The 504,628-nt window shown below is 48.1% G+C and overlaps 9 protein-coding genes, 1 long non-coding RNA gene, 1 other non-coding gene and 1 pseudogene across 32 annotated transcripts; 5 read left to right on the forward strand and 7 right to left on the reverse strand.

Annotated features, from left to right (window-relative positions):
* Positions 1 to 275: 275 nt before the first annotated feature.
* Positions 276 to 43,703, reverse strand: ACSS1 (acyl-CoA synthetase short chain family member 1). Its single transcript, XM_065921357.1, has 14 exons — positions 43,352 to 43,703; positions 35,029 to 35,125; positions 20,086 to 20,285; positions 14,527 to 14,702; positions 14,010 to 14,162; positions 10,333 to 10,480; positions 9,239 to 9,376; positions 7,230 to 7,322; positions 6,246 to 6,358; positions 5,902 to 6,028; positions 5,216 to 5,343; positions 5,077 to 5,140; positions 3,012 to 3,130; positions 276 to 1,745 (listed from the first exon to the last, which is right to left on the reverse strand). Exons 1-14 carry the CDS (start codon positions 43,641 to 43,643, stop codon positions 1,566 to 1,568), a joined length of 2,028 nt encoding a protein of 675 aa, XP_065777429.1. The 5' UTR covers positions 43,644 to 43,703; the 3' UTR covers positions 276 to 1,565.
* A 16,094-nt stretch (positions 43,704 to 59,797) lies between these two features.
* On the reverse strand, positions 59,798 to 67,199 carry VSX1 (visual system homeobox 1). Its single transcript, XM_065919602.1, has 5 exons — positions 66,776 to 67,199; positions 64,383 to 64,461; positions 63,690 to 63,813; positions 61,394 to 61,574; positions 59,798 to 60,087 (listed from the first exon to the last, which is right to left on the reverse strand). The coding sequence occupies exons 1-5, from the start codon at positions 67,197 to 67,199 to the stop codon at positions 59,798 to 59,800; spliced, it is 1,098 nt and encodes a 365-aa protein (XP_065775674.1).
* A 40,125-nt stretch (positions 67,200 to 107,324) lies between these two features.
* Positions 107,325 to 124,531, forward strand: ENTPD6 (ectonucleoside triphosphate diphosphohydrolase 6). Of its 3 annotated transcripts, XM_065921359.1 has the most exons (16): positions 107,325 to 107,469; positions 108,580 to 108,668; positions 108,778 to 108,868; positions 111,706 to 112,029; positions 113,559 to 113,635; positions 114,581 to 114,724; positions 115,624 to 115,699; positions 116,360 to 116,395; positions 117,083 to 117,171; positions 117,936 to 118,015; positions 118,786 to 118,850; positions 120,149 to 120,250; positions 122,197 to 122,337; positions 123,137 to 123,193; positions 124,080 to 124,192; positions 124,285 to 124,531. In XM_065921359.1, exons 4-16 carry the CDS (start codon positions 111,738 to 111,740, stop codon positions 124,381 to 124,383), a joined length of 1,371 nt encoding a protein of 456 aa, XP_065777431.1. In that variant the 5' UTR covers positions 107,325 to 107,469; positions 108,580 to 108,668; positions 108,778 to 108,868; positions 111,706 to 111,737; the 3' UTR covers positions 124,384 to 124,531. The 3 variants fall into 3 exon arrangements, with proteins under 3 accessions (XP_065777431.1, XP_065777430.1, XP_065777432.1); XM_065921358.1 differs by lacking the exon at positions 108,580 to 108,668; XM_065921360.1 differs by lacking the exons at positions 107,325 to 107,469; positions 108,580 to 108,668; positions 108,778 to 108,868 and adding an exon at positions 108,941 to 109,349.
* A 14,726-nt stretch (positions 124,532 to 139,257) lies between these two features.
* Positions 139,258 to 173,781, forward strand: PYGB (glycogen phosphorylase B). The gene is made up of 20 exons (XM_065921361.1): positions 139,258 to 139,633; positions 149,938 to 150,039; positions 152,432 to 152,510; positions 153,708 to 153,811; positions 155,230 to 155,361; positions 156,884 to 156,995; positions 157,287 to 157,369; positions 158,189 to 158,332; positions 158,743 to 158,835; positions 159,887 to 160,033; positions 160,754 to 160,917; positions 161,574 to 161,688; positions 162,048 to 162,149; positions 162,676 to 162,823; positions 166,075 to 166,133; positions 167,723 to 167,864; positions 169,339 to 169,546; positions 169,994 to 170,128; positions 171,137 to 171,203; positions 172,234 to 173,781. The coding sequence occupies exons 1-20, from the start codon at positions 139,391 to 139,393 to the stop codon at positions 172,384 to 172,386; spliced, it is 2,532 nt and encodes an 843-aa protein (XP_065777433.1). The 5' UTR covers positions 139,258 to 139,390; the 3' UTR covers positions 172,387 to 173,781.
* TRNAW-CCA (transfer RNA tryptophan (anticodon CCA)) lies at positions 149,196 to 149,268 on the reverse strand. Its single transcript has one exon. It is a non-coding gene; the product is annotated as a tRNA-Trp (tRNA).
* A 1,716-nt stretch (positions 173,782 to 175,497) lies between the features above and the next one.
* ABHD12 (abhydrolase domain containing 12, lysophospholipase) lies at positions 175,498 to 232,655 on the reverse strand. Its single transcript, XM_065921362.1, has 13 exons — positions 232,352 to 232,655; positions 199,488 to 199,612; positions 191,792 to 191,897; positions 188,075 to 188,194; positions 185,637 to 185,667; positions 184,236 to 184,281; positions 182,076 to 182,205; positions 181,190 to 181,227; positions 180,665 to 180,744; positions 179,474 to 179,556; positions 177,797 to 177,875; positions 177,035 to 177,162; positions 175,498 to 176,137 (listed from the first exon to the last, which is right to left on the reverse strand). Exons 1-13 carry the CDS (start codon positions 232,540 to 232,542, stop codon positions 176,098 to 176,100), a joined length of 1,197 nt encoding a protein of 398 aa, XP_065777434.1. The 5' UTR covers positions 232,543 to 232,655; the 3' UTR covers positions 175,498 to 176,097.
* Positions 232,656 to 235,537: 2,882 nt separating this feature from the next.
* On the reverse strand, positions 235,538 to 237,386 carry LOC136157142 (craniofacial development protein 2-like; annotated as a pseudogene).
* A 3,847-nt stretch (positions 237,387 to 241,233) lies between these two features.
* LOC136159300 (uncharacterized) lies at positions 241,234 to 250,009 on the reverse strand. 6 transcript variants are annotated; one of them, XR_010661444.1, is made up of 6 exons: positions 249,666 to 250,009; positions 246,865 to 246,994; positions 245,784 to 245,899; positions 244,886 to 245,677; positions 243,108 to 244,410; positions 241,234 to 242,013 (listed from the first exon to the last, which is right to left on the reverse strand). It is a non-coding gene; the product is annotated as an uncharacterized lncRNA (long non-coding RNA). The 6 variants fall into 6 exon arrangements; XR_010661443.1 differs by having other exon boundaries at positions 244,886 to 244,981; positions 245,545 to 245,677; positions 245,784 to 246,994; XR_010661441.1 differs by having other exon boundaries at positions 244,886 to 244,981; positions 245,541 to 245,677; positions 245,784 to 246,994.
* Positions 250,010 to 250,184: 175 nt separating this feature from the next.
* ANKRD16 (ankyrin repeat domain 16) lies at positions 250,185 to 275,380 on the forward strand. Of its 6 annotated transcripts, XM_065921363.1 has the most exons (8): positions 250,185 to 250,908; positions 253,959 to 254,179; positions 256,091 to 256,133; positions 258,158 to 258,266; positions 258,762 to 258,923; positions 261,331 to 261,409; positions 263,568 to 263,745; positions 263,919 to 264,576. In XM_065921363.1, the coding sequence occupies exons 1-8, from the start codon at positions 250,589 to 250,591 to the stop codon at positions 263,965 to 263,967; spliced, it is 1,161 nt and encodes a 386-aa protein (XP_065777435.1). In that variant the 5' UTR covers positions 250,185 to 250,588; the 3' UTR covers positions 263,968 to 264,576. The 6 variants fall into 6 exon arrangements, with proteins under 6 accessions (XP_065777435.1, XP_065777441.1, XP_065777440.1 ...); XM_065921369.1 differs by lacking the exons at positions 263,568 to 263,745; positions 263,919 to 264,576 and adding an exon at positions 274,999 to 275,380; XM_065921368.1 differs by lacking the exons at positions 263,568 to 263,745; positions 263,919 to 264,576 and adding an exon at positions 272,297 to 274,952.
* Positions 275,381 to 294,612: 19,232 nt separating this feature from the next.
* On the forward strand, positions 294,613 to 323,858 carry GDI2 (GDP dissociation inhibitor 2). The gene is made up of 11 exons (XM_065921370.1): positions 294,613 to 294,924; positions 305,651 to 305,758; positions 308,730 to 308,829; positions 311,079 to 311,213; positions 316,587 to 316,785; positions 317,052 to 317,183; positions 319,360 to 319,459; positions 320,867 to 321,038; positions 322,444 to 322,588; positions 322,777 to 322,831; positions 322,921 to 323,858. The coding sequence occupies exons 1-11, from the start codon at positions 294,880 to 294,882 to the stop codon at positions 323,065 to 323,067; spliced, it is 1,338 nt and encodes a 445-aa protein (XP_065777442.1). The 5' UTR covers positions 294,613 to 294,879; the 3' UTR covers positions 323,068 to 323,858.
* A 1,519-nt stretch (positions 323,859 to 325,377) lies between these two features.
* TASOR2 (transcription activation suppressor family member 2) lies at positions 325,378 to 389,941 on the reverse strand. 7 transcript variants are annotated; one of them, XM_065921373.1, is made up of 27 exons: positions 389,446 to 389,941; positions 387,324 to 387,451; positions 386,332 to 386,509; positions 384,183 to 384,358; positions 373,512 to 373,645; positions 363,524 to 363,669; positions 363,140 to 363,235; positions 361,963 to 362,035; positions 358,637 to 358,728; positions 356,163 to 356,300; positions 355,915 to 356,045; positions 355,816 to 355,835; positions 355,614 to 355,713; positions 351,053 to 351,153; positions 350,062 to 350,165; positions 349,102 to 349,174; positions 348,944 to 349,009; positions 346,738 to 347,454; positions 342,638 to 342,880; positions 338,363 to 339,221; positions 336,096 to 336,525; positions 331,760 to 335,515; positions 329,345 to 329,470; positions 328,455 to 328,608; positions 327,538 to 327,643; positions 326,914 to 327,095; positions 325,378 to 326,547 (listed from the first exon to the last, which is right to left on the reverse strand). In XM_065921373.1, exons 4-27 carry the CDS (start codon positions 384,203 to 384,205, stop codon positions 326,429 to 326,431), a joined length of 7,989 nt encoding a protein of 2,662 aa, XP_065777445.1. In that variant the 5' UTR covers positions 384,206 to 384,358; positions 386,332 to 386,509; positions 387,324 to 387,451; positions 389,446 to 389,941; the 3' UTR covers positions 325,378 to 326,428. The 7 variants fall into 7 exon arrangements, with proteins under 7 accessions (XP_065777445.1, XP_065777443.1, XP_065777444.1 ...); XM_065921371.1 differs by lacking the exon at positions 386,332 to 386,509; XM_065921372.1 differs by lacking the exons at positions 386,332 to 386,509; positions 389,446 to 389,941 and adding an exon at positions 388,917 to 388,953.
* Positions 389,942 to 399,883: 9,942 nt separating this feature from the next.
* On the forward strand, positions 399,884 to 421,353 carry ASB13 (ankyrin repeat and SOCS box containing 13). 4 transcript variants are annotated; one of them, XM_065921381.1, is made up of 7 exons: positions 399,884 to 400,009; positions 410,672 to 410,859; positions 412,154 to 412,304; positions 413,850 to 413,984; positions 414,209 to 414,400; positions 415,589 to 415,723; positions 421,264 to 421,353. In XM_065921381.1, the coding sequence occupies exons 1-6, from the start codon at positions 399,967 to 399,969 to the stop codon at positions 415,714 to 415,716; spliced, it is 837 nt and encodes a 278-aa protein (XP_065777453.1). In that variant the 5' UTR covers positions 399,884 to 399,966; the 3' UTR covers positions 415,717 to 415,723; positions 421,264 to 421,353. The 4 variants fall into 4 exon arrangements, with proteins under 4 accessions (XP_065777453.1, XP_065777451.1, XP_065777454.1 ...); XM_065921379.1 differs by lacking the exon at positions 421,264 to 421,353 and adding an exon at positions 420,696 to 420,831; XM_065921382.1 differs by lacking the exon at positions 421,264 to 421,353 and adding an exon at positions 420,545 to 420,642.
* Positions 421,354 to 504,628: the final 83,275 nt, after the last annotated feature.

Genomic DNA, 504,628 nt, shown 5'->3' on the forward strand with positions numbered 1-504,628 from the left:
CCAAGGAGCTACATTTTTAGTTTTGTTTTTTTAACATATCTAACTAGACACGTGTAACTAGTGATTGGCCAGCACCAGTGGTCTAGAGACACATTAACCAAATAACAGCCTAAGATAGGTGAGCTTCCTGGAGTTGTACTTCCTCCAGGAAGACAGTGAATTTTTAAAGTTTTCTCTTTTGAGTGAATGGGTCTCTTCCAGTTTTGTTCCAAGGATTATATTCAGCAACCAAGAATAGCAATTTTTTTTTAATCAGAAAATGTCACCACAAAAAGGAGAGAATGAACAAAATAAAGCTTTATTTGAACGGTCCTGCAGATCATTTTGAGGCCCTGGTCACTGTCCCAGTTTATAGCAAAGTCATTTCCTAAGTAGTGCCCTGACCATAATGAACTAAGTCCATTGAAATGCTACAAGTGCAGGTGTGTGGTTCTGTTAGAGCCGTGCACTACGGCCAAGGTCACCCATCCTCGCCTGGCCACCCAGCACGGCAACAGCAGGCGTTAAGCAACCCGATGCCCTGTGAACACCTGCAGGGCACCGCCCACTGTGGGGCTCAGGGCCAGGTGGGGGCAGCCTTCCCTGTTCTCTGGGACCCAGCTCAGCAGGCCAGCCTCCCCTTGATCCACAAGTGGACCCTCGTGTGCTTGGCTATAAATAGACCCTTTGCAGTCTACCAGTCCACATCATGTTGTTAAGTCCAGAGGACTCAAGGCACATTGGCAAAGAGAAAGACTGGCTCAGAGCAGGGAGGTAGGGCAGTTTGCGGGGACCCAGTTTCAGCTGCATTAGTGAATCCCCAGCTTCCCTGAAGAGCTCCAAGAGTGGAGCACACCAACCGGCGGCTAAGAGGATCCCAGGCCAGGGGAGGGGAATCATCCCAGACCACAGCCTGCGCAAACACATGCAACCAGAGCCCATCCCCACAGGTGTTTCTAGCAGCTAGGTTTCATCACACACAACCCAAGAGAAGTGGAAACACACCAAAAATAGATGCTGTGGGCGTGAGAGGTTTCAAGATAGCTGTGTTAAGACAGAGGCACAAACATTTCCAACTTAACATTTCCAACAGGCCAAACTAACCCAAAGTGCACCCTCCAGCCCGCCATGCTTCCCCACGAGCGGAGGCAAAAAAGGAGCTTTTCGTAACTGTTAAGAAGAGTGTGTACAAGTAAAGCACACACAGCACATGTGTGGGCACCATGTTTCTTCTAAAATATAAAAGTATAAAAATAAAATCTTCACCTTTTGTTTCTAGAAACATCTGGAGGAAACATGACTGCTGTTGGCTCCCAGTTCACCTGAGCAGACACAGGGGTTCCACCTTCCTGTGCTGTCAAGAGGACAAGGGGATGGACTTTTCACCAGGAAACCAGATTCAGGACAAGTGGGAGGAAGCTCGCCCTGGGCAAGGACCTGTCATGGGTCCCCGGGAGGGGAGGCAGGGACTTCAGGCTTCGCGAGGAGGGCAGCCTGGGTTCTGCTAGGGCATTTAGGAATGAGCCAACCCAGGAGCTGTGTTCTAGGAGCACACAGGGGCCTGGCTCAGGGTCTCAGCAGAGTCATCACTTGGCACCCCCCCGCTTGTCTTTGTATTCCTGGTAGGCGCTCAGGATCTCCGTGATGACGCCGGGGTCCTCCAGGGTGGTGGTGTCCCCCAGGTCCTGAGCTCGGCCCGTGACGATCTTCCTCAGGAGCCTCCGCATGACTTTTCCAGACCGAGTTTTTGGAAGACGCTTCACTACCTGGCAAGGGAAGGCGCAGCATTAGCGTTTGGGTGGTACTCAGACTCCCAGCCGGTGTCCAGCTGCACTGAGATGAGGGTGTCCTAGAGGAAGACACCTCTCCCCAAGGACCCAATAGGAATGGCTGAGGTGCAGCACCGCCCAGAGAGTGGCGGGGCTGTGGCCTCTGGTTTTATTCTCCAAGCGTGCATCCTAAGTCACTTCAGTCGTGTTCGACTCTTTGCGACCCCATGGACTGTAGCCCACCAGGCTCCTCTGTCCATGGGATTCTCCAGGCAAGAATATTGGAGGGGGTTGCTGTGCCCTTCTCCAGGGGATCTTCCAGACTTGGGAATCGAACCTGCATCTTGTACATCTCCTGCATTGGCATGTGGGTTCTTTATCACTAGCTCCACCTGAGAAGCCCTTGTTCTCCTTCATCTGGACCTAAAGCTGAAATCATCCATTGCCAAGGGGTCAGCTGAACCTCCACCGTGGAGGCTGTACCTGTACCTGATGGAGCTCACTGCCGACACCGATTTCTCCCGCCAGTTAAGCTAGGAGGGCTCTCAGGTGACAGCAGAACCAGGTGTTCGAGGGGCACCTTGTCTCCTCCCCTGGCTGGGACCATAGTTGGCTTTTCTAACATAAGAAGTAGGAGCTGCTTGAGAGGAAAATGTCGTCTTGCTCAGTGTTTGAAACTTAGCGTTTGGCATTATCCAACCACAGGCATTCAATGTCAAGGCAATACATGAAGGGCTGCATTTAGGGCCTATAACAGTGGCCGGTACTTAGAAAGAAACTTGTTCACCTATGGGGAGTTCAGGTGAAGCTCTGGTCACCAGGCCAACAGTGTGACTCGTACAGCACCAAGTGAGGCTGGGCCCTCCTGCCTCAGAGGCCTAACTCCCAGCGAAAGAAGGTTGTGGGCTGGTGTTGAACGAAGGATTGAAAAGCCAGTGGGGCTGAGAAGGTGGCCCAGTCCTTCCCCAAAACCCACCCCAGGAAAGGCTCCCAGGCAGACTCGGTCAGCATCTCCCTACAAGCCCAGGGACCTCTGGTCCACAGGAGACCCAGGCCTCCCTGTTTACAATCCCTGACTCTCTGTAGCCCAGCCAGGCCTAAGTGCCCAGGCGCTGTCCCCACTGATACTATGTCTCCTCCCCCACTCCAAGGATGCAGCAGCCACCCCCTCGCCCACCTCCTGCTGCCACCCTGTCAATGGTGGGAAGTGGAAAGGAGGCTGCATAGCAGCAGCTCGGTGGTCCCTGAGGAGCATCCACTCACCAGGACCTGATCGGGCACTGCGTACTTGGCGATCTTGTCAGCCACCACCGACCGGAGCTCCTTCACCACCACGTCCACATCACCTGCGTCATCTTTCAACACAACGAAGGCGAAGGCGGCTGGAAGGAGAGCAGAGAGGTTCAGACCACAAACCACCTCCCGGGGCAACGTGTTTCACACAATTGCCATTAAGTCCAAACGGGTTTTAGATCAGAGGCCGGTGCACCCATGGCAACTGGTCCTTGTAGCTGCCCCCCTGAAGGTGCATTTCCATTTTCATTCAAGGTGGAAGTGACTCCAGCGGCTCCTCTGAGTGCCCCGGGGTGGCGGACATGTGTGGAGAGAGAGACCCTGGAGCCGTGACTCACCTCTGTCCTTACGCCTGTGACACAGCTGTGACATAGGCTGTCAGAGACTCGCTTTCCACCATGTGTGCCAGGCGAGGAATCACTCCCTGGGTACTAGTCTGTGGACCTGTGTCCAGCCTGTGGGCACCAGACCCGTAGCTATTTAAATGCAACTTCAGTGTAAAATGCAGCTGGGAGCCACTGTGCAGACAGCACAGATGAATGGCTTGGTCGGCAGGAAGCTCTATTGGGCTGCGCTGGTCAATCAATAGTTTAGCATAAACACCAGGTTTTGTTTTCAGTACTCCAGCGAGGATCAGAGGGGCTCCCGGGGGTCTCCTTAACTACGATGTCACATACGGACCCAACTCCATTTCTGTCCGTGTGAGCAGTCACTGTCCCAGCGCCACTTTGGACAGTCTGACCTGCACTGCCCCCTCCCACCACAGCTCCCTTCACATGCAGCCTCCATATTGCTCGCTGGCCTGCCTCTGCCTGCCCCGAGCCCACCCCTGATCAAGGTGCCCACGAACCCCACTGAGCCGATCCAGCTGCCTCTCCCCTCTCCCCAGTCCCCTCCAGCATGCGAGCCCACAGGGCAGGGACTTAGGTCACTCACTAGGTCTGCATCCTAATCACACGAGACCTGGGGGGCTCCCCTCCGTCAGGTCAAGTGCAGAGAGAGTGGGGAAAAATACACACCCACAGTTTTTGTTGTTCATGTTTTACAAGTGGACAAATGCTCAAATGTGTTAGAAATCAGGAAAATGCACATAACCATAGCCGATACACAAATTCTCTCCCAAAGCCTGGCAGGAGGCAGGGGAGGCTGGTGGAACGTGGCATGGCCCAAGGGCCCTGAGACACACACGCAAGGACTTGTCCTGTCTCATCCCCTCAACCCAACACCCCCCACCTTGAGTCTCAGCCAGTTGACAAGGGCAACAGCCTCATGGGTATGTCCTTCCATGGTAACTGAAAACGCTTTTTTAAAGCACTTAATAAGTGTTGAGTTTTCCTAAAGGTTGGCTTAGAGACACTGAGTAACTAATAGAAGAATAGCACGCAAACATGGCCGGGAAGCTGGAGACACTGGGACCCCAGGAGGAAGTGTGCCTGGGCTGCTCCAGGCAGAGAGCTCCGTCTATCCTGAAGAGCAACACAGACAGTCGGTCAGGCCAGGCAGTGTGGCCACTGCCTGCCTGGCATTACAGCGCTCAGATGAGCCTGCTCCTTCCCAGACCCACCGCTTAGAAACCGGCAGGCTTTGAAACAAAGTGTGTCAGTGAGGATTGGTCCTGTCACCGGCTCTGCACTTCCCTGGCCCATCTCTGTGCAGGGGAACCCAGGTCAGACTCCCCCAGAGAGAGTCCGGGCCGTCGAGGCGCACAACCTGCGGGCAGCGAGGGGCACGTGCACACATATCCCTAGCAGGGTGGCCAGGGGGGGCCTATGGACGGAGAGGAAGCTCCCCCGTCCGCTGGGCCGACAGGTCAGGACTGCTCGCCGCGAGTGAGTGTCCCCCAAAGATGGCGGAGCTGCAGCACTGCAGATTCCGGACTTTTTTCTACCATTGGTGCTGTTCCGCCTCCTCCCCCAAACCTCTGCTTGAGGTAGGGGTGAGCCAGCAGCCTGACCCCAGGGAAAGCCCTCGCCCCGCCCACGAGTCCGCGCCTCCTAGAGGCCCCGCCCTCAGGGCCGGAGGGTGGGGGACGCACCTTCTCCCTTGATGTCGTGCGGATAGCCAATGACAGCGGTCTCGGGCACTGCGGGGTGCTCAGCCTGGGCAGGACAGAACACGCAGAGGTGAGGCACTGACTCAGACTCAGCCCCCAGACCAGCGGCGGCCGTGCTCACCATGGCGTCCTCGATCTCCGCAGTCCCCAGGCGGTGGCCGCTGATGTTGATAACGTCGTCCATGCGCCCAGTGATCTCGTAGTAGCCCTCCTCTGTTCGGTAAGCCCCGTCTCCCGTGAAGTAGTAGCCTACACCACAGCGCGGGAGTCGGCCCCAGCTCCTGGCCAGGACCGGTAGGGCTCCCGTCGTTCCACGAGGGACCCCCTGAACGGGAGGAAGTGCTGAACACCCCCCCCCCCAACAGACCGCCGCCGGAGACACCCCCCAGGTGTTGCCTGGCTGGTGCCAGTAAAAGGGCAGAGCGGCTCCCAGACGGCTGGAGGCTGAACCTGGAAGCAGGAGCTGCAAGGAGCCCATTCCAGCTTCCCCAGTAGTGTCTCTGACGGGCTTGCCACTGCTGGGCATCAGTTCCCATGGGCACACGTTTGCGAACTTCCGCCCAACCACATTACACAATTCAGGAGGACAATAACAGGGGGACAGGGAAGGCATGGGGCCACCACCGTCATTGCCAGGGTGGCATCCTTGTGCTTCTCCTGGGAGCCCACAGCCTGAGCCCCCAGGAGGACCCCAAGCGGGGCCACTTCCGGCTCAGAGGGAAGGAAAACAGGGACAGTTCACATAACCCCCGGCCCCTTGGAAACAGTTCTGACACTGTCCAGCAGCAGCAGCAGGGAAAGGCTCACCAGGGTAGGCCTCGAAGTAGGCGTCCAGGAATCGCTGGTGGTCTCCATAGATGGTCCGGGCCATGCCCGGCCAGGCCTGGGACAGGCACAGAGCCCCAGACACATCTCCGCCCTCCAGGATGTTTCCCTGCAGACCCAGGAGACAGGGAGACAGAAGGAGTGACCATCTCCTGTTCTCCAAAATGCCGGGCCCAAGGCAGAAACAGGACAGGCACCCCAGAGGGGCTTTCCCCTTTAACAGGTGACCCTGTGGTGGGAGCCTCGTGAGGGGGAGAGGGCAGCGGAGGCCAGGGAGGTAGGACAAGCAGTGGGGCTGGGCAGGGTGCGTGGACCGGGTGATTCACCTTCTCATCCATGAGAACGGGAACAATGCCGAACAGGGGCCTCATGGCCATGCAGGGCAGGATCTCTGCCCCCTCCTCTGAGGGCCGCGGAGAGATGCAGATGCCCCCCGTTTCTGCAGGGGATAAGAAGAAATGCTGGTGGGCCTGGGGCTACTGACACGTGCATCCAGACCACATGGGCACTGGGTCGGCACACAAGGGTGCACTCCAGAGAAGGGGGGAGCACCTGCCATCCGGGGCAAGGAAATGGCCCTGGTGACAAAAGGACCTCTGTCTGAGGAGAAACCAGGCTGGAGTGCTGATCCTTCCACTGTGGAAACCAGGGCACACCAGGGGCAGCCCCAGGAGCTGAGGGCCCCACCTGTGTCATGGGGACATGGGGACAGCGGAAAGGAGGACGGAGGGAAGGAAGTGCTCAAGGCAAGGACCCCAGACCGGGAGAAGAGCGGCCCCGGGTTCTGCCCCGGGCATTTCTCTGGATCCATCAGCCTGCAGGGGAAGGCCCACCGGGGCTCTGCTGCAGGGAACACCCAGGGCCTTTCTGAACCACGAGGCCTGCACCACTGGGAACATCTCTTTCTGACTTCTTGAAGGATGAGATTTCAGCCACTTCAGTGGGGGCCTCTTGGCCCCCAAATCATGATAAGGCAGACACCCCAGAGGAGAGGGGCAATTCAAAGCAAAACAATGGAAATAAAACTTCTTTTCCCACTATCATCTAATCCTAGACTCAAGGTCCCGCAAACGGCAGACCCCAGGCTGGGCTGTGCCAGGTTCAGGAGGTGGGCCACCATGGACAGGACCCTTGTGGGCTCCTGTGTCTCCCCCTTCGCGCCCACCCAAGCCCCACCTTACAGACGAGGAAAGGAGGCCGGGGGAAGCCTTCACACCCAGGTGTCAGAGTGGCAGAGCAGCAGCCCCGAGCTCCTCTCCCCAAATGCCAGGCACCCGTGGGGCTGAGCCTCCCCCCTTGGACAGGCTCACCTGTCTGCCACCAGGTGTCTACCAGCGTGCACCGGCCGTCCCCCACCACCCTGTGCAGCCACTCCCAGGCCTCGTGATTGATCGGCTCTCCCACTGCAACCACACGAGACAGAAGTGTTAAGAGACTCAACAGGGCTGGAACCAAAGGAGCGAATTTCATGAGGAAAACAACTCTGTTAGTTGTCCTGAAAGGCACACGGGAGACTTGAGAAAGCAGTGAGATCATCCTATTTATGGCCATTGAAGAATAAAAATGACAGTGAGATATTTTCACCATCAGAGAGTCAAAAACTAAGAGGCTGGCAAGAGTGTGGAGGAAACACCAGCACATAACCACCTGAGTGCAGCTTGGGAGCGATGCAGGCGTTTCTGTTCCTGTTTGTTTATGGTCATCCCAACTGGGGATCGAATCCATGCCCCAGCAGCGGAGGCTCAGAGTCCTAACTACAGGACTGCTAGGGAAGTCCCTCTCTTCCTGTTTAGAAATGACATTCCTGCTGCAACTGCTTTAGGCGCGTGCTGCTGGCAAAACCCAGTAAAGCCACACACGCTCGTTCTGTGATGAGAAGGCCACTCCCAGCGCCCAGCCCCAGAAGGAGACAAGGACGAGGGTGTTCCTGCAGCCTGGAGCTAAAAAGGGTCCATGGAACAGAGAATAGCAAAGTGAATCATGGCACTTTCCTGATGGACCAGCACCGGCCAAAGCACGGAGCCGTCCCAGTGCAGGAGCCGCCACGCTGATCACCCCTCTGCCAGCGTGGCCACACGTCGAGGTGCAGGGAAGTCGTTCTGGCTCACATGCCATTTAACTTGGACTTAGGCTGACGACAACAGCCTGTCAAACAGACCCTATAATCTGCCTTAGTCATTAAAGAAAAGGGAAAAGGGCACACCAACCAGAAGTTTAGGAGATAGAGATAAATGCACCCTGCCTGGGATACCGACGCTGGGGCTCCTTTGATGATAAGACTCTTCTCCCAGGGCCACGGCTGTACTGACTCTCTGTGTACATGCTGATGGGCTTCTTCAGAACCTTGAAGGTATGTATCCCTGACTTGTTTGATGTACTTTTTTCTGATAAGACACAGAATTGCTAAAAACCATACTTCTCTGGAACAGCTCCTCAGAGCTATCCTCCTCAGCTTGGCTTGAATAAACTCTCTTCTGTTCTTATTAGTCGCTCACCAAGAGTCAGACATGACTGAGCAACTAAACAACAATTCTTATTATACACTGGTTACTGATTATTTTCCCCGACAATACCCTGGTCTCAGAACACCCCACAGGGCCCTGCTGTTGGTACTGGTTATGCAGCTGAGCTGCCCCCTGTTACAGAGGCCCGGCTAGCCTGAGAGGGTTCCCTGGAGCAGGGGGTTTCAGCACACTCCTGGTCCGAGCGAGTGGCTCTAGTCACGGGCTTTAGGGAGGTAGGCCCACAGGAGTCTGCCAGGCCTGGGGGACACACAGACCCTCAAGCAGCATCTCCCTCATTACCTGGACCTGCTTCCTTAGCAACTCAATCCCCTAAGGGAGAACAGGCCTAAGACCTTCCCCCTCCCAGGACCACCTCAACTCAAGGTCACCTAGGTCACCTTTCCAAAATGCCCTCATGTGACCTGGTAACATGGATCCAAATTATCATACAAGTGAAGGTAACCTCTGATCTCAAAACACTGTCCCTGCCTGGAGACACGCACCCAAGGGCAGAATGGCACAGATGCCAGTGCTGGGAACAGAGTGGGTAAAATCCCGGGCAGCTGCGGGAAACCAGCCCGGGCCTGACCTTCCCACACTGCTGAGTTTTCATAATGAAGACAGAGCACAGACAAGGTCGCAGTGCTGAGCTCGTCCCTCCACGGCTGTGGGCTCCGAGAAAGGGCTTCCAGGGAGGACATCTGCTTTCTACTGGCTGTGGCCACGTCAAGTGGACTCAGTGCAGACATGGCCATTGTGATGAAGCATCGAGAAGCCTGCAGGGCTCTGACACACACGCGCCTGCAGCTGCTCACCTGAGCCCAGGGTCCGCAGAGAGGAGCGGTCGTACTTCTTCACCCAGGAGTCCTCGAACTTCAGCAGCAGCCGGTAGGCCGTCGGAGCGCCATAGAACTGATTGATCTTCAGCCTCTGCACCGTCTCCCAGTACCGACCTATGAGAGGCCCCGGGTCATGTCACCTCTGTGAGCCTTACTCAGAGGTGACCCACGTTACCATGTGCTGGATGTATGCAAACACCTACAGTGTCCACAAAATCCACTCTGCACCACTGCTGGAATGGGAGGGGGTCCCCGAGCACCACCTCCGCACACCCCACATGGGGGACCCGAGCCATCGCCTGGCCCTAGGCACTGACAGCCCACGTCCTGACCCATGTGACACAGCAAGGAAGCGGTCCCAGGAGTGTTACAGTGAGGTAGCATCAATGCAGAACCCATGTCCAGGAGGACATAAGCGGCCTCCAGAGGTGATCACTGCTCCCTGGAGCAGCGGTGACACACAGGACGCACGGGCCCTATCACCCTCAACTCACTGAGGCCACCTGAGACGCGCTTCCCATCCCTAGTCAGGCCCCCTGCACATCTTCCAGGAGCACAGCTGGCCTCTGCAGGAGGCTGGAGAGGACCCGGGCAAGGGATCAAAGTTCTGGGCACGGAGCCATCATCACCATGGACCACCTGGGCGAAAGCCTCGGCACAACTTCCAACATCTGGTCACATTTGAACAGATGCTGGAGGACGCAGTGGCACGAGGGAGGGAGATGCAGGAGAGCAAGACGGGGGTCCTCAAAAGGATGTCACTCCATGGCAGCGGCTCCAGGTCACCCTGCCTGAATGGCCCTAAGGACAGGCAGCAGGGGACCCAGGAGGCTGGCCACTGGCCTGGGCTTTGAGGAAGAGCAGCATCCGGTCAGGTGGCCGCAGAGGTGAGAGGGACGTTAGAGTGGGTGGTCTCTTGAAGCCTTCAGAGGTCAGACCCTCTCCACTGCTCGTATGACCCCTCTGCACACCTGGCCCGGGCCCAGCAGCTTTGTCACCAGGACCCTCTACCACTCGCCCCACACCCCCCAACCTCTGCTCCTTCTTCCGGCCCCTTCTGCAGCCCGCACCCGCATTGGGGTAAACCGGAGTGCTCTCAAAAAGGACGCTAGTCGCTCCGTTGCAGAGGGGCCCGTACACCACATAGCTGTGTCCTGTGATCCAGCCGATATCAGCCACGCAGCCGAAGACGTCACCTGGCCGGTAGTCAAACACAAGCTGCAGAGACAGGGGAGGGGCTATCAGGAGCCTGGCACCAGTTCCCGCACGTCGCTGGGTGTGTTCTGTCACCGAGCCCGGCTGCTCCCACGGCCCCCGAGAGCAGCAGTGAGGGCAGAGCAGCCACGGCAGTGAGGAAACAGGTCACTGGGGACAGCAGAGGGTGCCAGACCCCAGAGGGGACACTCCGGGAGTCCAGCCCAAGCCCACCCGTATGCCAGGAGTCACCCAGCACTGGTCCTGAGGTGGGGCTGTGGGGGCCGGAAGTCAGGGCCTTGGGGGAACTACAGAAGACTGTGTCCTAACACAGGTGGTAGCCACACGTGTACCCACAGGTGCACTCCATCCAGTCCTATGTCTAAAATAAGGGCACCTCTACCTTTAGTGGTTTAGTCACTAAGTCATATCTGACTCTTGCAACCCCATGGACAGTAGCCCACCAGGCTCCTTTGTCCTTGGAATTTCCCAAGCAAGATTACTGGAGTGGGTTGCCATTTTCTTCTACATTAAGTTACGCCATAATTTTTTTAATCTTTTAAAAAGAGCAAAACAAAAGCCAAATCGACCAAGAAACACATCAAGCATCATCAGCTTCTAAGAGCGTGAGACATGGCTGTCTCCTTATTCTTGCAAAAGGGTCAAACCTGAGCCTGACTCAGTCTGCAGGTCCAACTGCCCATTTGTAGGAAACAAAGAGATATAGGGACACAGGGCCGGGTGCTATGATTGACAATGTTTAAGGTAATCAAGAGATGGAGGAAAATCCACCAGTTAAACATGGCTTACCCACAACTATCAGTGTGCAGGAGATAGTGAAGGAGTCCATGGGGTCACAAAGTTGGACACAGCTGAGTAACTAAACAACAATCAGTGGGCAACAGTAAGCTACAGTATCTAGGGATGCACGTTAGGGTGACAAAACTAGGAAAACAGGACAGGAACACTATAAAACCCAGGATACATGTCGAGGGGCAAGGGGTGACTATGATCAGATGGGCCATGAAGGGGCTTCTGTGTCAGGTGGAGATATTCCGGCTTTTGACTGAAGGGTTTGTTGAGCAATCATTTGTGAAATCATACATTTCATTTCGATGGTTTTCTGTATCTATGTTTTTGTTTTATTTATTTAGCTGGGCCAAGTGTTAGTTGTGGCACGCAGGATCTTCAGCCTTCACTGCAGGATCTTTAGTTGCAGCATACAGGATCTCATTCCCTGACCAGGGATTGAATCTGGACCCCTTGCATTGGGAGCGTGGAGTGTAAACCGCTGGACCACCAGAGAAGTCCCTGTGTCTGTGTTCTCTTTTGTGGTAAAGGTGTTTTTTAACCTTTGGACGAGCAGTCCCATCTGCTGCTGCCACAGACACACCCTGAGGTTCCCCAGCAGTTCCCAGACAGCACAGTGGTCCCGAGTTGGCCAGGACCCTGAGGAGCTGTGAGCAGAGGCTGAGTCTCAAGGAAACAGCACTCCTGCTCCACCAGTGAAGCAGGACATCCACAGCCCAAAGCCCACAGCATCCTGGGACTGAGAGGGTTTTAATACAATGCGTACCCACTGTGCCACATCTTTCAAGAGACTGGTGTTCTCTCTCCTTGCTGTTCTTGGAAGGAGACCAGGCGCCCGGGACCAGCCAGGCACCCCAGCATAACCACTCACATCCCTGAAGCCTGCTTATGTCTCAAACACCCCTGCAGACTTAATTGCCCTTTCCCTGAAGAAACCAACAGTCCTAACACCTTCAGCACATGCACAGACACACACAGATGTGCACACTCACAAACACACGCTTACGTACAAAAGGCTGAAAGTTTCTATTCCTAATGTTTTAAAATGCCCTCACTGTATTGAAGAGAAATTCAAAAGATGGTCCCGCCCTTGCATCCCCATTGCTTCTGCTCATGCAGACAGTGCCCTGCTAACGCTGGAAAACAAATGAAGACTATTTCACCACATTGACAGCTTCCCTAATGTTGTGTGTGTGTTAGTTATGTTCATGCTCAGTTGTGTCCGACTCTTTGTGACTCCATAGACTTGCCCACCACACTCCTCTGCCCATGAAATGCTCCAGGTAAGAATAGTGAAGTGGGTTACCATTCCCCTCTCCAGGGGGATCTTCCCAAGAGTTAAACCCAGGTCTCCTGCATTCAGATTCTTTTCCATCTGAGCCACCAGGGAAGCCCTAATGCTAATTTTGTTAGCATTAGGGAAATAGGGAAATATTTTGACCCATTCTTCAACTTTCTTAGTGTTCAGTCTCAGTAGTTACATTTTCCAGGGTTCTGACCTACCCAATGTTTCAGTCTTTGCAACACGCCTACCCAGAGCTGAGCAAGGGACTTTCCGACAAGAATGGCTCTGTGATGATCACAGTCACCCAGCAGCCAGAAAACAGGGGCTTTAACATGTATAGTGTCAAGCATAATACCTTGTCTGCCTGGCCCGGTTCTAGCCATATCTGTCTTTCTGCCTCACTTCTACATCCTCAGTGCTGCCCACAAGTAGCCAACACTCACAGGCCGCATCTCTGCCTCTCATCACTGGCTCCTAGTCCACTCTCATCCATAAGGTCCGCCTACAAGTGACTGACCTGGCTGATCAGCATAGCCTGCCCCCAACCCCGCCAGCGACTGAGAGCACAGGGCCCTGGCCCTCAGCCAGACTGTGGGTGCTCTCAGCATCCAAGCTTTGCTTGGATGGACCTGGGCTTCCGGGTCACCTGGCCAGTCTGCTCCACTGCTGCTCACGCTGGTAGGGGCTGAGTTCTGCCTCTGGCCAGAAAAAGTCAGGTCCACAGACAGTATCCTGAGACCCCATCCCTGACCCCTTGGGAGGCATCAGCTCCTCCCCAAGGCAACCAGGGATGCACAGTAACCAGAACCCCCCACCCACCCACTAATATTTAAATGCATTTAAATTAAAATGCATTTTTAAATGCATTTACTGGAATAAAGCTGTTCCAGATCATTTGCTTCATAATCCTTAAAGGATGGTCCCCTGGATGTAATCTCCATGCACTAAATTTAAGTCTCCTCATAAAAACAAATCTTTTAAAATATTTTTCCTTTTAAATTGAGGCCCCAGTAAGCAGAGCCTAGAGGCCACAGCACTTTAGAGGCCCATGAAAATGTTTTACTTTCTTTTAAAATTAGACCCAAAGACCTCTTAAAATAGAAGAAAGCATTTTAACAAATAACAGCAATGTACTCGTCCTTACACCAACACAGTCATATGGGAAAAGGGCCCGCTGGAGTGTCTGGGGCACCCAGCGCTGAAGGCAGCTGTGCCAGCAGCAGGGCAGACCCCACAAAGGCTCAGCACACATGTGATGGGCTGAGGACAAGCAGGAGACACGCGTGCAGGACCCAGGCTCTTCTGACAGGCACAGACACTCTGCCCTGCAAGCCCACCCCTGCAACCACACTGGTGCCAGGACTCCTGGCCCTGCTCTTGAGCACAGCAGCAGTTGTGGCCCCCCAAGTTCAGTCTCCCCTAGCCCCTCCCCCGGATCTCCCCAGGGTGGTGCCTTACCCGGTGCGTCAGGGCAGCATACAGCAGGTAGCCCGCCTGGGTGTGGACGAGGCCCTTGGGCTTCCCAGTGCTCCCCGAGGTATATAGTAGGAAGAGTGTGTCCTCACTGCCCATGCTCTCCGGGGCACACACCGGCTCCTCCTTGGCCATCTCCTGTGAGGGAGAGGACCAGATGGTCTATTGAGGATAGAAACTTCGCCCCCCACCCAGCCTCCCAGAGACCTCCTCTCCCCAAGGGCCGCAGGACTTAGGAGACCAGGCTCAGAGTTCACCTTATCTAGCCTGCCCTAGTTAATGCCAAATAAAAGGATGGATCCAATCATTTCGTTATATGAAGTGTTTCCCTCTGTTTGTGGACTTTTGAGTTCCTCTCCCCCACCAGGATGGAAGCCCATCAGATAACACAGAGGAAAGGGCACCTCTGGGGGACCCAGATTGAGAACCATACTCTGATAAGACCCAGTTAATCCAATGACAACCTCTTCTGCTCAAACTATACAAATAAAGATAGACTCACCTGCTCAAGGGAAATGTCCAGATCCCCCATGTGGACCTTGTTGTCTGTCCTGTGAGCCACCAGGACGTGCTGGACGGATGGGCAGACTTTTATGGCTTCGTCCACAATCTTCTTCAGCTGCACCACGCGCCCTCCCCGGAGTCCTTGGTTGAAGGTAATAACCACCTTGCACTGGGCTATCGGAGTCAAATGCAGGAATTTCTGGTCAGTTTCCTCCCCACTCTGACTCTCACAGCCCAGACCACCACACACCCTAGGCCTAAGGGTATGATGGAGCAAGTCCATCCTTGAGCAGAAGAGTCCACACAGAAACGTGACGTTCTGTCTGCTTTGCGAACATCATGCTCAGAACCTGGGAGGAGTGGGTATAATGGAGAGGAACCACCGGAAGCTCAACTCTTCTAGATTCCCGCTCCCACCTGCTCTGGGGGGACCCTCCACCACCCACCCTCCACCCACCACACCCCAACCCGGAATAAACTGAAAGGATCAGGGCTAAGGTGGGCTACTGTACAACTGGCCCCTGAGGAAGTGCCTGAAACAAACATCCAGCTGCCCTGCTGATGACCACACATGGCCCTCAACCTGTGATGTGGGCACAGAGGCCTGATTCGGAGCCATGGGCAGAGGTGCCAGGGAACCACCCCACCCAGCAGCCCTCAACTGGGTCTCTCACCCCTCAGGGGTCATGCTGATGCATGGGGCCCCATCGCCTTGGGGATTCCCGTGCGGTCTGAGACCTGGGCACCCACGGGAGCAGCTCCCTGGCCTCACACCCTACAGACCACAGTGCCTCCCAGGACCCCCTCCCCAGTGAACTGCCTGTACTTGAACGGTCACTCCAGGACCAGCTCCTAGGGCCCTACCTGAGGCACTAGTCTCCCTCAGCTTTGCGGTCTGAGATGCACTTTCGAAAGGCATGCTCACAGCCTCTCTTCCTCCCAAGCAAGAACCCTGGAGATGGCACAGCCCTGCCGGCCACCTGAGACAGGTGGACAGAGCCTGGCTGAGACTCTCCAGGCTTGTCTCCCTGGGGCTGGGACTGTCCAGGGAAGCTTCACATTGGGCAGGAAGGGAGATGGGCCAGCAGAGGGAAAAGGACCCCCTCAACTGCATGTGAGGCAGGATGTGCAGGATCCCCTGGAGGAGACAGCAGCCCCTGCCCATCCTGGGTGCTGGGACCCCAGCCTCTGTGATGCAGGCCTTACTCCTGGTGCCCACCTGTGTGAGGCCTCCCTGCCCGAGCGGTCCTCCAGGACTGCAACCTCTAGGCCCTGGCAGGCCCAGTCCCTAGGAGGTGCTTGGGGAGCCTCCACTCCCTGAGGCCCCTGAGGACAGGCAGCAGGGCTGTGGCAAGTGCGTCAGCACAGGCAGGACCACAGACACTTTGTCTGTGGGAATTTGCTTTCACCCTATGTTTTTTTTTTTTACCAGATCTCAGCATCTGTATTTGTCTTTGTTTATTTTAATATTTAGTTATTTTCGACTATGCTGGGTCCTCGTTGCTGTGTATGGGCTTTCTCTAGTTGAAGTGAGCAGAGGCTACTCTCGAGTTGCCGTGTATGGGCTTCTCATTGCAGTGGCTTCTCTTGTTGCAGAGCACGGCTCTTGGACATGAGGGCTTCTTGAATTGCAGCTCGCGGGCTCAGTGGTTGTGGCACATAAGGTTAGTTGCCCTGTGGCATATGGAATCTTCTGGGACCAGGGATCGAACCCATGTCCCCAGCATTGGCAGACAGATTCCCAACCACTGGACCACCAGAGGAGTCCTATATTTGTTTTTAATTGCTCCCAAGGCCAATTACCAGAAATTTAGTGTCTCAGAACACCGTTTTTTTTTTTTTTTAGCTCATGGTTTGTAGCCTGGGTGAGCTCGGCAGGGTTCTCTGCTTAGAGTTTCACAGCCAGTATCAAGGGGTCATGGGTTGGGGATCTCACCTGAAGCTTGGGGGAGAATCTGCTTCCAGGCTGTTCAGGGTGTTGGCAGAACTCAGTTCCATGTGACTGCAGGACTGAGGCCCTCACCTTGCTGACGGTCAGTCAGGGGTTGTCCTCAACTTTTAGAGCCACTACACTCCCCCGGTGCAACACCTCCTTATCCTCAAAGCCAGCAAAGGCAGGTCAAGTCCTTGCCCCACTTTGACTCTCTCTGACCTTCCTCTCTGCCACAGCTTCAGCCAAAGAGAGTTCTCTGTTTTTAAGGACTTGGGTGGTTAGATTGGGACAACCTGCATCATCCCCCGTCTTAGCACCCCATCACACCTGCAGAGGCCATCTGCCATGGAAGGGACGTATTCACAGCTACTGGGGATTTGGGCACTGGCAATCGCTCGGGCCACTATTCTGCCCCCATAGCCTTTGCTATGAGGGAGTCTACATCAATCATGTGCAAGGCCACATGAAGAGGAAGAGACCCCTGGCCACCCCCAACCATTCAAGCCAACCCAGCTGATGTCCCAGATACCACAGAGCATGGTGAAGCCACTCCCACTATGTCCACCTGACTCCTGCCCCACAGAATCATAAAATATAATAAGAAAATATACTATTTTAAGTACTAACTTTTGGAGTAGCTTGTTAATACAGCAACAGATAACCAAAATACTACCCTCACTGACCCAAGAGAACACAGACACTTGTCCCAGCAGGGTCTTATCCTCAGGAAACTGACACCTGAATGGAGGTGTGGGGTATTGGGGAAGAGTTGCTTAATGGCAAAGTTCTGGAGAAAAGCTATAGGAGTTTTCCCTACTGAGCTTCTTGGAGCTCACTGGGCCCTGCCTTCCCATGGCCTGGCTGTTTAGGCTTCTCGAGGTCTAGGAGTTGCCCTGCATCCAGTTACCAATTCCCAATTTCCCAGAATCAGTTCTTTTGCTTATTTCAGAGAATCTTAACAGAAACATTTGGTAACTATGACCACATCAGCAAGACAGAAAAGGAGCAGCCTAATGTAATGTTAAAAGCATCAGTATGATGCCTGGGTTCAAACCCTGGATCTGTCACTAAGCAGCAGTATGATCCTGGGCAAGTCACTTCACTTTTCTGTGCCTCGGTCCCCAGGACCAGATGGCTTCACTGGCGAATTCTACCAAATAAAAATAAATTAACATCAATCTTTCTCAAACTCGTCCTAAAAATTGCAGAGGTAGAAATGTTTTCTCACTCATTCTATGTGGCCAGCATTACCCTGATACCAAAATCAAACAAACACATCACAAGAAAAGAAAACTACAGACCAATATCCCTTACAAACACTGATGCAAAAATTCTCAACCAAATGCTAACAAACTGTATCCAGAATATAGCAGTAAGGTTATACATCATGACTAAGAGGGATTTATTCCTGGAATGCAAGGATGGTTCAACATATGAAAATCAAGGATAGATACATATCAGTGGAGCATAATAGAGAACTCAGAGCCCTCAAATATACAGTCAAGTTAGTTTTGACAAGGGTGCCAAGCCCATTCAATGTGGGAAGAATGGTTTCTTCAAAAAAGGATGCTGGTATCGCTGGATATGCACAGATTTTAAAAAATGAAGTTGGACCCTTACTTCCCACCATATACAAAAATTAACTCAAAATGCATCAAAGACCTAAATGAAAAAACTAAAACTATTAAAACACTCATAGAAGAAAACACAGAGACAAATCTCCATAACATTGTATTCAGCAACGGAATCTTAAATAATACACCAGAAACACAAACAACAAAAGGAAATAGATGAACTGGACTTTATCACAATTTAAAATTTTTGTGCATAAAAGATCAATATTGAGAAAGCAAAAAGACAACACAGAGAATGAGATAATTTCAAATCATATATCTGATAAAGGTAAAGTATCTACAATGTATAGACAACTCACAACTCAACAACAAAAAAGGGCAAAGGACTTAAGTAGACATTTCTCCAAAGAAGACACAAATGGACAACAAGCACATGAAAAGACATCCAGTGATATTAGTCATCTGGAAAATACAAATCAAAACTGCAATGAGATACCACTTCGGACCCACTGGGATGGCTATAATTTTTTTAAAAGGAAAATAAATGCTGATGAGGATTTGGGGAAATTGGAACCCTCACACATTGGTAGTGGACATGGAACACAGAGCAGTTCCATTGGAAAAGTTTTGCAGTTCATCAGTAAGTTAAAATAGATTTACCACATGTGCCAGCAATTCCATTCCTAGGTATACACCCTAAACAATTGAAAGGAGGTGTTCTTGTACATAAACATTCATAGCAGCTCTATTCACAATAGCCAAAAATTAGAAACAAGTCAAAATGCCCATAAACAGATAAATGGATAGATAAAATGTAATCTATCCATACAGTGAGACATTATTCAGCTACAAAAATAAATGAAATACTGATTCACACTACAATACAGGTCCACCTTGAAAACACCATGCTTAGTGAAAGAAGTAGGACACAGAATGCCACACATTATAGGAATTCATTTTTACAAAACATCCAGAACAGACAAATCACAGAGACAGAAAGCAGATCGGTGGTTGCCAGAGGCTGGATGAGGGGAAATGGTGAATGTCTGCTTTGTGGATATGAGATGTCCATTCGAGGGATGGAAAATTCTGGAATAGTGATGATGGTTGCACAATACTGTGAATGCGCTTAATGTTTCTGAATTGTACACTTTAAAGTGATGCAATGATAATAGGAAAAGGGAGAGGGTGGGAATGGCAAAAGTCTTATCTCATGTGGTATTTATGAAGACTAAATTAAAATTGTAGGAGATGACCTTTACAGATTTCTTAGACAGAGCCTGGCACATAGTAGGTGCTAAAGTTGAGAGAGAAAGAGAAGGGAATGGCAGCACCAACCCTGAAAGCAGCAGGAGATGTTGAAAGGAAGCGGAAAGGCTCCCCAGTCTTTCCTAAAGAGGGTGGTCAGCAGAGGTCTGAGAACTCTGCCCACTACCCAAAGGCAAGTCTTCTGTGAGACACAAAAAATTCCCAACAGCCCCCAGAACTTGGCACCTTCCTGGGGCAGCCAGCTCAGCGAGCCCTCCAGGATCTCAAGGGAGTAGGGATCTGGCTGTACAAACACGGGGCAACCATACAGACACTCTGCCCTCTGACACCAGAAAAAAAAAAAAAAAATGATATTGTTCTACACACCTGTCTGGGAGCCTCTGACCTACCTGCAGACAGAAAGTCTTAAAGATACACCACAAGGCCCACACCTGACTCCATCATTCCTCACCACAAAGGCTGTTGACTGGTGGAATCTTCCCCAGGCCTCCCCAGCCTCCTTTCACCCTACGTTTCTTCCCGCCTCCACTGCAGCCACATGGTCTCCTCCAGCAGGTACCTATGCCATTCGCTCCACCTGGAATCTTCCTTCTTCATGTGGTTCAATCCAGTGCACTTGGATCTCAGCTCATAGAGCAAATGCTCATTCAGCCATGCATTGTGCCTGGCAGTGCCCGTCACCTGTCTCCGTGACTTTCAGTGATGTCTGCCACCACCCTGAGTCCCTGAAGGCCAAGAGGGACCCAGATTTCTTCCTCCATCCCACTGCCCACGTGCTCACCATCGTTGATCCTCCCAGCCAAGGACCCCGCACTGAAGCCAGCAAAGATGACATTGTGGATGGCTCCGATCCTGGCACAGGCCAGCATGGCAGCCACAGCCAGTGGGGAGACAGGCATGTAGATGGCCACTCGGTCCCCTCGGCGGACTCCATACCTCTTGAGTGTATTGGCCAGGCGGCACGTGGTCTCCAGTAGCTCCCTGCAGCACAAGGGAGGGAGGGCCGTCAGAGAAGGGGGAGGGCTGGAACAGTTCTGCAAACTGCAGGTACTGCAACCCCAATCAGCCTGGAGAGGGCAGCCACTCGAACACCTGGTGCATCGAAAGATCTTTTCAGAAAACATAACTTTGTAGGCTAGTACTGACATGGATTCATAATCACACTGCTAAGGAAAATCACCTGTCCCTTGTCCACAGAGAACAGGGCTTCTCAGACTTGGGTTATCCGGTCCCCAAGGCTTCTGACATATCCACCCTGAGAGGCCCCAGTTCTCTAGGTCAGCACAGGCCTTGCTGAGCAGGGGACCCCCAACTCTGTGAAGCCACAGAGATTTGGGGAAGGCAGCCCACGGCCTGGGGCAGGGCTATGGGGGTGAAGGATGGGAACACTGAACACCATGCCCTCACCTCACACACCCACGAGGCCCCTGCCTCCACTCCCAGGCTTAGGCTTGGCTGGCCAATCAGAGTGCAGCATCCCCTGAACAAGCTGATTGATTGACCTGAGGTTTGCATAACCCAACCCAACCCAGAGAGGATGACAGTCCCCGGGAAACCAGGGGTCTGCAGCAGAACCACGGGTGGGAGAAGTACAGAGGGGCAGAAGCAGCTGCACAATGAGTTCAGCCCTGTTTCCCAAGTGGTCTTGCTGAACCTCACTTCCCACAGGAAGGGAAGTTACCCATTTTTGCTGCTCTTGTTTTATTGTATTTATTATTTAACAGAAAGAGCTGGCATGGAAGGGCAGAGTGAGTTCACCCCACACACATGGCTCCACCCTTGTGGCCAGGACCCAGGAGTGGTTGTGGTTGCCCCGTGGTCAGAGACCCAGAAAGGGGCAGCCCTGCAAGGGCCACCAGGAAACAAAGGGTGGGTGGTGATAGGCTTTAGGGGAGACCAGATGAGAGCAGATCACTGGTGTAACCAAGCAGAACCTTGTGGGACACACCCCTCCCCCATATCCTCTGCTTTAGCTCCTCTCTGAAACACTCAGATAACCGTATCTCAAACATGTTCCTGAGTTCTCTTATAGATACTAAAACACCCACCAGATGGAAGAAATGAATTACTTGTAGCCTCTAGACCTACTGGAGCCTGAGGACTGATTATGTTAACAGCCCTGTTACATCACCGTCAACCAGAGAACTCTGCACAAGCTGGTCACACACCCTGGGACTCCCCTCCCTCACCTGGACTTTAAGGCTTTCCAAAACCCATCGGGGAGTCCAGGTGTTTTGAGCACCAGCTACCCTAGACACCTGCTTGGCACCCTGCTACAAACGCTGCACTTTCCTTCACCACAACCCGCTGTCAGTAGGCTGGCTTTACTGGGCACGGGTGAGCGGAGTGACTCAAGTCTGGTCTGGTAACACAAGCGCAGCCTGCACTCTCCCCTGACTCCTGCCCAGACTGGCACAGACCCCATCCCCTCTCTTAAGGCTTTAGGACAAAAGCACCACTCACTGGCGCCCCATGCACCCTGCACCTGAGCTTGTGATGAAAGAAAGAGCACCCAGAGGGCCCCCAATAGCAAAGGCCCAGAACCAGGGCCCGGAAACATGCCTCCTGCATGTGACAGCACTGAAGAGGCAGTCATGGTCAGTCACCCAGAAGGTGACTTAAGCGCAGCCCACATGCTGTTTCCGACAGCCCTAAGGACTTACACGGTTGGTGCTGAGGAGATGGAGGCTCAAGTGTGTCAGAGATAAGTGGTGATGAAATCATGCTCTTTTTCTACAGACAGAAGGATGGAAGGCAGCATTTTGAAGTGAAAGAAGGAACAGAACGGCCCAGACAGAGTGGCCTGGATTACTCTCTATAGCTGCACAGGCGTGGGAGCTCAGCTTTCACAGACGCCATGAGATCACCTGAGAAATAGCAGGCCCCTCCACCTTGTTGAACTGTCACACGTGTGACCGAGAAGCATCACCCACTCAGGACCCAGCCAAACATTCAGTAGAGATTATCTCTACCATCAGGCGTCTTTGTTTGAAATTACTTTCTGAAAGTACTAAAATCAACTCGTTCACTTTGGTGAATTTGTAAGATGGTTGAAATTCTGTTCTCGGTACCATGAGGGCAAGCTGGGCACCAGACCAAAGAAATGAGAGGAGTGTGTCCTCTGGCAGCACAGCTCTGATGGGGAAGTGAAGGCACGTGAGAGCGTGAAGGGCGTTCACTGACTCAGTTTCGGGTACGATTGCTGAGGGCAGCAGGGAGAACTTTCGGGAAAGGTCGGCGGTGGGGAGGAGGAGGAAGGCAGCAGAAGGGAGAGGATTCCTTCTGGCCAGAAGCTGCCTGGCGGCCAGAGCTGGGCAACCGACCTGTGTGGCCCTGGGAAGGTGTGGAGACCCAGTGGCAGTAGCCAAGGTGCTCCCTGGAGGATCAAGGGGCCTCCCCACGGGCCCTGCAACTGAGTCTGCTAGGTCCCTCACTCTTTCTTCATATTTATTTATTTTTGGTTGTGCTGGGTTTTCATTGCTGTGCAGGTTTTTCTGTCATTGTGGCGAGTGGGGGCGCCTCTCTAGTTGCAGTGTGCAGGCTTCTCATTGTGGTAGCTTCTCTTGTTGTGGAGCACCGGCTCTAGGCACACAGACTCAGTTGCTCCATGGCATGTGAGATCTTCCTGGACCAGGGATGGAACCCGTGTCTCCCACATTGGCAGGCAGATTCTTTACCACCGAGCCACCTGAGAAGCCCGGGTCCTGCATTCTTGCTGCTGCCTCCAGAGAAGTTTCTGATAAAGAATCTGATCCAGGTAAAGCTCTTGAGTTCACTGCCCTTCCTGTCCTCTCCACCAAGGCCATAAAACTCAAGGTCGAAGAAATCCTTGAAGCCTCCTTGGGGTTCTTGGCCTCAGCAGTCCAGCCTCTGCTTAATCAGGGGCTGGGAGTCACGTCGCACAGCACTCCCTCTTTCTTTGCTACTTCAATAGAGAAATAGTCTTCCTAGAATCAGGCCAAGACTTGTGGCTGTTCCACTTCCAGCCCTTGGTCCAGCTCAGGCCCTTAAAGATATCCAGAATAACTCTGTCGTGTAATAACAGCCCTTCAGATTCCTGGAACACTCCCTCCACCATCCCACAAAGCCTTTCTCTCCCAGCTTCTCTCCCCCAGCCCTCCAGGAACCCACTCTCACACCCTAGAAACCCCCAGGTCACCAAATAGACCCCAGTACTCCCATGGTGTCTGCCCGGGTCAGAATAAGGGAACCCAGACCCTTGATCCCAATTCTATATTTAACCATGTAAATGAAGAACACATTTATTTTTAATGACTAACACAGGTGGCCCCAATTCAACATGAGGTCACTAACCCACTAACCACCGCCACACCCAGAACAGGACTCTAACCAGGGCTTTGCCCTATCACAGTCGGGGAACTAATTTTCAAAATCAGACTTTCCAGACTATCTATTTGTCCCTATTTAATTCAACTTCAATTTCTACTCAACTTTCCAGCTCACCCATTATTTTTTTAAACTTGAATTTCATTAACAATTTTCTCCAGACTTACACCACTGGAGACTAAGGTCAGCACACCTAGATCTTCAAATCATGAAAATGTAAGTGTTATGCAAGCGATCCTCCAGGTACTTAAAAATTTACTCCAGAGTACCCAAAAATCACCCAAAAGCTGTCCTTGGATATTCATGACTCCTCAGACTTTCACAAACCGATATGCTGCTTCTGTATCAAATAGATAGTGCAGTCACTCAATGACCAGTGCTCTGGGCTGTCCCTGCAGGAAACACTGCTTCCTCCTTGTCTGTGGGGTTTTTCCAAGGGACAGTGACATGCAGCTTTCTGAGAAGTCACCCAACAAAATAAGTTCGAGTTCTATTTCCCAGTGCGAGGAGAAATACATTATTTGTCAATCAGTTTCTGAACAAGCTATCTACGTTTGTCTGCCAGGAGACGTCTCAGGGCCACACCTTCCACGTGGAGGCATGAAAATGACAGGCACAAATACACAGACTGGCCTCGCCTTCAGGGTGCTGAACTGCAAAAGGCTGCCTGGCCCTGGGAAAGAAAGGAAACCTTTCACAGCCAACTCTAAACTTCAGCTGGGAGGAACGCCCATCCAATGGTAATCTAATCACAAGTATGTGCAACCAACATAATACATGCCTGAACACAGACAGAAGAAAGCCACCTCTGGTCCAGCTCAATCCAAAACAGGACACAGCTGGACAGACCCAGGGAAGTAAGATAAGCTCTGTGTGTGTGTGTGTGTGTACGCATGTGTGTACATGTGTATGTGCGCACATGCACTGCTGCTGTATTTAAGAAACTAATGTGGAACACACAACTTACTTACTTGCTACAATTACTGTGTTCATTAAACACTAGCTAAGAGGCTACCTCCTTCATTGTCCACCTGCCCCACTGAGTATCAGCTTCCCTTCAGCAGGGATTTGTTCACTGCCTTCCTCCCAGTATCCAGAACCGGGCCTAGTGCAGAAAAGGTGTGTGACAGATGTCTGTGGAATGGAAGAAACCAGTAGGTAAGCCTGAAAGAGCCCAGGCAGGCACAGGGTGACTGGACCCTGGGGTCTAACTGTGAGCGCAGGTCCACCTGCAGATGCCTCCCAGCCTCCTGCACTGAGAGAGGGTCACATTGGAGGAAACATCCTGCCCCTCAGAGAGGGCGATGGGCAGGACAACCCCACTGATAGCCCAGCCCATGGCTACTCCTCTGTCTACATTTCCTTCTGCCAAGAAGGGAAGGAGCCCAGGGAACGGTGTCACTGGGTATGTGGAAGGTCTGTGACAGTGTCTTCTCTCCCCTAGCCTGGTGCTAAGGGGAGGGGTCAAGCCCAGGGTCCAGATGCAGGACTGAACAGGACAGGTCTTCCTTCAATCTGCTTCTCTAGACTTGACTTCTTTGGCTGCCCCAGGTCTTAGTTGTGACATGCAGGATCTTGGTGTGGCACACAGGCTTAGTTGCTCTGCAACATGTGGGATCAGAGTTCCCCAACCAGGGGTCAGACCCACCTTCTCTGCATTACAAGGCAGACTCTTAACCACTGGACCATCTGGGAAGCCCCTACTTCTCTAGACTTTGCTATTCTCTTCAGTAAGCCATTTCTGGAAGGTAAAGATGGTAAGAGAAGTGAAGGTTGGCAAGAGAAAAAGTAGGGCATGGCAGAAGAGACTCCCTCCCACAGGAAGAGGCTCGCCAGGTCTCGGGACCATCCCCTTCCCTCTGGCACAGTCCTCTGGCCCAGACATTACTGTAGCCACTAAATTTGATCTAACACGAGGCCATGTGCTTACTCTGCTACTTACTGCCACCAGAGAACAGAAGCCCAGGAAATTCAGCTGAGCGGGCTCATAACCCAAGTATGAAATTCCTCTCACATCATGATTTGATCTCGTGACCATGACCTTGAGCAAAGGTAAGCTGCAGGGAACTGTAAAGCCATTGCCACATGTCAACACGAAAATGCCCAAGCTGCCCTTGCCAACAAAGCTCCGGACACACTCAGGATTCAAAGCAAACAAGAGCTGAACCACCACTGCTGACCCTGGGCCAGCCAGTGAACTGGGGGTCACTGAAGCTGCATGTTTTCTAAATTCCTTACAAAAAAGTAAATGTAGTCTCCTTGAGGCTTTACTATACTCTGTGGAAAGTTCTGGACTCAAGAGAATTTCCCTCTCAGGAGAGTGTCTCAGGGAAGGACATCTGATTAGAGATGGGGCTCCCCCCCCACCCCCCAACTCCCCATACACCTGGGTCTTGACTGACCCAACCATAGTATGATCCAATAATAGGAGTACTTCTAAGGCAATCTCCAGGACTCCTGTGGTCTGAATGTCTGCACAGTCCTTACCCCCAAAGAGGGTAGCATTAGGAGAGAAGTCTTTGGGGGGAAATTAGGTCATGAGGGTGGGGCCCCATGATGGGATTAGCACCCTTATATGGGAGACCCCATGGAGCTCCCTTTTTCCTTCCACTAGGTGAGGACACGGAGAGAAGGCACTGGTTATGACCAGGAGAACCCAACCAGCAGACGACCATGCTGGCACCTTGATCTTGGGCTTCCAGCCTCCACAACTGTTAAGAAACAAGTCTCTGTTATTTCTCAGCCCCCTTGGTCAGTGGCATTTTGTTATAGCAGTCCAAACAGACCTAAGACAGGGCCTGTACAGTCAAAAAACACAATGTTGTAAAGCAACTATACTCCAATGGGAAAAAAAAAAAAAAAAGGACAGGACCAAATCTGAAGTTCTAGGCATATATAAAAGCATCCTATAAACAGTAGCTATAATTACTGCAGAAAAAGGCAGAAAAAGAAAACGGGTGACAATGGGTGGTTCCTTAACAGCAGGAAGGAGTGTGAGGATGTCAGTTTGCTTTTGTGTGAATCGCAGGCAGCTGCATCATTGGCTCAGGGTGAATAAGGGTCACCGCTGTATCTGAAAACAGTTACAGAACCCCTCCCCTACAGCCCCATGCCCTGCAGTGGGTACTGATGGGAAGCCCTTGCTTGAGGTGGGAGGAGTCTGAGAAGGATACGTCACCCACGGTTGGGGCCGCTGCCAGCAGCAGGTTCTAGGCACTTGGCCGCGGCCCAGGGTTCTGAGAGGCTGGGGGAAGGCAGGTGCACCCTGTCCCTCCACCACCTGTTGTGTCTCCCCCCACCTCCACCAGCTGCCCCATCTTCTCTAGCCATGCTCACCACCCACTGTGAGCACAGGGACCCTGCTATCCAGGCAGCCTCAGCCACCCCCAGGCCTCTGAGGTTTCCCCAACCCCCAAATCACTGCCCAGAGCACTCTCCTCCTACCCACCCCACTCCTACTCACAGTTCCCTCAGTGACAACAGTTACTGAGCATATGTCCTGTGCCCAGCACTGCTCTGAATCCTAGGCACATCCATGGAGTCTCACAACAGCCCAAGGGTTGGAAGTTACCATCACCCATCCCATTTTCCAGATGAGGAAACCAAGGCACAGAGGAGTTAAGTGACTTCTCAAGGCTGTTCAGCTGAAAGGGTCAAGAATCAGGTCAAGATTAAAACCCAGTCTGGCCCCAAGGACTGCTCTCAAAACCCACAGCTTCAGAACAACTTGAATCCTATTATAAAGGTGGGAAACTTTATAATCTTATAATTATAATTATAAGATTATAATATATATTATAATATATATTATTTTATATAATATACATTATATTTATATAATATACATAACAATATATTATATTTATATATATAATATATATAATATATATTTATATATATAATATATTATAATATGATTATAATTATATAATCTTATAATTATATTATAATCTTATAATAGTCTTGACAATTTTGCCATTGGCCAATTCCAATGTAATAGTTTTACTTTGTTGCTGTTGTTTAGTTGTTAAGTCGTGTCAGACTCTTTGCCACCCCATGGGTGCCAGGTTCCTCCATCCATGGGATTCTCCAGGCAAGAGTACTGGAGTGGGTTGCCATTTCCTTTTGCAGAGGATCTTCCTGACCCAGGGATCAAACCTAAGTCTCCTGCACTGCAGGTGGATTCTTTACCACTGAGCCTCCAGGGAAGACCAACATTTTTACTTGGGTTGGTTCAAATTAGCAAGAGAAGTGTTCCAGGCCACTCACAGTACTTGAATTGAGCCTAATCAGGACAGAAGAGAATGGGGTGGGGGTTGGATTTCCTTCACGATTCAGTGTTTGGCCGCACATTCCGAACCACCTGACCCAGGGTCTGTCTCCCGCTCATCCTAAGTCTTTCCCACCCAGACACCACCCTGTGGCACAGAAGTGACAGGTCTTCTTCTGACTTCTTCCCTAATTCACGCCTGATTTCCCTTGGACCTCAGCACTGGCCTTCAGCCCAAGTTTTGTCTCCAGAAAAGGAGTTCTTTCCTTTCCAGACTCAGAGCCCCGCTCACAAGGAAGGAGCCAGCACTAACCCACTAAGAAACCCTGAGGTTCCTGCCAGCCTCAGGCAAGAGCGGTCTGCGGCCCCAGTCCAACCATAACCAGCAGGGAGGATGGGGCTGTCAGCCCAGACCTAGCAAAGGAATCCACCCTCCCTATGGCCCAGAAACCTTGCACCAGCTTCCCAGAGGACACTGACTGGATTTGCTGATGGGAAATTGTCAAGCCTCCCCGGATCCGGACCCCCTCCTTCCCAGGTTCGGATGAGGTCCAAAACAGTCACAGGGGGCCAGCAGAGAAAATGAAGGGCCAGGTAGCCCCTCCTCCCTCCCCAGGCCATCACCCCTCCCCTGGTACCCACAGTGACCCCTCCTGCCTCTAAGGGCCTGAGATCCCCAAGCCCCACCCCCCAGCCGCTCCAGCACCTGCACTTTTCTGCACCTCAGCCCACAGCCACACCAGGACTCCACCACCCTCAGGCCCACCTGCTCTGCAGCCATCCCTTGTCCCTCCTGGAGGCCACCTGGAGCTCTCTGACGTTGACCCCTCCAGTCAGTATTCATGGTTAACTTTGTCCTGGGGTGGGCGCGGGGGGCCAGGAACACACGGCCCTGGTCAGTGAAGGGATGTGTTGTCTGCACACAGGCGTGCAGGCCTGTCACCAGGTTCGGCCACCGGGCAGCCCCACTGTTCACATCTTCACCACCTCCGAGGCTCCAGAGCACAACCCACAGAGCAGACACTGCACTGTCCGACCCCGTCTCTGGCCTTTCCAGCTGGGGGAGCCTGACAGCCCTGGAGGCAGGCTGGGCGTCAGGTCCCACCCTTTACAACTGAGGACAACCGCGAATTCCAGCGAAGATTGTAGGCGTCAGCCATCCACACAGCAGAGGCTGCCCAGCCCTAGGGTCAGGGCCAGGGTCGGAGTCAGGTGACCAGAGGACAGCAGGCCCCTGGCTGGTTATAGGGAGCCCTCCAGGCAGCAGGTCTTGGGCAGCAGATGGAAGGGTCTGGCACCGTGGGCACTGGGAGCTGCATGTCTGCCGAGCCTCGGGGTGGCCCTGCAGGATCTCAAGGCTGCCAGTCCCCCTGGGCCATTCCCTCCAGGGGGCCTTGATTTTCTACTTCCTGGAGTCTTGAAGTGGCCAAGGAGGGGGCGGGGAAGGTGGCAGAGGAGCGTGGCCGATTGCACCGCCCAGGCACAGCTCTCGCCGCCCGCCCCCCGCTCCTCCCTCCCCCCCTCTCCCCTCTCCTCCCTCCCCCCTCCCCCCCCTCCCCCCTCCCCCCCGCCACTCCACCGGGTCTGCAGCCGCCCAGAAGACCAAACACACAGCTGGAACAGAGGCCCCTCCCCTCCCGGAAGGCTGATCCCAAGGGGCCAGGCGGAGGCCTTCGCCCCTCCCCTTCCCCACCCCCGGGTGCCTGAGCCCCGCCCCTGTCCTCGGCAGGCTGCTCCCTCCCACAAGACAAGCCCCTCCCGCATTTCGCACAGCCGAAGGGGGCTTACAGAAACAAGGGGCCAGTGCCAAGGCAGGCGATTGTTATTCACACTGAACATCAGCCAGGGGCTTCCCAGAAGGGCCCCGTCAAGAAAGTCGACTCTCGTGGAGGTCATTCCCACTGCAGTCCCAAAATAGGGCCATTCTAAAATGTGAGATTCCAAGAGCATGCTCGAAAGAAGGGGGAAGAACAGTATCACGTAGAAAAGAATTCAAAGCACTTGCCAGCTTCAAACTAAAGTCTCAAGAAAACTTAAATACTGGTTTAAAACCAGCTGGATCCAAGTAACCCAGGGCTCCCGCCGGATTCTGGGTGCCTGTACGGGGATTCCTGACTGAGTTCTGCAGTCAGAGTTACTCAGGGGCCACCGCACACAAGCCTGGCGGCCCTTGGCCTCTTGTGCCCCCACCCAGAGGAGCCCACCCCCACAAACCCACTTCCCCTGCCTGACAGGTACCCCTGTCCTGGTGCCTCACGGTAAATGGCGCTGGTTCATCCTAAAGCACCCCACCTCTCCACCTCACTATACCAGTTAATAATCCTTCCCTTCAGTTGTCCTAATTTGTTAATACAGGAGTTTGCTCACTGCAAACTGTAATTAATCTGCGGGTGAGAAATGCCAGGTGCAAGGTTGGGGGTTGGAAGGGGTAGAAGTGCTGCCTTTTAACAGACCCTAAATTGTTCTCCCAAGGTGAGGTCCTCTCCCTGGAAAACCCACCCACCTCTCCCGACGCCAGCAGCAGCAGGGCCACCAACCCTTCCCCTCGTCAAATCTGAAATCTTTCCTGGCATCCCTTCGCCTGACCCCGACCTACAGCTAAATGAGGCTTGCATCCTCCCAGGTCCTGGCCTGGGCTTTCATTCCCCTGGGCTGCTCAGCACCCAGCACCCAGGGGAGGAGAAAAACAGGCTCAGGGAGCCAGAAATGTTCTCTAGGTCGCCCACAGTTGGGGACAAAGCGGGTGGGAACACAGGGCGCCCACCCAGCTGCCCCACCCCACAGTACACTGGCCTGCGAAACCCTCCTGGCCTCTTAAAACTCACTCCCAGGACTTCCTCAACATCGTCTCCAGCCACGTCCCAGCGAGACTTCCTGCTTCCTCCCGCCAGAGCCCAGGGGGCCCTTCTGTGACAGTAATAAGTGGCCACAACCGGGACACGAGCCAGTCTCTGAGGAGGTACCTCCAGGCTTCAGACCTCGCCGCTCCCTCTGCCCAGGGCTGCTGGTCTGACTGCCAAACAGAGGGGCACCTCAGAGACTGGGACCCATCCTCTGTTCTCTGTGGCCCCTCCACACTAGGGACCAGTAATGCTCAGTGCCTAGTCGGCTGGCCCAGGGAGGAAGTGTCCTTCATGGGGGGTTGGGGGGGGAGATAGGGGGCTATGTGTCTGCTCTGCTCTGTGCCTCCACAGGGGCTCCTCACTGTGCACCCTCTACATAAGAAAGCCCAGCTGGAACAACCACAGAAATCACCCCCTCCAGGGCTGAAGCCACAATGGAAACTCCACTTAGCTCACGTGTGGGTATATGGGGGGCGGGGAGGACCAGGCCTGCTCTCCTCACTACAGCCCAGCCGCCCAGCTCAGCTGCACAGCCTGACCATGACCGCAGCCGCGCTGCCCTCACAGTAACCCACATTCACAGAGGAAGGCCACGCCAGGGCTAAAATCTGCTCCAGCTTTTTCAAAAGGTCACGTCTTGGATAAGTGACAAGGTTCTCCTGTAGAGCACAGAGAACTGCATTCAATATCCTGTGATAAACCACAATGGAAAAGGATGTGAAGAAGAATATATATATGTATCTGCATAACTGAATCACTATGCTATACAGCAGAAAGTAACACAACATGTAAATCAACTATACTTCAATAAAACAAATTTTTAAAAAACTGTAAAGGGCTCATGTCTGAACCCTTCCTCAGAGAACCTCAGATGGGAGATCCTGGGTCAGGGCCTGGTGAATACTCTCAGCCTACTCTCTGCTCTGACTGGGCACCAGGCACCCCCACTGAGAGGCCCCACATGCAGTACACAGGGACCAGCCACAGCTGTCCCCTCTGCTCCACGCCCTCTGTCCATCCCCCGCTTGGAAATCCTTGGGCCAGACCCCAGAGCTCCAGGCAGTGGTCTTGAACTGCCCCCCACCTGTCTAGAGGAAAGGGATTTGTGTTTGCACACATCCCCACCCCCAAGCATCTCTAGAATCTGTCTGCTTGAACCGACCATGAAGGACCAGCTTGTGAAACAGGTACGTGGACAGCTGGGAGGAGCAGCGGCCAGTGCTATCTGGCTGAAACCCCTCGGGGAGACACCCAGGTTATCTGCGCCTGCCTGGCGTTACAGACCTCAGGCAGTGCCAGAGGGCCCAGGATTGCTGGCCTGCTGGCTCCCTCAGACAGGTTCAGGCACACCTCTGTGCAAAGGCAGGCTGGAAATCAGCTGGGAGGCCCTCCGGCCCGGGCTCCGGCCTCAGGTCACAGACTGCCCCTCCTCCCCGGGAGATGCTTGCCGGCCATCCCAGGCTGATCCCTGCCAGCAGAGATGCCTGCCCCTTTGCTTCCCATCAGGAAGTGAGCACCACGCCTGAAGGAGGAAGCGCCTCTGGAAGACAGAACCCCAGCCAACAGGCTGTCCTTCTCCCAGAGCCATGCGGCCGGCACCAGCACAAGTCCCACCGCGCTGCCTAGCTTTCCCCATGGCCTCGGCCCGGCGGGCAGGAGGCGCCTGGGAACTGGCACCAGCCAGCGCTGCAGACGGGCAAGGGACAGGATGAGGACACTGGGCTGCCCCGTTCCCAAAGCAGGTCCTGCCAGACCTCCTGCACCCTAGGGAGGTACGGTTGGAAATACATGCCAACAGCACTGAGAACTTGAAGGCAACATAGACCCCACCCCCCAGGCAATGGCCCAACTCCCAGAATAAGAGCAGGGCGGTCTCCGCAACCCCGGAGAGCGGTCCAGTGAGGATCCTTGGACATGGAGAGCAGGCTGTAGATATGTGCATATTTCAGGCATGTGTGCAAGGGTGTGTGTGCACATGTGGACCCATGTGCCACTAGTATTTGGGGCAGAAGGGGGTTCATGTTACAAGCTCTCTGCTGATTCTTCAGATACACTTCCTCAGAAGAATTCGGCAGACTCAGAAAGGACAAGCCTGTGCCCCTGAGCAAGAAGACGGGTCCCCCGAGCTTCAGACAGACAAGGCAGGTGGGGTCCCAGGAAAACACACTGCCCTTGGCACTCTGGTCTCTGAGAAGCTCAGCCACACACAGCCTCCTTCAAGGGCTCTCAGATCACGGGTCTGGAACTTTGTCTTCAGGCCACCAAGGCCTGTGACCGTCCTGGGGCACCTTGGGTGCCACCACGTGAGACACTTGGCAGGAGTGCACTTCAGTTTAGTGGCAGTTTGTATGCTGGCAGGACAACTAGCACCAAGTGTAGGCAGCTCTCCTTTGAGCCAGAAGGGAGAAAACCTCACATTGAAAATCTAACATGACCAGGAAAATGATTAATCCAGGTCCCTCAAAAACTAGCTGCCATTACAGACAACCTGGTCACACGCTTCTCTTTTCTCTCAAACAGTAAATAGCAACAGTCACGGGGCATTAAGACTAGCTGAAGTTTGTAAAACCATTTTGTTAGGCTGAGTCTGTTTATTTTTAGAGAGAATAATAAATTCTTTGCCTGCAGTTATAGATTTATACCTGCTCGGGGCTGCTTTGCAATGGAAATAAAGTTGTTCTTTGTTTTAACGAGCTGGCAGTCTTCCTGAGACTCCCCCACAGTGACAACCACATACTCAGAGGCTCGCCCAGAGGCCCTCAGAGGCTTGCCATGGCCCAACACCAGTTCATGGTCCAGGCCCACAGGAGGACAGGAGGAAATTAGTCCATAGGTGGACCCCCTTCACCTCACCCCCATCACAGAGCCTTCATCTTCTACTGAACAATCTCACATAGATCAAGTCGGGCCAGTGAGGGTGAAGAACATTGGAGTGGCTCCCCTGTTAGAGCAGCGCCCCTGACTCCAGTGTGCAGAGCCCGGGGCTCCCAGGTCACATGGAGTCAGGAGGGTATCTGTCCAGGGGACCCAGCTCAATGCAGTGATGCGCAGTAAAGGCTGAAAGGGACTGTGACAGCTGAGGGTATTGGACTCAGGGGGAGGGACAAGCGGGAGAGCGCCCACTAGGAGCCACAGCAGATTAACTAACGTCACTTTGCTGCTTCCAGGAGTCCACCTGAACACAGCTTCACCAGGCCTGGTGCACTCAATCTGTGATAAAACCTGAGTCTGAGAAACAAGCAGGAAACCAGGGGTCCCCAGGGCCTGGAACTCTGAACTCTCCTCCTGCCGTGTCCCCTTCCTCTCCTCCCCATCAGCCAAGCACACCTGCACCTTCTCTCTGTTCCTGGGATCCCTGGGCGTTCTCTCTCCATCTTCCTGAGGCCGCTCCTTGTCAGCAGCACCTCAGCTTGAAGGTCATGTAAAGCGACCTTCACTGGGTCGCTGGCCACAGTGGGGATGTTCGTTACTGTAATGTATCCCAGCCTGCCCTGACTGCTACAGTGGCACTCAGTGACACCTGCTGAATGGCTGGCCAAGAAGCCTTGAGCCACCCACCAGGAGGGTAATCATGCCCACAACTACCTGGGGTACTAAGGGACCACAACCTAGGCTCCCAGTGGGCCTGCAATAGCCCTGTAAAGGTGAACTGAAGCTTGAGCCAAGGGGTTTTCCCATGAGGATGTGGTCACAGACCAGACACCTCTGAGCAAGACAGGCCCGGGAAGGAGCAGGGCTTCAGGAAGACAAGTACCTGCTCTCAATGCCAGGTCTGCACAAACCCGCCCAGTGCACACACTTGGTATACAGAATACGTGAAGGATTCTGTACATAGCCCTTGTTTTATTTTAACCCCATTTCAAAAACTCGGGTTTACTGTTGTGCCACTGTCATGACGCACTAAGAGGAGCTGATTTTAGTTACCCCAGCATGTATGTGATTCAACTCACATTCATGTTTACTTTTCCAGAGACCAGAGAACATTTCCAAAGTGGAAATACCCCACTGATACCCATATAATGCCCTGCCAAGAACTGGTCACAGGCACATGAGACTGCTTGAACAAGAGTGACCCTGTGCCTTGAACATTCGTCATACTTGTTTCTGAGGACCCTGTTCTCTCCAGCGGAATCTAAAGACATCAAGTACTGCCCAGGTGGATGAGGATGCCGGGCCTGCTCCCATCCACAACTTGGCAGCAGCATTTGGTGCTAGCGCCCACATGTGCACGCAGAGGCACCCGCCATCAGGGGACACACCGTACCTGTAGGTGATCTTCACTTCAGTTCCAGGCTCATCTCGCTCCCAGATCAAAGCGATGCTCTCCGGGGACTTCCGAACGTGCTGATCCAAGCAGTTGACTGCACAAAAACAGGTGCATGGACGTTACACTTGATGCCCCTGGTGTTGGAACGGGGAGGGTCCGGTCGGCCTGGTTTGCACCGTTCTCCCTCGGTTGAGAGATCTCTCAGGTGCAGGTGACCACTGGGAATTCTGAAGCAGGTGCTTCACATGTGGAGGACTCCCCAAGTCCCAATCCCCAGCCTCATTCCCCGCCCCCACCGCCACCACCCCCCACCAGCGACCTGACCCAACCAGCCCTGCGGTTTTCAAGGCTCCCTGGCGATTCTGACACACAGGCCAGGGCTGAGCACTGCAGCCTGGGCCGCAGGAAAGAAGACTCGAGGCAAACAGGATGGCCTGATTCCATGCAGTGCAGGGAGAGGGTGCTTGTGGGGTAGGGGTGCGATCCAGGACAAGGACCCACATCCCTTCTCAGGTGTCCAGTCAGCACCCAACTCCCAGAAGTGATGCACTGACAAGGGAAACGTCTGGCTAGTTTTCCAGGAGGCTCGCTCCCCTCCCTCTCTGTTACTAAAGCTCAGGTCATATGACTGCCCACAAAAACAGGTCGGTTGTGGTGGTTTACTGTCAACCTGAAGATCAGTAGGATCATGTTCATTGCTAACTTCCTGTTCACCAGCACTGACTGGACTTCAAGGTGAGCTTGGCTCTGGCTGGTTTTTGCCAGAGCCCCTTCCAGCCGGCCCTCGTGGTCTGTCTTCATTCCTCACCTCCCCATCAGCAGGGAAATAAATACCTAAGAACAGCTTTGGGACCAGCAGCCACTGCGCACCTGGTCTTCAGGGTCACCCTCATGTCAAGGTATATAAATTTTTCCTTTCCTGTCTTTTTGGGACAGTTATTTATCTTCTCCCAAGTTAATCTTCTCCTACAGAAATGGGAGATGTACCCTTTGCCACGTCTAACAGGGCTGGGTCAGAATCAGATAGAAAGCAATCCTGAGAGGTTACCACAAGAATACGAGGTCAGTCACCACCCGATAATCACTCTGCTGGGAGTTCCTACAAATATTTCCTGATGGAAAACCATTCTGACAGAAGTTATGGAAGACTCTCCCCATAACAAACCCATAATCCTTGAGAGGGTGAACTCCCATGGAAACATTTACGAACTTTAACTTGTGTCTGTGTGCCTGTGTGCATATGAATCACATGTTTTCCCTCTCAGGATATTTCATCTATCACTTACTCTGGGAGGTGGGAGGGACTTTCAAGAGGGAGGGACATATGTAAACCTATGGCTGATTCCTGTTGATGTATGGCAGAAAGCAACACAGTGTTGTAAAGCAATTATCCTTCAATTAAAAATAAATTTTTTAAAAAATTACAAGTTTCTAACAGGTATATATGCTATACCTCACAAACTTGATAATGAAAGTTGGATGTCATGGGAAAAATTCCTACGTACTGCCACAGGAAAGTTCTTTGAATTACTAGAAAAACAGAAGAGAACAAATGCGCCCCCCCCCCCAAAAAAAAAAAGCAGAAAGACAAACTGAGAAGAAGGGGCTTGGTGGCAAAACTTGGATTTACACAATAAACCTGATATCAGTCGTGGGTGTGTCGGTCTGGTCCAAAGTTCATTTTTTTTAATATTTATTTATTTTTGGCTGTGCTGGGTCTTCACTGTCGTACATAGGCTTTCTCTAGTTGCAGAAAGCCAGGGGCTGCTCTCTAGTTGTGGTGTGCAGGCCTTCCATCATGATGGATTCTCTTGTGGAGCACAGGCTCTAGGGGCATGGGCTTCAGTGGTTGTGGCTCGTGGGCTCAGTAATTGTGACACACAGGTCCAGCTGTCCCACGGCATGTGGGATCCTAGTTCCTGTACCAGGGATCGAATCTGAGTCCCCTGCATTGGCAGGCAGACTCCCAACCACTGGACCACCAGGGAAGTCCCTGGTCCAAACTTTAGAAGAGTTTTCACACTAAGACCACAGATTTCTGGCTTCTCTTGAACAATCTGCTGATGAGGCCATACCCACACCTGTCAGCTGAGATGGTGACCACTCTCAGCAGGGGCAGGTCCTGTCACCTCCCCTTGCTGGCCATGCCAAGTCTGCTCAGGGTCCTGTCTTAGGGCCTTTGTACATTTTCTCCCTGCCTGGGGGACATCGTCCCACCCTCCCCACTGCTGCACATCATCTGGTACTCAGCCCCCAGGTCTCAGCCATTATGTCCTCACTCCACTATGGAGCACTACTCCTCCCTGGGACCTTATGCCTCCCAGACTCTAACTCCCCTGTGGTGTTTCCAGCCTGCTGCCCCTTTGTGGGCAGGGGTCACATGCCCGGTTCCTATTCGGACAGCTGCAGCCTGACCCAGGGCTCCGAGCACAGGAAGCCCCAAATTCTGGATGATGGATGGACCTGCCGAGTCCTCAAGCTGGAGGATGACGTGGGGTCCAGGTGACACCAGGCTGAGTGGTGCCTGGGAGAAGGAACAGACCTCTTCTCATCTTCCTGGCTTTGTCCCTCAATAAGTTCCTTTTGGGGGCTACATCAAAGCTTCTGACTTCCCGAGGATCCCAGATGACTTGTGAGCACGTAACTTTCGAGGCCCCACCCTGAGTCTCTGACTGAACAAGTCTGGGTAGGCTTGAGGATTTCACTTCTACCAAGATTCAACCTGATGCTGTGACTGCAGATCCAGGACCTCTTTCACACAGGCGGGTGCATACACACATGCACATATGTCTCCTGGTATGTACAGTCCAGAGTCCAGGGGAGCTTTCTTTTTCCAGTGGTGGTGGTGGTGGTTTAGTCGCTAAGTCGTGTCCGACTCCTGGATAAGAGTAATTAAAGACCCTTGCCATCTCTGCAAGACATCCGGCCATGCCCTCACTGGATGGCAGCCTGGGGTCATGGGTAAAACCACACTCTAGAGTCAGGCCACTGTCCGACCACTCACTAACCATAGACTCGCCTATTTATCTCTAAACACCACCTCTAAATCTTACTCTTCTAATTGGTGGTGGTAACGGTTCCAGACTCTAGGAGGCATGGTAGTAATTAGATGCTACTGGACTTTTCCTGCCATGGGGTCAGACGGTGTGACTGTGTCCCTAAGGGAAACTGAGTTCACAGCTGCCATGGACAACCCTCAAGATGACAGTGTTCAGAGAAAGCACAGGGCCAGGTCTGAGGCAACGTGGTTCTATGATGCCATGTGTATGTTGACTTTTAACACATCTGCATGGCTCCTGCTATTGCCTCAAGTGCAGAGGGGAGGGGAAAAAAAGAAATAAGGGAAGGAAACCCTTACATCTCTCATTTAAAAAAAAAGTCTCCACCAACGAACTGGGCAGCAAGACAACAGAATTTCATTTCCAAGTATTTCCAAGAAAAGTTGGGCAAGGAGATAGAGCAACTTAAGGCTTGGCTCAAACCCAACCTCTTATTTCGATCCTTTTCCAAATTTCCCAGCACACAGCAATCTCTCCTCCCACAACCCCATTCAGCACTGACTCATCTTCCCAGCAGCCCCCATTCTGACACAACACCAGGTCTGCTAAATCTGCCCCCATCTGGGTCACAAGGTCCCCATGGGCAGGGACCACGTCCCTAAGATTTCTTCACCTCGGAAGGGGGGCAGGGGACAATGGGACAAACTTCCTAATTCTCCCCTTAACAGCTATAAAACCTTGAGCACTGTCCCCAGTCTGGATCTGCTCCTTTACTGATCTGTGGGCCTTCTCCTCATTAGAACACAGGCTCCGAGGCACTGGGGCATTTTATGCATGATCCCCACCAAACACAAGCTAGAGTCCTTACATCCACATCTGTACAATGGGGCCACCAGACACTTCACAAGGATGTCGTGAGATGAGGCATCACAAAGTTCACCTAAGGGCGAGTCTGCACCCGGGCCTGATGTGGCTCTGCAAGCAGGTAAGCGGGTGTGTGTAGTGAGTTTGGGTTTGTTTTTAAGAAGAGGTGATGAGGGACTTCCCTGCCAATCCAGTGGTTAAGGCTTCGCTTTACAATGCAGGGTTGTGGGTCTGACCCCTGGTCAGGAGGCTAAGATCCCACAAGCCTTGAGGCCAAAAAAACCAAAACATAAAACAGAAGCAATATTGTAATAAATTCAATAAAAACTTTTAAAAGATGGCCCACATAAAAAAATTAAGATATTATTAAAAAAAGAAAAGGTAACCAGAGGGTCGTCAGTTTCATCATAAACATGTACACATAAATGCAGGTATTTCCATCCAACAAACTTGTTGGTTGTTTAAATGCATCCCTGCCCCTCCTCCCTTTACAAAAATTTAATTTCAATCCAAAGAGATGAGGGAGTTAATATTCACAAGAGGAGTCACAATAGGTTTTCTTTAAATAGAAAACCTCCCTGGCACAATTTGAGGTATTACGTCAATCACAAAAACTGTATTTGCCAACTTTCCAGAAACATCTGCTATTTAAAGTAAGTTGTGTCTCTGACAACTGGGGAGGATTCAGAGCTTTCCGAGGTTCCCTCCTCCTGAGACCTGAGGTCATGTGTTCACTGAGAGTTCCTTGAAGGACCTGAGTGAGCTACTTCAGCCACTGAGAGGAAATGCAGCCTAGGAGGCAGGCTTTGCCATCTCAACGTTTCTGCCATCTGGATTATTCAAGGCACGTCATGAAGAGGAGAGAGCTACAGCGAAACGGTTTCCACTGCTGCAAGGAATGTTCCAAAAAGCGTCCAAGGAATTTCTGTGTTCAATGCTAGTTATAAACAGTGTCCCTATCCCGAGCTTGAGAGTAAGAATACACACACTTGTGTTTCAAATTCAGACTCATAATAGTTTCGTTTTGTATTCTGAAAGCAACACATCACTACCCTCCATTTCTGCATCTGCAGCTTCCTGACATCTCAAGTTTAAACCCACGGAGCAAAGACATCTGTTGAGCCCTGCGAGGGAAAGAGCAAACTTCAAAAGCTGGAAAGAGTCCTTATCAGAACGTGGCTTTCTGAAGAGTTTCGAATTTCCGTGCAAACCAGTTCACTGCAGGGGGTGTCGGCTCTACCTCCCCACCTCCACCCCACTCCGCCTAGGGCCCTCTGACAGCACAACCCGCCCCTCCCCCAATCATGCCCTGGCTCTCTTAGGGTCCAGGAGGGCTTTCAGAGCCACGTCAGCCACCTGTGTGCCCTCCTCAGCCTGCTTCCCAGAATAGGATGGTCAGATGGAAAACCTGTGTGGTCCCATTCAGAGGCGAAGCAGCATGGCAGAAGAGCAGGTTCAAGGTCACGGCCTCCTCCCAGGATTCATTAATAAATAACAAAGGCCAGTGATTGGGTGCAAGGAATGTTCTGAAGACAGTGCAGAGTGCTTCACAAGCGTTTTCACATTCAATGCTAACAGCAGTCCCAGGTCACCTGCCGCTGGTCAGAAGCCTAACAGCTTCTGCCTTGGTCTCTGGGACCTCCGGTAGCCAACAGCCCTGGGTCTAGTCACCACCCTGTGAGAAGCCCCTTGTGGGTGCTCCAGGCCACAGTTCCAGCTAAGCCCAGCCTGCAGGCCTGGCCGCAGACTTGGGAGTGAACAAGGTAGATGACTAGAGTCCCACAGGCGGGGAGCAGAGGCAAGCCACTCCCGTCAGGCCCTGTCCAAAGTCCTGACCCACGGAATCCGAGAGACTAAGAAAATGGCACGGATAGGAACTGGAAAAGAATTTCAGTTACGCACTGTTCTCTCACATTACAAATGAGGAGACGCACCAAAGAACAGTCAGGGGAGGGTAGGAGGAGTAAGTAAGTTGGGAGAGTGGGATTGACACAGACACATTATTATACATAAAATAGTGTAAACTAATAAGAACCTACTGTAGAGCTTAGGGAACTTTATTCAATACTCTGTAATGACCTATATGGGAATAGAATCTGAAAGAGTGGAGATATATATATATATATATATATATATATATACTTGACTCACTTTGCTGTGTGGCTAACACAATTGTAAATAAACTATACTTCAATTAAAAAATGAATTAAAATTAAGCACTTGGCAAGATTTTAGATAGAAAGAAAAAAAAATGGTCAAGGGAAAACAAGGATTCATACCCAGGTATGGTTCCAAAGACACACCCAGCACCACTGAAACGTACGGTACCACCCACAGACTCTTTCTGTTTGTTTGAGAGAGACAGATTGGCATTCATCCCAATCTGCCCATTTAGTGGTGCCCCACCTGCCCTGGTTGGACACAGGTCAGTGGTTCTCAACCTTAAGTGTGTATCAGGATCACCTGGAGGATCCACCCCCAGGTTCCTGGCTCTGGCCATCTAGGATGTTTCTACAAAGTTCACAGGTCTTGCCGATGCTGCTGGTCCAGGGACCACACTTTGAGAACTGTATGTACAGACCTTCCTAAAGGGGCAAACGGAGTTTTAAGTGATGCTCCTTTGAAATAAGCCATCATCACACTACCATCACACAGACAGACATAGCATGCCAAAACACACCCCCTCCCACTCCAGTCCACAACTTTTTAGTGGCTTCCAGGATAGCCATGACTTTGTCTGGTCCTTTTTCATATGATCACCTCTGTGATTTGCAGACACTGGCGACCATCAGAGATATTCCTGACAGATGAGTGGGTCACATACACATTTGATGAGAGAACGTGGCTGAAATGCTATTTTACTACAAGGTAGTTTTCTGAAGTTCAGTTTCTGGCTAAGGTAACCATAAAGGAGAAATAAATGAAGAAAAAGAGGCAGAAGAGTGTCTTGCTGCACACCCTAACCCTGACCTTGAACCTGACCGAGTGGGGCTCACGAGGCCCTGGCTGCCCGTAGCATTGGATCTGTCATTACACCACCACCACCACCAGCACCACCACTCCCCCCTTCTTATCTGAGAGTGAAAGGTGGCACGTGTTCACCTTGAATGTCCCTGGCAGTCCCAGGTCTCCCAAGTCCAAAGCAGCTTCTAAAGGAATTGCAACCTTCCACCCCTTCTCTCTGCACGCGGCTCTCTCAATCCAGGGTTCACTCCACCAACCCTGCAAACCTAAGGGTTTAGTTTTTCTCCCACTGGTCCAAGGACACTTTCTGCTGACTCAATTTTAGAGAAGACACTTATCTACTGAGTCATTTTTATTAAACCAGCAAAGCAATATACAATATAAAAAAAAAAAGTCTGGTCCAAAGTTCCCTTAAATTTCTTTGCTTGAAAAATAACTGCAAGATACTATCTGTAATTCTGGCTACTTCTAAATTTCACAAGTCGAAATCACTACAACTTATTGGTCACTAGTAAGTGCTGGGCCTTTTCCATACCCCTGTGTGCCTGGTCATCACAATCAGCCCCTCGGGTGGGCATTGTGACCTCTAGTCTACCCAGGAGGATGCTGAAACGCAGAGGAACAGAAAAACTGGACCAGTAAAGAAGTGGAACCTGGAGACTTCTGCCCAGTTCAGGCCTTGGTCAGGAAGACCTATCCTTAAACAGCCCCTAGACTCCCATCTATCCCATTATCCCCTTCCTCCTTGACAGGCAGCCCCCTCTGACCGCCCCCCCGCCTCCAATCTGGGGGCCCACACCCCAGGCCTAGCCGGCCTCCTCCTTCCTTCAGTTGCTGGGCCTTTTGCCCCTGGCTGGCCCGGGGCGTGGGTGGCAGTGTGAACCCCAGTCCCAAGTCTGGACAGAAGCGTAGGGGATTCAATCTCCAGTAGGGGCCAGGGAGGACAAACTGGCGATGGAACTGGCTTCTGAGATCTCGAAAGACCGGCCCCCTGGGTCTTCGGGGTGAAGGTGAAACTGAGAGCGGGGAGGTCCCACCACTGCTTCCTTCCCGCCCGCCCGCCCGCCGGCTGACTCCGGCTGCCGGCGCGGCTTCCTCCTCCCCACCACCCGGCGAGGCTCCGTTTGTTTACACGGGCAGGGCTGCTCCCCAGGCGGGTCGCCGGCCGGCACCTGGCGGTGACAACGGTCAGAAGATTTTCGGTTCTGTCGCCGGCGGGCCCCGGGGGCGAGAAGTCCTGCTCCTGGCGCACCCCTTGCCTTCCACCCCGCGCTCGGGACGCTCGGTTTGAGGGCCAGTGGGAGACACCGTCAGACTTAGGGGGCACCGGGGGACCCGAGCCACGACCGGGTAGTCGGGGCCGGGCCGGCGGGGTGGGGGCGGGGTGGCCGCGTCGCTTGCCGGGGAGCTAAGCCCGAGTCCGAGGAGGGGGCGTGTGGAGCCGCCGGGCTCGGGGTGGGACCTGAGGCTCCCCTGTCCCCAGGCTCACTCACCGGACACGTTTAACTGGCCTCCCAGGAACCAACTGATCCTGCCGCTGCGGAAGTCACAGTCGCTCACCGTGTGGTAGGGGGTGTCCCACACGAGAGCGTCCCGCGCCAGTGGCCCCCAGAAGGCGGCGGGCTCGCGAGCTGCCAGTGCAATTCGCTCTTGGTAGGAGCCGGGCGGCGCTGCAGAGGCGGAGGCGCTGCTCCAGAGCCGGGGGGCCGCCAGCGCCCGCACCCCAACTCCGCGGAGGCCGCCTAGTAGCCGCCCGACGCCGCGGCCCAAGCAACGAGCCGCCATCGCGCCTCAGAGTCCCGCGCCTCAGAGCCCTGTGGCAACCCGGCGCCCGCGTGCCCGCCCCCCGCCCCGGCCCCGCCGCGCGCCCAGGCCCCGCCCCAGGCCCCGCCCCCCAGGCCGACGCCCCGGCCCTCGCCCAATCCCGCCCCCGCTCCCGGCCCTCGCACGCCCGCGCCCCTCTCTGGCCCCGCCCCTCCCCGCCCCTCCGGCCCACGCCCCGGCCCCGCCCCCGCCCCGCCCCCCTCATCCCTCCGCTCGCGCTTCAGAGCCGGGCGCCAAGGGAGGGGGAGCAGCTGGAGAAGGGGGGCCCACCGGAGCGCGGGGTACGGGGTCCCGGGACGGGCTGCCGGCGTTTCAACTGGTGCGTCCTCCAGCTCCGACGGCTGCGCGGCGCGGGGAACCGCAGAGACTGGGAACCCGGGGACGCAGGCTCTCCCGGGCGCGGGGGCGACCGCGGAGCCGGGGCACCACCAGTTAGGTCCATTCAGCATCTCAAAGGCCGAAGGCATTCGTCTCCTCATGCGCCCTGGAGAAGGAACCCGCAGGTCTGCCTGCACCGGACCCCCGCCAAAATATACACACACAAGCAGCACCCCCGCCCCGTGGACTAAGTGGGGTCCTCTGCCCAAGAGGCTGTGGGGGTATCCAGGGTGGTGGTCTAGGGTCCGCCGCATTTCTGTGGCAGCGAAGGAGACCCCTGGGGGTTTTGGCCCGCTGCTCCAGCTTCTGTGTCCTGGGTTCAAAAGCTGACGTTTCTAGCTCTCTGACATCCGGTGAGTTCCTTAAGGTCTCTGTGCCTGCACCACCCCCCCTACTGAGCTCCCTGGGTGCCCCTTGCAGGCTGCAAGTTTCAGACACCAACTCATTTATTCTTATGCAGCCCTGGGGAGGGGGAAACACATGATATCTTTCTCCCCCAGCTGTACCCAGGGAGCCCGGGAATGGAGGCTGTGTCCCAGTTATCAAGCCAGGAAAGATAGAAGGGAACCCACAGAAACTTGCCTCAGCCAGACTCGAATATCACAACACCCACAAACTAAATAAGATAAAGAGAAGGGAAAGGGGAATTTTGAAAGTTGGTTGGTTGAGTTCCGTCCTATTAGCTGTAAGAGGAATTTCTGCTGTCAGCCCCAGAGTGTGTGGTGTGTGTGTGTGTGTGTGTGTGTGTGTGTGTGTCCCCTCTCGTGTGCGCCTGTGTGCACTTGCCTGCTTGTACATGGTGCCTGCTTTTTAAGGCTGGGGTGCTGGGGCCCAGTGAGAACAGTTAGCACTGAGACATGGGCACTGCTCTGTGCCAAGTGCTTGACCTGCATTTTTCTACTTAATTTAAAAATTATCTGGTGCTATCAAGTCCTGCCCACTCTCAGCTCCCAAGTGGAACATATGAGGATGCTGAGCCCTAAGAAATAAACACGTGCTGGGCAGCAACCCCACTCCCACCTCAATTTCTGCTTCACTGCTTGGCCTGAGAAGAAGGCAATGGCAACCCACTCCAGTACTCTTGCCTGGAAAATCCCATGGATGCAGGAGCCTGGTAGGCTGCAGTCCATGGGGTCGCTAAGAGTCGGACCTGACTGAGCAACTTCACTTTCACTTTCATGCATTGGAGAAGGAAATGGCAACCCACTCCAGTGTTCCTGCCTGGAGAATCCCAGGGACGGGAAAGCCTGGTGGGCTTTCTATGGGGTTGCACAGAGTCGGACACAACTGAAGTGACTTAGCAGCAGCAGCAGCACTTGGCCTGAATCACCTCTTTTTTCTTTTTTTTTCGCCTCGCCACACAGTCTGCAGGATTTTAGTTCCCCAATCAGGGATTGAACCTGGGCCCTATGCAGTGAGAGCACAAATTCCTAACCACTGGACTGCCAGGAAATTCCCTGAATCACCATTTTTAATAGAATAAATAATAAAACTGAAATAGAGAAAGGCCGTAAGTGTGGCCAGGGGTCCCAAAGATGACTACAGATGCTGGAGCAGTGGCTGAAAACCCCCAGGCATTTGCTCTGTAGGAGGAAGGCTCCCCCTCAAGAGGAAGGATCTGTTCCCCTCAAGTAGATGAGCAATGCTGCTCTAACTGTCCCAGCCCAGGCCCTGAGAGGCCACAGAGGCAGGCCCTGCTCTCCTGGAGGCGGGTTGCCATGCCATAAGCTCCAGCCTTCTGGACTAGAGAGCCCTGCAGAGAATGTTACCAAATGCAAGTCGACATAAGGTCAACCAACACCAAAACACCCAAGTCTGGAGCAGAGAAAGGTTTATTGCAGGGCCCTGCAAGGAGGGAGGAGGCTCATGCCTTAAAAACCCTGAACTCCCCAGAACTTTTCAGCAAAGCCCTTTTCTAGGAATGGGGGTCTAGCTGTTGCAGACTTCATGGTGTCAGAGCCTTTGTTCTTGAGGTCAGCCCATGGTCAAGTCAGGATGTTCCTATAAACCTCCACCAAAACAAACATTAGTATCTGTTCTGACCAGAAAGGGAAGGGGAGTCATATAATTCTGTCTCTGTGCCTCCTTGCAGCTGTTAACACATAACAAACCTGGTAAGCAAAACAACATGATTACCCCTCATTTTACGGGTTCAAGGTCCCAAGGCTCAGCTTTTGCCCTACGAGGCCCAGGTCCTTGGTAAGAGGAGGGGTCGCTGTGCAGGCCAGTCTGGGAGCTCACCCTGCCTGGGAGCAATCGTCCAGCATCCAGTTTGGGTCCTCCCGCCAGCACACGGTGTGCTGAAGAGGCAGAGCTCAGCAAGCAGCCCCTCACAGCCCAGCCCCTAGATCCCACCCAGCCCCAGGTGGCACTCAGGCTCCTCAGGCCACCCAAAGTGGGGTGGGGTTCCACAAACGGCGATCCATGGAGACGGCTGCTGCCATCAGGTCTTGGAGGTGGGATGGGGAAGAGGTTTGCTGCCGCTTAGAGTCTGGCCTCGGTGGTGGGCAGCACTAGTGAGGACTCTGCCAGACACAGTCCTCAGCCCGTCCCTATGGCCCAGGGCTTACCCACCACCCCGAGGCTGGAAGGCCGGGAGGGCCCGAGGAAGAAGGCCACAGTCCACCTTTCACCACACTCTGTGCCGCCCAGGACAGCTGCAAGCTGACTGTTGGTGGAGCGGGGCCTCTAACTGCCGCTGCGGAGCGATAAGCACTGCTGGCCAGCCCTGCCCCGCCCCCTGCCTGCCCCTACTGCAAGAACAATAGGGAAAGCACACGGAATTGACTCTCAAGAAAGAAGTATAAAGCTGGCTTTCCTTCAGGCTGGATAAATAAAAGTGATTGTGTGTACAGAAAACATTGCAGAGCCAGCCAGGTGGTACAGAACTGCATGTCCTGCAGCCCAGGTTATCTGAGGTGAGGTCACAGAGGCCAAGGCCAAGACTACCTCCTGGAAGCGACTCTCCTCCGGGAACTACAGCAGGTGGAGCCACACCCGGCCACGTCCACAGAACAGCTTTCCACGGGGCCTGGACAGTTCTGAGAACAGCCAGCCCTCCAGGCAGCCCGCATCACCGAAGCCCCGGCCCTTAAAACACAAACAGTGCCCTCCGCTGCAGAAAGCCGCGCATTGGCAGGTGCAGCCATGAGAGGCCTGAGAGGGTTTTCAAGGAAACTGGGCTCACTTTACGTCTCAAGCCCAATGTTCAAGTCGGAGATGGCAACCCTCACAATCCAAAGAGAAGGAGGCTCCAATCCTCACTTAGCAAATGCAGAGAAGGGAGATGCCCACCCAAGATCTCATGGATGGCAAGTGGGGAGCCTAAGTCTCCAGCACTCACCACTTGAGCAGCTGTCAGGTGTTTGCCTTCTTAAGCCCCACCTCCCACATTGCTCGGAGCTGCGCCACTGGACCCTCCTAAGGAGCAGCTGTGTAGATAAGGGTCCAGGAGACCCTCAGCACTGAGTCACTGGACCACCTTGCTCCTTGGCCCTTGTTATCACTCCCCCAACTCCTTTCAATGACAGGATCTGGGGAATCCCTCCCTGCTGTGTGCATGGGCCAGTGTGGAGGCTGTCAGCTGGATAGGATGAACCAGACACGCCCCATGAGCCCAAGGAGAGGGAGGGGCAGGGAAACAGGCACCAGCTCAAATGACTGAACTGCAAAGCAAAACCGAAAAGGAGAATCCACACTACGAGCCTTGAAGTGGGTTGGAGGAAGGAGAGGACGCAGCTGCTGGAGGTCTGGGATTGGCTGCACAAGGCTGTCAGGCTTCCTGCCCTCCGGTCCCCATTTCCCAATGTCCCCATGACCTCAGTTGCAGCAATGGAGAGTGGGGACATGCCTCCCTGGCTTCAGCAATGGTGGGCTCCACGACCCCCACGCAGTGCCCCATAACATGCACACTGGATCCCGGGAGGGAGGGTGAACACAGTGGCCCCAGGGTGAGAGGGTTCACCACCAAAGAGTGGGAGAGACCACAGGTGAAAACCAAAGAGAACTCCAGGTGGCTCAGGGCTGGCAGTGGCGCCCGCCCAGAGCCAAGGACCCCCATCTGAGGAGCCACCAGACTTCGGGTAGGTCTGTTCTCAGGCAACTCCCTCAGTGAGTTCCCTAAATGCCGACAACACCAGACCCTGGAAGCCCTTAACTCTCTCCAGCCTCCTGTGAGCAGAAAAGACTGGGGTGTCAACCACCCACACAGCACAGAAAGGACTTTGGCCTTGGGGTTCTCTGTGGCCCCCAGGAGACACCCCTGACAGCCCACAGTGGTCAAGAGCGCCATCAGAGAAGACAGTGGCTTTGCCTGTGAAGTGTCAATGGTACCTGAAGGAACCGGTTCTCTCACTGCCCAGGTCCACAGGGACCTCACACCCAGGGCTCTTCCCGCCTCTCTGCGTGGACACTTGCATTGACAGCAAGCCAGGGGCAACAACAGGACACAGGAGGTCTCTCTCAGGGCCAAGCTCTAACAACTGTGAACCGTGACCACTGTCACCCGTGGATCAAGCCCTGGCTTCTTCCTCCACCCACCTTGAGGAAGCCAGGTGGACAGAGGGCTTTGTGGAGGAGCCAAAAGCCCTGCACTAGGCCTTTGCACTGCCCCCAGCCCACCATGTATAAGGCAAGCACCTCAGTGTTGTCATTTGCAAAATGAATGAATGAGAGAGAAATCCTGAACCCTTCAGCTCTCACATGTCTAGTGGTGAGTTCATCACAATAAGGATGTGCTACCTTTTTCGATTTATGTAAAATCATAGCTTCTGCGGTGTGGGGGATACACAGACTTATCTAAGGGCTGAAGGGCTTCAGTTCTGCATACCTTACACCCTCCCTACCCCTTCCCTATCTTTCTTTGGCTCCCAACTCAGCAGACTGTCATCATCCCAGCTCAAGGGGTGTTGTCCCACCCCCAGTCTGCAGCCACTGTTTCTCTTCCCACTTCAGGACTCCAGTAGCCATATCACCACCCCCTTCCACCTCCCAACTCATCACTTGCAGTTTCCTGTTGAAGTCAGTTCCCCTGGAACCAACTCCATACTGGACTCAAGTACACTCAGGGGTAAACCAACTGACAGATTTTGGTCCAGTAGCTTCTGAGAAGGGCAGCTTGCAGTTTGGGTTGGGAAGGTTTGTATTTTAACATGCTTAAAATTAACATTCAGGGGCTGGGCAGCTAGGGAGGATGCCCTCTGCTGAATCTCAGGGTTTCCTTTGAGACCCAACCATGAGCAACAGGCAGGTGGGGTGGGGGGAGGATGGTTCTACTGCCAAGGGCAAGGGGACGGGGTGGTCAGGATGGCAGTGGCCACCCTGCCCTCTCCAGGTCTCAGGCCAGGGGCTATCCTTACTTAGACGCTTGTTTGGCAGTGATCACTCTGGATGCTGGGCTCCTCAGGATAAGAGGGGGATGAGAGGGACAGAGTGAAACTGGAAAGCAGCCTCTGGGCTGATCGGAGAAGTAAAGTTCCTTTTTCTGCCCAAGACAGCAAAGGTAGCTGAAACCACTTCACCACCAGTCTCTGGGGCTCCCCCGCCTCTCAGCACAACCACCCCAAATGTGGTTTACGATAGGAGCATGACTTGGAGACAAAGGCCACAGCAGGGAAGGGTCAACAGCAAATCTGTGCTGACCTCCTGGTGTGAACATCACTTCCTCTGGGGTCAGCCCCTGGGGGGCCTCAGAATAAACAGAGCCCAACCCTGCAGGCACCAGCTGAGGACCCAGGAAGGTTATGTGTGGAGAGAGTCGGGGCCTTAGGAATCTGGATTGACAGACTGACGACCGATTGAATGAAAAGGAGAGGGATAGAAAGCAGCACTCAAATTTCTAGGTGTGTGGATTTTGACAAATTTTAAAGCTGGCCAACACTGCCACCTGGTGATGGATTCTGTGTGCTGTGCTTAGTCACTCAGTCGTGTTCGACTCTTTGCGACCCCATGGACTGCAGCCCACCAGGCTCCTCTGTCTGTAGGAATTCTCCAGGCAAGAATACTGGAGTGGGTCGCCATGCCTTCCTCCATGGGATCTTCTGGATCCAGGGACTGAACCCAGGTGGCTCGCATTGCAGGCAGATTCTTTACTGTCTGAGCTGTCGGGGAAGCCCAGGGAAGTGATGGATTCTACCTTTAACTAAGTTGCTTCAGGACCAGGCAGAACAGAGCAGGGGTCTTGAAGCCACATCTCTATCAGGGAAGTCCAGGAGCATCTCCTGAACAACAAGGCCTTCTAAACAGTCCTCATCTCTCTAGGAACTGGTCAGCAAAGGTTGACTGTGCCCAGGGCAGCCTTGAACTTGGGGACGGGGAAGGAGGGAAGAGATCTACTGTATGCAGCCATCAGAGATCAAGGTGGTGGACTGGGCAGAGGGAATAATGGGAATTGCAGTTGGGTCACTTCAGTTGTGTCCGACTCTGCGAACCTATGCGTTGTAGCCCACCAGGTTCCTCTCTCCATGGGATTCTCCATGCAAGAATACTGGAGTGGGTTGCTATACCCTCCTCCAGGGGATCTTCCCGATCCAGTGATCGAATCTGGGTCTCTTATGTCTCCTGCATTGGCACATGGGTTCTTTATTTTAAATGACCATAAATTGAGAAAAGAAGAGGTTTTTATGTCTGAGTCCTATAACAAAATACCATAAATTGGGCACTTAACCACAGCAATAGGTGGCTAACAGGACAATTATGTGACTGAAGATATTTCAAAAGGGAGACACCCACAGCGGTAGGGGGCTGGAAAGAAGATGATAGAAAAACAGAAATTTCTCTACACAGATGGGTTCAACCTGTGCATTTAGATGGATCAGACCTGTGGGACTTCCCTAGTGGTCCAGGGGTTAAGACTCCGTGGTCCCAACACAGGGTTCCCAACGTTGGCAGGAGGCATTGCTTGGATGCCAGGTTGGGGGAACTAGGATTTCCGTTTCTGCACCGTGCAGCCCAAGGGTGGGGGTGGGGGCGGCAGGTTGTCTGACAAAACAGTCAGACCCTTGACTCAGGCCCAAGCACAGCCACAGTCTTGCCAACAGGTGGCGCCAGCGTGTTATTAGTGATGTGGGATCTAGCTCCCTGAGTAGGGATCAAACCTGGGCCCCCTGCATTGGAGGTGCGGAGTCTTAGCTACTGGACCACCAGGGAAGCTCCCATGAGGATTTCCTTACCCATTTATTTTGATGGAAAGAGCAAGAAGGCAGTCACCCTTGGATGAATTTTTAAGTGGAGAGGGTCCAAAGAAGTCAGAACAAAGCCATGGGTTCCTACGGTTCCCTGTTGACAGATCACTCCAGAGGAAGCCTTAATGCAAGATGCTCCTGAAAGAGAATGCTTGCATCTGGGCCTTGAGTTTGGATGTCATGGGTACAGTTCTGCTCTCACCAGCCGGGTTACAGGTATGGGAAAGAGCACAACACACTCGTCAGTGCATTCTCTCCGGGAGTTGTTGCACTCTTTGCATCATCGGGGAGCCCTACACGAGCATGGGGCGACCACTAACAGGGACTGTCAGTGGTGACAGGGACATGGCATGCTTCTCTGGGCTGAATATGGCTGCATGAGAAACTCCCTAGAGGAGAAAACTTCTGCGGCATTAGAGGGTGTGGCTGAAGGTGGTCTTCACCCAAACGGTTTGGAACACCCTGTGGGCGCTCTGGTGCGTGTGTGTGTGTGTGTGTGTGTGTGTGTGTGTGTGTGTTAGTCCCTAAGTCGTGTCCGACTCTTTGCAACTCCATGGACTGTAGCCAGCCAGCCTCCTCTGTCCATGGGTGTTCTCCAGGCAAGAATACTGGAGTGGGTTGCCATGCCCTTCTCCAGGTAGGCTCCCTGATAAAATCCCATGAACAGGGTCTGGGTAAGCAGAAGTTAACACTGGAAAACAAAGAGTTTCCCAGTAATTCTCTGAGAGAGACCACCCTAGGGTTGTACACAGGACAAAATCCTTGATCCCATGCCCAGGATTCTGAAACCTTTGCAGCCCCTGCTTAGCTTCCACAGTGAGGCCCTAAGAATACCCAAGGCAAGATCAGATCCATAGCCCTGGGTTTGCTGGCTGCCATTACATGCCCAGCAGGAATATGGAAAAACAGAGCAGACAGAAGGCAGGACTCTTGACCTTCTGGGGTCTTTTGAGCATTTAGCAGGCTCCCAGGACAGCAGCTGCAAGAGTCTGTAAATGCCAGGGGTGAGGGAGGAGAGTGGCTTTCTCTACTGGGCAGAAAGGAAGCTTTCCTAAATACTGAGTCTTGTCCAACTCTTTGGCCTACTCAAAGGATTCAGAAGATGATTAGCCTGCCTGGTTACCTCCAAACGAGATGACCTCCGGTAGTACCTTTCTCTTATGCTAAAAAACTGCATTGATGATGTGTGCTAAGTCGCTTCAGTCATGTCCAACTCTGCGATCCTATGGACTGTAGCCTGGGAGGCTCCTCTGTCCATGGGATTCTCCAGGCAAGAATACTGAAGTGGCATGCCATGCCCTCCTCCAGGGGATCTTCCCAATCCAGGGATCGACCTTGCATCTCTTACATCTCCTTCATTGGCAAGGAAGCTCAATATGTCCCTGTTAAAAATTCAGTCACACAGGAAGCTCTCCAGAAGGTAACTTGGGAGTCCCTGGCTTCCTGTCTCTCACTCTCTGCTCAGAGTCAGCCTTTCAGTCCTTGAAGCTGCTCACTTCAGTGCTGTTCCCACCAAAAATTGATAACCTGAAATTTCATCATGAAGGAACATTAGGCAGACCTAGATTTAGGGGATATCCTGTAAAATAATTGATCTGCGTTCTTCAAAAATATCAATACTGGGACTTCCCTGGTGGTCCAGTAGCTAAGACTCCAAAATCCCAATGCAGGGGGCCGGGGTTTGATCCATGGTTAGGGAAGTAAATCTTACATGCCACAACCAAGACCTGGTGCAGTCAAATAAATAATTTCTTTTAAAATATGTCTATGTCACAAAAGACAAATAAAGGCTGCAGAAGGACATGATGGTTAGATGCAACTTGAGACTCTAGACTGGATCCTGGATGGAAAAGAAAGACTGTGGAGGCCATTTTGTCAGTTGGCAGAATTGGAATGTGAGCAAAGAGGTGGATAAAAGTCTTGTATTCAAGGGGGGATCGGGATGGGGAATACATGTAAATCCATGGCTGATTCATGTCAATGTATGACAAAAACCAATACAATATTGTAAAGTAATTAGCCTCCAACTAATAAAAATAAATGAAAAATAAATAAATAAATAGACTTGAAAAAAAAAATCTTGTATTCAGATTTAGAATATTGTAATCAATACTAGATGGAAGCACCAAATAATAGCTTTGTTTTCAAATGAGAGCACTGAATTTAATCCACTATTTGATATTGTATCTAATTAACTCTGTATTTGTGTTGGATAACTGTTGTATTCAGAGTATTATATTCTATTCAGGTTTAGAATTTTGTATTGAGATTTCAAGCATTGTACTCAGGTTTTATGAAGTTTATAACTACTCAGGTTATGTGAAAGTCAGTCCTTATTCTTAGAAAATACACACAGTATCAAGAGATAAAGGGGTAGTTACAAAGAAAGCAGAGCGCTGAAGAATTGATGCTTTTGAACTGTGGTGTTGAAGAAGACTCTTGAGAGTCCCTTGGACTGCAAGGAGATCCAACCAGTCCATCCTAAAGGAGATCATTCCTGAATATTTATTGGAAGGACTGATGCTGAAGTTGAAACTCCAATACTTTGGCCACCTGATGTGAAGAACTGACTCATTTGTAGACCCTGATGCTGGGAATGATTGAAGGCAGGAGGAGAAGGGGATGACAGGATGAGATGGTTGGAAGGCATCACTGACTCCATGGACATGAGTTTGAGTAAACTCTGGGAGTTGGTGATGGACAGGGAAGCCTGGCAAGCTGCAGTCCATGGGGTTGCAAAGATTAGGACACGACTGAGCGATTGAACTGAACTGAACTGAACAGCCACTATGGAAAACAGCATGGGAGGTCTTCAAAAAATTAAAAATGGAACTACCATATGATCAGGCAATGCCACTTCTGGATATTTTATCCAAAGGAGATAAAACTCACTGTCTGGAAAAGTTATCTACACCTCCCATGTTCACTGCAACTTCATTTGCAAGAGTTAGGGTATGAAAACAATGTAAGTGTCCATTGGCAGATGAATGAGTAAAGATGTAGTGTGTGTAGTATCTGTGTGTACAGTGGAATGCTAGTCACTATTAAAAAGTAAGAAAATCCAGGAACTTCCCTGGCAGTCCTCCAGTGGTTTAGACTCCACGCTTCCGTTGCAGGGAGCTCTGGTTCAATCCCTGGTCAGGGAACTAAGTAAGATCCCACGTGCCACTTGGTGCAGCCAAAAGAAAGAAAGAAAAGAAATCTTACTATCTGCAACAGCATGGATGGACCTTGAAGGCATTTTGCTAAGTGAAACAAGTCAGACAGAGAAGGTAGGACAAGGTGTGATCTGGCTTGTGCAGAATCTAAAAATATCAAACTTACAGAAATGGTAGTGGCCAGGTGGCAGAGAAATGGGGGAAGTTGGAAGATGTTACAGTACAGACTTTTAGTTACAAGATCAATACATTCTAGGGCTCTAATGTACAGTACAATGACTATAGGTAACAGTGTTGTATATCTGAAAGATGCTATGAAACTAAAGGTTTAATGTTCATAACAACAACAAAATAGTAACCATGTGGATGGTTTAACTTTAACCTCATTACATTTCACAATTTATATGTGTATCAAATCATCGTATTGTATACCTCAAACTTACACAATGGTATATGTCAATTATATCTCAATAAATGCTGGAAAAACAGAGATAACAGCTTCCTCTCAAATGGTTCAGAAAAATGTGTCTAATGTGTGAATAGAGAGATGAGATGATAGATGGACGGAAAGAGAGGCTGAGGCTTGGTAAGTCTTATGCTGTAAAAAGACCCACGAAACTGTGAGCAAAATAAAGTGGTTGTTTTCAACCACCACTTTGGGGCAACTGAAGCATCTTCTAGACCCAGACATCTAAAAGCTCCATAGTTCTGCCTTTCACATTTGTCTGATTCATCTGGACGTATTTTCCTGTAAGGCATGAAACTGAGATCCATTTCATTTTTCCCCGTTTGGATAAACAGTTGTCCCAATAATGTATCAAAAAGTGAACGCTTTCAGGACTTTTCCTGGTGGTTCAGTGGCTAAGACTCTGAACTTCAATCCCTGATCAGGGAACTAGATCCCACATGCCACAACTGAGACCTGGTGCAGCCAAATAACTATTTTAAAACATAAAGTGAATGCTTTCCTCGGTGGCCAGCCTTGCCACCTCTGTATCTGCATACGTTTGTTCTCCCTGCTTTCAATCTGTCTGCTCTCGGGCTTGGCCAGACAGCTTCAGGCAGGGCTCACATGTGGCCGAGCAAGTCACCACCTTCGCCTACTTCAAGGGTGACTTAGTTCTTCTGGCCCTGAGCCCTAGAAATTGAGAATCAGCTTAGCAAGTTCACTTAATTTTTCTGCAACTCAGTTTCTCACCTGCTGTGAGAATCAAAAAAGACAATATGGAAATGATTTGTAGAACACCGAGAACAATAGTTTATTGTATTTATACTGGTGAACCCACAGAAATAACACTGATTGCTGTATCTTGTTCTTCCATCATTTCTGAAAATATCTCCTAGGGTCATACATGTTTCTCATGCACTGATGGACTGCTCCTGTCACCAAAAGGCAGCCAGGGTGACTCTGGTTCATAGTCGGAACCCGTCCAAATTGACCTTGCTAAAATTATAATTTTTTAAAATCTCCTTTTAGGCTTTTACAGCCAAAATTTCAGCTGGCAAGCAATTTTGAAAGCTGGGAACAATTATGTCCTACTGTCGGTGGTCAGATTCCCATTGGCTGCATGATTTGAGTGAGGGTTTAAAGGGACCATGTGTTTCCTATCAACTTGGCACTTATATTGACCCAACAAGAAATGCAGGCAAAATACAGACTCTGTATCATAAAATGTTTTCACTGTTTTTTAAATGAGATTCTTGTCCCGTGTGTAGTTAGCCCTAAATCGAGAAAGAGGAATGAGGATTTTAATAATATTCATATTAACTGTTTTATTTTTACATACTAAGTTTACAAAACATAGAAAATATGAAAAGAAGAAGTATCCATTAACCCATGATCCAAAGATAAACACTGAACATTTCAAAGGATTTTCATCTGCTTTCTTTTTTAAGTGTCACATACATTATTTCACATCCTGCCTGTGGCCAGACTGACCCTTGGCTGGTCAGCGGCCACTCCTTTTTCTTCTTTGCTAGGAGAAGCCCAATGATACTTAGTTTCAGGGCAAGAGGAGCTTGGGGACCACAGGTGAATTTTTCAGTTCAGTTCAGTTCAGTCACTCAGTCGTGTCCGACTCTTTGCAACCCCATGGACTGCATCACACCAGGCCTCCCTGTCTATCACCAGCTCCCAGAGTTTACTCAAACTCATGTCCATTGAGTCAGTCAGTGATGCCATCCAACCATCTCATCCTCTGTCGTCCCCTTCTCCTCCCGCCATCAATCTTTCCTAGCATTAGGGTCTTTTCCAATGAGGCAGTTCTTCACATCAGGTGGCCAAAGCATTGGAGCTTCAGCATCAGTCCTTCCAACGAATATTCAGGACTGATTTCCTTTAGGATGGACTGGTTGAATCTCCTTGCAGTGGATTTCTGCTGTTCCTGCTAAGTTGATTCAGTCGTGTCCGATTCTGTGCGACCCCATAGACGGCAGCCCACCAGGCTCCTCTGTCCCTGGGATTCTCCAGACAAGAGTACTGGAGTGGGCTGCCATGTCCTTCTCCAGCAGTGAATTTCTGGCCTAAACCGACGGAGGAATTCTGCCCCCTTGACTCACGATTGGTTTAGATCCAAGAGTGACAGTAATTCTGACCAATAGGAAGTGAGGAGGCCTGCGGAGTGTCCGGTGGCTTTGTTGGGGGGACAAGTCAGGGGGAAAGGCGAAGGAGTCAGGACAGACCCTACTTGCGTCCCCGAACTGCTGGAAGGCCCAGCCCAGGTTCAAGTTCACCAGGCAAGGCGCGTTTCTCCGTGTTGGGCACCTCCTCTCCTGCGGCCGCAGACACTGAGTGGAGTTAAGCCTTTGCCCCTGGGGCTCTTAACAGCTGTTTGCACGGTGCTTCGACCTGTATCCCATGATTTATTTATTGGGTCCCATGTTGTTACATAATGATGATGGCAAGTATTTTCCTTGAGCCTTGAAGACTAAGAGGAGTGCCAGTAACAGTGGCAACAATAGTCAATATTTATTTTTCTCTTTCTCTGCCATGCTGGAAACGGAGGTACGCATTTCATACACATCTTTGCGTTCTCTTCGGGAACAAGGGTGTTCTATTATGATTCCCATTTTATGACTGAAAAAAACTGCGACGTCGGTGTTTTTATATACTTTTTAAATGGCCTCTATTACTGTCTCTAGGACCTTTCTCTTTTGCTTCTACCTGCTTTCTCCTCCTTTAGGTAATTTTGCCTAGAAATTTGTCCACTATCTGTATTGTTTTTATGCCAGTTAAGTTTCCTTATTGCATTTTTATTCTGCTTTACCTATTTTTTCCTACTTGTATCCTTTGGGGGATTCATTTAGGAGTTTTCCCATTCAGCAACATTTCATGAACATGTTTCCACAGAAATATGCCTCGTTGTTATTTTTAGTGACTGCATGATATTTTATTTTATGAGTGGGATATACATAAATTGCACAGGTTACTAGTTGTAACCTCAAACTCAACTCTGGATAAACTAGGAAGAGATGGAGGCAAGAATCTGAGAACTGGCTGGAGGCAGGAAACGGAATGGAAGAAGTGTGGCCGTGTCACTTGGGGTCTGCTCTGTGAGTCCAGCGGGAGGCAGAGAAATCAACTTCCAGATTCTCTTCACAACAGCCCTCCCACCATCAGGCCCAGGCTTCGAGCAAGATCTCCAGGTGCCAGAATGAATGAGAGAAAGTGGGGCTTGTGGTTTGCTGCTGCGATGATAAGCATAGGTGACATTTAATTTCCACAGTAGTCTGGGACAAGCTCAGGATGAGAAAAGAAGCCACAGGGAAGAGGCTGTTTTCTCATCTGCAGAGACTAAAGAGCCAAGTCCGGCCTGAGGGGTGCTGCGCCCATTCCTGGGGGAAGTCACCTGTAGAAGGTCCCCACCCTCCTTCCCCTCTGCCTCTTCGGGGGGCGGAGAGGCACGTTTTCCCCTTCAGCTTCCCCATCAGTGAGCCACAAGCTCTGTCTGGACTCTGAACTCAGAAAGGACTCGAGGGAAGGGATAGTTAAGGAATTTGAAATTGACATGTGGTGAGGGTGGTTCAGTCATTAAGTTGTGTCCAACTCTTTCGACCCCATGGACTGCAGTCCACCAGGCTCCTCTCTCCACGGGATTTCCTAGGCAAGAATACTGGAGTGGGGTGCCATTTCCTTCTCCAGGGGATCTTCTCCACCCAGGGATCAAACCTGTGCCTCTGCATTGCAGGTGGATTGAGATCGACATGTACACACTGCTATATTTTAAAATGGATAACCAACAAGGTCCTACTCTATAGCACAGGGAACTCTGCTCAATGTTACATGGTAGCCTGGATGGGAGGGGACCTTGGGGGAGAATGGATACATGTATAATATATGGTTGAGTCCCTCTGCTGTGTACCTGGAACTATTACAACATTGTTAATTGGGTATACTTCAATATAAAAAGTTTTCCTTTAAAAAAAAAAAAGGAGTTAGACACAGCCACTGCCCTATAGGAGTTTACAGAGCAACATAGGGTAAGAGCTGCAGCCAAGCATGAAGGCTTCAGGCATAAAGTTTGGGGCAGGAAATCGGGATGCCTTTGGTCAGGGCAGCAGTAGATGAACATGTGGACAGAGGGGGTGCAGAGAACCAAGCAAACCACAAAACATTTATTTTTAAATAATAAATAAAATAAGGAAATAGAGGCAAGGAAACATTCACGAAATCAAGTCTCTAAAGTGCTCTCAAGCATAAATTTTAACAAACCAAGACGCCTGATCTGACCTTAAAACCTGTTTATAGATATTTAACAGTTGTTGAGAAATGGTCCCCTGCTGTATCAGAAGGGAAGGGAGAGAGGGCCTCCTTGGAGGAAGTGTTCCAAGACACACAGACCCAATCAAATGACACTCAGAGGGACACAGAATCATTGTCTAAGAAGAAAATGGAAATGTCTAAAGCCAATTCAAGGTAAGAATATCATATTTCATTCATATGGGGGCTGCACAAGGTCTTCACTGTTTATGAAGATATATGATTCTCTGTCGATTAAATACTTCTGTATTTTTTGATTCAGTGTAAGGACAGCATACTTAGCCTATGAATCTACACAGTCTACTGAACCAAACCTCAGGATGTCTGGCAGTGAGAATGCGTTTGGGGCTTGAAATCCTCCCTCCTCAAGTTCTACCTATAGAAGAGAATGAAAGTTTTAGATCTAATCAATTGATTCACGTGCCTTCAAGGAGTGATTTCCATTCTAGAATGCAGTGGAGTGTTCCAAGAGTCACCATTTGTCTTCTTAAAGCAAGTGACATTGCATTTTATCCTGACACAGGAAGGAGAAAATCCAGCTGAGAGCATTGTCATGGACAACGTTTGTCTTTTGAAAAATGCTGGTGAGGAATGCGCACGTTTCCAGCCTTTGCGTGTTGGGGGTAGAGGCCTGCGGTTTCATAAGGCCCCCTCCTTCCCAGGTTGGAGCCCCTCTAGCCCCTCAGAGTCTGGATGTCCTTGGGCCCCGGCCCCCTGCTGCACTCTCTCAGTCTCCTGGCGTGTGGAGCTGGAGAGATCAATGACCGCATCTTCCACACTGCTCACAGGACTGCCTTCCTCCAAGCCCCTCTGGGGTCCCGCCTGACGGGAGCTAGAACTTTCCTTGAGGTGCTCAGAGCCCCAGAGTGCTGCCAGCTTTTCTTCACATTCTGCTTTCCTTATCGTCCCTGCAGACTTTTTATGCATCCCTGGCAAAAAATAAAAATTAAATAAAAACAGATATCTTTAAATATGTGCTTAGTCACTCAGTCGTGTCTGACTCTGTGACTATAGCCTTCCAGGCTCCTCTGTCAATGGGATTCTCCAGGCAAGAATACTGGAGTGGGTTGCCATTTCCTTCTCCAGTCTTTAAATATAGCAATTAAGTAAATTTCTTCCTTGTCATTGCTCTCTAAATCCCATTAGGATTTCCGTTGCTGGTGCCTGTCTGGGGCCTACCGGAGAGCCTTGTAGGTAACTCTCAACATTAGGGTTTGTTGTAACTCTCAACACTGGGCACAACCAGGGCAAATGCCTTATTTGGATGACATGGTGGTTTTTAAATTTTTATTTTCAAGTTTGTTGGCAAGATTTTAAAACCAAGAGATTTACATCAAAAGCCAGATGTCCAGCTTCTCTCAAAAAGTCAGGTGTCTGGCAACCCGAGGCCCACTTTCCTGTAAGGCCGCAGACCTGTAGACTCAGTAAGCTCACCCCACCTGCTCATGTAAGTTCAGAAGGGTGGGCCGGGTGACCTGCCCAGAGTTCCCTCTCAAGCTCTCCAGTCCTTGAGGGCAAAGATGACTTGATATCTCCAGTACCAGCATAGTTTCAGGTGGGTAGAGGTTCAAAAAAGTTTTGCTGAACAGAAACCCTCCTCCTCCCCAGACTAAAATTGGCCGCCTGAGAGCATCCCCCTAATCCTAACTTTCTGCCTTGTTTTTTTCTCCACCTAATTTGCCTGGATGCTGTCTATAACTCATTTCTCCAAGCCCGTGGTTCTCCGGTAATAGCCAACAGACCAGTAAGGATGCCAGCTTCTCAGAACATCCAGCCTCAAAGCTTGAACCCCAACAGAGCAGACTGTTCTAGCACAAAAACTAGGGGACAGAACAGCTACATTGCAGGTTATTATCAGCTGAACAAGGACAGAGAACCAGACCTCCAGAGTCCAGGGTGCATGTGGTTAACAGCCTGTAGGTTCACTGCCTGCACCATCTTGCTTCCTATTGCCATGAGCTCTGAACTGTGTGGCTGACAGCACTCAACATTGGAAATACATACTTCACGTAATGAACATGTATCATTCCACTCAGAGAACCAGGGCTTGACTGGACCTGTCCACACATTGCCTACACAGTTCCAATGAAAAATAAGGCAACCGATCAGAGTCCAGGCCTTGTAATTAATTAAAAATAGGAGTAAATTTACACTGCTTGGCTTGGCAGTGGCCTTCCAGGCGTAGGGATCCCGAACTTTGCCCAAGCGGCATGGCCGCAAGGCCCTCTTCCTTACCCAGGAGCCAGGGTGCGCAGGAGCCCAGCAGGCCGCCCTCCCCAGAGCCCAGGACGGAGTCGGGCAGAGGGATGCAGTGGCGCACCATCGCCCCGTAGAGCCCGTACTCGGCCATCACGCTGCTGCCGCCCCAGCGCTTCTCTCGCTTCCGCCACTTGGCCCGCCGGTTTTGAAACCAGACCTAGATTGAGGTGGGAGGGGAAGCAGAGAGGTTTATAGGAGGACACCCACACACCCAGCACAGAGGGGTGCAAGGGCCAGTTACCCTCTCTGGGAGCACCTGGTCTCACAGTTCACAGGGCTGGTAGTGCTAGGTGATCCGGATCAATTTCCACCGAAGTTTCCATGGAGTCAAGGATGACAAGACAAAATCAGAGCATCCCACACTGTGCAAAGAAGCCAGTTTTTACTCTGATGGGAATGTTCACCAAGCAATGGTCCCTTCTAACCTCAGTTGTTGGATTGCTTTATCTTAACAAAAGATTAATGTCAGATATTGTTTAAAAAGAGTGATTGACTCTGACATAAATCACAGCAAGATCTTCTATGACCCACCTCCCAGAGTAATGGAAATAAAAACAAAAATAAACAAGAGGGACCTAATTAAAAGTAAAAGATTTTGCACAATGATAGAAACTATAAGCAAGGTAAAAAAGGCAGCCTTCAGAATGGGAGAAGATAATAGCAAATGAAACAACTGACAAAGAACTAATCTCCAAAATATACAAGCAGCTCATGCAGCTCAAAACTAGAAAAACAAACAACCCAATCAAAAAGTGGGCCAAAGAACTAAACAGACATTTCTCCAAAGAAGGCATACAGATGGCTAACAAACACATGAAAACAACATCGCTCGTTATCAGAGAAATGCAAATCAAAACCACAATGAGGTACCATCTCAGAATGGCCACCATCAAAAAGCCTACAAACAATAAGTGCTGGAGAGGGTATGGAGAAAAAGGAACCCTCTTACACTGTTGGTGGGAATGCAAACTAGTACAGCCACTATGGAAAACAGTGTGGAGATTCCTTAAAAGACTGGAAATAGAACTGCCATATGACCCAGCAATCCCACTGCTGCGCATACACACCAAGGAAACCAGACTTGAAAGAGACACACGTACCCCAATGTTCACTGCAGCACTGTGTCCAATAGCTAGGACATGGAAGCAACCTAGATGTCCATCAGCAGACGAATGGATAAGGAAGTTGTGGTACATATACACAACGAAATATTACTCAGCTATAGAAAAGAATGCATTTGAGTCAGTTCTAATGAGGTTGATGAAACTGGAGCCTATTATACAGAGTGAAGTAAGTCAGAAAAAAAAACACCAATACAGTATATTAACATGTATATATGAAATCTAGAAAGATGGTAACAATTATCCTATATGCAAGGCAGCAAAAGAGACACAGATGTAAAGAACAGACTACTGGACTATGTGGAAGAAGGCGAGGGTGGGATGATATGAGAGAATAACACTGAAACATGTACATTATCATATGTAAAATAAATGATGAGTGTAAGTTTGATGCATGAAGTAGGGCACCCAAAGCCAGTGCTCTGGGACAACCCAGAGGGATGGGATGGGAAGGGAGGTGGGAGGGGGCTTCAGAATGGGGGCTGATTCATGTCAATGTATAGCAAAAACTACCACAGTATTGTAAAGTAATTATCCTCCAATTAAAATAAAGAAATATATTTTTAATTAAAATAAAACTGAAAAAAAAGGAGTGAGTGGAATGTCTTCTGACTTGGAGAGGATGTGCTGTCAGCACATAGGATGGCTTAACGTGAAGACAAAGACCAGTCTTCTGTGTGAGTGTGATATTTCAGGGTCAAGTGTGTATATGGCGGGGAGCTGGTGTGCAGAAAGTCCTCATCAGCTACTTACACTGGTTTTTTGAGGGTCTGCCGTGGATGGATAGTCATTTTTTTCATTGATATCTTTACATAATTTCTAGATGTGGTACAAATTGTACAATTTTTAAGAATGATTTCAGTTCAGTTCAGTCGCTCAGTCATGTCCAACTCTTTGCGACCCCATGAATCGCAGCACGCCAGGCCTCCTTGTCCACCACAAACTCTAAGAATGATTTAATAAAAGGTAAAAAGGCTGGAAGGCTACAGGGGTCATCCTGTCTAAATGAACACAAAGGAAGACTCTGGCATCTAAATGACCTTCAGTTTGTGGATGGAGGGGGCTGTTTCGAGGTGGCTGTGGGCTGACTCACTGCGTGTGAGAACAACGTGGTCTCTGGGTGCCTTTGGGAGGAGAGGGGGCCCCTGCACCTGTATTCGGTCTTCGGGGAGTTCAGTCTTCACGGCCAGCATTTCCCGGGCATACACATCAGGGTAGTGGGCCTCACTGAAGGCCTTCTCCAGCTCTTCCAGTTGGTGGGTGGTGAAAACGGTCCTGCAGGGAGGCACATGGGCACATGACCACAGGAGGCGGCCAGGCTTCCCAGCCTCAGAGGACCCCGTGCCTGCTCCCCACCTCATGAGAGCTGGGCACCCCACCTCCAAATGAGTAGCCTCTGAGAAGTCCACAATTTGGTTCAAGCAAAACAAGAGCTCTTTAGGTCCTTTTTTTTCTCCTCAATAAATTCCACCAACTCATTTTAAGAAGACCTATTTTAAGGGCCCACAAAATTGTGTCTTCAAAATGCTACAGGGTCTAAATGTGCTATGCTCAAAATGCTCTAGCAGTCTTGTGGTTAAGACTCTGCTTCCAATGCAGGCGGTTCCATTCCTGATTGAGGAACCAAGATCCCACATGGTGTGGCAAAAAACTTTTTAAAATAATAATCATCATCAGTAATAAAATGCTGCAAAGGCTGACCTGCAGCCCCCAGGAATGGCACAGTTACATTCCCAGATGGCTACTGTGTCTTTTCCCATACTGCCCCAAGGCAGGACCAGACCTTCTCAGGCACAGGGTCTCAAGGAAGGTGGGGTGGGGAATGCCATGTGGGATCTTAGTACCTGTGCCTCCTCTTCTTCCTCTTGCTGGGGGCTGGGGACGCCTTCCGGTCACTCCTGTCTTCAGAAGGGCTGTCCTCATCTGTTAGCACAAGGAGAGGAAGAGGACTTTAGAGGTGAGCACATTTTTCATTTTGCCCTCTGGATTTTAATTTGAGGATTGAAGCTATGAACTTGTCGGGGATGTGAATACATAACAAGACAAGATCACAGTTTTCACATCTGATGACGTATTCCAAGTGCTGCGCTTAGCCGACTGCCCATGCATATCAACATTGTTCTTCATAAATTAAAAAAACTCTATGACAGCTGCTATTGTTATCCTCTTTTTACAGAGGAGGAAACCAAGGCACACAGAGAGATCAACTTGTCCAAGATCACAAAGGTTGTCAACAGTGAAGTTGGGATTCAAACCCCAGATGTGTGTGAAGCTTAAGCTACTTGAACACTAATTGCATTTCCTGTTCCCTTCAGCTTCCAAATTCATACACTTCCTTCTGCTTTCATCTCACGTTCCTTATCTTAGCCATTATGCCTACCCTTCTCAAGGTGAGGACTGAGGTTTGTGACATCAAAACCCTCCTCAGAGCTGGCCCCTGCCCTGCTGTACCGATTTCAAATCTCTGAAAGTGGGACCTGGGAAACTCATTCTTGGCAAGGGTGCCCAGATGATTCACAGATGTGAGTCAAAAATTTTAAGAACCCACTCCCCTATGCTTTATCTTTTGAAATCCATTATATTAAAAGATTTAGGCTGAAAGAAAGTTTAGAAGACCAAACTATGGTCAGGTTTGTTGTTAAAAAGCATATATGTTTCAAAATACTAAATGTAAATTAACAAAGGCAAAAGTAGTAAAACAATATCAGTTTTACTCCTACATCAATGAGTTCACCAAAAAATTGGATTATGATATTATACTATCTGTGCTGTCCAATCTGATACTATTAGATACATAAGGTCATGGAGCCCTGAAATGTGGCCAGTCTAAATTGAGACCAGCTGTGAGCGTGAAATATCCAATGAACAAGACAATAGACCCCCCAGAGTAAAATATTAATAACTGTTAAATTGATTACACATAAAATGACAATATTTTGTAGGTATTGGATTAAATGAGACATAGTGTTTACATCTGTTTCACCTATTTATTTTTCCTTTTTATTGTGGCTCTAAGAAACTTTCATTACACTCACAGTCACATGGTGTTTCCACAGGACAGTATTGGTCTTGGTCTTGAGAAATACCCTAACAGACTAGGATGTGGTTGTATTTTGCCTTAGCTTTATGGGTCCTCACAGGGAAAAAAATCCACAGTATGAAATTGGTTCCTGCATTTTTAGGAAGGGGGCGGTTATTTGCTAGATACTGGTGGTAATGAACCCCCCTGCCAATGCAGGAGACACAAGGCATGCATGTTCCATCCCTGGGTCCGGAAGATCCCCTGGAGGAGGGCATGGCAATTCACTCCAGTATTTCTGCCTGGAGAATCCCATGGACAGAGGAGCCTGGCGGGCTACGGTCCATCAGGTCTCAAAGAGCCGGACAGGACCGAAGCAACTTGGCACCTAGTAGATACTCATGAAATAAAGTCCTCTCAGAGTGGGTGTCTGTTGACTGCGCCTGCTTCCTTTAATCAGCAGTGGAGACCAGCGCAGTTTCTGCATTTAGCCGCCTGGATGCTCAGCTCTGCGGTCTACTATCACATAGCTGTTCTCCCTGGAACTCTTCTGAAATTCTCCGTTCTCTTCCCCCATGCCCCAAAACTCTCGACTTCCCCGCCCTGTCTTTGTCGATTTCCACTGCTCTCTGCTTTCCCCCACAGTCCGTGCTGACTTCTCTGAGAATCTGGGCACAGCTGCTGTAAGACGGGCGAGCTCGCTTCCCCGGTGCTAGAGTAGGGGAGAAGCAGGGTGCCCAGACTCACTCTTCAGCACCTGGAGGAGGACAGATCCAGGCCTCCGCCCCGCGCTTAATCAAGGGCCTGTCAATCCGTCAATCAATTCGTTTAATCCCTCCAGGAGCCGGCGGGTACCGGGTTCCGTGCCGCTGATGAACGAGGCAGGCCCACCCAGGTTTCCTGACCCCTGCGGCACCCAGAGGCCGAGCCCCGCGTTGCGGAAAGTGTCCCCCGGAGGTTGGGTCGCTGAGACCCCAGGACCGGTCCGGATCGGGTGGTGGTGTCCGCGGGGTGGCGGGAACCAAGCCCTGAGGAGAGGCTGGGAGTGGGGGTAGAGGGCGCGGGTGCGAGAATGAGCTTCCCGGCACGGCTACGCTCTGGGGTCCCCATTTCTGCAGACCTGGGGGGCTGGGGTGGGGCCCGACAGGGCGCCAGAGTGTCACTCTACCCACCCGAGCCGAGGGAAGAGACAGTAGGGGCGCGGGCTGGCCTCCTTACCGGACGTCGACACGCTCTCGCTGCGTTTCTGGCGGGCGGCCAGGGGCGGTGGGCGGCCGGGGACCCGCGGGGAGGGGGGCTCAGGCCCCTCGGGCGGCAGGAAGGGCACGTCGGCGAGGAGCAGGCAGGGTGCCCGGGCGGCCGCTGGGGGCTGCGCGCCGAAGCCGCAGAGGAGGCCGAGGCCCAGCGGAAGGGCTCCGCGTGCAGGGCAGGAGCTTCCGAGCCCTGGGCCGGCGCAGGGCGCGGCTGCCGGGCCTTCGCACCCAGATCCCGGCCCCGGGCCCGCAGGTGCGGGCAGCTCGGCCTCCAGGCCCAGCAGGTCGGTGATGGCGAAGCCCCGGGGGCGCGAGCCGGTGGGCGGGCCTCCGGGCACCAGCGCCCTGCTTCTGGCACGCCCGTCGGAAAGCGCGTCTCGGCCGGTCATGGCTTCTCCCGCGGCGAGGCTGGACCCTCTCGTCCGTCACTTTCGCGGAGGGGGCGCAGCTCTGAGGACGCTTTATACAATCGGGCGCCTGGAGGGCTCCAATCAGCGCGGCGCGGACGCGTCACGCCCGGGACCCCGCGACATGGGGACGCCACCTGCCCCCCTCCCTTCGGTCGCCGCCCTCCCAGCTGCAGTCCCCTCCATCAGCACCCTCTCCTCTCTCCTCTCCAGTCGTCCCCCCTACCAAGCCCACCCCGGTTCTCGGCGCGAATCGTCCCCTCCCTAAACCTCTAAACGCCGAAAGTTCCAGATTCCTTCGGGGTCTTCTCTCCCCTTCCGGGTGGATTCCCCGGTGAGGGCCCGGCGCGGAGCCGCCCTCCCCGCACGCAGTCGCCCATTAAGACCAAGACTCCTTCCCAGCCACACTCTCCCCACTACCGCCAATATGAACCCCGCCAGCCCTCCAATGCCACCGCCTGAGCCAAGGCCTTCCCTGAAAATCCCCAAGGGGAAAGGAGTGGAAAACATTTATTTAATCCGTGCCTACTCCATCTCCAGCCAAACCCACCCCAGCGCTCTAGCGGCCGGACTGTCCCGAGTCGCAAAATTCACGGGAGTTGAAGAAGTAGAGACAGGCCTGGGCGGGCTGGCCGGGCCAGGGCAAGGGCGCCACGTTTAGCAAATTGCATTACAGGAGGTCCAGTGAAATAGAAATTTCAGATGAACAGTGAATTTTTAAATTATAAGTATGTACCAGTATATTATCTGGCGAGACCTAAATGGGGAAGGTAAGTTGGAAAATAGGGCGTGTCTACTGGGACCCACCCCACACAGAAGCTAGCAAATTATTATCAGATTTTATAATTTTTCGAAGAAAACCTGACTTTCACGTGAAGCGCCCGTATTTGTTAAAGCTGTCTCGAAACGCAGCACGTGGGTAAACCTCTCCTGGTTCCCACCCGGAAAATCCGAGCCTACCCAACCCGAATTGCTCGGATCCCATCCTTCTCAAACCCGGGATCCGGGAAGCCGAACCTCTCAGTACAGCCCTTGAGAGGGCGAGCGGCGGGTGGGCGCTCAGCGAGGGGTGCGGCAGCTCTCCCAGCGCAGCGTGGGCGCCCGGTGGGTCTCTGCGCACACCCCGCGGCGAAGCCCGAGCCGAGCCCGAGCTCGAGCCGAGCCGAGCCGGAGCCGGGACTAGCCGGAGCCCAGAAGGATCCGGAGCTGGAGCTGAACCCGGCAGTCTGAGCACCCGGGTGGGTCCCCGGCAAACCTCAGGATTAAGTGGGGGGCTTCCGATAAAGATAATTACAAGAGGCTGCGCATTAACTTTTCATTATTAAAAGAAGACCCAAATCTCCCCCCTCGCAAGCTGTTCCTGAGATTAGCAAAACCATAACTTTCCTTTAGGATAATTGTCATTTGAGTCTCTCGGGGCTGGGGGCGGCTTTAGGGACCAGCGTCGTTTTGGGCTCTGCCAGGAATTTCTTCCCAAATTTATCTCTGGGTTTAGGAGAAAGTGTTGGGGGGTACAAGATCCAGCCACGATGTTCTGGCTCTCGGCCCGGCAGAGCAGGAGTTCGTAAATCAGGATTTGGGGCCGCAGTCAAGGAAGACTGCTAAAGATGCACACAACTGCAAACATCCTGGGCAGGAAGGTGGGACAACCGGCCTTGAGGTGGCCGATCCTGGGACCTTCGCAGGAGCTGGTCTCAGAGGCTGACGTGTGTGCGCCCTGTCTGCAGGTTGGAGGGCCGACGGCACCCGCTGGCCTGGGCCGTGGTCTCGAAGTTTCTGTCCCCCAGTCCCTACCAGAGCAGGCCTCGAATAGATGGCCAGGGACTCCCGGGGTACCAAAAGGCCGGCCGAAAGGAGCCCAATTTCCACCACCGCTGAGTGCCAACAGCACACTGGTTTCCATCCCCTTAGGAAGGATATTACAAAACCCATTTTGCAGATGAGAGAAACTGAGGTGTATTTAACCTGCTCACACCTGACACGCAGAGAGAAATCGAGAAAGTAAAGTGAAACAGAGGAAAGACCCAGGGTGGGAGTTAAAAGGAGATCTTGCAATTCCTGGACGGAAGAGTTACTGCCGCCCGCTCCGGCCCCACCTACAGGAAGGCGCTCGCGGGAGGGACCAGGATGAACCGAGAGCTGAGCCCCGGGCGCCTTCCTTTCCGCCGCCCGGTGGCTGCGGGGGCGCTGCGGGGGCGGGCAATCTCACTCCCCCCTCTCTTGTGAGAATCGTCCCCACCCCGCCACGCTAATCTGCGCCCCTACGCCCACCCGCAGGCGTTGCGTGGGACCGTGGGTCCGCTAGGGCCACAGCCCCTGGGGATCGGGTCTGGCGCTCCGCCCAAAGTCGGCGCAGTGAGGGCAGTGCGCCCAGGATTTCAGGAGACGTGGAGGGAGTGAGCCGGCCCTGAGCCCACCCACATTGCACTGTCCCCCGGCGCCCTGGCGGGTGCCTCGAGTCCAGATAGAGGTGGGCGACAGCATTGGGGAACTGTGGAAGGAAAGCGCTTCCCAGCCCCCTCCCAACATAGACGAATCTGAGGACAGAGCCGGAGCCCGCTGCATCGTCCCCGCCCGGGTCACCCACCCCCCTCAAGTCAGTTTTTGAAACCCTAAATCCGTTAAGGGGTCCGGGTCTGCCTTCATCAACCAGGATTATCTAGGATTTAACTAATCAGTAAAGGTTTCTCCGCTCATTATTTTCCAGGGAAGGTTTCCAGCCGCTGTCTGTGGCCAACCACCAATGTGCGCTCTACTTCCCTCTCTCCGCCTGCCTGAAGGCGTCCCGGCTCTTGCCCACACCAGGTCGAGAGGCTGGCCCGGATGTAAGTGGCTCAGGGAAACCAGTCTCAGGCTTTGGGGAGCCGCCCCCTCACCAGGCTGCTAGTATAAAGTGCAGCTGCGCTAGGAGTAGGATTCGCGCTGCGGGAATAAAGAGCATCTCTGTGTATCTACGCCAAGATGTCCTAGGGCTCTGGGCCTCTGAATTTTCCTCCCGCCTCTGTCTCCTCCTTCTTCGTGGCTTTTTTTTTTTTTTTTTTTTTGGTCGCTGCAGTGCCCAGGCCCCACATCTTTGCCTGCGGGCTTTCTCTGATCTCCAGAGTCTGCTGGCCAGAAATACCAAGGGGTGACATGCCCTGAGAAGTCCAGGACCAAAGATAGCAGGAGTCGGAGTATAAACACCGCCCCAGGTGTTCGGTGAGATAACTCAGGCCTCCCAGAAGCCCCCAGCTGAGTCTGCACCAGTTATCACTAATTGTGTGTGGTCAGTCACTTCAGTCGTGTCTGACTCTGCGACCACGTAGACTATAGCCCACTTGGCTTTGTCCCTGGAATTCTCCAGGCAAGACTGCTGGAGTGGGTTGTCATGTCCTCCTCCAGGGGATCTTCCCCATCCAGACATGGAACTGAAGTCTGCCTGCATTTCCTGCATTGCAGGCAGATTCTTTACCCACTGGGTACCTGGGTACCCAGGAACCCCTGGGAACCCCAGGGGAACCCCTTGTCACTAATTATCACATCCCAAATTGCTTTCTTCCTAAGTGTTGTGGTTGGCCCTTTCCAGAGCTCTTGAACCTCCCCCACCCTACACCACCCAGCCCCACACCCCACACCGCACTCCAGTGCAGGCTCTTGCCCCTAGTCAGTAGAACCACCTTCTGCTGACAAAATCCTCTAATCGGAGCCACACCACCCACAGGCACACCCACATCAACAGTGGTTGATCGACTGAAATGACAGTGGTACAAGGCTGCCCCCTTGCTCTCAGAGGAACAACTCTGCAGAGCTATCTCTGCTTCAAACCCCTCTCCACTCACAGGTCAGGCCAAGGCTTAACTGGACCCAAGTGTTCATCCATGTCCACCCTTTCCCTCCTCTCTGGCCCCCTCACTACTGAATTCCGCCTCCCTCCATAAAGCTCATGCATCCAGGCCAGGTTTGTAGCTCTGCTTCTAGAGACCCACTTCATCTCACTGTCACACTCCCCTACTGGTGTTGCCTGAAGTTTCCTCCCAGATAAACGCTTGTCCAGGGGCTCAGAGTTCACTCTGGGTTTTGTGCAGCAGCAGTGGTGAGTGCCCAGTGACTTCTCTGCACTCCCTGCTGCCCCCTCACTGTTCCCTGCATAATTTGGCCTGGCCTGCCGTGGCCCTACTCTTTTTCTCCAACCTTCCATTAGTCTGGAGAAAAAGAAAACAGTGATGCCATCCTGTAAATTTCTCTGGAGCATGAATTGGCTGGATGTGGTTTGCATCCAGGAGCCCTGTCTTGGGCACTGGGCTTCCATCTCTGACATCTCCCCCACCTTCTCTGTGCCCCTCCCCATGCCCCAGAAATCCATCTTTATTCCACAGCTATTGTGACCCTGCCAAGGAAGCCCTGGCAAAAGGGTTCCTCTGGCTGAGTCCTTCCCAGATTCCCTTCCTCCAGCTAGAAAAATCTCTTCTGGGCCAGGTGCTATGCTAAGTGCTTGACTCATGTCAATTAATTTAATACTTGTGATAACCCTAATAAGCGAGGTCTATTATTATCCCCATTTTGTGGCTGAGAAAACTGGGCAGAACTGTAATGAGGCTGGCGGGGAGTAGAGAGGTCCGGACCAAAACCTGACTGTCACACTGGAAGCAGCTAAGTCACGAGGTGGAACATGACAATGTCAGGGGTTCCCTACACTTGTCTGAGCTTTAGCATTGGACTTGTCTTTAGTGTCCTGTGAAGCCCTTAATCTTGCATTGCTCCAGGTGCTGTCAGTGCCTCAGCTGTTAATTCACTTATAATGTGCCTTATTACTTAACATAGATCACGACTTTGTGTATCATCAAATATGCATTTAGGACATCATTTTCAAAGGCTTTTGTCCCTTCCAGACACACACCTTCAATCCATCCTTTATGGCTGCCTTTGGTTTACTTTCGAAGAGAAGTGTGAAGTAAACATCTTCTTTCTCCTGGTTTCTGAAACTTCCTCACCTGCCAATCATTATGTGAAGCCATGTGACCCCATAGAGGGCTGGGGTTGTGTGGACTGAAGGACTAGGGGGAACCCTGGAAAGAGTTCTGAGAGCAAAGCATCACACAGCCCCAAGGCCACCATGTGATTTCATCAACCACTAACCTCCCACCTCCCCTTCCCGAAGGGCCCAGGACTAGGCAATGGAGGGCCACGCCTCTTCCAGGGGAGCTGCTCCGCCAGGGACCAAGCTGACAGAGTCAGGCAGGTTTCTGTAGGAGGCTCTGGTGCCCATGCTCCAACTCTTCTCTTTAGGTCCTGAGGTTAACAGGGAAACCCCAGGTAGGGACCCAGGTAACTCTTTGGCCCCCTAGAACTGTATTTTCCTTCTCTCTGCCCTGACTCCTCCCACGTCTGTCCTCTTTCCTCTTCATCCCCACCTCCTTAGCTCCTCCCTCACTTCAGCCCCTCAAAACAGCTCATGGCCACACTCCTCAAGTCCCATCTGCTCTCCCAGGAATCTCAGGTCGGTAGAACTCAGGAGACAACACAGCACCCAACACGGATTGAGGAGTCCCTGAGCAGAGACTCCAGAAAGATCTGTGTGGCCTCCACAGGGGGATAGGGACCAGCAGATGGAAACAGGTGTGTTCCTTGGACATGGGGGTGGGGGGGGAGGCATGACATTGGCCATGTCAGCCAAAAGGTTATGGGGAGAGGTCACTAACGGCAGGTGGGAGCTGTGGGTGACTTTCCGGTGTCAAGCATTCGGTCATCTACTGGCAATTGAGAAACCTAATAGAAAATAGCGTCTTGTTAGCCTGTTGTCAGTGACTGAACACACGATCACCATCCTGACTCACATGTAGTCACTCTTGGCCAGGGTGAGGAGGATTCTCCCAGGGAGGTGGGGATGCAAGTTCCCTGCTGGACACAGCATCTCCCACCAGAAGGAGGTCCTCCTTTCTCCACTGCGCTCGCTCCCGCCTGCTCCCCCCAAGGCACCCCCCACAACTGTAATCACTCCTTTGCCTGCTGGTTTACTGTGCTTTACCTGGCCCCCTTATGAGATGCTCAAGCTGGCACTGTCTGCTGTCTTTCCCATCAACCCACCCCTCTGCTTGACGATGTTCATAGGCCCCAGGAGTGCAGCAGCCAGGCCTAGGGACCTGGGGAGGTAAGCCCCCAGCAGCCACCCTCCATGGGTGATTGGGAGTTGGTGGGCAAATACCCCAGCATCCTTGGCCCTGGGGGCTGAAATGGGCTCCACACAATTGTCCCAAGGGCCTGATCAGGAGAGGACCCACAAACCCCACTCAGTATCAGAGTCTTCTCTGTGTCCTGCCCCTCATCAGGACTGACTCGTTTTACCTTCCAGATGAACTGGTTCACCCGGTCCCTGTCTCAGGGCCTACTTTGGGGGAGAGGGGACCCACTCCTGGACAATCCGTTCACTTCACTTCAGTTCAATCGCTCAGTTGTGTCTGACTCTTTGCAACCCCATGGACTGCAGCACGCCAGGCCTCCCTGCCCATCGCCAACTCCTGGAGTTTACTCCATTGAGTCGGTGATGCCACCCAGCCATCTCATCCTCTGTCATCCCCTTCTCCTCCTGCCTTCAGTCTTTCCCAGCATCAGGATCTCTTCCAATCAGTCAGCTCCTTCGCATCAGGTGGCCAAAGTATTGGAGTTTCAGCCGGTAAACTCCACAAAACCAGGGCCTTTCTGGCGCCTGTGGGCCGGATACTCAGCGCACCGCCCAGATTTGCAAAGGAAATGAATCCGCCAAGGGTGGATGAGAGCTTGAGGTGGGGGGCCCTCCCGCCTGTCTCCCACCCCCCGGGGAACCTTAAGTATTCCTCCCCTCCCGTGATCTCCCCTCCCCCTCTCCCTCCCCCTCGCCTCCGCCCTCGCCTCCCCCACTGCCAAGGCCGAGTCTGAGGAAAGTGGAGTACCCCTAAGGCTGGAGGGGCCTGAAGGACCGACCCCCCCCCCCCCCCTTCAAAACCGCAGTCCAGCCGGGCTACCGGCCCTCGGCTCACAGGACTGGGCTGTGCGCTTGACGCCTGCCTTCTCTCTGTACAAGGCTGTTTGGCTCTCGGCTTCCAGCGGAGGTTTGGGGATGTGTGCGCGGGGCCGCCTCCCCGGGACTGTGTTTGGTTCGCGCGGGGTCTCCGCCAGCAGAGGCCGAGGCCGGCGGGGGCGCACGCGGTCACCTCCCGGGCCTGGCCACGCGCTGGGGCAGCGGGTCCGAGTGCAGAACCGCGCTCACTGCCCCAGGCGTGCGACCTTTACTAAGAGTGGAGGAGGGAGCGGGAAAGGAGAAGGCACGACTCAAAGTCCAGACAGTCCTCCATCGCGGCACGGGCTTTAGCTGAACCGCTTCCTCAGCGCAAGAGATGCGCCTGTTCAGAGGAAACGGGCGATCTCTGGGACACAGAGCTCCTCAAGCGCGGTTACAGGCCAGGCTATCAACTGCCCAACCGACAGAGCCCTTCCAGAGCTCTCTGCTCCTGGTCCTCTGGCCCTCGATCAGAGGGCCACTCCTTGCCTCCAGGGTGCTCACTGTGAGTTCTCGGCCCCAGGTCCCCTGCATTTCATGTTTGGAGAAATTATAAGATTTTATCCTTTTTAGTATTACTACTCCTCCATCACTTCATGGCAAATAGATGGGGAAACAGTGGAAACAGTGATAGACTATTTTTTGGGGCTCCAAAATCACTGCAGATAGTGACTGCAGCCACGAAATTAAAAGCTGCTTATTCCTTGAAAGAAAAGCTATGACAAACCTAGACAGCATATTAAAAAGCAGAGACATTACTTTGCCAATAAAGATCCGTCTAGTCAAAGCTATGGTTTTTCCAGTAGTTATGTATGGATGTGAGAGTTGGACTATAAAGAAGGCTGAGTGCCAAAAAATTGATGCTTTTGAACTGTGGTGTTGGAGAAAACTGTTGAGAGTTTCTTGGACTGCAAGGAGATCCAACCAGTCCATCCTAAAGGAAATCAACCCTGAATATTTATTAGAGCGACTGATGCTGAAACTAAAACTCCAATACTTTGGCCACCTGATGTGAAGAACTGACTCATTTGAAAAGACCCTGATGCTGGGAAAGATTGAAGGCGGGAGGGAAAGGGGATAACCGAGGATGAGATGGTTGGATGACTCAATGGACATGAGTTTGAGTAAACCCTGGGAGTTGGTGATAGACAGGGAGGCCTGGCGTGCTGCCGTCCATGGGGTCGCAGAGTCGGACACGACTGAGCGACTGAACTATGACTATGACTCCACCATTATGTTAGTAGGGTGATGCTGGGAATGAGTTAGGAAGAGTATTCCCTCTGCTTCTATCTTCTGAAAGAAATGGAAGAGAATTAGTGTCCATTCCTCTTTAAATGTTCACAGTGCACCCATTTGGACCTGCTCCTTTTTGTTTGGGAAGGATATGGATTGCCCGCTTAATTATTTGGCAGGTACAGGCCAATTCAGGTTGTTTATTTCTTCTCACAGAAATTTTGGCATGTTGCGCCTTTCAAAAAATTGATCCATTTCCTCTGTGTTATCAAGCTTGTGGGCATAGAGTTGCCACAAGCAATACCCTTGTATTTTTATTCAAGGGTATCTGCTTCTAAGGGAGAAACTGGTTCTAATTGTCTCATGTTAGGGAAGTAAAAATCCAACCAACATAGAAAAAGATAACCGATTCACTAGGGGACAAGCTAATAGAACACAAGTGTGTAAGTAGCTTGCAAGAGACTACAAAGTCAGAATAAAATCCCACACAATTTATACAGCATAGAGACTCAAAGTCCACAGGGGAATCAAGACAGCTATTTGTTTAGCTAACTGACCTCCTCTGAAAAGGATAATAAAGCTTCCTTATCGCCAAAAAAACCACAAATGGTTACACCATAAGATATGCTGCTACATCAACTCCAAATTTCAAGTGGGACCCAACAGAAATGTCTGAATTTTAAAATAGAGTTTTTCTAGTCCCTGGAGAGACTTATCTACTTTCCAAAGGTTTGAGAAATGACCCAAGCCACTGTGTCTCCCAAACAGACACTTTAAGAAGGGAAGAGTGAGAAAACCGCCTCTTCCTGCTTTATTCACTTTTATTTATCCTTACACTGCCTCATATGGACTCAAGTCCTTTCCTTCTATTAAGCAAAATCCCCTCAATGTTGTATTCTGGCTTGGGTTCCAGAATAGAAAAAGAGTACTACTGGGAAAAGTCTGAATAGAGAGTGAGGTTAATTAATAGTGATGTGCCAGTGTTAATTTCTTCATCTTAATAAACATACCATGGTTGTGTAAGATGTTAATACTTGGTCCTGAAGTGGGTATGATTTTGTGTCTACCCTTTAACACCAAGCTTTGTTTCCTACAGCCCTCCGCTTCTCCTGTTTACAAGCCCCACTGGTCTGCAAAGTCAGAGGTTCTGGGGGCCAATCTTCCCAGTGCAGGACCCCCCAGGGCTGGGGAGCCTGATGTGGGGTTGAGATCCCTCCCTCCTGGGGGAGAACCTCGGCAACTGTGATTATCCTCCTGTTTGTGAGTTGCCCGCTTGGAAAATGAGTCCTGACTATGTGTCTGCCTCTTCTACCCATCTCGTTGTGGTTACTTCGTTTCATCTTTAGTTGTAGAAGATCTATCCTGCTAGTGTGCAAGTTGTTCTCTTTGATTCTTGCTCTGTAGATACTTGTCATTTGGGAGATGGTGAGTTCAGGGGTTTTCCACTCCCTCCTGTAAAACATATAGTCTTTTCAACAAATGATACTGGAATAATAATTGGATATTTGTAGGCAAAAAAATAAATAAGTTGAGACACAGACCTTACACCTGACCCCAAAATTACCTCAAGATGGACCATAGACTTAAATGTAAAGTACAAAACTATAAAACTTCCTGGAAATGATCTAAGAGAAAACCTGGGTGACTTTGTGTTCGGCAATGAATTTTTAGAAACAACACCAACAAAAACACTATCAATGAGAGAGAAAAATAAGTTGAAGTTTAGGAAAATTAAGAATGTCTGTCCTACGAAAGACACTTAAGAGAATGAGAAGACAAGATGCAGACTAAGAGAAAATATTTGCAAAAGATGTATCTTTTTTTTTCTTTTTTGGAGGGGGCACTCAGATTGAAAGGGGTATCTTTGAAGGACTTGTACCCAAACTATAGAAAGAATACTTTATACTCAACAAAAAGGAAACAAGTGACCCAATTTAGGAACAGGCAAAAGATCTGCACAGACCCCTCACCACAGAAGAGAGACCGGTGGCAAATGATCCTATGAAAATGATGGTTAACATGATATGTTGTTAGGGAACTGCAGGTTAATATAACGAAGAGATGCCCCTACACACTTGGACTGAATCCTGGATGCTGACAACAGCAGTTGCTGCCCAGTTGTGGGTGAACAGCAGGAATCCTTGTTCACCCGTTAGGGATGCAACCTGGCGCAGTCACTTTGGAGGACAGCTTGGTGGTTTCTGATACAGCTAAACATAGTCTTAAAGCACAATCCAGCAATTATGCTCTTTGGTATTTCCCCAACTGAGTTGATAATTTACACTCTCACAGAAACCTATGTATGAATATGATAGCCACTTTTTTTCATAATAGCCCCAAACTGGAAGCAACCAAGGTGGCTCTTCAACTGGTAAATATATAAACAAAGAATCACATGTCCAGAAGACAGAACACTATCCAGTGTTTAAAGGAAATGAGCTGTCAGCCCACAAGAAGACATGGAGGAAACTCAGATGCTTGTTTGTCAGTGAAAGAAGCCAGTCTGAAAAGGCAACACACTGTCCAAGAGTGACATGATCCCCACTCTATGACATTCTGGGAAAGGCAAAACTCTGGAGACATAAGAATATCAGTGGTTGCCAGAGAGTGGGGGAAAGGATGGTGAGGTAGACCGCAGAGGATTTTCCAGGTGGTAAACCAATTTGCTGTAATGGTGTATGGGTGACATTATGCATTTGTCAAATCTATAAAATATGCAACACAGAGAGCAAACTCTAATGTAAACTATGTGTGTGCATGCTAAGATGCTTCAGTTGTGTCTGACTCATTGCAACCCCGTGGACGGTAGCCAGCCAGGCCCCTCTGTCCATGGGATTTCCCAGGCAAGAAGACTGGAGTGGGTTGCTATTTCCTCCCCAGGGGATCTTTCTGACCCCGGGATCAAACTATATCTCTTAAAAAAGTCTCCTGCACTGGTTGACAGGTTCTTTACTACTAGTCCCACCTGGGAAGCCCAATGGAAACTATGGACTTTACTTGATGTACCACCATTAGCTCATCAATCGTAATAAATGCAAATTGTTAGTAATAGGTGGTACCTAGGGGCGCGGGAGAGGGGTGTACATGGGAATTCTCTGTACTTTCTCCTCAATTTTTAAAAATAAAGAGGGAAGGAAAGTCTAATTACTGAAGCTGGCACGGCCCACAGAGCTGGCTTCCAGCTTTCCTCACACCCCTGGTTCTCACCCTCATTTTTGGCCCCTGGAAATTCCCCCAGATGTTGAGAGAGAAGTTATGACTCTAAGAAGATGTGTGCTCTATTTTCTTTCTAGGAGATGTTTTCCATTTAATCAGTTTACAAGTTGTGGCTGGAAATGGAACTCATATGTTCTCCTTCAGGTGAAATTTTCAAGACTCTCTGGTTACAAGTGTCAGAACCAACCTGAGTCAATTTATGCACAAGGCAAGTTTGCTGACTTGTGGAATGTGATGCCAAGTCTGATACCTGGGGTGGGGCAAAGGACAGGGTGCAGCTGGACACACAGGAACCGCTACAGGCTCTCTTCCTCCAGCCTCCACCCCTGGGCACAGCTGGCCCTTCCTTGCCCAGACCATGCCAGGCCACCGCCAGCCCTGTGGACCATCTAAAGCTTTGAGGGGGGGTCGATGTGAAACCTACCTGCATAAGGAACCCACCAAGCTAAAGATGAAAAGCTTTCCCTCTTGTCTTTTATAGGAACAAAGGTCTGTTACAGGCACAAAACTGTAAAACCAAGGTAAAGTTGGAAAATGTACTTTTGAGAAACGTTCCTGGCAGTTCTGGATAAAAACTAACACAGTCCATTGATTTCCATTTTATATGTGACCTTAAAGTGCTTAAAAATAAAAGACATGACAGATGGATGGGGAGGCAGATACACACATACATAAACACACATAGGAATTGACTCTATAGTTACTTTTATGACGGATTTAGCACAGCCCCTCTGGTCTGAGTGGGAGGAATTAATCCCACTCACATGAAGCTGGTTTTCTCAAATTCAGGGAATTGGTTCTTCAGTGATGCTTTCAGAGGCTGTTTCTGCTGGGGGCGAGCACTGTAATCCTAGCTTAGGCACCACTGGCCGCAGTCGCCTCTAAGTGCCTCCATGGCGGCCCCACCAGTGGCAAGGCAGAGCGGTGAGCCTGATATTTGTACCTGAGGTTAAATATGCTTTCATTTACACTGAGTTGGCTGAATGGGTTCATTTGGGTTTTTCCATGACGTCTTACGAAAAACCTGAACACACTCTTTGGCCAAGCCTATATTTTATATTTCATGGATTTTCAGTACCCAACAACCTTTTGGTAAAAGTCAATGAAACTATTTCCCCTAAAAGCCTAAATGAACATCTTGTTTTTGTTTTTATTGATTTATTTATTTTTGGCTGTGCTGGGTTCTCCGTTGCTGCCATGGGCTTTCTCTACTGTAGTTGTGGGGCCCAGCCTTCTCATTGTGGCAGCTTCTCTTTGGTGGTGCATGGACTCCAGGGCGAGTGGGCTTCAGTAGTTGGGGCTCATGGGCCCAGCTGCCCTGCCGCATCTGGAGTCTTCCCAGAACAGGGATCAAAACTATGTCCCTTGCACTGGTAGGTGGATTCTTTACCACTGGACTGCCAAGGAAGTCCTAGATGAGTGTTTTTAAAATACATAAACTAGGAACTTATTTCTAACATAGGTCTTCTTTTTCCATGTGGATAGAATGTTGATCAGTGAGAAGCAAAGGTAACCATGCCCACCCCCCTTTGCCCTAACATCAAAATGTGCAAAAGACACACACGCTCCCTCTACAAGCTTCCTCACAACTGGAAGGTCGGGAGTGCAGGGTGGGCGCCCTCCCTCCTGCACAGTGTTCCCAAGATGGCTTGTGTGTGTGTTGAATGTTCTGGTTCTCAGTTGCATGCAGGCTGCCTGACCAGGTGACTTCTGGGCTGGTGCGGCCATTCCCCAGCTGCCATGAATGTCGACGGCCATGAGCTCACGGGGGCTCCCTCCCTGGAGAACCACCCAGGGGGCAGAGCTACCTGCCCTGAAGTGGCCAGGTCCCAGTCTCCCCAGGACTGGCCACGGGCTGACCAAAGGGTCCTCCAGGGTGGCCCCTCTCTCAAAGGACTCTCGGTGGTACCACCCAGCCACTTCCCTGCCTCATCCCACCCCCTCATCCCTTCCTTCTGTGACCCCTCCCTCAGCAAAGCCCTGCCTCCAGCTCTGCTTCCAGGAAACCCTTCTGAGCCATGGGACTCTTAACAATGAATCTCTAAGGCTTTTGAGGGTCGGTGACCAGAACTCATGAATTATATGCTAAAACAGGTGGCTCTTTTTAAAAAAATGTTATTGGAGTATAGTCAGTTGCTTTTCAATGTTGTATTAGTTTCTACTGTATAGCAAAGTGAATCAGCCATACCCCTCTTTTTTAAAATTTCCTTCCCATCTAGGTCGCTAGAGAGCATCAAGTAAAAGGATAGATCTTACTGCTCTTCAATTTTACCTCCATAAAGTTACCTTTAAAAAAAGACAAACCATGGGAAAGAGTTGCTGTGGCAAGGAGAAAATATATCTGTTTACAACACATTAACCAAGAAGAAAGTTCCAAAAAGCAAAGAGAAGCATGACCTGCTTCTTGTGCTTGAAATGTTCTCCTGCCTCCGGGTGGACAGCATCTCACGGGAGGGGAGGGAGACTGAGCTTGGGGGTAGGTCATTCCCACAGGGTCCCCAGTGCTGACCAATGACAAGTATGGGACAAAAATCTCGCTTTGGGGAGGAAAAGAGGAAGCAGAGATGGGAAGGGAAGACAGAGGCAGGAGGGGAAAGTGTGGACCCAGGGCCATCCAGAGGCCTCTGGGACTCATCACACCGTCAACACTGTGGTCTCTGTCTTGTCTTCCCTTCAGAAGAGTGCCTCTCAAAGCTCTAAAAGCCAGTGTGTGATTATTTGAGGTCTGGCTTGGTTTCTCTCTTGTTTGTTCTAATTTTCACTTAACAGCTGTGTGTTAATAGAAAGTCCCCCCCCCCCCCTTGCTGAAGGATTTGCCAGGATTTCTGTAATAAAATAGAGGGATTTTCAACAAACGCTAGAAGAACCTTCTGCAAACGTGAAATTTTTCAAGTGATTATGAGGCTCAGAGCATATTGTCACAAGGGCTGCAAGCGGCCCTCCCCAGTGAGCACAGCGACAGATGTCCCCATTAATGTCCAACGACAAAACGTCGTACAGAGGCCCCTCCCCTGGTCCACAACCTGTCCCCCTCTTCCTGAGGTCAGTGTTATCGCTTGTCAAAAAACCCATCTTTACTTGCAAGGTTCTGGCCTTCCCCAGAGATGAGCCCACATGCTCTTCCTTGCCCCATCCTTAGCCCAGTCCCGGGATACCATGCTGAGCACAGAGGACACTTGGGGACAAAACAGCACTGTTGCAGCCAATTGAAAATAAAAGTTGGTGTAGACACATCCTCAGACAAGTGTGGCTACAGGCCAGAAGAGGAATAGAGGACAAAGCTCATGAAGATGGTGGCTAGTCCTCTCCTGGGAAGTTATCCTAAGGAAGTAATTTATCAGAAGAAAAGATGCTCAGCATCACTGACATGTGAGGGAAGTGCGAGTCAAAAGCACCATGAGCTATCACCTCCTACCTGTTAGGGTGGCTCTTACCACAAAAGACAACAAATGTTGGTGAGGATGTGGACCCAGAAGCTTCCAGGATTGGAGACAAGTCCCAGGGTGGGCAGGATGAAACGTGCCGCTGAAAGTGGAGAAGTCTGCAGGAGGGACCAGGTGACTTCCGGGAGCCAGCCCCTTGAACCATGGGCCACTCTTCCTTGCCCTCCAGAAGCTGGGGCTTTTTTCTGGAGAAGTTGACCCAGAAAGTCTCCAGAGGTACAGACATGGAGCACAGTGGCAAGCAGGGCTAAGGCACCAGACAGGAAGCAGCGACAGTGAGAAAAAAACCTGAGGTGCCTCCTCCCACCACCTCTAGGCCACCCCAGGGCACCAGCTTGATGTCCGAATACCTGCAGGGAAACCCACCACCACACTCACACACAGAACTCCATCTCATTTTAGTTACTCATTCTCGGTAGGAAAGGGTAGCTAAAGAAAATCCTTAATGTTGGAGACAAAGACCAAAACAAATCATCAAAAACTAGGGATATACAGTGGACATAGAAAGTACAGAATGGACAGATGTAAAAGAACTATAGTTAATCTGTTCAACATTATGTGGCAGCCTGGATGGGGACGGGGGGAGTTGGGGAAAGAAAGGATACATATATGTGTGTGACCAAGTCCCTTCACTGTTCACCAGAAACTATCACAACATTGTTTGTTAATCAGCTTAACTCCAATACAAAATAATAAGTTTTTACTAAAAATAAAATAACCAAAAAAAGAACTATAGTTAATATCCTCAAAGAGATGAGAGATGTTGTGTCTATGAAACCAGAACAGACAGGCTTTTTAAAAAGGAACAGTTAGAAAGTAAAAATGACTTCCAGAAATTAAAAACAAAACAACCAGTTAAGAAGAATTCAGTGGGGGAAAAAAGGAAGAATTCAGTAGTGAGACTGTAAGATAAGGTTGAAGATGGCGCTCAGAAAACAAGTGGAGAGGAGCAAGAGAATAAACAAAAAAAGAAAAAAAGGTGAGAAAATTAGTGAAATTAGTGAATCACTTCAGGGATACAACATATGGGTGATGAGAATTCTGGAAAGAAAGGGCAGAAAACAAGGAGAGGATTTTTGGACAAAGCCCCTGAGAACATGTCTGAGGAGAGAAGAATTTGTCTCTGCATCTAAAGCAATAATGGAAGCCTGAATATAGCAGGATATTTTCAAAAACTGAGAGAAAGTAACTATCAGCTAGCAGCATGTACAACTGATATTATTTTTCAAAAATGAAAGCTAGGGACTTCCATGCAGTCTAGTGGTTAAGAGTCTCAGCTTCTAATGCAGGGGGCCCAGGTTCAAACGCTGGTTAGGGAACTAAATCCCACACATCCCACAACTGAAGATCCCGCTTGCTGCAATTAAAACTGGACACAAATAAATAAACTTATTTTTTTTTAAAAAAGAGAGAGAGAAAAAAAAAAGAGAGCTAGTTCACAGATGACATAATCTTATATGTAGAAAACACTCAAGATCATACACACACACACACACACACACACACACACACAAATCTGTTAGCAGGACACAAAATCAACACACAAAAATCAATCACACTAAAAATGAACATCTGAAAAGGAAGTTGATTTTAAAAATTCCATTTATAACAGCATCAAAGACAATAAAATACTTAGGAATAAACCTAAACAAAGAGGTGAAAGACTTGAATGCTGAAATTACAAACCATTGATGAAAGACATCAAAGAAGATACCAATAAATGAAAAGACATCCTGGGACTTTCTTGATAATCCAGTGTAAAGACTCTGTGCTCTCAATGCAGGGGGGGCTCAGGTTCCATCCCTGGTAGGGGAACTAGATCCCACATGTGACAACTAAGAGTTCTCATGCCACAAATAAAAGTCCGGCATGCAGCAACTAAGACCTAGCTCAGCCAAATAAATAAATAAAACATTTTTTTTAATGAAAAGACATGCTGTTTTCATGGATTGGAAGAATTAACATTGTTAAGATGTTCATACTATCAAAAGTTATCTACAGATTCAATGCAGTACCTATCAATAGGTCAAAGATATTTATGGTAGAAATAGAAATTCTAAAATTCATATGAAATCTCAAGAGACCTGTACAAAACAATCTTGAAAAAGAACAAATCTGGAGGACTCACACTTCTCAATTTCAAAACTTGCTACAAAGATGCAGTAATCAAAACAATGTGGTTGTGGCATGAAGACAGACATGTAGACCACTGGAGAACCCAGTAATAAACCATTGCATGTATGGCTAAATGATCTTTGACAAAGGTGCAGCATCCATACAGGTGTGTAATGAAATTCAATGTTTAGGAGTTTTCCCCCTGCAGGTGATGAGAGGGAAGAATGCATTCATGAAACAAGAACAAGATGCTATCTAAAGGAACAGAAAATAAAAAGGAGCTCTTGACATTTGAAAATGTAGTAGCAGAAATTTAAAACTCTATATAAGTGTTGGGAAGAGAAAAATGAGGAAATCTTCCTCCAACATATACAGCAAAAGGAGGTAGAAATAGAAGACAGGAAAATTAGAGGATCTAACAAGGAAGTTCCCTATCCAATAATGGGAGTTCCAGAAAGATAGAACAGTGTAAGCAGAGAGGAAAATGAAAATTAGCTAAATCAACTAAAAACCACATTAACATTAAACCACATTAAATGAGACATCTAAGCAATAACATGGATAAGGCCAGGCTGAACTTCAAAGGATTTTAAATCTAAACGTGTGAAGTAATGATTGCAAGTTCAAAAGCACAGACACCACATGAAACCCATGATCGTGACTTAAATCCAGCTCATCACAGCCCTGTGGGAATAAGGGCCTGGAGTCTGTAGATCTTCTGATTGCAGTAAACAGCAGAAATCCCGATTTTTGTCATTAAAAAGTTCCTATTTTTTAATGTAGCCCAAAGTTTTGTTTTAATATAAACTTTGGGTAAAACAAAACATCCCTGGAAACAGCAGAGGATCTGAGAGCTGTCTCTGGTGAAAGGACAGATCATCCTGTTTAAATCATTGTGGCCCCCACCTCCCAAGTGGATACCCACACTCCACAGCTAAAGCCACAGCAAAGCTCCCACCATTTTTGCTGTCGTGTCTGCTGAGAAGCTCGGAATACCTGGCATCTAGTCCCTGAGAACCCTGCACTATACACTTAGTGGGTGAACTTTATGGGCATGAATTATACTGCAACAAACTTACTATGTTTTTAAAAGGCCACCCTAGTGGCTCAGCTGGTAAAGAATCTGCCTGCAATGCGGCAGACCAGGGTTCAATCCCTAGGTTGAATCCCAGGTTCAATCCCTTCCCTAGAGAAGGGAATGGCTACCCACTCCAGTATTCTGGCCTGGAGAATTCCATGGACTATATAGTCCATGGGGTCGCAGAGTTGGACACGACTGAGCGACTTTCACCCACTCACTCATTCAACACAAAACCTGAGGAGCTTGGGCGCCATCCTCTGACGCAGGTCAGGCGCGGTTCGTGGTATCATCCACAGGGAGGTCATCTCGATTTGCCATTAATTCATTGTGAGTTCATATTGAGTGCCCATTAATTACTGACTTTTTTTCAGATAATACTTGTTAAAGAAGAACTAATACTATTGTTTTAGAACAAATACTGCCCAAATACTGCCTTTAGTGGGATTGTAATCAGCTTTACCCACTTTTCATCTAATCTGATTGAAGCAGATTTTACACAAAGTCTGCTTCTTTTTTAATTTTGTTGCTATTAAAAGGTCACCTAGTTGGATCTGCCTCAAACTCTTAGTTCCTGAGATGAATTTATAATAATAATTTCATAGACGACCTAAACAGGGGTTCGATTACTATACTTTTAATTAAAATAGAAAAGAAGGGAGAAAGAGAAGACAGATTTTCACAGAGATTGGAATTTGTGGGGAAATGTTAGTACTACATTACTGAGTATATTTTAGCCTATTTTCCCCAGCTCTGTGTTCTCAGTCTGTTCAGCATAATGTCCTTTGACTCTCTGCACTTACTCCATCATAATTATCCTTTAATACTCTTATAAATGAACTTTTAGCTTATCCTCCATTAATTCTCCAGAACAAGCACAGCCATCGAAATAAAGTGTTTAACCCTTTTGTAGTTGGTCTTCCCTTTCCCTAAGGCAAGGAGGAAATTCCTAGAGGGGAATTTCATCACACATCTGTATGGACATGGCTAGGGTGACAGTCACCCACCCCTGCTCCCAAGTCCATGTGAGGCTCACGGCTCATGTGTGAGGCCAGTGAGTCAGGAGGGCCTCCTGGCACCTGGCGAGGGGAAGGCAAGAGTGTAGGGATGCTCAGCCCGGAATCAAAGCCCCAGGAGCTGCTGCATGGGCCCCAGGATGGGATGACACCCACAGGAGATGAGGACCTCTCCCCATCTTTGTAACATATGTTGTTCAGTCGCTCAGTCGTGTCCGACTCTTTGCAACCCCTTGGACAGCAGCACGCCAGACTTCCCTGTCCATCACCATCTCCCAGAGATTGCTCAAACTCATGGCCATTGAGTCAGTGATGCCATCCAACCATCTCATCCTCTGTCATCCCCTTCTCTTCCTGCCTTCAATCTTTCCCAGCATCAGGGTCTTTTCCAGTGAGGCAACTCTTCACATCAGGTGGCCAAAGTATTGGAGTTTCAGCTTTAGCATCAGTCTTTCCAGTGAATATTCAGGGCTAATTTCCTTTAGGATGGACTGGTTGGATCTCCTTGCAGTCCAAGGGATTCTCAAGAGTCTTTTCCAACACCACAGTTCAAAAGCATCAATTCTTCGGCGCTCAGGTTTCTTTATAGTCCAACTCTCACATCCATACATAACTACTGGAAAAACCATAACTTTGACTAGATGGACCTTTGTCAGCTAAGTAATGTCTCTGCTTTTTAATATGCTATCTAGGTTGGTCATAACTTTTCTTCCAAGGAGCAAGTGTCTTTTAATTTCAAGGCTGCAGCCACCATCTGCAGTGATTTTGGAGCCCAAGAAAATAAATTCTGTCACTGTTTCCATTGTTTCCCCATCTATTTGCCATGAAGTGATGGGACCAGATGCCATGATCTTTATTTTTTGAATGCTGAGTTTTAACCCAGCTTTTTCACTCTCCTCTTTCACCTTCATCAAGAGGCTCTTTTGTTCTTCTTTGCTTTCTGTCATAAGGGTGGTGTCATCTGCATATCTGAGGTTACTGATATTTCTCCCGGTAATCTTGATTCCAGCTTGTGCTTCTTCCAGCCCAGCGTTTCTCATGATATATAAGTTTCTCTTCCTATAAGTTAAATAACCAAGGTGACAATATACCGCCTTGATGTATTCCTTTCCTGATTTGGAACCAGTCCGTTGTCCCATGTCCGATTCTAACTTTTGCTTCTTGACCCACATACAGGTTTCTCAGGAGGCAGGTAAAGTGGTCTGGTATTCCCATCTCTTTAAGAATTTTCCACAGTTTGTTGGGATCCTTGCAGTCAAAGGCTGTGTAACACATGAAGAAGCTCCAATTTAGATTCCAAACAGCTCTGGTGGGCAAACCAGAGCCCAGGGCTGGGCTGGCCTGGGTCTCCCTCTGCCATCTGTGACCTTCAGCAATAGGGTGGCCCCTTGTCAGCTCCTGTTTGTAAAGTGAGAACACTGTGTGCTCCACAGGTATGGGAAGGACAGACAGAATCTGGAGTTTAAAACTAGACAACAGGGCCATGTGGATTTGCTTGTGCTGAGTCACCAAACCCAGACCTGACCCAGTCTCCACTCTCCCAGAAGGGGAATCTTAACTGTCTGTCAGCACTAATGAGGTCATCTGCCTGATGGACCCCTGCTGTCCCCTAAAGGGAAGCGTTCCTCCTATAAACAACCCGCTTTTTTGTCTCGTGAAACTTCCTTGTTCCCACTCCCTTCTGCCTATGAAAGTCTCACTTGGCACACCTCCTTGGAGCTCTTTGTACCTGCTGGACTTAACACACCATGATTCAAAACATTTTTTGCTCAAACCCCGTTTTTGTTGGCCATGCATCTTTCAGGATCTCAGTTCCCTGGCCAGGGATCAAACCCGGGCCCCAGCAGTAAAAGCACGAAGTCCTAGCCACTGGACCACCCAGGAATTCCCTTAATATGCCTCTGTTTATCTTTTTCCACAGGGCAGGTGGAGCACCTAGCCCGGTAGGTGAGGTTCACCAGCCTGGCAGTCCAGTGGTTCAGACACCATGTTTCCACCACAGGGGCTGCAGGTTCCATCCCTGGTCTGGGAACTAGCATGGCCAAAAAGAAAGAAAAAAATGCTTATCCCACAGTCTTGTTAAATGATCCTTTGACTTTAGACTCAATATTTCCCCTAGGAGGGAAAATATACATCTCCTGAGCTCCTAATGTATCCAGTCATGTCCCCAGGTTAAAGCTTTGCACAACCAGCCTTTGACAAGGCAGTGCTGGAGCCTTGGCTCATCACAGGATGGGCTCCCCAAGGCTTGGAGCAGAGGACCACATTCAAAGGGTCAAGACTGCACTTGAATATCTCTTGGGAAGCTGCTATGTGGAAGGCTGACCTACCGCCTTTCAATAAGCTCAACGTCTGAGAATATCAGGATTCACTCAGTGCGCTTCACCTATGGGAGTGTTAGGCTCACACTCCACAGTGACGTGGGGCTGAGTTGAGCACAACAGGGGAAGTGTTGTCTCTCTGGGCCACGTGCTTATCAGGGGAATGCTGGTTGAGTGACTACCGATATTTATATTATCGTTTGTGATGCTTTGTCTCACTCTCTCTGTCTCTCTCTCTCTGCACAATTGTAGAAATTGTATTTACAAAAGTCATAAAATGTGACTGCATTTCATCACCTTTTTAAGAATGATGAATCTAGTGCTCAGAGTCTAAGTAACTTGCCCAAGATTACACAGTATTCAACACATGACATTCTAACCCTATAGGGCATGATTTTTCAGCCATACAACCTTACTTACAAAGCAGCCAGGATCATCTTGTATGGAATGGAAAAGACTCTTATGACCAGTAAGTTCCATATATGTGAGCAAATCCCTAGGACACCAGAAGGATTTAGTGAGATTTGTATAGACATTATTTGATATTTCAGTGCTTACTTAGTTCTCAGCCATGACGTTTTCCCCAGTTACCTAGAAGGAGTAGATTATACTCAAGTGCCCAGAAAATTGTTAAAGAAGCTAATGTCAATGGTTTATGGGTCAAAAGAATCATGTATAATACCAATTCTTGTTTATATCTGAGCTGTGGCTTTCTCTTGGATCAAACCTGCAACTGTCAACCGTCTTGGTATGTGGTTCTGAACACAGAACCGTGAGTTGATTCTTCCTCCTTGGAGGGAGTCTGCACTCAGATCCAGGTAGGTGGTGTCCCCCATCCTCCAAGCCCCCTGGAAACACAGCAGAGGAGCATAGAAGACCCCTAGCTAATCTCTGGACTGGGCTAGGGCTCCTGCTTGCCTCCTGGTCAGGACAGGAAGTGGCCATTTTTTCTGGGAAGCAAGTCCTCTCCTCTGGGCAGTGGCCTGGGGATACAGAATCTGTTGTCACCTTCCAGAGGCCTAAATGCCATGGCACAAGTCAAAGGGAATATCCCAAGATTCTGGGCAACCCCCAAAGAAAAGGTGGGGTAAGCACCTGTGGCCTACCATATTCACATTGGAAGCCTCAGGTCTCCAGGGTCTGGGTCGGTTCATGGGTACTAGCCAATCCCACCTGCACGACCAGACCACCAACACACTCTTACATTTTAAACACAGAACTTGCACTCAAACCAAACTGCTGAAATACAACTAAGTTGCATGAATCTGATTTTACTTTAAGGCCTTGGTTTCTCCCCTGGTTTAGGAGACACTCTGGTGGCCATGACGGGAGTCTTATCACCAAGTAAGACTTGCTTGGGAAACTGAAGCTCCCCAAGGTGACTGGGCCAGAAAGCCTAGCCGGTTTGCCACCAGTAATGTTGACTGCCCTTGTTCTCAACCCTTTCCTCTTCCAAATTATTTTCCCTGTGGGGATCCTATGACATCCTTTCTTCTGCCTTCAAGGTAAAGGGACCTGTCCATCAAGCCCTCTGCGTGGCAGGTCCCACTGTGCACTGCTACTTTAAGAAAATCTTTAATAGGAAAGGAATCTTCCTAAAAGCATTTTCTGATCATTGTTAAAGAATTCAATCCCCTCTTTTAGCTTAGAGACAAATAAAGTCCTGATTACAGGAGCAAAGTACCTTGAGAATTTCGCGTTTATTCCCCTGATGACATAATCCTCTGCCAATGAATTAACCACGTGGCATACACGCTCCTATAACGCCCACGTGTTAGTGTCAGGGAATAAAATCACAATCTGATTTGATTTTTTGAGGGAGGAAAACCTGAAACCACATAATCATCAGACATAAAATAAGCTGTTTATCCGATTTTACATACATTCACAATCACATCTCACTTTTAAAATGACTACAAATTATTCTCTAAAATAACTTGTTTTTCTGATTATAAAAGCCTGCATGCCTTTTGTTGTAGGAAGTATGGAACATAAGAAAGTAACAATCACCCTAAACCCATAACTCACAGATAAGTCCCATTAATGTGTTTAGTATATTTCATGCGTACATAACTTTACAACTCAGTATCACTGTAGATACAGCTGTCACACTGACTTTTTTTTTTTTACTTCATAAGCTGTCATCAAAATGTTTCAACATCTAGAAGGATATATCCCAAGGTAGCAACTGTGACAACCTCAGGGTGGTAGGAATATGATACTTTCATTTTCTTATTTTATGTATTTTTATCTGATTTTTCTAATTTCCTACAATGCACATTATCATGAGGAGAGTACTTTTGAATTGGAAAATACTTTTTCCCCTTGGCTGTGTAACATTCCTTATTAAGGATACACTCTGATTTATTTAATCTTCACCCAAATGGTGGACAAATGCCCTTTCAAAGGTCAATAAGGAGCTCATGTGGCCGTGTGCTTTTGTAAAATCCACAGCAGTCAACTCCTGTGAATACAGGCATTTAAGACGCTCCCACTGGCCCTCCTAGCATTCCCGTGTGTCAGCTTGTCCTGGATGGTCGGAGGCATCTGGGGGATGCTGAGTTGAGATGCAATCACTTCTGGTTGCAGCTAGGTTACTGCAGTATATCTAGCTTGGGGGTGGCTTTCAGGAATGCTCCTATGTCATCAAATCAAGGATTTAGAGACCCTGGAACCTCTTTGAATCCTACAAAAATGGCAATTAGATACCAAAACCACACAGACATGGATGGACCTAGAGGACATTATGCTAGTAAAATAAGTCAGAGAAAGACAAATACTGTGTGATCTCACTGCAGAGACAGGTCCTGAGGAGGGATGTAGAGCATTTGTTTCCCAAAGAGCTTGACCCTGGAGGTACAGCTGGGCTGCATCTACACCAGGGCACCGGAGGGCCCTGGGTGGGAAAGAGGGTCAAGAAACCTTCACACCCAGCCCAGTCTGGCCTGGAGCCACCACTGGCAGCGTCTGACATCTGCCCAGGGGAGACTCCCTGAGGGGCCAGGCCAGGCAGGTGCCAGGAGAGTGAGCCATGTCTCCAGGCTGGAACAGGGGGCCTGCAGGACCAGCCTGCCCTTCTTGTAGGTACACAAGCTCAGAACCACATCCACACACTGGCTACTGCTGCCTGTTTCTACGAGAACACCCTTCCAACAGCAGCAACAAGAGTGCACCCGAGTGCACACATGCAGGATTCTACAGTTTCAAAGGGCTTGGGGATCCACCTCAGGGGATCCACCACTGCAGGGTGCTTGGCTGTCGAAAAGCCAGGTCTCCGGGACCAGAATGGCCAAAACCATCACTGTGTCTGCAGCCCCCCTGGTTGTCAGCCAGCTTTGTGTTTTAAAAAATTAGTCAACATACTGATCAAGGGTTCGAGGTCATGCAAAACAAGGAAAGACAAGAAACTGTCCCAAATGGAAGATTAAGGCACCGCAGTGGCTAGATGCCATGTGAAGTCCTGGATTGTTTCTGAGAAAGAAAAATGCCATTAGTGGAAAAACTGGTGAAATTCCAATAAAGTCTGCCATATGGTAAATAATGGGCCCATTTTGATAATGTAATATTGCTGTATAAGTCCCCCCACTGACACATGGGAGTCCCTAGAACATGGCTGCCAGGGATGGCCAACGACTCTGGGGTTCGGTCGCTCTGTGGCCCTGAACTGCAGGACGATGAGGAAAAATAAAGGAGTGACACTTGCCTGAACCATCTGAGCCCCTTGGAACGCAACGCCCTCCAGCAGCAGGCCAACGGGGCCCTGCTCTCTGTCCCCTTCTGAACACGGAGACATGGCTGACTTGTTTCAAGGATTTGACCATCTCACCACTGTGTGCTTGCCCTGCAGGCCAGGGTTCATGTGTTTCAGGGCTATCCGTCCCGTGGAGCTTTCTGGCAGACCACACAGCCAAGTCCCCAGCCCCCGAGCCCCGACCTACAAGTGTGTATAGGGTCCCTCAACCTAGCCTCGATGGACAGCTTGTCCCCAGGGGGCAGACCTGGTGTGGGCTAGGGAGTGATCCCGCAGAGCAGGCACGAGGGCTGGGGAAGGAGGGAACTGACGCTGGGATGCAAGGTCACCCTGTCTGTGCGGGGCCTTGGAAGGGGCTTTGGGAAGCGTGTCGACTCCCTATGGGCATCCTCACTCACTTCCAGGGAATCCCAGGCCAGAAGGCAGATGCAGGGCAGGGCCAGGGTCGACCCACCAGATTACTCCTGGGCAACAGGTAATCTGGTCATCTGGGGCTGCTTGAGGAAGCCGATCAGAGATGTGAGGTCCAAGATGCAAGGGGAAAGTAAAGGGCACAGAAAATGGTAATAAATAAATAAATAATAAGGACAGAGGAATTCCCTGGCAGCTCATTGGTTAGGACTCCATGCTTTCATTTGTTGTGGAACTGGATCCAGTCCCTGGTTGGAGAACTAGGATCCTGCAAGCCCCACAGTGTGGCCAAAGAAAGGACAAATCTTGATTAAACACCAGTTGTGTACGACCATTATGTCTTAAGAGGTTAAAAAATTTTAAACATAGCATATAAATCTGGAGGTCAGAGGTGCTTGTGGTGAATGAAATAGCATTCCTTCCAAGTTCCCCAATCAGTAGAGAAGAGAGAAAGCCTAGGCTAACTGGGCTTTGATGAGTTAAATATGCATGCTGTAACTTCAGTGACAACATTTAAAAGAATGGAAACAGTGTGTAATCTTCAAATTAGCAAAGGGGAAGGAAGTAAAAAATTATAAAAACATACCCAGTGAGGGAATTCCCTGGTGGTCTGGTGGTTAGAACTCTGCACTTCTTTTTTTTTTTTTTTTTAGGACTCTGCACTTCAACTGCAGAGGGCCCAGGGTTTGATCCCTGATCAGGGAACTAAGATCCCAAAAGCTGCATGGCAAGGCCAAAAAAAAGAAAAAATACCCAGTGAATGAAAAGAAGATAAAGAAAAACAAATATAAGAAGGACAACATACAGAAGTAAGAAAGAGTCTAGCAAGGCTGCCAGACACAAAATTATCAATAAAATTTCTAGTCAAAAATAGGCAAAAATATTTAAAGTTATTATTTAAGTTATCAAAAATACTTAAGAATAAACCTAATAAAACATATATGAGAGGTTTTATAGAGAAAAAAGTACAGTCTCATTGAAAGATAAGTATCTAAATTGATGGAAAAAAATGCCTTGTTCATAGAAGTTGCAATATCATAAGGTATCCATTCTTCCCATATTTATTATAGATTATATGCAATCACAGTCAAAAATCCTACAGGTTTTGCTGTTACTGTTGTACATATTAAACTAATTATAAAATTCATTCATAAATTCCAATAAAAAAAAGGAGAGCAGATTTTAAATCTGCACAATTCAAAGAATTTTCTTCCAGCAACAGTGGTGAAATGAAGGAGACCCGGGTGTTTCTTTTAAAAAAGGACTCCATGCTGCCAGGCTTGGGTGGTTCCTGAGAGAGAAGAGAAAAGTTCTAGACTGTTCCCCCTGGAGCCCCAACATCCTGATTCTGTGATTCCTTACATTCCCTAATTAAATTGTCTGACTAATCCCTCTCCTTGAACCTTGCCCCCGCCTCAGCCTTCCTGGCTGTTCCCCGTATACCTTCCGTGCAGGGGACCACTCGGACTGCCTGTTTGCAGCCTCGCCACCCCTCAACAATACGCTGTGCATACAGACTGCCCTGTCCAGTGTCCACCCCCTTTTGTGCACAGGCAAACTGGTAACAGGCAGTTGGAATGTCTTCTGAGCACACAAAAGATCCACTCAAGTGTGCAACTATTTGGGGGCAGCCGCCACTCCCTCCGCGGGTGGTTAGGGTCTGCACTGCCTGGGGCCAGCTGCCGAGTCCTGGGAGAAGAATGGATCGGGCATGTGGGCTGGACAAAAGCCGCCGGCCCCGTACCCCGGCCAGCCTGATTTGCGGGGCATCCTCAGCATATGGGTCCCCAGGGTCTTTGCTCATTTAACTATCATGACTTCGATCTTGGGGAGACAACAATATTTGGGGAACTTAAATGGGCCGTGAGACTAAATTAAATTCCCAAGACAGCCGGAACCAAGATGCTAATTGGCTTGGCTCATGGTCCTTCCCTCCAAGAAACAGATTGGCTCATTCTTCAGGGGACTAATTATGAATTGAAGCCATGAATAGAAAGAGATGGCAAGGACCTGTCACCTCCCGCTTAGTAAATGTTAAAGCTTTGTTATTCACAGGCACAGTAGAGAACCAGGGGCCTGCGGGGGACAAGTCAGGGATCTCGTGGGTACCAATTGGGCTGTGTTGGGGTGGGGAGACAACGAACACAGCATCTCAGGCCCCAGCAAATTCAGACTTTGGACAGAGCTTGTGTAGATGCCTCAGTTTTTTACAAAACAAAGTATAATTCTGACTTATACTGTAAGACTCTAAAAGTTAAAAAGGCCTTCATACTACTGTTAATATGTGTCCCATTATGAGACCACATCTTCACACTTTAAATTCCAATTTTCCAAGAATTCAACAGTCACCCTGTAAAGGGCACAAGTCCGCTGCACTTTATTTTGGTATGTTAAAGACATCTACAATACTTGTTAAATGCAAACAACTGAAACATTATAACTTTTTGGTAACCCATTTTTCCCTAACATTTTATTATGAAAAATTTCAAATACATGCTAAAGTTCAAAGTGAACCCACATTTAGCCACCACATACATTCCCCAGTTGTCAAAATGGCTACTTCTGCCTCACCACAAATCTATTCCCCGTCCAGCAATCAATTCATCTCAATTGGCATCTAAGATGCTGACATCCTCATCCTTCTACTAAGCACTTGCTGCATGTTCGTCATTAACCCGCGGTCCACATGTATTTGTGGGCATTCTTTTAATTTTAAACTAAAACCGTAAATTTTATTTCAGAATGTACAGACTTGATCTTTTTTGTGTGTGTCTATATTTTTTTTACATTTATATTATTTTAAAAATAACAACTGGAACGTACAGATTCTGGTATACCATTGTGTGTGTTTGTATGTGGGTTTTTTTTTTTTTTAATTTTTCATTGAAGGATAGTTGCTTTACAGAATTTTGTTTTTTTCTGTCAAACCTCAACATGAATCAGCCATAGGTATACATATATCCCTTCCCTTTTGAGCCTCCCTCCTATTTCCACCCCCATCCCACCCCTCTAGGTTGATACAGAGCCCCCATTTGAGTTCCCTGAGCCATAGAGCAAATTACTGTTGGCTGTCTATTTTACATATGGTAATGTAAATTTCCATGTTACTCTATCCATACATCTCACCCTCTCCTCCCTTTTCCCCGTGTCCATAAGTCTATTCTCTATGTCTGTTTCTCCATTGTTTCCCTGTAAATAAATTCTTCAGTACCATTTTTCTAGATTCCATATATATGCGTTAGAATATGATATTTATCTTTCTCTTTCTGACTTACTTCACTCTGTATAATAGGTTCTAGGTTCATCCACCTCATTAGAACTGACTCAAATGCATTCCTGTTTATGGCTGAGTAATATTCCATTATGTGTATGTACCACAACTTATTTATTCATTCATCTGTTGATAGACATCTAGGTTGTTTCCATGTTCTGGCTATTGTAAATGGTGCTGCAATGAACAATGGGATGCGGCATTTTTAGGTAACACATATGTAATGTCACTCTCGACTCCAAGGTGCCCCATTCTGAATTGCTCCATGAAGGTGCATCACCTTCTATCACCTTAAAAAGTTCACTGAAACCCATAACTCAGAAAGATACATGCCCCCCAGTGTCCATAGCAGCACTGTTTTCAATAGCCAGGACATGGAAGCAGCCTGAATGTTCATCAATAGAGGAATGGATAAAGATGATGTGGTACATGTATATACAATAGAATATTAGCCATAAAAAGGAATGAATTAGATCATTTGTCGTGATGTGGACTTCACACAAAGTCAGAAAGAGAAAAACAAATATCGTATATTAACGCATATTGTGGAATCTAGATAAATGGTATAATCTTATTTGAAATCAGAAATAGAGACACAGACATACAGAAGGGCGGGAGGAGTTGGGAGACTTGATTGACACATACGCACGTATAAAATTGTTACCTAATGAGAACACACATTATAGCTCAGGGAGCTCTACTCAATGCACTGTGGTGACCTGAATGGCAAGGAAATCCAAAAGAGGGTATGCATGTGTGACTGATTGAGTTTGCTATACAGCAGAAACTAACACAGCATTGTAAAGCAACAATGCTCCAATAAAAATTAATTTTTAAAACATTCTCCATCAACCCAGCCCCACCTCCAGCTCACCCCCGTCCCCACCCCGTAGGCAACAGCTATTGGTTTTTCCCTCTGTGTGTGCTAAGTCACTTCAGTCATGTCCGACTCTTTGCTACCCTATGTACTGGCTCCTCTGTGCATGGGGATTTTCCAGGCAAGAATATTAGAGTGGGTTGCCATGCCCTCCTCCAGGGGCTCTTCCTGACTCAAGAATCAAACCTGCATTAGCAGGCAGGTTCTTTACCACTAGCACCTCCAGGGAAGCCCCTTTCCCCACTCAGTTCAGTTCAGTTCAGTCGCTCAGTCGTGTCCGACTCTTTGCGACCCCATGAACCGCAGCACGCCAGGCCTCCCTGTCCATCACCAACTCCTGGAGTTCACACAAGCCCATGTGCCGGGAGCCAACACACAAGACCCCGCCCTTGGAAAGGCCTTAGGGGAGAAAAACCTTACAGGCAAAGGCGAATCAGGTTATCAGGGGTTTTGAAAAGGCCAGCTCATGAGATCCCACCCATGACAAGGTCATGAGGAGAAAGCCTGACAGGCAAGGCAGATCAGGTTTTCAGGGATTTCGGAAAGCTGCCCCCGGCTCTCACCTTAAATATGATATCTGTCTTTCTGATGCCTGCCTCAATGGACTACTCCCTAATTCCTCTGACACAGGCAGGAAGGCCTTCCCCGATCTCTTCCCAAATAAGAATCAATTTAGAATTTTAATCAATAAGTTTCCCAGGTGGTGGTATTTTATGAAATTATTTAGGGTGAAAGGAGTGTTTTAATTTAAACTCCTTTGTTGGTAGTTTGTTAGCCAAATGCCTTTATGCCCTTGGTACTAATGTGCATGATTGCTTATAATATCCTAATCATAAAATAGCATAAAGAACCTGATTATATAAAAGCCCTAATAGATATAGAGCCCTTTTAAGGGGTAAAGGAGTCCTATTAGAAAACATAAGAAAATTATTCTATAGGTGGTTATTGGGTTGTGATTTGCTTGCTGTGTTTTGCTTGCTGTATTTTTGCCTTTAATGTGCTAAGGTTGTGTTATAAAAACCATTGTTAATATAGTTGAAGATCTAGGGAAATAAGAACTTAGCCCTAGTGTGGTAACAATGAGATGGTTGTTAATTGTCAGCCAGGAGTACTAGGTAGAAGCTGCCTCACTGAAGCCGCAGAGTCTGTATGGGGTAAACTTCTTAGATAAATGCAACTGACAACTTTTGCAAAAAGATTAATTTTTGTATTAACAAGAATATAATTCTACTCTGTACTATTTCCCTATGACCCTGTTACCTTTCAGTTAAGGTCACCATAAAAACGGAAAATAGGTTTACAATCACCTGACCTGCATAAAATGTTAATAGCCCCAAGGCCAGAAGATAATGTACAAGACTCGCATAAACAAAGAAGTATGCAGAAAACACCCTGGTTTCGTGAAGGACAAGCTGACGTAATGCTAAACTATCTTCCCCTTAGAAATGTACTAACTTAGGGTAGAAAAGCTATGGTAAAAAATAAAGCATTGCCAGACTATTCCAGACTGCACCCCTGTCTGGTCATTCTCTCTCTCTCTCTCTCTCTCTCTTTCTCTCTCTCTCCCTCGCAGACTTGGCCCTATCAAGGTTAGTCTCACGTCTCTCTCTCTCGCCGACACCGTTCATCCTGAGGGTACCCCCTGGATCCTGCCGAGGCTGGACCCCGGCACCCATGTCCATTGAATCGGTGATGCCATCCAACCATCTCATCCTCAGTCACCCCCTTCTCCTCTCACCTTTAATCTTCCCAGCATCAGGGTCTTTTCCAATGAGTCAGCTCTTCGCATCAGGTGGCCAAAGTATTGGAGTTTCAGCTTCAACATCAGTCCTTCCAATGAACACCCAGGACTGATCTCCTTTAGGATGGACTGGTTGAACCTCCTTGCAGTCCAAGGGACTCTCAAGAGTCTTCTCCAACACCACAGTTTAAAAGCATCAATTCTTTGGCGCTAAGCTTTCTTTATAGGCCAACTCTCACATCCATGTGTGACTCCTGGAAAAACCATAGCCTTGACTAAATGGACCTTTGTTGACAAAGTAATGTCTCTGCTTTTTAATATGCTCTCTAGGTTGGTCATAACTTTCCTTCCAAGGAGTAAGCGTCTTTTAATTTCATGGCTGCAATCACCATCTACACTGATTTTGGAGCCCCCCAAAATAAAGTCAGCCACTGTTTCTAATGCTTCCCCATCTATTTCCCATGAAGTGATGGGACTGAATGCCATGATCTTAGTTTTCTGAATGTTGAGCTTTAAGCCAACTTTTTCACTCTCTTCTTTCACTTTCAACAAGAGGCTCTTTAGTTCTTCTTCACTTTCTGCCATAAGGGTGATGTCATTTGTATATCTGAGGTTATTGATATTTCTCCCGGCACTCTTGATTCCAACTTGTGCTTCTTCCAGCCCAGCATTTCTCATGATGTACTCTGCATATAAGTTAAATAAGCAGGGTGACAATACACAGCCTTGACATATTCCTTTTCCTATTTGGAATCAGTCTGTTGTTCCATGTCTAGTTCTAACTGTTGCTTCCTGACCTGCATACAGATTTCTCAAGAGGCAGGTCAGGTGGTCTGGTATACCTATCTCTTGAAGAATTTTCCACAGTTTATTGTGATCCACTCAGTCAAAGGCTTTGGCATAGTCAATAAAACAGAAATAGATGTTTTTCTGGAATTCTCTTGCTTCTTCAATGATCCAGCGGATGTTGACAATTTGATCTCTGGTTCCTCTGCCTTTTCTAAAACCAGCTTGAACATCTGGAAGTTCTTGGTTCATGTATTACTGAAGCCTGGCTTGGAGAATTTTGAGCATTACTTTACTAGCATGTGAGATGAGTGCAATTGTGCCGTAGTTTGAGCATTCTTTGGCATTGCCTTTCTTTTCCCACTGGAGTCAGCCTATTTTTGCTATTTGCATGTTAATACATAGTATAGAGGACAACCTTAGTATTCTTTAAAAAAAAATCACCAAATCATAAATGCACCCTCCAGGTCTAAAAAGGTAGAGTGCAGATACCAAAAAATGAACTGGTTTTAAGCCACTGGAGACAAGATGTCATTTTCTGTTAACAGGGTAAATCGAGCCTGGCTGAACTGGGTATTTTTATGTACCACTCCAGAAGAGACCAACACTTGTCTGTATACTTTTCCAGAGAACACAGAGCTTTCTGAATTGTCTCATCAACCCTCATACCCTCAAAAGAGGAAATGAGTCCCAATTTTTTCAGGAAAAATTATCAATAGATAATGATATGGGTAGAAGTTGGAGGGGTATGGGGATCTTTGCATAGTCTCAAAGTGTTTCCCCACTAGATATTTATTAATTTCACAAGGAAATACAGTCACTGGATGGTGGAAAAACCGGGCAGACAGAACCCTGACCAAGTGATGGGCCTGAACCAACACCAGCAACCGCAGAGACATCTAGTGCCTTCTGACCAGATGCATAGAAAAGGGATATCACCACTTCCGATGCCCTAATCTGAATCTAGTCATAAGGAAACAGCAAAAGAAACAAACTGAGAGACATGTTTAGAAATAATTTACTTGGGACTTCCCTGATAGCCCAGTGGTTAAGAATCTACCTGCCCAATGCAGGGGACACATGTTCAATCCCTGGTCCAGGAGGATTCTACTCACTGCCAGACAACGAAGCCCGTGCATCACAACTACTGAGCCCACACGCACAAGAGAAGCCCCTGCAGTGGGAAGGCCTTGCACCACAACTAGAGAGTTGCCCCCACTTGCTGCAACTAGAGAAAGCCAGGGCACAGCAGCAAGAAGACCCCATGTATCACTGTGAAGACCCAGGGCAGCCAAAAATAATGATAATAATAACAATAACCCTTTCCAGGATTTGCACATACAGCAGGCCAGACATGCAAGGGAGTTAACACTCGACCAACCGCTGGTGGGAGCCGATGGATAAACACCCCAGCTCCCTTCTGCCTCAGGCTCTTCTTCTAGAGGAGCCAAATGAAGATGGAGTGAATCTGGGAGTATGCTGTGAAGCAAAAGACTCCTGGCTGAGTGAAGGCTGGAGCTGAAGCAGATATAGCCAGAGGATGCCCTGCACACAGGGTGAGCAGTGACGGGGAGCTAGGGCATAAGGGCCCTTTTCTAAGAGCCTTTCAAGGGTCAGCGTGGGCTGAGGGGGAGACTGGGGTCAAAGAATCAGAGGGAAAGACAAAGAAGCGTGAGGGTTCTGGTCAAACAAAGCCTTGGGGCCTGGAGATCTCCAGCCCGAGGTGAGCGTGGCCACTAACACAGTACAGTTGTTAAACCTTGGTGTGTGTGTTCTAAGTCGCATCAGTGTTCAGTTTCTGATTGTGATGCATGCACTGTGGCTACCCAGGAGAGCATCTTAGCAGAAGCCTGGGGGAGAGACTAATTATAGCTATTAAACTAAGCCATCAGAGTCTGCTTCACCGCCTATTATGGATGGTTTTGTGGCCTGACTGTTTAGCAGACGGAGGTTTGATCTTTGCGGGATCTGGTATTTGTAACTCTCATAAGGTCTAAGATACTGGCACACAAATTTGTTTATCCAACAGATGCTGAACTGGAGCTGGATTTTCCAGCCTCTGTGCCAAGCTGGAAATGCAGAGACGAGTCCAGGTTCAGGCTCTCGGAGTGTGTGTTCTGGAAGGAGATGCTGAAGGGTGCCTCAAGGCACGAGCAAAGGGAGGGTGCTGATTGGTAGAAAGAGAGGAACAAAATGAATTAGAAGGAAGGAGAGGAATCTGCTTAGAAGAAAGAGAAATAGCAGGAGGAAGTAGCAAGATCGAAAGGCCCTGTTCCAAGTACTTTTATGTGTTTTTTGTGAGATGAACTTGGGCTTGTAAAAGTGCAAAGACAAGAGGTAACATGTGCAAGGTCTGTGAGGGGACCGTCTTGTCTAACCACAAAGACTGGAGTCATGTGGCTAAGCATATCACAACCGTGTGTCAGGACACCATGCAGCCACCAAAGGGACTGATCTCGTCTCTGCAAGACACCACTGTGATTACTGGGAAGGGGAGCAAGGGGCCTCCTGGGAGCTGGGCCTGCTTTTATCATGACGGATTGGTTGTGCTACTGGTGTGAACGTTTGCAAAAAATCAAGTCCCACACTTAAGATGAGGGTTGTCCAGCAGCTATAATATGCTATAGCTCAATTTTTTTTTAAACTTGAAAAATATTCTTTTGGGGGACTTCCCTGGAGGTCCTCTGGTTAAGACTTTGCCTTCCAGTGCAGGGGGTATGGGTCCAATCCCTGATCAGGGAGCTAAGATCCCACATGCCTCAGGGGCCAAAAAACCAAAACATAAGAAACAGAAGCAATATTGTAATGAATTTAATAAAGAGGTTAAAAATGGTCCACATTAAAACAAAATCTTTTAAAACTGTAAAATAAAAATTTCTCTTTGTATTTATTGATCAGTAATTATCTTTAGGGTGTATTCTTCAGTAGAAAATGCATACAGAACAAGGAATATTGAAAGCATTCTTTTGCTGTGGGAGAAATTTCGATATAGGGAATATATACTCACACCCAGAACGTCAGGAGAAGGAAGGAGAAACCGGTAAGGGGGGGTTATCCAGGAAAAGAGAGAATCGGGTGGCCGTGGGCCTGCGGCGGGGCTCACCTGAGGAAGGAGTGAATTCATCTTCTAAAGTGAAGGGAAGCATGGAGAAGCAAGAGGGCTTCTGCTGTCACTTTAACCCCACAGATAACATTTGTTTGTGGGTTTAAGTCACTGGAAGCTCACAGTCTGAGGGAAGAGGCAAGTACAGACGTGTGAAGGCTGGTCATGGAGTCTGAACTGGGAGCAGCTTTAAAACTGTATTTCAGGGAGCCCAGCCTGGTGCTCTGTGATGACCTAGAGGGGTGCAATGCGGGGAGGGGAGAGAAGCTCAAGAAGGAAGGGATACATACATATATATTTCTGTTTCTCTTCTAAGCAGATTCCTCTCCTTCCTTCGATTTCATTTTGTTCCTCTCATTCTACCAGTCAGCACCCTCCCTTTGCTCGTCCTTTGAGGCTCCCCTTCAGCATCTCCCTCCAGAACAGACACTCTGAGAGCCTGGGCTCTGAGAATCTGGACTGAGAATCTGGACTCGTCTCTGCATTCCTATCTGGCATGGCGGCTGGAAAATCCAGTTCTAGTTCAGCATCTGTTGGAGATATATATATATATATAATTATGATCGTTTGCATTGTTGTTCAGTAGAAACCAACACAAAATTGTAAATCAATTTACCACCAATTAAAAAATAAATTAAAAACACTTTTTCTCAAGAAACCAAACATAACTGAGTTCCGTGTCAGATCCTATAGCTCCGCTTTGCCACAGATTTTAAACTCAACTAAGTCCTCTTTAATTTGTTAAAACTGAGTATGCATTTACCTGCACACTTACACAGCACTCACTGCCAGAGGGCTGAAGAGGCCCATTTTGCAAAAGAAAACCACGTGAAATCACTATTTAATTTTTGGCACGGCAAGCCCCTTCCCCTTGGTCCTTGGCCTCCATCTCTCAGTAGAATACTGCCACCTGGCGTCCCCTCAATAAATGGACACCAAGCACATTTCTAGAAGTGTGAATTCAGAAGTAACGGAACAAATAAGTTTGAGGATGAGCTACTTTATTACAATTGAAAAATATATTAGAAACCAGCCCATGCAGATGCAGAAATGCCTATGCATGTACTAAATTCCTCTGGCGATACAAGCGAGTGTCAACTGTGGTTGCCTCAAGGAAGGGAAATAGCATGTCTCAAAACACTATCACTGTATGTTTTATTTTGTATGTTTTCAATTTTGCGACATCACAATGTATTGCTAATTGAAAACATTAATTAAAAATAAAACTTTGAAAAAAAAAATAAAACTTTTTTACTTAGTTAAACTTTTTTACTTAATTAAATTATTAAATTTCGGTATGTTGGGACTTGCATGGTGGTCCAGTGGCTAACACTGTGCGACCCCAAATCAGGGGTCCAGCTTCCTTCCCTGGCTGGGGAACATGCCACGACAAGATCCTATGGCCGCAACTAGAGCCTGTGTAGGCAAATAAATCAGAGTTTTTTTAAAAAGACTGAAAATTGAGATAATTAATCAGAAATACAAAAAACAGAATACACTCCAAAAAATAGACAGAAAGAAATAAGATGAGAGAAATTTAAAAATATAAAACAAAGAGTCATGGTCTGATGAGGGCTGGTGAGGGCTGGTTTCTCACTGAACTCTCACGTGGCAGAAGGGGTGATGGATAGCCTCTGGAGTCTCTTTTAGGAGGGCACTAATGCCATCCACCTTCCAGAGGCCTCCCCTCCTGACACCATCATTTCAAGGCTAGGATTTGAATGTATGAACTTGGAGAGATGCACACATTCAGACCATTCAGTTCAGTTCAGTTCAGTCACTCAGTCATGTCTGACTCTTTGAGACCCTATGGACTGCAGCACGCCAGGCCTCCCTGTCCATCACCAACTCCCACAGTTTACTCAAACTCATGTCCATTGAGTCAGTGATGCCATCCAACCATCTTATCTTCTATCGTCCCCTTCTCCTCCTGACTTCAATCTTTGCCAGCAGCAGAGTCTTTTCAAATGAGTCAACTCTTCACATCAGGTGGCCAAAGTATTGGAGTTTCAGTTTCAGCATCAGTCCTTCCAATGAATATTCAGGACTGATTTCCTTTAGGATGGACTGGTTGAATCTCCTTGCTGTCCAAGGGACATTCAAGAGTCTTCTTCAACACCACAGTTCAAAAGCATCAATTCTTTGGTGCTCAGCATTCAGACCATAGCCTTTTACTAAGGAAAGACCTGGGAGAAGAACTTTCCAAGCAGTAAAGAGCATATGCAAAGCCCATGTCAGTAAAACAGATTAATGCTAGAAATCCTAAGAAATATGGTAAAAATTTTGTGAGTTCGACAGAAGCAGGGCCATCACAGTTCCACAATCAATAATTTCAAAATATTAAAATAAATGTAAAACTGTATGGCTGGACTGCTCTGGCGGCGCAGTGGATAAGAATCTGCCCTCCAATGCAGGGGGCACCAGTTGGATCCCTGGTCTGAGGAGATTTCACACACCCTGGGGCAACTAGGCCTGAGAGCCGAAACTACTGAAGCCCGAGCACCTAGAGTCCGTGCTCTGGAACAAGAGAAACCATTGCTATGAGAAACCCGAGAACCAGAACAAAGAGCAGCCCCCAATGTCCGCAACTAGAGAAAGCCCACATACAGCAATGAAGACCCAGCACAGCCAAAAATAAATAAATAAAATATATACTTTTAATGCTTTTTTAAAAACTGCATGTTTGTGAAAGTGAAAGTGAAGGTCGCTCAGTCGTGCCCGACTCTTTGCAACCCCAAGGACTATACAATCCATGGAATTCTCCAGGCCAGAATACTGTAATGGGTAGCCTTTCCCTTCTCTAGGGGATCTTCCCAACCCAGGGATCGAACCCAGGTCTCCCTCATTACAGGCAAATTTGTATGGTTGTATGTGAGAAAGAACTGTGTACAACTGGACTGCAAAGATCCAAAGGTTTGAAACAACTCCAGTAGTGAAAAGACGGGGAAACCCATGCTCCCATATACTACTGTGGGCAGGTCAATTAGCACAATGTGTAATGAGTAATTCGGACACGCGTCAGTGCTAAGTCCCTTCAGTTGTGTCCGACTCTTTGAGAAACTATGGACCATAGCCCACCAGGCTCCTGTGTCTATGAGATTCTCCAGGCAAGAATACTGGAGTGGGTTGCCATGCCCTCCTCGAGGGGATCTTCCTGACCCAGAGAGCAAATCCATATCTCTTAGTCTCCTGCATTGGCAAGCAGGTTCTTTGCCACGAGCACCACCTGGGAGGCCCAATTTAGCCACATGGATCCAAATATTTAAAAGAAAAAAAGGCAAAGGACACATCCTCTACCATTGCAATTTCTCTTCTGGGCATTTCCCCCACAGATATACCTACACATGTGCACAGAGATAGTCCTTGGGATCCTGTAGTATTAATCATGACAGCAAACTCGTGCAACAAGGGACAGTGCTGGTTAAGTGTTGCCTGAAAGACCAGATCTCCTGGCTTGGCCTGTGTTGGGTGGCTGAGACAGTGAATAATATTTTCTGACCTGAGATGGAACCACGAGACTGAAAAAGAAAGCAGCAACTTTACAGAGCGATGACGAAGGTTATTGTGAGTGACATACACAGGCATTCGAAGCTGCACTCTTTGCTGCCAAAGGGGTACAGGGGAACTGAAAGGCACCAAAGCTAAAAATAGAATCTGACTGTGGGGAGAAGTAGTGTTACTGATGGCAACCAGAGGTTTTCTCCCCTGGGAAGGAGGGTCTCAGTGACCTTTAACGATCTACACGAAAGGCACTCTTCCAGTGTTCACAGCAGTTGAAGGCCTGGCAAAACACTGATGGGAACTTACCTGGCTGGCATTCGTTACTTGTGAGCCAGCTGCAGTTAAGTCACCCAGAACAGGGAAGCGGTAGCATTGTGAGCCCAAGGTGGAGCTGATCAAACAGAGTCAGTGTTAAGCCACACAACCTGGTAAATGAGGCCAGTGTCCCACCACGTGCTGGCAGTGAAGAAACGCACCCCCTTGCCCAGGCCTTGCTTTTGTACCTACATCCACCTGTCAGCACCCACTCACTCTCAACTGCCCCTGTCTCAACAACAAACTCAGGAAGATCCCGGGATTCAGGAACCACCAAGTTCTCCCAGGGCCAGGTCTATAAGGGGCGCACCGACACCCCATTGGCCAGGTGCTGTCTGTCACGTGGGCGCATCCACAGTAAGAGATGCTGGAAGACCGGCCGCACTGCGGCCAAGAGAGGAGACTGTGGCCGAGGGGACACGTGGGCAGCCCTGCCAGCAGGATCCTGAGGAAACAGGGCTACGTGAACGACTGCCCTGACCAGGAGCAGGGAACCGGGGCCGCTTCCAGGAAGAGACAAGAACATGGGGGCCACGGCACTGCCTGGCCTGTCGTGGTGGCATTTTCTACTGTGAATTACCTTAAGGGAGAAGAGGGACTTTAGATGTCGTGGGGGGAAACCCGAGAAAAATCAAAACTTCCAACGCTAGTCAAGGTTGTGAGACTGCAGGGCTGACTCCGGCCAAGCAAGACGCAGGCCTGCTCCGCCGTGCGGCGGAGGAGAGCTAGGAGCTGGAGTCACACAACCGAGACCGCATCATCCAGGACTACAGCACCCAGGACCATGACGCCTGCGCGCTGGGCCACCCCCGCCCCGCCTCCATGCTGCGCCTGCGTACTTTGCCGCCCCGCCCCCCGCCGCCATGCTGCGCCTGCGCACTGGGCTGACGCGGGGCATACGGGGGCGGGGCCGAGGCTCCCGGGTCCACTGCCCGCGGATCCGGGGGGTGGAGGCAGTGGCGACACAGCTGGGGCAGGACCGCGGGGAAGCGGCCTCGGAGGCCTGTGAGCTCCCCGGGGACCGGCACTCCGCTCCGCGGGTGGGGCGCAGGGCGCTGAAGGGTAAGCAGCGGGTCCCGCCGGCCCCGGGGTGTGGAAGTATGTTTCCCGCCCCCCACCTCCGGGCACTGTGCGCTTCGCCCCGGGGGACGGGGCAGATGGAGCCTCCGGGGTGCAAACCCGGAGCCCGGCTACTCCCGTCTCCGGGCGGCAGCGCCTGGAGGTGGCCTCAGGGTCACTGGCACCCCTGGCTCCGCTGATGTCTGGAGGCCGCAGTCTGTGTTCTGGCACGGGGGTGGACATGACCGCCTGGGTGTCCACCCCGGGGAGCCCGGAGCCTGCCTCATTCATTAAGCCGGCGTCTGCCGACCCGCTCCCAGCCCGGGCGCAGAAGACCCGACAGGGGCCTGATCAGCAGAGGAAGAAAGCCTATTGACACCTACCAGGGAGATTCGTGTTTGGTTATGCGCTTTAATTTTTGGATAGGTTTTCAGCATCAGGGCAGTCATTTGCGCGCACGGTCCTTTGGGGGACTTTACCCTTGAAGAAACTGGCCTACAGATTTAAATCGGATAGAGCTTGTATTTCGCGAGCCGACCTGCCCATCCCCAGCTCCTAGAAAGCTTGCCCGGGGGGTGGGGCGGGACATCACTGCCGCTGCTCCACTCTCCTCTCTGACCTAGGACAGGGGGAGGCAGCCCCACCCCACTGCCGTAGCCAACTGGGAGCCAGGTTAGCTCAGCCAAACCTCTGTTTGCCTTTGTGCAGCTACATCCTGCCGCACCACCAGCCGAGTCCTCATTCCCCACCACCTTGCCTTAACAGCGCTGTTCTAGACTCTCCTTTAAAGAGCAAAACTGAACGAAAATTATTTTCTTTGGCGATCCTCTGTGGAGGTGTCGGTAGTGTCACCGAAATGTGACCCACCTCCTGCGACTGTCTTAGCTCTGGACAAGCCCCTTACCCAAGGAATGAAACTGGCTTTTAGGCTCCGGCCTCAGGGACATGGCTGTACCTGGCTCGGGCCCCCTCAGAGTTATGTTCTGTTTGACCTCTGTTTATGCCACCCTGAACTTGCTGTGTAACTTGAATGATTGTGCTCAGTTATGTCTGACCTTTGCGACCCCATGGCCTGCAACCCACCAGGCTCCTCTGTCCATGGGATTTTTCCAGGCAAGAACACTGGAGTAGGTTGCCATTTCCTCCTCCAGAGGGTCTTCCCCACCCAGAGATCATCGAACCCGCGGCTCCTGCGTTGGCAGGTGGATTCTTTACCACTGAGCCACCTGGGAGGCCCCCTGTAACTTTAATGGTTATGTGTATGTAACTTCATGTGTTTTCTGGTCATCTGAAGTAGTCTTGTATTCACAGGGACAGGGAAGTGATGAATGAAGCACGTTTGATTTGGATTCAGAAGCCTGAAGCTCCTCGGCCTTGCAGTGTGCCAACCGTGTGATCCCAGGCAAGTCCGTTTACAGACATTCCTGGGCATTGGTCCTGTTGTAAGGAAATCAGTCATCATGTGGTATATAGGTGCCCGCACTGTGGGCTCTGGTAACAGGATATATTCATAGTGTGTTTAAAGTGGTGTTTTTAAAATGGGTAGACAAATTTAATTAAGAGCAGCCTTTGCCTCAAAATGTAATATTCTACCTGTTAATCTGATTATGTGTATTACGGCTCTCGGGCTAACATAGGACATGATGAAATTTGCTCATAAACAATAAAACAGTGAGCTCAATAAGTTAATTATCTCTACGACATGCTCTCTGCACACAGAGAAAAACAATAATTTCTGAACCTAGCCTGACCACGTAGGGACAAGAAAGCTCCCCTGCCCATCCTGAAGGAGGAACTAATGATGGAAGCATCACATCTACTCAAGAAAGACCAGGAAGTTCTCCACCTTCCCACTTTTCCTTTGATTAGAAAACTGTAGCCCAGTAAGTTCTCAGGGCATGGCATTTCTCGCCCACCCGCTTATTAGCTTCACAAGTTGCATTCTAATAAATCCCTTCTTATCTTTAAAAAAAAAAACTGATTACGTAAAACACTTTCAGAGTTGTAAGATGTTAGTTAGCAAGATGGTCCTTGCTAACCATCCTTGGAAATAGCTGCTTTAGAACTTTCCCTGTAAGTACTTTTTTCAGAGATCACTTAGCCATGGGAAACTTTGGGTTACTGTAACCTAAAAACAGGAAGCCTCTGAAACGGCCTGTTCCTGGGTGGAGCTGGCTGCTGGGGGATGGCTGCTCAAGCACCAACCCCAAACCTAGAATCGCTCACAAGGCTCAATTCTGTGTCCAAATGGAGTCCTGCCATCATTTCAAACTCTACATGTGGAAAACCTGGTCACTGCCATCTCCTGCCGAAATATTCCCATCTCAGATGGCCATCACCGGGGTCCTGAAGCATCCTCCATGCCTCCCGGTGAATTGCTGCATCATCAGCTAGCCTTCCTCACCTGCAGGTGTTGGCTGAGCAGCTGCTGGTTTCTGGCCTTGTGTCGTGGTCGGGAAATCAGGATGAGTGGGCTGGTCCCTGCTTCCAGAGAGGCCCCTTCTCTCCAGAGGGCAGGAAGGCATGAAGGAACCACAGTTTGCTCAAGAGTGGGAGGGGAGAGCACCAAGGAGCATGGATCCCAGCTGCAGAAGCTCAGGGAGGGGTGTGCTGTCTCCCCTCCATCCCCAGGCTGCCCCCCCCCAGCAGGGGCACAGGGACCCCCAAGATTTGGGCCATGCTCCAGGGGCTGCGGGCATCCAGGTGTGGCTGAAGGACTAGATCCCCTACTGTTTTGTCTGTCCTCCCCCAGACATCCTGGGGGTGTCATGAGTCCACCCGAGACTGCTCCCTGCTGTCCAGACCTGGCCTCCACTCCCCCTCCCTGGCAAGTGCAGTCATGCTGTTCTCCAAACCTCCTCCCCCACTGTCTTTTGTGTCCTGAGCACCGAGCCCCACCACTTACAGGTGAGACCAGCTCCCCGACCAGGGACTCACCCATGGGCATGCACCCTGCTTCCCACCCAGCCAGCACTGCTGTCTTCCCTCCCCTGGGGTGTCCACTCCACCTCCCACAACTGACAGTGAAGGTGGACAGATGGTGGATGTCCCTGAGGACAGCGGGAGCCCAGACAACCAGGCGCCTCCCTTCTCATCCTCTGAGCCTCTGGTTCCCGCCTGGTGCCTCCATTGAGCAAAGGCCTCCATTTTGAGGTGCGCTGAACCAAAAATAGTGGGGCCAAATCAATTTATTTTGTCAGGGACTTTGAAAGCTCATGGGCGTGATTTCCTTCTCAGCAGGAACATGCATTTGAATGAAAGGGGGTATCTGCTATGAAACTCCCAGAATGAGCTGTTTCTCCGATTTTGTATGGCTCTGGAGTCCCGAAGGAGAAGGCAGTGGCAACCCACTCCAGGACTCTTGCCTGGAAAATCCCATAGACAGAGGAGCCTGGTGGGCTGCAGTCCATGGGGTCGCTAAGAGTTGGACACAACTAAGTGACTTCACTTTCACTTTTCACTTTCATGCATTGGAAAAGGAAATGGCAACCCACTCCAGTGTTCTTGCCTGGAGAATCTCAGGGACGGGGGAGCCTGGTGGGCTGCCATCTATGGAGTCACACAGAGTTGGACACGACTGAAGCGACTTAGCAGCAGCAGCAGCAGCAGCAGTCCCTAAGGGACCAGAGTTTAAACCTTTGGAAAGTAAATTACCAACGTGGGAGGAAAAGTGAGACTGGGGAGAATGAACTGGATATATGTCTGTTCCCTTGAAAAGTCCAGGGACACCGTGTGCACTTGGCTTTTAAAATAGCACTGAGTCTAGAGCCGTCTGCCTGGACCAGCCCCTGGAGGGCACCATGGGCCTGGGGGCTGTGGCCCTGGTCGGCACCAGCAGGAATGGCGGTCTTGGACAGGTTGTCTAGTCTTTACAAATCTCAGTTCCTCTTCTGTTCCATGGGGAGTCCACCGTCCAGAATCATTCTGAGAAGCAAATGAAGCTTCTGATTCCACAGGAAAAATGCAGATCGGTGGGGAGGGAATTAATATTTATTGATTATTATTTATTTGGCTGTACCAGGTCTTAGTTACGGCATATGGAATCTAGTTCCCTGACCGAGGATCGAACCTGGGCCCCCCCACATTGGGAGCGCAGCATCTTAGCCACTGGACCGCGAGGGAAGTCCCTGTGGAAAGAATTGTGGTTGAACAGATTTTGTCCCTGAACACAGGAATTTCCCACTGGCCCTGGAACCTCACAGCCTAGCGTGTTTTTCCTGCCCCTCTCCCTCCCACCAGCTGCTCTAGTACCATCTTCCGCACACGAGGAAATGAGAAAAATACCAAACAATGGGAACCTGAGGATGACGAAGGTGGCGTACCCGCTGGGGCTGTTCGTGTGCCTGTTCATCTACGTCGCCTACATCAAGTGGCACTGGGCCTCCGCCACCCAGGCCTTCCTCGGCATCCCCGAGGCAGCCACGGGGGCCCGGAGGGGCCAGCAGGCCCGCAGTCCCCCGGGGCCAGCCACCCACGGACCTGAGGTCTCCTACGGCATCATGTTTGACGCGGGCAGCACCGGCACCCGTGTGCACGTCTTCCAATTCAGCCGGCAGCCTGGAGGTACTGGGCAGAAAGCCCCGACCGCATCCCCTGCCCTCCATCTCACAGCAGAGCACAGGCCCTCGGGGTGGACCGGACCTCCCGCTCGGGATTCCCCGGGGAGCTTGTCAACAGGGCTGGTTCTCGGGAGTCCCCGATGTCCTCACTCACACTGGTGTCTGGTGACCAGCTCAAGGCAGCTGAGATCTCAGAGGGTGTGAGGGTGTCCTGTCCCCTCCCAGCGTCCCCAGCGGGTTGGTGGCTGGGACCATGACTTAGGCCAGAAGTCACATGGGCTGAGTTCAAGGCAGCTGGTAGCCCCAGGTTTAGGCCAGTGGGAGCCGAGAGTTCAAGAAAGTCAGGTATATGAGCAAAGACACGGAGCTGCCCACTAGGGCCAGACAGCAAGGGGGTGCCCGATGGCCGTGGCCTCCCGGGGGCCTGCTTCCCAGGTTGGGGCTGTTGGAGGGATGAGGGTAGAGCTGGGCATCTTTACCTGCTGGCTTCTCCCATGGGGAGACCCCCAGTGTTGCCCAGTACCCCCCACCTTGGGGAGTCAGTTCTCACATCTGGGGTCCCTCTTCTCTGCTTCTGTGCTGACCCTTCTGTGCGTTCAGCTGACCTGGAGGCACTGGGTGCCTTCAGGAGGCCCCTGCAAGGCTCTTGTGGCACATTTTTCCACTTTTCATCTCTTTATTTTTAAACTTGTTAACAATAGTTAAATGTTTATATGCTGGACTTTGCCTACCTCCAGAATTGATTTGAAGCTAAGTTTAAGGCAACACGTGTCAGCGTATAACCCTTTAGTAGCCACGTTCCGGTGTAGTTTCTTTGGAGAAATGTCCTTACAAAAAGTTTGTCCCTGACCTTTCCTCGTGTCTGTATTTTGACAACACTGCTCTGCTTCGGCGTGCCTGGGAACACTCTCCCCTGGTGTAAGCACGTGAGCATTTAAGACACTTAATTTTTTAAAAAGAAGAATGAAATATTCTTTAGAACCTGTAATGTGTCCATGCTAGAATCAAGAAAATTATTTTCTAGTTTGAAAAGCATTTGCCCTGAGAGCATTTGCCCTGCTCCTCTGCTTGTTGAATCAGCAAGAATTAACAGTGTTAAACTTTAACCACTTTAAATGGACAGGTTTTTTGTATGTAAATTATACCTCAGAAAAGTTGATTTGGGGGATTCCCTGGTGGTCCAGTGGTTAAGCATGCATTGGACTCTATGCTTCCAATTCAGGGGACAGGGGTTCAATCCCTGGTTGGGGAATCCCTTATGTGTATTAGGCATAAGATCCCACATGCCTCATAGTGTGGCCTAAGTAAATAAATAAGGTTCATTTTTTTTTTAAGAGGAAAAGTTCTAGCCGAAACACTAAGTATAATATTCCTCATTTAGCCAGACTAAAGAGGCAGAGTTTAGACAAGAAACAGCAAAGGTCTGTTTTCAGATGTCTGCCTTAAAAGTGTGGCTCCTCATAGTTGTAGAGATTCCTGGATTTGTGTTTATATTCACACTTGTACCTTGTATAAAATATGATTTTCCTTTAGAAACTCCCACCTTGACCCATGAAACCTTCAAAGCACTGAAGCCAGGTCTTTCTGCTTATGCTGATGATGTTGAAAAGGTAATAGTTTTCTCTCATGTCTCTTTGTTCATCAAGTTTGTCTTTTGTAGCCTTATTACAGTGACTCCCTTCCTCTCAGATGCAGAGTGGTCCACCCAGGGCAGCATCTCTGCTGTGCTGACCTGGGATGCTCCATAGCGTAGGGGGTATATGGAGGACACTGGTATCCATGGGAGGCTCCCCATATATACACCACACCATATATACCGCACCTGTGTACACAACCACATACATATCACACACATACACACACCACACATGTATACATGTATACATACATGCACACAGTGACACCACACATACATCACACCATATATACAGCCACACACACCATACATATACACACACACATACAACCACACTGCCCTACATGTGTATAGGCACAGACATACACACATAACACAACCACACACTACCCCACACGTGTATTTACACAGATACATACACACATACACATACATACACAACCACACACTACCCCACATGTGTATACACACACCACATACATACACCACACCATATATACAGCCACACACACCATATATATATATACATACACGAAACCACACACTGCCCCACACATGTATATACACAGACACACACACATATGGGCCCTGGTCCAGTGTGTGGCGCTCAGCATACCAGCAGGTGCAGGTGAATCTTTGGTGTCGCTCTTCGTGGATTTTAGGGCCATAAGGGACCCTGAAATTCTCTCATGGTGTGCCGAGGCCTTGCAGCTCACCTGGCATTGCCCGAGGTGGCCGGGCCGGAGTGTAGAACCCCGGTCCACCCCATGCCCCCGCCAGCTCCACTTGAGTCACTGTTTCTGTCAATTTGTAAAATCAGGAAAAAATACATTTACAGATATATAAAGCCTAAAGGGTAGGGAGCAACCATGACCACGCTGCGGGTGGACCAACCCTGCTTTACCCACCACGTCCACAGAGCACCCCAGGGATCCAGGAGCTACTGGACGTGGCCAAACAGGACATCCCCTTTGACTTCTGGAAGGTCACCCCCTTGGTCCTCAAGGCCACAGCTGGTCTACGCCTGTTGCCAGGAGAAAAGGCTCAGAAGTTGCTGCGGAAGGTGAGCACCTCCATTTCCCCCAAGGGTTGGCTGATGGTAACTGAGACTGTGGAGCATCCGTCCACGTTCAAGCAGGGCCCTGGAGAAGGTCTCACAGGAAGGAAACATGTCAACATGTTCACAGTGTCACCTTAGGTGGAGGGCTTGTGGATGAAGGATGCTTTCTTCCTCAAGATGTTTAAAGCCATTCATGTTTTCTGGAATGAACCTGTTTTATAAAAAGAACAAGTTTGTGTGAAAAATAATATGTTTGAAGGGCTTCCTTCCATCCAAGGACTTGCTATGTGTCTGAGGCAGTGGGACCTGAATTCTTAAAATTTCGGCTCAAGCTGGTCACCCTCGCAGGAAGCGCAGGCCCCTCTCTTGGTCTGACGCTCAGATGGGACAGCTCAGGAGGCCGTTGGCATATACCCAGGCGCTACACCTCCCGAAGGTGGCCCTGGAGCCTGTCTTTGACAGGGGCTTGTAGAAGTCTTAACCATCAGGAATCAGGGAAAGTGTTCTCAGCAAAATGGTCCTGATCCAAGCTGTTTCTGCACCTGTCAGCTACTAAATGATGTTGCGGCAAGCCTGTCAAGGTCCCTTTATAGAAACTACCTTCATGCGCTCAAGTCAGATTGTGGGACACAAGTGCAGACATACTGATGTTTCTGTATATCTGTTACGGTTAAAACATGGAGAAGGAGCTACAGCCTAATGCAACTGCTCCCAGCATCCACCTCCCCTGTGCCAGGCCATCCCCTGGGCACATGCCTGCCAGTCTGCGTGGGGCCCCAGGACTGGGATCTGCCCCTTGGGGCTTCCTGCCGCCCCTCCTGTCCTGTCCTAATGCGGAGCAGTGACTGGAGTCTGGGAGTTTAGATTCTCAAGGTTAAAGACACGTCTTTCTTTACACTTAGGTGAAAGAAGTGTTTGAGGCGTCGCCATTCCTGGTGGGGGACGACTGTGTTTCCATCATGAACGGGACAGACGAAGGTAGTTACTCAAAGTGCCACGAGTCCATCCCTCAAGGTGGGCTGCATGCAGCACTGCCGTCAGCATCTCGCTGGAGCCTTCCCTGGCCGGAGGCATAGACACCGGAGTGACAGCCCTGCCCCACCCCCCTGTCCACAGTCTGACCGTCTAAGAGCCTCCTTTTTGGGGCCAGTGTTAGGTTCTCTTCGTGACTGGCTGCTAGCCTGGCACAGATCAGAGTCCTGAAAACAAATCCTCTCTTCTTAGAACATTTAGAGAGAATCCCCAGTTGCTGTGTGAGTACATTGCTGTTGCCTTATTTCCAAGAGCATCGCTTAATAAGGTTCCTTACCAGCCCCAACTCTAAATGTGACCTTAAGAGTTTGTGTGGGTGGAAGGAAGGAGAACATTTGGTTCTCGTCCCTTCTCTTCTGAAAAGAGGCAGTTAATAAAGAGTGGGAGCGCGGGATGGGACATTTGGCCAAGCATTCCGGCTTTTAGTGTGGTGTCTTTTAGAGCAGTCTGCTAGAAGCCACTGTTGGCTCTGAGTGACGCCTGTTCCATAGCCAATCCAGAGGCTGAGAGTAGTGGGGAAGTGGTCTCCTTGTGCCCCTGAGCCCCCGGTGCTGTAATTACAGCCTCTCAGGTGATTCACGTGCCCTTTGTGACCCTGTCCTGCAGGTGTTTCCGCGTGGATCACCGTGAACTTCTTAACAGGTGGGTTCCCTTCATCACAGAGCCCACTGTTCACAGACACTGGTCTTGAGAGCAGGAGCCTCATTTCTGCTCTTTAAAATAACCCCCCAGGGTTTTGCAGTGTTACTGACCCCAGCGTGGGGCGGGCCCTGAGTTTGTGGATGCAGGTACGGGGGGTGGTTGTGGCCTGCGGCAGCACCATCCTCATTCCTGAGAGAAGCCCTGAGTCACCCCAGTCAGCGTTGAACGTGAGGCAAGTGCTGATTACCTTATAACTGAAGTCCCGCTGGAGGAAGACCAGGGACCAGGAACATAGGTCCTTGGAAGCAGGAGTCATTTTTCTCAGATCACTCTCTGGATGTGGGTTTCTGTCCCTTTGTGGTAATTATGGACACGTCCTGCATGTCTGACACTGGACGAGAGGGAGGGAAGTTGCCGCAGGCTCTGTCACCCGGGAGTGGAGAGGCGTGCCAGGGGCAGGTCCAGAGCCCAGGTGAAAGCTCAGATGAAGGCCCCACCAGGCAGCTGCTCTTCGTGCCCTCCCCCAAACATGTGGAGATTTTTAAGTGGCTGCAGCCTCTGCTGTCTTGTTCTTCTTTCCATGGAAGGGCCTAGCTTCTGACCTCCCCCCTTTTTTCTTTTTCTTTTTTTTTGCTGTTCTGTTTATTAACTGTCATTGCCATGTGGATTTTACTTCCGGTGCTGCAGGCAGCCTGAAGACCTCCGGGAGGGGCAGCGTGGGCATGCTGGACCTGGGCGGGGGGTCCACCCAGATCACCTTCCTCCCGAGACTCGAGGTAACCAGCCCCCACCCCCAAGGCTGCCTGCCCTGTGGCGGAGCCAGAGCCCCCTGGAGACCCGTGAGCTCAGCTTCCCTCCTGAGGGTCATCACACACAGTGAATCCTGCTTAGTTTGATTTTAACTCTGCCTAGAAAAAAAAATAGGTATTTGTTCTTTGCTGGGGTGATAAACTATCAGCAGATACTACCTGGAGCCCTTTGGGCAGAGAGCGTGGGGTGGGTTCCTCCCTGCCCCCCAAGGGCTTCCAGGGAGGGGCCATCAGTCTGACTCACATGGGACAGGGTCATAATCCTTTTCAGGATGGACACATTTCCAGTTAAGATTGCATGGTGTTTTTAAAAAGTACTTTCCTCATTCACCACTTTTTATTTTTATTTTTTTAGTTTTAATGGAAGAACCTTAAATATACTCAAAACTGTTCTGGTTGGGCCATATTTCTCAGAATGGATAAATATCACTCAAGAAGAGGGGAGACATAGGACTTCCCTAGCAGTCCAGTGTTAAGACTCCATCCACGCTTCCGCTGCCGGGGACGAGGGTTCCACCCCTGGTCAGGGAGCTGAGATCAACCCCCCAAAAAAGGAAAAATCCAAGTGCTTCATTGCTTGGTCTAAGCTGTTTCACGGCTTGTGATTTGATGAAAAGCTAATTGAATACATCTGTGCACACCCCTGTTCTCTCAAATGAATTGAGGGAGGTGGGGGGCGGTTTTCTAGAAAGGCCAGCAGGAAAGGAGCGCTAATCCTGTGTTCTTCCCAGGGCACCCTTCAGGCCTCGCCGCCCAGCTTCCTCACGTCCCTCCAGGTGTTTAACAAGACCTACAGACTCTACTCCTACAGGTGCGTCCTCAGGACTGAGGGTGGACAAGGGCTCAGCTTTCCTGCAGGCCTCCCCTGGGGAGTGACCAGAGCACTGTCCACAGACTCAGTCCCCGGGCCCTGCCTGGACCCCCTGCGGCCTCCCCCTCCTCCTGCCCTCCCCCTCCCCCTGCGGCCTCCCCCTCCTCCTGCCCTCCCCCTCCCCCTGCGGCCTCCCCCTCCTCCTGCCCTCCCCCTCCCCCTGCGGCCTCCCCCTCCTCCTGCCCTCCCCCTCCCCCTGCCGCCTCCCCCTCCTCCTGCCCTCCCCCTCCCCCTGCCGCCTCCCCCTCCTCCTGCCCTCCCCCTCCCCCTGCGGCCTCCCCCTCCCCCTTCCTCTTCCCTTTTCCTCCTTTTAAAATTCACCTGCGGTATTTCTTCTTTTGTATGTGTTCTCTTCTGCCTCAGAAGAGGCTTTTGGGGAATGGGGAAGAGCCCATGGATTGTGCAGGGGTTTTCTGGGTCACCTTCTTGCCACTGGCACCTTAAGTAGCTTCTTTCCACGAGGCCTGTCCGCACCATGAAGGTGGAGGCCTGCCTGTCACTCTCCGCAGTGTCCACAGCTCCTGATTGAGCTCCACCAAGGAAGGGTCTTGGCTTGTTGAGCCAAGGAGCTCCTGGGAGAAGCAGGAGGCCACTGCCCTGCCCAGCCCCGGCCCCCCTGCCGCCTTGGGCCAGTGGACAGGCCCAGGCGCATGCAGAGCGGCACCTGGGCCTCCGGGCGGCCTCTCCTCACCAGGGCACTCTCTCCACAGCTACCTGGGGCTTGGCTTGATGTCGGCGAGACTGGCAGTCCTGGGAGGCGAGGAGGGGAAGCCTGGTGAGTGGGGTGCAGTGTCCAGAGCCCTTCTGACCAACAGGATTTGGGAGCCTCGGAGAATGTGCCCGTAGACCTTGCTGGGGGCCCCTGAGGATCTCCCCAGTTACATTTTAAAGAAAGATGGCTAGTGAAGTGGTTTCTGAATCACTAAGGGAGAACGTCTTAGGAACCTAAGAAACAACACCATCAGCATCGGCTTATTTATAAGGATTTACCATGGGGCAGCTCCTGAGATCATGCCCTGTGTTCTCCTGCACTGGAGGGAACTTGGAACGGGCCTGACCTTCCTCCAGGTGTGGCATTTGGGGACAAAGCCTGTGTCTGCTCCCAGGCCCTCTGCATGCCGTCCCATCCTGACGCACTTGGCTCAGACAAGCCAGACATTGCCGGCCGGCGCTTGAGCTCCTGGGATATTTAGGGAACCGTGTACCCAAGGCAGGCCAGGGCTCTGCTCTGAGGCCACCTCAGCCTGTCCCCCCAGAGGCCTTGGTCAGACGTGCACAAGCCCACGCGTGTTCCCCTAGAATCCTCTTTCACACACGTCCCGCTTCAGCACCTTTATTTCAGATCCTGCCATTTAAACTTCTAACAGTGTCCCCTTTGTTGCAAACCAAAACCGTGTCTGTGTCTCACAAACACCTGCAGCCTCGTTCTGGTCTAGAAAACATCCGTTAGTCAGCGGAGGATGGCAGGCACCCACTCACCCGTCTGCCCCAGCCTTGGGGTCCTGTCCCTCCTGCACCCCTCCTCCGCCCCATCAGAGCAGCAGGGAGCCATGTTTCTTCTCAGCAGACCACACACCAGACTGAGCGGTTGCAAACAACAGTCCTTTTTATCTCCTGCCTTCACAGGCAGTGGCATCCCTGCTGGGGTTCCTGGGGTCCCGTAGGGGCTATTCGCTGGTGTGGGAGGGCCCAGACCAGAATCAGCAAGGACGGGGGCGCGCTCAGCAGGAAGCCAGCAGGTGTGTCCCCGAGGGCTGGGGCCCTGGAGGCCAGCCACCGCCCTTCCTCTGCCAGTTGTGGGCCCAGCTGCACAGGCTCCTGGTGAGCAGGTACCCGCTTCGGGTCCTGGCTGCACCCCCTGCTCCATCACCTGGAACCTCGAAGCCCCTCCTTGGCAGTGAGCTGGGAATGGCTCTGCTGGGGTTTCTGCCCCGCTGCTGCTGACCTGGGGTGCTTCCAGAGGTCCAGCCTCACGGCAGGAAGGAAGCGTGTTCCCTTGACCCTCTGAGGCTCTTGGTGCCGTGGGCTGCCCTCCATGGGACTCATCACTCTTCACCTCTTCTCGTCTTTCAGCTGAGGACGGACAGGAGCTGGTCAGCCCCTGTCTGTCTGCCGGTTTCAGAGGAGAGTGGGAGCATGCTGAGGTGACGTACAGGATTGCAGGACAGGAGGCAGGTAATGGCATGGAGGAGGGCGGCTCAGGAGGGTCGACGGCAGCCCCTCATCCCCCAGCACCTGAGAGAAGCGGGGGGCCTGTCCAGCCTCCTTCACAGACTGGCCTGTACTTGCCCGTGAGATAAACTCCGCTCTGGAGCTCCTCCCTCCCGTGGGCTCCCTGCACGGGCCTCCCTGTCTGCCGCCAGATGCTCCTCCAGAGGCCAGGTTTCCCAGCAGGCCTCCAGTGAGGAAGGGCCTGGACGTCCCCCAGGCTCAAGCTGACAGCCAAGCCCAGCTGTGGACCGTGCCACCCCGGCCTGTCATCCAACAAGGACAGGAGAGGCCAAGGAGCCCCCGGCCTGTCTCACCCACAGCGCCCCGTTGCTCTGTGCTCTGAGTTTCTTCTGAAAGGGTTACTGAGGTACCGTGTCCAACCTGGACATGCCACTGATGGGACTGTTTCCACAGACATCACTTCTGACCTCAAATGTGGGGTTTTCCCCTGCCCATCCAGCTCTCTGCCACCAGTGGGTATCTTGTGATTCGGCTCAGTTCTGACACTTACAGAGTCAGGGCAGAGACCCCTCAGGTTGAGCCCCCCTCCTCAGAAACCCCTTGCAAGTGCTGGGCCCCCATTCCTCTGACCGACCTGTTACAAATCAGGGGTTCCCATGACACCATCCTCAAATCCAGTAATTTGCTGGGAGGGATCACAGATCTCTGGGAAACACGTTCCTGTCGCTGGTTCCTTCTGAAGGACACAGCTGGGAAACAAATGGGAAAGAGGCACAAGGCACACATGTGGGGAGGGTGCCTGGAGCCCCCTGCCTAAGGGTACTCCCCCACACACACATGTCTCCAACCCAGAAGTTCTCTGAGCCCCTTCGTGAAGGCGTTTTACGAGGCTTCTTGCAGAGGGACTGATCAATTCAGTGGCCGGTGGTGACTGACTCAGTTCCCAGCTCTCTGCCCACGCCCTCCAGGGGATGCTGAACGTCCGACTCCTCTAACCACCAGCCCCCATCCTGAAGCCCTCGAGGGTCCCACTGGGAGTCACCTCATTAGCACAAAATTAGGGCTTGCTGAGAATAACAGGACACCCTCTCACTCTCACCACTCAGGGTCTTACCCGTCTTTACAAGCTCTGTGTCAGGGACCAAGGACGGAGAGCAAATTCCTATTCTTTATTATCTGGCAATAAACAGGAGGGAACTGGGAAGGGGGGTCGTGGTTTAAGGACAACCAGGGAAAGCCTCATGGCATGAAGAGACAAGACATGACAAGCTGGGCAATGAGCTCCAAGCTGAGGGGGCAGCTCACCAAAGGCCCTGAGCTGGCTGCTGCATTTAAGGAGCACGGAGGAGGTGGTGTGAGGGTCAGAGCAGGGCGAAGGCAGGGAAATGGGATCCAGAGGGCGAGGGGGAGGCTTCGGGGACCACGGGGCAGCTGGACGGAGCTGCCGTCAGACATGGAGCAGGGCTGGGGCAAGATCAGAAATGGGTCTGGGCATGAGCTGTGGGCCATCCACGTCCACTAACTCAGTCTGTGTTTGTCGCACTTCTGAGCAAGTGTCATGACCAGTCTCATGAGGTTGGCAGGCTGCCTCTGAGGCCCAGCCCCACTCCTCTGTGGCAGGAGAGGGTGCAGGCCCCACCCAGGTGGCTGGTGAAGTGGGTGCAACGCTACACATTTGAGCTGAGCGCAGGGCAGGCAGGGCGAGCGTGGGGTGGACCCACTGGGCTGCGTGAGAGCAGCACCAGGAGCCCAGCCTGAGGCTGCTGGCCTTCAGGGTCTGGGCCACCCTCTGGCTACCTTTGTGCTCGCAGTTTCTCCCCCTGACCTGACCTCAGCACGTGGCCCCTGAAAGGTTGCTGGTGAGCTCCTCCAGGTTGTGGCCACCTTGGGCCACGTGGTCAGGTACCCAGAGCCCCATGACTGCTGAATCTGCTTTCCCTTTGCCCCAGCGGGGAGCCTCTACCAGCTGTGTGCCCGCCGAGTGTCCGAGATCCTCCGAAACAAAGTGCACAAGACGGAGGAAGTGAAGGACGTGGAGTTCTATGCCTTTTCCTACTATTATGACCTTGCCGCAAACGTGGGCCTCATAGGTAAGGGTGGGGCCGGGTTTGCTATATGGGGGCCTGGGGTGTGGGACCTCAGGCAGAGGGCCTGCCAGTCACATCAGGGTGGCGGGAGGGCAGGGACCTGTCGTGAGTAGAGAGTACTAGGCCTCGCTTTTGTAAATAATTCAGTTCTCTGAGCCGCTTAGTGCAAGGCTTCCTGGCTGTTGGTTCATTCTCCTCTCACCTGTTGTGATTCTCAAACTCTCGGCTGCTGGCACCCAGGCTGGCACCCACTCCTCAGACCACCCTCAGGAGCTTATGTGTGTCACCGTGACCCCTTCCCGACCCGCGAGTGCCATCAGGGCAGAAGACGGCATTGGGAGTCTGGGGCTGGTGCACGTCAGACCCGCTAGAAAGTCTCGAGAAGGTCATGAGGTCGCCTCACTGGGCCAGGACTGGAAATGTCTTTTGATGAGATGGATTAAGGGTGTCAGAACATTGGCGAGGATGAAACATTAGTGTGCATAGAAAATCGTGCTAGAGAGACAGAGGCCATCAGGTTGGCTATGTTGTCGGGTCTCATGTGGACGACGGCCAGCAGGACAAGGCTGGGATGGGGGAAGGTGACCCCTCACCTGGGCCCAGGTCCCTCTCTCTGGGGCATCTGAGCAGCTGCCCTGCCTGCAGGCGCCCCTCAGCTGGAGCCAGGGCACGTCGTCCTCATTCTCCGATGCCCAGACACGCAGCCCTGGTGCACTCTGGACCCCTCTCCCAGGGTGCGTGGGCCTCGGTGCCACCTGCTCCGCAGCCCTGGTGCCAACGGGGCACTTGGTCTCATCCACAGATGCGGAGAAGGGAGGCAGCCTTGTCGTCGAGGACTTCGAGGTCGCGGCCAAGTATGGTGAGTGGCCTGCAGGCAGGACGCCGTCCCGGGCTCGAGGCAGGCCCTGGCCCTGGAATTGCTCTTCGGCTCCTGCCTGTTGCCCAGACAAGCCTTCAGGGGTGTGAGCGTGTGAGGGGCCGCCAAGCTGGCCAGACCCCAGCCCGCTGTGGCCTGTGTGGCCTGGGTGGTGGGGGCAGGAGTTTTCGTCCTGGGGTGTGAGGCATGGACTGCCCTGATTTCACTTTTTCTCATTCTGTTTGGCTAGGGTAACCTCAAGCCCCCAAAGTGTCCCAGCAGATTCACAGTTGCCAGGGACCCCTGCACAGCAGAGCCCAGAGAGGGGGAACCGAGATCCATCCCCCTGGGTGTGGCCGGGGGCGGGTTGCCCACCCCTCCCTCCTCACTCCCCATCGGCATGTGTGCAGGCCGCTTGTAGCAGTTCCGCCCTGAGTCCCTTTCCCAGTTGCAGGTCCAAGGAGTTAAACTCTATTTCTCCATCGAAAGACCTCCTTCCCCTCCCCCTGCCCCCAGAAAGTCTTCTTTTCCATCGTCCTCCTCACTTCTGGGTTTGTCTCCTGGACACCAGCGGGAGAAGGCTCTGAGCAGAGGCTGTGGGTGAATTGTCCTTGTGAAGAGGGGTGGATTGCTCTCTCTCACCAGCTTCGAGGGTGTTTCCAGGCCTCAGGAGGTTGGGGTCCACACCCAGGAGATGTGGCTGGGGTTACCAGGTGGAGACAGGGCCGGGGTGGGTGGTGGACCCCGGGTTGATCTCGAGTCCCTGCTGGTGCTGGGCTCTGACCAGCAGGGAGGCCCTGGGCTGCGCAGGGCCTGGGGGGTGGTGCCCTGCGTGGGTGGAGCTGGCGGCCTGGGCCTGGCCCCCACCCAGGAGCCATGTCCCCCGCAGTGTGCCGGACAGCGGAGACCCGGCCGCCACCCAGCCCCTTCCTGTGCCTGGACCTCACCTACGTCAGCTTGCTGCTCCAGGAGCTCGGCTTCCCGGGGGACAAAGTGCTGAAGGTAGGGACCCTGGGGTGCCCCCTCCCTGGCCCTCGGGAGCACGTGCCCGCCTTCCTCACACCTGTGCTCCTCTCCCCACTTGTCTCTTCAAGCTGACCCGGAAGATCGACAATGTGGAGACCAGCTGGGCTCTGGGCGCCACTTTTCATTACATCGACTCCCTGAGCAGACACAAGAGCCCCGCCGTGTAGCTGCCAAGTTGCCGGCCGTCCCTGCAGAAGCGCAGGCTCTGCAAGAGAAGGCCCCTTTGGGACCCCTGACTTGCGGGATGGGGGCCACGGTGCCGGCCGGGACCCTCCTCCCCACGGCCACACACGCCAGCCCCTGGGTGCGCTGGAACGCAGCCCAGGGTTTGGCTCCAGGTGGACGGTGTCCAGACGGGGCAGGGGGTGCAGACTGAGACCAGGGCGGCCCTGCTGCCATCCACACTGTCCCATCTCAGGCCTGGGGCAGCCGTGACACGCGTCCTATGACAGGAGTTGTTCTGTGCTGCTCTCCAGCGGGCGTCCCCTGGGCCGGTGGGCTTGGCGTCCCCGGGGGTGTGGACTGTGACGTCATCCAGAAGCCGAGTCCTCAGGGGGCTCAGGCTCAGCTGCCGAGTTGGCACTGAGCGTGGGAGGTGGGGCTGGAGGGGATGCCTCTCTGTGGCCCACCTGCCTGGGCTCCCCGAGGAGTCTGAATGTGAATGTGCGCTGCTGTGAAGAGTGTGTGTATGTCTGTGTGTGATGTCTGTGTGGTGCCAAGCACTCACGCAGAAGCTGTGTCCTGAGCCGTGTATGTGTCTGAATGTGAGTGTGTGCTGCTGTGAAGAGTGTGTGTGTGTGTCTGTGTGTGACGTCTGTGGTGCCAAGCACTTGTGCAGAAGCTGTGTCCTGAGCCGTGCGCGTGTGTGTGAGAGAGTGACGTCTGTGTGGTGCAGAGCGCTCACACAGAAGCTGTGTCCTGAGCCCACTGGATGTATCGCTGCCTGAGCCGTTGGCCGCCGAGCAGTGTCCACCCGGCCACAGCCCCGGATCCACCCTCTGGCGGCCCAGCCCCCACGGGCTCGCGGGGTGCTGGCCGAGCCGGGCACAGGGCTCTGTGGGCCCCAGGCCCACAGCTGCTCCTGTGGTGAATGTACAGTTCTCGAAATAAGCTGAACCTCATGTGTTCCACTTGAAATAAAGGGTTTTCCAGGGTTTCTGCCCCTCTGATTCCTCTTGGTGAGCATCAGCACTGTCCCTCCACCCCAGCGCCCACGTTGGGCACCTAACGTTCCCGTTCACTGAAGTTGAAACAAAAACCTGCCCCCGTGGGTGATGTGTGATGACAGGATTAAAGTCCTGTCAGTGCCTCTTGGGGAGACAGCAGCAGCCGGACACACAGAGGCTCCACTGGGCACTCCTGGTGTCCCCTGTCCAGGGTGGGTCTGTGGAGGTCTAGGCTTTTCTAGGGTCCAGCAGAGCAGAGCCCCCCTCTGGACTGTGACATCTGCAGGCTCATCACCTCCAGGGCTGAGTGGTCTGGAGCGGGCACTGACCTCCAGCTGCAGTGTGTCTTGTGAGGATCTGGTTTTAATCAAGGACCAGCAGAAGGGGGTCACAGCCAGGACAAAGACCAGACAGACCCTTCCTATGGCTGAAGGTGTAGGCTTCAGACCCCTACGGCTGAAGGGGTCCAGAGTGGCGTGACTGCTGCAGAAGCCCACATGTCAGGCCTTCAGGGACGGAGCCCTGACCTCTGAGTGTGCAGGACCAGGAGAGAGACGTGTGAAACCCGAGAACACCTGAGCCTGCCGGACAGACACGGGGAGTCTGTACCGTCCCCCGGGGGGCCTGACTAGGTGGGGGTTATCACATCCCCAACTCCAGAGGGCTGGGGGCAGGCATCAGGACACAGATGCTGAAAACCGGAGCCAACAGCGCTCTGCCCAGTGGGTTCCCTGAAGTGTCAGCCTTGAGGTGGGGGACGTAGGTCTGCGTATGGACACAGCAGGAAAAGACAGTGGGGAGATGCTTCCCCCAGACAGAAAGCCACCTCAGGACTGAAGCCTGAGGATCCACTTGACAAGGAAATGAAAACTGGCTCCCCGTGTCCTGCACCCCCACCTTGGCGGGCCTCCCAGCCCCTTCCTTCCACGATAGCTAGAAGCTTAGCTGCTGTGCAGACTCCAGAGGCCAGGAATCAAAAATGCATGAAGGCCAAAGTGAAAATTGATTTGGTCCATTTATAGGTCGGTGATCTCACGTCTGAAAAAGTAAACAACTGGACGTTGCCCAAGAGAATCCCAAATAAGTCATGGAACATTTTTAAGCCGAGCAGACTATGCAAGTCATTCACTGTCTTTGTGATAATAAAGCAGGCTCTTGTTTTTTCAAAAATAGCCAGACAATGCACATCCCAGCACGCTGTGGGTGATGCACACGGGCAAGAGGTTCCCACCCACGTGCCCGGCCCCATGGGTCCTGCCCCCACCTTCCCACGCTCACTCAGAGTAGCCACCCCGTCTGTATGACAAGACCCCGTGCTATCCAGCTTGCACTCCTGCACACTCGTGTGCACCAGCCTGACACTGCAGACCCAACGGCAGCAACATGCGAATGTGCTTTGTTTCAGGGTGCTTCTCAGAAGCGTATTTTAATAAGGAGTTTAAAATCTAAGTTAAATTGCTGCTTAAATTGAATGGTGGTGGAGAGGTGTGGATTGACAGAAATTAGAAAAAAATGGAATTAGGCTGAATCTTTCTCCCTAACATGAAATGTACCCTCTGAATACTCAGAATCATTCAACTTACTTCCCCTTCATCTTCACGGGGTTAAACATCGAGAAAATAGGAAATATGCCTCGAGCTCTGTGGTCTTAGGTGGCTCCCTGAGGGATTGACCTCTGGGGTCGGGTTCTGAGAGGCTGTTGTGTGGAGTTGGGAATCTATCTTCCCCACCCTCGTGAAGAGGTGGGACGAGTCTTGAGAGAGATTAACATTGTGGTTGAAGGGGCAGCCTTGTCAATCCAGAGAACTGCTCGAGTGACAAGCACCCGTGAAGATCAGGGCCCTGTTGGGAGCCAAGTCCTTTAAGAAGCTACACTTTCTCCAGAAGACAGTTCTGAAAACCCCTAGAAGAGCTCTGGGAAGGACTTTACTCAAAATGCTCCCAAGGGCTTGCCTACCGCTCTTTCCCCACCTCACGTAGGAACGAGTTCCCCAGCCAAGACAGTCTTAAACTGTTCTTTTCTTATTTGAGGTTTAGTTGACGTATAACTGGGTTAGCTTCTCTCTACGACATAAAGTATATGTCGTGGGATGAACACAGTAAGTCTAGTTAACATACATAACATACATAAGTCTAGTTAACAGTCACCATACACAGTTACAGAATACCTTTTCTTGTGATACCTACCCTCTTAGCAACTTTCAAACAAGCAATGCAGTATTGTTAAGTATGGTCACCATTCTGTATAATACATCCCCAGGACTTTTATAACTGGAAATCTACTTTCTGATCTATTTCACGCCCCCCACCATACCCCACCTCTGGAAACCAGCATTCTGATGTCTGTTTCAATGACTTCTGTTTTTTAGATTCCACATGTATGGATACTTCAGTTGGTAAAGAATCTGCCTGTAATGCAGGAGACCCCGATTTGATTCCTGGGTCAGGAAGATCCCCTGGAGAAGAGATAGGCTACCCACTCCAGTATTCTTGGACTTCCCTTGGGGCTCAGCTGGTAAAGAATTGGCCTGCAATGCAGGAGACCTGGGTTTGATCCCTGCGTTTGGACAATCCCCTGGAGAAGGGAAAGGCTACCCATTCCCGTATTCTGGCCTGAAGAATTCCATGGACTGTATAGTCCATAGGGTCGCAAAGAGTCAGACACAGCTGAGCAACCTTCATTTTGTGTGATCATACAGTACTTGTCTTTCTCTGTCTGACTTATTTCACTTAGCATAATGTCCTTTAGGTTCATCCATGTTGAAAATGGCAAGATTTAATTCTTTCTTATGGCTGAGTGATATTCCATTACATACATAAACCACATCTTTATCCATTCATCTGTTGATGGACATCTAGGTTGCTTTCGTATCTTGACTATTGTAAATAATGCTGCTATGAATGTCAGGGTGCATGTATCTTTTCTAATTAGTGATTTCATTTCCTTTGGATATAGTCCCCAAAGTGGAATTGCTGCATCATATGGTAGTTCTATTTTCCTTAAAAGGAAACTCCATATTATTTTCCATGGTGAATGCACCAATTTATATTCCCACCAACAGGGCCCAAAAGTTCCCCTTCTCCACATCTTTGCCAACACTTAATTCTTGGCTTTTGATGATAGCCTTTCTGACAAGCATGAGATGATATCTCATTGTAGTTTTGATTTGCATTTTCCTGATGGTGAGTGATACTTGGCATCTTTTTCTGTGTCTATTGGCTGTCTGTATGTCTTCTTTGGCAAAATGTCTATTCAGATCCTCAGCCCATTTTTAATCAGATTGCTTGGTTTTTTGCTGTTGAGCTGTATGAATTCTTTGTGTAATTTGGGTATTTGCCGCTTATCAGATATATGATTTGTAAATACTTTCTTCCCTTCAGTAGGCTGCCATTTTGTTTTGTGGATGGTTTGCTTTGCTATGCAGGGTGAGAACATTTCAAATTGTGACTATTTTGCCAAATTTCCCTACAACTCCAGTGGCAATCAGGTGCCAGCTTCCTGAACTCTCACCAACATAGCTCTGGTCAGGCTGTTTGCTCTGCCATTCTAGCAGGTAAAAATGATAACTGATGATTTTACTAGGTACCATTCTAATTCATCTTGTATGTGTATGTCTAGGAGTATTTCCTTTTCTGTGAAACATCTGTTCATGTCCCTTGACAATTTTTCTATAAGATTATGGTCATTTTCTTGCTGATTTTTAGGAAACTTTTATATACCAAGGAAATTAGCTATTGTGACAGAATATGTTGCAAATTTCCCCCATTTTATTAATATTACTACATTTTTACTTTATAGTATTTTTTCAGTACACAGTTTTACTATTTTAATGTATTCAAATGAATCCAATTTCTCTCTGTCTCTTTTTGTGGCCATACTGCACAGCTTGTGGGGGGTCTTAGTTCCTCGACCAGGGATTGAACCCAGGCCCTGTCAGTGAAAGCACCAAGTCTTAACCACTGGACCACCAGGGAATTCCCTAAATTTGTCTAATTTATGACAGTTTTTGTACAATTTATCTTACTTGTTGAATTCCGGATTTTGTGTCATCATTAGAAAGGGTCCCCCACTGAAAGAGTTTTAGAAGTTAACAAAACAGTTTTTTTTTAAGATATAGTTTTCATTTTTACATTACTTTCAGTATCCCTGCACATGCTTTGGAATACTCTCGAGGAAAACAAATCATTGTTTTAGGGTGGATTTGATTTTTAGAACAATTTCATAATCGTTGGAGACAAATGGATAATACCATTTTGGGGATAAAATCAAGGATGCAATAAAGTCATGAGGCGATTCCCTAAAGGAATTTTCAGAAAGTGTCCAGAATCATCACAGGTCAATAATATAAACACTGCATCTCCCAAGGTAAGCACGGTGAGAAGCCACACTTGGGTGTGCAATTTCTGGTAAAGCTGTTTTTAAATGCCTTGTTTGGAGACCATGAACTGTGAAGAGGGTTCATCCTCATAGAGGAAATTGTTTTCTACCATTCCACTCACCCCTCGATCTGCTGTCAGTGCCTCACGCTGAAACCAGACGTGTGGGCATTTTCCCACCAGGCAGTTCTCCGAGCCCAGCTGGGTGTCCTGCAGTTCAACTCTATCTGACACCATCCACCTGGAGACGGCGCCAGACCCCGCAGGTAAGGGCTCAGTCCTACACAACCACCCGCCCTTCAGAGGCTCTTCTCAAGTCCAGGTACTTGGGATTGGACCTGTGCTTCCGATCGACCAGCTCTAAGTCAGAGGTCCCTGCAACACCCCCCTCAGATTCTGTAATTCGCTAGAGAGGCTCACAGAATTCAGGAGAACAGTTTACTCCTTACTGCCAGTTCATCACACAGGATACAAACCAACAGGCAGATGGAAGGGACAGGAGGGGAGGGCATGGGGGAGGGTGTGGAGCACCCACGCTCCCCGGGCACACCACCCTCCTGGCACCTCATCACCCTGGGAGCTCTCTGAACCCTGAACTCCGTGGATTTTTATGGAGGCTTCATTATATGGGTTTGGTTGACTAAGTCACTGATTTCCAGTCCCCATCCCCACCCCAGAGGTTGGGCCTAAAAGAGGCGGACTCCCTGAGCACTCTAATCCCTTGGTTGGTTGCCCCAGCAACCAGCCACCACCCAGGTGGTTACCTGGAGGCTTGCCAAAAATCACCTCACTAACCCAAGTTCAAGTATGATTGAAGGGGCTAGCAGGACTGAGGATAAGAGACCAAATACAACAAAAGATGCTCCCGCTGCTCCTATGCTTATGAACTCCCCAGAGTTTGGGGACCTGTGAGCCAGGAACAGGACGAAGACCGAACATATATTTTGTTCTATAAATCATGACATCATAGTCCTGGAAAGAGGCTTTAGATGGGCGGGGATCCAACAGTCCCATCTTCAATACTGTAAGGGTTGGGACTTCCCTAGTGGTTCAGTGGTTGGGACTCCATGCTTTCATTGCCTAGGGCACAAGTTCAGTCCCTGGGTAGGGAACTAGGAGCTGGCAAGCCAAATGGCACAGTTTAAAAAAGTAAATAAAACAACCTGAAAGGTTTATCAGAGCCTGGCCCCACCTGTGTGGCTCCAGAGGCCAGAATTCAGACTCAGAGAAGCTGGTAATGGGGAAAGATGTCCTGAGAGAAGATGGCTCTTGATTCAAAGGTCAGCATTCATGGGTACCCAAAAAGGTCTCCCTGCTGGGGGATGAGAGGTCAGCTTTGGTTGCCTCCCTGGCTGCTTCATACTTCCCACTTCCTTGGATTCACCTTGAAAATTATGTTGAGTGTGTGGCCAGATAAGCAAACTACATGCTGCATTCCTTGGTTCTGAGCTACAATAACAACTATGGCCTGTGTTGATGGAGCACTTACTGGGTGTCAGGCATGGAGCCAACAGTTCATCATGCAGCTCAGAGGCTGGGATGTCTGAACTGAAGGTCAGTGACAGGAGATGAAGGGGTCCCTTGCACCCAGGTCTGCAGGCTTCCAAACCCCAAATTGGTGTGCCTCCCAGGTTAAGAGTGTCTCCTGATGAATTTTTCATCACATTAGGCCTTGCATGTAACTATTTATCAAAAGTGGGTTTCCCTGCTGGATGATCAATTATTATGCTACTCATGAGCATGGAATATTTAGAAAAATAAAGAATCAAGAGAATTTTTTTTAAATTAGCTCCAGGACTTCCCTGGTAGTCCAATGGTTAAGAATCTGCCTGCCAACACAGGGGACTCAGGTTCGATCCCTGGTCCGGGAAGATTCCACATGCAGTGGGGCAACTAAGCACATGAGGCACAATTGCTGAGCCCTCACTCTGCAACTACCGAGTCTGTCCCACAACGAGAGGAGCCACGGCAATAAGAGGCCCATACACCACAAACGGAGAGTGGCCCCACTCCACAGTTAGAGAAAGCCCGCACACAGCAGTGATGACCTAGGTCTGCCAAATAAAAAAAATTTTAAAGAATCACATTAAAAAAAAAAAGAAGAAAAGAAAGAAAAAACCCAGCTCCAGGCTTGACTGCCTCTGTCACTTTGGTAGTCCAGATGTCTTGCTTTGCCGCATTATTGACTGGTGGATACAAGCTTCTCTTTAAGAGCCTGAGGGCAGCCTGTAAACCTTAGTGTCTGCCTCAGGTGGATGTGGCTAAGAAGCAGACATCTCCAGTAAGGCACCCTCTCTGGAAGCTTCTCTGAAGGTCAGGAGGGCGCCAGAGTGGTGCATTGGTGGCATAGAACACAGGCAGTGGGATGGTTCCAAAGATACCTTCCAGGGTGAGAGGTGATCAGCATATGCAGCTGATGGTTCTCCAGACCCACTGGAAAGCAGCTCCAGATTGAATGGGTTTGCACAGGAAAATGCTGGAGTTCAGGGCCTGCAGATCCTTATTCTAAAGCAACAACAGAAGAGGGGAATGTAAACCAGGGTTTTCAGCTTTCTCTTCTCTTTAGAGAAGAGATTTCAAAGAATTTTTTTTAAATGACTCTCCATGCATTTGGAGTATTATTTGGCAGTAAAAATGGTATAATCTATAACATGGATGAACCTTGAAAACATGAGGCCAAGTGAAAGAAGCTGGACACAACAGATCACATAGTGCATGATTCTGTTTACACAAAACGTCCAGAATAAGCAAATCCATAGAGACAACAAGCAGACAGGGGGTTGCCTAGGGCTCGGGGAGGGGGTGGGGGGAGAACTGGGAATGGCTCCTAACTGGTGGGGTACAGGGTTTTGGGGGGTTGATGAGAAGGTTCTAAATTTAGATTATGGTGATGGTGATGGTTGCATGACTGTAAAATATTAAACACTGTTAAACAGTACTGAATCAGGCCTTTAAGAGGGCAACTTATGGAATGTAATTTTAAGATGGTATTTAATATACCATAAAAAATATCTCAATAGTTCAGTGTGCTGAGTGCCCAGTTGCTCAGTCACGTACAACTCTTTGTGACCCCGTGGACTATAGCCCACCAGGCGCCTCTGTCCATGGAATTTTCCAGGCAAGAATACTGGAGTGAATTGCCATTTCCTCCTCCAGGGAATCTTTCTGACCCAGGGATAGAATTTTAGTCTCTCGTGTCTCCTGCATTGGCAGGAGGGTTCTTTACCACTGCGCCAAAATAAAGCAGTTTGAAAAATGAAGACTAGAACTCTGGGAAGGCAGCTACCTAGAACAGCACATTTCCTCTAGACAGTTCCCTTTGTGGTTAACCACATCTTATCATTTTGTCCCAGTCTGAAAGCACAAGGTCCTTTCTTCCTTTTTCAGCTCCTAAGCATTTTTGAAAAAACTGATTTCTCTAAGTTTACTTACTTTTAATTTAATAGACATATAACACTGTATTAGTTCAGTGTGTACAAGGTGGGCTTCCCTAGTGGCTCAGGGAAAGAAAGGTAAAGAAACTGCCTACAATGCAGGAGACCTGGGTTTGATCCCTGAGTCAGGAAGACCCCCTGGAGAAGGAAATGGCAACCCACTCTAGTATTCTTGCCCAGAGAATCCCATAGACAGAGGAGTCCGAAGGACTACAGACCACATAGAGTCGGACACGACTAAACTACTAAACAGCAGTAGAACAGCAGTACAAAGTAATGATTCAATACTTGAATATATTGCAAAATGATCACCACATCTCTAGTTATCATCCACCACCTCACTTAGTTACAATATTTTACCCTGGGGTTTCCCTGGTGGTCCAGTGGTTAAGAATCTGCCTTGCAATTCAGGGGACACGGGTTCAGTCCCTGGTCCAGGAAGATCCCACATGCCCCAGAGCAACAAAGCTGGTGAGCTGCAACTACTGAAGCCTGCAAGCCTAGAGCCTGTGTTCAGCAACAAGAGAAGCCACCACAAGGAGAAGCCCCACATGATGACAAAGAGTAGCCATGCTCTCTGCAGCTAGAGAAAGCCCTCCACAAAGACAAAGACCCACCACGGTCAAAAGATAAATAAATAAATCTTTTAAAAATTTTATTTTTTTTCCCTTGTGATGACAACTTTAAGATCTACTCTCTTGCGTGGGTGCATGCTCAGTTACTCAGTCGTGTCCAACTCTTTGTAACCCTATGGACGGTAGCCCACCAGGCTCCTCTGTCCATGGGATTCTCCAGGCAAGAATACTGGAGTGAGTTGCCATGCCCTCCTCCAGGGGATCTTTCCGATAGGGATGAAACCTGAATCTCTGTGTCTCCTGTCCTGGCAAGCGGATTCTTTACCACTGAGCTACTTGGGGGAGAAGGGAATGGCAACCCACTCCCGTATTCTTGCCTGGAGAATCCTAAGGACAGAGGAACCTGGCGGGCCACAGTCCATGGGGTCACAGAGAGTTGGACACAACTATAGTGACTTTGCACACATGCATGCACCTGGGAAGAGCCAAGATCTACTCTCTTAGCCACTTTCAAATATGCAATGCAACATTAGTAGCTATAGTCCTACTGTATGTTACATTCTCAGGACTGTTTTCTAAAAATTTCTTTCTTTATGGCTGTATCGGGTCTTCGTTGCAGCCTGCAGGCTTCTCTCTGGTTGAGACTCATGGGTTTGCTCGCCTTGCAGCATGTGGGAGCTTGTGCAGCCCCGCAGCATTGGAAGGTGGGCTCTTAACCACTGGGGAAGTCCAGAAGTTCACACCTCTTCACACATCTCACCCACCCTCAATCCCCTACCTCTGGCAGCCACCAAATCTTTATCTATGAGATTGGGTTTTTTTGTTAGTTTGCTTTGTTGTTTAGATTTCACATGTAAGTGAATTCATGCAGTACTTATCGTTCTCTGTCTGAGTTATTTCACTTAGCATAACATCTTCTAGGTCCATCCGTGTGGTCACAAGTGGCAAGAAGATACCTTCTTTTTTCTGGCTAAGTAGTATTCCACTGTATACATATACCACATCTTTATTCATTCATCCATCAGTGGATACTTAGGCTGCTTCCATATCTTGGCTATTGTGAATAATGATGCAATAAACATAAAGATGCATATGTCTTTGAATTATTGTTTTTGTTTTTCTGGATAAATACTCAGGAGTGGAATTGCTGGCTCAAACATTAGTTCTATTTTTATTTTTTAAGGAAACTCTATACTGTTTCCCATAGTGGCTGCACATTCCCAGCAAGAGTACTCAGGTTTTCCTTTTTTCCACATCCTCACCAACACTTCTTTTCATGAGGTTGGCCATCTGCATGTCTTTCTTGGGAATCATCTGTTCAGATTCTTTGCCCATTTTTTAATCAAGTTGTTTGCTTCATTTTTGTTTCTGTTTTTGCTTTGCTATTGAGTTGTGGGAGTTCTTTATGTATTTATAATAAGATATGTGATTTGCAAGTGTCTTCTTCTATTCAATAGGTTGCATTTTGTTGTTGATGGTTTCCTTTGCTCTGCGGAAGCTTTTCAAAATCTTGTACACTGGAAATTGTAAGACATTGATGAAAGAAATTAAAGAAGACACAAGTAAATGGAAAGGTATTTCACGTTTATGGATTGGAAGAATTAATATTGTTAAAATATTCATACTATCCAAAGCAATCTAAAGATTCATGCAATCCCTATCAAAATTCCAATGGTATTTTTCACAGAAATAGAAGAGTCCTAAACTTTGTATGGAGACACAAAAGACTCTGAATAGCCAAAGCAATCTCGAGAAAACACAAAGCCGGAGGTATCGTGAGCTATAATAACAATAATATGATAATCAAAATGTTGTGGGATGGGCATAAAAACAGATACATAGATCAATGGACCAGAATAACAAGTCCAAAAATAAATACATGCATATGTGGCCAGTTAATTTACAACTAAGGAGTCAAGAATATACAATGGAAAATGAACAGTCCTTTCAATAAATGGTGCTGGAAAAACTGGAGAGCCAAAAAAAAAGAATGAAACTGAACCACAATCTTACACTACACACAAAAATTAACTCAAACTGGATTAAAGACTTGAACTTGAAACCTGAAACTGTAAAACTCCTAGAAGAAAACATAGGTAGAAACTCACTGACGTCAGTCTTGGCCATTAATTTTTTTTTATCTGACTCCAAAAGCAAAGGTCATGAAAGCAAAAATAAACACTAAACAGGAAAAAGCTTCTGCACAGCAAACAGAACTAGCAATTATCTGAAAAGGCAACCCCTAGACTTTTTTCAGTCTCCTTGTGGTCTCCCTTCAGGCCTGGGGACTGAGAAGATCCCCTCCCAGTTGGGGTGAGAGGTCAGGTCAGCTCTTTCCTGGTGAAGCCCTGGATCCTGCAGGGGTTGGACTCATGGGGAGGGGCACTCAGCTGCCCTCCTGAGTCATAGAAGATTGCCTAAAAGAAAGCAGCAGATTTGAAAATCCAGAGAAGAGGGATACTGACCTTACCTCCCTGCCCAAATTTCCTTGTGGAACCAAGGATTCTCTTGTTTTCCCAGTGAGAGTGCCTGGTAGGACTCCACCCAAAGCAAACAGCAGGGCTAAAGGGTTAGCAAAGCAAATAAGATTTCAGCAAGAAACCTTTCTTCGCTTCCCTGTTGGGTGGACTCTTCTCACTCATAACCTAGGCTGGAATTTCTCTGCATTGAATGAATCTCAGAAGAAACTCAGTGTCACTTCCTAGAGGCCTGGATATTCAAAAGCTGCCTGTTTGACGGAGCCTGTTTTTTGTACTTAAGCTCTTTCTAGCATTTACTGCTGACCTAGGGAATTTTTTTTTTTTTTTAAGAATATCTTTATTGAGGTATTCTCCCATAGTAAAATGTACTGGTCTTAAGTATAGAGTTCAAACAATTTTGACAAATACAACCTGTAGCCTACCTTAGTCTGTCACCCCAGAAAGTTCCCAGACAATCACCCTACCCTTGGCCCCTAGGGGACTGTTCTGAATTCCATCCCAACACATTCCTTTTGCCAATTCTGGAACTTCATGTAAATGAAATGGTACAGTGTGTGCTCTTTTGTGTCTGGCCTTCTGTTTGGCATCATGTTTGTAAGATTCACTGGTGTCGATTCATTCCTTTTTACAGCTGAGTTAATAGTTCACTATTTCAATATCCTGTTGACAGTCACATAGGCTATTTCCACTTTGGGGTAGTAGTGATAAGGCTCCTGTGAACCTCCTTGCACTTTTTGTAGGCATACATTTTTTATTTCTCTTGGATGAATACCTAAAAGTGGAATGGTCGGGCCACAGGCTAAGTGTCCATTTGACGATTTGATAAGAACCTGCCCCACTGTTTCCAGTGTGGCTCTAAAGGTTACTCTCCCTTGAGCCGTATGCTTCAGTCTCTCCATGCTGTTGGTCACTTTCATGTTGAGCATTGTAACAGGTGAGTCCTGGGGCCTGCTGGGGTTTTTATGTGTGTCTCCCTGATGTGACCTAGTGAATTTAAAAGAGGCTTCAAGAATCCTGCCCAGGCCAGCCACCTCTCCCACCCAGTGCACCCTTGCCTTGCATGTGGCAGGTAGAACCACAGGGATGTGCTCTATCTGGAGTATAATCATGGAGCCTATCATGGCAGGCCATGCTGGGGACATGGGGCCCTCTCAGAGGACCACATGTTCTAGGCCAGGGGCAGCACCCTCTGTAAAGGGCAGATTCGGGGCCCACAGCTGACATCAGTCACGATGCTCAGCTCTGTCGTGGACATGTGAAAGCAGCCTAGACAAAATACAGAGGAATGAGTGTCACTTTATTTGTAGGCAGTGAAGTTTGGATTTTATGTAATTTTCATATGTCATGAAAATTACCCTTCTTTTGATTCGTTTCAATCATTTAAAAATGTAGAAAGTGTTCCTAACTTGAGGGCCATACCAAAACAGGTGGTGGGCCAGCCCGGGCCAAGGGTAGGCAGAGGGAGTGCCCTGAGATGCAGCTTGAAGCTAGGCCGGCAGCCTTCACAGCAAATCTGCCCCGCCAGGAAGAGGCTCCCCAAGGGTGAGGGCTGTGGAGGGTGAGAACCAGACCAGGGAGGCCTGTGGATGTCGGCTGTGTGTCCTTCACATCCTTTCACAGCCCCCCAGGCAGACCAAGCTCCACCATTCGGGTACTGCTTCTCTCTCTCCACCCCCAGCTCTCTCACTGACCCCAGCTCTGACTGCTTCCACTTTGGCCTGGTCACCTCAGAATGCCTGCCCATTAGCTACAGGGGGGCCTGCCCTCACCTGTCACCTCAACTCCCCCAGGTCAGCCTGGACCTGCTAGGGAGGGACTGAGACTGGTTTAGTAAGCTCACCTGGCCAGGGTTGTGGTTTGCAGAAGCTGTGCTGAGCTCAACCTTCTGCTGAGGGACTGACCAGTCCACCTTGTGAGGGGGGATGGTTCTGGGGAGTGTCTGGGAGGCAGGGGAGCCCATGAGGAAGCTACCATGGGAATCCTGGTAAGAGGACCCAAAGGAGTAGCTGAGGATAGATAAACAGACTAGAAACACTGGGCACAAATGGCTGGAGGCACCAGACTTCCTTATGGAGGACCAGCTCTAGAGAGAGAGAGTGCCATGGAGACACCCCCCACCCCAGCTATGTCCAGCTCAGCACCAGCCTTAGGTCTGCAGGCCCAGAGACTGGCCAGTCCTACACCCTCATGTGAGTGGAGTCCTGAAGTGCTGCCTTCTCTCAGGCAGCATTGTTCCTCTGTGCTGTTGGATGTGGGCCATCATTCTCACAGCTCTGGGCTATGGAATATGCCACAATTTATTTAGCAGCCCAGCACTGGTGGGCATTTTTTCCAGTTTGGGACTGTTTCGAATATTTGAATGTTACAGGCATTTCTGTACATGCCTTTTGGTCGGCCTAAGCATTCATTTCTGTTGGGTACTTTCTTTGGAGTAGTATTGCTGGGTCAGAGGTTGGTGTTTGTTTAGCTTCAGGGAATGCTACCAGTTTTTCCACGTTCCACCTACCTGTCAGAACTCTTGATGCAGAAATCACAGAGGCTAAGATAGGATTAAGGAGGAGCTGTGGGAGCAAGACTGAAGCCAGGGACCGGAAGATGGCCCTGGGGTACAGCAGCGGGAAGTGCTGGTGAGAGTGAGTGAGGGGGTCCCAGGCCAGGACCTGCAGGTAGGAACTAGCTGAGAGGCTTTAGAGAGGGTGAGGAGCAGGAGGAGACGCCGTCTCGGGGGCGTGGATAGGAGAGAGATGCTGGCAGGAATGGTCCACAAGCCCAGGGCCTCACGGCTCACCTTTGCGCGTGGGGAAACTCAACAGTACTCCTTCCCGCAGTCTTAGGTACTCCGCCCCTTCTGCGGCCCCGCCCTCCAGCAGGCCCCGCCCCCCTGCGGCCCGGCCCCTCCAGCAGGCCCCGCCCCTTCTGCGGCCCCGCCCTCCAGCAGGCCCCGCCCCACCCGCGGCCCCGGCGCGGCGCGCAGTCGCGCCCGCGGCCCCTCCCCTCCTCGCCGGCGCGGCGCACTGCGCAGGCGCGGCCTGGCAGCTGGTGAAGCCGCAGCATCCCTGGCGCGGGCGTGTCCCAGCGGCTCTTCTCGTCCTCCTCCTCCTCGTTGTCCTCCTCGTCCTCGTCCTCCCGGGCGGCCGGCGCGATGGCAAAGCCGCTGACGGACGGCGAGAGGCGGAAGCAGATCAGCGTGCGCGGGCTGGCGGGGCTGGGCGACGTGGCAGAGGTGCGGAAGAGCTTCAACCGGCACCTGCACTTCACGCTCGTCAAGGACCGCAATGTCGCCACGCGCCGCGACTACTACCTGGCGCTGGCACACACCGTGCGGGACCACCTGGTGGGCCGCTGGATCCGCACGCAGCAGCGCTACTACGAGCGCGACCCCAAGGTGAGGCGCGCCGGGGAAGAGGGCGCCCGGGGGGAGACGGCTGCCGGGTGGCTTGGACGGGGAAGCGTCCGCCTGCAATGCGGGAGACGCGGGCTCGGTCCCCGGGTGGGGAAGACCCTCTGGAGGAGGGCACGGCAGCCCAGTCCGGTGTTCCTGCCTGGAGAATCCCATGGACACACGAGCCTCGCGGGCTGCGGTCCGCGGGGTCGCAGAGAGTCGGGCATGACTGAGCGAATCTCTGTCTTTGTGTCTGTCCCGGTTGGAGAGAGACCTCGGTGAGGAGGGACCTCCGGGGTCGGGGGAGAGACCCCCCCAGGTGAGAAGGGACCCCCCCTGAGATGGGGAGAAACCCCGCACCCCCAGGTGAGGAGAGATCCCTGGGGGTGGTGAGAGACTCACAGGGCGGAGAAGGACCTCTGGTGAGAAGAGACCCCCCCGGGTGAGGAGAGACCCCAGTGAGGAGGCATCGACCACCCTTGAGATGGGGGGAGACCGTCCCCACCCCCTGCCCCGGGTAAGAGGGGGCCCATGGGTGAGGAGAGATCCCTGGTGAAAAGAGACTGGATAAGGAGGGACCGCTGGGGTGAAGACACACACACACACACAGACACACACACCCGGGTGAGGTGGCCCTGCACATACACACACACACACACACACACACACACACACCCAGGTGAAATGGCCTTGCACATACACACGCACCCTGGTGAGGCGGCCCTGCACACGCACACACACACACACACACACCCAGGTGAAGTGGCCCTGCACACTCACACACACACACAGCCTGGGTAAGGCGGCCCTGCACGCGCGCGCGCACACACACACACACACCTGGGTGAGACGGTCCTGCACGCGCGCGCGCACACACACACACACACACACACACACACCTGGGTAGGTGGCCTTGCACATACACACACACCCCCCCCTGGGTGAGGCGGCTCTGCACTTCGCACGCGCGTGTGCGCGCGCGCGCACACACACACACACACACACACACACACACACACACACCCTGGTGAGGTGGCCCTGCACACAGCTTCGTCTGCACCTGCACACCACATGCTAAGCGCCTGAAGTCGAGCAGGGGGCCTGCTGTCCTGTGGTGGAGTTGGGGTCACCGGGAAGCCTCTGAGACTGAGGCCCTCAGGGATGGGCCCTGCCTTCCAGGAGCACACACCTGCTCTGGAGAACTTGTCTTAGCTGAAGTTTGGTAGACAGTAAGGAACTGTTGATTCTTTTTACATTTTATACAAGCATAGGTTTATGGTAGACGAGTACAAGGTGCACAAGAGAGAACTTGTTCATCACGTCCATTACTAACCGTGTTAAGAATGCAGGTGTATATCCTGCATCTTCTCCTGTTCTTAAATAAATATGCACACCTTTCAAAAGCATATTGAGTGTACGGTTTTGTGGCTTTTCTGTTTCATTCATCAACATTTGTAACACTTGTAGCTCTTTCAACAGCTTTCCAAGTAAATATGATTCTTGAGTATCATTGATAGTTTTCAGTCTGGTGCATATGTCATAGGCTTGGCCAGGCCCCTGCTGCCAGTTTTGTTTGCTTGGTTTTTTGGTTTTGTTTCTTGCCTCTTGACCATGGAGCATTTTACCCTTTCTTTTATACTAATGTAGAGTGAAAACTGATGAGGGAAGGACACACCTGTAGACCTAACACCAGTTTGCAAAGTTTGATTTGCAGTGGACACCTGGGCACTGGGCAGTTGCTTTGTTGATAGTATTTTTGTAGGGCATTAAGAAATGTTTAATAGTTGCCAAGTCTGAGATCGGTTGATTTTCCAAGCTTTTTCTGGGGCACTCCTTTTTCTAAAAGAGTAGTGGTAAAAAAGACAGATTTGTTGGAATACTAACCAGCCTCTTGGTGTTTAGTATGCAAGACAGTGAAGTCACACCAAATGGCTAAAACAGGTTATTTCAACGAGGGCTTGGGTCGACTTTGCCAGGGAAGCTGGCCAAGAGGCAGGACTCCCCCAGAATTCCCTGTTGGTGGCAGAGCTCCACTTTGCAATATCATTGTTATTCATGCAGCAGGTGACAAGCGACATCTCTGCCTGCACACTCAAGGGCATTTCCCTGCAGCTGAACCAGAATGTACTGCAGCACCCAAGGGACCGTTAGAGTCTTTATTCTATGTTTAGATCCAAAAAAGACTGGTAATGGGCTCAGGGATTGCGGAAATAACCTTTCCTGAACAGGATTAAATTCCTCTAACAAAACAGGTTTGCTGATCCTCACTGATGGCTACGGTGGCCATAGGCATAAACATTCCTCTTTTAAGGAAACCACACAGCCTGTAAATGGAAGATTGTTTGCCTCTCCTGGATAGGAAGGTCCTTTGAAAGTGGAAACTTCTAATTTAACTGCTTCGATCTGTCTGATCCATGTTGAAAATAGGCTCATCATCTCCTTTTCCTGCATAAGTTACATGTTTGCTTGTAAAGCTGGGGTCCCCAAGCTTTTAGGGACCAGGGTCTGCTTTCATGGAAGACAGTTTTTCCACGGCCCCTGGTGGGGTGGGAGGGGATGGTTTCTGGATGATTCAACCATGTTACATTTATTGTGCACTTTGTTTCTATTATTATTACATTAGCTCCACCTCAGACTGTCAGGCATTAGACCTCAGAGGTTAGGGAACCCTGTTGGAAAGGATAAGAAATCCTGTTTTGTTAGAGGAATTTAATCCTGTTCAGGAAAGGTTACTTCCGCAATCCCTGAGCCCATCACCAGCCTTTTATGGATCTAAACATAGAATAAAGACTCTAACGGGTCCCTACGGTGCTATGGTACATTCTCATTCAGCTGCAGGGAAATGCCCTTGAGTGTGCTGGCAGAGATGTAGCTTATCACTGCTATACCTCTGATCCCAGGAGGATCAGAGCATGAGGGAAGGTGGGAGGGCTTTGGCAGCCTGATGATCTAAACAAGAATCAGACTGGTTTTATTTAATATTTTTATTTACTTAAAAACAGTTATGCAGGTCCTTGTGATTACTGGAGACAAAAATTCGAAAACACAGATAAGCCAAAAGGATACATTTAACTGTAATCTCATCACCTAGTGATAGCAATGTAAATGCTACAGATATCTTGTGTTCCACATCTCTTTTTCTGGGCAGGTAGAGACACTTGTTTTTATTACACAAAATAGTGCAGTGCCATGCTGCACCTATTGTTTCATAACTCTTTCAAGCATTCTATTTTTGGTAATAGTAGAAACAATTGGAGCTCAGTGCCCAGAGGAAGAGTTTTCAAATAAGCTGCCTGGCCAAGCAGCAAGTCAAAATATCTGGCTAAAATTTAAGAGGTCTGCACTTGGCAGGACTCAGCGCTTAATTCTAAAGAGGCTCCAAGAGACTGAGGAGATGGGGAGGTCAGGACTCCACTCCAGACTTGGGGACGAAAAGGAGCTGGGTGGTAAGAGATGGATGGCTCACACAGATCCAAGCCCCTCAAGGCCTGGCTTTACCACTCAGATTGTTCCACCCTGGGCTGGAGTAGGTTTCTTTCTTGGTCTCAGTTTTTTCATCTTTAAAATGAGGAAGGTCAAGCTAGGTAGTCCATTTCTGAGTCCCTTTCCTTTCTAAAACATCATAGTTTTGTGTTTGCTGGTAAAATGTTTCCGTTTTACATTGACATTCCGTCCAAAAAGAATTTGAGAATGCTTGAGCAAGACATGACACAGGGGCTTCCCTGGCAGTCCAATGGTTAAGAATTCGCCTGCCAATGCAAGGGACACAAATTTGATCCCTGGTCTAGGAAGATTCCACATGCTTCTGAGCAGCTAAGCCTGTGTACCACAATTACTGAGCTCGTGTGCAGCAGCTGCTGAAGCCCAAAGTCCCTAAAGCCTGTGCTCTACAAGGGAAGCCACTGCAATGAGAAGCCTGAACATCACAACAGAAAAGACCCAGCACAGATAAAAACAACAAATAAATAATTTTTTATAAAAGATACGATACAAAAGGCTCAATTTCATAGAAGACCTCAAAGAGAAAGTTGGGGCAAAAGACAGTAAGGGTAGGAGAGTGGATTAAGCTCAGGTGTAAAGTCAGGACACAAAATGCCAACCTAAGTTCTGGCAACCAGAGCATGTGGCAGGTTATGCCTAGTTTTGGGAGTCCTCAATCTCTTCTAGAGATTCTAGAATGGGCAGGTGGGAGATTTCGTCCATGGATCTCTAGAGCAGACATTGCACAAGGTGGACAGCTGGCCTGATGACACCCCTGCAGTGGATGGACTGGTCGGTTTCCCATGGCTCCTTCCTCATGAGCTCTTGGCATAACCATCATGGTAGACTAAGAAAAGGAGCTCTACCACTGGGCCCAAGCTCCTGTCTTAAATGTTTCTAGTAAGATAATCATGAAGAATACAGTCAATCTTATGGTTTTAACAGATCTGGGACTTGAAGGAAGATAATCTGGAGCAGTGTTTTATACCCTTGGCTGCCCACAAGCCCCACTTCTGAACTTCTGTCCTAATAAGGCAGGAGTGGGACCAGCACTGGGATCTTTTTGACCCAGGCAGCGGTTCTGATGTGTTTGCTGTGTTTGCACTCTGTGGTTCTGGTTGTGGCTGTGGTGTTCTGATGTGTTTGCACTCATCTGTGTGAACTTGATCTTGTATCCCGTGGACAAGCCTCCGTGATAGCAGAGAGCTCAGAGTTACTTTCTGTGGCCAGAAGCTGGGGAGGGGCAGGCGGTTCGTGTTGCTGATTACCCTGAAAGCTTGCAGAGCAGAAGGTCGGGTGAAGTCACTGTCTATGAGATGGGGAAACTCTGCGTGTGTGCCACGATTTCTCATAGAAGGCAGCCTAACCTCTGCTTCTGCAGGCTGTGATGGTTCATTTTCCATGTCAGCTTGACTGGTCTATGGTGCCCAGATATTTGGTGATGTTAATGTGGATGTTTGTTTGAAGGTGTTCTGACTAAACGTGAAAGTAACGTTTAGTCAGTGGATTTTGAGGAAAGTGGTATCTTCTATAACGTAGATGGGCCTCTGTTCAGTTGAAGGCCTGAACAGAGCAAAGACTGACACCCCATTTGGAGTCCAAATGCCACTCCTCCATGCCTCACCTCGCCAGATTTCGGTCTTGGACCTCCATGATTATGTGACCCAGCTCCTTAAAATAAGTCTCTGTGTGTATGTGCTGTAAATTCTGTTTCTCTGGGGAGCCCTGACTTATCCAAGCTGCTGTCGATGGTAGGCCTTTTGTATCTTTATGAAATGTTGTAACCCATCTCACTTCTGCATCCCATCCCTTTTTAGATGATTTTTTTAAATTTAGTTTTTGACTGCATCCCATGACATATGGGATGTTAGACCCCCCCACCAAGGATCGAACATTTGTGCCCTACATTGGGAAGGTAGAGTCTGAATCACTGGACACCCAGAGAAATCCTTGATGATTTTTTAAATGTTTATTTTACATGATTTGAGACTTTCAAAAGTTGCAAGAATGATGTAAGAATTCCCATATGCTCTTTATCCGAATTCCCCATTTTTAACTTGTTTGTTGTATCCTTCTCTCTTTATACATACATTTTTTTTTTTCCTGTGAACCATTTGAAAGTAAGTTTTAGACTTGATAACCAACCTTTCCCTCTAAAAACTCAAATATGTGATTGGAAAAAAATCAGGGAGACTCCCTTATACTAGCAGAGGACTTAGAAAAAACTTGGGGTGTTCACACCATCACAGTGTTGTCACCTGCAGACCTTACTCGGCTTTGTTGGTTGTCCCACTGATAAGAAATACAAGTAAGAAGACTGAGAGGACTTTATGCACCTTTTCAGATATACCACCTTCCCCACCCTACCCCCACCCCATCATTAAGTGGAGCAGGCTCTAACCCATATGGAATCCCATATATTTTAAGACACGAAGCAGGTAAACAGCAGGCAATAGATGGTTAGCTTTTTCTACCTTGTAGAGAAGGGGGTTCTTAGACTATGGTGAAGGGCAGGAGAAATGAATACAGAAACTTAGAAAGGTGATTGGATGACAGAAAGGTTTCGCTAGATCTTCTGGAGTGGGAATTACATATAATTTCAGTTTTAGCTGAGTGTCTTTTCTCAGCCTTGAAACATCACTTCAAGGTGAAAGTAGCTTTGCTTACCGGGCTTCCCAGGTGTCGCTAGTGGTAAAGAACCTGCCTGCCAATGCAGGAGACATAAGAGACGTGGGTTTGATTCCTAGGTCAGGAAGATTCCCTGGAGGAGGGCGTTTCAACCCACTCCAGTATTCATGTCTGGAGAATCCTATGGACAGAGGAGCCATAGGGTCACAAAGAGTCGGACACGACTAAAGCAACTTAGCAGGCACACACAGCTCTGTTCACAACACTGAGTCATAACGCTGAGTCACAGGTGGAACTTGATGTGGTCCAGATCTCTTAATATAAATTGATCAGGCTCTGGCTATCAGTCAGTGACAAGGAGGCCTCCATGACTATCTGGCTCTGGGATGGGCCGAGTGGGCACTTCATAGGTAGGACTTAGCAGCATGTGAGGTGGACGGCCCAGGACTATAAAATTGACATCATGGAGCACAAAGTGAATCTGTTTCCTGCAGAACTAAATGATCTCTAAGATCCCTGCAGGTTCTCATATCCTGTAATTTTATCCTATTTTACATTTCTCAGATTTACTTTGAGCAAACAGACCTGCATTCTAATCCTAGGTAACAGTACCTAAAGTGAAAAAATAAAAGAAATTTGTGATCTACATTGAGACACAGCCTGCCAGCTAGGGGAAACCAAGATTCCTTGGGATTTCACTCCAAAGGAGCGTGCTGAGTGTGACTTTGTAGGTTGGGCCCTAAGACGTCTGGTAGATACCACCCTTCCTCCTCATTCGAGCAGAGTTTTGGTTTTATATAGAAAGCCATTTCCTCCAGAAAGCCCCTGGGACGCAGTGGTGTGGACGTGGAGATGTGCTCAGGACAGGAGTGAGCTTCAGCTCTCTGGCCAGTTGGGGGGCCAACCCCCTCCACAGCAGCTCTCCTCTTGCAGTGGATAACAAACACGAGGGGGCCTCAGTGGCTTTGGAGAGGCTGGGGGGGGGGGGCCCACTGGAGCTGACCTGTGTGTTGGGTCAGTGATCAGTGTCCCTGTGTCATGTCAGGGCCAGTTCTGTCTGGCAGGAGCCTCTCTGCGCTGGGAGCGGGCAGCTGGTGAGTTAAGATGACAGGAGACTGTGCGGCTGCATGTTCCTGGCACAGATAGAATCGGGTTCTTGGTGGTGGAGAAGTGGATTGCCCCAGTTTGCATCCAGCTTCATTGCCCTGAATGTTGAGAAAGTTCTTTGTTTCTTTTTCTGCAGAGAGTTCAGACCCTGCTGTTAAACAAGGGCTCTAAACACACTTTTAGGAGAGGGAGAAGAAATTGGAGATCTCAGAAAGCCCAGTTCTATTATTATTAATCTCAGTTCTATAGAGAGCAAAATGAGGCTGTACCTATTTACATTAAACTCCATGTTCATAGAGTTCATTAACTCCTAAGACTCTTTGTGAAGTTACTCCATAGTGTTCGACTCTTTGCGACCCCATGGACTGTAGCCTGCCAGGCTACTCTGTCCATGGAATTTTCCAGGCAAGAGTACTGGAGTGGGTTGCCATTTCCTTCTCCAGGGGATCTTCCCAACCCAGGGATTGAACCCGGGTCTCCCACATTGCAGGCAGATGCTTTACCATCTGATCCACCAGGGAATCCCCCTAAGACCCTTTAGCAGATTAATATGCTATATAATATTTGCATTGATCATGTTTTCATCTGTTTTTGTCGAAGAGCTTTGCTGATGCTTTTCTCTGATGTTACCTGTTGGGGTGGGCTCAGCATGTAATAAATAAACCCAATTGATAAAAAAAAATCAAGGCTGCCTCTAGACCATATAACACATGTTACAGCTGTATTGCAAAGAAGGAATGCAGCCAAAAGGTTCAGTGACCTAGTTCAGCCCTGGAGATGACCCCCCAGTGGTGTGTGGCAAGGTTAAGGGGTTCCTGCTGTTCTCAGGCTCCAGGAGATGAGTGTCTGGTCCTCAGTCAGCACCCCTGAGCTGGGAGGCCCTTTCCAGGGTTGCAAAGATACTGCCAGGACACTGGGCTGGGCCCAGTGGGCTGTGGGCTCACAGAAGCTGAGTTTGGTGCCAGCAAGTATTGGCCCTTTGCAAGTGAGCCCCCAGGCTTTTCCTTGGACCAAGCCTGTGCCCTCAGCTGTTTTTTGTTTGTTTTTTTCCAGAATTACCACCCTGTTCTACAGGTTCCACACCCCTCCCTGAAAATCTGGCCTGGTGAGGGGCCCAGCATTGCCGAGTCCAGGGTGGACATGGTGCTATTAGGGACATAAAGGGACCAGGTCACCCCATCTGCCGGGGAAGGAGCCAGGATGGGACCCAGTCTGTGTGGTTCAAATGCCATCAACCAGCTTCTCAAGAGCCTTCAGTTTTGATGGTTTCACACCAGACTATCTTAAGGAAACTGGGGAAAGCAAAATCAACATGTGTGGTGAAGTTATAAAAGTACTCCTCACACAGGCAGAAACAGCAGCAGAACACAAGGCACCGCCCCTGAGACCAGAGCTCCGGCCAGGCGGGGCCTTCAGAGGTGCCCGGCACAGGGCTGACCCTGGTCGGTCCCTTCTGAGTGGGGACGGTGCTTGGGGGACCCCGGTGCCATGCTGTCCCTGCTGTCCTCTTGTGCAGGGGGCCACAGGAGACTCCCCCGGGCCTGTTTGCAGAACTAAGTACACTGCTGAACCCTGGACACCTGTGTTCTACTTGGGAGGAAAGTGGAAGATTTAAGGCTGATTGCAACATTTTATGCCTCAGCACCCATCTCTTAGGAAAAGAGATAATCAAGCTATTTTCCTAGTGCTAGTTAAAAGTTGGAAAGATCAAACTACAACTTTAAAAATACATATTTGTCTGAATAGTTACAGGCACAACGAAAACATCTCAACCATATCCCTGACCTGCCAACTTCTTATAAAACCTCTCGGGAGAACCCCAGAAGGAGTTCGGTAGGGGAAAATGCCCCTTGTGTGTGCCTGGGAGAATGTTCACTCGCTCAGACCGCTAGATGCTGTCATCTCGGTGTCTTTGCCTATTGGTTACCAAGCCCCATGGGAACCCATATACTAATAAATCAGTTCAAGTGTAGGGTAAATACTGTCCAGGACGACGAAAGCTCAGGAAGAGGCAATGGACCGTGAACAGCAGTGATGGCTGTGGTGGGTAGAGAGAAGCTTGTTACACCGTGATGAGTCTGTGATTTAAAGGACACTGGAATGTGGATGGGAATTTTGAAGCCAGGCATTCATATAATCAAAAAACGTGGAAGGCTCTCTGGGACTGAAATCTGTTTGTTTGTTTGTTTGTTTGTTTTTGTATGCATGCATGTTCTTTTGATTTGTAGATTTGATATGTATGGAAAGTTTTCTTAAATTATATTTTTTAAAAGTACGTTTCTTTATTTGGCTCTACTGGGTCTTAGTAGTGGCATTCAGGATCTTTTTAGTTGTGGCCTGTGGGATCTGGTTCCCTAACCAGGGATCAAACCTGGGCCCCCTGCACTGGAAGCATGGAGCCTTAACCACTGGACCACCAGGGAAGTCCCCCCAAGGCCTTACTCTGGATGACAGGAAGCAGCATGGAGGTCCCGTATAGGAACAGGACTCTGTGGGCCGGATCTCAACTCTGCCGCTGCCTTCCGTGGCCCATTGGGTGGTTGTAGCGGGGGCAGACAGCCCCAGGCATGGGAAGCATTGGAATCCTGCATGATCCCCAGCAAATGTTGGTGGTCATCTTTTCTTATATACAAAAGTTTATCTCTCACTCCCCCAAAACCAGCAAATAGGCAGCAGGTGGAAATAGGTAGACATGTCCATCGTCTGTCCCACTGTGTTGGCTGTACTGTTGGCGCTGAGTGCCCAGTGCAGGTGTCAGGAGCCAAGCGCAGACAGAGCTCCGTCTGTCCTGGGGGTCAGTTCCCCACCACCGCCCTGTCCCACCTCCCTGCCCTCAGGGGAGGTTCCTTTTTGTCCCCGTGGGGACTCCAGAAGGGCAGTGCACAGAATCTGCTTTTGAAGGACCCTGCCTGGGGGGGCAGCCCCTGGAAAGGTGAGGTTGGCCAAGGCCGAAGGGAGGGAGCCCATTTTAGGGGTTCGGGTAGGCGCAGTGTTGGCTGAGTGCAGCCTCTCGGAAGGTCCGCTCTGCACTGGGATCTTCACGTACGTGGGGCAGAACCATCTGTCTCAGATGCCTCCTCTTGCTCCCTCAGCGCATCTACTATCTGTCCCTGGAATTCTACATGGGCCGCACCCTACAGAACACGATGGTGAACCTGGGCCTCCAGAATGCCTGCGATGAAGCCATCTATCAGGTGTGGTCCTTGGGGCCGGGCTGCTGGGGTGGCCTCCTGTGGGCACCGAGCCTTAATCCAGGCCCTGCGGAGGCGAGTGCTGCCGTCTGGGACCGAACACGCGGGCATGGGCGGAGATGGGTGGCGGGTGACGTGCCTTTTCAAGGAGAGAAAGTGAGGCCTGGATGGGAGCTAATGCCCAGAGGGCAGAGACGGGAGCAGGTTATGATGCCGAAACTTGAAGCTTCTAGACCATTGCACATCACATGCCCACCCCACGTGGCAGAAATGCCTGATATCGTCCCATTTCTCTTTACTTTATTGAGCTGGTGGCCCACCTCTAGCTCCCCTCTCCCACCCTAAAGACACTTGTCCTGCACCTGCTTGCAAAGTTGACCTTCTCTCCTACTCAGAATTGTTGTTGTTCAGTTGCTAAGTCATTGACGACGGCTTCCCTGTCCATCACCAACTCCCGGAGCTCACTCGAACTCATGTCGATTGAGTTGGTGATGGCATCCTATCATCTCATCCTCTGTCGTTGCCTTTTCCTCCTGCCCTCAATCTTTCCCAGTATCAGGGTCTTTTCCAATGAGTTGACTCTTTGCATCAGGTGGCCAAAGTATTAGAGCTTCCATGGACAGAGGGGCTTGGTGGGCTATAGTCTATGGAGTCGCAAAGAATGGGACACGACTGAGTGATGAATACAAGCAAATAGAAAATACAGGGAGGCATGGATCTTTTTAAACATTGTACATTTTTTTCCCCTAAAATGCTGTTTCACTTGCTGCTTAGCTTTTAGTTAAGCTTGTGTTGGGGAGATTTCCGTGATGACGGAACTTGAGAATCTCAGGCACATGTTGGCAGTGCCTGCCTTTTAGGCAGGACGTGGGTACCAGAGGCTGTGAGCTGGAGTGTTGATGGTGCAGGGCTGGACGGCCTCCTCCCCAGGCTCCCCAGTTACAATGCAGTGTGCAAATAAAACACGCGAGACTTCCCTGGTGGTCCACAGGTTAAGACTTGACCTTCCAATGCAGGAGGTACCGGGAGCTAAGATCCCACATGCCTCATGGCCAAAAAAGCATAAAACAGAAGCAATATTTTAACACGTTCAATAAAGACTTTTTAAAAAATGTTTTAAAAAAAGAAGAAAACATCCCACTGCTGCATCACCCCAGGCTCCAGTTCCAGAGCGGGTTCTGCTAAAAACTAGAAATTCAGAAGAAGCCACTCTCTCCTGAGTGTGCTATCAAGGACACACTTAAAATTACAGGAAAGTTTAAATATACATGGAAATTGACTGCTATGATGAACGTCTTCACACACCATCGTCATCTGGCTTCCCCAGTCCTCAAGCCCAAGTCATGGCTGGTCTTTTTTCCCATATAGCCCCACCACTCCCAAGTTATTTAAGAGCCAATATCAAATGTCGTAATAGTTCACATGTAAATTTTCACTCGATATTTCTTTTCTTTTCCTTTGGCCAAGCTGCACAGCTTGCCAAACTCCTCTATCCTTCACTGTCTCCCAGAGTTTGCACAAACTCATGTCCATTGAGTTGGTGATGCCATCCAACCATCTCATCCTCTGTCGTCTCCTTTCTCCTCCTGCCCTAAGTCTTTCCCAGCATCAGGGTCTTTTCCAGTGAGTCAGCTCTTTGCATCAAGTAGCCAAAGTTCCTATTTTATAAATAAGTTCATTTGTACTATTTTTTGGTTTCCACATATGAGCAATATCACATAATAGTTGTCTTTCTCATCTGGCTTATTTTGTTTAGTATGATAATCTCTAGTTGCATCCATGTTGCTGCAAATGGCACTATTTTGTTCTTTTTTATGGGTGAGTAATATTCCATAGATACACACCACATCTTCTTCATCCATTCATATTTCCATGGACATTTAGGTTGTCGTTTCCACGTCTTGGCTATTGTGAAGAGTGCTGCAACAAACATCGCGGTGCAGGTGCCTTTTCAAGTTAGTTTTCTTCTGATTGATATATGCCTAGGAGTAGGATTGCAGGATCATATAATAGTTCCCTTTTTAATTTTTTGAGAAACCTCTGTACTATCCCAATGGCTGTACCAATTTACATTCTCACCAGCAGTTTAGGAGAGTTCCCTTCTCCCCACATCCTAACACCAAATTTTTTGTTTTACTTTCTCAACCACTTTGTTATTTTTTTTATTTTAATTGGAGGCTAATTACTTTACAATATTGTAGTGGTTTTTGCCAAACAGTGACATGAATCAGCCATGGGCTAACAGCAAATTTTAATGTTGCGTTCTCAAGTCTAATAGAAAGCAGATTCTAACCTCTGATTGCTACAAGCTCACAGGGTTTAAATATCTTTCTACCTATTACTTGAGGGAAAATATGAAGTACTATTAAAATGTTACCTCTGTTTCTGTTCACAGTTGGGACTGGACTTGGAAGAACTGGAGGAAATAGAAGAGGACGCTGGCCTGGGGAATGGAGGCTTGGGCAGGCTGGCAGGTAACCCCGGCCCCTGTCCAGAACAGGCTTTTCCTGACACAGTGCTTGGTCAGTGAGCAGCACACAGCGAGGCCAAGGTCAGCCGTGCTCCCAGCGCTGGCCTGTCGGGGCAGACTGGTCCCTCAGAGTGGATGGGACAGTGTGTCCTCCAGGTCGAAATCTTTGCCACCAGTAGGAAGAAAAAAATGCAGCTTATGCTATTCTCTTTCATACAAGGGGTGCTTCATAGTTATGGAGACCAGACTTGCCAAACCTGAGGACCTGGTGCAGAGAGGTTTCTGACATACCTACCACCTTCCTGATTGGGAGGAAGACAGAGGGATAGAATCACACATATTTACGAACGTAGCCCAACTTAAAGCACCTGCTCCTGCCTTACTGCAGTGAGCTGACAGCCCTGAAGAGGCAGAGCTGTTCCTCTTGTAGCTGTCGCTCCCTTCTCACCCAATTTGAGAGTAGCCTCAGTTTGGTGGTTTTTTTCATTTGGGGTATTTTCCCCCCCTTGTTTTAATTAAGAACTCAGAAGTGGAAGCAGCAGTCCCAGTGAGGCTGCATCGCACTGTGTCCTGCTAGGCTCTTGGGCCCAGAGCTTCTGGAACAGAGAGGATCGATTCTGTGCTGCCCTGGAGTGTATGGGGCCCCAGAGTTTACAGTACCATGCGATGGCCCCACCTGCCCCTTCTGAGAGGCATCCTCCTGTGAAGGGAGCAAATGCCCTAACATTGATCTCTGTGTGTGTGTGTTTATGTTTTCAGAATCCAAGTTAAATTCTGCAGACATTATAAGTGCAGCATATGTTTCTGGCAGATGAAACATCCCACAGATCTTCACCCTTGGCCGGGTCTGCCCCACATCCGGGGAAAGGCCCTGTGCACCCCACTTGAGGGCAGGGACGGTGTTTGGAGATGGGCCGAGTTTGGCCATGTCCTTTGTGTTCGTCCCCCTTCCCACGCCCTTAAGTAATCCCCACACTGATGCTGTTTTGGCCGTGGGCTCTCAGGTCGAAGAGCTTCAGCAGCGGCCCAGCAGCCTCAGCCTTTCCTTTTCATGAGACCTGAGGCCAACAGGTCCCCACGGAACCACTGCCTGCCACCCTGGGGGCTGCCCCCCCACCACGGGGTGTCTGCTTGCCTCGGTGTCCGGGCCTGGGCTCAGAGGCCTCGGATCTGCTGACTGTCCCTGTGTTTGGGCTTCCAGCCTGCTTCCTTGACTCGATGGCCACCCTGGGCCTGGCGGCGTACGGCTATGGGATCCGCTATGAGTTTGGGATTTTCAACCAGAAGATTGTCAATGGCTGGCAGGTGGGTGTGGTTTTCTTCCTTTGCTCACTTGCGGCCCTCGGGCACACAAGAAAGTAACCAGGCACTGTCTGATCTGCTTCTGGACTTTCTGCTCCTCCAGGGAGGCTGTGTTCCGGCCCTGGGCAGAGTGGAGGGGGCAGGGGGTCGGTGCTGAGGGCCCCGGCCACTCCGTGCTCTGCATGCCATCCCTTCAGTCAGCAGGGCCTGTCACCCGTGCATTCTCATTGCACGTGGCTTCTGTGTGGCGACAGGACATCTGGAGGGCCCGGGCCAGAGCCTGGCTGGGCCTCTTGTATTTGGGAAGATGCTGCTTCTGCAGACAGCTCGTGATCCTGCTCCGCAGAGGGGAACAGGCTCTGACGTTGGAATCTCACTGATGTACAGGAAAGGAACACCTTCCTGCCACCAGGAAGTCAAAGGCAGGACTAGTTCTGTGATGAGTGTCTGCCTGCTCCAGGCAGAAGGGTCTCGCCTTCTGTGAGTCCTGAGAGAGGGACTCGGGAAGCAGTAACCTCAGCCACGTCACTGTCCCCAACCACGACTCAAATGCTCCTCCTTGGGACTTCCTTCCTTTCTGTCTCTGTGACTTGGCTGTCCTGGACGTGTGGTGTAGACAGAGCCATCTTTCTTTTGTGCCCTGACTGTCCTGGTCACATCGTGTAGATGGAGTCACATGGTGTGTGGACTCCAAGTAATGTCTCTAGGTTCGTCAGTGTGCCTCAGGACTTTTCCCTTTTACTGCTGAATTCAAGCCATTCTTAATGTCTTTTTATTTTGATCTATTCTTCTGCATTTTATATGAATTTTTTTAATAGTCTGAAAGTGAAAGTGAATGTTGCTTAGTCGTGTCTGACTCTTTGCAACCCCATGGACTATACAGTCCCTGGAATTCTCCAGGCCAGAATACTGGAGTGGGTAGCCTTTCCCTTCTCCAGGGGCTCTTCCCAACCCAGGGATTGAGCCCAGGTCTCCTGCATTGTGGGTGGATTCTTTACCAGCTGAGCCACAAGGAAAGCCCAAGAATACTGGAGTGGGTAGTCTATCCCTTCTCCAGTGGATCTTCCCCACCCAGGGATCAAACCAGGGTCTCCTGCATTGCAGGCAGATTCTTTACAAGCTAAGCTACCAGGGAAGCCCTAATAATCCGAAGAATTCACTTTTTTTTTTTTTTGAAGCATTCACTTTTAAACCGAGAACCTTGACCAGAATTGGGAATCTTTACCTTGTAAATCAACTGCAGTTGTGTTTCCATGCTGGGTCTTATCGTCTGGGTGGCGTGGTGGTGCAGGTGGAGGGCGGGGTCCACGGTGCCCAGGTCTGCTGCCCCCGCCCTCACCTGCCACCTGCCCTCACCTGTCGCCCCCCCCCACCTGCCGCCCCCCAACCTGCCGTCCCTGCCTCACCTGCCGCCCCTTCAGGTGGAGGAGGCCGATGACTGGCTGCGCTACGGGAACCCCTGGGAGAAGGCGCGGCCAGAGTACATGCTGCCCGTCCACTTCTACGGGCGCGTGGAGCACAGCCCCGAAGGCGTGCGCTGGCTGGACACACAGGTACCACAGACACTTCCCGGGGTGGGGGGCTGAGCACAGGGACCCTCGACTCACCTCATGTCAGGGGCTTCCCTTGGGGCTTCCCTGTGGGAGCTGCCTCCCCACACACTTGGTCGGGACGGTTCAGACCCTGACCGTGAAGCTACCTTTGCCATTTAACAGGAGCCATGTTTCAGGGTGTTTTGTGGCAAGGAGGTTGGTGCCGGGAGGGGCTGGGCACTGCGGGGGAGGGGGTTGAGAACAGCTCCGCATCCTGGGGGCTGGCGCTCACTCACCATGTAGCCCTGGCTCTCCCAGTAGGGTCTCCCGGTGCAGCTTACCGATTATTTGGAGCCATCAGCGCCCTGGGCAGGGAGCCCTGGGTGGATGTCGCAGAATGGAGCACCCCCACCCAGCTGGGCCCTGGTAGGGGGACCAGGGCAGGAACACTAGGCGCTGGAGAAGCATGGTGCTGGCCCCGGTGGGCACACACACAGAGTCCCCCCAGCTCAGAGATGGGAGAGTCAGAGGAGTGCTTTGTGGGGGGCGGGGGGCGGGGGATAGTTTGCAGTGAGTAAGAGAGTCCACTGTCCAGTGATCTTGGCAGATGAGCAAAAACAGGGCAAACCCGTGAGCCACAGGTGTTCTCGTGGGCTGTCCAGATTTGAGTCTGAACTGGGACTCAGGCCAGGCAGGCTGGTGGCCCAAGATGCCAGAATAAGTTGTATTTAATTTTAAAAAGTGGGGAAAGGGTCTGGTCTTCTAGGTGTGTGTGCCTGTAGAAGATGAGTGGACAAAGGCCTGGAGACCCCAGCGGGATGCGATGAGAGCCTTCCCGTGGGCCTGGGCCGTGGAGAGGGCTGGAGCGGTTTGCAGATGCTTTGCAGGACTGGTCAAGGCCAGGGTCGGGGACAGGGTTGGGGGAAGATGGAAAGGAAGGATGAGGCTGGGGAATAGCCCCCCACCCAGTCCTATGTGGCTCTGGGAGCTGCCTTCACACCCTGAAGCCACCCTTGGAAGTGGATCTGAGTGTGAGCAGCCCCACAGGAGGACCCGAGGGCAGCGGGGACCTGAGGCGGGGGCGCCTCTGTCAGCTAGAGTGAACTGGTGCTTCCGGGCACACGGGGATGGGGAAGGGGAGCATGCAGGCTGCCTTGGTTTGCTGAAGTTCAAGGCCAAGGCCACAGGAGGAGTCTCCATAGACATGGGGCATGGACAGAAACAGCGGCTATGTGTGGGGAGAGGCTAAGTGAGTCCTGAAATAGAAGTCGCCCATTCAGAGTTGCAGGATGAGAGGGCAGGCATGGAGGGCGGAGGCTGGGGACGCAGGAGGGGGGGCTGCCCAGGGCCTGGTGACCGTGGACACCGGTGTGGAAGGTAGAGCTGGAGGAGGCCTGGAGAGCGGTCGGTGGTGTTCAGGCCAGGAGGAGAGAAGCCAGAGGAGGGCGGGCGGCAGCCACCAGCGGGCGGCTGCTTCTGTGAGGGAGCCACCCCAACCTTGGGGGGCGCGGCCCAGGTTGGGGATCACACTTTCCCTTGGCAGGTGGTACTGGCCATGCCATATGACACCCCGGTGCCGGGCTACAAGAACGACACCGTCAACACCATGAGGCTGTGGTCTGCCAAGGCGCCCAACGACTTCAAGCTCCACGACTGTACGTCCCTTCCTGTCCCCACCTAGGGCCTGATCCCATACCGACCCCGGCTGCACTCACAGCCCATGGGGCTCCCCAACGCGGGAGGACTGAGGGCGGGTTTCCCCGTGAGCTTTAGGCTTCCCAGGGACCCCGCGTCCTCCCGAAAGAGCCAGGGCCTGGGACTGGGAGGGGCTGGGCAGCAGAGCAACCGTGCGGCGCCTTCTGCTCGGGAGCGCTTGTCCTCAGACCCATCAGGGTGCTTGGGAGCCTGATAGGCTCGCAGATCCTGACCCCGCTCTCTGTCCTCAGTCAACGTGGGCGGCTACATCGAGGCGGTCCTGGACCGGAACCTGGCTGAGAACATCTCCAGAGTCCTGTATCCCAACGACAATGTGAGCAGCTGCTGCAGCACCGGGGGGAAGGGGGCTCTCATCTGTGCTGCCTCTCAGTGCGGGAAGCTGGGCTCCATCAGGGCCCCCGTGCGCCTCACACTGGTCTCAGCTAACCTCCCGAGAGTGAGGATGGACACGGCATCCCCGACGGGGCCCAGGAGCCCCCGGCCTCACACCTCCAGTCCTCCCCATAAAGACAGGGCCGCAGAGCCCTCGGACCTCACCTGCCGCCGGAGTCTGCTCTTCAGCGCCTGGTGTGGCTCCCTAAGAAGCGGGGGGTGCACTTGTCAGGTGGGGCCAGCAGTGCCTGTCCTGCAGTGATGCCTTGAGACCCACATGGTCATGGTTTGAAAAGCTGTTTGTAGGCGTTTCCCCACATGCGAGACGGGGGTCTTAGCCACATGCTCCACGGCAGATTCTTAGCGGACGAGTCCTTAGGGTTTGCCCAGCTCTGTGGGTGTGGTTTCTTATTTTACCAGTGAAATATGTGCACGCAGCAGCACAAGCCCCTGGCCTGAAGGGCTCACAGGATAATGCCCCCACTCCCTATCCCACCCCCCAAGATTGCAAGCAGAGGCTCCCACTTCAGGCGTGAGGCCTCCGGAGACCCGCACCCTGGAGGTTGTGTTCCTGGCCTTGGCCCCTTGCAGGGCGCTGTGACCCCGTCCTGGCTGCCCGTGCACTTCCTCCCTGTCTGAGGGTCACCTGACCTTGGCCCCAGATCTGGGCTGGACCCCAGCCTGGCCCCACCCTGGGTTGGGGGCCCCAGGGCCCGAGGCCAAGACTGAGCCCAGACCTGTCCTCTGTGCATGTCTGCAGTTCTTTGAAGGGAAGGAGCTGCGGCTGAAGCAGGAGTACTTCGTGGTGGCCGCCACCCTGCAGGACATCATACGGCGCTTCAAGTCATCGAAGTTCGGCTGCCGCGACCCTGTGAGGACCTCGTTCGAGACGTTCCCAGACAAGGTGCGTGTACAGAGGGCCAAATGGGGAGCCAAAGCGGGGCGTTTCCGGGCGGGGCCTCCTCCTTCCAGCCGCGGCGGGCCGGGCCGGGCAGGCAGGAGCTTGGCAGCCTGGGTCTCCATGTCCCCGGGGACCGGGCCTGGGATGCTGTGAAGGGCCCCGTCGGGCAGAGAAGCCAGGTTGCAGGCTCAGTGGAGAGGCCAGCTGCCTGTGTCCGCCAGGCGGGAGCAGCGTTTCAAGGTGACCTGCTCCCTGCTCCTCGGCCAGTTTCCATGCTGGGACCCGGAGCCCATGCCGCGCTGTCCACTGACCGTGGCCAGCCCTGTGACCAGGCTCCACGGGTGGGCAGCTGAGGACCCTAGTTCTGCACAAGCAGTCAAGAAGACTGAAGGGGTTGCCCCGTGTCAACGCAGGTGGCCATCCAGCTGAACGACACCCACCCGGCCCTCGCCATCCCCGAGCTCATGAGGATCCTGGTGGACGTGGAGAAGGTGGACTGGGACAAGGTGAGCACCGAGCCTGAGGGCCTGGTGCGAGGTGAGCTCCACACCCCGCCCCAACAGTAGGGCTGAGGACTGGGCTGGTCCTGGGACCTGGAGCGGGGCCTCCCTGAGGGCCTCAGGAGAAGAGAAGAATGCTGTCCCTGGGAACACAGGCCCGGGGATAGGAGTACGTGAAGGAGCGGGTCTGGGGTTTCTCCCGAGGGCAGAATGCTGAGTATAGGTTGCAGGGCAAAGGCCAGAGAAGAGCAGTTTTCTGGACAAGAAAAGAATTCTGACACTTTTCGGAGCTTCTCATGCTTGCTTTGTCATCTTAGAACTGTGGCCAAAGACCCAGAGGTGTTCAGCTTACAGAAATACATCGTTTATTTATGGGCTTGTTCTCCTCGCCTCACTTATTTTGGTCCTAGACTCTTTAGTGGGGTTTTCTTGATATCACTAAGTCAACATAAAAGCCATTTTTACCCCCTTTTTTAGTGCCAGAGCCCCTTTCTGGTTCCGGCTGCACCTGTGGGTGGGGCTGAGCCGGTGCAGTTCACCTCTGGCCAGCAGAGGGCGGGGCCGCGCACCTCACCAGCTGTCCCTGGAAGTCAGTTTGGTGGAAATTAAGCTAGCTGGAGCTCTGTTGGGTTTGCAGAGGAAACTGGGGTGATTCCCAGGTAGTGAAGAGGTGCTCGGTTCCGTGTATGTCCTGCGTCACGTCAGGAGAGTGAATCGGTTCAGTGTATGTGCTGGGTCACAGCAGCAGAGTGAAGGGCAAAGCACTCACCACGGGTCTGGGAAGCTCCAGGCCCCGGAGCAGAAACATGCAGCTGGCAGGGCCCTTCCTGGTGGCATCTGAGCACCTGCCTCTAACCCTACACGAGCCCCTCGGCTTGGTGTCCGGCAGCTGGTCTTCTCTATTCACTGTGGGGTTTCTGGAGTGTTGCGAGCCGGTCTTCTCTGAGCATTGTGGGGTTTCTGGAGTTTTGGGAGCTGGTCTTCTCTGTTCACTGTGGGGAGTTCTGGAGTGTTGTGAGCTGGTCTCTGACACTGTGGGGTTTCTGGATTATCACAGGCCTGGGAAATCACAAAGAAGACTTGTGCGTACACCAATCACACAGTGCTGCCTGAGGCCTTGGAGCGCTGGCCGGTGTCCATGTTTGAGAAGCTGCTGCCGCGGCACCTGGACATCATCTACGCCATCAATCAGAGGCACCTGGATGTGAGCACGGCAGGGCAGCGGGGGTGCACCTGCAGGGCCCGCCCGTCCTGTCGTGATGGGGGGAGGAGGGCCACGCCTACTCCCCTGGGCCCTCCTCTTCACTCCCCATCGCACCGTCAGGCCTGGGACAGGTGCTTCCTGAACAGAATAGCCTCTGTTCACAGAGGACTTGGGGCCTGGGGGCTGGCCCTTGGCAGAGGTGCTGGCTGGTCCCCACACTGGGAGCCCTGCTTTCGGGGCTTGGGGGAGCCCTTTTCCCCATATCTGAGGAGGTTCAGATGTTAAGTGTCTGTTCCTGGCACGCCAGAGGCCTTTGTCCTGAGACATCACTGCAGCATTTGGGTGATGGGGATAAAGTCACCGCTGAGATATCACTGCAGCGTTTGGGTGGAAACGCTTGGGGGGAAAGTCACCTGTGTCTTTTCTCTGTCATGCATAGAGTGGATGCTGGTACAGGAATGGGGGAACTTAGGGTTCAGGTGTGATGATTTTCCTTTTTTTGATCTTTTGGTGAAAGAGTGGCTGTTCTCACTGGTAGACTGTGGGTACAGCCTGGGCCACTGGACACAGCATCTTCATCTCTTCCTGTGGGTCACGTGGCACCTGCTCAGCTCCACCAAGTCCACAGGCTGAGCCCGAGGCTCAGGGCTAGCCAGCCTGGGCTGCAGCCACTCTGGGGGAGCAGTGCCCGCCCTCCCACTCACCACTCTGTCCTTACAGCACGTGGCCGCCCTGTTCCCTGGGGACGTGGACCGCCTGCGGAGGATGTCGGTGATCGAGGAAGGGGACTGCAAGCGGATCAACATGGCGCACCTGTGTGTCATTGGGTCCCACGCCGTCAACGGCGTGGCGAGGATCCACTCGGAGATCGTGAGGCAGTCAGTGTGAGTGCAAGGTGCCCTTCAGCTCCCACCCCACCCCCGCCACCCGCAGTGCGGTGACTGAGGCCGATAACCTCCCAGAGCTCAGTGGTGGGAGGGTGAGCCTCTGGCTCGATGGACAATGCTGGGGGCTGAGTCCTCTTGTCACCAGGAGCCCCTCTGGCTGTCGGTGTTCTCCATCTGTCCAGGCGGAAGGTCTGCTCCTGGAGCACGTGCCTGGGATGAGGGGCCCGGGCTGGACTGGGGGAGGTCAGGGCAGAGGTCAGGCCTGGGGCTCGTCTCCTAGAGGAAGGAGGGATTCCGAGGGCAGGTTCCCTGCTCCAGCCCCTCTCCATGGGACAGGATCTCGGAATTCCGTCTTTTAGTCCTCATCCCAGTCCTCAAGTGGGACACCTGCCGTGATCGTGCCCGGCGGCCTGTGTCCCCAGTGCTGGCCTGAGACTTTATGTGATGTGCCGTTTTATCCCCCCCTGTCTGTCTGCAGCCTGCTGTCAGGACCACTGGGAGGAGGCCAGGCTCCAGCCACCTGCCGGGGTGGTCGGGTTCCTGGGGAGGCAGAACAGCAGGCTGGGTCTGGGGCTCCTCCAGAGGGCCCTGTGCCCTTTGCCTGCCTTGTTCTAACCAGCGTTTGCTGAGTCGCCTGTGGTCTTTGTGCTTAGCTTTAAGGACTTTTACGAGCTGGAGCCGGAGAAGTTCCAGAATAAGACGAATGGCATCACGCCCCGCCGCTGGCTGCTCCTGTGTAACCCGGGGCTGGCAGAGACCATCGTGGAGGTGAGGCCGGTGCCCCCCAGCCCGCCTGAGGCTGTGTGGGCATGACCCACCCCCTTGCGTGTGGAGAGTGGGGGCTCCTGGACAAGGGGGTGGGCACTGCTGCCTACAGATGTGAGCAGCCTGGCGGTTGGTCGGCAGCCCTGGCGGTCTGTGCAGGAGTTCAGAGGGGGTCCTGGGCTTCAGGTCCAGCTTGTGAGTCCTGACGAGATGTGTGAGCTGGGGATGTGGTCATTGTTGACTGGTTCCCGTGTTCTCAAGCGGCTCCAGTGTGCAGGATCTCCTGGGAGGGGGTGTGGTGGAGAGGAGCGGCCAAAGGGGATGCAGAGCGCAGAAGCTGTGTCGCCCTCACGGTTCCACAGAGGCTCGGGGAAGGTTTCCTGACAGACCTGAGCCAACTGAAGAAGCTGTTGCCGCTGGTCGGGGACGAGGCGCTCATCAGGGACGTGGCCCAGGTCAAGCAGGTAGGCCTGGCACGGGGCCAGGAGCTTAGCCCCCACTCGGCCCTGTGGAGGGGCCCCAGGTCCTCAGGGAGAGCTTGCCTGGAGGGGAAGCGCATGGGAATCAACGCAGGCCCCACATATCCACTCGAGGTGCTGTGTGCGTCCGCAGGCCCCCCGCAGCTGTCTCACGGCCAGGCTTTCTGGACAACCTCTGAAGAGCGAGACTGACCCTCTGTTGTGCCACTGGCCTGGCCCTGGGGGCCCAGAAATAGTGTTCGCTTCAGGGTCTCCGTCCCTGTTTTTTGTCTCCTTTTTCTGCTTTTCTCACCCTCGCTTCTCCCCCAGGGTTTGCCTGTTGGTCTGGTTTCTCGCTCAGCTCTGAGCTCTCGTGCAGATCCACTCTCAGGGTCACGCTTCCCCGCTTCTGCCCACGTGGACCCCCGGCCCTCTGTGTCCTCCCTGGGATGGCCCCTCCCTGCTGCATCTCTGACGGGCTCACAGGCTCAGCCCTGTGAACACCCCACTGTCCTTACCGCTGTTCTCCCAGGAAAACAAGGTCAAGTTCTCCGCCTTCCTGGAGAAGCAGTACGGGGTGAAGGTCAACCCCTCATCCATGTTCGACGTGCATGTGAAGCGGATCCATGAGTACAAGCGGCAGCTGCTCAACTGCCTGCACGTGGTCACCTTGTACAACCGTGAGTGCCCTGCCCGCACCCCACCGTGGACCAGACCTTTTTCTCACTCGCTTGATCTGACGTGACACGTTCACTTTAAGCAGCGGCTTCTGGTTTTCTGTGTTCAGAGCAGAGCAGCTACAAGGAGTGAGATGTGAACTCAGAGGTTGGGGAGCTTGAGGCCCAGGGGATGCCCTGCCTCTGGGGTGGGGCCTTCGAGTCCCTGGAGGCTGGGTCGTAGGTTCGGTGTAGCCTTTCACATTTAGTTATTATTGTTATTAGACTTGTTTAAAGTTACCCGGAGACACTTTACTCAGCAAGGGAGGCATTTAAGGTGCGCTCTTGGAAGATGAAATAGTATGTTACATCTCTACACCTTAGTAACATTTAAGTGGCATTTAATTTTGAAGCAAATGTGAATCAAAGAACCTCCCCAACCACAAAGTCGCTATGAACATTTTCTAGTTCTATAAATGAGGTAATAAAACCTCAAGGAAACCGGCATGATTTTTAAATTTTTGTAACATAGTAATAGTAACATAGTAGGAGCAATAGTAAACATAGTAATATTAATAGTAAAAGAGCAAAGTGGATCCTAATTTTGAAAACAAAGGAACCACAAATACAGCTCCTCTGGAGACTGTCAGCTCCCCAGTTCCCACGAGGGAGACTTGGTCCCAAAGGCCCCACCCGATCACTCATGAGACAGTTCAGATTCCGGTTTCCTTTGAGCGGCTCTGACCCAACGCTCAGAAAAGGCTCAGGGGAGCACCCTCCTGTGCATGTGACTCAGGCATCTCCTGGGTCAGAGACGGCAGTTCCTGGAGACCTTGTTTTGTGCCGTGGTTTGCTTTCACCATTGTGATTTTCTGCATTTTCTTTGTCATTGCCCCAGTGGTGCCCTTGAGTCCCCTGCTCCCGAGCAGCGGGCGGCCTGCCCTCTGTCCCTGCCCCCTCTGGTGGCCCGGGCCGCCTACTGCCCGCCCCACGCTGCCTCTGCTCGGGGCCTTGGCAGCGTTCCGACGGGGCTGGCAGGGTGTGCGCTGCCCGCCCACTCATCCGCTGGTGTGTGTGTGTGCTCGGGGGGGGGGGGTGTTGTCTCCCCACGGGCAGCCCCCTCGCTGTGCCCTGACTTGGGTCCCCGTCTGCTCTGAGGGCCGTCCGGTCGCCCTCCTGCTTGGTTCTTGCGACCCGAGGTCTTCCTTGTCCGCGGCATTGGTGGCCTTTCCCAGGAAGGGTAGCTGGGCTGAGGCGACATCCTCAGCCTCCCTCTCTCCTCGGGCAGCAGGAGGGTGGTCCTCGGGGGGCAACTCTCTGGGCCGGTGCTCATCCGGCTCAGCTGTGTCGGCCGCTGGCCACCGCGGTTAGTTCTCTCCATGCTCACGGCCCTCTGAGCGTGTTGGTTGGTGTCTTCTATCCCGGCTAAGAAGTTCCTTGAAATATGTGGAAACCTGGATTCAGCTTCCTCCTCCCGGGGCTGCAGTGAGCTGTGTGGTTGGTGCTTCTCCCACCTTCTTTTTGCCCATCGATGGCGCGCTCTCTGCTTTTCTGCTCCCTGCTGTCTGCTGGTCCTGCTCCATGCTCTGTGCCTGCTGTTCTCTACGCGTCTCTCCTCCCTGTGGTTTCTGTGATCAGGTCGCACCTCATGGGGCCGTTCTGCTTTGTGGCCCATGTTTTCCCCGTCTTGGTGTTGCGTTTCAGGCTGTGGTCTCCCATCTGCGTTGACCATCCTCACAGGCTGGAGACTTAGGGGGGCGGCTTCCACTTCCCTCATCTGTGGCGAAGCTGTGTGTTGGGGTTGGAAGAGCTGCATCAAGACCCTGGCCGGAGCCTCATGAGCTCAGGGCAGGTGCAGGCCTCCAAGCTCCAGACGCCTCTCTGAGGCTGTGTCCCCTCTCTGTGGCCGTGTCCCCCTCCGAGGCCGTGTCCCCTCTCCGAGGCTGTGTCCCCTGTCCGAGGCCGTGTCCCCTCTCCGAGGCCGTGTCCCCCTCTGAGGCCGTGTCCCCTCTTCGAGGCCGTGTCCCCTGTCCGAGGCCGTGTCCCCCTCTGAGGCCGTGACCTCTCTCTGTGACTGTGTCCCCTCTCTGAGGCCGTGTCCCCTCTCCAAGGCCATGTCCCCCTCTGAGGCCATGTCCCCTGTCCGAGGCCGTGTCCCCTCTCCGAGGCCGTGTCCCTCCTCCGAGGCCGTGTCCCCTCTCTGAGGCCGTGTCCCCTGTCTGAGGCTGTGTCCCCTCTCTGAAGCCATGTTCCCTCTGTGGCTGTGTCCCCCACTTTGTGGCTCCAAGTCCAGGCTGGCTCAGGAGGCGTCGTGGCCTGTGGGCCTCTGCCTACCAGGAAGTCCAGGCCCCTCTCCGAGGTTTCCCTGTGGGAGAGGGGCTGACATAGTCCGCCCACCCAGCCCTCGGGGGCTCTTTGCCTGCCTCCTCCCTTCCCTCCCCAGGAGGTCAGGATTCCTGAGACCCTGCGCTCACAGCCCCATCTCCCACCAATCTTGTGACCCGGCAGGACTTGCTCAGTGATCCGGCATTCACATATTTTTCTTCTTTACAATGTAGCTTGTGGTTTGGGGCTTTTTTTTTTTTCTCTTGTTCTCTAGGTGACTCTGTCCACTATCTGGAAGCAGGAAGGTTCAAAACTCAGGGACTACAGGAACCTGAGGTCAAAGGTTAAAGATCAGCCATGCCCCTTAGTGGATACTGTAAATCTCGTGGCTGATTCCTGACCCTGGTGAATACTGTTCAGGGCAGCCCTGCACCTCTGTAGACACCACCACCCCGATGAAATCTGAAGACCCAGTGGCCTGGCAAGGACAGCTCATTCTGCTGGGGCTGGAGGCGAGCTGTCTGCTCCTGTGCAGGAAAGCTCTGGGGGGCTTCTCACCCTCTGTCCCAGCAGGGAGGGGTTTGGTCTCTCACTGACACCCCGCGCAGGCTGACAGTTAATCACCACTGTCCCAAGGTCAACCCATTTTTGAGTGCCCATCACACACAAGGACCTTCAGTCCTGGTCACCAGACCCAAAAGAGCTCCTGTCTTGGGCTGTTCTGGACACAAAGGCGCAGCTTTTCCACTGAACCTTCTGGAAGAATGTGCTCCTGGTTAGCCTTTGGCACCAACCTGGACACAGCACAGAGTTCTGTAAACGGAAGCTCCTGGCGGCACACCGCTTGCATCAGGCTGGTCTTTGAGGACACTGGTTACCGAGGCAAGCGCAGGGCTCAGGCATGTCTGGCTCCAGTTGCCTTACTTGGCTGTCTTCTGTTTGTCTTACAGGAATAAAGAAGGACCCGGCCCAGGCCTTTGTGCCCAGGACTGTCATGATTGGGGGCAAGGTGAGGTGACGGCTTCTTTGTTCTTGCTTGGCGTTGGGCGGGAACATACAAACCACCATGCTTTTCCGCAGTGTCCCTATATCTGGGCTGGATGCTGCGGGTGGCTAGGCACCGACCTGCACACAAAGCCCAGAGGTCCCTGCCCCAGTGATGCCTCTGGGCCAGGACATTCAGGTGTCTCATCAGCTCGGCCACAGGAAGGGAGCTGGATGGGGCCCCTGCCTGCCCAGGGCAGTGGGGTCCCCAGGGCCAACCTCCAGTGGGGAAGCACCGTTCCTCGTTGTGATTGCCAGCGTTCCACACGTCCCATGCACTTTTGTGGTGAGTGGACACTGGTCACTGGCTGCTTCATCAGCTAGATGTGGGCCTGCTCTCAGCCTGGCCTCATGCATTTTATTTACTGTGGCACGTGCTTTAGGACATGTGATCACAGAGTCCCAGTGTATCACCAGGGGGCGTCGGCAGGTCCCACCACAGGTCTCTGGACTCTAGGCCCCATGTCCCCACCCTCCACCACTTTTCCACGGAGCCTGGGCACGGCTGCTTCATGGGGGCTGCAGGCGGGCCCAGGTTTGTTCTCTCCTGCGACTTGAGCACCTCCACAGATGGAGGCACCCCCAGCTCAGACAGCAGCTCACACCACCTTTTTCTGTTTTAACCCCCCCCCCCCCAATCCCTGACTCCTGTTCCTGAAACAGATTCTGGACAGTACTCTGTTTCATTTGTTAGTATTTCCATATGCATTTCTCAGAGATGGGGACTGTCAAAAAGTTTTAAAATGTTTTTTAGAAATGAGAATCTAGAGAAAAAAAGAATCGTAGAACATCTGCAAATCTGTTGCCTGACTTTTGCTAAACATTTTCGAAGTAGATTACAAACACTGTAACATTTCACCCCCTCAGAACTTCATTAGTTGTCTTCCCAATGACGTATTGTCTTCCCAGTGACGTTTTCCTGCAAAACCACACAACACCACCATCACAGTTACAACACTTGACAAGAATTCCACCACGTCATTAAATATCCAGCCAGGGCCGCATGCCTGGCTGTCTTATTAGAAATCTTGGGTTTGTTTGAGTCAGGATCCAGTGAAGTTCTCACATGGCGCAGGGCAGCTGTGTCTCATCCATAGGTTTTCGTCCACATCCCCCCTTTTTTCCTCTGCAGTTTTTTACAGAAATTGGGTTGTGTCTCCCCCACACCGTGTCTCTCTGGTATCTCCCAGAACCTTCATGGGTTCCCCGTGTTTCCTGTAGGTTGGTAGTCAGTTCTCAGGGGTCCTTGTTCCCTCTCTCCATTTCTAAAAAACAAACTAGAATCAGGAAACCAAGCTTGAGGCTGACTGATCTGTGCGTGTGGGTAAAGAGCTGTCACGAGAGGCACTCAGTCGGCACCCGGGGGGTGGCTGGGGTGCTGTGCCCTGTGGGCCCGTCTGTCAGGTTGAAAGGCACACAAGGATGCCATGACCTCAGCCCCCATGGGGCCCCCTCCCACCAGCCGATCCACTCAGCTGGGCGCGTCCAAGCCGGGCTCCAGTGACCCTGCCCTGAGCACAGGGTATGTGCTGTGTGCCCCTTTCCCTGTTGCAGGCAGCGCCTGGCTACCACATGGCTAAGAAGATCATCAAGCTGGTCACGTCCATTGGTGACATTGTCAACCATGATCCGATTGTGGGCGACAGGCTCAAAGTGATCTTCCTGGAAAACTACCGGGTGTCCTTGGCCGAGAAAGGTAAGCCTGCCCTGCCTGGATGCAGCGGGTGGTCCTCGCTGGTCAGGGCCTGTCTTGCCTTCAGGCAGATTAATGGCCCTGACACCACGTTCCCCAGCCAGAGGGGCCCTGGTCTGGTAGCCAAGGCCCTGGTCTCTGTACTTCCTGCCCTCCCCTCCTCGTGCCTCTGCTCCTCAGGTTGGCCTTCCTGCCCCTGGGCTTGCTCTTGGTGGCCCATGCCCCCCACCCTCCCCCTCCCCCAGTGATGCTTCTGCTTGTCCCCACCTGTTCACTCTGGCCTGCATCAGCTCTGGGGGCGTCTAGCTGGGGCCCTTCACTGTGGGGGTCCTGGGTACGTGTTGCCACCCAGAGAAGGGCCTGTGGCCACATGTGGCTCAGAGCAGGGTTCTTCTGAGCTGGACTGGCCTTTCTAAGGCAGCTGCTTCTGGAGGCCTGGCAGGAAGTGCTAGGAAACCTGAGCCTGGAATCGTGGCCCAAGTTGCAGCCCCTCTGGTCCAGGGGACTGTACGCTGCCCTCCAGCGTTGGTGGAGGGCAGGCTCTCACACTCCTTCCCCCTCCAGTGCGGCCGGGTCATCAACATCATCCCTGTGGTCCCACCACTGCCCTGGACCATCTGTGGCTCCAGGATTGGGTTGTGGTTCTTGCTTCACTGAGCTTCTCACAACATCTCAGGCCCTATGCCGCCTGGAACTCCCAGGCTAGCTCCTGCACTTCCTAGAACTGACCTCGGGGACAGCCTGGGGTCAGGCCTCATGCTCCCCAGCCCTTGGACTTGCTGTGGTCATGTGTCCACCATCCTGTCTGCCCGTGTCCCTCTGCTGGAGGGGCCAGGGGTGTCTGTGTCTCCATCCCAACACCTGGCCCTGACCATGAAGAGGGGGCTGGACTCTGGACTTGGCTGACCCTGAGTGCCCACCAGCTGGGTCAGGGAAGCAGCATCCGTCAGCCCTGAGGACCCGCTGAGGATGCGGGAACAGGGTCGCCGAGGCAGGCAGGATGGAAGCCGTGCTCCTGCCGCCATGGCGAGACACAGGAACCCGCGTGTGGGAGAAGCCGCCCGACTGCTGGGGGGTTGTGACTCGGCTGCTATGCCCAGGCTGTACAGAGGGACTCCCAGGCATAAGGCCACGGGAAGACTGTCCCCGGTCCTCTGCTCCTGTGAGAGTCCATTCTTTTCAAAGTCGTTTAAGGAGCCTATGGGCTGATGGACTAAGACAGCAGTGATGTCAGGATACAAGGGAAAGAATACCCAACCCAGCTTTGGTATGGCCCTGGTCCACAGGTTCTAGGACAGAGGTCCTCTGCCACCTGCAGGGCTTCTCGGCATCTCCACGTGGACCCACGGCCTCGAGCTGCCCTTGGTCGGAAAGGGGAGCTGTGTGGGGTGGGGGGCAGTGCGTGGTGTCCCCTGGCCTTCCTGTTGCTCTTGTGCCTCCTGACTGATGGGTCTTGTCTGCGCCCCGCTCCCCGCAGTCATCCCTGCCGCCGACCTGTCGCAGCAAATCTCCACTGCGGGCACCGAGGCCTCAGGCACAGGCAACATGAAGTTCATGCTCAACGGGGCCCTCACCATCGGCACCATGGACGGGGCCAACGTGGAGATGGCCGAGGAGGCCGGGGCCGAGAACCTCTTCATCTTTGGCCTGCGGGTGGAGGACGTGGAGGCCCTGGACCAGAAAGGGTGGGTTCTTCTCGAGGCCTCTGTCTCCTCTAAGAGTCCTCACACCCGTGGATACCCTGAGGGGGTCCGGGCTCAGCCTAGTTGCCTGAAATCCCTCAGGGGACCCGGGGAAGCCGCAGGCATCAGGGCCTAAACCCAAATGGTGGGAACCTTGTCAGCCTGCAAGCACTGCCCCTTAAGGCCTTGCCCTGTGTCTGCCGCACGCCTCCCTCTCCCCGGACTCCCTGATGTTTCTCAGGTCCGACTTCACATGTCATTTTCTTCTGCAAGGTCCTGGCAGACTGGGGGTGGGGGCTCTGCGGGACCCTTTGAGCAGCCCCTCCTGGAGGACCATCTCAGCCACCACATGTTTGTACCAGGAGGAGGTGGAGGTGACGTGCCCTCAGCAGCCAGCCCAGCCTGACTGGCCCTGGCCCTGCCTGCTCACGAATCCGCCATCTCCTGCAGGTACAACGCCCGTGAGTACTACGACCGTCTGCCCGAGCTGCGGCAGGCCGTGGACCAGATCAACAGCGGCTTCTTCTCCCCCAGGGAGCCCGACTGCTTTAAGGATGTTGTCGACATGCTGCTGAACCATGACAGGTGGGATAGGACCCTCGTCCCTCCCCACCGCTGGCTCAAGACCACACATCATTTGGGGTGAAGCCTGGGCTTTGGTGAGGCTCACCCCCACTTCAGCCCATGGCCAGAGGCGTGGCCACATCCAGGCACTTGGGCTTGTGGGGCCTCTGACCGTGCTTGGCGAGCCTCGGAGCCTGGTGATGGGATTGCATGACAAGCAGGAGGTGATGTCACGTCTGTGGGTGGATGGAGGTGACATGCCTGGGATACAGGGAGCCTGGGTGTTAACCACTCCTGGGAGTCCAGGAGTGGTTCAGGTGGAAAGAACTTGTGAGGCTACAAGTCTCCACGTGGTTGGTGTTTTATGACAAGGCCACTCACACGGGGTGACGCTCCTCTGGGCACAGCCTTGCTGATTTGTCACAGGTCGACAGTGGCATCTGCCTTGACCACAGGCCTCTGCTCCACCCTGGTAAAAGGTGGGTCTGCTGAAGGCAGAGAATCGACCTTTATTCCACTTTCGGTTCCTGTGGGTCAGTCTGTCGTGTTCCAGTGAATGTTGTCTGCTGGCTTCTGTCAAACCGGATCATGCACATCTGGGGCTGGGCGCTCAGCCCTGCTGATTCTGGGATCCAAGAGAGACTTTACAGAGTTCTATGAATTGTGATCCTGATTCAGTTGTAAACAAAACACATTTATGTGTCATAAATTCTGTACCACCAGTTGTCAGCTGATGAGACCTGAGAACAGGTGGTGGTGGAGCCTACATCTCCTGGGCCCCCCTGGAGGTGGAGGGGACCTTAGTCTGTGTTCCTCTAGCCCAAGGGCACAGTTTCTTTCAACAGCATGGGGCTGTAATAAGGTTTTTCTAGAGTAGTGTCTCTAGGACAGCACTGTTGCTGAGAGAGCAGCCACTGTGGCCACCCCTGTCCTGTGGAGCACAAGGACGCAGCCAGGCAAATCTGGGGGCCCTTTTCCTGACCTCCCATTCGCCACCCGCCCAGCCTAGCTTCCTGTTTCCCATTTCAGGTTCAAGGTGTTTGCGGATTATGAAGCGTACGTGGCGTGCCAGGCCCGGGTGGACCAGCTGTACCGGGTGAGGTTCTTGGGCCCTGGCAGGAAAGTTGCAGGGTGGGACCATGTCCTGCTGTCTCAGGCCACTCCCAGGAGCTCACAGCTGACCTAGTGGCCCAGAGCAGGTCGGGCTTCTTCCTCTCTTGCTCAAGGACTGCCTCAGCTGAGCAGCTGCCTGGGCTATCACCTGGGACCCTTGGGGCCAGGCTGCTGTCCACACCAGCACACATGCCCCTGCAGCCTGGGCGCCGCCACAGAGCTGGCGCAGTCTGACCGCCTGCGCGCGAGGAGGACATGAGGGGCATGAGGTCCGAGGCAGGACACGCGGCTCGTGGGCAGTGAAGACCTTTGTGCTTAAAGGGAGGTGAATGGTTTCTCAGGCAGTGGACGGGTCACCAGCGAGCAGGGTGAGGACCTGCAGCTCTAGGGTGAGCACGCTGGAGCTGGCTCTCCATTGCCGCCCCAGGTCCCGCCTCCGTGTGACCTGCAGGGAGCGGGCACAGCCAGGGGAGCCTCCCGGGAAGACTCAGCTCCTGAGCCTGGGGAGGTGACGGGGTGTCATAGCCCGTGCACCTGGCCAGGCTTGGCCGCAGGAGGGGACACTGGCGACGGGGGCATGGCTGTGTAGTCGCTGCCCAGATCGGTAAAGCAGCTTTTTGGACACAGCCCGAGGGGCTTGAATCTAACCATCCCCCTCAACTCAGGAAACAGCTCCTGAAGTCTCCTCCTGAGACAGGACAGGAGGGGGCCTGGGAGGCCAGGTGACCCCGGGCTCAAGGAGGTACCCTGACCTCCCTTCGAGGAGTGCCCTCCTGGCGCTGGCTGGAGTCTGGGGGTGAATCCCCTCCTGGCGGGGTGTCTGCATTGTGTGTACTCTGCCCTGGCGGGACCCCTTCGGCTCCAGGCCGTCTGCTCACCTGGAAGCTTTCCTGGTGGGTGGGCCCCCTTCCCAATGAGCTCTAGCTGTGAGGGCCTGCCTTCTGTCAGGCTGCCCAGGGCTGAGGGCATCTGGGAACAGACTGAGGTCACTGAGCACCCACCTCCCTCTGCAGAACCCCAAGGAGTGGACCAAGAAGGTCATCAGGAACATTGCCTGCTCGGGCAAGTTTTCCAGTGACCGGACCATCACGGAGTACGCCCGTGACATCTGGGGCGCGGAGCCGCCTGCCCTGCAGGCCCCACCGCCCAGCCTCCCGAGGGACTAGGCCCCAGCCTCGGGACCAGCTTTCATCCCCTTGCTGATTCTGCCCGTTGTCTCCAAGCATTTTGCTAGCACCTTGCTTCTTTCAGTGCCACTTCCAGGAGGGTTGGGGGAATTGTGGTGGTGGCTTTGAGGGGCTGGGCTGTGGAGATGCCCCCTCACTGCCTGCCGGAGAGCAGGTCCCAAGCAGACAGGGCTCGCCCCCCACACCCCCCCACCCCCCAAGATGCCCACTCAGCTTCCCCACGGCCTTGTACAGACCTGTGTGAGTTCGTATTCAGTTTTGAGCCTCTGCACTCTGGGGTCCAGTCAGGTAGCCATGACAAAGCTTGGGCAAGCGTGTGTTTCTGCAGCACGCAGGCTGGCCATCCAGTCTCTCCCAGCCCAGCTCTGCCTCCTGGCCCTGCTGGGAGGGTCCAGGGCGCCAGGCCATGTCCTAATAGTGGCCATGTGTGCACCCGACCCGGGGTTTCCAGATTGAGCAGGTAGGGCCCCAGGGGAACCGAGGGTGACACTGGTGAGGACACCTGTGTCCAGAACCAGAGGCTTCGGTTAGGACAAGGCTGGCTGGTGCAGAATTGGTTCAATTTTGCTTTTTCAAAAGATCTTTCACAAGGAAATGAAACTAGCTGAGGTTTTCCTTGTTTTAGCAACGGAAAATAGCACTTTTGAAGTTTATGCCTAGGGAGGCAATGCTGGGGTGTTTTCACTTGGGGTCCCCACCTAGCTGGATAAGGCTGAATGCCCAGCCCTGGGCTAGGCCTGCACCCTCCCTCTGCCCGTCAGGCAGGAGGCAGCAGGACAACCTGGTCTGGAAAAGGACTGGTGGGCCCAGAGGGGAGCCCACCCTCCATTCTACCCAGACGGCAGGCTGGCACCAGGGATGGCGGCTGAACGGTGGGAAGGATGAAGCCTGGGAGCAGGCGGGAGCTGGGGGCAGAAGCTTGTGGAGGCTCTGCACTCTCACATGCTGGACCTGGGTGGCTCGGGGCTCTGCCCTCACCCCACCAGAACTGGGGGGTCTGCAGTCGTGCCCCCAGCACCCATTGCTGCCCGCTCTTTAGGCCAAGTGTGCCCCTCGCTGTCACTGCCTCGTGTGAGAAAGCGATTAAACCTGCTTGTGCTCAGATTTTCTGGCCTCTGCGTGTCTCTGCACCCAGGGCGCTGCGTGTCCCAGCCTGGATACACTATGGCCCACCGCTCTGGGACTGGGGACAGAACTTTCTCTCACCCAGCTGCTGTGGCACTCGGAGCCCCGTGAGCCTGAGTCATCAAACCCAGCATTGGGAAAACGTCAGCTGGGTGTTGGCGTTTTGGGTGTGAATTGTACTGCTCTTTTGCACCTGTCTTTTGCCACCCACTCCTCGTTCTGGGAAGTGGAACTCCTGGGGACCAAATCATTCCCCTCCCCAAACTATATGGCTGCAAGTTAAATAAAAAAACCCAGTGAGATGTGAGCTCAGGGCTCAGTGTTACCCAGAGAACCCAAGTGTTGGGGGAGGGGCACCTGGTCTCGGGTCCGGGGCGGCTCCCAGGACACTTGCTTCCACAGGCTGTGACCACAGATCAATGTGGGCATCTCGAGCGGTTCTTGACCACAAACTGACTTTGTGACTCAACAAGGGGTCAGTCCTACTCCACAGTTTAAGCTGAGCTTCTTGGACTGAGGTAATAAGCAGAGATACCCCCAGGCAGAGACATGTAGACCTAATTACCTGAAAGGTGTCGAGGGCGGGAGCTACCTGCTCAGCAACCTTGTTATGCTTTATCTTCAGGCTGTCAGACCTGTAAAAACACTAACAGCTTGTATTTTTACTTTATATCTTACTTTATCCTCCCCACCCACCCCCCACCGTAAAATCTGAGGCAACTTACACAGACAAAATTTAAAGAAAAACAGGATGAAGGCTTGAGCCCAGGCAGAGCAAGCGAAGTGTAGACAGTCTCAGATGGCCTCGCTGGTCAGGATGAGCAGGAGACGTGGCTCTGGGCTGCGGGGCTGCCAGGAGCCCCAGTGACAAAGCCTGAGAAGCCCCAGGGGGCCACCCTGGCCACATGGGCTTTGTGCTTTAGTTACATGAAGGCAGTGTCAGATCAGGATAGGCATCCCAGAAAGCCAAGGGGACGTGAAGCTGAGGACCAGGTGGCTGAGAATTGCCATGGGCAGCTCTAAGGTGTTTTGAAGAGGGTGTAATCTCCTGTTTCTGGGCCTCCAGCCAGTTCACAGCTGCTCACAGGCCAAGGGCAGTAGGGGAGAGAAGGCAAATAAGCTCCTCCCCACCCCGGGGAATTTCTGCACTGACTCGAAAGTGTCAGAGCCTACGGATCTAGGGGAGGAAGACCTGCCTTTAGGAGAAGGTGAAAGTTACTCAGTTGTGTCCAACTCTGCAACTGTACAGTCCATGGAATTCTCCAGGCCAGAATACTGGAGTGGGTAGCCTTTCCCTTCTCCAGGGGATCTTCCCAACAAGGATCAAAACCAGCTCTGCATTACAGGCAGGATTCTCTACCAGCTGAGCCCTAAGGGAAGCCCAAGGAGAGTGAACCAAAGTCCTCTGCCCTGAGACCAGCCGTGTACTGTACGGCGTGCAGCCCCCTTAGAAAGCCACACACCATCTCCCTCTGGGGGTGAGAGGAGGGTGGTGAGTGGGCACTGGCGTTGTGCGTGGGAGGTGGGCTTGGTCAAACGCCATGAACAGTGAGTGAACAAGCTGACACTCCCAGGGCAGAATGGGAGTACGTGGACTCCAGCAGCCTGAGTCCTTTTACGAGTGGCCAGGGGCTTGTCCCGGGTCTCTGAGGGAAACCCCACTGCCCATCCATCGACACAGCAACATTCAATGAGCTTGTTAACTGTAACGTTGAAAGGCTCACCCACAAAGACCTGGTTTTAGGAAAAGGCCATCTTCCCCACCGGAGAAGACAACCTTCCCATGAACATGCCTCCGACACAACACCCCTCCCCGCGGGACCTCAGTGTCTGCAGGAGCGGGAAGAAAGCCCGCAATCCTTGGCCTTACAGAGCCACCCCCTCCTCACATGGCTGGGTTCAGAGAGTGGCCTGGGGCTTTGGGTATAGCCTGGACACCGCTGGAGGCAGCAGTGAGAAAACAGATAGACCACCACCACGATTTTATTCTTAAATAAATGCTCAGTCTAAGGCCTGGTTAGGCAGATAAGTGGGTGGACATCAGAGGAAGGCAGGTCGCCGGCCCCTCCCCAGTGGGGAGCAGCGGGGCGGCCCAGGGAGGCAGGGACACCGAGGAAGGCAAGCAGGGTGGGCAGGGCAGGAGGGGCTGGTGGAGCCATGAGCGTCCATTCTGGAGGGAACAGAAAGAACCCACGTTTGCCCACGTTCTCAAGGGTGGTGCCAGAAAGCTCAGCGTGGTCCCAAGACCCCTCACCTCCTGTCCCAGGCTCCCCGTGCCTGGCTCAGGAGGTTATGGGATTGACTAGCCGATGGCCAGAAAGTTCTGTCACTGTCTTCCCAACAAGCCCTCGGGCTGAGGGGCAGCATGAGGGGGAGAGGGTCACATGCCGCCTCCGCGTGGTCCACAGAGACCCCTGCTCCCCGCCACTCGGGACAGTGCCTCAGGTCTGCCAGGGCCTCCCCTGGCATCCGTGTTCCCTCTCCAGGCACATCTCTGGGGGGCGGGCTGGCAGGAGGAAAGGGGGACGAGGGCAGAGGCCTTCATGTTCCCAGGCGGCGAGCAACTCAGTGCTGGCGTCCCGGTTCCGACTTCCCCAGGAACTCCCTGGAGCAGAGGAGAACACCTGTCAGCCAAACCCCTCCGGGCCAGATCAGAGATCCCGCCTCCCACCGTCCTCCCACAGCCCACCCGGGAGGCTGCAAAGAAGCTCCAAGGACCACACCCTGAGAGGCAAACAGGCAGGGCGCCAAGGGCAGTGCCAAGTCAAGTCCTGACAGGGAGTGAGGACAGGTCACTGCACCCTGATGCTGGAGCAGCTCTCTGGTCTACATTTTCTGCGATGTGTGCCTTTTACAGGGAAAAACCACAGTCCCAGAGCAATGCAATTCTCTTACCATCCCCTCTCAGCAACACACATTCCATGTGCCAAGAAATGTCAAAACCAAAGAGCTGTGACCCTGGGACTTCGAGGGCCTCACATACCAGTGGAGTTCCCCAGCACACATTTCTCCAAGGGCTGATTCCAGCAGCCTGGGCTCAGCAGAGGCCCCGCAGCCGGGACATGGGGACAGCCTGCACCCCCAAGTGGGAGGCAGGGAGCGTCTGGTCTATCAAAACCCTTCCCTCTGCCATCCGGGTACCCTCGTTCCCAGGCTTGGGACAGGTGGCTGGGCTGCAGCCCACGTGCCAGCCTCCCTCCCTGAGGCAGCTGGGGACCAACAGGCTTTAGGGGAGCTGGCCCAGACCTGCATCACCCCTACCACACAAACCCCATGCTGGGGCAGTGACCTGATAGGCCTGTGGGAGGGGACAGGGGGCCTGAGCACAGCAGCCGTGGTGTTCTCACTGCCCGACCAACACAGGGGACCGCAGCCCAGCAGGCCACACGTGCTGACACCAGACCCCCTTGACCAGCCTGGCACGACTGTCCCAGCTGTGGCCGCAGGGGCCTGCCCAGCTCCCACATGCCATCCTGCGTGGCGGATGAGGGTAGGGCCTCACCTCAGGATCCGCGGGAGCTCGGGGCTCTTGTAGATGTACTTGTGTCTGTAGCCGAGGTCCGAGTGGAAGGGGATGAACTGAACCTTGAAGTCCCGGAAGCTGCGTGACGGTGCGGCGATGTTGTAGAGCTGGGGGAGGGAGAGGAGGGTCAGTGCCCGGGGCCTAGGGTGACCTGCTTCAGCCACAGGACCCTTGCGCCACCTCTCAAGACCCTCTCTGTCCTCACCCCGTCTCAAGACCAGCCTTCCTCAGGGGCCCTCAGCACCCTCAGGCCACCTGCCCCGGGATGCCATGGTGGCCTGAGTGCCCAGGGCAGCCTAACAGCTCTGGCCCAGGGCTAGGTGGGTCATATGCCTGGGTCAAGGCCCATCTACAAGCTGGCTCGGGGTCTGTGGCACCTCAGCCCCTCCTTCCAGCCCTAGATGGCCAGGTCCTAGGCACAGACCTGTTTGGAGGCAGCCTGGGCCCCCTGCCCTCTAGCCTGCCCCTGCCCCTCACCACTGCCATGGTCAGAGGTGCTCCCTCCCACCCTACTCCCTACCTACAAATCTAATCCTGCTGCCTGGCAGCAAAGACAGATGCAACAAAAGCAGACGCAGAGGCCCCACAACAAGAGGACGTCTGAGGATGTCAGCCCCATCCCAGAGGCAAGAGAATACGTGAGAGTTCTGAACCACCAACCTCCCCTACCTTCTCCCTCACAAGGGGCGGGACCCTCTTCCACACCTGTCTGGCCCGAACATGAGTCTGCCTGATGCCCACCTTTCTGCCGAGCTGGAAGGGCACGACCGGGTCGTCCTCGGCATGCAGGATGAGTAGGGAGCAGGAGATGTGCTTCACACTGTGGGAGGGGGGAGGGAGAAAGGCACTGGAAGGCCCAGGACGGGCTGGGCCTCTCGGGTTCCCAGACTGCCGGCAGCAGGGCCCAGTGAGGGAGCACTTCACCATGGTGCGGAAGGGCTCAAATTGCCAGGCACTTTTAATACAGAACTAGCAACTGATTTCTTAGATGTTTCCATCAGTATCTGTTCTAGGTGACAAGTGTCAATCAAATCTAGAGATAAATTCATTCACCAAATCGGGTCCCTGAATATTTCCTGGAAATTTAAAAACAAAACAAACTTTGCCAGTACACTATTCTTAAAAAGTTACAAAATGATATTTACAAACTGAGTAATGGGTGGGCCAGGAAACTTACTGCAAATGAACACTACTGGACATCGGCTGGCAAAAGAGCCACCCTCTAGTTTCTCTTTTGTGTATATAGCATCTAATTCCTGAACGTTTCAAATAAATGAACATTCTCAAAATGGTCACTGAATCCAAACCCTTCAGCAAACCGCCTACTGAAGGACAGGCTGCAGGACTGGTAGGCCTAGGCGTGCCTAGCTGCCCCTCACTGAGGCCTCCCGGGGAGCCGGTGGACGCAGCAGACACCTGCTACTGGCGATCTCATGCTGATCTGGGGCTTCGTGCAGCAGCCCCAGGGCAAGCCTAGCACCTGGCAGGACCAGGCCTGGGTGTGCGCCCAGCCGTCTGACAGGCTGCACTGCTGCTAGTGGCACACAGATCACCCACGCACCACATTTTACTCCCACGGTGAAGTGCTTGCCAGTGTGCAAGACATGCTTTGACATTCTACATCTTTTCATAAGTTCCACCCGCCAAGCTGGTCCTTTGTTTCTCCAACTCTTGAGGCCTAGCTCCCATGCAGTCACCTTGGCAAGTATTTGGGAACAGACCTGCCCACCAAGCAGGGGCTCCTGACTTCCAGGGGGTGAGGGATGGCCAGCCCCCCCAGCATTCATACTGGCTTAGCTGGGGGGCAGCCACAGGGTGACTTTCTCACTGTCATCACTTTTAGAGGAAATCCAGTTTATTCAGGTAATTCTCCTTTTAAAATGTAGATTTTTAAATGCCCACTGAATATTCAGATAAAAATTTTCTTTTTTTTAGAATAAATTAAGGCCATGAAATAAAGATATCACAAAGATAATGTTACTTGAACGTTGTTCAAAGAGAGTCCTAAAAATAGAATATGTAACTTCTGGTTTACTTAACAGAAATATTTTTAATATTAACCTTCAGAACATCTTTCCATAACTAAACACAAATCAAATGGCTAAGGCAAAGTCACTTTTTGAACAACGGTTACTCTTGCTGCTTTAACACCTGTTCAGGAGTTCTGGTTTTGACAAATAATTTTCAAGTAAAACAGTTCTATGGACCAAAGAATAGGCTGTTTTCCTATTTCTTTAACTCTACAGTCTTTCCACCTTCCTACTTCCCTTTCTCTACCTGACGTTCCCTTTATGGAGATGTGTTGCTTAGAAAAGACCCCTACATGTCCAGAATCCCACACTCCTTGGTTAACACGACTCAAGACGCTTATTCTGAGGGTTCTTGGGGTTCTTCTAAATTCTCTCCCACAGTACTCACTTTTCATCATTTGCAAACTGAATTCCACTGCTTGTGATGGGATCAAGGAAGAACCAGTCAAACCCAGGGAAGTATCGATAGATCTGGAGGTGACATGTTGACAAGGAGAGATTCAATTACTACACCGCCGTGGGGCTGGGGTCACTCCTGCTTCCAATCAGGCTGACTGGTGGACCCAGAGCTGGGGGGGATGGGTGGTAGCCAGGGTCACCCCTGCTTCCAATTAGGTGGCCCCAGAGCTGGGGGAGGATGGGTGGTAATACACCCCCATAGGGGCCGGGGTCACCCCTGCTTCCAATCAGGCTGACTGCTGCCCCAGAGCTGGGGGGATGGGCGGAACTATACCCCTGTATGGCCAGGGTCACCCCTGCTTCCAATCAGGCTGACTGGTGGCCCCAGAGCTGGGGGTGGGTGGGGGGTGGATGGCGGTCCTGCTATCCCTCCCCCCACCTTCAGACGCCCGGCTCAAGAGGCCCCAGACTGGCTGCGGGGGATTGCCCACAAACAGGGCTCCCACACCCGAGACTCAGAGACCAGGCTTGCCACACAACAGGCCACAATGCCCAAGAAAACGGAGGACCGTGTGATTCGGGAGAAGAGCAGTATCAACGAACACCCAACAAAGGACTCTTCTGTCTGCAGCAGGCAGCATGAGGTCAGACAGGGCCGACATGGTACCCCTGGACACACAGAAGCAGTGGGAGGAGGAGGAGGAAGCAACAGGACATAGAGGGGCCCCCCTCTGGACCCAGCCTGTAAACGGAGGGTCTCAGGCCTTGAGGCCAGCCAGTGAGGACCCAACAGCATGGGATTCCCACCAAGGGTTCTCTGGAGCGCACGGCAGCTCCACTCCCAGCCCGCACTGGGCCCCAGGGGCAGCAATGCCAGGTGGGCGACCTGTGCCATGGGGCAAGGCCTCCTGTGGGTCTAGCCTCCCTCAGACAACCTGACTGTGACCACACCCTTCTACCTGGCACGAAGCTATAAATATCTTGAGTGGCTCTGCAGTCAGGCCAGTGCCCAGAATTAAATGAAAATTTTCAATAATGTCTGTATTTATTAGAATACTTAAATAATTTTTATGACATTTTAATTTACCTATATGCATATTTACTCATAGTCATTTTTATATGTTATAGCTATTATTTCCATTATATAAATAAGCTTGTCTTTAATAAGTTCTGTACTTGCCACTGAGAATGGATGGCTCTTGGCTTCTTCACGGATATTAGTGAATGGAGATTCCAAGATGAGGGCATCTGGAGGAGTCTCTAGATAAATAAGACCAACAGGGAACTGGGAGGTGAGCAAGAAGCCCCAACGGGACACTCCTCATGCCACCACACCCTCAACAGGACCACAGACCCCAGGTGCCCACCTGGCTGGCCCTGCCCCTCAAGTCCTCCCCTGGGGTCACGTTAGGGAAGTGGTCTCAGGAAACCCTGAGAGCCATGTCTGCTGAGGCTGCCTGTCTGGAGCCAGCCCCTGTCAAGGCTCTGCCAGTTGCCAGATAATCTGGGGAACAAGGTCAGGCCCTCGGGGGGTCCGCTCAGGCCCCCATTTCAACCCCTGGTTCTCGTCTCACCACCCCGCTCATCCACCACCACCCTCTTCACAAGAAGCCGGCAGGGCCTAGAGCACAGCCGGTGCCCGAAGAGCCCTCCTGTGTGGGAGCCAGGCCACACCCGTGGCATAGGACCCCACACAAGCGCCTACCTCGCTCACAGAGGCGCCGCACCAGGTTTGTGGCCACTCTGGAAAGAGGGAAAAGTTCAGTTGGATCATGACAAAAACTATTGCAGACAAGACTGTTCCTGGGGAAGCTAGGACCGGCGCGGTGACGGGTGGGGTTTTGGGTGGGGGTGCGCAGGGGCCCGGTGGCCAGCCCCTCCAACAGGGACTCCGAGCTGGCACCTCCACGGCCCCGAGGCACGTGCTGCACCTCACCTGGAACCGCCCCGCAGGCTGCACAGCATGCCCCAGCTCACACCTGGTCCTACAGACGCAGATGGGAGGGGCCCAGGAAGCCCTGGCGGTGGGGAGGCGGCCCCTGAAGGGGGCAGCACCCGCACTCTGCCCGGCCTCGGCCTCCTGCCTTCCCAGGACCAAGCTGGGCAGGTCCAGGCAGACACCCACAGTGGGACGGCCTGCTCCCCTCTGGCCAGGGCTCACTCCACCCACAAGGACGGGCCAGGAGGGCCAGTCCCAGACACCGCCCAGCCTGCAGCCAGTGTGTCCAAAGGAAAGGCAGCAGGAAAATAAGAGTTGCTGAAGGTCTGGGGCGCCTTTACACTGGCCCACATGGAACATCAGAGCGCTTCCTCTTTCAGCAGATGGAACAAGGGAACCCCAGCTGCTGCCTCCCCAAGTTTTTAGGTAATGACACCACGTGTGGGCCAAAGGCCCGTGCTCCTGGATGCGCTGCGTAGCACAGCCACAGTCGGCCAGGCCTGGGGAGCCCGAGTGCCCTGCACTGTGGGGCTTCATCCCCGGCCCCCAGCAGGGCAGTGATGGAGGCTCCAGGACACCAGGGGCCCCTCCAGCAGCTGGGAGAATCGCCGTGCAGACCTGCTCCCACCACCGCCACGCTGAGAACTCTCACCCGGTGCCGAGAGAGTGGCCCCAGATGTACACGGGGTTGTCTCCACTTCGCACTTTGATCCAGTCAAAAACATGGAGTGCATCATATGTCATGCCCCGCTCCGATGGCGTTCCCACTGAGTCACCCCAACCTGGGAAAGCAGCATCAAAGAGGACGTCACGGGACTGCAAGGGGCAAGCCCCCCTCTGCCCCCTTCTCAGCAGAAGGCCCAGGCCATCTGGGGCCTCAGGTCTCAGCCAGGCCAGCTTGTTTCTCCCATCTCCTCAGCTGTCGCAATCTCTGAACCCAACCACCACCCTCACCTGAGTCTCAACAAGTAGAAGCAGACAGGGTGATCGGACCACAGACCCCCGGCAACGACACCTGGGGCTTGGCCAGGCTCAGCCGTTGACAGTCCGGCCCGCCCCGGCCTTGAGCCTAGCCCTGGCTCCGTGGCCCAGCTGTGAGCCAGCTGTGAAGAGGCTTCAGGATGGGCAGATTCCAGGCTCAAGGTAATGCTGACCCACAAAGGAAGGGACTCCTAGCATCCTGTTTGGATCACAGAGCAAAGCCAACTAAACTCTGACCTCCCAAGGGCCCTTCCCTCCAGATTCTGGAAAAGTCAAATGTGACTGTCATTTCCAGCAGCTCAGCAGTGACTCATCATCAAATGATCTAAAAGCACCACAGGCTCATAGAGAGCAAGTCCTGCAACACAAGCAAAACCTAGAGGCAGGGGCACCACAGGCCACCTCCCCGGGGCGTCCCAGAACCAGATTAGCAGAGAAGCCAGTGCCAGGAACAAGGCCAGAGTGAGGGCTCAGAGCCTGAGCCGGGGCAGGGACAGAGACAGGGAGAAACAAGAGAGACGGAGACAGGGGGAGACAGAAAAGAGAGAATGAGACGGGGACAAGGAGCCACAGGCAGAACTTTGGTCTCTTGTACAGCTTAGAAAGGAAGAGACTCAACAGGAACTGAAGAGAGGAAGTGTTAGATGGGACCTTATTTCTGTTAGACGCGCAGGAAGGTGAACAAGGGAGAGGGTTGCCCCCTCACTGCCCTGAGGCAGCAGAGGCAGGAGGAAAGGATATGCCTCCTTTTGGAGTTTCTTCAACCCAGCACCTTCCTCCTAACAGAACACTCACAAAAGAACCACCCCACACCCTAGGCCGGTGGAATAGTGGCCCTCAAATACGTGCACGTCCACACCTGGAAACCCGTGCCTCTGGAACCTCACACAGCAAGGGCAGTGAAGGGTGCAGAAGAAAAGAGGTTGCCAAGCAGGGGACCCCGAGACAGGACAGTGTCCTGGTCAGCATGAGCCCCAGGCAATCCCGGGTCTTTACGAGCAGAAGGGACAGAGTCAGGGCCAGAGTAATGCAGATTCAAGGGGCCACAAGCAAGGAACCAGTGTGCCTAGAGAAGCTGCAAGAGGCCAGGAACCTGACACTCCTGGAGCCTCCATCGTGCCCGCACCTTGACTCATCCCAGTGACTAAAGACTTGGAACCTTGAACTCCAGTGCTTCAAGATAGTACATCCGTGCTGCTTTGGGACATTACACTTGTGGCAACTGTGGCAGCAGCAAGGGGAGACTCTCCCAACGTGCACACCCAGGCGATGCCAACAGCTGCTGGGTCTGTGGGTGTGAAACCCCACCTCCCCCCAGCCAGGGTGAGCTGGACGAGAGGCCTCAGCCCTACATCCTCTCCAGGCAGGGACTGTCTGAGGCACACATCGCTGCTACTGCGGCTCCCCACTGACACAAAAGCATGTTCCTCACGCAGCAAACTGCGGGAGGCAAGGAGAAACACGGAGGGACAAGAAGAAGAGTCCCTCTTTCCTGTCTCTGTAACTTCAACAAGACAAGCTCTGCTGAGCATGAAACAGGCCCAATACCCAGCTGTAGGGAAAGTCTGAGTCCCATGAAGAGGAGACAGCACCTTTGACACGTGAAAGGGGCTGGCAGTGGGCGCGTGCCGGGGTTCCAGGCGCCCGTGCCTCCCATCTGGGGGAGGATGCACGCAGGACGCACTTTCAAGGACCCAGACCCTCCACTACCTCCACATGCTGACAATCTCACAAGGACTGCAGGTCACGGCAGAGCCGCCAGCCTTTCAGAGTGACACCCGGCGCCCCCTACACCAACCTCGAAGAGGCAGGGTGAGCAAGGAACCCTCACCTCTGTAGTCAAAGGTGACCACGTGGTAGCCGAGGGAACTCAGCACCTGGAAGTGAAAAACAAAAACTGAACAATGCAGCTCTGACTAACCCACCCAACCTCACTCAAGGGGACTTAGTGAAGGCCGTTACCTCACCGCCCCATCCTGACGGGACCTCCCAAACCCACGTCAGCCACTGTGGGACACTCAGGAAGGTGGAGGCCGGCCCGAGCAGCATCCCTGCCCTCTGAGGGGCTTGCAGGCTGATGGCTGTCCAGGGGTTGCCAGGGGCTCTGACCACCCAGAGACCCAGGAGGAAGGACCCTGCAGTGTGGAGTCCACACCTGGTAACCCTTAATGCATCCTAGCATTGTTCAGATTTAAGCTTCCGTTGAATTTTTCTCATTTAAAAGAAAAAAAATCTCTGAGGATTAGGTGACTGCATTCATGAAGTTACTATTCACAGTCCCACCCAAGCCCTGGCTGGGTGTGCTCAGAGCCACAAGGAAGCTGCCACCAACACCAGTGACACCACCCGGAGGTACGCTCCCATCCCCGAGGAGCCCAGGGACTCCCAGCCCCCACAGGACCTGCACCCTCTGGAGCCACAGCTGTTCAGTCACCCACCCCACCCCCGCCTGGATCCAAGTCGCTCCAGGGAACCAGTCCTCCCACAGCCCAGAGCCGTCCGCGGGGTGCTGGACGGCCGCAGTGCCCCCATGTCTGCCTTGTCCCTTTGGCCCTGTTTCCAAACACAGATCCACCCGCAAGGAGGGCGACAGGCGTGGTGGCCCCAGACGCTGCATCAGCAGCACGTGTCAGCTCGAAGACCCACACACCCTCTGACGACAGCCACATGGCGGGGAGGGTCTGCGCACCCCCTGGGGCCCAGCACCACGACGTTGGCTGGGAACCTGCGTCAGTGGTGCCCTGTGCCTGGTGGACACAAGAAACCCCAGCGCTGGCAGAATCCCTGAGCCACAGCCCAGAGGACAGTGTAGCTCTTGGGCCCCTCGGTGTTCTCCCATCATTCCCTATGTGAGTAAGTAACTTTACAAACAATTGCAAATCACTTTATGTTAACTTGTTAATTTCTGGCATACAAGCCACAAAGTCCATTCACCCCGATCTTGAAAACTATCCCCAGAGGCAGCAAGATGGGAAGCACTCCATGCGGAGATGTCCGTAAAAAGCAAGATGAAAAAGACCGACAGTGATTAACTCAGACTATTAGGAGGAACTCCGTTCTGTTAATGACTCCTGGAAAGAACAGCCAGAGGCAGTAGGCGAGCAAGGCTCTCTCTGTCCACACAGTGAGGGTGGGCACTGCTCCGTCCATCTGTCCACTGCATGGCCTCTTCTGTGTGCCATAAGCTAAGGGCACTGCTTGCCGTCGGACGCCATGAGCCAACCTCACCTACCTTATAAAGCTCCACCCGATGGTCACCACCTCTAGATCGTCAGGGAAAGGAAATAAGAACAGCTGTTAGTGCATTTTCTCAGAAAGGAGGCCTGGGATGAACACTGCAGCATCTGGGCACTTAGAGCCTGATCCCCAAATTCATGTGGGAGGGTGATTGACAGGGCACCTACGTGGCTCCCAGCTGGACTCCACAGTATGGTGCCAGGCAAGGGACCATCTGAGCATTGTGGGGATGTTTCTTAATTATTACCTCACCTCTGGTTTGACTAGGTGGCAGAACCTAGGAAACACAAAGGTCCCTGAGCTCCCCAATGTCCAGGACCACAGGTGAACAGAAGGGATGCACATCCTCGCTGGCACACACACCAGGGGAACGGGCCACAGGGGGACGGGCCACAGGCACCTCCCGCCTCAATCTCCTCACCCATGGAGCCTCCACTGACCCTCAGGGCGCTCCTCCTTGGCTGTTCCCGCCCCCACCACCAGGTCATCTGGCTCTTCCCCATCTGCTTCTCATGGTCTGCTGCTGTGCCTCCCGTCCTGCCGTCCTTCCACACACGTGTGCCCGCAAGCAGATGCTGGGTCAGAGGCACCATCATGATCTGACAGCCGCGGAGAGCCTCCCAGGCCCTCACGGGCCGCCTAATGTCCACCCCTCTCTGGGCGAGGCCTGTCTGCCTCTGCCTCCCACTTCCTGCCCAGAAGCTGTCCAGCTGTTCCCTGCAGACACCCCAAGGGGGACAGGGCTGCCTGATGAGTGGGAAGTGCATCAGTGGGCAGGCTCACCCTTGACAGACTTCGCTGCTCTTTCCCTTTCTCATAACAAGCATTTGGGCCATTTAGGGTGTGTGTGTCGGGAAAGTGTCCTTGGGGGAGGTGAGAAAAAGATGGAGGAAGAAAGCCAAAATAACCCAGAAACAAACATCAAAGGGCTGAGTTTCAAGATTGGAGAGAAATAATGCAAAATGTTTTCAGTTATCTTTGCAAGACTTTGTCACAGTTCTTTTGTAAGAACTCCAGTACCCTACCCTGAGCAAGAAGAGGGGTTCAGAGCAAAATGGGGTCTCAGAGAATCCTTGGAGTCCAGGCCTCAGGGAGCCATGGCTGCTGCCATACTGCCCGGATGGGGCAGCCACCAAGAACTGCACACTGTGCTGTCCTTGGGGACGTGAGGAGAGGGGGGCAGCAAACTTTCAGAGTCCCAAGATGCCTTCCATCCTGAAACTACAGACAGACTTTGTCTTCTTTACCACGTGACTGGTAAGAACGCCCAACTTCCCTCATTTATAGAAGAGGCTACAGGAGCTGTTTGCAGTCATTTGCTCTTTGAAAAGCGGAAGAGAAACCCGCCACAGCTTGTCCTGGACAACAGGGAAGCGGGCTGCCAAGTGCGTGCTGAGTCAGCAGCTCAGCGCTCTGGGCTCAGGGCGCCCTGGGGGCCACGTCCCAGACATCCTGCTGACCCTCTGTGCAGCCCCTCTGCCTAGACACCCACTGTGGCCTGCTCCGTCCCCCTTGCTGGCTCTGCCTGTGAACTGACAGGCCCCAGCCCAGCCCCATGGAGCCCGGACTCCTGCAGCCGCAGGGGCGCCCCGAGGGGTTTCAGGCAACACTTGCTCAGGTAACGCCCTTCTTCCTCTGCCCCACTGGCTCTCATGCAGATTCCTCTCAACAAGGCCGCAGTGAGGACTGGAAGGAGCCCTGTTTAAACAATGGGATCCAAACCCGCAAGTCTGAAAGATGATCACTGAATCTGCCTTTGAAAAGCTCCCGGGATGACCGTGGGTAAGGACGGCTACATGGGGATGCACTTCCTCGATGGCCCAGTGGGATGTGCTGGCATTGCCGGCTCAGGACTGGAGGTACCTGGCCTGACAGCGTGGCAGGGTGCCCCCCGGAACAAGCTTGTCCCTGACTGCTCGGCTGGGGTCTCTTCATGTGCCCCCCAGGAAGTGTGTCTCCCCTTACAGCAGGGCACGCTTGCCAGTGAGAACGTGTCCTCACTCCAGCATGGCAGATGCTGGATGCGCAGGGGCGACTTCCCGGGCACATCACGGCCTTGGAGGGTCTCAAAGCCTCCCAAGGGGCTGTGCTTCCTGTCCACTGAGGAGCCTGGGTCTCTAACCCAGGAAGAGCAAGTCCCCCTGGCTGAGGCTCTGGGCTGCTCAGGCGGACACAGCCACCTCCATTGTCACCCCAGGCACGCGCTTCTGACCAGGGCTTTCTGGACACAGCTGCCAACCTCCACTCAGCTGGCGGTTCCCAAGCAAACAGGCCCGGCCCACCTGGCACGCAGCCCTGCCCTGCTCTGGGCCTGTGGGAACAAGGGTTCCCAACCGCCTCTCCCAAAGCCCAGACGAGCCCTGACTTTCCCCGAGCTCTCGAGACGCCCGTGCCCAGGTGCGCCCTCTCTCCCTGCAGCGGGTCCCTGCTCACCTGGTGCCCGCGTTCCCATGCAGGTACAGGATGATCGGGTGGCTGGAAGACAGGGCATCCTCGTACCACATCTGGTCCTTCCCCTGGGCATTCTTCCACCAGACAGCAGGGACCGTGTGCCTGGAAGCAGCAGCAGAGGGGAGCGGCAGGTGACACACCCGCAGGCAGGATGCCCGTGGCTGGGGACAGCTGAGCAGAGAGCAGGAGGCTTTGGGGGCAGACCCCATGCTGTGAGGGCACCGTCTGGCAGCTGAGGACATTGTCTGACTCGCAGAAGGGCCCCCTCTTGGCCCCAGTAGCTCGCCCCACCAGCAGTGACTCCGTCCATAGAAAGGGGAAGCCATGTGAGGTAAGACCCCCTCCATCTGGGTCAGAACACGGAACGGGCACTGAGGCTGTCCCACATCCCCTCACACTCACCCATGTTTATAAGCTACATGGAACTGCACCCAAGAGTACACGGGACAGTATCCGTCTGTCACACGTGCTAATTCAGTTAACACTGGTCTTTACAGGCTGACTCAAAGCCTGGCTGTCCTTAAAGCACCATTTCTAACACAGAGCCTGTCCACAAGCCATCTTGGCATTAGATTCACCTTTGCAGGAGGCGTCACAGGCCCTTGTGGGCAGCTCGGATTCTTGTACACCTGGCCAGGCATGCAGACACTTGGTCTATGTGGCCAAATCCTCCTTCAGAGAGGTGCTCTGGTTACCCTTAACTCAGGACACATCAAAGTCACTGTTCATCACGAGGGAGGGTCTGATTTAACACGTTTTTTTCTGTAAACGTATTGGTCTGTGGGAAGCCTTAAAAACACTGCATGGCTGATTTCTTCTTCTCTAGGTCTAAGTGCCAGCATCTCGTTTCTGATGTGTGTCTGACCATTTCACAAGATCGCATTTTGGGTGGTTCTGACCACTGCAATTACCACTCTCCCATAGTTACAAACCTGTGAGACAGAAAGGTGCACTTGGCAGATGCTGGGAGCTGACATGCCTCCAGGAGCCAGCCTACCCGAAACTCGGAGCTCTGAAAAAGGCTCTGGCAGCTCTCTGTCCCTGGGCTCCGCCCCTGCCAAGCAGAGAAGGAGCTGCTCTCCCTGCTCCTTGGCCATGGGAAGACCTGGTGGGGCGCCAGGGAGGGCAGTTGGTGAGCAGAGCGGCTGCCGCCCCAGGGTCCACGCTGCCGTCAGGATGGCACTGGGTGTAGATGTGGGTGGGCAGAGGCGCCCACCTGCACACAGAGCTTGTCGTTCCTGGAGACCCACATGGTCATCACCAACACGACCTTCACGGGTAACTGCCCAGATACCCATCCTGTCACATAACTGCTCTGTTTGAGGAAGAAGCCTGGCTGAACCCACGTCTTCAAAGCACAGATCCTAGTAACCATCAGGAGAGCTGCCAAGTCCCCCAGACAGCTCTGAACAAGACGTGCAAGCTTGACTGAAGACGGACATGCAGAGCAGCCTACATGCACATGCTGGCCCTGAATGCTCCACTGAACCACACCAGAAACAGCCACAGGCAATCCCTGCCTCAGCCACTCAAACCAGAGCCTCCCTCTCATTTTGGGGTCTTCACCCAGGACGCCCTGGCCTCGCACAGGGGAGTGGTTCAGAGCACTTCCCTCAGAAGCTCCTCCTGGTCACAGTGGTTCTCCTGAATCCAAGGAGCAACTCGAAGCCACTCCTGAGACAAAGAGACGCCGCCACAGGAAAGTTGGTCCGTTCTGGTTCCATTGATTGGAAACACCCACTCGTCCATGGAAAAAACACTAAATTGTACTCTGAAGAAAAGCCAAGTCACAGAGCTTAGATCCAAACCTAAATTTATGGCTAAAAAAAAGTAAATACTAAGAAAAGAGCAAACGCCACCACCACTGTCAGGGCCTGAAAGAGCTGTGTGTGAAAGAGATGCAACTGTTTTCAACACCTGGATGGGCCCTTCTGAAAGGTTGTTGCTGAACCACGAAAAGACACCAGGATTCTTGGCCTCTGGAGGAGAAGAATTCAATCTGGGGTCAGAGACAAGGCTTGATCACTCAGAGCTTTTGTGCAATAGAGTTTAAGTATAAAAGGGATAGAGAAAGCTTCTGACATAGGCATCAGAAGGGGGCAGAAAGAGTACCACCTTGCTAGTGTTAGCAATGGAGTTATATACTCTCCAATTAGTTCATACAATGAATCAAAAGAATGTCTGGAGGGTGTAAAGACCTCACTAGACCTACTCCCATAATTTACATTTTAAGATAACAGGATTAGCCAGAAGGTTTGTTTCCAGAGACTGTCCTTAAGCAGGATACATTATTGTTATATGATCCTAAAGAATGTAAAGGAAAAAAAGTTTGTCCTTTCTTCCTCCTTGAGAATTCCAGACCCCTCTCTCCTTGGGGACCCCTGGACTTCTTATCAACCTGCCTAGGAAATGACTCTCTCACTTCTCTGAAAGACAGGTGTGGCTCAAGCCTGTCCTCATGATTCTGTGATACAGTCTCTTTTCTGGCTTTCTTTCCCCCTGGAAATATGGCTTTCTGCAAAAACTGCCAGGGGAAGCATGCTGACTGAAACCGCCCACCCTGGCCAGGTACCATAGTAACCATTTGTGTGAGTGATTTTACAACAGGAGGTTCTGGTAAGAAACATGGAACTAATAGGCCACCACTAACCAGAAGAGTTCAGGAAAGGTCTAAAAACCACGTGTCCAACCACCACCCAGAACGGTGGCATCCATCTTGGTTAAGCAATGAGTGCAACCCCCAGGAAGGACTCTCAGTCAGAGTGATTGGTCAGAGACAACCGGGAAACTAACCCCATCACCATAAAACCCAAGACTGCAAGCCACATGGCAAAGCAGTCCTCCCGCGTTCCCTTTCAATCAAGTCTCTTGGTTTGTCAGCTCATGAGTCTCCTCAGACAATTCATTTCCGAGTGTTAGACAAGAGCCCACTCTCGGGCCCTGGAAGTGTTAGGGGAAGCACACTGACTTAAACCGCCCACCCTGGCCAGGCAACATAGTAACCATTTGCATGAGTTGTTTTATGACAGGAGATCCTGATAAGGAATATGGAACTAATAAGCCACCACCAGCCGGAAGAGTTCGGGAAAGGTCGAGAGGAGACACTGCCTGTCCGTCCACTTCCCAGAATCCCTCTTGCTAGCATCCATCTTGGCTGAGCGATGCATGCGCCACCAGGAAAGACACTGAATTAGAATGATTGGCCAAAGACCACCCGGAAACCAATCCCATCACCATAAAACCCGAGACTGTGAACCACGCGGCAGGGCAGTTCTCCTGGGTTCCCTTACCCTCCTGCTCTCCACCCGGGTGCCCTTCCCAATAAAATCTCTTGCTTCGTCAGCACATGTGTCTCCTCGGACAATCCATTTCCGAGTGTTAGACAAGAGCCCAGTTTCGGGCCCTGGAAGGGGTCCCCCTTCCTGCAACAGAAGGGGTCCCCCTTCCTGCAACAAAAGCAATCTGGTTTACAAACCCTTTGCTGTTTGAAAACCTGAGAACAGAGTTGATGCAGCTGTCTAGTGCTCCACTATCATGGAATCGAGCAGAGACTTTTCCTTTGGAAACAGATAAAGATAAAAATGGACAAGCAACAACAGTTTCAGAGCCTGCTGTCAGGACAATACTGGCCATGCCTCACAGGCCCTGCTGCCTTGAGGCCACACCACTTGACCCTGTAGTCCTGGGGCCAACACTCACCAGACTCCAATGGTCACGTCTTCCTCTGGCTGGAGGTAGTAATTACAGGTGTGATTCAAACCTTGATCCTGCGGTTTTTTCAAATCAATGAAATAGGGAACCCGCACTGTAGGGGACAAAGAGATGGAAACAAGGATTAGGGGGGGGTGTTACTTTGCCAACAAAGGTCTGTCTAGTCAAAGCTACGGGTTTTTCCAGTAGTCGTGTATGGATGTGACAGTTGGACCATAAAGAAAGCTGAGTGCAGAAGAATTGATGCTTTTGAACTGTGGCATTGGAGAAGACTCTTGAGAGTCCCTTGGACTGCAAGGAGATCCAATGAGTCCATCCTAAAGAAAATCAGTCCTGAATATTCATTGGAAGGACTGATACTGAAGTTGAAATTCCAATACTTTGGTCACCTCATGCAAAGAACTGACTCATTGGAAAAGACCCTGATGCTGGGAAAGATTGAAGGTGGGAGGAGAAAGGGATGACAGAGGATGAGATGAGATGGTTGGATGGTATCACTGACTCAGTGGACATGAGTTTGAGTAAACTCCGGGAGTTGGTGATGGACAGGGAGGCCTGGTGTGCTGTAATCCATGGGGTCACAAAGAGTCCGACATGACTGAGCCACTGAACTGAACTGACTGAACAGACCAACCTGTATACAGCAGAGCTGAAGCTCTCAAATACTTTCTCAAACCCTAATGCCTGGGGCACTGAGCCCTGCAGCCTCAGGAGCAGGTGTGGGCAGGTATATCTACAGAGGTATATCTACAGAGGTATATCTACAAGGGTGAGGTCCAAGCAGAGACCCACTGAAGGCTGTTCAAGGTGTGAGAGGACACAAAGGAGGGAAAAGATCCTTGGGGGACCTGAGGATTGGCCTGACCATGAGAGGCTGGAGAAAAGAAGGCTGAGAAGTGAAGGCTGGGACCAGGGTGCTGGGGGAGGGACTATGGGAAAGGTGACAGAGGGATGTGTTTTTTGGACCTGCGGCCATGGGCTTGATGACCACCAGAATGTGGGTGTGGCCAGGCAAGGGGGACGCTGAGGTTTCTAGTGCTGCCACTGACAGAGTGAGGCCCAAGATGAAGTGTGGGTGCAGGATGCGGAGGAATCCACAGGACCAGAGCCCAGGAAGAGTGGAGAGAAGTTATGGGAATGAGACGGCAGCTACTCATTGAGCCCTGAATTTACAGGGGACTTGCCAATAGGGCAATGACTGAGGGACTGCGGTGTACCCACTGATGGGAAGCCCTGGGCCTTCACACAGAGGCAACCGATACCCATAGATCTGGAGGAACCTCTGTGAGTTACAAGTAGGTGAGAAGAGCAGGGAAGGACACTAAGATTACTGTGATGCTGCTACATGATCCCAGGTCTTCAGTGAATAAACAGGCCACACCAGCATCAACACTGAGTGCGGCCTGGAAAACACAGAGACACACTCCAGGCTGTGAGTGGAAGTTTAAAGGTGTGTGTGGGGTGGAGCATATCCTTCTTGTATGAAAAAGTGAAAGTGAAAGTCACTCAGTCCTGTCTGACTCTTTGTGATCCCATGGACTATACAGTCCATGGAATTCTCCAGCCCAGAATACTGCAGTGGGTAGCCTTTCCCTTCTCCAGGGGATCTTCCCAACCCAGGGATTGAACCCAGGTCTCCCGCATTGCAGGGAGTTTCTTTACCAGCTGGGCCACCAGGGAAGCCCAAGAATCCCTTGTATATCACTGCACTTTTAGTCCTTGAGGTGAACACCATCTTTCAAGTTTTATTTAGTTGAAAAACAAAAACAAAACAACTCAAACCTTGAGATGGGGTTCACTCACGTTATAAAATGGCAATTCTCAGAAGGGGTAGGGACAATGGAGTGTGGCCATGACTTCCAGCCAGTCTCACCTTCAATACGGAAGTCACGCAGGTTTTCTCTGGTGAAGGGAGTAGTGTCCCTGAGTAACCTACATGGTCACGTGGCACTGGAGCCCAGCATGCCCACCTGCCATGCTGTCACCTCCAGAGCCCAATTCCCACCCCAGGGCCTCTACATTGGCTGCCCTGAATGCTCTGTCCCCACATACCTGCATTCCAACTCTCAATTCCTCACATGTCCCCATGGCTCAGAAAACATTCACTGAAGAAATGAAACAGCCAACTGGTGAGACCATGGGAATACCTACACACTCCTTCCTCTGGGGCTGCTTTTGAACCTCTAACTTCTTTATCCATCTCTTTCCCAAGAAGCAGGCTACATTCTAAAAACTTAAAAAGGAAACTGACACTCAAAGGAGGTGGCATCTTACTTGCTGGTGCACGTTCCCTGTACTCCAAACACCGTCCCCGAAATAGGCAGGTATGACCATGACCACAGCGCTTGCTCAAGCATGATGCACATGGGGTGACTCTGGGATCTGCACCCAGGCGACCAGACTCCACACTCTTGACTACTCAATAGGAAGTCGGAACAGTAAACCGATTCTGGTCCTGGTGGACCCTGAATGCTCTCCAATTGGGTCCCCTTGAAGGACAGTAAAGTCCTAATCCCAGCACATCAGAAGGGGACCTCAGATGGAAATAGGGTCTTCACAGAGATAATCAAGCTTAAGTAAGGTCATTTGGTGGACCTGATCTAAAACGACTGGTGTCTTTGTCAATAGAGGGAATCTGGACACAGGGACAGACAGAGGGAAGACAACATGAAGTCCCGGGGAGAAGGCGGTCCTGTGATGGAGGCAGGGACAGCAGTGATGCAGCTACAAGCCAAGGAACACCAGCCACCACCAGAGGCTGGCAAGAGGGAGCCCGGAATTTCAAAGCTCCACAACTGGTAGAGAATACATTTCTGTGGTTTTAAGCTCCCCCATCTGTGGTGTTCATTATGCTATGAAGGGACCAGCAGGCCTGGAAAGGTCTCCCTGGACGTATCTCTTTCAGATGCAGGCACCCGCTCCTGCCACACCCTGACTGCTCCCGCTGGGCAAGCCAAGGCTGCAGCATCGTGTAGGACTGAGGGGAAATCAATAAAACTCTGAATATGCCCAACGAGCCCAGATTCAATCAACTCTATCCCCGAGGCTGCAGATTCCATGCCACAGAGGAGACGGTGCTACCGAAGGCACCGCTGTCAGGTCTGGCGAGTTCTGTCCCAGAAAAGGTGGCCACGTGGTTTAGTGCCACCCCAAAGCTCCAAGGGCTCCCCACCAGTGAAGAGTGTCTTCCTGGGATCAGGAGTTAATCCTGAAAGCTTCCACGGCCGAGAAATCTAGAACCAAGACACTCCATTCTGCTCTAGGACAGGCTCATTCCACAAGGCTCATCCTCCAGTTCACTTCCATTTCTATTTTAGAAATAACCATGGAGGGGCTTCCCTGGGAGCTCAGTGAAGAAGACTCTGCCTGTCAATGGAGGAGATGTGGGTTCCATCCCTGATCTGGGAAGATTCCACATGCCATGGAGCAATTAAGCCTGTGCATCACAACTATTGAGTCTGTGCTCTTTAGACCGTGAGTCACAACTACTGAAGTCCATGTACCTAGAGCCTGAGCTCTGCAGCAAGAGAGGCCAGCACAATGAGAAGCCCGCACACTGCAACTAGAGAGTAGACCCCGCTCGCCACAGCTAGAGAAAAAGGTTGAGTAGCAACAAACACGCAGCACAGAAAAATAAATAAACAAAATTAAAAAAAACAACAAAGAAACAGGGAAAAGGGTGCAGATTAGTGCAGAGGTGCCCCTGTATGCCTCCCAACTGGCTAACAAGAGGCGTCTGGTCAGTGCTAGGGTGAGACAGCCCAGACAGTGGTGGCCAGGCCAGAGGAACCACCTGGCCACTACTGGTAAAAGTCAGTAGGACTGCTGCAAGGGAAGGAAATGGGGTCAAGGGGTGCAGGGCCCCAGGCTGGCCTGAGGAAGGTCTAGGATCTGCCTGGGCTGGAACTTGGCTCGATCCTGCGAGCCTCCCTGTGGCCTCAGCCCTCAGCTTGTGACTCTAGGATGCCGGCTAGAACCCACGCACCCAGCCCCTGTGTCCGCCAAGGACAGAGCACTGAGCACGCCAGCAGCCCAAGGTGGCAGGGCAGGAGCCGGCAGGGTGACCCCACTCCGCATCACTGTCAGTTACAAGCTCTGCCGCACACAGAGGTCGGTGCACAGCCAGCGACCCAGCACACAGGCCCAGGCAGCTTCCAGAGCCAGGCCCTCTGGGGTCCCCTGCTTTCCCAGCTGTGTTATCCACTGAGCATGCTGTCATTTATCAGCAACCACAAATGTCACGGGGGTGACTAAGAAAGGCCTCTGTACAGACATGCTCGGTAAACAGCGAGTAAATACATGAATGAACAGAAAATAACTGAGTCAGCCATCCTTTAGATGCTGTTAGGGTGGGAGGCCAGAACTCCTGGGCTGTAGGGGACATATCCAACCGCCTGAAAACTATGAACACTGGGGCCACGCCCTATCCCTGGCACTGAGTAAAGAGCAAGAGCAAAGAGGTGGGGTGCCAACAAGGAAACGGCCCTCCCAGCAGGGTTTTATCAAACTCCAGCTGCCCCATGGACTCTGGGCTTCCAAAGAAGGAAGAGATAAGGAAAGCGATCAGGGGTCACCAGAATGGCCAAGGGGAAGGAAAAAGAGGAGGCTGAAGGATGGCCATCCCTTGAAAGCTGTAGTGGACAGGCTGTTGCATTAACAACTAAGTAATTCAGATGTTAACTCTTAATCTCCTCCAAAAAAAGGCCCAGAGTGGTGTGTAGAGAAGAGCATTTCTACCCAGCCTCTGAAATGAAACACTCCTTCCCACCAGGAGACAGTTCTGGATTCCAGGAGAAAGACTTCGAGAACCAGCTATTATCACCCTGACAATGCTGTGGGCGGGGGAGCTGACTTTTGAGTGTAGGTTTTGAAAAGCATGTATATTTACGTTTAATTGTACAGACACACACACAAAAGACCAACAGGAAATAGACAACAATGTGACCGCAATTTTCTCTCAGCAAGTTTCATTTTCTTCTTCATGCCATTCAGAACTTTTCAGTTAATTTTTTGTTTTTACAAAAGTCATCTATTTTTTTGTTTATGAAAAAATATACTTAAAGAAGAATAAAGCCTTAAATCATAGATGCTATCCCTTTGTCTAATGCTTATTTATCTGATTTATAGATTTAGTTTCAGATAGATTTGTTACGAACTTAACAATACTTTAATCATGTTTTGGGGCTCAAAAGATGGTTCCACTTCCTTCAACATCCAGATAGAAACCCACAGCTCACGAATCACACCCTGAGAAGAAGGAAGCTGCCCCAGAACACACAGGCCCTCCAGCAGAGCGAGGTAAAACTACCACGTTACTGCCCAGAAGACCAAATCTCCACAGGGGAGGGCAGGGGCCCTGACAGCTACCCCCGACGCAGCAGGCACAGGGTAACGAGCAGTTGGGGACAGGCGTCTCTCTGCAGGGGTGCAGGGCGGCCCTGCCAACCCCTTCTCTTCTGTGCCCGGAGCCCGAACAGGAGAATTCAGGAACATCCTGCCATTTCATTAGGAAATCAACAGTGCAAAATTCATGAGCTGCATCTAAAGTGACCCCAATGATGGAGCTAAAGAAAACCAACTCAATTCAGAGAGCTGCTGGGACCCACAGTGCAGCAGCCCAGAGGGCAGCAGGCCACTGGCTGCCAAGACACCTGCCCAAGGTGCCTGGAGGTGCCCGGAGGCCTGCCCTGTGGGACAGCTGGGCAGGGCTGACTCTATGATCTGCTATCAGGAAACCTGCAGCCTGTGGCCTCATGTTTGCATGTAACCCAGACTCTCTTCCACGCTAGGCTGACTGGACACTTAAAGGGCATTACAGTCAGAAAAACAGAACTTTCTTGATTTTAGTATGTTGTGAGCTCCTTCCAAGTTCGGACTTCTCACAAGCAATGAAAACTCAGAGATAATAAATTCCTAGAAGTTTAGCCATGTTTCTGTTAGAAAAATCAAATCTTTCTTAGTATACTGACATGTGTTTTACACTTACTTCCAGACATCCAAATAAAAACTTCTATTATATATTTATTATATTTTATTATCCACCTTACTATCTCTGTTCCTCTTCCTCCTCTGGCTCCTCTTGATTTCTTGGCTGCCCCAGGCAGCACATGGGATCTTAGTTCCTGGACCAGGGATGGAACCCAGGCCCCTACATTGGAAGTGCAGAGTCTTAACCACTAGGCAGCCAGGGAAGTCCCAGCCTGATCCTCTTTAGAGCACAAATTCCTTTTCAGCAGTGACATCCACTTTTCTGTGATCAAGTCTACTGCCGACTTAACACCCCAAACTCATCTGTCCCAATGCCCTGCAGAGCCTGCAACACCGGTGTTACTTAAGGGGAGGGGCCACCCAGCCCCACCCTGCTGCCCCAGGCCAGTCATCACACAGGACACCTCAATACCTCCAGTCTGTTCTCTCCTCTCCCTCCCCTTCACCAGCTCCCCTGCTGCCTCAGAGCACCAGCCTGGTTTCCCAAGCCTCCAGTTCCCACACACACAAGTCCAAACCCACTCTTTGCAAACTGGCACAGCTGCAAGAACATAGAGACCGCTTCACCTGCCCCAAATACTCCCTACACCCAATGGCAAGGCCATCACCCACGGGGCACTGCTGTGTGCCAAGCACCAGGTTCTATCCACCGATCCCCAACACTGCAGGTGCGGTCCCTTCCCTCCTGGCCTCATCTTGTGGGTGTAAAAAGATGTTCCTTCTAATGATTATTCCTGGCAACTATACACTTTCTGCTTCATAAACCAGATACTTCTATCCTTTTTCCTCCCACTTGTCCAAAAGTAAACATATAGCATGAAAAATAAAAACAAAAACAAAAAAAACAACTTTGGAACACACCAGGTCCAAGTTAACTGAAGGGGATTATAATCTAACTTCTAACCCTTACCTCTAAAGCCAGCATACAATTTCATAGGAAACAAAGCAGCATGCTAGGGTTTCTTAAGGGGAGAAAAAAAGGTGTAGGGGTGTGTGTGTGTGTGTGTGTTTTAAAGAAAAAAGACCAGATTTGTGTAGGGGTGTGTGTGTGTGTGTGTGTGTGTGTGTGTGTTTTAAAGAAAAAAAATCAGATTTGTGTGTGTGTGTGTTAAAGAAAAAAGACCAGATTATTTTTTCAGTCACTACAGTTTCAGTGATCACCTTTTCCAAGGACAGCTAACCTCCTAGACTGCACTACAGACAGAGCACCCCCAATATGACAGCTTCAGAAGACTCTACATGTCATCAACACTTCTACCCACCTCAGTGAAGAAAGACCCCCAGCCACGCAGCCATCATCTATGCACACAAATGCCAGCCCTAAGAGAAATGCCCTCATTACAAATAACCCTGAACTGGGAAGGGGCACAGGGAACCTTCTGGACAGTAGAAAGGCTCTACTTCCTGAAAGTGAAAGTCACTCAGTCTGTCCAACTCTTTGTGACCCCATGGACTATACAGTCCATGGAATTCCCCAGGCCAGAATACTGCAGTGGGTAGCCTGTCCCTTCTCCAGGGGATCTTCCCAATCCAGGGATCAAACCCAAGTCTCTTGCATTGCAGGTGGATTCTTTACCAACTGAGCCACCAGGGAAGCCCTACTTCCCGAGCTGAGTGATAAAGATATAAATACATAAATCACTATGAACATGAATTCTTACTAAAATTAAAATGAAAATGGACACACAGCACTTACCGAAATTCAAGAAAATCAGTTTGGCCTGTATCCCAGGACATAGTTTGATGAGAAACGGAATGGCCACATACAATCCCACGACACAGAAGAGTATCTTCCTCAGTCGGAAGCACAGGCCCTTTCGCCTGCAAGAGAAAAGCAGTGCACAGGAGTGAGCCCACTACGGTTTAGTAACAGTATCATCAAAAATCACTCACCAAGACCCACACCTACTGTGCCCAACAAGAATATCACCGAGGGCGAGAGCAGCCTCCCACCTGCGTGTGCCTTGTCATTTGCTCAGAACTCTACCAGAAGGGTAAAATTTGCTTCCTGAAAGCCAAAAAACCAGTCCTTCTGATTTCCTATGGGAGCCCTGGGATCCTTCAGATCTTCAGAAAGTGCCCAACCTCATGTCAGACTGTGGCTGCAACTTCCCCTCAGGAGAGAGGCTGCCTCTGGGCCTCTGGGCCTCTGATTCCCTTCCAGCAAGCGGGCATGAGCTCCCCAACAGAGGAAGCACCTACGCACAGAACCTGTCAAACCAGATCCCAGGAGGGAGCAGGGGGCCGAGGACAGGACAGTGGCCACGACTCCATGTTCTCATATTTCTGCCTGCATACCTTCCGGAGGCCCCTGTTCCGGAAGCCTCAGACCAGGTCATCAGCCCAGGTCTCAAAACCCTCTCTAATCCACAACCAGCTCCAAGACTATCCTCACTCTGGTCCTGACACCCTGTTAAAACAGGTTCCTAGCCCAGAGATCCTCAAACTTGGACTATGGGCCTCTTGAAAACTGAAAAACTGAGGGTCCAAAAGACCTTCATATGATTTGTGTTTATCACTATTTGTTTTATGAGACATTAAAGAAAAATTTTAAATATCTATGATACTAAGTCATTCAATAATAATAAATAACCCATGACAAGTTAATATAATTAACATCTGCTATTTAAAAAAGATTAAATTTTCCAAAAGGAAAAATTTTAGTGAGAAAATTTTTTACAAATTTCTTCAAGACAAACAGCTTAGCAGAAGACAGATGGGTTCCGGTACGTGCTTCTGCATTCAATCTGCTGCAGTATGACACATCACGTAGCACCCGAAGAGCTCCTGGGACCCCACGAGAGATCAAAAGTGAAAAAGGCAACCAGTGCTACCACGAAATCTCTCTGATCAAGGATCAACCTCAATGGGGATACTTATGTCTGCGCTATTTCAAAAAAGTATTCAAGGTGGTTTAAAAAATATACCTAGAGCTCATCAGTTCTAGGTATGTGAACTCATCACATGCAACAATACAGAAGGCTATAAAAGCATCAGGCTAAGTTAAATAAGATGGATACAAAAGACTACACACTGTATAATCCCATTTGTTAAAAATTCTAGAAAAGGCAAAACTACAGAGGGCAAGGAAGCCTGGCATGCTGAGGCTTAAGCGGTCACAGAAAGTTGGACGTGACTAAGTGACTGAACAACAACAACAACAGGCAAAACAGCAGAATAGTGATCTCCAGGGCCGGGAGGAGAGGGAAGGAGAGATTACAAGGGGTGTGAGGCAACTCTTGCAGTGATGGAAAGGTTCGTTATCTGGACTGTGGTTGTGGACACATGAATGCATACACTGGTAGATTTTATCACATGTAAATCAACACTCAACAAAGCGGACTGATATAAGTAATACTTCAGTACAGCTGATGACAAATACACATATTTGACAATGTAATCCTTTCACTCAGTCACCTGGCTCATCCTCCAGTTGTTACTGAGCACCAGGTACTCCATGGGCAGTGGACAATAAGGGCAGAAGAGGGTGCATCTGCCTCTGTGCTGTGCTCTCAGCTCAGCAGGGCAGACGAAGGGCTGTGACAGCACACCTGCACAGGGTGATCTGACCTAGTCCGGGCTGCCAGGAAAGGGCCACTGGTGGAAACACTAAGTTAGGAATATAGGAGTTAGCCAGGTGGCGCAGGAGAAGTTTAAAAAAGCATCTTGGGACTTCCCTAGTGGTCCAGTGGTTAAGATCCGCCTTGCAAGAGGGGACGTGGGTTCCATTCCTGGTTGGGAAACTAAGATCCCACACGCTGTGGAGCAACTAAACCCACGCGCGCAAAAACTAGAGTGCCCACATATCAGCTGCAGCAACTGAGACCGTGAGCTCTGGAGCGCCCACACCACACCTACTGAGCCTGCATGCCACAAGAAAAGATCCTGCATGATGCAACTAAGACCCGACAAAGAAATAAACACAAATTAAAAGGGCACTTAAAGTCCATGCGCAATCTACGCTTTCACTAACAAAAGGCATACGATGTGGTGGTTAAATGGAAGGCTGTGGAGTTAAGGTGATCTGGGCCAATACCCAGTGTCCCACTCACTACTGTCATACCCTTCTTGAACAAGAAATACATATATAAATAGAAATTTCAAAAAGCTATGTATCTGCAGCAGTGAGGCTCTTCTACATGAAAGTCATTTTCTTCTGGATTGAGTTATGATTATTACTATACATGAATCAAAATGACAAACGTTTCATTTTTGATAAAATATTATTAAGCATGGAAAGTAAGCTTTTACTGAAAACGCATCTCTAAATGAGATGAATTCCACCTCTTTCCCAGATGCATCATGTCTCTCTATATATATATCACTTATTGATATAGAAAAGGGAAGGGTTAACATTAATTAAGGCAGGAGGAAAAGGGGATGACAGAGGACGAGATGGCTGAATGGCATCACCGACTCAATAGACATGAGTCTGAGTAAACTCCGGGAGTTGGTGATGGACAGGGAGGCCTGGTGTGCTGCAGTCCATGGGGTCACAGAGCTGGACATGACTGAGTGACTGAACCGAACTGAACATTAATTCTAGTTCTGTTTTTTTGGTTTTTGAAAAATATAAATATTGAGAACTTATTCACATCAGTAAAAGGGAAAGGAAGTTTACAAGTATTACCAATTTTTCAGGGTTATATGCCAAAAAGCACACAGTGAAAAATATTCAAGCCCTTTTTCATTTTTGTTGACAGCCAAGAATGACACCACTGGACTTGTACCATTTTATGCAGTCATTAGATAGTCACTTAGTTTCTCAGCTTTTACCAAGAACTGAGCCCTCTCTTCCTCTGCGCCTTGACCTTGACCTGCTTTAGTAAGAATTCTGTTAAGTCACCCCATATTGATATCTCATCAAGCCCCTCATCCCCACCTTGGTGTCCAAACCACTGACCTGCCTTTGCAAGAGCCTCCCTACCCTTGACATCTCAACTGTTTCCATCCACTGACCCCTTAACTCTACTTTCTGTCTGGAAATCCCATGCTGTCTTCTCAGAAGGCACTCCAGATAGGACTGCATGCGAGACTGACCTTTCTACTGACTTCTCTGTCCATCCTGCCAGGTCTTTCCCCACCTTCCTACAGTCACTAGAGTTTTAGGCCTCTGCGTCCCTGGGGGGCTGTTCAGGGACTCAGGGACTTCACACAGCCTCTATCTGAGTATGAAAAGGAAAAAATGACACACGGGAAACAAGTTGGGTATTTTACCCACTCAGCTGAGCTATGGAAGCACCCAGACTGCTGTTTGGTATTTTTAAGAAGTCCCTGACCTGAAATTTAGTCCATTGCCTCCACAGATTACAAATTATGGGAAATGAAAATCTTAAAAGTTAAATATTGTACAAAAGCATTAGTCCTCATCTTGGGCAGGTAATCTTACATTGTTCCATTTGGCCCAAACTAAATTCAGATAAAAAGACAATTAAAGCAGGGCAAAGACGAAAACCAACTCTTATGTTACCTAATCTGGTGAGCTTGGTTTGACTATGGTTATGCTGACTGGTGGCTCAGCTGTTAGGACAAGTGCAGTAACATGTCTGTGTGTGCGTGTGTGTGTGTGTGTGTAACCTACAGCTGACCCTTGAAAAGTGAGGGGAGTAGGGGTGCCAACCCTCCATGCAATTGAAAATGTGAGTGTAACTTAGAGCTGCTCCTCCATTTTTGCTATTCCACATGTGCAGATTCAACTAATTGTGGTACTGGCATCTTTGGTGAAAAACACCAATCCGTGTATGAGTGAACCCACACTATTCAGACCCATGTTGTTCAAGGTGCCACAGTATTTGTGATGTTTTCCTAGCCCCTGGGTGGTATTACCAAGTTAATTTACAAAATCCCTTACAGGAGCTCTGCTCCTGTTAGGTAGTTAGAATAGGGAAAAAGAGTCCAAAATGGCGGTGGCTAAAAGACCTGGAAGGGAAAGCCCACGAAAATAGAACAAAGGAAGGTCCGAGGACCAGAGTGAGAACCTCAGGTAAAACAAACAACGCTCCTGCCTAAGCCCAATTTACATAAGGCAGGCCCAGGGACAGAGAAACATATAAAAACAGGAGCCAAAGCCCTCTTCTGTCCTTTTTTTTTTTTTGCTCCCTCTCTCCCCTGCGCGATAGGGCGATCTTCTCTAAGCGTCTCTGGATCGACGTGCCCTCACACCTCAAAGATGGATTTTCTTGCTATTATCTAAATAAATAGAGCTGTAACACTGAGCTGAACACTGGTTTATTTAAGAGCTATAACACGGTCCGTTCGAGACCTGAAAGCTATAACACGGTCTGTCCTCCGAGAGCTGTGACCCGCCAAGGGGCTTTAATGTCCGTCACTCCAAATTTTTGTTGTGACGAGACAAAGAGCTGAGGAACATACACTCGCGTGACACTCCAAATGACTTAAAGAGAAATAAGTGCTAAATTAAATATTCCTAAAACTCCCAGACACATAAGAAACCAAATATTTTTCAAGTTCATGTATAAATAAAACCAGTTTAGTAGTGTCACTTTAATAAACGCAGTTGTCCTCTTGAAATGGAGGGAAGCGGGCAGGGCACAACCTTTAAAAGAATGACAAGGCCATAGGACATGACAAAACTGGTTAGAACCAAGTAGACCCAAGATCACAGGAGATTCAACTTTCAGTAGACCTTGAGCCTCATTATATGCCGATTGTATATACATTAGCTAAATGACACACCAGCCAGCACCACACTTTTGAGGCTGACCAAAAAGGCCAAAAATGGGTGATGGCCCAATTCAAGGAAATCCCCACCCCTTCCCTGAAATAAATGGAATAATCCTCCCCCTCATTGTTGGTGTTCAGTTGCTCAGTCCTGTGACTCTTTGCAACCCCATGGACTGCAGCATGCCAGGCTTCCCTGTCCTACACCATCTCCCAGAGTTTGCTCAAAATCATGTCCATTGAGCCAGTGATGCCATCCAACCATATCATCCTGTCACCCCCTTCTCCTCCTGCCCTCAATCTTTCCCAGTACCAGGGTCTTTTCCAATGAATCAGCTCTTCGCAACAGGTGGCCAAAGTACTGGAGCTTTAGTTTCATTAGCTTCTCCCCCACTGTTAGTTTATGAGCTTACCCGGCCCACAAAAACCACATTACAGTTTGGGGCCTCTTGATGGCCCACACTCTGAGGAGTGTGTTTCTTTCTTAGTTAATTCACTTCTTACCTATCACTTTGTCTCTCACCAAATTCTTTCTGCAAAGAGACATAAAGAACCTGGGCTTCATTAAGTCCTGACATCAAGTGTATGACCTCAGTGAAAAGAGTGGTTCTTGACCCGGTCTGACTCCCTCACTTGAGTTCAAGTCTCACCTGTGGTGCACATCTCCACCCTGAGTTATTAGCATTAAGTATAACATGAGCACACTTTATTTGACAAAGAAACCCAGGTAGAGTAACAACCTAATATAATCTACTATTAACAGATTTTAAAAATTATAAATTCAACCTAAAAGTATAAGTAGATCTGCAGTGAAATTGCTTGAAATCCATTATTTCATGTATATCAAGTGCAGCAATAAAAAAATTAAAAAATGAATTTAACTTTCTAAGGTTTTTTACCTTCTAATTTTTTTGAAATCTGCCTAACACATGTGTTATAAAAATAATAAATAGGGAAATAACCTGATAATGGTTAGCTTATGGCAATTTCATGAACAATCCAAGTATAACTGTTAAGAACCAGTGTGTTAGGTTGATATAAGTGAAATAGAAATTGTATGAATGGATTTTTCAACAATAGTTGACCCCCCCAGGACACAAAAGCCTTTCTGCATCTTCTGTTCCTAGGAAACAGGCTTCACTCAGCCTCTTTGACTTTCTCTGATTTCCAAAGGGCAGATTCAGACAGTTCCTACTCAGGGAATGGAGCCAAAGCAGAAACAGTGAAGGGGCAGTTAAGAATAGTGCAAAAAAAAAAAAAAAAAGAATAGTGCAGCGAAAAAAAAAAAAGAATAGTGCAGCGTTGGGACAGGGTCCTGGTTCCGCCTCAAGGGATATCTTTGAGTTCAGAATCTCTATGTACTTCACAGGCAAAGGTCTGTATAGTCAAAACTATGGCTTTTCCAGTAGTCATGTATGGATGTGAGATCTGGACCACAAAGAAGGCTGAGCATTGAAGTACTGATACTTTTGAACTGCGGTGTTGAAGAAGAGTCTTAGTCCCTTGGACTGCAAGGAGATCAAACCAGTCAATTCTAAACGAAATCAATCCTAAATATTCATTGGAAGGACTGATGTTGAAGCTGAAGCTCCAATACTTTGGCCACCTGATGTGGAGAACTGACTCATTGGAAAAGACCTGTTGCTGGGAAAGATTGAAGGCGGGAGGAGAAGGGGATGACAGAGGATGAGATGGTTGGATGGCATCACCGACTTGAAGGACATGAGTCTGAGCAAGCTCTGGAAGTTGGTGATGGACAGGGAAGCCTGGCGTGCTGCAGTCCATGGGGTCGCAGAGTTGGACATGACTGAGTGACTGAACTGATACTGATCTTGGCTTGGCTCTCTAGCTTCAAAACACTTAAAAGTCTAATCTGAGATTCCTTATGAAATGTTCTAGCAAAGGAAACTTTTAAAAGGCTTATGTGGTCAACTGGCATTCTTGATGCACCTGTGTAAATGATTAGGCCAATTAAAAAAAAAAAATCTGAATTTGAGTATCTTTGCTCAAAGAAGGACATGACTGTACAAAGAAATTTAATGTTTCAACAGAAAACTAACACACCCTAGTGGGTTATTTGGATTCTAGTCCTGTTCATTATCATTGACCTTTTATGATCTGTCTGTAAACTGGCCTAGATCCTGCCCTCTTACACATTTTATCAGTCTTTACCAAACTCTCAATTCTTTGGTTTTCCTTCAAAGTCTGGTTACAACCCTCCTAACTAACATTTCTAATTTTCTACCTGATGCAGGAAAAAGCCAATTCTGACTCCATGATAGATCTGTTTCTTTGCTTTCTGTTGTTTTTGGTATTATAACCATACATAATGGCTTGCCTCAGGGGACTCTGCCTCTCTGCCTTACTATTAAACAAAAAAGGCCTTTATTTAGCTCACAGGGAGACAATCTGACCCTGCCCACCTGTGAATGGCTGTAAGAATGAAGAGATTAACACATCCCCACCCCAGGCTGCAACGTGTTCTCCTAGAAGTTAACAGCACGACTTTTCCTTGACATCTTGGGTTGACCAACCTTTGAAAGTGAAAGTGTTAGCGTCTCAGTCCTGTCTGACTCTTTGCAAACCCACGGACTGTAGCCTGCTAGGCTCCTCCGTCCATGGAATTCTCCAGGCAAGAATACTGGGGTGGGTAGCCATTCCCTTCTCCAGGGGATCTTCCAGACCCAGGGATCAAAGCCTGGTCTCCTGCATTGGCAGCCAGGTTCTTCACTGTCTGAGCCACCAGGGAAGCCCAGGGAAGACTTGACCAATCTTTCAGTTCAGTTCAGTCGCTCAGTCGTGTCCGACTCTTTGCGACTGCATGGACTGCAGCATGCCAGGCTTCCCTGTCCATCACCAACTCCCGGAGTTTACTCAAACTCATGTCCATCGAGTTGGTCATGCTTTCCAACCATCTCATCCTCTGTCATCTGCTTCTTCGCCTGCCCTCAATCTTTCCCAGCATCAGGGTCTTTTCAAATGAGTCAGCTCTTCGCATCAGGTGGTCAAAGAATTGTAGTTTCAGCTTCAACATCAGTCCTTCCAATGAACACTCAGGACTGATCTCTTTTAGGATGGACTGGTTGGACCTCCTTGCAGTCCAAGGAACTCTCAAGAGTCTTCTCTAGTACCACAGTTCAAAAGCATCAAATTTTTGGCGCTCAGCTCTCTTTATAGTCCAACTCTGTCATCCATACATGGAAAATTATTGCTTTGACTAGATAGACCTTTGTTGGCAAAGTAACGTCTCTGCTTTTTAATATGCTGTCTAGGTTGGTCACAGCTTTTCCTCCAAGGAGCAAGCATCTTTTAATTTCATGGCTTCAGTCACCATCTGCATTGATTTTGGAGCCCAGGAAAATAAAGTCTCTCACTGTTTGCATTGTTTCCCCATCTATTTGATCAATCTGTAGTCAAAGGTAAATAAATCTTGCAATTAGAGCTTCTGGTGAGGGTGGGTCAATACTCCCATCTTCTCTTGAGAGAAAAACAAAATTGCAACTAGCTGCCAAACAACTTTCAACAGGAAGGTGCTGGAACCCATCAAAAAAAAAAAAAGATACTCTGTGTCCAAGGACAAAGGAGAAGCCACAAAGAGAGGGTAGGAGGGGTGCAATCACATTAAAATCAAATCCCATCCCGAAGGCTGGGAGACCCACAAACTGAAGAACAAATAATATCAAAGAAGTTCTCACACTGTTTCGAAGGTTCTAGACCCCACATCAGACTTCCCAACCTGGGAATCCAGCAAAGGGACTGGGAATCCCCAGGGAATCTGACTTGGAAGGACAACAGGAGTTGATTACAGAACTTCCACAGGACTGGGGGAAACAGAGATTTGTGGGGGTCACAAACAAAACCTTGTGCACACCAGGACCCAGGGGAAGGAGCAGTGACACCACAAGAAACTGACCCAGACCTGCCTGTGAGCGTTTGAGGGCCTTCTGCAGAGATGCGGGCCAACAGCGGCCCACCACAGGGACAGGGGCACTGGCAGCAGCAATCCTGGGAGCACATGTTGGCATGTGCCTCTTTGTTCGCCTTTACCCTTACTTATGGGACTTCCCTGGTGGCTCAGACGGTAAAGCGTCTGCCTACCATGTGGGAAACCCGGGTTCAATCCCTGGGTCGGGAAGATCTCCTGGAGAAGGAAATGGCAACTCACTCCAGTATTCTTGCCTGGAAAATCCCATGGATGGAGGAACTTGGTAGGCTACAGTCCATGGGGTCGCAAAGAGCTGGACACGACTGAGAGACTTCACTTCACCCTTGCTTACCATAGAGCCTGTAAACTCCAGGACTGGGTCGCCTCAGGCCAAACAACAGGGAGGGAGCACAGCCCCACTCATAAGAAGAAAATTCGATTAAAGATTCCTTGAGCATGGCCCTGCCCACCCAGAGTAAGACCCCAGTCTTCCCCATAGCCAGTCCCTCCCGTTAGGAAGTTGCACTAGCCTCATCCTCATCCATCAGAGGGCAGACAGAAGAAGAAGGACCTACAATCCCATAGCCTCAAGAATGAAAACCACAATCACACCAAACTAACCAAAATGATCACAGCCTTGTATAACTCAGTGAAGTTATGAGCCATACTATGAAGAGCCACACAAGATAGACGGGTCATGGTGGAGAGTTCTGACAAAACATGGTCCACTGGAAAAAGCAATGGCAAACCACCCCAATATTCTTGCCTCAAGAACCCCTCAACACCATGAAGAGACAAAAAGATATGACACCAGAAGATGGGCCCCCCAGGTCAGAAGGTGTCCAATACGCTACTGAGGAACAGCAGAGAAATAGCTCCATCAGAGGAAGGCCATGAAAAAGGCTGGGCAAAAGGTGAAACGACGATCAGTTGTGGATGTGTCTGGTAGTGAAAGTCCAGTACTGTAAAGAACAATATTGCATATGAACCTGGAATGTCAGGTACAGGAATCAAGTAAAACTGGAACGTGGTCAATCAGGAGATGGCAAGAGTGAATGTTGACATTTTAGAAATCAGCAAACTAAAATGGATGGAAGTGGGCGAATTTAATTTAGATGACCATTATATCTACTACTGTGGGCAAGAATCCCTTGGAGGAAATGAGTACCCCTCATAGACAACAAAAAGCTCTGAAGTGCAGTACTTGGCTGCAATCTCATAAACAACAAAATGCTCTCTGTTCTTTTCCAAGGCAAACCATTCAACATCACAGTAATCCAAGTCTATGCCCCAACCACTAATGCCGAAGGAGCTTAAGTTGACTGGTACTATTGAAGACCTGTAAGACCACCTAGAACTAACACCAAAAAAAGACGCCCTTTTCACCATAGGGGATTCAAATGCAAAAGTAGGAAGTTAAGAGAAACCTGGAGTAATAGGTAAGTTTGGCCTTGCAGTACAAAATGAAGCAGGGCAAAGGCTAACAAGAGTTTTGCCAAGAGAACGCACTAGTTATAGCAAACACCCTCTTCCAACAAGACAAGAGACAAGCCTGCACAAGGTTCAGCTGCTCCCAGAACCTGAGGCTTCACTTCCCACAGGCCCTGGGCTGCTGGCACAAGTCCTCAGAGTTCCCTGGGCAATAAAGGCTTGGCACCTGCAACATTCCCTGTGCAACCCAGCCTGTCTGCTTCCAGATGGACAATTCCCATGCGTGGCCCTGACACCCAGTGGCTGACAGCTGTTGGGAACTGGCCACCCTCTCTTTCTTGGCAGTGTAATCTCAGGCAGTAAAGCTACTGCTGAGATGAGTGCGCCCAGCTCTTCAGCCCCAAGACTGGAGCCCTCCAGGCACCAACCCAGGGACTGACTGCATCTACCTCCATGGGCCGGGTGAACTGCTCTCAGATGCACCCAAATAGGCAGACAGGCTGCAGTTCTGGGAAAACATGTGAAGACCAGGAGGCAGGTGCCGGAGCGGCACTTGCCCCCCTCCAATTTCCCAACTGGATCGTGACTTGCTTTCCCGACTTACTGCTCCCCAGGCAGATGCTCCAACCACCTGCCCAATCCCTCTGCCAGCGGAGGGAACAGAGTGCTGGGTGAAGACTCAGAGCAAGGCCCCCTCCAGTAAAACATCCACTCAGGCCGTGGGGGCCCCGAGATGAATCGAAAGGGTCTCTGTCACCACATTAGTGCGTAAAAGCAGTAGTCTGACACTTCAGAAATGACCGTGAACTCTGTGCAGCATCAGAAGGGAAGCGAAGTGGAACTCAGGCACCGGGCAGTGGTGGGGCGGCCAGCCTGCCCAGGGTGGACCCCACCCATACCTGGCAGCTCAGAGTCAGACCCACCTCACCCTAAAGCCCTCGGGCCCCAGCCCACACGCACTCTCCTAGCAGTCACAGGACCTACCTGTTCAGCTTAAGTGGTGTTCCGCTCCCGGCCCCCAAGGACACATCCCAAGGAAGGGAGGCGGGTCACGGCGCTCTGAGCTCAATGCTACCCAGGCCCGGGGCTCCTTGACTGTCACCAGCTCAGAAAGGCTGCTGCTGTCAGCTCGTGCCCAGAACTACGTGGCGGTCATCAGACGTGAGCACTGTTATCTCCGGCTCTGGGCCTTCCTAGGCCACAACTTTCCCCTGCAGTTAGGGGCGGCCTAGTGACTTGCTTTGGCTCAGGAAACACGAGTGGAGAGATACGTCCCTTCTGGGTGGACGCTTCAGCAGTAGCAACAGCCCACAAAGCAGAGCGAGAACGTGTGGAGCAGAAGGCCTGCCGGCCCGGCTCCTCGGCAACGCCAGCGAGAAGAGGCCACGCCAGACCCCCAGCGATAAGAACCACCAGTGAGCTGAGGGTTCTGCTCCATGACCTGGTCTGCCCTGACAACACTCGGGTCAGATCAACAACATGCAAACCTGAAAGGACTGAGCTCCCAATCTGTGTGTCTTATGTGTCTCCAGGTAGAATCTCCCAGGCAAACCAAACTAACACGTCCAGAGCTAAATGACCTCTCCTTCGGCTCTGCTTCCCCTCCAGTTTTCCATCTCAGCAGATAACCTATGCCCACGGCAAATCCTTAGCAGTCATTCCTGACCCCTCTTCTTGCCCTACCTCCACTTCCAAAGCCACCAAGTCTCCAGAACATTTCAAATCCGTCCACCTCTAGTTCCCTTGCCTGTTGCCTCTCTGTCCAGGCCAACCACATATCTTGCCTAAACCGGCAGCCCTAAACTTTTTCGATAACACATTCAATCAGTAACATTTCTGAAGCATGCCCTCAATATATATGTGCATATTAAATTATGCACATGTATAACTGGGTGGTTAATATCTAAATTAGAAGTCCCAATATTTTCTTCCCATGTCTTAATGACTGTCTCACCCACCTCCTGGGTGAACCCACCTGCTTCTGGAGATCAATGCCTTGGCCTTTGGAAGAGACTTCTTAAATGGAACCACCCCCAACCTCCACCTGCCTGCTACATAGCCAGAGAGAGCCTTTGAGTCTCCTCAAAAGGAGACTTGGTCATAGCACTGCCCCCCTTAAACAGTAAGACGCAAGAGCATCTGAAACAGGTCCCAGGAACACTGTGCACCTCTGACCTTCCAGCCCTCAGTCTCCAGCACAGACCTAGTGCTTCCCCACTTCCTCGGACCTTCCAGTTATGTCTCAGGCACGGGTTTAGTTGCTTCCCCACTTCTGAGACCTGTCCACATCCCCAGCCCTGTGTTCCCTCCAGGTTTCAGCTTCAAAGCTGTTTGCTCCAAGGTCTCCTTGGCTGTTTATTCTAATTCCTCTTACAATCATTATATATTAAGAATATTACCCCTCTGACACTATATATATTAAAATATTTTCCTCTACCATTTGTCTTTTTAACTGGGAATATTTATAAGAGAACTTCTAACGTCTTTTCTGTCCTTATTGAAATATATGCAAGTTTAGAAAAGGATGCTGATAATCTCAGTCTTCTTCCTCAGCTCCCTAAGAAGCGGTGAGCTCAAGGGCAGCCTCCCCACTCTGACCACCCTCTGCTTACCCACCTAGTCCCTGGTCCCTAGTCCCTGGCTTGCTGTTTGCAACTGTGGACAATCTGTGTTCCCAGGACCTACTCATGACCATGCACTCTGCTGTCCCTAAGGGAAACTGAGGCAGACTAATCCCAAACAGAACTACATTAAATCTATTTGGGAAAGAAACACCATCTTTGGACTTCCCTGGTGATCCAGTGGTCACAAATCTGCCTGGCAATGCAGGGGACATGGGTTGGATCCCTGGTCCAGGAAGATTCCACATGCTGCAAAGCAACTAAGCTCCTGCACCACAACTACAGAGCCCATGCACCTAGAGCCCATGCTCTGCAACAGGAGAAGCCATGGCAGTGAGAGGCCTGCGGACTGCAACAGACCAGCCCTTGCTCGCCGCTAGAGAAAGCTGGATCTGGGGTTCAGTTCAGTTCAGTTCAATTCAGTCGCTCAGTCGTGTCCGACTCTTTGCGACCCCATGAATCGCAGCACACCAGAAAGTCATCACAAACTCCCGGAGTTTACTCAAACTCATGCCCAGTGGCTAACACATCACCAGAAGTTTGTACTCGCCCTTTCTTAGGGCAGAGCTATTTTCCTCTTACAGATTTTGTATATATCTTTCCAGGGCATTATTCCTTATAGGTATTTTTGGTTACTGGCGTTTTTGGTCTTCTCTTCCACTACATCTCACAACCGATTTTTGTTGCTTTTATCAATTAAAGCTATGGTCCCAGCACCTTAACTTTCTGCCTCCCACACAGGGGACCATGCACCCACACACCGGAGGTGGCATGCAATGATGGGGGGAGAATCTGTTCATGTCAGGGGAGATGGGAGTAGAGAATTTACCACTTATGCTTCAGTATTTTTAAAATTTTTAAATATGTTTCTTGTATATAATAAAAGAAATGAAGGGACTGTATTAGCATGAACAGGCTACATCTCACGGCAGTACCAACCACCCCCAAATCCAGCAGCATGAACAACAGCTCACACTTCTTGCTCTGGCTGCATGTACAGCACAGGTCAGCAGGGGCTTCTGCTAGTCCTCGTTGCTCAGGAAGCACCGTTGCTTCATGACATCATCAACTCCACAGACGGTGTTAGGAAGGATGGCACGGAGAACCAAGAACTGGCTGTGAAACACTTCTACCTAGAATCACATGTCACTTTCTACAGACCAAAGGACTACATCTCTGCTTCAAATGGGCAAGGCCTGGAACTGGACGTGCCCACAGGGTGGAAGAGCTACGAGTGCGAGCACAGCAGTCACAACCGGATAAAGTGAGCTACTTCACAATTTCACATTGGAAAACCTCACTTGTTAAAGGAGCCCTGAGTAAATTTTTTAACAAAGGGCTATTTTTAGATGCAAGTGAACCTGCCTTCTCCCTTTTGTTTTCCTATCTGAGAAGCCTTGCGCTTCTGGGCTCTTTACTCTATTAGAAGAGTGCACATAGGCATTGCAAAAACCCCTACTTAACCTTATTACAGATGCCCAGGACATGTTCTACCTCCAACAGCCAAGGTGCCCAGTATTGATGACGTGGGAGTCCCAGATAACACTGGCTCATCAGAAAGCCACAGGGGCCAATGAGGCTGGCTCCGGGGACATCGCCCCCCGGCTCCTGGCTTCCCCTAGCACCTGCCACAGATGTGCAGGCCATGCCAGCCACTCCAAAGCTTCCACAAGGAGGGGTTGCCAAACCGACCAGGAGGTCCCAGAGGGTGACAGCCACCAGAGAGAAGGCTCTGCACCAGGTCTGTGAGCTTAAAAGCCCACTCCTCAGCCCCTCACTGTGTCACTAATGTGGTCAGAAAAGGAAAGGAACATCCTGGCTAACTCATTAGCTTCCCTCAACTGACATCTGCCCAATATTTTCAACCCATGCCATTTCCTTGCTCTAACAGTCAGGCTGTGTTGCAGCCCTAATAGAGGCAGGAGCACTCGGCTCTGCCTCCAGTGCCTGTGTCACCCTGGACAAGCTACAATGCCTAACTATCTGTGCCTTGATTTCCTCATCTGTGAAATGGGATTACAGCAACTTTCGAGATAGCTGTAAGCATTTAAGTCAATACAGGGGATTCCCTGGCAGTCCAGTGGTTATGACTGAGTTCAAGCCTTAGTTGGGGAACTAAGATTCTGCAAACCACATGGTGCATAAATAAATAAATAAATAAATTATTATAACCCCCCTTTCACTCAAGAAGTAGTATTTGTCCAACACTAGAACTGTCAATAAGGGACAGTACAAGTCTCTAAACAAGGCATTACCCACCCTACCAACTATTAATAGAAACTACCTGCTCTCCAGGGCTAGTTTCATAGCAAAAAAGTATCTGAGAAAGTTCTGAAACCTGTAGCAATACAAAGCAAAAAAATAAGGACTTAACAGTACAGGTGGGACTTCCCTGATGGTCCTGTGGTTAAGAAACTGACTTCTAACACTAAGGGATGCAGGTTCGATCACTGGTTAGGGAATTAAGATCCCACCTGCCACAGGGCAACTAACCCGTTGCACCACAATGACGTGGCCCGCGTGCTGCAATGAAGACCCGGAGCAGCCAAAAATAAATAAAAACACAACCAACAATACAGGTAATTCAATTATCTCCCCCAAAAGCATAAAAACTAGGGAAACAAATTAACATGTAAAATAGGTGTCTCTTGTGAACGTCTTTTAAACACAAAAAGTAGATGGAGTGAGTGGACATGAAAAAAGCACTATACCCCTCACTCTATAATGATATATAATGCTGCTATGACCTTGCTGAAATCTTAGTACAACTCCATGAAGCCGGTAAAATAGGTAACACTCCTCTTTTAGAGATATGGAAACCAGGCTCACAGTATGAATTCATTTACTCAAGGTAAGGCCTCATCTGAGAATGAGTTCTTGTCCTGGGACTTTCAGTCTGCTCCCTTCTTTCCATTCCACCAAATTTTCATTTGAAATGAATTAAATTGCATTGTCAGAAATCAAAAAAAAATTGAGAATGAAACTTGATCCTCAGCTTCCCTAGGTTTCTCCCTGCCAGGTTCCTCTGTCCATGGGATTCTCTAGGCAAGAATACTGGGGTTGTCATGCCCTCCTGTCAAAGAGGTCTAAACCAAGACAAATTACAATTAAAATAGCAAAATTAAGATACAGAATCTTAAAAGTAGCAAGAAAAAAAAGCAATTAGTTATGTGCAAGAAAACTCCGTAAGCTGACTTTTCAGCAGAAATTTCACAGATCAGAATGAAGTGACATGATATACCCAGTGATGAAAGGGACAAAAAATCTATACCTGTAACCAAAAATATTTTACTTTACATATAAGCAATAGCTAAAAGAATTCCACACCATGACACTGGCATTGCAAGAAATGTTCAAGGGACTTCTCTAAGCAGGATTTTAAAAAATGGGAAAACAAAAAAAACCCTCACAACTACAAATATGAAAATTATGAAAGGAAAAATCTCATTGGTAAAGGCAGATGCACAGTGAAAGTAGTGCATCAACTACTTATAAAGCTAGTAGGAAAAGTAAAAGACAAAAGCAGCAAAATCATCTATATCCACAATAAGTAGTTAAGACATATACAAAACAAAAAGTCATAAAATATGCTATCAAAAACACTAAATAATGTGGGGGAATAACACACGGTTTTTAGAGTGCATTTCAACTTAAAAGATCATTGACTTAATAACACAGTATTACTAATATATATTACATATATTTATGTGTGTGTGTGTAATTGCTATATATGAGCATCATGAAAAGTGAAAGTGAAAGTTGCTCAGTCATATCTGACTCTTTGCAATCCCATGGACTATACAGTCTATGGAATTCTCCAGGTCAGAATACTTAAATGGGTAGCCTTTCCCTTCTCCAGGGGATCTTCCCAACCCGGGGGATCGAACCCAGGTCTCCTGCATTGCAGGTGGATTCTTCATCAGCTGAGTCACAAGGGAAGTCCAAGAATAATACTGGAATGGGGAGCCTATCCCTTCTCCAACTGATCTTCCAGACCCAGGAATCAAACCAGGGTCTCCTGCATTACAGGCAGATTCTTCACTAACTGAGCTATCAGGGAAGCCCATGAATATCTTGGTTACGAACATCATGGTAACCACAAATCAAAAGAAAACCCTACAACACACACACACACACATGTACTTACCCAAAGAGAAAGCAACCCAAATATATCATCAAATCAGATGAGGGGAAAGAGCAAAAGAAGGAACAAATAAGAACTATAATATAAAAACAATCAGACAAGAATTAACAAAATGGCAATAAGTATATACCTATCAACAATTACTTTAAAAGTAAACTGATTAAATACTGTACTCAAAAAGACACAGAACAGCTAAACAGGTAAGTAAAAACACAACCTATCTATATGCTGACTACAAGAGACTCATTTCAGATCTGAAAACAAAGAAACTGAAAGTGAGGTAATGGAAAATGGTATTCTATGCAAATGGAAACAAAGAGAGCTGGGGCAGCAATATGTGTACCAGACAAAACAGATTTTCAAATAGACTATAACAAGAGACAAAGAAGGACATTATATAATGACCAAGGAATCAATCCAATAAGATATAACAATTGTAAACAAATACACAGCCAACATAGCAGCAACTAAATACATAAAGCAAATATTATCACATTTCTGACTGGAGGATTTTTGCAGAAACTATTGCCGGTAGCCGGCAATTTGTTATGTAAATGAATACTGAAATGTCTCTGGTCAATAATGTTCATGTAACAAAAGATATATTAATACATCTTTGGTCAATAATGTGTTAACAAACATAAAGGGAAAAACTAACAACAACACAATAATAAGAAGGGTCTTTTAACACCCCACTTACATCAATGGACACATCATTCAGTGAAAAAAATCAGTAAAGAAACATTGGCCTTAAATGACCCATTAGACCAGATGAACTTAACAGATATATCAAGTCTCAACAAAGTTAAGATGGAAAGCATACCAAGGATCTTTTCCAACCACAGTGGTATAGAGTAGAAATGGACTACATGGCAAAAAAAGCAAAAAACACAAACACACATGGAGGCTAAACAATATTCCTTCTAAACAAATGCTGGGTCACTGAAGAAATCAAAAAAGGAAACTTAAAAATATCTGAAGACAAATGAAAATGGAAATACAATGATCCAAATCCAAAATCTATGGGACAAGAACAAATCTAAGAGAGAAGTTTATAGCAACACAAGCCTACCTCAGGAAACAAGAAAGATCTAACTATCTAACCTTAAATCTAAAGGAACGAGAAATAGAAGAACAAACAAAACTCAAAGTTAGTAGAAGGAAAGAAACAATAAAGATTTGAGCAGAAATAAATGGAGGCTAAAAAAACCAACAGAAAAGATCAATGAAACTAAGAACTAGTTCTTTGAAAAGATAAAACTGGCAAACTCTTACCCAGATTCCTCAAGAAAAAAGAGCAGATCCAAACCAATAAAATCAGAAATGAAAGACAAGGTATAAATGACACCACAGAAACACAAAGGATCATAATTGCTTACTACAATTATACACCAATAAAATGGACAACCCAGAGTAAATGGATAAATTCCTAGAAACATTCAATCTCCTAAAACTGAAACAGGAAAAAACAGAAGATACAAACAGAAGGATTATCAATCATGAAACTCAATCAGCAGGGAAAAGAAACTCCCAGCAAACAAAAGTCCAGGATCAAATGAATTTGCAGATGAAATCTACCAAAAATTTAAAGAATATCTATCTTTCTCCAACTACAGCAAAAAAGGAAGAGGAAAGTGTGCTTCCAAACTCACTGTACAAGGCCAGCATCATCTTGGTACCAAAATCAGATGAGAACACCACAAAACAAGGAAAATACAGGCCAACATCCCTGATGAACATTGATGTAAAAATCCTCAACAAAATGTTAGCAAAATGAATTTAAAATATTAAATTACATTCAATTACATTAAAAAGATCATATACCATGATCAAGTGAGATATATCCCAGGGTTTCAAGGATGTTTCAATATCCAGAAACCAATGTGATACACCATACAATAAATGGAAAAATAAAAATCATATGATCATCTTAACAGATGCAGAAAAAGCTTTTGACAAAATCCAATGTCTATGTATGATAAAAACTTTCAACCAATTGGGTATAGGGAAACACACCTCAACATAACAAAGATGTGATACACACACAGACACAATAGAATATGACACGGCCATTTAAAAAAAAATGAAATCCTGTAATTTGTGACAACTTGGATGGACCTGAAAGTTTTATGCTAAGTCAGTCAGACAGAGAAAGACAAATACCATATGATTTGTCTTGTACATGGAGTATAAAAAAAAAGAACAAACATAATAAAACAGAAACAGATCGACAGAGAACAAATTGGTAGCTACCAGAGGGGAGGAAGGTAGGGGGATAAATGAAATATCTGAAGGGGTGTGAAGAAGTACTTCCAGTTATAAAGTAAGCCATAGGGATGAAAAATACAGCACAGGAAATAGAGTCAATAATTCATAACTTTGTAGAGTGACAGATGGTAGCAACTTAGCATGGTGATCCTTCTGTAATGTATAAAAATATCAATTCATCACTATGTTGTACACCTAAAACTAATGTAGTAAGTCAATTATACTTCATTTACAAGGAAAGAAGGAAGAAAAGGGAGAGGGGAGGGAGAGGGAAGGAGATGAAAAGAAAAGAAAAAAGAGAATAAATTCTACTTGGTGGTTTTCTGGGTTTTTGTTGTTGTTTCTTCGGTGTTTTAAAGATGCTGCCCCACAGCCTTCTTTCTCACCTTTCTGACAAGAAACCTGCTGTCACCTGCATATGTGCTCTTCTGTGTATGATCACCTGATGCGAAGAGCCAACTCAGTTGAAAAGACCCTGATGCTGGGAAAGACTGAAGGCAAAAGAAGAATAAGCAGCAGAAGATGATATAGTTAGATAGCATCACCAATTCAACAGACATGAATCTGAGTAAATTCCAGGAGATAGTGAAGGACAGGGAAGCCTGGTGTGCTATGGTCCATGGAGTTGCCAAGAGTTGTACACAATTTAGTGACTGAACAACAACAACCCAGTAGCTCACAATATGATTGTATTTGGAAACAGAGTCTTTAAAGAGGTTAAAATTTTATCTGGTGTCCTTATAAGAAGAAACCTGGACAGATGCAGAGGAAACATGACCTAAGAGGAGACAGCCCCTAGAAGAAACTAATGCTGCCAACACACTGATCTCAGACTTCTAGCGTATATGTATAAAGTACATTAAAAATTTACTGTTATAGTGACTCAGTCTGTAATACTTTGCTATGGCTGCACAAGTAAACGATTACATCTGGTAATTCTTGATTTTGAGCATTACTTTGCTAGCATGTGAGATGAGTGCAACTGTACGTTAGTTTGAGCATTCTTTGGCATTGCCTTTCTTTGGGATTGGAGTGAAAACTGATCTTTTCCAGTCCTGTGGCCACTGCTGAGTTTTCCAAATTTGCTGGCATAATGCATGCAGCACTTTCACAGCATCATCTTTTAGGATGTGAAATAGCTCAACTGGAATTCTAACACCTCCACTAGCTTTGTTTGTAGTGATGCTTCCTAAGGCCCATTTGACTTCACATTCCAGGATGTCTGGCTCTAGGTGAGTGAACACACCATTGTGATTATTTGGGTTGTGAAGATCTTTTTTATACAGCTCTGTGTATTCTTGCCACCTCTTCTGAATATCTTCTGCTTCTGTTAGGTCCATACCATTTCTGTCCTTTATTGAGCCCATCTTTGGATGAAATGTTCCCGTGGTATCTCTAATTTTCCTGAAGAGGTGTCTAGTCTTTCCCATTCTATTATTTTCCTCTATTTCTTTGCACTGATCACTGAAGAAGGCTTTCTTCTCTCTCCTGGCAATTCTTTGGAACTCTGCATTCAAATGGGTATATCTTTCCTTTTCTCCTTTGCTGTTCACTTCTCTTCACAGCTATTTGTAAGGCCTCCTCAGACAGCCATTTTGCTTTCTTGCATTTCTTTTCCTTGGGGATGGGCTTGATCCCTGTCTCCTATACAATGTCATGAGCCTCCGTCCATAGTTCATCAGGCACTCTGTCTATCAGATCTAGTCCCTTAAATCTATTTGTCACTTTCACTGTATAACCATAAGGGATTTGATTTAGGTCATACCTGAATGATCTAGTGGTTTTCCGTACTTTCTTCAATTTAAGTCCGAATTTGGCAATAAGGACTTCATGATCTGAGCCACAGTCAGCTCCTGGTCTTGTTTTTGCTGACTGTATAGGGCCTCTCCATCTTTAGCTGCAAAGAATATAATCAACCCGATTTCAGCATTGGCCATCTGGTGATGTCCATGTGTAGAGTATTCTCTTGTGTTGTTGGAAGACAGTGTTTGCTATGACCAGTGCATTCTCTTGGCAAAACCCTATTAGCCTTTGCCGTGCTTCATTCCATACTCCGAGGCCAAATTTGCCTGTTACTCCAAGTGTTTCTTGACTTCCTACTTTTGCATTCCAGTCACCTACAATGAAAAGGACATCTTTTTTGGGTGTTAGTCTAAAAGGTCTTGTAGGTCTTCATAGAACCATTCAACTCCAGCTTCTTCTCTGTAACTGGTAGGGGTATAGACTTGGATTACCGTGATATTGAATGGTTTGCCTTGGAAATGGAGAGAGATCATTCTGTCGTTTTTGAGACTGGATCCAACTACTGCATTTTGGACTCCTTTGTTGACTATAATAGCTACTTCATTTCTTCTAAGGGAACCTGCCCACAGTAGTAGATATAATGGTCATCTGAGTTAAATTCACCCATTCTAGTCCATTTTAGTTCGCTGATTCCTAGAATGTCGACATTTACTCTTGCCATCTCCTGTTTGACCACTTCCAATTTGCCTTGATTCGTGGACCTAACATTCCAGGTTCCTATGCAATATTGCTCTTTACAGGATCAGACCTTGCTTTTATCACCAGTCACATCCACAAAGGGGTGTTGTTTTTGCTTTGGCTCCATCCCTTCATTCTTTCTGGAGTTATTTCTCCACTGATCTCCAGTAGCATATTGTGCACCTACCAACTTGGAGATGAGCACACAATTGTATTCATCTCACATGCTAGTAAAGTAATGCTTAAAATTCTCCAAGCGAGGTTACAGCATTACGTGAACCGTGAACTTCCAAATGTTCAAGCTAGTTTTAGAAAAGGCAGAGGAACCAGATAGCAAATTGCCAACATCCGTTGCATCATTGAAAAAGCAAGAGAGTTCCAGAAAAACATCTATTTCTGCTTTATTGACTATGGCAAAGCCTTTGACTGTGTGGATAACAATAAACTGTAGAAAATTCTGAAAGAGATGGGAATACCAGACCACCTGACCTGCCTCTTGAGAAATCTGTATGCAGGTCAGGAAGCAACAGTTAGAACTGGACATGGAACAACAGACTGGTTCCAAATAGGAAAAGGAATATGTCAAGGCTGTATATTGTCACCCTGCTTATTTAACTTCTATGCAGAGTACATCATGAGAAACGCTGGGCTGGATGAAGCACAAGCTGGAATCAAGATTGCTGGGAGAAATATCAATAACCTCAGATATGCAGCTGACACCACTCTTATGGCAAAAAGTGAAGAACTAAAGAGCCTTTTGATGAAAGTGAAAGAGGAGAGTGAAAAAGTTGGCTTAAAGCTCAACATTCAGAAAACTAAGATTAGGGCATCTGGTCCCATCACTTCATGGCAAATAGATGGGGAAACAGCAGAAACAGTGGCTGACTTTATTTTGGGGGGCTTCAAAATCAGTGCAGATGGTGACTGCAGCCATGAAATTAAAAGACGCATACTCCTTGGAAGGAAAGTTATGACCAACCCAGACAGCATATTAAAAAGCAGAGACATTACTTTGCCAACAAAGGTCTGTCTAGTCAAGGCTATGGTTTTTCCGGTAGTCAGGTATGAATGTGAGCTGGACTATAAAGAAAGCTGAGCCCCGAAGAATTGATGCTTTTGAACTGTGGTGTTGGAGAAGACTCTTGAGAGTCCTGTGGACTGCAAGGAGGTCCAACCAGTCCATCCTAAAAGAGATCAGTCCTAAGTGTTCATTGGAAGGACTGATGTCGAAGCTGAAACTCCAATATTTTGGCCACCTGATTCGAAGAGCTGACTCATTTGAAAAGACCCTGATGCTGGGAAAGAGTGAGGGCAGGTGGAAAAGGGGACGACAGAGGGTGAGACGGTTGGATGGCAACACTGACTCGACGGACATGATTTTGGGTAAATTTCAGGAGTTGGTGATGGACAGGGAGGCCTGGCGTGCTGTGGTCCATGGGGTCGCAGAGTCGGACATGACTGAGTGACTGAACTGAACTGAATCCTTGATTAGATATATTAGACACTGTGAATTTTACTTTGTTGCATACTGGCTATTTCTATATTCCTATAAACATTATTGAACCTTGTTTCAGGATGCAGTGAAGTTACTTGGAGACGGTTTGATTCTTCCGGGATTTGTTTTTATGATTCGTGCTGAGCGCACACATGGGCTGAGCAGCACTCTGCTGAATACAGAATACAACTCTGGATGGCTCTCCAGAGTTCTCTGTGCCACTGTCTCTCCCTGGTCTTCTGTCCTGTAAATTGTAGGCATGCAGGTGTCCCCAGACTCTCAGCACCTCACTCACGGCTCAGGGAGTCAACCAGGCTCTCCACATCGCTTTCCCCTTCCCTGAGCTATAGTGGAGAAACTCTCACATACACAGCGGGAAGCTGGAGCTGTTGTAGGACTCACTTTGTCACCTTTCACAGACCACTGTCTCTCACTGCCAGTGGCCAGTGTTTGGAAAGCTTGTTTCATGCATTTTGTCTGGGCTTTGTTGTAGTTATTTCAGGGTAAATTTAGCCCTTGTTACTCTATCTTGGCCAGATGTGGAAGAATCAGATTTCTATTAAAAAGTGTCTATATTTAGTTTTCATCAATTCCTCCATGACAGAAACAATCAAAATTATTAAGAAAGAGTTTTTGACTTTTTTTGCTATATTAATAGGTATATCCCAAGACACATTTTCTATTATAATAAATATTCTATCATATATGAGTATATACAAATATATATATATGTTCCATTATATTTTCTCATATTCTCTCAGAAGGAACAAAAAAGTAAATCCAAAATTCATGTCTGAAAACTAATAGTTGGACTAAAGTCTACCTAATTTATAGGTGGAAACCTGAAGAACAATCTTCAAACTCTTACTCAAACACAGTATTGGGAGTAATTTCACTGAACAGAACTGAAAACTTAATACACAAGAGCAATCCATAAATTTTCCCAGAGAAGAAAACAAAAAGTCATGAGGATGTTGGCAGAGTTCAACAGCTGGCTGTCCTACTGTGAAAAGGCCTTATTCTCCTGACAGTAACAAGGATGTTTTATCACTACAACATAGCTTATTTTCAAGCGCTTTATACATAATTGCATTACTTACTGTTGAAAAACAAAATTCACCTGAGCAAATCTTAAAAGATTTTACTGGCTTTATTCAACAATTCATCAATTGGGCAGCATCTCACATAGTAAATACGAAGCAGCTCCAAAGAGCCATACAAAATGAAAGACTTTCCTACGCAGAAGGGAGCAGGAACAAGGAGGCTTTACGAGACAAAATAACTGGTTTTATTCCAAGGTCACTTTCCTTTAGGAGACGACAAGGTTCTAACAGGCAGATGACCTCATCAGTGCTGACCAGATGATTCCCAATTGACTGGTTTAAGAATTTGAGCCGAGACTATAATAAAAAATTTCTGTTTGGTGATGTGGGGCTTATTTAGTATAAGCAATTCCATTCTGGGTATGTTGTCTGCTTTTTAAAACTACCTTGCTCTATTTTTCTTCACAGCACTTTACCACCTCCTTGAAATTTACTATATATTTACATCTACCTTTTTTTTTGCTATCTTTCTCCCTCAAGAGGGGAATGTGAGTTACACAAGGACTGGGAACTGTCTGACTCTAACATTCTATTCACAGCCTCCAGCACACAGTAAGTCTTCAACAAATACTCACTGGATGAAAAAAAGAAAACTCATGCTAGCAATCTTCTGTAAGCTGCCACACTGCTAACAGGAATTATCCACAGGACAATTTTACTTTCTCAATTATATTCTGTTTTAAATCTGTAGTAGGAAGTCCTTTTCATTTCTGCAATCAGAAGAAAAAAAAAATGAGAGGGGAACAGAGAGAAACAGACAAGATCCCTCTGGGGCTGCCTTTCACCATAGCGACTGCCATCTCTCACAGTGGCCTCACACCAGGATCCCTCCTCAGTTCCTGCAGAACCTCCCTGGTGCTTCCTCAGGAAGCTCTGGGCTGTACCAGCAGGCTCCCAGCTGGCTGACACCGTCCCTTCCTTCTGGAGCCCAAAGCCGGCATCCAGTGTCCTAGGATGGCAGTCTTATTTTCCTTCCTGTAGGTTCTGCCATGACGTGCCTTGTCAAAGTGTGCTCTGTCCCTAAACTGTGAACATTTATTTTATCTACAGATAGCTTGATATGCCAGGGATGTATTGAAAAATTAGTTACATCCTGTCAGAGAAGTGGAAGCCTAAAAGATGAGATATTCTGAAGATAAACCAGTACAAAAAAATATCAAGAGTAACAAAGGACAAATGTGAGATCAGACTATCTGTCTCCAGCCATCCTTGTATTGTCTCTACCACAGACATCATGAAAATGTCACACATAAAAACTGACAGACAACAAACTCCCTGAGGATTGGCACTTCCTTCTTTCATCTTTCCCCATGCCTAGCATGATTTCAAACAAACAGAAGCAAGTTAACTGTTGGTTGAATAAAATAAACCTATGAGCATGCAACACTGACAACGCCACTTTCAGGTAGGAACAAAATGATGTTCCAGGCCCAAGAATGGCACAAGTCAAGCATGAAACAGTAAAGAGTCTATGCTATACACATTATTAGGAGAGAGAAACAGCTGAAAGTTAAAAATCATACATGTATTTTAGGACCCTGAACTATAGCATCCAAATGACCTGCTTCCACTCTGAACATTTTTTCCTTCCCATTACAAAGAATTCAGTCAATTCATCTAAATCTTGCATGGAGATCCAAGTTTGCTAAGACCTGAAAAGAATTTCAACTTTCTTTTCTTTACCCTAAAGCTCAAACCAGTCAATCCTAAAGGAAATCAACCCTGAATATTCATTGGAAGGACTGATGCTGAAGCTCCAACACTTTGGCCATCTGATGCGAAGAGGTGACTCACTGGAAAAGACCCTGATGCTGGGAAAGACTGAAGGCAGGAGGAGAAGGGGATGACAGAGGATGAGATGGTTGGATGGCAAAATCAACTCAATCAACATGAGTCTGAGCAAGCTCCAGGAGATGGTGAAGGACAGGGAAGCCTGGCATGCTGCAGTCCATCGGGTAGCAAAGAGTCAGACACCACCGAGTGACTGAACAACAGCAAAGCTCAGGACAACTTTCAAGTTTCAAGAACAAACCCTAAATTCCAGCATTCCTGAGTTGTCCTTCATCGACACTCGTTCTCTGTCTTCATCTGTGCAAAATGTCACTCCTCACACTGACACTCATCTACCCCCTCCTCTTTTTACCTTCTCAGGGCATTTCCTGGTAAACCAGGGCATACCTGGAAAACAGAATACACATAAAACAAAGCCCACAGGTGCCATCTCAAGACAAATTCTGCTAGAAACCTCTATTTGTGTACTAGCAAAATCTGAGGGGCAAGAATTCTGATTATGAAGCATATGATCACTGATGTTGGCCTCTGTTCATGTTGATCTTTTCTCCACCTCAAATCCAGCTTAACACCCTCCTCACTGGCCTGTATGCGGGGTCCTCAGGTGGGGGGTGCGAGGGGAGCTGCCCTCAGACCTCCCAGGACCAGGTCGCACTCAGCTATACAGAACACACAGCAAGTCACAGCTGCAACAACTTCCCATGAAAACCATTTCCGTCATCCACTGTTGCAACACCACAGGTTGGAGAAGTGAGTCTCTGCCAAGGAGATTGACTGTCTTGATAATGAGACTTTAGCAAATGGTAGGAAACATCCGATTAAGCCAAAGATAGAGAGCTAAGACTGTGTCCAGGTGGAGAGCTGAAAAAGAAACACCTGTGGTAGCTCCTCTCCCCTGGGCGAAGGGCTTTGCTCTTATTTCAGAGAAAACAGAAGCACCCAGAGAACTTCCAATGCTGTCCCACAGAACTAACCACCTCCCTGCAACTTCACAGCACCCTTGGGGATCCCTAACCTGTCTCTGAATCCCAGAGACATCATGCCACCAGCATCTCTTTCATACTGGAGCCTCACCCCGCTTCTATAAGGGAGATTTTTATCCCCACATCACGAGGAAGAAATAAGCTCAGAAAGTTAAGCAATTCTCCCCAAGACACAAACCTGAGAACACTCACTTGAGACTATGCAAACTTTCCTCCAAAATATCAAATGATACTAAGATGGGCACCAAGCCTAAATAACAGGTCTTTCTACTAACCGGACATCTTGGGAGGGTTTCTGGGCATCATACTTCCTTGTGTCAGCAGCCTGACACTCCAGACACTGGCCCTCAGTTCAGGAAGAAACAAAACACCTATCCACCCTCCATGTGGACACTCAAGTCCTATGGCATCACATTAAGCATTTGACTTAATCTGTCAGTTTTCAAGATTGTATTACAGTTAAATTTTCCCTACAAACTGCAGTTTGGAAGGAAAAGTGCTCTTGTGGGAGGAGCAGGAGGAAGACCTTGAGTCTGGAAAGGTTTGTCCCATCTCCACTGCTATCAGCAGAACCCTGAGGTGATGACCCATCTAAGCCTCTCTCCAAGACTACCTCTATGATCAGTGTCTTCTGGAGCTCTTAATCTACCTAAAAAGTAACTCCTGCATTTGAGCAGTCCATGCCCAACATTAGTGTAGAAGACAGGCACTCCCTTGAGAAGGGAGAGTACCCACTGGCTGAAAGGAACTGGGAAGTAGGCAGAGATACAGGACTCAAGTTCCAGGGTCCTGAGCTCCAGGGCTGCAGTGTGTCCCTGCTAAGATAAACCACAACTGGGAAGAGAGGGACTCGGCTGGGAGCCCCACTTGAAGCACCATAACATAGCCTCCCTGGCTGCTTGTCATGGTCCAGGAACCGACTCTTCTCTGGGGAGGGGGAGGAGAAGAAGGTGGAGAAAAGTAGACTTTAAGTACAAAAGCTAGCTCTGAGAGCACTCTCTTCTCTCCACATGTAAAGAAAGAGATACCAGGCACAGAGCCTTGTCTGGTGAGCTCCCTATTCACCCTCAGGAAGGTGAACCACCCGGCTTTCTGGGTTATGGTAAAGCCTTCTGCAACCCTGCATGAAGTTCCTTCTTTTGGGTCAAGGAGGAAACAAGGGTGAAGCCTGCATTCTTCTGTATTTACACACAAAGGTCATCAGATATGAAACCTCCCAGGCAGTCCACTGATCTTGATTATCTGGCAGATTTGGACAGTCTAGTTCATTTAAACACAGACCTATACATCTCACTGGGCTTCCCAGATGGCACTAGTGGTAAAGAACCCGCCTGCCAACCCAGGAGACACAAGACCCACAGGTTTGATCCCTGGGTCAGGAAGACTCCCCTGGAGGAGGAAATGGCAACCCACTCCAGCACTCTTATCTGGAGAATCCCACGGACAAAGGAGCCTGGTGGACTACAGACCATGGAATCACAAAGAGTCAGACACAACTGAGCATTCGTCTTGAGTCTTGATGCCTTTACTGAATAGTGCCAAGAACTCCAGGATTACAGAAGAGAAGATCAAAGGCCCACAGAATCCCTCAACTGCCTCCTCGTACCAGACATGTGCAAAGCAAAAGCAGTATCCAGTCCCTCCTTTCATAGAGTGCAGGGCTAACCTATAAGCCAGATGCCTTCCAAAATGACCCTTTAGTCCAACTTAGTCCAAAACAAACCCAAAGGGAGCTACACTCAATATTCTGTAATAACCTAGAAGGGAAAAGAATCTGAAAAAGAACACATGTGTATGTGTGTGTGTGTGTGTGTGTGTGTGTGTATAAAACTAACACATTGCAAACCAACTATACATCAATTAAAAAAAAAAAAAAAACACCTGGCTTTACCTCCAAGGTGGTTGTCTTTATCTATATTAGTCTAAAAATTTATCTAAAAAGTTAAGAGGTCATGGACACACACCCAGCTACTCTTCAGGAAAGACTGGAAGATCTGGATGCCCTGGAGCCACATTCCTGCTGGGCAGTCACAGGAAAGAAAGCAGCTCTTGCTGCCCTCTTCAGAAAGAGAACGTTCTCTCCACTTCTCCACACCCTCAGCGCCATCCTGGGGTCCCAGAAAAATACACACAAAATATTTTTTTTATTCAGGAGAAAATCCAAAATTTTTCTGTGTGTGCAGACATGTGCTACAGCAAGAAAAAAGAGGGGAGGGCATGTAAATACCTAAAATAGGAAACAAGACTAGGGAAGAGCCCCAAGTATAGAGGAAAAGCTAGATGTAACAGATGATTTTCTATAGACATATAAATCACCAAAACTGAATCCAGAGACTGCAAATCTAAGAAACTATAACAGCTATAAAAATGCTACATTCTAAAAAAGCACCATGTTCAGTAAGTTTTACAGGTGAATTCTACCAAAATTTAAAGAAAGAGATCGTTTCAAAAGTACAATATTTAAACTGGCTAATGAAGAGAAAGAGAAAACTTCTAATAAAGCTATTAAAAACACTAAAATCACTTGGTAAAGATGGCATTAAAAAAGAAAATTACAAACTAGTCATACAACTAACGGTGTAAAACTCCCTAGTAAAATATTAATAAATAGAATCTGTCTACATAATAAGAGTTATTACTGATGATTCAATAATATAAAATGATGACTCAATGATATGAAACCTATTACTACGACTCAGCATATTAACAGGTCAAGAGACAAAATTCATATGATCATTTGACAGATGCTAAAACAGCATTTAATATAATTCAACATCCATTTTTGATCTTAAAAAAAAAAAGACAAAACAGCAGCAACACACCCCTTAGTAAAATAACTAACTTGGCATAAACACAAAAAGAATTCTCCTTAAAGTCAGGAACAAGATAAGGATACTCAGTATCACCCCTATTATTCAACCTTATTCTGGAAAAACAATGTAATCAAAAAAGAGAAACAAAAGATAGAAAAAGTAGAAAACAGAATTATTATTAATATTTGCAGCTGATACGATAGCAGCTGCAGCTGATAGGATACCTGGAAAATTCAGGAACTGCAAAACCACTTGAAACTAAGATTAGGTAAATTGCTAGATACAGAATTAATAAATACAACTAGTAACAATGTATAAGAAAATAACAACAAGAGATTAACTAGAAGTACACTTAAGAAATGTACAGGATTTTAAAACTGACTTAAAAAGACATTTCTAAGACAGGGAAATGTATATGTAGACTCATGCTCAGTTGCTCAGTCATGTCTGACTCTTTGCAACCCCAGGCTCCTTTTGTCCATGGAATTTTTTAGGCAGGAATACTGGAGTGGGTTGCCATTTCCTACTCCAGGGGATCTTCCCCACCCACATCTCTTTGTTTCCCTCATTGGCAAGCAGATTCTTTACCGCTGCACCACCTGGGAAGCCCAGACAGGATACTAAATAATATTAAATTAATTACAAATAATAAATTGCTAGTTTTGATACAATTCAATAGTAGTATTGGGGTTACATATATTTCAAAATGCTTATTTGTTCAAGATACACTGTGAAAATATTTATGGATGAAATCAGTTGTTTTACAGTCTAGTCTCCCCACCATATCAAAAACGGAGGAGAGGAGGAAGAGATGATTCAAGACTGGCAAAACATGGAAAACTATTGAAATGAAGGGACGGGCTCATGGAGGTTCATTATACTGACTCCTCTACTTTTGTCTATTGAAAATGTGCACAATAGAAAGTTAAAAGAAATGTGCAGGGGGACCCAAACAAGGATGGTTCAAGATGTAAATAATCCCAAAAATGTATAATAAGCTTACAAAAACATACAGAAGCTGCCACCTAACCACTAAGAAACGCAAATTAAAGTTACAAATCAGATGTCGATTTTCAGCACCCAAGTAGAAAAAGATCAAAATGTCTGGTAATATTCAATATTTGGGTGAGGAGACTGACACTAGTGGAGGGTGTACCAATCATACAAGTTCTTGGCAGGGCACTTTGGTCTTTCCTTTCAGTCATCAGCGTACACCCCTTGGCTCAGCAATTCCACTTCTAGGAATCTATTCTGGATATTCATTCAACAAAATATTTTCTCCCACCTAAGATGTGCCTCTGAAGACAGAGGCCCCAAGAACAATGTCCCTGCTCTCACAGGGCTTCCATTCTCCTGTGGGAGACTATGCACAAAGCCAGTCAAGTGTGCAAGCAATTAAGGGGGATGAAGAAACAAGTAAACAGAAATGGGCTGGTGGGGGCCCAAGGGCTATTTTGGATGTGCTAGTCTGGAAAAGCCTCTCTGATGAGGTGACAGCTGAGTAGAGGCCAGGCTGAAGGAGAAAACTCAGGAGGGGAAGGTCCAGGAGAGTATTTCAGGCAATAGGGAAGGAACCATGGGGTAACACAAATTTGCCCTTCCTGCCGTCTGCTTTTCTTTTTATTCTCATAACAGCCTTTCGTTTATCCAAAGGAAGTGACACCACTAGAATGTCCCTCTTTGTCTTCAACTCAAAAATAAAAATAATCAGGCTCTTTCAATACAGTAGATCTTTCAAGGGAGATTGTTTCCCCAAACATTACTGTGCATCACAATTTGTCTTCTTCAAAGGAAGAGCTTACAACCTAAGTGTTATGTCAAATCTGTTAATAAAAGTGCATTAAAGCCAACTGTGCGTTTTTAGTGCAGATAAACCTTTCCACAAGAGATTACCTTCACAAGAGATGCTGATCAGTTGCTACATAATTTTACACAAAAATAAAAATTCTGTCGATCCCTGGACTTCCAGCAGGAAGGGGAACCACTGACTGAGATGTGTATACAGTTTAACCTCGTGATCTTTAGGCAATGAAGTTAACATTTTTAGGGGCTCTTTGGATAACTATTTTACACTGCAGAGGCCTGTGTCAATTAAGGCCATTCCAGGGGATCTCAAAAGCAGTGACTCTTGCTACAACATCTGAGAACATTACATACTAACTTTTTCAGTCACCAAGAAAGATGAAGACTTCAAAACTGTCATGAGTGATAAGTTCCATGAACAGCCAGATAATAAACACACCAGCCTGCGGGGAGAGTCCAGCCGGCGTGAAAAAAAGCCCTTCTCTCAACTGTGAGATGATTTCAACGTCAACGCGTTCATCTCCCCAAAGGGAGGCCGAAAACATCTTCCGGACCAGACAGCGCTTCCCAAGGGGTAGACTCGGGTGGACACATTCCACACAACAGAAGCCAGCGGCTCGCGATCGCCGGGCATCCACCTGCCCTCTGCATTCGAGGGCGTAGCGTCCCGCTACCTCGCACCCCGCCAAGCCCTCAGCCTCCCTGAGAAGGCGGCGCACCCCCGCGCCTGCACACTGCGGACCCTCCACCGTGCCCAGGGGCCCCGCGGGCGCCGGTGAGCTGCCCACCCCGTGGGAAGGACGCTGGGTCCGCGCCGCGCGCGTGCTCCCCGGCCCTGCCGGGCATCCAGGGGCCCCCCATCCTCGTCGGGAGGCGCTCTCCAGCCGGGCGCCGGGGGCGGGGGGCCGCAGGCCCACTCGGGGAGGCACCAGGGATGGGCCGGCTCGGAGAGGCCGGCGGGGCGCGCGGGGCGGGCAGCTCCGAAGGGGCGCTGGCCCCGGCCGCCCCCGCCGCCCCTCACCTGCCCAGCGCCCGCTTCATGCCCGCGTCCGCGGCGCAGCGCGGCTCGGCCGGCCCCGGGCCCGCCAGGCACAGGTTCTGCTTCAGGCGGCAGTCGGCGTCCAGCGCCGCGGCGGCCGGGCCGGCGGAGGGCGAGCCTGAGGCGGCGCGGCGTTCATGCTCCAGGGCGACGGGCTCGGTCCGCTTCCTCATTCCGTGGCCAGCACGGCCAGTCTCCCCCGCGCCGCCCGCCGCCGCCGAAGGGAGCCACCGCCGAGGTGAGCCGCCGGAGCCGCCGCCGCGAGCCCGCCGCCCTGACGTCCCTGCCGGCCGGAGGGCCCGCCCACAGCCGGTCAGGGCTGGCCAATGAGGGTCGGGAGGCCGCCAACCCGCCCCGCCCTCCCAGGCCCGCCCTCTCCTGGCGCCCGCAGCCATCTTAGAGACGGGCAGACGACGCCGTCGCGGGCGTCACTGTCCGGGCGTGACGCCGAGGCGGGGAGCTGCGCTGCGTAGGGGTCGCGCTAGGTCTGAGCCGGTGCCGCCGCCGGCTTAGCTGCCTGAAACGGACCCTGCGCCCCCATCTCAGGCTCTCTGACTTCCCTCAAGAGTAGAAACCCCCGAAAGGGTCTTTTAAGGGTTTACAACTACGAAAAGAGATAGGTGACATCACAAGTCTGTCCTAATAATGCTTTACAACTATTAAATTTTCCCACAAGGCCTTTAAAAAATATGCGATCAGGTAGGTTTGTTTTTTAATTTGAAATACACATGTATATATTTTTTTCTTTTGGGCCAAACATGAAAACCAAGCTGCTAAAAAACCAGTATTAGATTTTTTTATAAAGCAATTAGAACTAGTCGATGAGGGAAGAATCCGTTCCCAAATTCCCAGTTGTGAAACACAAAGTAACAATTCAACAGCTCCTAAAAACACAAAAGAAAGCAGCTTCATCTATTAGTTTTATAACTTTGGCTGTCTTTAATATGGCATTATTTTTGTACAAATGAGCTACAACCAAGAGATTTGCTTATTTGTTACAAAGTAACTTGTAATTTCAAAATTTGTGCCAGTGAAAACTACTAACTGATGATTTAAAATTAATTAGAAATGTCTTTAGAAATTCAGTAGCTCCTTATACTGTCTTTCTAATGACACTTCAGTTCAGTTCAGTCGCTCAGTCGTGTCCGACTCTTTGCGACCCCATGAAACCCAGCACGCCAGGCCTTCCTGTCCATCACAAATTCCCAGAGTTTACTCAAACTCATGCCCATTGAGTCGGTGATGCCATCCAGCCATCTCATCCTCTGTCGTCCCCTTCTCCTGCCCCCAATCCCTCCCAGCATCAGGGTCTTTTCCAGTGAGTCAACTCTTTGCATGAGGTGGCCAAAGAACTGGAGTTTCAGCTTCAGCATCAGTCCTTCCAATGAACACCCAGGACTTATCTCCTTCAGGATGGACTGGTTGGATCTCCTTGCAGTCCAAGGGACTCTCCAGAGTCTTCTCCAACACCACAGTCCAAAAGCATCAATTTTTCGGCGCTCAGCTTTCTTCACAGTCCAACTCTCACATCCATACATGACCACTGGAAAAACCATAACCTTGACCAGATGGACCTTTGTTGGCAAAGTAATGTCTCTGCTTTTTAATATGCTATCTAGGTTGGTCATAACTTTCCTTCCAAGGAGTAAGTGTCTTCTGATTTCATGGCTGCAATCACCATCCACAGTGATTTTGGAGCCCCAAAAAATGAAGTCTGACACTGCTTCCACTGTCTCCCTATCTATTTCCCATGAGGTGATGGGACCAGATGCCATGATCTTAATTTTCTGAATGTTAAGTTTTAAGCCAACTTTTTCACTCTCCTCTTTCACTTTCATCAAGAGGCTCTTTAGTTCCTCTTCACGTTCTGCCATGAGGGTGATGTCATCTGCATATCTGAGGTTATTAATATTTCTCCTGGCAATCTTGATTCCAGCTTGTGCTTCTTCCAGCCCAGCGTTTCTCATGATGTACTCTGCATAGAAGTTAAATAAGCAGGCTGACAATATACAGTCTTGACATACTCCTTTTCTTATTTGGAATGTCCAGTTCTAACTGTTGCTTCCTGATCTGCGTACAGTTTTCTCAAGAGGCAGGTCAGGTGGTCTGGTATTCCCATCTCTTTCAGAATTTTCCACAGTTTATTGTGATCCACACAGTCAAAGCTTTGGCATAGTCAATAAAGCAGAAATAGATGTTTTTCTGGAACTCTCTTGCTTTCTCGATGATCCAGTGGATATTGGCAATTTGATCTCTGGTTCTTTTTCTAAAACATTTTTGGCCTTTTCTGAAACCATCTGGAAGTTCTCGGTTCACATATTGCTGAAGCCTGGCTTGGGGAATTTTGAGCATTACTTTATTAGCGTGTGAGATGAGTGCAATTGTGTGGTAGTTTGAGCATTCTTTGGCATTGCCTTTCTTAGGGATTGGAATGAAAACTGACCTTTTCTAGTCCTGTGGCCACTGCTGAGTTTTCCAAATTTGCTGACATATTGAGTGCAGCACTTTAACAGCATCATCTTTCAGGATGTTAAATAGCTCAACTGGAATTCCATCACATCCACTAGTTTTGTTCATAGTGATGCTTTCTAAGGCCCACATGACTTCACATTCCAGGATGTCTGGCTCTAGGTCAGTGATCACACCATTGTGATTATCTGGGTCATGAAGATCTTTTTTTTTTACAGTTCTTCTGTGTATTCTTGCCACCTCTTCTGAATATCTTCTGCTTCTGTTAGGTCCATACCATTTCTGTCCTTTATTGAACCCATCTTTGCCTGAAATGTTCCCTTGATATCTCTAATTTTCTTGAAGAGATCTCTTAGTCTTTCCCATTCTGTTATTTTCCTCTATTTGTTTGCATTGACGCTGAGGAAGGCTTTCTTCTCTCTCCTGGTGATTCTTTGGAACTCTGCATTCAAATGGGAATATCTTTCCTTTTCTCCTTTGCTTTTCGCCTCACTTCTTTTCACACTAAGCCCTCCTCAGACAACCATTTTGCCTTTTTGCATTTCTTTTCCTTGGGGATGGTCTTGATCCCTGTCTCCTGTACAATGTCACGAACCTCTGTCCATAGTTCATCAGGCTGTCTATCAGATCTAGTCCCTTAAATCTATTTCTTACTTCCACTGTATAGTCATAAGGGATTTGATTTATGTCATACCTGAATGGTCTAGTGGTTTTCCCTGCTTTCTTCAGTTTAAGTCTGAATTTGGCAATAAGGAGTTCATAATCTGAGCCACAGTCAGCTCCTGGTCTTGTTTTTGCTGATTGTATAGAGCTTCTCCATCATTGGCTGCACAGAATATAATCAATCTGATTTTGGTGTTGACCATCTGGTGATGTCCATGTGTAGAGTCTTCTCTTGTGTTGTTGGAAGACGGTGTTTGCTATGACCAGTGCATTCTCCTGGCAAAACTCTGTTAGCCTTTGCTCTGCTTCATTCCGTACTCCAAGGTCAAATTTGCCTGTTACTCCAGGTGTTTCTTGACTTCCTACTTTTGCATTCCAGTCCCCTACAATGAAAAGGACATCTTTTTTGGGTGTTAGTTCTAAAAGGTCCTGTAGGTCTTCATAGAACTGTTCAACTTCAGCTTCTTCAGCGTTACTGGTTGGGGCATAGGCTTGGATTACTGTGATATCAAATGGTTTGCCTTTGAAACGAACAGAGATCATTCTGTTGTTTTTGAGATTGCATCCAAGTACTGCATTTTGGACTCTCTCGTTGACTGTGATGGCTACTCCATTTCTTCTAAGGGATTCCTGCCCACAGTAGTAGATATAATGGTCATCTGAGTTAAATTCACCCATTCTAGTCCATTTTAGTTTGCTGATTCCTAGAATGTCGACATTCACTCTTGCCATCTCCTGTTTGACCACTTCCAATTTGCCTTGATTCATGGACCTAACATTCCAGGTTCCCATGCAATATTGCTCTTTACAGCATGGGACCTTGCTTCTATCACCAGTCCCATCCACAACTGGGTGTTGTTTTTGCTTTGGCTCCATCCCTTTTTTCTTTCTGGAGTTATTTCTTCTCTGATCTCCAGTAGCATATTGGGCACCTACCGACCTGGGGAGTTCCTCTTTCAGTATCCTATCATTTTTGCCTTCTCATACTGTTCATGGGGTTCTCAAGGCAAGAATACTGAAGTAGTTTGCCATTCCCTTCTCCAGTGGACCACATTCTGTCAGACCTCTCCACCATGACCCGACCATCTTGGGTGGCCCCACACAGCATGGCTTAGTTTCACTGAGTTAGACATGACTGTGGTCCTGTGATCAGATTGGCTAGTTTTCTGTGATTATGGTTTTAGTGTGTCTGCCCTCTGATGCCCTCTCACAACACCTACTGTCTTACTTGGGTTTCTCTTACCTCGGATGTGGGTATCTCTTCACAGCTGTTCCAGCAAAGCACAGCTGCTGCTCCTTACCTTGGATGAGGGGTATCTTCTCACAGCCACCTCTCCTGACCTTGAACATGGAGTAGCTCCTCTCAGCCCTCCTGCGCCCAGTAGCAGCCGCTCCTTGGAGGTGGGATTGCTCCTCTCAGCCGCCGCCCCTGACCTTGGAGGTGGGGTAGCTCCTCTCGGCCACCGCCCCTGACCTCAACAGTTAGAAACTGCAAATGAATTTCATTGACCATATTACTAAAATATCACAACCAGCATTCATACTTGTCCAAACATACTTTTGGTGAATTCTTTAAAATAATATAGAAGCATATACTGATAGATTGGGAGTCCAGAAACTAAAGTGTAAAGCAATTTTTACTCCATCACTCACTAAATTCTTTTCAATCAATAGACAGACAAAAATGCTAGGAAGGGAGGACAAGAAAAATAGAGTAAGTGTTACTGAATCTTTCTTGATAGTATCAAGCCTAGCCCATCCAATCCTCAACTCTTGGTTCACACTCCAAGTAATCTTTTCCAGGCTCTGATCTTATCCAGTGTCACCACACAATAGTGACACCTACACTAGTATTTCTAGTCCACACCTCTTCCTTGAACCCCATGCTCCTTGTCTCACTCATCCACTCTGATATCCTATAGGCACTTAAAATTATGTTCAAAGCTGAGCTCTCAGCTCTTCTCCCACCCCAACTCCGTCCATAACCTTTCCCACCTCCAGGATGCTAAGTTCATGCTTGTAGTTTCTCAGGCCAAAACCTTGGGATCCTACTTGATTCCTCCCTGCTTATAACATAGCAGGTCTATCACCAAGCCTGGTCAGCTCTCCTTTCACAATCTGTCCAGGGTAGACCATTTCTCACTACCTCCACCATGGGCCAAATTCCCATCATACCTCACTTGGATTATTTTATTTATTTTTTCATTTTTTGCTGGGCTACATGGCATGCAGGATCCTAGTTCTCTGACCAGGGATCAAACCTATGTCCCCTGCAGTGGAAGCATGGAGTCTTAACCACTGAACCTCTAGGAAATTCCCTACTTTTGGAGTGGGGTGGATTATTTTAATAGCCTAAATGGTCTCTTGCTTCACTTTTGTCTACTTAATTCAGTGGCCACAAAAGCTTTTTTAAAAACTCTAGATTCAATTCTGTCAGTTACATGCTCAAAATACTTCAGTGGCTCTCTACCTCAATGAAAATAAAACTGAAAGGCACGAAATGGGTCAAGGGCTCTACCTGACTTGGCCTCAGCCACCCACTCACCCAGCTCCAGCATCACTGCCTCCATGCTGCTACAGGGGCCCCCCCAGGATATGGGTGACATGTACATGCCTTGTCAAATCCACATGGCGAACTCCCATTTACTTAAGGTCTGTGCCTTCTCTGAACACTAACTTGAAACCTTCAGGCCCTCTCACTGTCACTTTTCACCTTTACTGACTTACACTCTTCTTAGCACTTTTCACAAATATACTTGTCATCAGTATATCTGTATTTACTGTTACCCGCACTAGATCTTAGGCTCTGACAGCAAGGACTCTGCTGCTTTATCTTCAGTGTCTAGAACAGTGCTGAATAGGCACTTCATAAATACTTGCTGAAGGAATAATGAACCATAACAACCCCTCAGAGGCAGGTACTATTACTCCTCCTCCCCCCCCCAACACAAAGATAAAGAAGTCAGTCTCAGGCCTGGAGTCTTAAATTGAAAAGGTGTATGAAAAGTTCTAATATTTTGGCCACCTGATGAGAACAGTCAACTCCTTGGAAAAGACCCTGACTCTGGGAAAGATTGAAGGTAAAAGGAAAAGAGGGCAGCAGAGGATGAGATGGTTGGACAGCATCACCGACTGAATGGCCATGAACTTGGGCAAACTCTGGGAGATGGTGAGGGACAGAGACCTGGCATGCTGCAGTCCATGGGGTCACAAAGAGTCAGACACGACTGAGCGAAGGAACAACAATAGGGCAAAGAAAAGATGTAGATACTGGTGTTCTTTAGTTACAGTCCTGGGACACCAAGAGTCAGTGCCGTCAGGTTTGAAGCAGTGACTGTTCTCAGCTGTTGCTTTGGGTCTGGGCTCCAGGTGCCAGTATGAACTGGACTGCAGAGACAGGTGTGGCTTCACGCCCTTCATGGACGCTGTTCAGTGTGGCCACATGGACGTGGCCAGACTGCTCCTCAAAAAGCACAAGATAGAGAAATGGTTTTGTTCTGTCCCTTCGGTTATTCCTACAAGTTTTAGCCCAGGGGATAAAGAGGAAGCATGATGATTCAGATGGTGGGTTCAGATCTCAAATCTGCCACCTTCCCTGATGTAGGCTCACTTTACCTCTTTAAGCATCAGTGTTTCCATGTGTAAAACAGACAAGTTTCACTTTTTCACAGGATTACTCCATGGATAGAACAATGTAATGTACAGAAAGCAGTTAGCAAAATGTCTTTAGCACTCACAGGCAACCAGTCCCTCACTCCAGGGCTGCAGAGGGAAGCGACTGAGTTCAGGGACACAAACTTTCCCCTGATGGCAAAGAAGTGACACCCAGGATCTTCTGGCTCCCAGGAAGCATACTGGAAACCCTCAGTGTCAGTTTCCAACCAGAATGGAAGCTGTGTCAGCAGTTCTTCTTTCGTTACATCTTTCTGACTCATCGTAATATTTTCTCCTTACAGAGAATTCATAAAATTTTGAAAATATCTTCTGTATCATTTAAAGTCTTCCATTTCTCATTTACTGACTTCTGTGTTTTAGACAAGTTTCTCAAATCCTCCCCAATTGATTATATTACTTTTAAAACCATTTCTGACCAAATCAGGTTAAAAGGAAAAATGTTCAGATCTAGAATAGACAAACTCATAGAAATGAATACAAGACTATGAAATCTGTGCAGCTGAAGGAACCAGTTTCTATCAGGGGCACCCGGCTTCCCTGTCTGTACTGCTATGGGTGATGCCCTGAGCTGGGTCCTCTGTCCCCACCCAGCCCTGCACCTGGCCTGCGCGGGGCAGCACGCGGCCTGTGTCCAGTTCCTCCTGAGCTCCGGGCTCCAGGACTCTCCCGACGTCTCGGGCGCCCTGGCTCAGCATCTCACACGGAGCCCCAACGTCGTTCAGTGCTTCGACCACAGCGCGATGGCCGAGGGCGTTTCCAGAGATAGACAGTGAATCCACGGGAACACGTGTGCTGCTGCTTCAGTCGCCAGCAGGTGCAGTGAAATAGGCCAGGAGCCAGTGTTTTCTGCATGCCCCCTTGGGTGGAGGACTGCCCCTCCAGGATGAAGCGGCTGGCTTCCTGGCTTGATGACAGCCCATTGCAGTCGGACTCTTTTCAGGGTCTCTGATTCACTTCTTCTACCTTCGAGTGGAGTCTGGAGTCGACGATGGGGATGAAGTTGGCATCTGAAATCCTTAGAGAAGCATGAAAATACAGGGTGGGGACTTCCCTGGTGGTTTAGAAGTTAAGACTGTGCTTCCACTGCAGGGGCCAAGGTTCAATCCCTGGTCAGGGAACTAAGTTCCCCACATGCCTCAAGGTACAGCCAAAAAATAAAACAGTTGTTTTAAATAAGAAAATCCAGTGTGCAGACTGTTATATGTGTGTGAGATGTTTTGTAATAAATTGCCTGTGGCAAGGCCATGGTAATAACATTTAGAATATAGCAACTTGCCTTTGCCTTGAGCCACAAAACATAACTGGCCTGTTTACTTTCTTCTTTCACAGGCTTTTCATTGGCCAACAGTAGTTTAACTTTTGGTTTCAAAGCCAGGAAAGAAATGCTGAGATATTTACATAGACATGACTTCCCTGGTGGCTCAGACGGTAAAGGGCCTGCCCACAAAGTGGGATACCTAGGTTCAATCCCTGGGTCGGGAATATCCTCTGGAGAAGGAAATGGCAACCCACTCCAGTACTCTTGCCTGGAGAATCCCATGGATGAAGGAGCCTGGTGGACTACAGTCCAGGGGGTCGCAAAGTGTCTGACAAAACTAAGCAACTTCACTTTCACTTTCTTTCTTTACAAGCAGTTAATGGAAACACTTCTATATTCTAAGCTCTGCTTCTTAATGTTAAACATTAAAACATTTAATGTGCATTAAAGTAATTAAACATTTAATGTTTAATGTTGAAACACTGGACTATAATGTTTTAATCATGAGATTATTTTTTAAGTGCCAAGTTCTGTATTGGCTCACATTGGATAATAAATGTATCTAAAAATACATCAAAGATATTTTCAAACCTTTTTCATAATCTTGTTTGAAGGATGGTGTTTGTTCTTGAAGCCACAAGTCGAGTGTCCTGTCCCACCTGCCCACAGAAAGTGATTTGTGACTCGCCAATAAATGAGACACATGACATCATAGCTTTAAGAAATTCTGTAGCAACTTAGATTGAAGAGAGGAGGCCTCCAGCATTTGGAATCTTTTTCTTTTTATTAATGCAAAGAATAATTATCAGTCCCAGCCAATCTGTTAAAGAAAAATGTATGTGTCAATCACAAGCAACTCAGTCCCCTCGTTCAGAGTAAATCTGGTGGGAACTTAACAGACGTGGCAAGAATGTCCAGTTCTTCGTTCTTCCCAGATGGCACTGGCTGATTTTTATCTCTAGCAACCAGATACATGCTCTGGTAGAAACATGACGGGCTTCCCCCGTCACTCAGTGGTAAAGAATCTACCTGCCAATGCAGGAGACGTGGCTTTGATCCCTGGGTATGGAAGATCGCATGGAGAAGGAAATGGCAACCCACTCCAGCATTCTTGCCTAGGAAATCCATGGACAGAGGAGCCTGGCGGGATACAGTCCATGGGGTCACACAGAGTCGGACACGACTGAGCGACTAACACAGTAACAACAGGAACACGACTGTGACCTCTGAGTCACACACTCTCCACCAGTACCTCCTCGAGCTGCACTTTTCCTGTTGCCCCGGAGGTGTCTCTGTGTCACTTACTCTGGTCTGAGGGTGGCCTATGAGGAGGACCCCTACTTGCAGGTGGGACAGGAAGCCCGCCGGGTGCTGCCCGTCACCCCTCGGTGCACCCGTGACTCAGCTTCTCCTCTGCAGTGACTGCTCGCAGGGGCCTTCCCGTCCGGGCTGTGCCCCTCATGTACACACTCACCATGACGCTCGTCTGTGAGGCTGCACTTGGTTCCCCAGGACGCGGCTCTCCATCGGAGAGGCTCCTGGAGCTGGACCCAGGCCGTCAGACGTGCTGCCAAAACCACTGGGGAGCCAGAGAGGACAGTGATAATGGTACCACTCACTGGCAACAATAGGGCAATGATACAATTACACCTGTTCCTGCAATAGTGACGCACTGAGAATGCTAACACAGGGGTGGTGATCATTGGCATCATTCCCTCACTTCCTAATTGTAGGTACTTTTCTCACTTCCTTTGGGTCTTCACTGAATGGGGCCCTTCCCTGGCCACCTGATCTAAAATTCCTTTCCCTCCTTTAACGTTATATCTTCTTCCCTTAGTTTATGCTTTCTCCATAGCCCTGACCACTAAGGAACACACCATACAACTTGAGTTGTTTCTTTTGTCTACCTTCTGTCTCCTCAGCTAGAAGGTAAGCTCCTCGGCCAGGGTTTCTGTGTCTCTTGCTCACTCACTGTATCTACAGGGCCCAGAACAGCCCTGGTACGTGTGATCTGGATACAGTCAGTGAGTGGAGGACGACTCCCATGGTCCTGAGTGCTTTATCCTGGATGCTGTACTGAGCACCCTTCCTAGCCAGCCTCGTCCTTCCCTGGCTCTTCCGCAGTGCAGCCCTCCTGACCATCCTCCGTCTCAAGCATCCTTTCTCATCCCGACCTGCCCTTGGTCCCCTGCTCATCGGCACTGCTGGTCCCTGCCACCAGCTTCCAGCTGCTGCTCTAGTTCACAGGGACCTAACTGCCAATTCAGGTGACGTCCTTTGGCCCTCCTGTTCCTGAGGCTTTCAGTTCAATGAGCGATCACTCCCACCTTCCGGAAGCTGGTTTCCTGTCACCTCCAACAACCTGCTTCTGGGCTTTGCTCTCTGTTTTCTTTCCCGTCTCCGTCAGGCCCTGACCTGTAAGGGCTTCTGTCGCTGCTCCGTCCTGCACAGCCACATCTCACCCACTCTCATCCCACTGCCCCTGACCAATGAGTCTCTCCAGCCCTGACCCTCTGCTGCTGGCTGTACCTTTTTGCATGGACGTCCTAAGTCGGCCCCACATCCAGCTCACTTAAAACCTAGACTCCCCCTAATAGCAAAAATTTAGACTTGGGCCCCAGGTCACGACTTCACCCTCCCAAGCCCAGACTCCAGGGGCACTGAGTTGCTCACCAGCTTTTTGCTCTGTTTCACCATGACTTGCTGCCCCTGGCTATTCTTGCACCAGATGGGCTCATGGTCGATCATCAGCTCCTCGTCGGCCGAGGTGAAGAAGACCTCCAGCGTGCTACACACGAGCTTGGCCCTAATGAAGCTGCCCTTCCCTTCAGCAAGGAGACAGTTGACCATGAAGGGGGTAACTTGAAGAGATTCAGCTTTTTTCTCAACGGATATCTGGAAGGCATGTCCCGAGGGCATAGGGTGGGCTTTCCTGGTCTTGTGGGACTTGTGTCCCCCAGGCCATGCCTCCATCTCTCTGATGACACCACCAGGTCCCTGGCAGCGGCTCATCTAGGTGAGGAAAAAGGCTTAAAGGGCTGAGTGCTTACAGGACACATGGGACTGGAAAGGGCTCCATTCAGCTTTCCAAAATTCACATCTAATAACCCAGGAGACAAAGTGGCTCACAACAGACACCGCTCTTCCACAATGTAGACAGGACTCCAGGAGGCCCCAGGGGGACCTCGAAGGTCCCTGAAACCTTCCTATCCCAGGGAACACAGCTCAGAGGCCCCAGGAGCCTAGGTCAAGTGCCCCTTAGCCTTGTCCTCTCCCCTCCTGCTTCCAAGGAGAGTCTTATCTGAACGGGTCAACCGAGCCATTGGTGCCCAGGACTGCAGACACGTCATCTGACCCATGCCTAAACTCCAGACACACAAGCCTGCCTCCCTGGGTGACAATGTATCTCTCTGGGGTAAAAGTATAAATCACTAATCTTTTGTTATATTCCCTGCCTATGAAGGGAGATTAGGCACTAAGTTCTCTCCTGTGAAAAGCAGTAACCGGACGTGATGGTGACAGCGGCACCAGGAAGCTCACTTGAGGCCGATGTGATTGCAGGCCATAGACTGGAATGTCTTGCAGATGATGTGGCTTGGGAAGATGAGCTCTGGCTGCCTGGTGATGATTTTATTGAAGGTCACGTACAGAAATCTGCTCTGAGACCACTTCTCGGCATATGTGACCAGGGTGGAGGTCTTCCCAGTGCCTGGAGATGCCAAGAGGAAGGGGGTCACCTCTGAACAGGAAGATGCATTCCCATGGTGCCCTAATCAGGATCTGCCCATGCTCATCTCGCCACCAGCCAGGCACCCAACAGCGGCACACTCTTAGTACCAATGAGAACTAAACACCAGGTGGTGAAGGGAACAGCAGAGTGGAGGCAGAGCCACCTGGGTTGGTGTTGAGGCCCTGGCAGCTCCAACGAGGGGCCCCTTGACCTCCCTGGGCTTCAGTCTGCTCCTCAGCCGTGTGCCTGTAACACACAAGGAGAAAACGCCGTATAAGCAAATCTCAAAGAGTGACTAAGCACTTTAGGAGTCAGCAAACACAACTAGCTAACCCTGGCAGAACACTAGACATTGTATTTGGGGATGCATGTTCAGACCAGAAAGTGGGAGGCCCTTCTAGGCTTTACTGTACAGAAACCCAGGAGCTCCTGACACTGTCCGAATAGGAAAGTCACATGACCAGCCACCCCACAGCCATCTGTGTCTGAGCAGACGTGTTGATAGGTAACAGGCTGGATCAACCCCCACCAAATGGGCCATCTGTCCATCCAGGGCGGATGTTCCCTGGAGTGGTAAGAAAAAGCAATTATTCCTTAACAATTGTTTTTTGGGTGATTTAATTGCAACAGTTCAATAATAGATTAAGGTAAAGACACTCCGGCAGGTGGCAGGAAGGGGGACACTGTGACGAGAAGTCTTTCAGGAATGGCAGTCCCTTACCTGCAAATGTCATTATTCTCACCACCTGGAGACGCTCCACTTCTTGGCTTAGGATCAGCTGTTTGTTCATGTGTCAGCTGGATGGTAGTTTTCTTGCTGTAATCATTACAGAAGAGAAATTAGGGAAGGAGCAAGAAATTGAAAAGATCAGGTGATAAACTACCAAAATGAGGCTGGGGTTGCTCCTGGCTTCCAAAACAACATTTAAGAACCCCTGATGATAGATTCTACAAGATGGAGGCAGAACACAGAGGACTATTTCCAGCTTCTCATTAACTCACCGTGTGTCAGCATGAAGCCCTTCATTTCTCTGGTCCTTTCAAATAACCCAAGTTGTTACCAATATAGTGGTCTGCCTTGTAAAGCTATCCTTACTGATCAGTGTTCAGAAGCTAGATGACCATCCTTTGTTGGGACTGCTCAACAGAAGGAAAAATTGGGTGAAATGCTTTTTAAAATTCCTTCCAAATTAAAGAATCTGTGGCCTTTTATTTCTCTAAGGGACCAATGACAAAGATTAAGGCTTCAAAGCAAAGACTGAAGGAGGATTTTGAAAATAAATCTAAAATAACTTTTAGCCAAACTAGACCACCAAGACACATTCTTCCAAAGAGAAAAGGTGACACCTCCCCAGCCCTCCACACAGACTCTTCACCTACGGCAGGGGCAGCGTGGAGGTCAGGGAGGTGTTGGCGCACGTAGGCCTCTGCCTCGGTAAGGAGGTGCTCCATCAGACTCCACAACACCCGTCCAGCGTCCACACTCAGGGAGCACTTCGTGGTGTCTGTGTAGCTGTAAGACATTCACAGCACCGTCCATGGGAAAGATGATCCATTAAATCCTGACATCTCGGAAAGGACTTCAGAAACCAACTTCCACCCAGGAGACGGTGACTTACCAGATGAGGTTCAGCATGTACAGGTCTGACTCCTCTATACCATAGCTCAGCAGGATGCCATGCACCCTGCTGATAGTTTGCTCTTCATTCATCAGGTATTGGCGATACAACTTTTTCTAAGGAATGAACTAGATAGTTTAAGAAATCCAAAAGAGCATGCAGGCAATGGCTATTAGAGCACAGATCAGGCTACAAACATACAGACAGTTGTTTAAAAAACAACTAGAGCCAACAACTGAAAAGCTGGAGAAAAGGGCAGAAACATTACACAAATTTTAGTTGGAAACTAGGAAAGGGGTGGGGGTTCATTTTTGGTTTCAACACCAACTTATTACAGAATCTGTGAAGAGCTAGTGCTTCAATTTTCCTATCTGAAACAGTGTCCAGTTCCTGTTGGGACACTAATGACTCAGAGTTTCAAAGAGGATTAAACAACATGAGAGCTGTGGCTATAATAGCATTAAACAAAACACACTTTAAGTCAAAAATTTTACAAGAGACAAAGGAGAAGATTATAAAATGATAAAAAGGATCAATTCACCAAGAAGATATAACAATTATAAACATGCACATACCAAATAGAAGAGCTCCTAAATCTAGGAAGCAAACACTGACAGAACTGAAGAGAGAAACAGACAACAGGATAATAACAGGAGACTTCAATACTCCACTTTCAAGAATGGATAGAACAAACAACACTAGATCAACTGGACCTAACAGACATATAATGAACACGCCACCCAACAATATATAATCTTTGCAAGTACACACAGAACATTCTCCAGGATAGATCACATGCAAGGCCATGAAAGAAGTCTTAACACATTTTAAAAGACTGAAATTATAGAAAGTATGTTTTTCAATAACTAAGAATGAAACAAGAAATCAGCAGTAGAAAGAAAACTGGAAAACTCACAAATATGTGAAAATTAAAAACAAAATCATTTTTAAAGCAACCAATGGGTCAAAAGGAAATCACAAAGAAATTAGAAAATACCTTGAGACAAATAAAAACACAGATACCAAAATGTATGGGATGAAATGCAAGCAATGCTAAAAGTTAATAGCTATAAACACTTACATTAAAAAATAAGAAAGATCACAGGGACTTCCCTGGTGGTCCAGTGGCTAAGACTCCAAGCTTCCAATGAAGGGGGCCAACGTTCCATCCCTGGTCAAGGAACTCGATCCCATGTGCTGCAACTAAGACACTGTGTAGACAGATCGTAAATAAATAAACTTATTTTTAAAAATTAAGAAAGACCACACATCAGCAAGCTAACTTTACACCTAAAAGAACGAGAAAAAGAACAAACTAAACCCAAAGTTAGCAGGAGGGAGGAAACAACAAAGACTATTGAGCAGAAATAGAGAATTTAAAAATATGGGGAAAAATTAATAAAACTAAAAATTTTCTTTTTTTAAAACAAAATTGACAACTCTTAGATATATAATGGGAAAAGGGAAGAGCTGAATAACTAAAATCAGAAATGAAAAGGAAACATTACAACTGATGTCACAGAAATAAGAAGGGTTGTAAGAATACTTCAAACAATTGCAGGTCAATCAAATGGATAATCTAGAAGAAATGAATAAATCTTCAGGAACACATAATCTACCAAGACTGAATCATGGAGATACAGAAAATCTGAACAGACCAATAACGAGTAAGGAGATTGAATCAGTCATTAAAAGCCTCCCAAAAAGGAACAGTCCAAAAACAGATTGCTTCACTGAAAAAGTCTACTGAACATTTAAAGAACTAATATCAATCCCCCTTAAACTCTTCAAAAAAAATTGAAGAGGAGGGAACATTTCCAGACTTATTCTGAGGCCAGCATAACCTTATACTGAAGCCAGACAAAGACACCACAAGAAATAAAATGAGAGCTGTGACAAGGTCACTGAAAGTAACTCCATCATGTCATTACTATGATGATAAAAAGAGTACTGTTCTAACATTTCAAGAGGTACAGATAAGCTGAGATATGTTCCCAAAATCTTCTCAAGCAGAGTGGAGGGAACCCTCACACATTCCCATTCCCATCAGAGATCTCAATTAAGTTGGTAGATTTACTAACCCAAAACAAAGTTCACAACTAAAAACAGAACAATATTTCTCTGAAGGTAGGAGACAAAACCCCAAGCAAAGAATGGAGCAAGCACGATGTGAAATTTCCTCCAAAATGTTTTGGGTTTGGAAGAGAAATGTACTGAGCCTTGACATACCTATCTTGCCCTCAATCTCTAAGGTTTTAAACTTCAATACATTTGAAGAATGGGTTAAATTATCCACCTCTGGATTATTGCCAATGGCTGGTCAAAGGGACATACAAGTTAAGCAGAACAGTCTCACAACTTCAGGCTTCCTGGAGACGTGAACCTGATAAGTATAATGACTAAGGGAAAAACAGGCTGTGGGCTAATGGTACTGGGAAATCCTTTCTGAGAGCACGGGGCTGCCCCCTGTGTCATCCTCAGAAGGTACTCCTGAGGCTACACACAACATTCATTCAGTAATCACCTCCTATTAATATATATATATAAAATATCGGGCCTCCCAGGTGGTCTGCCTGCCAATGCAGCAGACAGAAGAGATGCGGGTTTGATCCCTGGGTGGGGAAGAGACCCTGTTGGAGGGCATGGTAACCCACTCCAGTATTCTTGCCTGGAGAATTCCATGGACAGAGGAGCCTGACAAGCTATAGTCTGTAGGGTCGCAAAGAGTCGGACAGGACTGAAGTTATTTAACAACAAAATATCGTGAGATCCAATGGAGAATGCACAAACAAGATAACCAGCCCTCCAGTCATGCTCTAATAACTCAAATGAAGGAGGAAGCCTCTCTAAGACCACACCTGGGCTGATTCATGTCAATGTATGACAAAACCCACTGCAATGTTGTGAAGTAATTAGCCTCCAACTAATAAAAATAAATGGAAAAAAAAAAAAGATCACAACTGACGTGACAGACTTGAAAGTGAAAGTCGTTCAGTCCTGTCCGACTCTTTGAGACCCCATGGACTACACAGTCCGTATAATTCTCCAGGCCCGAATACTGGAGTGGGTTACCTTCTCTAAGGGATCTTCTCAACCCAGAGATCGAACCCAGGTCTCCCGTATTGCAGGTGTATTCTTTACCAGCTGAGCCACAAGGGAAGCCCAAGAATACTGGAGTGGGTAGCCTATCTCTTCTCCAGGGGATCTTCCCAACCCAGAGATCAAGCCGGGGTCTCCCGCATTGCAGGCAGATTCTTTACCAACTGAGTTATGAGGAAAGCCCACAGAGGTATAAATCGCTATAGCGGCACAAGGAAGAGAAACAGAGTGAAGTCCGTGGGATGGAGCGGGGGAGTTACTCGGGGAGTGGAGCCTGGAAGAGGTGAGACGTCCACAGAGCCAAGAGGGAGCCCTTTGGGCTGGTTGGACGTGGGGTGCAGATCAGACCAAGCTAAGGAAGGTACAACACGGTCCATAGCCGGGAGGCAGCACATCGTTTGCCGTGGACAGAATACAGGGATGGACGGGAAGAATAAACAACACTCTGAGACGCGCACAGGAAGGTCTCAGGTGCTTCCAGGGGTTGGGATCTGATTCCGGAGGACAACGGGACACGAACATTTCTGAGGAAATATTTTCTGAGGAAAATTTCTGAGGAAAGGCCACCGTCAGGAGCACGCTTTAAGCGAGGCGGCGCCGGGCACTTTTAGAGAGAACTTCAGAGAACTTGGAGAAGGAAATGGCAACCCACTCCAGTACTCTTGCCTGGAAAATCCCATGGATGGAGAAGCCTGGTGCAGGCTACAGTCCATGGGGTCGCAAAGAGTTGGACACGACTGAGCGACTTCACTTTCAATTTCAAACAAGGAGCGCGCTCCGTACCAGTGGATCACTGACGACCCTCCTCCAGAGGGGCACACACGCTCAGGTTCCGGGAGAGGGCTTCCACCCGCAGGAAAGGCAAAGATGTGAGCGGGCTGCGGGTGCGGCTCGGGGCAGGGCCCCAAGAAGCCCGCAGGGAGAGCTAGGAACGGTGTACCGACCAATGTCCTCCACCTCCTGGTCGGGAGCTCCGGGCTGCGCGCAGCGCCGCCGCACACCGTCCTCCGCTTCGGGCCGCGCTTCCACGGGCCGTGGGCACAACATGCGTCCCCGAGAACAGCTACCCCCCGAGTAGTCCACCGACCGCCTTCACCAGCTCCGCCGCCGGCGCCACCGCCGCAGCCGCCGGGAGAAGAGCCCGCCGGCGACACTGACAGAACGCATCCCCGGCCAATCATAGAGCGCATACGGAGGGGGCGCGCTGACGGACGACTCCAACAGCCAATCGGAATGCGCAGCCTCACTCTCTCCCAACCCCGCTAGCGGGCCTCGTCCAGTCCGAGCTTCCGCTAGCGCGGAAGAGGCGAGCAGAAACTTTACCAGAGTTCCTCGAGGCTCTGGGTCCCACGGAAGGGCCGCGGCCGGCGAGGGTGCGCGGGGGTCGAGGTTGTTGGCGGGGTTGTATTCAGAGGGCGAGGCCGTGGGCGGGGCCCGAGCCAGAGGCGCGTGTGACCCAGGCCTTCGGCGGCCGTCCAGCGGGTTCGCCCCAAAGTGAAACCAATGCGGACGGCGGCGTCCGCGGCAGGTCGCGGGGCGCGTAGTCAGCCAGAGACCTGAGGGTCTGGGAGGCTGGGGTCGTGCGGAAGAGGGTCCCCAGGGGCCGGACGGTCCCGGGGGAGGAGCTCGAAGGCGGGCCCCGGCGGAGGCGGGGAGGGCCCCGAGGAAGGTCCCGGGTGGTCCCCGGCTGGCCCGAGCCCGCGGCCATGGCCACGCCCGCCGACCCGCGGCGGCTGTGCCGGCTGGTGCAGGACGGCCGACTGTGCGCCCTGCGCGGGGAGTTGCGGGCGGCAGGGCACGCGGGCTGCGCGGGGCCGGCCGGGGACACCCTCCTGCACTGCGCCGCCCGCCACGGCCGCCGAGACGTCTTGGCCTATCTGGTCGAGGCCTGGAACCTGGACATCGAAGCCACCAACCGGGACTACAAGCGGCCTCTGCACGAGGCTGCCTCCATGGGCCACCGGGACTGCGTGCGGTACCTGCTGGGCCGGGGGGCCGCGGTCGACTGCCTGAAGAAGGCCGACTGGTAAGTGGTGGGCCTTGCAGAGAGACCCCCTCCCCTCCCCGCTGATGGCAGATTCCTACTCCTGGTCGGCCTCCACACCGTAGCCGGTCAGCCTTCCCCTACAGAGCAGAGCATCATTGCTGCCCTTGTGAGGTTAACTGTTGCAGCCTTCTGCTCCAGACTGCCTCCCTTGATAGAGCAGAGAGCAGTAAGGAGCATGCTCAGATAGAATAGGCTCGAACTACGACTTGCCTGTAGGTACTGCGTGTTGCATGGGACCCAGATGGGATATTCTGGAAACATCTAGCTAAATGATTACTGCACCCATGACACTTTTTAACTTTCCGTTTTGAAATTCCTAATTATCGCTCCTCAGAAATTTCCAAAGACAAGTGGGAAGTTCCATGCACCTTCCCCCAGTCTTGCCGCAAAGTTAACATATTGCCCCAAAGTTCAAGGGGGAGTACAGTAATAAAAAAAAGAAACTGACATTGCTACAATCAGGACACTTACTCAGATTTCACAGTTATACAGGTGAGCACAGGTAAGTGTGTGGGGTGCTCTGTGTGGCTTATTACATGACCACCTTCACAGGCACAGTGCTCACCTCTAGTCCATCAGTTCAGTTCAGTCACTCAGTCGTGTCCAGCTCTTTGGGACCCCTTGGACTGCCGCACACCAGGCTTCCCTGTCCATCACCAACTCCCAGAGGTTGCTCAAACTTACATCCATTGAGTCGGTGATACCATCCAACCATCTCATCCTCTGTCGTCCCCTTCTCCTCCCACCTTCAATCTTTCCCAGCATCAGGGTCTTTTCCAGTGAGTCAGTTCTTCACATCAGGTGGCCAAAGTATTGGGAGTTTCAGCTTCAGCATCAGTCCTTCCAATGAATATTCAGGACTTATTTCCTTTAGGATTGACTGGTTTGATCTTCTTGAAGTCCAAGGGACTCTCAAGAGTTCTCCAACACCACGCCTGTAACCATCACATGAAGTAATTGCATTCTGTTAATAGATCCTCATGGTTTTCCGTCCTCACTATGTCTGTCCACGCGCTTAGAGGTTTGAACACCTGAAGGTTCATAACATAATGAAGTTCATGAATGAATCCGCAAGGAATCCCTGATCTTATATAAAAAAGAATTGCATCAGACAGCTATATAGCTTAATAAAGTACATCTTGCCCACTGGCATGGGGGAATAGGCATCCTTATGTTTTGAGGTTTGCACTTTGGCTGTGACTTAGCAGCAGCAACAGCAAGCACAAGACATTTTCTTCTGCTGCTATTAAGTTGGTCTAAAGATAGTGGAGGCATATTACCTCTTTTAAAACAATTCTGTGCATAAAGAATAGCAAGGAGAGATAAGAAAGCCTTCCTCAGTGATCAATGCAAAGAAATAGAAGAAAATGATAGAATAGGAAAGACTAGAGATCTCTGAACTAAACTGAACTGTGGGTAAAGAAACAGCCTCCCCAAACAACCATCACAAGGGCAAGTTTCACTTGATTGTGGGCTTAGAAAGTGCAGTTACAGAGAGTGATTTTTGACTGTTCTCACCTTGCTGGCTTTCTCAAGTCCTTTCTTCCCTGAAGTCATTCCCTCTGCGAAGCCCCTTCTTGAAGATTCCAGCCTTCATTCATCCAGTTTTCTCCCTCTTGATTTTTCCTTCACTCTCATTACTACATTACCAGAAATAAAAAACCGAAACATTTTAAATGTAGCAGTGTGTACATGACCATCTCAAATGCCCTAGCTGTCCCAATAAGGACGTACTGTATAGCACAGGGAACTTTGCTCCATGTTATGTGGCAGCCTGGATGGGAGCGGAGGTTTGGGGAAGATTGGGTCCATGTATATGTATGGCTGAGTCCCTTCACTGTTCACCTAAAACTATCACAACACTGTTAATCTGCTGTGCCCTAATACAAAATTAAAAAAATGAAAACAAAATTGTCGATGATTAAGTAATACCAAGGCAGTCTCAGGACAAATCCTGGCTGAGACCCACCTAGTTGTGTTGAGCTCTGGCTGGGCCAGACCCTGGGGATAGGAGGTAACCAGGGTCTACCCTGCTTTCCAGGGGTCATAGGCATGAGAGGGTTCCAGGTCACTCTGGGAATACCCTGCCAATGCAGACAATGCAAGAGACATGGGTTTGATCCCTGGGTCGGGAAGATCCCCCAGAGGAGGACATGGCAACCCACTCCAGTATTCTTGTCCCGGGAATCCCACGGTCAGAGGAGCCCAGTGGGCTACAGTCCACGGGTTGTCAAAGAGTTGGACATGACTGACTGAGCACGCACACACGTAGGAGCAGATGAGAAGCAGGAGCACAGAATCACTTTGGTGGGAGGAGAGGAGTTGACAGTGATGTAGTTCAGTCTCCCCAGTGTGGACACATATCAAGTCAGGAACTTACCGTAATATACCGCTGTTCCACCTGCTCTACCAGTGTAGGCTCCTTTCAGCAAGGCGCTGTGTCAAGTGCTCCTTTTTTCTTTATTTATTTTTAAAATATTTATTTGGCCCTGCTTGTGTGTGCATACTTAACCTCTCAGTCATTTCCGACTCTGCAACACCATGGACTTTAGCCCCCCAGGCTCCTCTGTCAGTGGGATTCTCCAAGCAAGAATCCTGCCATTTCCTTCTCCATCAAATGCTCTTTTTAAAGCACTTTCACCACAGTTTAATAAAAGGTTACAGATAGAAGTGAATGGGATGATCTTGCAAAGTGCCTCTTTTGCAGATATTCAGCACAAACTGTAACTTTGATGGGTTCTGTCCCAGTTCAATGCTATACTAAAAACTAGTTCAGAAGCACTTTTGCCTCCTCTGTGTTTCCCACTTGCAGGGGCACCCATATCACAGTCGTTTTTCCCTGGTTATTTCTCCCAGCTTCCTCACGGCAGGGAAGTTGCCAGCCAAAGCTGTTTGCCTGCTTCCCAGACCCCCTGAGTCCTCCAGGTCTTCTGTCTTCGCCATGGGTGTGCATTTTTCTGAAGCCCCAGTCCCGGGCTTCCAGGGTCTCAGCTGCTATTCCACCTGACAGCTTGTCCCATCGGCCTTAGGACTCCTCTGATGATGGCCTGCACAAGGAGAAACCTCGAGGTGATCCGGGATCTCGTGGAGCACGGCGCCAATCCGCTCCTGAAGAACAAAGATGGCTGGAACAGTTTCCACATCGCCAGCCGTGAAGGCCACCCTCTGATCCTCCAGTACCTGCTCACAGTTTGCCCCTCTGCCTGGAGGACAGAGAGCAAGATCGGGAGGACCCCACTGCACACGGCAGGTGTGGTCCAGACCTGCAGGATGTCCCCCGTGGTGGGGGTGGTACAGGGGAAGTAGGGGGCAGGGAACACAAGCTACTTTGGGGTGTTTTGGCAAACAGTTTCCAAAGCCAATGTCACTCGGCCCTCAGCTTGCATGTCTTTCTTGTTTTAGGTGACTTTTCACTTCTATCTGTCTTCTCCTCCCCAGTTAGTTAGATGGTGATGGTGGTGGGGGTGGTTTAGTCACTAAGTTGTGTCCAACTCTTGCGATCCCCAGGGACTGTAGCCCACCAGGCTTCTCTGTCCATGGAATTCTCCAGGCAAGAACACTGGAGTGGCTTTCCATTGCCATCCACAAGTTATATGGTGGGCTGCTTCTGTTCCTTACCGTGTCTCTGACCTTGGGCAAGGAAATTAATCTCTCTAGCAGGTTTCCTTAGCCACAGAATAATGGCAGCAACGAAGCCCATATCATAGGGTCATGGGGATTAAGGTGCACACACATCACTCAGCACAGCGCTCCACACACAGTGAGCTCAGGATGGCTACAGCTGCTGTTTTCACATCATGATGATGATGATGACTATTAAAAGCAGAAGGAAAGGGGACTGTTCCCTCATATCTTCAGCAACACCTGCTACAGTGCTGTCCATTTAAATAAACACAAACGAGAGTCTGCTCAGTCGTGTCTGACTCTTTGCCACCCCATCAACTGTAGCCAGGCTCCCCTGTCTATGGGATTCTCCAGGCAAGAGTACTGGAGTGGGTTGCTGTTTCCTCCTCCAGAGGATCTTCCCGACCCAGGGATTGAACCCATGTCTCTTGCACCTCCTGCATCGATAGGCAGACTCTACCACTAGCACCACGTGGGAAGCACATGGGTGCTTATAATTAAATCCTGAAGCCCAGTGGATTGTGACTCATCCAATGATAAGGTCGAATATAATTCTGGGCCACTCTTTTGATTGTTTGGAGTAACTATCCTTAACTCTGGACTAAATATTTGTAGATTATCTTAAATTAGTTAAAAGCGAAAGTGTAGCAGTGTAAGACGAAAGGGGCATTAAGCAGCCCAGGAATCCAAATAAAGACGTTTAGACCGTAATTGGTAGCCTACTGGGCAGTACCTTGAACTTGAATACAGGGCTTTTAGGCTTCTCGGAAGTCAAGACCTGTGACATGATATCATTGAGAGGTAGGCACACAGTTGTTCTGGTCACTGGGGGCAGTTAGGAACCAAGGTATCCTTTTAAAAACTTTGAACATAGGGGCTTCCTTGATGACCCAGTAGTTTAAACTCCATGCTTCCACTGCAAGGGGCATGGGTTCGATCCCTGGTTGGGCAGCTAAAATTCCACATGCCTTGCAACACGGCCCCCCACCCCCCCAAAAAAGAGAAAAACTTTGCATATGAGTGGAAAAGCTTCTCTGCTCATAAACTGTTTGATGAGCTCCCCCGCTCTTGTGAAGGAGCAGTCAGCACCCAGTCATTCACACAAAACAGTGGAGAACAGAGAGTCAAAAATCTTTGTTATGGAGGATAGTTATTTTTAGGAGCAGAATTAAATTCCTGGTTATTTTGTCATAGATTACTCTTAAAATGTTTTACATTTCCCAGGCAAAAACTGCCTGGCCCTAGGGATTTGTAGCATGAGGATGAGGATGGAGGTTTAGAGTTAAATGTTTGCCATGAAAGTCTCATAAAGACAGGATGATAAAGGGGTGGCCTTGTACCCATTAGGTGAAAATAGGACTCTTCCCCACTCTTCCAGCTGAATCTGTCCTTTTCTGGGGGCGGTGGCAGCAAGCCTAACCTAATACTCCTTCCTGGGAGGCGCAGCTACAGGGCCAGGGCAGAGAGAGGTGCCAGGAGGGAAGAGGCATTCTAATTTTGCACTAAAAGGCTCTTATTCTCAACTCTCTCCTCCCAGCAATGCATGGCTGTTTAGAAGCAGTAGAGGTGCTTCTTCAGAGGTAAGAACAATACAGCAAATTGAGGACAATATATACTAATTCTGACAGAGTTAGTATCATAAAAGGTTGCTGCATAAAGAGCTCAGGCAAATTGTTCAGAAAGAATCTAAGGTACCAAAAGGGAAATGAAGAAAGGACATAAGCAGATAAAGAAGGTGAAGCAAAAACAGCTAACAAAAACAGCTAACAAAGGGGAGAAGTTATCTGTTTATCTGTTCATCCAACAAACATTCGTTCACTCACTTTCACGTCAGTTTTGGATGCATTGAGTTATATGTACCTGTGAGACACCCAGGAAGAATTGTCTAGTGGGCAGTTAGACACAGATCTAGGTCCAGAGAATAGGTGTGGCTGAGATATAGGAGTGGGCCTCGTTGGCGTAGAAGTGATGATTGAATCCAGAGGATGGAAGAGGTTACCTAGGAGATGGTGAGTGAAGAAGAGGAGGGTGAATGCAGTGCCCTGAGAGCGTCACTGTGTAGGGCTCACCTGCTGCACGTTGGGACATACGTGTCGTCTGCAGTCATAAATACTTCATTCAACCAGCGCTTTCTAAGTGCCTCCTGTGTGTTAGGTGTTAGGCAATAAGCAGCCAACACAGTCCTTTCCCTGACTGCCTGCAGGCTAGTGCGGAAGCCGAGTATAGACACACCATCACAGAAATGTCATAAAATTACAAATTGTGATAATATTGCAAAGGGAAAGTCCATAATTCTGTGCAGGAGCATGGGTTGTCCCTGTAGATCTGGGGGGAAGACAACTCTGTGAGGTCTCCTTGAAGCTACGAGTCAAAGGATGCCTTGGAGGTGGCAAGGTGAAGAATGGCACTGGGATGGTCCAGGAAGGGCAAAGGCAGCAAAGAGCCAGTAGCTAGAGGAGCAGAAGGAGGTGGGACAGGAGGATTGTTGGAGGTAGGAACAGAAGAAGATGGGACAAGTAGGAGATGGGGCTGAGAAAAAGGGGAACTGGGTAGGACCACAAAGAAGATAGGAACACAGTAGAAGATAGGAACAGAAGAAGATGGGACAGCTAGGAGGTGGGGCTGAGAAAAAAGGGAGACCGGTAGGACCATGAAGATAGGAACACAGGAGAAGGTAGTAATGGAAGAAGGTGGAACAGGTAGGAGGTGGGGCCAAGAAGAAGGACCACAGAAAATGTGGGAGCAGAGAAGTAGGAATGGAAGAAGGTAGGACTGGTAGGCAGTGGGGCCAAGAAGAAGGAGAGATAGGTAGGGCCACGAAGAAAGTAGAAACAAGAAGAGAAGGTAGGAATGGAAGGAGGACAGATGGGCTGTGGGACCAAGAAGTGAGACCAGGCTGAAGGGGGTCTCCTTAAGCACAGGGAGGAGAGGCCCGAGGAACCTGGGGAAGTAAGTAGGTTCCATGTAGTCCTGGCCTACAAGGTCATGTTGAGCTTTGTAGACTTTGTCCTTTGTGGTTAGGAAGCAGTTAAAGGTTTTAACCAGGAGTGGCCATAACCTAAATATGTGGTGAAAAGATTACTCCATTGGTGGTGAGAACAAAATGGCTGAGGTGGAACTAAAGAGAGAAAAACAGGTAGGAGGCTGTTGCCTGTTGCCTCTGTCTTGAGGGGTGAAGACAAAGCTGGAAAGAAGGATACCAATTTGTTTCACATGCTGGCTGGAGAATTGAGAGGTTTTGTGAGCGATAAGGGGCGACTATAAAGCTCTCCATAAGAGTCTGGAAAGATATGGCTGATTCATGTCAACGTATGACAAAACCCACTGAAATGTTGTGAAGTAATTAGCCTCCAACTAATAAAAAAAAATTAAAAAAAAAAAAAAAAAGAATCTGGAAAGATGACGATCCCTAAAATGGGATGGGAAGTTGGGGGAGGAGCAGGTTTGCTGGGACACCAACGTGCTCCCCAGACGCTGAGGTGGGGACACAGGGCAAGCACATCAGATCCTCACGGATCCTCTGTAAGGCAGGTGGGCCAGAGTCAGCGCTGTCGAGTTTGAAGCGGTGACTGTTCTCAGCTGTTGCCTTGGGTCTGGGCTCCAGGTGCCAGTACGAAACGGACTGCAGAGACAGGTGTGGCCTCACGCCCTTCATGGATGCCGTTCAGTGTGGCCACATGGACGTGGCCAGGCTGCTCCTCGAAAAGCACAAGGTAGAGAAATGGTTTGGTTCTTTCCCTTCGGTTGTTCCTACAAGTTTTAGCCCAGGAGATAAACAGGAAGCATTGTGATTCAGATGGTGGGTTCAGATCTCAACTCTGCTACCTTCCCCACTGTAGGCCCCCTTTACCTCTTTAAGCATCAGTGTTTCCACATGTAAAACAGACAAGTTTCACTTTTTCACAGGGTTATTGTAAGGATTAAATGAAATGTACAGAAAGCAGTTAGCAAAATGTCTTCAATAAACAGCAGCTGTTTCATAGTAATAATAACAACAGACTCTTCCCTATTGACTATACTTTTTTGGCACCTTAGCTTTGAATCTTAAGCACTTCTTTGGTTAGAGCATCCTTTGAGAAACCGACAAAAGCTCTGTATGACCTACCCAGAAAAACATATGTAGAAGGCAGAGTTTTGCCAAAACGTCAAAAGGTCTGTGGACCCAAGTGTCTGTGCTTCTTTTGCTCACATCCTTCCTCACCTCCTAGGCTTGCGTGTCTGCTGAGGACTCACTGGGGGCCCAGGCGATCCACCGGGCAGCGGTCACTGGGCAGGATGAAGCCATTCGATTCCTGGTCTCGGAGCTTGGCGTCAACGTTGATGCAAGAGCAGGATCCACCCATCTCACGGCACTTCACTTTGCAGCTAAGGTTTGTTTCTTTCTAGAACGGTGTTCCAGCTCCATAAAGGCTTGCCTAACCCTGTTGATGAGTAACCTGTAGTCCTGATTCTTCTGCTCCATCTCTTTGGAAGAAAGAATTTGCCCATAACATACTCTTGAAATGGTCCTGATTCTGAAGCCCTGGGTTCCTTTACATAGAAACCTGCCTCTATTTGTTTCTAGGTAAAAAAGAAAAGCCCTCTACTCCCTGTAATGCCCGCGCTAGGTGTTCCCTCCCATCCTTTTTGTTTTCAGGAATGTTATTTGAAGCCATAAAAATTCATTGTATGAAATTCCTAGCTCTTTATCCTTTTACTGGATTTCAGAAGATTTCTTTAGCTAAAGCGAGGGAATTACATTTACTGGGCTCTCTGACTGATATATGAAGGGCTTTCCTGGCGACTCAGTGGTAAAGAACCCACCTGCCAGCGAAGGAGATGCGAGTTCAATCCCTGGGTCAGGAAGATCCCCTGGGAAAGGAAATGGCTACTGTCAACTGAAAAAGATGTACAACTTGAGAGTTGCGAGTTAAGTTTTATTTGGGCCAAAATGAGGACTACAGCCCGGGAGGCAGCATCTCAGATAGCTCTGGGAGACTGCTCCAGAGCAGCAGTGGGGGAAGGCCAATATATACATGAGGTTTTGGTGAAGGGGGAGTTCCATACCATAAAATACTCATTTTACAAAAGGTTTTTCTGTTAGTCATGAAGATCTGATGTCACCATGAAGGAATTTAGTGCTTCTCTAGATATGAGGAGATACAAGGATTGAGATCATAAAATTTTTTCCTAAAAACATCCAACTATCTATAAAGACCTGTCCCACCAGACTCCCTGGAGCACAGAGTGCCTCACTCTACCCTGAACTCCCTCAGGGGTTGTTGAAGGTCAATAGCTATAGCAGCATGGGGTTCAGTCTCCATAGAGACAGATGGCAGATGTCTTTGTTGTTCACTCATTGTCAGTGCTCTTGGTAAGTGCCAATTTGTAGTTGACACTACCCACTCCATTATTGTTGCCTGGGGAATCCCCGTGGACAGAGGAGCCTGGCGGGCTACAGTCCGTAGGGTCATATAGAGTCGGACACAATGACTAAACAGCCACAACAACTGATGCATGAAGTGTTAAAGGAGTCCAGAACTTTTTGCTCGGAAAGTAGTTGGCTTACACCCTCCTTTTTCACAAGGTGTGAATGTTTTGTGTATAATCTTTAACATTATTGGCTGCCTGCCTTTCCTTGTTTTCTAATCTCAGGAATAGATATTCTTCTGGGGGCCTGCACTCTCCTACCTATGTTCCCCTTTGGCAACATGGGTATACAGTTGAGGGTGGGCTGAGTGTGTGGTCTGGGGCCACAGGGGGGACAAAAGCGAGTGGGAAGATTGAACCTGCAGCCTCGCTTTCCACCTCAGCAGGTACTGATGGGCTGACTGGCCGGATGTAAGGTGTGTCAGTTGCTTCACAAAGGACGGTGCCAACTGTGATAAGAATCCTGTCCGGGGAGGTTACATTGTGTTCCAGTCTATTTTCTCCCCTAAGGGGTTATCAAAGAGCATGTTTGCTTGGAAGATTTAGAATTGTGTCTTCTAAGAAAATCACAAGATTTGAACTCCTTACACTGAGATGAAACCCAGCCGTGCGCCACTGTGTGTGTGCTCAGTCATGTCAGATTCTTGTGCGACCCCCTGGACTATAGCCCACCAGGATCCTCTGTTCATGGGATTCTCCAGGCAAGAAGCCTGGAGTGGGTTGCCATTTACTTCCCCAGAAACCCAACGATAGTAGTCAGTAATTTGGCTTCAAAGTTGATCGTCTCTCTTCTAATAACTAAACACCACCTGCATCTTTATTTAATGATTGACACTGGATTTTGATAGTAATGTGATGAGCCTTCCTTTAGATATGAAAATTCAGTTTTAGCAGGTAAGTACTTTTGATGCTTTCAAACTGTGGTGCTGGAGAAGACTCTTGAGAGTCCATTGAACAGCAAGGAGATCCAACCAGTCAATCCCAAAGGAAATCAACCCTGAATATTCATTGGAAGGACTGAGGCTGAAGCTGAAGCTCCAGTACTTTGGCCACCTGATGTGAAGAACTGACTCATTGGAAAACAGCCTGATGCTGGGAAAGATCGAAGGCAGGAGGAGAAGGGGGTGACAGAAGATGAGATGGTTGGATGGCATCACTGACTCAATGGACATGAGTTTGAGCAAATTTCAGGAGATAGTGAAGGACAGGGAATCCTGGCATGATGCAATCCATGGGTCACAAAGAATTGGACATGACTGAGCAACTGAACAACAACTTTAGATAAAGCACCTAATATGCAGTAGAGTTTGTGTTTAAGGCTTGCTTTTGTCATCACTGCAGTGGTAACATGTTTATTTCAACACTCAGGAAGGTCACGTGAGCACAGTCCAGACGCTCTTATCCTTGGGTGCTGACATCAACGCCAAGGATGAAAGAAATCGATCAGGTATGATCTCATTTTACATGGACTTTGATTGCTAGTAAGCTGAATGTAAACAAAATTAACAGTGAACTTTTATGTTAGAAAAATTAGTCTTATTTTTTTTTATTTTTTTTTTATTTTTTTTTTATTTTTTATTTTTTTTTTTTTTAATTTTTTTTTTTTTAATATTATTTTATTAGTTGGAGGCCAATCACTTTACAACATTTCAGTGGGTTTTGTCATACATTGACATGAATCAGCCATATAGTTACATGTATTCCCCATCCCGATCCCCCCTCCCACCTCCCTCCCCACCCGACTCCTCAGGGTCCTCCCAGTGCACCAGGCCCGAGCACCTGACTCATGTATCCCACCTGGGCTGGTGGTCCGTTAAAAATTAGTCTTAAAATATTATTCCTCAGCTCAGTTGGTAAAGAATCTGCCTGCAATGCAGGAGACCCAGGTTCAATTCCTCGGTCAGGAAGATCCTCTGGAGAAGGAAATGGCACCCACTCCAGTCTTCTTGCATGGATGGAGGAGCCTGGCAGGCTACAGTCCATGGGATCGCAAGAGTTGGTCACAACTGAGCGATGAAACCACCACCAAACAAAATTAACAGTGAACTTTTATGTTTGAAAAATTAGTCTTAATATTATTCCTCTAATAGCTCAGTACCTTTTAATTCAAATAACATATCCATTTGCAAAGCTATAGAACTATTGCTATTACCATGGCAGCAATGATACTTTATTGCGGCTAGTATTACTGTGTTCATAGTAGCTTAAACCACTTAACATATGTGACATCCTAGCACTTTCTTTTTCAACTTTTTGTTTTGTCTTGGGGTGTAGCCGATTAACAATGTTGTGATGGTTTCAGTGAACAGCGAAGGGACTCAGCCATACATACACATGCATCGATTGTCCCCCAAACCTCTCCCCTCCCCCATCCAGGCTGGTGCACAACGCTGAGCAGAGTTCCCTGTGTCATAGCACTTTCTGTGTTAATCCGTGATCACACCAGCCCCTGGGGTGTCACATGTATTCTTCATAGGCTGTCTCTCTTGGAATGTGTTTTAAAACCTTAATCACTGTAATTTTTTAGATTTGAGACTCAGATATTTTTAGACCTAACCCCTTAGTCTTGGGATTTGGAATAAATTTTCTCAGTAGCATTCTGTGCACCAGTGACCATCTTGCCAGGGTTTAGTTTGACCTGTGATGCTTCAGGGCTCACAGGTAACCCACCCCTCACTCCAGGGCTGCAGATGGAGGCCACTGAGTCCAGGCACACAAACTTTCTGCTGATGGCAGGGGAGCAGAGGACCTGGGCTCTTCCAGCCCCCAGGAAGCAGACTGCAAACCCTCAGTGCCAGTTTCTAACCAGAGTGGGAAGGCGTGTCAGCAGTTTTTCTTTCCGTTACATCTTTCTTACGCATAGTGATATTTTTAACTTAGACAGTGAATTCACAAAACTTTGAAAACGCCTTCTGTACCATTTTAAATATCCTGGTTCTCATTAATTTGCTGTGTGCATGTCAATTGTGTCTGACTCTTTGTGACCCCCTAGATTGTAGCCCGAGCCAGGCTCCTCTGGCCATGGGATTCTCCAGGCAAGAATACTGGAGTGGGGTGCCATGTCCTCCTCCAGGGGATCTTCCTGACCCAGGGATTGAACCCGGGTCTCCAGCGGGTCTTCCATTGTCAGGCGGATTCTTTTTACCACTAGGCCACCCGGGCTCCCTGGGGGCTCACATGGTAAAAAATCTGCCTGCAATGTGGGAGGACCAGGTTTGATCCCTGGGTTGGGAAGATCCCCCTGGAGAAGGATATGGGACCCCACTCCAGTATTCTTGCCTGGAGAATCCCATGGACAGGAGAGCCTGACTCAGTCTACAGTTTGTGGGATTGAAAAAGAGTCAGACATGACTCATGAACTTACTTCTATGTTTTAGACAAGTCTCAAATCCTCCCCAATTGGTTCTGTTACTTTTAAAACCATTTCTGACCAAATCAGGTTAAAAGGAAAAATGTTTAGATCCAGAGTAGACAAAGCATAGGCATGAATATGGAACTGTGAAATCTGTGCAGCTGAAGGAACCAGTTTCTATCAGGGGCACCCGGCTCCCCTGTCTGTACTGCTATGGGTGATGCCCTGAGCTGGGTCCTCTGTCCCCACCCAGCCCTGCACCTGGCCTGCGCGGGGCAGCACGCGGCCTGTGTCCAGTTCCTCCTGAGCTCCGGGCTCCAGGACTCTCCCGACGTCTCGGGCGCCCTGGCTCAGCATCTCACACGGAGCCCCAACGTCGTTCAGTGCTTCGACCACAGCGCGATGGCCGAGGGCGTTTCCAGAGATAGACAGTGAGTCCACGGGAACACGTGTGCTGCTACGTCAGTCGCCAGCAGGTGCAGTGAAATAGGTCAGGAGCCAGTGTTTTCTGCATGCCCCCATGGGTGGAGGACTGCCCCTCCAGGATGAAGCGGCTGGCTTTCTGGCTTGATGACAGGCTATTCCACAGTCGGACTCTTTTCAGGGTCTCTGATTCACTTCTTCTACCTTCGAGTGGAGTCTGGAGTCGATGATGGGAATGAAGTTGGCATCTGAAATCCTTAGAGAAACATGAAAATACAGGGTGGGGACTTCCCTGGTGGTTCAGTGTTAAGACTGTGCTTCCACTGCAGGGGCCTAGGTTCAATCCCTGCCCACCCCGAGGTACAGCCAAAAATAAAATAGTTGTTTTAAATAAGAAATTCCAGTGTGCAGACTGTTATGTGTGAGATATTTCATAATAAATCACATGTAGAAAGGCCATGATGATATTTAGAATGTAGCAACTTGCCTTTGCCTTGAGCCACAAAACATGACTGGCCTGTTTACTTTCTTCTTTCACAGGCTTTTCATTGGTCATTACAGCGGTTTAGCTTTTGGTTTCAAAGCCAGGAAGGTAATATTAGGATCTATTTACATAGATGTTTACAAGCAGTTAATGGAAATGCTTCTGTATTCTAAACTCTGATTCTTAATGTTAAACATTAAAACATTTAATGTGCACTAAAGCATTTAATTAAACATTTAAAGTTTAATTAAAACATTAAACTTTAATCTTTTAATCCTGAGGTTATTATTTTTTTAATGACAATTCTGTAGTGGCTCGCTTTGGATAATAAATGCATCTAAAAACACATCAAAGATATTTTCAAACCTTTTTCATAATCTTGTTTGAAAGACGGTGTTTGTTCTTGAAGCCACAAGTCGAGTGTCTTGTCCCACCTGCCCACAGAAAGTGATTTGTAAGTCTCCAATAAATGAGACATGTGACATCATAACTTTAACAAATTCTGTAGCAACTTAGATTGAAGAGAGGAGGAGGCCACCAGCATTTGGATTCTTTTTCTTTTTTTTAATGCAAAGAATAATTATCAGTCCCAGCCAATCTGTTAAAGAAAAATGTATGTGTCAATCACAAGCAACTCAGTTCCCTCGTTCAGAGTAAATCTGCTGGGAACTTAACAGACGTGGCAAGAATGTCCAGTTCTTCGTTCTTCCCAGATGGCACTGGCTGATTTTTATCTCTAGCAACCAGATACATGCTCTGGTAGAAACATGACGGGCTTCCCCCGTCACTCAGTGGTAAAGAATCTACCTGCCAATGCAGGAGACATGGCTTTGATCCCTGGGTATGGAAGATCCCATGGAGAAGGAAATGGCAACCCACTCCAGCATTCTTGCCTAGGAAATCCATGGACAGAGGAGCCTGGCGGGATACAGTCCATGGGGTCACACAGAGTCGGACACGACTGAGCGACTAACACAGTAACAACAGGAACACGACTGTGACCTCTGAGTCACACACTCTCCACCAGTACCTCCTCGAGCTGCACTTTTCCTGTTGCCCCGGAGGTGTCTCTGTGTCACTTACTCTGGTCTGAGGGTGGCCTATGAGGAGGACCCCTACTTGCAGGTGGGACAGGAAGCCCGCCGGGTGCTGCCCGTCACCCCTCGGTGCACCCGTGACTCAGCTTCTCCTCTGCAGTGACTGCTCGCAGGGGCCTTCCCGTCCGGGCTGTGCCCCTCATGTACACACTCACCATGACGCTCGTCTGTGAGGCTGCACTTGGTTCCCCAGGACGCGGCTCTCCATCGGAGAGGCTCCTGGAGCTGGACCCAGGCCGTCAGACGTGCTGCCAAAACCACTGGGGAGCCAGAGAGGACAGTGATAATGGCACTATTCACTGGCAACGATAGGGCAATGATACAATTACACCTGTTCCTGCAATAGTGACGCACTGAGAATGCTAACACAGGGGTGGTGATCATTGGCATCATTCCCTCACTTCCTAATTGTAGGTACTTTTCTCACTTCCTTTGGGTCTTCACTGAATGGGGCCCTTCCCTGGCCACCTGATCTAAAATTCCTTTCCCTCCTTTAACGTTATATCTTCTTCCCTTAGTTTATGCTTTCTCCATAGCCCTGACCACTAAGGAACACACCATACAACTTGAGTTGTTTCTTTTGTCTACCCTCTGTCTCCTCAGCTAGAAGGTAAGCTCCTCGGCCAGGGTTTCTGTGTCTCTTGCTCACTCACTGTATCTACAGAGCCCAGAACAGCGCTGGTACGTGTGATCTGGATACAGTCAGTGAGTGGAGGACGACTCCCATGGTCTTGAGCACCGCATCCTGGATGCTGTACTGAGCACCCTTCCTAGCCAGCCTCGTCCTTCCCTGGCTCTTCCGCAGTGCAGCCCTCCTGACCATCCTCCGTCTCAAGCATCCTTTCTCATCCCGACCTACCCTTGGTCCCCTGCTCATTGGCACTGCTGGTCCCTGCCACCAGCTTCCAGCTGCTGCTCTAGTTCACAGGGACCTAACTGCCAATTCAGGTGACGTCCTTTGGCCCTCCTGTTCCTGAGGCTTTCAGTTCAATGAGCGATCACTCCCACCTTCCGGAAGCTGGTTTCCTGTCACCTCCAACAACCTGCTTCTGGGCTTTGCTCTCTGTTTTCTTTCCCGTCTCCGTCAGGCCCTGACCTGTAAGGGCTTCTGTCGCTGCTCCGTCCTGCACGACCACGTCTCACCCACTCTTATCCCACTGCCCCTGACCAACGAGTCTCTCCAGCTCTGACCCTCTGCTGCTGGCTGTACGTTTTTGCATGGACGTCCTAAGTCGGCCCCACATCCAGCTCACTTAAAACCTAGCTTACCCATAAAATCAAAAATTTTGAAAACATTTAAATCAACTATACCCCAGTATAACATAAAAGGTAAAGAAAAAAAGACCTGTGCTCCCCCAAACTCCCTACATTCATTCCAGAGCTGGCACACCACCCCTCCCCCGACCTCCCTGGGGCCTTCCTTGGAAAGGAGGCCTGGCTGTCTGGTCGACTCCACCCCACGGTGACTCCCTGGCCCGGTTTCAGCTTTGCACCCTGACTGACGCTGCTGCAGTCCCTCAGACCCACCCATGGAGCTCTGCCATGACCCAGTGCATTGACCGCTGATGCTTTCTCCCTGTGTCCCCTTCCAGAGAGTGGCCGCCACCTGCCCCGGGGTTTTCAGCACCCCGCCTATGACCAGCACCCGGAGGCCACAGGCGGTCCTTCTGAGAGCACAGCTGACCTACGTGAAATTTCAGGGCAGAGGCTGGGAAGAAATACAGTTTTGTCATTTGAAAATAGCTGGGACTCCACACATTTTACATATATACCTGTAAAAAAATATATATGTATATATACAAGATAGTATTTACAACAAAAAAAAAAAGTTTAAAGGGATTGCAACAGGGAAAAGAAAGTACAAAACTCAGAGCCAGAAAATGACAGCACTGTGCCCGTGTCAGTTTATCCAGCTTGCCATTCCTAGAGCCACCAGAAGGTGGCGGGCCAGGGCAATATTGCATTTATTCTCCCAGGAATTTTTAAGGTTCAGTGGTTAAGAGACTCAGAGAGGCAATGGCACCCCACTCCAGTACTCTTGCCTGGGAAATACCATGGATGGAAGAGCCTGGTAGGCTGCAGTCCATGGGGTCGTTAAGAGTCAGACATGACTGAGCGACTTCACTTTCACTTTTCACTTTCATGCATTGGAGAAGGAAATAGTAACCTACTCCAGTGTTCTTGCCTGTAGAATCCCAGGGACAGGGGAGCCTGGTGGGCTGCCGTCTATGGGGTTGCACAGAGTCGGACACAACTGAAGCAACTTAGGAGCAGCAGCAGCAGCAGCAGTTAAGAGACTAACTAGAAGCCTTAAGTGAACGGATACAGCCTGAATGCACTGGAATATGTCTGTTTGGATTAGTCTCTGATAACTTCAGAGCAGCTCTCAGAGCTCTAGAGCATTCTCCTATCCCAGCTTGTAGCATGCATGGGCTTTATTTTTCCCCGTTTTGTTGAAAAATCCATCATCAACCAAGATTCAGATGGACATGAAACACCTAGGAACAAAGTCCAGCTTGCTGGTTACCTTGTCCCTTAGTCCACAGCTCTGGGTCTCTCACATGCTTCCTGTTCTCCCTGCTGATAAGAGCTTAGCTAGCTTAGTTTAATCATTTAACATTCAGTTCAGTTCAGTTCAGTCGCTCAGTTGTGTCCAACTCTTTGCCACCCCATGAATCGCAGCACACCAGGCCTCCCTGTCCATCACAAGCTCCCGGAGTTTAGTCAAACTCATGCCCATCGAGTCAGTGATGCCATCCAGTCATCTCATCCTCTGTCGTCCCCTTCTCCTCCTGCCCCCAATCCCTCCCAGCATCAGGGTCTTTTCCAACGAGTCAACTCTTCGCATGAGGTGGCCAAAGTATTGGAGTTTCAGCTTCAGCATCAGTCCTTCCAATGAACACCCAGGACTTATCTCCTTCAGGATGGACTGGTTGAATCTCCTTGCAGTCCAAGGGACTCTCAAGAGTCTTCTTCAACACCACACTGCAAAAGCATCAATTCTTTGGTGCTCAACTTTCTTCACAGTCCAACTCTCACATCCATACATGACCACTGGAAAAACCATAGCCTTGACCAGACAGACCTTTGTTGGCAAAGTAATGCCTCTGCTTTTTAATATGCTATCTAGGTTGGTCACAACTTTCCTTCCAAGGAGTAAGCGTCTTGTAATTTCATGGCTGCAGTCACCATCTGCAGTGATTTTAGAGCCCAAAAAATAACGTCTGACACTGTTTCCACTGTCTCCCTATCTATTTCCCATGAGGTGATGGGACCAGATGCCATGATCTTAGTTTTCTGAATGTTAAGCTTTAAGCCAACTTTTTCACTCTCCTCTTTCACTTTCATCAAGAGGCTCTTTAGTTCTTCACTTTCTGCCATAAGGGTGGTGTCATCTGCATATCTGAGGTTATTGATATTTCTCCCGGCAATCTTGATTCCAGCTTGTGCTTCTTCCAGCCCAGCGTTTTTCATGATGTACTCTGTATATAAGTTAAATAAGCAGAATGACAATATATAGCCTTGACGTACTCCTTTTCCTATTTGGAACCAGTCTGTTGTTCCATATCCAGTTCTAACTGTTGCTTCCTGACCTGCGTACAGGTTTCTCAAGAGGCAGGTCAGGTGGTCTGGTATTCCCATCTTCTTCAGAATTTTCTACAGTTTATTGTGATCCACACAGTCGAAGGCTTTGGCATAGTCAATAAAGCAGAAATAGATGTTTTTCTGGAATTCTCTTGCTTTTTCGATGATCCAGCGGATATTGGCAATTTGATCTCTGGTTCCTCTGCCTTTTCTAAAACCCTTGAACATCTGGAAGTTCTTGGTTCACGTGTTGCTGAAGCCTGGCTTGGAGAATTTTGAGCATTACCTTACTAGCATGTGAGATGAGTGCAATTGTGCAGTAGTCTGAGCATTCTTTGGGATTGCCTTTCTTAGGGATTAGAATGAAAACTGACCTTTTCCAGTCTTGTGGCCACTGCTGAGTTTTCCAAACTTGCTGGCATATAGAGTGCAGCACTTTCACAGCATCATCTTTCAGGATGTGAAATAGCTCAACTGGAATTCCATCACATCCACTAGCTTTGTTGATGGTGATGCTTTCTAAGGCCCACTTGACTTCACATTCCAGGATGTCTGGCTCTAGGTGAGTGATCACACCATTGTGATTATCTGAGTCGTGAAGATCTTTTTTGTACAGTTCTTCTGTGTATTCTTGCCACCTCTTCTGAATATCTTCTGCTTCTGTTAGGTCCATACCATTTCTGTCCTTTATTGAGCCCATTTTTGCATGAAATGTTCCCTTGGTATCTCTAATTTTCTTAAAGAAATCTCTTAGTCTTTCCCATTCTGTTGTTTTCCTCTATTTCTTTGCATTGATCTCTAAGGAAGGCTTTCTTCTCTCTCCTTGCTATTCTTTGGAACTCTGCATTCAAATGGGAATATCTCTCCTTTTCTTATTTGCTTTTCACTTCTCTTTATTTCACAGCTATTTGTAAGGCCTCCTCAGGCAACCATTTTGCCTTTTTGCATTTCTTTTCCATGGGGATGGTCTTGATCCCTGTCTCCTATACAATGTCACGAACCTCTGTCCATAGTTCATCAGGCTCTCTGTCTATCAGATCTAGTCCCAACTGAAACAAAAATCACTCAGTGAGAAAAGTCTGGAAGCTGACAGAGCAGACTTGTGGACACAGCAGGTGAAGAAGAGGGCAGGGCACATGCAGAGAGACTGAAGCGACTTAGCAGCAGCAGCAGCATTAAGACATATATGTTAGCATGTATAAAATAGATAGCCAGTGAGAATTTGCCGTATAGCACAGGGAACTCAAGTCCAGTACTCTGTGATAACCTAGAGGGTGGGCTAGGGAGGGAGGTTGGAGGGAGGTTCAGGAAAGAGGGAACATATGTATTCCTGCAGCTGATTCATGTTGATGTGTGGCAGAAACTAACACAGCACTGTAAAGCAATTATCTTCCAATTAAAATATAAATTAAAAAAAAAAAGTCTGCAGGTCAAGAAAAACACGTCCTCCGAAAGCAAAGAAGGAACCATTTGCTCCATGAGTGTGGATCCCATATACTCTCAAAACCCTGGTCCTTCCTGACCTTATACACGTGCCCGTGGGGAAGGCAGATCAATAAAACGTTCATACATATCACTGTTCCTTCTCAGAGCTTCCGTCCACTCTATCCACACCTCCCTTGTTGCCTCCATTAGTTAGGGTATCAGTTCTGCTCCCATAGTTAAGATCCAAAATAACAGTTGCATACACACAAATGTATTTCTGCCCCAAGTAAAAGCCTGGGTAAAGCCAGCTCAGAGTGAGTTAGGACAGCTGGGGATAGGCAGACCCCCGGTGCCAGTGGTCCAGGCCCTAAGCCTGCTCTCCAGCCTATGAAGGGAGTCATGTCCCCTTTGAGGAAGGGCCGCAGTGTAGCCAGAGTCTAACGGATGCTGTGGGTCAGAGATCGTCTGGCATCGACGCTGCTGGTTGGCGGCTCAGGTGTTTGCAGGGGCCTCCCTCAGAGGCCTCTTCCTATGGGCTGGTGTGAGCGTCTTCATGGGGTGGGGGCTGGGGTCCCAGAGGTGAGCGTCCAGAGAGGGGAGAGACCATACTGCCTTTCCCCATCTGCCATCGGTCAGGGTTGACTGGGGAAGTCTTGCCCAGCTTCAGGGGCAAGGCAGACAGCCTCTACCTCGGGAGAAGGGGTTTGGGGAGGGTGGACAAGTTCCAGACCAGGTGGGGCAGCAGGTGGGCCTGGAACTGCTGTGAGAGCCCCTGTCCACACCACCGCCCTTACATCTATCTGGCCTGAATTCCTATAACGGCCTCTGGCTGCTCCTGCTTCCTCCACTTTGATGCTTCCCTTCACGTAACTCTCATGAGCAGCCCCCAAAGCTGATAACACATCGGATGGTTTCCCCTGCTTGCAGACTCATCGTCTCTACTTGGGGTGGAGCATTCACAGTCCCACACTGCCTGCAGGCCCCTGCCTCCCACCCACCACATAGAAAACCTCTCTCTGGGTCCCACTTCCCTGCCTTCAGTTCCCCAAACTAACCAGACTTTCTTACACTTCAATGTCTTCTGGAAATTTCTCTTGACTTGTCCTGTGGGTTCCTCCTGTTCATCCTGGCCCCCGACAGCCTCAGAGCAGCCCTCTGCCACACTGTGTTCCATCCCTTCACACAACTGCTCATAACTGGCCTGAGAACACCAGGCTTTTCTGCAAAATGAAAACCCACAAGATCAGGGTCCATGCCTGCTTTGCACTTGACATACGTGCGTGCATGCATGCTACGTCGCTCCAGTTGTGTTTCGACTCTTTGCAACCCCATGGACTATAGCCTGCCAGGCTCCTCTGTCCAAGGGATTCTCCAGGCAAGAATGCTGGAGAGGGTTGCCATTTCCTCCTCCAGGCGGCATAGGTGGGTCCCACGTAAGTCTTTGTGGAATGAGTGAAGGGGCAGTGAGGGGCAGCGAAGAGGGGACCAGACTGTGCCCTCAGGAAGCTGACATCTGTAACAGGAACAGGGCTTGTTCTGTGACTATGTCAGGGCTCTGTGTGGTGGGGCCATGTGAGGAGATGGCTTCTTGGAAGACATGGCATCTGGGCTGGGCCTGGAAGGGTGGAAATCATGTTGATTTTTGGAGACGGTGGGCAAGGGTTTCCGGAGCAGAGTCAACAGTGAGGATGTGATACAACGAGGTCAGGGTTGCCAGAGAAGATGCAGTTACATTTGAATTTCAGATAAACCACGAATGCTTCTTTATTATAAATACATCCTAAATATTTCACAGGATGTAATTCCACTGAAAAGCATTGGTGGCTTATCTGAAGTTTAGATTTGACTGGGTGTCCCAGATTTTGCCAGGTCTGGCGACCCTAAATGAGACCCCAGTTCACAGAGAATACTTGCCTCTCCCAGTGGGTTTCTGCTGAACAATGGTACCTTTGTTTCCCATCTCACAAGCCAGGGACAGAGACCTGTCACGTGAAGAGTCACATGGCTCCTCTGGGCATTGCTGCCCCCGGCGATGCTGACTTCAGGTGCCCCCAATCTCACTGCTGCTGAGTCAGGGCAAGTGTGTAAGATAAAAGGAAGGAAGCAGACTTTGGCGGCAGAGACCTCTGTTTAAGAAACAACCCTGCATCTCCCCGTTCAGGAGAATTCAGACCAAGTGACTCAATGTTCTCATCTGTAGAAAGGCCACGATGCCCACCTGCCAGAAGGGTCTGAGTATAGCACCTGGCACATTGAAAGCACTAAGTGAAGGCCTGGCTCTCTGACATCCGTTATTTGCTTTGTAACCTGTCATTAAAAGCATTGCCACTGCTTGTCATGTAGTGTCAGTTTCCCCAATTGCAACAGAGAATAGTATTATCAAAATTTCTTAGAGTTTTAAGTCTAAGAGTCCATTCAGTCCAGTCAAGGCTCAGCAAAGTTCAATAACTTATCTGCTCTTCAGCCAAGCATCTGAAAACCCAGCTGGCCCTCTGCCCTCTTAAGTCACGGGCTTGATGCTCTGTGCATGTCCAACCAGCCAGACGTGAGCTCTTGAAGGCATCAGAGTGCATCACTGCTTCTTTCCAATAATCAAGAGGTTTTCTCTCTTTTAAACATCAGTAACAAGGACTTCCCGGCTGGTCCAGTGGCTGAGACACTGCATCCCAAGGCAAGGGGCCCAGGTTCGATCCCTGGTCAGGGAACTAGATCCTGTATGCTGCAACTAAGACCTGGTGCGGCCAAGATAAATAAATAAAAAGTTTTAATAAATAAATATCAGTGAGAGTTGTGCCAAGGCAGGAACTTCAGTTTCCCTTTCAGCTGCCTGAATATAATCCAGGGAAAGAAAAGCCTGAGAAATTATCTGACCTCTTTTCACTGGCCTCAGCAAGGAGCTTGACTTCCTGGTGCGGTGAATTTCACACACACACACAGGTCTTACTCTTTTTTTTTTTTTTTTTTTTTTTAGCACATAGAACATAACAAGCAAACACTTTTACTATCCAGGCTTCAATCTAGACCGAAAGTGGGTTGCTAAGAACAAGACAGTTTAGCAGCCCGGCCACACTTCCCCTGCTTTGCCTTTTGGTTTTCACCTCAGTGTCATTTCTCCAAATCAAAGGCGCTCACAGGAGGGGAAGCTGCAGAGCCTGAGGGCGTGTACTTGGCACTCATCCACCACTCGCATCATCGCTGGAGTTAATTGATCTTCGTCATATTTTTTCCAGCTGTCAAGTTAGCATGGGGGCAGGGGCAGGGAAGCAGCGGCTTGTGACTGCACTTCTCAAACGTCCCAGCTTTGCAACCCACTGCAACAGCCTGGGCTGGTTCACCCACTTGCCAGAGTCCAGAGATGGGACAGGGGTCCCCAGAGCTCAGGGATAAACAATAATCTTCCCTCTTATCTTAATCCAAAGATGGGGTGGTGCTCTCTGTAGGCAAGCTGCTGTTCAGCCGCTCAGTCCTGTCTGACTGTGACCCCATGGACTGCAGCTCGCCAGGCTTCCCTGTCCTTCACCATCTCCTGGATCTGTAGGCAAGTAACATCCTTTGAAAGGATTAGCCCATGAGGAAGTGTGAGGGGCAGGGACAAAGGAGGGACAGAAAAAGAAAAAAAAAAAAAAAAAAAGATCAACCCACAAAACACCTGGAACAGTTCTTCTTTACAACTGGTTTTCAAATCAGTAACAAGACTCAGTTCTCTAGGTATTTTCACCAGAGCAAATCTCAAGACAGATGGTCCCCCTGGCCAGCTGAAGAGTAGATAGGTCCAAGGCTACGTTATAAGTGAAATACTCAGTTCTTCAGGAAGACTCGAAAAATACCTCTGAATGAAGTAAGAGGAGGCTATGCTGAGGCTGTGATTTAGTGTGTTTCATTTGAGATTTGAGAGGGTGCTCCCCGAGAAAGAAGCCATTACTGCCTCCAGGAGGGAAGAGGAGGCTCCTGGAGGCAGGGGCTCCTTTGGGTTGACCTGCGTGTGAGATGAGAAACAAACCCCCAGGCTCAGAATTGTGGGATTCCTGGACCAGCAAAGACTCACAGTGAAGAGGAAAATCGCATGTATATGGAATCTATAAGGATGGTACTGATGAACTTATTTGCAGGGCGGGGATGGAGATGCAGACATAGAGAACAGATGTATGGATCCGGGGTGGAGGAGAGGGGAAAGAGAGAGGGGGACAGATGGAGAGAGCAGCATGGAAACGTACACACTACCACTTGTCAAATAGCCAGTGGGGATTTGCTATGTGACTCAGGGAGCTCAGACCAGAGCTCTGTGACAACCTAGAGGGACAGGATGGGGTGGGAAGTGGGAGGGAGCGGACATACATATACCTGTGGCTGATTCATGCTGACGTATGGCAGAAAACAGCACAATATTATTGGGTAATAAAGCTATTATCCTTCAATTAAAAACAATTTTTTAGAAAGAGAGGGAGGGAGATCTCACAGATAAGTGTTGATAAGACCAGTGATGAGGTCCAGTTTCTCTAGTTTATCCCCTCTGAGGTGGTCTCCATCCTTCCTGAGTCCATGCTAGACAAGCACAGCCAGCTTCCACCCAGATAAACAGCAAGGAGAAAGGAGAGAGAGAAGGCAGCTATGGGAGGAAATTAGTACTTCCACAGATGAAAATAGCTGGTGATTCCACATTTTCACTGCAGGAGGAAGAACAGCTGCTCTTCCCACCCAAGAGCCCAGTGACTTGTGAAAAGCTAAATACAGTGCTGGTTCAGAATCGAGTCTGTGCTGTCCTCAGCGTGAGCCCAAGTGCCAAGGGTTAGACTATTTTTTAATGCAGTTACCAAAAAACAAGGTATAGCTAAAATGGGTGATTTATTCAACAAGGACCTACTATGTATCACAGGGAACTCTACTCAATGTTCTGTAGTAGTAACCTATATGGGAAAAGAATCTAAAAAGAGTGGATGTATATGTGTAACTGAATCCCTCACTGTAAACCCTAAAACTAGCACAGTGTTGTAAATCAGCTATGCTCTATTATACAATAAAAACTATCTTTCAAAAAGACACTAAAAATAAAATGGGTGGTTTGCATTTTTTATTCCTAACTACAAAATTAAGACATGATCAAGTGCAGGGAAACATAAAAGAGAAGGAAAGGCTTAAGATTTTAAATGTTTATGAAAATAAAGTGTATGCACAGAAATAATGCAAACAATACAGAACTACAAACACAGAAAATGAAAGTTCCCGGATAGCCTTCCTGGAACCAACCAAAGCAAATGATTTAGTGGACAGTTTTCCAGATTTTTCTCTGTATATGTGAAATCAAATATATACATTTATATGGTTTAGTTGCTAAGTCATGTCCAACTCTTGTGACACCATGGCCTGTAACCCACAAGGTTCCTCTGCCCATGAGATTTCTTTCCCAGGACAAGAATACCAGAGTGGGTTGCCATTTCCTTCTCCAGGGGATCTTCCTGACTCAAGGATTGAACCCAGGTCTCCTGCATTGCAGGCAGATTCTTTACCAACTGAGCCACCAGGGAGGGTATACATTTGTGGGGTGGGGGGAGTTTTACAAAAATCTGATCATGATTTAATACTTTCTTTTGGGAGTTCACTTTCTTTTTTCTCATAACTACATCTTGGACATCCTTCCATGCTAGTTCTTTATAGACAAACTGTATACTACATAACTGCTACACAAGGTTTCACTGAGTAGGTATAATTGCAGGTGAATACTTTAACCCTAAATTTATCTAATAGCATTATAGTCATACCAAAAGGCAATTTAAGGACTTCAATGTCATCGTACTCTCATTACATAAATACAGTGTTTGGCGTTTATTCTTGTTTCCTTCCTGCCTTTGTCCATCTGCACACATTTCTCATCACTTGTTCATTTAACCCAGAACTTCCCATGGAATCCTTGCTACCGAGGGCTGCTGGGGGCTGCCAGGTCCTAAGAAATGACTAAACAAGCAAATGTGTCAAGACAACATGTCATTGTTAAAACCCTCTTACAGTTAAATATAAGTAGGCCATTTGTACAGATTTTAAATACCTTCCTGAAAAAGCAAAAGGCTTTCATTTCTGTCAAATACTTTTATAAAGGCAGAATTCCCTTTCCCTGTCCTGGGTCTGTTTTGTCACAGCATCTGGGAATCCCAGGGGCAGGGTGTGGAGGGCTCTGCTGGGTGTGGTGTCCGTTGGTTTGTGACAGCATTTAGCCAACTGGTAACTTTACTTCAGGGTTTCTTGGTGGCTCACTGGTAAAGACTCTGCCTGACAATACAGGAGACATAAATTCAATCCCTGGATTGGGAAGATCCCCTGGAGAAGGGCATGGCAACCCACTCCAGTATTCTTGCCTGGAGAATGGGCTCCATGGACAGAGGAGCCTGGTGGGGTACAGTCCATGGGGTTGCAAGGCGCTGGACACGAATGAGCAACTAAACATTACCTCACAGTGCTCTCAATTCCTCCGGGGCCTGACAGGAAGTGGACTGTTTTTTCCTGCAGATCATCTGAGATACTGCTACCCTACAAGACTTGTCAGGTGTAGATGCTACAAACACATCACTATTTAAAAATAAAGATGGGGTGAGGAATTGGGAGATTGGGATCGACACATATATGCTACTGATAATATGTATAAAATAGATAACTAGTGAGAACCTACTGAATAGCACAGGAAAATCTTCTCAGTGCTCTGTGGTGACCTAGATGGGAAAGAAATCCCCAAAAGAGGTAATATATGTACACACAGCTGATTCACTGCTGTGCAGTGACAAACACAATATTATAAAGCAACTATGTTGTTGTTGTTTGCTCATTAAGTTGTGCCCAACTCTCTGCGACCCCGTGGACTGTATAGCCCGCCAGGCTCCTCTGTCCATGGGATTTTCCAGAACGAGAATACTGGAGTGGGTTGCTATTCCCTTCTCCAGGGAATCTGCCTAACCCAGTGATCAAACCTGCACCCCCTGCATTGGCAGGCAGATTCTTGCCTGCTGAGCCATCAGGGAAGCCCCCCAAAGCAACTATACCCCAGGAAAAATTAATTTAAAAAATAAATAAATAAAAATAAAGAAAGAATCAGGGACTTGGATTATTATGAGAGCAGAGATGTGAAACTCCTAGCAGGTAATAAGTTTCATTCTTTTGTGGGAAAGTATATGTCCTATGTTAAGGAATTAAATAGTTTATATATTTAGAAAACTCAAGAACATATTTAGAAAACTCAAGAACAGATTGATAAAAGAAATGTTCACCTGCTGGGGTATGGGGAAGTCATTCTGGCTTATCCCTGAGTTAATTCGAATTTTATGCTAACTAAAATAGCCTGCTTATGGTCTATCAAACTTACATTGTACATCTGCTTTAGTTATTAAAGAAAAGGACACACTGATCAGAAATAAAGACAACCCGTGATAGAAATAAAGACAACCCGTGATAAAAATAAAGATTAAATGCCCGTCTTCCTGGGACTAATGCTGGCCCTTCTTTGATGCTAAGACTGTCTTCTCTGGTGCCATGGCCGTCCTGACTCTAAGTACCTGCTGGTCTGTTCTTTTTTTTTTTTTAATTTGAAACCTCCTCCCCATAGAAAATACACACCCAAATACCTCCCATCTCTCTGTAAACACACTGTAGCTACTGCAAAAATTTCATTTTTACTCTGTTGAGACATTACGTCATTTAGGAGGGTCATTTTTCATTATATGACATTATATGTCATTTCTTCAATAACTGGTTTATAGTAGTGGGCAGTTTATTAACATTAAATTTAGACCCAGCAGATCTAAGCGAGGGGGTGTGGAGGCAGCAAGGCAGGATGGAATGAAGAGCCCTCCGGACAAGCCCCCTGTGTCCAGACACAGAGGTTGCTGGCCAAAGGAGGCCCCACTGGTCCTTCTTGGAATCCTTCACCGAGCCTTCATCATCCTGTGTGCCTCCAGGCCATGGTCCTCTGCTTTATCTCCATCTGTGCTGGCAGTGGCTCCTGGCCGAAGACCTCCTCTTCAGACTGGGGTATTTCTGGGCTGCATTGCCTCTGAGACCCAAGTCAGACCCACGTGCCCAGGCTGGTCTCAGGCATGCTGGTGGCCTGCATCGTGGCCACCTGGGCAGTGGTGGTCACCATCTTTGGCCTGGAGCTCCTCATAGTGTCCCAGGTGTGCAAGGATCCCCTTTCACAGCACTAGTGGGCTCTGGGCTCCACTTTCATGCTCGTCTCACTTGCCCTCTCCTTCATGGGGCTCCTGAGTTTCCTGACCTTCTCAGGAGCCAGGACACACTCACGGGCCTCACCCTGATGTTCTGGAGTGACTCCGTGGCCTCCTTCCTCCTCTTCCTGAACACTTGCATGTCAATAGCATCACCCACATCAACAGCATCATGCATCCCTGGGGCCTGCCTACAAAAGTTTAGGGTCCCTTTCAAGGACATCAAGTTCTACCAGAAAGTGTGGTCAAGATGAGACTTTTCCAGACTTTTCTGATGGTCCAGGGGTTAAGACTTTCTGTGCTTTCAACTCAGGGGTCATGGGTTCAATCCATGGTTGGGGAACTTAGATCCCACGTGCCACATGGTGCAGGAAAAAGGATTAGATTTTGCCAACATGTGACATTCAAATTGCTGTCTCTTGATCTTGGAGTGGTCGGGCCAGTGGCCCAGGGGCCTTTATAGCTGGTCTGCAGCCCAGAGGTTAGGTGGTGCCTCCAGCAGCACCAGCTTAGCCATGTCCATGTTACTAGGGTGTTGATCTTACAAGAATAAACATATATTAAAACCTAAAAAGTAAATAAATAAATTTAGAGTATGAAGCCTTTGACTGTATAGATCACAACAAACTGTGGAAAATTCTTCAAGAGATGGGAATACCAGGCCACCTGACTTCCCTCCTGAGAAATCTGTATGCAGGTCAAGAAGCAACAGTTAGAACTGGACATGAAAAAAAAAAAAAAAAAAAAAGAACTGGACATGGAACAACAGACTGGTTCCAAATAGGGAAAGGAGTACGTCAAGGCTATATATCATCACCCTGCTTATTTAACTTATATGCAGAGTACATGATTCAAAATGCCAGGCTGGATGAAGCACAAGCTGGAATCAAGATTGCCAGGAGAAATATCAATAACCTCAGATACCCAGCCTACTGATGAAAGTGAAAGAGGAGAGTGAAAAAGTTGGCTTGAAATTCAACATTCAAAAAGCCAAGATCATAGCATCCACTCCCATCACTTCATGGCAAATACATGGGGAAACAATGGAAACAGTGAGAGACTTTATTTTGGGGGGCTCCAAAATCACTGCAGATGGTGACTGCAACCATGAAATTAAAAGACACTCCCTGGAAAAAAAGCTATGACCAACCTAGACAGCATATCAAAAAGTAGATGTTACTTTACCAACAAAGGTCCATCTAGTCAAAGCTATGGTTTTTCCAGTATAGTTTATATATAGTTTTTCTTGGACTATAAAGAAAGCTGAGTGCCAAAGAATTGATGCTTTTGAACTGTGGTGTTGGAGAAGGCTCTTTAGAGTCCCTTGGACAGCAAGGAGATCCAACCAGTCCATCCTAAAGGAAATCAGTCCTGAATATTCACTGGAGCTGCAATACTTTGGCCACCTGATGCGAAGAAATGACTCATTGGAAAAGACCCCGATGCTGGGAAAGATTGAAGGCTAGAGGAGAAGAGGACGACAGAGGATGAGGTGGTTGGATGGCATCACCGACTCAATGGACATGAGTTTGAGTAAGTTCCTGGAGTTGGTGATGGACAGGGAGGCCTGGCGTGCTGCAGTACATGGGGTTGCAAAGAGTCAGACACGACTGAGTGGCTGTACTGAACTGAACTGATGAATCCTATCCTGCCACTAATCAGGTGTTTACCTTGGCCAAATACCAACCTCCCTAAGTCTGTTTCCTTATTGGTACAGCAGACCTAGTAATTCCTGCATTATGTAGTAATTCTGAGGGCTAAATGAATCAGCTCATGGTGAGTACTAGCCAGTGCCCAGCCAAAGCAGAAGCACAAAGCAGTGGCTTGAATCTTTGTCAGAGACCTTGAAAGAATGGACAGGTGGAAGAGGATTCATGGGGAAGAGAAGCAGGGGTCTGCTATGAATTAAAGGAAAGGTCTGGTTGGCATGGGGGCTTCTCCAGTGGCTTAGTGGGAAAAGAATCTGCATGCAATGCAGGAGACACAGGAGATGTGGGTTCAATTCCTGGGTCGGGAAGATCCCCTGAAGCAGAAAATGGCAACCTACTCCAGTATTTTTGCCTGAAGAATCCCTTGGACAGAGGATCCTGGCAGGCTGCAATCCATGGGGTCGCAAAGAGTCAGACACAACTGAGCACATGGTGTTGGTTGGCCTCAGAAAGGGGCCTTAAATGGGGAGGGAAGCCTAACACAAGGGGAGATGGGGGGTGCCGATGCCTTACCTTTTGTAAGTGTTCTGAACCTTCAGGGAGCACACCTGCATTAACTCCTGGGCCACACCTGCCATCAGGTTCTGCTTGATTCCATCATCAGGTACATCCAGGCAGCGGCCCCTCGCCTCCCCCGTCCCCACCCTCTGCAGCATTCAGCCCAGACCTGATGGGCAGGACTGCCCAGGGACCCTCAGACACAAAATGAGGTGCCTTGTGCGATGGAAAGAAACCTCGCACCTCGCAGGGTGGCAGTTCGCCCCCAGAGGAGAATGTAGTTTGTACACTCTGCTTCACGCACACAAGGGTGGCTTTGTCCTGTCCAGGAATCGCACTGCCTCCCCCTGATGCTGTGGGGCAGGGGACGTGGGGTCCTTGGAGCACAGCCCCGCCTCCCGCCTCTGGACAAGCAAGCTCTAAACAACTCCAGCAGCACGGATGGCCCTGCAGTGAAGGCCTGTCTGCCTGGCGAGCAGCACCAGCCTTCTTGTAAACTGGAAGGAAACGGAACCATGGGTCCCTGCACACAGCTGCACTCACTCCATTGCTCAGACAAAGCATCTATCTCCCCAGGGGAAATCTGTGCCCAGACGGCTCTCCAGACCCTACCTGACAATCACTCCTCCTCCTCCGCTGGCCTGAGTCCTCTACGTGTTGTTTAACTTACCTACAATTTCATAGGCGTTTTTCTTTTGTTTTTCACAGAGGTGAAATTCACATTATGTAAAATTAAGCATCTTATTTATTTATATTTATTTATTTGGCTGTGTCAGGTCTTAGTTGCAGCACGTGGGATCTTTAGTTGTGGCAGTTGAGATCTAGTTCCCTGACCAGGGATCAAACCCGGGAGCAGAATTGCTGGGTAATTCGGTTTACATTTTGAGGACCTGCCAAGTTGTTTTCCAAAGTGGCTGCACCATCTTACATTTCTGCCAGTGATGTATGAGGGCTCCTGTGTCTCCACCCCCGTTGTTTCGCTTTTCAGTGTGGCAACCATCCTCAGGGGTGTGTTCTGGTATCTCATGATTTTGATTTGCATTGCTCTCATGACTAGTGATGCTAAGCATCTTTTCATGGACTTGTTAGCCCCATGTATATCTCCTTTGGAAGAATGTCTATGTAAGTCCTTTGCTCATTTTTTAAAAACAGAGTCTTCTGTCTTTTTATTGTTGAGTGGAGAGATGTCTTTACACACCCTGGAGGCATTCATATGTCTTTATTGCTGCTCTTAACACATTTCAATCTCTTACCTGTTTGCCTCCTCTGCCAGGTAGAGAGAACCTGAAGAGCAGGGCCTATGCCTTAAAAAAAATTCTCTAATTCCTGGACCTTAAATAAACTATCATGAACATATAACATGAGTTTACACCTGTATATATAGAGAATGTTTCTGGAAAGATGCATAAGAAAGTTAAGAGAGGGGCGTGGAGGTCTGGGGCAGAAAGAACAGATGCTACTTTCCATTGTATACTCATCTTATTTGACTATTTTTTAAACTATGTGTGTTATCTTTAAATAAAAAATTAATAAAAATATATACCACTGGCTTTTTAAGGGTGAACTGCAGTGTAAGTGTTCTGACACCACAGAAACGCTGGGCTCTAAGGTCCATACCCGAGGAGTTCTCCTGCCCACCAGCTGCCAGGTCCACGTGTCACAGGAAGAGAGGGACAGTCCTTGTGCAACACAGGGTCCCTATGTGCCTCCCACCTGGCGACTGGTGCCTGTGACCTCAATGTGCACATAAAGCTGTCTGACCAACATGCTTATCTTCAGAGCAGTTTTCTAGGATGCAGCTGGGTGAGCAACAGGAAGGGGCTCCCTCTCTGTGTCCATGGCCTCTATCCACATCCCAGGCCCTGGTACTCTGCATCTTGAAGTGAACGAAGACCCCAAAGAGAAGAGCCCTGAGAAACCCACCACCTGATAGTGCTAGGAGGACAGAGAGAGACAGAGAGATAGAGAAATAAACAGAAATAGAAACAGAGAAACAGAGAGAGACAGTTAACCATACTTCAAAAAAAAGAAAAGCTTAAAACACACACATCCCCTGTAGGCCAAGCACTGCCTCTCTACTTTCCCTTAACCTTCATCATTCCCTATTTTTAATATCCCAGCACGCTTCACTTATTACTTGCAGCTCTACAAACTTCCACCATATTACTCCTGAAATCTGAAAAACAATAAGCTTGGAGATACAACATCAATATCCATATGCTAAGAAAATAATATTATTTTTGTTTCATGGGAAAAAAATTAAAACACACACACAATGTTAATGGGATTCCACTGCCAGAGAAATTTAACTTAGTTAACTGACAGATGGTGGTTAGAGGTGCAAGCTACCTAGACTTTCTTAGGTGTGGGTTTCTTCATCCATAGAATGGGGAGCTTTCGTGGGCCCTCCCAAGTCTTTTCCCATCTGTTCTAGAACCCGGCAACTCTATAATGTTTGAGGAGGGTGGGGCCATCAACATCAGAGACCTGAAAGCGTTAAGATGGAACAGAAATGAGATAAACATGATGACAAGCTCATCTGAGTGTGAAAGATGACAAGAATAAAATGACTTCATCGCTTCTCGGCCTTTTGGCTAAGATCAAGTGTGAAATGACTTCAGCTCAGATCCACAGATGGACACATCAACACAGGCCCCTGTCCTTGTTTGGAAGCTGCTTTTATTTCCACAGATGAGGAAAGGTCCAGTTGTTTTTCGATGTGCAACCATAGCCAGTAAACCCCTGTGGCCATAAAAGCCAGAGGAACCAGTGAGACCACTGTAGGCCCCATCACTGCCAGGACGTGTGACTGGTGGCCACTTAGAACCTGCAGTGCTGTGCGGAGCAGGGGAGGGGCCCAGGAAGCATTTACCATCCCCCCAGAGCATCACCGAAGAGATAGTCCTCCCTGAATCCCAGTTTTCTCAGTCAACAAATACCATTCAGATTCTTCCTATGTTCTAAAGTGAAAATGCTACATTTTATTTTTGTAAAATGATACTCTATCCCAAAGCATTTAAAAAACATTTTTATTATTATTACTATTGTTTTTAGTATACTTTATGTTTTAGGGCAGTTTCAGGTTCACAGCAAAACTGGGTGGAAGAGGACTTCCCTGGTGGTCCAATGGCTAAGACTGCACACTCTCAGTGCAGGGGGCTCAGGTTTGATCCCTGGTCAGGGGACTAGATCCCACATGCCACAGCTAAGACCCAGAACAGCCAAATAAATAATTAATTTTTTAAAATTGGGTAGAAGATACAGGGATTTCCCATATACCCCTCACTTCCCCCACTCTGGGCACCATGCCCAGAATCCCTTTTGTTTGACAGTGGCATGTTTGTATGCCTGGTGTTCCAGAACCAGGGCCTTTCTGACTCAATTGCCTGCCTTTGTGCAACGGAGCGGAGAGACCTCCAGCCAGTCTGCTTTCACCCCTGCTCACAACCTGGCCTTTGAGGTTCCCCTAACTTCTTGTCTTTTCTAGAGTCTTCTAGCCTGAATGAATTTGCTTCTTAATGCCTTAACTCTGTGCAGTCGCTAACACACAGAGCTTCGGCTTCCTCTGGCCTGTTATGTCAGTCAGGTTTGCCCATCTGCTTTCCATTCTTCAAAAATTCCATCAGCTTCTTTCAACGGCTGATCTCTTTTTCTATTCTCTTTGAACTTATGGGTTTATATCCTTTTTTATTCTTTTAATGCCCTTTTAGCAAACTTTGAGGAAGGAGTCAAATTAAAGGCATGTGTTCAATCTGTGAAATATCATCCCAGGTTCCTTCTTCTATTTTATTATTGTGTCCCCCACTCTGCTCCCCTGTAACAGAGAACAAGCCTGACTCCATATTGGATCTATTCCTTTAGTTCCAGTTCTGTGCTTTGTTGCCTGAACTTAGTCATGTTGGCTCTGCATCTTTGTAAAAGAACATTGCCTGTTGTTGTTGCTCATTTGCGAAGTCGTGTCTGACTCTGCGACTCCATGGACTACAGCATGCCAGGCTTCTCTGTCCTCTACTGTCTCCCAGGAGTTTGCTCAAAATTCATATCTATTAAGTCCATGATGCTAAGAGGATGTTGCCTGTTGCCAGAAATTTATAGGATAGGTCATTCTCAAGGTCCTGACATTTAAAGGTGTAGCACTTCCCTTTCATAGATAAGAAGTTGCAGAACAGACAGTAACATTTGTCTTACTGGAGGTTTATAGCAACATTGTGACCAGGACCTACATGGACAGCTCCAAGAACAAAGGATTCTGGCTTTAAGATGTTAGCAACAACCAGTCACAGCAACTCCCCTGCCTTTTTAGTATAAAAGGAGCCCTGGATGAATTCTAACTTGGCTAAGATAGTAAGTTACTAGAGAAGGCTCTTGAGAGTCCCTTGGACTGCAAGAAGATTGAACCAGTCCTAAAGGAAATCAACCTTGAATACTCACTGGAAGGACTGATGCTAAAGCTGAATCTCCAATACTTTGGCCACTTGATGTGAAGAGTCAACTCATTGGAAAAGATCCTGCTGCTGGTAAAGATTGAAGGCAAAACAAGATGGGAAGGCAGAAGATGAAATGGTTGGATAGCATCACTGACTCACGGGACATGAATTTGAGCAAACTCCAGGAGATAGTGAAGGACAGAGGAGCCTGGCATGCACAGTCCATGGGGTTTCAAAGAGTCAAACACAACTTAGCGACTGAAAAACAAGAAGAAGATGATTCTTTGGGATGCTAGCCTACCATTTTCTCTGTCAGCTGGCTTTCCGAATAAAGTCGCCGTGCCTCGCCCCAAAACGCTGTCTCTCTTGTCTTGGCTTCTTATGCGGTGAGAAGCATGAGATTGGACTGGGTGACATCTCTGACATGTACCTGCTCTCCAATGAATGCAATTCCAACCCAAGTATTTAAACCCAAGTATATTTGGAACAATGTATAAGATGCATACATTCTGCAATTTTACAATATAGTCCAGGCATAGTACTGGGATGCTCAGTCTGTCTTTGGCCTCCTTGGCTTGGCTACATTGTAGTTTAATCCTTCTGATTGCTGCTGGGAGCTTACCTTTAACTCTTTGTTGCCACATATTAGAATTCAAGGAACATTTTGACACATACACCAGAATATTTCTTTTTGATATGTACTCAGGAGTAGAGAGCTGGGACATAGGGTTTCCGCATGTTGAATTTATTAAATACTGTTGTATTCTTTCCTAAATGGCTATGGCAGTGGGAACTTCTGAGCCCTCCTGAAAGAGGGTTTGAAGGCAGTGCTTCTCTGACTTATAAGGACCTCTCTCCGGGGAAAGCATCTTGAGTTTCCAGCATCACTGGGAGATGTTGATGTAGACTGGGAGGGACTGGGGGAGCAGTACACTGTTTGGGGAGATGGGGAGAGATTAATAGCTGTAAGCTCAGCTCACTTTTAATCTTAACAGAGTTACTCTACATAACTATCACTGCGTAGTGGATCTTTATTTGCCAGATAACCCATTAATTTCTTTATCTGTTATCTAAGAAAAGACAAGTTGTTCTTCCTAAGAGTTTTTTTTTTTTTTCCTTTTGGTAGCAGTCAAGACTGACCTCAGAATTTTTTCCCAGGACCATGAGCATCTGAGAGTCAGTGGTCAAACTGTGACAAACTGTGAATATCCAGTAAAACACAGGCATCTGTTCATGAATGCCTGTTGAGAAGACCCAGTCCAATGTTCCAGTCTGACATGCAGATAACCCCTAGTCATACAAAAGAAGAGAACTGATTTTAAAATGTTAACATTTAAAATAATAATTAGATATCAAAGGTTAAATGGCTTTGAAAACAAAAGCAATGCTAAGCCAAAGTAGGACTATACTATTACTATTATTACTATTACATCAGTCTGGAATTAAAATATACCTCTGGGTAGACAGGACCAATCTAAGCTCACTGAGGCCTCGCACAGCGCCTGCCTCAGAGGAGAAAATTGAAAACAATTTTTATTTCAAAGGCCTTCTAGTAGATGATTTGGGGTTAATATGAAAGGTATAGAGATATCATAAACATATCTCTGAGAAAAATTCCCCCTAAACCTCCTACAAATACAGTACAGAGAGTCAGACCAGAACAGCTTGCTGGGGTTAAGGAAGTGGAAAGACCCTCCTATAATATCTGTCCATCCCTCTTATCTGGGAGCAGGATGTACCCCCTCCTCCTGGCAGCCAGATTCTGCCATGTGACCTGAAGACCTGGCTATAGTTAATTGGATCGAATTGGACCGAGACCCAAGCTGAGCCAACCAGATTCTCTCCTTCTGGAAATCTGATACTGAGTTATGAAAAACTAGATAGTCTAGTTGGTTTGGAGGTTGTCACTCACATCGGGTTTTTCACCCCCTGAGAACACTGACAATATCTGGAGACATTCTGATGTCACAGCTGGGGTTGGGGGAGAGGGTGGATGTTGCCAGCATCAAGGACATAGAGGCCAGGGATGCAGCTAAATATGCTCCAGTGCCCAGAACCACCCCCAACACAAAGAATCAGCTGCCTAAAGTCCGCACCGTGTAGCGGAGAACTCTTGCTCCCAAGACCTCTGAACAGGCAGCAGGCAACTGAGGAGACCAGGGCTGCCAGCCAGCATCTCCCTTGCACATCCCAGGGGAGAGGCGACCCAGCGGGAGAGGACAGCAGAGAGGTCGGACAGAGAGCAGCTGAGCTCAGAGACAGCCTTCCAGTTACTGATTCCTGCTCCTTCCAGACTCCTAACTACATTTTTGCCCCTTTGTCCTTCTAATATATTCTCCTTTAAAATATATATATATATATTTATTTATATTTATATATATATTTCACCACGCTGCGTGGCATGTGGGATCATAATTCCCTGACCAGGGATTGAACCCACACCCCCTTTCATTGGAAACTCGGTCTTAACCACTGGACCACCACAGAAGTCCCAATATATTCTCCTTTTATACGTAAGGTAGCTTGACATGGTTTTTGATACTTGAAATCAAAGTAACTTAAGTTAATAGAAGAAACATTCAAGTGAATGGTTTTAAAATGCTCTAAGCAACATTGAAGCTTGGGCAGCTTAAAGATCTTTCCAGTCTTTATTTTATTTTATTTTTCTTTCCAGTATTTTAGAATGAAACAAATATGTAAAGTGAAATGGCTAACTGTCATTACTTCATCCCATGAGGTTTCTACAATGAGGTGCTACAGTGAGTCTTTCTAAAGGGCAATGGCATCTAGAACGTGCCTTCCCTGTACTTGTGAGTCTTTTGGGAAGCAGGACACCTGGCTTACCTGTTCTGCCACCACACCTGAGCCCCACCCTGAGCCCCACCCAGTTCCACCAACTCCCAGTCACTGTACACGAAGCAGCTCCATAGAGCTGCTACTGATTACACTTGCTAATGAGGTCTATTTTGCATATTATTTTGTTATCTCCATGCCCATCATCAGTCTTGGGACTGATTTTTACTTCTCTATCTATAGAAATTCAATAAAAATTGTGATTTAGGTTAAATCACTGAGATGGTCTTTGAAACTGTTTCTTCCTGGAAGCTATATTTTTCTTTATGTTTTAGGAAAGCTATGAATTCATTCATTTATCCACATATACAGTTTCTTAGGCGTCACTGACCCCTGTGGAGATCTGATGGTGGATCCTCTTTCTGGAAAAATGCACATGGGCACTATATTTTACATACAAATGTGAGGGTTCACAGACCACTGAGAGGCCTTCATCCTTACCCCTCAGATCATGAGACCTGCCGTATATATTTATTTAGTGCTTAGTATGATACCGTCCTTGGGGTTGCAAAGAGTTGGACATGACTGAGCAAGTAACACACACATGCACACACACACACATGATTCAGATGTAAGGACTGAGAGGATGAAAAGAGAGAGTTGTACTCTTGAGAGGAACACAACATGGACCACAGAGCAGTAAACACCCATCTATGACCAGCTGACAAGTGCCAAGACAAAGTGATAACACCATGGTAGCTCAGAATAGAGGAGTTTAACCCAGAGGAGCATTAAGAAAGGATTCCTGGAGCATGTGACATCTGCACTGAGGATCCTAACAAGCAAGGTCAAGTAGAAGGAAAAGGGAGGAACATTCCAGACAGAAGGAATGCCTGGATGTATGTCCAGAAGGGAAAAAGCCTCATGAGCTCATGAAATGCGGAAGTGTTTAGAGCAGCTCTGACCCCCATCTCTCGGTTCCCAGCTGTATGTCTGTTTTTCTCTGTGTTGCCAAAGTCTGAGTCAGCTGATCACACCAACCAGATCCCTGTGCCAGCTCACTTCTGGCGCTTCTGGGGAAGTGCTGCCGTGGGATGCCTGGGGGAAGACTGGAGGCAGGAGAGAGGGAGGAGCCATGTTCCCTGAATTTAGAGCATCTCTGGTTGCGGGGAGGGCAGCAGCAGCACCAGTGAGTGGAGAGGACTCCTGGGCTCCTGGGGCAGAGGTGGCAAAGTGGCTCTGCAGCGGTCATAATCAGTAACTGTGGCGGGTCAGCCAGATGGCCTGGCCACTGTGAGCCAGGCTCAGGTGACACAGTCCCCTCCTGCTCCAGCCTAGTGCTCCAGGTGCTTCCTCACCTCTGGGTAACCTTTTTTTGCTCCTTCAGTCTGTATAAGTTTTGAAACTAGTTCCCTATATTTAACTGCCTCTGTTCAAAATACCTAGAGCAACTCTGTTTTTGTGACTGGAAACTGACCGATACAGCCATGGGGTAGAAAAGATGGTGGAGGAGAGCTGGGGTGATGACTTGGTTGACCAGGTAATTGAGGGCGAGGTTACTCAGGCTCCTCTTAGGAAATGACCAGGCATTTGAACTTTATGCTAAGAGCCATGGAGATCTGTGAAAGATTTTGAAGTCATGGTTGATTCAGTCACTTTCCAAGAAGATCACTTGAGTTATAACATAGAAACCACTGAACTGAAGGAAGCTTTTGCAATTATCTAGGAGAGAATTTGATGGTGGCTGGTACTAGGGTAGTGGCCATGAGGATGAAGAGAAGGGACTGGAAGGCTTTGTTTTTTCTAAAGTTTCATTTGGGGGGCTTCCCTGGTGGCTTGGTGGTAAAGAATCTGCCTGCCAAAGTAGAAGACAGATCTTCCCTGATCCGGGAAGATCTCACAGGCCATGGAGAAACTAGGCCCATGCACCTAACTAGTGAGCCTGTGCTCTAGAGCCTACATGTCGCAAATACTGGAGCCCGTGTGCCCTAGAGCCTGTGTGCTCTGCAACAAAAGAAGCCGCTGCAATGAGATGTCCATGAACTACAACTAGAGAGGAGCCCCTGCTTGCCAGACTAGAGTAAAGCCCGTGCAGCAAGGAAGACCCAGCACAGCTAAAACAAATAAATTACTTTAAACAATTATTTGGCTGTGCCGGGTCTCAGTTGCCAAGGGCGGGTTCTTGGTTAGAGCACATGGGATCTTGCTCCCTGATCAGGGATTGAACCCAGGCCCTCTGCAATGGGAGCATGGAGTCTTAACCACTTAGCCACCAGGGAAGTTCCTGGAAGGCTCTTTATGAGGTGGAATGGCCAGAACACAATGGGGCATTGTGCCAACTAAAGGTGGCTGCAGATTCATTGACACTTACAGCTGGGTTCTAGCTGCTCCTCTTGAATTTGGATGTGCTCCATAACGACTGTGACCAAAGAATTGAACAGAAGGAACACAGTGGCAGCTTCCAGGTCCAGATCTTAAGAGGCCAGCAGCTTCTACTTTTTAATTTCTAGCTTCTTGGAATTTCTACTCTTAGAATGCAACTGCCATACTTTGAGAAGTGCAAGCCAAATGGAGAAGTCACACATATGATGCTGCTCTGGTTGACAGCTCCAGCTAAGCCCCCAGCCAGCAGGTGGTGTCAACAGTCAGTCACATGAGTGCCATTGTGGATGTCCAGGACACTCGAGCCTTCAGATGACCCCAGCCCCAGGCTCAAACAACTCTCACATGTCTGAGCCCATTCAACCCACAGAACCATAAGAGATAACAGTATCAATACATTGCTGCTTTAAGCTACTAGGTTTATTTGTTTTATAGCCACTAAATTTTAGGGTGGTTTGTTACACAGCCAAAGAAAACAGGAGTAGATGTGGAAGGAGAGAAAGAAGACAGAATGAGGATAAAATCTAGAATTCTGGTTTGGGGCCAAGATGGAGGCATCACTGCTGAGACGGAGATCAAGGGCAGATGAACAGTTTGGGGGGTAGGGGGTGGGGGTGGGGGAGTAAATGATCTCTCATATACTAGAAAATATATATTTTAGGAAATTCTTTTTTTCTAGACCCTGACATGTTTTATCGTCACCATTAGCCATCCAGACTTCAAATAGATTTATATTTTACTGATCCCTACCTTTAAGACCCTCTAAAACATGAACTTTAGCATCTTCTGCTGTAAGAAAAGCTGTGCTTCTCAAAAGTCTCAAGAGGAACTCGTACCTATTTCATCACATTTAGTTCTTGTAGATGTAGGGATCGACTTCCAGGTCTCTCTATTCATTCACCAAATATTTACCTATCACCTGCCAGGGACTCAGCACTATTCTCTTGCACTTGAGACAGATAACGTCCCCATCTTCATGGAGTTTACATTCTGAATGACAGCCAGGCAAAAAACAAGAAAAATGGTCACCAATTTGATTTTAAAAAAGGAATGAAAGAAATAAGCAGAGTGACCATAGAGAATAAAAGTTGAGGGGAACCTGCTTTAAATAAAGTGGCGAGGGAAGATTTTTAAGCTGAAACTTAAGGAAGTGGAAAGAACAGCCATGGGAAGAGGTGCAGGAGGGGGAAGTGAGGGTCGGTAACCACAGGACCGCCAAGAGTGCAAGGCCCTCCGGTGGTTAAAAGCTACCCCAGATTCTAGGAACTGAAAGACAAGTGTGTTTGGAGTGAAATGAGCCTGAAGTACAGCAAGATGCAGTTGGACAGAGGTGAGAGGCAGATTAAAGGATACCTTTTAGTTCGATTCAAGGATTTGCATTTTATTCTAAGTACAAAAGACAGGCAGAAGCATGGACATGCTGATTCATGTCTTAAGAAGGTAAATGTCAGAATATTCAGGAGGGGGAAAAGTGAGTGAGAAACTGTTGTGGTTTTGGACAGAGAAAGATGACCTGGACTAAGGTTCACTCTATAATTTTCCTTTCCTTGAACTCGTATCTCTTCCTTTGGGAAGTGCAGGCAGGGGCTTGGAGAAACAGATGATGAAAATGTTTCTGTTTCTTGGAGAAACAGAACCAGAAATCAGCAAACAATGATTCCCAAGCACCAAGTATAAATAAATAAGACTCTCTCCGGACTCCTCTTGCTTTGGGTAAAGATTTGAAAACACTTTCAAGGTTGATGGTGTTTTCCACTCCTCTCCACTAACCTGCTTCCCCAACCTAAGGTTTCCTGCCATCAGGAACTGCCGACTGTGGTCTCTGAGACACTGAACCAATTAGTGGCTTGTAAACCACTTCACCATAGATATTTGTTGTCTCCCAAATTCCTTGGCAACTGAATTAGGTGGGGTGGAATCTGAATGGACTCAGTCTGTTGAAGGTTAGCATTTTTTTTCTTTTTCTTTTTGTCTTCTGCAGGGCCACAGGACTTATCTACCAACAAAACTAAAGTGTAAGGGATCAGACTGAGGAACATTATTAGCCTTAAATACTGTTTCCTTCTCCAATACCTTTGAGTCTTTCAGTAACTCCATGTGAATATCGATAAACTTTCCTTCACATAAGGCATGGCAACACAAGTTAGATATGTGTAAAATCTTCTTCAATATGCAGAGGCTGATGGCAACATGTGAAAAAGGTTCTAGGGGGCTTCCCTGGTGGATCAGAGGATAAAGCATCTGCCTGCAATGCGGGAGACCCGGGTTCGATCCCTGGGTTGGGAAGATCCCCTGGAGAAGGAAATGGCAACTCACTCCAGTATTATTGCCTGGAGAATCCCATGGACAGAGAGCCTGGCGATCTACAGTCCATGGGGTCACAAAGAGTTGGACATGACTGAGCGGCTTCATTTTCTTTCTTTCTTTTGTTTTTTAATGAGTCAATATTTTTGGTCAGTTCAAAGACATGGTGGTGGTGGTGGTTTAGTTGCTAAGTTGTGTCTGACTCTTGCGATCCCATGGACTGTAGCCTGCTAGGTTCCTCTGAACATGGGCTTCTCCAGGTGAGAATACTGGAGTGGGTTGCCATTTCCTTCTCCAGAGGATCTTCCCATTGCAGGCAGATTCTTTACCGACCGATAAAAGCATCCCCAGAGAGATCCCTGTCTCCTTCCCAATGTGAGGGCACAGTGAAAAGACAGGGTGAACCAGGAAGTTTGTCCTCAACAGACAAACTTTGACCTTATATTTTCTAGATTCCAGAACTGTAAGATATATATTTCTGTTGTTTGTAAACATACTAGATATATATGACACTGGATTACTTAGCAACAGCAGGACTTTCTTAAGGCATCACCTGTTTAGCCAAAGTCAGTTAACATGGTTATACAATCTGTTCACTAGTCTAGTAACTTTGCACTCGATTTTTGTCTACTTGTAAAAATTCATTTTGGAGATGAATTAAAGCAAACTCTGGGAGATAGTGGAAGACACAGGAGCCTGGAGTGCTGCAGTCCCTGGGTTCACAAAGAGACCTAGGCAACTTAGCCACTGAACAACAGAAATTCATTTAGCCACTAATGTATACAAATCCAGTTAAGACTGATGTACATTGAAAGAGTTTTCTTCTTCCCTCCCCCCAAACGGCCCATTGTCTTATATAATATACCCTTTTAAACTCTAGGAATGAAGAAACATTGTAAAAAACTGTTGCATTCTGTCATGAATCAGAGTGATTTAAACGTGAAGGAAGGTAGGTCTGTCTCCCACGATTCACTTTAAATAGCTCTTATTTGAGAATAAATCTTCAAGGAAACACCAGCTCTTTTGTCTGCATACTCAGGCTGAAAACACCGGATCTGCACTTTTCGGTTGAGAACATAAGCCACCAGGGCTGGAGATTGCCAATAGAAACCTGAAAAAAACGTGTGTTTGCAGGGCTGGGCCGGCTTGGGTATGGAAGGCAAAAACCAGGGAATCTTTTTCTTTTCCTACACTCTGTGGCCTAAATCCGTTCACGTGCTGGTCAGCTATCTTTACAGCTGTTTTAGATTATAGCTCTCAGTAGGCGCAGACCTGCTTCCGATCAAATCTGCCCTTCCCCTATACGCTGAAGTTTCCTTTTCAAAAGGAGAGGTCTTTTTTTAAAAAATTCTTATTTCCAAAGGCTGCACATGGGGCAATACATCAAGCAAGAATGACATTGGGAGGGAAGTTGAACTCCTTAAAATTCATTGGGTCCTTTTTCCTTCAGAAAATGGAGGTTGAATAAAAAGAAAACCAAGACAAGTTGTAGAGGACCAGCTAGGCGCGCAGAAGGCCGAGCCGCAGCCGGAGTCGGGCCGCAAGGCGTCAGCTCCGGATCTGCGGGGCTGCGGGGCTGCGGGAGGCCGCCCGCGGTCCCGGGGCGGGGTGGGGGGGGCAGTCCCAGCCACGTGGTCGCTGCGGGCCCAAAGTCCAAGGGCAGCGGCAGGCGCGCCCCAGAGCCCGCTGGAGAGCGGGAGTGAAAAACCGGACAACTGGCCCCGCGTCGGCCACAGGCTCGACCCCGCCCCCGCCCCCGCCGTCGAAGGCCCGCGCGCGGCCGCCCCCCGACCCCCAACCACGGCGGCAGCACTCTGGGAACGGATCCGAAATCCACCAGGGGCTCGGCCCGCCCTTTTCTCGCGAGAGGTGGGAGGGGAAGCGGGTCGGGTGGGCGACGGAGACGTAGCCAATGAGCGAGCGGGAAGGGCGTGATCGACGGCTTCCTCCCGGCCTCGCCCCGGCTGCGGAGGCCGCGGTCGCAGCCCGCCTCTCTCTCCCTCGCAGCCTTCCTTACCCTCCCCGCCCCGTTCTTCTCTTCCCGTCTGAGGTGGCGGCCAGCTCTCCGCTCGCCAGCTCCGTGTATCCTCTGCCCCCGCGTCCCTTTTCCCTCGGGCCCCTTCCGGTCTGAGCGCTCGCCCCCCCGTCCTTCGCCTCCTCCTCGGGGCAGCCGCAGCCCCAGATCCCTAGAGCTCTGAGCCTTCTCTGGGTCTCCGTCCGCGCCCGGCCCCGCCATGAATGAGGAGTACGACGTGATCGTGCTGGGCACTGGCCTGACGGTGAGGAGGGGCGGCGGCTCGGGGCGGGGAGTGCCGGGCGGCCTGGGGCCGGGAGGGGGCCGGCCGCACGCCTTGCTCAGCTCCGTCCTTCCCGCCCCCCCGCGCCGCGAGGCTGGGGGTCTCCACCCGGGGGGGTCTCTCCGGGCGGGCCGGGCCTGCAGCGGGGCCTGCGTGGAGGGGACACCGCGGTGTGCAAAAGCCTGGCCTGGGCAGGTGCCGGGACGGGTTGGGGCGGCCGAGCAAGTGTCGCTGGGGAAGGCGAGGCCGAGAAAGCCCCGTTTGCGGCGTCGCTGCGCCTCCCTTGCCGGTCGAGGGCCTCTCTCCTCTGGAGACGGAAAGGAGTGGGGGAGGGTGAAGCCTAGCCCGGTGGCGTTTCCTCCTCAGTCTCCAGGCCCCGCTGCTAGTCAGTTTCGGTGACCAGTCACAGGTAACCGCTGTTAGGTAGGTAATTCAGGTCAGTGAATTTAAACTTTTTTTTTTTTTTTTTGAGAAAACTGGTTTTCTTAGCCTCCTCCCCCACCCCAGGTGAGAAGCATTGTCCATTCCTGTGTAACCACCCTCCCAATCCCACTTGAACGACCATGGGATTGGAAATGAGTTTTCCTTCAAATGGGTCTCACCTGGCTTTCGCAGCCTTATTTGTGATCTGTCCTTGCCCGCCTCGGCGCTTCTGAACCTTTTCCCCTGAGAAAAGGACTTGGTGATGAGTTGGTTGGTTGCTAGAGGCCAGGTGTTCCTGTCACCGTGGTAAATGTATTTTCCTAGCTGTCTGCTCAGAGGACTTCAGGTGATATTCCGCAGATAACGCAGGCAGGAGTTGTACTTCTTTTCTGTGCTTTTTAAAAGAAAATGAAGACAGCTCATCTTGCAAAAGAATTCCATTTGAAGACAGGAAATGTCTTCCATTTATCAAAAGTTTTTCCATTTATGAAAAGTTTTTTGGAAATTTGAAGTACTGATATGGGGCTGGCTGCTTCGTTTTAGAAGATGAACCCTGATTTTGATCTTGTGTTTTCCATATGAACTGATCTCAAAGTCCTGAGTCATTTGATGTAAATGTGTTGAAACGCATTGTAATCTCTCAAGATTTAAAAATTTTTTTCAGGTAGCATTCCAGAATAACTATTTTAGATTTCTCTGGACAAGAGAAAATTGTGAAACTTGCATTTGGCTAATATTTTTATGAAAAAATTGTTGGAAACTTAAAGTGATACTTTGCTGGCATGTTATATTTTCTGTTTATGGTGACTTATGATGATTGTTGGGTAATACTCATTGAATGCTTCACTATGTTTGACCAGTCCAGAAAAAGACGGGACTGGCTGGGAAATTGTACAAAGTAGATGAGAGTGATGGAATGTGAGATATTGGGTTGACTTTCTTTGGTGAGCTGTTGGATGCCTAAATGAGTAGGCCTACCCACTGCAGGGTTGGTTTCTCCGCACCACTCCCCCCCATTTCCGAAGTGCTTAATTGGGATTCTGAGCTGAGCTTAGTAGTTTAGTTTGCCCATTGGAATGGGCGCTGTGGCTACCAGCCTTTTGTTAGAGCCAGTTAGTTCCACTGTGTTTCTACCGTAACTGCTGGTCTTTCAGATTTGCTCTTGATTAGGTCAGTTAAACATGGACAAATGAGTGCAAATCCTTCCTCACGCAGGTTTGTTTCTTTTTTTTCCCTGCTCTTCCTTTATTCCCCCTCCTGCTGGTTTCTACATAGCTAGCTCAGAAGGATCACTTTGTATCAAAGCAGACAGTCTTACTGTATAACAATCAAGTTGCACCTTATTTACATTTTCATTTGGATTAATTGTGACCTTTTTGATGAATGGTAGGTGCATACTTAAAAATCAGAGCAATTTCTGCTGTCATTTGTATAGCTGTGATAACTATATTTCCTGTGAATCTTCCTAGAGTGTTGTTTCGAGATATTCTTTGAGAATTGTATCAATTCGGAGCAATCATATTATTACTGTTGTATTACAGTGGTTGGTAGTAGTGATGATGGGATGATTTTAATAATGATAAATCTTTTACCTTCATTTTTATTGATAGGAGAACTTTGATTACTTGAGACCACCAATGTTAAAAACCCTCAATTTATAATTTGAGTATTTGGTGTGAACATAACATTTATTTACTTAATTTTAGACTTATATTTAGTGCCTGAGATTTAAGAACCTGAAAACAGGCATATGTTATCACTTATGGATACCAAATATTATGTGATTCTTGTGTGTTAATTACTTTTAGTGCAATTAACTTGTTATTTTTAAAATGTAAGGAAGTTTTGGGGTTTCTCTGTTTTCTAATGTGGCCATTGTTTTTAATGGATTATTATGTCTAAAATGAGGTCATATTAGTGCACCAATATTGACAGTAACTTTAAAGAAGGATTAAAACAGTTTGCTATAAACTAGAGCAAAATCTTCATTCCGTCTATGAGAAATGCAATGTTCTATATAGTTGAATTTTTTAAGTAATTGATGGTTTTCCCTTTAAAGACCTGTAACTTTTTTTTTTGAGGTATAGTAAGTGAGGAATGTGTTTGTAAATGTACTGAATCATAGAAGTGCCTTTTCAGAACCAGAGTTCGTAAAACATAGTTGGGAAATACCACTTTCCCCAGTCAGCCGAAGCAGTTTAAAGACAGCACAGTGGAAAAGTTGAATTGATCTGGGGATTAAAGATAAAAGAACCATAATTTTTAGATTATGAGACTGATGCACTGCCCACTGCGCTAAGAAGGCGCTTGAACCATAATTTTTAGAAAAAAGCTTTCAAATGATATCACAGCTTCTTTAACAGACAAGGGAATGTAATGAACACCTGATAACAAGATTTCACACCCGGAGGGTTAATTACTGAGTACTTCTGTAACACAATGGAGCCCTTGAGGCCTCCTGAGCTCTGTGGGAACTTTGGCCTTCTTACTAAGTCCTCTTAGATGGCTGGGCTTTGGTAGTTAGTTCTACAGTCTGCTTTTCCTTTTTTCCCGTCTTTGCTTACTTTGGTGGATAGACTGGGGACCATGGATATCCTCTGACCACTAATTTGCTGTATCTGATTGACTTTGGGCTTGGCAATGAATTCATGAATCTTAGAAATTGTGTGCTTAGTCTTAGAAATAGTAATACATAATAAAACAACGGCAGCTAGCTCCACAGCTGCTTGTGCTTCCCAGCGCTATTTTGTGTTTTGTTCTGCATGGTAATTTTCGTAAGGACCTGTGAATCAAAAAAGACACTTTAGTGATCTCTAACCAGGTTATTCTCAGAATTATTTGTTTAAAACATTGTTTTATATCCCAGACATACTTTTCCTCTTTCCTCTGTATTAAAATTTGTGATGTCAAAGAGTTTTTGTACCTGATTTAAAAAAAATCTTGAATTGTCATTTTGTATTTGCTCCTTGAAAATCTTTGCCATTGCTGTTAGAGTTCTGTGGACAAAGGACATTTTGTCCACTGAAGTAGTGATCACAGGACCAATATTTGTAGTTGTCTTATTTTTGAAAGGTATAAATACTGTGTAGGCAGTCTGTATTTTAAATCAGCCTTAAGCATACTGGTCCAGTAGAGTAGAAGTAAATCAGACATATATCAGCATTTTGAGGCAGTAGTGAGACATTGGTTGGAAAGACTGCTGGGTAAACCTGTGGCTCACACGTCTATGACCATTGTGCTCATTTCTAGTCAATATAAAGGCAAACACACCTGTCTGTGAGGAGCTTCTTGTCATATGGGAGGTAGCCATAATATGCATTAATGTGAGAAAGTGCTGTTAAGAGAGTTCAAATGTGGGAGAATACTGATATTGGAATAAAAAGCTTTCATAAAGAAGGGGGTATTTAAACTGACTTTAAAACATAATAAGCAGAGTGGGGAGGGGGTTTAGATGAAGGTAATCAAAAGGTACAAACTTAGTTATAAGAAAATTAAGTATTAGGGATGTAATGGGTAACATGATAAAGAGACCACTGCTGTACATGTTAAGTGAAAGCTGTTAGAGTAAATCTTTAAGCATTCTAATCACAAGGAAAAATTTTTTTCTATTTGATGTTGTATCTACATGAGGTGATGGATGTTCACTAAACCTACTGTGGTATTCAATTCAAGATGTTTGTAATTCAGAGCATTATGCTTTACATCTTTACAGTCGTAAATCAATTAGAGCAATACTGGAAAATTAAAAATACTGGTAAGCTTTGAACACAAGGAATGATTTTTCTAGGCAGAGAGAGCAGTGTAAGTCAGTATTAGAAGAGAATCTATGTTTAGGGGATGAGGAAGTTGGGAAGAAGGCATGTCACCAAGGATGTTGAAGACAGTAGGCTCAGAAGTTTGAATTTCATCCTCTAGCCAGTAAGAGAGGATTTGAGCAGGAATGATATAATTAGAACCAAATTTCAAGATAAATTAACTTTTTACAGACATTTGAAGAAACATTCTGTTGAACACTGGCGTTCATTTTTATTATGTTATTGCTGTAAGATACATACCACTGAGATGAACTGACTTAAGTTTCCTGGTTAGTACATTTTCCTTATATTTCTAGACAAGTAGTTTTCAAAAGGCACTTTTCTTTAACATGAGTTGTTAGGTACCTTGTTTTCCAGATCACATTTTTGTTTGCTTTTACTTTCTGTTTTTTTTTTTTTTTTCCCCTTTAATTATATCAGAAATTTAAAATACCGGAGGATTTAGAGTGCTCATGGAGCTTAGTTTGGTCACTTGGAAGTTGTGTCAAAATATGTGTTCTGGCTCTATTCTCTTCAAGCCTGGGTTGGGGGTTGTGTGCAGTATAACTAATTGGTCCTTCCTGGCCATCACCACACCCACACATCTACAGAGACTAGAATTTTGCTGCAGCTGAACTTTAACCATTTTGTTTAATCTGGTTACTTCTTTATGTAGGACATCATGAAGATGCCATTATCATAAAGAACTTGGATTCTGGGCCTGAGCCCAGTTTGGATGAATAACCTTGCCTGAGATTGCCGTGAGCATCTCATTAGTGCATGCATGCATTCATTCATTCACTTATGCATATTGAGTACCTGACATGCTCTCAGCCCTAAAAGTAAAAGATAAACAAGGCATAATAGCAAAAAATAAATAAACCGAAAAAACAAAAACTTGGATTCTGAAGATGGTTTTTAGTTCTGGTAATTTTGGATGAGTCTCTGTATATTCTCCTGGTTTGATCCCTGAGTGGGGAAGATCCCCTGGAGAAGGGAAAGGCTACCCACTCCAGTATTCTGGCCTGGAGAATTTCGTGGACTGTATAGTTCATGGGGTCGCAAAGAGTCAGACACGACTGAGCAACTGAACTGAATATATACCCTATACTCAGATATGATTCATGTTTCATCAATGAGTTAATGACTTCATTCCATGTTGTAAAATTTAAAGTATTACATTTGTGCTACTATGTATTCTCTTGGCAGTGTAAAGCAGTCTTTTATTGATGGTTTAGTAGAATCAGTGAACCTGCAAATTTATTAATTAGCTTTTATCATGTTTGCTCCAAGGCTCTTTAAAGGTAATTAGTATCAGCTCTTTGGACTGTGGAATCTTTATATCATTGGGTTCTTTATTAGGCCTCAGTCTCCGGAGGTTGTTTTAGAGTCGTGGTCCAGGTAGTGGGTCATTCTTACTTGCAGTGGAGTGTGAAAAGTTATATATAGAAGCTCTGCAACTCTCAAAGTTGCTGCTGTGATTTTGCTTCCGAAAGTTGAACCATGAAGTCTGCTTTTGTTGACTGGAAATGTGACTATTTGGTTTTCCTCTGTTGATGCTATTATCTGTTTCTGAGATTGTAAATATTACATCTGTTTTCAAATAATATGTTGAATCATATTTTAGTGCTTCTTTCAGTTTTCAAGCAAGGGACTTGGTTTGGATAATGCTGGAGTTAAATTTTACAATTAAAATACCTTCAGTTCTGTTTATCAAGACCTCAGTTAAGAAAGTTAAAAGTCAATCTGTGGATGAAGGCATCTGCAGTACATGCATCCAATAAGGCATTTATAACTAGAGTATATAAGGAATTTTTATATAACAGTAAAAGAGAGCCCATTTTAAAAATGGGCAAATAATATGAATAGACACTTAACACAAGTGTTGGGCAAGATATGAAACAACAGGAACTTTCATATGTTGTTTGCACAAGTAGAACCATTTTGAAAAACTGTTTGGCAGTATTTGTACTCTGCTTGATACATATCCAACAAGTGCATGTATAAGAAAGACACTGAGAATGTTGATAGAGCATTATTTGTAACAGCCCCAAACTGGAAACTGTCCCAGTGTCCATCAGTAGTAGCCTGGAGGAGTAGTTGTGGCGTGTCTGTGAGGAGTAGTCGTTCAGTAGATCCTCTGACTGTTACTGTAGCGTGCTCCGTGCTGCAGCCCCTGAGAACTTACTAGAGATGCAGAAGGTTAGGCCTCACCCGAGATACATGGATTCAAAAATCTATAGTTTAACATGATCCCTGGGCGTTTAAGTTTGAGCAGCACTGCTTTCCTCGGGATTCTTGACATTGATCCTGGAGCAGCAGTATTAACCTTACCTGGGAGCTGGTGAGAAATGCAGATTCTCAGGCTCCATGAGGACCTGCTGGCTCAGAAGCTCTGCGGGGGTGGGGGGCCTTGCAGTCTTTTAACAAGCGTCAGGGTAATAGGGGTGCAAAGTGAACTTTCAGAATCTGCTTCAAATTTACATTTCTAACAAATTCACGGGTGATGACCAAGTCAGGAGCACGCTGTGAGATCCCCTGCTGGTGGAGTTAGGCAAACCTATGTAAGTCCACAAAGTCAAATTGTAGCTTATCTGGCCCTGTGGTTTTCGACACATCTACAGTGCTGTTGTGGTACACTGAAAGCAACCAGTACGTTCAAGGAACGGCCGCGGGTGTAAGGAAGACTTCACTAATAAACACAGCCTGCGGGCTGGGTTTGGCTCCTGTGCCGGGGGACCCCTGCTGTATAGCAAGAGTAAGAAAACTTAGACTGCAGGTAAATCATGGATGGTGACTAAAAGGTGTATACTACAAGATTTCAGTTATGTATACTACAAGATTTCATTTATTCAGAGTTCAGAAACTCTGGAAAAGCAAATCTTTGCTCTTAAAAGTCATGAGCGTGGCTGAGGCTGAGAAGTGATTGTGGCTAGAGGTGGCCTACTGGGGTACTCAAAATGTATTGTTTCTTGATCCAAATATAAAAAGATGCACCCTCCTGGAGTAAAATTTGAACCTGATAGTAACTAATTTAAAATATTTAAAAATAGTAAAATGAATAGTATATTATGGAGGAAAATTTGAAATGTGTATGGATTTTTTAAGATAAAATTTCTGAATCAGACTTCTGGGGGAAGAGATTGTTCCCTGTTGTCTGGAGTCTTGGATAAATTTGAGAAGCACTAGGATTTATAAAGTTACAGGGGATTACCTTTGTCCTTTAAAAAAAAAAAAAAGCTGTTGTCACCTAAACTCTGGAATAATGGTTTTGAGTGAATGTGTATCCCATCTCTGTTTCTTCTCATTAATCCATTAATTGGATTCTTTCTTAATCTATCTCCCCCCATCTTGATTTGATATGTCTCAGTATACTCATGCTTTATTTACCTTTTTTTTCTGAGAGTGATCGTTTAATCAATCGGATGGTTCCTGGATGCTTCATTTAGAGCTCTAGTTTTCAAACTCTTGGTCTCAGAATCTACTTACTCTTAAAAATTGAGGACCCTGATGAGCTTTTGTTTGTAAGAGTATCTCTCAGTATTTATCCTATTAGAAATCAGTGCTGAAAAGTTAAGAAATTTTTATTAATTCACTTAAAGATAGCAAAGATAAACTCATTATATGTTAATGTGAAAAACAGTATTTTGAAGTATAACTTTTCTAAAACAAAAAAAATGTCTTACCTTCTTCGATGTTCAGTCTTTTCATGGTTTTTGTCTTAGTTAAAGTATATGAAGAAAATTTGGCCCTCCTGGTGGCTCAGTGGTAAAGAATCTGCCTGCAATGCAGGGAGACACAGGTTCAATCCCTGGGTCAGGAAGATCACCTGGAGGAGGGCATGGCAACCCACTTCAGTATTCTTGCCTGGAGAATCCCATGGATAGAGGAGCCTGGTGGGCTTTTGTTCATGGTGTCACAAAGAGTCTGACACAACAGAAGTGACTTAAACATTCACACACATGAACAAAATCAGGCTTTAGACAGATGTGTAATTGGAAGGAGGAGTATTTTAATAGCCATTCAGATTGTTGTGGCTATGCTTTGATTTATACCAAAACATGAGTGGCAAGTTTTTTTAAGGATTAATTTGCAATATGAAATTTGAAACCACATCAGTGAACATTGTATACTGTATTAGATTAAAATACATTAATCTAGCTTGAACTTTGAATTCCACTTTTAGCCCACTGTTTGATGATTTTGTAACATCATTGGTCACTTGAAAAGTACTAGTTTACTAAGTATTGCAGAGCTTCTGAATTGTTGACACATTTCATTGTGCAATATCAAAAATTCATATTTGTTAATGTCACTGACCCTGGAGAAGGGCATGGCAACCTACTCCAGTATTTTTTTTTTTTTTTAATTAAAAAAATTTTTTTTTTTATTTTTCAGTGGGTTTTGTCATACATTGATATGAATCAGCCATAGAGTTACACGTATTCCCCATCCCGGTCCCCCCTCCCATCTCCTTCTCCACCCGATTCCTCTGGGTCTTCCCAGCCCACCAGGCCCGAGTACTTGACTCATGCCTCCCACCTGGGCTGTTGGTCTGTTTCACCACAGATAATATACATGCTGTTCTTTCGAAACATCCCACCCTCACCTTCTCCCACAGAGTTCAAAAGTCTGTTCTGTACTTCTGCGTCTCTTCTTCTGCCCTGCATATAGAGCCATCGTTACTATCTTTCTAAATTCCGTATATATGTGTTAGTATACTGTAATGTTCTTTATCTTTCTGGCTTACTTCACTCTGTATAATGGGCTCCAGTTTCATCCATCTCATTAGAACTGATTCAAATGAATTCTTTTTAACGGCTGAGTAATATTCCATGGTGTATATGTACCACAGCTTCCTTATCCATTCATCTGCTGATGGGCATTTGGTTGCTTCCATGTCCTGGCTATTATAAACAGTGCTGCAATGAACATTGGGGTGCACGTGTCTCTTTCAGATCTGGATTCCTCAGTGTGTATGCCCAGAAGTGGTATTGCTGGGTCATATGGTAGTTCTATTTCCAGTTTTTTAAGAAATCTCCACACTGTTTTCCATAGTGGCTGTACTAGTTTGCATTCCCACCAACAGTGTAAGAGGGTTCCCTTTTCTCCACACCTTCTCCAGCATTTATTGCTTGTAGACTTTTGGATAGCAGCCATCCTGACTGGCGTGTAATGATACCTCATTGTGGTTTTGATTTGCATTTCTCTGATAATGAGTGATGTTGAGCATCTTTTCATGTGTTTGTTAGCCATCTGTATGTCTTCTTTGGAGAAATGTCTGTTTAGTTCTTTGGCCCATTTTTTGATTGGGTCATTTATTTTTCTGGAATTGAGCTTCAGGAGTTGCTTGTATATTTTTGAGATTAATCCTTTGTCTGTTTCCTCATTTGCTATTATTTTCTCCCAATCTGAGGGCTGTCTTTTCACCTTACTTATAGTTTCCTTTGTTGTGCAAAAGCTTTTAATTTTCATTAGGTCCCATTTGTTTATTTTTGGTTTTATTTCCAATATTCTGGGAGATGGATCATAGAAGATCTTGCTGTGATTTATGTCGGAGAGTGTTTTGCCTATGTTCTCCTCTAGGCCTACTCCAGTATTCTTACCTGGAGAATCCCATGGACAGATGAGCCTTGTGGGCTATAGTCCGTGGGGTCGCAAAGAGTCAGACATGGCTGAAGCGACTTAGCATGGATGCATGCAATGTCTCTGATGTTGTCTGAAAGGGTCTGACGTGCCTGTGGTATGGATATAAGTTTCCCAAAATTGAAATTTTCAATAAAGATTTTTGACTTTTGTTTTTGGCAGCAAACATGATCAGTTAATTTTCTTTGACATTCATTTTTGTGAAAATGTCTGCCCAGTACTTAAGTCTGAGTAATCATAGTTTGTCAGTCAGTTATTTGTCCAAGTGAAAATGATGATCCATGAAAAACATAGCTAGTTCAGCTTATAAATCGGTCACCCAAAAGGCATTCCTAGACCCAGCATTGCTTTATATATACTTCCCATTTTGCTACACAGGATATTTAAAAGATGGTTGTTTGAGGGTGTTGTTTAACAGAGGTGACTTTTTATGCTTCATCAAGGATAGTTTTTTTTTTTAAGGATAGTCTTAAGTGAAACAGACCTTGTTTTTTTAAACTGTGAGTACCTTGTGGTGAAGAATATAATGACTAGTGCAGTTGGAGCCACTGCCTTCATTTTATCCACCATTGCTCTTGCAAATGTAACCCAGTGGGAAAAACTGAATAATGTCTTAGTGTTGCTAAGAAAATAGTTTTAACCTTGGGACCCAGAGGAGTCCACTGACCACACTTTGAAGTCTGGTTGTTTTAGGGGTTTGTCCTTAAAGTTACATCAGACATTGCCTGTACAAAAAGCATTAATTACTAAAAGAATGTTTAATGACAGGGTTATTAAAAAAATTATGTTTGAAACATGCTACAGCACTTTTCCTTCCTTTGAAGATGTTTATCCTTTCCCTGTAGGAATGTATACTGTCAGGTATAATGTCAGTGAATGGGAAGAAAGTTCTTCACATGGATAGAAACCCGTATTATGGAGGAGAGAGTGCATCTATAACACCGCTGGAAGATGTAAGTACTAGAGTGAATGAAGGTGCCTTTTGTGCTTTGAGTCCTTTCCTCGTGAATCTCTACTTTCTATGGATGATTTCAGTTCTGTTTTTTTAATAGATTATCTGTAGTGTCATAATTTCTGGGAGCTCCTTATTTGGGGCTTGTAGAAGAAATGTTCCACAGTCACCTCTGTTGTCAGTCAGAGCAGGTACCTGTTGTCTCTTGGAGGTAATAGAGTGTAGACTGGATGGGGTGCATGGGGGCTACTTCTTGATGCAGACCTGACACACACCAGTGCTGATCACAGCCACTCAAAAGATTTTATCCCTGTGTTTTCAGATGGCAAATAGTTTCTGTGGGGTTTCAATCACAGAGCTGGGCTGAGAGAACCCAGGTTATATGACTCCAAAGCTTAGTGCCCTTTTATTTTATTGAAATATAGTTGATCTACAATGTTGTGTTAATTTATGTTGTACAGCAGAATGATTCCGTTAACACATATGTTTATATCCATAGGCACATATTCTTTTTCATATTTTCTTTATTTTATTTTTTGGCTGATCCCATGTTGTTGTAAATTTCATTAAATTTCAGCTGAGCTATTTAAAATCCTAAAAGATGATGCTGTTAAAATGCTGCACTCAGTATGCCAGGAATTTGGAAAACTTAGCAGTGGCCGTGGGACTGGAAATGGTCAGTTTTCATTCCAGTCCCAATGAAAGGCAATGCCAAAGAATATTCAAACTACTGTATAATTGCCCTCATTTCACATACTAGCAAGGTAATACTCAAAATCCTTCAAACTGTGCTTCAACAGTACGAGAATCGAAAACTTCCAGATGTACAAGCTGGATTTAGAAAAGGCAGAGAAACCAGAGATCAAATCACAAACATCCATTGGACCATAGAAAAAGCAAGAGAATTCCAGAAAAATATCTATTTCTGCTTCATTGACTATGCTAAAACCTTTGACTGTGTGGATCGCAGCAAACTGGAAAATTCTTAGAGATGGGAATACCAGACCCCTTTACCTGCCTCCTGAGAAACCTGTATGCAGGACAAGAAACAACAGTTAGAACTGGACACAGAACAACATTCCAAATTGGGAAAGGAGTACTCAAGGCTGTATGTTATCACCCGCCTTATGTAACTTAATGTGCAGAGTACATCATGCAAGATGCTGGGCTATATGAAGCACAAGCTGGAATCAAGATTGCTGGGAGAAATATCAATAACATTAGATACGCAGATGACACTACCTTGATGGCAAAAAGCAAAGAGGCCCTAAAGAACCTCTTGATGAAGGTGAAAGAGGAGAATGAAAAAGCTGACTTAATACTCAACATGCAGAAAGTGAGATCATGGCATCTGGTCCTAACTTCATGGTGAATAGATGGGGAAAAAGTGGAAATAATGACAGATTTTATTTTCTTGGGCTCCAAAATCACTGGGGACGGTGACTGCAGCCACAAAATTAAGATGCTTGCTCCTTGGAAGAAAAACTATGGTGGACCTAGACAGCATATTAAAATCAGAGCCATCACTTTGCTGATAAAGGACTGTGTAGTCAAAGCTATGATTTTTCCAACAATCATGTATGGATGTGAGAGTTGGACTGTAAAGAAGGCTGAGTGCCAAACAATTGATTCTTTTTCAATTGTGATGCTAGAGAGTCCCTTGGACAGCAGGGAGATCAAACCAGTAATCCTAAAGGAAATCAACTCTGGAAGAACGGATGCTGAAGCTGAAGCTCCAGTACTTTGGCCACCTGATGGTGAAGAGCTGACTCATTGGAAAAGACCCTGATGCTGGAAAAGATTGAGGGCAAGAGCAGAAGCGGGTGGTAGAATATGGTTCAATAGCATCCCTGACTCGTTGGACATGAGTTTGAGCAAACTCTGGGAGATAGTAAAGAACAGGGAAGCCTGGCTTACTGCAGTTCATAGGGTTGCAAAGAGTCAGATATGGCTTAATGACTGAACAGTTAGCAACAACATTTTTTATGGCTGCATAATACCCCATCATGTATATGTAAAACATCTTTTTTATCCTTTCCTCTGTTGAGGGACATTTGTTTCCAGGTCCTGGCTATTGTAAGTCATGGTATAAGGAACTTTGGGGTGAATGAATGTATCCTTTCTAACCACGTTTTTCTATGCTTCAATACTACGAGAATCTAGAACTTCAGATGTACAAGCTGGATTTAGAAAAGGCAGGAACGGGATTGTTGAACCTTGTGGTAGTTGTTTTTAGTTTTTTAAGGAACTTCCATACTGTTCTCCATAGTGGCCTTACCAATTTACAGTCTGACCAGCAGTGTAGGAGGAATCCGTTTTCTCCACACCCTCTCCAGCATTTACTGTTTGTAGACTTACTGATAATGGCCATTCTGACCAGTGTGAGATGATACCTCATGTAGTTTTGATTTGCATTTCTCTGATTGTTGAACATTTTATCATGTACATTTTGGCCATCTGTGTCTTTGGAGAAATGTCTGTTCATATCCTCTGTTCATTTTTTGATTGAGTTGTTCTCTTTTGTAATATATGTGAGAACTTGGGTTCCCCCCCGCCACCCTCACTTGGGGTTTTTATTGAGTGAAACTTTTGTTTCTTTTGTTCCACCTTAGCAATAGGATTCATGAGTTTGAGTGAATATTAAATTTTAAGTTGCAAGCTGCTTTTTATCTGGAGTCTCAAACTTTGCAGAACCAATACTTCAGTAACAGTTTGTTCTGTATTCTTGCTAGTAAAGAGCAGACACACACCAGCTCTGCAATATTTATTTTACCATTTATTAGTTTAGTAATGTATTTAATTTATGGATGTGTTAGAATATTGCTAAGTGGCCTGATTAAAAATGAAATGCCCTTGTTGTCCTTTACCTCATGTTGGTGGTATTTAGCTATATCAGAATCACTTTATCAAAAATAGTTGCATAATGAAAGTTAAATTTTGTCACATTATGGGTGTTTTTGTTTTGGTTTTAGTTATACAAAAGATTTAAGATACCCGGAGCTCCACCAGCATCCATGGGCAGAGGAAGAGACTGGAATGTTGACTTAATCCCCAAGTTCCTTATGGCAAATGGTAAAGAATTCCAACTTAAATTTGTGACAGGACATTGACTCTGATTTAAAAGTAGAAAGTAGCTGTTGACTCTTTAAGAGAGTATTATTCCGGGTAGGTGGATGTGGATTTTGTTTAATGGAACAGTATGGTGAGTAATAGGGACTGTTAAAGACTTCAAGGGTCAGTAAGTTAAGAATGGAGGGAGGAGGCACTGACTTATCAGTAATTCGTTTTGGAGAAACAAAATTATGCTCTGGCATCATACCCTTCAAAATTGTATTTGTAACAGACTTTCCTTTGATACTTGGTGACAATCTTAGATAACTGGGCCTTCAGAAACATCCATTTTAATATTTTTCTAGTTTGTAGGCTTTCACTGTTATTTTTTCATTTTAATTGTTGATATTTTTAATTAGAGCAGCTAAGTATCTATAAATTGCTGTGATTTTAGCATCTTTTTCTAAGAGATTGAAAAGCTAAATTGTAGTCTATGTCCCATGAAAATGTTTGTGCCACCCTTTCCCCCTTGGAATTTGTGTTCTATAGTTTGTTTCAGTGGAAAGATCTTATTTGAATTTAATCTTGAATTTAAAGTTAAATAATTGAATATTTTCTTGAGGTTAATTGTAAATACAAAAAGTTTATTACTTAAATCATTAAAATTAGAAAACAGATTAGCAGAAAGGAAATAAAATTTGCATAACCAAAATCTTATCATCTTGAAATATGGTTAATATATTGGTGTATAATCTACCAGTTTTTTTTCCCCCTTTCCCAGTTAACATCTTTTTCAATCATTATACTGTGAATATTTGAGAGAGAGAGGGAGGGAGGGAGGGATGGAAGTGGGGTGGAGTGGTGGGGGGATGGAAGAGAGAAGTTTCATGGTCCACTCTAGGAAGTATAGCATGAGGATTCAGGCAGGGCTCTTTTAAGACATTTCCTTTATATTGCCAAATTTTACTTCTCACTGGTAGACTGTGACTGCCGCTTCTCCAGTACCTTTACCATGCCCAGATGCGATTCATTTTAGGTTTTGTGAATTTTGTCATACTAAAAGATGGAATAATGGATTTTTAATATATATCTGCTTACTGGAGAGTGAAATGATTTCTAGAGTTCATTGGCTTTCATGCCCTTTAGTGCTTTCTGCTTTGCACATTTTTCTATAGACATTTTTGTGTTTTTCTTTATTAATGTAATAAAATAGCTCATTATAAAGGTTGTTAAATGCCCTTTTAAAGTATGTTGAAAGTATCTTTTCCAGTTTGTCATTGGCCTTACATATAATTCTTGTGTTTTACTTCTGTACAAAAGCTTTTAGTTTTCATGCAGTCATTGGTTGATCATTCTGTTACTGGTTTTGATTTGAAAGGCTATCTTTAAAATTTCAAATTTGGATAGCTACTTCTAATGGTATTATGGTTTCTTTTTTCCACTGTATAAGTTCATCTATTTTACTGAATGAATAAATTTATTACCTTGTTATTTGAGAAGTAGGGATAGAAATTTGTTTTTCAAATTGACTGATCAGTTGTCCCTCAGCATCATATATCTTTTCTACTCTGATTAGGAAATGTTCATCATGTATTAAATTCTTACATGTGAGTCTCTGTTTTATACTGATTTATGGACTAATTAATTTACAGTATATTGAAACATCTGACTGCATAAAGTTCTCCTCATTACTCTTTTATTCTCAAAAATTTTTTTCTGATTGTCCTTACATGTTTATCCTTTCAAATGAGTTTTAAAATAATTTTGTTTGGTTTCTCAAAGAAGTTTACTACTTCTAGTATACCAAAATGTTTTTTGGTTTATCCTAGATTTTTCTTGATCCAAAACTAGTCTTCATTTTAATAAATATAAACTGACTTAGAAACTGAAAAACACAAATTCCTAGAAAACTTTGCCTGAGTTGCCTCTCTCTAATATGCAGTAGGAACCTTAAAGAAACCCAGACCTAATTGCAATAGTACTGTAATTCTAGACCTCATACTTCTAATAATTATTGTATAACTTTTACAAAAGCAAGTTGATATTCACCTTGAAGTTGTAACATTTAAAAAAAAGGCTAAATTTGCCAAACAATAGGTCTGCATTCTGATTGTCCTATTAGAAATGGCTTTGGGGACTTTTGTAGGAGCTAATGGATGATGCTAAGAAAAAATTGGAAAGCCATTAGTATCAGTAAACTACTTTTCTTTCTGCTAACTTTTGAAAGTAGTAAGGTGTAAGTAACAGTTTGAATTATGTGACTCCTACAGGTCAGCTGGTTAAGATGCTGCTTTTTACGGAGGTCACTCGCTATCTGGATTTCAAAGTGACTGAAGGGAGCTTTGTTTATAAGGGAGGAAAGATCTACAAGGTTCCTTCCACTGAAGCAGAAGCCCTGGCATCTAGTAAGTAATTTCATATTCACAGAATATTAAGACTTTATTATGGAAAGGGATCTTAGGGAGAAAATTCAGTCTCCTGCATTGGCCATGCCGTCACTCACCCAGTCAACACAGTCATTGGATGTCTGTTACCTGCCAGATGTTGTTCTCAGCAGTTGACAATATGTCCGTAAACAAGAGGTTCAAAAGTGCCTTCTCCTTTGAAGCCTGGAGAGCTTTTATCTGGGAGCCTGTTGCTGGTGAAGCTGGACCTTCCTGGGTCTAGGGTCTTTCTTCAGATGAATAATTCATACGCATCGCTGGCAGTGTTTCCCCTGTGCTAGGCTCTGGGAGACGCTTCACATTCTTATTGATTTGTGAAGCCTTCGTTAGGTAGGGTTTCCAGTTTATAGGTGAGAAACCTCAGGCCTGAAGTGACGTAGGAAGTGAGAGGCCCAAAGGCACAGGGACCCTAGTGGGATGCTGGAGAGCCCATGAGCTGATGGCCGTCTGCGCTGGCTGCCAGTGCCGCTGTCCCGCGGGCATGTCTGGTCCCTGGTACTGTGCCCCCTCTTCCAGCATCTCTGTTCCTGGGAGTTCCCAGTGAGGATGGAGTGATGTTATTTCTTGCCCCAAATCACTTCCTCTACTGGCTCTTGAAAGACTCTGAGTTAGCATCTTCTGTTCTGAGTCTTATTAAATAGCAAACACCCCTAGAAAAGACCTTCTTTCCTTTTAAGGTGATTTTGCTGCCATGAGAAATGAGCAGTTTGAGGAAGGATAAATGTGTATAACTAAAGGGCAGATAAATTTTCTAAGTGCTGTAGGAGTTCAGAGGAGGGAAAGATTTGCTTTTGGAGAACAGGAAAAGTGCCAGTAAATTCTCCATGAATTATTTTGGCATTAAGAGTGTGCAAGATTTCTCACCTAAAAACCTTGTTTTTTTGGCGGTTCCTCTAACTCCATTTATTTACTTCTTACTATTAGGGGAGAAAATATTGGGCTTAAAGTGTTGAAAGACACTCTAGCTAGAAAGTAGAAACTAGCACTAAGGATGGTAGCTGGGTTGAGAGTGACAGGTGGTGAGGAAGGAGCAGTTCCTGGTTGAGTGGACGGAGTCCTTGCTGTGAGCCTGGGTTAGAAATCAGTCTTGTCAGTGATGCGCATCTTAAAGTGTCCTCATAGAAATCAGGGTCCAAGAGTTTGAAGATTCTTTTAAACACCATTTGTGGTATGATATTTTATTTAAAAGTTTTACACTCTCTTGAGCTCTTACCTATATTAATAGCTTCAGCCACCTCCTTAATTTAAAAAAGGTTGAAGGATTTAACCTTTTGAGTTTTATTTTTCCCTTTTGATTTAATATTTTCAAAAACAATTACATGACTTGAAAGTCAAAGTTATATTAAAAGATATATTTAGAGTCTTGTTATTACCTTTGCTATTCCATTCTTTCCACTTTGTTAGGTGGTCATTTTTACTTAATTTTGAATTATCCTCGTGTTTCTTTTTGCAAAAATAAGCAAATGTATTTCATCTATATATATGTTTTTTTATTTCATCTGTGTATTTTTAAGGTTAGATTTGTTGAGGTTTAATTTACGGACAATTAGGATTTACCTGTTTCAACATAGATTATTATGAATTTATGCTAAATCGCTGTCTTATTTGTCAACTGTTTGTATTAATGGATAGGATTTTGAAGGTGGAATGACAGGAAGGACAGTTCTAGGCAGAATGAATAAACAGGATAGGAAACGTGTAGACAGTGGGAAGTTCAAGAGAAAGATAAAGCCATTGTTTATCCTTTAATAATAGCTAACATTATGTACAGGCACTTGTGCACTAATTATTTGTGTGTATTGTCAAAGTTGATTTTACATAGCCTTTCACAGCAGCCCTCTGAGATGTGCTATCCTTGGCATATACGTGAGGGAACACTGAGGTGTACAGGTGTGAAAGAACCCATGAATCTCATAGCTCAAGACTAGTGAGAACTAGTTTGAAGCAACGTTTGTCTGACTGAAGAACCCCACAGTTAACCCCTGAACTATGTAAATACATAGCTTTTCAGATATTTTAACAGCTGCCGCTCAACCTCTTAATTCTTTTTTTTCCTCTCTGTTGCACTCCATGGACTGTATGACCCCATGGACTGTAGCCTGCCAGGCTCCTCCGTCCATGGAATTCTCCAGGCCAGAATACTGGAGTAGGTAGCCATGCCCTTCTCCAGGGAATCTTCTTGATCCAGGGATTGAACCCAGGTCTCCCACATTGCAGGCACATTCTTTACCATCTGAGCCACCAGGGAAGTCCATGTAGTTTGTAAATACATAGTTTCTCAGATATTTTAATAACTGGCACACACCCTTGAATTCGTTTTTGCACTGTGCTGCACATTTCCAGTGCCTGTGGTTGTTTCTCATATAATATGCTGTCTAGTTCTCTTGGCCACTTTTCTTTGAAAATTCTGACTTGCCAAGTTTATCGTATATATGACAGAATTGAGCCAGACCAGATCTGATGCTTCAAATGTTGTATGCCGACTCAGTTTCAGTGGAACTTTTACTTTCCTTGGCCAATATATTTCCATTAACATAGCCTAGGTGGAGATAATGGAGGACGAGGAGTCTGGTGTGCTGTAGTCCATGGGGTTGCAGAGAGTCAAGCAGGACTGAGCGACTGAACAACAACAAGAAGCCTAAGTTTTTGTTGGGTTTTTAAGGAGCTGTATATAATGTTGGTTCTTGTGGTAGGTCATGATGCCAACTAAAATCTCAAGGTTCCAGTAAGTATTTGTTCATTGGTCAAATGTTTTAGTCAAGTAAACGTGAAAGATATTTGGCCTCTAGAGTAATGTTGAACACAGATACTTAGAAAAGTTGGAGACATTTTCCTGAATAGCTTTGAAATGTGTCCAGCAGAAACTTGTGTCCTCAGCTGAATCTTTAGCTTGCTTGTTCTCACTCTTCCTGCTGTGAGGCATCTGTTTGTCAGGGGCACCTTTGACAGCACAGAGCCAAGTGACCGGGGGCTCCTGGTGGTCAGGAGGTACGCCTGCCTCAGGGCCAGCTGCAACCTGGGGTGAGGCTGTGGAAGTCCACCGTTGGAACGACGCAGTGTGTGCTGTGTCTCGGTGCTTTTCCTGTGACATTCATTCTACTCCATTTTTTAATTCTCTTGTCAAATGTTACACCTGTTAATTGGAGTGCTTTTTCCTTTTCTCTTACTGAAACTGCTCTAGATTTTTGTAGCTTTTGTCTTGACATAGCTGTCTGTTTTGGTAAATAAATCTCAGTGTGCAAGTGCATGAGAGAAGGTAAACCCATTTGAAATGAAGTGAATGCACAACTCAACGGACTAATTGTGAAAAAGAGTTTTTGTAGTCTCTTTATCATATAATTTGAGTATTTTCTTTATATATTGTGTGTCCAGTATATGAATGTCCACTTCTTTTATAGTCACTCTCATTGGACATAAATTAGTTGGAGTGCATATTTATTGGGCACTTGTTATACAGCAGGTACCCGACTAAGAAGGTCTGGGGTAGGGAGGGTGCAGCAGAGGAGATAAAGTAAACAGAAGTGCTTTCCCGTTTGTGCTTCCATTAGTGGGAGGCTGGCTGTGCATGATAAGGAAAAGCATTTCAGCTGGTGATATAATCAAATATAAAAGCATATCAGATGGTGTTGGAGATGAAAGGAGAGGGTGTGGGCAGGTCTGCTGTTTTAAATAGGGTGACCAGTGAAGGCGTCATCATATAGAAGGAGCTGTTATAAAAATTACATTGTAGGAAACAGTACGTGAATCTTTTAAATTAGGACCTTTTCAGAGTTAGCCTCGGGTCTCTCAGATGTTGGCGATCACACGGGGATTTGGTTCTGACGTGAGGACTGGAGGAGCAGCTTAGAGAGGCTCCTTTGTGTTGGGAGAGGGTCCTGTCAGCCTCAAGGCTTGGAGGAGTCGGGGAGAGGAATCAAGAGGAAAGAAGAGAAAAGAAAAGAATGGGGAACTGAAGGAAACACAGTAGATTTTCATTTTTATTTTAAAAGATGCTATACGGTAACTCCAGTTAGTTATTGGTAAGAGCTCTAGATTCCAACAGGTGCGTCCACCAGAGTGACTCCTGAGTTGTAAGTGCGTTGGCGTGGTGACTTGTGTTTTCTTTGGCTCTCACACCTTCCCCCGACGGCTATACTTGTATCTTAAGTAGCTTAATAGACTATTTCTTTTTAGCCTTATGCTTTTTACTGTGTATGCATTCTGTCCATTTTTTAAAATTTAAAAGCTAAAATGTAGTCAGGTGTCATAAATCGTCTCATGATCATTTTAATTTTCAGGTTTGTTGATTTCAACTATTGTCTTGGGGGGAAAATGTTTAAAGTATCAAAATACTCAACTGTCAGTGGATATAAAAGAAATGGTTTAAGAATTTTTATGTGAAGCTACAGTTGTTTTTAAAGTAGCTATATGGTTTAAGAAAGGGGCAGCAGGAGAGGGACCCAGGAAACTTTCTTCTGTTTTGACCTTGTCTTTCTAACAGCTGTTCACAGCAGTGGGAATCCTGACTGGTAGGAGGAGCTGAGGGCTTCTTACATGGTGGCTCATAGCTATCTCCTCACCTCTTTTTTAGTGTAAAAAGCAGTGAGCTGCCTATCTATCTAGGACTTCATTAAAGTGACTGGAAGTGTAACCAACATCTGAATTTCTTTGAGGTCATTTTGTCTCGGTATCTAAGCTGCTTTTCTATTAAATGCCAGAGTGTATCTTAGCATACAGAAGAAGAAAAAAATGAGCATTTAGAATTTTAGTCAGTTGGAGTACAGATCAGAGTTGTGGAAAGAACATTCAGATAGATTACTTCATGAGTAATAGTTTTTCAAAGTTGTATTTGTACCTAATAAATATAATTAAACTTGTTACATTTAATTAATTATGGGTTATAATTACTTGTAATTGTATTGTAGAATTGAAAACTTAATAGCTGATCTGTTATAATTGTGGGAAGCCCAGGTGTCTCAGTGGTAAAGAATCCACTCACCAATGCAGGCGACTCTAGTTCTATCCCTGGGTCGGGAAGAGTTCCTGGAAGAGGAAATGGCTACCCACTCCAGTATTCTTTCCTGAAGAATCCCATGGACAGAGGAGCCCAGTGGGCTACAGTCCATGGGGTCACAAAAGAGTTGGACACAGTTTAGGGACTAATTATGACAGTTTATTTCAGAGTGTTATGAAACTGCCAGTTTATTTTAAAGGTTCCAAACTCCTGTATTTTAAATTGCACATTGCATTGCAAGAGCCTAAGATAGCAACTTGGGATATTTAGACTTTGCTCTCACACTTTCTTTTCCTCAGTGTCCAGTTGTGAGTGTGTCTTTTTGAAAAATTCTTTTTTAGGCCTAATGGGGCTGTTTGAAAAACGTCGATTCAGAAAATTCCTGGTATATGTCGCCAACTTTGATGAGAATGATCCTCGAACTTTTGAGGGCATTGATCCTAAGAAGACATCCATGCGAGAGGTGTATAAGAAATTCGACTTGGGCCAAGATGTTATAGATTTTACTGGTCATGCCCTGGCACTTTACAGAACTGATGAGTAAGTCTTCTGGTTTTTAGATTTATATTTTTCTTGAAAGTTTTCACTGAATTTCCCAATTCCGCATAGTGGAAATTCTAACAAAACAAGTACATAGCTATATTATACTATGAAAAAGAAGTTTTAACTTCAGTTTAGTGTTAGAGCCTTATAATTAAAATATGGAAGTACTGAATTGAATTCAAATCCTTTCAGAAAACGATTTTAAATTGAGCAGAGGAATGCAAACCAGAGCACTTTTCTAATGTTCATTTACTTTTGTCTAGCTATTTAGATCAGCCATGTTGTGAAACCATTAATAGGATTAAACTTTACAGCGAATCTTTGGCAAGATATGGCAAAAGCCCATACCTTTATCCACTCTACGGCCTTGGAGAACTGCCACAGGGATTTGCACGGTGAGAGCCCACCTTTAACCTTGTGCTGAAACCCCTCTGATCCTGAACTGCATCTTAAATTTAAATGGTAGCTTACGAGACATGGTTGTGAATAATGAGACAAGGTATCTGTGGGTAGGGAGGTGCTTTTTATTTTTAGTGCAGTAAAACTTAATACAATGAAACCACAGATGTATGGTTTAAGAAAAATGAGTTGGATACCTGTGTAACCGAAACTCCCTTCAAGGTGTGGGACTTCAGGAAGTTCCTTTGTATCTCCTCATAGTCACCCCAACCCCCACTGTAACAGCTGCATTTGTAATTTTTATCACCAAGGATTGCTTTTGTCTCTTTTTAGTTTATATAAAAGGAATATGTGCTCACTTTTACCTGGCTTTTGCTTAACAGTATTTTTGAGATTCATCCATACTGATGCATGTGCTGGTAGTTGTTTAAAAAATACTGAGTAGTATTCCATTATGTGAACTGTGTGAAGGCACCACATTGTCCTGTCAATGGACATCTGCATAGTTTTCAAAAAGTTTTGGGTGTTACGAATGAAACTACTATGAACTTTTGTGTAACAGTGTGTGTGGACCTCAGTTGCCACTTCTGGGTACATACATGTCCAGGTGTGGAATTGCTGGTTGATAGGGCATATATATGTTTCATTTGATGAGACACTGCTCAACAACTTTCCAGAGGGGTCGTAGCATTTTGCTTACACTTAGCAGTGTGAGTCTTGGTTGCTCCACACCCCTGCCAGGGTTCAGTATTGTCAGTTTTTGGTTGCTCCACACCCCTGCCAGGGTTCAGTATTGTCAGTCTTTTTCAGCAGGTATGAAATGCTATCTTATTATAATTTTAATTTGCTTTTTCTGAGGACTAATGTTGATCACTTTTTCATGAGCTTGTTTTGTGTAATTTTGTGGTGTGTTCATTTGTTTTGCACATCTTGTTATTTCTGATTAGCTGTTAATCACAGTTTAAAAAATTTTTTTAAAGTTTTTTCAGTAGATCTAGAATTTCCATGTTTAAAATATAGTTTTCATTTTTATGGTGAGGTTTTCGTTTATTAATTTTGACTCATGAATATGTAATATTCTTGAACAGATCTTTGAACAAGGATATTTGTCCCTGTACATTTTTAAAGTAGCTGCATTTAACTCCCCATATGTTTTAACATCAGTAATTTGGGCATCTGTTTTGATTGCTTTTCTTTTTTCCATGCGTATAGTAATCTTTATATAAAAAAGTTATATTTTATAATATGTATATTTCACATACTGATTGGTATACATTGTAGAGATGCTGTATTCTTTCTGTGATGAGTTGATTTTGAGTTGCAGTTAAACTATTATTGACCATTCATCTTGAACTTTTGGAGGCTTGATTTTATACTTTGTTGGTGGGGGGATCTTTTGTCTGGCTGAATCCTTAGTCCTAGCATAGTTAGTTGTGGTCCTTTCGTGATGTCATTGGAAAGTGTAAGAAATGTACCAAGTTCCTCTAATATGGCATTATCAAACTCATTTATTCTTATGGCTTGTAGCTGTGGTCTCCGCTCAGGTCTTTTTGCTTTTCAGCTGTTGCTTTTAATGGATTCCTTGGGAGTCTGTCATGTGTATAAGCATTTCTGGAGTTACTTAAGGATTTGAAGAGATTTTGTAATTTGGCTGCTTCCCATTTTGGAAGATTTTTTCCCCACAATTTTTATCTCCTCGTGCAGGCCACATTCTGTCTATGGCAACTTAAATCAGTAAGCCTGTGGACTGGGAGGTTGGTTCTTTCAGGGGAAGAGCCATACAGGCCACATGAAGATCTCATGCAGTTGCTTCCTTTCAAGTCTCTTGTCTAGTTTCTGCCTGTTTTTAGTCAGTATCCAGTGCTTCCTGATTGTTTTTTGCTTGTTCAGAGTTTTATTTATATGCAAGAGGAATAGACTTATAAAGCTGTTCTCTTTGTTACTGGTCAGTGTGGGTTTTTTTTTTTTTTTTTAACTACATTCATAACTGAATGTGAGACACCATTTACATGGTTTTGACTGTTTTAGAATTGATGCTTTAATGACTTAAAAGAATGCCTTTTAGAAGAAAATTGAACAAATATTGCCTGTTATTCATGAAAGTCTAAGAAAGGAGACTAATAGTTTAAACAGTTATAACTTACTAATTGTAAATACTTCTTTTCCCCCTAGGCTAAGTGCTATTTATGGAGGTACCTACATGCTGAATAAACCAATTGAAGAAATAATTATGCAGAATGGAAAGGTGATTGGTGTAAAATCTGAAGGAGAGGTAAGTAGCTTTTACAATTAAAAAAAATATCATATTCTTGTAAAGAAAACTTTATTGTCTAGTAAGTACTTAACTTGGTATGGACATTGATCCCGGATTTCAGACCACATGTGTTTTCTTTATGGTAACTGGGTGTTCATAATGACTGAAAACTAATTACAGGTGTGCTTTTGTTTAAAAAATTTTTTTTCTATTGTGTGGGTTGTTGCTTAATACTAAAACAGAAATTACAAATGCACTCTAAATGGTAAGTTTTATTTATATGGTGTGGGTTGGGGCCTATCTCCCAAATTTTCATTTAAATTTAGCTTTATTTGTGCCACTTACAATTTATTGGTTGAAATGGGGCTTGGCCAATACTGTTTTATTATTAATACAATTAATAATGTCAATAATAATTACCATGAACATTTATTATTTGGGGTTTAGCCATGGAACTGGCCAGGAGTTTTGAACAGTGTTTCTCAAATTTGAATATAAATTGTTAATTTTGTTAAAGTACATTTCTTTTTCAGTAGTTCTGTGGTGGGTTTTCATTTTCTTCCAAGTTCTCAGGGGGTGCCATTGCTGTTGATCTGAAAACCAGACCATATTTCATGAACCATCAACTTTTACAAATAGAACTGTTAAAAAAAGTCAAAAAACTATGTTTAAAAAAAATATTTTGGGATTCCTGATTGTATTCCATGGGTTCAGACCATATAATCTATACTCACTAGTTGACCCTCTGACCCTTTATTGTTGTAGAGCTTTTGTAACTACCTTGTGCTTTCCGCATACACATAATAGATGTTTAGGAAATAGGGGTGAATATTTTAATCTGATATCTCAAGGTTCTTTTTATTCATTCTACTTTGTTTTAGGCAACTGCTTCCTCTTAGGACATTTCAGTGCTTTGATATAAAGAGGAAAACTATAATAATACAATACTATTATTATGCAGTAATATAATAATGCAATATAATAAACTATCTTGCAACTTAAATTTTATTTAGGAAGTACAGTCTTAAAATGAGAATGATTATGGTCTGTTTGTAATATTAGTACCATTTATAAAGCATTTATTTCTCACTGGGTCTATTTACATAAAATGACATTCCTTGAACAGTTACATTTAATTCTAGCACTATGTGAGTCCTCTTCTGCCCAGTTCTAAAGCTTATATGTCTGAACACCATGAAACACATTTTTTCTATTTGAATAAGATTTAAAATTCATAGATTTGCTCCAGGAGAACTTAGGGATTGTTGGCAAAGCTAGTTTTAATAGTTATCTCTAATTCACTAATTACCTGTGGTTAACTTGATGAAGATAACAGATGATGTTCAGGGAATAGTGGCATCATTATACCTTCTAAAAACAGTGGTGAACACTGAGTATTAGAAAGTCTTCAATGTTTTGTTGCAGATTGCTCGCTGTAAGCAGCTCATCTGTGATCCCAGCTATGTGAAAGATCGAGTAGAAAAAGTGGGCCAGGTGATCAGAGTCATCTGTATCCTCAGCCACCCCATCAAAAACACCAACGACGCCAACTCCTGCCAGATCATTATTCCACAGAACCAAGTCAACCGGAAGTCAGGTACGTTATGGAGGTCAGGCAGTGTCTGCATAAATTGCAGCTTTTATCTGTTCTATTAGAGTGAAGAAACTTTAGTTTACACATGGAAAATGTGATGGATCCCTTTTAGCTCATAGAACTCCTAAACCATCACTTTGAAATGGACACGTTAGACCAGGAGCACCCCACTTGACTTGGACCCACCTCTTGGGGCCTCCTTTCCCTCCTCTGTAGAATCGAGAGCTGGACCCTATGAGTGTGCTGTCACTCTCGTCTGAACTCCCACGTTGTATGCTTGTGGGAGTTTATGCTTATTAGTTGACCTGATTTCACTGTAACTTTTAGGCTGATGACAGCACTACTTTTATGTCATGATTTGTCAATATCTATACTTGTATTTGCCTTTAGCAGTGTGCTAGAAAACAACTTTGATTTCTCTAAGATCACAGCTTAGCTCTGAAATCATAATTCTGCATCTGTTTGCTTTAGCCATTTGTTTTCATCTAGTAGCTTTTCCCGTCTTCCTTTCAGTTAGAGCCCTGAAGCTTTTGTTTATAAAAACTTCAACTTAAAAGGAACTGTTAACCTTTAAATGGCCAACTGTATTCTTTTTTTCCATATAAGAAATCAAATCACAAAAGGTTATTAAATTACTAAAACAAAGGGACTTTGACTAAAGTAATCTTTCAGGGGTTTCCAGTAGATCTCAGGGTCTGGGAGAGAGTCAAGGTGAGGACTTTGCTGGTGGTGGTGCAGTGGTTAAGAATCCCCCTGCCAATGCAGGGGCATGGGTTTGATCCCTGCTCTGGGAAGATTCCACATACTGCAGAGCAACTGCGCCCATGCTCAGCAACAAGAGAAGCCTCTGAGAAGGCTGAGCACAGCAGTGAAGATCCAGCACAGCCAAAAGAATAAATAAGAAAAAAAGAGTAAGGGGAGCCTAGTAATTGTTTTCTGTATTGGAAATTATGTAGTTACTTTAGTGTTAACACAGACAAGTATGGAATTATTATGAGCTTATGTCAACATAAGAGTAGCTTATGCTGTTTGCAATTTTATATTGCTTAAAAAAAATGAGAAATCAGTTAAACCCCACCTTAGCTAGTCAGAACCTTTCTAAATGCAGGGTTCAGAGAGGAGAGACAGGTTTCCACAGTGAGCTGTGGCAGCCGGGCAGACTCATGTTCACGTCCACCACTCCCCGTCACGTGACCGCTTCCTTCATCTTCAGTAGGCTCAAAGTGGCTGAATATTTGCATCCTCTGTGTACGACTGACTGTGTTTGCCTCCATATAGAACTTGTCTCAGAAGATAGTCTGTCCCAAGTAATGTTAACTCACAGTTTGCTAAAGTTGGGGTGAAACCGAGTGCACACCCAGGCCCCATGTCCACAGGGCCTGGCAGTAGTGGCTTTGCTTGCTTCCAGATATCTACGTCTGCATGATCTCCTCTGCACACAATGTGGCCGCACAGGGCAAGTACATTGCCATCGCCAGCACAACGGTGGAGACCAAGGAGCCCGAGAAGGAAATCAGACCAGCCCTGGAACTCTTGGAACCAATTGAGCAGAAGTAAGTGCTGGGTTTGTTTATGCCAGCTCACACCCAGGACCGCCTGGCTCTGTGGTGAACTGAACCCTTGAGAACAGTGAGCGCAGCCGTCGGCTCTTCCCAGCTTCCTTGCCTGGGCTTTGAGTGTCAGGCCCAGCAGTGAGGGGCGTGTCAGCTCCCTTGCTGACTGAGTTCTCTCTCCCCTCCAGATTCGTTAGCATCAGTGACCTCCTTGTACCAAAAGACTTGGGAACAGAAAGCCAGGTGAGTGGCTATCTGAAAAGGGTAATTACCAGGCTTCATTGGGTGATGTCACCAGATAAGTCTCAAGTTTCTGTGATTTTCATTTCCAGATCTTTATATCCCGTACCTATGATGCAACAACTCACTTTGAGACGACCTGTGATGACATTAAGGACATCTATAAGAGAATGACGGGATCTGAGTTTGACTTTGAGGAAATGAAGCGCAAGAAAAATGACATCTATGGGGAAGACTAACAGCAGTACATGTTATCATCTAATTAGGACAAACTTAAAAATTTGGCAAATGATGCATATTGTATGAAATCAGTATTGTAAGGCCTGCTTTTGTAATCAAAACTGAGAGATTGCAGAACACTGTACCAGTAAATATTCCTCCCCTTTCTAATATCATGTATTAACTTGTTTTCATGGAGTGGCTCTTCTGAATTGGCAGGTTCCCACGTTTTGCTCAATTTAACCAATATTGGCTTGTGTTTTCTAGTGAAGGATCAGTTTTAAAACCTTGTGATACTGATACAGAGAACTTGATACAGTATTTGTATCTTTTAATCAGTGTAGCCTTTGCAGTTATGAGCTTCCGCTGCTCAAGAGCTGGGTCAGTGCAGCTTGCGTGCCATCTTGTCCTCTTGACGGTAAGGAGGTTCAGAACTGAATGTCTGTAACCGGGGACAGCGTCCCTCACTCCTCCCCACCCCTTTCCGTTCACGTCATGTGTCAGGACAGTGCCCATCCAGCCCAGCCACAAGCTTGGTTTTACGTGGGCCTCCAGTTCTAACCAGACTCCAGACTTGGAGAGTCTTTTGGAGGAAGCCTGTGTGCGGTGTTTTAACCTATTAAAACTGATGAGCGCAGAGGGGAAAGAAGCCCATCATAAAGCAGGTAAACGTAGGAGCTTCTTCTGTATCCCAGGTGTGGCTTCTTCAACGGACCAAGCTGCAGCGCAGTATTGATTTGACAGAACCTCTGCTTCAGTGATGTCTCCAAATGATTTCTGTACTGCAAATAAAGCCAAACTCTGGAAACCATCTCCCTCTTGTCGGTCTTTTGTGTCCTGACGACTCAGAGCTAGTGAATACTGCACTGGCCTGACAAGCTGCTCATCTCCTTCACTAGAGCTGGAATCAGACGTGGGGACGAGCGCCAAAAACCCCCCATAGACGGTGGAGCGCCGCCATCAGGCTGCACTGTGAGTAGACCCTGAATTACATCCTGACATAATGCTTATTAAACCCTCCTGGGAATCCCAAGTAGTGGTTTAGAAACAGACTTTTCCGTGAGAGAGTAACGGACCCTGCCAAGTGGAGTAGGTGCTTTAATACTTCCATTTATTTCAGATTGTAGCTGCACATAGTTTCAATGGTACCCCTTTTCCTCTGGATAGTTCGAGCCTCTATGCTGTTACTATATTAGAGGAATGAGGACATTGTGACTGTTCTCTCAGTCTGAGTGTTGATTCTTACAGATGAGTCTGAAGGACACAGACTAAGGTAGGTGCTCTGCTCTGTTAAAGGATTTAGGGTAATAACAACTTAGATTACCCAGGTGGTTACTTTAGCTCAGTTTCTGTCTCACACTGCCCACTTTTTCGGGGCTTGTCCTGCACACGGTTTGCACCTCCTTGGATGACATCCCCAGTCACCCCAGTTGAAACCTCTGCCCTCTCTAAAGAGTGTTATCTAAAGTTCCTACAGGCCACCCCCTTGTCACACAGTAATTCACACCGAACTGTTAATGCAGCAGAAGTGCCCGCCAACCTAGTGATAAGACAGAGAGCACCAGCATGTCTTCATGTTCTGCATTCAGCATATTTATTGAACAGTAATATGTTGGTGCCAGGCCCGTGGGTACAGGGTTGCTGAGGGCGAAGCTGTACCAGAGCTCAGCCTTGGGTGCTCACCCTCTCGGCCTGACTCAGCCCTCAGTCACAGGACAGATGGCCTGGCAGGTGCCTGTGGGCTGCTCGCTCTCTTCAGCAGAGGTGGTGGCAGGGCAGGTGCCACGCTGGGCAGGTGGCAGGTGTGTTGGGCACATGCTCTCCTTTTCTGTAGTGACTTCTGATTAATTCAGGGTACCTAATTCAGTTATGATTCTCTTACTAGATTCTTGTCCCTGGGGTAAAAATTAACTGGTTGGGTTTCTAAGTAAGAGCTAGGGTAAACACAGTTAAAATTCGATCTTATTCCTCCTCCTAGGAAGACAACAAGTGAAGTTATTAGCACGTTGGGTTTAGTGGGGGCAGGATATCAAGCAGGTAAAGGACTTCCTAAGGGACTGGCCTATCGTGACCCCAAGAAGGCAGGCCTGGGGGTGGGGGGGCGGTCCCGAGCTGTCCTCTGCTGGATCCTGTTGCTCCGGCCAGCTACACCTGGGATAGGGGAGCACCAGGCAGGTCTGTGGGGATGAGGCCAAAGGAGTGAGGCCACAGTGAGGTAAGTGGGAGCCTTCCTCTGGAAGCAGCTTATTCTAAGTGGCCTAAAAAATTTAAACTGCTATAAAATCTTCCCTAACATTTTTTACTATAAAGTCATTGCAGAAGCAGTTGAATGATTTTTAGTTGTCTTTATTAAAAAAAAAAAAATTAGTTACAAAAATCTTTGTTCCAAATAGATACTATGTATCATACAAATGTTTTTTGCTTTGTTTTGAGTTTTAAAGATTATTGTAGAAATTATTTCTAATATAAATAAAAGATTATTTTTTCCTCAGAGGATTCATTTTGTAGTGCAGTATTTACATAAACTGAGTAAGTGAAAAGTGACAGTTCATAAATTTGTACCATTTAGGAAAAAACTATTAATTTCATGTAGTGTAGCATGACTAACAGGAAACATAACCACTTAAGATTGTATGTGGTGAAACCTTTAAAACAGACTGTCACATGCATTACAGATGCATTTTTGACACTAACATGCAAAAACAGAGCTACTGGTGTATAGGTGTATTTTTTGCTACAATTCAGTACACTTGTAAAATTCTTATTTTTAATGTTAAGTTCAATTAATAGCTTTGAAAGCATTCTGTTCAAAATGAAAATAATATTGAACACTGCAGTCCAAAGCTAATGAATAAGTACAGTGCTGCTGTGAACAAAGTCGTTCTAGCAACGTGTAAAACATGAAGGAAAACATTTCCCCAGGTTGCAAAACACTGATTTGAGATTTCAAAGATTTTCAAAGAAAAGGGAAAATACTAATTTGTTGTTGGCATCGTCAATGTCTAGGTAAGCTGCAGTTGAGCCACCTGGATAAATACAAAATTGATAATTCTGTCTTTAAAACAAAATAACCAAGAACTGTTCCATAAGTAGGATGCTGTCTATCTACTAGGGAAGATATCCAGGAGTCTAGGTTACATTATCTTCTGTCTGCAAGTGAAAATGTTCATCATTTAGAAAGTAGTTATTCATTAGTGATGCTTGAGAAAGTCCCCTTTATGCCAAACCAGCAGCAATTTCACCCCTAAATAAACACTTTAAGTTTACAGCATGATATGTAACATACAAAACAGTTTCTGAGCAACTGGTTTCTTATAGACACAGATATCAGTATCTACCCCTGTCAATTCCGGCTCACATGGGAGTGTTTGGGAAGTGTTCTTACCAGTAGCTACTCCGAAATGGAGCTGCTACTTTCTGTATATTTTCAATAAAGTCATTTACATCTGTCACAAGGATGCCACTATTTTCAAAGACTTCTCTGGAGACCTCAGGCTTTTCTGTAAAAAGAAAAATAACTTGGTGAACAATTCATTAATGTGTATACAGCTTTTAAAGTAGCAGAATCCCTTTTATAAAAACTACATGGGAGTGGAAGAAGGAGCCTGTATCAAATGAAGAACAAAGTTGGAAACTTTGGGGTCATCTTGCCTCGGGGATGGGATGCTAAAACCATTGATGGGCCTTCATTCCTTAAGTCTTTAAAACCGTAGATGGTTTCACTTAATAGACCTTTATCTAAGGAAATAAAATCTGCTCTACTCGCCCCAGCAGTAGTGTGTGGTGTGTTCAGGCTGCCGGTGACTCCACCTGGAAGGCCATTGCCTGGCTGATGACAATTAGGTAGCACTAAGGCTGTGAATTACCTGTCAGGAAGACGGCAAACCTGGCGTGGATGTGCTGAACCTGCAGGTTTACCAGACATTTCAGATGCTCAGCTTTGGTTGATGGTCGAGAGTCACACTGGTGATAGTGAAGCAGCTCAATGATGTTTGCACTCTGATACGATTTCAATATTAAGTTCTTTTTATGTGCAATTGAATCCACTCTGAAAAATACAATGTTAAATTTAGATTAGTCTAAGTTTGTGAAAGGTTTTATTTTCCTGTATCTTAATTTTCAGTTTTATTTCTAGACTTTTTGTCTTCACTGTAGTCAGTCATACTCCTTCCCCTTTCATCTGGTCTCCACTTGCTCCTCATCTTGAACCTTCCTCACCTCCCCTCTGAAGTGCTCTGGTAACGAAGCCCTGTGAGGGCTCTGCCCCTCCCTGGCAGCGCTGACTCTTAGGTCTGCTCCCTTGGTTCCTCTACTAAGTACACACCTTTCCCCAACCTCCGTGCTCAGCCATTTTCCCCTCAAGATCTTGTGCAAGTCTATGACCCTGTGGCAGCACTTGACCGATGCTGGTCCAGAGCTCAGGGAGCACTTCCAGGTGAACTCAGTGGTTCACCACCCGCCCCAGGCCTCACCTTCCATGAAGGTCTTACCTCACATCTTCCTTTAGCTTTTTATTTTCCCTGTAATGAAGCAACCACTTCCATCTTCCATTTCCATTTAGTTTTTCTAGGATTTTGACAATTTCCTTCAGTTGAACTAGAGATAGAACAAGTTTAACAAGAGAAGATGTGTTTTAGGATTGCTGGCCCAGTGATTCACCTGTAAGAAATAAGGCCCCGTGCTTGTGTGTTCACCATCACTGCCCCCTCTTTCACAGGGCAGGCTTCTCAACCCAGCCCTGCCCACTCATGCTGCTGCAGGGGAGGAGTAGAGGAAGGGCTGCACTCATACAGACCATGGACATGGAGAAGTGGGTCCTGCTGCATCAGGCTTCGTAACAGAGAATCTATAAATATTTGCAACATTGATGATCTAAGTTAAGGTTCAGTGCAGAAGTGGTATCCATATTTAGTTCTCATGTTCCATCAGAGCTGCAAAGACTTTGACTGTATATAAAGTGCTGCCCTGTGCTCTGACATCCTTCTGTCAGTCAGTGCTCCAAGAGAAAGCAGATACAAGTGTTCAAGGAGGTAACTGAGCAGACTGAGTAGTGGTTTTTAGATTTCTCTGGTATTGACAAGATGGGAGCGTTGATGGCAACAGATATGGAGGGAAAAGGGCTCATTCTAAATAAATATGTAGTTGACGATTTGCCAAAGGGAGAAATTGAATATAACAATCTCTAATGCATAGGAATAGTTTAGCTGCATTACTGAGTGGTCTGGTGGGGGAGGTAACTGGTTAATGCAAAAGATGTTAAGCGCACGGCATATGGCAGAAATTAAGCCCTCAGTATATGGTGACTGACGTTATTCTAAGTTGATAATTTCTATTTGATGAAATATTTGGGTCACTGGGCAAGGAGAAACTGATTTGACTATATAAGAAAGGAAAATAAGAGACTCACCTAACGTTAAAGTCTCTAGTAGTTTGTCATCTGATACCACAAAGCCTCCTGTCCGAAGCAGCTCTTGGTAGGTGTCATTGAGGACATCTTCAGGGCTGTCGACTCCGGCAAAGACGACCCTGGGAAAGTGCTTCAGCTTCAGCAGAGAAGGGATCTGTAACATAAGAGGGTTCCCAGTGAAGACAGACTCATGTGGTCACTTCTGCCACTTTTACCCAAGGGCGTCCGGACTCAAGAACAGCTGGAAATATCTTTAACCCTGACGACTGACCCATTAATTACACAGTGGTCTCAACTCCAGAGGTGGGGGGATGGAGTTTGGGACACCTGAGGTTTGGGAAGTGTATCAGCAGGTGGCAGGCTCACCACTGTCTCCAGCTCAGTGCGGAGTCTGCTGTGGGTTCAGTTACTGCGTCCTCATGCAGGACTATGCTTGTCCCCAAAAGGGGCTCGACCTGGCACAATTACTTTTATTCAGTTAATAGGTAACCATGGTAACGAAGAGTTAAGAAAATTTTCACAAGTCCTTTTATTTATTTATTTTTTTCCCACAAGTCCTTTTAAAGCAAGACTTGTTTCTGTTAGATATCCAGAGGTGCAGATTTATATTTCAGGTGGAAAATCAGTCTCTCTTCATTGACATTCTCCCTTAGTTACTGTAAAGATGTTCTTAACTTGGAGACATAATTTGCCTGATGAATACCTTAGTAAATGACAACATTAGTATCAGCAGCATGGTATCTCAAACCCATTATCTTCCCACTTAGATTCAACAGTATCGGGTTTTAACCTCTCCCCTAAATAAAAAGGCAGTGATGAGGCTAATTTCAGAATAACATAAAAAATGCTCCGAATACATTTCTCTGTAAGAAAGTGACCTCCAAACCTACCTGATGCAGGTGGGATGCTATATCTTCATTTCTGATGATGACTAAGAGTGCACCTTTCTCTCGGTGAAATACTTGACAGAAATGCTGAGGTTCGATTTCTGTGTGACCTCCTTTCCTCAGGATATTCTGAAAGATTTGCAGATAGCTATTATTTAAGAAAGGATACTTGCACAGAACTGTTACAAAACTGCTGACAGAAGATATATAAGAAAGCACATCTTAATTACTAAATTATGTCCTAATAAGGCGCTTAAATGGCAGTTTGTCTTTACTACTAGATGAGCACTTTATAATGAATCTTTTATGTCCATATCAAAGGCTGATTCTTCGGAAACATCAAACACACATACTCCTTCTGAAGGGAGTCACCCCAGGGATGAAGATATTTACTTTAAAACTGCCGCCTCAGTCAGTGTTTCCAGGACTTTGACCAGCCCTGATGCCTGTGCACTGCTCTGAGTATCACTAGCAAGGGCAGATGCTGGAGAAGCTGGCAGACACTTGGACAGTGTAGGCTCTGGCGTGTGGGAGGGGTTGGGGTTACACTGGGTCTGGTTACCGGGGGTGAGGGGCACGGCTGTATCCCACAGAATGGCTCTGAAGTAAGTTTTGTTGGGAGGATAAGCTCGTGTAGTTAAAGAAGTTCCTCAACCTTGTTCTCTGATTTTGATGCTGTTTCTGTCTGGAGGATTCTGGAGGGTTGCCAGTAACACTGTCCATTATTTGTTATTTCTTTTATAAAAATAAAATGTTACTTTGGTCAGTCTCCCTTGGATCTCAAGTCAACCTGAATTTTGACTTTCAGTTCTTTATTCAAAATGTATGGTGATGCTAATACAACACTGTAAATCAACCACGTGCTAAGTTTCTCAGTTGTGTCCAACTCTTTGCGACCTGATGGACTGTAGCCCGCCAGGCTCCTCTGTTCATGGGATTCTCCAGGCAAGGATACTGGAGTGGGTTGCCATGCCCTCCCTCCAGGTAAATCAACTATACACCAATAAAAATCTAAAAGTAAAATGAAAAAAAGTATGGCAATGTATTTTCAAAAATATCCTACAGATGAGATTTCTTTTAATAAAGAGCTCACTAAAATATCTAAGTAGCTAATATCATCCATCACTTCACGAGTAAACGGGGCCTGACACCCCATTGATGCTCTGGGACAGACGAATTTTCCAGGAGAGCTTTCTGAGCTACAAACACTGCTCCTGATTACACTGTATTTGCTAATGTATTTTACAACATGTCCACTTGCTCACTTGAATAACACACAATTTGTCATTTTCTGTTGTAAGTAGTGGTCATGTGACAAAATATTACCATGAAACAATACAGTCACTGTTGACACAAGTGTGTTATCTAGAAGTATTCCTGCTATAAATAAACTAACATTCTTCCAGTTGCTCCCGAATGGAAACCAGCATCACTTGTGCTCTGCTGAGGACATAAGAACCAAGATCTTTCACTGCTACTTTTGAGAGGGAAGCAAGAAGAAAGCAAGTGTTCTCCTCACTGTGGCAGAACAGGGACTTGGCCCTGACTCATGTCAGCACATGTCAAGGTACAGCTATGCACTCAACCAAAGAAAATCAACTCTAATTCAAAGTTAAAAAAAAGTTATTTCCAGATTACTTTTGGAGGCAAAACACCTTCTAAAAAAGACTGAAGGCCATTTCACACTCTGTTTTTCAACAAAACTGCTTCCCCAAATGGTGTGGAAATGGGAGCAATGATGGGGGTTGAGGAGACCACATCTGGCAGCCATCTGTGAAAAACCATAGACAGCAAAAGGAGCCTTGGTTGGTCAGGAAAAATACCAGTTAGACAGAAGATCGGATTTCACAAATTTGGAAAAAATAAGTACTTTGAAATCATATTTAAATGATACAAAATTGGAGCCATCAGCGTCTCCCAGGACACTGTTTCTGGCTCAGCCACCTGGGGAGCTTCGTGAGGCTACTCTCTCTCACTCAGCCACCCTCCAGGCGTTGGCCGTGGGGAGACGTTCTCTATAGCGCGGCTGCTTGTTCAGAAGCACTTCTCAGCGCCTTCCAGGGGCCTAGGGTGGCTGTCTCAGTGCTGCTGTGTGATCCTTTGACCTGATGGTGACCACTACGCTCTGGGAGGTCCTCTCTACCCTTTGGGGAGCCTCCTCAGGCCCAGAGGTGCTCAGTGACTGTGACACGCCCACACTGACTGACCAGGCTGACGGGGAGGACGCGCAGGAGGCAGGCACATAGGACCTTGCCCTGCTCTGTGGCGGCCTCGGGGACAGGGAAGGACTGAGCTGAGAAGGTGAAACACCACACTGTGGCTTTCTGAAGCTGAGAGTGCTGTATTATTTAAAAAATAAAAACAAAAACTTGGACCTGCAATCATAGTAATAAAAACGAGAAAAATCTGGCATCTTACCTTTGTTCTTACAAAGAAGGACTTGTCTTCTGTCTCCACGAGGTGGAAGAGGAAGGTGCTAGAACATGCCTCCCTCACCACTCGCTCCAGCTTGATGCGCAGGCTGGAGCACAGGTCGGCCACCAGGTCCTCATAGGAGGCAGGCTGTGGGCCACAGACACACAGCTCGCGGGGCACGGCCGCTTCCAAAGCCACAGGCGGCTCCGTGTCCTGGACCACCTGGCGGCTGCTCAGCATCACCTTGTTGAACTCAGCATATTCGCTGAGAATAACAGCGATGTCGTTGCGCGAGTCTTTCAATGTACTGTTGTTGTATTTCAGCTTGTGGAGGTGGAAGGAAGCTGTCTGATTCCGGTCTGAGTTTGTGAGGTGATTTCTACTGTGGCCACACCTCTTCTTCCAGGAAGAGGGGCAGTCCACATGGTTGGGCATCTGATGCACGATCGTCACCAGGAGAGGACTCCTGCTTCGGGAGGCGGGAGGCAGCCCCGGGCATGTGGGCATTGGGGTCCCAGGGAAAGCCCCGGTAGTGACCTGGGCTGGGGGCTCCTTTGGAAAGGCGCCGGGCAAAAGGGCAGAGTGCCGAGCGGCTCCCATCTTCACAATTTGTTTCAGTTTGTGTGCAAAACGCAGGTGCTCCAGGTCTAAAGTGTTCTGGGTGAGGTCATCTGCCCCTTGCCAGGCATCCGCCCAGGAGCTGAGCAAGCCGCACGGGGCAGTGCCGGTGGGGCGCCGCCTCAAGTCGTGCAGGGTTCTTTGGGTGTCTCTGAGCTTTCTGGTCACAGTGAAGTTGGCATAGCTCCTGGGGACCCCACAGACATCTCGGATTTGAACGTAACAGGGCACATACGTAGCTTCCTTCTTTAGACCATCCAGCCGACTTCTGGGAGGAATGCTGGTCTCCAGCCCTGGAACCTGGCTTGTGTAGCCCCAGTTGTGATCACTGGTGTTTAGGCTCAGGAAAGAGTCGTAACTGTCTTTGGATGCACCTTCTCTTTTCCTGGTGTGGCCATATTGTGAAGCACAGGACTCTTCTGTGTTATATCTGGGGTGTCCATACTCACCCAGAGAGTCCTGATCTGAGTCTCCAGAAAGGGATTCATAGTAGATGTCAGAGAGCACGCCCACACCCATGCCTCCGCCTGTGCCTGCCTCGCCCACACTCCCACCTTGAAACTGCTCTTCAGAGACCCCACCAGCGGGAGGTGCGCCAGATCGGGGAGCAAAGGACGCAGGGGTCTCTGGACCGGCACTCTCGCCACGGGCTGTGGTACCCAGGTGAGCATCAGTCTGCAGATACGTGGGGAGAAGTCCACCACGGAGCAGATCCCACACTGCACATGGGGACCCCTCCTGCAGCGGGCAGGCCTGCTCCTGTCTGCCTTGTGGAGAGGTGGCGAGCAGTTGGGGGCCAGCACCTCCAGGATCCACGGCTCTTCCCTGTAACTCGGCTCCACTATCCTCACTGTCGAGCAGATGGGTCATCCTGATGATAGGGACTTCCTGGGTCGGTAACCCTGTTTCCGTGTTGCTGGGGCCTGCGCTGTGGGCTGCGGTGGGCCCGTCCAAGGGGAGCGTAGGCTTGGGGAGCTCTGGGTGCCCGTGGGTCTGTGCACCCTCCGCTCCAGCAACCGGGTCGGAGCGCAAGGACTTAACCAGGATGTAACAGCATTCGTGTGTTTTCACATCACTGCTCAAGACATCTTCAGGAAGGCTCTGAGTGCTGGTCACCACAGCACCTGGTGTGGCTGTAGAAACATACATGTCAGCGGAAGACTTGTTTTCAGGGATCTCTGCAGGAATGAAAGGCTCACTGGTCTCCAGGACACGATGATGTGGGTGGGGGCTGCAGGTCTCCACACCCGTGGGCTGCAGTGGGTGTCCTGACGATACCAGGTTTTCTAGAGAACCTCCGTACGTGACAGTGCAGGCAGGCTGGGTTACCATGGCATCGCAGTCTGGCCTCTTTCCTGAGAGAGAGAAGCCCTCCCCACATTTACTCGGGCCAGTTTCCTGAGTGATGTCACCAGGAAGGATTAAGAATCTACCTTTTTTTCCTGCGTGGTTCTGTAATCGTAGAGGCATTTCAGCAGAAAATTGCATCTGCTGTACCTGAGCTGAGTTATCCTGTTCCATTGGACAGGTGGCAGCAACAAGAGAACTTTCCTTTTCTGTTATGGCCAAATCTCCTGACTCGACCTTGGAGAGCCTGGCGCTTTTCTCACCGAGCGCATCACAGTGTTTCAGACCACGTGGAGATGTGGCCTGAGCTGGTGGTGCTTCTTCCACTGGTGCCTGGGGATCAGGGCTGGAAGCTGGTGACACTTCTTCAATCAAGGAACTGAACGGGAAGTCAGAGGCAAGGTGAACTTCCTCCGCAACCTCCAGGGTACATGTTTCTTTAGAAAGTATGAAAGCCACTGTCTGTAAATCACCACCTTTTCCCTCTTTGTTTTCTGCTGGTTTCACACATGTGTTAGCAGCAGAGTTCACGTCTCTGTTTTCTATGGAAGGAGCCTCTTCGGGCACAAATATTTCCTCTGCCATCTCCTGAGGGCCTACACGGGGTAGCGGGGCCTCCTGCAGTTGCTCCACTTCACCAATGGGCGCTTCTTCCCTAGGACTCATGGGTGGTGATAGGGTGAGAGTGAGGTCAAGGTTGGAATCCTCCTCTGATACCTTGAGGCTGACCTCCTCTCTATTCACAGACAGGCCTGCTTCTTTGGTAAATGTGGAATTAAATGACTGAAAACTAATATTTTCACCGTTTAGACCACTCTTGTCCTTCTTTAGTTCTGAAGAGCCACACAGAGTATTCTTTATTGATGCAATGTAGTTAAGGGAATCCTTTTTTCCCAAGGGGGCAGAGGCTGACGATGGAACTACCTCAACCTGGGACGGCTCTATTATTTCTTCCGAAGAGATGCTCAAGAGATTCTGTGTTGGGAGAAGGAATTCTTGAGAGAGTTTCATTTCTCCTCTGGGTAACGAGTAATTTGAACTTTTAGCCAATGGTAACGCTTCCGTTACCATGGGATTATCAGATGGTGAAAGTGAGCCTGCCATAGCCTGTCCCTTCTGTAAGGAACATGTTTCTTCAGCAAGTGTCTCTCTACACACTGATGAGGCATGGAGGTACTGAGTGCCCTTTTGTCCTGACACTGCCAGTGAGGGGTTGTCCCCAAGGGCCTGCATCTGTGACTTTTCAAATGTGGACACGGGATGTCTAAGGCTTGCAGCAGGTGACACCTGTTTAGTCAACTCCACGTTAAAGGCTGTAGGTTTGTCAGCTCTGTTGACAGCTTCTGTCTGTACTGACACATAGGCACTTTTTTCCAAAGTGAGCGTGACTGGTTCCAGATTAATCATCACGTATCCCATATCACTCTTCCCCTCCAACAACGGCTGACATTCTTTGTTTATGGGGCTGCTACACTGGATAAGGCCCTGCAGAGCATCTGCTTCTGTTTCCCTTTGTGAATGAAAAATATCAACTTTGCTCTCAAGGGTGCTATACACAGACTTCTGACAAATCATTGATGGACTGCTGATCTCATCATAAGTCTTGTTGGCAAATGTGGTTTGTGGGGCAGTATCATTATAAGAGGTCACTTGTGTGTTATCAAGAGGCTCAAAGGTTTTATCTTCACCAGGAACAGAAGGTCCATTAGCTTGACTGCTTCCAATGCTAGGAGGCACAAGATTGGAAGTCTCCAGTTTACCTGATGTCTCTTGCTCAGCTTTCCCCCTAATTATCTGAAATGATTGAAGCAAAAGAAATAAATTTAAAAAAAACCCAAGATTCTAAAATACATAGTTTTTAAAAAAGAATTTACATATGTGAAGAACAGACAACGATTTTAACTAGCTCTGTCCTTTTGAATCTTCACCAGGTGGAAATCAAGCAAATCCCTCTCTTTTTACATAGGCTTAAAATACACCCGAGAGAGAGATTTTTTTTTTAAACACACACACACACAAGGGCTCCAATAAACACTATTCTAGGTAAGACATAATAAGTATTATTCAGCTCAGAGAGAATAAGTAATTGGCCCCAAATCATACTACTAAAAAGCTACATAATTATGGATGGCTCCTAAATCATCTGACCCTTATGATTTTTTTTCCTACTTTCATTTCTTCAATCAGGGTGGTAGGTAAGCTCCAATAGCACACAACATGGAGTTTGAAAACTTAAAGTTTTTTGCCTTATAATTCTCTACACAGAGAATCCACTTTCCTAAAAGAAATCAATACCTTGTTTTGAAAGTGATTTTATGTACAAAAAAATTTCTTCAAAAGTTATACAGCATTTTTAGTACTCAGCTTTACTGACCTCGTTATTATAAGAACAGATGAAATTCTGGCTTTCTGGGCTTTCCTGGTGACCCACTGTTGCAAAAATTTCTTTCTGTTCATTCTGCACCCAGAGCTCCAGGCCTCTCACAGGAGGCGACTTTGTGAAAGGACGGACAGGGTTGGAGCCAGGGCAGGACACCTCAGCTGCACAGCCTCTGGGAGCCTCGCTGGCCTCCAGCAGAGGATCTACGGAGTACCTCTCTACCCTGGAGGGCTCCTCAATTTCACCAAACTCAAATGACTCTAGTGTGCTATTTATGGACACGTATTTTGCTGGGTTGCTGTGTTCTACGACTTTCCGGGATGACCGCACAACTTTGTTCTGTCTGCTGTAGAACAGAGCCACCCACATATGCAGCAGAAGCTTCACCTCTTCCACGTTATCCGGTAAATCAGTATTCCAGGGCCTGAGGGTTTAAAGAAGAAACAAATGAAAATCATTGAAGATGGCTCTTTTAGATGACTGTCATATCATAAAGCAAGTGCCTTCATTATTAACCTTAGTTTTTATGTTGTTTTCTTTTAAAAATTACATGAGCATGAAATAAAAATAAGACAAAAGCAAAGTTGATTTAACAAATAATTACAATGCATCTCATCCCTTTTTTTTACAGAGACAGAGCAAGGAACTGGAAATCAGAGTTTTAAGTGACTTCTTTCAAAACACAAACTCTGTGAGTGGAAGAACCATGATGAGAACACAGGCCTCTGGGTCTTCCCAGTGCACCAGCCCTGAGCACTTGTCTCATGCATCTAACCTGGGCTGGTGATCTGTTTCACCCTTGATAGTATACTTGTTTCAATGCTATTCTCTCAGGATAGGGAACACATGTAAATCCACGGCTGATTCATGTCAATGTATGACAAAAACCACTACAATATTGTAAAGTAATTAGCCTCCAACTAATAAAAATAAATGAAAAAAAAAAAGAATATTAACTCTAAAAAAAAAAAAAAGAACACAGGCCTTCCCACTCTGAGCGAGCTCTCCTGGGACAAAACAGACACCTTATGTGAATAATGGCTTCAGTGACTTCCCAAATACTTATCTCCTGGCTTCCGGAAAGTCTGGCCAACTCATTTCTTTTCTAATTCTACATGTCTAACAGTTGGGAAGTCTGAAGATTAAAGTAATCAGGTAGTTCAGCAGAACTGCACTATTTTCAGATCCCAGCTTTGAAGACTCTCCTGAAACCAGAAGGGAGACAGAACACACTTCTGGCCATGTGCCAGGCCAAAGAACAGCAGAGTGAGTGCAATGAGTCAGAGGGGTTACAGAGTGGGGCCAGGGTTCAGGGAAAGGAAGTAACCCTCCTGAGCAAGTGCAGGCTTTTAGGTGTGAGCTGGTCCTGGAGCAAGGAGAGCAGTCCGACGGAATTCAGGGCCCTGCACAAGCATTGTCCCCCTGCCAGGAGCTGAGGTCACAGGCCAATGCTCACTGCTAACAGCAGTAGTCACTGTTCAGTACCAGCCTGTCACCGTGCAAACCCTCATCACATGGCTATTACTAAACTCGTTAAAAGCATTGCTCACAGACTGTCACCCTTCCCAGGTGTCATCTGGACACTGGTGAGAAATGTAGACTCTTCAGGCCCTACCCCAAACAGAGTCAGAACCCACAGTTCAGTGAGCTCCCAGGTTGAGTATCATGAAGGGCCAGAAGTGCTGTTCTGAGAGCTGGGGGAGCCTTGACTCCACACGGAGGCTGGTCCACGCTCCAAAGCCAGTGCTCTTAGCTCTCCCCTATTCTGCCTTGGTCCCTAAGGAAGATTTCTAGAACAACCCCATGTAAATGTGCTCACTCACAGCAATGTGACCAACCTGACAAGCTACAAGTTTTGTTTTGTTTTTTAAATTATTTATTTACTGATTTGGCTGCACTGGGTCTTAGTTGAAGCAATGGGATCTAGTTCCCTGACTAGGGATTGAACCTAATCCTAATCCTGTTTGGGGAAGGAGGAGTCTCAGCCACTGGACCACCATGGAAGTCCCCAAGTAATTCTTTAAATGTTTCTTCTGCGATTCAGTCTGCAAAGCATTACTCCTTTACCTCACTATTCTCCACCAAGACCTTATTTACATATTACAGTTCAAGGACCAGAAAGACTCATGAAGGAGCAGCTCAGTGATCCACTCTCAGTATTACTCATTTACTGGATTTTACACCCTTCTTTCTCCTTCCTCAGACTGAGCACAGCATCCCTTATCCCTGCATCGAGGTATTGATGTGTCGCCCCTACTCACCCATGCAGTGCTCTGACCACAGTCTTCTCCAGCGGGTTGTTGGTGTACTTGCTGTCTAAGCTGAAAGAGTAATCTGCTTCGCATGTGAACGTGACCTTAAAGGAGCCGTCACAGCAGAATACCGTGTGCGAGGAGCAGCAGAAGTCCTGCGGGCCAGTGGGCAGCAACCTGCCCCTGTGCCTGAAGGCCAGGGCCATGGAGAGCTTCTGAGGCGGGGACGTCATCTTCGGGCGCAGGAAGGGTACAACCTTCCCCACAGGGGTCCCCATGTCAGAGCCTTTGGTGCTGCTCTTAGCAAAGGCCAAGCCTGGGCCCCCCCTCTTTGAATGTTCTGCGAGGAGCAGGGCGTAGGAATGCTCCGCAGCCACGAAAGAGGTCTGGCTTGCATTGGAACTCTCGTGGGTCTCCTTGGGAAGTGCTGGCTGGGCTTCTGCAGGGGCCCAACTGCCAGGACCCACGCTCTCTTCCTCTGGGCTGACCATGGGGTCTGAAGACAGATTACTCTGGTCAGAGGAGGGCTTGGGTAACGGCCCACCTTTCTGACTTTTAACTCCTCTGTGGTATTCGTGGTCTGATGTCCCACACAAAAGCTGTTCTTTAGAAAGTGGAACAGTGTTTTGCGGCAGCTCCAGGGAGCAGGGGAGGTTTCTGGGCTCGGGGGATGGCGTGCTGGAGGTAGCAGCACTCAGAGCCAGGTCGGCCAGCATGTTTAGGGCCTGGGAGTCACAGCCGACAACGGAGGTTTCAGTCGGGGCTTTTGGGGCCACTGTGACATGTTCTGGTTGGGCTGTATTTATGCTAATAACATCTTGACCACTGGAAATTTCTGATTGAAGCTGTAAAGCAGTTTCTCCTTTGGCTTCAGTGTAAGAGAAAAAAAGACAAATAAAATTTGATTTCCATACAACTAATTCTTTGTTGTATTACTATGGCTCAATGAAAGGGAACAGTTTGGGGGACATATTCAAGAAAAACTTCTTAGTATGTTGCAAGGTTTGTATTAAGTTTTTATTATCAGACTGAGGTCTTATCCAGTTCCCTGAGGTTTTATAATGTGTTTTCCAGAGGAACAAGCCCTAAGGAGTATGCATATTAATTTAAAAAAAAAATCACCCTTTGAAACTGCATGTACTGATCTACACACAAGGCATACTGCTCAGCTAGAGAAATATACAAAGACAAAAAAAAAAAAAAAAACCCAAAACAAGAAAACAAGACTTCTGCCTTCAGATGGCTTACAGTCTAGTGAGAATCTAAGAGTTTCTAAGTTTAAAGTGTATATTATAGAATGTTAACGTACTTCCTTAGAAATCTTTTCACAAGTCATTACAGAAATCACCGAAGTTCAAAATAGAGACAATTTTAACCATACTGATGTTTAATTACAATGTTATGATAAGAATAAAACATGAGAACTGTTTTAAGAATATTCTGAATTGCCAATTAACTTCAAGTTTTAAAACTTCAGTTTTAACATTGAAAACATTTCTTCTCTGCTCTGCAAAAAAGCAAATCTCCTTATCTACTGATAATTCTTTCAGCAGGTAGTCAAATCTCCCCATGTGCCTCTGGTCAGAAAACACATGCTCAGGTGGTTTACTTGCCTTCTTAAAAGCGGTTATCACGAAGGACAAAGCTCACAACAGAACTAGGCAGTGAGTCCCTGTAGCAGGTGGCTGGATGAACAGAAAAGCCAAATGTGCCCCCCTCTTTATAATTAGTAGTAGCAGGTCTGACATGAATTACCAACCTGTCTCCAAAGGCCAGTGACAATACGTTTACAGAGGAAACTCTGGCTTATGAGGTCGTCAAACAGAAAGATGAGAGTGTGAATATGGTGAGTAGGGTGGAATTAATCAAGCACTGCCCAGTTTGTATTTAACATACAAAGCTCCAAGGGAGTGAGGTGGGAGAAAGTGACCCAGAGAGTTGTCTCATGAGCCCCCTGGGTGTACTGGAAACATGAAGTCCATTTTAGGATCGATATGTCTGCTGACAGTTCATTCTACCTTTAATACCATGGCTCTTATACCGAGTGCCATTCTGTATAGAATCAAGCGACAGAGTCCATTTTAATAAGTATGTGTCATTTCAGGTAATGGAGAAGGCACTGGTGACTCACTTTAGTACTCTTGCCTGGAAAATCCAATGGACAGAGGAGTCTGGTAGGCTGCAGTCCATGGGGTCGCTAAGAGTCAGACCCGACTGAGCGACTTCATTTTCCCTTTGCCCTTTCATTCATTGGAGCAGGAAACGGCAACCCACTCCAGTGTTCTTGCCTGGAGAATCCCAGGGATGGGGTAGTCTGGTGGGCTGCCGTCTATGGGATCGCACAGAGTCGGACACGACTGAACCGACTTAGCAGCAGCAGCAGCATTTCAGGTAAATCACTTAAGTGACTTGTTAGACATTTTCAATTCATTAAAAATACAATACTGATTATCTCTTCTTAAGAAATATACATAAGAAGATGCCAAATGAAATATAAAGATATAGAGATTTCAATAAATAAAAACTATATTGAAAACTTTAAAAAGGACAGAAAACCATCAGCTTCAGTAACAAAATGATTAAGCCTTCTTAAACTCTAATATTTCTTTCTTTTTTTTTCTTTCAGTGTTACTTTTTAAAAAAATTCTTTGTTTTTTCTAATATTTCAAGTAAAAGAAATGAAGCAGATTAAGACATAAAAGAAAAATTAAGACATTATTTAAAAGGTGGTAATCTTACAATTTTAACTTGGAATATGGCTGCAGGATGTATACAGACATTTGCAATACAAATCAGGCTTTTTCTGAATGCACATTGTGAAAACTTTGCATTTGCTGCCAATGCCATCATACACCTCCACTAATGGACGAGCCTGCAAGTATCTGGAGGCCAGTTCGGCACAAGGAATTCTAACGACATGGCATTATGTATGTGTCTATGCTCATCCTGTCTACAAACTAATTGGAAAGACAGAACCAAGACACACTAGATGACTGGAACAGTATGTTCTCAAAAGCCCAAAAGGAATTGAAAGAAAGGAGAGATGAGTGCAGATCAGAGTCCCAGGAAACGCCTCTATGTGACTGAGCTGAGCCCAGGCGATTCACAGCAGTGACCACAGGTGTGGAGTGTGGGAGCCTGGCACGGGGAAACGGCAGGGGAGAGATATGGAGCCTTGGGGAGACTACCTTGTGATCGCCTGGGGTGACAAGCAGAGTCAGCGTTTGGTATGACTCTCTATAGGCTGTACAGTGATGATATTTCAGGATATCTTCAGTCATAAACAACTTGAAACAAACTGAGGAAAGGGACTTCCCTACAGGTCCAGTGGTTAAGACTCCGTGCCTCCAATGTGGGGTCACAGGTTTTGCTGCAGTGAGGTGCACTTGAAAACTTTAAAAAAAAAAAAAAAAAAGGAAAGAAAAAAACCAAGCTCATCGGTAACACCATCACATCAACAAAAGTTTTTTTCCCTGAATTCTACCTAAGATTTTTTAAAAATCTAAAGATAGATAAGAGAGAAAGAAGAATCATGAGATTAGACAGAAAACTGATAGGATTACAAAGGTATGAGGAAATGAAGGTTTTTCTAAACAAGAAACAGCACTAGCACAACAGGACTCAAGACTGAAAACCCTGTAAATGGCACAGGTCTTGCCAAGTGGTGGGGGCTGCACTGCACTCAGAGAGCATGGGCATGAGAGCGGCGTGCATCGAGGTGAAGAGCCAAGGCCATGATGACTTGAGAACTTTCCAGTGATGAGGAGCTTCCAGCAGGTGGAACACAGAAGCTCACATAAGGAGATTCCATTATCCTCTTCCACAAATGCAGAAGTAAATAAACTTAATGCCTTTTTAAGACCAAATACAGCATTCTGGATTCTTGACTGCTTTGAACCACCTCTTTATAGTTCCCTCTGGGCAGACTTTTAACTTCTCCTTTTTATAACTGATTATGGTCCAGAAAAGTACTGCCATATGCTACCTGCTTGTGAATTTAGTCACTTAAAAAGACCATTTATACTTTAACTCTGGTAAACTGTTTCTGTTCTGGCTTTCTGCAAACTGAAAAGTAGGTTTTACTTAATAAAGGCATGAATCTTCACACCTTCCTAATTGATTCAAAATAGGAAACCAAGTTACTCGTCCTGTCAGAGTCTGAACTACAGAAGACAGCAAGAACCTGACAGACTTCAGCTGATCTCATACTGGTCAACATACTATCTTGCAATCTCGATTAGTCTGTATTGTGGTGTTGAGATATATAGGAAGTATGTTTCTTACCAGGTTGTGGCTGTTTTCTGAGTCTTGGATTCTGATTGCCTTTTACTATATTTACCCTCTGTTTTTGTGGAGATTTCTTCGTGGGTGGCTTAGCCGTTGGAACAGGGGTGTCTGGAGAGGTCTCTCGTCTCCTTGCCCTTTTAGCATTTGTTGCCACTGGAACATCTTTAGAACTAGGAGCTTCTTGGGCTTTCCTATCCAGTTTGGTTATCTGCACAAACTGTGCAGTCAGCACTTCAGCACCTTATGCAGAAAAGACACCGTTTTTTAAGAGGTGGGGGCTCACATATTTTATCAGCATAGCTTTCTCCTTTGATTTCTTATGTTGTATGGGGGTAACTTTAGTAATGGGGAATAAAATATAAAATTTGGGATAATTCATTAACAATTTTTCTTTTAACAAAGCAAGAGTTAAAAAGCTCTCACATAAGTATAAAAATATGAACTTGTTAAGTTTGGTCTATCTATCCAGATTAGAAGAAAATATCAGAGTAATAACTTTCTAAAAATAAAACAACAGTTTTTGTAAAAATTTCATAATCTTTGCTGACTGATGTGACAGGTAAGGCTGAATATTTTAGTTCACAGCACTGGGACAAATAACTTAATTTACACAAAAGCAACAAAGCTCTCATGAAGTGACGTGGTTGAAACCGTAAGCACACTGTAGAGATAAGACTGCAGATTTACAAAGACCTTACATGTTTTTCTTCACTACACCTAAATATTAATACCAAAGCCTTAACACCTGCTTGAAAAATCACCTCTTAAGAGGGATGGAGGAAGGGACACTGAACAAAGTCCTCATCTGATTTAATTCCCTATCAACCTACTACCCTTATATCAGAAAGCAAAGAAAAACTAAAGAGCCTGTTGATGAAAGTGAAAGAGGAGAGTGAAAAAGTTGGCTTAAAACTCAACATTCAGAAAACTAAGATCATGGCATCCGGTCCCATCAATTCATGGCAAATAAATGGGGAAACAATGGAAACAGTGACAGACTTTATTTTTTTGGGCTCCCAAATCACTGCAGATGGTGACTGCAGTCATGAAATTTAAAAAAAATTTGCTCCTTGGAAGAAAAGCTATGGTTTTTCCAGTATTCATGTATGGATGTGAGAACTGGACTATAAAGAAAGCTGAGTGCCGAAGAATTGATGGTTTTGAACTGTGGTGCTGGAGAAGACGAGAATCCCTTGGACTGCACGGAGATCCAACTAGTCCATCCTAAAGGAAATCATCTCTGAATATTCATTGGAAGGACTGAAGCTGAAGCTCCAATACTTTGGCCACCTGATGTGAAGAACTGACTCATTGGAAAAGACTCTGATGCTGGCAAAGATTGAAACCGGGAGGAGAAGGGGACGACAGAGGATGAGACAGTTGGATGGCAGAACTGACTCAATGGACATGAGTTTGAATAAGCTCCGGGAGTTGGTGATGGACAGGGAAGGCTGGCGTTCTATAGCCCATGGGGTTGCAAAGAATCGGACACGACTGAGCAACTGAACCAAACTGAACTTACAAAATGCTCAGGTTTACTTCTTAAGGAAAGAGCTAAAGGTGGAGGGAGATGAGAAAAAAACTATTAATGACCTGCTTGTATCAAACATAGCAAGTGTTTTAGTGCTTTAAGAGTTTAAAAAAAAATGTTAATAAATGTTCCCTGTGAAAACTGTTTTCCACACTGTGTATATAAATTTATCATACTTGTGAATGTGTGTAAATATTTTAAAATCACATCATATAGAAAATACTGTTGCTAATTGCTAACAGAAAAATGATACTAAACAGTATAAGAATGTGATGGTTATTAGTGAAATGTAAAAAAGAGGCCAACTTCATGTTTCTGAAAATTAGAGGAATAAGTGGTTTTTTAAAAAGCTTTTAGGCTCCCTTAATGTTGAACATTTCCCTGGGTTTAATTATTTTCTTCCCTACTAAACTAATAAAGGCAACAGAGTAGCATATTTTTGTTTCCAGAATAAGACTTCTGATTCTACATCAGTTGCAATTTTAAAAAATGTTGCCATAAAAAAGGCAAAATATAAATCAAGCAGGAAAATGAAAGTGAAACTGAAAGTCACTCAGTCATGTCCGACTCTGTGTGACCCCATGGACTATACAGTCCATGGAATTCTCCAGGCCAGAATACTGGAGTGGGTAGCCTTTTTTTTTCTCCAGGGGATCTTCCCAACCCAGGGATTGAACCCAGGTCTCCTGCATAAAAGTGGAAAATGGTTAATATTAAATTGAGAAGAGAAAGGAAACAAGATGAGATGATCAAGATGAGGGGACATGTTAGATCTGCACGGGTAGGAAGTGAACACCTCTCATGACCCAGGTCCTGGGAGGAAAAGGGGAAACACGACCCTGCGGGGACTACCCTGCTTATCTGCATCACTCAACAGCATGTCTCTCAAACTGCGCACAATAACCCATGGGTGGACTGTCAAATAAACCTAGTGGGCTGCAACCAGAATTCTTTATTAAATGAAACAGAATATATCAGATTATACTGCACAAAGTTAGGGTAAATGTTTTCTGAAATTTCTGTTTCAGTATGTATGCATTTGCGTATACTGGACTAAAACATAAAACATATTTCTTACAGTGGATGAAATTTAAAACATTTTGAGAAATAATGACAACATATATGTTGAATTATAGATACTATATTTAATACCTTTAAGTATATTCATATAGAGAAGAAAGCCAATACGGTTGGCCTGGAATGTGTGCGGAAACAGTATGTGTGTGGCTGCTTCATGCTTCCCTTCTTTCCACCACCTTCCTAAACACACACACCATTTCTCAAACTATAATTGGTCAGAAATAACTATTTGTTAAACCAAAGGGTAAAATCTTAATTATCTAGGATCCTGGGGGATCCACACATCTCCAGTATTTCTTCTTTAGGCATCAAAAGTGTTACATTTTGATGACAGACAACATGACAGACAGGGCCGGCTAAGGCACACACTCATAAGCACCTTCCCGCTTTGCCTGCGGTCAAGTACAGAGAGGATGGGGAAATGCCTGAGGGGCCCTGGCCACAGTCTGCTCGCCCTTCTCGAAGGGAACATGGAGCGTAAGTTCCCTCAGTTCAGTTTAGTTCAGTTCAGTTCAGTCACTCAGTCGTGTCCGACTCTTTGCGACCCCCATGGACTGCAGCATGCCAGGACTCCCTGTCTATCACCAACTCCCGGAGCTTACTCAAACTCATGTCCATTGAGTCGGTGATGCCATCCAACCATCTCATCCTCTGTCATCCCCTTCTCTTGCCTTCAATCTTTCCCAGCATCAGGGTCTTTTCTAATGAGTCGGTTCTATACATCAGGTGGCCAAAGTATTGGAGTTTCAGCTTCAGCATCAGTCCTTCCAATAAATATTAAGGACTGATTTCCTTTAAGTGCCCTAGTTTTAAACAAATACACTACACATATCTGAGGGGGCTCTAAGCCAGAGTTGTGCTGTCTGCTGTGCTCTGCTGGCTCAAGCGCACTTGACTAATGCTAAATGGCTCTGGATGCGGGCTCCTACTCAGTTTTCAGGGACAATAAAACCACTTATGAACTGTTTCTTTACATACTTCTCCAGGCCACTGGACACTGTTTCAGTAGGTCCGTACCAGACAGCAGGTCCAGGTGACCACCTTTAGAATACACCAAGGATTAGAACTCTGCCCCAGGGTACTCTGGTCGTGGAGGCCCAGGTGGACCCTCTTTAGATGTGCTCAGGCCGTCACTCAAAACTTTCTACCAGTTGCTCTTAGTGTGCCTGATGTTAGGAGATCCTGTCCAATCTGTCCCAGGGCAGTTCAGAAACTGAAAGACCTTATTTCTTAGAAAGGTAAGTAAATAACTAAGTGGCAATTTCACAAGTGAATAGGAGCAGTTTTACAAGTGAATAGGAGCTTCTGGTGGGCAAGCTCTTGTCCTGTTGACTTTCACCTGTCAGCTAGATCAGTGCTCCCCAGCTCTAGTGCGCAAACAAGCCACCGGGAGAAAACTCACAGATGTCACCAAGCTATGGTCCAGGACGGTCACACAGGGACAGGATGGAGACACAACGTTTGAAAACCCACATGATGTGCTTACCTCTTTTTCTCCTCTGAGGAAACTGTCCTTTGACTAGCTTGAGAGTCGTGGTAGAGGCGGGACCCTTGCTTCCTCCAGCAGTCCTTTTGGGGAAGGGTCGGTGCAAGTTCACCCTTTTACTCTGTACCATGGGCAGAGTGCTCGCCTTTCTCTTGGGCTGCACTCTCAGATTTGGTGCTAGGCTCAGCGGGACCAGAGCTCCCTGTCTTGCTTGAAACACATCTTCAGAGCTATTTCCAGTTTCTATATCTTTTCTTCCTTCTGCTTCTGAATCGTGAAATTCAGGATCTGGAGTCATCACTAAAGAAAAGCCTGTATTGCAAATCCCATCTGAAATACAAGGAGACTGAGGACGCTCTGCCAATAGACCTAACACAGTAGACACTCCCAAAATGTACCCACTCGCATCTGAAAAATAAGACTTCAGCTGAGTTAAAGACTGTAAAGGGCACTTTTCAGCTGGAGGAGTCAAGTCAAAAGCACTGGACACTTGGCCAGAGAAGCCGGTTTCCTTAAATCCATCCTGGGAAGCAGCAGTCAGCGGAGGGCTTTTGTTCACCTTGGACAAGTCTTGGAAATTATGCTTTACTAACGTGTTTAGAGAGATTCCTTTTTCAGAAAGTGATTTCTTTGCTTCTAGCAGGGCACAATTGAGGGCAGGCAAAACAGGCACCACTTTCAATGAGATGTCATCTTCAACTTTCAAGTCTGTCAGACCTAAAATATATATACGTGTATTAAAAACCTGAAGTTCTTTTTTTTTTTCAAAAATCATGCAGAAAAAAAATGCTTTACGTTACAAAATTATAGGATGGTTAAATATGATGCAGTGTTTCAAATGGTAATCTAAATAGCAATTAATAGAAGGTTTATGAATGCATTTAATGAATATATATTATCTTCATATATATGAAAATACATACACACAGAATCAAAACAGAGTCATTCAGGAGGGATGATAAGATGAGAATGAAGAAGGCAGGCCTGGCTCCAGCTCCGAAAAATAGCACCGGCTCAGAGTTGGCAGAATTGCTTTTCTGTTCTTATCTGTACCTTATATGACCTACTTCAAACTCTCTTAACAAGGTAGTCAAAGGTGCAAACGTCCTTTGGTTCGCATTTTGACTTTCCTTTTTCTTCTAGCTTTCAGTTCAGTTCAGTTCAGTCGCTCAGTCGTGTCCGACTCTTTGCGACACCATGAATCGCAGCATGCCAGGCCTCCCTGTCCATCACCAACTCCCGGAGTTTACTCAAACTCATGTCCATCGAGTCAGTGATGCCATTCAGCCATCTCATCCTCTGTCGTCCCCTTCTCCTCCTGCCCCCAATCCCTCCCAGCATGAGATATAATTGAAATACAGCACTGTGTACATTCAGAATTTACAGCATAATGATCTGACTTACATACATCATTTAAACAGTTACCTCAGTAAGTCCAGTGAACATCCATCATATCAGTAGATACAAAATTAAAGAAGTAAAAAAATTTTTTTCCTTGTGATGGGAACCAACTGAACTCAAACAAAGTAAACCCCTAAGTAACCCTCAAGTTAATATTATGTAACTAGACTGACTAGTCTGTGTTCCTCAATGAAGGAAGAGTGGTGATGGACTCATTAAAGTGACAATCAGGCTGACACCTGACAGCTCTGCATGAGAGGCTAGACTGTGCTTATTCTCCAGTTTTACTTATTATCTCCCCTTACCAGAGCCTTTCTGGACTTTGTTTCCTAACTGCCCTCTGAAATTCTAATACCACCGATCTACTGTATATCTATTTATATCCTGCATGAGCAATACTTTTTGCCCCTAATAGACAATTCCTGGTCCTGGGGAAGGAGACAAGCAGTCCAGACAAAGGCAAGTGCTTCTGTGAAGACTTTAAGTCCTACTGACGGGGAGACTATGATAAAACTACTTCCTGGCTATTGCTCTTCAAGAACAACTGAATCCAGTTTTGGACATGCTGAATGTGAGTAACATCTGAGACACCTAGATGGAAAGAGATGTCAATAGGCAGGTGGATACCTGAGTGCGGAGTAGACTTGCAAGGATAAGCCTGTAGAGATGAAGGATTGACCAGGGAGAGTAAAGGGGGAAAGTTATTTCAGAGAAGAAAACAGTTGCCAGAGTCATGTGCTGCTTGGGGTTTAAGATGAGGACTGAAACATGGCCCACAGCTGTCGTGGACTGCCTGTGCCCTTACCTGCTGCTGATGGAGGTGAATGGAATAAATGCAATCCATGTAGACCTGTCTGCTCCTCTCCAAAACCTACACAGAATGAGAATCAGAAGAAAATCAGGTTGCTGATTTGATAAAAGTAAACATATTGGAAAACATTTTTTCGAAAAAGTTGTCCTTACCTGTTTCGGACATTAAGGCTGATGATGTAAGTAAAATGAAAAATTCTCGATCTTCTAAGCATTTGATTATTGCCTTAAACATAAAAAAGCAAGAAAGAAGATTCAATTCCCTCTTCCTTCTACCACATTCTTCAGAGATTTTTAACCTTATGAAAAGTTAAGGAAAAAGATTCTTGAAATTTTAGTATTTATGGGAAGCAGAACAATTTTGTCCCCAGTATCAGAAATTTCAAGTCCCTTACTGCTCAGATAATCTTTGCCTTGTTAGGGCTACATATAATAAATAACTGGGACATCAAGGGTTAGTTTTTGGATAGTGTTCAACTATGTAACAAATCAATCAGAAACTCTTTTCATTGTCACGCTGTGCAAGTAGCTGCTCTGTTTCCCGTTAGCCACTACAAATTCAAGGTCAATCAGACCTATGATTAACATCAATAAGCTCAGGTTAACACAAAACATATCACAGAATCCTGCAACTAGAAAAACTGGAAGATATCATCCATTAAAGAAATCCTTTCCACAGCATACTAGGAGATGGGTTAAAAACAGGCAATAACATCATTAGGTCCCTGGTAATAAGAAATGCAGACAGAAAATGCAGCTCTTCTTTCCCATTATTCACCATTTCAAAAGCCTATATACACATAACAAAGACAAAATCCAATGTTCATATAATAATCACTGAGTTTAAAAAAACAGAATAAATATACCACTTCATGAAGCGATAAAATACTCTTATTTCAAAAATTGTCAGGTCATAAGCCTACAAATCTGATAAATTAATAAATCATTCACTAACAACTCAAGTATGAAAAAAAGACTTCTAATTCTTTATTAGAACGCCATCCACAGGAACCATCACTATGGTGCATCTCCATATGTTTCTCCTAGTCTCTGTGTATCAAGTTCTCAATTTCAGGGAAAATAATAATTATATGTTAAATGGATGACTCTTACCAACTGTTCCCTTTTAATGTATTCTATTAGTTTATCCACTTTCTCCCCCTGTTTGTTTGAGAGCTCCACCTCATACATATTGAAGCACATGTCTTGGCAACAGACTGTGGAAAAAAATCAGAAACAGAACATTTCTTATTTTAAAATACTATGATGCTTATTTTTTTTAACAACTGATTTATTCATTTTATATTTTAAAAGAAGAAATAGGAATACTATTCAAAAAACATGGATCATTCAATGTTCTTGGTTATAAAACCCCTTAATAAAAAGTTACTGTATACAGTATTTAAAAACAATGCTTTTATTTATACTACACAAATATAAAGTTAAGAAGACAAATAAATACATATAAATAAAAACATCAATGTTGTCATGAATTAATCTAAATGACTAAGAACTTTCCTTCTCATGTTTGCTGCTTTATTTCTTCATTTAAAAGTATAGGTGACCCTTGAATGCCTCTCCCTCAACCCTCTGCACAGTCAGTTATTTCCAATATATGATTACCCTGGGTAATCATGATTCCACACCCATGGATTGGGTGGTACTATAATATGTACTACTGAAAAAAAACTGCTTATAAGTGGACTTAAGCGATTCAAACCTGTGTTGTTCCAGAGTCAGTGGTAAATAAATAAAAACAACCACAAAACCTCTGTTCTCCTTGAAAGTATACTATGATTATGAGTTTCCAACTGTTTGTAAGTGTATCTCTGCTTAATTCCCTCAGTATTCTATATTAAAGCTAGTCTCTGCCATATTAAATGAAAACTACTGTTCATCACTTTGAGCTGGCCTCCCAGGAACTGAATCACATGGTTACTCTATCCCTTTCACAAAAGACCCTTTTAAGAATCACTTAAGGGAAAAACAGAAGTAAGGAGGGAGAGAAAGTATGTGTGCACACACGTGTGTGTATGAAAGAGAGAGTGGAAAACAACCGGAACAAAGCTCAGGACACGCAGTGTACCATAACATCTGAACAGACCTTTGTGCTCCATGTAATTCTGTTTTTTAAAAGCAGCTTCTGGTAGTCTCTCTTTCAAAGATGACACTTTCATTACATACTTAAAATCTAGTTCATGTGGTCTAAAAAACAAAACAATATCATGTAATGTAATAAACATTGAAACTAGAGCTTCATAACTTTTGATTTTCTAATATAAATGAAAACAAAACTATTAAAATCACAAAAATTCTTAAATCTATAAACTCTAAGTCAAATAATGCATATATTCATAACTAGAAATTTTTGGGTATATGAGCTTATAAATTGGCTTCCCTAGTGGCTCAGACAATAAAAAATCTGCCTGCAATGCAGGAGATCTGGGTTCAATCCCTGGGTCAGGAAGATACCCTAAAGAAGGGAATGGCAACCGACTCCAGTACTCTTGCCTGGAGAATTCTATGTACTGAGAAGCCTGGCAGGCTATAGCCCACGGGGTCACGAGGAGTCGGGCATGACAAGACTATCCATGGGGTCACAAAGAGTCAGGCATGACTGAGGACTAACACCTCATAAACCATGGTCTGCAAATATGTTCACATTAACTGAATGCATGCATTTTGTTATAACCAAAATATCCAGAAGTGTGGAAGAATTATGTATTCTGGAATGGAATGAGAATCTTCTAGAAATTATACCACATAAGAGTTGAAAGCTTTCGACAATACAGGACTGCCTACCATGCAGGACCACAGAAAGAAGCACATCTAGACTAGCACCATTTCCTTCTTTAAAACTTATTTAGAAATACTTGTACACTTACAGATACCTCCTTTTCCCCCTAAATACTTCTCTGTGTGCACTTTTACGAAAAACATTTCCTTCTATAACTCCCCGCCACACACAAAAAATATACCTGTCTGAATGCAGAGTTCCAAAGAACAGCAAGGAGAGAAAAGAAAGCCTTCCTAAGTGATCAATGCAAAGAAATAGAGGTAAACAATAGAATGGGAAAGACTAGAGATCTTTTCTAGAAAATGAGAGATACCAAGGGAACATTTCTTTTTTTTTTTCCAAGGGAACATTTCATGCAAAGATGGGCACAATAAAGGACAGAAATGGTATGGACCTTAACAGAAGCAGAAGATATCAAGGTGTGGCACTAATACACAGAAGAACTATACAAAAAAAGATCTTAATGATCCAGATAACCATGAGGGTTTGATCACTCACCTAGAGCCAGACATCCTGGAGTGCGAAGTCAAGTAGGCCTTAGGAAGCATCACTAGGAACAAAGCTAGTGGAGGTGATGAAATTCCAGCTGAGCTATTTCAAATCCTAAAAGATGATGCTGTTAAAGTGCTGCACTCAATATGCCAGCAAATTTGGAAAACTTCAGCAGTGGTCACAGGACCAGAAAAGGTCAATTTTCATTCCAGTCCCAAAGAAAGGCAATGCTAAAGAATGCTCAAACTACTGAACAATCACACACATCTCACATGCTAGCAAGTAATGCTAAAAATTCTCCAAATGAGATTGGTATGTGAATCATTCAACAGTATGTGAACTGAAACTTCCAGATGTTCAAATTGGATTTAGAAAAGGCAGAGAAGCCAGCGATCAAATTGCCGACATCTGTTGGAACACAGAAAAAGCAAAAGAGTTCCAGAAAAACATCTACTACTACTTTATCCACTCCAAAGCCTTTGACTGTGTGGAACACAACAAACTGTGGAAAATTCTTAAAGAGATGGGAATACCAGGCCACCTTGCCGCCTCCTGAGAAACCTGTATGCAGGTCAAGAAGCAACACTTTGAACTGGACATGGAACTATGGACTGGTTCCAAATTGGGAAAGGAGTATGCGAAGGCTGTATACTGTCACCCTGCTTATTTAACTTCTATGCAGAGTTCATCATGCGAAATGCCAGGCTGAATGAATCCCAAGCTGGAATCAAGATTGCCAGAAGAAATATCAATAACTTCAGATACACAGGTGACACCACCCTTATGGCAGAAAGTGAAGAAGAGCTAAAGAGCCTCTTGATGAAAGTGAAAGAGGAGAGTGAAAAAGCTGTTTTAAAAGACGCTTGTTCCTTGGAAGAAAAGCTATGATCAACCTAGACAACATATTAAAAAGCAGAGATATTACTTAGTCAACAAAGGTCCATCAAGTCAAAGCTATGGTTTTTCCAGTAGTCATGAATGGATGTGAGAGTTGGACTATAAAGAAAGCTGAGCACCTCGGAACTGATGTTTTTGAATTGTAGCGTTGGAGAACACTCTTGGGAATCCCCTGGACTGCAAGGAGATCCAACCAGTCCATCCTAAAGGAAATCAGTCCTGAATATTCACTGGAAGGACTGAAGCTGAAGCTCCAATATTTTGGCCACCTGATGAGAAGAACTGATTTATTGGGAAAGACCCTGATGCTGGGAAAGATTGAAGGCGGGAGGAGAAGGGGACAACAGAGGATGAGATGGTTGGATGGCATCATTGACTCAATGGACCAGCTCCGGGTGTTGGTGATGGACAGGGAAGCCTGGCATGCTGCAGTCCATGGAATCGCAAAGAGTCGAACATGACTAAGCGACTGAACTGATATAACCACAAAACAATTAGCAAAATCAAGACATCAATGATACAGTACAGTTCTTTAATCTACAGCACTCACTAAGGTCCGGTAACAAAAGGCGCTGCTTGCTTCTGGTCCAGCATCCAATCCAGGATGACACACGACACTTACTTATGTCTCTCTCATCTCCTTCAACCTGCAAAAGCCTTCATCTTCACTGACCTTGATATTTCTGAATAATACAGGCCATTTACTTTGCAGACTGTCCCTCAATTTGGGCATGTCTAATGCTTCCTCCTGATTAGATTGGCAGGAACACCACAGACATGACATCATGTCATTCTCTGTGTATCGTGTCAGGAATCTCCTGAAGTTTCTTTCTTTCCTGGTGATGTGAACTTATCCACTGAGTTAAAATGGTATCTGCAGCTTCTTCTATTATAAAGTTTGCATTCCTTGCTTTATGAGATATGTAAATTCCATCAAACTTCCACCTACTTTATCAAGCCTCCATTGATCATTATGATGTTGCCAAAATGTGATATCCTAAATTCATCACTCTTTCTACACTTACTGCTGCTGCTGCTAAGTCACTTTAGTAGTGTCCAACTCTGTGTGACGCCATAGACGACAGCCGACCAGGCTCCCTCGTTCCTGGGATTCTCCAGCCAAGAACACTAGAGTGGGTTCTACACTGACTAGTTGTACTCTATACAACTACTAAGCCTGTGTACTGCAACTCCTGCAGCCTGCATGCCTAAAGCCTGTGCTTCTCAATGAGAGAAGCCACCACCATGAGAAGCCCGAGCACTGCAAATGGAGAGTAGCCCCCTACTCGCCATAACCAGAGAAAGCTGCACAAAGCAATGAAGGCTCATGCAGTCTAAAGAAATAAACACAAAACTTAAAAAAAAAGCCAATAAAAAAATTATTTCTAATAAAACGCTAACTTTCACTTTTTATTTCAGTTAAAGCATGTCTAACTTTCAAGGAGTTTGGGGGCAAACTAAGTAGATTAAATAAAAAAGTATCACAAGATGCCCAGAAAAAAATACTGTAATTCATTATAATATAAATACATGTAACAGCTCCTCTATTTAATACTACTCTAGGAAAATCCTGTGAAAATTAGAAAATTAGATCCTGCATATCTTAATAAAAACTATAATAGAATTAAGTGGCTATAATCTGCATCTGTTATCTAGGCAAGTACAATTTGTTTCTCACAGAAAGTCAAACTTCCAGCATTAAGTAAGTTAATTTAGCCTGAGAGGTTATTTTTCCACGAATGGATTAAGATGCTAAAATTTTAAAGGTGATTTATCAAAGATTATAAAGCTAAAAAGTAGGAACTTCACTTTGCCAACAAAGGTCCATATAGCCAAAGCTATGGTTTTTCTAGCAGTCATGTACAGATGTGAGAGCTGGACCATAATGAAGGCTGAGCACCAAAGAACTGATGTTTTTCAACTATGGTGTTGGAGAAGACTCTTGAGACTTCCTTGGACAGGAAGGAGATCAAACCAGTGAATCCTCAAGGAAATCAATCCTGAATATTCACTGGAAGGACTGATGCTGAAGCTCCAATACTGTGGCCACCTGATATAAAGAGCCGACTCACTGGAAAGATCCTGATGCTGGGAAAGATTGAGGGCAGGAGGAGAAGGGGACGATAGAGGACAAGACGGTTGGATGGCATCACTGACTCAATGGACATGAGTTTGAGCAAACTCCAGGAGATAATGAAGGACAGGGAAGTCTGGCGTGCTACAGTCCATGGGGTCACAGAGTCAGACACAGCTTAGCAATTGAGCAACAATAAAACTAACTCATTCCAAAGCAAAGGTCAGATTTAGATTTGAATTTAGGTCTCTTGTGTCACGGCCCTGTACTCTATACATCTCCCGAAGAATAACCTAAAACCAAGTACAGCTGGTATATTTCACACCAGTGCCAACAAGAAGGACCTCAAAATGAGAAATGAAAAGTTAGAGAAGCATTAGTATAGGGCATTAATTCAACACTTACAGTTGTTTTGGAACCACTGTACCATAGGAAGACCAAAGAGTTATATCACACAGCAGACAGCCTTGTATAATTAATTTCCCTTTCCATGGAGAGATGAGAACTGTAAGAAATGAGGTTAAGAAAGAAACTGATTATTTTATTTTTGAACAAAACATTTACTTAAAGAAAAAACTAAAAAAAATAAAATAAAATAATTTCTTACCATTTTCTCTGAGTTCAAGTCTAGGGGGGAAAAAGAAGCATTTTTATAAGAGCAAAGAAAACAAACCCAGTAAAACAAAGTGTGCACATAATTACTTACATGCTTTTATGATCATGGGCTGGTGCTGCCATCTTTTTAGGTTCCCTGTACTGAAAAGCTACAATCAGGTAAGGACAGATCTGTCTGGGTCGCTCAGTAACAGTGCTGCCTGAAAGTTCATAGAGGTAATACTGAAAGAAGAAAAGTATTATGAGGATAGTACTACTTCAACCCTACCCAACCTCCAAATTTAACTCATTAGATTCAGAAAAGTATCTTGCAAATGATTTATTCCCAGAAGACTATACCTGACTCAGTTCAAAGGTGCGAAAATGACTTGTCTTGTGAGAAATCTTGTTAATATTTACAGCCACATGGCAATCATAGCCAGAAGATGGGCTAGTATAGTTAGCTGTATAATTCTCAGGCACAAACTTGACTTTTCCCTAGAATGAAAATATTAAGACTAATCAAATATCTTTGAATAGGAATAATTTTACTCTAGGATTTATTTTTAGTATAAATAAAGATGTGGATGTGTTTTGACTAACAGTAAACTGTGTTAAGAACTATGGCTCTTAAAAAATTATCTTAAAACCAACAATAGTTTTAATTATCCATGAACCCCATTACATTTGTATTTAGCCCTTAAAAAACTCTGATATAATTTGGCATCTTTCTTAGGCAAACATCCACAGCTTTTTTCATAGTATTAAAGGAGTACATGAATTAGCCCAAATTTAGGAGAACCATGCCTTTCAACTGGAGAAGAAAATGGCAACCCACTCCAGTATTCTTGCCTGAGAAATCCCATGGACGGAGGAGCCTGGTGGGCTATAGTCCATGGGGTCACAAAGAGTCAGACACAACTGACTAACACGTTAACTTTATTTCTTTAAAAGAGAAATTACATAGTCCACCAAACAGACTCGCTATTCAATGACTATACCATAAAAGAAGAAAAAAATTAAAATGTCAAAAGATGAGTTCCAAACTGAAGTATTAAATTATAAACTGTAAATTGCTGCTGCTGCTAAGTCGCTTCAGTCGTGTCCAACTTTGTGCGACCCCATAGACGGCAGCCCACCAGGCGTCCCTGGGATTCTCCAGGCAAGAACACTGGAGTGGGTTGCCATTTCCTTCTCCAATGCATGAAAGTGAAAAGTGAAAGTGAAGTCGCTCAGTTGTGTCTGACTCTTAGCGACCCCATGGACTGTAGCCCACCAGGCTCCTCCATCCATGGGATTTTCCAGGCAAGAGTACTGGAGTGGGGTGCCATTGTCTTCTCCGTGAATTGTAAATTAGAGACCAAGATACTCCTGTTCCACCAGCATGCAGTAAACCAGCAAGGAGCAAAAGCCCAGTAAAGCACTTCACAGGCCAATAGCCCTGATTACTCAACAGCTGACAGTATTTTTCACTATGGAATCTCTTAATCAAGGGGTACATATCTCCCAGAAAAAGGAAAAAGAGAACTGTTGAGTTAGTTTATCATGCAACGGAAGGTCATACAATGATTTTAAAAGCTATCTTGAATAACATAATGACATAACATGACAAAAATGAAAATACACAAAATAGGTACCAAAAATGAGGTGCAAAATAATAGGCAACTTTTATTTTTATGTTTACAAGATGCACTATTTAAATATATATACATATACATATATATATATATATATATATATGCTTGCTGTTAAGGTCCCTCCTCTTCAGCATGTGGACCACCAAGAACAATCCTCAGAAGACTAATCACATGAGCGGTGCTCCAGTGAGCAGTCAGAGCCTGCATCCTTCTCCCCGTCAAACTGGGCAGGGCTGGCTTCTGAGCAGTGAAATAAGGAGGACTGAGAGCACATTGCCAGAAACTCAAAACTAAACAGCAGGGTCTGCCAGGCAGGGTAGGGGCATGAAACCAACGGTAAGGCACAATCTGACATGAAAACTTGGTATCTGAGCTGACAGGCATGTGGGCTGCAGCAGAACCACAGTACCTATCACAGAGCAGGAGAGGGAGATGTTAAAGGGGGAAGCAGCGGCTGGGAGCCAATGAATGCTACTTTCCCTTCAGTTCTTGGGGATGAATTTTGGAATATGGAGAATTCACACTCTTAAAAAACCAGTAGTGTTAGGGTTTATAACCAAAGAACTTAGTAGGAATGCTAAAACAAAAGCAAAAACAAAACGAGACCACAGAATACATCCTCAAAAAACCCCCTGACCTCTAAAATTAGTTTTCCTACTATTTGAGTGAAAATTCTAATTGTGTGATTCACTTATACTGCAATATTTAAGGGAATTAAAAAATTTCTGAGATTATTATTTATAGGTATCACATGAAGCTATGAACAAGATCTCAATGTTTTAGGGGTAACAAAAATGCATAAAGATTTCTCATTTTGAAAATTTAAACCAGACAACGAATGCTGCTTTCTAAATTCATCTCTTATAGCTGAAATCATATTTTATAAACAAGTTACTCATTCTACTATTTAATGTTTAAAAAGTGACATTGTGGAGCAGGGTGAGGAAAGTTTCTCACTAAATGCCTGTTGTACTATTTAGAAGCTTTCTTCAAGAAAAAAAATTCACAGATATCTATTAAATGAGTAAAAGAAAGCTTTGTCCTTAAACGAAAGCAAAAGGAGCAGTTATTTTTTCTGATTCTGAACAGCTGTCTTTGGCAAGGACTATGTTCAGCAAGTGATCTGCAAAAAAAAATGATCACAGACTGATAAACTTTCATTAAAAAAAATTACACAGAAGCAAATTTAGGCTTTACCTTAATTATATTAAAAATTACAACATAACCAGACTTCCCATGATACCAAGGTCTTGCATGAAGATAGTCTGAATATTTGGAAATGTACACACCTATAAAAGTATAAAAATAGATTAATTTACACTTTAAGAAGACTGTTTATACATGGGTTACTTAAACTGAACAAGATGACAAAAGGGACAAATAAAAGGTAACCTTAAAAAAGCTATTGAAAATGCTTACCTTTTAAAATCTATTTGAGATATTCTACAGGTATGGAAACACCAGAGCTAAGATAAAATATATCTGTTTGACAACCAACTTTCTATTTGGGTACAGTAAGTGAAAAGGGATGAATGTATCACAATTTTGGAAAAGTCTCTGTCTGTTTTATTCTCCATGCAATCTTTCAGTGAAAAGGCCTGTGGTAATCTGATTCTCAAGTTGTTTTTTCCAGAAAATCTCAGTAAGTGCTCCTATTTAAGAATGTGTGCTGAGGTTTACTACACAGCAGGTCTGTGCCAGGAAGCAGTGACACAAAGGGAAACAGAACAAGATCCCTGCCTTTAAGCAGCGTGTTCTGCTGGACTGTGAATTCCAGTCAGCAGAGGTTAGATTTTTTTTTTTTGTTCACCACTGCAGCCTCATCACAGACCATTGCTGTTTAAAACAGAAGTTGAGTCTCAAGCGGGGAGAGACTCCTGTAGGTTGAGGCAGGAGAGGATGATCCCCACACAGAAGCAGCAGTGAGAAAACAGAGGAAAGAACCCATTTCAGGGATATTCCTGAACTGAGGCATCACTTGTGAAATAGAAAAGACAACGGTGAGAACACGGATAGAATGAACAAGAGTTATAGACATGTTGTCAGAAGATTGGATTCCAGTTCCAAGTTCTTTACTTACTACTACTACTACTACTAAGCACATGACTGAGCACATGACTGAGCACATGACTGAGTAGTACGTCACTTAAGCAGAGAGGATGGGTGTGGGTCACAGAAATCAGAAATCACAGGTTTTTAGGAAGATTTAAAAAGATCCATAAACCTTTAAAACTATAATACACTATAATAATATAAAGGCTTATTTTCTATTTCATTCATTTTACTTGAGCCAAAAACTATAAACATACATATCCAGTAGTGCTATCTTATTATCACCCCCAGCATGTGAAGAAGAATGTGTATTTGTAGGAACAATGCAACCTCTACTCTACCTACTGAAACCAGGCTCTCAAAACATCAACAATAAACTCATGCAACTGTCATGTAGAAAAATGACCTTGATTTTCAGAGGTATAAGCTGAGGCATTTGCTTGTAACTCACTTCCACATTTTTCAGGAAAAAAAAAGTTTTTAGACAAAGGAAGAGAATTAATGCAAAACATTACCTGGTAAATGTAGGCGATGGGTATATCATACCATGCTACTTTTTTTCTACATTAGCATTTTGCATAATGAAAAGAAAGAGGTGTTAAGAAGAATAGGGGAAAAGGAACAAAGGTTTCAGGTAAACTGTTATTTGAGTTGTGAACTTATCCTCTTTCATGTCCTTTAGGACAGCTGAAATTTTAGGAGAGCTGAATAGAAGTGTAAAAACATTTGCTGCACACAGAGTTACCATACAAGTCAGCAATTTCACTCCTAGGTATAAACCCAGCAGAAATGAAAATACTTGTCCACATAAAGACCATATGTACAAGAATATACATAGCTTTTAAAAATGATAGCTAAAAAATAGAAACAACAAAGTGTCTACCAACTGCTGAATGGATAAAGAAAAAGTGCTACAATGGAATATTATTCAGTCAAAAAGCAAATCAAGTACATGCGACAACATAAATGAATCTCTAAAACACTAAGTAAAAAAAGTTACTCACAAAAGGTCAGATATGATTCCATTTATATGGAATGTCTGGAATAGGTCAATCCACAGGGGCAAAAAGGAAAGCAGTGGTTGACCAGGCTGGTGGGAGGGGAGGTGACTGATGAAAACCGTCTAAAACTGACTGTGCTGACAGTTGCACAACTCCGAATGCACTAAAAAAAAAAAAACACCGAACTGTATACTTCAAATGGGTGAATTGAATGGTGAATTTTATCTCAATAAAGCTGTTATTACAAAGAAAGGGCCAACAAGAACTTAGCCATGAAGCCCCATAGTCTTTCTCACCCCTGATCTCCAACTTCTACAGCATCTGACACTGCTAACACCCCTCTGGACACCTGCTTCCTGTGAGACTCTACCTCCAGATTCTTCATCCACTGGACAGCTCTCAGCTCTTCCTCTTCTTGTCCTCGCTCCATGTCCCCATCCCTTGGTCCCATAACCATCTAAATAAAAGTTCTGTTCTTCACCATCTGTGCTGCCCCATGTAACAATATCTTTGGCTTCAACCAACACTGGACTTCACTGGTGGCTCAGATGGTAAAATGTCTGCCTACAATGCGGAAGACCCGGGTTCAATCCCTGGGTCGGGAAGATCTCCTGGAGAAGGAAACGGCAACCCACTCCAGTATTCTTGCCTGGAAAATCCCAAGGACGGAGGAGCCTGGTAGGTTACAGTATATGGGGTTGCAAAGAGTTGGACACGACTGAGCACCTTCACTTCACAACATGCACCCTCTGCCACCTTGAGCCCCAACCTCTAGTCCTCATCCCTCTTCCAACTGTTTTCACCACCAGCAGGATAGCTTCCAGAACACTTATGATGACCTACTGTTTCTCAAATAGCTTACTGAAGAAGGTGTTCATTTACTGCAAGAGGTGTAAGCTCCATGCTAAGCACTTTACATAGTCTCATAATCCTCACAACAAATCTAGAAGATAGTTTTATCTATTTACAGATGAGGAAAGTGAAGCTTAAAGAAATTAGGGCTAAAGCACATTCTTAATGATAAGACTACCTTTCTCCTGTGACTCATCAGCCTATCTAAAATCTCTCCTCTATTGATAATATCAATGGAGGGTAAATTTAACACTTTATATTTGATTATTTCTTTTCTCTACTTCTCACATCCCACAGTTGGCATCTTTGGTCAGTACGATCTATTCTCTATTCCTATAGCCATAATGATAGTTAGGAGGAAAGCCTCCTTAGCCTCAGATGATAGCACTGATCTCTTGGCACTGAAAGATATCTTCTAGTCCAATCATCTTTTAAAAGATGGAACTCTTAATAGAAAACCTTAAGTTCTTAGATTCAAAGCTCATGTATATATTTAAAGTTCTGATTCCAAAGATTATTTACCATCAATGAAACTAGCTTTTAATACAGGGTTCTTACATAATTAACTAAGTCCCATTTCACCTTGTGAAAGAAATTCTCCTTCCTTATAGACCGTACCTTTCGCTGGGTCCCCCAGAGTGGTGATAGCACTGCTGCCCACACAGAGTCCATGCTGACATACCAACTTCGCCTTAAACAAAAGATCGGTCTTTGCTTATTATCATGTTTTGGGGAGTCAATGAAATAACTCTGTAATTTTACACACACAAACTTTCAATACAGAATCTGTACACTATATGCATTCATGGTATAAAGCAAGTTTCTATAAGGCAATTGTGTTTCAGTTAAAATGAACAGTTTAAACTTTTTATTTCTTTTCAGTTTAAAATTTTTTCATGAAACATTACCATTTCTGCTAACGAAAATGTCACTGGCAAAACCAAATTAAACAAGTTCACAGATTAGTCCTCTCTTGAAGATTTCTTTTTCAATTACAGCTTGGGGATCACGAAATTTGAAAATGCCTTACCCCCAGATGACCTTTATCTTTTTTTAAAGAATGAACCCCTAACATATCTTATTTGGAAGTCAACAACTAAGTAAATAAACTCTCTGGTATTACTATGTAACCATAAGGTACATGCTAATGTTAACTCTCCTTTAGCAAATCTACCCCCATTCTTTAAAAATCATGATCCCAACCAAAATACTATCTGTGAATTACTTTAAGCTGGATCACAGATCTCTGGCACTGATGAAAGTGTATCTAGAAGTCACACACATCTTTGGAGACATACCTGCACACAGCAGTTTCTTTCTCCACAATTTAGGTATCAGCAACAATATGGATGTTCAATTTTCAAAACAGCATGAAACAATTCCGAGTAACTAGAATGCTGAAAGTGTTCATCTTATCCCCAAAGCCATATAATTTAAACTTGAAAAAACTTCCATGAGAAATAGAAGATATCTATGTAAACAATGATCCAGAATGGAAAAATATCCATTCACTCCATTAAAAGGCATTATTAAGACTTAAGAAGTCTGTATTAATCGAAATCTCACTACAAGCTCACAAACGTATTTAAAATAAAACTAAAGAAAACCTTAAAAAGTTGTAGAAATGAAATCTTTTTCATGAGAAGCTTTCATCGTCATTTATACTGCTATCCAAAAAAGACTGATGAACTGGTACTGTTATAAATTTTATAGAATCAATGTTTAACTTTAATGAGATAATTCATTTTGTACCTTAACATCAAAAAATTAATTTTCTAAGACCAAATTTCCTTACCTGACTTTCAGTTTCAAACAGAAGAAACCCATAAGTTTCTTGAAGTTCTTCGTCAGTATAGTTATTTGCTTTTTTTTCTTGGTAAAAAGTTTTGTACTGTATAAAGAGAGAATAATCAAATGTTATAAACATTTTATTTTGCCTTGCAAATTAATTTTTAAAAATGCATTAACTGAATTCCTCCTGCTAAAAGATTAATGAAATTTAATTTTCTATTCCTGAGAACATATAATTACCTTTCAAGTGATTATTACCAAGGATCATTTATTTTGCTAAAATGTGATAGTTAAAAAGAACTAGGCTCAAATATAAAAAATAATGGGTCTATTTCTTTAGAACTAAAATAAAACTAACCACAGACACAGTGTGTACCAAGCACCTCACCTCATTTAAGAAAATGTCATTTTTCACCAAAGTCACTTGACTGTACTGAAAACCATGCTCAGATGCAGAGTCCAAGTAAGAAGTATGGAGAATTGAAACTGTCCTCTGGAAGAGAGAGTCTGAACTCAAGGATATTGTCTCAAAAACTGTAAAACACAAAAATAATGCAACTGTTTAAGATAATCAAAGGCTGGGGAAAGTGACACACTAAATATCACTGACCAAGTCATTCATTTTCTTCCTGCACAACTAAAAGACATTTTCATTATGTTCTGGCTACCGTATCTGGATTATCTTCAAAGACCTCATACTGGATAAAAATAACCTAAATGGCTTATAATAGTGGATTAACTACTTTTAATGCAAGAGTAAATACTTTTAGGTTTAAAGCTGGGTGCTGCAACCAAGGTTGTAAAAGCAGATGCATCTATAGTGTCAAGCTGGAGGTCAGCGACTGCTTAGATCAATGCTTCTTGTTCCTAAGTTTTTGTAAATCTAGGCCACATTTTGATAAACTTAACCTTCCCAGTGGCTCACCAAATCCACAGGGAAGTCTGTGAGGTTCCTTGGAAAGGGGCTACTACTGCACACTCATTTGACCCTGGAGTACAGAATGAAGGGAGCAAAGGCTAATAAGAGTTTTGCCAAGAGAATACACAGGTCATAGCAAACACCCTGTTCCAACAACACAAGAGAAGACTCTACACATGGACATCACCAGATGGTCAATATCAAAATCAGATTGATTATATTCTTTGCAGCCAAAGACGGTGCAGCTCTAGAGTCAGCAAAAACAAGACAGGGGAAAAAAAAAAAAAGACAGGGGGCTGACTGTGGCTCAGATCATGAACTCCTTATTGCCAAATTCAGACTTAAACTGAAAAAAGTAGGGAAAACCACTAGACCATTCAGGTCTGACCTAAAACAAATTCCTTACGATTATACAGTGGAAGTGACAAACAGATTCAAGGGATCAGATCTGATAGACAGAGTGCCTGATGAACTATGGAAGGAGGTTTGTGACACTGTACAGGAGGCAGTGATCAAGACCATCCCCAGGAAAAAGAAATGCAAAAAGGCAAAATGGTTGTCTGAGGAGGCCTTACAAAGAGCTTTGAAAAGAAAAGAAGTGAAAGGTAAAGGAGAAAAGGAAAGATACACCCAATTGAATGCAGAGTTCTAAAGAACAGCAAGGAGAGATAAGAAAGGCTTCTTCAGTGATCAATGCAAAGAAACAGAGGAAAACAATACAATGGTAAAGACTAGAGATCTCTTCAAGAAAATTAGACACCAAGGGAACATTTCATGCAAAGATGGGCACAATAAAGTATAGAAATGGTATGAACATGACAGAAGCAGAAGGTATTAAGAGGTGGCAAGAATACACAGAAGAACTATACAAAAAAGATCTTCATCACCCAGATAATCACGATGGCAATATCACTCACCTAGAGCCAGACATCCTGGAATGTGACGTCAAGTGGGACTTAGGAAGCATCACTACGAACAGAGCTAGTGGAGGTAAAGGAATTCCAGTTGAGCTATTTCAAATCCTAAAAGATGATGCTGTGAAAGTGCTGCACTCAATATGCAGCAAATTTGGAAAACTCAGCACTGGCCACAGGACTGGAAACGGTCAGTCTTCATTCCACTCCCAAAGAAAGGCAATGCCAAAGAATGCTCAAACTACAGAACAATTGTACTCATCTCACACGCTATTAAAATAATGCTCAAAATTCTCCAAGCCAGGCTTCAACAGAATATGAACCATGAACTTCCAGATGTTCAAGCTGGATTTAGAAAAGGCAGAGGAATCAGAGATCAAATTGCCAACATCCGCTGGATCATCAAAAAAGCAAGAGAGTTCCAGAAAAACATCTATTTCTGCTCTATTGACTACTTCAAAGCCTTTGACTACGGGGACCACAACAAACTGTGGAAAATTCTTCGAGAGATGAGAATACCAGACCATCTGACCTGCCTTTTGAGAAATCTGTATGCAGGTCAAGAAGCAACAGTTAGAACTGGACAAGGAACAACAGACTGGTTCCAAATTGGGAAAAGAGTATGTCAAGGCTGTATACTGTCACCCTGCTTATTTAACTTATATGCAGAGTACATCATGAGAAATGTTGGACTGGATGAAGTACAGCTGGAATCAAGATTGCTGGAGAAATATCAATAACCTCAGATATGCAGATGATACCACACTTACGGCAGAAAGCAAAGAAGAAATAAAGAGTCTCTTGATGAAAGTGAAAGAGGAGTGTGAAAAAGTTGGCTTAAAACTCAACATTCAGAAAACTAAGATCATGGCATCTGGTCCCATTACTTCATGGCCAATAGATGGGAAGAGTTACAGACTTTATTTTTGGGGGCTCTAAAATCACTGCAGATGGTGACTGCAGCTATGAAATTAAAAGACACTTGCTCCTTGGAAGAAAAGTTATGACCAATCTAGACAGCATATTAAAAAGCAGACATTACTTTGCCAACAAAGGTCCATCTAGTCAAAGCTATGGTTTTTCCACTAGTCATGTATGGATGTGAAAGTTGGACTATAAAGAAAGCTGAGCACAGAAAAATTGATGCTTTTGAACTGTGATGCTGGAGAAGACTCTTGAGAGTCCCTTGAACAGCAAGGAGATCCAACAAATCTATCCTAAAGGAGATCAGTCCTGGGTGTTCATTGGAAGGACTGATGCTGAAGCTTAAACTCCATTACTTTGGCCACCTGATGTGAAGAGCTTGACTCATTTGAAAAGACCCTGATGGTGTGAAAGATTGAAAGTGGGAGGAGAAGGGGATGACAGAGGATAAGATGGTTGGATGGCATCACTGACTCGATGGACATCAGTTTGAGTAAACTCCGGGAGTTGGTGTTAGACTGGGAGGCCTGGCGTGCTGCAGTCCCTGGGGTCACAAAGAATCAGATACGACTGAGCAACTGAACTGAACTGAACTGCACACTCAGCAAACACATCAGAGATTGTTTTTCTCTGAGCCTTCCTCACCAGCCCAGAAATGTCTACTGAACTTTACTTCTTACGGATTGTATTACAAAATCATCCTTTTATGAAAACAAAAAGTTATTACTTTTTTGAAAGTGCTTTTTTCAAACCATACCCATGTACTATCTGAGAGATGCTAGGCTACCTCTCCCGTGAAAGTCATGTTTCCCATAGTTGAGAATTAATGACCCAATCAAGCAATTCTCCTGGTTGGGCCTTTGTCCTTTTTACGAGTCCTCACTCAGCAAGAACTGAGACTAATGAAGTCTCATAACATTTAACTATTTGCTTTGTTTACTCCTTTCTATTTGGATCCTCTATTCTCTTTAACAAGGTGGGGAAAAGGATACACACAGATTACTTATAAAGAGAACAGAGTAATGTATATAACACTGGAAGTTTTGACCTTACAGTATAAATAAGTACGTTAATAATGGTTTCCTACTTTTATCAGAACTCAGCCAATTACATTAAAGTTCAAAAGCTGAAGAAAATAAAAGCTTTTTAAATAATTTATGAACAACAGATTTAAAAAAAAACAATAGACTGTTACAGAAATTAAAACAAACATTTCAGTAAAATTAATTTGGACTAAACTGTCCTAGGACTTTAATTCACAAGGTAATTTGAAAACACTTTTAATAATGAAACTTCTTAGAATCAAAAATAAAAGATTATAAATAGCAAGGAAGGAAAAAAAGATAAAACATTTATTTTTATTTTTCCTCAGTTTCATCTTCTCTCTTTCAACATTAATATAATGAAGCGAAAGCGAAAGTCGCTCAGTCATTTCCCTTTGTGACCCCATGGACTCTATCTAGCCTGCTAGGCTCCTCTGTCCATGGAATTCTCCAGGCAAGAATACTGGATCAATATACCAGTGCTATTTAAAAAAAAGAAAGAAAGAAAAGGCTATTCTAAAGAGCTTCAAATAGCAAAACGCCAGTGAGAGTAATTAAAAAGCTATGGTTTTGTTCAGCTAATAACTCAAAACAAACTGCGAAGCCTATGCACTTACAAGTTCATTTTACAAATAATCTGTACTGCTAGCTCAAATGAAAATCAAGATTCCCTTAAAAAGCATACTTTTGGGAACCCAGTATTAATATTTAATATTTTTAAAAAGACTGTATTTTAAAAATCTAAGTATACTCTTAGGCTCCATATCTGTGAAAGATTTTGCTTACAAGATACAAAAGTTCTTGTAGTTCTGGAAATGAACAAACTATGATTACCAACTATCTTAAACTGTACACAATGTTAACAGATAGGCACAGATTTTAAATTTCAGAAGTAGCAAATACTACATATTTCCCCAACTTTGAGTGTCAATGCACAATAATAAGCTGAAACCTGGGAGAAATAATGCAATTAAAAAAAAAACAAACCCAAAAACCTATCTAACACAGTGTGGGGAATACAGTTCCCAATAAAGCTATGACTAATGGTAATGATTTAAAATAAACAAGGCAGAACAAGTAAGAAATGACTTATTTTGTACTTTCATACTATAATTTCTAAGACTATTTATGGTTAAAAATGCTTCCCCTTTTAGGTTAGCACTCAATAGCCATACATTATAAAAGTAATAATTTTATAGTTGACAGAAGGAAAAGCATATCAAAAGAAAAGTTAATGGAAAACCACGGTAAATCCTGAATCTTTTATGATTTCATAATAAATAACCTCGATTATACTCTCAAGAAAGCACAAGTTTCCTGCTCTATATCTAAGGAGATAGATGAGAATGTTTATTGAGAAGTCTCTGTCCACACAACACACTCTAATTTAATCACCTAACAAGTGTACAAAACAAGGAGCACTAAATAAATAGATAGTTTTATCTTTTTTGCTGAGCAATACACATGCTTTATTTAAACCATTCAAGAGTATCAAATATTAAGAGAAAGAAGAGGGGGCTATTCTATAAAGAAATTTAAACAACATCTAAGAGGATGACTTGAAATATATCTGATTGTAAAGTGTAAAGAGTGTCCATTAAGGCTTAAGTGACAAACAGAGTGCACATGGAAAAAATTTAAGTTCAATCGAAATGGCTGTAAAAACTGAGTTAATGTTCTTTACTGTAGCACCTGGCTTTGGGTACATTTCTCCTGCCTGGAAAATCCCATGGACAGAGGAGCCAGGTAGGCTGCAGTCCAGGGGGATTATAAGAGTCGGACACGACTGAGAGACTTCACTTTCCCTTTTCACTTTCATGTATTGAAGAAGGAAACGGCAACCCACTCCAGTGTTCTTGCCTGGAGAATCCCGGGGATGGGGGAGCCTGGTGGGCTGCCATCTATGGGTTTGCACAGAGTCAGACACAACTGAAGTGACTTAGCAGCAGCAGCAGCAGCTCTGCTATTTGTGGATTTTATCTTAAAAGTTAGGTCAATCTTGACACGAGAAGTTGGATTCTGCTCGCAGTGCCCTGAATCATCTACCCCATCTCAAACTCCATCAGGGATACTGAGTGACTGACACGAGGGACACTTCTTTCTCTTTCTAACTTCTAATAAGAGAGACAAGGAAATTATAAACTAATTTCTCATGCTATGTCACAAGCATCTGTTTTCCATTTTATAAGCATCTGGTCTGAAAGCAAATAATGAGATGAGCAAATGGCAACAACTTGGTGTCAAAATAATTCTAATAGAAACTAACCACTTTTACTGGACTGGGCTTATCCTGTCTGTGATTAAGCAATAGCATTTCCACTCTAGATGCCTATATAGTTTATCTCCTCTAAGTAGGTCATTTGATAGTTGTTGAAGGAACAGCCTTAGGTGATTAACAGTCCTTAATCACCTAATCTGAAAGTGTATTACCTTTAAGATATCAAAGGACTGTCAGTTTAAGATAAATACAACTTCTTCAGAACACAATTTGTCAGGAAGTAACAAAAACTTAGCGAAATGGCAAACCACTTCAGTATTCTTGCCTTGAGAATCCCATGAACAGTATGAAAAGGCAAAATGATAGGATACTGAAAGAGGAACTCCCCAGGTCGGTAGGTGCCCAATATGCTACTAGAGATCAGTGGAGAAATAACTCCAGAAAGAAAGAAGGGATGGAGCCAAAGCAAAAACAATAACCAGTTGTGGATGGGACTGGTGATAGAAGCAAGGTCCGATGCTGTAAAGAGCAATATTGCATAGGAACCAAGAATGTTAGGTCCATGAATCAAGGCAAATTGGAAGTGGTCAAACAGGAGATGGCAAGAGTGAATGCTGACATTCTAGGAATCAGCGAACTAAAATGGACTGGAATGGGTGAATTTAACTCAGATGACCATTATATCTACTACTGTGGGCAGGAATCCCTTAGAAGAACTGGAGTTGCCATCATAGTCAACAAAAGAGTCCGAAAAGCAGTACTTGGATGCGATCTCAAAAACGACAGAATGATCTGTTAGTTTCCAAGGCAAACCATTCAATATCACGGTAATCCAAGCCTATGCCCCAACCAGTAACACTGAAGAAGCTGAAGTTGAATGGTTCTATGAAGACCTACAAGATCTTTTAGAACTAACACCCAAAAAAGATGTCCTTTTCATTATAGGGGACTGGAATGCAAAAGTAGAAAGTCAAGAAACACCTGGAGTAACAGGCAAATTTGGCCTTGGAGTACAGAATGAAGCAGGGCAAAGGCTAACAGAGTTTTGCCAAGAGAACGCATTGGTCATAGCAAACACACTCTTCCAACAACACAAGAGAAGACTCTACACATGGACATCACCAGATGGTAAACACGGAAATCAGACTGATTATATTCTTTGCAGCCACAGATGGAGAAGCTCTATACAGTCAGTAAAAATAAGACCGGGAGCTGACTGTGGCTCAGATCATGAACTCCTTATTGCCAAATTCAGACTGAAGAAAGTAGGGAAAACCACTAGACCATTCGGGTATGACCTAAATCAAATCCCTTATGACTATACAGTGGAAGTGACAAATAGATTTAAGGGACTAGATCTGATAGAGAACCTGATGAACTATGGACGGAGGTTCATGACACTGTACAGGAGACAGGGATCAAGACCATCCCCATGGAAAAAAATGCAAAAAGACAAAATGGTTGTCTGAGGCGGTCTTACAAATAGCTGTGAAAGGAAAAGAAGCGAAAAGCAAAGGAGAAAAGCAAAGATATTCCCATTTGAATGCAGAGTTCCAAAGAATAGCCAGGAGAGAGAAGAAAGCCTTCCTCAGCGATCAATGCAAAGAAATAGAGGAAAACAATAGAATGGGAAAGACTAGAGATCTCTTCAGGAAAATTAGAGATACCAAGGGAACATTTCATGCAAAAATGGGCTCAATAAAGGACAGAAATGGTATGGACCTAACAGAAGCAGAAGATATTAAGAAGAGGTGGCAAGAATACACAGAAGAACTGTACAAAGAAGAACTTCACGACCCAGATAATCACAATGGTGTGATCACGCACCTAGAGCCAGACATTCTGGAATGTGACGTCAAGTGGGCCTTAGAAAGCATCACTACGAAAAAAGCTGGTGGATGTGATGGAATTCCAGTTAAGTTATTTCAAATTCTGAAAGATGATGCTGTGAAAGTGCTGCACTCAATATGCCAGCAAATTTGGAAAACTCAGCAGTGGCCACAGGACTGGAAAAGGTCAGTTTTCATTCCAGTCCCAAAGAAAGGCAATCCCAAAGACTGCTCAAACTACTGCCACAGGACTGGAAAAGGTCAGTTTTCATTCCAGTCCCAAAGAAAGGCAATCTCAAAGATTGCTCAAACTACTGCACAATTGCACTCATCTCACACGCTGGTAAAGTAATGCTCAAAATTCTCCAAGCCAGGTTTCAGCAATACGTGAACCGAGAACTTCCAGATGTTCAAGCTGGTTTTAGAAAAGGCAGAGGAACCAGAGATCAAATTGCCAATATCCGCTGGATCATCGAAAAATCTAGAGAGTTCCAGAAAAACATCTATTTCTGCTTTATTGACTATGCCAAAGCTTCAACTGTGTGGATCACAATAAACTGTGGAAAATCCTGAAAGAGATGGGCAGACCACCTGACCTGCCTCTTGAGAAACCTGTATGCAGGTCAGGAAGCAACAATTAGACCTGGATAGTCCAAATAGGAAAAGGAGTACGTCAAGGCTGTATACTGTCACCCTGCTTATTTAACTTATATGCAGAGTACATCATGAAAAACGCTGGGCTGGAAGAAGCACAAGCTGGAATCAAGATTGCTGGGAGAAATATCAATAACCTCAGATATGCAGATGACACCACCCTCAGGGCAGAAAGTAAAGAGGAACTAAAAAAGCCTCTTGATGAAAGTGAAAGAGGAGAGTGAAAAAGTTGGCTTAAAGCTTAACATTCAGAAAACTAACATCATGGCATCTGGTCCCATCACCTCATGGGAAATAGATGGGGAGACAGTGGAAACTGTCAGACTTAATTTTTTTGGGCTCCAAAATCACTGCAGATGGTGATTGCAGCCATGAAATTAAAAGACGCTTACTCCTTGGAAGGAAAGTTATGACCAACCTAGATAGCATATTAAAAAGCAGAGACATTACTTTGCCAACAAGGGTCCATCTAGTCAAGGTTATGGTTTTTCCAGTGGTCATGTATGGATGTGAGAGTTGGACTGCGAAGAAAGCTGAGCACCGAAAAATTGATGCTTTTGAACTGTGGTGTTGGAGAAGACTCTTGAGAGTCCCTTGGACTGCAAGGAGATCCAATCAGTCCATCCTAAAGGAGATAAGTCCTGGGTGTTCATTGGAAGGACTGATGCTGAAGCTGAAACTCCAATACTTTGGCCACCTCATGGGAAGAGGTGACTCATTTGAAAAGACCCTGATGCTGGGAGGGATTGGGGGCAGGGGGAGAAGGGGACGACAGAGGATGAGATAGCTGGATGGCATCACGGACTCGAACGGCATGAGTTTGAGTAAACCTCGGGAGTTTGTAATGGATAGGGAGGCCTGGTGTGCTGCGATTCATGGGGTCGCAAAGAGTTGGACATGACTGAGCAACTGAACTGAACTGAACAAAAACTTATATGGGCATACCAAATAACCATTTCATTCCTGGGAATCTATTTCTCAAAAATACTAGCTAAGTGCAGAGGTGATACATACAAGGATGTTCCATACACCAGCATCTGTAACACGAAGAACAATGGAGATAACCTAACTGAAAGTTGCTCAGTCGTGCTAGACTCTTTGCGACTCCATGGACTATACAGTCTGTGGAATTCTTCAGGCCAGAATACTGGAGTGGGTAGCCATTCCATTCTCCAGGGGATCTTCCCAACCCAGGGATCAAACCAAGGTCTCCCACAGTGCAGGAAGATTCTTTACCAACTGAGCCACCAGGGAAGCCTTGGAGATAACTTAAACTGCCATCAACAGAAACTTTTGCAACATCAACCTTGCAACTATTAAATAAAAACAAAGTAAATCTGTATATACTAATGTACGAAGATATCCACTGTATACTGTTGAGTAAATAAATGCATTATATAATATTATTGTCATAAAAAAATTATGTGTTTGAAAGTATACAGAAAAAGATCTAGAAAGAGATGGGAAATCCAACAGTCAACAGTGTTTATGCTAATGGTGAGTGGGGAGTGGACAAAAAGGAGACCTTGTACTTCTACCTTACATATGTTACTACAATTTATATTTTTCTTATATAAGCATGTATTACTTCTACTATTTAACATATCTCAACTTAAAATCAAGTAAAATAAATCATAATTTCAAAGAAACACAGAGTGACAATTTCTCTTGAACACATACCTTTTCTGATGCAATATGAAAACTTAATTACCTATCAATTTTGGACTAATAATTACAAAAATTTTGCAGCTACTGGAAATTATAAATTTTTTAAAAAGCCCTTTCATTTACATGATCTAAATTAAAATTTTAAAAACGGCATTGTTCAACTCTGGATTCATTAGCAATAACTTAGACCATTTGTTTAATACCCACTCTTTTCTGATATGAACCCTGTCTCAGTCTTCTCTAAGAGGGGCTGCAGCTGGGAGGGTGGTCTTAATTCATTTTCACCAAGTATACCCCCAGAATTCTTGACATACTCCTGTTCTCTGTTAATGTCATAAATGCTAAAACAAAAAAAGAAAAAATTGAATCATAAAGTGAGTAGTTCTATTTTGGGCATATCTACTATATAAATAAATGTTTACTGAGCATTAGGTATAATTTTGTAATATTTACTTTGCCAAGTCTCCAGAGCTAAAGGCTAAAGTTCTACTGATTTGCTCTATAGGAAGTAATAACACACATAAACTGAAATGTTGTTTCTCCGGTTCTTTAATTTCTAAAGGAAATTTTCTTCACAGAAATAAACAGGAATCACTTTTGCCTTACTGAAAAAACCTTTCAGACAAGATCAGGGTGGTACAGTCCTAGATGGGGAAAAAAACCTCTCAAAGTGAAGAGATTATAGAACCACACCCATGTTCTACTGATTGGAAAGAATAAAATCAAACAGAACACAAATAAAACCTCTCTCCACCCCTAAATTAGTAGTATATGATTCAATCTTCATTAATCGAAACTGTTAGTGCTGACTATTATGTATCTAGTACTATGCTGTACTTTGGATTTCATGAGACAAATGAAAGTGTCTCATTGAAAAAGTGTTTACAATGAAAGTGCCTGTGAAGCCCAGGGATCTTAGAATGTGCTCACAAAATATTCCTAGAGTGACCTTTGGAAAGCAAGGGTTTTGTCTTCTGGTGATAGTGGTCTCAAAGAGGAAACCAGTTGAGTTGGAAACTTCTTTCAACTCAAAAAGGTGGAAGTCAAGACCCTCCCAAGCCACATTACACTTGCAAGTTACAAGAGAAGTAGCAATAAAGGCACCATATTTTAAAAAACAATCCTTGGTGAAACAGATTGCCAGTCCAGGTTGGATGCATGAGACAAGTGCTCGGGGCTTGTGCACTCAGATGACCCAGAGGGATGGGATGGGGAGGGAGGTGGGAAGGGGGTTCAGGATGGGGAACACATATAAATCCATGGCTGATTCATGTCAATGTATGGCAAAAACCACTACAATATTGTAAAGTAATTAGCCTCCAACTAATAAAAATAACTGGGAAAGAAAAAAAGAAAAAAAAAATCCTTGGATGAAGGAGCAAAGGAGGGAAACCTTAAGACTGAAAACTGCTCTGTTGCATCACTACACTGAACTCAAAGACATCTTCAGAGCTAGAATAAGATGAAGGCAGGGAGAGAGCATCTTTTCCTTTGTCCGCTGTGAGAAAACTTTCCCAGAATTCTCTCTGCAGGTGGCCATTCTCACCTCACTGGCCAGAACTGAGTCACATGTTTTTACTAAATCAGCCACGAACCACGGAGAGAATTTGCGTAATAAGCTTAGAGTAACTAATATTCACACAGCCCCAACACTCTCATCCTCCCATGCCACTCCTGAAGCATGAGATTCCCCCCAAATCTAGGCAAAACTGTGATCTGGGGGAAGGTAAGAGAAGGGGAGATAATTATTGAAAGGTGGTCACTGACATCATCACACTAAGGTCTTAGAACAAGTCAGTGGTAGGTGTGCACTAGAATCCTGGTCTCCTGACTCACAACTTAATTCTCCTCTTGACATAAATAATGAATGGATATCATCAATACTGCTACTTTTCTAAAGAATCTTAAATAAATCCACACAACTCAACTTCAAATCCTTTTTGAAAAAAAGTATATGTAATTATACATGTTATTTTCTTTGTAAAGCACATTGAATTTCCCAAATAATGAACTGCTTGCAGTTTCTCATTAGTATTGTGCTTCTATCTCTGCATTTGCTCCTACTTCTATTGCCTTGAAAATGTGTACACTAGTACTCCCCCTTTTTTGGTTTCCTTATTATCTGAATAGGTGCTCAGATTTCAAGTATCAGTGCCTCTCCGAAACATTTCATGACATGTCCCATCTCAATGACAGTGGCTGTTTATATCATTATGTACCCACTGTATCGTGTTCCAGATTCTAATTGATGTGGCTATTTTTAGGAGAGTTCTTCAGCTTTATTATCTAATCTCTTCCTGTTTTCTGAACAATTCCTCTTTTAAAAAATAGAATCTCTTTTTTCATGTAAGTTGTATCTTCTTTTTTCTCTTTAAAGATACTACTGTTTCACTTTGTTAAAGTTTCTCCTGTTACCTGCAGTAAATCTAATTTCTACCAAGCTCCTTAATTTTCTACTTGTTTATTCCTGCTTGGTCTCTTCTGTGTTAAAGACTTCCAGCAAATGACTGGTGATCCTTGGCTGTCTGTTTACCTTTAACTGTGAGGCACTTAAAGCTGACTGAAAGTCTAACGCATGAGCACCACTTCCTGACCAGCAGCTGTCATTCTTGCAGGAGATCTGATGGTGATGCAGCTGCTGGTTTAATCAAGTGAACTCAAAAAGTCCTATCTGTTAAATATTTTGTTGTGGGTTGAAAAGTTTCCCCAGAAAAGAATCCTTTAATACCTTGTTCAGGGGAAGCATAAATGGCTCATATGGTAAAAAATCTGCTGGAAATGCAGGAGACCAGGGTTTGATCCCTGGGTAGGGAAGATTCCCTGGAGAAGGGAATGGCTACACACTCCAGTCTTCTGGCCTGGAGAATCCCATGGACAGAGAAGCCTGGTGGGCAACAGTCTATGGGGTCACAAAGAGTATGACATGACTGAGCAATTAACACACTATAATACACAAAAGCTTGACTACTAGTTCTGAGAACCACACAGAAAAAGACAGCTCTGGTTTCACCATTCCATATGTTGACTTTCACTTAATCCTTATCTTTATTTAGGATCTTCACCCCAACCTCAGTTGTCTAGAGCCTGCCTAGTTCATGTCTCCTGACTATAAACCTTCAGTCTTCTGTCAGCATAGAAAGAAGGTGGCTATCTGGGTGTGTGGAATGAAGAGGATCAGTCACTTCTATTTCTATTCCACCGGTATTTCTACCTTGAGAAAAGCTTGGTACCTCTACATCCTGATCCTTTCCCAGATTCTGTGAAGGAAATCAGCTTGCGTCTCTTGTTAGCTTATTCTCTTCAGCATTGCCTAATCCACTAAATCATTTAGTACTTAACCACCTTCTTTCCATAAGCTTCCCCATAGAAAGTGGCTCAATGGTAAAGAATCTGCCTGCAATGCAGGAGATATAGGTTCCATCCCTGGGTCAGGAAAATCCCCTGGAGGAGGAAATGGCAACTCACTCCAATATTCTTGTCTGGGAAATCCCATGGAAAGAGGGTACATGGTAGGCTACAGTCACGGGGCCGCAAAACAGTTGGACACTACTGAGAGACTAAACATCTTCTTTCTAGTTTCCCAAATATTGATTTCATTTATCTTCTCCTTTCTCATTCTCTTGATCTTTGTGGATTTCTATCTTTATTCTTTTACTATAATCTTAGTGGGATTTCCAGAGGGGTGAACAACTGGACATGTCACATAACTGAAGTATCTACTTAATATGTCTCAATAAAAAATGTGCAATATACCATCTATCATAGTAGCTACTATTACCATTATTTTTATTTCCACTTTTATAATTATGAAGACTTCATTTTATTTACTTAAGTATTTACCACAGACCTAATTACATATCTTCAAATATTAAAAGAATTAATTTTTAGTGCATATGAACTCAATAACCATTTACTCAAATATATGAAAAGAACAAAGTAGATCATCATTACTATTCTTTTAAAGCACTCTGTTTTCCCCCCAGAGTACTTATCATAGTTTATAATTACACAATCATAATTATTTCACCAATGTCTACTACCCTAATAAGTCAAGCCCTATGAGGACAGGAATCATGTCTGTTTTATTTACTTCTGATTACCCAGCACCAGCCCAATGCCTGGAAGATAGTGGATGTTTAGTAAATATGCATTTGATAACTGAAAGGAAAAATTATACTTATGCAATTTAATCTGTTCCAAAATTCAGAAAAAGGAGCACAGCTTCTCAATTTGTTTTTATAAAGCAAACACTAAACTCTGACAAAGAAAACACATAAGAAAGGAAACTACAGATCTATCTCTTATGAATTGTTGTTGTTCAGTCACTAAGTTGTGTCCAACTCTGTGTGACCCCATGGCTTCCCTGACCTTCACTGTCTCCCAGGATTTGCTTAAACTCAGGTCCATTGAGTCAGTGATACCATCTAACCATCTCAACCTCTGCCGCCCTCTTCTTTTGCCTTCAATCTGTCCCAGCATCATGGACTTCCCTGGTAGCTCAGATGGTAAAGCATCAGCCTACAATGCGGAAGACCCGGGGTTCAATCCCTGGGTCGGGAAGATCCTCTGGAGAAGGAAATGCCAACCCACTCCAGTACTCTTGCCTGGAAAATCCCATGGACGGAGAAGCGTGGTAGGCTACAGTCCATGGGGTTGCAAAGAGTCGGACAAGACTGAGTGACGTCACTTTCCCAGCATCAGGGTCTTTTTCAATGAGTAGCGCTTTGTATCAGGTGGCCAAAGAACTGGAGCTTCAGCTTCAGCATCAGTCCTTCCAATGATGACTTAGGGTTAATTTACTTTAGGATTGACTCCTTGCAGTCCAAGGGACTCTCAAGAGTCTTCTCTGGTACCACAATTCAAAAGTAGCAATTCTTCAGCACTCAGCCTTCTTTATGGTACAACTCTCACATCTGTACCTGACTACTGCAAAAACCACAGCTTTGACTAGATAAACCTTTGTCGGGAAAGTAATGTATGTCTCTGCTTTTTACCCTGCTGTCTAGGTTTGTCACAGCTTTCCTTCCAAGGAGCAGGTATCTTTAAATTTCATGGGTGCAGTCACTGTCCACAGTGATTCTGAAGGCCAAGAAAATAAAATCAGTCACTGTTCCAAACTTTTTCCCCATCCATGTGCCATGAAGTGATGGGACTGGAGCCATGATCTTAGTTTTTTCAATGTTGAGTTTTAAGCCAGCTTCTTCACTCTCCTCTTTTACCCTCATCAAGAGGCTTTTTAGTTCCTCTTCACTTTCTGCCATGTGTGGTATCACCTGCATATCTGAGGCTGTTGATATTTCTCCTGGCAATCTTGATTCCAGCTTGGGATTTATCCAGCCTGGCATTTTGCATGATGTATCCTGCATATCATGAGCACTAGGTCTTTCCTCATGGCTCAGACAATAATCTGCCTGCAATGCAGGAGAGCCAGGTTCAATCCCTGGGTTGGGAAGATCCCTTGGGGTAGGAAATGGCAACCCACTCCAGTATTCCTGCCTCCAGAATTCCATGGACAGAAGAGTCTGGTGGGCTATAGTCCATGGGGTTAAAAAGAGTTGGACACGATGGAGCAACTAACACTTTCACCCTGCATACAAATTAAATAAGCAGGTTGACAATATACAGCCTTGACATCCTCTTTTCCCAATTTTGAACCAGTCTGTTGTTCCATGTAAGGTTGTAACTGTTGCTTTCTGATCCACATGCAGATTTCTAAGGAGACAGGTAAGGTGGTTTGGTATTCCCATCCCTTTAATAATTTTCCAGTTTGTTGTGATCCACACAGTCTTTTCCCATAGTCAATGAAGCAGAAGCAGATGTTTTTTAGAATTCCTTTGCTTTTCTATGATCCAATGAATGCTGGCAATTTGATCTGATTCCTTTGTCTTTTCTAAACCCAGCTCATATATCTGGAAGTTCTCAGTTCATGGACTGCTAAAGCCTAGCTTCAGAATTTTGAGCATAACCTTATTAGCATGTGAAGCGAGCACAATTATCCCATAGTATGTACATTCTTTGGCACTGCCCTTCTTTGGAAGTGGAATGAAAACTGACCTTTTCTGGTCCTGAAAAACTGCTGAGTTTTTCAAATTTGCTGACATGCTGAGTATAGCACTTTAACCGCATCATCTTTAAGGATTTGAAATAGCTCAGCTGGAATTCCATCACCTCCACTAGCTTTGTTCGTAGTGATGCTTCCTAAGGCCCACTTGACTTCACACTCCAGGATGTCTGACTCTAGGTGAGTGACCACACCATCATGTTTATTTAGGTCATTAAGACATTTTTTGTACAGTTCTCCTGTGTATTCTTGTTACTTCTCTTAATCTCTTCTGCCTCTGTTAGGTCCTTACCATCTCTGTACTTTACTGTGCCCATCCTTGCATGAAATGTTTCCTTGGTAGTGGGGGTTTAGTTGCTAAGTCGTGTCCGATTCTTGTGACCCCATGGAGCACAGCCTGCCAGGTTCCTCTGTTCATGAGATTTTCCAGGCAAGAATACTGGAGTGGGTTGCCATTTCGTTCTCCAATGTTCCCTACGTATCTCCAATTTTCTTGAAGAGATCTCTGTCTTTCCCATTCTATTCTTTTCCTCTACTTCCTTGCATTCCTCTTATGAATACTAAAATCCTAAAATATATGTACTGGCAAAGAGAATCCATGAGGAACTAGAATGACAACAGAGGTTAATTAGGGTATATTCTTGAAGTGTATGACAAACCACACTAATAAGTCAAAATTATCCTGAGGGGCTGCTGGAGCATGGGTTGAAGGAGGAGAACCATAGTCAGTGTGTCCAAAGGAAGTTACTGCATACTTCTTTCCAAACAGATGACTTACATAAGCTTTTGTTGATACCCAGTATTTTTTCATTTATATAGTATTAATTTGGCCATACTTAGCCTAAAAAAATAAAAAAACTAAATTCATGCTCCCAAATAAATCTATTCATTTAATGTAACAGAGAAAAATGTCCTATTTCCTGTTTAGAGGAAATAAAAGCTGATTACAAAGAAGTATTAATATATGTGTGTGTCTCACACACACACACACACACACACACACATATAAGGCCTTAAGAACATATACCATGATTTAAATGGTGGTTGTCATCTGTATAACACTTACCAATATCTGATCTTTTTCTTGTTTGATTATGGTCCCACCACTAGATTATTATAATAGCTTTGTGAATACAGGGTATCTTTTTCCATGCTGTTCCCAGTGCCCAGAACAGTGCCTGGTACAGTTAGGTTTCAATAAACATACACAAAACCAGTGAATCAACCCATATTCCAGATCACTTCATTTCCCTACTTAAGCCCTGAGACCCCACTGCACACACTGCTCGGTGGCCCTGTGAAATCCAGCCCCTGCTTACTCCCTCCACCTTACGTGATCCACCTTCCCCTGGCTTTCTACTAAGGTTCAGCTACTCTGGTCTTTCCATTTAAGCTCTTTGCTCTTCTCAGGCCTTTGCACTTGCTGTTATTTCTGACTGGAATGTTGGGTCTTCTGTTATGCCTGTGGCCTAGCTCCCTCTCTTCTTTTACTGAAATCTAGAAGTTATTTCCTCAGATAAACCTCTGATAACCCCCACCTAAAGTAGGCATTTTCTTTGAAGCATTCACTACTTCAGCTATCTTGTCAACTTACTTTTGAGGTGTGTGTCCCTCTTCCCCATCAGAATGTAAGCTGCACACAGGTAGATACTATTTTGCTCACAAAGCCCCTCCAGTACCCAGCAGAGCTCCTGGACCATGGTACCCAATACTCTACCAAGTCACCTTTGAGTGGGTCAAATACAGCTAATTTTTGTTTCTTTTTTTTTAACAGCTTTATGTATTACCTGAAATTTTATGTAAGCATAAATATAATCTGGGGAAATAAAGGTATTTTCATTTTGAAAAAAAAAGATCTCCCATTGCCCTAAGTAGTAGTAAATTAGTTTTAAAAAATGAAGACAAAGCAAACAAATGGAAATAGCATTTCCCATAAGCCCAAACAGTAAGAGACCCATTAGACAAAGATCCTGTATTTAAAACAGAAACTACTATAGAATGAGAGACATGATTTTCATAACAATCTTAAAATATATAAAAAAGTCTGCCATGCACAAAAGTTGAAATGTTTTCTAACGTCAAGATAATCACGCAGATAAAGAATAAAAACCAAGCAGCTTTCAAGGACGCAGTTCAAAGGATGCCCTAAAATACTATATGTACACACACACACACACACACTCACTCACTCACTCACTCTGTGAGGAGTGCTGCCATCTCTCTAACAGCTCGGCAAGGGTCTCCCCCTTACCATGCTGGTAGAATTCCACCAGTTACAGCAAAGACGCTCCGTAAACCTGACTTTCCAGGTGGCTCAGTGGTAAAGAATCCACGTCCCTGCCAACGCAGGACACGCGGTTTCGATCCCTGAGTCGGGAAGATCCCCTGGAGAAGGAAGATGGCAATCCACTCCAGTATTCTTGCCTGGAAAATCCCATGGACACACGAGCCTGGCGGGCTACAGTCCACGGGGGTGGCAATGAGTTCAACAGACTGAGCTCCTGAGCCCTAGTATCTCGGCGGCACCACCAAAGCTTCACTCCCTACAGCCCGCCGAGGGTGGGACACCTAGAGCGACCCTTCTCCCAGTCCACTAGGCACTCCGTGATCCTGGAGGCACCGCAGGCAGGCAGTTCACCCCCAGGTGGGCGTCGACCCCTCCTCCTCACCTCATGATGTGTGGGGGAGGGGGCTTCCCTCCGCCCCGCCGGCCCCCTCCCAGCGAAAGCCAGTGTGGTGGGCGGCGCGCACCGCGTCTTTTAAAGTCAACCGGGCGGGGCGGAACCGCCAACCCACACCCGCACAGGCCGCCGGGGAGCGGGTGGGAGTTGCGCCTCGGGGGCCGAGTACGCACAAGCAAGCAGGGCTCCCTCGGTCCTCTGACGTCTCCCAGAACTCCTAGGTGGACAGTTTTACGGTCATTTTACAATGATCGCTCCAAGCTTCAACTGCCTCGAAGGTGTCTCGCCCACAGGTTATTCAGTAACTATTCAGGACTGCAGATCGCAGACCTAACCTGAAATCCACATCTTTTCACTTACAGTGACCCCAAGTTATTTTAACTCATCGCTGCTATAAAGCTTTCCCGTTACTGTCTACGTAAACTCACTGATTATGGTTTCACCGGGCTTTGTTGCGTAGTTGATAAAAATAAACGGTCTACTGAATATGGTTTATGGATACTCTATATATGCCCAGGAGATGCTGATTCTAGCACCCAGGGTCGGGGTTGGGGGTGCTTGACCCTCCCACTAAGCCACCGCAGCCCTAACAACATGGACTAAAAGTGAAATTGGTGTTATGTGTGTGTCAAGTGTCTGGCCTGGTCTAAGGACATCTTTTACTTTTGGCTCTTGTTTTAATCAAGTAATTTAACACAACCATATGCATTTCCCGGACCATATCTGCATTTGCTACAGAAAAACTAACCAGGAGCTCCTAGAGAATCATTACTGTTATGGTACTGTACAAATAGAAAGCATACAGGGAAACCTTAGCTCACAAAGCAAGTTACTTAAATTCATAAAGAATTATGTAGATTAATTACTATGTAAAATAGCAAAATAACTTTGGGTATTTAGTATATGCAATGAGAGCACAAGTGCCTTCTTTGTAAAAAAAAAACTTAAATTACTCCCACTGCAAAAAAGAGTTATGGCTTGGCAGTATGATTTTTTCATTTAACTGTGACTTACTTTTAGACTTAATATTGTTTGTGAAGATTAACATTTTCAAAATTGAATCCTACAATAAAAAAAGATTTCTGTGTATCAAACAGATGCTTATAATCTTCTATTTTTCAAGTTTTGTTCCCTTCCTTGCTATGCTGTGTAAAGTCAACAGATTTTTTGGAGAACACTTTTCCATAGTCAAGATTATGCACTTTTTATTGGAATCACTTCAAAATTTATATGGTGCCATTTTCAGACATCTGTATAAAGGAAACTGATGTTTGTTCTGGTTCATCAAATTAAGCTAAATTTGTGCTTCAATATTAAGCTATCAATCTGCAATGAAATGACTGCATTAAAACTCATTACTGTATTTACTACAAGGATACTGTTAAGTAGTTTTGTCCTGACAAGAAAATCCTAAGAATAAATTTCTTTCAGGGTCAATGACATTTTAAGACCCGCTTTGGATTATTTTGATTATTACATATAACAAAAGGGAAAGTGATACTTAATTTATGCCATAACAATGTTTTTTTTTTTTTTTTCATCCTTAATTGCCACCGCCCCTAGATAAATCACATAAAAATGCCCTGGGCAAAGAACAGGACTATTCACTAATGATGGCTCACAGAGAAGTAGGGGATAACCACAGGGTTGAGCAGGTGCTTTAACTGGTCAAAACAGGTCTCAGGAGTTGGGGTTGTGAATATTCTTTCTCTTAATAAGGGAACAAGTATACCCAAAGGTTCTAAACAGGGTCTATCTCACCATACCAGGGAAGGCAGAGTCTTCAACACAGAATATTGCCAAGGGATTTAGTTACCCAATTAAGTGTTAAAAATCTCATTAAAGAATCTCATTAAGAGAAAACAGAAAGTATGCACCAGACACTTCTTATAAAATTTGTAAATAAAAAAAGAGAAACCAAATTCAAAAAACAAAAGGCCAACTGAGTTAATCAATAAAACCCAAAAGCTGATTCTTTTGGAATAGACAACCTTTAGCAAATATAATCAATAAAAAGAAAAAAAAATCAACAAAAGGAGGCTAACCACAAACATAGGGGAAATGTCTAAAATTATAAATTATCACATGCTATTTACATCACTAAATTTGAAAATTATGAACATATAATTTACTAACATTGGTCTAAATGGAAGAAACATCAGAATAAACCAATGATGATGAAAAAATGGAAAGAGTAGTTGCAGTCCTACTCCTCTCCAAGGACCAGTTTCCGAGTTTTATTGTCAAGTTCACTTTTCACTATTCAGATTAACAAAAATCCACGAGTTTGGCAATGCAGTCTGTTGGGGAAACTGTGGAAAACAAAGGGAAAAAGAAGTAAAAGGCCAGGAGAAAATATTTACTATGAAAGTTATAAACATTTATTTATACAGTAGATAAATGTATCAATATAAAAATGGAAACCCACAGTCTAGGAATTATAAACAGCCAATAAACATATTTCAAAACACCTCCAATACAGACTTGAGAAAGGCAAATAAGTCCAAACAAGATAAAAATATAGTGAAAGGGCAGAAAGCTAAAAAACAAAGAGAAAAATGTCAAAGCAGTCAGAGAAAAGCAACTAAGAGACTGACAGCTGACTTTTCAATAGCAAAAATGAAGCCAAAAGACAGAGAAATGAGATCTTTAAAGTGCTAAAAGAAAACAACTGCCAACCTAAACTGCTATATTCAGCAATGCATCTTAAGTGATGGTAAAACAAAGATATTTTCAAGTGAACACAAACTGAGAAAGTTTGTCATCAACAGACTTTCAGTAAGTTATTCTAAAGCATATACTTTAAGCAGAAGGAAAAGGCCCTAGATGAATGGTCTAAAAGATAAAATAATCAATGAATAACAGAGAAAGCAGCAAAAATACACTGCCTGCAAAACACGACAATAATTCTAAATGGGTCCTCTTCTTCCTATTCTGGTAAGAATATTTTTTATTTTATTTATTTATTTTTTGGCTATACTGCATGGCATATGGGATCTTAGTTCCCTAAGCAGGGATTGAACCCCATGCATCCTACATTGGGAGCATGAAGTCTTAACCAATGGGCTTCCAGGGAAGTCTTTGGTAATATTTTTTTAAAAATTAAAATACATGATAAAAAATGTAAGTCATGAGGGGTTGAATTAAGTTAAACTTCTAAGATTTTTTTATTATCTAAGAGGAAGGTAAAGACATTGGTTACTTTTAGATTTTGAAAAGTCAAGGATGCATGATATTTCTAGGATAACAATAAAAAAAGTATAAAACTTCCAAATTAGTATTTTGGAAAAATGAAGTGGTAAAAGATATTAAATAATTATTTTTTAAAATAACAAAAACAGAGAAAAAAGAAATATAAAATAGTCAGGACAACTAGCACAAAGGGCAACTAAGCAAATATAGACTGTGTATCCCAGCTAAAAATGTCTTAAAATTGCATTAAAATTCCAACATATGCTCTTTAAAAGAAACATGTCTGAAATACACGTGTTCACAAATCTACAGTTACCTCAAAATAGTTTAATAAATGAAAAATGGAAAATAAAAAATATATGATAGAGATAATCACAAAGCCATAAAAGGATTCCAGAAAAGGCTAATATAACTGAAAAACTACAGGCAAGATGAATTAACAGAGAGGGAGGCGGGGAATTGGGAACAAATATATGCAATGTCAGAAGTAATCAGAGAAATGCAGTTTAAAACTATAGTAATAAATCATTTTCCTTCTACCACACCAGCAAAATTTTAAAATGTTGGACAATGCCAGGTGTAGAGAGCCTGGAGAGCAAAGGGAGGTTTCATTCACGATCGGTGGAGTATAAATCAGAGTCATCATTTGGGAAAAGTCAGATACTATCTAATGAAATTGAACTTGCACATATCCTCCCAACGGATCTAGCAGTTCCACTACTAATATGCCTAAATGACACTACTATATATGTGCACTTGAAAAAATGACCAAGAATGTTTATAGCACCACTAATTATTGTAGCTCAGTGGTGGAACTAACCAGTATGTTTATAAAAAATATTATACTTCAACAAAAGTGAATGAATCACAGGAGTGGTTACCAAAGTGGTGATGATAAATGTAGGTGATTTTTTTATATTCTATAATGAAATGTGTCATCATTTGGGAAATCTACATAATTCAGTGAATTAATATCTTTCATACGACCAACACATGGGTAAAACATCTCTTTAAAATGCAAGCTAGACTAACAGGTTTTAATGTCACAGAGTTTGAGAGGTTATTTGATTTCAAATTGTACACTGTGGCTAACCTTTCAGAAACTGTTGGGATTTGATGAGTATTAAAGAATAATATGAGATGGTTGGATGGCATCACTGACTCAATGGACGTGAGTCTGGGTAAACTCCAGGAGTCGGTGATGGACAGGGAGGCCTGGAACGCTGCACTTCATGGGGTCACAAAGAGTCGGACACAACTGAGCGACTGAACTGAAAGAATAATATAACTATTTAAAAGATTATCAACATACTCCTCCTTCTTTTAAATGTATAGTTCAGTGAGGCCAGATTTTCTGCATCTACTTCAACCAAAACAATATATTGCAATAGATTGAATGTAGAAGCAAACATGAGATTCTGGTCATGAAAGATATTTGGGAAAACCATAAAACAATGCCATTCTTGCCACTAACTTATTTTGGAAAAATTATTTTTCATTAAAAATGTTGTCTAAGATTTACTATTATTATTACTATTTTTAGAGCTATCAATATACCATATGCTTATTGGTATAAACAAATGTACCAATATCTATATTTAAAATTGGTTAGTTTCAATATCTAATATGATTTAATCCACATAAGCAAAAGATCTTTGAGGTCTTCAATACTTTCAGTACTTGTAAAGGAGTCCTAAAGTTTCTGAACTGAACTACAGGTATACACTTCAACAGGGATGAATCTCAGAAACATAATGCTTAACAAAAGTAATTCACAGAATATGCAATATGATTCTACTTAAAGTTCAAAAACAGGTGAAAGTAAACAATATGTTGGGAAAAGATACATACACAGTTGCTAAAACTGTAAAGAAAAGCAAGGGAATAATTAACACCATTCAGGATGACCATGGGGATGGGGGCAGAGAATCCTTTGTTTCTGGGGAAAGGCACACATCAAAAGCTTCCCAGTACTTGTAATGTTCTATCAAGCAGAGTATACAGATACACTTTTCTTTTTAACAGTACATATAAATGGCATATTTCATTACAAAAAAAATTAATATAAGAAATGAGGAGACATACCTATTATCCTAGAAGGAAAAACTCAAAAGAATGTCTCTTCTCAAATTAATCTACAAATTCAATGCAATCACAAACAATATCGCAACCAGATTTTCTTTAGAACTTGAAAAGATGGTTCTAAATTTCATCTGGAAGAAAAATGCAAAAGAAGAGCCCAAAGCTTTTCTTCAAAAGGAAGTACCAAAATATATTTTAAAGCTACAGTAATTAAAACACTGCAGTAACAGATAAATGGGTCAAATAAGAAAGGCAGAACTTAAAACAAAACAGCAAAGGATATGTTTGTTACCCAAAAATGTTTAATATTCTTATTACCCAAGGAAGATAAACACTTAAATGAGATGTTATTTTCAAATATTAGAAAGTCAGTAAAATATTACCATCTGGCTAGTGGGGAGATAAAACACACCTTTTTAGAGATTGAATATAAAAGGGTACAATCATTTGAGGGTAATTTAATAGCATTATTATCTATCATCCTCAGAAGGAATCAATTCTATGATTCATAAAAATACTTTGATGAGCAGATGAAGCAGCGCTTATAACTGCAGCATTTAAGTTATAGGGAAAACTTGAAAATAAATGTGCATCAATAGAGGAATGAAAGACTTATTGGATAAATAGATACCATATCTATTGAATGATACTAAATAGATATACCACATTGCATTTATTTAACAAACACTACCTCTCAGGCAAGCTTTTAGACACTTTGTAGATTTTAAATCATTTAAGCAACTATGTCTGGGTTACAAGAGATGCCCCTGATATAGCTTTTTTTAAAACACAAAATTTCAAATAATGCTCTTTATCTTCCTCAAAACAGTTGTGAACAAACACAAATTTCTCCAAACTGGGTTAGTTATTTACTGATGTACAGAACATATTTATAGAGCTATCTGGTTCTATTATAGAAAGCATCTTTTTCAACAAAAAAGTATTCTTATACTGTTAAGGAATAGCAGCTTTGTTATAAACCTCCTGAGTAGGCTTACCACCAATCTCAGAGTCCATAATATTAAATATCATATCTACACCCCTATCCCTTTCTAAAGCTTCTGAAGGAGACCACCACTGGCCCTTGGATCACCAACGTTACTGCAACTAACACCATATGCTAAGCAACCCTTAAGTCTAGAATATATTCTGAAAAACCTTAACCGTTCTCCCTTTGAGGAACAATAAAGGGTAAGAGAGGTGCGTTTAGGTTTTTAGATTTCAAATAGGCAAGTGGTGATTAAGTGAAACAAGGCTTTTTGAAGGATCTTCCCCACAATCCACCCCAGGATTCTTGCCTGGAAAATCCCATGGACAGGGGAGCCTGGCGGGCTACAGTCCACGGGGTCGCAAAGAGTAGGACACGACTGAAGTGACTTGGCACGGCATGCCACGTCCCCCACAAATACTGCTTGGTGCCACCTTCAAACTGCTGGGTTGCATGGACCAACCTACGGTGACGCGATACTTCAGTTTTCAGCTAAAGGAGCCTCCCCTAAGAAAGACCTCTTCCTTATTTTACGTCTACCTTAAAAAGAAGAGGTCACACAGGGCCACCAAGGGTCCACAGAAAGGAAGCGGAGGAGCGGACTTCACCAGGGTTCCTGAGGAAAGTGCTTCCCAGCCAGTCCCGGCCGGAAGATCAACGCCTCCTTGAGGTTCTCAAAGCGTCAGCGAGGATGCCGCGATCCTCTGACAGGCAACCCCGAGGAGGCGCCGAAGCCGCCCGAGACAACGCCTCCCAGAGGGGCGGGAGGAAATCTGAAGCGCCACACACCCGGAGGACGCCGAGCGCCTGGAGACAGGTGGAGACCCGAGTGTCGGCGGCCGGGAGTCCGCGCAGAGGCAGCCCAACAAAAGCGGTTCTGAAACCACGGCCCCGCGCCCCGCTCACCCCGAGGAACGCCAACAAGCCAAGAAGGCGTGTGTCAACACAGCAGCCGCGAGAAGCATGCAAAGTGGACAGCAGTTTAATTTTCCAAAAAAACAAAACGGAACGCGACAACGGCGAGCTCTCTTACTGCATATACCCCCGCGACCCGAGCGGTCACGCCGGGCACTCAGCCGCGAAGGACCCGCACCTGCCGCGTCCCCCGGGGCGGGTGTCCACGAGGGGCGGCCTCACCTGTTTTCTGCGCCGCCGCCGCCCTGGCGGACCTGACCTCAGGGTTCAGTTTCCTCCTCATGCTGAGATGCTGTCCGCGCCTCCACGCGCGCTTCCTCCCCTCCCGGCCTCGCGTGACAGATCCCGTCGGACCCCGAGACCGAGCGGGGCTCGGGCCGCCTCCCGGGCTGGGGAGACGTCCGCCGCCCCTGGCCGGGACTCCCCTCCTCCCGGTTTCCACGCGGCCCGCGTCAGAAAAGGCTCGTCAGCGGCGCAGGGGACCCTACACGTCGCAGCCCGTCCTGCTTCTCCGCTCCTGTCAGGAGCGCCGCCCGGGCGTCGCGGGGCGGCCACGACGCGCCGGCGGGAGGGACGCGGGCCCGGCGTTCCAGGTTCGGAGCCCGCAGGCTCCCCGGCGCTGATCAGCCAAGCGTCGTCCCTGCCCGCAGAGGGTCATAAGGCACGGACCACAAGGCGCCCCACTCCCTGAGGAAACATGTCGACTTTCCCAGAGACTGACGCTGGAACCCGGAAGTAAAACCCCACGCCCACAGGAAGAGGAGCTGTGGGGGGAGAGAAAGTGAAAACTGAACTGTGGCGGCCTCCTGGGGGCAGGAGCCAATCGCTGAGGAGAAGCCGACGCGCAGGCGCGGGCTGCGGCCGGCGTCCACGCGGCGCTCGCCTCTCTCCTCTGAGCAGGCGCGAGGCCTCAGCACGGCCGGGATTGGATGACGGATTCTGGCGGGTGCGGCGGCGTGGCGGGGCGTCTCGCGAGGAGGACGCGTCACCGGAAGCGGAAGGCGCGCAAGGAGAACCGTGGAATCCCGGCGTTGATGGCCCCGCACGCGCTGTGCGATGTTTTTTGCCTCATGGTTGGGAGTCTACCTCCTTTAATCTCTTGCTCCAGCTGTCGCACCGACGCTTGTTTTGTCTTACCCTGAATTGACGTTTACGGAATCACACCTTTGTTGCAGTTTAAGAAACGTTGCTCCATGGAATATTTATTTTATGTGCTCGTTCTCAGGGAAAGCACCTCTGAAAGTTTATAAATCAGTGCAGGGTTCAGTTCAGTCGTGTCCAACTCTTTGCGACCCCATGAATCGCAGCACGCCAGGCCTCCCTGTCCATCACAAACTCCCGGAGTTTACACAAACACATGTCCATCGAGTCGGTGATGCCATCCAGCCATCTCATCCTCTGTCGTCCCCTTCTCCTCCTGCCCCCAATCCCTCCCAGCATCAGGGTCTTTTCCAACGAGTCAACTCATTGCATGAGGTGGCCAAAGTATTGGAGTTTCAGCTTCAGCATCAGTCCTTACAATGAGCACCCAGAACTGATCTGCTTTAGGATGGACTGGTTGAATCTCCTTGCAGTCCAAGGGACTCTCAAGAGTCTTCTGCAACACCACAGTTCAAAAGCATCAATTCTTTGGTGCTCAGCTTTAGTGTTCTTCTACCAATGAGAGATACTAAGTGCTGCACACACGTAACTGTGAACCAGGCATTGGACCTCATCGTGTTGGGAGTGGAATGACTCACTCATTCAGTAGCATCTTTTAAATTGTTTGCTGTGCCCGGCTACTAAATTAGGCGCTAAGATTACAGTTGTGAGTAAGCTAAACAAGGACCTTGCACATTGTGGTGCTTATTCTAGAGATGAATGACAAACAGTAACAAACTACGTCCATCCCAAGAACAGATTTCATTTACAAATACTGCTGTGAAAACAAGCCAGAAATGCTGAGGATAGGGTTGGAGCCTGGAGGCTGGGGAAGAAGAGGGAGAGCTTCAATATTTCACTGTATAAAGGACATTTGGGGTCAAGCCTCAATAATGAAAACAGGCCAAATCAGTTTCTGGAAGATGCGGAGGAAGAACTTTCTAAGCAGAAGACAAAGCAAGTACAAAAACCCTAAAAGTGAAATTATGTTCAACAACTGAGGAAAGTTGGCTGTCAGTTCGGTTCAGTTCAGTCGCTCAGTCCTGTCCAACTCTTTGCGACCCCGTGAACTCCAGCACACCAGGCCTCTCTGTCCATCACCAACTCCTGGAGTTCACCCAAACCCATGTCCATCGAGTTGGTGATGCCATCCAACCATCTCATCCTCTGTAGTCCCCTTCTCCTCCTGCCCTCAATCTTTCCCAGCATCAGGGTCTTTTCAAATGAGTCAGCTCTTCTCATCAGGTGGCCAAAGTATTGGAGTTTCAGCTTCAACATCAGTTCCTCCAATGAACACCCAGGACTGATCTCCTTTAGGATAGACTGGTTCAATCTCCTTGCAGTCTAAGGGTCTCTCAAGAGTCTTCTCCAACACCACAGTTCAAAAGCATAAATTCTTTGGCGCTCAACCTTCTTTATAGTCCAACTCTCACATCTATACATGACCACTGGAAAAACCATAGCCTTGACTAGATGGACCTTTGTTGGCAATGTAATGTCTCTGCTTTTTAATATGCTGTCTAGGTTGGTCATAACTTTCCTTCCAAGGAGTAAGCATCTTTCAATTTCATGGCTGCCATCACCATCTGCAGTGATTTTGGAGTCCAGAAAAATAAAGTCAGTCACTGTGTCCACTGTTTCCCCATCTATTTGCCATGAAGTGATGGGACCAGATGCCATGATCTTAGTTTTCTGAATGTTGAGCTTTAAGCAAACTTTTTCACTCTCCTCTTTCACTTTCATCAAGAGGCTTTTTAGATCTTCCTCACTTTCTGCCATAAGGGTGGTGTCATCTGCATATCTGAGGTTATTGATATTTCCCCCAGCAATCTTGATTCCAGCTTGTGTTTCCTCCAGCCCAGCATTTCTCATGATACACTCTGCATATAAGTTAAATAAGCAGGGTGACAATATACAGCCGTGAAATACTCGCTTTCCTATTTGGAACCAGTCTGTTGTTCCATGTCCGGTTCTAACTTACTTTCTGACCTGCATACAGATTTCTCAAGAGGCAGGTCAGGTGGTCTGGTATTCCCATCTCTTTAAGAAGCAATCAAATATAACTGATATTTTCAAGGTACACAAAATCAGCGTGTACAAGTACCTGGTTTATCACAAAGCAAATGTCCATGAAACCACCACTCTGGTCAAGAAATAGAACACTGCCAAAACCCCAGGACCTCCCTCTTGTGATATCTCTGGATCAATACCCACTCCCCTTACCTACCAGCAAACCTAACAAGCAATTTAATTTCCATGGTAATCTCTTCTTTCCTTTCTTAGTAAATTCACTGTGTAAATATGCAACCCCTAAACTTTATCATATACTTTTGCTTGTAGTTTGAATTTTACATAAATTGAATGGTTTAGTGCCTGGTTTCTTTGGAGTAACATGGTGAAACTTACGTTTTGGTGTACACAATTATTTCATTTTCATTGCTATATATGTAGGTCTGGATGTAGTACATTTTCTTTGATATGTAGATAGACATTTTCATTGTTTCCAGTTCTTGGCTCTTACGAATAGTACTGCTTGAACTTTCTTATTCTTGTCTCTTTGTACACATGGGCCTCGTTTATGCTGAGTATATAACACGATGGAGACGCTGGACATGATAATTTGGATTTTTGCTTCAGCAGATACTTATTCCTTCCCTCTTCTACTGTTAGTACGTTTTACTTTTCTACCCATTTATACTGTTCTTGGTCATATGGATTCATTTGATTAATAGGATATTAGCAGACATGACATATGCAGGAGTCTTAAGTGTGCTTGCATAGTTTATTTGGCTCCTGAGTGTAGCTGATGCACATGAGGAGATTGAAGTCTCTTGCTGCTGTTGTCCCTTCATTTGGGGCACTCAGAACAAGCATTTATGGAGCAGATGTGAATTCAACCTGTAGGCGAAACCCATCTTTATTATCATAACCTTAGACATACCACATGCTTTTGAACTGTGATGTTGGAGAAGACTCTTTAGAGTTCCTTGGACTGCAAGGAGATCAAACCAGTCCATCCTAAAGGAAATCAGTCCTGAATATTCTTTGGAAAGACTGATGCTGAAGCTGAAATTCCAATCCTTTGACCCCCTGATGTGAAGAGCTGACTCATCAGAAAAGACCCTGATGCTGGGAAAGATTGAAGGCAGGAGAGAAGGGGGTGACAGAGGATGAGATGGTTGGATGGCATCACTGACTTGATGGATGTGAGTTTGAACAAGCTCTGGGAGTTGGTGATGGACAGGGAGGTGCTGCAGTCCATGGGGTCACAAGAGTTGGACACAACTGAGTGGCTGAACTGAACTAGACAGCGCAAGCTTTCCAGGTGGCACAGTAGTAAAGAATATGCCTGCCAGTGCAGGAGATGCAGGAGACGTGAGTTTGATCCCTGGGTTGGTGGGGAAGATACCCTGGAGGAGAAAATGGCAACCCACTCTGGTATTCTTGCCTGGAAAATTCCATGGACAGAGGAGCCTGTGGACTACAGTCCATGGGGTCACAAAGAGTTGGACACAGCTGAACACACACACACACACACACACACACACACACACACACACACACACACACACACAAAAGACATCCCCAAAATTGGTGAGTATGAGAATTAATGCTGTTGTCCTAAGTCACTGAGTTTGGGGTAGTATATTATATAGCGTTACTGTGGCAATAAAGAAGGTCTATGGTCAACTTTGATCAAGTCAAACTTTTGGCAAATTGGTTTTACAAAGTTACGTTTCCACAAGAAATGTATGAAAATTCTAGTTTCTCTACATCTCGGCCAATATTTTTAACTTTAGCTACTCTGAAGGGTATGATGTGGTTTGAATTTGTGTTGCCTCCAACTTTGTTCTTTTTCCAATATTTGAATAGTTTTGGATATTTTAAGTTATTTGAATTTTTCTGCATAAATTTTAGAATCAGCTTATTTTTTACCTCAAAATAAAACAAACAGCCCTCCAAAAACCCCCACAGCTGCTAAGAGCTTGTCTGGGATTGTGTTTAGTATATAGATAAGTTTGAAGAGAATTAACATCTTAATATTGCATCTTTGAATCCATGAACATGATATCTCCGTTTATTTAGGTATTTCAGTTTTCTCTAAGCAACGTCTATATTTTTCAGCATACTAGTCTTGTGCACATTTTCTTATATTTATCTCTTTATAGTTTTATGGTATTTTAAAATTTTAATTCACAATGGCTATGTGCTAATATATAGAAATACAGTTGATTTTCCCATAGTAACTTTATACCTTGCAACTGCTAAACTCACTTATTAGAGCTAATAGCTATTTGTGTGTGTATGTATGATAAAATAAAAATACTTTGTTCCCAATCTGTATTTTTTCCCTATTGCATTGTTTAAGGCCTCAAATGCAATAAAGATATGAGGTGAGAGCAAACATCATTGATCTAGGGGGAGAAGCATTCAATATTTCACAAAGGTAAATATAATGTTTCCTTTGGTGTTTTCTGTCCTTTTTTAGGTTGAGGACTTTCCCTTTTGTTCCTAGTTTTTGAGAACTTTTATCATAAGTGAATATTGAATTTTATCTGTATCTATTGAGAGGATTGTGCAGTAAAAATATCTACTAATATGATAAATTACATTAATTTAATTTCAAACATTAAGCCAACCTTAAACTCCTGGGAGGAACAAAGTTTATTTAGAATGCCTTATCTTTTCTCTATATCATTGGGCATGAATTGCTGTATTTTGTTAAGAATTTTAGTATGTATGTTCCTGAGAGATACTGGTCCACGGTTTACTTTTCTCATAATATCTTAGTTTTGGTATCAGGGTAACTCTAGGCTCACAGAATGAGTTGGTTAAGTATTCCCTCATCTTTTAACTTCCAAAATACTCTGATTAAAATTGGTAGTAGCAGGAGAGGAGAGAAAAAATGGAGAAGAAAAATATTTCCAAAAAAAAAAAAAAAAAAAAAACCCTCATCAAATTGGTTGAAAAATAATATCCACATCTAGGAAGCTCAAATAAACTCCATGTGATACAAATTCAGAGTCACAAATATACATATCATAGGGAAAAAATGCTCAAAGACAAAATCTTGAAAGCAGCAACAGCAAAATGACTTCACTTACAAGAGAACCCTGGTGAGATTAACAGATGACTTCTCAGCAGAAACAATGGAATCTAGAAGACAGTGAGATGACATATTCAAAGTACTCAGAGGAGAAAAAAACTGCCAACCAAGGGTTCTATATCTAGCAAATCTATCTTTCAAAAATGAAAGTGAATACAAGACTGTCCCAAATAAACAAAAACTGAAAGAATTTTTGCTAGCAGATTTGCTTTACAAGAAATTCTTCAGATTGAAACTAAGTGACCACAAATGGTAATCTGGATCGACATGAAACAGCAAAGAACACTGGTAAAATTAATTACATAAAGATTAAAAAAACATGTAAATGCTTATTTTTCTCCTTTATTCTAATAACTAATTTTAAAAAACATGGAATAATATTTAGATAATGTAATATTGGGCTTATTGGGGGTTTAACATGTAGACATGAAATATATGTATATTACATTTGCTAATAAAAGCAAAAAGGAGGTAAGTGGGGGTGAAGCTCCACTGAGCTAAGGAAATGACAACAGATGGTAAAGTAATAATTATAAGAAAGTATTATTGAATTTGTAACATAAGTAGAAGTAATATGTATGACAATAACACTGCAAAAAGAAAGGAAAGGATTAGAGCTTAATAGGTATAACATTTTTATATGTCACTGAGTTGAGCTAGTATAAATCTGAAGCTTATTCTGATAAAAGATATATGGTAAACCCTACAGCAACACTAAATATAAACAAAATCAAAGAAATGAAAATGCTACAATAGAAAATATTCATTTAATGCAAATTAAATTGCTAACATTTGCTGGATCATCAAAAAAGCCAGGGAGCTCCAGAAAAACATCTATTTCTGCTTTATTGACTATGCCAAAGCCTTTGACTGTGTGGATCACAATAAACTGTGGAAAATTCTGAAAGAGATGGGAATACCAGACCACCTAACCTACCTCTTGAGAAACCTATATGCAGGTCAGGAAGCAACAGTTAGAACTGAACATGGACCAACAGACTGGTTCCAAATAGGAAAAGGAGTACATCAAGGCTGTATATTGTCATCCTGCTTATTTAACTTCTATGCAGAGTAGATCATGAGAAACGATGGGCTGGAAGAAGCACAAGCTGGAATCAAGATTCCCAGGAGAAATATCAATAACCTCAGATATGCAGATGACACCACCCTTATGGCAGAAAGTGAAGAGGAACTAAAAAACCTCTTGATTAAAGTGAAAGAGGAGAGTGAAAATGTTGGCTTCAACTCAACATTCAGAAAACCAAGATCATGGCATCTGGTCCCATCACTTCATGGGAAGTAGATGGGGAAACAGTGGAAGCAGTGTCAGACTTTATGTTTTTGGGCTCCAAAATCACTGCAGATGTTGATGGCAGCCATGAAATTGAAAGATGCTTACTCCTTGGAAGGAAAGTTATGACCAACCTAGACAGCATATTAAAAAGCAGAGACATTACATTGCCAACAAAGGTCCATCTAATCAAGGCTATGGTTTTTCCAGTGGTCATGTATGGATGTGAGAGTTGGACTATAAAGAAAGCTGAGCACAGAAGACTTGATGCTTTTGAACTGTGGTGTTGGAGAAGACTCTTGAGAGTCCCTTGGACTGCAAGGAGATCCAACCAGTCTATCCTAAAGGAGATCAGTCCTGGGTGTTCATTGGAAGGATTGATGTTGAAGCTGAAACTCCATTACTTTGGCTACCTGATGAGAAGAGCTGACTCATTTGAAATGACCCTGATGCTGGGAAAGATTGAGGGCAGGAGGAGAAGGGGATGACAGAGAATGAGATGGTTGGATGGCATCACCGACGCAATGGACATGGGTTTGGGTGTGCTTTGGGAGTTGGTGATGGACAGGGAGGCCTGGTGTGCTGTGGTTCATGGGGTCACAAAGAGTTGGACATGACTGAGCGACTGAACTGAACTGATGGGACCAGATGCCATGACCTTAGTTTTCTGAATGTTGAGCTTTAAACCAACTTTTTCACTCTCCTCTTTCACTTTCATCAAGAGGCCCTTTAGTTCTTCTTTGCTTTCTGCCATAAGGATGGTGTCATCTGCATACCTCAGGTTATTGATATTTCTGCCGGCAATCTTGATTCCAGCTTGTGCTTCATCCAGCCCAGTGTTTCTCATGATGTACTCTGCATATACGTTAAATAAGCAGGGTGACAGTGTACAGCTTTGATGTACTCCTTTCCTGATTTGGAATCAGTCTGTTGTTCTATGTCCAGTTCTAACTGTTGCTTCCTGACCTGCATTCAGATTTCTCAAGAGGCAGGTCAGGTTGTCTGGTATTCCCATCTCTTAAGAATTTTCCAGTTTGTTGTGATCCACACAGTCAAAGGCTTTGGAGTAGTCCATAAAGCAGGAGTAGATGTTTTTCTGGAACTCTCTTGCTTTTTGATGATCTAATGCATGTTGCCAAATTGATCCCTGGCTCCTTTGCCTTTTCTAAATCCAGCTTAAACATCTTGAATTCACGGTTCATGTATTGTTGAAACCTGGCTTGGAGAATTTTGAGCATTCCTTTGCTAGTGTGTGAGATGAGTGCAATTGTGCAGTAGTTTGAGCATTCTTTGGCATTGCCTTTCTTTGGGATTGGAATGAAAACTGACCTTTTCCAGTCCTGTGGTCACTGCTGAGTTTCCAAGACCATTGTCAAGAAAAAGAAGTGCAAAAAGGCAAAATGGTTGTCTGAGGAGGCCTTACAAAATCCAACTATATAAATATAGTTAAATGTGAATGTATTAAACAAACCAAAATGGAGATGAGCAGAGAAATCAATAGAATTGATTAAAAGATGATATAATGGGATTTCCCTGATGGTCTAGTGGCTAAGATTCCCAGCTCCCAATGCAGGGGGCCCAGGTTCCATCCTTGGTCAGGGAACTACATCCCACATGCCTCAACTAAGGGTTCAAATGCCTCAACTGAAAAAAGAAAATCCCACATACCACAACTGAGGATCCCAAATGCCTCAAGGAAGATAGAAGATTCCAAATGTTGCAGCTAAAACCTGGCACAGCCAAATAAATATTTTTTTTAAAGGTGATATAACTGTAATCTGCAGGAGACACACTTTAGATTCAAAGATATAAATATATTTAAAAGTATAGGCGTATATTCACCCATAAGAAAACTGAAATGGCTATACTATTGCTTTGGCCAAAAAGATCATTTGGCTTTCTCCTTCACATCTTATGGAAATAGGCTTGAAATGTCACTCCCAGACCTGGGGCAAGGAATTTCCCCGAGTTTGGAATTTGGATAGATGGGGTTCAAACCCTTGCGGATACAGGTCCAGTGGTCCAGACTGGAGGTAAAGACTCAGTCTCAGGGGATACTCCTCCCAGGTCTCTCAGCTGTGTGCTAGTCCTTATGCATTTCCAGGTAGGATCATTCCTGATATGTTTACTTTTCAGCTCAAACTAACTTCTGCATTTAGGCTCTGTGTAGGTCTTAGTGATGTGACTGCAACAAACGTTGGCAAGGTTAAACCTCAACTTTGTAAGCTTGTTTGCAAAAAAAAAAAAAAATTCAATTACTCAATTGCCTACTTGGAATCTGTAAACAGGTCCTTCATTTCTGTTAGGAGATTTCAAAAAGCATGGTGTGTGTGTGATGTGAACAATTTGGAATATATGATTTCTCTGGAAAGATGAAAGAACCAGGAGCGTGCCAGCTCTGGTAGGAAGTAAGTCTTTAAAATGAAAGCATGTGGGGGTGGGGGTGGGGGTGGGGGTGGGGGTGGGTGGGATGAGCTTTGCCTGGCTGCTGCTGCTTCAGTAGTGTCTGACTCTGTGCGACCCCATAGACGGCAGCCCACCAGGCTTCCCTGTCCCTGGAGTTGCCTAGTTAGATCAGTGCAAAGGAAGGTAGTGAGTTGTGGCACCTGGACACTTTTTACACAGGGACACATGGACATGTTCTGCACGTGGACATGTGGGCACAATTTGCAAGCACACACATCTTTTGCTTTCAGAGGCAGGTTTTGCCCGTGGATTCTTGGACATGTGGAAACGCTTTGCACACAGACACATGTTCTGCACTTAGACACGTTTTGCACACCGACACGGACGCGCTGCGCACATGGACAAACGGGCATATTTTGCATGTGGACATACATTGCACCCGGACACGTGTTTTTCAGGACGCCCGTACAGGTTTGCACACTGATCCCTTCTGCACATGGACACATGGCACGGTTTGCACACGAACAAATATTTTGCACTCGAACCCACGTTCGTCCAGAAAAGCCCGAGGCGGCGACCGCGGAGTCGGACGCAGGTAGCCGCGGCGTGGCGCTGGCCCGGGGCCCGTCCTGGAGCCGCGCCGGCGGGGCGGGGAACTACAACTCCCGGCGCTAAGCCACCTCTGCCGGACGCGCTGCGACGCCGAACGGCCCCGCCCAGCGGGCGGCGCGTTCCCGGCCCAGGTTCCCGCGGCGGTGCGAGTGGCGGAGCCGCGGACTGGGGCGCGGGAGCCGGTGTCATGGAGCCCCGCGCCTCGGACGGTAGCTTCCTGGGCGACGTGGGTACGTGTGAGGCGCTGGGGGCGCGGGGCCGGCTCCGGGGACCGAGAGCTGCATCTGGTGATATTCGCCCCCAGCGGGGACGCGTCCTGCTTTGAGGGGTGGCCAGGGGCGTCTGGCCGGGACTGGGTCGGTTGGGAGGGCCGTGCCCTTAAAGGAGCAGCTTCGGGGGTCCCGTGCAGCTCAAACGCGGTTTCTGCGTCCCGCTCCAGGTTCCCCCGTCGGCCCGCGCGTTGCAGCGCTGGTCATCCTTGTGACTTCAGAACCGCAGACGTAAACCACCGCCCCCCCCTCCCCGCTTCCCGAGCGCCCAGCAACCTGGGGAGGATGCGGGGCTGTGCGCGGTCACTGCCAGATTCCGAGGAGAACCTAGGAAGTGCCCGCGGGGGACCACTGGTAGGGCAGCCGTGGTACCAGGGTTGGAGCAGACTGCCTTCCAGGCACCCAGTGGGAGGGTCGTGCGCGGGGTCGTTAGCATCCTACGGAGACACCCAGGAATCCGATCAGGAAGGAGCGTGTGCCCGTGTCGCACTGTGTGAGACTTGCGACCTTGATTCTTGGTTGAGCCTTCCCTAGAATAAAATGGATGCGAGGGCAAAGGGCCATTCTCAGGGGAAGCAAGCCTCCCTACCTACCGAGTAATTCTAGGGCAAATGACATGAGCAGTGAAAACACTTTGAAAGCCTGGAAAGAAAAAATCTATACAGTCCTTTTATGCTCATAAAAAATGTAGTGCGAATAAAAGAAGTCTTAAGAGTAAATTTAGCTTAAGAGGAATTGCAGTCCTAACAAAGCAAAGATATTTTAATGATGTTGCAAAACAGCCACCTTCAGCAAGACCAAAGTCATTTAATAAGCATCTCTGTTTTTACTTGGCATTTTCATCCTAGGCAAGCACGGGACTTTGACCCTGCCAGTGTGAGCTGTGTTTGGTTGGTTCAATGAAACAGGCAATGAACAGCTGACCACGGACACCTATTTAAACACAATTTAGTATTTTTGTTCATGTACAAGGTTCAGTGGCTTCCCTGGTGGCTCAGTGGTAAAGAATTCTCCTGCAATGTAGGAAATGTAGGTTCCATCCCTGGGTGGGGAAGATACCCTGGAGGAGGAAATGGCAATCAGTTCCAGTATTTCCTGGAAAATTCTGTGTACAGAGGAACCTGGTGGGCTACAGTCCATTGGGTCACAAGAGTCAGGAATGACTTAGTGACCAAACAACAGTAACAAGGTTCAATAGCACTGCATCATGCCTGGGTATGTTTTTTGTACAGTTTAAGGAATGTATCTTTAGAGGATAATCAACTCTGAATATTCATTGGAAGGACTGATGCTGAAACTCCAATATTTTGGCCACCTGATAGGAAAACCCAACTCATTGGAAAAGACCCTGTTGCTGGGAAAGATTGAGGGCAGGAGCAGAACAGGGGCAACAGAGGATGAGATGGGTAGACAGAATCACTGATGCTGTGGACATGAATTTGAGGAAACTCTGGGAGACAGTAAAGGGCAGGGAAGACTGGCATGCTGCAGTCCATGTGGCCGCAAAGAGTCAGACATGACTGAATGACTGAACAGCAACATTCTAAACTAATGGAGGATGCACAGTTTCTGGGGTTCATGGCTACTTTTGACTTCGCCATGGTTTTATGTCATGTATTTCTTCCAAAATACATTTCATCCTGCTGACATTTTTATTCTCAACACAAATGAATAAACTCAATGTGTTGAATCCAAAACAGCACTACCATCCCATTAGAAGCAGAGGACCATCGTAGGAACTTAAACTCATGTTAATATTCTGATCTCAAATTCTGTGTGTGTGGTATACTCTAACCAAACCATGTAGCTTTAATATAACACTTTAACACTTCACAGAGGTAAAGGCAGCAGTCCTATAATATGGGCTTACCAATACGGTAAGAACCAAGAATTTAGGGCCAGTCCCATCATAAAGTGAATCCAGTCTTTGTTCCTTAGCAAATGTAATTCACATCACTGTCTGTTTGCAAAGTTGAAAAAGTGACTCCTGATTTCAGCATCTGTACTCATGGGCTTCTGACTTGGAAGCTAGAGGCTGGCAGAAGATGAAAGGATTCTTCGCTTATCCTCAGCCTCTGGGGTGTTGGGAAGATGGCATGGAGAGAGAAAGGGGGAGGCAGCCCTGGGACCAAAACACCCTGGGACCACAGTGAGAGCCACTGAGCTGCTCGGCTGTGTGCCGGGCACTGACTATGAGCCCTGCAATGGCTGCAGGACACTCATCATTATCCATAAGTTAGAGGTGAAACTGAGTTCGCACAGCCAGGAAGTCGAAAAGTTGAGGTTTTTGTTTTTTTTTTTTTTTTTATTTGGCTGAGCTGGGTCTTAGTGGTGGCAAGCAGATTCTTCAGTTGCAGCATGTGTGGTCTAGTTCCCTGACCAGGGATTGAACCCGGGACCCACTGCATTAGGAACACACAGAGTCTTAGCCACTGGACCACCAAGAGAGTCCACAAAGCTGAGGTTTTAATGCAAGCAGTTCTTTTTGGTTTTGCCTGTTTTATGTTACAAGGCTCATGTCTCTTTTGTCAGATAAGATCATCTGTAATTGATGTGTAGTTCTGGGTGGGTTTGTGACTGGGATGGATGCATGTTGTCCGCTGAGGGTTCTCAGGGGGCTGGGGAGCACCTTTACCATCCATCATCTCTGCATGATGTAACTTTCAGGCTCTGAGAAACATCTTTGCCTCCGGGTGTCCACAATCAGGATGGGAGGTCAATCTGCTTCCCCATTCAAGTCTCCAAGTTCACCCTTCTGTTGAGTCTGCAGAATCCGATGGGTTTTGTTTGTTCTCTCTCTCTTTTTTTTTGGCCTTGCTGGATGGCTGTGGGATTCTAGTTTCCCAGTCAGGGGTTGAACCCGGGGCCCTGGTAGTGAGAACACTGAGACCTAGCTACTGGACTGCCAGGGAATTCCGGGATTTCATTTTCTAAAATTAGAATTGTAGTGAAAATACTTTAAGAGATCTAGATAATCCGTGCCCTGGCTGGGAGATCAACTTCCTTGAAAATCTTCTCAAATTGTGCGTCTTATTTCTGCCTTAGAGAAAGCTGCATTCTAGAAGTGTCTAGTTAGTGGAGAATCCTCTGGGCCATGCATTACACTACTAATATAAATGTTTGAAGGAAATTAGGTTGATTTTAATACCAGTTGGTATTCTGGGCATTCACTGTGGCCAGGAGTGGCTGCCAACTACAGCAGTACAAAGGAGTTTTGATTTTTTGGTATAACCGTCCTCCCCAGCTCACACCCCTGAGTCCTAAGCACTGTAGGGGAGGGATTGGGGCGGCAGATTATTGGATGAGCGGTCAGGAAGGTTGTGGAGGGAGGGCAAGGGTCTGATTCCAGCGTTTCTCATAAAATGTGTTTATGAAGCTCTTTCCCTGAGCACTTGTCTCATGCATCCAACCTGGGCTGGTGGTCACTTTCACCCTTGATAGTATACTTGTTTCAATGCTCTTCTCTCAGAGACAAGTGCTCGGAGCTGGTGCACTGGGAAGACCCAGAGGGATGGGATGGGGAGGGAGGCGGGAGGGGGAATCGGGATGGGGAACACATGTAAATCCATGGCTGATTCATGTCAATGTATGGCAAAAACCACTACAATATTGTAAAGTAATTAGCCTCCAACTAATAAAAATAAATGGAAAATAAATAAATAAATAAAAAGAAAAGAAGCTCTTCCCCTCCTTTGCCCTGGCTGTCTTCCACTGCTTCTGTAACCTCTTCCCACTTGTCTCTTTTGCTTTCACTTTTTCGCTTTCACTTTCATTTTCCCTCTTAACTAAGCTTTGTCTTGTTCTTGTAGGAAGGTAAACCTTTTCGCTTTAAAATTTTTACCCAATTTAACACATTATAAAAACCATGAGGTATGCCACTTGACCTCAAGTTTACCAACAAACAATATTGGGGTACTGATAATGAAAACACTGAAAAAAGACCTTGCTCAAAAAATCTCTTCAAAAGTAACAAAACTCTCAGCCCCAAGTGCTCAGTAAAGGTTTCTATTAATACATATGAAAATGAAGATTTCTGTCTTCCCTTAGAGTCAAGGTGACTGGTAGTTTCCAGCACTGCTGCTGCTGCTACTGCTGTCACTTCAGTCATGTCCGACTCTGTGCGACCCCATCCCTGAAATTCTCCAGGCAAGAACACTGTAGTGGGTTGCCATTTCCTTCTCCAATGCATAAGAGTGAAAGTGAAGTTCTCAGTCATGTCCGACTCTTCGTGACCCCACGAACTGCAGCCTACCAGGCTCCTCGGTCCATGGGATTTTCCAGGCAAGGGTACTGGAGTGGGGTGCCATTGCCTTCTCCAAGTTTCAAGCACACTAACCTTGAATTCGGACAGCTCTGTAAGATGCGTGGTCGTAATCAAGCATTTAATAAGCACCACCTGTGCCCAGCTATTTGCATGCATGTGTCTTTGGTCCCCAAGGCATCTCACAGAGAGGTTTACCATTCTCAGATGGTGGTCTCTCTGTCCTTCTGGGTCTTTGGCCCTATTTTGTTTTTTCACTCCTTTACTATTAGATGGGTGGGTACACTTTGCCATGATTTCTAGGTCCTTTCAGCTCTTCAATTCATCTTTTCCTTGTACCCACAAATCCTTGGCCTTCTGGGATTTTGGGGGACAAGTCACTGGGGACCCCTGACTTTCCGGAGAGCCCACTGAGAGCAGACCTCGGAACACCAGCTCCGCTGTGGCTTCAGTGACTGCTCACCCTGGCTATATCCCCATAAAGGTGCCCTGCAGCTGTGCATGGGGTAAGGGAAAGCTTACCTGTCATCATTTCAAGAATATTTACTGGGGTATTTGGGGAGAAGGTTTATTTCAATCTCTGCAGTGAGGGTCCCAGGCTACCCTTCATGACAGACCTGGAGCCAGATTATAGCCCAAGTGACACTGAAGGGTGCCTGGTGGATGCTGAGCAGTTGGATCCGCTTGTGATGGAGGTATTCTCTGTGGTCTTGGGAAAACAGTCTTTGTTAGAATGAAGCTGCTGCGTGGAGGGGCTGCCTGGCTGGGGAGGAGTGGTCAGAGTCAGAGTCAGGGCCAGCACAGGGGCCGGGCTCTGGACTCCGGACAGTTGGGTAGGGCCGATGGGAGCTCTGCTCTGCATGCGGGCCAGAGGCCTGGCAGGCCGTGCCTGCTGGAGGGACAGGCTCTCGGGGAGGACTGGTGGGCCCATGGCTGAGAGCTGCTGTTTGGGCTCAAAGAGCTGGATTCTGGGCTCCGGATGACTAAGCGGGATACTGGTAAATTGGCTCTCTGGAGAAAAAGAAAAACATAAAACAAACAAAACGAAAAGCCTATTCTAATTTGCTGCTTCCTCTGGTGTAAATATTCACTCATGCTGACTCCAGCTTCCAGAGGCTTCCGCCCGGCCAGATTGCTGGCTATTTGAGCGGAGGATCTCGAACACCCACCCCTGGGCAGTGTGTAGAGGAGGCAGGCGGTGTCTTCCGGGGACTGTGGTCTTGGCTCTCTTGCAACAGACTCCCGTCTGACTGATGCTCTGGCACATGGCATGACTGGAGTGGGCAAGGTCACAGGTGTGGCCCAGATCAGTGTCCGGGCTGGGCGGGCCTGTGATGGGCCGGTCGAGGGGTCTACTCTGGCAGTGGGAGACCGACCCAGCTACAGTGGGGGAAGTTCAGTCTGGCAAGTAGAACAGGCTCTTGGAGAGAATGTGTTTGTTTGATACCTGTTTGTCAGGTGTGGTGATGGAATGGGAGGTGGGCAACTGAGGTCCTACCATGAAGATGCTTGTGGATGGGGAGGAGGGGAGTCAGGTGCAGGTGTGTGTACAGGGAGGGTGCCTACAGGAGGGCACGGGTGGGGGGCTGCATGCTGGAAGGCTCCCTCAAGGAGCTGAGACCCAGCCTCAGTGGGGAGCAGTGGGGCTGAGTGGGAGAGAGCACACCTGGACCATCCATCACAGGACCCTCCGTCAGCTACCTGGGGCTCCGTGCGATTGGCAACAAGGGTGTATGTGTGCGGGTGCTGAGATGAGAGGATGTGAGGGGGTGGGAGGAGCCTGGGAAAAGGGGCTGGGACTCCATCCTGGAGGGTCTGTATTCCTAGCCTGCAAAGGCATGTGGATTATGTGGATTATTCCAGAGACAAGAGCAAGGGTCTGAAGCAGTCCCCGCCATGACCTGCTGATGACTTAGCTGCTAATGCTAAGTGGGGAGTGCTAAGTGGGAAGTGGGGAGGGGAAGGCCAGAGACGGTGTGATAGGTGGGAGGGGTTGATGGGAATGGGGAGCCAGGAGACTGATTATGTGGTAGGGCTGGGATTCAGGGGAAGTTTCATTCCCAGAGGGAGGGTCTCAGGTTTCCAGGGCGGCCCCTCTCCAGTACTTTGGCCACCTGATGCGAAGAAACGATTCATTGGAAAAGACCCTGATGCTGGGAAAGATTGAAGGCGGGAGGCGAAGGGGACAACAGAGGGTGAGATGGTTGGATGGCATCACTGATGTGATGGACATGAGTTTGAGCAAGCTCCGGGAGTTGGTGATGGACAGGGAGGCCTGGCGAGCTGCAGTCCATGGGGTCGCAAAGAGTTGGATACGACTGAGCAACTGAACTGACTGACTGACCCTCTCCCAGGGGAGTGTTCCAGGGGTGGGGGCACCCCGTCATATGTGGGGTCCAGGCACAGGGCTGGAAACAGCCTGAGCTCAGTGGGTCCACTAGCATGGTGTCTTCCTGCCTCTCTTCCCTGCAGGCTCTTTGCTTTAAGGTTGATGAGTATATTCCGACCCTCCCAACCTTCTCACTGTGGTGAGGGAGGGCATGCAGTGATGGAGGGGGAGGGGTGGGGGCCACCGAGCTTCCCATTGCCGGCCAGTGCACCTTCTTGCAGCTGCACCTCCTTTCATCCACAAGGCACCCCGTGTTCTTTTTCTCTGGGGTGGCTCTCCCCTCCCATTTGCTTCCAGGGGTCTTCAGAGACCACTGAAACTACCACTTCCCCCCGGCTCCCCCTTGCTGTAAAGCTGTCCCCTCTTGATGACACCCTGTGGTTGGTACCAGCTGTGGTTAACACCTCCCCCACCGCTGGGGCCTCCTCCATCTTTGTTACTCCCTTAAAAAAGAATTTTTAAATTTTCACTCTGGCTAAAAAAACCCATAGAAATGGTGAAGATGGTCAGTTTTCACTGTGCAGTTCAGTAGCATGAACTACATGCACATTTTGGTATAACAAGAGTTCTAGAATTTTTCATCTTTTAGCATGGAAACTCTGCACCTGTTCATCTCCCCATTGCTCCCCTTCCCCTTGCCCCCGGCAGCCACTATTCTATTTTCTGTCTCTATGACTTTGACTCTGGGAACCTCGTGTAAGTGGAATCATATGGTATTTGTCTTTTTGTGACTTGCTTATTTCACTGAGCATCATGTCCTAGAGGTTCATTTATGTTGCAGCCTGTGTCAGCATCTCTTTCCTTTTTAAGGCTGAGTAATATTCCATGGTATGTATATATCATAGCTTCTTTATCCATTCATCCGTCCATGGGCACTTGGGCACTTTCTGTATCATGCTATTGTAAATGATGCTGCAGTGAATGTGGGTATTTATATCTTATCAAGTTAGTGTTTGTAGTTTCTTTGGGTAAAAATGACTGGATTGTCTGGTAGTTCTGTTTTAATTTCTGAGGAACCGCAGTACTCCTGTCCAAAGTGCCTGCACCACTTTGCTTTCCCACCAACAGCACACAAAGGTTCCAATTTCTCCATGTCTTTGCCAACATCTATTTTCTGTTCTTTTGATAGTAGCCATCCTAATGGGCGTGAGGTGGTATCTCATTGTGGTTTTGATTTGCATCTCTGATGATTGGTGGTGAGCATCTTTTCATGCGCCTGTTGACCATCTGTATATCTTCTTTGGAGAAATATCTCAGTCCTTTGTTACTTTTTTTAACAGGTTATTTATGTTGTTGAGTTGTAGGCATTCTTTATTCTGATATATACAGTCCCGCTTCCCATCGGTGCCTTTCACTGTTGACTGTGGCCCCCAAGACACATAAATTCTCTCCTTTGTAATCATATCTGCTGCTTCTGATCTCTGCCCTCAGCTGCTGCTAAGACAAATGTAGCCGTTGTTTATTCATTAGAAAATATGGTTCCTAGTAAGTTGCACTTCCTCTGTAGACTGGTCAGAAAGAGATACAGTTAGATTTTCTTTAAAAAATTTTATATCCAGGCTTTATAATTCATATTAGTAATTCCTCCCATTCATTCATCCCTTATTCACTCAGCAAGTAAGTCATGTGAGGGCCTTTGTGGGGCCTCACACTGTGCCAAGCCCTGGGAATAGAGCTAGCAGGTGATGCCCGGCAGGCTGGCCATAGCCCCACCTCCTCTGTGATGCCTTCCCGACAGGCCCTGGACACTCTCGACATGGGTCATCTTGCTTCTAAGTTTCTGTAGCTTGACCTGTTTCTTCAGTACTGCAGTCATCCTGTGGTTTTGAATTGGTTGTCCACCCCCTGCCCATGACGGTGAACTGCTTGCTCACTGTCATGTCCTTCCATCTTTGTGCTCCATGGTGGGGGAGGCCGTGTCTACCTGCACTGGCTGCACTGTGGATGCTCGGGTCTCCCCTGCACCCATCTTCCTGAGCTGCACTTTCCTCCTTCCTGCAAAACCCAGGGCCCTGTAAAACCCTGCTCTTCTCTTCTGGGGGTTGCAGCTGCTCAATCTGCTCCCCCAAGATTGACCTGAAAGTGATCACAGCCACTTTCCACTACCTACCCCCTCCAAAGACAGGCATTCGGGTGGCCACTCATTCCAACTGGGAGACCTACTGGGGTCTATTTCCGGGGACAGTAAGTACAAAGTGCCCCAAGCTTGGATTCTGCATTTGTGGGGCTCACATCTCCTGAGGCCTCTCTCCTGTGCTTGCAGATGCCTGCCTTCTTGCTATGTCCTCATGTGGTCTTTGCTTCATTCACCCAGATCCCTGGTATCTGTGTGTCTTAACGTCCTTTTTTTTCTAAGGGCACCACTCACACTGGATTAGGGCCCACACTAATAAGCTTGCTTTAATTTAATGACTTCTATAATTATGTCTCCAAATACCATCACATTCTGAGGCGTTGGAAGTTAGGGCTTCAACATATGGATTTGGGGGACACAGTTCAGTCCATAACAAACTGTATGCCAACAAATTAGATAACATAGATGAAGTACACAAGTTCCTAAAAAGAGGCAAACTTCAAACTACCAAAACTGACTCGAAAAAAAAAAATTCTAAATAAAAAACTTAAAGAAAGCCCAGACCCAGATGTCTTCACAGATGAATTTTCCTAATATTTAAAGATTTAATACCAGTTCTTCATAAACTCTTCCAAAGTTTAAAGGGGAGAATACTTCCCAATTCATTCTCTGAGGCCAGTATTACTTTGACCCCAAAACCAGACAAATACATCAATCACAAGAAAAGTGACTCTTATGAACATAGACCCTCAAATCCTCAAAATTACGTGTGAACCAACTCTATGATATAACAAGATTATACACCATGACCAAGTGGAATTTATCCCAAGAACAAACACATGGTTGGTTGAACATCAAAAATCAATTAATGTATTACACCATTTTGATATAATTAAGAAGAAATAGCCAGCATGATCATTGCCATAGATCCAGATAAAGTACTTTACAAATCCCAACACCCTCTCATGATAAAAACACTCAAAAAACTAGAAACAGAAGAGAATATCCTTGACCTGATAAAGGACATCCATGAAAACCCACAGCTCATGTGATGCTTTGAGGTGAAGGATAAAGCTATTTTTGGCCGCACTGCACAGCATGCTGGATCTTAGTTTCCCAAACAGGGATCAAACCTACATCCTCTACAGTTGAAGCATGGAGTCTTCATGGAGGACAAAGATTTTGCCCCAGGACCAGGGACAAGGCAGGAGGGTGTCTTTTGGTACTTCTGTTCAATGTGCAGCTGCACATTCAAGCCAAAGCAATTAGGCAAGAAAAAGAAAAGGCATCCAGATTAGAGAGGGAGAAGCAAAGCTACCTCTGAATGCAGATGACGTGATTTACTGTAGTAAATCCTGAGGAATCTTATAAAACTGAATAAAAAGAAGTCCTTGCTTTGAAGGCCCTCCCAGGCAAGGACAGGGGAAATATAAATGCCATGTTATGAGTATATAGGTGCGAGGGTTGTGGAAGATGTATTTCCTGGAGAAGGAGATATTTCAATTGGGTCCACGTGGACAGTATAACATCTAAACTAAGGAGACTGCAGAATGGATGGCTGGGGTGGGGGCAAAGGTGGGCTTCTCCAGCAGAGAGAATGTATGCAGAGACACAGGTGTGCCAGGGCAGGGAACCACGATGAACCAGCAGTGTGGCTGGAGAACAGGCTTGTGGGGGGCAGTGGTAGGAGAGGGGTCAAGGAGGTGCCTCCCCAAAGACTTGGACTCTGCCCCCAGGCAGTGGGGATCACTCAAGGATTTTGAATAGGGGTGTCTGGACCAATTACACTTTCATGTATACAGTGGCTTAGGTTTCATAAAGGGTCCTGGGGTCATACATGTGTTCATTTGACCTGGACAGAAGTGGCATGGTCTTAGCATTACCTGTTTTCCTTTCCAGGTTTCTGGGTGGAGCGCACCCCTGTGCATGAGGCGGCCCAGCGGGGGGAGACCCGACAGCTGCAGCAACTGATTGAGAGTGGGGCCTGCGTCAATCAGGTCACAGTGGACTCCATCACGCCCCTGCACGCAGCCAGTCTGCAGGGCCAGGTGCAGTGCGTGCAGCTGCTGCTGGCTGCTGGGGCCCAGGTAAGCCACCCTGTAGTACAGACCCCCACCCCCATCCCTGGAATGGCAGGACAAGCTCTAGAGGAAAAGAGGCTTGGGAATAGTGTTCTGTGTGCTGTGAGCACACAGAAAGAAAGGAAACCACTGCAGGAGGCTGAGAAGGAAAGGAAGGAGGAAACCAGAGTGGGCTGTAAAGGGGGCCGATCTGTATGGCAGCCACACCCTGAGGACCGGTGAGGAAGCCTGTGGACTGGCTGTTGGGAGGTCACTGCAGATTTGGCTCTGCAGATGGGCCAGGCTGTGCACCTCTCAGAGGCCAGCTGCCTATGGGGCTGGTGGGGCCTTGGCTGCAGGAGCCGTTTGGGTGCAGAGAGCAGGATGATTACATGGGTTGCTGGCAAACCAGCTCTGGAAAGGCCAGGTAGAAAGGAACAAGAGCAAGACTGACTCACTGCTTTCCCTAGTTAAGGACTCACAGCCGTACCAGGCATCGGGCTGGCAGAATTGCTGGGTCTTTACCAGCAGGCTGGCAGGCTGGTAGGAGCTGGCTTGGCTCCCACGGGACAGGGATGGGGGGAGGTGAGGAAGAAGGGAAGGCTGTGCACTGCTCACTCTTCCCAGAATTTGGCTATGACAGCAGTTCCAGAGGAAATGGAACAAGCTTCAGCGTGAATCCAAATAACAGCTGAATTTGGACAAATTCTAAGCGGAATCTGCCAGTTTGGGGAGTTGCCTTTTCCTGCTCTGTGATTTTCCAGCTAGAAGAGGCACAGTTAGACAGTTTTGGGCACTCCTCCTAGATGGGGCTCAAATTAAAGCCGGTTTTCCTACCCTGCCTGTGCTAATGAGGTGTTAGGGTGGTGGAGGGAATGAGGCTGAGTTGAAAGAAAAGCCCTAAATCGCTTGCTGGCTGTACTTAGGCGCCTGTAGGCACGCCCTGCGGTCTGTCTGTGAACGCACTCGCCTGGTATGGTGCCTCAGCACGTAATGGTGTTCTTCACTCAGTCGTGTCCAACTTTTTTTGACCCCATGGACTGTAGCCTGTCAGGCTCCTCCGTACATGGGATTCTCCAGGAATACTAGGGTGGGTTGCCATTCCCTTCTCCAGGGGACTTTCCCAACTCAGGGATTGAACTCGGGTCTCTTGCATTACAGGCAGACTCTTGACCTTCTGAGCCACTAGGGAAGATATGTAATAGAAAACCTAAGGACTTAGGAGAACCACGCAGTGTCTTTGCAGAGATGAACATGCATCAGAGCGTGAGTGGCCGGCACCCTCTCCTCCACCCTCTGACACTTGTTACCCTCCCTCCAGGTGGATGCCCGCAACATTGACGGCAGCACCCCACTCTGTGATGCCTGTGCCTCGGGCAGTGTCGAGTGCGTGAAGCTCCTGCTCTCCTACGGGGCCAAGGTCAACCCGCCCCTGTACACAGCGTCCCCGCTGCACGAGGCCTGCATGAGCGGTGAGTTGGCAGAGGCCTAGATGCCAGGGAGGCTGTCGGATGGCTGGTGAAGCCATGGAGTCCGGTGATGCAGTGCTTTTCCTCCTGGAGATGCAGTGCTCGCCCGGACTGAAGGCCGGGTTCTATCCAGTCAGCACCTGTCAGATGCTCACCCGGGAGTCGGGCTCACCTAGCAGCCTCACCTAGCAGGCTGCCCTAAGAGTCCCTGATCTGGCAGGAAGAGGAGGCCCGGACACATCCTCAAGGCAGATGCTCTCTGGGGAGCTGGGTGCTGGTGGTTTTTAGCTGCCCCCGGAGAAAGGATGAATTTCAGAGGGTGGGAGGACACAGCTGCTCCAGTCTCACTGGGTCAGACACGCCCAGGAGAGGAGCTATGACAGGCAGAACTGGAAATTTAGGGGGAGACCAGAAGGCCAGAAATATTTGAGAGGATAGACTAGGCAGTTTGAATTCCACTGTTTAGAGCAAAGTTTGCACACCTGTCCTGAGCTTTGGCGGGAGCAATGCTCTGGCTCACTGCACTTGTTGGGACCTGGGCTCTTCTATGGCTCCCCTGTCTCTGCTGCTTGCACCCCGAATTCCACTGCCAGGTCACCTTTGTCAATGGGGACCACTTCAGGCAGCTCTGAAGGTTTTTGAGCGGATGCTGAATGCTAGGAACACATTTTTGAAAGATTCGTTTAGCAGCCATCCATCCATGCACAGCATGGGGAAGAGAAGTTTTTTTTATTCCTTCACTCATCTTAGGTTCACTGGCAGGCTCCTGCCAACAAGAAGGACAAGGGACAAGGGACGGATTAAGAAGAGAAAACCAAGCAGAAGTTAGTGTGTGCATTGCACATACACACAGGAGAGCTCAGACAGAGGGTGGTTAGATTTGATGTGGGGGAGAGGACAGCCTAAGGTCCAGGTCAACTCAGGGTGAGGAGGAGACTGGCTGGGGAGTGGAGAGGACCTGGTCATGGGGGACGAGTCCACATGAAAATGGCCACAGCCTGGTGGTGGAGATGGAGCAGGCGTGATCAAGAAATGAGAGAGGATGGAGTCTGGGATGGATGGAGCCCGACCTAACCTCAACCCCAAACTTGAGTTAAAGATGCTGGAGAAAAGCCAGGAAAGAGGCCAGAAAGGCGTCAGCTGGGAGGGGGCAGGGAACCCTGCGGTAGGAAAGTTTAGGGAAGTTCATCCAGGCAGCTTGGCGTTTCAGATACAGCTTGGGGAGCAACCAAAGGTGGGGAGACCCTTCTCTCCACGGAGGTGGGGAGCTTTGCATCCACAGCTGGTGACCCAAACTTTGTGTTCTCCCAGCACTGGGTACAGGTCCCCGCGGCTCTCCCTTTGTCCCCTTGCCTGGCGGGCTTTGGGGGATGGCGTTGAGCTCCCCAGGGAAGGACGCCCACCCCGTGCTCCCGTGGGTTGCTGCCCGCCTCCCCTGTCTCCTGCTGCCGCCAAGCTTGCTCCAGCCACGCTTGTTACTTCAAATACACACGGCTTTTTCCTCCGTGTGATCATGAGGCTTTCTCCTCTGCCTCTGTTTCTTTTAAGGAAGTTCCGAGTGTGTGAGGCTTCTAATCGACGTTGGGGCCAACCTGGAAGCGCACGACTGCCACTTTGGGACCCCTCTGCACGTTGCCTGCGCCCGCGAGCATCTGGACTGTGTCAAAGTGCTGCTCAATGCGGGTTTGTAGTCTTTGTGACCCGCCCCCCACCCCCACCCCCACCCCGCCAACCCCGCCTCCCACCACCAACCCCTCCACCCCAGCCCCCGGCTCGGCTCAGCGCAGCCGCGTTTCCACCTGCGCCGCCAGCTGCCACAGAGCGTTGACTGCGATTCTGGGGAGGGGCTGCTGCTTTCGTGTCCGTGTTCCTTGGCGATCTTTGACCCCACTCCCGACCCCCCGCAGGGGCCAACGTGAATGCGGCGAAGCTCCATGAGACGGCTCTGCACCACGCGGCCAAGGTGAAGAACGTGGACCTCATCGAGATGCTCATCCAGTTTGGGGGCAACATCTACGCGCGCGACAACCGGGGGCGGAAGCCGTCGGACTACACGTGGGCCAGCAGCGCCCCCGCCAGGTGCCTGGAGCACTATGAGAGTGAGTGTGTGCTCAGTGGCTCCTGGCGTCGCGTCTGCGCCCGCTGGGTTTGCGGGGACCGCTTGCGGGAGCCTCTGAGATTGGTCGTCCCTTTACACAGACGGATCCCTGCGATTATGCAGATACAGGCCCGGATCTTCAGCCAACAGAGGACAAACCACCAGCTAAGACAAGGCCTCATCCCTGGGGCACATTTTTAAAAGTTTACATGGAATTGCAGTCACAAGAGGCTTTCAAATACCAATTGGGGAAAAAACCCCATTGATTAAACATTTTCCCAACCTGACCCAACCAAAATCCATCATGGATTGAGAGGCAAATACCATCTACATCTGTCCAGAAAACATTTTCTAGAAGGTGTTTTCTCTTCCTGCATCCAAATAATTTAGGAGGAAGTAACTGGGAAAAGGAATGTCACCAGTAATTCATTTTCCTTTCAAAGAAGTTTTTCTTTCATAACATTTTGTAAGTTGAGAATACTCTCTTTGATTAATATATATTGATATTTTGATCAAACACTCATGGTCCTAAAGGCAGCCGTTGGGGCCAGGCTCTGCTCTGTACACATTCCTATGGCCCAACGGTCAGGGACCTCCAGGCATTTTCCTTCTTTGGCCCTGGTGTGTGTCCCTCGTGAGCTGTAGCTCCAGGCTTCATCTGCAGGCCTGTGGTCCTGACCCTTTGCCCTGTGGGTTAGCTGTTCATGGGTCCCTGTGGCTGCAGAGGGACAGAGCAGAGCCCCTGGAGCTTGGAACTGTCGGGGTGGGCAGCCAGCCTTGGCTGCCTGAACCCTTGCCCAACCCTCATCTGTCTGGAAGTTTGACAGATAAGCCTACTGGCTGCAGATTACTGCTTTGCTGATGAATCCATGTGCTCAGTTATAACATTATGGCGCCCCCACCCCCCCAAAAAATCACAAAAGCCAAAAAAAAAAAAATCCCCCAAAAGCCCAAAGCCCACAAAATGAAATCCCAGGGGCCATCAGCTGAATTCTATTTCCTGATCTTCTGTCCTGGGTCCCAGTCCCTGGCTGTCCTTCCTGGCCACCTTCCAGAGAGGGTATACAGGGTTCATCATTTTTGCAGGAAAGGGGAGGTGTCTGCAGTTCTGTCCTGGCTCTTGTTATGCTGAAGGATGCTGCTCTCCTTCCTCATGCTGACCTCACGTACATTCTGTCCCTTTCTGCAGAGACCCCTCTTAGCCTGTCTCAGCTCTGCAGGGTGAGCCTGAGGCGGGCGGCCGGCGTCAGGGGGCTGGAGAAGATCGCCAGGCTGGACATCCCTCCCCGGCTCATTGACTTCCTCTCCTACAACTGAGCTTCAGGTGCGAGGTCCAGGTGGCTGGTGACTTGGGGCTGAGGGGGGGCTCTCTGCCCTTGACGTTGGAAACTGTGCCGCTGCTGTGGAGAACAGCACCCCGAGTCCCTCCAGGCCGTCCTGTCTCGTCTTCCGTGCAGACCCTTGGAGGATGTTTCCAAGGCCCTGGGAAAGGCCCGGGGCTGGCCCTCCCTGGACTTCAGTCCGGCTTCCTCTGGCTTCCTCCTGGCTGTGCCAGTGTCTCTCTTCATGACCTTCCTCGGAGGGACTCTCAGGACAGACTCTCCAGAAGCACGGGGGGGCCAGGTAGGGCTGGGGGGCCAGGGCTCTGATTCCAATTCCACACACCTGGAAGGTACCACCCCTGATTCCTTCAACACCGGGTGGCCCTGATGTGCAAAGGAAGGAGCCTGCACTGCAGGGGGTGGGCCCCTGGGAGTGGGTCCCGGCCGGGCCTGGGACAATGCTTTGGGGACAGCCTGCCCCCTTGGGTGCTGTTTTCTGGAGCCACGGTTGGCACCTTGTGAGACCCACCTGTGCCCAGGTATGCCTATCACTCAGGGGGCTTTATACGGGTCTCAGTGGGGAAGCATCAGGCTTCCGATTCCCACAGTGTTTCTTAGGAAGTTTTTCTCCAGTCTGAGGTCTCGGCTCTTTTAAAAAGTGTATGCAGATGATGAAAACTTTTAGAAACATGCGCTGTAGCACTTAGATTTCGTTAACAAGTCTGTAAAGCAACAGGTAACAGGAAGGCGTCTTAGCACATCCTCCCTGGGATAGTGATTTCCAATGTGAAGCACCATTGGGGAACTCTTTAGAGACTGTTTTTCATTTCTACAGCTACTAAATGAATTCTTTGCCCACCCCAAGTTTTGCTAATTTCCTGAAGCTCTGCAGTTGGCGGAAGAGGTCACGTCACCCTCTGCCAGGTCAAGCATTGATTCATACATTTTTTGTGGGCACTTAAGGAACATCTGAGCTTCAGGCACTGCCTTGATGCTGTGAGCTGGACAGGAATCAGACTTGTCATCCAGTCAGGGCGAGAAAGTATTGCACAATCTGTTTTTAGTAATAGAAAGAAGCAAGTAATTCTACATTATAAACCATGAGGTGACATGACATAGTATGTTCAAACTGTATCTGTCTGCTTAAGATTCTGTATCATAATTTAAAATCTCAGGGGTTAAACTAGAGGATGTTTGTATAAGTAGTTGAGGTCTATTTGGTTTGAGGGGCAATGGAGAAAGTACCCCTTGTAAACTCTCTTGTGGATCAGGCCTCAAGCCAGTGTCCCCAGAAATGTTGACCTCACCAGGTTCCCCCGGAGAGTGTGGGGGGAAGAATGAGCCTGGTGGGTCAAGGTCATGCCAGCTGTGCTCACGATCAGGGGCTCCTCTTGGCAGGGCTCCATGGGTGGGGCCCACACGTGGTGGAAAATTCTGTGCTGGCAGCCGTGGGTATTTTCAGCTCCACTGCTCAGGCTGTTAGGATGGTGCTTCCTCGTACGAGGAGATAAGAGCCGCTCCCATTTGCTGCAGGTGTAGATATGTGTTCTGGGTCAATCAGTGTATCCGTGTGCACTAATCACACACACACACAAATCACTGGGTTCTGCCCTTTCATCTTTGTAACAGGAACTTGCTTTGGTCCGTGAAAGCTGCTAATGTTTCCACATGTGGGACACCGGGGGCAGAGCCTGGTTCCCGCACTCACTGCTCAATAAAAGTGGTCGGGATGAGTCCATCCTTGTGTGTACCTGGCCCTTTTCTTATTGGGGGCGGGCAGAATCACCAGGTGGGCTTCATCCAGGGAGAGCCAGAGGGGCTGCTGTCATCTCCCCGGGGTCTCGGCCAGTCCTGGACGAGGGTCTCCCTCACCCCTCTTCCAGCCGCTCCTCTCCTGTTGCTGGTCTCCATGCCCCCGCGTGTGGGGAGACCCTGCCCAAGGGATCAGATGACTAACATTCCAGAGCTTCCTGTAGCTGCCCCCCACTTTGTTGAGACGTAACTGATGAGTATAGACCCCTCCATAGGATTGGCTGAAGACACATCTCAGCCCTCTCAGCCTGGGTCTTCCCGGCTAAAGGAGAGGGATCAAAGATCAGACTTTGATCATTGAAAGGATATGATGATCAACCACCAAATCTCATGGATGAGAATTATGAGGCCAGTTAGGCTCAGATGTTTTTATGAAGCCAAAATTCGGTGATGAGAAGTTGCCTTTTTTTTTTTTTTTTTTTTGAGAAGTTGCCTTTGAAACAATGACATGCTTCTCAAATGTTAAAGTCTTATGTATGACTGTACTTTATTGTATGTATGACTGTGGCTTTGTGGATGTGTAAACCTCTTCCCTGGTGATGCCAGTGGTAAAGAACTTGCCTGCTAATACAGGAAACATAAGAGACATGGGCTCAATCCCTGGGTCAAGAAGATTCCCTGGAGGAGGGCATGGCAACCCACTCCAGTATTCTTGCCTGGAGAATCCCATGGGCAGAGGAGTCTGGTGGGCTACAGTCCATACAGTTTCAAAGAGTTGGATATGACTGAAGCAACTTAGCACATGCATACATCTTACAACCAGGTAAACAATTCTCTTCTGACTTTGAGGTAGAACCACCTATTTCAGGAGTATTCTACTCAGAACACCTCTCAGTTTACATTTTAAAACTCAATGTGCACATAAGAGACTATAGTCAATATCCTGTGATAAACCATAATGGAAAAGAGTGTGAAAAAGAATATATATACAGACTGAGTCACTTCGCTGTACAGCAGAAATTAATACAACACTGTAAATTAACTCTACTTTAAAAAATTAAAAAAAAAAACCCAATGTGCAGCTGACAGATTTGGAGAAAATATATGCGATATAGATAACAAATGACTACTGATCAAAATATGTAAGGATATTCTATAAATCATTCAGAGGAAGATTAACAACCCCCCCCCCCCAAAAAAAAAAAAGCAGACAAAGACTATGAACAAGAGATTTACAGAAGAGGAAACCTCAAATGTCCCATGACAGGAAAGGATGGTCAATAGTGATGATGGAAATGCACATTAGTGAGTACACACTTCAATGAAATGATACTGTTAAGTACCATCATCTTAACAAAAATGAAAATGGATATTGGGCAAATGGCAATTCAGACAGCCAACTGGGGTGTAAATTGGTACGTGTGGTTTAGAAAGCTGTTAGATGGTATTGCTAAAAGTGCTTATACCACGATTGTACAGTAGCTCTACTTTCTGTTTTTTTTTTTCTTCTAGTTGCATTGTAATTGACATACAGCACTATATGAGTTTAAGGTGTACAACACACACAGTGAAATGATGAGCACCTTAGATTTACTGAACATGGATTATCTCATATAGATATGACATTAAAGAAATAGAAAATTGTTTTCCTTGTGATGAGAACTCAATTTACTTTTTAAACAACTTTATATAATACATAGCAGTGTTATCTTTATCATGTGTGTTACATCTCTAGCACTTATTTATCTTGTAACTGGAAGTTTGTCCTTTTTAAAAAAAAATTATTTTTGGCTGCACTGGGTCTTCATTGCTTTGCAAAGGCTTTTGCTATTTGCAGTGAGTTGGGGTTACTCTGGTTTCGGTTCACGGGATTCTCACTGCGGTGGCTTTTCTCATTGTGGAGCACAAGCTCTTGGCGTGTAGGCTTCAGTAGTTGCAGGGCATGGACTCAGTAGCTGTAGCTCATGGGCTCTTAGAGCACAGGCTCAGTAGCTGTGGTGCCTAGTTGCACGGTGGCATGTGGAATCTTCCTGGACCAGGGATTGAACTTGTGTCTCCTGCATTGGCAGGAGGATTCTATCCACTGCACCACCAGGGAAGTCCTAGAAGTTGTCCTTTTTTGACTACCTTCATCTGATTATGCCTTCCTCCTAGTATTTCTGTTTTGGCAAATATACCTGAAAGAACATTCACGTGTTTCATAAGCAGATGAGTGGCAATGTTTAGGGTCACAATGCATGTCAGAGTGAAAGACCTCAGCATCAGAGAAGCTGTAGAATAAGTTTGCACATTCACTTAATGCTTATGCACTGTGACTGTTAAGATGAATTAGAGTTACATCAGTTCAGTTCAGTTCAGTCGCTCAGTTGTGTCAAACTATTTGTGACCCCATGGACTGCAGATTGCCAGGCTTCCCTGTCTATCATCAACTCCCAGAGCTCACTCAAACTCATGTCCATCGAGTCGGACATGGTTTACATGGTCTACCACTAATAGATCTAAAAATTATAAAGGCCAATGGAAAAAAACTGCCAACCTTATTTAAGTATAGTATGAATCCATTTGTATAAAGTGAAATACAAGATATACTGAGCATCTAAGGATATATGTGTGTTCAGTGACATCGCAGAACCCACATGATAACCTTCAAATCTAAGCATTTGAGTTCCTTTTATTCAGGAAAACGAGCCTAAGCCTGGCTCCCATCGCAGAGCTCACTGGCCCATGTTGTGAGCAGCTGTGCTGACCACGGAGTGCCAGCAGGCTGCCTGCTTCTCCACTCTGAAGCATTGACTGTCCTTTCCATGATGGCCTGGAAAAGGCTTCCAGACCCTGCAGACTTTTTTCCCCTCCTTTCTCAGTGTGAGTACCATGTGGCATTGACACCTAAGCCCATGTTATGCTGGCATCAAAAGTCTTGTGATCTCTGGCAGCTTGAATGCAAATATGTCTTAAGTTGGTCCAATCTAAACAGGGGGCCTCCTAGAAGCCTAATGTCTCAAAACCACAAATAAAGGAGGAGAGGCCCGTGACAATCTCTCTCGCATACACACATCTCCTTCTTCATACAGACTCTGATTTTCCGGCAGCTGGTCTCCAGGTGTGCGGTTCTCATGAACCACAGACTTCAGAGAACTGGCAACAGCTCTGAGCTGGGTGTGCAAGTAGCATAGCCCTCTGCTTTCTGCACGATCCACAGAGAAATTTCCCCTTGCTTCTCAGTGTTCACCGAATCTGGAGGCTCATTCTGCTGTGGTGGAGACAGGATGCTGGATGAAAGAGACGAAGAATGTCCTCTCAGCCCTTGGTCCACTTTCTCTTTCAATCCTTCCTTCCACACATCCTTCCTTCCATCCAGCTACCCTTCTTTTAAAATTATTTTATTTTAATAAAATAATTAATTAAAATTATTTATATTTTTAATTATTATAATTATTAAAATTATTTTAATTAATAATTAAGATTATTTTGGCTGTGCTGGGTCTTCATTGCTGCGGGGGCTTCCTCTAGTTGCAGTGAGTGGGAGCTACTCTCTAGCTGTGTGTGGGCTTCTTGTTGTGGTGGCTTCTCTTGTCGTGGAGCAGAAGCTCTAGGGTGCATGGGATCAGCAGTTGTCGCTTCAGGGCTCCGTATTTGAGGTGCCTGGTCTCAGCTGCTTCATGGCCCATGGGATCTTCCCAGACCAGGGATTAAATGCATGTCTCCTGCGTTGGCAGGCAGATTCCTTACCACTGAGCCACCAAGGAAGCCCTGTTTTGTTTATTTTTTCAAACTGATTATTCTATCTTAGGTTCTCCGCTGGGCACTGAAGATACCAGTAATGCCACCAAAAGCAAAAGCTGACACCCCAAACAGAAGCACAAGTCCTGACCCCGAAGGACCTGAGTCTGTTGCTCAGGGAACAGACATAGGAAGTATATCTGGGAACAGGGGCAGGAAGGGGTCGTGAGCCCCACACGGGAAGGAGGCCCAACTTTGCTCTTAGAAGAGAAGGAGAGAGATGACCTTGACTCCGTTTCTCATGTTTTGGGTAAATAAATATTTACAATTGCATTCATTTTTCTATCCATGGTGCTGTGGAGTTTACCAAGCTTTATAAGGACCTGTAGTATTGGCAGCACTCTTCTGGAGCCAGTGTGAAGATGCCAAAGACTGACTGATACAGCTTCTCTTTTGTTTCATTTTGTACACTTCTCCCAAACACAGAAACCAGAGAGTGAAGTTTAACCCTGTGGGATTTTACACGTGTAAAGTGTTCACTATAAACATTTCTTGTGCTTACTGCTTCCAAAGGCCTGGAGGAGACTTTTACAAAGTGCCAAACTAGGAGAAGGGAGCCAGAACTTCTGCCTATGAGTCACCATGCAGAACACAGGTGGGTGATTTTAAACATTGAAATTAACTGAGCTATAGGTGAAAAATCATCACAGGCTACCTTCAAAGAGTCTAATCATTAGTCTTTTTTTTTTTACTCTTTCTTTTGGAGAGTCAGAGCGGTCCTTTGCTTTTTTTTTTTTTTTTTTTAAAAAAAAAAGCACAGAGTGGGGAATTCCCTGGTGGTCCAGTGGTTAGGATTCTGCTTTCTCACTGTGGAAGGCCCGGGTTCAGTCTCTGGTTGGGGAACTAAGATTTCACAAGCCACATGGCCCCCCAAAAAGCTGAGTGTATACAGCGGAAAACAGGATTCAGTTCTGTTTAAGAGCCGACTGAGCAGGGGCTAAGGGCAGCACAGTGAGCGGCTGGAGGAGGGGCGTGGAGGGGAGCCAGTGGGAAACACGGGGTACCGGGTCCTGCTCATCGGTGTCACCAGTTCTACCAGCTGCCTCTGTGGCCTCTTCCCAGGGAGACTGGTCAGACCTCTCGGGACAGGCCGAGAGCAGGACGTTGTTTCTGACACGTACAGAACGGATCAGAGCAATGTTACCTGCAAGGCTGGAGGACAAAACCCCACACCTGTAACCGGGGGCCTCACCTGGAAGGCGGCCCCAGGAGCAGCTCACATGCCTCTAAAGCAAGGGCTGCCCAATCTGGGAGACTTGATAAAGCTGAAGGACGTTTCTAATCACAAGGGAACTGTGACCTGAGTCAGGGGACTTGGCTTCTTACTTGAACACATTTCTTCACGGAAACAAAGGTAACGAGTTCCCAAATCAGCCTACAAAAACACATTCCTTTGTGTTCTAGAAACATGTAATCGGTTTAATCGATTGCTTTGTGATGATGGTTGCAGCATCCTGCGAGGGTCAGCCTGGGTCACAAAGGACTAAAACCCAAAGCCAGGCAGCCAGCTGACTGCACACACACAGGCTTGGCTCAGGGATGTGGGGACACTGCTTGGGGAGGGGTCGCCACCCCTGAATGGAGGCATGATGGACCTGAAGGCTGGATTGTGAAGGATGTGAATCCACTCGATACTAAACATGATCTCAAAGACAGTCTGGGGCTTCCCTACTGGCTCAGCAGTAAAGAATCCGCCTGCTAATGCAGGAGACACGGGTTTGATCCCCGGTCCGGGAAGACCCCACACGTCGCACAGCACCTAAGCCTGTGCACCACAACTGCTGAGCCTGTGCTCTAGAGCCCAGGAGCCGCAGGCGCGGAGCCCCGGTGTCCTAGAGCCCACGCTCTGAATCAAGAGAAGCCACAGCAACGAGAAGCCCCACGGCTAGAGAGGAGCCCCTGTTCACCGCAACTAGAGAAAAGTCGGAACACAACAACAAGGACCCAGTGCAGCCAAAAATAAACACATATATAAAATTATTTTTTAGAAAAGACAGGTTTTTCATTTATATTGAACTTGAGGGAAAGCAGGAGGAGGAAACTTTGACTGAGATGCCCAAGGCACCTTTGGTTTTAGAAGTTTGTAATGTGGGTTGTTCTACTGACATGACTTTAAACCTTCACCTTGTCACAGGTGTGCTTCTAGGATTTCCATGCATCATAGAAGTGACACCAGTATGACACCAAAAATGGGAGGAGAGAGAGAGAGAGAGATAAAATGAATAATGAGAGAGAGGAAAATGAATGTTAACTTATTGGGCACAAGTTGGGTGAAAAAAACAATTCAGGGGTGAAAGGGATGTTGGAAATTTGGCCCAGCAGAATTTGGTTTATTTTCCTGGGCTCCAAAACCACTGTAGATGGTGATTGCAGCCATGAAATTAAAAGATGCTTACTCCTTGGAAGAAAAGCTATGACAAACCTAGACAGCATACTAAAAAGCAGAGACACTACTTTGCCAACAAAGGTCCATCTAGTCAAAGCTATGGTTTTTCCAGTACTCACGTATGGATGTGAGAGTTGGAACATAAAGAGGGCTGAGCCCTGAACAACTGATGTTTTTGAACTGTGGTGCTGGAGAAGACTCTTGAGAGTCCCTTGGACTGCAAGAAGATCAAACCAGTCAGTCTTAAAGGAAGTCAGTCCTGAATATATTGGAAGGACTGATACTGAAGCTGAAGCTCCAATACTTTGGCCACCTGATGTGAAGAACTGACTCATTAGAAAAGACCCTGATGCTGGGAAAGATTGAAGGTGGGAGGAGAAGGGGACGACAGAGGATAAAATGGTTGGATGGCATCACTGACTCAATGCACATGCATTTGAGCAAGCTCCAGGAGATGGTGAAGGACAGGGAAGCCTGGTGTGCTGCAGTCCATGGGGTCGCAAAGAGTTGGACATGACTTAGCGACTGAAAAACAACAAGAGCTTGATTACTACCTGGAGTAACATTCAGGGACAGGATGCCTCTGGGTGGGATGGGAGGAACGGACACTATGAAGTGAGTGATGGTTAATTTTATGGGTCAACTTGGCTGGGCCAGGGGATGCCCAGGTAGCAAGTAAAACATTATTCTGGGTGTCTCTAAGGGTCTCCTTGCAAGAGATGAGCATCTGAGTCAGCAGACTGAATAAAGAAGGTTGCCCTCATCAATGTAGGGGCACCATCCAGTCCCTCAAGGTTTGAAGAGAACAAAGATGGGGAGGAGGGGGGTCTGCTCTCTGCCTGACCACCGAGCTGGATGTGGGCGTTCTCCTACCTCAGACTGGGACTGGCACTATGGCTTCCTCTCATCCCCAGGCCTGCAGGTGCCCAGGTCTCGAGGCTGCAGGTGGACAGAGGGACTTTCCGCCTCCATGACGGAGTGAGTCCCATGTGATAAATCCTCCCCTCTCTATATTCATGGGAAAGCATATCCCACTGGGCCTGTTTCCCAGGAGAACCTTCACTAACACAAGAAAGGAGTATTTCGCAAATGTGACCGTCGTGATTCAACATGGTGGATGGTGATGTCTACTGAACATGAACCTAGGACCCACCATTTGCCAAGCAAGAATGTGGCTTAAAATCTGGCACTTATTAAAACCCGTAGCAAACTCCGCTACCTACTAAGCACTGTCTTCTGACAGGGGTAGGGTAGGAAGGCAGCCAGGCTGGGATTTCCAGGGTTGGGGTAGATGGATCTGAAGCATCCAGGCCCACAACCCTGATTTCCCTAGGAGGAGATGCAGGTGGACATGGGACTTTCCTTGGCTTCTCTTCCAGTAGTTCCCAAACTTTTGCCTGAAACAGGGTCACCTGTGGGACTTGTTAAAACAGACTGCTGGGCCTCCTGCCTGAAGAAAACCTGATTCAGTGATTCTGGGCTGGGGCCCATGAACCTGCATTTCCATGTGTTCCATGGGACACAGCGGCTGCTGGAGGGGGTATCGGGAAGACCCACACTGGGGACCACTGCTCTGCCAGCTGCGGTTTCCTCTCCACCAGGCTCTCAAACTTTAGTTTTGAGGCCCAGTTCAGTGAAATCGCCCTCAACGTGTAGTCTTTTAGGGAGACACATGGAACCTTGAGACGCTCAGCATAGCCGAGGTCATTTCCCATCGTGCTTCCTGGGGGTATCATAGGGAGCCAGGCTTCTGGGGCTGGGGTCCTGGGAATCTTGCTTCAAAGGTTCCTGGCCACAAAGAACAGCGCTGTTTCTCTCTGCTGCTGTCAGCATTGACTTCCAGCTGCAGCCCAGTGCCTGAACTGCAGGAGTGAACACGGTAACGACCTGAACTCTGTGCTGACAGATGGTTCTAATCACAGCCCAGAGTGAATCACTACTTTCCTTGGGATGTTCCGACAGCTGAAGGAGGTGATGGATGACCGGAAGAAAGCTAGAGACATAGATAAATCTCTGTCTTATCAGTGAACCAGGGCAGGCCACTATGGATTGGGTTTCCTTTGGTGGTTTTTTTTTTTTTTTTTTTTTTTTTTAATACTTCCTAGTGAATCCAGGCCCCTGGTAGAGTTCTGCCCTTGAGCAGCTTCAGGAGGTAAAGGAGAGGGTGTGTTGCCATTTTCTCATCTGAAAAGAGCAGAATAAAGGAGTAAAGATGGGGGAGGTTTACTCTGGAGGCAGAGGGGACCCTTTGAGGGACTTTAGTTGGGGGATAATGGGGTGGGAGCTAGGAGACAGACAGATGGACAGCAGAGGCTGCAGGTGTGAGGTCCAGGGCCCTTTCTCAGAGTTTCTCAGAGCAGGGGAAAGGGAAGGGGAGGTGGCCGCAAGGGAGAAAGTGGTGAAGGTCATGCCCACAGTTCAGAGGTAAAATCAACTGGACTGAGAGACTGACTAGATATTAAGGGATTGGCTGGATTAAGTCTGGGTGGTGGTCTAGTGAATTTAGGCCTGAGTTTTTGGGAAAAGAGTGGTCATTCTCTCTCTCTTACACACATACACTGAAGGGGTCATTAGATGGAGCTGGCTGACTGCCCCCTTCCCTCAACTTAGGACCTGGTTCCCCCTGCAGTGTCCCCACAAGACCAGCTGACACGTGAACAAGACCCTCCGCAGGTTTGGGGATAACGTGTGCCAAACCCAACCTCCCTCCAGAGGCTGCTCCAGTCTTGCTGGCCGAGAAGATGCCCCCTGGTCTACAGCTTGGACATGTGCCCTGGGCCACTGCCGTGCAGGTGCCACAGGAGCAGGTAAGGACCTCTCTGCAATGAGGGCAGAGGCTTGTCTGTGTCTCTCTCAGAGCCACATGTTAAGTCCTTGCTCTCTTGTCCTCCTTTGGGACAACCTAACCCAACACTCGGTCCTGGACCCAGAGGACATTGGATGTGTAGGAGGACCGGCCACTGGGCAGAGCAGAGGCCAAGCTTGCTCGGACGTGGCCTCACGCCAACACTTAAGGGGCAGGGAGATGGGAGAGGAGGCAGAAAGAGTCCCCGTCTGAGCCAAGGCAAAGAAAACACTCTTTTAACATATTCTCTTTTAATAACATATTCTCTGGAAATCAAACACTCAAAGGAAGATGGAAGCTTAAAGACCAACATGCTTTGCCTGGAACAGTTCAGGCCCATGGCCTAAGTGAGCCTGGAGAAGCAGGAATAGACCCAGGAGATGTAAATTCTGTTACTCGGATTTCTTCTCTTTGGTCTGCATCAGAAAGCCCTCTTTGATTCAGGGCCGATTGGCATTTTACTTCCCTGGATCAAAGAGGACTTTCTGATGCAGACCAAAGAGAAGAAATCCGAGTAACTGGAATTCACATCTCCTGGGTCTGTTCCTGCTTCTCAAACAGCACATCAGTCAACGAGAGTCTCAGGGCTGGATGCACCCACCTGAATGTAGGGAAGGAGCTTGCCAGGTGGCCTGGCACATCCTTGTACCCCAGGCTGGGAGTTAAGCTACTTGCTGAACTGTATTTGCCTCTCTAGGACACTTACCCTAAAGTCTACTTATCTCCCAATACAGTAACATGGGAGTTATACATTCAACATGAACTGGGGGCAGGGGAGGAGGGGGATATAATTCTGTCCTAAACATGTCAATACTCAGTTTATTTCCTCTATTATGTGAGACTCTAAAGATCAGGGGCCATACCTTCCTCAGTATCAGGCACAGAGATAATCCACACATAGTGACTGGATGAATAGATGAAGGCAGGGCTACAGGGCTGCCATGGACAGCTGCCCAGGCTGTGTACTGCACAACTCTTCTATGGTGTGAACAGAGCCTCCTGGAGTTACGTAGGACTATGTCCAATTTGATCCCCGTGCTCCTTCTTTTAAAGAGAATTTGGGATGTGCTTTTTTTCTTAATCTCCTCAAAGTTGCTATGTTATGTTCCCATAGCTGTGAAAACTCTCTGTACAAGTGTAAGTATTATTGCATCAATTACACTATGAGTAGCAAAAAGCTGACCCCATGTCTTCAACACAGGAGGATTCATTATTTTTACATGGCAAATCTGGGGGTAGAGAGGTAACTGCCTGTGGTTTAGAACAGAGGTTGGTAAACTTTTTCTGCAAAGACTGTATAAACATTTTCAGATTTTTGGAATGTATGATCTCTGCCTCAACTACTTTACTTTATCATTACAGGGCCAGGTTGGCCACAGATGAACTGCATGGCTGTGTTCCAATAAAACTTACTTTACAAAAATGGATGAGGCCAGATTTGGCTCATGGACCATAATCTGCCAACCCCAGTATCACGGAAAGTTGAAAAGAAAGGATGCCAGGGAGGAAAGATTTGAGAAACAAAGGGGCCGTGGTCAAGGTGGTCCTGTACTGCATACAGTTCCTAAACTCGCAGATCATGCCAGCTGTCTTCCACAGCTGCCCCAAATTTTTCCACTCTTTAGGGTTTCTGATCTTCAAACCAACACTGGTCAGGGTGTCCTGGCAAAGCAACCTGGCTTCACGACTTGCCCACAGTGCCTGGAGAGTGAAAGAGGCTGCAGCGCCCTGTCCTCAACCCAGAGAGTCAGTAAAAACCAGTGATAAGGCCAGTGGCTTCCACATCAGTGGCCAGTCCCACCACGCTGGTGGTCAGTCATGGGCTGGCTCCCAGAGGAGCACAGAGTAGACCCTTGGGACCTTCTGTGACTCCCTCTAAGGCCGGTCCTCGCTCCCCTGCAAACGAGTCTGTTTCTCCTCCCATGGGGTACTTAGGCCTGCAAAGAATTATGATGGAGGTAATTCGTCTCTGCCAGCTTGGGCTGTCACAGCATAACACGACACTATAGTGCAGGCCGGGGTAATTTCTCACTGTCCTGGGGGCTGCAAGGCCTAGATCGGGGCAGCAGACCTGGCCCTGGTGAGAGCCTGCTTCCTGGCCTGCAGATGGTGGCCTTCTTTGTGGGTCCTCATGGGGCGGACAGAGGCAGCTCTGGTCTCTTCCTTCTTGTTGATTGTTATTGTTTAGTCGCTCAGTTGTGTCTGACTCTTTTTCAACCCCGCCAGGCTCTTCTCCCATGGGATTTCCCAGGCAAGAATACTGGAGTGGGTTGCCATTTCCTTTTCCAGGGATCTTCCTGGATTAGGGATCGAACCTGGGTCTCCTGCATTGGCAGGTGGATTCTTTACCACCGAGCCACCAGGGAAGCCCCCTCTTCCTTTTTGTAAGGACACTAACCCCATGACTCTCATGGCCTCATCTCACCTTAATCTTCTCCCCAAAGCCGCACCTCCACGACCATCACAGTGAGGAATAGGGCATCAACACAGGACTTTTGGAGGGGGCCACAAACATCCAGTCTGTGGATAATCCATCCATTATTATTAAGCTCCCATTTCTATGTGTCACAGGAGCTCTATTGGGAATGTATTCCTTTCTTCTCTGCTTTTCAGATGAGAGATGTTTCTGAGAGGTTAAACCACTTGTTCAAGGTTATCTGTCCATCTCAGAGCACAGACGAGCCAATCCACTCCATGTAAACAAACAAGGAAAGCTTCATCGTGTTTCTTCTCTGGAAATAATTTTTTTAATTTTTTGCCTTAATAAGAACTCTCTGGAGGCAAGGGCCTCCAGGTGAAATGGTGATTGTCCTGGGCCCAAGGGATTTTAGCATTCATGGTCTCATCCTCCATTTAAAAAACACACACACACACACAAAAATTACATTTCATGGCTGTATTGGCACAGAGGACTATAATACAGCTGGATTCGTTTTCATACATTTGTCATTATTATGTTCATTTTTTCCTTCGAATTTTAGAACTTTTGAGCTGAAATGTTTTCACAGACCCTTAGGAGCACCAGGGGCTGAGCATCGCAGCGTCTCTGCCTGGAAAGGTTGGCTGGGGATTTAGCCTCTGGGTGGGCTGCCGGGGGGCTGCTCTGGGGGAAATGCTGAGGCCAGAACTAGGGGAGACCCCTGAGCCAGCTTTTTAACCTCAGCAGGAATCTCCCTTAAGCTTGGGGTCCTCTACATGTCTGCAGCTTTCAGGATGAGCTAAGCATTCACCCCAAAATTCTGGCCAGCCACTGATGGAGCCTCCATACCCAGAGACCCCTAAGCTTCACCTGTGGGGTGAAAGGTGCCATCAGGGCCAGTCCCAGGTGGAGGGTCCCCAGCCTGGCATTCTGACATTTGGCCACAAGGGGGAGCTGATGGTCCAGCCTGCTGACGGGCTGCCCAGGCCCGGTCCAGGTTTGTTGAGCAGTGCCAGGCCTGGGCCGGAGATGGGTATTCATCGAGAAAGCTGCTCTCTCCCTGCCACCCTCAGCGACCCCTGTAATTCTGGGGGGGCGCTGAAGGCAACTCAGTTCCAGCTGGACTATGTGGCCCCGGGGGCAGGAATGTCACCTTCCCCATGGCCTTGGGCTCCTTACTGAAACACTCGGTGTGGACTGTTAGGATGCCTGAGATAAGTTCTGCCCTCGGGTTTTACTTCTGTGGGAAATATAGCCGGGTCAAAGCTTAGCTGCATAAACAGCCGTGGGCTCCAAAGCTAGTTTCCTATTTCTGCTCTGCTGTTTCCTTGGCTGGGCGACCTGGGCCAAGTCATTTTCCCTCTCTGGTTCTCATTCACTGGCTATAAGAAAGAGGCCTCTGGCCTGTCTGGAGTGTCCCTCTGACTTCTGCTGAGAAAGGTTTGAATGCTGGGTCAGCTCAGATCATGGCCCCCGGGCAGCCCACACCTGGAGACCAGAACCTCTGCCTTCTTCCTCCGAGGCCTGGAGGAAGTGCTGCTTCTAGGGGTGCAGAAGCAACCCCAGACCCTCCCAAGAAGAGCTCTCACTGGCTCTGCCTAGACCACTGCGATGAGGGGTGCTGAGTCGTTGCTTTTTTGTGGGAAGCGTCTCCACAGCGCTGGGAATTTTCCTGTATCTGAACACCCAGCGTCCTCAGCCCCTGGCCTGGTGGCTGGCACAGTCCCCACAATGAGCAAAAGTGGTATGCAGGAGTCAGCTGGGTGCAGATTGAAAATACAGGGCTCCAGGCCTGCAGTGGGTTCTGTAGGTCTGGGTGGGGCCCCAAAATCAGCATTAGAAATGTTGAAAGAAAGAATAATTTTCATAGTGGGTATTTTTTTCCTCTATCTCTTTTTGGGTTTCTTTTTGTTTTAAATTGTATCTCAGCACCTTGGAATTTTGGGAAGGGGATGTAAAAATAGCCATTTTCAGAGCCAGGCTTTTCCATCTTATGTTTAGTCTGGGGCCGCAGTCACTCTGGAATGTGATGGTTGCCTTGCACTCTGGGCGCCCCTTAACTTCCTCACACTCTCCGCCCCCTGTGCCTGCCCAGGCCAGCTGGGCTGCCACCAGGGGCCTCTCCAGGCTGGCTGAGGGCACTCCTCTGACTTTTCTCCTCCTGGTGGGCCTTGGAGGCCAGAGCCCAAATTCTTGATTGCCCCTTGATTGCCCCAGCAGGTGAAAGAGTCCACACCAGAGAGCAATCTACACAATCACAGAGCACTCTGCACCCGAGGGCTGCCTCCATTACCCCCTCCATCTCCCAAACCCAGCCCCGGTCAGGTGGGGTGAGCCTGCTGACCCTCCTCCTGCCTTGGGGTGCAGGCCTGCCCCCTGCAGGGGTGCCCAACCTCCAACCTCTGCAGGGCAGGGACCCCTTATCAGGACCCTGCCACCCCCACAGTCGGTACCCTCCTCTCCCTGCTCAGTAAGCCAGGCTCTGAAATCAGTCATAACAAGCCCACCAAAGAGAAAAGGGGGGAACTTAAAAAAAAAATGTTATCTTGGCCTCAAAACCCAGAAGCAGATTCCCTTCCAAACCACATAAAACAGCCAAGTGACAAGGCTCCCACGTGCGGGCTGAGGGCTCTGCTTGGCTGGGCGGGGCGGGGCGAGGCTCTAGAAAGCCCTCTGTCGTGGGGAAGTGGCGGGTGGTGAGAGGTGTCGGATGGGGCGCAGGGAAGGGAAACCTCCTTCCACAGAGGTCTGGGGGAAGCGGGCTGTGGTCAGACCTGCTCTCATCTACCCGCTGGGCGACCCCAGCCAACCCGGGCCTCTCAGAGCGACGGGCTCCTAAGTTTCCTGCGAGCTCTTTCCACGTTTTTCCGCCGCAGGCCCGGTGCAGCTCAGCCGTCCCCCTTCCCTGGGAGGGGGCCGGCCCCTCCTCTCCCCTCCCCTCCCTGCTCACCTCCTCCAGGAGGCCCTCGCGTCTGGTCACCGAAGCGCCTCTGCCGCTGGCGCAGGGGGTGCGCTGGGGAAGCCCCGAGCATTCACTCGGGACTGACCCGGGCGGTCAGCCTGCTGCTGCTGCTGCTACGATTAGTGAGGCTCGAGGCCCCTCTTTTCCGCACAGCGCGGGGTGGGGACGTCCACGTGGACAGCTGGTGCCCGCGCCCTCGCGCCTCCGCGTTAGGCGCGCACCTGCCCGGCTCTCTGCAGGTGGGCGAGTGCCAGTGCCAGACCTGGAGCTGGAGAGGCCTCGCTGCCAAACCGCAGGAGCGGGGCTGGAGCCTGGGCGGGGATCCACTACCTAGCTTGGAGAGCTCGCCGCCTCCGGTCAGATATCTTTCTTGCCGGGAAGAGGAGATGCCGGTGCCCCACGCCCTGGGAAGCAGTGCGGGCCGGTGGGATCTGATGGGGCCGGCCAGGGGCCGGCCTCCACGACCGCCTCCTCTGATCCTGTGCCCTTGAAACCCCTTCCGGGAGGGCCCCTCCAGGATAGGACAGCCCCACATTCTGTGCCCCTGAACCGGACACTGTGTGCAGCTCAGGCCAGCACCACCGCTGCTCCCAGGAAGGCTGCGGGAGGTGGGAACAGCCTTCCAGCTGCGCTCTGCCCCTGTTCACCTGTGGGATGCCGAACAGGATGTAACCTTCTGAGTTCCTGCTTCCTTACCAGGAAACTGGGGAGAATCGTGGTTCCTACCTCCAAGATTCTAAAAAGACTCATTATTTAATCTTTTCAGGATGATTTCAAAGCAAAATGCTGGAGAAACGGTTCTCATAATGGTTCGTTTTATGGAAGCCTTCTAATACGCAGTGCAGCCCAAGGGTTCACGTGAATTATCCTGTGACGTCCCCAGACTATGTCTATGGGGTGGCTAGCACTGTGATCCCTGGTTGGCTAAAGAAGGGTGACTGCCCAAAGGAGTTAGGGACCGTGCACAAGGTCACTCACCTGATGGTGGAGCTGAGGTTCCAGTCTGGGCATTGGAGTCCAGAACCCACACAGATTTTCCAGCTTTATTTTTTTATTTTTTTAATTAGTTGAAGTTTTCCGGCTTTATTATGGCATAGTGGAAGTTTGAGGTGTACCTCCTGTGAACCCACACCTGTAATCACCACCCTGGCCCACCTTCCAGCATGGAAGGACAGTCAGCCCATGCCTCCTCTGCTTTTAGTATTTATTTTTAAAAAATATTTTAATATTTTTCATAGTTGCAGCATGTGAACCCTTAGTTGCAGCATGTGGGATCTAGCTGCCTGTCCAGGGATTGAACCTGGGCCCCCTGCATTGTGGGCAGAGAGTCTTAACAACTGGACCACTAGGAAAATTCTCCTACCTTGTTTTTAGAGAACTCAGAGCTCAGACGCCCATCTGGCTTGTAAACTCCTTCAGCCTCTGCCTCCACTTAAGCATCCATCCCATGTCCCCACGGAAAACTGTGGATGCCAGACTGCAAGGGCTATCCCAGAGACGAGAGGATCAGAACATGGGATGAGGGAGGGTTTCTGTCTGTCCCTCCCCAAGAAAGTCAATAAGAGAAGCAGAACCAGAACCTAGATTCATGGTGTCCCAGGTGGAGCTGTTTACAGAGGGACAGGGCCTCCCCACCTGCTTCACCCCAGGCACTGAAAAGAAACTCATGGCAGGGGCAGGGGGAGTCATCACACACAAGTCAGGGAGCTGGCTGAGCACCCTCCAAGCATAAATGACTGTGTTTCCAACAGGTGAGCCTCTCCTACTGAGAAAACCCATTCCCCAGATTCTTCCCTCCCCAGACTTCAGTACCCAGAGTGAGGGAATGCATCAAAATGAAACAACAAAGTGAAATATATTCCCTCCCCCAAACACCTTGCATTAGAGAGATCTGAAGGGTTAAATAGCTGGTGGAGACCACACAAGTTTAAATTCAGGCTGCTGTGGTCAGAAGGGCACCTGGTCTTAGAGGAGAGGAGAGGGTGGGAAGGCATGCAAATAGAAACTTGGCAAGAGCAGAGAGCTCCTGTGAGTGGCGGCCAGAGGAGGTAACCTGAGCTGGTGTGAGCAGAAACTGCGGGAAGGAGCAGGCTTTTCCAAGAAATTACAGCGGGATCACCTTCCAAGGGGCTGGGGGCCTCTGCAGACATGATGTCATTGCCCCTCCCCCCTGGGCCTCTGGGGGGACCTGGGGCCTGGGTCTCTGCCCCATACTGAGTTCAGAGAAGACTACTTGCCAACTCTCCCAGAGATGTTAGGGAGAAAGAAAGAATGGGAGTAAAAGAAAAACAAGAGCTAAGATACCTAAAGAAGAATGAAAACCGACTGCTAATCAGGCTCCTATTTGAGTCTCAGTTGTGATGAATTAGTTGTGGGCTTCATGAAGATCCCATATCTCAAGTGGGGTTGTTATAGGAAGGTCCTGATTGCATCTGAGTGGTGACTATGAAGTCTGAGAGCTGTGACATCTCAGCCCTTCATCCTCTGTGGATGCAGGGAAAGAAGAACTTGTATCCAAGGCAACCAAAGGCCACACCCATGAGTGTGGGCTGTGCCTTCTCCTTTCTTCCCAGGCCATGGGGGCAGAGGTACCCATACTGGGGACGGGTGGGGAAAAGAAGAAATCAGTGTCTCCATGTGTGTGGTCCCGGGGCTGTGGTCTGAGGCAGACATAAGAACATGATGTCCTCCCTGGTAGCAGCAGCGTCTGGTTTCCTTTGCTGCTGCCTACTTAAAAAATATTCACAACCTAAAAGTTGTGAGTTATTTTTTATTCAGTGAGAAGCTTTAGGACTTAAGCCCGGGTGGTATCATCTCAAGGGACCCTGAGATAACTGCTCTGAGGAGGCAAGGGGGAAGCTAGGTTATGTTGAAGTTTTGCAACAAAGGGCAGGTAGTCTGAACATCAAAATATTATTGTTCATTAAAGAAAACCAGAAAAAAAAAAAAAAGAAAACCAGATATCCCAGGTGGTGCTAGCGGTAAAGAATCCACCTGCCAAAGCAGATAGACTTAAGTGATGTGGGTTTGATCCTTGGGTCAGGAAGATTACCCTGGAGAAGGAAATGGCAACCCACTGCAGTATTCTTGCCTGGAGAATCCCATGGACAGAGGAGCCTGGTGGGCAACAGTCCATAGGGTCGCAAAGAGTCGGACACGACTGAAGAGACTTAGCATGCACAGATATCCCAAGATAAGGAATTTAGTGCTTTTCTGTGTATGGAAAGATGCGAGAGTCTGGGCTTGCTGAAACCATTCCTTTCATATGAATCTCAGCAATCTGGGGCCAGTATCTTGTGTTTTTGCATCCTGAGCTTCCTTGGGGCTCACCGGGGGGAGTGGCTGTAATCTGATGGCTGGCAGATGGCAGGTATTCTTCTCTTTCCTGAGTATCCTTGGGGCTGACGCACTCACATTGGAGGGCTGACTGTGACCTCCTTGTTTATTACCATGGCAGGAAATACTCCATTTCTCACCTGAAGATACTCGTGGAGTTCCAACAGCTAGGGCAGGATGGGCTGCAGGCAGCCGTGGCATGCATCTGAAATGCAGGTGTGTGGGGGGTGTAGACCCTACAGGGACTCCTGGGAGCCGGTGCCTTTCAACCTTCCTCTTTTCTAACTCCCACTGTCTATTCTGGCTCTGGGAAGCATGCCTCTGTGGGGACCAAGGGACCTCTGGCAGGGAGGAGGACTTTGAAAGCCACAGGGTTAGTGATGAGACAGGGCAAAGCAAATCCAACCAAAACATGGAGCTTAGGGCGGGCCGGGCATGGCAGATTTCAGGATGATTCCATGACTGTCAAGGGCAGGGTGTGGACCTCAACACGCCCAGGTTCCTGGCAGACCTTGATTTCCTGAAAAAGCTCCACAAAGCGATCCCTAAGCCACAATGCACTGCCCTCTGCTCTATAATCACAAGCAGAAGTTTTGGGGTTGATGGATTCACCTGCGATCCTCCTAAAGACCATGGAGGTTTCTGGTCCCCTTCCCCACCCCACGTGGCTCCCTGGGCTGGGTGAGCCCAGCGGCTCCTGGCCCTGGCACAGACTGGATGGGCATCCTCAGGGACGCCATCGCAGCTCCGATTGTCTGGGGCCTCATGTCCATCCCCTCCAGTTACAAAGCATCCCAAAGTTCAGGGTGGGGTGTCCACCTGGAGCTCTAGGATGGAGCAGACCGTGTGGTCCTAACCACCCCCAGTATAGCTTCCAACCTAGTTTGTCCTCGTTCATCCCGCTTGCAGGGGTGAGGGAGGCGGAGTCCAGAACCTGACAGATCTCAGGTGCTGTCTCGGGGTTGCTGAAGGGGCCACTGAAGAGGCACCTTCTGGGTGGGGGACCTGGAAATGATGAAAGGCTCTCCCAGCCTCCCACCCCCTCTCTGCTGGGACTGGAGACCTCAGCCTGCCACATGCATTTCAAGGATGTCACGGATTGCTTGTTTGTCTGAATTTGTTCCCTGGTCAGTGGGGCTGGGGTTAGGATCTGCCTATCCCTGGCTCACTGGCCCCTCCACCGCCTGTTCACACGTTGGGTGTTGGGCCCTTAGGACCTTAACTGTGAAAGGTCAACAGTCCTTTTGATTGTTTCCAGGCTACCTCCCCTCCCCCTCCCATCGAACAAACAAAAAGCACCAGCAGACAGATCGTATTGATGGCCCAGACCTGACCTGCATGGGAGGAACATTGCATCCTGGCAAGTGGGTCCAAGGGGATTGTGAACACAGGCCTTGTTTCTGCTTCTTGACTGTATAGGTCACCCCATGAGATGACTGGGCTTGAACACTTTAATAAGGATGAAGGGAGACTAGGTTCAGGACGCCTCCAGACCTCCGCTTTTTTCCCCCCGATTCTGCCCAGAGGCATCAGATCTTTCCAGGCCCATCCTGGCCTGGTTTCACCATCTTTACCCCATCTGGTTGTGCATGACCAACCACAGAGGCCATGTCTTTGATTCTACGCTGAAGAGAGTATTTCCTGGGGACTAGGGGTGCGGGGTCAGGAAAAGGAGTCACTACCCATGGTCCACAGGGCACAACTGTTTGGGAATGCAGATACCCACAGCAGCCCTGCCTTCTGGTTTCTGAGGATGACCCGAAGCGGTGAAGACTTTCTTCTCTGAACTGCTCACCTGCAGGGGAAGTGGTCCAGGACTCAGTTTCTCTTCTTCCTCCTCCCAACACGCACACACAACACATGGAGCAAGCTTTTTCTCTTGGCTGATCTCGGTTTTTACCTTCGGGGCAGGGGTGCTGCCTGATCCCTCCTTGTATCCTCGGGGCCAGACATAAAATCTAGCATGGAGTGTGTTCCTGAAATGTTGAGTGAATGATGAGTAAGAGTCAGGAAATGCCAGGAGGAGAGGAAGGAGGACAGGGAGGTTACCTGCAGAGCTGGAGGTAGGGGAACTGCGGAGGAGACGGGGGATTGGTGAGCTGGATGAGAAGGTTTACAGGACTGTTTTCTTTTTTTGTTGTTATCTGGAGACCTGACTGATTCCCCTTCTGGAATGCTTACTTGAGAAGCTGAAGAGAAAGGGAATTACCCAGAGAGATAGCAGGTTTCTCTTCTCAGTGGCCCCAAGCCAAACAGATGGTTGAGGGCAGGGCCCAGGGAATGGCCCTTCAGTGAGCCAAACAGCCTTCACCATGAGAGCCAGGCTCTGGGTGGCTCCAGACAGGCCTGTGAGCTGGTGAGGGCTGATGCTGGGCGATGAGTCACCCATTCCTCATGGCAGAGCTGTGGCCTTCCAGGAAAGGTGCTGGACACGTATGCATAGATACACACATGCAACTTGTACACCCGAGGGCATGGATCAGCCACACCAAGCTGATACTACAACGCTTCCCCCCACCAACCCCACGGTTCCTCCAGCTTGCTGGTTTAGCAGAGTCTGGGGAGTCCAGAAGGGTGGGACCAGGTGGACAGGAGATTTGCTGAGATGCTGCTTCTCTTTGGTGATGCTATGGTGACTGGGATAAAGACCCTGGTCATCTGGGGCTCCTGCATGGTGAGCAGAACTGAAGAATGTGGAGGCCCACAAATGTGTCAATTAATGGCAAGAGTGCTAACAAAACTCTGAGGATGTGAGACTCCAGTGGGTCTGCTTGGCAGTCACAGAAGTTATATGTGTTAAAAATCACCAGTCACTTACTGAGGAATGATCAGTCTGGTACAGTGGACGTCAGCTTCCTTCTACACCCACATCAGTCCCCCAGCACTTCCCCAAAGCTTGTCCATTTTGAGTTTACCACAAATGTTTTTATGTACCCAAATCAAAGGGATTCCCTGGTGGCTCAGCGGTAAAGATTCCACCTGTCAATGCAGGAGATGTGAGTTTGATCCCTGGGTTGGGAAAATGCCCTGGGGAAGGGAATGACAACCCTCTCCAGTATTCTTGCCTAGAGAATCCCATGGACAGAGAAGCCTGGTGGGGTCACAAAGAAAGGCCGCAGAAAGGAAAGGAAGGGTACTTCAGATTGAATGCTTGTCCCCCACCAAATTCATATATTGAAGCACTAACCTCCAAGGTGACTGTGTTAGGAGGTGGGGCCTTTGGGTGGTGATGAGGTCATGGGGCTGGTGGAGCCCTGAGGATGGGATTAGCATCTGTATAAAGAGACCCTAGAGAGTGCTCTCCAGGTGAGGACATCCCGGGAAGACACCCTCTATGAACCAGGAGGCGGGTCCTCACCAGACGCAAATCCTGGCCACACCTTGATCTTGGCCTTCAGCCCCCAGAACTGTAAGAAATAGACTTTGCTGTTTATCAGCTGCCCGGTCTGGGTGTGGTGTTTCAGCAGCTGAGCTCGCTAAGACAAAGCGGCGACAGTAAACTTCCCCCGGTCCTGCTACCCACACTGGGGCCACTGGACAGAGGTGTGGGTTCTGGAGGTCACGTGGAGATGCCTCTTTGGGTCTGAGACAGTGTAATGACTGTGCCTGGGGTGTCAGTGGGGCATCACTGCCTTTCCAAGCACCGGGGTCAAATCTCAGCTTTGCCTAACCCTATGACCTGAGCCAGAATAGTTCACTTCTCTGGGCCTCAGTTTTCTCCACTGTTTATTGGGGATAATAACAGAACTGACCGGGGGTACCCAACACCCAGCTTTCATGGTGACTCTGACAATTCACACGCATTTTAGTAGGGGGCTCATAAGATTGTTGAAGGTCCATTCGCTCTCCATATTGCCAGGGTTACAGCACAGGGGTGCACATGGAGAACTCAGATCTGCCCCATCCTTCTGCTGGGAGGCTGCCCACAACGGTGCATGGCCTGGATGCCAAGATGAGTGTCTTCAGACATGAGCAGAGGGACCAAGTGTGGCAAGCCTTGTGGCCTCAACAGGCAGTGGGGGAGGTCCTGGCACAGAATGTTGGGCCTGACACTCAGCTCTGGGCCCAATGGACTGTTTGGGGAGGAATCATTGGTTTTCTCCTGTCTGGAAAGGATGCACCAGTCTTACTACACCCATCCTCTCATCAGGGATGTGAGGACAGGGAGCTGACTGCCCAGTTGCCCGGAAGAAAAATGAGGCCTCGACGGGACCCTGTCCCCAGTCTGTGGCCACGTCCCTGTGACCGTAAACCACACGCCTTCTCCCTCCTCCTCAGCTGTGCATCCCGACCGGCAAACAGCAGTGACCACAGGCAGGCACCGCTGGCTCAGGCCGGCTCCCCAAAACTCTGAGGCCTTGGGAACCTGTGGACACTGAGTGTGTGCTCAGTGTGTAAACGAGCGTGTGTGGATGGTGGGGAGGGCACAGATGCCCTCAGCTGCCCATGGTCCCCACAGCGACGGCGGTGGCCAGGTGTTCAGAAGTGAACCAGGAGGTTGTTGGGAGGAGACCGCTTGGGTGAGCCGGCATTCAGGTGACTCACCGATCACAGACGCAAAGAGAGAAGTTCAAACTGCATCCCCGAAGAGGGGGGGACTCCCTTCTCAGCCCTGACACAGAGCCCCCTGGGTCCTCAAACCCAGAGTTGCCTCCACTCAGACCCAGTCTCCCTCTAGGCTCTCATGGTGACTAAGGACAGGACTTGCTGACTCTGCACCCAGACTCTTCCTTCCCGGAAGGTAGTGGACCAAATAATCAATGGTCCACATCTGGCCCTTTGCAGAGTGAAAGAGTTAACACAGTACTGACGCAGACAGGAATGGACCCCAGATTCTAGTGCAGGGACCAGGAGACCCAATTGCAGTCTAGCCCTGCCGTTCATCTGTCTGGGCTGTTTCCTCACGGTAAAACATTATTTTACTGGAATATTTTCTGTGTCTAGTTACCCAACAAACGTCAGTCGCTTTATAGGAGTTCATCTCATTGTGTGTGTGTGTGTGTGGCAGGCGACCTGCTCCACTTATTCTAAAATATCTCCCAAGAGGAAAGACCTTCTTAGCTGAACTTACCTTTTAAGGGGCCAAGCAGGTTATCCAGCATGCCAGCCTCAGCGATGCTTGCCCCACAGCCAATGGGGTTTTAACAGTGAAACCCAAGCATTGTTTCCCCTCATCCCCATCTCTGCTTCTCTCTAGAAAGAACAGTGATTTCTCATGCTCTCATTCCCGTAAATATCCTACCCACCCCGCCAAGCCAAACAAAAACAAAACTGTAAATGATCTGAGACCAAAATAGGTGCTTCCTGGTTCCACTCCTGCATGCATTGCGGGTCGTTTAACCGAATCGCCAAACACGTCTTCCCAGCAGCCCCCACCCCTGCCATGTCCTCCTCTCTGTCAGACTCTGCGCACCTCGGGGCCCCTGCTGGGCCCTGGCCCCTCTAACCCCATTGGCACTTCCCCCTCAGTCGTATCTCTCACTCTCCTCCCTTCCACGTCCCCATCTCTGCTGCTGCCTTCCAGCGGACTTTTCTGCTTTTCCATGTAGCCAGACACTTCTCCTGGAATCTCTTGGTTCATCATGTTGCTCATTCTGCTCAAGGATCTACAACCTTGGCATGCTATGGGGACAAGTTGGGATGTCACAATGGGAGATTTGAGAGGTTCCTGCCCAGTGGCACCTGAATACCTGCACAGGGGGACTTGGTAGGGCAGTTGGCTAGAGGGGAGGGGTTAGAACTTGCCTTGGAGTGACCTGAATTAAGCATGGTATGTTTATAACTGATGTAAGAATTGACGCAGGCAAATAGCAAAGATTTCTAAAGATGGTTTCACCAGAGTCCTTCATGGATCAAGAAAAGCCACATCATGGGACAAACAAAAGCTGCCCGGGTGGTCTTATCACTTCTGATTCCTGGCGGTCCAATCACGTTGTGATGTACTCTCACCTGTCCTTGTGGCCTGAAGTCAGAAGGTGGGGGGATGTGGGGTGTGTCCAGATTACCGGATTCTGAGACCTGATTCTTCACACTCTCTGGTAAAGAGTTTGGAGCTCACAGGCTGCTGGATGGGAAGTAATTGTCATGGGAGGGGACATCGTGGTCCCTTTCCACTGTGTTCCGGTGGTCTGCCTGGTATTGGGATCCCTGGTCCTGAGCCCACAGCCTGTCCACTGTGGGAGAATCTGCTTTAAGGTGCTTTAAGAAGGTGGGGACTTCCTTCCGGTGGTTAAGACTTCACCTTCCAATGCAGGAGTTGTGGGTTTGATCCCACAAGAAAGAAAGAAAGAAAGAAAGAAGAAAGTGAGGTCGCTCAGTCGTGTTTGACGACCCCGTGGATTGTAGCCCACCAGGCTTCTCTGTCCATGGGATTCTCCAGGCAAGAATACTGAAGTGGGTTGCCATTTCCTTCTCCAGGGGATCTTCTCAACCCAGGGATCGAACCCAGGTCTCCCGCATTGCAGGCAGATACTTTATCCTCTGAGCCACCAGGGAAGCCCCATGTTCCCACAAGCCTTGTGGCCAAAAAACCAAAACATAAAACAGAAATGATACGGTAGCCAATTCAATAAGGATTTTTAAAAAAGTGCCTTAAGAAGGTGAGAGAAGCAGAGATGTGACAGTTTTAACTCGAGGGGGTGAGGCGTGTTCTGATATAGACATCAGGGCTCATATTGGGGACATCGGTGTGCCTGACAGGACCTCTGCAAGGGCCTGCCTGCAAGGGCCGTGCCACTCGTCAGCATGATTTTGGTTTTGAGGGCAGAGCTGATTCCCTGCTCCTGCACCTTGCATAGGCCCATGGGCTGGTTTTGAAGCCAGATTGTATTTTCAGGTGGAGATAGACATGACTTATTAGGTCTTAGAGGCAGTGGCACTCAGTTTGGCTGATGCCTCTCCTAGGACTTACTGGGTTGTTTCTGGCCGGGTTCTGGGGGAGAGGCCACCTCAGGAACAGCATGTGGATCCCACGCCCGCTGCGGGCATCCCCCTCCCCGGGACTTGGTTTCCCACTCACCTTCAGGTGTTCCCCAGAGGAGTCCTGAGTGAAGCGGGCCCTGAGGGAGGGTCTGTCCAGGCTTCTATCCCCATTCTGGAGGCGGGGTGGTGCTTGGCTGGACTCGGCCCTTGGGTCTGTGGTGTGGGTACTGGGCAGAGGGCTGGGGCAGCTTCAAGCCTGACTGACGCCGGGGCCGCTCCTTGAGGGCTCCTCTGCCATCCAGAGGGGACGGATGGGAAAAGCAGATGGCTGCACTGTGGTGGACAGGCTGTGGCCTCAGGCCCAGGGATCCTGACACCCACCAGTCCACCAAGAGCTGAGATGAGGCCACTCAGTCTATGCAGGGAGCAAAGGCTTACTGGTGATTAAATGAGACGATGCATGGAGAAAATGCTAGGCAGATCACAGGTGCTTAATCCTAGTTATTTTGTGGGATTTTGTTGTTTTTGTTCAGTTGCTCAGTTGTGTCCAAGTCTTTGTGACCCCACGGAATGTAGCATGCCAGGCTTCCCTGTCCTTCACTATTTCCTAGAGCTTGCTCAAACTCATGTCCATTGAATCGATGATGCCATTCAACCATCTCATTTTCTGTCACCCCCTTCCCTTTGTGCCCTCAATCTTTCCCAGCATCAGGGTCTTTTCCAATGAGTCGGCTCTTCGAATCAGGTGGCCAAAGTATTGGAGTTTCAGCTTCAGCATCAGTCCCTCCTGTGAATATATAGGGTTGATTCCCTTTAGGATTGACGGGTTTGATCTCCTTGCAGTCCAAGGGTTTCTCAAGAGTCCTCTCCAGCACTGTAGTTTGAAAGCATTGATTCTTTGGGGCTCAGCCTTTTTTATGGTCCAACTCTCACATCGTATGTGACTACTGGTGACTTACATTTAAACTCCTTTTCTGGTGCCTCAAGTCACACCGGTTGTTATAGTGGCCTTTCTCTTTCTCCCAGGTTTCTGTCTTTTTTCAGTTTCTTTTGGGATCTGGAAGTTGATACCTTCGTTCTATGACTCACTTGTCATCTTGTGTCTTTGTCATTCATGTCTGCCAGGGTCAACGAAGCATGGAATCCTAGACCAAGCCTTTTCAAAAATTATTTTTGGCTACACTGGATCTTCACTGCTGTGAGGGCTTTCTCTAGTTGCGAAGAGCAAGGGCTACTCTTCGTTGTGGTGTGTGGGCTTCTCACTGTGTGGCTTCTCCTGTTGAGGAGCACAGGCTCTAGAGTGTGGGTTCATCTGTTGTGGCATGTGGGCGCCATAGCTGTAGTGCACAGGCTTCATTGCCCCATGGCATGTGGGTCCTTCCCAGACCAGGGATTGAACCCGGATCGCCTGCATTGGGAGGCAGACTTTTATTCACTGGATGGCCAGGGAAGTCCTAGACTATTTTGTTTTTCTGAATGTTTTGGAAAGAGCTGAAAGAGATGAGTAGAATCTTCCTTGCCTATTTTTTTTTTTTTTCTTCCTTACTGTTTTCCCTTCTCTTTCCCCATCCTCTCTCTTGCCCCAAGCTATAAGATGATAAGATAAAAAAGCAATGGAAACAGAAACCTAAAATTAGGCATGTATGCACAATGCTTCTGCTTTGGGCCATGGAAAAAGAAACCATGCCCATATTTCTATTTTTCCCAGGATCTGAAGAACAACCTTGGCTATTTGGGCAGTTGGCTATTCCTGGGCACACTTCAGAAATAACTCGTGTTTATTTATTAGTGGGTATTTATAACAGTGTTTTGGAGCATTTCTCCAATAATCCTGCAAAGGAGCATGAGTTCCAGCCCTGGCGAGGGACGTGGTAGAAAGGAAGGGGTGTCATGGCTGTTGGGGTCACCCCCACCGACCCTCAGTAATTCTGCTTGCTGGGGCCCCAACACGGGGAGGGGCATGGGCGACTGAGCAACAAGGCTGTAAGCTTGTTCCTCCACAGAGGCTTCCCTGAAGGGGCGTCAGAGCCAGAATTGGATTATTTCTAGCATTTGATGGTGTACACGGGCACACACACACGGCATACTTATGCACACACACGGCATTCATGTGGACACACACACACAGACACACACAGATACACACATGGCATACACGTGCACACACACACAATATGGCATACATGTGCATACACATGGCATACATGTGCACATGCACATGGTATACATGTGTACACACATGGCATACACATGCACACATATACACACAGACACAGACATAACATGACATACATGTGTACACACAAACATAACATGGCATACATGTGCACACACACACAAACACACACACACACACTCTGGGCTCAGAGATTCTGGAGTCACAGAAGGATGGCGGATTCCTGAGCCATCACCCACAGACCTGAGTGACCAGGAATGTTGCTGGCCCCTGGGCACTGACATCATCTCCACTTCTGGCTCTGGGAGGAGCCCTCTGACCCCCAGGTCTTAGGGCAAGTATTTTTGGCCTCTAATCCATCCCATGGCATTCCCATGGCTCACTGGAGGGAGTCAGAATTTCGGGGCAGGCCCCATTGACTTTTTCCAGTGTCCATCTCTGCCTCTGCCTGTAAAATTAGAGACTGTTAAGATGAAGTCCATCAGTCCAGCATCTTCGTTTGGTTGGTGAGCTTGGAGAGGCTGAAGGTCAGCTGCAGATCCGCCCTCCTGTTGGCCCCCCCTCCCCAGCCGACCTCATCCCTCCTGCTCTAAGTCTGTTATAGCAGTTCCCAAAGACCCTGGTCTCGGGACCACCCTCACTCTCAAAAATTACTGAGGATACCCAAGAGCTTTTGTTTATTTATGTTGTAGACAAATTCTCGATGGGTGCCTATGTTAACAGTTAAAGCTGAGAAAGTTTAAAAGTGTATGATTCAACCTCAGTTTGATGCTCTGTGATGACCTAGAAAGGTGGAATGGGGGTGGGACGGGAGGGCATATATGTTTATGTGGGGCTGTTGTGCAGCAGAAACTAGCACAACATTATAAAGCAATTGTCCTCTAATTAAAAAAATAAAGAAAAAAGTATATGATTCATTAATTCATTAAAATGCATGAATAAACTCATTGCTTGTTAAGACAGTATATTTTATAACCAATAACTATGTTTTCCCAAAAGGAAATTTAGTGAGGGACTTCCTTAGTGGCCCAGTGGTGTCCAGTGGTTAAGCCTCTGTGTCCCCAATGCAGGGGGCCTGGATTCAATCTCTAGTAGGGAACTAGGTCCCACATGCTACAACGAAGACCCAACACAGTCAAATAAAAATAAATATAAATAAAATATTAAAGGAATAAGTGAAAAGAGTGGTGTGATTCTACATTTTGCAAATGGTTTTCGTGCCTGGCTTTGTAGACGACCATAGGACTGTTATATTTTGTGTATGCTTAGTCGTTCAGTCATGTCTGACTCTTTGTGACTCCATGGACTGTGGCCCGCCAGGCTCCTCTGTCCATGGGGATTTTCCAGGCAAGAATACTGGAGTGGGATTTCATGCCCTCCTCCAGGGGTTTGTCCCAACCCAGGGATCGAACCTGGGTCTCCCACATTACAGGTAGATTCTTTATATCTGAGCCACCAGGGAAGCCCTCCTCCATCCAAAGACTGGGGCATATTTCCAGGGTCTTGCATAATGCAAAAGCTCTAGGGGGCAGTCCTGTGGCCTGACACCCAGTCTACACCAGAGCCATGGAGATGTTCACTGTCCAGTCCAATGACTCATTGACCCTGCGCCTCCACTTCAGGCTGGAGGCGGGAGGGGGGTCTGCCCCTATTCCCACTGCCCCCTCCCCTCCAGAGGAGTCAAGTCTGTGGGCACAAGGCCACACTGGCCTCTGCCCAGGAACCATGATCCTCTCTCTCATTCCTTTTTTCTCTCCTTGGTTCCTTCCTTATAGGCCAGATCCTTCTCCCTGTAAGTTTCTTTAAGACCTTGTCTCCTTCCCATCCTCTACTCAAAGCCAGAGAAAGGTGGAGGCTCTTTCTGCTTCCCACTGACCTTGTGCCTCCCTTGTTTAGTTGTTAAGGTGTGACTGGCTCTTTGTGATACCCCTGGACCCTAGCCTGCCAGGCTCCTCTGTCCCTGGGATTCTCCAGGCAAGAATACTGGAGCCGGTTGCCATTTCCTTCTCCAGGGGATCTTCCCAACCCAGGAATCGAACCCGTGTCTCCTGCATTGGCAGGCGGATTCTATACCACTGAGCCACCAGGGAAGCCACCACCTTGGGATTAAGCGAGTTTCTAAGTGTGCCCGACATCCATGAAGTACTTGATGCATGTTGTTATTCCCATTATCGCTGCTTTTACTCGGGAGGTGTTGAGACGAAGAGTCTGAAATGGAGAGAGGAAATTTCGGGAAGAGAAACCCTCTAGGGTTCACATTTCCACAGGTCCCATGAGGATGACACCATGCATCCCCCTGTCACCAGCTGCTTCTGTGGCCCCTCGATGCCCAAGTGCAGGACTGAGGAGTGACCCCCCAGCCCGCTTCTCCTCCGCCACCACTCCTCTCTCTCATATCACACTCTGTATTTTATCTATGGAGCAGCCTGATCAGGGGTCACCCGCAGATTGTGAGAATCAGTGAGGTCTCTGGAAGCTTCTGCACAGCCCCTAGGTCTGCCATCCTGCCTGTGCTCAGCCCCCCAGGGACAGGCAAACCTGCAGAGACACCCGCTCCTCCCCAGCCCCTGTCCTCCTTCAGGTGACCACCCGCCCCACCTGTTTCAGTGGCGTCAGCTATGAGCTCAGTGCCTCTGGGAAGCACCCACTGTGGTCTGATGGAACTGACTGCCAGGCCCAAGCCGTTGCCATATGGCTAGTCCATCTTGTAGAGTTGGTGATGATTCATGGAAGGATAGGTGTGAATGGGCTGAGACTGCTCACCTCCGTGTAGGCTGAGAGCGTCCTCTATGGGATGCAGGGGGAATTGCCCCTTCCTTTCCCATCAGCTGAAGCCCAAGGGGTGGCTCTGTCTTAGCCAAGCCCCATTCATTTGCCCATCCCGATGGGACTACTAACGCATGGTCCTGACTAGCTATAAACATATGAGTGTGCACATCATGTGTCCCTGGGCACACGACAGACAGTAGAGGGGTGCAGTATGAAGTCTCATTTTTTCTCCTAGGCTGTCAGCTGAAGGTCCCTCCACCAGGACTTGGGGGTAAGTCTGGAAGAAATGTGGCTGGTGGACAATTAGTCAAAGAATTGATGCTTTTGAACTGTGGTGTTGGAGAACACTCTTGAGAGTCCCTTGAACTGCAAGGAGATCAAACCAGTCCATCCTAAAGGAAATACCCTGAATACTCATTGGAAGGACTGATGCTGAAGTTGAAGCTCTGAACTGCTGAAGTTGGCCACCTGGTGCGAAGAACTGACTCATTTGAAAAGACCCTGATGCTGGAAAAGATTGAAGGTGGGAGGAGAAGGGGACGACAGAGGATGAGATGGTTGGATGGCATCATTGACTCATTGGACATGAGTTTGAGCAAGCTCCAGGAATTGGTGAAGGACAGGGAAGCCTGGTGTGCTAGAGTCCATGGGGTTGTAAAGAGTCGGACATAACTAAGTGACTGAACAGCAACAAAGTGGAAAATAGTCTCTGCATTTTTCTTAGAGTATGACCTCCATGGATGTCAAGCCTGGTGAAAGCTGCTGCTGGACTCCTTTGTAAGGCCATGCCGGTAACTGCCGAGGGCCCCTGGTCTCCTGTGTTCTCAGGACGAGGGGAGCCTGATCCCAACTGCGGCTGGACCTAGAACCCCTGGGTCTGACAGCCTCATCCTCCTGTTCTCCTGGCCCAGAAGCTGGAGGTGGGAGGGATGCCTTCCAAGCCGCACCAGGTTCAGGGCAGAGAAGCAGGGCTAGCACTCAGCCCCACCAGCCACAGACCCTGTCTTCCTACACACATGGGGTGGAAGGATGGGGGCTCGAGTCAAGAACCACAACAGATCAGAGCTCAGGAAAAATCCATGGCGTGGTGTGTCTGATTCTGAGCAGATTTACTTGAGGTGAATCAGAGGTGAGTGAAACGCCTTTGAGAGGAAATGACTTCCCTTGTGGCCCCTCCTTGCCAGGGCACCATCAGTCACTCTCAGGAAACGGAAGAGAGTGAAAGAGGAGACAGTCTGCAAGCTCCTGGTTGCAAATGTCCCTTTTCTTCCAGGATTTAGTGGAACTGTTATGGGCATTGAGGCTCCTGGGGAGCTGGGGTGTCTTTTGACCAAGTCAGGCCCATCCTGTGAGGGGTGGGAATTCCCTGAAGACTAACCTCCCTACACTTTTCAGGGTCTCTTGTCCGTCCCTCAGAATAATTTTGCCTCTTCTGGGGGACAGGGTCTCCGGGAAGCCAGGACATGGTTGCCAAGAGGCTGGAGAGCCTGCCTTTAGTGGCCCCAGGGCACAGGGCTTTGTAGTGTATACCCAGACTCCTGTGACTGCACTTTTGTTGTCCTGGACTGTGGACTCTGGGAAGGAACCAGCCCTCTGTCTAATGCCTTGTCCAGTCCAGCAGCCCTCATGACTTCTATACGATGACTTCTCATATTGGGCGTGAGTTTTTCGGCCAATGATTTATTTCCATACCTACTAAAGGCACTGAGAATCTGAGTTCTAGTTAGAGATGGAAGGAAATTTGGATTATTTAAACTCTTCGTCTGACAAGAGGCACTGAGGCTGCATGCCTGTGATGTGCCCAAGGCCATGGGGAAGTTCATGGAGGAACCGGGACAAAGCCCAGGTGTCTTCTCTGGCTGGTCCACTATGTGTTTCATAGTTTCCAAGAGGCTAGTTAATAGCAACTCTATTTTTCATATGCTTTAAATAATAATAATAATGGCATATTGTTTCCGTAACTCTGAAAATTACTACTTAAATTTGGGTCCTAGATCTCTGTTGCCTGACCCTTGTAAAGTTAGGTTTGAATGTAGCCTAAATGCCCCGATGCAAAGCTTTGAGGGTTAGGCATCATATCTGGGGGGTTGATTTGGCTAAAATCTAGATATTTTTTTCCCTCCTGTGTTCTGTGAACACAGGATTCCGTCTCCACACATCTGAATTGTTCCCAGCAAGACTGACCTCATTTCATCTCACACCCCTCCTCCGTAACCCCGTTGGCAACACCAAGGCCTATAATTGATGTGGTTTGAAGACCCAAGTCCAAGTAATAAAGACGATTCCCTGGTGATGGTCTGGACGACGCAAGCGGATCCAGCGTCTGGCTTTAATGGGAGCGGGAAATCGCTAACAGATGACGGTCGGGCTCGCAGGCTTGTCTCAGGCCTCCAGCGAGAACCCTTCGTGACGGCGGGCTCGTCCCCCACATGTTCCCCAGACGCGGGTTATTTACAGGACGCCCGGACTGCGATGCTAAATGCATAGCAGCAGGGTCTGCGTGTGTGATGGCTGAGGTCATGGTTATTCATTTCAGCTGTGAAGACATTTGGTTTATAAAACCCCAGCGACTCCACTGGGAGGGACTTTCGGAGAAGAGAAACAGCCCTTGAGTTCTCTTCCTGTCTCAGCACCGGTGGAACCAGCACTTACATCACTGGCCCCTGTGCAGCGAGTGGTCTGGGGGTTAGGGAAGGCCATGGACTCCCTCTGGGTGAGTCTGCCTTTTTGGAGGAAGATGGTGTGAGTTACAGTGATTTACAGCAGGCCCACCAAAAATTTGTCTGATGGGTATGTGCCCCAACCAGAAGCACAGGAACTGCTAAGAAACTGTGTGACGGCTCAGAAACAGACATTCTGGGGGCTTTGCAAGAGGATTTTGGACAAGCTGGTTTCCGGTTTCCTCCTCTGTGGTATCAAAGTGGGCGGGAGAGGACCAGGCTATTTCTCAATCCCTCTCCAACCCTTACATTCATTGTGCAAGCCCATGGGTGTGTTCAGTTGTGTACCACGTGGCTGTTTTAACTTACTTATTTATTGGCACACCGTGAGGCATGGGGGATCTTAGTTCTGTGACTAGGGATTGAACCTCAGCCCACTGTCGTGGAAGCATGAATTCTTAACCACTGGACTGCCAGGGAAGTCCTCCTATGTGGGGGTTTTTTAATCTACCTGCCACCTCTCCCATGGTAGACCCTTCCTGGAGGTCAGGGGCTACATCTGGGGGTACACTGGCTATTTTCCTACATTTTCTTACCCATGTGGGTTCAGTACTCTAGAACCAAAGGGGTTACGTGAGAGGCAGGAGCATTATTTAGAAGAGTTTGAAATCAGCCTCGCTCCCCTCACCATGTCACAGACACCATGGAAAACGAAGAAGAAAAGGGTGGTAACAGGCTGTCCTACTTGGCAGGTAGAGGGCTTGCGTTTCTTTATCCAAAGCCATCCAGGTCGATGGGTGACAAATATTGGCCATCACTTCCAAAGAGGAGCTCTTTGTAGCCCTCTGCACACAAAAAGAGGAATCACCATCCATGAGCCCCTTGTGAACACATCCAACAACTCACAGACTAAGACAGATGTGTCCTGAATCAGTGATTTCTTTAGCAAAGTGCAATTTAGCAAAACTGTGTTCATGCAGAGAAAAAAGACTTGTGGGATGAAGTGGTGAGAATACCCAGGACTTACCTTTCCTTCTGCCTGTTCATTTGTATTTTCTATATTTAACCACAAACACAGGTGAATTATTTCAAGAAAAAAAAAAAATCTCAACCCATTTAATCAGTAACTTAGGAATGATAGGGGGCATCCTGCCCTCTTCCCCCAGGACTGTGGGTTTCCTGCTACCCCCCAGGGGTAGAAGCACCTCTCTCCCTCCCTCTTGGTTGGGGTCAGGCAATTCTACACAATCCTCTTAAATCAGCACTCACATAGGATCATAGGACTCCATCCTTTGAAACAGTGGGTCTTGTGGGATCTTGGCCTGGGAGCATTTTCCCCCCTTCCACAGCAATTTCAGTTCAATTCTGCATCATGTCTGGGCACCCTGTACTCTATTCTTCCTTGTGCTGTCCTTGTAATATTTCAGATCCATTTGTAAGCTCGTCTCTCCAAATCTTTTTTTTTTTTTTCTTTTTATGATGTGGACCATTTTTAAAGTCTTTGTTGGATTTGTTACCATATTGTTTGTATTTTATATTTTTGGGTTTTTTTGGCATGTGGGATCTTAGCTCCTCCACCAGGGATTGAACCCACACCCCTGCGTTGGAAGGCGAGTTCTTAACCACTGGATCACCAGGGAAGTCCCTCTGCTCTCCAAATCTCCAAGCAGGTCTCTTGAAAGTGGTACCTGTGTTATCTTCCTCTCAAGTTTTCCTTCTTCCTCCCTCCTGCATTCTCTCCCTGTCTTCTTTCCTCTCTTTCTTCCTCTCCTCCTTCTCTTTCTCTTTTGTTTTCTGGTTTTATTGAGCTATAATTGACACACAACACTGGGTAAATTTAAGGTGTACCAAGTAGTGACTTTGTATGTGTAGCAAAATCATGATGACAATAAGTTCAGTTACAAACAAGCATGGAATGCCTCATGAATTTGTGTGTCATCTTTGCTTGCTCAGGGTCATGCTAATTGTCTATGGATGGCTCCCATTTTAGCACTCATGTTATTTCTAGTGATCTAGCTTGGGGCTTCCTTTCTATGAAGCCTCGAGAAATAAATGCACAATACCATTGAGTTTGAACTGCACTGCTAGCATCCTGTCTGATTTCTGAGAATCTGTTAGTCGAGGACTTTAAGGCATCTGGAAGAAGTTTGCTGAATATGGCAGAGAAGGGGATGAGTTCCAAACATCAGGCCCTGACACCATGAGCAGGCAAGGCGGGCAGAGAAAGGTTGTGAAGCCTCGGTGGTCACGGGTCACTGGGTTGGCTCCTGGGTGGTCGAGGGGCAGCTGTGGCAGGTGTGGCCCGGAGGGGTTCCTGGAGCAGACCCTGATGGAAAGCACAGCCCTGGAACCACCACATTCTCACCCAGTGGGGACTTGGCCGCACATCCTGCGACAAGCACAGCTGTGGGCCGTGGAGGTGTCAGGCTCGGAGGCTGTGGGTCCTGCCCTGGCCGAGAGGTCACAGCCTGAGTCTTGGGCACATTCCAGGGGCCACACTGGCAGCGCTCTGTGTGGGCAGCTCTCTGTGCGGGCACCGGGCACACAGGCCAGGCCAGCCTCCCCTTCGCCCTCCACTGGCCCAACCCTGGCTCATTCGTCTCCCACAACCGTCGGCCAAGAACAACAGGTGAAAGCAGCCCAGCTCATTGTCCCAGGAAGCCTTTAGCTACGCCTGTCACCCGTTCGCCTGGCGCAGACCTCCAGCTTAGGGCGGCTTGCGTTGGGAGGCCAGCTTTCTGCACGGCCATGACCCGGAAAGACCTCCCTCCAGACCCAGCCTTGAAAGTTCCCCATGTCCGGGCCTGGGAAGCTGTCCTGGGGCCTCCTGAGGGGCCGGGTGAAAGGCAGGGACAGGTGCGGGCCCTGATGACCACAGGTCAGGGGGTGCATTCTGCCTCCAGACCCGGGATCCTGTCACCAACAGGGCACCTGCAGCGTCAGGTCCCTCTGTCTGTCCATCCCCCCCACCACCAAATCTTCAAGTGGGCCACTTGGGAGTGGTCATTGTGAGTCTTCCTCTTGAGTTCTTCCCAGCAGTTTTTTTGTACTTTATGTATGTATGAAGCCTCGAGAAATAAACGAAAAATGCAATTGTGTTTGGGTCTCACTGCTCACATCCTGTCTGAATTCTAAGAAACAGTGAGGTGAAGACTTCAGGGCATCAGGATAAATTTGCTGAACGTGACAAAGCCAACTAAGGAGACTGAAGGTCAGGATCCTAATGAGGGAAGCCGTGTTGGGGAGGTGCGGGGGTGTGATGGATTAGAGGGACCCTTAAGCCTGGGGTGGGGTGGGGGGGTGGGTCCTAATCTTGACCTCAGTCACTGTTTGGTCCTCTTGCACCCCCAGCATCCCCTTTCTCCCTTGGGAAGGATGGCCAGCCACGCCACCCGCCTCCTCGGCCTGCTTTGATGGCTCAGACATACATCACCTCTTTTTCACCTTATTACTTTTTTTCCTTCATCTTTTGGGAAGGGGGCACGGGGAGCAGTGAGTATGAGGAGAAACAGAGTCACAGTGAGTAGGAGGCTGGGAACAAGTTTTGGAGACAGGAAGCCCTGCCCCCCAGATCATGAACAGAAGGATGGAAAGAAAGCACAGACGGTTGGTGGGGCTACGCACGGCACCAGGTCAAACTTTAAGTGAAAGGTGTGCTTCTGAGCAGCCTGAGGTCGTTCCTTCAGAGGGTCTGTGGGCCTGTCCTGGATGCACACAGTGTGGGCGAAGGGAAATTGGGCACTGGAGGGTGAATGCAGGGCTGGGGTCTGCCTGCTGGGTGGGAGCCCTTCTTCTTCCACCCCTTGGGCTCCTTCTGCCATCATCCTTGGTTTCTGCAGGCAGCACCCCTGCCAGTCACATGCACAGAAAGAGGGTGTCAAGCTGGGGCAGTCTCCCCCAAACCTGTTCCTCCTGTCCAGGCACCAACCTTGCTCTTTATGGACCTGCTTACAAACGTGTTTTTTAATAGGCTGCCAAGTCTTGGTGGCCCACTCTTGTATCCTTGCCTGAGAAATCCCAGGGACAGAGGAGACTGGCAGGCTACAGTCCATAGTGTCGCAAGAGAGTCAGACAAGACTGAGTGACTAAACAGCAACAAAAAGTCATGGAGAGGCCATCAGCAAAATCCCATGCAGTCCTGGCCAAACTTGGGCACTGTGAAATCCCCTCTGTTCTCATAGCTGCTTTTATCGTGCATGCATACATGTGTGCTAAGTCGTTTCAGCCATGTCTGACTCTTTGTAACCCCACAGAGTGCAGCCCACAAGGCTCCTCTGTCCATGGGATTCTCCAGGCAAGAATACTGGAGTGGTTTGTCATTCCCTTCTCCAGGGGATCTTCCTAGCCCAGAGATCGAGCCCGCATCTCCTGCATTGCAGGCAGATTCTTCACCATCTGAGCCACCCGGGGAAGCCCTGCATTTATGGTATAGAGGCTTTTTTGATTCTTGCCATTGGTTGTGCTATAATACCATTCACACTTTTGTTCCTATGTTCTATCCAGCTAGATGATAATTCTGTTTGCTCAGAGACTGTGTCTTATGCGATTGAAGCTCTGGGATGTCCTGTAACAGTTTCTGATGGAGTCAGTAGACTCTGAGTTGTCATCACAAAGCATCTCAGGGTGGGCATTGGGCCAGCAGGGATCAGGCTGAGCACAAGAACCTTTAGACCTGCATTGTTCTCATGGAAAACTCTGCCAAGGGACTTCCATGCCCCCAGACCGCAGGGGTGGGGTGGGGTGGGTGCGGAGGTGTCTGGTCAGTCAGAGGCTTCAGCCACTGAGTGGGAAATGCCCGCAGCTGGGGTGTTGGCTCCCCAGGACAGACTTGCAGTGGCTACTCTCTAGGGACATCTCAGACTTGCCTGTGTGGAGGAACCCACCCTCTCCCTCAGCCCAGCCCTTGCAGCAGCCAGAGGTGGCCAGCTGGCCTGCAGCCTGGTGAAAGGCCCCTGAGGTCCCATGGACACCCGTTTCCCGGCCCTCAGTGTCACCCCTCCAGGTGCCCCTCCTTCTTCCTTCTGCCCCCACGCTGGCTGACCCAGCTTCCCTGAGCCATCCTCCCCTTCATCTCCTGGGACCCAGTGCCCCAGGTCACCACACAGCCACGGGGGAGTCGTCCTGGCAGCCCCATTAACTGGCTGCAGAATAGCTTCACTAAGCCCACTGGGGACACCCAGCTTCCTGGCCCCCGCTCCCCACTCCTCCATTACCCGGTCTCTGCTGTGCCTGCGAGGGGCCGTCACTCAGTGCCCTGGAGCGCAGGCAGCCCCTCTCTAGGGTCCCTCTCGAGGTCCCTCAGGTCTCCCTCAGTCCGACTGTGGTTGCGAGTCCCGAGGTCAGGGCTGCCCCTGAGCTGAGGCTCCAGCGGGGACTCTAGGGCATCTGGGGACTCTTGGGGGTGAGGCTCCAGGAGGTGGGGCCTGGAAGGCAGGCTGTCTGTGCTGCTGCCAGACTTCCTCAGAGAACAATGGAAGAGAAGATGCCATCTTCCCCTTGGGGAAGCTGGAGGGGGTGCTGTAGCTACAGGTCTCCGAGGGGTCAGCCAGGGGGCCTCCGGAGTCTCCTCCCTGCTCCCATCCTCACCCCCCAGGGCACTCGGGCAGCTCCTGTGGGAGGGGTAGCTTCCCTGGTTTCCCGGGCTGATGTTGCTCATGGGTAGGTGGGTGGGTGGGAAACCCTCCAGTAAAAGTCACTGCTGAGTCATCACAGGTCATCTCTGGGTGCCTTCACTGTAAGAGCCTTTGATGAAGACCCTGTCTCTGCTTCTAGCAGATCCCAGGCTACTTGCGGACAGTGTAGACCCATGTGGCATGCTGTGCCATGAGACAGTGCGAGGCCAGGGACCCCGGAGTTCATGACCCTGGTCTGAATCCTGACCCAGCTGCTCACTGTCTGTGCACCTGTGACGTATAGGGGACTGCTCCGTGCTGAGGTCCCCCTCACCCGTCCCAGCACATGGGGATGAAGACTGAGCATCTACATTCCAGAGCTGTTGTGAGGGTTTACGGAGTGACTGTTGGCAAAGCCCTCATAAGGGCGCCCGCATCCCACACTCAGTGTTGGCAAAGTAAATAACCTGCTACTGAATAAACAGCATAGGTGGCCACGATGAACAGAGGGGAGATGGAGTTCTGGTTTTAAGACAGAGCCTAGTTTCAGTTGCTTTGAATCTGGTTTGGGTTTGAGGAGAGGTCCATGAGGAGGTGGTTCCCAGACAGGGGACTTGAGTGTATGCCTAGTTGCTCAGTCGTGTCTAACTCTTGCAGTCCCATGGACTGCAGCCCGCCAGGCTCCTCTGTCCATGGGATTCTCCAGGCAAGAATACTGGAGTGGGTTGCCATTTCCTCCTCCAGGCAATCTTATCCACCTGGGGTTTGAACCTTGAGATAAGCGTTTAGAGACAAGGCCTCCCGGCCTAGAAGCCGGCCTTGGGGACAGAGGCCTACACCCTTGAAAGGCCCTGTGTAAACCACTTACTTCTCTCACAAGTGATGGCTCCCGAAATCAACACCAATGAGACAGGAGGGAAGAAAGCCGGGCACAAACTTCAAAAGAATGACACAGCTATTGAGTTCATGACAGAGACTGGTTAGAACTGGTTAGGCCCAAGAGGGCAGAAGGTTCGCCTTCTGGACATGGCGCCTGGTTACATGCTCACTGTAACGTATTAACACATTAACAACACACCCGTGGACACCAGGACCTATCCCAGCCCACCCACAAAAGGCCAAAAAGTGGGTTATGGCCCAGTGCCTGGAAATCCACACCTCTTCCCCCAGTTAGTTGGAGTCATCCTCCCCCTCATTAGCCTATGAAATTACCCAGCCCGTAAAAGTTGTCCACCCCATATCTCAGGGCCTCTCACCCTCTGAGATGGCCCATGCTCTGTCTGTGGAGTGTGTGTCTCTGTCAGTAAATCTGCTTCTTACCTATCAGCCTCTCGATCAGTTCTTTCTGCACCGAGATGTAAAGAACCTGAGTGTCATTAAGTCTTGAGACAGGTGTGTGAGCTCAATGAAAAGATGGTGGATTGGAGTCCCAGACCTGGGGTTCAGGTCCCACTCTGAATTTCGGCTGGGTTTGAGTCCCATGTGAGATGCAACTGGGTTCAGGCCTCGGAGAGTGATGAAAGCGGGGTGTAGGTGGATTACAGGCGAGTCTTCCAGGCACTGGGCGAGACCTAGGAGGGGATGAACAGATGTAATGTTCCATCCACACCGGCTCCATCCCCCTCGCATCCTCCCAAAGCGCTGTGGGAAGGGGACAGCCCCACTGGCTAGAGAAGGAATAGAGAGAGAAAGCCAGCTTCCCTCTGCTCCAGCATAGGCTGACTGTGGCTATGTGTGGAAAATGGGATTTCCCAGCACCCACTGTTCCTGTGGACCAGCCACAGGAGGGACGGCCCTCTTGTCAGTGAGTCTAGCCGAGGGCAACATCGTGGGCTGGGGGCTCACAACCTCAGGCTGTCTTGGGGAAAGGAGTCACTGATTTCTCTCACTGACTCGTTCCCAGGGGCTACCTGGGTGTCCACTTCACTGCTATCGGGAGGGACCAGGCACAGCCTGACGGCATCAGGGGCGACCAGGGTTTGGAGGTTGAGTTGCCCGAGCACTGAGGCTGGCCAAGCACTCGGAGTCTAGGGCCCTTCAGGCAGAAGCAGTTCGTCAACCCTTTGACAGCACGAGGCAGCTGAGTCACCGACACCGGCAGCAACCTCTTAGAAACGATGACCAGGTGGTTCCTCCAGAGCGACCGGCTCAAACTGTGCTGAAATCCTAGGATTGTTATTGCCATCAGGGTTTAGAGACCACTGCCACCCAGAGAGGTGAATAACTTCCTCAAGGACACACAGCTTATAAATGTTAGACTGAATGTCCCAACCCAGCTAGTTTAACCACACTATTCAACAGCTCCTGGGTTGCACAGTTATTTGTATTCTAAACACAACACTGGGGCCTGCGTTCACATTGCATCAGTCACCTTAACTTCCAAGATCCTCATACGATGCCACGGGGAGTCCCAGCTTCTAGGCAGCGTGGAGAGTGGGTGATAGGCAAGCACACAGGCATGCTCTGGTCACCTCTGCTTTCCAAGGTGTCCTGTTCCTACCTGCTCACATGGGGTTTGCAAGTGATCAGAACCCTCCAGACAGTTTCTGGACATAAGTTATCACTTAGAATGACTGGTTTCGGCCCAAACTCTAATGTAAGAAAGCCTCCTTTACCAATTCAGTCCTCTGAATCCTGTTAGCCCTGCCTTGCTGCTTGCTATCCTCTGTGGATCTGAGCAGCATGATTTTATTCCAGTCTCTGATTAAGACAGCAAAGGAAGACAGGCTGGGCCCAAGACAGTCTTTGACCACAGATAGGCCCCTGTCGACCCTTCTGTTCACAAATCCGAAGGCGGAATTGGGAAGGTCCTCACCTCCTGCCCTGCCCTGGGGGACTCCTCTCCCAGCTGTCCCCCTCTTCGTCTTCCCTCCCAGGTCCTGTTCCCTCACTTGGGGGGTGTCCTCTGGGCAGGTTCTGAAACCAGAGCTGCAGCATTCTCTCTTCAAAGCCAGTAGAGTGGAACAAGCCTGCCTGAGATTCGGATTACAGCCCTGGGGCTTTGGAAGGCCAGGGGCCAGCAGCAGTCGTTGCCTAGGCAACCTTGGATACAGAAAAGAGTGGGCCCTGGCCTCCAGAGGTCAAGCAGTGGAGGGGGAGGGTCAAGGGTCAGTCCAGGTCCGCTGTTTAGAGGTGACCATCCCAAACGTCAGCATCGGGTCCCTCAGCCTGCTCCTGATGGCCAGCACCCCGCACAGCGCCTGGCTGCCTCCCACTGACAGGTGGCTCTGAGTGTCTGCGCATCAGGGGTCCACCTGGCCCTGCGGAGTCCTTTCTTTTGTCCACAACCTCCCTCCCGCCTGGCTGTCTTCAGTCCCATCAGCCCCTTCTTTCTTCCTCTGCCAGGACTCTTTTTTAAAAACTAATTAATTAATTAATTAATTAATTAATTTTTGACTGCACTGGGTCTTGGTCGCTACCTGTGGGCTTTCTCTAGTTGCAGCGAGTGGGGGTTACTCCGTAGTTGTGCTTGGGCTTTTCATTGCTGTGGCTTCTCTTATGGAACACAGGCTTTAAAGCATGTGGGCTTCAGAAGTTGCAGCTCGCAGGCTCAGTAGTTGTGGCACACAGGCTTAGTTGCTCCGTGCCTTGTGGGATCTTCCTGGATCAGAGATCGAACCCATGTTCACTGGACTGGCAGGCAGATTCTTAACCACTGGACCACCAGGGAAGTCCCTCTGATGGGACTTTGTCCCCCTCCTTTCCTAAGTATGAGAACATTAGCATCAAAAGACTGAAACAGTAAGACATAAATTAAACATCAAATGAGAATGAGGCCTCGGGAGGGGCTGATGGTAACCACCTGCTCAGGTTTACTCTGTAACCTCAGCACTTTGGCCTCCAAAGGGCCTGTCCCAACAGCATCTGACCCAGGTCAGTGATTGATGGGATACCCCTGAGGACCCCTGGAGAGTGTCCTCCCTGGGGAAACAGAGGGGCTTTGCTCTTTGAAGACCTTGAGAGACATGACCCTTCTCTGCTCTGCAGGCCCCTCCACCCATCCCCAGCAGCTGTATCTCAGGAGGGAAACTTCATGCCTGTCCGGCTCCAGCTCTTTTTCCTTATGGGAGAGGAAAACCCTGTACATCTAGGTACTCACAGAGACCCCTTAACTGAGCACAGGCTTAAACTAGGGCTCACTTTTTCATCTTTTTGTGTGTGTGTGTGTGGTTGGACTTCATGGAATGTAGAATCTTTGTTCCCTGACCAGGGATTGAGCTTGGGCCCACTGCAGGAGAAGCATGGAGTCCTAACCACTGGGCGGCCAGGGAAATCCCCATGGCTCACTTCTTTAGGTGCCCTCTGCTTTGTTCCCATCACCCTGCAGGCTCATTTCTAATCCCTTGATTTTGCAATACTGTTTTGGGTTGACTTTGTCATTATTAGTATAACCTGACCAGAGGAGTCACTTGGAAGTGGAAGTGGAGAGTCAGAGAAGGCTTTTCAAGAGCAGGGGCAGCCCGGGGTGGCCTGCAGTGGTGGGTGCCATGCAGGAGGCAGGTGTGGGTGGTGGGGATGGTGAGTCACCCACCTGCAGCCAGGGGCATGTGGGGTGACACCTGGCATGAGGAGGAAGTGTCCAAGCGTCCACCTGGTTGGTTGTGTGACTGGAGAGTGCTTGAGAGTCTAAAAACCACCGTCCTTATGGTCACGGGACATTTACAACAGTCTAGGGAATGGCGGGGGCTGGTAAGCTGGTTGCTGGCCTTGCTCTCCACATACTTTGGACCTGAGATGATGTCAGTCATTAAGCAGGTGGTCCTCCTGGTGGGAGGCATAGAGGATGTGATGGGCAAGAACTTAACCAGGGGTGTGGCCTTGGGCCAGCCTCCCATCCGTCGGCTCCCCCTCTGCAGAGGCGTGGGCAGCCAGGAGTTGTCCTCGTTAGATAACATGAGAGCATGAAGATCTGGTGGATTTGTCAGGTCTGAGAATGCCATGTGCTGCCCACTCCCAAGGGAGCAGTTGGGTTTTGTCCCTGGCCTCCTCTGGACAGGCCTCGGAGCTAGGAGGAGCAGGAGGAGGATGACCTGGGATGAGTGGTGCAGGTCAGGTGCTGCAGTAAGGCTAGAGGCAGGATGTTCTGGAAAAGATGCAGAGGCCAGGCCTCCAACACCCAGTGGAGGCCAGATGTGCCTCTGGGGGTCGTTAATGGCTGCTGTACCACCCAGAACCAGTCTCCAGGAGCCCTGGGGTCCTCAACCACACCATCTCCCGGGGATCCTGTGAGCACTAGGCACAGGTCCTGACAGGTCGAATGATCATTCAACAGCGCCCCATCTTTCCAACCAGAAGACCCAATCACACTGACTTAAATATACACGGATGTGTTCCACCAGCATCCAAGCCTCCTCCCTCCCCTGTTGGCCTCTGGAAAGTCCCTGCTGCCTGTGGAAGTGTCTCAGATGCAGTGAGTTCCAGGGGCGGTGCTGTGAGTCCCAGTTTGTTGTTGCTATTCAGTCACTCAGTCATGTCTGACTCTTTGCAACCCCATGGACTGCAGCACACCAGGCTTCCATGTCCATCACCAACTCCTGGAGCTTGCTCAAACTCATGTCCATCAAGCCGATGAAGCCATCCAACCATCTTGTCCTCTGTCATCCTCTTCTCCTCCTGCCCTCAATCTTTCCCAGAATCAGGGTCTTATCCAATGAGTCAGATCTTCACACCAGGTGGCCATAGGATGGGAGCCTCAGCTTCAGCATCAGTCCTTCCAATGAATATTCAGGATTGATTCCCTTTAGGATGGACTGGTTTGATCTCCTTGCTGTCCTAGGGACTCTTACTTTATTCTTTGGCTTTTAAACCAGCCTCTTGCCTGTTGTAGGGTTTCTCTCTCCCTCCATCTCATTTCCGTCGGGGGCCTGGCTTTGGGCTCTGCCCTTGTTGAAACCATGTTTGTAAGGCCTCCGAGTGACTCAGAAGCCTGTCATCCGCTTGTGTTTAATCTCTGTGAACTTTGGGTTTCTCATGCTGTAATGCCAGCGGGTGCGGCCAAGGTCACCAGGGGGAGGCTGGGGAACCCTGGGGTGCGGGCTAGGTTCCTTCTCCTTAGGGAGACCCAGAGCCACCCTCTCTGGGGTCAGGGCTGCCAAGAGCTTGTGGCTCCAAATCCTGGTCCCTATGGGCCTGGCTCAGCTAGGGAGGGTGGTCACCCACTCAGAGGCCTGCAAAGCGCAAGGGTGGCTAGGACAGAACGGGGAGAAGGTGAACACAGCCCCTCAGGCCTGGGAGCGCTGGGGGCCCTGCACATACTTCGAACCTCCTGCCAGGACAAGGCCAAGGCTGCCAGACAGCAATTCAGTGGAAGTGAGTCCTTCCCCTGGGGAGGCCATAGGGAAGCCCTGTCATTACCAAGTCCATGGCCAGAGGCAGGAGGAAGGGGACACACAGACGGGACCCCTTTCGGCTCTGTGGTCACTCTCCTGCCCCCTCATGCAGAATCTACTGTCTCCTGCTGCAAGGTCTCCTCCCCCTACCCCTGGACCCCAGGTGTGAGCAGGTGTGCCCACCTCCACAGGTGTGTGGGCAGGAGCTGGTGGGAACTCAGCCCCAGTCATACCCACAGCTGGATTTCCTCTTCCTCTGCTTTCAAAATCCCAGACAGAGCAAGCTTTCAATATGTTGTGTGAATAGATATCACGTTTATAAAAAGGAAATCTTGCTTCAATTACTTTGGCTTCCTGACTTTGTCCCCATCTGCCTAAAGAAGATCCTAAATCCCATGTATGGCACTCACTAAGTGCTCAATAAATACTTGAATGATTCCTGCTGCGAGAATTCTTTCTTCCAGACTGGCCACCTGAGGAGTGATGGCAGCACAATCCATGCCGCCAGAAGTCCCGAGAACAGAGCTGTGACTCAGGAGCACGGGTTCCCCAAGGACACAGGTCTGGGCAGTGTCCACATGGGAGGGCACACGTCCCCACACGCCACCCGCAGGCACGATCGCGTATTTGTGTAAATGGGTGATGAATGAGCCATGTCCTTATTGGTAAGTAGAACTTTATCACAGTGCGATGAGCTCCGTGCAAGTCCTTCACCTGCTGAGCCTCTGCCCACTATCCAGAGAGCTTGAGTAGCTTGTCCAGATGACACAGCTGGTAGAATTGAGATGCCCCACGCCCCCACCCCAGGTCAGACAGAGACCAGAGCATGAAAGTCTTCTCCCATGTTCACACGGTGAGTAGGAATTGCAGAATGGGGTTGTCCCCTGGTGACAAAGGCAAGTAAGTCCATAGACATGCAGAACTAATCTGACCCCAGACTAAAGGGGCTTAAGGATACTTGTTTCCACTCCAGGAGTCCAGCTCACACCAAGGACATGTGATCATGGTTACACATTATGGATCACATGTTCCATTTCAGCAGATAACCATCATTTCAAAAATGAATAAACACGCTCATTGGAGGGGCAGTCAGCCTCACAACAGGTGTGCTGGAGCTCTTTTGGAAGCTCTACTCCAGACCTTCCCTGACTTCTTCCCTCTTTCCCATCAGAGTACCCACCATATGCCTGTCCTCGGATGGAATTGAAGAAGGACTAGAGAAAGGAGTGTTGGGTAGTCAGAGCATACCCACCATGTGCCTGGCCTTGGATGGAAGTGATGAAGGACTAGAGAAAGGAGTTCTGGGTAAACATGAGCTGTTAACAGGCTCTGCCTTCCCTGCTAAAATAATCTGTAATCCTGTTAAAATACTTATATTTCCATCAAGCTTTGAACTGGCAATCTTGACATTGGAAATGTCAGGCTATGAGGCTGCTGGAGAAAGGACTTGGGGAAGGTGAATTTCTGAGATGACATTCATTACGTCATCTCAGCCAACCGATCAACCCCAGGGATGACTGAATGTATCCTGTGTGCACAGATATTTGCAAGGCAAAGCTCAAGGCCCCCACAGCAAAGAACAACCAGTCAATGAGAAATGGGGCCTCCTGGCCCACCCACTCATGAAGAGCTGCCCCCTGCCTAACATTGCTGAGCTGAACTTAGAGTCTGATCCCCCTCCAGCTGAGTCTTCACAAGGAACCGTAGTTCTATCTGACACTCATTTCCAGCTTTGTGAGAGACCCTGAGCCTGGATGACCCAGCTCAGCCACATCTGTATTCCTGACCCACAGAAACTGTGAGATAGTAATTGTCCTTTCAGGCTGCTAAGCTTTAGGGCAATCTGTTATAGAGCAATAGATCATGTATACAGGGTGATCTAATGGGCATTTGGGACTCCTAATTGCAGCTACCATTAGCACATCCTAACCCTCCACAGGCAATGCCCAGTTAATTTTGGTCAAGCAAAGATCACAGGCTTTCAACCATGGCTGATCATTGTCATCACCTGGGGAAATTGAAACAATAACACAGCAAAGACTGATGCCTGGCTTTCACCCCAGAGATTCTTAATTATTTGGCTGGGAGTATGGTCTGTCCAATAAGGGTTTTAAAAGATCCCCAGGAGATTCTAATTGGAGTAGACTTGGGTAACCACTGTTATAGACAATAGTTTTTCCCCTTAGTTCCTCTTGTGTGCTGTACTCAGCTGCTCAGTTGGGTCCAGCTCTTTGTGATCCCATTGACTGTAGCCTGCCAGGCTTCTCTGTCCATGGCATTCTCCAAGCAAGACTACTGGAATGGGTTACTATTTCTTCCTCCAGGAAATTTTCTTAACCTAGGGCTCAAACCTTTGTCTCTTGTGTCTCCCTGCATTGGCAGGTGGGTTCTTTACTACTAGTTCCAGTACCGTGGGTCCTCATGACACATGATTCTGTATTTGTGAATTCACCTACTTGCTAAAATCTATTGGTAACCTTATCGATACTTGCAGCACTTTGCAGTACTTTGTCTGATACCAAGTGAGCAATAAAGGACATACATGGAGAGAGTCCAAAACACATAAAACAAATCAGCTGACAAAGTTCGAGAGAAGCTAGCCTATATCTGCTTTTTCCTAACCTATATCCACTTACTTGCACACACATCTCCCTGTGCATCTCCTCACAGGTTTTGACACTTCCTTTGCAGGTGTGCGGTCTGAGCTCTTTCTCCTCCCTTCTAGCCTCTTCCACAGGTTAGGGGTGGGGGTGGTATTTTGACACCTCTGTGGTCGAAGCCAACAGAACTGAGATGCTCTCAGTTTGCCCTCTGAGCACTTATTCTGTTTTTCTACAGGGATGTGATATGGTGTGACATGTCCACAGTTACACAGGTTGATGAACTTCTACATGTGGACACCCCTGTGAAGTCATCACTGGATCAAGCGTTAAGGATCACTTTAGATCTCAGATCCCTTGATCATTTTAGGTCTGAGCCACCTACCTCCTTTTTCCTGGTGAGGGACATTAGGTATGACCTCACCTGTCGGAGAGACCACACCTACTACGCCACAGCCAGGTGTGGCTTTTCTGTTTAGGTTCAATAAATGGCTATAAATTAATAAAATTCATGTGATAGTCTTCCTATCGCCAAACCAAACAAAACGCACACAGGGATCAGGAAAGGAGGGTTACTCCCTTCACTCGCCATGAAAAATGTTGCTATTACTTAATTAGCTGAGTCTTTGAAGATGAGTCTTGTAGGAATATAAGTCTTGAGCAAGGGAATGTTCCCTCTTAGCACTAAGCGAACATTCATGGATGGTTACTTTTACAAAATTTATTGACATCTACACCTTCTGAATGTTTTGGCCTCACAAACATGCTGATAATATCTTGAGACATCAAATGTGCACAGTATGCTTGCTTCCCACAGGTTACAACAAGGTTTGTGAGAAGGTTTTTGTTTTTGCCCATCTTATGTGGATTTATGGCTGGCTTGATTTTTGAGCAAAGTCACCCAGCAAAGCAGTTTCTGATCATACGTGTGAGAAAAACTTCCAAATAGTTACTGTCAAATGTAGTGTGTGTGTTGTTGTTCAGTCATGTCCGACTCGGCAACCGCATGGACTGTAACCCACCAGGCTCCTTTGCATGGGATTTCCGAGGCAAGAATACTGTAGCGGGTTGCCATTGCATTCTCCAGGGGATCTTCCTGATCCAGGGATTGAACCCATCTCTCCTGCGTTGGCAGACAGATTCGTTACCACTGAGCCACCAGGGTGTGTGTGTGTGTGTGTGTGTGTGTGTGTGTGTGTATGTATTTAAAATATATGAATTTATGGGGACTTCCTTGGTGGTTCAGTGGATAAGACTGCACTCCCAGGGAAGGGGACCCAAGATTTGATCCCTGATAAGGGAACTAAGATCCCACATGCTGGAACCTGGCACAAATAAATAAAAATAAATATTAAAAATTTTTTAAAATATTTACTTAAAAATGTATATTTAAGATGGCTTATGATCTTGCCTTGTAGATTCTGTGGTGTGCAGGGACCCAGAACAGCCTCCACTTGGTCCCTGGAGGAGCCGACTCCAAAGGCAAATAACCCATTTCCTGCCCTCCAGGGAAGGGTTCCCTGCCCTAAGCTAAGCTCTCCAGTGCTGAGTCCTCCTGGCATCAAGGAAATAAACGGAAGGAGCACTTCCCAATGATCCTGGGCGGGAGCTGAGCTTTGACTCACTTTGACTAACTCAGGACAAGGACAAGCCCCTGCCTGTGGGCCCATTCCTGAGAGGAGGTGGGTGGGTGGAAGGGTTGCCATGGTGATGGCTGGTCAACAAAATGAAAGAGAAAAGAGAAATCTGGTTTAGGATGAAACATGAGTCTTAAAAGGAGGCAGCGTGTGGATGTGGGAGGATGAGGGGAGGAAAGGCAGGGGGTGTATCTGACGGCTGGAGGAGGGCCCGTCACATGGTCATGGAATCCAGCCTGTGAAATAACTGGCCGCGGGCCGGAACCAGAGCCAGGTACAGTGACCACAACAGTGAGTTGGGAGGTGGTGCCCTGAGCTAGGTGAGGAGTCTTCTGGTACGTCCCCAGCTTCTCTGTTAGCATCCTGGACGGTCTGGTCCAGATTAACTTTGAACCTGTGTGTGTTTGAATTCTGTGGCTTTTCTGGAGATGAGAAAGGAAGATGGCCTGCAGGAAATGAGTTTTCCCCATCCCTGGCGCTCAGGTTCTACCTCTTAGGTAGAAGATCGTGGGCACACCTCACCCTCTGAACCCCCACGAGACAAAGGGAAAGCCATCATCCCAAAGGAGGACAGATTCTCAGGGCACTGTTTTCACCACCCTTCTTCTGGAGGGCACTGGGAGTGAACAGCAGGTGTGGGAGGAAGGAGCCTGAGGGGTTCGGAGACCCCATGGGTGCAGCCACTGAGAGGCCCAGGGACCTAGGAATGAGCGGGTGGTGTGTCCTCAGGGAATGGGGGCTGCAGGAAGGAGGTCGGCTGCCTGAGGGGGTCAGCCATCACTTGCTGGAGTCTGACGTTGCCATAACCAATAGCAATGGGATGACCCAAACCAAGATGTGGGAGCACTGGAGCATCTCCAGTAAACCTCACAGAAAGGTCCCTTAGCCAGGTGGGAAGATTCTCAGAGATGATGAACTGCTGGCCACGATGAGGGTGCGATCCCTGCCTGCCTCACCCCAACCGTGTCATGAGGCTTCTCTTTTTGTGCAGACCGTCAACTGATGGTCTGGCCATGCTAAGCTCCGTTTGTTTCCTGGAGGCAGGTTGGAGTCCTTGTAGCCCAGCCAGCCTCACCAGCAGCTTGTCTGTGCCCCCAAGACACAGGGTCATCGGCCAGCAGCCCCCTCTGTCCCCTCCCCCAGTCCATCAGCAAGCCACAGGTGAGGGCAGGAAGTGGTGAAGGGGAGGTCAGAGAAGAGTCTCAGTCTCATCCCGCCTGCCTCACCACACATGGGGGGACAGCTGACTCCACCCTGAGTCACGCCTTCGCAGCCAGCGACACCTCATTCCTCGGCTTTATCCGCACAGACAGACTCCTTAAGCCTCTTTCATCTGTGCTGAGGAAATTCAGAATCCAGTCACCCAAATCTCCATCTCCTTCTGGAGCAGGACAGACGTGTGTCTGTGGCTGATGGATGTGGGTGGAGGCGTTGGGGGGCACATATCAGCATGGTCTTCAGTGCACAGTTTTCCAAATGTTCTGGAAAACCTGGGTGAGCCCATGCTCCCCGCCCAGACACCCCTGGGCCTCTGCTGACTGGCTAGTGCCCCCCGAAAGTCTCATTAGTGGTGGCTTGGAAAAAGACCAAGGGCTCTTTATATACAGAGATCATTCTAGAAAACTTGCAGCCCCAACCAGTCACCAAAGGCAAAGGAAGAAGGAAATTTATTATGTTGGCATCAACCACACATGGGCCAGGAAGCTGTTCAGTGCCTTTTTGTGTGATTCTGATAAACCCAACTCTGCCAGGTAGATGACACAGAAGCAGTGTGGGTGTTCTCCAGACCATTTCATGGTCCACATTTCCTGCCTCTCCTCCCCCTGGTCCCAGATGGGGGATGTGGCTGAAGAGATGGACGCCTCTTCCAGGCTAGCCCCCAGGCCTTGGGCAACTCTCTGCCCTATTCTCTCCCCTAGTCGGCTGGTTAGGGCGGCAGGTGGGGTGGAGGATCACATGGTTTTGCTTCAGTGAGGAGGGCTAGCTTCACTGCATTTAGTCCCTGAGGCCTGGGGCTGCTTGTTACAGCAGTTGGTGGTTCCTTGGCCTAATACAGCAGGAATCACACCCATTTTATACACTGCACAAATGGCCCAAAAGAAGACGCAGAAAGAGCTCAGATCTCCCCAAAGCCCCCTCTCTTTGGTGAGCTCTGGGCTGCTGCCTCTGGTGGTCATTGCACTGAGGTTCCAGTAATACCTGTGTCCTCTCCTGAAATGCCTGTGACCTATCCTCCCAGGGGCCAGACTTGGTCTGTGGGGTCACAAACCTCAGGGCCGAGGGCACCAGGATGGTGATGCCCAGCCTTCCTGATGTCGGGGACTGCCCCTTCAGGGCCTCCTTGTTCCTTTACAGAAACATCCCAGGTGGGGAGGAGGTTTGGGGGCCCGACTCTGGGGACAGAGGTACAGAGAAATCACAGGACTGTGACTGCCGTCACTCAAGGGTTTCAGAGAGGAAAGAGCCAGGATCCCCGAGGAACTGCTTAGGGGCTGGGACTCCCCAAGGCCACGAGCTCTTTGCCAGGACTCTTTGGGGTCTGTGCGGAGTGCCCCCACCCCCCCGACCCGCTCTGTGTCCAGGCAACACAGTGTGAAGTAAACACAGACCGGGCTTCGAGTTTAGTCTGGGGGACCATTCATTCCGGCTACTGTAACAAAACACCACAGGCTAGTGTCTTATAAACAAGAGACGTTCATTTCTCCCAGCTCTGGAGCCTGGACTTCCTAGATCAGGGGACCAGCAGGTTCACTGTCCAGTGAGAATTCTCTTCCTGGTTCATAGACAGCATATTCTTGCTGTGTCTTCACTTGGAGGAGGGTTGGGGGACTTTCTAGGGTCCCTTTATAAGGATGCTAATCCCATCCTGGGGCTTTCACCTTCAAGATCTCATCGCCTCCCAGGGACCCCACCTCCTGACATGGTCCTCTTGCAGGCTAGGAGCTGACACCTGGATTTTTGGTGGGCACACGTCAGTCTGTAGCAGCAGGAAGGTAAACCGGCAATGACTATGCCGTGTGAAAAACGCTGCATGGACCGCCTCGGAAGCATCGGAGGAGAGATGGCCCTTAACTAGCCCCAGGGGTCAGGACATGAGAACTGATGGGGGAGCTGGTGCTGGGGACAGGGAGGGAGAGGGAGCCCCGGGCAGAGGCCAGAGCGGGGCCACCATCTGGCCAGAGCAGAGGCTCTCTGGGGTCCTTGTGTGCCGGGCCTGGTGGAGGACGGCTTTTGGGAGGAAGGGGAGGGGGCCCCCACTGGGAACTGAAACTGTAGGACACCCCGAGGGCCTGGGAGCAGGGGCCCGTGTCACCGACTTGCACTCTCATTGGCTCCCTTTGCTGCCTGCAGGTTGGGAGCCAGGTCAGGATGCAGCCTGGGGACCAGGCGGAGGCTGCTGCCAAGGTCCTGGCGAGAGACATGACGAAGACCAGGGAAGGCCATGGAGCTCCACCCCCTACTGCTTTCCAACCAAGAGCAGCTTCGGTGAAGGTGGACCTGGCGTGGAGGTGAACTCCCGTGGAGGGTCAGGGAGCACAGGGCAGTGGTCACGGTCCGGAGCAAAGAGGGAGCCATGGAGGCACCGCGGACTTGGGAGGGGACCATCAAGAGAGGTAGGATGCCTGGATTGGTACCCTCGCTCTGCCACATGGAGCTTTTGCCCCTCTGAAGCATCCTTCACCTTCCTGCACCCCTATTTCCCCATCTGTGAAGTGGAAGTCTCTCCCCAAGGAGTGTGGTGAGGACTGAAGTAGTGCTTCAAGTAGTAACACTTCTCACTTTGCGCCCAGGCAATGAGAGGTATTGCTACTATTTTTATTACTGTTATCACTGATGGGATGCTGATGCATCAAGCTTATCAAGCAGCTAGAGGGGACATTGTCCACCGAGTAAAGTCCAGCACCCTGGGCCCCCACATGCTCTGACTCACCTTTCCCATCATCCCCTAAAGACTGGATGACCTTTCAGCAGATGCTCAACCAGCAGGTTGAATAAAGGAGAGAATAAACCTCCCCCTGACCCTCCCCCTGACCTCTGTGTGCTGCGGCCCTTGGCCAGCCCTTCCTCCAGTCATCCCATTTGGCCAAGACAGGAATAAACCAGGCCTAAGGAGCACTGAGGATCAAGGTGGGGAAGTTCAGTGACCAGATCTTTAAGCTGTAGTCATGGCTAAACATTTTCTCTGTGGATCTCCTCTTGCCTCTTGACCTCTCCACACCTCTGAGCTTCCATGAATCAAATCATGATGCCACTTACTTGCTACATCACCTGGTGCCTTGGGGAGTTGTTTATGGGTGACAGTAATAACCCACCTTTAGAAAGAAGTGGTACCTGCCAGGGCCCTGGGCACCTCCTCACCTAACTTTCCCAACAAACCTTATCCTCATTTTACAGACGAGGAAACCGGATCTTAGTAACTTGGCAGTGAGGCGCAGACTCCAATACATGGCAGAGTTGGACTCTGACCCCTCTTGGGGTAGGGCCAGTAAACTCAGCTCCTCACCTCTGGAAACCATAAACTGGATTCTTGGAGAGACAGTGTCAGCGAGTCATTTTCTTGCTACTATCAACGAACAGCCATGGGTGGATTGCTTGACCTGAAAGACTGTTTTAAATAAAACAGAATATGTTTCTCTTAAGGCGTCCAATCGTTTAAAAGATCATTTCCAACTCATTTCCAAAAAGCCTTTGGCCAAGATTAGTCCATTACCCCCAGCCTTGCGGTCACGAACCCGCCCCCCCTTCCCCATCCATGCACGCTGTCTGGATACCAAGCCAAGAGCAAGAGGCAGAGACTCAAATCTATTCCAGGCAAGGACTTAAGGGACTTGAGGTGAAGTTCTGCAAACAACACTGCATTTAATTTTAGATGAGAATTCGACTGGCTCTTGCCCGTTTGCTTTGATGATGCATCATTGTTTAAAACTGAAATATTCTTTGCATTCCCCTTCTGAAGCTGCAGTTATATTAGAGCCTGGCTTGACAGACCAGATGTTTATGATCGTGCATGTCTACTGATCAGGACCCTCTGCCTGGCGTTTTCCAAGCCACCCAGGAAGGTGCGTTTTGTCCAGAGTGAGAGAGTATCTGTAAAATGTCCTTTGAATAAAGACTGTGAGGTGCTCTGAGAAGTCTTGACTTTATTTAGACATTCTGTTTCTTCACAGTTTCCTCCCCAGAGGGCCCTTGGCTCTCTCTCCAGACTGTGTGTGTGTTAAGAAAAAGGCACCATGTGGGGGTCTGCGGGGCTTTGTGTGGGGCTTCATGACTGCAAATCAGGGAAACACAGATTTTTCCTATGAGGCAGATTGCATCATTCATACTTGAGAATCCCACATGGAGCCACTTGATTAAATATTTACATGGTCCAGGTTACCCAGAGGTATTGTGGATCTTGGAGAAGAGTACAGGGGGTTAAAAAAAGAAAGCTCACTTAATCAAAGATCAAAAATTCACTGATAGCTGTGGTCAGTGCAAAACTGCACTGAGGGTAGACACCCCAAAATGTTTTCTGACATGCTGTTCTCAGTTTATTAAGCACTTCACTGAGCCATTCTGTGTGGAGGGGAAGACCCATAAAAGAGTTCATGCACTTACCGCGCCACCCCCCGCCAAAGTGCATCTATGTAAAACTGAGTTACGGCTGTAGGACAAACCTCCCATACAAGGACCTTTGGGAGAGGATTTCGGGTTGTATCACCTGTGATTTATCGGGGCTCCATTCACTGAAGCTTGCCAAGATCTGGAGTTGGAGCCACACCTCCATCCTCTAAAATCTCTCCCGCTTCCAAGACGGTGATTTCAGGCAGGATGCCCTGGTCCCTTGTAAAGGACCAGACAGCCGGCCAATTCTGTGATGCTGAAAATACCAGACTGTCCACAGATGCTGGGCTCGATCCAGTAAAGCATCGTGGAAAGCATTTTCCTTGTGGCATACGTTCTCTTCCACAGGAACTTTGGGAATTAAAGGTGAAGTTGACCCCCCACATACCGAGTTTCGACTTCCCCTGGGGAGGAGCCCAGGGTGTGGAGATGGACCATCAGGATGGTCTCCTTCCCGTGTCCAGGTGGAGATTGTCGCCTTGTCCCTGTTTCTGCCCAGTAGCCTGCTCCTGGGGGCACTGTGCCTGTCCCCACGCAGGAAGGGGGCCTGGGGCTCCAGTCATGGTTGGGACTTGTGTGCCCAGAGTATAGGAGCAAGGTCTAGCCCTGTCTATTCTTGGCTGCCGCCCTCCCAGCTTCTGACTGGAGCTTCCTGCCTCGGCCCTGGGCTCCTCGAGGTTGGGATAAAGATGAGAGATGCAGGGGGCAGCGGTGCTGTGGTCCCGAAGGGCCTTTTTGCCCAGGTACCATCGCTGGCCTTCTCTGGGGGTGCATTTGTTTTCTGGTAAGTGGCCAGCACAGCAGCCTTGTCTGACATGGGGACAGCTTCTCTAGCCAGGCTCCTCTCTCCTCTCCCAGCTCTGTTCCCGCCATGCACCCCCCGCACCCCTGCCGCCTCCCTTTCAGGTGGGCCTGTCCTTCTGCCTCGTCTGCTCAGCTCCTGGGAAACCTCCGGCCACCCTCCCAGGCCACGATGCAGAAATACCACCCGAATGTGTTAGCCGGCTTCTGATCCTGCGCGGAGGCCCCCCAGGCAGGCGCTGAGTTCCATCTTCTCCCAGCCTTGGGTGGCCCCAAGACCACACTGTAGTGGTGGCCCCATGAGGGTAATCAGGGTGCGACCCCTCGGCCAAACAACTTGGTGAGGGGTTCTCTGCGACCCCTCACTTTGCTTGTGAACACGATGTGGGGCTGGGGAAGGAGAAATGTTCTGTGTGCTCAGACTCTAAGAGGAAAGATGCCCACAAAGAGCATGTGACGAAGCGCTGGCTGGACAGGGCGGGCAGGGAGGTGAGCACCGGAAGATCTCGGGGAGGGAGAGGTCAGCGGGGCTTTCCTCCTGGAACACCAGGTTGCATTTGTCCGGGATTGTAACAGGACAGTTGCTACTTTCTTCAGGAGCTGCCTTTGATGTATTGTTTGCTCCATGATCAAGATCAGACATGCCCAGGGCTTCCTCTGCTGCTCTGACAGGACATGAGCTGAGATGAAACACTTGGCCTGGCTGAACTCAGGGAAGGTCTGGTTATCAGGGGAGTAAAATCCACCCTGAAGGACGCCGGGTGACTCATAACACCAAAGTTTCTTTGATGGGCAGTTTTTATTTGGTGAGGTGTCAGTGTACAGCGTGGGGACTCCCACACGTGGGGAGTCCAGCAGATGCCTCAGGGGGTGTGCACAGCCCGGGGGTAGGATCTGGGCTCCCTGTGAGGGAGGACATCCTGATTACCAGGACCTTCTCCCAACTCACGGTGGAGAGCTCCCCGTCCCCAGAAGTGTTCAAGCAGAGTCTGCACAACTCAATGCTCCTTGTAAGTCCTGCAAAATTCAAAGCTCCAGGAAGCACAGGTCTATAGAGACCTCAGAGCCGCCTGATGGTTTGGCAGCTCTGATGGCTATTTAACATGACACTGTGGTTTTCATGAGCTAGACAATCATTTCTTCACCAGGGGATGACTGATGCTCTTAAGGCTCTGTTCTCTTCCCTGTGAGGTCAGATAAAGGTTGAGCCTTTATCGTAGGAAGGCAACAGGAGCAAGCGACAGGCTGCTGCTTGTGCAGGGAGCAAGGGTTGGAATTCACATACTCCTGTGTTTCTCGAGCCTCCAGAAAAGACTCCCACAGCAGCAGCTGCACCAGCCAGAGCCCCCGTGGGTGGGGGTACCCAGCCCTCCCAGCACAAATCGCGAGGCCTGCCAAGGCTGCAGGACGCTCGTCACAAGGACTGCTTTATTCCAAGGCCTTGGCTTTGGAGGGGAAGGACAGGAAGTTTTCACCTCTCTTGCAGTGGATTTTTTTTAAACTTGATTTTTTAGAAAAATTTAAAAAATTTTATTTCTTTATTTGCCTGTGCTGGGTCTTTGTTGCTGCTTGCGCTTTCTCTAGTTGTGGTGAGTGGGGGTTACTTTGCATTGTGGAGCTTGGGCTTCTCATTGTGGGGGCTTCTTGTGTTGTGGAGCACAGGCTCTAGGGCACAGACTCAATAGTTGAGGCGCCCAGGCTTAGTTGCTCCGTGGCATGCTGGAATCTTCCTGGATTAGGGATCAAAGCTGTGTCTCCTGCATTGACAGATAGATTCTTTACCACTGAGCCACCAGGGATGCCCTGCAATGGATTTCTACAGGATAGTAGGTGCTTATAACATTTTAAAAAAGGAAAAAAGTGTATTTCAACATATAAAATAAAGTTTAACATTTCTCACTTGGAGCAAAGTAATCTCCATTACTGTGCGGCTCCCTCAAGGGCTGGACTGGGTCATTAACTTAATAACAGCCCTTTGAGTCCTGAAGCCTTCTGTCATCCTGAGAAGGGGACAACAGAGGATGAGATGGTTGGATGGTATCGCTGATGTGATGGACATGAGTTTGAGCAAGCTCCAGGAGTTAGTGATGGATAGCGAGTCCTGGCGTGCTGCAGTCCACCGGGTCGCAAAGAGTTGGACATGACTGAGTGACTGAACTGAATTGAGTCCTGAAGCATGCCTAGTTCATCGGATCAGTGCAATGGAATGATCTGGAAAGGACTGCATACCTAGTCAAGCGAGTGTTAGTTTTATTAGTGACCGGTGTTGGGGTGTTGGGGAGGGGCGTTTTAGATCCAGGGTCTCTGAGGAAACATAGGATCATATCTTTCCTGGGCTTCAGGGCATTAGAAATCTGCTAATCCAGCATTTTCTTTTTTAAAAAATAGTAATTAAAAAAATTTTAGTTTTTATTCTTTTTTTTAAAAGATATTTTTATTTATTTTTTGGCCTTGCTGCGTGGCATGTGGGATCTTAGTTCCCTGACCAGGGATTGAACCTGCATCCCCTGCATTGGAAGCACAGAGTCTTAACCCCTTGACTGCCAGGGAAGTCCCCTAGTCCAGTATTTTCTGACTGTGTTTCCTGGAGACCTCGGGGTGGGGGGTTGTCAATGGGGGTTTTCTCCCACCTCCTCTTCAACCAGAATGCTTCTGCTTTGCTATGCTGTATAGACATGGCCTGCAAGGGCTGCTTGTGCATCATGTTCTAGACTCTGGAGCTCAAGAGAGGAAAATGTCCATGGGCCTCTCTCCTTCGGAGCAGCCAGGCCTGCTGGTCTCTGTGGGGATGGGGCAGTGAGGTGCCCAGGCTTTTCTGACGGAAGCCAGGGGTCCTAAGTATAAAGGCAGTTGGGGTGTGTGAGGACACAGCAGTGGGGGACCCTGGGGAGCTGAACGTTTCCAGTCAGGGTCTCAGATACAGAAAGAGGACCAACCGCTTCCCAATCAGGGACCGACCGCTCCAGCCCTGGGATTCTAGACCTGCCATCAGCAGTCCTCTCTTGGCCAGTCTCAAGAGTCCTGCACTTCCTGACCTTGTGCGGAAATGTGGTATGTGTGGACAGTTCGCTGGGTTGTGGGGGCTGTTGGGTGACGGGAAGTGGGGGGTGACTGTGATAATTATGCTCTCAAAGGCGTAGAACCCCTGCTGATGTTGGCTACACGGAGACCTTGAACCCCACTTCCTTGTTCCTTTCTCCGCATAACTTCTCCAGTTGTCCGCGTGTTTCCTTCAGGATGGGATCGAATCTTAGAACTTGGAATCCTTATTTTACACTAGATGGTTTATTTGTGTGCCACGGGAGGTTAGACGGGGGTGGCGGGGGTTCAGGGAGGGAGGGAAATCGGGCATTGTGTGTGTGTGGTGTGTGTGTGAGACTGTATGTGGTGTGTGTGTGTTTGGTATGTGTGTGTGAGACTGTGTATGTGATGTGTGTGTGTGGAGTATGTGTGTGTTTGGTATGTGTGTGGTGTGTGTGTCTGTTTGGTGTCTGTGTGTGTGCTGTGTGTGTGTGCACATTTGGTATGTGTATAGGGTGTGTGTCTGTGTATGTGGTGTGTGTGTGTGTCTGTGGTGTGTGTGTGTGTGTCTGTGTATATGGCGTGTGTGTCTCTGTGTGTGGTATGTGTGTATGTGTGTGGTGTGTGTGCACATTTTGTATGTGTGTGTGGTGTGTGTGTATGTATGTGGTGTGTGTGTGTTTGTTATGTGTGTGTGGTGTGTGTGTCTATGTGTGCGGTGTGTGTGGTGTGTCTGTGTATATGGTGTGTGTTTCTGTGTATGTGGTGTGTGTGTGTGGTTGTCTGTGTATGTGGTGTGTATGTGGTATGTGTGGTGTGTGTATGTGTGTGTGTGTGGTGTGTGTGTCTGTGTTATGGTGTGTGTGGGGTTTGTGTGCCTGTGTATGTGATGTGTGTATGTGAGTTGTGTATGTGGTGTGTGTGCATGTGTGGGGTGTGTGTGTCTGTGTATGTGATGTGTGTATGTGAGGTGTGTGTGTGGTGTTTGTGCATGTGTGTGTGGGGTGTGTGTGTATCTGTGTATGTTGTGTGTGTGTGGTGTGTGTATGTGGTATGTGTGTGTGTGTCTGTGTGTGGTGTGTGTGGTGTGTGTGTGTGTGTGGGGTGTATGTGTCATATATGTGGTGTGTGTGTGTGGTGTTTGTGAGTGTGTATGGTGTGTGTGTCTGTGTATGTGATGTGTGTATGTGAGGTGTGTATGTGGTGTGTGTGCATGTGTGGGGTGTGTGCTGTGTGTCTGTGTATGTGGTGTGTGTGTGGTGTTTGTGCATGTGTGTGTGGGGTGTGTGTGTATCTGTGTATGTTGTGTGTGTGTGGTGTGTGTATGTGGTATGTGTGTGTGTGTCTGTGTGTGGTGTGTGTGGTGTGTGTGTGTGTGGGGTGTATGTGTCATATATGTGGTGTGTGTGTGTGGTGTTTGTGAGTGTGTATGGTGTGTGTGTCTGTGTGTCTTTGTGAGTCTGTGTGTGTGTGTACGAGCTGGTGGTTGTGAGCTGGCTGTGGCTTGGGGTTTGGCACCGGTGCTTCCTCTGTCTCCCTCCCTTCTGTCTGGACTCCAACTCTGCTCTAAAGACATCTTGTCTGTCCTGTGATCCGTGCTGCCCCCCAGGGCACGGCTCCAGTGGCGTGCCAGCAGCCGGGGCTGCCGGCAGCAGCGGAAACCAAGACGGGGCTGGAAAAACATTTGTTTAATTAGCAGAAATGATCTGTGTGAGCCTCCAAGGGCTCAGTGTCCGCGGGCCGGCCCAGAGCCTAATGACTTTTCCTGCAGGACTGTTTCAGGTTCTGAACTGAGTCATGGGTGTTGGGCTCCAGTCTGAACGCCGATCGGGTGGGGGGTTGAGACGCGGCCCTGCTGGGGCCCCGTGCTTGCCCTGGACAGGCGGTGCTGAGCGTACCTGGGGAGACCCGAGGGACACGCGGGGGCGCTGGCTAACATAGTCCGGGGGGTGGGCAGGGCCACACAGACCTCCCCTCTCTGGAGAGGGGTGCTGCTCTGCGGGTGTGGACTGCCAACTGAGAGGAAAGTGTCTCCAGGAGGATGACCTGCGGGGAGCTGGCCCCCATCAATCACGGGACCCATGTTCCCTCAGCAGCTGTGGGTGTGAGGGAGGGCAGGAGCCTCAGGTGCTCAGAGGGAAGTCCATGGGAGTCACTGAGGAACACGGAACAAGGAGAGTGGTGGGCCCACCGGGTCATCTTAGAGCTGGCTTTAAATCAAAGCAGCCCAGTGGCTCGTTTGGTAAAGAATCTGCCTGCAATACAGGAGATCCAGGTTCGATTCCTGGGTCAGGAAGATCCCCTGGAGAAGGAAATGGCAACCCACTCCAGTTATTCTTGCCTAGAGAACTCCATGGACAGAGGAGTCTGGTGGGCTACAGTCTATGGGATAGCAAAGAATCGGACACAACTGAGTGATTAACACAACATGGAAATCCCAAGGTTCCACAGAAAATATACTGGAAAGAGAGGGGCAATAAGGCCTGGAAAACCTACGAGATCTCAACACTGAGGTCTGGCTCTCTGGGGACCCTTAGATCCCTACAGCATAGGTCACGTCATTCTCAGACCCTAAGACCACACTTGTCACCCTAGGACCCCTCTCAGGACTCTGGGCTGTCCTGTGTCCAGCAGGGCCTTTGGGGTGAGAGCCCTTGAGGTCACCTTGGAGCAGCATTGCCATCTTCCAAGGGGAATTTTTACAGAAGGGTAGATTTTTCTCCTGGGCACCTGGGTGTCATCTGGTCACCCCTCTGTGTCCATCCTGCATCCTCCCCAATCCTGGCCTCAGTGAACCCCTTACTCTTGGGCTCTGGTTGGAGAGGATAGTGAGTGACCCGTGTTTATGCAGACATGTACACCATGTATAAAACTAAACTCAAATGGATTAAAGACCAAAGCTAAGACCTGAAACTATAAACTCCTAGAAGAAAACAGCAGAGTACTCTTTGACATACATCATAGCAACATTTTAAAAATCTATCATTCAAGATGAAAGAAACAAAAGCAAAAATAAGCAAATGATACCTAATTAAAATTAAAAGCTTTTGTACAGCAAAGGAAGCCATCAGCAAAGCAAAAAAGTCTCCTGAATGAGATAAAATATTTGCAAATGATACGATTCACAAGAGGTTAATATCAAAAATACATAAACAGATCATACACTCAACACACACACAAAAAATCTGATTAAAAATGGGCAGAAGATCTTTTATCTTTCTAAGAAGATACACCGATAGCCAACAGGCACAAGAAAAAAAGCTCTACATCATTAGTAATCAGAGGAATGCAAATCGAAACCACAATAATATATCACTTCACACTTATCAAAATGGCTACCATCAGAAAGTCTACAAACAGCAAACACCGGAGAGGATGTGGAGGAAAGGGAACCCTCTTACACTGTTGGTGGGACTATAAATTGGTGCAGGCATTGTGGAAAATAGTATGGAGGCTTCTCAAAAACTTAAAAATAGAACTACCATATGACCTGGCAATTCTACTCCTAGGTATATATCCAAAAAACAAAACCAAAAAGCACTAATTTGAAAAGATACATGCACCCCAATGTTCATAGCATCATTATTTTACAATAGTCAAGGTATGGAAGCAAACAAGTTTCCATCAATAGAAGAATGGATCAAGAAGATATGATACATATATACAGGATAGAATATTACTCAGCTGTAAAAAGGAATGAAGTGCTGCCATTGGCAACAACGTGGATGGACCTAGAAGATATTAGGTATTAGTCAGAGAAAGACAAATACTCTGTTACCACTTACATACGGAATCTAGAAAAATACAACAAATGAGTGTATATAACAAAACAGACTCAGTGCTATAGGCAACATGCTAGGGGTCACCAGTGGGGAGAAGAAAGATGGGAGAGGCACAATAAGGGTAGGGAATTATGAGATACAACTATTATTTATAAAATTAATAAGCTAGGAAGATATGTTACACAGCACAGGGAATACAGCCATTATTTTATTACTATAAATGGAGTATAATCTATACACATATTGAGTCACTATGTTGTATACCTGAAACTAATATTATAAACCAACTATGCTTCAATTTAAAAATAAAATAAATGTCATCAAGACAAAGAGAGACCCTGCTGGCATATTAGCCAGGGTTCTCTAACAGGATACAGAAGGGATTCATGCTAGGAATTTGCTCACGTGATTATGCGACTGAGAAGTCCCATGTGGGAGGCCCAGGAGATCAGTGCAAGTCCGAGGGCAGGAGGGCCAGGAGTGCCCACGCCCGAGGGGAGGAGTGGACGGACGTCCCTGCTCAATACCGGGAGCGAGTTCCAGTCCTCCACCTTTCCATTCCATGGAGGTTTGCAGAGGATTGGAAGGGGCCCACCACACTGCAGGGCCGGGGGTCTGCTCCCCTCACCGTCGACTCAATGCAAGTCTCTTCTAGAAAACAACCTCACACTACAGGCGGAAATCAAGCTTACCAGCCATCGGGGCATCCCACGGCCCGTTCGGGGACACCTGAAACCAACCACAAGCCCAAATGGAGAGAGAGAAAAAGGGCCAGGGCTGGGCCCCGTGGTCACCCTAGCAGACTCCCTCTCTCCACCCCTGGCAGAGCCTCAGGCCGAGCTGATGAGGGAGGAAGGAGTGGGGAAGGATGTGGTTCTTTCCGTGTGAATGTGAGTCATGTTTTTATGAAGAAGTGGTAGAAATACTCCAAGTCTCAGAGGCAGAGGGGAGGGGAGCTGAATTCATTCACGGCTTTTCCGACACATGTAAAAATGATTTCATGGCCCCTCAGACCTCCGAGGTTGGGGTCCTGAGTCCACGTTTTCCCATTCCCAGCTGTTCCCTTTGCTGCCTCAGCTTTGGAGGTGTTTCTGTAAAATTCTTTTTTGACCTTTTCAGTCACCGGCTTTGCAATTTTACACCTTAGGCAAGTATCTGTATTGAATCTTCTCTATTCAAGTGCCTGGCCTAGGCTGTCTTCTCTCTGAACCCTGCCCTGCACCTTGGCAGTTTGGGGAGTGAGTGAGTCCATCCTGGCCCCGAGGAGGGGGCTGGGGAGGGGAGGTGACCAGAGAGATGCTGCACGGGGCCAAGAAGAGGCAGGAGGACTCAGGTCAGCAAGTAGGCAGGGAGGAGGGACTCACGTCTGCTGCCCGAGGACTTATGGCCAGGTGTGGTCAGGTGCCTGGGTCCTGCTGGGAAGGGAGAAATCAGGAAACCTCTCCTGTCTCCGTCCTAGGCTGCAGGTGGGGGTGGCTGATGTTAGTGTGGGTACCACAGGCTTCGGGCCCTCCTGGTCTTTCTTTGTCCACATCCCTGCAGAGAGCCGGGTCCACAGAGCCTGTCTAACTCCCAATCCCATTGCCAGCTGCCCACCGTCACTGCCTGGCCCCTGGTGCCTTCAGCGGTCCCGTTAGGACTGAGAGAGGAGCTGCAGGGTCTGGCCTGGCAGAGACAGAGTTACTCCATGCCCAACTTAGGACGCTGGGCACCGGATCCTGTCCCCCTGGTCTGTCCTGATCAACCGGTTCTCCCAGCAGCTCCAACTGGTTCTACGGCTGTGTGGGCTCATGTTGGGCCCTAAAATGAGGGCCTGGCGGGCCTGAGGCAGGCATGGAGGCTTCCTGTTATGCACCCTCAGCACCTCAGAACCTGACTGTATTTGGGAACAGGGTCTTCACAGAGGTGACATGTTAAGACACGCCTCGTAAATCTGCCCGGTGTACCTACAAGAGGAGGTGAGGACTCAGAGAGATGCCAGGAGTGTGTGTGCCCAGAGAGGTGGCCGGGTGAAGAGGGCAGTCATCTACACAGCAAGCAGAGGGGCCCCCAAGAGGACCGGCCCCCACACTGGAAAGGGCGGCTGTGTGCTGTCTCAGCCCCATGTGCTGTTCTGTCGCGGCAGGAGCAGACTAACGCAGCCCCAGCCTCTTCTCTGAAAGCTTGTTCTGGCTTCCCTCTGTGTTAGTTTCCCAGGAATTAGGCAATTCCTATGATGATCTACTACAAACCCAGGGGCTTGAGGCTTTCCTGGTGGCTCCATCGGTAAAGAAACTGCAGCAGTGCAGGAGACCCGGGTTCGATCCCTGGGTCGGGAAGATCCCCTGGAGAAGGGAATGGCAACCCACTCCAATATTCTTGCCTGGAGAATCCCCAATGGACAGAGGAGCATGGGGGACTATAGTCCTTGGGGTCGCATAGAGTTGGGCACGAAAGAAGTGACTTAGCATGCATGCATGCATTGGAGAAGGAAATGGCAGCCCAATCCAGTGTCCTTGCCTGGAGAATCCCTGGGACAGAGGAGCCTGGTGGGCTGCCGTCTATGGGGTCGCACAGAGTTGGGCACAACTAAAGTGACTTGGCAGCAGCAGCAGCAGCCAGGGAAAATAATTTCCTTGTCTTTTTCTAGAGGCTGCAACATCCATGGCTTGGGGCCCCTTCCTCCTCTCCTTCACCCTCCGAGAGCTCTTGCTGCTGATCTGACCCTCCTGCCCTCCTCTTGGAGAGAGAAGCGTAGTTTCAGTCCAAACCAGAGTCAAGGGAGCTGCTGACTGAGGGTGGGGAGGACAGTCGCTGGCGTGCAGTGACCCTGTGGTTATTACTGTCGTGTCCAACTCTTTTCAATCCCATGGACTGTAGCCTGCCAGGCTCCTCTGTCCATGGAATTGTCCAGGCAAGTATACTGGAGTAGGTTGCCATTTCCTTCTCCAGGGATCTTTCCAATCGAACCCACATCTCCTGCATTGGCAGGCCGATTCTTTACCACTGAGTCACCAGGGAAGCCTGACCCTGTGGTTACACTGAATGTAATCCAATTGCATAACCTGGGTGTCTCTACCTCAAGATTTCTAGTTTAGTTACAGCTGCAAAATCCCTTTTGCCTTGTGAGTAGGTCCCAGGGCCTGGGATCAAGATGACACCTTGGGGTCATCCACTACGGGGATGCTGAGGGATTCATCTCCAACCCCTCATCACTTGGACTCCCTAACTCTCTCCTCCTTGCAAATCTCCAGGAGTTGCTGGGGAAGCAAAAGCTATGACGTCTCTTGGCCTCCCCCACCTTTGGCCTCTGTTCCCACGTTGTCCCCACCTGGACTGCCCAGTGCGGGGCCAGTGAGAAGAAAGGCCCAGTTCCGCTCTGCAAGTCCCCCTGAGTGCAGGCGCTCAGCCAGGAGGGGCTTCGATGGTGCCTGAGATACCACACCAGGGCGAGTCGAATGAGCTGGTTACTAAGTGACTCATCTGCTTCTGATCAGCAGCAGGGCCTTGGAGGAGTTTTGCCAGCTCTAAATCATCAAGTGTCCTCACCTGGAAAATGGGAACAGTGGTGCCTACCTCATCGGGTTATGGTGTGAATTAATTGGAAATTTCTTTTTTGCATGGGAAGAGCTCAGCAGAAAATTCGGCACCTCCTCGGGATTCAGAGAATGCTGATTGTAGTGATGACAGTCAGAATTTCTACTCGCTTTGTCTGTTCAGCCCCACAGTGTTGGGGGGTTGGTCCAGGCCGTCCTGTTGCACGTGCGTGTGTCTGTGTGCCTGTGTGTGCGTGTATGCATGTGTATGTGCGTGTGTTTACAGGGCTGGGAGCTGTGACGCTGGTGGCCTAGGGTGGTGGTTCAATAAATCTCCCAGTGCAGCCCTGATTCCTCCAAGGGCCCCTTCCAGACCCCTGCTCCAAACGTGGGCTCTGGAAGGGCCTTTGCTACCCGCCCTTAGTTCAGGTTCTCCACTCAGATGAGGGGGAATTGCATGAGACTGATTTCATACCTCCTCCCGACGCCCTGTCCTCCCTCAGGGTTGACGCCCATCGTTGGTTACCCACTGTGAACTGCTGAGCTGGGTGCAGCCGCATGGTGTCCCAGGGGCGCCTTGCGTGCTCAGGGAAGGGACCTGTGTACCACCTTCCTGCGTTGCGCTGGGAGGGGGGTGTGTGTGACTGTGGGTGAGTGTGCAGGGGCTGGTGTGAATATGTGTGAGTGGGTGTGTGAGAGTGCAGGGTGCAGGCCGGGCTGGCCCCACCCTCCCACCCCTGGGGATACACCCCTGAGGCTGGAGGCGAGTGTGCAGAGCTCACTGGGGCGGGGGTCTGAGAGTGAGCCTCCTCTCCTCCCGGAGGCTGGGGAACTGACCTGCCCCCCCAGTTATGGAGTCATCATTTCAGGCTTGGCTAGTCTGCTTCCTCCGTGGAGGCCCTGGTCCTGGGTCTGGGAAGGACGAGGGGAGCTGGGCTGTCCAGGGAGCGGGCGGTGCAAGAGGAAGCAAAGACCTAGGGTTGGGCTCACCTGGTCCCCGTGGCCTCCGGCCAAGGCGTGCCACCCTGTGGGTTTCCGCTCCTGATGTGGGATGTGGACCGCAGGCTGTGGGCCCAGACGCCCTGGGCGTGGGTTTCAGTGAGCTAACGTGCGTGGTTTCCAACCAGACAAGAAGGGACTCAGTGCTCTGCCTGCTGAGTACCTGGCGTTCAGAAACCCCAGAACTACTGGGTACCTTACCTGGCAGGGTGCCCATTGCCCAGCTCTACCCACAGCCCAGTCAGGGCTCCCCTCCTCCTACCCGTCTGCAGTCTCTGCCCCAGGAGGCCTCCAGAAAGTCCTGCCAAAAAGCTCCCTTACCAGGGCGAGGCGGCCGCAGCCAGGTTCCTGTTTGCCTAAAGCAAAGCCACAGGCCCTTCAAAGGAACCTAGCAAACCCGGATGGAACGGCTTTTTTTTTTCTCACACAGAAGGAGAAGGAGACAGAAAAGTGTGCTAAGTTAGGCTCCACTGAACTCACAAAAGCCTCTTTGTTCCAGCTGAGATGGGTGAAAAAAATCACAGAACTGGGAGAGGGTGTGTGCTGGTTTCTCTGTTCCTGGTGTTTAGGTAAGACCAGCCTCACCTGGCTTCCCTCCCCACCCCGACCCGAATCCTCTACCAATCAACCCTCTCCTCTGCCTTACGGATGGCCCCCCAGCCAGCAAGGACTTCCAGGGTCTTTAGTGTTGGATTTTAATTTTGCAAATAATGATGCATGATGCTTATGAATTGATAAAGGTCTGCAAGTAGCTGTGCCCATTTTGTGTTGTTGGCAGAGATGCAACTAAAACTCCCACCAAAGGTTAACCAGCTGGTCCCTGGCTGAACTGGGGCTGGAAGCTGGTCACCTGGGACTCGGCCTGAACTTAGCCTGTGGTCCTCCACCGTCATTCCTGGCTCTGATGTGAACAAGTCTGCTTGTTCCCAACTACCACTTTTTATTTTTTTTTGGTTGATAGTAGAGAGAGATCTATATTGAGATTTGTTCATTCCCATGAAGTCATAAATGCCTCCAGGCAGGTCACCGTGTGCCTGGTACCCCCTACAGTTGTTCAGTGGGCAACCTGGGAGACGCAACAGGGCAGGCCTGCTTGCAGGGTTGATCCAGGAGTGTTAACTCATCCCTCTGGCATGTGGAACAATGCCCTTGGAGGGAAATTATGCCTCTGCTCCTGAGATTGGGACTCCTAAGGCCCACAGTTCAGTACCACTGGGCCCAGTAAGGGCTTCTAGGTTCTGGACACCCCGGCTGAGGCTGCGGGAGGGCTTGGGCTGAGCTGGGTGAATAGGAGAACCCCCCTCGGGGAGCAGACAGGAGGGCGTTTCCGGGGTGCTCTGATGAGGCAGAGAGCTCAGAAGCTGGACACGGAAGAATATGTATAGTTCCTGTCTTGACTCAGAGGGGACCCTGTGAGTTTATTGGCTGCCTTCCCATTAGAAACTCCATTTTCTCACCTGTTCAAAGCCAGGCAGAGCTCCTCGTGGGCTCATGTGTGGGCCCACTGATCGCTGGGCCATGGAAGAAGGCCCTGGGCTTGTGGGAAGACCCTCAGAAAGGCTGCCTTGCCCTGGCCATGCTGCAGGACTGAAGGCAGAGTAAGGACTAATGGTGAGGATTTCTGGAGGGCGCATTTTATCCCAAAGGAGGGAAGAATTTTCCATCAGTAAGAAGAAAACTCCACAATCGGGGTACAGACTCCTTGGCACCTCAGTCCTCTCTGCCCCTCTGTAACTTAGGCACTGCTGGGAGTGTGTGTGTGTGTGTGTGTGTGTGTGAGCGCGCATGTGTGTTTAGCTTAATGACACATTAGAAGTGTGCTGTGCTATTACATTCATTTTTTTTAAAAAAAGGAATCTTTATTTATCCTCAACTTCTATTAAAGTATAAAGATATGTCTTGAGCCAACCAACTACTGACCCCCAACCAACAAGTTATCCTCAAAACTCATGACTCAGAGGACAACTCAGTTAAGGAATTCTTCTCAAAAGGTGATCCCTTGGCCAGACTCATTTGTGTCTGGGTGTGTCCACATTACAGAAGCATTCCTACACTGATTTCCTACACTGATCCGCCAATGATGAGTGGGGTAGGCAGGTGAGTATTAACTTCCTTTTGCAAGAGAGGAAATAAACACCTGCTGGATGTTGCACGGCTAGCAAGCAGCTGGCCCGGGAGAAGTAGCCAGGCCCTCTGGTTCCTTCTACCAAGCCTTGCCCAAGAGAGGGGTGGGCTGCCTTGAGAGTCCCTGCAGCTCCAGACAGATCAGAGGATGGTGGGACCAATCCATCAAGGGCCCCTGGAACCCAGATTTGTACCATCCAAGCCTCCTCCTGCCCTGCTGGTGAGGGCAGAGGTTAGCACAGTTTTTAGGAGTTTAATTTGGCAATATGCATCAGAAACTTTAAAGATGTGCTATGATCTGATCAATTATTTTCATGGCTAGGAATGCACCTTCAAGAAATAATCAGAAATGGGCACCAGATTAAAAAATTAGACACAGGATTACCATAGGATACAGCAGTGCCCCTCCTAGGAAACAAAAACATGCATCCATTAAAAAAAAAAAATTTGTATGGGACTGTTTATCACAGCACTATGTATATCAGCCCGAAAAATGAAAACAAGCCAATGTTTATCAACTGTTGAATGAAAAAATAAAACATGACATATTCATACAATGGAATATTATTCAGCAACAAAAAGGAATGAAGGGCTTCCCTGGGCTGAGTGGTAAAGAATCTGCCTGTCAATGCAGTAGACACAGGTTTGATCCCTGTTCTGGCAGGATCCCATATCCCGCAGAGAAATTAAGCCCACGTGCCACAAATACAGAGCCTGTACTCTGGAGCCTGGGAGCCACAACTACTGACCCCAGCCTGTGTTCTGCAAATACAGAAGCCCGAGGGCCTAGAGCCCGTGTTTCACTTCAAGAGAAGCCATCAGAATGAGAAGTCCTCATACCGCAACCAGAGAGAAAGCCTGTGCAGTATGAAAGACCCAACACAGCCAAATATAAGTAAATAACTAAGAGCTGAAAAATAAATAAATAAAAAGGAACGAAGCCCTGACACTTGCCACAACACAGATGACTCCTGAAAACATTTTAAGTGAAAGAAGCCTCTCACGAAAGACCATATGTTGTATGATTCCATTGATATGATATGTCCAGAACTTGTCTCTATAGGGAAATTGATAGAGACGAAAGTGGATTAGTGGTTGCTGAGGGCTGAGGCAGGCAATCGAAGAGGAACAGAGATTTGCTACTACTGATATAGGGCTTATTTTAGGGGGAACACAGACTTTCTAAAATGAGATTGTGGTGATGATTGTGCAACACGGAAAACACTAAAAAACATTAAATTGTACACTCTAAATGGGTCACTTGTATGGTATGTTATTTATATCTCGTTAGAGCTGTTTTTTAAAAATGGACACCCGGATGCTGTTCTCAGCATTTTAAAATAATAATAGTAAAATATTTAAAAATAATCCCTAGGAAAAACAAATAATTAAAAAATTATAATCTATCCATGAAACAGTGAAAATGTTAGTCGCTCAGTCATGTCCAACTCTTTGTGACCCCATGGACTATAGCCCATCAGGCTCCTCTGTCCATGGAATTCTCCAGGCAAGAATACTGGAGTGGGTTGCCTTGCCCTTCTCCAGGGGATCTTCCCAACCCAGGGATCAAACCCAGGTCTCCTTTATTACAGGCGGATTCTTTATTGTCTGAGCCACCAGGGAAGCCTCAATCTATCCACAAATGAAATATAAGCAGTCAACAAATATGTAAGACTCTTTTAGAGAAACTACTCATGATAGATGATTAAAAATAAAATATAAAACATATGTAAAGTATGATTCACATTTTTTTTCTAATTTAAAAAATTAAATGTTTTATTTTAATTAAAAAATTAAATGTTTTAATTGTAGGTTTGCACTGAGTTTTAAGAAATAATGTAGAGAGGTCCTGTGTAGTACCCTTTTCCACTTTTCCCTATGGTAATATTTTGCAAAACTATAGACAGTACAATACCATGACTAGGATCCTGAGATTAACACATGAGGCATGGAATGGCTCCATCACTACCAGGATCCCTTCGTATACCCTCTTGGGGCTAAACCCACTTTCTGTACCCATTCCCATCTTAACTCCTAGTAACCCCTAATCTGTTCTCTTCATCTATTGATCTGTCATTTCAAATTATACATGGAAGTGTACAGTATACAACCTTTGGGGATTCAATTTTTTTCTCTCAAAACATATTTCTCTGGAGATTCATCTAGGTTGTGGCATGTAGCAATCATTCATTCCTTTTCAGTACCGAGTAATAGTCCATGTGTGAAGAGCGATGCATTCACCCAGTGAAGGACATTGGGCTGTTTACAGTTTTAGGGCATAATGAAGCTACGCCCTACGTAATAAACATGCTGTTTAGTTGCTCAGTCACGCCCAACTCTTGCAACCCCATGGACTGTAGCCTGTCAGGCTCCTCTGTCCATAGGATTTTCCAGACAAGAATACTGGAGTGGGTTGCCATGTTCTTCTCCAGACTATAAACATATGTGTACTGAAATCTTAAATATATGTTTTTATTTCCCTGGGCTAATGCCTAGGTGTGCAATTACAGTGTTGTTTGGTAGTTGCAGGTTTAGGTTTTTAGTTTTTTCCTTTAGAAACTGCCAACCTGTTCTCCAGAGCGGCTGCACACTTTACACCCTGCCTGCAATGCACGTGTGATCTAGTTTCTCTGCATCACTGCCAGTGGCTCCTGCGGTTTCTGGCCTGGCTCCCGTCCTGCAGCCTGAAGGGAAGGGCTGCTGAGGGCTGTCAGGTCGCAGGAAGGAAGGACAGGCTGCAGGAAGGCTGATTCCTGAAAACAAGTTCTTACCTAGCGGACAGAGAGGAGAAGACAGGCCAGGATGGTGGAGGTTGGTTGTATTTGCAAAATAGTGGAAGCTCCAGGGAAAGCTGGAGATGGGGTAGGGAGTCCGGAGTGGAATGTGAAGACCAGAGACAGTAGCAACCGAGGTAAAATACAGAGTAAAAGTGAGGAGGGATGGAGGGGGTAGAGATCTCCATGTAGAGAGATGCCTGTGACAATAGGTGAGAGGAGGAGAGAGAAAGAGACCAGGAGAGAAGACTGCACAGTACAGGTCTAAAAAAGGGAAAAATGGAAGGAAAGTGATGGGCGATGGGAAGATTTACAAAGCGAGTTCAACACAGTGAGGACCAGAAGCAGAGAACAACACGAAAAGTCTGGCAGAGAGAAGTCCACACATGGTGCGGGGGGTGGTGGTGGGGGGGAGAGAGGAGGTCAGAGCTAAAAATAGGGCACAGAGTTGGCGTCACCATGTCTTTTCTTGGCATTTCTGAAGAGCCTGACTGAAGTGTTTGGGCACAGACCCGAGGTGACCTGAGGGGCTGGGAATCTTGGCCACATAGATGACTTATCCTTACATATGTACCTTCCCCAAGACCTGCACTGACCCTGGGGAAAAGGAGACTCAAGCTTCTGCTTCTGGGCCCTCCGGGTGGGACCCCCTCCACAGCCCGGGAGGGGCCCTGAGAGGTGTTCCCATGATCGCGTGTATGGACAATTTGTCAGCGGGCCCATTCACAGCCACCCTCACTTTCCCCCCTGACTTAGGCAGGTTGCGGTCACTCCGTGTACAGTTACACCATCCACACATGTCCTGGTATAGACACGGCCTCGGGGACGCACCTCCCACCAGAGGCCTGTGGTCCTATAGCCACACGAAGGACGCCAGTGATGCCAGGGCTCTGGGAGGACGGAGCAGTGAACAGAAACGAAGCTCCACATTTACGGAGCCTGAGGCTGGGCTGCAAAAAATTCTTGCAACTATCAGATGTAACACAGTAAGGATTTGGTTCCTCTCAAGGCCTAATCAATACTGAGGTTCTTGTCTGTCAGGGACACACATGGTAACATAGCTTGTGTGGATGTGGTGCAGCCACATCCCCTGGGGGACACAGGGTCTCCGGTCCTAGAGAGGGTTTAGTTCTGCAGCCCACCTGTGGGTGCTTTAGCTAAACAGTAGCTACACGAAGACAGGTGTTTCTCATCTCTAGTAAACAACATAGTGCCGGGCATGGAGCAGGCAGTCAACAAATAGTTGTAAGATTTATAAATGAATGAATGAAACATACACTGAAATCAGTATTTGATAGTTCCTTCTCCAGACTCTTGAGAGTCCCTTGGACAGCAAGGAGATCAAACCAGCCAACCCTGAAGGAAATCAACCCTGAATATTCATTGGGAGGAACTATTGCTGAAACTCCAATACTTCAGCCACCTGATGTAAAGAACTGACTCATTCAAAAAGACCCTGATGCTGGGGAAGATTGAAGGCAAGAGGAGAAGGCAGCGACATAGAATGAGATGGTTGGATGTCATCACCGACTCAACAGACATGAGTTTGAGCAAGCTCTGGGAGATGGCAAAGGACAGGGAAGCCTGGTGTGCTGCAGTCTATGGGGTCTCGAAGAGTTGGACACGACTTGGCGACTGAACAAAAAGTTCCTTCTCCAGGCACTGTGAGTGAAGCTTTAGCTACAGGACAACGTGGTTCTGGATGAGGGACCTGTCCTGTCCCCGTCCTACCACCCCCCTTCCAGCAGGCTGATGGAGATTAGACATGAGAACGTTGACGGGACCAGATTCCAACACCCAGTTTCATTCTCCTTGAAGTCCCTAGGTTCTAGGTTAAAGAAATCTTGCTTTTATCTGGTTCTTTGGAGTCTCCTGATTCCCTGCAGTTTTTTAAACAAAGGACTTGCTTGTTGCAAAACCTCCTTGCCTGTTTTTGTTCCCTTTCAGTGGAGACCTTGCCTTGGCGCCAGAACTGAAGTTTCCTCACAGGTTTTGGGTTACAAAGAGTTCTTCTCCAGCCCTGGAGCATTCCCGCTGGGAACACGGTATTATTTTTTGAAGCTGTGACTGTGCAGAATCTGAGCCTTGGGTAAGGCCACAAAGACTACAGATCCAAGGACCAAAAATCCACTTTTAAAATTACGTAGAGGACTTTGGACCCAGATTTTTATTTGGAGAGCCTGGTTCTTGGAAATACAGCTGGTCTCTCTTGGGATGTCTTAGAAATGCTCTTATGAATAGCTTCAGGCGTCTGCTCTCCACCCCCTGTTGCAGAGCCAGCTAGAGGGGCTTCTTGGGGTACAGAGATGGCCCCCCTTCCCATGTAGGTGGTGATCCTGAACTGGTGTATTTTCTCTTTTGGGGTCCTCTGTAGGCCTCTCAGAATCTGTGCTATTGTGAAACTCCGATTCACCCGGATCAAAATGTTCCCTGAGGATGTTTAAAACCATTTCTTGTGGCTCAATTCTTCCTGGAAAGGAAGATCATCTTTTTTTTTTTTTTTTTTTTTTTTTTGGCCACACTGCGAGGTTTGTGGGGTCTTAGTTCCCCGACCAGGGATCGAACTCAGGTTCCTTACAGTGGAAACGTGGAGTCTTAACCACTGGAATACCAGGGAGGTCCTAGAAGACCATCTCTTTACCAGCTTCTACCTAACCTCCCCCCTTTCTTTCTTTCTTTTTTTAAAAAATAATCTTATTTTTTATTTTTAGCTATGCTGGGCCTTCATTGCTGTGAAGGCTTTTCTCTAGCTGCAGAGAGCAGGGGCTACTCTCAAGCTGCAGGTTCCGGGCTCCAGAGCACAGGCTCAGTAGTTGTGGCCCATGGGCTTGGTTGCTCTGCGACATGGGGGACCCTCCAGGGCCCCATGGATCGAGCCCATGTCTCCTGCACTGGCAGGCAGAGTCTTTAACCCTCAGCCACCAAGGAAGCCCCCTAACTGCCCCTCCCGCCCCTTTCTGAATTGAAAGACCTTAATCCAATCCTTTTGGGGTATTTTCTTTCTCTCTTTTGGTGGTGCTGATACAGGATGATCACACTTTCTGGGCTGTTAGCACTTCTTTTCCAATCAGGTCTATTGCCGTAGCTGAGATGGCCCAAGGAGAAATTCTGGGGCTTCCAACCCACTGTGGAAGGGAGGATTGAGGATGGGGCCTGAGGGCAGTCCCCTGGCCTGTCCAGTGTCCCCCACTGAGGGAGCAAGGAAGTGGGGTCATTCATGTCTGGATTCTCTCCTATCCCCGGGGACCGATACCTTTAGGGTAGTCATCTCCCCCATTCAGTACTGTGAGTTTCAGTGGTGCTTTTTGGGGAAAGAAGCTCCCAGATCAGAAGAGATCTGACCCAGCCTGGAAGTCGGGGATTGGAAAGACAGGCTTCCTGGAGGACTGAGCATCTGATAAGAAGGATGGACAGGAGGTGGTCGCTCCTTTGTGCCTCTGTGTCTGTTCCCATGCTGTTCCCGACACCTAGGAATGGCCAAGCCAGTCCTGCCCACCCGCCTCATCCCGCTGCCTGTCTGCCTTCCCCTCTGCACCCCGCCCCCCACTTGCTGGACGGCAAGGCATCTCCTCCTCCACTCGCCCGCTTCCCCGCCCCCGCCACCCCCCAGGCACTGTCTTGTAACCACTTGCTTGCTTATCTTTCCTCCATCCATCATGAGGTCCTGAGTCTTAATCATCTCTGTGTCCCCTGAAGCCTAGCACGTACACACAGGCACAGGCATGCACACAGTCAACAACGCTAGTTGAATGAGCAGCATATCATTTGCACACAAGTCTGGTTTGGTCCCCGAGCTTCATTTTTAGAGATGCCGTTTTCAGCACAGGAGACCCAGGTTCGACCTCTGGGTCGGGAAGATCCCCTGGAGGGGGGATGGCAACCCACTCCAGTATTCTTGCCTGGAAAATCCCCATGGACAGAAGAGCCTGGCGGGCTACAATCCATGAGGTCGCAAAGAGTTGGACATGACTGAGTGACTAAACCACCATCACTATTCAGCATGGGGGGATATGGCCCCACTCTCATTGGCATTGGTCATTGCTGGTCATTCCTGGGGTCCACTGATGCATCACCAAGAAGGACTTTGAAAAGCTGAAGTGTGTCAAGGGGTATGGCAGCCTGAACACGCATCACACAGATCCTGCAGGGCGTGAGAGGCACTTTGCAGATGAGAGGGTGAAGGGCAGAAGTGATGGACTCCACAGCTATGCAGAGAACTGACAGAGAGAAAGCAGGGCTCTGGGGTCCATGCAGGGTATGTGTGCGCATGCAATAAATCGATTCGGTCATGTCTGACTCTTTGGGGCCCTGTGGACTGCAGCCCATCGGGCTGCTCTATCCATGGGTTTCTCCAGGCAAGAATACTGGAGTGGGCTGCTGTGCCCTCTTTGCCCAGGATGTAGGCAGAAGGAAGAAATGCACATTTCAGACCCATGTAAGAAAACACTTTCTAAGGATAAGAATTATCCGACTGTTGACCAACTGGCCTGGAACTCTCTCCATGGACACGTTCAAGGAGATGCAAACCAGCCCTCTCTCCAGACACTGTCAGGTCTGGGCCTTTTATTCTGGATGGGAAACTAGCCCAGATGACTCCCGAGGTGGTGTGCAGACCTAGGATTCTTCAAGTCTAACACATAGCTTCTGGATGCCTCCTTCCTTCTGAACCGAGTGCCTAACTCCTTCCCTTCCCTGGAAACTCCAAAGCTGCTAGAAAGATTGGAAGACTTGAGAAGGTGTTGAGGGAACCATGTGAAACTCCTTCACTGATTGATTGTCCCCATGGGCGCTGTCTCCTTTGGGCATGGACACCCTCCCAGCCTTTCCGGATTAACTCAAGTGCATCTCCCAGGACCAGCCCCTGACATTTCTGTCCCCTGTACTTAGAAGGAGGTCCCCAGCTCCTGGCATCTGGTTGGAAGGCCAAGGGAGGCCTCTGACCACCTGCTTCCCCTCTCTGGGCGGGTCCAGGCACCTGTCCGAGACCCCAGTTGCTATAGAAACAAAGAAGATGGTGGGGAGGTTAGCAGGTGAGTTGAGCCCAGGTCTTTCTCAGAGATAGGTGTTTCCTTTTTTTTTGGCTTTGTTTTCTGGTGGAGAAAAACACCTCGTATTCCCCATTCATATTCATTGTGGGCAATCTCCACCCCACACGTGAGTTTTAATTTTAAATTTCTCTAGTGGAACAATGGAGTCATTTTTAGCCAGCCAGTTTGGGGCGCCTTTGAAGGGCCCCTGGAATCTACAAGGATCCCCAGGAGCCGGCGGGGCTGGGCTGCATTTGATTTAAAATTGGAAACAGGAGGCAGAGGAGAAGCTTTATATAGCCTGGGAGGTCCAGGAGCCCAGCGCTGATTTATGACTGGCCTGCTGAAAGCCCATGAAAGCCGAGGTAATATTTATAAATTCCTTCCCTAAGGATGGATGGAATGTTCTGAGCTGCAGCAGAAAGCACCTTTTTGGGGATGAAGGGAGGTGGTGTAAGTGCAGTTTTTCAGTGATCCAAAGGAAAAGGGAACGAAGCTGTGGAGGGGCTGCTCCACGTCTCTTCTGGAAACACGGACTGGTCCACAGGCCCGGGCTCCTCGCTCACGTCTCCGGGGCCTCCCTCCCATCCAGGAAGGCTTGGGGCCTCCTTTCTGATGCTCTGGACCCCTCACCACCCCACCCTACTCAATGAGGCCAGGGACCCACGCCTGACAAATGCGGTGACTGCATTTTACTAGTGAAATGAATACCTGGGTGTCTGGGGACAGGATAGGTCCTGGCGCTGTTGGGCGGGAGGAGGGAAAAGAAGATGGGGGCGGGGAGACTGAAGACAGATGGGGGTGTGGTCCAGGAGCCCGAGTCCTTGGCGAGGCTCAGAATGGGAGTGGTCAGTGCCCTGTGTGCAGGTGGGCGCCGTAAGGGGTCCCGACCTGGGAACCGTCATGAGGGACTTTTGGCCACTGCAGCGTGGACCCACCAGCCTCAGACAGCACCACCCTCTGTGTGTCCCTCTGGCCGGCATCCCTGTTCTGACCCTGGTAGTTGGGGAGAGTGGCCAGCAGGCGGCCAAGTTGGCCAATGACCCTCCTGGAATGAGACAGGACTGTGGAAAACATTTTTAAACATTGTGTCAAGAAGGCAAAACCCAGGGAGGCACAATCCCCCTCGACCTTGATGCCGGATTCGCACCTGCTGGTAGAAGGGAGGCCCATGCATCACCAACCCATGTGTGCTGGTTCCCCGAGGCTCAAGGTCATGAGAGGTGAGCTGAAAACAGAAGGGCTCTGCTGTCTCTGGGGAGGGGGCAGTGGTTCCAGCCTGTCTGAACCCCTCAACTCCTGCCCAGCCTCTGGGCATCACCAGCACACCCATGGGAGGACCAGCATGTCTTTCCAACACCAGCCACGTTCCTGCCCTGGCCCCACAGGTCTCCACGAAGGGCTCTAAAACCTGTTAAATGCAGGCGCAGAAATACCCCAGCCCTTCCAGCTGAGGTGCGGGCAGGCACACAACCCCTGTACTTCAGGGCACCCCATAGGATGGGGGGCACTGAATGCCAGCTCCCCAGCCAGCTCCACGCTGGCGCCTGCAGACCCGTGGACTGGGCAAGGAGACTTGGGACTCTCACTCACTCCGCTTCTCTCCCTCCCGCAGCGCTGAGGGCATGTGCCACGGAAGGCACAAGGCCCCTGGGGGGGGATGTCACTGCTTCTTTTGGCAGGGGGGTCCCTGGTGCCCAAATGAGCCTCTGAGGTGATGGGCACTGGGCTCTGTCCACAGCATTAGGGGCACTGCATCCGTGGCATCTGAATGTGCCATCTTCTCTTACGGGCTTGTTCCCAAGTCTGTGCCTGCAGGCGCTCAGCCACCCCTGGCTGTTGAGGTGGGAGGGGGCTGAGCCCAAGAGACCCCATGGTCAGAGCCCCGGCTCCCCTTCCTGCATGAAGGGGGCTCTGTGGTTGTCCTGCCTGGATCACTTTCCGTTCCAGACTTCAACTCTTCCCTTTGGACAGTTTCGAGGGGTGGACGTGCAGTGTTGGGGCTGGAAGGATGATAGCAATGGTAGCTGCCATTTATTAAGCACTTACTGCATGCCAGGCGTGTTAAGAAGATGATATCCTCTCAAGTGCTGGAGGAGGCATGATTCTCATCAGGTCACGTGGAGGCCCCAGATGCGATGGATGGGAAGGGCGGGAGCGAGGTCGGGGGGCACAGACATGTCTCTACCCCCAGCTCTGCCCTTTCAGCTGCTTTCTTAAGCTCTCAGTGTCTTGGCTTCCTCCTCTGTAGACGGGGAAGCGATGAAGGGCGGCTCCTTGTAGGGCGGCTGTGAGTTACTGTGCAGGCAATGTGCTCACAGGGGGACCTGGTGTCGAGTTCAGCTGTCCCCACAGGGAGGATGAGTGACTTGGCCCAGTCGGTGGGAGCAGCAACAACCACCGGAAGGCCAGAAATGCCAGTCTGACCAGGCCCAGAGTGCGTGTGCTCCCCCCTACATATGAGGACCCGTGCATGTGGGGAGGGTGTCAGGAAAGGACTCATGGGGATGGCCCAGCGGCTCTGTGACTTCCCAGGGCTGGCAGCCCTTCCTGATGGGCCCTGGGGTAGCGTCCACCTCTTGAGACACTGATGTTGTCTCTGACAAGCCGCTTGGCCTCTGGGTCATCTGATGCCTCTGGGAGCCAGGGTTTAATGCAGGAGGCACGTCTCTTACTGCTCTGGCATCATGGGGGCCTCTCCAGTGCTGGAGTCTTCACTCTACATTTCCCAGCAACTCCGCTGTGAATGCAGGGAAACCACGGACACAGACCAGTGTTCCTTCTACCCTGCAATCCGCTCAGATCTTAGAGCTCTATGTGGATTTCTAACCACCTTTTGCTGCCAACTCAGCCATTTTGTTTGAAATAAAAATTCAAGATTCACCTTGCTGAGACCACTCTCTTTGCTCTGCCCACCAGTACAAGATTTCATCACATTTCCAAAAGGCACAAAAAGAGAGATTGCTGCCTCTTGGAGCTAACAAGGATCATTTCTGTCTGAACCAGGGAAAAAGAAACAGGGCAGGAATGCAAGCGTCTTCTTTATTCCCCTGCGGTCTTTCTCCCTTTCATTAAAATTTCCTTCCAAGAAGGTGAATATAAACCCATTGGAACTGACTCCTGGCTTCAAGAGATGAATCACCGTGGTTTGGCGGAGACAGAAAGGAACCAGGGGGTGTGTGGGGAAGGGAGGCCAGAACCTGGTTGTCAGCCCCAGTCAGCACCCTTGCCCAGGGCCTGGGCCACCCCCTTCTCCTGAATCAGAGTGGATGGATGGGGGTGCTGGTTAGGGGTCCTGGGCGGAGAGCCCTCCCTGGGCACGTGTGGTTGTGACTGTCTTCCTCTGACCCCTACCCAGGGCCCCCCTCAACTGTCTGCTCCTGAGGCACTGAGCATTTGAGGTTTGCTGGTCTTGGGAGTGGCCTGGGTCATCCTGAACGAGGAGAGGGTGGGAGGTGGGCAGGAGCCAGGAAAGGGAGTCGGGGTGGAAACCTGGATCGGTCAGCCAGCTGGAGAAGGAGCAGTGCCTGGAGAGACGGGGGTAACAGAGACAGGACATCCGGGCAGGGGTGGGCTGGGAGAGCGGCCTCACTCAAGACCAGCAGGTGCACAAACTCCTCACAGTTCACCTGCCCATCTGCGTCCACGTGCACTGCCTGGATAATCTCCTCCACCTCCTGGTTGTTCAGCTTCTTGCCCAGCTGGGTTATCACATGCCACCACTCAGCTGTGCTGACCAGAACCTTGCTGTCCTTGTTAAAGACGCGGAAGGCCTCCCAGATGTGGTCCTCGCCGTCCCCAGCCTTCACCTTCCAGGTCATCAGGCCCAGGAGCTCGGGGAAGCCCACAGGGCCCCTGCTGTCACAGTCCAGCTCACCCACCACTTTCTGGAGCTTGGCCTGGGTGGGGTTTGGGCCCAGTGACCACAGGATGGTGCCGAGCTCCTGCATGGGGATGGCGCTGTTGCCGTCGAGTGAAACAGGGAGAAGGCCTCCTAGAACTCAGCCACTTGCTCCTTGCTCGGTTGCTTGGCCACGACCATTGCCAGGAGGTGGCTGTGAGTGTGGAGGTGGCCAGGTGTGCAGGGAGGTGGCCGTGTGTGCGTGGAGATGGCCTTGTGCACCTGGAGGTGGCCAAGCGTGTGGAGAGGTGGCTGTGGTGCATGAGCCCATGGCTGGCGTTCTGGCCCCAGCTTTCACCGGCACTTAAAAGCAGCTGGGTTGTCCCTTCCCTTGCATGCTCCCCACCCTGTGGTTGCCTGGAGCCCAGGTCCTGTTGGAACAGGAGTCCAGAACCAGGCAGCAGGTTGGCCAGCTGGTTGCACTGATGCCAGCAGCTCTGGGAATGGCCAGACCCTCATCCCCACTGGCTGGAGCCGCAGACCAGCTCCAGAGAGGTGGGTGGACAGCCTCGAGAGGGATGAGTTCTGGGCTTATCTATTGGACTCGCCTAGTTCCCACTCCTCCCCCTCCAGTCTTCATACCTTCCACACTCAGTAAAACCACCAGCCCTGAGTCCTCTCCTCCTTGGGAGTTTGGGTTGGGTTTAGATGATGACCTGTGAAAGGAAGACTTGATAAATTAAGTGCTATAGCCGGAATGTGTGTCCCCACAACATCATACATTGGGAAGATGTGTCCATGAAAGACCACGAGGGCAGGGGCAGGAGACGCGCTGGCCGTGGGTGTGGAGCTGACACGGTGTTCCGGGGGGGACCACGGGCCAGCATGCCCGGGCCACAGGTGCCTGACACTGTCCGGTGGATGGGCTGCCATATTCTGTGTCCCGCCCTCCTCACCTGCAAGGAGTAAGTGGCCAGCAGGAGTCCGCAGGTTTCTGGATCAGAGCCTGCGTGGACTCTTCATAAAGCAAGTTGAAAGGGAGCTCAGTAAGGGTTTTAGAGTTGTGTCTGACTCCCAGAACACAGTACTGTGATGACTGAATTGTTGCAACCTGCTGGTTAGGAAACTATGACAGAGGGAATGTTTTTAATTTCCTGAGCTGTGTGTTTTTCCCCTTGTGACCTCAGGGCAGTGATTCCCTTCCCTGCAGAATCTATTTGTGGTCTTCAGTCCCATTTATACATTTAAGAATTACTGGAGAATGTAAAGGGCCTTTAAAAATGTCTATCCATATTCCTGCGTTTGAAATGAGAACTAATAAAATCTTAATATATGTAAATGTATTTTATGTATTCATAACTTTTTGTAAGGAATGTAGAATTTTATTTAACTTTTTTTTGCTAGAGTGTAATTGTTTTACAAAATTGCTTTAGTGTCTGCGGTACCACCCTGTGAATCAGCTGTAAGTATATACGTGTCCCCTCCCCCTTGAGCCTCCCTCCCACCCCACCACTCCTCATCCTAACCCTCTAGTTTGTCACAGAGTACCGAGCTGAGCTCCCTGTGTTTTACAGTAGCTTCCTATAGCTATCTGTTTTATGCACGGTAGTGTGTGTATGTCAGAGCCTACTCTCCCAATTCATCCCACCCTTCCCTTCCCACCCTGTGTCCACAGGTCCATTCTTTATGTCTGCCTCTCTATTCCTGCCCTGCAAACAGGCAAAAAAGAAATGAAAAAACAAAAATAGTGTCGTTTTATAAAAAATAATTAGGGGCTTCCCTGGTGGCTCAACAGTAAAGAATCTACCTGCCAACACAGGAGATGCGGGCTTGATCCCTGAGTCAGAAAGATCCCCTGGAGGAAATGGCAACCCACTCCAGTATGCCTGGGAAATCCCATGGACGGAGGAGCCTGGTGGGCTGCAGTCCACGGGGTCGAAAACAGTCAGACATAACTTAGCAAGTAAATGACAACATAAAAATAATAATTACATTTCCAAAACAAAAAATAAGAATCACAATACCTAAAAAACATAATTTTGCAAATCTCCTTAATGCCTGGCTTTATAAAAGCTTGTCTGCTTCTGGACTTGGTCTGTGGGCAGGTGTTTTGATTTGAAGTATATGATAATTCAGCTTCACATGATATGCACACCTGGCAAAGAGAGAACGTTCAATGACCCTTGCAGAGAACTGTGGTTCTTCTTCTTGGATACCACATCAAAAATTGACAGGTGGTAGCTTCTTAAACCTTCACTGTGGTATGGACTCGGAAACCATGTCAATGAACTTTCATCCTGTTCCGTTGAAATCCACTGGTTGCTCCTGTGCTCTGAGTGATCTTTCACCCGCTTGTGATTTGGTAATGCCATGCGTCAGCCAACTGGAAACTACTAGCTTACTGAGTTCTGCAGATCTTCTGAATGTTGAATCACTTTATGCATAGTTTAAAAAAATTATAAAGGCCTCTTGTGTCTCCTGGATTGGCGGGCAAATTCTTTACCACTAGTGCCTCTGGGGAAGCCCCCACGTTCATCAATATCACCACCAATTCCTTTAGAAGAGGATCTAAGTATTGGGAAGTCTCAAGGCTGTTTCTGATTTCCCCCGCGACCAGCACTGGTGGCTCAGATAGTAAAGAATCTGCCTACAACGCAGGAGAGTCCGGTTGGGAAGATCCCCTGGAGTAGGGAATGGCAACCCACCCCAGTATTCTTGCCTGGAGAAGCCCAGGGACAGAGGAGCCTGGGGGGCTACAGTCCATGGGATCACAAAGAGTCAGGCACGACAGAAGCGACTGACACAGAGCCAGACAGAAGCCCTCCACGACAGGATGGGCCTTGCACTCAAGGAGATGTCATTTGCTGAATGAGAGGAGGGCTGGGTCATCACTCGGGCAGACTTCTTCCACCTGAGGGAGGCCTGGACATGTGTCATCCCTTCCAGCCCTTCCCTCTGGGTCAGACCCCATGGGGTGCCCTCAGGTGCCCCCGCCCAGGTGCCCGCTTCAACCATGTGTGTGGTCTGTCATCTCTTCTCACTGTTCACAGGTTTGCCATGTGGCTCCGTGGGGGCGGGTGACCTCTGGGTCACCCTGGGAGCAGCTGCTGAGGTTTCCACTCTCTGGCCTTCACACCCCTGGCTTCTCTGTGGCTTCACATCCCCGCACTACTAGAAAGGTCCACTCCCGCCCACAGAGCATTCCTGCTGTTCTGGCCTCAGGAGGACAGACTCATCTCCCAGCTCCCTGCAAGCCGTCTGGTCACCTGGGACACTTTGATCCGACTCAGTCTTTATTGCGAAATGCTGGCCTGGCTTCATAGAGAGGCCCGAGCATAGTCGGGGTGATGCAGGCCGGCAGATACAGGGAGGGAGGACTTCTCTCCTGCAGGCCAAATATCTGGGCATGAACCCAGCGGGACCAGGCAGAGGTGCAGGGAGGCTCAGGACAGAGGCGGGGGAGAGTTCTGGGAAGGGGAGTGTGGTCCCAGGACCTGGGGTAGAGCCTCCACCTTCTCCCCTTGTGTCTTTAGGACCAACAGCCTCTCAGAGTCTCCTCAGTTCCAGTGCATGCGTCCAAGGGTCAGTGCAGGGCTGTCCCCATCTCGGGCTGTCTCTGGGGTGTTCAGTCTCCACAGGTCAAGTTCCTACCTGTGATTTTCCATCACTCAGTCTCCTAGAAATAAGCGGACATGCCTGGGTTTGCAGAGAGCACGCAGCATGCACTGTTGTTGTGGGATATTTGCAGTTCACAGTCTAAAAGTAACAACACTGACACAGACAAACACAGGATGTGGTGGTGGGATACCGAGAGTTGAATTCAAGTCCATCTAGGGACAGCAAGTAGCCTCTACCAAGCACGTGGTCTGGACCAGTGGTTTCTGGGGCTTTTTGCTTTCCAAGGCTGGGAGGGGCCAGTGACATAAACACATCTTTGCTCAACTTTCTGAGACCGTGGGAAAAGCAACACTCTCTTAGTCGCTCTTGTTGTCAGGAAAGGGTCTTTGCAGCTAGTGGGGGGGCCTTCTGTGGGAACCTGTGGGGGTCTGGGATGTCCTTTCTCACCTCCCTCTGAAGACAGTTGCAGCCTGGAGCCTGACCAGCTTGGGAAAGATGTTTGCTCCATCTTGGTCTTGTGTGAGTCATCAGGACTCCTCCAGGCCTGTCCTGGGCTGTGCCTTCAGTTCAGGGAGGCGACCATTGATCTGGATCAGAGCTGTGCAGTGTTTAATTAAAACCTGATAAGCAGCCAGGTGCGTCACCCTCCAGGACATGGGCGCTGCTTCCCGCCTCCTGCTCGGGGTCATAGGCCACCGGGGTGATTCGTGTTTATGATCTGAGGCCTCACCTGCGGAATGAAGTCCACCGAGTGTGGAGGAAGCCCAGCGCTCAGGTTGCACTGAGGGTTCCCTGTGTCTTCCTGGGCCGCCGTGTCCTCCAGGCAGGTCCTGCTGCTTTCTCCAGGTGGCTGGTCTATAAGTCTACCTCCATGGTGGACTGGAGGGTGCCCCCCCGGGCACCCCCCTGCCTCTAATCCCTCCAGCTCCTCAGCAGCTTACCTGCAACCCACAGTGTCTCTGGGGGCCTCAACCTGCTTTCACATCCGAGGTGACATATTGTTCAGTCACTTGGTCGTGTCCGACTCTTCGATCCCATGGCCTGCAGCACTCCAGGCTTCCCTGTGCTTCACTGTTTCCTGGATTTTGCTCAAACTCATGTCCATTGAATTGGTGATGCCATCCAACCATATCATCCTCTGTCAGCGTCTTCTCCTCCCGCCCTCAATCTTTCCAAGCATCAGGGTCTTTTCCAATGAGTCAGCCCTTCACATCAGGTGGCCAAAGTATTAGAGTTTCAGCTTCAGCATCAGTTTTTCCAGAGTTGATTTCCTTTAGGATTAACTGGTTTGATCTCCTTGCAGTCTAAGGGACTCTCAAGAGTGTTCCCCAACACCACAATTCAAAAGTTTCAATTCTTCAGTGGTCAGCCTTCTTTATGGTCCAACTCTCACATCTGTACATGACTACTGAAAAAATCATAGCTTAGATTATTATGGCCCTTTGTTGGCAAAGTGATGTCTCTGCTCTTTTATATGCTGTCTAGGCTCTAACGTATAGAGTCCTGTGTTTAATTGCTGAGAGTCACTTTGGTTAACTCAGGATTAAACCATCACCCAAACCAAAACACATCAGTGCTACAGCTCACGAAAAAGTAGCCAAACAAGACCAAGTCTCTTCTTGGACTGCCTGCTTTCTTGGGGAAATGATGGTTTCTGTGATTCCTGTGGACTTGGTAACTTTTCCCAAGTAGCTCACCCCGCAGTCACTTACTGCCTCCTCACTGCTGTGGGCTGGCGAAGGGGTTCCGGGCTGGCCTTGGGGTGGAGGCCAGTGGAGAGCAGGCTGGGTGTGGGCAGGGCTAATGTGTGTGATTGTCCCCCTTTCAAGCTTGCATTTGATGGTTTGAGAAAAAATGGACAAAGTGTTACAGGGACTAATGTTGCTGAGGGGCCAGAACTCCACGCTACGGATCTTTTGATACTGAGATGCACTTGATAAGTGGCTAAGGAGGCCCGTCTGTTCCGTTGAGCCCTCGTCACCACCAGGGTGTGGTAATTATGTTTACGAGAACAAGCTGTTTCCCCTGAGGGTCTGGGACTCACTAAGAGGCAAGAAATGTGTTGGTTCCAAGTTCCAAGCCTTTGAAGTTTATGGGGTGCGTTGTCAGTCACTCGGTCAATTCCGACTCTTTTCGACCCTACTGTAGCCCTCCCAGGCTCCTCTGTTCATGGGATTCTCCAGGCAGGAATACTGGAGTGGGTTGCCATTTTCTCCTGCAGGGGATCTTCCTAACCTCAGGTATTTAACCCACATCTCCTGTCTCTCCTACTTTGGCAGGTGGATTCTTTAACCCTGAACCACCTGGGAAGCCCTAAGTTTATGGTGGTGATGAAAACCTTTGCGTTTAACACAGGAAAACGTGTGTCGTGCAAGTTCAAGCATCTATGGGTGGACAGTTGTGCCCGCTGGTGAGCAAGTGAGGTGTGGTTGAAGCAGGAGGCTTGGGGCGTGAGCCTGGTACCTGGACAGGGCATCAGAAGAGAAAAGTAGGTTAGCTCCCTTTAAGGTTGTTCATCCTCTGGATTTGAACTTGCTCTTGGATACACTTGGACTCTGCAGAAGTCCTTCCAGAGATGCCGAGGGAGCAGGAGGAAGCCAACGGGAGCTACTCTGCTTCCTTCCTTTTCTCCCACCAACCAGGAAAGCCTGCTTTTAGCCACTTCACTCATGTTTGACAAGTCAGACTCTCCTGACTCCCGGGCCTCACCTATCAGATGATCGCAGTGAGGCCCAGAGCACCTTGCATTCATGCTTGGAAGGGTCAGAGAGCAGCTGGAACATAAGAGCTCAATGAACATGAACTGCTCTCTCTCAGACCAATAAGGTTTCATTTGAAATGTGGCTCCACTGCTAATGAAACTCTGAAAGCCACCATCCAGTGCAATGCCCTCATTTTCCAGACCTGGTAACCCATCAAACGTAAGTGGTTACCCAGGACTGTGTAACTGGTGATCGAGGGACAAAAACGTGCCTCATAGGAGGGTCTCCTGGCTCCTCTCTGTGCCTCCCAGGACGGCTGTCCTTGGAGAATAGACCCAAGGGTGTTTCTGGCCTCTGAGGTGTCCTCTTGCAAGCCTCAGCCCCTCTGGAGGTGGGGAGAGTGGTCACTGGAGGCTCTCAAGGTCAAGCCCAGCCCTGGCAACGGGCGTCTGTTGAATGCATGAGGAAGGCTCTGCTCGAGGCCATGTGGCTGGATGGAGGCCCCATTGGGATAGAACTCAAGTCTCCTGGAGCGAAAGACGGGGTGAAATGGAGAGAAGACAGTGGGGGGCCTTGGTGCCAAACGTGGCCTGTGTGGTGGGGGGGATGAGGTGGGGGAAGGGCTTGTGACTTCAACCTCCTAGCACCCTAGGGAGGATCAGTGCAGTCCCGGTTCTGAGAGCACCAGCAGAAAGTCCTCTGTGTGCCCCCTCCACCCTGGACGAGGAGACAGGAGGGGTAAGAGCACCTCGTGGTCTGACATCCCACCTCCTCCATCCCCTCCACCCTCTACTTCCTCGCCCAGGCCAAAGGCTTCGTGCCTGGACTGAGTTCTTGGGAGAGATGGGGCTGAGAGCCGGAACGTCTGTTTTCACTAATGAGATGCCGGCAGAATCAGCACTATAATCACAGATG

The sequence above is a fragment of the Muntiacus reevesi genome, chromosome 2 (assembly GCF_963930625.1).
Source record: "Muntiacus reevesi chromosome 2, mMunRee1.1, whole genome shotgun sequence".
NCBI classification, from domain to species: Eukaryota; Metazoa; Chordata; class Mammalia; order Artiodactyla; family Cervidae; genus Muntiacus; species Muntiacus reevesi.

Coding starts and splice junctions, on each gene's coding strand:
- ACSS1 (XM_065921357.1), bottom strand. CDS start 43,643: ATGGCGGCTCGTTGCTTGGGCCGCGGCGTCGGGCGGCTACTAGGCGGC. Junction 14,703..20,085: donor GGCTGGGAGGATCAACGATG/GTGAGCACGTGG, acceptor TGACTCCGATAG/CCCAGTGCAAGGTGGTTATT. Junction 14,163..14,526: donor TGGACATTTCCCTTGAGCAG/GTGAGTCTATCT, acceptor TCTCCCTCACAG/GAGATGGCCAAGGAGGAGCC.
- VSX1 (XM_065919602.1), bottom strand. CDS start 67,199: ATGACCGGCCGAGACGCGCTTTCCGACGGGCGTGCCAGAAGCAGGGCG. Junction 64,462..66,775: donor CGAGAGCGTGTCGACGTCCG/GTAAGGAGGCCA, acceptor TTGTGCTAACAG/ATGAGGACAGCCCTTCTGAA. Junction 60,088..61,393: donor CTGCGCACCCTGGCTCCTGG/GTAAGGAAGAGG, acceptor ATTTTTTGCCAG/GGATGCATAAAAAGTCTGCA.
- ENTPD6 (XM_065921359.1), top strand. CDS start 111,738: ATGAGAAAAATACCAAACAATGGGAACCTGAGGATGACGAAGGTGGCG. Junction 114,725..115,623: donor CTCAGAAGTTGCTGCGGAAG/GTGAGCACCTCC, acceptor CTTTACACTTAG/GTGAAAGAAGTGTTTGAGGC. Junction 117,172..117,935: donor CCTTCCTCCCGAGACTCGAG/GTAACCAGCCCC, acceptor TGTTCTTCCCAG/GGCACCCTTCAGGCCTCGCC.
- PYGB (XM_065921361.1), top strand. CDS start 139,391: ATGGCAAAGCCGCTGACGGACGGCGAGAGGCGGAAGCAGATCAGCGTG. Junction 139,634..149,937: donor ACTACGAGCGCGACCCCAAG/GTGAGGCGCGCC, acceptor TTGCTCCCTCAG/CGCATCTACTATCTGTCCCT. Junction 160,918..161,573: donor GAGATCGTGAGGCAGTCAGT/GTGAGTGCAAGG, acceptor CTTTGTGCTTAG/CTTTAAGGACTTTTACGAGC.
- ABHD12 (XM_065921362.1), bottom strand. CDS start 232,542: ATGAGGAAGCGGACCGAGCCCGTCGCCCTGGAGCATGAACGCCGCGCC. Junction 191,898..199,487: donor ACTGATTTTCTTGAATTTCG/GTAAGTGCTGTG, acceptor TGTCCCCTACAG/TGCGGGTTCCCTATTTCATT. Junction 180,745..181,189: donor GCGGCGCCTCTGTGAGCGAG/GTAGGCGCTTGT, acceptor TTATTTATCTAG/AGACTCCTCCAGATGCCCTC.
- ANKRD16 (XM_065921363.1), top strand. CDS start 250,589: ATGGCCACGCCCGCCGACCCGCGGCGGCTGTGCCGGCTGGTGCAGGAC. Junction 261,410..263,567: donor GGATGAAAGAAATCGATCAG/GTATGATCTCAT, acceptor GTCCCCACCCAG/CCCTGCACCTGGCCTGCGCG. Junction 263,746..263,918: donor GGCGTTTCCAGAGATAGACA/GTGAGTCCACGG, acceptor GACTCTTTTCAG/GGTCTCTGATTCACTTCTTC.
- GDI2 (XM_065921370.1), top strand. CDS start 294,880: ATGAATGAGGAGTACGACGTGATCGTGCTGGGCACTGGCCTGACG. Junction 308,830..311,078: donor CAAGTTCCTTATGGCAAATG/GTAAAGAATTCC, acceptor TGACTCCTACAG/GTCAGCTGGTTAAGATGCTG. Junction 317,184..319,359: donor CTGCCACAGGGATTTGCACG/GTGAGAGCCCAC, acceptor TTTTCCCCCTAG/GCTAAGTGCTATTTATGGAG.
- TASOR2 (XM_065921374.1), bottom strand. CDS start 384,205: ATGTTTCTTCCATTTAGACCAAT. Junction 351,154..355,613: donor ACAGTGGTTCCAAAACAACT/GTAAGTGTTGAA, acceptor TTTGTTTTTTAG/ACCACATGAACTAGATTTTA. Junction 329,471..331,759: donor CCTTCTTTGTAAGAACAAAG/GTAAGATGCCAG, acceptor CAAATCTTTCAG/AATATCCTGAGGAAAGGAGG.
- ASB13 (XM_065921381.1), top strand. CDS start 399,967: ATGGAGCCCCGCGCCTCGGACGGTAGCTTCCTGGGCGACGTGG. Junction 413,985..414,208: donor CAAAGTGCTGCTCAATGCGG/GTTTGTAGTCTT, acceptor GACCCCCCGCAG/GGGCCAACGTGAATGCGGCG. Junction 414,401..415,588: donor GTGCCTGGAGCACTATGAGA/GTGAGTGTGTGC, acceptor CCCTTTCTGCAG/AGACCCCTCTTAGCCTGTCT.